Raw genomic sequence first — 495,859 nt, forward strand, 5'->3', positions numbered from 1 at the left:
CTTTTGGTCTCAGTTTCGATTTAAATGACCCTTACTTGACTAATTGGACCCTCCGGAACTCAGAAATCGCAGCGAAAAGAGCGTAGGACCAATAGGAGAGAAACGGCGAGCAAAAAAGCACCTGCTGAAAAACGTCGAAAACTCAGGATCTCGTTTTTTGCTGTAACTTTTGATCCGTTGATCGCAGCGTTTTGGGACTTCGCTCAATCGATTTCTTCCGCAAAATTACGTCGGAATAGTGCTACAATTGATCAATTCCAGCACTTTGGAAAATCGCGAAAATTTTCGCCAAAAATGGAAAGGGGTTAGCCTTACTTTTTTTTTGGGCGAAAAACTTTTGGTCTCAGATTCGATTGAAATGATTCTTATCTGACCAATTGGACCCTCAGGAACTCGGAAATCGTGGCGAAATGAGTGTAGGACCAACAGAAGAGAAATGGCGAGCGAAAAAGCACCTGCTGAAAAATGTCGAAAATTCGGGTCCTAGTTTTTTGGCCGTAACTTTTGATGCGTTGATCGCAGCGTATTGGGACTGCGCCCAATCGATTTCTCTCGCAAAATTACGTAGGAATAGTGCATGAAAGAATTTATTCCAGCACTTTTCAAAATCGCGAAAATTTTCGCCAAAAACACAAAGGGGTTGGCCTTACCTTTTTTTTGGGCAAAAAACTTTTGGTCTCAGTTTCGGTTTGAATGACCCTTACTTGACTAATTGGACCCTCCGGAACTCAGAAATCGCAGCGAAAAGAGCGTAGGACCAATAGGAGAGAAACGGCGAGCAAAAAAGCACCTGCTGAAAAACGTCGAAAACTCAGGATCTCGTTTTTTGCTGTAACTTTTGATCCGTTGATCGCAGCGTTTTGGGACTTCGCCCAATCGATTTTTCCCGCAAAATTACGTCGGAATAGTGCTACAATTGATCAATTCCAGCACTTTGGAAAATCGCGAAAATTTTCGCCAAAAATGGAAAGGGGTTAGCCTTACTTTTTTTTGGGGCGAAAAACTTTTGGTCTTAGATTTCATTTGAATGACCCTTATCTGACCAATTGCACCCTTAGGAACTCAGAAATCGCAGCGAAAAGAGCGTAGGACCAACAGGAGAGAAATGGCGAGCAAAAAAGCACCTGCCGAAAAATGTCGAAAATTCGGGTTCTGGTTTTTTGGCCGTAACTTTTGATGCGTTGACCGCAGCGTATTGGGACTGCGCCCAATCGATTTCTCTCGCGAAATTACGTCGGAAGAGTGCCACAATTATTCTATTCGAGCACTTTCGAAAATCGCGAAAATTTTCGCCAAAAATGGGAAGGGGTTAGCCTTACTTTTTTTTTGGGCGAAAAACTTTTGGTCTCAGATTTCATTTGAATGACCCTTATCTGACCAATGGCACCCTTAGGAACTCAGAAATCGCAGCGAAAAGAGCGTAGGACCAACAGGAGAGAAATGGCGAGCGAAAAAGCACCTGCTGAAAAATGTCAAAAATTCGGGTTCTAGTTTTTTGGCCGTAACTTTTGATGCGTTGATCGCAGCGTATTGGGACTGCGCCCAATCGATTGCTCTCGCAAAATTACGTCGGAATAGTGCCACAATTAATCAATTCCAGCACTTTGGAAAATCGCGAAAATTTTCGCCAAAAATGGAAAGGGGTTAGCCTTACTTTTTTTTTGGGCAAAAAACTTTTGGTCTCAGATTCGATTTGAATGACCCTCATCTGACTAATTGGACCCTCAGGAACTCAGAAATCGCAGCGAAAAGAGTGTAGGACCAACAGGAGAGAAATGGCGAGCGAAAAAGCACCTGCTGAAAAACGTCGAAAACACCGGATCTCAATTTTTGCTGTAACTTTTGATCTGTTCATCGCAGCGTATTGGGACTGCGCCCAATCGATTTCTCTCGCGAAATTACGTCGGAATAGTGCCACAATCAGTCTATTCGAGCACTTTCGAAAATCGCGAAAATTTTCGCCAAAAATGGGAAGGGGTTAGCCTTACTTTTTTTTTGGGCAAAAAACTTTTGGTCTCAGATTTGATTTGAATGACCCTTATCTGACCTATCGGACCCTTAGGAACTTAGCAATCGCAGCGAAAAGAGCGTAGGACCAACAGGAGAGAAATGGCGAGCAAAAAAGCACCTGCTGAAAAATGTCGAAAATTCGGGTTCTGGTTTTTTGGCCGTAACGTTTGATGCGTTGACCGCAGCGTATTGGGACTGCGCCCAATCGATTTCTCTCGCGAAATTACGTCGGAAGAGTGCCACAATTATTCTATTCGAGCACTTTTGAAAATCGCGAAAATTTTTGCCAAAAATGGGAACGGGTTAGCCTTACTTTTTTTTTGGGCGAAAAACTTTTGGTCTCAGATTTCATTTGAATGACCCTTATCTGACCAATTGCACCCTTAGGAACTCAGAAATCGCAGCGAAAAGAGCGTAGGACCAACAGGAGAGAAATGGCGAGCGAAAAAGCACCTGCTGAAAAATGTCAAAAATTCGGGTTCTAGTTTTTTGGCCGTAACTTTTGATGCGTTGATCGCAGCGTATTGGGACTGCGCCCAATCGATTGCTCTCGCAAAATTACGTCGGAATAGTGCCACAATTAATCAATTCCAGCACTTTGGAAAATCGCGAAAATTTTCGCCAAAAATGGAAAGGGGTTAGCCTTACTTTTTTTTTGGGCAAAAAACTTTTGGTCTCAGTTTCGATTTAAATGACCCTTACTTGACTAATTGGACCCTCCGGAACTCAGAAATCGCAGCGAAAAGAGCGTAGGACCAATAGGAGAGAAACGGCGAGCAAAAAAGCACCTGCTGAAAAACGTCGAAAACTCAGGATCTCGTTTTTTGCTGTAACTTTTGATCCGTTGATCGCAGCGTTTTGGGACTTCGCTCAATCGATTTCTTCCGCAAAATTACGTCGGAATAGTGCTACAATTGATCAATTCCAGCACTTTGGAAAATCGCGAAAATTTTCGCCAAAAATGGAAAGGGGTTAGCCTTACTTTTTTTTTGGGCGAAAAACTTTTGGTCTCAGATTCGATTGAAATGATTCTTATCTGACCAATTGGACCCTCAGGAACTCGGAAATCGTGGCGAAATGAGTGTAGGACCAACAGAAGAGAAATGGCGAGCGAAAAAGCACCTGCTGAAAAATGTCGAAAATTCGGGTCCTAGTTTTTTGGCCGTAACTTTTGATGCGTTGATCGCAGCGTATTGGGACTGCGCCCAATCGATTTCTCTCGCAAAATTACGTAGGAATAGTGCATGAAAGAATTTATTCCAGCACTTTTCAAAATCGCGAAAATTTTCGCCAAAAACACAAAGGGGTTGGCCTTACCTTTTTTTTGGGCAAAAAACTTTTGGTCTCAGTTTCGGTTTGAATGACCCTTACTTGACTAATTGGACCCTCCGGAACTCAGAAATCGCAGCGAAAAGAGTGTAGGACCAACAGGAGAGAAATGGCGAGCGAAAAAGCACCTGCTGAAAAACGTCGAAAACACCGGATCTCAATTTTTGCTGTAACTTTTGATCTGTTCATCGCAGCGTATTGGGACTGCGCCCAATCGATTTCTCTCGCGAAATTACGTCGGAATAGTGCCACAATCAGTCTATTCGAGCACTTTCGAAAATCGCGAAAATTTTCGCCAAAAATGGGAAGGGGTTAGCCTTACTTTTTTTTTGGGCAAAAAACTTTTGGTCTCAGATTTGATTTGAATGACCCTTATCTGACCTATCGGACCCTTAGGAACTTAGCAATCGCAGCGAAAAGAGCGTAGGACCAACAGGAGAGAAATGGCGAGCAAAAAAGCACCTGCTGAAAAATGTCGAAAATTCGGGTTCTGGTTTTTTGGCCGTAACGTTTGATGCGTTGACCGCAGCGTATTGGGACTGCGCCCAATCGATTTCTCTCGCGAAATTACGTCGGAAGAGTGCCACAATTATTCTATTCGAGCACTTTTGAAAATCGCGAAAATTTTTGCCAAAAATGGGAACGGGTTAGCCTTACTTTTTTTTTGGGCGAAAAACTTTTGGTCTCAGATTTCATTTGAATGACCCTTATCTGACCAATTGCACCCTTAGGAACTCAGAAATCGCAGCGAAAAGAGCGTAGGACCAACAGGAGAGAAATGGCGAGCGAAAAAGCACCTGCTGAAAAATGTCAAAAATTCGGGTTCTAGTTTTTTGGCCGTAACTTTTGATGCGTTGATCGCAGCGTATTGGGACTGCGCCCAATCGATTGCTCTCGCAAAATTACGTCGGAATAGTGCCACAATTAATCAATTCCAGCACTTTGGAAAATCGCGAAAATTTTCGCCAAAAATGGAAAGGGGTTAGCCTTACTTTTTTTTTGGGCAAAAAACTTTTGGTCTCAGTTTCGATTTAAATGACCCTTACTTGACTAATTGGACCCTCCGGAACTCAGAAATCGCAGCGAAAAGAGCGTAGGACCAATAGGAGAGAAACGGCGAGCAAAAAAGCACCTGCTGAAAAACGTCGAAAACTCAGGATCTCGTTTTTTGCTGTAACTTTTGATCCGTTGATCGCAGCGTTTTGGGACTTCGCTCAATCGATTTCTTCCGCAAAATTACGTCGGAATAGTGCTACAATTGATCAATTCCAGCACTTTGGAAAATCGCGAAAATTTTCGCCAAAAATGGAAAGGGGTTAGCCTTACTTTTTTTTTGGGCGAAAAACTTTTGGTCTCAGATTCGATTGAAATGATTCTTATCTGACCAATTGGACCCTCAGGAACTCGGAAATCGTGGCGAAATGAGTGTAGGACCAACAGAAGAGAAATGGCGAGCGAAAAAGCACCTGCTGAAAAATGTCGAAAATTCGGGTCCTAGTTTTTTGGCCGTAACTTTTGATGCGTTGATCGCAGCGTATTGGGACTGCGCCCAATCGATTTCTCTCGCAAAATTACGTAGGAATAGTGCATGAAAGAATTTATTCCAGCACTTTTCAAAATCGCGAAAATTTTCGCCAAAAACACAAAGGGGTTGGCCTTACCTTTTTTTTGGGCAAAAAACTTTTGGTCTCAGTTTCGGTTTGAATGACCCTTACTTGACTAATTGGACCCTCCGGAACTCAGAAATCGCAGCGAAAAGAGCGTAGGACCAATAGGAGAGAAACGGCGAGCAAAAAAGCACCTGCTGAAAAACGTCGAAAACTCAGGATCTCGTTTTTTGCTGTAACTTTTGATCCGTTGATCGCAGCGTTTTGGGACTTCGCCCAATCGATTTTTCCCGCAAAATTACGTCGGAATAGTGCTACAATTGATCAATTCCAGCACTTTGGAAAATCGCGAAAATTTTCGCCAAAAATGGAAAGGGGTTAGCCTTACTTTTTTTTGGGGCGAAAAACTTTTGGTCTTAGATTTCATTTGAATGACCCTTATCTGACCAATTGCACCCTTAGGAACTCAGAAATCGCAGCGAAAAGAGCGTAGGACCAACAGGAGAGAAATGGCGAGCAAAAAAGCACCTGCCGAAAAATGTCGAAAATTCGGGTTCTGGTTTTTTGGCCGTAACTTTTGATGCGTTGACCGCAGCGTATTGGGACTGCGCCCAATCGATTTCTCTCGCGAAATTACGTCGGAAGAGTGCCACAATTATTCTATTCGAGCACTTTCGAAAATCGCGAAAATTTTCGCCAAAAATGGGAAGGGGTTAGCCTTACTTTTTTTTTGGGCGAAAAACTTTTGGTCTCAGATTTCATTTGAATGACCCTTATCTGACCAATGGCACCCTTAGGAACTCAGAAATCGCAGCGAAAAGAGCGTAGGACCAACAGGAGAGAAATGGCGAGCGAAAAAGCACCTGCTGAAAAATGTCAAAAATTCGGGTTCTAGTTTTTTGGCCGTAACTTTTGATGCGTTGATCGCAGCGTATTGGGACTGCGCCCAATCGATTGCTCTCGCAAAATTACGTCGGAATAGTGCCACAATTAATCAATTCCAGCACTTTGGAAAATCGCGAAAATTTTCGCCAAAAATGGAAAGGGGTTAGCCTTACTTTTTTTTTGGGCAAAAAACTTTTGGTCTCAGATTCGATTTGAATGACCCTCATCTGACTAATTGGACCCTCAGGAACTCAGAAATCGCAGCGAAAAGAGTGTAGGACCAACAGGAGAGAAATGGCGAGCGAAAAAGCACCTGCTGAAAAACGTCGAAAACACCGGATCTCAATTTTTGCTGTAACTTTTGATCTGTTCATCGCAGCGTATTGGGACTGCGCCCAATCGATTTCTCTCGCGAAATTACGTCGGAATAGTGCCACAATCAGTCTATTCGAGCACTTTCGAAAATCGCGAAAATTTTCGCCAAAAATGGGAAGGGGTTAGCCTTACTTTTTTTTTGGGCAAAAAACTTTTGGTCTCAGATTTGATTTGAATGACCCTTATCTGACCTATCGGACCCTTAGGAACTTAGCAATCGCAGCGAAAAGAGCGTAGGACCAACAGGAGAGAAATGGCGAGCAAAAAAGCACCTGCTGAAAAATGTCGAAAATTCGGGTTCTGGTTTTTTGGCCGTAACGTTTGATGCGTTGACCGCAGCGTATTGGGACTGCGCCCAATCGATTTCTCTCGCGAAATTACGTCGGAAGAGTGCCACAATTATTCTATTCGAGCACTTTTGAAAATCGCGAAAATTTTTGCCAAAAATGGGAACGGGTTAGCCTTACTTTTTTTTTGGGCGAAAAACTTTTGGTCTCAGATTTCATTTGAATGACCCTTATCTGACCAATTGCACCCTTAGGAACTCAGAAATCGCAGCGAAAAGAGCGTAGGACCAACAGGAGAGAAATGGCGAGCGAAAAAGCACCTGCTGAAAAATGTCAAAAATTCGGGTTCTAGTTTTTTGGCCGTAACTTTTGATGCGTTGATCGCAGCGTATTGGGACTGCGCCCAATCGATTGCTCTCGCAAAATTACGTCGGAATAGTGCCACAATTAATCAATTCCAGCACTTTGGAAAATCGCGAAAATTTTCGCCAAAAATGGAAAGGGGTTAGCCTTACTTTTTTTTTGGGCAAAAAACTTTTGGTCTCAGTTTCGATTTAAATGACCCTTACTTGACTAATTGGACCCTCCGGAACTCAGAAATCGCAGCGAAAAGAGCGTAGGACCAATAGGAGAGAAACGGCGAGCAAAAAAGCACCTGCTGAAAAACGTCGAAAACTCAGGATCTCGTTTTTTGCTGTAACTTTTGATCCGTTGATCGCAGCGTTTTGGGACTTCGCTCAATCGATTTCTTCCGCAAAATTACGTCGGAATAGTGCTACAATTGATCAATTCCAGCACTTTGGAAAATCGCGAAAATTTTCGCCAAAAATGGAAAGGGGTTAGCCTTACTTTTTTTTTGGGCGAAAAACTTTTGGTCTCAGATTCGATTGAAATGATTCTTATCTGACCAATTGGACCCTCAGGAACTCGGAAATCGTGGCGAAATGAGTGTAGGACCAACAGAAGAGAAATGGCGAGCGAAAAAGCACCTGCTGAAAAATGTCGAAAATTCGGGTCCTAGTTTTTTGGCCGTAACTTTTGATGCGTTGATCGCAGCGTATTGGGACTGCGCCCAATCGATTTCTCTCGCAAAATTACGTAGGAATAGTGCATGAAAGAATTTATTCCAGCACTTTTCAAAATCGCGAAAATTTTCGCCAAAAACACAAAGGGGTTGGCCTTACCTTTTTTTTGGGCAAAAAACTTTTGGTCTCAGTTTCGGTTTGAATGACCCTTACTTGACTAATTGGACCCTCCGGAACTCAGAAATCGCAGCGAAAAGAGCGTAGGACCAATAGGAGAGAAACGGCGAGCAAAAAAGCACCTGCTGAAAAACGTCGAAAACTCAGGATCTCGTTTTTTGCTGTAACTTTTGATCCGTTGATCGCAGCGTTTTGGGACTTCGCCCAATCGATTTTTCCCGCAAAATTACGTCGGAATAGTGCTACAATTGATCAATTCCAGCACTTTGGAAAATCGCGAAAATTTTCGCCAAAAATGGAAAGGGGTTAGCCTTACTTTTTTTTGGGGCGAAAAACTTTTGGTCTTAGATTTCATTTGAATGACCCTTATCTGACCAATTGCACCCTTAGGAACTCAGAAATCGCAGCGAAAAGAGCGTAGGACCAACAGGAGAGAAATGGCGAGCAAAAAAGCACCTGCCGAAAAATGTCGAAAATTCGGGTTCTGGTTTTTTGGCCGTAACTTTTGATGCGTTGACCGCAGCGTATTGGGACTGCGCCCAATCGATTTCTCTCGCGAAATTACGTCGGAAGAGTGCCACAATTATTCTATTCGAGCACTTTCGAAAATCGCGAAAATTTTCGCCAAAAATGGGAAGGGGTTAGCCTTACTTTTTTTTTGGGCGAAAAACTTTTGGTCTCAGATTTCATTTGAATGACCCTTATCTGACCAATGGCACCCTTAGGAACTCAGAAATCGCAGCGAAAAGAGCGTAGGACCAACAGGAGAGAAATGGCGAGCGAAAAAGCACCTGCTGAAAAATGTCAAAAATTCGGGTTCTAGTTTTTTGGCCGTAACTTTTGATGCGTTGATCGCAGCGTATTGGGACTGCGCCCAATCGATTGCTCTCGCAAAATTACGTCGGAATAGTGCCACAATTAATCAATTCCAGCACTTTGGAAAATCGCGAAAATTTTCGCCAAAAATGGAAAGGGGTTAGCCTTACTTTTTTTTTGGGCAAAAAACTTTTGGTCTCAGATTCGATTTGAATGACCCTCATCTGACTAATTGGACCCTCAGGAACTCAGAAATCGCAGCGAAAAGAGTGTAGGACCAACAGGAGAGAAATGGCGAGCGAAAAAGCACCTGCTGAAAAACGTCGAAAACACCGGATCTCAATTTTTGCTGTAACTTTTGATCTGTTCATCGCAGCGTATTGGGACTGCGCCCAATCGATTTCTCTCGCGAAATTACGTCGGAATAGTGCCACAATCAGTCTATTCGAGCACTTTCGAAAATCGCGAAAATTTTCGCCAAAAATGGGAAGGGGTTAGCCTTACTTTTTTTTTGGGCAAAAAACTTTTGGTCTCAGATTTGATTTGAATGACCCTTATCTGACCTATCGGACCCTTAGGAACTTAGCAATCGCAGCGAAAAGAGCGTAGGACCAACAGGAGAGAAATGGCGAGCAAAAAAGCACCTGCTGAAAAATGTCGAAAATTCGGGTTCTGGTTTTTTGGCCGTAACGTTTGATGCGTTGACCGCAGCGTATTGGGACTGCGCCCAATCGATTTCTCTCGCGAAATTACGTCGGAAGAGTGCCACAATTATTCTATTCGAGCACTTTTGAAAATCGCGAAAATTTTTGCCAAAAATGGGAACGGGTTAGCCTTACTTTTTTTTTGGGCGAAAAACTTTTGGTCTCAGATTTCATTTGAATGACCCTTATCTGACCAATTGCACCCTTAGGAACTCAGAAATCGCAGCGAAAAGAGCGTAGGACCAACAGGAGAGAAATGGCGAGCGAAAAAGCACCTGCTGAAAAATGTCAAAAATTCGGGTTCTAGTTTTTTGGCCGTAACTTTTGATGCGTTGATCGCAGCGTATTGGGACTGCGCCCAATCGATTGCTCTCGCAAAATTACGTCGGAATAGTGCCACAATTAATCAATTCCAGCACTTTGGAAAATCGCGAAAATTTTCGCCAAAAATGGAAAGGGGTTAGCCTTACTTTTTTTTTGGGCAAAAAACTTTTGGTCTCAGTTTCGATTTAAATGACCCTTACTTGACTAATTGGACCCTCCGGAACTCAGAAATCGCAGCGAAAAGAGCGTAGGACCAATAGGAGAGAAACGGCGAGCAAAAAAGCACCTGCTGAAAAACGTCGAAAACTCAGGATCTCGTTTTTTGCTGTAACTTTTGATCCGTTGATCGCAGCGTTTTGGGACTTCGCCCAATCGATTTCTCCCGCAAAATTACGTCGGAATAGTGCTACAATTGATCAATTCCAGCACTTTGGAAAATCGCGAAAATTTTCGCCAAAAATGGAAAGGGGTTAGCCTTACTTTTTTTTTGGGCGAAAAACTTTTGGTCTCAGATTCGATTTAAATGATTCTTATCTGACCAATTGGACCCTCAGGAACTCGGAAATCGTGGCGAAATGAGTGTAGGACCAACAGAAGAGAAATGGCGAGCAAAAAAGCACCTGCTGAAAAACGTCGAAAACTCAGGATCTCGTTTTTTGCTGTAACTTTTGATCCGTTGATCGCAGCGTTTTGGGACTTCGCCCAATCGATTTCTCTCGCAAAATTACGTCGGAATAGTGCCACAATTAATCAATTCCAGCACTTTTGAAAATCGCGAAAATTTTCGCCAAAAATGGAAAGGGGTTAGCCTTACTTTTTTTTTGGGCAAAAAAATTTTGGTCTTAGATTTGATTTGAATGACCTTATCTGACCAATTGGACCCTTGGGAACTCAGAAATCGCAGCGAAAAGAGCGTAGGACCAACAGGAGAGAAATGGCGAGCGAAAAAGCACCTGCTGAAAAATGTCGAAAATTCGGGTTCTGGTTTTTTGGTCGTAACTTTTGATGCGCTGATCGCAGCGTATTGGGACTGCGCCCAATCGATTTCTCTCGCAAAATTACGTCGGAATAGTGCCACAATTAATCTATTCCAGCACTTTCGGAAATCACGAAAATTTTCGCCAAAAATGGAAAGGGGTTAGCCTTACTTTTTTTTTGGGCAAAAAACTTTTGGTCTCAGATTCGATTTGAATGACCCTTATCTGACTAATTGGACCCTCAGGAACTCAGAAATCGCAGCGAAAAGAGTGTAGGACCAACAGGAGAGAAATGGCGAGCGAAAAAGCACCTGCTGAAAAACGTCGAAAACACCGGATCTCAATTTTTGCTGTAACTTTTGATCTGTTCATCGCAGCGTATTGGGACTGCGCCCAATCGATTTCTCTCGCGAAATTACGTCGGAATAGTGCCACAATCAGTCTATTCGAGCACTTTCGAAAATCGCGAAAATTTTCGCCAAAAATGGGAAGGGGTTAGCCTTACTTTTTTTTTGGGCAAAAAACTTTTGGTCTCAGATTTGATTTGAATGACCCTTATCTGACCTATCGGACCCTTAGGAACTTAGCAATCGCAGCGAAAAGAGCGTAGGACCAACAGGAGAGAAATGGCGAGCAAAAAAGCACCTGCTGAAAAATGTCGAAAATTCGGGTTCTGGTTTTTTGGCCGTAACGTTTGATGCGTTGACCGCAGCGTATTGGGACTGCGCCCAATCGATTTCTCTCGCGAAATTACGTCGGAAGAGTGCCACAATTATTCTATTCGAGCACTTTTGAAAATCGCGAAAATTTTTGCCAAAAATGGGAACGGGTTAGCCTTACTTTTTTTTTGGGCGAAAAACTTTTGGTCTCAGATTTCATTTGAATGACCCTTATCTGACCAATTGCACCCTTAGGAACTCAGAAATCGCAGCGAAAAGAGCGTAGGACCAACAGGAGAGAAATGGCGAGCGAAAAAGCACCTGCTGAAAAATGTCAAAAATTCGGGTTCTAGTTTTTTGGCCGTAACTTTTGATGCGTTGATCGCAGCGTATTGGGACTGCGCCCAATCGATTGCTCTCGCAAAATTACGTCGGAATAGTGCCACAATTAATCAATTCCAGCACTTTGGAAAATCGCGAAAATTTTCGCCAAAAATGGAAAGGGGTTAGCCTTACTTTTTTTTTGGGCAAAAAACTTTTGGTCTCAGTTTCGATTTAAATGACCCTCACTTGACTAATTGGACCCTCCGGAACTCAGAAATCGCAGCGAAAAGAGCGTAGGACCAATAGGAGAGAAACGGCGAGCAAAAAAGCACCTGCTGAAAAACGTCGAAAACTCAGGATCTCGTTTTTTGCTGTAACTTTTGATCCGTTGATCGCAGCGTTTTGGGACTTCGCCCAATCGATTTCTCCCGCAAAATTACGTCGGAATAGTGCTACAATTGATCAATTCCAGCACTTTGGAAAATCGCGAAAATTTTCGCCAAAAATGGAAAGGGGTTAGCCTTACTTTTTTTTTGGGCGAAAAACTTTTGGTCTCAGATTCGATTTAAATGATTCTTATCTGACCAATTGGACCCTCAGGAACTCGGAAATCGTGGCGAAATGAGTGTAGGACCAACAGAAGAGAAATGGCGAGCAAAAAAGCACCTGCTGAAAAACGTCGAAAACTCAGGATCTCGTTTTTTGCTGTAACTTTTGATCCGTTGATCGCAGCGTTTTGGGACTTCGCCCAATCGATTTCTCTCGCAAAATTACGTCGGAATAGTGCCACAATTAATCAATTCCAGCACTTTTGAAAATCGCGAAAATTTTCGCCAAAAATGGAAAGGGGTTAGCCTTACTTTTTTTTTGGGCAAAAAAATTTTGGTCTTAGATTTGATTTGAATGACCTTATCTGACCAATTGGACCCTTGGGAACTCAGAAATCGCAGCGAAAAGAGCGTAGGACCAACAGGAGAGAAATGGCGAGCGAAAAAGCACCTGCTGAAAAATGTCGAAAATTCGGGTTCTGGTTTTTTGGTCGTAACTTTTGATGCGCTGATCGCAGCGTATTGGGACTGCGCCCAATCGATTTCTCTCGCAAAATTACGTCGGAATAGTGCCACAATTAATCTATTCCAGCACTTTCGGAAATCACGAAAATTTTCGCCAAAAATGGAAAGGGGTTAGCCTTACTTTTTTTTTGGGCAAAAAACTTTTGGTCTCAGATTCGATTTGAATGATTCTTATCTGACCAATTGGACCCTCAGGAACTCAGAAATCGCAGCGAAAAGAGCGTAGGACCAACAGGAGAGAAATGGCGAGCGAAAAAGCACCTGCTGAAAAACGTCGAAAACACAGGATCTCGTTTTTTGCTGTAACTATTGATCCGTTGATCGCAGCGTATTGGGACTGCGCCCAATCGATTTCTCTCGCAAAATTACGTCGGAATAGTGCATGAAAGAATATATTCCAGCACTTTGCGAAATCGCGAAAATTTTCCTAAAAAATGCAAATGGATTTTTGTAGTTGCAAATTTGCGAATTTTTTCCCTTAACTTCCTGAAATCTGCGTTTAAGTTCCATGTGTTTTGACTGCAACCCTTGATCCGTTGCCGAACTTCAACCTGTTCCTGAAGTCGAGTTTCACCAGGTAGCGTACCTGGAGCGCAGGAACCACGGAGCGCTTGTCCGTGAAGTCGACTTTTACTAGGTACCGGACGTAGAGCGCAGAAACTACGGAGCGCTTGTCCTGGAAGTCAAGTTGCATCAGGAAGTTGATCCGGAGCGCAGGATCCAGGAGGTAGAGAACCTGGTACTTGAAATCTGCGGAGCGCGATTCTCATACGTCAGCTCTACTGCGCGGTTGTTTCCAGACTGAGGAGGCTAGCCGATTTTAGATCGATAACGTCAAGAGAAAAAAAATTTTGGGTCACATCACTTTCTGAACATCCGAACTTTGTTTCGAACTTCAATACTATGTATGATTCTGTATGATGATATGATATGATTATAGTGATTTCAGTTTTCACATTTCAGATAAGAAATACGCACTTCATCTTTCCTGCCGATTCCATACTGAAACAGCTAGGTCCTTCGATGATCAGCCTTTGACTGAAGATGTATTCTTCAGTTAACGGGTCAGCTAATAACGCTGCCGTTCTGCGACAGTTGGGTGATAAAAATTTTTGCTCGTACCTTTCAAATGTGTGTTAAAATACACTCGAGGTTTTAAGAAGCTTCGTTCTTTCTTTCCCCATCAAAAAAAAAAGTCGCCTACAATCACCTCTTTAGGTCTGTAAATCAGGACACTGCATGAAATACTGTCTCAAATACGGAGCTTCCATTTCATCTCGATCTAAATTAGCGCATCCGTGATGTATTACAGTTACTCTGAATTTTTTTAGATACGAACACTTTTCGAAAAACAATTCTGCTTCTCTACAAGATCGAGAGAGCAAATGAAAAGTTGTTTGAATAATTATGAATATTAATGTTATAGAAATACATGGTGGAGCAGGGTCCGAAGAGGAGGATGGTTGGAGGTAGTCGGAGGTGGTCGGAGGTGGTTGGAGGTGTTTGGAAATGGTAGGAGGTGTTTGGAGGTGTTCGGAGGAGGTAGAAAGTGTTTGGTGGCGATGGGAAGTGATCGGCGGTGGTCGAGGAGGACGAGGACGACGAGGGGCGGGAAGGAGGAGGAGGAGTAGGAGGACGGGGACGTGGTGGACGAGGAGGACGAAGGTGGTCGGAGGTGGTAGGAGGTGGTTGACGGCGGTTGGTGGTGCTCGGAGATTGTTGCGGTGGTTGGTGGTGGACGCGGTTACGCGTCTTCTCACGGGGATGATCGAGCTGACCGACTTTTTTAAATCGCAGCCGATAAATAGTCTTACGTACTCACTTTGTACTGACTCAATCTCAAGCTTCCATACGGACACCACTTTGCCTGCTACGAATGTCGGCGCGACCCGTTAGGTAGAGTCGATAGAGCAGAACCCTCCTACGCTCCCAAGCCCACCTAGGCCCACTTGCGCGCCGAAAACTTGTCACAAAAATTTACCCAGGGGCATCCGTCATTACATTCTTCAGTCAATGTACAGAACAACACTGCGGGCAAATTAGGAACCGACCTACTGGACAACTGTGGGTAATCCAGCTCTCACGATTTTTCTGTAAGGTGATGCGATTAAACAACGACCTTAAAGCATCATAAACATTTATTTTAATATCCTCACAATAATTATAACTAGAATCAATATTATAGTCAGGCATAGCAGTAAGTAGACTCTCGTCCGGAAGTAACGCAAAGTGTAGACGTGGCATATTCTTACACCTGCTGGTTTAATATAAGTACAACAGAGAGAAAGCTCTTCAATACTGCCAGATATCTGTATTAAATAATTCACTACAGCCTGTTACTACCGCAATATGAATATATCTTTGCAATCTAACTATTGTGTAGATTTGTTCTTTAATATTATGTCGTATATTGGAGATTTCTGAATTTGTAATATCTTGTGATTTCTAGAGATATTTCAATATTGATATAATGATTTTTATTATTCGGCACTTGACAATTATGAATATTCGCTTAGCAGCGCAATCGCAATTCCCAGTCAACTTCGCGGGTGCGTTCCGAAATCAGCTACCAGCGCTAAACACTCCCTAGGACAGAGGCACAACTATCTGCAAACTCGGCAGCACAAAAGAAATACAAGATTATTATAAGAAGCATTCGGAGCTAATTTCGGAACGCACCCGCGACGTTGAATGGGAATTGCGATTGCGCATCATAAGTCAGCTGTACGGCGTGTGTAGTAAGTGTACTAAGTGGCATAAAAATAGAGTACTGAGATTGCGTTTCTGCGGCAAAAGTGATACAAAGCGCCAATCAAATCGAACCCGATTGAACCCAAGGATTTGTAACTAAACAAATTTTTCAAACTATTTGAACCCCGATTGTTAAGCGTCAATCAGATTGTTTCCCTTATTGCTTATGACCGCCATTCTGATCACTTGTGGAATTATTATTTGTCGCGTTTTGGTGGACACTTATCTAGTTGAAAACCCACATAAGATACTTCTCCCTACCCCATACCTCTACCCTCCATGGTTAGCTGTAAGCAGATGTTGATTGCGTTTTGGCGGGAAACTACAACAAAAAGCAGTAAAATACCATGAGAACGCCATGAGTGCACAATATTTGGATTTCATAACCGACTAAAGGGCCACACACTCTCGAAATAATCGCTCGATCACTGAATTGAATGATTTACAATGCACTCAGAAGCCGATTCAACCATCGAAGTGAAAATGGAAATTCAGAACGAACTGATTAAGATCAACTCCGTTGTTTCAAAAATGTAAGATCTTCCCCTTTCTGTATGTCAAGTTCAGTTGTATTCATTAACCTTCTCAATTCTAATGGGTACTCAAATTGGTAGGATTAACATGTATTCGTAATTTTCAGAAAACAGGAGCTCCACGAGATTAATGATATTGTGCAAAGCAATGGATTATTGGATACGGCCCTCAAGAATGCTGTCAGCTCTTTGACGGTTTTGGCACAAGAAGCAGGTGTTAATATAGAAGAAGCAACGAATACAGGGGAGCAAAATCCACTTACAAATGTACTCTCTAGAATCTCAACAGGGTATATAACCGAAAAACTTAAGTCATTATCCCATTAACAATTTTGGTCACGTTCTATAAAAGACAGGGTAAGTCATACAGTGCAGTCAATTAATCTGTCAATAAATAGCTAATGGGATCACCAATCGATCGCATCTAGAATATACTTTTCTCATTCCAGCTAAGATTTAGATTACAGATAATCATTGATGTACCTACTAATTGTCCTTGAAATATCCTTGTGAAATCATTAAGGATCTTATGAAAAGTTAACTCTTGTTATCAACATTCGTCCCAAAATGTCATTTATGTATTGTTGCCAAACAAGGACTAGGATAGTCTTATGTGTATCTCGTCTTTAGCGACGACTAAACAATACGATCCTGAATTGTGAATCGTTAAACCACGATTTCTTAAAGCTTGCATTGTTAAATATTGTAAAGTTTTTTTTATCCCTGGTCATGTGGCTTCTATACTACATTATTATAAGAATCCAGAGTACCCAAATTAACACTTACAAAAGTATTGTTGCTGCTCTACACTATTAATTCATCCTTGTGTACAAGTTGAAGTCATAACCATTCATGGTCGAGATAATATTACAGTGGGGCAAAAGCATTTGCGATTATAAATGCTTTAGTTAATCACATTGGGTAGCAAATAAGACATCAGAACAAACTTTTTCTCTGATTCTTATTACCTCTCTACCCGTGTTGTACATTTTTGCTAATGATTATAGTATAACTTATCTTTATTCCATAAAAAACCTTGTATAAAATTCTTAATTTAATATTTATAATTTTGACTCTGTTAGCCAATTGAAGCTTTGTGTTTTACGATCAGCTAAAGGGTCGATCATAGTGTTGATTATACTTGGTGAATCAGTTTCCTAAAAAAATAAATCAGTTTACATACATGTACTGCTGAATTCAATTTCTATTGTAGTATTACTTCATGTATTTAATTATTCGTTACGTGAAATAAATATTTTCTCATTTGAAGTATATCACCTTCAAAGCACTTTTCACAGCTTTTTCTAATTCAGGTATCGTTGAACAAAAATGACCCTTCTTTCCAAACATTTCCATTATTTTTTCATAGTGTGTCTCAACAGTCAGTGAACGGGTTGGTGTTCTGTGTGCAAAAAATTATAGGTGAATTCAAAATTTCATTATTTTGCAAAACATTGAAGAGCTCATCCAAACGTTACCGAAGAGATAAGATGTATCAACATGCATTTTAAAAGCTATTTGAATTATCTTTTAAAAATGTCGGTATTCTTACACTTGTGTCGCTTCACCAGCATCCTGTATTTGCCTCATCGTCTCTTTATCTAACCCACTATAAATTCCGTTGTTGTTTATTATTATAATAATTATGGGTAATTTGTATCTGGAATTTGAGTAATATGAAGTGTTAGGCATGAATTTTTGAAGTACTGATACCACACTCCAATTGGAAATAATATCCGACGAGGAGATAACTTACAGAACCTTCGATAATGTCTTACCTAAACATTGTTTCAACTTCCATACCGGAAAACCCGAATGCACTGTCCCCTTCGACGCAAATTACTCTTTTCTTGGGGTAGTTATCTTTACAGTAAAGAGCAGCTGCTATTGCAAAACCTGGGCCTACACCCATTGTACCAAAAGTCCCTGCATCCAACCTGTGTCGTGGTAATCTATTGAAGAGCATAGTACGTCCAATATCCATTGTATTGGCACCCTCAGAACAGATAATAGAATCTGAACAATAAAATGATGAGTGATGAATATCTCAATAACGCATGAGAATAAAGTGGTTTGTTGCCCCTGAAATATGATTTTCTGAAAATTGTTGCACCAGAGAGATCATTATGTGGGATAGCTTACCGTTTGGAATTAAATCTTCAATACTTTTAAAGACTGTGTAATAGTTCAGTGGGAGTGATGTGACTTGTGCCATAGCCTGAAATAATCACACTCTTGCAAACTTGTTTTACTTGACTGGTAATTAACATGTGGGAAGAGAAATTGAGAAATTTTATTTTCTATCGTTATGAATATATTGATATTTTGTATTAAGAATGTATGAATGTGACCATACTGTCTAAATCAAAAGTTAGGAAAATAAAAGAAACTGTCGAGAAAAATCTCCAGTAATGTTGTTCAGGCCAATAATACCAAACACGAATAAAACAACATTCCTAATATATGCATAATAGAAATGAACGTGAGAAAATTGAAACAGCAGAAGCTAAGACATCAATAATTTAAGAAAATTTTTATAATTGGAACGATCGATATGATAACACTGGTGTTTTCGATCTGATTCTCATATTCTTTGGTTTATTTCAGTGGCCAGACAAATCTCAGCCTGTAAAAATTTTTACCAACAGTCATCTTCAGACTGGATAAATATAGATTTTTGTTGCAACAGATATTCGTCAGCGATGACATGTATGCATTATATACCTACACTAGCCCAAACATATTCGAATCTTATTGAAAACAAAAGAGTTTAATAGTTTTCAACGATCTAATTACAAAAGCTTTTCTTAAAGTATTGATATTTTACAATTTGTGTTATTCGAATTAGTTCAGATTCGTTTTTAGTACAAAACAATGCTGTTGTTTAATTATCACTGGCACAAATAACACTGATGTAGGCTTTTCAAACGATTCCTCCCTTTTATTAATTGTGAATCAGACAGTATAGTCCACAGAAGCGTACATCCTTAAGAAAGTTTATAAATAAGTCGTCAGTTGTATGCATTTCACTTGAAAACAATCATGAAAGATATAACAAGGTTTGCATGTATATGCATCACTTAGAAGTTACCTGAGAGCTCATACTTACACCAACAGCCTGCTTATTTTTTTCAGCCTTTGCACGCAATTCTTTCCACCATGAACTAGTTTGACTGAAATTAAATTTCCGGTTTTTAAATGCTTGCGACATCTGATGTACCACTGGTCCTATGTCAGCCTGTATGGCTACAGCAGCTTGCAACGAATTGTGCATTTCTTCAGCGCACAAATCCACCTAACAATAATATTGATATCACAGTTGGCCTTAACTTTTGGATTTCCTATACTTGCACAAATTTTCTCATATCTGGTAAGTATATAAAATCAATATCATGTTCGGTCTGTACCTGGATCACTTTCACATTTTTCTGGTACCGAGGCGGCTGTCCAAAGTGCAACATCCAGTTTAATCTGGCTCCCAAAAGTAATACCACATCACTCTGTTGCAAAGCTAATGTTCTTGCACTGGATACACAATGTTCATCTGTATCTGGTACCACACCTTTGCCCATTGGAGTTGGCAAGAAAGGTAAGTTTGTGGAATACACAAGGTCTTGAACTCCTTTTTCGGCACGTGCATAAGCGGCTCCTGTGAACAAAGGTATTTAATTATCTTCCTGACGTTTATGTAAATAATAAATCACATGGCGATATAGATTTCATGTTCAATTTAGCCAACCCCGTGTAAATAATGTTTTTGCAATGCTCAACTCACTGAACAATGATATAGGATTTTTTTTTTATTTATTGGTGAACATGAAAGGAAAAGATGAACATTATTTTCAAAAAGCTATATCGATATTGTTTGCATGCTATATGCGGAACTTAAAACTTGATAATGCATACTGATGATTTACGCCATCAATATTCTGCAATTGAAATACTTGAAAAAACTAAAACAGCCTTCTCTAAATAACGCAAATACAGTTTGAAGATGCAAACTGAGCAAAAAGGGTGTTATCAGTTATCATCATACTAGTTACCTTTTCCAACAATAATCAAAGGCTTCTTAGCGTTAGCCAATATGTTCACTGCTTGTTCTATGAGCTGTGGCTGAGGATATATTAAGGGTGGTGGTGGACATCGCAGGATCTTTGCAACTTTCTTTCCAGCAACTCTTTGAGTCAGAATTGTGGCCGGCATGTCTAAATAAGCAGCGCCTGGAATAAATAAGTTTTGTCACAAGACTCTTGAAAAATTCTAAAGCCATTCAAAGTTCTATGGCCGCTATATGTAATGCTTTATATCAAAGCTGAGAATAAATTGTGTTTTTAGATTAATATTGTGCACCAGCTGTTTCATATCTCTCTAAAAAGAATGGTACTCCATTGACGCAACCACATCTACAAAATATCCAATTAATTACCAGGTCTGCCATATGTGGCTAGTCTCACAGCTTTTTCAACATGAACAGGAATAAGTGCAGCTGAAGGTGGTCTCGCAGCATATTTGCAGTACGGGCGACTGCTTTCTACTTGCGGCCATTCTTGAAAGCCCCCAATTCCTTCATGATCTTGCGGACATGATCCTCCAATTACTAACACTGGCCTACAACAAAATGCGCATGCAGTGTGAACAACACTTTCAGATCTTTTTACATTTTTTCTCATGTACTTGACTGTATAATAATGTATATAATAATAATATAATGTATGTGATAATAGCCCAATTATTTTAAAATCAGATTAATATTTTTGATTATCCACAAACACTTAACTAAAGGTATGTACTAACAATTTAAGAGGGTCACGCATAAAGGCTTTGATATATTTCGTATGGTCGAGGTCAGAAAAATATTTGAATTGTAGTGATTTTACGTGAGGACAATCGTGTATGCAAATTTTGCATCAATTATATTATTGATTTTGTCATACACACCAACAGTTGACTTGTGCATTTGCCATACCGCCGACAACATGTAGTAATCCTGGCCCTGAGACACAAAGAACTACGCCTGGCTTTCCTAGTCAACAAAAAGCTTTGTTAAACACTATACAATTGATTACTTTAACAGGCCTTGACATCTTTAAATATGTGTAAGAATAAACGCTGTACAGCGTCTGTTGAAAACAATAAGATAGCTGGCAAGAAGGGAATTTGAAAAAGAATCTGATTAGAATATTTCGGACGAATCGAAAGGTATGAGATTATAATTCGCCCGAGCCTAAAATGTGACATAAAAGTTTAAATTTTACAAGTAACTGAACGATTAAAGGTGAACATAGTTGTGAATATACCCACTGGTAAGGTAACCATAAGCTTGGGCAGCGTAGCATGCTGCTTGTTCATTTCTGAATCCCAAATACTGAAGACCTGCAGTTTGCATTTCCATAGCTAACTCTATAACTGGATGTCCTGTAATCCCAAAAACATACTCCAGCCCCTGTAACAGATAAATTACAGATTGCATTAAAAGAAATATTAGTTTTTACTCATAAATCAAAGTTTTCATACACACGTACTGAATAAAACTTGACACAAAACTCATCAGATCAAAGATTATGATTAGTTATGTTTAGAGACATTCGAATTTTGGTAATACTAAAAGAAACCAGTGTTGAATGTTTGTGAAACTATAATTCATGTTATTTACCAATTCTACGACGAATACTGCAAACGCTTCTAATTGTTTTGAATCGCGCATCGCGCGCGCGAATCATTTTATAGATATTACGTAGAATGACTGTGCATGGGTAAATATTCGGCTGTAAATTTAATCACTTTGAGCGACGGGACGGGAACCAGTCGCGTTGAAATGAGGATTGAAGTGTACGGCGAGGATAAGAAAAGCTTTCGAATGATTGGCGTAAATCCTTGTTGTCCGGGTGTTTTCGAGGCGAGGTATTTACTGCAGTTTGTGAGAATGTTTTATATATTCTATGTACAAGCGCAGTTTCCAGGTAAAAACCCGCGTAAGCTTGCGTACAGCATAGGTACAATATGGGTACAACGTTCTTCCTTGGCCGGATGGATGGTGAAGACGTCGCGTGCCACAGGGGATGATGGCCTCTTTGCCAGGGGTGAAATAACTAATGGGCTGAGTAGGCTATAGCATAGGGTGGCAGAAATCAGGGGGTGGAAAAACTTGGATGCGATATTTTTTTTCAAGTAACAAGTAAATTTTGTTCAGGGAAATAGCTGAGCGTCACACGAATGGAAATGGATTCAACAGAGTTGTTTGAAAAATGAGAGAAATGTTGAAGACAATGTCATAAAAATATTCCTAAATAATAATTAATCGATTGAACACATTCGTGCGCGCATTATTGATATTCACTATAAGGTAACTATACCAGTTATTGACACTTTTAGACCCAATTATTGACCCTTTTATGTTCGAAAATTTTCAAATTGACGGCCCATATTGTGAATTTTTCGGTGACTAAATCCAATTGCTAGAGGGTTAATCACTACAAATTTATTTTTTGGTAATTTTACAACTAAAGATTAAACGAATACGATCAAAAAAGGTCAATAATTGGGACAGGGTTAATAACTGGTATACTTACTTTATTTTAGATAAAGTAAACGATAAAATTATTAAAACAGCGTAATGAAACGATAAATCATTGGAGTAGGTTAATATGTATTTTTGAATTCTATTTTTCACAGTTTCTTTTAATTTCACCGGGTAACCGAAAGTATTGTTCTAAATTATGTTAAAAAAACTCAAAAGAAAGCAATTAGAAGCGGAAGGCAATCGACTAAATTAGCTAACATCAACATTATAAATAATATTTTTCTGCAGGACTTCGACCAAGTTTAGAATAATTTTTATTCTATCTTTCTTACGATTCATTGATTGGACATTAGTTATAGAATATGTGACATGTGAGCAATTTTTACGTAATTTGTTTACGTAAGAATGAACTGTAATCTGATGAGTGTGGATCACCGAAGTATACGGTAGGTCGGTCACAGTCATGGAGCACGGCAATATTGTCCGTGATAATACGATTGCTGCGCACGTAATGTAAATTAGTGAGGACAACTTCGATCAGCTCGAGAGCAGAAAAAATAAACCAGTATTACTCGCTGTATCGCCGTCATCGCATAGTAATTCGGGCCGATTGTGCGTACGGAAGTAATCGAAAAATCAAATTCTGCCGTATCCACCGAAAACGGAAACGAAACGTTTGATAAATATTTTACACACATTCTCTGGCATTCTATTACTTGTAGTAATATCCTTAAGGGGGTATTCTGGTCGATTTCGACGTTATCGTATGTATCTCCAAACGTCGAAGTCCACGTATCTCAAACGCGAACAAGGGCTTAACAGCCCCATTCTATATACAATTCTGAACAAAAACCGTGCAACATTTTTTCGTTCGATGCAGAAACAATGAAATGGTAAGGATTCTACGAAAACACAACAGTAAATTCGTGGGATTCGTGCCATTTCTTCATTTTTGCATTGAATGAAAATGTATTAGAGTGGGATTAAGAGGGCACGATACCTGAGGCTGCTCTACAAAAAAAAAGGCCGAATGTCGGTCCTGCAAGATGGCCCAATTGGTTAAATTTAAATAGTGGCGACATAAAATTAAATCGACTAAGGTTAAGAAAAACGAAGTGAAATTTGTTTAATTTCCTGACCTTCATATCCAAGTATCACCCTTCTATCATTTTTTATTACGATATTGAGTAATTATATTAAATATTTTTTCCGTGCCTTAACGCTGGTAAAATCGTCTTTTACATTTTTAAAATCTAAATCACGAGCGATTTCACTCTCTATGCTCAACAGAGACTATCATGTGAGACACATTCCTTTGATACTAGAGGAAAAATTAGCGCTTTACGATATTTGGTACACGTGTGTACAAAGTTCTCGAACTTTATGCAGGAAATTCTTCGGAATCGGATTGCAGTGATAAATTGATATTCATGCGATCCTTTATTGGTAAAGATTAAAAGTTGAAATGCTCGATTTTTTGAAAATCTGGGTACTATTTTGAAAAATTTGATGTTGAGAATTGAAGGGTCGAAAATTTCGACAGCCTCAGGCTATAGCCTTTTTAGTCTTACGAGTAATCCGACCCTGTATACGAAAACGTCGAAAATGACTAGCACATCTGCTTAAATTACATGGAATGGCAAGGAGTACTGTGAAGATTTTCCGAAACGTACTTGTGACAAATCCCCCGTCACAAAAGTGTCAGGATATGGTAGGTCAAAGGTATTACCTCCCCTTCGCGAATGTTATTTGCTTTTATTATTCATTTCTTCTTCGATGCTTTTGTGCAAGAGCTGCTACCTTGGCAACATGATATCGATAGTTCATCACTGACCATTGTCAGGATAATTACCAAGAATTGCGCGACACCTATATGTATAGTGCTCCAGCCGAGATTGCAACGCGTAGTTAAACATTCCGGAAACTGTTTTAAAACGCATATCGCACACGATACTTAAGATCTATTACCGTGAACGAGGTATACGTTCGTGTTTAAAACCTTCGTCATAGATATAATTATTGATATGAATTATTATTGCAATTTCCGGTGGTAAAATATGATGCGGTGAGTTTCAGGTGAATCAATGATACTTATGCGGCTAAGTTTGTTCTTGCAACAATTTATTGTGATCATCAATTAACCTCTCGACCACTGTCGAAGAGGCTCGGGTGTCACCAGTTACATAGGAAAATCCCCGAACAGCATCTGTAAAGATTAAAATATACCCGCAACTGAAAAGAAACGATTACGAATGATAGCTGATTTGATTTGAAAAAAAAATAAATAAATAAATCCCACGAATTAATAAGTACAAAGATACAGTATTCAAGATGGCATCGTTTCCGATTTCAAAGGTTGAAGGAGACGGCCGTTTCTCCTGAAATCATTTCTACAGAATTCGTATCTAGTGAAAAATTCAGTCAAGTGATTTATGCCTTGTGTTACCTTAAACATAGAATAAATTAGGTCGTATTCAGAACCACACCCACGCGATCCCCTGATAAGAACGCAGAAGGTGACTGAGTCACCCTGGAGCTAGATTCAGTTAGGATTTACTTTCCGTAGAAACGAATTCTATAGAAAATATCTCTGTAGAAACGATTTCAGTAGAAAAGGTGCAATCTCGGTTTGAATATGAACCGCTCTTGCCCAGGAGTTTCGCGCTGACATGCGCAGTAGATTTCCGTGTCTGTTGTTCGTGCCACCCGTTATACTGTAAGAACTCTATGTTACTTATACTATACTGGAAATTGATTGCGATATGGAGTTTTGGTATGGTTTTCACCATACCCGTAATATTAGTCAAGTTCAATGTTAACGGTTCACGATTTTAAAGCCGTTGTCAATTTCGTTAGGAATCAGTCCCGACAATGAATGGAACACTGACCATGACTGGTGGAATAGAATACGTATAAACATAACCTGAACGTTAATGATAACAGGAGATTCAACTGAAAACCAAAAGACAATTTTTAAATTCAGAGCAGTTACCTGAGTTTTAAGGGCTTCGGCAAGTATTTGATTACCGTCCATCTCGTCAGTTTCACTCGTCATTGGAAAAAATGCTCTGCTAACGTACGATTGAATGGGACGAGCAGAAACTGCTTCTCATTGAATTGCGAGGTGACTGGAAGTGACAACTGATTGTGAATCGTAACGCAAATGACGCACATCGGCAGCGCGATTGGTAAATTGCTGTTTACCTGAAGTTTGGATCGCGGTGGTCATCGGGAGTTTCTTTGTTATTCGATAATGTAACAATTTTCTTCGATTTTCAAAATTTCACCGAAGTCAGTAGAATGGAACTCTCAATCTGAGTAATCCGTTGAGCCATAATACTTTTTGTTTTCAATCGGCATGACTACTTACGCCTATGAATTTTACATTGTTACTTTGACCTATGTATTTAACGACTGATTTTTCAACAAGCATTAAAATATCGTTACGCGTACAATTTATGCCACGATTTTGAAGATTATAATTATGGGTTATGGGTACATATCACTATTATGTAAAATTATAAGGAATGCGGAAAAAATTGTTTACGTGATTATCCGGGTTTTTCAGACTATGCAAATGTAAACTATATTTAAAATTAACACAGTATTTTTACAGTATCCTGTATTTTCGGTCGGAGGCGCAACACTTTGCGCACCGAAAGTGCGCGTGTGGTATATGTATTTTTTGCACCCTCTTTGAAGCTAAACAAAATATTATAGGTAAAATCCGTTACTAATGAGCTGAGGAATTTGACGAGCACAGATTTCAACGCTGATTTTCATAGTTTGTAAAGAGGTATCCGTGAACGGAAGTTTCATGTTCTTGAATTATTTTTAATAGCGGAAATGTATTTTGTATTTTATCAGTACAGATATCAAAGGCAGATACATAGAATTGCTGAGTATGATGAACAAGGCAAAACTTCGAAGTTGCAATTCTTTACTGGAAAATAATTTAAAAATTATAAAGTGTCCACACGTTTGCGTATTAACATAAAAAAAGTCGAAAGGTTTAAGTAAAAGAATTGTTACTTAACATTAAACTATTTTTCGCTCGATTAGCAATAATGATATTCCATTCTCCGTACATATATTTACTTCTGAACATGTTAATCAATTATAAATAAATCAGTTGCGTGAAAACAAATCAAAAGATAGGTGCATTTTCATACAATATTATTTTGTTCTCCACATACCTCCACATATTTTTACACGCAGTTCTGGGCTTTTTTACATATTCAAACAATTCTTACATTCGCAAGTTTTTTGCAGAAACGTCAGCACAATTAACAGAGTTGTTTCTTCTTTTTCCTCTTTTCAAAGCACTTTTTTTATTCAACAAAAAAAAGCTTATGTCCTTCGTAAAGTATATAATAATATTGCTATTTCAGAAAGTTGTAGTATAATACTAATCATTTCTTTCATCCTGTCCCTGCAGTGAATTGATGCTTAGACATTTAATCTAGCAATTAGGCTCAATTTATACGTTATGCATACATTGAAAATATACTGAAGTTACGTTGCTGCGAAATTATAGTCGTTTCTGAGTCACTGTCGAAAAGTTTCAGACAGCTCACAATCACAAACTAAAATCACGAATCCATTGTTTATACGTGATAAATTGAGTTACATTAAAAATTTAAAACCGGTGATATAATAGGACGTATTCCAAGGAGTACGAAAAAACTTACCTGTCTCTCATATTATTGTGTATACGCATGTCTGGAATGATAAAGAAATTAAATAAAACGATTGTCTTACGGAATACTAATTGTTAGGCTTTGCACATACCATGTATTCAGCCCTTGTTAAGTGATGCATAATAGCGATCATCTGTAACAAAGTTTCCAGACACGTTACATAATTTGCGAATGTTTCGAAACGTCCGAGTCTCGAAAATTTCGAGAAGACGTTTATCACGCAATCCCTCTACGCATGACTGAAAGGGCAATTAATTCAAGGGCGAAAAGTAGGCAGTTGTGAAAATTTGTGAGCGGCGTGACTTTTCCCTGTCGCAAAACTCAGTACAACTCGTAAACCATTGTTACAAAAAATAAGGAACATCTTGTCAGTTGAACTGAGAATTAATTTTCTGGCCGAATATTTTCCTATTGTTATTGGCATAGAACTCGCAATTGCGAAGAATCAGGAAGAAAACTACAACAGTCGTGATGTTTTCTCCCTGAATCTGTATAACGACGTAAAATACAGGTTTGAAGTATGGCAGTATACTCGAGCGCTTGTTTTTCCACTCGCACTTTCTGTTCAGAAATAAGTAAAGTTTTCTGCACAGACGTATATAGCAATGCGATTGAAATTCATCTAATTCATTGGAAGATTAAAATATGTAATTCCATAGGCACTGGTATTAAACGGGCAAGTATTTCATTTCATTAAATCCCTTTTGTCTTACTATATTTTTCTGACGATTACCTAACAGACGTAATAAGGTTTTCATTGCAGATCTCTGATTATTTTACTTTGAACGTCAGTTGGCCAAGGTATCTGGTAAAATATTGGAAGTATAAAAACTGTGATGATTTATCCTAAGGAGTCAGACAATAAAGCCGATTCCGTAGTGCCAGATTAAAAGATTAAACTTTTCTTACATATTCAAAAGTTCAAAAAAGTGTTCATTTTCTTGAGTTGCAGCCTGCTGCTAATTCATAGTTCATAAGTAAGTGCTGATTACTTGTCACAACCACAACATATTCGAATTCAACGAAAACATGTTTTTATACATAAACTTGACTATATCATTTTTGTAGCGAACGAATATAATAACTCGCTTCATCTGTGCAACCGACTAATCGAGCATAATACGTGCAGTACTTGGTAACTCATGCGGAACGAAGAGAAATTGTTACAAATTCCGAACGTAATTAAGAGCAAAAATTTCAGAAAATTTTAAACTCAAGTGCTGCTTCTATTGAAAATGAATTCAGCGTCTAGTCTAACTCGATTTAGTTTGATAAACACTCAAATGGCTTACAGTGAATCCCCATTACACGAACGGGGACACACAACATTTCGAGGAAGTATTATGTAAATACATATACATATACGTATAATTGATATGAACTCAATTTTATGTTCCAAGTATTTTTGTAATCTCCACTGCTTGACACGAGAAGCTTTCGTTGTGAAATTAAAGCAATCAAGGCATTACCTTTCTTCAGTAATCTTCTTGCTTGATTTGATTTTTCTGCACTGACTAGATACTTTTACTTCAAGCGTGGCAACGTGATATTACGCTCATACCAAATAGGGTGATTTCAATCTGTACGATGAATGGGTACAAAAGATGTATCTCATAGTGAAATTCCGCATATAACATCGGAACGCTAATGACGGGGAAGCCGGATTTGCAATATACTATACATTCTGAAAAGATTCAAGTTCGCTATTAACGGTAAAAGCTATTGGAAAGGATCAGCGAAATCTCGTGGGTTCCTATCACTCTGCTTCCTTGGTCAAGGTAGTTGTAAGTATGAATTGCTAATCACCAGGCACATGTTAAAACACCTCTACCACTCCGACGTCGCTAAATTGGAATGTAATCGACGCGATGTGTGTGATCGAGTTGCCGTTACTGAGCGCCAACGCACGGTATACCTTTGCTTTGTACAACATACATACACACCCACGTACCTCCCTATCTCGGATTTCAATTCCGTTTATAACACACGACATAAACGTACTTACAGGCAAACCTCGATCGACTACGTAAATTAGTCGTTCCCATCTAATAAGTATACGTTTTATCAAGCTGCCGGAACCGACAAGTGGCTGCATATTCTAAACCCATGAAATCGAAAGGAAAGGCGCGTGCATTTTTTGCAACTTGTCTAGCTACCGCCGATCCTTCCAGACGAGCGTTTACTCAGCTTTGATTCAACTGAAAAAAGTTGTTCGCGACGAGATATCAGTGTTGCAACTGGTGAAATAGATTTTTTTTTTTTTATTACTCGCCCGAAAAATATTTCCCAAAATAATCCAGTACCACCCTTAATAAATAGCTGAATGAGAACTGCTTGTACAAGGATAAATTCGGAGGGAAATTTTCTCGGAGACAGTTAGTAAGCGGAGGGTTTTCTGCCTGGCCCAATCCTATACCTTATAAGTCCGGAACGCACCGAGAATTGGTCATGTTCTTGGGTAAATACGCCTGCATATTTATTAAACCCTCGGTAAAATTTTGTATATTTACGGCAAAAGCATTTTACCTGGCTACGCTAACGCGTCGAAAAATGAGTGAAATAGTTAATCTGTAAATAGTGAAAATACCGTTGAACTCTCTCGCCGGGACCCAAGCGAGTCTTCCAAGGCTTTTCTTACCACGCGGAATAACGGTTGTTGCTTTGTATTAAAGCCAGGTATAAATAGTTGCGACAATAGCACAAAACATTTGAATGAAAGTCATTTTAAAAATTCTCAGATCGAGGATCGGCAAATCGGTATTACTTTCGGTAAATTTATCGCCGCACCATCAAACATAACGAGGGTCGGCTCAGACCTTCGAAGTATGCGGTACGGAGAAACCCGCGATTTCTGTACTACAGTGGCGGCTGCATCCGTTTTGGACGTATTTTCAAGTCGGTTTTACTTTTCGTGGAAAATGAGACGTCGGCATGTAATTACGGGAAATTAAATTTTCAGGTATCGAGGATGATATCGGTGCACTCAATGCTCTGACTATAATAGTCCACATTGCAGGGCTTCGTATTTAATTTAAATTTACGAAATTATTTGCAGTAAAATTTGTTCATAATTTGACAAAATATTGAACGAAATTAAAATAGTTCAACAGATAGCACATATTATTTTTTTCAACTATAAGTCACATATTTGGTAAATCGTCTTGGTGTTGACGTGTACTTTTGCTCGGAGAACAGTTACGCGAGCGAGTCATATAACGATCCAAAGTTAACAATAAAACGTTATGCACATTGAAATTGTACATCAGTCAGTCACGTAACATTTGTTGAAGTATTTTCAAGAGGTAAAGCACAACATATTAGCTAAGAAGTTAAAACTCTTGCGGAAAAACGCTGAGGTATTATAATTCAGCTTTGAACATACCGCAAAATGAAGAGCCGCTATATTTCTTCAATTAGCATTCGCATCATTTTAATATTGAGAATCGATTACACCACTGGGGCACATGATAACGTTACGAAACAATTTCAGGTTCATATTATCAAACATACTGGAGTATATGGACAGAAAAAAAAAAATTGCAATAAGCTGAACGTACGAAATTTCGCACATCTATCTTCTAGAGCACAGAGCTCAAACGAAATATCGGTGAGAACTAGGTCAAGAAGAGGAACGTTGGCAAAATTAATTTCCATAAATATCATTCGGTCAAAAACCTGTACAGTGATCCTACGAGACTGCGCGGATGTTTACAACTTTCTAATGAAATAACTCTGAACAAATGATCGTGTTGATACTAATTCGAAACAGGCTGTTCGTAATTAGAACGTTCGAGAACAACTAGAATGCGTTTTGTCAGGATTTTGATACGTGTGGACAATACTATAAGCTGCTCACTGGAAATAGAAATCATGATGATAATAATAATAACAGCGTTCATTTAGTTTATCATTGGCAGGCAATTATATATATACAAGCCGAAAGTTGAATTTAGGACTAAGTTCAAATTAAAAACTTTAGAACTTAGGTCCATTGCGAATGACGCTTTAAACGGGTTATAATTTTTTTTCGTAATAGTTTAACATCCGAATAAAGTAAATGCGAAACAATCGCAATCTCTGTACTGCATGTGAATATGTACAGCGACGTCAATTTCATACACTACATGCATTACTAGTTAAAATCAAGCAAGAAGTATTCGAGTCTAATATAATTGGCAAACACTTCACGCAGCAATATATTTCCATAGACATTCAAGGTCATTGACGTTTTCCTTTTTTGGTGGATTAATTTTTTTTCTGCGAAAATAAAATGAAGATAACCAATTTTAGAAATTTAACGTTTGCTAGCCAAATTAGAATCACAACGATAAGTAAATGGGAATAATACAGTTCGTCAAGCTTATGCGAGTTGAAATAGTAAAGAATACACGTATATTAATTCTCGCGTGACGGTCGGCGGTCATCTACAAACCTGAAAGTATCGCGGATTTTATTACATAACTTTGTGCCTTTCTTGACTGATGGAGAAACTGTAAATACAACATGTTAATATAGTCCTGTCAAGCAGTATCAACTAAGATTTATATACATAGCGATGCTTTTATAAAAAGGTTTATAAATATTTCACGTGATGTAAAGTGAATTTCCTCCAAAAAAATCATGATGAATTACCTGATTTCGACTTAACACGGATAAAGTATACAACTTGCTCATTGAACTTTACAAATGCATTCTTTTTGCATTACAATCGTGCAGTTCACTCGTTATGCGTCCTTTTTTTCTATCACGAGGCGATAAAAATTTACATATTCGTAAACAACGGCGTCTCGGAGTTTATGAATCGTAAAATTCGTAGGTGCACAATGTCATATTATGCGATAAGACTTGTACGAAACGTGGTTTATCTTTTTGTACACTTTGCGACCGGTTGAAAAAAAACAAAAATTACATGCGAAAAAATTCGTGAGATGTCTATGGTGAATTTGTAGAAGTCTATTTTTAGGTGAACTCAATTTCAAGAAAAAGAATCGGAACATTTTCTCATTGCTCTATGAACTGCGGACGAGAGAGGTAGAGTTTTTCGTCAAAAAAATTGGTTCCGAAACACATGGATAATTTGGCATTTAATACTGCTTCAATCAATTTCCACCGCTCTTCGTTTTCATTTGGATTACTTGGAATTTAAATCACGATTCAGATTAAATTCAAGCAATTTTCTACGTATCCACATGTAATATGAATTAGCTAAATATATTATTACAATATGCTGCAAAAAATCTCGTTCACACAATTCTGATACCAAAGTAATTTGCTACAAGGGCTGCGCGCTCGAAAAACGAACCACTACCTCCCCTCTTCTTTCCATTTCCTTCTTTCTCGTATTTCTATCTATCCTACGCGATTTCCCTTCGAATAGAAATCCGCCATGAAGGGCGGAGAGGGAGAGGATTGCGGAGGGCATCAATGGTACAGAAGGTAAGTACCAAGGGTATTCCTTGGTATCAGGGTGGTAATTTTCTCCCCACCATTGGGGCGAAGTCTATAAATACCAGAGGACGGATTACCTGGCCGACACTTGCCTGCGAAAGTCTCGGAGAAGAGAAGTAAGTCCACGGTTCTGACACAACACTTGGTGAAATTACATACATTAAGATTCCAGTGGGTGAAAAAGGTAACAGTTTGTGCGAAAATGTCGCGGAAAATTTAGAAGTGTTTTTAGATATTTTTAAAATTTTCAAGTGAGCGGGAGTAAATATTAACGAGCTTCAACATTCTATTGCAACTACTTGCTCTGGCCGCAATGAAGACGTACGACAAATTGTACCAGCGCTACTTTCCACGTAAGTTTCAGTCGCTAGACTCGTAATTCTGCAACTTTCTTCCAACTTAACTATATTGCAACTATTGGTATACTGCTTTGAAACTTTTGCACGAAGCGTACATATTGATAAAGGTTTAAATTGTATTCGTGTTAGATGTTTCTTTAAAAATTATATGTCTCTCATTCCTTGTCCAGTACATTTGTGATCACTTGAATTATTCTTATTCTTGTATACAAACTGAGATTCATATGTTCAGTATGATTTAGTAGCAACAGGTCACTTTCAGCATGCCAATAGAAGTGAAAAAAAAGCATTTCATTTCAAATTTTGCACGGTATATATATTTGTTTGATACTTGAAGTATACTGATGGAATGGTGAGTGAAATTGTCCCCATTTCATCTCAACAATAGTATGCATTTGTTCTCAATGTCTACTATCTCGTATGATGAACACATTTTCAATTCGGTTTATTTATTTTTTTTTTTGAGTCTTACGCCGCTTTTCATATGAAATTTAATAATGCCACTATGTTGGACATTGATTCGTAAGTCTACTAAATAATTTTCTGAATATATTCATGTTTCAAACATAGAGTAATGATGGGAGCAATATGTCTTCATAGTAATGTGACAGTTTTCATCTGACTTCACGTGGTTTCAAAGATTAGGGTACAAGCAGCAGAATGTTAATGTTACCCCTGATGATGATTTCTTAGGAATTAGTAGCTACAATGGTTTTTTAAATTGTGATAAACATTATTCTTTACTTAGTAAATACGATAGATACTTTTCTTTTTTCTAAATGCTGTTCTCAACCCATCTAAACAATATGTTTGAGTTCTTCTTTATTGTTGAATCACTTACTTTTGCTGTAATAATGTTGTAGGCAAATATTTGAAAATTTGTATAAAATCGTAGATGTACTGTTTCACAGAATTTATCCCAGTGAGGTTTATGATTTGTGTCATGATGTTTACCGCATGCTGGACATCCTACATGGCTCGTCTCCAAATGCCAATTCTTGTCGTTCCAATGACTGCATCAAAAAATGGTTCGTCTAGAAGTGGTTACTGCGACAAGGAGGCCAGTGAAACATCTCGTCAAAGAAGAGCAATCTGGTATGACCCTGAAAATATTTATAACCGCTGGATTTATGAAAACGAGGTCCAAGATGACAGCCCAGACGCTGCGACTCACAAACAGAATATTAATGAACACAATATAAGCGAAGCGTTGTTGGGACACAAACTTCGCCGCAGGCGAGATTTAGAATTACTTGGTCAGGAGAGAGTCGGCAACGATGGATTCACCTTGTTCTCCAAAAGAGTGTTTGAGTGGGACGCCCAAACTCAAGCTCAGCTTCTATCCTCTTATGGATACGGAAATGCTCCAGGAAACTTTGTGGGTGGAATTGTGGCTATCAAATGGGGACCAAAGAGATCTATTTTTTGGACTACCCTGATAGCGGCGATATTATCTTTGATTAGCCCAATTCTAGCTCAGGTCCATTGGGGTGTTCTTTGTGTTTCAAGAGTAATAATTGGATTTGCCGGTGGAATTACATTTCCTGCTTGTCATTCAATGGTAGCGAAATGGGCACCTCCAGATGAGAAAAGTAGATTCGTATGGTCTCTCCTGGGAGGAAGCTTTGGCACAATAATAACGTATCCAATGGTTGCTGCCATAGCAGATTCAATTAATTGGCAAACAGCGTGGTATCTTCCATCTTTAATGATGATAGTCTGGGTGATACTTTGGGCACTGATAGCATATGATTCCCCTGAGGAGCATCCTGGTATTACAGACGAAGAAAAAGAATACATTGCACGGTATATGAATTGATTGAAAGAAGAAACTCTCAGTTTCTGATATCTAACTATTACTTTTTCACTGTATAGATCACAAGCGGGTATAGTAGGCAAAGAAAAACCAACCTTACGTCAAACTCCAGTGAAGAAAATATTGACTTCGGTGCCTTTCATCAGTTTGGTTTGCTGCCACTTCGGGAACATGTTCTTACTGTTCTTTTATCAAAATTCCATGACGCAGTATCTCACAAAAAGTTTAGGATTCAAATTAACGAAAGGAGGAGCACTTGCTTCGCTCCCATGGGCTGGCCGAATGGTTTTTGGATTTTTCTTCAGTTGGGTTGGTGACTCGATCAAGAGACGGAAATACATAAGTATTACATGGCTGAGGAAACTTGCAACAATATTTTGTAGGATAATTTTCCTTTTTCTCTTGGAAAAGCAGACACCTATGCATCATCATATTTGTAACACATTTATGTATACTTCAGCTCACTTAATTCCTGGATTATTCTTGATCGGCGTAAGTTACGCAGGCTGCAACTTCGTACTGGCTAACTTGTTTCTCGTTCTGAGCTTGGGATTCAATGGCTGTGCCGTTATTGCCAATCTATCAAATAATCAAGATTTGTCACCTAACTTTGCTGGATTTTTATACGGCATCATGAATACTATTGGATGTACTTCAGGATTCATCGGACCTCCAATTGTAGCCACAATCATTGGTGATGAGGTATGTAGATTTTCTTTAAAACAGTTCTGCTTCATTCTGTATTATCTATATTAAAATAGCTTGCTAATCGCAACCTGCGCTAACTGTATTTCAATGTGGTTTCACAAATCCCATGTACATGCTGTTACTACCATATCTTTTGTATTACGTGTAGTACGTAGATTCGTATTACGGAGTTAAAGCAGGGCTTGAAGTTTCTGTTATTTTATTCGCATTTGTTAACTGCACAACATCTGGAGGCTTGGCAAGATCCACGACTGGAAAATTCTCTTGTGACAGACTAACAACAGCCAAATTGGACCCCCAGTAATTCTTGTACCTATGATGCCGTTACTCATAGTACGATTATAACTGGTGATCTTGAAATGGTGTCTTACATCAACCTAAATATTTTTACACACGATTCACGATTTTTTATTTTAAATTAGACTAGATTTTTAAGGATTCCACCCAAGCTGTAAACTTGTGTTGCTAACACTTTCATCGACATCTGCTGTTCTAACTTGTACTTCTAATAAATACACATGATCAATATTTGCGGAACTGTGTTTTAATTTACTCCTAGAACAGTCAGTACTGTCACCGAGACTGTTGAGGCCTGACTGTTTTCTGTTTCTACATTATGATCTATCCGTAGTAATGAAAGTATTCAGGTAATGATCAACCCAGTTTTCTGCAATCTTACATCTCTACAATTGTTTGTGCCATATATTCAAAAATATGTACATGTTCTTTCAGGTACATGGATAGCTAACATTCTGATGCTTTGCATTTGTCACACATTTATTTTTTTAATGTAATTGATAATGTATCATTGAACAGAACATAACAGTTCAAATGAAACTTGACATTTAAATAACTCATACCTGAATATACGTTACAGGATTCGATTGAAAACTGGCAGATCGTTTTCTGGGTTGGCGCAGCGGTGTGCATATTCAGCATGATAATTTTTTTCATTGGGGGAAGCGGAGAAGTTCAACCATGGAATGATGTTACAACACCAGCTGATGCTCCTGCAACATCCGTACCTGTTCCAACTGCACAAAGAGCATAAATTTTGTGAATTAATATATTAATTCAATGTGGAGTTTACTTTTACCGTAGAAACTTGGCTTTGTCTTCATCAAAGTCACAATGTGATTAATGTGGGATTTCAACTGTATATGGTGAACAGATTATTTCTTTGCCAACCTAACACATTTCAAATGAATCAAAGGTAATATCATACGGTAAAAAAATGTACGATCAGACACTAATATTGCGTATTATTGATCACTGTTTTATATATGATTATATAGTGTACATTTAAGATGAAAAATATTTTAATGAATTTTCAAACCATTCATTTGGCATTTGAAAACTTACAAACTATTGCGCCCATTATAATGACTGTAAAAATTGTTGCACTGTATTACAGCAAATCGATGCACGGATTCAATTAAGAGATAATAATAAATTCTTATAGCGTTCAAGAAGTTAAGTAATATTAAACAATTATATTATCTAGGCACAAGATTTTGTCTGTGATTTTGAATATTTTTACAGAGTAGGTCGTCAGATAGAAAAGGGATTCATATTTTATGTCAACAAATCATAGTAAATATGAATTTCGTGGTTTTTTAAATGAATTTGTATGAAGTAATAAAAAATCTCATTAAAAGTATACAGATGGTGAGGAAACTCAGTTGAAAACTGATGAAACAAAGTGACTCTGTAGATAAATGAATTGCTTAGAAGCAATTGTTTTATGTAAAATCAATACTTCTTCAGTTATTTGTAATATACGCTTTGAGAAAGTTGTGTTAATAAAATCTTATTTAATTCCTTTATAACTGTGAGTTATTTTAATCATTATAAATTAATTAGCTTCAATTAAAACGTTTCAAAATAAAATAACTGCACTGAAATACAGGCATAATTTGTAGAAAATTGGCTTGACGTTAATAAATATCCTGAAAATTAGTCAGTGACTTGAATAATTATTCTCATGGCTTCGACACTTCATTACAAAACAACCGACTGCTTAATAAGACATCAAGTCTCGTTGATTTTACTCTTCTTTAGTCACATTTCATTGAAATAATGAAAAGTAATGTTCACAGTTAATGCTAAATGTCAAGTATCGAAAAAATTGAGAAAATATTCCCACTCAGAATGTTAGAATTGGATTTCTGAATGAAATAATCCAATTCCATATAATAATAATCCAAAACTAATACAATATTCAATTTGATTATGAGGTATAGCATTAATATGTTTTAGTTACAGAAAAAAATTATGTTCATTGGTGACATGAAATGGCGATTCGATACGCAATTGCAATAATGATCCTTTTGGCAAAATGTAGCATTTACATGTTGAGGGCTCAGATGAGCTTTGCTATTTTGACGATGGTCCCGAGAAATAGAGTACTCATTCAAACCGACAACGAATGCGTTCAAAATGCAACATCATTGAAGATGTCTGAAAATTACCGTAATCGTCATTCGGTATAGTGGAAACAAATTTCCTGTTTCAGTTCATAAATGTTGCAGTAGATTTATATTATTTGGCCTAGGAGAAAAACAAAATGTTTATCGGTAATAGTGAATATTTAGTTCATATATTTCTGCTATATGCACACACCATTGAATAATATGTTCTATATTACAGCCAATACATAATTGGTCTGAACTTAGCATGTGTGGAGTTGTAGCTGCTCACTACGCTGGTTTCTACAGCACTGAACTTTTTGGATCGTACGTTGCCACTTTTAGTCCAAAAAGCGTAATTTCTTGGTTCATTTTGTTACCCAGTACTGCGAATACACTGATCCCGCTTTTTCTTCGACTTGGAGAATGGACAATATTTCTCATGAAAGTTTTCATCGGCATTTGCACAGTAAGCAATGTGATTTTTGGAAAAGTGAAATTAATGCCGGCATTTCTCTAACAATCACAAGCTTTTATACTGATTATAATTAATTCAAGGGACTCAATCAGGAGTCATTTGCAATATTGACACTGAAATGGGCTCCGCCGAATGATAGAATATTATTTTCTGGAAGTTTATATGGTGAGTACAAGACAAATTATGTGACAAAGGATATTGGACACTGTGTTGAATTTTTTGTGCTACTTAAAGCAGTCAACAACCAGTGAAGTAAAACTGTAAATTCAATTGGGAATAAATATATATATCATATATTTTCAATGCTGGTAACTAAATGATATGTACTATGTTACATTTCAATGTTTAAATCTTTTGTGCTACTCTTTTTAAGCACTTAACTGCCAAGGCATTGTAGCGGCATAATTGGATCCCTTGACCTCAAAAATACTGAAAACACGTGCTTTCAAAAGTAAATATTCACCGGAGATACTAAAAAATATTGAATTACTTTGTGACGCCATTTCGCGATTTCTGGCAGTTACGACACGTTTGACACCGCTATGATGCCTTAGCAGTTACATGGTTAATCCTTAGTTCTGTTATAGAGAAAGAAAATATATTTTATAAATCAGGATATTGTGGAGGGGTTCTTTACTGCATAATAGGATCCAATTGGGAACTACAGGAGGAATACTTGGGACAATCTGCGGTTGGATAGGAACAGCTTATCTGGGTGAAGAGCTAGGGTGGGATATTCCATTTTACGCAATCGGTGCAGTTGGAATCATATTAACACCATTTTGGTGTTTGTTAGTCACAGATTCACCAGCTAAAAATTATTTTGTCTCTGCACAAGAAAGAATCTACTTAGAAGAAACTATTCCTGTAGGAACATATTTGGAACTAAGAAATGTGAGATAATTAAAAGATAGAATTATAATTCTACAAGCTAACAATTACCTGATTTTAAATGTTAAACTTATTGAAACTTTGAAGATTGTTTCAATCCCATGGTGGAGGATACTAAAGAATAAACCAATTTGGGTGTTGTGCATATTTATGTACGGTGATCTCTGGAATTTTTATTTCTGGCTCCTTTTTGGACCTAAATATCTTGTTGAAGTATCCGGCTTTACGATAAAAGAGGTAAGGAACCTAGACCTGTTAAAAAAAACCTATAAAAATATCTCTTGCTCTACATTTTCCAGGCATCTTTATACATTCTGGTTCCGTATCTTACCCGACTGTTTTTTAGTGGTCTGATTACATATATGTGGAAGATATTTGTTAAATATAATCAGCATTTATCCGTTGAAAATTTCACGACAGTGAGGCGCATATTCACAATTTTCTGTAAGTATTTTTCGTGTCTGCAGATGCTGTAGCACTAGTTTTATAATTTTTTAATTGAATAATAATGGATATTCTCCAATATTCCGATTTAACATATTAATATTATGCTATATGAGCATAAATATTCATTTGATTATCGCAATTTTCTCTCTCTGTTTCAGCACATATCATACCAGGGATATTATCACTATGCTTAGGAGGGCTCAACTTGCACTGTAACTATTGGTATGCCTATATTACGATCACAGTAATGATGACATTTAATGGTGCTTCGTCTGAAAGCAGTGCTGCAATTCCTCAAGATCTTTCACCGGTTTATGGCAGTAATATAATAAGTCTAATATCTACTTTTGGAACAACTTCCGCAGTAATATCTGCCTTGACGCTCGGAGGGCTACTGCATGCAAATGTAAGATTTAACACAAAAAGTTTTCCTAGTTCTTCTACAACTGCCTTGAGAATCTATAACAACTACTTTGTTTTAGTATGCTATACGGAGCTGGAGGATAATGTTTTTTGTGAATGCAGCAATGTATTTAGGACCAGGACTGATGTTCATTCTATTTGGAAACAGTCATTTACAATATTTTCATCAAGGCCTGTCCCACGTACCCGACATTAGTTCCGAAAATTTTGGAGAGAACATGCAGCCAATGGCAGAAACAAATGGTACTGTGAATTCATAAAAAAGATTGATCGTGTTTTCACAAAATGCACAAAGTAGCACTGATCTGTAAATACATTAGCAAACATTTTCCATGGCGCTTCATGTCTAAGGTTTACAGAAAAATTTTTGAACCAATTTTAGAGAACTTGGTTTAAAATGTGAACCTTATTTGTCTGATAAATATGAATAGATAATAATTATTATTTGGTTGTTTTGTGTACACCAAATTACTTAATGATATGATTCAAAGGGATGACCAACCTGTTAAATATCCCTTGCTATATTATGTGGCAATTTGATCATCTGCGATAAAGGGCCAAGTTTCGTGCACACCTTGTTCCTACAAGGTGACTGTATTCCCTGATTTCATCTTCATCAGCTGACGAATGTGCTTGTTTTTTGTAAATATGGTAGGGTATGATCTTTCTGTTGTAACAAACTGATACCTGTAATGAATATTGCTCTGTAGTGAAAAGGGCTTGCATACATCCAATATAAAATTGACTTTTACAAATCGTAAACGGGATATCTAGTCTAATACGTAATGAATTGCGGTATTTACTTGTGTGATATCATTGCTCAAGTTTTGATCAATAGCATCTAGATCTTCATTCAGTCTGCTGTATTTTTCTTTGTCCAACTTTGGCAGGCAGTTTTCAATGTCACACCATACATATGTCTCTGGGCATAATAGTTTTGATGGACGTAATCCAGCTTTATATCGCATTTTTGGGCATGTATGAATATAGAAACCCATGTAATAATATTTCAGATTTGGAACTAATTTATTCAACTGCCTTGTTAACATCACTTCTCGAAGAGAACTGCAAATGATAACTTTGTTATAAAGCAATACGTTGTAATTCGTTTACATTTGGAAATTGTTTCTGTCGTTATAAATCAACAACTTTAAGTCGAAAAACTGAATTTATCTCTGTACCTTTATAACTGTACTAAATTGATTGTACTGACCCATATGTTCCTAGAGAGATGTGTGAGTAAATTGGATCGTAAAAGAAGTACACACTGGAAATGCATGATGGTAAGATATCTATTACACCAACAGCAATTAGTTGATTGTTAAGCCAGTATTGCTGATGAAAAGAGCCATATCCTTGTGGTGGGCCATCAGCTGGGACCCATTCCTTGAAAATGTGTATAGATGGATCAATAATTTGATTAAAGTTTCTAGTAAGACATCAAGCATATTTGACCAAAGTGTACCTGCAACGGACTTTTGCAGAGAAACTCTGTAAACGAATCTTTGTCACATTCTTCAGGCAATTCTTTATGAATTGCCATTTGATACTTTTTATAAAGATTTACACTTAATTCAAAAGTATCCAGAAACTCTTCAGATGAAATGCTTACCAATTTAATCTAGAGAAATTCAAACATGACTTTAATTAATATGCTTTTGCCAAAGGAACTGAAGTATAACGGTTTTTTCTTTTATTGTATGCAAGAATCCAAAATGTTCAAGTGGAATTATCAATGTTAATGACAACAAAGAATTTGATTATCTTAGCATCCAACTAAATGAATAATTCGCTTCTGAGACATATTAATTAATATTTTTTTACGGGAGGTACATGGATCATTAGCCTCTTATCATGGTACACTTTGCTCCAATCTTGCATGTATTGCTTAAATTGCAACATTTGCCTTATACAATCGAACTTTTGAGTATTCTAAGAATAGATGATCATTGAAATCTATCGTTAATCTTGGTACTTTAATACTCTGATGTTGTCGTTCATTAGTTTGGTGAAATTTGGAGTTACCTGTAAAGGTGATTCTACAAGGAACCTTGTGTATTGTTGTTGCGTAACCTGCTCAGCTCGGTCCTTATGTATTGCCATTTGATATTTTTTGTACAATTCGTAACTTTGCTTCGAAGTGCTGATATACTCACTGCTCATTGGTGAGGTTCTAACAAGCCGCAACTTATAAGGAAAGGAAAATTTTAGGTTTGAAAAATTACAGAAACTTATTTTATAAATTGCAGTTTGTAACATTAACGATTAACCTTTAGATCACCGGTGATTTTAATGTATATTGAAATAGCCCACATTTATATTGTTTGACTATGGCTTGGCGGCGGCCTAAAGGTTAAAGGATTCCAATTAGATCAGAAGCTATTATAACCAATAATATGAACAAACCCAGGCATTTTATACTGTGAAATATTTTCAGTGCTCGAATATCAGAGCTAAAAAGAAAATTCACTAACGATAGTCAAACTATGCTCAACTTTTGTCTAACAACATATATTTTTCAATATTGCATAGTGAACAAAATTGGAGCAAATGTGTTATGGTATTAATTATCACAGACATACAAATTATTGAACATATTTAATTTAGCACCTCTAGTTTCTTCTGTCCCACATTTTCTTCATTAAATAATTCCTCCAACGTTTTGCCAACGGCTATTGATTTTCCCTGGTTTAATATTTCGTTAATTTCTGTTGTTGATTTTCCCATTGACAATAATTTATTCTGTTTACGCTCCAGTCGTATAATTTTTGCCTTCTTAGGTGGTGGCTTACTTTGGTCAACACCCATTCCTGACTTATAATCTTTACTAGTAGAGGACATCGGGGTTAGATTTGTATCATGTTTTACCTTAGCAGCAGAATAACTGCTTTCAGTTATACTCTGACTATTGGTGGAATTCGTCGGGGAAGGTAATCTTAGATCAAGTGTATCAGCAATTAGAGACACGTCAATATTGGTAGCATTATTACGTGCTCTTTCAACTTGTTCAGCACAATTCTGAACTTCCATAAGACGGGAATCTGAAAAAAATGGATTCTTCTTTTTTCAATGTTCGATATTACATAAATGAATTATTCATAAAAATTAAACTGATCAACATTTACCTGAGTCGTCTTGAACAAATTCATCACAAAGTGCTGTATCATTCTTTTTCAGTTCACCTTTCAAGAACTTGGACATTCTTTTCATTAGCTTCTTTTGCGACTTAGATATTTTGAAATCCAATGCTTCACATCTAAGAATCAACAGTTTTGAGATTGGACAATTTAAAAATTAGATTCCTACAGTGCATTCAAACGAAAATACTACAGGGAAGCTTCTCTCAACGGACACCTCTTAACAGCGGACACGTCTTCATAATAGACAAGTTAGAAATCCTCAGCATAATGGAAATATACCCTTTAATAACGGATACTTCTTTATAGCGGACAAGATTTTCAGTCCCGAAGGTGTCCGCTATTGCGAAGTTTCAGTATATGAATAAAGCTGATGTTGCCAAAATATTGAAAGTCACGATTATTTCATTGCTGACAATGCAAAAAAGTTATTTGGCGCTTACTTGATAGTATACATGGGACAACAAGTCTGGTCCATTATAGGTTTGTAACAATAATTGCCACTGCGCCTCCAGCCTCTATCGATGAGGTCCTGATAGTCTTGAACTTTTAAGGTATATGCCCACATGCCTATAAAAATATATCTTAATTCGTGCTTGAAATAGTGGTTGTTAATCTAAATTAAATGATAACCTTACTTCTCTTACCACGTATCTATCCGTATACATACATACTTTTACTACTCACCATGGCTACAGTTTGTATCAGGACTCTTGCAGTAGCCGCATTTGTGTTTTTCACGCTCTGCGAAATATTCGACAAGACTTGGGGACTTTCTCGACATTTTTTAAATCTCTACTATCGTATTTCGGATTCTGTCACGTCAAATGAACTGCGTGTCCACCGCTCTCAATCCGAATCAATACTATGATACCACTAGAAACTAGAATGCCACACAAGCGACAAACGGCCAGAGCAGTGGGTACTGATCATATACACGCATGCATGCATACATACCTGAGACCGGTTGTAAAAAGCGAGCAGACGCCAGAATGTCGGCAAGCCTAATTCCTTCAATTTTGTGTACACGAATGGTGCGATCAAAAATCCAAAAGTATACACAATGTTGGAGAAAGCAAAGAGCTCCGAAAATCTCTCGAAGGAAGAATACCTGATAAGGAGAGCCAAAGAAGAACTGCCAAGGAATATTTATGCCGCCAAGTCGTGGTTGATTACAGCGAAATCATTATTTCCCCACAGTGCCAAAGTACAGGTTAGAACGAGATGTAAACAACATAGTTGATGCATAGATCACTTGGTTTCATGTACCATTAAAATCGGTACCTTTGACATGATTTTACCACTGATGATCGAATTTTCTTTCATTTCAGTTTGAGGCGTATCGTATCGAGAAGTTATCAAAAAATGTCAAGGAAGCTGCAAAATGCTTCAGTGAAATGTAAGATCCTTTATTAACATGACTCAAAATTGTTTCATACCTCTTTCATTTCTTCGATAGATTTCAGAATTTTCCGGATGATCGTGATATATGGAAAGAGATTGAAACAGTAACGGCGTGCTTAAGATCAGAGCAATGCGATCCAGAAGCAGATCTGTTGTGCCAAATGTTTCAGCACATTCCCCAAGATTTGCAACATCGGCTTCTTGTCATGACTGCTGATCACAGTGAGGATACAATGGAACACTGCAAACTATTGCTCCTTCTCCTGGGACGATTTCCACAGACTATCGCTACTCACGGGGTAAATATTTATATCACAATTTTCATTTTCCATAGACTGATTAACATTTACTTAGTTGATTACCTCAATTATTATTTGCTTTTACAGCCACGTTTGGTAGAGACCCTGCTAACAGCAGAGAAGCACAGCCATCCTGGTCGAGCGGTGAATGGATTTCGACGTTTATTGGCTTGTGACGCACTTCCGCTTCTTGGTTCTGCTCCTGTTGAGCTTAATCCTCGTCTGAGTTTGCGTTTACTTTGCAAAGCAGTTGAATTTTATTTGGCATACATACAACATCCTCAAGATGCTCAAATTCTGCAGCCCTGGGACAGATTATTTCAGGTGGTTGAACTTATTGGGGGCAAATTGACGTGGGAGTTGAGCTCCCTCTTTGCGATGCCTTGGAGTCGTGAAACTTACAGTGAAAGACTACAGCTTTATGCGTCAACTCATAGCGGATCTTTGTGTGAAGAACTTGTAGCCCGACAACTTCTCGTTTGTTCTATTGTGGTACTAATGAGGGTATTGCATGAACACGCAGCGCTCATTAATTCGGCAGAAACAACATACTGCCTTGTAGAGGCATTTGGAGAAATGAGCTATCCATCTGCTGCTGGTAAGCCCTAAAAAAATATAAAAAAATTTGAGTCGCACGATAATTCATTTTGTTTACAACATAGATCCAAAATTAAAAAGGCGGAAGAGAGAAGATTCTTTAGCACTAATGGTGACGAGTGATGGGGAATATAATGGAAATGGACTAGGAATAGCTGTAAGGTTATGGGACATATTACACAGCAGCGACTATCTTCAAAGAGAAGTGGGAAAATTAAGTCAGCAATTACGACTAGACACATGGTTGAGCTTATTTCTAACCGACCTAGCAATGTATAAGGGACTACATCGTGATACTTTGTCCAGGCTGTCGCAAGAAAGCTGCAATCTATCTACTGAACTTCGATTAGCCAGCTCTTGCTATTTTTTGAAAGACTACAAGGTAAATTAGCAATCACATTTTTCAACCCTGAACTCGTATCAAAATTATTACTGCCTTTAGCCTAAAGTTTGATGAATACAGAACTTCTTTTACTGAGGTATGTTACAGGCATTAATGGTCACGTACCTGATTTCATTACAGAGCATGCTTGAACACATTGTCTTGATTACCAGTATGCTTCCGGTAGCACGTGGTAAGATTTCTATGAACCTAACTGTCCCAGCTGTACGTCATCTGCATTATCTGACACTTGCACGTAATCCTGTTCTCCAATACTGCTCCAGGTTACTTTTAGCGTCAATTAAAGTGAGTACTGAAATTGTAAAATAAATGATCAGTTAGCTCAGTTCAATAAATCAAAATGAGGTCCAACTAATCTTTTTAGGAAAATTTCACAATACCTGGAGGTGTTGGTGACTTGGCATTGGGGCATTCTATGGTACTAATGCAAATGGATTGGCCCCAAGAAGCTGGTACGTTGGGTATTATTACTGAACGAATTCTTAATCGTGGCTCATTTGGGTACCCATTATTTCAAGCATACATTATATGCGTTGATATATTGGAGGAGCTCACATATTTGTGGACCGAGCATGGCGGTGGAGTATCTTTGGACATAGCCAGTGGATCAGGAATTTTACAGAGTAAGCAAATATAACTGTAATGAGACGAATGTTTCAGTTAAGATGGTCAGATTCTCAAATTTCGATACATATTAACATTTTTGCGATTGTACTAGGTCGGCGTATAACAACACGTGGGGCAGATAAAGGAGTGCGAGAAGAAGTGAAACAAGCTATGAGACGACAAGCTGCACGGGATGGAATTGAACCTATGGATGACCTTATACAGAGATTTATTGTCAATGAAAAAAATGCTATTCTGCATAGTTTAATGGGACAATAATTGATTCATGCTGGTAATGTTGTGAAAATTATTTGTGAAGTACTTTTTTCGTGCTCATTCTAGTGCAAAAAATTCAGGAGGCTTGAATTGTGCTGCTCAAAATTTTCTCAGCTCCGCTTGTGCATAAAAGTAATTTGTAGTGTATTTACTTGTATTGTGGTCTGGATAATACTACGTGTGAATAGCTTTATGCATAAGTCTATAACGTGTGTATTAATTGATAAGTTTATAGCTGAATACTGTATAGAATTATTAAAAATTAGCTTATAGCATAATTCTTGGATTATTTATTTATAATTGTTTTTCAGGTCTTTCACAATTCGCTTCTTACAAAATAAGATTACTATCAACAATTCATATTTTTTTATTTAATATATAAATGTATAGGTTGAATATTTTTGTTATATAAAAAGTTTATATACTATAACGCTATTGTATTAACAATTGAATATCTTCATTGAGTTAAGCGGGGTTTTCATTATATTAATTTTTCGTGCCTAGAATTTCTTCATTATTGTTATAAATCTAAATTGAAATTAAATGACAGAATTTAAATGGCAATGTGACACAGGGACATAGTACTAGTGTGAAAATGCTAGATACCGTTTTGAAAGTAAGTGGATTTGAAAAAATACTAGTGCATATAAACTTAGAAAGTAGTGCTTAACGATAAAATTCATTTGTCAATTTCCAAGTTTTTTATACAAAGTGAGGTTTATGTGGTGGATTCACTACGATGTCAGTATTACGACTATATCGTAATTATTTAATTCCATAATATGTTTACTTGCAAGTACTATTGTTTTAATATTAAAAAAAAGTTGTGCTAACTTCCAGACACCCTTAAACTTTTGGCTCAAAAAATCCGAATTGGTGTGATAAGACACCAGAAACTTAACTTTTGTAACTTCGAAACAGCTTATTATTTTACTGGCTTGTAGTTACGGAAAATAAATTACTATTCAAAGTGTGATGGTTGATGTTAATACTCTGGAGGTTAATACTTCCCATGTTCAAGTTATTACAAATTGACGAGAAGATAATTCGGGACTGAAGTAGCAGTCTTACAATCAGTGAGACGTACATTTTATTTCAGATCGTTTTAGATTTAAATGTAGCGTTCACTAAAGATTATAATTAACAGAGTGATAAAGAATTATTCCAACACTCAGTTGATCCCTTCTAAACCCATTGGTTCAAATTGTTTGTTTGAAATTCTGATAATTTTTACGCCGTTATCTTTACTAGATTGGTACTATACGGTACTTATATTTTAGAAATCAATTGTATGTACATATACAGCAAATTTCAAATGAACTAAATGTTTGTCAAAGTCTGGTAAATAGATTTGTTTGATTTGATTGATTTTTTGCAGATAAAAATGTGATAAGAGTATTGTAAATTACTGGTGATTCCTCAAGTGGTATTGAATATTATACTTTCAAATGTCTAATATCCATAAAATTATGCGCAAGATTAGTTACAAAATGAAGCCATAAAATCAATTTCTGTGATTCAGTTTGAACTCTTCAATATCGTTATAAAATCAGTCTGATGTCTTAAGAATTATGATGATAATGCCTTTGCGTACTAGAACTAGGGATGTTCTGAAAAAATGTTTTTATGTATTTACGTTCTTGACCCTGGGTGCCATTTTTTTTTTACAAATTAAAACCGTAACGAATGCATAAATTTATTATTTGAACTATAGATTTCTATAGTTCTAATACAAACTATCTGATGTATACACCAAGTTGCAAAGCACTTTGCAACAGAACTTTGAGCCCAGGCATAAATGAGGCTATCTGACTAAAATCTGGCCCGGAAACAAGTTGCGTGTGAAGTCCCAATCCACCGGTATAATTCCCGCTCTGTATCATTTCAGACATTTGATGAAGAGAAGACAGAGTACTTGGGGACAACTGAAAAAACAACAGTCAGTTGGCAGTCACTTCTATGTTCATACTTGTCTTACAAACTCTGGCAATATCTAATTGTCTCACCTTATTTTCTCGTAGGCAATCATACAAAACTTCCAGTTTTCTTGATACTTCTTCTATTTTTCGTTTGATTTGCTGAAATAATAAAGTAAGTATGAACGGAATTTGTGAACATGGCTTTTGAAAATATTATTTGTTTGTGGCATAAATGAATAAGAAGCACAGCATTAATCATCCAATAACTTTTCAATGAACGTTATCAACTAATGAAGTTTACCGGATTCTTGGCATTGTTGTAACACTGAGTTCTGACTTCATCTAATACAGTTTTTAAATGTACATGTTCCTCTGGTATCGGTGGTTTTGGTTTCTCAGGTTCAGCAATTCTTGCTGACTGCACAGGTTGTAATGATTCAACAGGTGGGTTGAACTGCGATGGAATATGTTGAGGTGGACCATATTGTTGTTGCTGCCCATAAGGTAAGTGGGAATTAGAGTAAGCACTTTCTTGTGCAATTGGCTGAAAAGCGATTAAACAGAATTACAACTTGTTGCCAACATTGCAATATCGACGATTCAGTAAGGATTGAGTTGCAACATTAAAAATTTGCATATTCAGTATTTAGTCTTACGTTAGGAACTGGTTCCTGTTGCGGAGTACTGCCGAAAATTGGATGTAAGATTGGAGTTTGTGGCTGAAAGGAGTCCGCTCTTGCCTAAATAATAACACAATTACTTAAACATAATCTGAAAATAATGAATAAATTTCACCTATAAGATAATAAGACCAAAATGTTCAATTGCATTATTCAAAACACCTAAGTTCTTGTAGTTTTTAGGAAATATTCCACAGAAAAATTAAGTTAGTACTTGGATTTAGCATGGAAGCAGTCCAAATGTAATACATTGTGAAACACTGAAAATCCTTTCGAATTATGTATCGTATTCAGCCAGGATGAATTTTAGGTATTACAAAAATCCCTGAAATTTTTTTGGATATTATGGTAACAAACATAGGAACTGAATGTTCCAATTATATACGGGGAATGTAGTGAACAAGTCCCAAAATTATGAATGGCGATAATGCAAAACAGGTGACGAACACATTAATTCAGCAGGTAACAACATATTAAAGAACTTCGGTAACATTATTTCAAAAGTCACGCAAAATGCCCAGAAGATTTGCTACCTTTGGAGTACCAGAATTCAGGTGTTTTTCTTTCCATTTCCTGCTACCTGCATGCTCAGCGGACATTACATTATTGTTGTTGACTGTCAACAATGGCTAGGCCATTTTAGAAAGATAAACACCGATTTATCACTTTTGTCAATGCCAGAACTAACGAATATTTTGTACCATTTACTTATTTTAGTCTATGTTCTGTAGTTTAAATTGATATTAAAAACGATCTAAATTGAATCCGATACGGAACAGGAAAATTTTGAGTATTGAAAATAAACTATTGAACGGAATTGTTCAATCACCTTTCCATGCACCCACATTGGCTTAGATATTTCTTCATTTTTAGTACTACAAGGTAGGAGACTCACCTGTACTCGACTGGTATTTGCATTTGGAGGGTCGTTCCAGCCAGACTGTTGTGAATTGTGTTGATAACTGATTTCGTTACTGTATGTTTGAGCTGGTGGTGGTTGTGGTTGTGCACTAACAGGGTTGTACATAGACGACTGAGTAGTATTTTGCATAGGATTCATTATATTAGGTTGTGAAGGCTTGGTCAGGCTGGTTGCTGGTTGATTAAGCACTAGATTTTGCAGCTGTGGTTGTTGATTGGAATAGAAATTTGGTGACACGGTAGGTTGTGTCGGGAAAGAGTTTTGCTGGGGAAAACCTTGTATAGGTGGAACTTGAGATTGTGGCTGATTGTTATACGTCTGAAGCGTAGGTGCAAAAGAGTTTTGATTGCCATACGGACTTCCAAAAGAACTTGTTTTTACAGATGGGTCAAGAATGTACTTTGAACGAGCTTGTGGACCGACACTTGAAGGTCTAGACCCAGTGGGATTTGAACCTATTGAGGGTGGTGGTGGCGGAGGTTGAACCTGCGGTACAGCCGGTAACTGCCCGTAAGTTTGTGGTGCATATTGATCAGCAAATGTTGATTGAATAGATTGATTTGGTATCGTTCCAAATTGGCCTGGTTGTGGACCCCCAAACTGATTGGTGCCAGGTCCATATGTTTGTTTAGTAGGTGTTGTGTTCCAATTATTTTGTGGTATTGCTGCACGTGAAGGATCATATGCTGTTTTTGAAGGATCGTATGCTGGTTGTGGAGGAATCATAGGTTGAGTCGATCTTCTGGATTGGCTGTAATAAGTCTGTTGACCTGGTATCGATGCTCTGGGTTGTGCTTGCTGGGCAGTTGGTTGAATGTATCCCAAGGCCTTACAGAGGCGATCTCTCAAAGCTGCGATTTTTGCTTCTTGACTGTTACCGAGATAAATTAAAGCAGCTTCTAGATTTCCTTCCGTAGCTAACATTTCAGCATATTGAGATAGTAGGACAGCCGCATTTCCCTCTATTTTAACATCTATGTTTCCTTGAGCTTCTAAAACCTTCTGCATGATAGTTACTAACTCCACAACTTCTTGAACCTCTTCTTCTGATGCTTCGATCATTTTATTTAAGTTTCCAGAACAAATGTAACAAAACTGGGACTCTCGTTTGAAGATTGGATCACCACTAGATACCAATCGATCACCGAGCACATCTGAAAGAACAGTGTTCAGTATTTCAATTATACCATGTGACAAATTATTTCAGTTAAATTACCAACAATCAGTGCCCATTTATTTTACAATCGGTTATATTCATTGAGCATAGTGGCGTTGCACTATTGTTCAAGACTATAGTATGAGAGGACTTGAGTTACATTCCCCAGCTTGTCGAAGAAGACCTGAATGGCAAGTCGTAAAAATTGTAAGACAGGTCACATCGTTCAAGTGCCGAACCATCAAACTGAGGTTTGAACTGGGTCCAGCTACACCTGGGCAAGGTATTTTTCACTTTTCCTTGCCCCCTGTGTAATCATGAGTAGGTATTTCTCCTGAAAAGCTTAACACAGCTGCAGACGTATAATGATGGTTATGAACCCATCTTTCCCTCAACTCGCACAGGCTAATCATTTATGGGGACATACCCAAAAGATTATGACGAGACAGGAGTGATTATTGTTATTATTATTATACACACTTACCACAAAGGGCTGAACGCTCTTCGGGGTTGGAATGTGTGAAAACTCCCACCAATGCTTCTTTCCAACACTTGATATCACAATTTCTGACAATATCACCCCAGTCTTCACTAACCAGGGAATTTATAAGAGAATTAAGAGCACTTGAATGCTCCGAAAAATATCTGTATTGCGTTTTAGCAAGTAAGTCAGGTCCTCCAGCCATTGATAGAATAACTGCATCTGCATATCTCTTATTCGTAAAGCAAAGAGAAACGGCTGCTTCAATATTCCCAAGTAGAATTGCCTGAGTGATGAGTCCTTCTTCATCTGAAATACCAAGTAATTAGTAAACTACCTTAGACCTGTGAGCTGGTAATTAGATACACATGTAGAAAGTATTACCATCTCCAGTATTGAGTTTGAAATTGGTTTCAATAGGCTTGATCGAAGCTGGAGATTGTCTTGTCTGCTCCTGTTGAGCAATCGCATCAAATGCTGCACTTCCGTCAGTTACATTGCCATTAGAAACCTATTACAACGAGTAATTGTAACTTTCATCTGTTTATGAAAATATTTTATTCATTCAGCACTATGAACATTTTTCAGTTTGTGTCAAGATGGAAAAATACCTACATTATTTAATTTATTTAGTTCAGTGCTTGTTTCAGTTTGTTCTTCAGGTACAAACTTGCTGAGCTTTGTGTTAATCGATTGCGAATCATATCCTAATAATTCTAATATATCTCCAGTGATATTATCTCCAAAATGTGCACCCAAACAACTCCATACTTTACGATTATGATCACTAGTTGCAGTATCAGCTTTTCCTTTGCAGAAATCGCCAAACTGTCCGTTTTGGAGTGCAGCTTCTAAGTGATTTGATCGGTGAATTAATTCTGGATCAGTTATTACTTGTGATATAATGATTCGACCATTCGAATTAGGTGGGTCATTTTCGAATAATGTCAGTTTTCCACCAAACTGAAATTAAACAAATGTCTGTGTAATTGTCAAATTAAACATGGATATTAAAATTTAACACCCTACTGACTACATTTCATATCATCAAAAAGAGTTAAAATGTAAATTGTAAATCGGTAAAACTGAGTATAAGTTAGTTCAACGTACAGATTACACAATTATGTAAAGTACACAGATTACTCACACCAAACGAAGCTCCAACAGGCCTTTTTAGCCATTTAGGAGCTTTTTTCAGATCTACTGTTGATTCATTTTGCAGCAATGGCGGTGCTTGAGCAAAGGCATCCATTCCAGGAAACGAATCAGCAATCTTGTTCGAAGTTTCACTTGAAACTTGTTGCTGACCACCCAAGAGTGAGTAAACAACTGCATGGCCATCAAAACTACTGCCAGCTACTAATCCAGGATTGCGTGGACACCAAGAGACATCAAAGTTCCACTGATTTGTTTGTGCCAACTCACAAAGTACTTCTCCATTCTATGATTGAATGAACACTCATGACTAAATTCAATCAAAGTGTCAAAATATGGCATGCAAAGTTGTAGATAAACTTACAGTCGCCGTTGAGTTTGGGTTCCAACAAAGTATTCTATTGTCTTTGGCACAACTGACCAGAAGATCAGGGTCGTGTAGATTCCAAGCAATTGAAAGAACGCCTCGCTGATGAGCCGCTAAAGTTTTTAGGGGTGATGTGGCAAATCTGAGATCCCAAAGCTGAATTATCGGGCTCTGATCATCTTCTGATGCAAGGCATAACTGTGTTGCAACATCTGGATGCCACTGTACCACTTTCCACCGAACCTGAAGTTAAGATGAGTAATTGGTTGATAGTGTATGACAATTTGATTAACTTGAAAAAAACTAAACCTACCCTTGAGTTTGCATCATTCAGCTTGATTATTGGCTCATTTTTCCGTAGGTCCCAAATCACACATCTTTGAGAGAAAGTGGAAGCGAGAATGTGTTGCACTGAAATAGTAACACTCGATCTTATAATTATCATACTGTTTTCTACAAAAAATTTTGAAGTTAAATCAACAGTTTCAAATCTGCAAATTACCAGTTTTGGAATTTGAATTGGCTGAGTTGAGTTTGGAAAGGGATTCGATTAATTATAAGTAAGTGAAAATTTACACCTGAGTTTATGATAATATAATTTATACCCTATACCTTGCTTGTTCCATGCAATATACTGGACATCTTCCAGAGGTTGACTTCGAGTTCCCGGAGTCATTGGAGTGTTGGTATTAACGAGATCCCATATGTAAATTTCACTTTCTGTGGCTCCTGTGGCCAATAAATTTGATTGGAAAGGATTAAAATCCATGGCTCGCACAGGACCAGTATGCTTGTCAGGGCTACTGAGGATGCAATCACTTTCATTGGCTAACATCTTAGCCGCTGAATAAATTTTTATAGTTCCATAATCACAACCGCCTACTATTATACCAGCAGGATTATTGCCGAAAGATCCCCATATGATCTTGTGATACCTTGAAAACAAGAAACACTTTTAAATATCAGTAAGTATCTAAAAATTGAAACATAAGGGAAGATAAGGATAGCATAAATTTATATGGATTTTCAACAATAAGAATATGAAAGGAAGAAAATGATTCAAGGGTAACCTGTGATCACTAGATATCGAAGCTTTAAGATCCATGTCATAGCCGGGTTCTTGTAGATTAAGAGCATATAAATCCAAGCTGGCTGATGTGCTGAAGCTAGCATCTAACTGTTGAGCAGCGGTTCCTGCCGCTAGCAATATCGGATGTTGAGCAGGTGGAGACCACGCCACATTTACAGTGCGTAACAGTTCCTTCACTTTCATCTTGTATACTGATCACCGTAACGAATAAAAATATTAATTGTTTTAAATTAATGACTTTTAAAAAGTTACATAAGCAAATATATGTGTTATACTTCTGGAGATATAAGTACACAAATAATTATCAATAATACAACCAAACGGGTCATGATAGTCTGACTTGTACAACAGCAGACAGTGGTATCAAGTTTTTAATTACTCGGAGTACGAGTAATGAATTCTTAACAATAATTCAAAAATGAAAGATGCAATATTGCTACGCAAGAGATCTGATCAGCTACAGCATTGATGATAGAGCCGTACAGCAATGAATACTGGATGCATCGTTGCAAGATGAGATCACAAACCGTAAATATTTTCCTAATATAAAGTAATACACCTTATGAAAGGTCCAGTTGTCTGGTGGAGGACAGGATTTGATAGTCGACTGAAATGTCATACGGATTAATAAGAACTACCTGACATATGCAGTTAAGAACACAATCTGGGCATAAAATTGAAACGAATAATGATGTAAACAATCCTGTGGCTAACCTTGCTTTCGTTCCGCTCAGTATGAATAATCCTTATAAATATAATTTCGGTAACGTCAGGTAAATTTGATTCACCACCGTCAACACTTCCAACGTGGCGACTGCCGGACTGCCTGTAGTTCGTAGCGCGGCGTAGCAAAATTCAGCGGAAGGCTCCGGCTCCACAACCAGCCACGAAGTGTAGCCGGCTACGACTGGTCGCTACCGTTCGGTGGTAACTTGTGATGGCGCGGCTTCAAATTTAGTTCCTAAAAGCGACACCAGGTGGATCAGTCATATGTTTGTAAACTTTTGTAAACTTGCTCTGACTGTAAATGTCAGGCAGGCACTGAACTATGATACAATCTTACAATTAGAGCGTATAACAGTACAATCTACTGATTCGTATGAATATATTTTTTCAAAATATATCTACACATTCGTGTGTGTATGATTTGAAGATGATGAAGTCTGATCTGCACAGCATTGAGTAATTAGCACGGGAAACAAACGAGCTCAATTTGATGGTGCAATTTTATTGAGTACACTGAGGTCAGTACAGTTTCCTCTGCCATTATCATGTATAATTCTATTTTTAGATTACGGCAAATATTGAGTCTAAATTGCCGTATTCTACATTTTCTGAAATTAAACGATTATTTTACAATTAACACCGTTATTAAAATAATTTCTGCTATCCCCCAGGTGATCTCGTTGCTGTAAACAATTATTGTTTCTAACCCTAAAATTTCAATAATGGTTGAGGAGAGCGTGAATTCTTATAACAAACCGAAAGTAAGAGTTACGTTGCATCCTTGGAATTACAAGTTATAATATTTTATTAAGTGTGAGAATGTTTTCACATGCCTTAAGTATTCTCTCTGTGATTCAGAATAAAACTGCGCGGCCCCGTCCAGTTTACTTGTGGAATGTCTTAGATGTACAGAAGTGGTTGCGGAGACACTGTAGCGATTACTATCAATTGTATCATGAAAAGTTTTTGTATGTAAGTGAGAGAATATGATAGCACGTAACGTCCGACTTATTGTATTATGTATGTAATTTTGACTTTAGGGAATAATTCATTGATTTCAAGCATATTATATTTGAATATAACAGATGCGGACCTAATTCCTGTATTGTTTTCTCTTTATACAGCATGATATAACTGGCAGAGCGCTTCTGAGGGTCAATGAGAACATTTTACTGCGATTAGGAATCGTGAATGAGGAACACAGATCGGATATATGGAGAGAAATTATGAAATTGCGATTAAAAACGGACATATTGGAGATTAGAGATATTGAACGTAGAAATAATACTAATTATGATTGATATTGAGATTGTGCCGACAATTACTATCATTAGAATTAATGTTTTTATCAGTCACTTTGTACCTTTCATTGAATATTCCCTCTTTCACTGATATTGTACATCTAGGGAATGAGCAAAGCGATCAATATTTCGATGGATGAAAAATCGTTTCACACTTTGAATACCGATTTCACCGATTTTCATCTACAAACTAACATATTAATTAGTAAAACATATTTTTGTACCCAGTTGTTTGATAAAAAGTTATTTTATTACTACCATTGATGAGTATTTCAACTAAAAATATTACCAGGGGATCGAAATGTAATTGAAACCACAAAAACTTACTGTTTTAGACATGTTCTTTAGAAAATTCTAAATGAAAACTGCGGCGCAATGAGCCTTAGTAAATAGGAAGTTACATATGCTTTATAAATGTACCAAGCATTATTCATATAATATGAAAGCTGTATTGATCATAGGCTGATTTTCAGATACTTGTTTGCCGATATTTTTAATAAATCAAAAATTGATGGTCAATGAGACTAAAAGTTTGTTATCCCTGTCCAGCAACGTAACACTAAGTGTAATTAAATGATCAGTAAATTATTTAGGCCAGAACAAAATATAGGCCAAGACAGCAGCACAAGTTAAAACGAAGTCTTCGGAGTCGCTTCATTAGTTGAAAAGGCTTGATCCATTCTTGCTCGAACCATTCTGCTTGACTATAAATAGTCAGCAAGGTATTGCACAGTAACAGACCGTAAGAATCTATGTAGTCCACGTCTCTACTAGCGCGGCTCGCACGCGTTAATACTCGCGAGTGAAAACGGAATTATTGTGTTTTATTTGTTCCAACAATAGAACTTCGCACAGGTTAAAGTTGGGCAAGTTGGTTCCACGCTACCAGCGATAAGTACGTTCCAGTTTTAATTTTAAAAACAGCTGCGATTCTTCCAAGCTACAATAGGATCGTCGACCTACCAATCTATTGTTATACAATACCTATAGGTATGTATTTGCGGCGAACGCGCGTGGTCTTATTTTCACGTAACTGAAAGCACGATGGTGGTTTTGCAATTTTCCAGCTTGTCGATGACTACTCCAAAAAAGGAAATGTTTAAAGAATTAAAGACAATTGATTGATTTTTTATTTCAACCTCAGATCATGAGTGCTGAATCGCAGGAGCTGTGCACTGTATGCGGAATGGCAGCAGAGCACAAGTGCAGCGCTTGCAAGAGCGTTTTTTACTGTAGCAGAGAGCACCAAAAGTCCCATTGGAAGGTTCACGGGAAGAAGTGTATTCCTTATAAGGTATGTAACACCGAACCGACGAATGTCCAAACGGACCAAATTCCGTATTTTTAAAATTCTTATCTCTTATTAGTCATCACAGGTATCGATTCCGTATTTATTCGGATTTCGCCCGAGAAACTAAATGATTGTACGAGCTCGAGTCTGCTCAATTTGTAAATGGATTAGCTTATAGCTGGCTGAATTACAATTTTTCGAATAATCTATACATAAGCAAGGAGCAACACGTTTGTTCGTTTATTACCCACGATTAAATCACTTGTATTTTCTGGGCATGTATACCTAACTTAGATTTTACACAGGACAAATTATGAAGTAATTGTGAATATGTATATGTAATTTCTTAGTGTAATTTAAAAAAACTTTAAATGGCATATTTTCTATTTAAATGTATTGACGAATGAAGATTTATGTCGTGAAAATTAGATCGCGACTAACGAAGTTCTCGGACGACACTACGTGGCCATAAGAAACATCAATGTTGGCGAGGTGGTCTTCCAGGAGAAGAATGCCCTCGTCGAAGGACCCCCGCTGGAAACGGGGCCAGTCTGCTTAGGATGCTACGCAGTGCTTACTCCAAAATCTGCGGTACCATGCGTCAAGTGTGGCTGGCCGTTATGCGGACTGTGTAGAGATCACGGGCCAGAATGCGAATTCACGGTCAAGTATAAAGACGAAAAGGTACGCAAAGCTCGCCACATGTGCGTAAGCGGGTTTGTTAATAAATGATAAAATAAACCCGACCTCTGAGGGATCTGCGATTTGTCGAGGTATTGTTCCAAAAACAAAAAGCATTTCAGGACCTGCCTTTTGGCTACAAGATTTACCAAGATTTTGATAAGAGTAGTAGGTAACACGATGAAGCATTAATTGCACCGTACGTTTGCATGGGAAAATTAGTCCCCCTCGTTAACGTTCGATTGGGATACAGGTATCAATTACGGATTTTGTTTTTCCGCACCCCACCTATCGCTGTATCACAACGATAAGAGCCTTGCACTTGCGCGAAGCAGATCCGGGTCTATATGAGAAATTTTTAAATCTTGAAGACCACGCCGAGGAACAGGAGCGCACCTCTTTATTCACGCCTCGTTTCGTCGCGCAATTCATTAAGAGGTTCTTCAAGATTGACGTTACGGAACAAGAAGTTGCAAAAGTCGTCGGCATTCTGCAGGTAAATCACTGGCGGTAAACAATCACATATGCTCCCGTTTACGGATTTGTGGTATATTTTCAAATGTTTTTCAGGTGAATGGTCATGAAGTGCCGTTAACCGAGCCTGCTTATATCGCGGTTTACGATATTTCGTCCATTGTTGAGCACAGCTGCAGAGCAAATTGCTCCAAGAGCTTCACCAGTAACGGTGGCATTGTTGCTCGAGCTGCAATACCCATAAAAAAAGGTGCTTCGTTCCGTTCCATGACTTAGTATCACTTTAAAAAAAATTTTTTTTTCATCATATATTCTCACATTTTTAATCGCTCACATATCCATCACCTACGCTTACGTTAAAAATTCACTTTTCATATAATCCATCTTACAGGCCATCATATAACGATATGTTACACCGATCCTCTTTGGGGCGTTGAGAATAGGAGACATCATTTGGCACAGACGAAATTTTTCCAGTGCATGTGCGAACGATGCATCGATCCTACAGAATTTGAAACTATGTACAATGCTATCAAATGCTGGAATGCGTGAGTTCGTACATTATTTTTGAAAAGTTGTTACTTCAATTACTCGAGTGATCATGGCACTTTTGCTATCTTGAAGGTAGTTTTTTTTTTTTTTTTTAACGCACCGTATGAATTTACTTATGCGGCCTATTTGACGTATGGTCGATTTTTACTTTTTTCGAATTAGAATACGTATATCAGAGGCGCGTAAGCAATGAAGAATTATATGGTAAACAGTTGTTTAATGAGAAATTTTTTTTATAAAGTGATTGCAATGGACACGCCCTTCCGAAAACCTTCATTAAATCTGGAAATGAAAGGCCAGATTACACATGCAACGCATGTTCAAGTACTAAGAGTTTTGACGCGGTCGAAGAAATGATGGAGCAAATCGGAATACATTTGTCACAGATGAAGAAAAACGACATGGAACAATGTAGAAAATTTATTCAAGAATACGGCAAATTTCTCCACGAAAATCATTATTATATTACGGACGTTAAATTGGCTTTGGCTCAATTAATTGGCCAGGAAAATCCTGGTTTACCTGGAATCAGTGACGATTTATTGCAAGAAAAAATATCGCTGTGCAAGCACGTCAGTCAGCTTTTAAAAAAGCTTGTTCCCGGTGAGTAACTGGACAATTGTTGCAAGGTATATATGTCCTTCGAATTGAAGAAGATTTGACGCTGACTCTATTTACATAACGCTGGGCTCTTGATTGTACAAACAACTGTTTCAAGCAGCTCATTAACATCGCGTTTCAAATAACACGTATCTTCGGTCCCATGGCCTTGTTATAGTAGGAAAATAGTAATGAAATGTTTTTAATGACTGTATAATTCAAGATGCAAAAACAATCGGCATTAATAATCATCTATTGGTTGGTTTCAACAGCGGAGAATAGAGTTCTTGGATTAGTCCTCTTTGAACTACACGCTGCAATTGCTGAGTGTGGGCGCAGACTGGACCCTGGAGAGCTACGAGAGGCTCTACTGGTAATACTAATTTTTAAATATACATATCCGTGTGAAGCAGTATATAGTACCGATTGTTCATCAATTTGGAAAAATAAAATCGAATACCTTGTACGAAGTAAGGCGATCTGCTGACTTCGCTCTTTTTGCACCATGTTCCTCGGCCAGATACATATTTTGAAAATTAATTCATATGCTTGTATTTGTATATTTCTTATAATATTACCAACCTCTTAATGATCGCTGCAGGAATCAAAGCGAATATTGGCCGAATCGTACGAGTTACTAAAGTATGAACCAGAGGCACTTCCAGAGGGGAAAATAGCAGTACAAGCTCATAAGAATCTTCAGCATATAGAAACAATTCTGAAAGTAATGCATCAGAACATCAGTATGCCGCCAATGTAAAAATGATATTCTGTAATTGTTAAGTGAATTTGTAATCTTCCTAATTGATTGTCTTGTAATCATGATTGTTTGTACATATCAAAAACTCACGTACCAATACAATTACCTGAGAACATATTTTTCGTCTCGTGAGAAACCTGACTCTTCCATTCTTCTCAAAATCAGTTGTAGTAGTCATAGATCGGCGAGCATCAGGATGTTAATCGGGGTAGGCAGCGATATATTTGTCCATTAATTGTGATAAATCCTCAAGCTTGGGGCTAGACTTCAATACATGTACGTTTTACTTTATTCGTGTGCAATATTACATAGTACTATATTATAGTATAGTAAACTAAATTACATATTCAGTGAAGGCACATGTCGTCCCGTACTTGCGGGCTACAATCGTTTTAATTAAAGTTTTCAATGCCATGTCCGATTATTCTGCACGTAGAAAAGCAATGTTTTCATACTAATCACAAATTCACGTGTCGCAACAACATTATTCGAGGAGTTCGTCAGTTATAAAACAACAATCTTAGATTTTCTTTTGCAATTCGACAGGCCGAAAATCGTTCGCGATAGATCCTCACTTGTTTTAACATCAGTTAATTCTTTGTTGTAACTAAAATGTATGTTAAGTTGAGTTCATTACAAACATCCAACATAACACAGGATATATCACCTTCACATCGAAGATTGTCATCTTATTGCATAAACACATTACAAACCCAGTCACTATTTCCATCGGAATCAATCGAAGTAGTAGCATATTATCTGGCGAAGAATGCATACTTATATTCTTCTCAGCACCCAGCTATTAATACAGAACTGTCTGATAACCATTTCTCCATTTACACTAAAATCTTCGTATACAGTGCGCACACGATGACGGCAATAAGTTAATCAGAAATTTGGAAACTGGATTTTGGAACTGATTGGGTAGAATAGTGTGGGTTGGAAATGATTTATGTGACACACAGAATAGATAAGCAAGGTCGTACATACTCAAATTAGTTGACCGTGTTCACTAAATGAACAGTCAAATACTGATTCCGGATGGTATAAGCAAGCATCCCTTTAATCTCCGCAAACTACGTTGTTGGTTCTTAATTCTGTTTCATTTTATTTACAAATATAGTAGGTCTAAACTGTTTTTTCGCCATATTTTATACACCTAGCGTGGAACATCTTTTGGTCACTCCAAGTTCATTAGTGCACACGTTTAATCACGTTTTCAATAATTATACAGTAATAGTTAGGACTGCGGCTCATGTTCGCCCGTCCGTTTTTTCTGTATGGTGATGGATAAGATTTAAAATTTTCACATGAATTAACAGAGTGACGTAGACGAGGATTTCTAAGTTAAAACATTAAACGATATAACATACTAACATTAACTACTAGCGTTAAAATGCACATCTTATTTTACATTATATTTTTTTTATCTTTACGCTAATGCAGTGACCAGGATGTTTGTTTTACACAGTTTAATGCAGATAGAACCTTTCAATATTATACTGTAAGTGAAAACAGAGATGAGAAAATTACACCTCAATCCGAATGAGTGTAATATACAATAGATATTAAACATAGATAGCTATGGTTAAAACGTTGCAGCTAATAAAGAATACTCCAGCAATTAATTTATTATTTAACCTGATAACTGCATTCACTTATAGTTTGTAAGGTTTAAACTTTTAATATGTATTTTTTACTTTTTTTTCGTTTATTTTTATTCTTCACCTCGAAGTCTCGGTTAATGTATTGATAAGCATATTCAAGTCTGTATCATGATTAAAAATATACATATTATCTTATGTAAGTCAGGGAAAAAAGAACCGCCAACAAATTAAAATCAAATCGACCGTCGACGACGTGTAAACTTGAGCGTATCTGATATTCAATACATAATATAATTTCTTTTTCCCTTTTTTTTTTTTGTTTTGTTCTATTCACTCTAACAGATTTACTTTTAACAGATTTTTTTTAAAAACGACTCGGAAACCAACAATACATGAATCACGAACCCTCGCATTATTCTTCTTTATATTTCAGTGTTCTTGTTGGAAGGTTTCCGTAACGTTTCATTGTTCCATGTATATTTTTTATATTTTTCATTTTATTCATTAATTTTATTTCTTTTTTTTTTTGGTTTCATCGTTTCGACAACCTGTACATTAAATTTCGATGCATTAGTGAGTAATCCAATAGTTTGACATTACTGGTACCATACGTTATACTATTGCAATTAGGGGGTTCAATATGCTACAGTTATACAATAATTTCAGTGAGCTATATAAGTTTCAGGACGGGTATTATTTAATATAAACAATATGGTGCCGTCCGGATTGTCTCCGTTTACTCCATTTTGTCTAAATTTTAACTCCACTCACATTCGTAATATATTTTTACATTACATACTATGCAAATTCTATCAATAGACAAGATGTGAAACATAGTAGCTATTCCTATAATGCTTCCCGTATCGTAACGCTGTGAATTTACTATATACGTAATAATAAACATTTTCCAGGTATTCCTTCTATAAGTAGATGCATAAAAATATTATACACCGCAATATATTATTTGATTGCTAATGATCATAGCACCACTTCTAATTTTAATGCGACCCGCTATACATTCATTCATGGTATGTGATATTCATTTTTATTTACTTATTTTTGCACGTACCGTGACATTACGCGGATACGCAACATAAAGACTCGTAATTATAGGCAACTGGGGGTACAATTCCACTACTAAAAATCGGAAACTCTATGTGTACCTTGAATTGCCTATAATTAGGAATCTTTATGGTGCGCATCTACGATATCTCATCGTATATTGTTGTTTGTTGTCTTTGGAATCGTATTAATTGAAAATTCGAGTAAAACATACCAAATACGCACAAAATTATTATCATAATATGATTGATCATTGAAGGCCTGAGAACTGGACAAAGTGGAACCTACAGTCAAGTATTGTTTGAGCAATCACTTGATCACATTACATACCTATGTAATTTACATTGCCCGTGTTTCAAGACCATATACATGCTTCTAGATGGTAGGTGATTACATGTTTACGTATTAATAGAGATTGCGGTATTACACAAAACTATGACGAAACAAATTAAAGTTGATAGTAAGAGCTATTAATTACCGATTTGCATAGTGACTTTGTAGTTGTCTCGATTTAGAAAATATGCCACGTGAAAATCAGTGAGGCCAGCTCATTAAAATAATTTGTTTCTCATCTTTATAGCTCGATGTATCAAACATCACAGCTAACGTTAAATTTTTACACTTGCACATACTATACCATATTTTACACAGAGTCAATCAATTTTGTTTTTTTCTTCTCTCTATGCAACCACAAGAGAACTGCGGAACAAATAAAATGCCGATTCCTCGAACAGTTACGACAAATATTATAATATAATTCGAATGTGTATCATGTTTGCATTGATAGGTGTGTATATACTAACTACGTTAATTATGCGCAGTCTCTTACGCAAACAGTACGCGAATGGTTTGGCATAAACTTTATTCTGCATGTATATCGCCAATGGTCATTTAAGTGTTCGAGATAAGAATTTGACAAATACGATCTATAAGTGCATATGATCATCAGAGGGTGGGCCAGGGGGGGGGGGGGGGGGGGATAAGCCCTGAAAACAACTAAAAAATTACAAAAATACCATCAAGTCTTAGATTCAGATCCCACGAAGGCCATCGCGTTGTACCCAGTAACATGATATTAATCTCTCAGCTATTGTATCTACTGTACATATACTTTACTTTGGACTCGAAAATGTTTAAGTGTCATTTTCAAAACGTTGACTCACGTGCTAAGCGTATGGGCATAAGGTTTGCGTGATCCTGGTAATGGCTGATGAAGACTGTGTGCTACGGGCAAAGTTTTTTGAATCCAGCGCCGTCTTGTCCAAGCTTCAGTTCTTCGTAGGGTGTATTTGTCTCGTGGCTCGCCATTGAACCCATTTGACCAGATGGTACGTTCAACGTTTCTTGTTTCCAGCCAGTACCTCCAGACGTTACCTAATTATGAAAACTAAATGGTGATATAAATTCTATTATAGAACTCGAAAACACAAATGGTATCAAATATGTGTAACTATCCGTTTATCCACAAGTCAAGGCGTCGCTGAAGTGTACAAAAAGATGTCATGGGAAGCACCAACACGGGAATTTATATTCCAAAAATTCTCTTATCTACAATTAAATGAACACAAACGGGTTAAGAATTACCGAAGTCGCGATGCCGTTGACCTGTGATTGATCTTGGATATGATCCATGTTCACTTCTCTGAGGTAACTCGGGTTTTCAAATGCGACACCACCTTGCCCTTTAGCATTCAGTCGTTTCGTTCTAACGAACCAAACACCAGCGACGACAATACAAGCCACGAAAACAACAGCCAATATAATTCCGATGACTGTTCCCACGTGAGATCCAGAATCTGCAAGGATGAATTGAAAAGTTAAAACTTCGACGTAGTACGTTATGCAAAAGTCGAAAAATATCTACGCATCCCACCTCCGAGTGCGGACGTTACGTATTTGTCCCCAGTGATGAACTCCACCTGTTCAGAAAGGGTACTCGTACCCAAGTGATTACCAGCTTTAACCACGCATTCGTATATTACACCTTCTTTTAATCCTGAGATCACTAAGTTCGTCGTTTTCGTATCATTCTTAGTGGTGTTACCCTTTGTTGCTCCCTTGGGGCGCCAAAATACTCTACAATCAAACATTGCATGTGTTTCAGCCCAAAACTTTTTACTTTCTCGTCTCTGTTTGATGTACATTACACTGCATATGCTACTTATATACCCATTGTAAACATCTTGTTCTACCTGTACACTTCCACCGTATGTGGATTTTTGACGGGCGGTGTCCAATGAACATTTACGGTATGAGGATCTAGAACGTCTACACTGATTGCTTGTGGTGGACCCGGTAAACGGTCTCGCCCTTCTTGGAAACAGCTCATTATAGGTCTTGTGTAGGACAAAACGCAGAATTTGTTGTTGAGTAGCGGCTCTCCGCGGCACCAGTCCAGGCAGCGTCGAGGCACATCCCACTTTGCACAGCAGGATCTGTGATCGGATCCGTCTGAAGAGAATGCAGCCGTTAACAAACACTTATCTCCCATTCGCAATTGTTATGTTAACAAGGTTCCGCCAGCTTTCGAATGCTCATTTTTCTAATACTGTTGGAGCGGTTACTCACCGGCGGCGCATTTCATGAGCTTGTCAAAGTCGTTGATACACTGCGGCTTGTCGATGACCGCGTCTATGTCTAAATAAAAGCTGCACGCTTCCATGCAACCACTGGTTACGTTCTGTTCGATACAACACTGCGTAACGTTATTAGTCGCGGCAACGTTCCTGATCCGGACACTCACGGGCTGCGTGCCACTTCCGAACGCATTTTCCGCGTGGCAAAAGTAATCGCCCTCGTCCATTTCGGATATCTTATTGATGGTTAATTGCATCACGTACTCAGTCTCCGTCTAAAGATAAGGTAATAATGGATTATGCAGGTCGATTTGAGGAGAAATAATTGCACCCCAGTCGTTACTGTAGCCGCGACTCATTTTCTCCGGGCAAGACGCGTTCGGTAAAAATCATTGATACTCACATCTTTACTTGGCTGAACGTGGATGTTGTACTTCCCACCTTGAATGACGGGAATGCGACCACTCTTATCTCGCCAGAATAGCATCTTGGGTTCTGGATATGCTTCGACTTTGCATTCCAATACCACGGAATCACCCAAAGCGGCCACTGTTATGACGGATGCAGTTACGTGCGGTACATCTGTCAGAAAAATGCGCGTGGTAAGAAATGAGTTTACGGACAGTATTCCTCTATCTTACTTGTTTTTCCCATGCATACTTAGTAGCACTTACGACTGATTGAAATCTTTCTGCTAGCCTGCATGGGTGTACCGTAACCGTTGTCTGCATAACAACTAATTTGATCCATATCTCGTGTTACGTTGTTCACAACAGTAACCATATGCCTCGTCGTTTCTTGATAGACAAGTCGCCCGCTAATATATAAGCTGATTGTCGGCATTGGCGTACCCATCGCAATGCACAAAATGGTCATGCTGCTGCCTTCTACAACGAGGTTGATCGGATGAACAGTCGGTGGCTACATACAGGAATACGAATGTCAATGTTGGTTGCGGCTAGCGAGTGTAACAAAATATCCTTAGAAATTGAATTTTCGTGGGATGTGGTGACGACCTGAATGCGGGAGCATTAGTGGTAAATGATCTCACCTCGACATACGCGGGATATGCCGGATCTGTCCATGCAATGAGCGTCTCGCTAGGTAGGCTGGTACCCTTCTTACCATGGGCGGTTACGAAGACAATGTATTGTGTATTCGGTATCAGATTCTGAATTCTGTGTGATGTGATGGACGTTTGAATGTGCTGGAACTGTTGATCGGCTGTACTTTTGTACAATAACTCGTACGTCAGATTTTCCGAAGGATGTGAGAACTCTGGCGGCTGCCAAGAAATTGTTACCCAGGTTGCACTGTGCCCCGAAACGGCGAGAGAATGCGGCGGTGACGTAACAGCGTGAACACCTTTGTCGTCAATTTCTGCCAAAGATCGGAAAATTATTCACAAGTGAAGGATCACTCAATGAATACTGCACAGCTTGTTCAATGAAGTACACGCTGGGAATGCACTACATGACTGCATTCCTCTGCGTCTCGCAGTGTGGGAGATAAGAGTTAAATACAAATGTCAATTTCCTCACCGATACTCGTTATGTTGATCATTAAAACAGAAGTCGGCAAGGAAGTCCCGTATTTGTTACGAGACACAACAAACATTTGGTATAACTTATGATTTTCTAAGCCGGTAATGGCGGCGGATGTTTCGGTAACGTTTATTTGCTGAAATAAATAAATTGTTATTTTCTAATATCAAGTAAAGTACTAAACTTCTTTGACGTTACACTAATTAATCTTTAAAGATTACAACTTACATGATCGAGCTTGCTGACCGTCTCGTGCATCGAGGTATTGTCAACTTTTTGATAGTATACTATGTAATCGGTAACGTTTGATCCGTCGGTTGGCGGTTCCCAATCCAATTTTACTGAACTGTCTGTGATTTCAGTAGCGTGCAGCTCAGAAATGGGACCCGGTAACGTATCGACGCCTGAAATTACACGGAAGTCATGCCTGATTCGAAGTTTATAATTCCGTGTTCCAAATGACGATTGACATTTTTTCATCTATTCACCTTCCTCAAGACACTGAACAATGTTGCCAATAAATGGAATACAACTTGTAGCAGTACTGATGAGGCTATCGACAATGACTCCGCTGCAAAGAGTCATGCATCCCGCAGGGACTCCGCGACGACTGCAACAATCGTTGTGATTTCTACCTCCAGCTGCACATTTCAGTATTTTATGGAAATCGGAATCGCACACAGACGCCAGTGCTCGAATATCGGACATGGAAGCATCGTAGGTGCACAAAGGCATACAAATACTGTTCAGGTTCGTCTCCACGCAACATGATGTGATGTTGTAATAAGAAGCCTCTTCTTCCTTATCGACAAGGACCTACGCGACAGTTGAGAGAGGTCGGATTATTGTCAACGCAAAATGATGTAGTTATACAATGATTACCTTGCTCTGAGTTCTGAAGATTATTCTCGCTGACGGGTCGCCGACTCCGTGTGTATTTCGTGCCTCTACGTAAACTTCGTAGTCAGTGTCATGGGTTAAATTGGTTAATATTGTAGGACTGTATACATCCAAGTGTTCTTCGTATATAGCTGTAGAATAGTCATCAGTTAGCTCCCTGTAGTATACGTTGTAGCCTTTGACCGTATCACCGAGCGTTTTCGGAGGTGACCACTGCAGGATTGCAAAGTCTGTGTCGACGTTGGAGATTTGAATACTGGTGGGGGCGGACGGAAGGACACCGTAACCATCCAACAAGCAGTTCTTGTATACCATCATGTAACTCAAGCATCTGAACAATGGTAAATATCGAATAAATCAATCGCACCGGATATTTATTCGTGTATCAAAATCCGATGTAAATAAATGTGTTCAACGCACCTGAAGTGATTGAAATTAATTACAGTCACGTTGCCGCTGCAGAATGGTTGGCAGATGTCCGGTAATCCACGAGCTTTACAACACGGCGTATGATCGATTCCGTCACTCAGACAAGCAAAAGTATCGGGAGCCCACGGAGCACAGATCATTAAGTTATGAATTTCTGCATGGTCGATCGAGGACGGATCGCAGAGCTTCTCGACGCAGCTAAACATCGAAGAGTTTGAATTATTTCAAATCACTATCACTGCGCTCTTGATATTGCTACACTGAAAAAAGAAGGTTCGTTCGAGACCGAAACGACGTTCTGAAATCGATAACCACCTCCGCAATTTGGAAGTTCGCTTATGAGTCTTTCACCATCAAAGGAAAGAAGGCTAGAGGGTGGTACAAGTGCGGAACAATAAAATCTCGAAGTATTCAAAGAATGTGGCGAGTATTGCTGAGATACAAACCCAGGATCAGTGACCCCCCTGCTGACGCAGCAGCCACGGGTATCCGGGAGACGTGGAGTGTCGACAACGGTGGTAGGCTTCATTCGTCCAGGAGAAAAGGTGAGCGTTCTGACCGCGTAGCTGGGAAGACTGCTTCCGTGAATATTTAGGGAGACGACGCGAACCTCATACATGGTAAATGGTTTCAGGTCAGTAACCACAGTCGACAGTACGTTTCCACGGACCTTGACCAGCATCGTCACGTTTTCTAAAATGCATGACCTCACTTTATCAGTTCAAAGTTGAAGGGAGGCCGAAGAGAATACCTTCAAAGTTATAACATGAAGAGACCGATACGGTCAAAGAATAAGAATTCGAATTACATCGGCACTCAGCTATGTCTCGCTCGTAACGAGAAAGCGTATAATAAACATTATATTATTAGCGGTAGAGATATTACACTGTATTATCAGCTCTATAGAAAACGACAGGTCATTGGCGTGACCTAGGTAAGCCGGTATAAAAGCTTGGGTGCGGAATATCGAGTGAAAAAACTGGCTGACAAAGAGATTGCTTTCATTGGTTTTGTCATCTCCGTAGATTCAACGGCGCTGAAGAATTCTCAGGACAGGACTCAGATCTTCGACGTTAGGAGTTGCGATTATTATTTGCGCCAGATAAAAGAAGGAAAAAAATTCTTTCAAAGCAAGCCGGAGTTATTGATTGGCCTCTTCTTTGTCCCCGTGGATCGTGTGGCCGTTACGAAATATCTCATAAACAGGAAATTGAACGTTTTCAATCGCGGCTTCTTTATCCTCGACTCGCGAAGGTGCAGGCAATTGCCCCGGTTCCGCGTTAATTGCGACAAGTAATTTAACCCTGAAGCATTCAAAAGCTCGATTTATTCCCCAGTCAGGGATTGCCGTTTTCGTATACTGGCTGACGATTGCTCGGTGAGTAAAAGTTTGCGAAAGAAACATACCCGTCGGCAGAGTTCCGGTTGAATCGATGTCACTGGGATGTTCGTCAAAGTGTCGAAGCGCCGTGACGTTAACGAGATATTCGGTGACCGATTCCCTGTTTGCATCCGGCGGTGACCAAGTTACCCGCAATGACTTGTCAGTGAGCGATTCCACGTTAAGAAGCGTCGGTGGAGACGGTAGTAATTCTGCAAAATGAAATACGACCATGCAAACAATGTTTTACCGGGATTCCACATCCGTCTTGGAACCTGTAACGGCGTTGCTTCTATTAAACACTTCAGCTGGTGGCTTACTTATTCCTTCAACGATGCAGGCGAGTGTTTTTTCGGTGTAGGCTGAACAGGAGAAGTGCGTTTTAACATTTTCCGTGATGACCGTGTAGTCGCCACGACAGACGTCCTGGCAGATGTCGGGCACCGATTCCTGGATGCAGCATGGCACGTGGTTGCGTCCGTCTGAAGGTATAAAATACCGTATTATTTCTATCGAGACGTATACATACATGCATTTGTACGACGTACCTACCGACAATGAATTTTGAAAAAGGATTGTACGACCGTATAAGGAAAAGTGAAGCGAAAGGAAAACGCAAATGACTCCAAAGGTGAAAGAAATACCTATCTACGAAACATGTATCGGACTAAAAGAGGATCGGCTGAGTATTTTATGAGTTGAAGCATCTAGCTTGGCGTCGATTTTCATACAGAAAGTAACGCGAGCATAAAAGAGGGCTGTGAAAGTGCGATAGGGGAGATGGGATGCGGTGTCTACGTGAATTCGACGCGCCGCATCGTCAATCTGACAGAAAGCGATACGTATGTACGATCCTTTGGTCCACGATCAGTGACGATGTAGGTACCGACCAAGCAGTCACAGTTTTTTTCCTGTAAACCTGACATGGGTATGCGTATACCCATCCAGTTCACTTGTATTCTTGATTTTACATGGGGTATCTTTCGAAGAAACGAAACGACTCGTCCGATTCATTACTCAGCTAGCTTCAAAAAAGGAGCACCATGCCATCGCACGAGGCCGGAATAGAGAGGCTCCGAGACTTAGAAGAAGGATCTTATTGTAAGTACGAATCAGTCTGTAGGTACCTACTGGAAAATAGGTCAGAGGTCAACGTGGAAAGGCGAATCCTGGTGGACTTACCTGCCATGCATTTTACGATGGATGGAAAGTCGGCCTCGCAATTTTCCGGGTCTTGGCCGGTGTTGCCTTCCAGGATACTCTGAATACTGCAAAAGCCAAGACAACTAGCGTTGACGTTTTCGCTCTGACAGCATGTCGTGTAGTTGTGACTTTTTGCGTAAACCTCCTTCTGCGTCGAGTACAGAGTCACATCCGTTGCGTTTTCCGGTGGTAAAAGCGCCCTGGAGAGCACTAAGAAAGGAAAAAGAACTTTTTTGTCAGGGGGCTCCGTGATTCGGCAAACGATTACACTCGTCTCTTAGCTGGCTAACCACGGCTTGGATTCTCGACTGGACGTCTTTTTTGGGGAAATGTTATACACCACTCCACGACCACGCACTTCGGTAAACTCTAATGACTTTTTTTGGTTTATGGCAGAACGAAAGTTCTTCTAGGCCTGGAACACAATGAGCAAACAGCAACCAGCAGTCGCTCCGGGAACTTGGATACATACCTATATATATATATTACTTTAATAGTTCTTGGACAGTTGGACAGCGAAAGAAACGAAAAAGCAAAGAAAGTCGTCTTTGTCAAGAAACGGATGAAAGAAATGTTTCTTTCTTGGTAATCAAATAAACCCTGTGGCAAAGTAATCTCGCGATAAATTTTTTTATTTTATTTTTTTTTTTTTTTAGAAAAAATTGCAGCTAAAATCTCATAACTGGTTTCTCACCAGATATGCAATTGGAATTTAAGTCCACTGTAATTTTATGAAACATTCTGTTTCAAATTTATATCAAACTCTTTTTCAACCGTTCTGCTCGAGGTTGTGAAAAATTCTGTGGGCTGCTTTCACCGAGTGTACGTAATCTATGTATGAAGACATAACCGCCTTCTAGCTTCAATCATCCCATGAGAGGAGCTACCCACTTACCGCTCAGTTTATGGAAGGAGCGCAATACGGGATCCGAGTTGACCTCGCAAACATAGAGACCAGAGTCAGCAGGCCTGGCGTTCTTGATAGCTAGCACCCACACATCACCTCCTGGAAAATTAATAGTTACAAATCATGAAACTCTGAGTCTATTAATGAATTTCCCAACTTACTGAGCCCTTTGAAGTGGTAACGTTCTAGTTTCTGTCGAACGGTTAAGCGTACGTAATAATCATAAGTGCGCGTGCAAAGGGTTTTCATTCTAGAGTTACCGAGAGGATTAATATGTCAGGTCTCTCCAGGAAGTCAGAAACGCACGGAAGGAAAGCTGGTAAAAGAAAAGCTACTTCCATCCACTTGGAAATAAATTGCACTTCTTGATAGCTCCCCCCCACCCCCCCCCCCCCCCCCCCCCCCGTATAATAGAAAAGAAAACATTAAACATTACGATTGTTATGAGCTTTCAAATAGCGCAATCCAGGAATTCAACGCTCCATTTCTTCATCGAGAGGTTGAGTTTATATGACAAGCTGTATCCCAACTGCCCGCCACCTTGCACTTAATTTTTAAAATATCAAAAAATTTATACGTTTACTTCTGAGGAATGAATTATGCGTTCCCAGATTTCGGTGCAACCAATCCTTGCAGCAACTCCCATCCAGTACTTCCAGCATAACCAAAATTCACGCTTGTTTATTTATTTTTTTTAACGTTTATGTTGGGGGTCAGTTATTAAGACATCTAAATTACGGCAATGGTAGGGCGTTGGATTTGGGGGCGACGACGATTTGACAAGCGGCATTGTGTAACGCGAATTAAAAAAGAAGAACCAGCGTGTTTAGCAGAAGTGGTCTAGAGTTTAGCCAAGTTACACCCAACTTGAGATTAAACTGTTGGCGAGGGTGTCGTCATGCTATAGAGTACATACTTACACCTCCGTTCCCTGGTCATTGTTTGGGTGAAATGCTTTAACGACACTTTAATTCATCATCGTGCAAGTAATTAATTCGTTCGGGAAACTTTCGCGGAGTAGTCCACCACCTGTTAGTATCAACAAAACTTTCGACCAAAACCCTAAAGTTAGACTTTCCTGGTATATAAATGCTACAAGGGGGTGAACAGGCGAACTGAACGGGTGTAGCTTTTGTTTTGCTCTTTAAAACTTTGATCCTTTTTTCCACTCTCCGTCTCTCTCTCTTTCGCTTTCGACGTTAATACCCGAGAGCTTTAGTTTAAACCGCAGTATCGATCGATCTTCCCTGTTCTTCTTATATGGGCTTCTGAACGTTGAGCGCAGATGTTGAACGAAAGAAAATCCCACGTACTGCTGATTTATTGAATTTATTTACCAAACTTTAAGCCGCTTCTGAGCTTCATTATGCAGAACAATAAAAAAAAAAAAACTCTATAAGACGAGTCAGCGTTGCAGACATCGATACTCGGGTATTCGGGTATATCGGCTTTTGTTCACGAGTCAGCCTTCGTTAGCAACGACTTAGCGTTGCTCTGAACAGCTCCTGGACCATCTCAGGGTGAATCCCGTGGCAGGAGATGAAAATTCCTCGAATCGAGAAGCTTGATTTCTTTCTTTTGTCGATTGCCGGTAGCGTAGAAGCGGCAATCGCAGACTTTGAAGTCAGACATACAAGTCTACGGAATTTACAGGCAATCGGACGATTCGCATTACATGAAAGAAAATTAGTTCTATGGATGATACGGGTAAGCTGAGGAGGAGAGAAACATTTTTTGAAAAATTCGTTCGTACATACAAACGTCAACGGTTCTGGAAAGGTTGATGGATGGGAGTTGCAAGGACGTGACGTTGCGCCACCCAGACGAGAAAAGCTTGCTAATCAAATTTTACCATGATCCAGGGGGAACCGGTAGACGCTTCGCTGATTGGATCTACGCTTGTATGGCAGGGGCGTGCTGATCGACAATTTTAACATAGTCTAGTTCAACCTGGCACAAGCCCGACCCAAAGTATCCCAGCAGTATCGACCCTGATTGAATCGCGATGCAAAGATAGATGTTTGCTGACTGGTTCGACGTTTCGTTCTATGCGAGTTCCAGAAGAATACGTAAAAGGTTGTTGATAATTCAGAAGCTCGGTCTGAGTGGAACACGTGAATACCAGAAATTTCCTATCGCGACATGGCTTTCAAATGTAATATGCAGAACACTTTGTGAGCTGTCGATTGCTAGCAGAGTTTGCTGGAACTGACCAAACAATATTCATACTAACGTCCCGATCTGTTTGTGCGGGCATACAATGCCTAAACTTCCATTATTGTTCGTACGTTGGATCAGTAGCTTGCTGAAACGGAGGTAGGTATAACTGAACGGACGCCAGTTCAAGGCATTAATGTGACGGCAAATAAACAGTCTCGCAGTATTGCAAGGATTGCTTTGTCAGCCTCAGTTATTCACGAGCGATCGATGGCATACATTACGTGCAGGTACCGTAGCACTGAGGAGCTCTGGACGATACGAGAGGAAAATCTGCAGTTTACGTCGTCGATTCAGTCTGATATCGTGAATCTGTGCAGTTGTTATGAAACCACGCTGAGCAACGGTACGTGACAAATTTGTTCGTTGAACCAAGCCAACGGAAACTCAAGCGCCAGGTGTAAGTTTTGACGCGGTTTTGTTTTTCTAGAACGGAGGAGCCGGTGTTCGAGAAAGGCACTCAAGGACTCAGAAATATCGAGGTCGCCCTCTGAGTCTCGCACATGTACGAAGGACCGATAAAAGTTGAAGGCACAACAGTTGTCGATAAACTTTGCAACAAAATTTTCGTAACAAGTGTCTTCTTCCCCAATAACAACGTTATAGATCTTGAATTTCAAGAAACAGATTTTTATAAAATTACCGATCAATAAACTCGAAGCTCATTACTGTTTAGCCAGCTTCAACAACTGACGCAGAGCCTCAGGTGTTTCCAGATACTACTGAGCCACTTATAAACAGCTTTCGAGTTAAGTACTGGACAGCTTTATTCTCGAGCTATAAAACTGAACCGACCATTACAGAATAGGTACGCTAACAGCAGCGAGAAGGGACGGTTGATATATATATATACATATATATAACATGCGTGTAACCTCGACAGGCTGATTTATCAGTTCGTTGTAGAAAGAAGAGAACATTCTGGCTCTGTTATAACGAATCGAATTGAAGTACCGACCTCGTCCACGATACAATATATTTGAAATAATTATCGATTGCCAATCCTGTCCAATTGCCCGTCTCTTGTTGAGTAAACTAGGGTGAAATACCGCAGCTGCATAATCCATGCATGCACGCGTATTCGGTCGTCTACATGCGCGTCTATATAACCTTGTACAAAGGATAGGGTGCAGCCAGTCTTTTGAATAGACACCATTAGCCATGCAGCGTGTAGTTTTCAATTTCCTCCCTACTGACAACGAGTATAGAATGTGACGCGAAGTGTCGCGTATGCATGCCATCAAATTCCGTATCAGATGTTGTTCGCTTTGAAAGCGATAGTTACACGGGTGTAAAAAGATAGATAGATAGATAGATAGAGAGAGCGGGAAACTATAGTGGGTACAAATAACGATTCGCAGACGGCGGAATTCGTATTCGCGATAAGGAGGGTTGTAAATTATTGTAACGCTAGAAAGATCCTGCCGCGAGGGAGGAGTAGAAAATTCCAACACCTATAGAGCAGAGGACTGTAGGGCTTCAAAGGGTTAGTGGTTAGCAATTTTTCAAATTCCCCACGGACCCGAGGACGGTGAACTGACTAATTAATGCACGTTCGAGCGACGGTTAAAGTAGACCGAAAAGGAGATTTAAAAGTACTTACCGGTTGGGATTTCGGTCTCGCCTGAAGTAGCTGAAACAAAAACACGTCGTTAGAATTGACCCGTGAGAAATTCTCCGCCCAACTAATGAATGAATGCCTTTTGGACTGCCCGTTTCTCGCACCGAGGCTTCTGGTTCGAATGACTTTAGTCTACCGTTCGTAATTGTGAAGAACTTTTCCATGATTAATCGCACAGTTTCAATGCCCCCGCATACCTAAAACTCTGGCGCGAATTAAACGGTGCTATGATTTTTGCGCAATACGTTATCCTGCAAGAATTTCAGACCTGAAATTCGGAATTCCCGAGTTTTCCCGACATTCCGCATTCTAACAAGAAAACGACTACTTTATCCTTTAGTTTCTTACTTCTATCCAGCGATTTACGAATTGTCAATTGATTTGACAAATCTTTAGGTCAACTACCTACATAAGTTTTAAATCAATCGCCTGATGACTGGTAGATCACGACTCAAGCTACGGTATATCTTGAAAAAATGTTGGTGTACAATGGATGCAATCGGGATATGTATGACAAATGGCGACGAATGTTGGGAAAATAATTTAAAACCATGGTAAAAGTTATGTACTACATCTGACAAGGATTTTACATGCTTTCGGGCAGTTGGTTGAATTGACGTGAATTACGTGAAGCGCGGTAGTTCCGATAGTTCGAAAGTATCCTTGAGGTACATCTTGTTTGTCGAATTCCCATGAGAGCTCGGTGAGTATAAGAGGAATAGAAAGGCGAAGGAATGATGAAGCGAAATATTGCATAGCAGGAAGGAATACGGAAGAGATATTTACGAATTTCAAATTGCGGGACGCTGCCAAGTTATTTCGCGGTTCGATTATCGGTCAAGAATTTGAAATTTTCTCTCGATCATGCAGGCCGGATCAGCGAGCCTTTCCCGACTCGGGAGCTTGGGATTTGAATTCTTACGATTCAAGGGAATAGTAGGACAATGGAGAAGGGAGAAGCAGAAAAATGAATGAATAAATAAGCGTTGGGGGCATTACAGAATCTATGAAATATGACAACACGGTGCGTGAGGAGAACGCGAAAAGACATCGCTGTGGGTCGTTATACGTTAACAACAAGTCGAACTAAGCCATCCGGAAAATTGCAGCGACTTTGCTGGAGTCGTTATGAGTGACTGACAGCCGCTGATCCGACTGGCATAAAGCACCTAGGATACGGAGGTGGAAAGTCAGCGGAAATCACCGAGGAAAGTGGCGGGAGCAACGAGATGCGGAAAGCAACACTCTTATACGGTACTCCACACCTCCACCCGCAGATATCGAGGCTTTTGCGGTCAGATTAACTCGGATTTTTCCCCCAAGAAGTTCTCCGTCGACGTAGCGGCGTGACCTTACCGACAAATCCTTGCGGATTCTGGAATAGAATTTTCCCCGCATCACTGTCGCATGCGTACCATGCAGAGACGTTTCTGCTACTCGCTGCATAAAATTTCTCCTCGTTATCCTGCATAGTGGAAAAACTTAAATTCCGAACCTCAGCATATCGATCTACCGAAAAGAAAACTGTATCCGTAATTTATCAGGTACATGGAAACTTTATTTTCTATTACGAGAATTGCCGCGATTCCTTTCTACGAGGCTGCGACCATCGAAGCTCGGGATTTTCCGCTTCCTGCTACTCCGGAGAGCTGCAACCGTTGGAGCGCTCACCCACGCGAGTGGTAATAGAGGTGAAATCGGCATTGAATCTCTCCAATGACCAGGAGTTTCCATTACGGACCTTGCTGCACAATTCCCGTCAGATCTAGCCTGTGTCTCTTTATATATACATGCGTGTGTGTGTGTGTATACGACCTCCGTTCGAAGGAGATTTATTATTAATTTGACGTCCGAGATACCAAAGTGCCTCGACGGCCACCCTCGTCCACGAGCGTGCAATCAATCGAAACGGCGTTTCGCGGGATTGCGCTATCGAAGAATTAAAATTTCAATCGCTTATTAAACACCGCGCCTTAACGACCATCGACGCGACTGCGACAGCTTGCACCCGCGATTTCACGAACTGAAACATTACTGAGCTTTGTTTCTGTACGGTATATAGGTACTATATCCAATTACGTCTGCCTCGGATACGATGCACACTGCCTCCATCAACCGAAACGTTTCGCAATCTATTGCCGACCTCTGCCTCTTATATTCGAAAGAAGCCTCGTTTCAGGGAGGAGAAAAAGCCGAGTAGGTAGTCACTCGAGAACCTCCAGTTGCGAATTGAATCTTGACGAAATTTCGTGACACGTGCAGAAGGAGTTCGCTGTTACATACAAAAGCTGCACGACTTACTGTAACATAACTATACGCCTGCGGTTTTCAAAGGTAGGTACGTATAATAGCTCGCGCGTCATCGATTCAGGAAAAACCAATCGAAAAGTTTCGACGGATCGAAGGGGTGCAGAAATATAGGCATATCTACGTATAGGTTGTACATGAAGGAAGAAGCGGGTATTGAATGTTGCATGGAAATTGAAGGATTAAAAATATTTACGAGAATTACACAAGAGGGGTTTCCATTCCTCGTTTTATTCAAGGGGTAAGCGACGGGAGTACCGCCGGGGATTCCCACTAATGCCACCATTCAAGTGAAAGGGGCAACTCGAGCTATATTACGAGAGGGCTTTGCGCTTCCGTTTATGGCTCCACCCGGACGACCGCCGCGCTGGCCGCACTCTTCCGCGGCGAATATTTACCCGATTTAAGAGTAATATTTTCAACAATTTCATCCCTTTGTCTGTATACAGAGCTGCACGCCTGTGAGAATATGATGAGGTAAACAAAAGGGCAGGCACCCTTTCGACTTTCGAGTCAATGTTGTAACCGCCAAAGAGCCGTTGGCTCTCCTCTCGACGAGTCGATCCATTATTCTTCCGTTGTTTATTTCACCGCACGGTTTTTATTGCAAGCTTTTGATAAAAGTTGAAACAAACGGAAAACATTTTCCCAACAACGATACGGTTGGACATTTTTTTGCCCCTTTACTTTCTGTGTGAGACTGAACTCTCGTTTTGCCCCGCTAAAAGCTGGGCGACAAAAAGTTCACCGTCGCTACATCAAAGCTAAAAGTTTCAGTAAATCGGGGGTACATAATATTACAAACTGTTCATTCAATCTCTTCTTCTCTGTTGCTCGGTAAATTATTGAATACGACATACATCAGGGATCACACCCTACATTAATTGGATAGTTTTTCATCGTTGAATGCAAAGTCTACCGCGACTATGATAAATCATCCTCCGGAGGTGAGACGCACAAAAAAGAACATGTGATTAATTAAGTGAGTCAAGGTTTGAGCTATTGTAACAACGCAGTCTCGTATAACATCGTTAACTTTCGACGTTTTTCTTTTTCTGCAAAACAGCTGCCAGAAATTTGTGCCGAAATAATAGACTCTTTCGCTGTACCTATACCTGCAAGCCTAGATCCGAAGTTTTTTCCGACGCGAAATCGAGGCTGACGCACTCTCTTAAATTGCTTCGACATTCTTTATGCTTCTTTTAACTCAGCCCCATATCGTTGAGGCTTCTCTTCAACGATAGCCTCCCGTACCGCAGCGGTGGCTGGCTGATATCCTCTTGCGGCTGACGGACCAGAAACAAGAGGGCAGCCGACGGGTTCGAGGCTGGAGATTACGTTTAACGAATTCAATATACCGAGCTGATCCTCTTCACGAGAGCATCCATCGCTTATATATTAAACATTTGCGTACACGGATGACTATGCATTTCCACCGTTATACGGACACGGTAGGTATTCGAGGACGTAAATCGGAGGCCAAGATTTACGTAACTACCTCGGGTTGATTGGGGATTGTCAGCGATTCAACCTCAACTTGACCTCACCGGTGTAACTCAACTTGCCAAACATTTGCATACTCCAATTGCACGGAATGTTGCCCTCGAGGATTCGAACGTACACTTACTGTGATTTCGCTGTTTGAAAGTAAAATTCCTCTTTCGCACCTGTCAAACTTTTCACGGCTAATTGAACAAGGATTCCACTCAGGCACGCGTTGAATAGTAACTCTTCAAACTGAGGTCAAATTTAAGGACTTTACTATGCGTATATATATTTATATAGTATATAAGTGAACGGTTTCATCAGGAAATGTTTCGTGACTATGTATGCAATGAATTGAGAAGTACTAGACATTGAAATAGGATATTTAATTTAATTGGTTTCGAACAAATTTAATTGCTGCTCATCATTAATAAAAACCGACAAAAAAATAGTAACTCTGTACTATGCTAGTGTTTAGTTCCAAATAACACCTGTTTGAGTATACAGAATCTTAAGGTTGAATTTTACGAAAAGAGGAAAATTTTCTAAAATAGAATTAATCTTTTTACCGAAATAAATAGCGGGTAAACTGAGTCTCTCAAGTGTTACGAACCTCAGCTGAATTTCCGTACAGGGCCTACGTGAAGTGGATGTAGTAAAAAGTATGATCATTTCCTTTTGGGGCTGGCTATCTCACTCAGGCCTGTCCCATGGGGCAGAACGTCTCTTTTTTTTTTACGCCGAAGAATCGCCATAATCCAAACTTTCCAAACAACTTGAATCACGCCAGCCACAGACGCCTTCCAGCCTCCTAACTTAATAAACGGGGAGCCCGGAAACATTCGCTCTTCTTTTCCAACATTTGTAACACTCCGCGCTTTGATACTGCTGTTCCGAAACTTCTTGCTTCGCAAATTAACTTTCATTTCTATGTGCTCGGAGGCGGCTAGGTACATAGGCATAAAGAGGCACGTATACATTAGCCACACAACCGCTACCCGTACGCACCTACGACACACATCCGCTTCTCGTAAAAGGCTACATATTTCTCACGAGAAGTTTGACGCCCTTCAAAGACGTTCAGCCGCGGGGGCGTTTTCGTAAAGTTGGCTGAAGTTCTTCTCTTCCACCCGTCGTCATCAAAGAGAGCTTCAGCTTCCTTTTCTCCCGTCCTCGATTGCGCGTTTTGAATCGAACGAATCGAGCAACGCGTTCCGCTGCCATTTTCCACGCTCAATCTCGTTATACAGGGCTTGGAAGTTTCCCGGCAACAAAGCGAGCACGATGCATTTACTTCGGTGCAGACAAGCGTCTTACACGACGCAGTTGACGATGATCCGAAGGATACGTTTCAAACCGCCTGGCCCTTGGCTATCCTTCGTACTTCTAGAGAGTAATCCGGCTAGTTTTGCACAACGACGAAATGCAAAATAAAACCTTGTAAACCCTTCGTCAAAGCGCATATGCTCATATTAAACGTAACAAAGCAGCTCAACTACGCGTCACCTCTTTACCCTGCATCACAATGGTCGAGGCTATGATGGCGCGACGTTGGTCCTGAAATCTCGGTCACAAAGAGGGTGAAATCCGGGATGCGGAGTACTAATCATCCCCCAAACGACGGATTAACAATTAAACATCAGGGCGGGTCCGGAGAATCCACGGTATTCACAACAAAGTGTGTATCGCAAGCCCTTTCGGCGGTTTAAGAGAGAGACAGAGAGAGATTCTCATGGGTGTTGCCTCGACGACGGAGGGTAGAATTTCTTTTCGTCAAGGGCGTTTCAGACTACAATTCGAGTGAAGCCAAAGGTTGAAATTCGTGAGCTCGGGTGCGTGGAAAGATTCTGAGAGCTTGAAGATCAGGGTGAAATAACATCAATCGCAGAGCCACCCGATCCGAATGACGACGCTCCGAATCTGCTCGTGCGAGAAAGTCTTTCGACTCGCGCCCGTCTTGGATGGCAGGGCGCCGTTTTCCTCCCCCGTTTTTATATTCCTTTTTTTTGTCTCATCTTTGTACGGTTTGCATCAACTGCTTCTCGGTGAAGTACGACGAGAGAACTTCGACGTCAATGCTGTTCATTTAGCCATGATATTACTCCAATAAATCGACGCCGACGACGACGACTACCAGGTGAATCGATGGAACGAGGTGCGATTACGCGAAACGATACCATCCCTGCGATGCGTGGCTCCCTCGGGGCCCAGGAAACGTCGCAAAAAAAACCATGGCAATGTCGTAAGGAGACCTGAGACTTTGGTTCTGTAGTAGTTTTCAATCGGTACAAATTTGTCGGCGTAGGTGGATAAGGTTAAGGTACGTTACACCACACGGAAACTTCTATCGATTCGAAGAAAGTGTAATATGTGACGTGAACGTCACGCATTGCTTAAAAATTCGAAAATATTCCAGGACATTTTACATATTTGGTAGCCTTAACTAGACAGGCGTTTCGCTATCCTCTCAATGCATCGAACGGTGTTCAGAGTGATCAAAAGATGATAAAATTAGCGTACCGTGAATTAAATGAACGTGTAACTTTGGCTGACAATGAGTAGTGCTCGCAGTATTTGAAATTTCAATTTTGACATAGTTAATGTATGCGGGTACCTTGTTGTACGCCGTAATTAGATAATTTATGCAAAAACAGATACGTCATAAACGCATATTCACGGTGATATGCCAGTGATGGAATTTTCATTAGCCTGCGATTAAATTCTTGATAATCAAATAAATGAATGAGTTAATATTTCTATCCGCGGGATTTTTTCCTCTCATTATAGGTAGACTTTATATTATCTGCACCGTGACTTGCAGTCATGAGAGGCTGTAGACTTCACTGTGCTGTGGGATTAAAGAGTGATTTTACGAACGGTAGCCGCGATAGTGTCGCCGCGCGTTAGTATGAACATAATTTATATCCGTAAACGTCGGTAAGCCGAGAACCGCCGACGCGCAAATGGCTACCGCTCAGATTAATTGCCTGGCTTCGAAGGGTAGAGCGCGTAAGATTACCAACTCGGGTAGGCGGAAAAACGTCGCGCGGTCGAAACTTTGGGAGCGTGTGATGTCATTTTCGTATGAAGTAAATTCGCGATATCGATGGAGCACGCATAATTTCCAAATCCGCAGATTTTCAACGGCTGGACCGTAAGTGTCGTTAAGAATGTACTGGCTGTACATTCGCTACAAAAAGTGAGTCTCGTCGACAATATCGAATACTTTGCGATGAGATAAAAAACGAAAAAAATCAACCGCAATAAAGGCGATGAGAAAATCACATTTGGATAATAATGATGTCCAAGAGTTATCGATAAATTGTTTAAACAGAACACAGCTTAACAAATTTTTAGGGAATATTTTTTTTTTTTGTCATGCGAAATGAATTCGTTGATTTTTCTGAATGCACGTGAGTTTTTAAAGAATTTTCTCCTCATTTTGAAATGTCTGTTTTCGAAATGTTGTAAAGCCTGTATTTACGATACTATTCGTTCAATGATTCGGAAACTTCCTAACTCTAATATACAACGTTTTTACGAAAATGTATCCAAAATTCGCGATTCTTCCTTCATTTTTCCAAATTTAAGCAACGGAAATTTCAAAATAATGAGAAAATTCTTTAAAAACTCACGTGTATTCAGAAAAATCAACTAACTCATTTCACATAACAAAAGAGAAAAAAATATTCCTTGAAAATTTGTTAAACTATGTTTCGTTTAAACCGTTTATTGATAACTTTCGGCATATTTATTATTCAAAATCAATTTTCTTATCGTCTTTATTGTGGTTGATTTTTCTCCAATTTTTACCTCATCATAAAGCTTTCAATATTGTCGGCGAGACTCACTTTTGATTGAGACTGTATATCCGGTACATCCTTAACGCGGCTACACGCATGAAAGGGACGACTGTCCAAACTACTCACCAGAATCGTGGATGACGGAAACCCTCCGATCGCCAGTGACCCGGGAATCGCCGGCCGTCAGAATTCGGCGACTGTGCTTTGGCCTGTCTTCCTTCTTCCACATGACGACGTTGTCACCGATATTTCTCACCACGCAGGTGATCAAGGCGTCGTCACCCTCGTAGACGTGAACCGGATGTGTTATGCTGTCCCGTATGCTCGGCATGCCTGAAACATTCGTAAAAACGACGAGGAGTGTGATTATCGTTATCAACTACGAGCAAAAAAACCAATAGGACGACGCGTTGCAATCGAACATGGAGCGATATAATTTTGCACGCAAGTTAGAAGTTTCGCTCGGCTAATTCAAGCTTCGATGCGATACTAGGAAAGATACGTTCTTCGAGTTGTTATTAGATCAGCCGGCTTCTTACCCGTCTCAGAATCGGCATTACTAATTTAAGGGAACGTAATTAGCCACGATGAAATGGAATTTCACCGTACAAAATTATAGCACCCTTTGTGCCAAATTTTCAGAAGCACTTTGCGCATCCACCCCTCTTTATCGCAGACATAAAAATACTAAACATACTATATTCACTTCGTTCGACTTTCGAGATTTATTCAGACTTGTTATAAATCTCGTCCTCGTGTACGCTTAACTCGAGGAATAATCATGCGATATTTGTTGTATCTTACCACCACACGACGAATAATACATACCGCACTAAATGCGCTTGGTCATTTAACCTGGCCAGTGACACGTTACTCCGGCTGATCGATTAACAAATCGTCATAATCATCACACGGTATAAATGGCAATACAGGCATAAGTCTCAGATTTTTTTCCGCGAAAGATCGTCTGTACAAGGCTATATAATACAGCATATCGAAGATGGACCGGAGACTGGTAATTAATCGATTAGCTCATATCTGAGGGAAAAAAATGTACGAAAAAAAACGTTTCGACCAAACGCGGCGACGCGTTCAACTTGCGCACATGCATCAGGTGGGTTATAATAACGTATCCTGGTGATCTTGGCGATGGAAAAACAAAGAAATCTTCGAGCTGATCAGCGTGGTCCATTAGATGCTGATCGATTCGCATTAGTCATTGTTTAGCTCAGGGCAGAACGGTCCGCCGATTTCTTTGGATTTATGACAGAGGTGAAATGAGACGTTGAATTCAGCCAGAGGTGGTCAAGTTGCGTTCGTCAGGCGTAAAATATTCCTTACCGAGATATTGAAGGGATTACACGAGGCGTGTATAATACCTTGGCGATTGAAAATTAGGAACAGTCGCGGGCTGGCGCAATGTTCCGATTCAACGCCATGCCGTGTAACCGTCGCGGTTCTCCCGGTAACCGCTCCTTAACCACCGAAGAAAACCATGAATACCAATTTGAACGCGAGTTTAACGCTCGGTTTAACGAGTTGCCCACGCCTGTCGCGCGCTAAATTTATCCGAGAACAAGAAGGATTGATGAAGACGAAAGAGAGAAAGAAAAGAATTGTTTTTAAAGCGGCAATTGCAAGCATCGCGCTATAAAATTGACGCTGAGAAGTGCATGGAAAGCTTGCGATCAGCCTTCCTCGAGTATCACGATAGCTGGCTTAGCGATGAAGCGTATAAGTTGAAAACTAAAAAGTAAAACGCGTAAAACGAGTGTGAAAAAAAAATTACTACAGATTTATACTACGGTACGGAAAAAAGTCGCATAAGTCGATAGGAGTATACGTATATATACATATCTATCACTATTTCTCACGACGCAAAATAAGCGGATTCAATTTCTCGGGCTTATCCCTACCGATTCCCAGACCTTATCAAAACAGATGCGATGGGAAAGAATAAGCCCTCGGATGAAAGGGAGAAAAAAAAAAAAAAAGTGTCCGAGAATTCGCCCACGATTAAGTAATGCTGATTCACGAGCTATCCTGCCGAGAATACGGGAATTATGGGTTCAACTAGTCGTTATAACGTATCGGTCTGCCGAGTTTATTACACTCGGTCCACACTTTTTCCTTCCACTTTTCTTCGTCCACGGATTACCTCCAGAAATCTTTTATACCTATTAGAAATGAGGTCGGAGACGCGGGTAATTCGGAGAAAACCTTGATTAAGGAGAGGTCGAATTGATCCCTTAATACCGTCGTATCGACAGGTGGCAAAAGTCGGAACGGTCTAAGGTTACGCTCAGTGGGTATACATGTACGAACGGCTATTACACAGATAACATACTCATGAAAGAAAATTTCTGCCTTGAAACTTTTTCGCTTGCTTTCCTTTTTCTTTCTCGTTTCTTGTCCTTTTTTTCCATCCACTATTGCGTAATTAGCTTTCCTTGTAATTAGTTGAATTTAAGGCGATCTTAAGCGGGGCACTCTGTGCGAACGGAACAACCAGATCTGCATGCAAACGTCCTTATAAACCAACTGTGGGAGATTTGCAAAAGTAGTTTAATCCCTTGTGTACAATGATGCGTACACCTTCCGCTACCTTTGTCTAAAACGGTAATCCCTTCACTGTGGCATTTAAAATCTTTCTCAGCTGTTTTCAACCGATGCTTGACTTGGCCGTGGTACAGATCGTGCGATCAATGTTTCCAACTGCACCATATTATAAGTTTGAACCTTACACCGCAACGTACGCAATGTAATAAGCAAATACAGAATTAAACTCATGTTGGATTCGTGTTTACTCGTAATTACATGCAGACAACTCGCTTTCTTCCGTCCCTCCTTCCTTCCTTAAACGTTCTCACATGTGCAATGGGGTTAGCAAGTTCTTGTGCAAGGCAATTAGGGGCGTGCTCTCTGAGCCGAGTTTCGCAAGACTACATCCGCGTGGTAGTTTACAGAGGCCTGGGGTTTCCCCTCAACCCACAGGCTGCATAATAATTAGAGATCTTGTCTCTTTGGTAAAATGTCGAAACAACTGTGCTACAGCCGGCCAAAGCGATCACCGTATAGGCAGTCTGTTCTTCCAATTATTTGCCAATTACCCAGAGACTATCGGTAGCTTAATTTGATACTGATAATTAAGCTTACAAAATTTTCAAGCCGGGGTGATAGTGTTACGCCATTCACCGATTGCACTGCCGAGTTTGATTACCAACCGGGCGCAGGTCGTCTCCGTCAAGTACCTGATTCGAGCTCTAGGAACGCTTTCAAGCTGATAGCGAGCCGGCCTAGGTATCAAAACGCATGCCTGACCACTGCATGAGCAAACTGATGATTTGTGCTCGCTGAGGGAAGAAACTCGGAGAGTTGATAGGGCCTGGATTCAACAGAGGAATGAATGCTCTGTTTATACCAGCGAGTGATCACTGGTCGGACGAGAAATCCTTTTTTATTGCGATATTTTTATTACGAACGACGGACAGAACTCTCCGTGTAAATATGGGGAGTGAACGAGTAAATTTCGGCGAGGCAAAGGCAACTTTTTTTTACCTCTGGGTCGTGACAATGTTGACTGACTAGGTATACCGTGAATGAGGTTTCGCAGCCAGCGACAAATTAAAGCAGATTTGAAAATACTGCGAGCTCTTTGCATCTCCACATATACGCAAATTTATGCACGTACACCGTTACGGGTGTATTTTCGAATATAGAGTGCACGATGGAGAGTTCAAAGTGCAACTACTGGTAGGCGGACAGTATAACGGTAGTCAAAATAAATATGGTATTCGGCGTACGATGTCGTCATGCTGCAATGAAAAGAGTAAAAATAACGTTTGTCCGCATTGAGATGAAACGTGCAGTTTCGAAGGAAAAGCACGAAAAAAACAAAAAGCTTGAAAAACTGCAGCTAACCAAAGATAATCGAATTATTTCTAATTGAAGGAAAGGTTCCTTTGATCCATAGTTAAAATTGTAAACACCAATCAATTTCCTCTATAACGAGGTTATTTTTAGCGAGATGTAATTACCAAATTAGCCTCGGTGATACTCTTCGAACCCTCGTTCCATCACGTTTTAGTTTCGACGCTTCCGTCGCTCGGTCGTAACCCCGTATAGGTATACATACCGGCGCGTCGTCGAAAGACGAGCTCAACTTTCGACTCGCGTCTGACCGCGTATCGTCGATCCTGGCACTGCGCGTGCCGCGTCACGCGTTGACTCCGACTACTGCGGTCGGTTTCATCCAGGTTTCATCCACCTACCCAGGTACAAGCGTAGAAGTTGACTGCCGTGAACGGTGGCGCAAGCCGGTATAAATTTGCATGCAAATATACAGAAGCCGCCGAGCTCCCCGGTTAATCGGGTATCCCATTGATTCGGACGAGGCTGGAAGTCCCGGTTTCGCAATTCGAGTGGCCGGAAGACCCCGATACGGCTCGATGTTTCCGTCGAGGGTCCCGTAAGTGCCATGCCGAGATAACCGCAGCACACGCCGCATAACTACGGACCATGAATCACCGGCGAGCTGTCTCCTTACCTAATAAACGTAATGGTCAACACCCCGAGACGCGGGGCGAAGCGACGTCCATCCGTCATCGATTCCGTTCGACCCGAGAGGGCTTCGGACTGGTCGCGTTGTTACACGGCTTTTAGCTCGCCCTCGTTATTTTCCTCGCTTTGTACGTAAAATATTATGCATACACCGTAGCCGCGCGTTGTTGAATTAAATTTTCAATTTCATCAGATTGTTATACTTGTCAATGAAAATTAAATTTCAACTCCGGTGCGCGGCGTGCGGTGCGTATTCGATATAGGCGTGCATGTTTTCACTGGATGAATGCGTGTCCCTAGGCTCTGCAGTGCCTGCATACCACGTGAATGCTGCACGAGCACCTACCGAATACACTATTTTTCGCGAAACATACAGAGCAGAGAAAAAGTGTGTGTATTGTTGAAAGCCCAGCCGCTAACTAGCGGTTTTGTTACTCGTGTTTGATTATCCGAATGCCTGCTTTCACATGTAACATGTATACCATCGTTTCTTTCGTATCTTATTTTCCCTCAGTTGTTTCGCGAGTTTGGTATACGCGTATATATTTGTTTCTGCATTTTTTGTCGTCTCTTCCCTTTTCGTTTTCGTCTACGGTCCGACGATACATAGAAAATACCTTTTCTAAGCCGAGCAAGGAAGTTTCATTCCGCTCGGTTAAATCGTAGGAGTGCAGACGAAATTGGGTAGTATGGTGGATGTTCCTTTTCTTTTTTTTTTTTTTATGTTCTTCTTATTGCCTTCTCCTTACCGTTTTTCGGCGTTTCTTCTTTACTTTTAACCAGAGCATACTTGCACCACTAGATCCCTCTGACGTGAATCAAATTGAAGGTTTCATTACTTTCGTCCGAACCGAGAAACCTTCCAATGAACATTATTTCATCTGGAATGAGTTATTCGAAAGGTCACCAACGACGACGTGAAGTAGCTGTATATATATATACACATAAGTACATACATACATATATATTATACATAGGTATACGGCGTCCAAATTCATCAGAAACGCTTGGAGGATTCTTTTCACCGGAGATAAGCGGAGATTAGACGATATTTGTAAGGTTTCAAGTATCAGTGAATATAAGGCCAACTTTTTCGTATCACCCAACTTTCGCATCGTGAAAAGTAAGCTTCGTCTCTGGAGCACGGGTGACGTCCACGAATTCCTGCTACTATCACGATAATTATCACACCATTGAATTTTTACCCCGCATCGGCGATTAACGCCGGGACCCATTAATTAAATCTTTGTAACAGGTAGAAATTATATACCCAACAGTAATTATTCATTGTCAGCAAGTTCTCCTGCTCGTGGCAAACTTTTCTATTTCCAACAGAATCCGCCGCTCATCCAGGGTAGTTAAACAATTTAACTCATTCAGCATGCCTTCCGGGGTTAGACATGCTGATATACTATATACAGAGTGTCCAAACAGTGCGAAAACGGTACCATCTCTGACAACTTGTTTCCATTATGTTATAAATTAACTCGCGTTTTACGGTTTCGTAAATGAGACAATAAAAAGAAAAAAAAAATGTGTCGTAATAAACCCGGGATGAAATTCGAATAGGACAGAATTCTCGTACGAAAACTCCGCAAAATTGTTTGCCCTCGTTGAAAATAAAACGTCAAAATATTGTCACGGTTACAGAATTATAATACAAACGTAAGTTTTAGGAAATTTCAATTTCATTGTACGTCACAGTAATTTTTTCCCTAGCGACAAAGTCTATAACGTTCGTGTGCTTCGCTACATTGGTGAAACGTGAAGTGTTTTCGTTAGCAAGAAAACGAGCTCATGGGCATGTCAGCTCGGTATTACGTCAATAACGGATTAATGCTCGGCTTAATTAAGAAAGTTTGCTAGCGGCATATGTGTGCTTCGCCGCGCAAAACTGTGCAACAGTATGTATAAACCGGTATTATACCAACGTGGTGTACGTGCACACTGGATTCACCGTCACGCTATAAATTGCGCCAAATTCGCAATAAACTAACGAATAATGTATTTACTCGCAATGTGCACCCGGCACTGATTCCAATTATTGTTCAACGGAATTTGCTTGTTGTGAATAACGACGCGTGCAAGGCGAGTTTCAGACCATGGACGTTTCGATGCGATTATGAGTCACGGCTTTATAGGTATGTACCTACCTACCTACCTACCTACCAACCTTACTTGTTCGCGCAGCAGGTACTCGGTTTATAAACTGCGGCTCGTCAACCCTTGAGAGAGTCCACCGCTTGCGGTGAGAGTGTAACTCGCCCGTTAATAAAGTGCCTATTACACGTTGCACGTAATAGAGCACCTATATCCAGGCAATGTGATTAAATTTTTTTCTTTTTCCTCTAAGCTTTTCACAGTTTAGTCGTAAACGAGGTTAACCAATCTTGTCCGCTGTTAACGTCGTAAAATATAATATCTATACGCTGTGCGGGAAATCGTTATTACAGCTTGTTGAACACACGCGTCTATCTTCAAAACCGAACGGGAATAATAGCGGAACCGTTTGCCCCGCGCCACTGTGAACGTAAGGGGAAGTTTTTCTTCTTTTTTTTTTTTTTCTTCGTTGAAGAGTATCCGGTCCTTATACCGGCATACCGCTCTCGAATGCGAGAGTCGGGTTTTCGGTGACTCGGCCGCGAGTTGTCTCTTTTATTTGATCCAGCCCGCTGGGACGTCCCTCGACAATGCGGATAACTCGTCGACGCGGGTTGGCTCTTCTTACCTCTCGGCTAAAACGGCGAGCTCCTCTTCGAATCCATTCCCTCTGATTTGGCTGGTTTCACAGAGGGTTGCAGTGCACTCCGCCCTCGAATCCCGCGGCACGTTCCTCACGGCGAAGCCGACGTTTCGGCGTGATCCTTGTTGATGACTCCGCCATAATCCTCGCGGCTGCTACTGTCCTGGCAATAGTCCAGGCCGCGACCCGGTCTTCCAATCACTCGGCTTCGGACAGGGCAGCTTGCGCTGGAAGGAAGGACCCTCTCCTTCTTCCTTCGCTCTTGTTTCTTTGTCATCGTCCTCCACCTTGTCGCCGTTCCTCAAGTTCGATTCCCATCGTCCCCGACCCTCGTCGCCACCCTTCGCTTCGGCCTATCTTCTCCTCAGCCGCGCCCAATCCACTCCGTTTCTTTCCCTTTATACCGATCCCGCCACGTCGCGCTGCACCTCGCATCGGCTTGATCTTCGACCCTAATCCCTCGGTTCTCGAGGCTGTCTCGATCCAGGTTTCAATCGATTTGATTTTCGATCCTTCCTCTTCATCCGAAGCAAATCCTCACATTTGACCCCGGATTTTCGTGGCTCGCTAAGCGATATCGTGACCCTGAGGCACCGGCGTATATGCATGCCCGTGAATAAATCTCCGTCTAATTAGCTTCGAGATTACACTGTTAGTTTTAATTCTGCCGAGCATCATGTTCTGCTGGTTTAAACCTTGGCGAGGTTCTTGATTTTTCATCCAATTGCGAGGAGCTCGATTATATGCTACGCCTATTGCGCCGAGTGTACAATATTCGAGGTAGATGATACACGGAGAGAAGAAAAAGAGTGCATTTAATTCAAAACCGGAGGAAAAGCAGGACACGTCACGGTTTTTGATAAAAAATACCCATTTCAAATATATTTTTTTACTGTATTTTTCTTCACTGTTCATCAAGTCAATTCTGCATTTTACGAAGTACATTTTATCAAAAAAACCTAACGTATTCCTCTTTTCCTGCAGTTTTAAGTAAAATCTGCTATTCTATTCTCTTCGTGTATGGTTCGACAAACGGATCGATAAATATTTACCAAGATTCGAGATGTTCGTGGAAATATTACAGGCAACTCCGGCACTGCTCAAACGTATAAGAAGGTGGGGGGAGGGGGGGGGGGGGGGTCATGAATGGCAGGCTTTTACCCAAGTGCTGCTTTCTTCACTCGACATACGCGTCTTCTTCCTGCGATTTCTTAGAATTAACCTTTCAAACATTCGATGGTCGATTTATCGAAAAATTTCCGTTTCCGTCCTCATTCGCGCATTTGACTCTCTACCGTATTTTTTTCTCATCTTCTTCTGTTCCTTTTTCTCTGCTTCAGCGTGAAAAGTACGGATCCGAATGAGTAGACTCCGGGCAATTTTAGGAAAGAGACGATGCTATAAAAGAGAAGAACGTAGCGGCAGAAGAAGAGTAAGAAAATAAATAAGAAGTAAGGGTTACACCTTCACACCGTGTTGGGAAAAAGTGTTTAATTGCAAATTTGCAACTTCAAGGCGGGTCCGCTTTCATTCTGAACTTGTACATTATATCTGTATACCTGTATATAAGTATAATAGATATCTCTCCTTGGTCTCTCCGGCGGGCGGCGGTAGAGAGTTTTGCCGTAATATGCTACGGAGATAATTTATATTCTACACGATTAAATTTACGAGAGAATTATGCAGTGCTGGGAATTTCAAGTTTGAGATGGTCCACCCTGAACTTTCTTGTCTTCTATTTCCGACGTTATTTCCTGGTTAATTCCAGACACGATAAGAACCCCGCCTACACTTTGCAGCGCGCTCACTGATTATTCAGCCGGTATTATTACATGCATATGAAAACACTCAAAGATCCCGAAATTTACGGTCACCACGGTAACAATCGGTCGCGTATTAAGGATTTCCAACATTTTTGGAAACTCGTATTTATCAGACATGCAGCGTTACATTTCACGATGATATAGTCATCAACCCACCAATATGCACCAATTTTCCCAAGTTTCAAGAAGAGGCAGACAAAGCAGCTTCGTAGAAGCAGACAACTTCTGTCAGCACGTTCCTTCTACAGGTACCTTATACACACAGCCTCCGGCGAATGGTCGCGGTGTAATATGAATACGCGCGTTCAGGTTTTATTCACAGAGGAAAATGGCTAGACGTCGCGGTGATATTATATCCTGGTGGCAAAAGAGCCCCGGGGAAACCGGAGGATCCAGATTCCAAGATAAGATCAAACGCGTGCGAGAACAAATGTGTATATATATATATATATATATATATATATACGAGCTGGGAAAACGTTGAAGGTAAAAAAATTAAATATCCACGGTGCAGAGTCCGGGGAGCGATCCTGGTTTTCACCCTTGGATTTATGTGCACCGGGGAATATTTACAGACTCAAGTATCTGCGCGGAAGCGGGTTGTCTAGTGTGGCTGCAGGTTAACGCTTATACCTGCAGCAATTTTCAAGTTTGAATGAGCAAGCTGGAGGGGAAAAAGAGTAGGAAACACCGGCCGAAGACTAGATAAGTTTTCAACCCTGACGGTGGGCTCACTGTGCGGTATATTTATAACCTAACGTCAAGACCGAGCTGGGTGGATGCGGTTGACTCGAGACTCGGGGAAAACTTCTGATTAAGATATCCTCACCGGTGCAGGTGGGATTAACGCGTTCCGTTCTAAGGCCGGATTAAGACCCGGTCGCCTCAGAAATCACCTAACATTTTGTCAGTTGGACAGTTTGACAGACTAACCAAGTAAATAGACTCGATGAACTGCAGAAATACTAAAGCAAGATTAACGACGTCTGTGACCCGCGTTGTTGTGACTCATTCTCGCACCCCGAAGGATCCTGCGTTTCGTCGTCGTCGTCGTCGTTGTCGTTGCCGTCGGGGGCGAGAGAGGCCAAATCTCTCCGACGGGTTTAGACGTTGACGAAGGAAAGGCGATGCCGTCGCTCCGACGACTTAATTTATCAAAAAAAATAAAAGAATGCAATCAGACGTTTGATGGCGCTCATCCGATTGGCACCTTTAATTGGAAGGGATTTACGCTGGCGGGGATTTTCTTTATATCGCACAGGTCGGCTGGCGAGGGATCGTGCTGGCGTGCTGGAAGGGGTTGCTCGGATAACTCTAGGTCTATACGTGTGTAAGGGGAGTCGTAAAAAGTGATTCTCTTTGTTACCCCGTCCGTATACTTCGTCCTATTCTCTTTATCGCTTCGTTCTGTTCGGTACCCACGCGAAATGGTAATGACAAAACGGTGGAGTAGAGGAGGAGGAAGAGAAGGTGGAGGAAAGGAAAGTGTTCTTCGAAAACCCACAACACTTGTGCATCGACCGCAACTCCGATGCAATGCAATCGATGCGAGTGCTTTCTTATTCGAACAGTGACGGGTACAAACAGGGGCTATTTCACGCTTGTTTGTCAGCAATAATTCTACTCATACCGCGCTTACCGCTTCATGAACCTAGAAGCGCGCTGCTTGCTATGTTTTCGTATCGGGTTGGCAACTTGTTACCTGAACGACTTCCCGTAGCTGCACGATAGTCGCCGCTGTCAGCTTCCGCGGCGGGATTTGGCGATCGAAGAACTTTGGAAATATATTAATCGAGTTTCACACCCACCCAGGTGATGTATGCTCTATTCTCAACTTACCAGTTGAATTAAAGGGCACACAACTGGTGCTCGATTTTGTCTCGAATGCATCGATGTGTCGTTTCAGATACTTATCAGCGTCGCCAACGGTCTTTACTCTGCGTGTACAGATTTTTATTAAAATAGTCCTGCGGATAGAGCAGATCCCTTTCTTCGTTCCCGCTATCTTGTTTGCACAAAATTTTCGCAGAGTGAACGACTGTATTTTCCGGTGACAGCCTCAATTGGTAGTCGATGACTGTGATATGCGAGTAAATGTGCTTGAAACAAGAGCGCCCCAATTTTCGAAGTTAGTGAGTTATTTAGAAATCCATTTTTAAGCTTGATAGCCAAGAAAAAAAAGGGCTGCCTTATCGAATTCAATGAAAATACGAATTCGATTACTCTGGCGATTCACCGTTCACACTTCGCTCGTAGCATCGGCGTCTATGATGCGAATAATAGTTGAAAACGCGCGCACGTGTAAGCGAAATACGTGATTACGAGAATGTGTATATAGTCGAGTTACCGCGTCTGATCCCTTAAACCTGCGAATTCACGAGAGCACAAGACGGTAAAAGAGAAAAAGAGGATGACATAAGAAAGAGAAAAAAAAGGCGTATGTTTTATGTTTGCGGTACGCAGGGAATATCAACGTTTTATGGCCAGTCTGCCAAAGCCTGCATGTGAGGTCAGGAGAAGTTAGGATATAGCTTATGGACGATCTCGTTTCACGGATCGTATGTTATTTTATCAGGTAAATTCACCTGTCCTCTTGTGTACGTAACAACGCGTTGTACACAGGTAAGACCGGATATCGTGAAATAAAACGAGTCCACGTACATACGTGAGCATAAACACATCTGCAGAGGGAAAAAGTGGAGATAGAGGTAGAAGAAAGAAACCCGTGTACGGAGATAAAAAAACAAGACACGCTCATACCTCGGGCGATTAAAATTTCCAGCACACATAACCACACTGTTGGAATGTTTTTATTTTTTTTTCAACATCCGCGTAATCACGGCCATCACCACCTTGCACTCGACGCAGTCACGGCACGTTGTTTAGCACGTGGTAGGGCATGCAGCGCGTATGCACAACAATATCGCGCGCCATGTATTATACAAGGTATAACGCGGCAAGAACAAAGGAACCAGAGAATAGTTTATGGCCGGGACATAGGCAACGTCGGGTTCGCGTGTATTCGAGTAGATACCTACACCTGTACGTAGGTACAAGAGTGGTAAACACTCTCAGGTGGTCCGAGGGCGTGTGCCGTTCCTCTCCTATCCCATCCTCTCCGTAGTCTAGAGGAAGAGGATGCCGAGGTTTCACCAGTGTGCACGGTGTTGCAAGGGAGATTTATGCGCGTAATCTCTTCAAGTCAACGTCCATTACGTGTCACCTGTTCGCTCTGCCCAAAGTACGTACCCTGGGAGGATACTGTTATGGGCACTGCGTCTGCATTCCCATCAGGTGTCGGGGGTGCGGAGTGGAGAATGGTCATTAATTACCGGGATGACGGCGGACCGAGTTTCAATGGTGGAAGGAAACACGACCGAGAGCAGTAAGATATAATATGTTGATGAATTTTTTCCAAAAAAAGAATAATTCTCTCTTCCCTACGGAGTGCAAAGTCAATATTATCACGAACTTTCGCTTCTCGTCTCATTACCGGACAAAGTACGGTGGAAAAGTTAAAATTGATGGTAAATTTTGATGTACAAATTAAATTAAAACTAGTTTCATCATACTTATCGATTAAAGAATCATGTACGCGAATATAAATTTTCCACAGTATGCAATTAAGCGAGGGAGATTGATTTTCTAATTAACGGTAATTACGATTTGCTCGTTCGTTTGCGATTGTTTCTTTTGCCTACCGCTGGGAAGGAGAAGAAGAAGAATAATAAAAAGAAGAAGAACCTTGGGCAACCCTTGCCGCATATCGTAGCCCTCTTTTTGCTCGGCAGCCCAGAGTAGCAGAGTATTAAATCCCTTCGATTTAAATTAAATTTCAGAACCTTTGCCCCTTGGGGAGCCGGCGCCAAATTGTTGCCCGGACGAGATGTATCAAAAGTACCTACTCGAGGCGGAACGCGCCGGCTAAAATTCTTCCCCGGGTCTTATTTGACGGTAAAACTGATCTATGGTAATGGTAATTCCCCTTAATTATTTCTAAGTCAGCGTCTTGGAATTTTTATAGGCTACTATTTACGGGAACCGACTGCCCGCCTTAAAAGCTTGCACTAACAACCTGGAAAACGGAACTTGCCTATTCCCCGTAGTATGGTTGAATCGAACGAGCTTCAAATAAACGCTCCTGATTTATGAACTGTTTGACGTTACGCGGGGCGGGGTAAAAAAGTTTTGCATCAAATTCCACTCAATCATCTTGATATTAGTCGAATAGTTGAACAGGGAACTGGAAAACTTCTGGCTTCCTCTTTCACCGCACTCGCACTCGACGGACGTTGATTACTTCCAACACAATGCTACTCTGTTCGGCCCGAGCGGATAAAGCGCGATGCTAGCCATTTAGCGATATTAGGTATACGTATACCGGCGTACATCATAAATATAATTTCGAAGCCCGAAGGCGTTTATCCAACGAATGGCAGTGAGGCGGTATTTACTTTATTCGGTCGCTCAAGATTTAATTATCTCGCGAGATATTCGGTTCTTTGATCCTCTGTTTACCTCCAGAATTCCCGAGAGAGACTTGGAACTCAAGCTTCGGGTGAAACGTAGTGAAAATAAAATGTAGCAACAAAGGCATAAAGCGAGGAAAGCGCCTTTAATGCCGAAGCTTTATGAGGCATCCGAAACTCCCTCCCACTCGGGACTCAAGCCTGTGCAAAAGGTGGTAACTGCCGGTATACAACGCGTACTTCGTATGGACGGTAACCACATTCATCCACGAAATATTACCTAAGTACCAACGCGATATACGTCAGCGGTGAGCGGAAGGCCGCGAGGTTGTCTGGATGGGTTTGTGGGTGTGTACGTGCATGCATCCACGTATACGGTACGTAATAAAGGTGCCAGTCGAGCGAACCTCTGCAAAGTTATATCCGGCTTTACCTCGCCTTTCATGGTCAGTTAAACTAGGATCACAGAGAAGTTTTAGGTCCCACATACGGCGGCGGAAGCGGCGTCCAATCTGTTTGAAATTGGATTCCGAAGGCCGGATTGATAATTTGTCCCGAGTGTCACGTCGGCGAGGATCCTTTTCCGGCAGTTGAACGCCATTTGACACCGATATCTTGCCCGTCGCCTCTTCCTCTCCTCTCCTGAGGATGTAATTGCGTCTCGGCCGCCTCGGCTGTAGGTGTGTGCCTACCGTTTTAAAATGGCCCGGTAATTAAATTCCAAGGCTCTATCATCTTAGCGTCGAGCGCTTAACGTTCGGTTGTTCAATGTTTGTCGCAATTAGGAGAGCCTCGGAGCGAATGGAAGGTTAACGAAAACGGGCGGCGAAGCATGCACGAGGAGAAAAAGTTGCAGTTGAACGCTGCAAGACAAAGACGAAGAAGAAGAAGAAAGAAGAACGCACGGAAGAAAAACTAAAAGTATAGCGAACCAAGTTAACCGGAAATGTAGTTCGCTGCTCGTAACGAATAGCTGAAATAAGACCATAACTTTGGCAATCTTTACTACCCGGACGAGGAAAAGCTGCACACGGAGGAAGCGGATGAGAACCAATGAGAGCGACGTTTCTTATCGTCTTTGTTTCAGTTCACGAGCTTCACCGACAGTACAATCAAGTTCTATACTTATGTGCGGAAAACTGTTAACGCAGCATCCTGCAATTCCGATATCGTGTTTTATACCTACATTTGTGGCGCAATGTATCCACGTGTACGTACCAACGATTAGAATCAAGTCTCAAGGTTTGTTGTATTAGAAGTCGAAAAAAGAAATGGTCTAAAGGGGCTTCCGCCTCGTATAACTTTTTCAGAATACATTTGCTGTTTTAAAATGTATAATCGAGCCAGATTAATGACATTTTGTATCCAAGCAGAGTGGGCCGATATTTTTTTCACCCACCTGTAGACCTGTTAACGGATGATTTTCAGCCAGAATTTGGCACGTTCTCGCACGAACGGCGAGATGGCGCGAAAACTTTTGACAAATTGTGGAAAAGTGACGATGGAGGTGGTCGAAGAGGCGTCAGTTCAGGAAACCCTGTTTGTTTCATAGGTTTTATCCTTCGGACGATAAAACGGCAGGCAGCAGAGATACGTATCTTAGTTGAATTTTCGCTTATCTCGGTTCCTGTTTAGTCGCGGTTAACAAGCTTCGCCGTACCGGGGTTGGTTTTTTAAATCAGACTTATCTCGGCCATGAAAGAAAGTGTAGGCGGAGTTCTCGAGGGGCGACATCAATGTACAACAAGATCGAGCAGTGATAATACTTGGAGGAGGAAGGAGGAGGAGAAGGCCGAAACTTTGTTGGGAAATTTTCAGGATGGGAGGGAGGGAGGTAGACGCCGGGCGAGTAAAGCGGGCGGAATGCCTGGAAAATTAACGTTTGCTTTGGTAACTGCATTATTACGACTTTGTTAAATGGAGAATTCTGCTAAAGAAATAGCGGTAATTCGGACACCTGGGGAACGGAGAGAAGGGCGCCGGAAGCCCTCGGGCCTTCTTTTTCCGGCGAGGCCTTTGTTGCCAGAATAAGCAACGTCCGAGGCTCTCAATTCTTTTTCCGACGTTTATACTTTCTTTCTTTTCCACGTCATCCGGCGCTCCGTTCTCTTTGTCTTTCCCCCATCCCCCCACAATTTTTCTCTCTTCACCTTTAACACCAGCTCGTTTCACTCTTCGCTTTTCGCCCTCTATTTTCCACCAGCCACTTTCAACTCACCATTTTTATCTCTGCAACTTTTGCTGCTTCCTGGCTACTCCGTACGAGTTTCAGCCATGATTCTCCTTCTTGTTCGTCGATTCCCGTTCATTTCTTCTTTTATATTCGGTTTTTCAATTTTTATCAATTTAGACCGTCGATATTATCCTCGAACTCGGGGATGTGCAGCTTCTATACAGCTCTCCATATCCATTTCATTTTCTTGTGATATTAAATTACAGTAATAGATTCTTCGCACCCCACTTTCAGTCAGCTAAGACACTTTTACATAAATTCAACCATGACACCAATTTGACATTTCATTTTTCCGAGGATTGCAAATTACGCGAGTTTCTCCAACATTTCTACAGAACACAGAGCGAAGAACGAACTTTCTGGATCAATTGTCTCAAACTCAAACTAAAACCGAAACCAATACGTGCCACATCGCGTAAGGAAAATTAATACGGCGCTCTGAAGTTGAAAATAAAAAATCTTGAAAACTTTTCACATTGACGCACGGAATGCAGTGTCATTTCACACCGCCGTGGGCTACTACAAGAAATCTTACTCACTGACAGGAAAGCAGAATGGTTCGAGGAACGGCGACGTAGTCCCACAACTACCCCAGCTCAGGGTTGTACACACATTTGCCATTAATACCGAGGACATCACAATGCCCCGAAGGGTCGGAGGGATCTGGTCTATCCAGGCATTAGGCCCTCCGGGATTTGACCCACAGGTTTGGAGAATCACCAGTCACGGGCCGCCAACCACTAACTGGTTAGCAGTGGCCGGTAACAAGTATCCAGTAACCAATACCCGGTAAGCAATGAACGGTTAGTTACCTCTGTCAAGAGGCAGCGATAAGCTAATCCAGCCGTGACCTCGTTCCGAGCATTTAAACCAGCGATCCCTCATCGTCGGTAATTACATCGACGAATGTGAGACGATGTGCGAGGAGGAGAAATGAGCGCTAATGTACGTACCGGTGGAGGCGAGTGTCGACGCAACGGTGACCAGAACGATCAGGAGGACGTTGATAGGATTGGTGTTCCCCTGCAACATGGTTATTGTCCGGTCTGCTCTCTCTCGTGTTCGAATCGAACTTTGCGGTCACCTGTAATCACCAAAACAGAAGACTTTCATCGTTACTGCAATCGTTATTGTTATCATTTGGTAGCTCGACCCTCTTTTGCAAATGGGATTACACACCACCTCCGCTGTTTACCGAGCAAAAAGCACTATAGTGGAGTGTACGCGGAATCAAACGATTTCATTGGCTGGGCGCACCCGGCCATCGAAAGAGAAGAGAAAAGATAAACAAAATCCAATTCCTCTGTTTGGTCAAACCATTATTTCGTGATTTCTTATTCGCGAGGGCCGATAGCAAATAACAAATAAATGCTCTTGTGTACATTCACTCGCAAACTGCTGCCTCTGCGCAGGTTTGCATTCGTAAAAAAAAAAAAAAATAGGATTCTTCTCGTTTACCACCCCAATTGATCACGGACATTGGTCGACCGCAATAAAACACCCCCCCATTGGTACGGGAATTGGTGACTCTCCATTAAATTTTTGCCGATTCCATTTACGATATTTCTGTTACTCGGATAATCCAAATTAATGCTCTTGGGTTTGGTATTACTTTTGTCGAACGGTATTATCTCGTTTAATCGACTACATGGCTTCGGGGTGATTGGAAAATTGGAACCCGAACGTAGCACTCTTGGCGATTTGCTATATCGCCGTCTCGCAACTTTAACTTTCAAGTGAAGTTTAAAGAAATAACCTGATAGGTACGCCCGATAAATTACAAGCTTTTACACATCTACATCCGCACAGAGCTGCGGAGGTAGGAAAATGAAGAGGGAAGTTGAGAAATTTCCTTGACCCAAGTCTGAAAGATGTAGGTGGAAAACTTTCTCATCAACGGAAGTTGGTGTATACCTGTATCTTTGCTCCGTGTATCTTTAATACAATCCCCAATAAATATGTATAATATCGATGAAGATATGTATCAAATTCTTGCTCACATCGTAACGCGGCGCGATATCTTACACTCGTAATACACCCACGTATTACAATTTGTCCAAAATTCGACGGGATAAAAAATCAAGATATTACGGCGTCTCGGAGAAAGAAGGAGGTCGTACCGGCGCTACTGTAGGCAACCGCCTGCAGGGGGCGAGCTGGTTCTTGCTAACATTCGCGTGTCCCTGGGTTATTTAGAATTGATGAAGTGGTTTTACTTTGCGGCAGACTCATTACCTAGGCCGGCCAAGTAGAGCCTCGACGCCGTCTCCGCCCTCTTCGCCGTTTCTCCTTGTCGAGGCGGAGTGGAGCAGAACTCCGTTGGGACGAGGGGGGCTGCTAGAGTAGCTCTTTCGTGGCTTGGGTGGTGTGTGAGCTCCTCCATGGCTCGTGACCTTCCTCTAATTAAAAATACTCGGCAAGGAGAGGTGGTGCTCGCACGCGACTCTACTTTGCGAGAAAGACGCCAAGCCGGGTAATTGACGCTTGCAATATATATTTATCGCGAAAATAGAGCGAATACACGCTGGTGGGTACAAACCGAGGCTCCGAGGCTCGTTTCACCATCTCGTCGTCGCTCAATGTTCGTCCCCTTAATTCGAACCGTCGTCTTTCGAGAGGGTGAACCTTAGAGCCCATTCACTCGAAAGGATATCAACCGGTCGAATTATACGATCAATTGACGAAAACACGGCAGCGTTTCTGTATTAGCCGATAAATTCAATCAGCGTTTAAGTTACAAGTAGTGTATAAGGTATGTTCATTGATCATTGATCAACGATTCATTCAACGCGCCTCTTACTGTCGCTTTAACGAATCCTCTCGCTTCAGACGCCTCAAACAAATTAAGCCGACGAATATTGATCCGCTTCCATCGACAAACATCGGACGTTCTCCTCAATCGTGACTGTAAGGTATATATTTTACCTTCTCGCTTCATAGGGATTCTTCGTTTGATTCTGTTTCGAACAGTATGAGGCAAACGAGATGCGGAGTAGGTACTGCTCGGCGAAATTGACTCAAAGCCTGGAGGAAAGAAAAACAGAGTTCAGAGGATCGAGCTGCTTGATACATCACACATGTACCGTCTTTAGAACAGTGTAACTTTTGTCTGATACATGTTTCGCCGGCTCGTGCGTTTTCAATGATTCAGAAGATATTACGATGTACGTTCGTTCCTTCGGACCTCTTATTATTATACTTATATATACACGGCTACCGAGAGTTCGGAGACTATAAGCAGAAGCTTCTTTCCCAGGCTTAGTTGTCTCAAACTCGAGGACATGGTGAAGTATCGGGAAGTTTAGCGGGGTTGGCAACAAGAGTTGAGTAAGTAACGGTACGGAGATTAGACTCGAAATTACAATTTGTTAACTTAAATTTGCCGATTCGGAAATAAACCAAGGAGAAATGAAAAGAAGTATCAGCTGTAGGCAACTCCTTCTTTTCCACTGGCGGTGGAAAGAAAGTGCCAACCCAACTGAAGGTCTAATTTAATACCATACCCGCGTACCGAACGGCCACAGCCGCCGAAGTCCCAGGACTTGCAGGACATTACGGATGCTCAGAATGTCCCCTGGACTCTTTTCCACAACGGTTATTGTCTTAGGGACGAGGGTTATAAAAATGAGAGAGTAAAAGTATCATCCAAAAGGGCATCAAATAGTCATTCCTGAGACCGTCAGCTCCCCGTTTTCCCGTAAAGCAAGCACTAACAAGGGCGTCACCGTCAGAAAATGACCCAACGTTACATCCTGGGATCGTCGTCGGAACTCGGCGAAACGAATGGCGAGTAACTGATCGATGAGGCGAGCGATTACAAAAATCTTCTGGGAATTTAATTTAACTTTTTTTTTTTTTCAACGTATCTTCAACGTCGCTTGGTCACAACGTGATTTCAAAATGATCGATTGTCTGAGAGAGGTGGCGTATATATTTTCATAATTCTTAACGGATCCCGCGGCTCCACCTTTTCCCGATCCATTCGAAGCCCTCTCGAATTCCTCCCACGAGCGATTCGACCTTTCGTTCTAACTTTTCTCCCTCTCTCTTCCCCTTCTTTCTCCTCAGATTCTTCGTCCCTCCGTAGTTTCCTCCTCTCGCTCGGTATTAAACTCTATTCAAGTAGTCTTCGTCTCAGCTTCATTGAGCTCTTGTCCTCTAAACCCTGTCGAATTTCCTCGATTCAGTCGGTATCCTCGCCTGCAGGTCGATTGACTTCTAATTGATCGACTTACGAAATTCTCTCAATTCACGTCTCTGCTTCGAGAATACGTACGAGGCGGAATCAAATTACTTGCCAGAGAATTCTTCTTTCTCACTACACGTGGTACAGCAGCTGCTGTCGGTGAACATATTTCGGTGGTAATTCTCATCGGGAACTTTCGACGCTTTTTTCCACCAACACGCGCGCGATTCATACATTGCAGCACAACGTAGACGCAGGCAGGTCTATCAGCGTATGCGTATAAAAATGGGCTACCAAGACAAATCACGGCACTCGCCCCTTGGCAGGAAAACTCGGCCAGCTATCGCCGCTCCGCGTCAAGAGTTGGCAGGCATACGAAGTTCGTTTCATAATTTATCGCAGTCACTACACGTAGGTATATCGATCACTTAGCGTACCTACCCAACGAAATTGCATTGCTGGAATACCTGCCGTTTCAGAGGATACGGAGCCGTTATTTTTCCTCCTGAAATTCAAATTCGTCCTACTGCGAAAATGCAGGAAAAAGATTACGGAAAAACTCGTCCACATTTCTTTTCCAGTCGAAGTTTAGCGTGAATAATGTCTGCAAAAAGCTCTGTCAAAGGAAATCGCAGTATCTGTTCTCGCAAACCGTTGTGTCCGTGTGTGTTTGTGCGTTTGTGTGTAAGGTTTGAGAAAAGGATGAAGGAACGACCGTGTCAAAGTTTTGTTGTTGTCCCCAGGCGTGCGTTGCGTACGTCGCCTTAAGTGCATCCCCATTCTTCTCCTCCCTCGCTCAACCAGGATATGCGAGTTTTTTAGCCGACTTGAACTACGCAGGAAATATGTGGGTAATAAACATACATATTCGGGCTTATGAGGCGTCGCGACGCGAGAACATTTTAGGAAAGTAGGGTAGCATCATCGCGGGGACTAACCCAAAGTGTTTCTCAGAGCTAAATGCGATCCATGCTGCACGGCTCGCTTGATGTCTGTCGTTTTAAAAGCCGCGCACCCGCAGATTTTGAGCTGCTGGTTCGGCACAAGACGTCCGACCGACGATAAGTACCTACTGGCGGGTGATAATTTGAAGGCGCGGCAAGTTTTCCGCCAAAGTTTAAAGCCTTGGGGACCCTGGGAGCCCTTCTCTTCTAATCGGATCGTTGACTAATTGTACCTCCACGGAAGAAGGGCGCAGGGCCCGAGTATTTTGCCTCACTGTTGCCCAATTTTCCCACTAAATGAACTATAAGGGTACCTATCTCACCTTGTCATCTTTGCGAAACGCGTCAAAAGCACTTACGAATTTTCGAAACTGAAGTTCAACCAAGAACACAGACGCGGGGACCCGAGCAGCCACTCATTTGCCTTCGGAATACCTTCGTCGTCCTTCCTCTGCACGACTGACGTATTACCTAATTTTGTAATAACTCATGCGAAAGGGTTTCGGAAAGGGTTTACGCTTCGCGTTCTGAATCGGGGACACAGGATAGGCTCAGTCCTTTTCTTATCTTCCGCTTCAATGAATCTGCCACCTTGTACCTGACCCACCCCGCTGATTATTTTCGAAATAATTTCCACGTCTAGTCGAGGATTATACAAATTCATCTCGTCCAAGGTTCATGGAACAGAAATTTTGTATTCAATGTTCTTTGAAGCACGAGTTTAATGAAAAGAAGAACAAAAAGAAAACAACGAAAAAACGATAAGCGAAGCAGAGTACAGAAACAGATTTTCTCATTCGAATGAACCTGACTGTTTTCTCTTTTCTTATTTGCGATTCAATTGAGCGTTATATTGCCATGAGAACTGGAATAAACGTGAATTTCATCCATAATTTGATGCGTGTTCAGCGTAAAAGTGATTTGCAAGGGCAAAGGCGGAAAGAGGGAATGAAATACAGTTTTTAATAAACACATCGAAGTTTCCCGTTATGGAAAATCGTGGCAGCCGCCACTGTTCGACTGCTGTAAATTCTATTCCACGGTCCTTGCTTTTTTTTCACCCCCGAAACATTGCCTTAGAATTAACATACAACAGTCGTACGATGTAGAAGTGGATTGAAACAATCACTTTGGAACAATAATAGAAATAAAGGTATAAATCGACTTAGGTCGTTGTTCCAGCCGCCCCTTCAATTAGCTTCCGTTCCTCGGTCTCTCGGTTTGTTTTCCCATTGTTTGCGTCGTTGTTTTTGGCTACCTCCACGCCTGTACCGCGCAGACATAACGGGGGAGTGACGGTGATGGATTGCAAATAAAAGCCTGGAGAGAGAGAGAGATAGGAAGAGGGAGAATGGTTTGCGCGAATCCTTTTTGTCGAACAGAAGAGCGCCGGTGGTCCTCGCTTGGCTCGCTAGTCTATCCGCAAGAGGGTAGCTAGGCGCAATCTATGAAATACCCCGGGGATTTTTCCTCCGACCCTAAAGCATGTTTGCACATTGACGAGACGCGTCTACGACCAGCCATCCGTAATATCGGGACGTTTATTCACAGGGCGAATACTAGAGCGGCGGAAAAGGGTACGAAAAACAAAAGTTCCCCAAAGACTTCGATGACGAGATTAAAGGACCGAGGGATGAGGCTGCTGGAGGATAAAGGTGAATGTAGGTTAGACGGCACACGGGTAGGGTCGGGTGGATTGGGCTGCAAATAGGTAGTTGATTTAGCAAACATTTGCCAAGTGCTCGAACAATCAACTTTTTCCACTCAAACTTACCAGTCAAGAAAGTAGACAGTGGAAACGGGAGTTTGAGACGCCCGTTTCAACGAGAAAGTAGAGAACTAGAAGGAGGAGGAGGAAAAGGAGGAGGAGGAGAAGGAGAGGGTTTATAAAGGAGAATGGGAATATTCATCTTAATCTCGAAGGCGGACTTAGTTTTAAAGTTTGTTGTCGCTTCGTCATTCTCGTTACTGTATACGTATAGGTACGCGCAGGACTAGAACGAGGCACGTTAAAATTTATAGAAATTCACGCCCAACTTTATATATGATATACGTATCTGTGGAATCTCCGTACGATTAAAGTTTGAACTGTCGGAAGCGAGGGGAAATTTTTCGACTCATAAACGAACGAAAAACTATGCCGGTACGAGGAATGATACGCGACGTTGATAATACTCTATTCGAACGGTGCACGTTCATATCAATGAACATAAAAATACATAAGTTGCTCGTAATTTCATAAAAATACTCGTCCCGAGAGAATTCCCATCGAGATTTCCCCATCAAATCACACGCTGTCAACTTCTATTGACGTCAACTTCCGGTAATCTTCGACTCGCACCGTACAAGAAGTTGCGCGAGAAGAAAAGAAAAACCAAACTCCCCGGGAGAGGCAAGTACTTAAAAAATATCCCGTTCCGAGACATCCGCATACTAAACTTCACCATGAAATCCCCGTGGTTGCCGCGTGAATTCCGAGGTGCAAAGACATGTCCCTTGAACGTCAGTGCCCCGAGTGCCTGTTTCGCAGTATACCGCGAGGACTCGAAGAGTTCCGCGGAAGTGAACATGCAAGTTCCCCGGGGTTCAAACTCGAGGGCGATCACCCGGTGTGCAGCTGGTGGATAGATACATTTGTCGGGTAATATCTGTAAGAAGACTACCGCGGGGTAGAGATACCGGGGACTTTCCGGGATGTTTGAGAGTTGATATCAAGATTATACCACTCCATAAACTCCGACCCAAACTCGAGGGGATGGTAAGGGGGGTAAGGGCGTTATCTCTAATTGCCTAAATTATAACTCGGCAGCCTGTCAACGCCCTATATATTCCTCTCTATATTCCCACTATTCGCGAATCATGAGATAAGAAGATCGCGGAACTCATTCGGTATTCAGCGCCGTTGTTTCGACCAGGAAAATGAAATCGTTGCTAAACGAAGAACTCGTGGTGCGTACCTACCTGCATGATACGGCAACCCTGGAGGTAGGCCTGGAAGGCACTCTTCGCTTAACGAGTGATATTCTCACCTCGGTGAGTTCAGCTTCTGCAGGGTTTATTACGATGTATAGTTTTAGTAGTAAAAAATAGGAGAATCACCGTGTCTGTTATCCGAGAGCAGATTACATCCCTTAAACTCGGACAATTTATATTCCTTTCAGAATCCCTCTCTAAATTACATCCCCCATGCATGCGGACTATCAGATCAAATCCCCTTTCCTTCGCTAACATCTCATGCCCTTATCTCGCACCCGGGATTTCTATTTTGCAAACACGCTTATCGCCGATATACCAACGAGTGAGTAGGTATACATATGTAACCTTCCCCGGATCCCGGAAATGATCAACTCCCTGGTATATTCGATAAAGTGAGGAAAAAACAACGGTTATTCAACCACCCAGCGACGAAAGAAGTCCCCGTTAATGACGGCCTGGGTTGTTTACAGCTCTCGCGTTATCGCATCGACGTCACGATAGCTCACGTTTGCCAAATATTTGACGATACCCGGGCGTCGTTGAACGAACGATGAACACGGGGGGAGGGGGGGGGAGAGGGGTTCGAGACAGACGGAAGCTGCACGGGGTGAAATCGGAATGATGGAGTCTAGGCGAAGAAGAAATCGCGAAGGGTGAGAAACGTTGATATAGATGTGTATACATATATACCTATATATATATATATATATATATTATAGCTGAAAGGGGAGAAAACTTCCAAGCGAAACTCGAAGCCAAATCCAATATCAAAACTCTTCGGGGAATGTTGACGTCGATCTGAGCTGAAAACCCTCGTCCAACTATCCCCGACTCTCCTGCGTAGTCTCTCCTCTCCCTAATCCTCGCCTCTGTGAGCGGGAATTTTCTTCCCGTCGACCGTCCGCCGTCTGACAACACCGTTTCAGGTACAATATCGGCCGCGCATCGAGCTTTTCGCAGCATGGGCGAGCAATAACAGACGAGCTTGCAGAGCTGCCACGGTCGACCTTTGGTGTTGGGTGTTGATAATAGCTCCGTGCGATCCCGCGGCGGTGATCCCCGGAGGAAAACGCGCCCCGAATACAGACCGGAGAATAAGATGAGGGGACCGAGTTAAACCCAGAGGCACGCCGCGACGTGTCAAAGTTCGGCTTTCGAAATCGATATACCTGCCATGGTCGGGCTTTCGGAATAGGGGACACGGTGATTCGTTGCGGACCGTAAGGCTGACTTGCATCCGGTTACAACTCCGACGACGTCTCGACACGTCGGCTCTTCGCAAAAGAATTCCCCATCGTTCTGCGAACCTGCACACGCGGCATCGGGGCGTCGGAATGCGTCGCGACGCCCTCGCCAGACGAATCGAAGCCTCCTTGCGACCTTCAGATCTCTACTCACTACTTTCCCGCATTCTTTTAGGATCGAATCGACGGCGTTAAGAACAGATATTCCCTGCATGTTACAGAGTTTATTTCGGAATTTCAAACGGTATAAGATAGAGCCGAAAGTTTCCATGATTTTTCACCCAGTCTACGAAAGTCGACGGTGCTTTAAATCCGAGATACAGTCATTAGGATTGAAATTTTGCCTCCTCACCGCGGCTGAACCGTTTCGTGTAATCTAGCTTCGACACTATGTATCTCAATTTTATCACGAATTTCGCGTAATCCCCGCATATGAATGACCGTAGGTATATAACACACGTTTAAACACGTAAACGATGATATTGATCGGTAGCGTGTATTTTCTTTTTTCGTTTTATTTTATTTTTATTTTTTACATAGCTTATGTGTATATATATACCATCCGCGTAAAATGGTATTATTATTCAAATTCTCGTCACTTCCGGATTGTCAATTTTCGCTAATAGGATCCAACAAGGCTTGCCCCTCATGAATACGCGACAGTGCATGTAGTTTGGAATAAATTCTTGACGCGACTCGATCCCGTTCACTTATACATGGCAGAAAAACCCGTCGGTTTTTTCCCATATCCATCTATAGGGATATTTGAATTGCTTTTCGGAGCTACGCATAGCGCAGAGTTAAAAGAAAAGACCGACTGCTAATTTCCGCCGCTTTCCATAAGCCATTGAGCTGGGTATATTACAGCGTATATAAAGATGAACGAATATGATGACGGGGATAAAAAAAGGGCTAAAATTACCAGAAAAATGCTTACAGAACGGGACTTCAAAGCTGATGGAAAAATATCGGTAAAAGTAAAGGTAGAGAAAAAAAAATGTCTGTTGTAGAAAATGGAATCAAGGTGCGCGCAAAAAAAACAGAGAAAAAAATAAAATGAATTTTCCAAGGTAAATTGAAGGAAACAGCGGAAAATGCAAAGTGGCATTTATTTTTAAACTGCGGCCGATCTCGAATCGCCTCCTTGCACTGCGAGAAACGTTGAATTCATTTGCCCTAGAACTTAATGAGGGAAACAGTGTAGAGAGTGAACAAGTCTTGAGCGGCATGCAGAAAGCAGAAGCAGCAGCGGCGGCAGCAGCAGAGGAAGAGAACGGAGAAGCCAAGAGGGGCAGTCTTCAAATTCACGGGACTGGTAAATTCAAGTTAAACACTCAACTCTTAAGTTAAAGTCAAATATTCCAATTCCAAGAGAGAGGTTGACTGCACGGCTACCAAGCCACGTAATCCATACAATTATCTAACTGGTACAAGTTACATAATGGCGGAAGTTTACACCAACGACGCTTTACATTTTGGTATAGCCGCCGCCGCCGCCGCTGCCAGCCCCCTTCTAATTTACTCCTTATTATTACTAATTAAATAAGTTACTCGTCTAGTTTACTGCAAAGAAGAAGTGCCAACCCGGACGAAGGTCTTGCCCGAAAGAGAGAAGAGGACAGACGGAAGGACAGAGAGACGAAGAGAAAGGGAAGCAGGTACGTTTCGCTCCTTTCATTTGTCACGGGATATTAAGTTCCTCCGAGTAGCTTTGAGCGGGAAAATTCTTCGAGGCGTCTTTTCCCTCGATAACTTAGAGTGTCTCGTGTCCACCGCGGTAACGAGAGACAGAAAATAGTCTCCCGCGAAAACGCGAGAAGGGGAATAAAGCGGAAGAAAAATAAGAAGAAAAGGAAACAAACCTGCGTGGAATCGGAAGTGAGAGCTTGTTGCCCGCGACGCGGCTTCGGGATTAGGGAGAAGGATTTTACCGAATCGAAAGCTGACGGCACAAGGGAGGAGAGCCGAGGGTGATTCTCGAGCATCTCCAAGTCCCGGTGAATCCCCGAACGATAGCAATCGAGTTCATCCGATCAACGGTTGATTAATTGGGGACGATGTTGGACGAGTAAATACGGAGTTGTTAAAATTAGCCAAACGGAAATCGGACGCGTGTATAAAGCAAAGGATTTTTCAACTCGGAAGAGGATGTGCTCGTCTCTTTTTTCCTTCGACCCCGTCACGATATAAATCCCGTCCATACAGCCGTGCAGTTGAATCTATAACCGCAGCAGCGCACCGCGACCGGTATAACTTCTTATCTTCGCGTACGTTCGCAGAACTGTTTTCAACGGAATATAACCTGCACCCAAAACTTTCGAGTATCTCCGAAGAACTGTTTTCAGTTTTACGTATTCCGCCGAAGGTACGTACCTACGTGCCTCTATCCTCGCGAATTAATGTCGAGTTTCACCCCCCTAGCGCCAATATACTCCAGGGATTTATGGGGGTCATTACGCGTCGCGTCCTGCAGCGGTCATACGTCGTTTGTACGTGAAGGGGGGAGGAGGCGAATATATACATATGTATATATATAAATAACGCGTTTCGCTTGAACGGAGCTGAAAATAAGATCTCGCTCTTTCTTTCTCCGCCTACGACTACTCCGAATGAAAATGAGGCGACGAAAGAAATGGCTAATAATTCAATAGAATATTTTCGGCTCCTTCGCGTGACGTTATATTCTCAACGGAACACTTCGGCGTATACTTATATATGATTTATAAAAGGCACGTGCATAAACGGATGTGAAATTGTATCAATTTATACTACGAGCACGAAGTATGGTATAGAAACCGCGCAAATAATTGCAAGCTTATTGCCGTTTGTTCATTTGACAGCGAGAGGCAGGGATTAACTGTAAAGATACGATAAATTTGACTAAAAGTAAGTGCTGACGAGAACTTTCTTTCAATTATATCTATATTCACCAACAATGTACACATAAAGACACGGAGAAGCTTAGAGTTGATTTATACAGTCATTTTAAATATTTACTTGATATGTAATAGTCGCATCTTTTGTATGTTTGTTGATACAGAGATGAATAATAAGTAGAAATATAAAGCTGAGAGCAAACAACGAGAAAACAGGAAAACCAATAAGCTAGGGAATTTTATCAAGTCGCGAATAAAGGCGGATGCCTTGCTTTTTTCTGTTAAAATGCTTGGCTTTGCTTCGAGTAAATAAACTTTGAGACGAGTGTACGGCCATCAATATATAAAGGTATATAGTATCAAGTGAATACATATTTTGTAAAATAAATTTCTCTAGCGATGAATCTGCGTGCACGAAGGTAGATATATGCAACCTCCGGACTCGGACTTACGGAAGATTTGCAAGAGCACGGCAGCGAATAACTTACGGCGGTCTCCAATTTCGGTAGACAAACACGTTTCGACCCCTCTTTTATTCCTGGCTATCTCGAAAAAGGATTCGCGTCATATTTTACTTTTTACTGCCAACCTATAATCGTGCCACCGTTAAAAAGGGATGAGAAAATTTTGAACATTATATTAAATCGTTCGTACGTCGGAGTTTGAATAAAATACAAAGTTGAAGGAAAAAAAAAAAAAAAAACACGGATAAATCATGCATCAGAGCAGTTTTTGCTTGTTAACTTGACGCTGATCGGCAATCAATTTATCAGCCCGCACTGTTGATTGATTCGACGCATTTTTTCAACTGACTTCCCAAGGTACGTACAGCTATTCGAGCGAACTACATGTTGGATTATTTTAGAGAACAATTTATGGCTGGAATTTACGTTTACTTGAAGAGAAAAAAAAAAACAAAAACGACGTGAGTTGCGAAGTTTATACAGCGGGTAAAATATTGAATGAGGATAAAAAAAAATTTCCTAACACGTTTATAGCATTTCCCTGAAACTTCTTTGAAAGGATCAGTTCAAGACTTTGCTCTTTTCTAATCGTTTTAATCGGTAATCGTTTTAACTGAAGTTTGAATAAAGACGGTGGAAGGAGTTCTGAATTGATAATCAATTATCCACAATTCGGAAACACCCTCTAACGCAGCCTGTCTAAGCTTTGTTCAGTGAAAGAAGAGAGGAGCTGATTGGCTCTGTTTTACCGACACGACAAAAAATGACTTACTTTCAGCCATCGGTACAGCAAGCAAGTGATGTACTGTTCAATACCATTTTACGAATTCATTACCGCTGTATTAATGACCTATCTGGAACGGCGATATTGAAATATGATGCTACCATTAAAAATAGGAACTTTTCTATTTGTTTTTCAACTAACAAACTTGACGAAGCTTGTGTAACTAACATATACACTTTACGGTACATCAGTTTCATTTAGAATCAAAAATTATCCGGTCAACGATACGGGATGGAAGAATTTTCCCTGTTTCGACGAGGTAAAATAAAATATAATGCGAACTAACTGAATTTTAATAGGGTAAAATAATCTCTACGAGTCAAGGCGGGAGAAAATCAATGAAAATCCTCAGGCATCGTAGCCCCAGGAACATATAAAGTAGGACAGCCGGGCCAGGGGCGAAAAACATTGGCAGAGTGGTTAAGCAAAACAGAAGCGAGTTTGTGGCAACCACTTTGATCTTACGTTATCCCGAAGCGTGGCTATGGACGTATAAGAACCCTTGCCGAGTGGTACGGGATAAGTACCATCTGGTCAGAGCCCGGTGCTCGGCAACATCGCGAGCCATTTTCAGGGGAGGAAAGACAAACGCTCCTCCCGACTAGACTTAATTAAAGAATTACTTTTCTTAATAACGAAACGTTCCTTTTCCGCGCTGCAGCGATGTGTACGTAAGTTTATACACACGTAACCTGACCAGCTGTGTGTGTGTGTGTGTGTGCCGGCAACTCGGGAGGCTACGAGGCATGCCAATAAACCAGAATTAGCTAGACGTCGTCTGCAGGTTGCGGAGAACTTTGGAACGAAACCTGCCGGTGGTTCGCGAGTTACTGTCGATCATCGCCAGCGCCTAAGCTAATTTCTCGATAACGTAGTTCCACGAATTTCAACCCTTCGTCATTTTCGTTGTGCTGAAATTTGGAAATTTTCATTGAATTCAATGAATTGATATAATATATCTAACGGATCGTCGTCTGAGGAAAAGCGGATGACCAGATTTGGGACGAGCAAATATAACAGAAAGCGCGATTATTCCACAGGGCGTACCTATGATTATTATATCCCTCGGAGGAATAACGTGGCAAAATATCCTAGTAAGCACGGAGACGAGGACACCCGTTAGATCATCAAACACCGGCGAATCAGACGTCGAAATTAAGACAAACAGCGCTGTATTCCAGCGGAAATGAGGGCACAGGCACGTGATTGCTCCGTACTTAATCGATCATCGCCGCGGCCGACCGTTTTAATGAATTAATACGAAATATATAACGAAATTACGACTCCGGGATGAGCAGGGTGGGCAGGATCGTTCGGATGATGCATTATCATCCACACTGATACGTTTGTTTCCCCGTCTCTACGGAACGGACGAAAGGCTTTCGATCGATGGCGATCGTTTGTTCCTTCCGTAATTCCTGGGTAGCAAAAATACGACCGTTTACACCCATCGATGAATCGGCCCTCCTCCTCCTCCTCCTCCGAAACGAAGAGGTCCCCGTTGGACGATGTAATCGAAATGCGAGGATTGTAGGTATACGACGTTACGGGTACACACATACGCGATTTTCCCGCGGGATCCCCAGGGAGAGAATGACGAGGTGCGTGCCCTTTATGAGGGGGAGAGAGAGAGAAGGGTGGAAAAATCGGGCCGGATTTCAGAGCAGTTGTGTTTAATGCCGTCGTTTGACCCCGGTCAGTTTACAACTGAATAAACTTTACGTTTCACGATGAGTCAAAGCGATGCTATAAGTTTAATATATATACCCATGGGAATTTCCACGTGAAATCGGACAAGATTTTCACGTCGAATATTTCGTTGACGTAATTTTTTTACATTAATTATTCCAATCTGCCTATGGAAAGGAAGGTGTCTGATTTTTTTCATTGAAATCTTTACCTCCATTTGTACTCCAGTTATAGATGCTGAAAAAAAAAAAAATCCTGTTTCACCTATTTAAATGGATATAACTTGAGAATGAAAACAGCTATTGACATATTTAAACACATTTTTTTTTTGTCTTGATTTATAGATTCATGAAACTAAAATTGAAGAGATCATGTCTCTTTAAAATCAAACAATTTATTTGAATAATGAAAAAGAAATTGCTTTTCACGCGATGGTCAGGTTTTAATTTGTAGCAAAAAACATCCCGCAACGTGTTCTCTTTACATTCGTTCTCGAGTTACATCCATGTGAAAAGTTGAAAAGGTAAATGTTTCGAAATTTTTTAACCGAAGAAGAAACTTAGATTAAGCTCTTGAAAAAATCCTGAATGTTCCTGGCAGTAGGCATATTGAAATTTAGAAAAAAAAATCAAACATTGGAATTTCAAATCTTTTCCGGTCTTACATGGAAAGATCCATATGTTGTGGGTATTATGGATTTTTATTTCGAACGTTAAATTTATACGCGATATCCGATCTGTACGACGAAAAATTGAATGCTCTTTTATCTGTTCAGGGGCTGCGCGTAATATTATAGTCATGTCGGTCGAAACTACACCCAGATGAGTGATAAAGTCATGCCGATGCGTCGATCCGTGATTTTTCCGTACACCAATACACACACACCCATATATATATATAGCTACTTGCTGTCCCAGAGAAAATTTATTTCTTTTTCCGCCACGCCACGTACAGAAGGGAGGGAAACTTTTTTCTTTACCGCACTTACATAGATATAATACACAATATATCTTGTGCTGAGAATTTTTTTATAATTTTCCCGCAAAATAAGGTGTAGCGTAGTTGAGGTTTTTTCTTCTTCTCTCTCCATCTTCTTTCTTCTTTCATGGTACGATTTCTATACTACAGGGTATAAGTAGTCCTATATATTATACCGAAAGAAGAAGCAACAATTCCGGCAAGTGTAATAAATAATGGATTAAGTTTTCGTTCGAAAACCGAAAACAATAATTTTAAAAGTTGTATAACCTGTGAGCAACGAGCGAGTGGATTTCTGATCAGGAATAAATCTTTGTTATTTATTTCCTTTCGTTCCCGTCCCTCCGCGGGCATTGGCAGAAGTATTACACCTGCGCCTTTCCGTATCTACACAATTCCCCTGTCACACACGCATGTAAACATATATACGTGTGTAAACGCGTTGCCGTGTACGTATATATACAAGCAGATATTATTACACATACTCGTGTGTATATGGAGTCGTTTTCCGATAACTCGAGCCTGGATTTATTCCCGTGCTCTTTGATTATCGGATAGTTTGATTTATCGTGTCTCTGCCTTATAGACGATATGCAGAAGTGCAAGATATCGGAAAATCGTTACACTCGCACGGGGAATCTGACCTTTTTCGTACCGAATGCGAACGCGATATTACCGAAGCAAACTTTGCGCCTTCTGGCCGTTTTCAATAACATAATACGTATAAAATTGTGCAACGACGGAAGAATTTATGAATTTTTTAATTAACGCAATACAATTACGAAGAGTCGAGTACCAAGTCTCGAATCCAAATGCTGCACGGGGAGTCAACTTATTCGTATCGCGTCGTCCGATGATAACCGGGTGAATTAACTGACCTCTCATATTCCCGATATTTTCCACCTGAACAAACGAGGCATAAATAATTCAACGTATCGATTCTGCAACGGCGAACACTCGCGCGGAAGTTTTCAGGAAAACCTTATTGTTCAAATATCGTCAGAATGTAATCGTTTCGCATTGTCATGTTTGTACATACATCAATGTTTGCATGAAACCTCGTCCTGCTATCGACTGGTTAAAACAAAAGTTTTAACGAGCAGGCATCACCCTCTCGTTTAAAAGTTTTTCACCACCACCTCCGCATTGACGAACGGATGTATATTCGGCGTCGAAGGGCTTGTTCGATAATCCCCCTTGAATTATATCGTCTACGAAAAACAGTCTTCATCCACACGCCACCGCGTAATCATTTGCCGCGTCAATATTCAGCAGAATTTCGAACGGTCCATATTCACCCCCAACATAATTCGTGTGTCACTCAAAGCTCCGCGCAATCCGGTACAACCTGCCACCTATAATACGAAAACCAAATTTTTTGACGGTGAGTCGAAACAGCGTTCACTCGATCGAACTGTCATTCGACCAAAAAATAAATAAAAAAATACCGTTCACCGACGACTCGAACGCCTCGAGTATACGATAACGAAAATAGAGTTTTTTTTTTTTTTCTTCGTACAGAGACAAAGAAAGATATAAAGCAGCTGTTTTGAACAAAATTCTGTTTCCAAATCTCTAACAACCGCGATAATCCTCAATCACGTTTGAATTTGATAGTGCACTTTAAATATCGTTTAGAGCTATAAAAATTCTCTCATATTCAAGGAACGACAGGATACAGTTGTGGTTCACTTTCAGTTTGAAAATCGAAATACTGATCAGTAGTACTACAGGACCGGTTCCGCGTCCAGATTCCTACTACCGACAATTACCGACATCTTACCGAGACTCAAACCCTTCTTCGCGGTGACGTCGTCTGCATGAGATGTCGGTAAGTGTCGGTAGTAGGAAACTGTACCCAGAATCCGGTATTGTATTGCTACTCTGGTTCGCGATAGTGAAGAACCTGAGCAAATCACTAATTCGCAACGCGATATTACGTTTGTTAGTTGTACCCGTAAGAACGTGGTCGGTTAGCCAGATATCAAATGTCGCTGACGTTTCAAATCGGTCTCGCAGGGTGGTAGATACGCGTTATTCGCCGGGTTGAACTGACTAAGGAACGGCCGTTTACAAGGTAAGTATCACGGTGTCCAGTTATATCCCCCGCGCTAGGGGTCGTAATTCATTTCGCATTCTTCCGACCCCCTCACCGTAGCTCGGGGTCGTTATCCCGCGGTATCGAAACCTGAGGGAACCGAATCTCGAGAGAGTGGAGGAGAGGAGAGGAGAGGACAAGAGAGGCGCGACAGTCGGTCCGCCATCCGGCACAGTGGGACTCTCGACTCAGACAGAAATTTCGTTTTGCCGAAATGGCCCTTCAACGGACGATTCCTCCCCCCTTCCCTCCCTCCCCCTTTCATCCTCGATATTTGAATGAAATCATAATAACAATAAAACTCCCTGGCGCCCCAAAGTCCATTCTTCCCCCTTGTCTTCACCGCTTAAACGCTGATCACTCCACTAGATCGAAACACGAGTTTGTCTATTTCGTGGTAACCTTAGTCATACCTGTCCCTGTATTATAACAACTTCACAATTTGCCGATACAGATGGGGGAGAATAATCGTAATTTGTCTCTACAAATACGTATTGCATACGTTCAAGTGATTCGAGACATTTAATGAATATATCGATGTCGCTACCCTCGAATGCGAAACGCAAAGCAGCTTTCGACGATTGGTTAAAGAGCACTTATGGGGTTCACGTCCGAAGGGTTGAATAAATCGTTATGGGGTCGATGGTCGAATGGATTGCCGCCGTTTCGAATTCTGTAAAAGCAATAAAGAAATAATAATATTCATACGAATGCATTGTAGGTTATACCTACATCGTAATATATACGTCAAAGTGTGTAAGAATGCATGCTTTTCCAGCTATAAAATTTGATCACATATTCGTCTACATTTCCCCTCATATGAAAAAACAAGTGTACGAGTCAGACAGGCTTGGACTAATCGGACACGCGCCACTTGACTTTCAATACTCTGCAACCTTCATCGCGAAACTTCGAAAATGTATCATAAAAATATCCCAGATCTCTTATTTCTTCGTGACCAAACGAAACCATCTTCGACGTTACAGTCAATCGTTATAAATATAACTTTGGATGCCTTTTCACATGAATTCCGTCCTGCACATGTATACCTGTGTATAAGGATATCCGAAACTGATAATAGTTGATTATCAATCGAGTGTAAAATATTTTGGCCGGAGTTTGAACCGCGCCATGAAATCACACGATCCATATGCTCATCGATCGGCGATTCAAGGTAATTCTATTCCAACCGATGTGTGAAATTCGCTTTATACGTTATCTATATATCAGCTACACGGGACTTTGACGATTGCCTTTACAAAATTGAAAAGGAAAGTTTTCCTTTCTCTTATTTTTATGTTTTAATTTTCTTCCTTCGTAAAGCATGACCTGTGCCGGTGTGCGGTTATTCGCCGTTTTAATTGCGAAGTGATAGATCGATCGTCGCCACGCCGTTCTGACGCTCGCTCGGCCGCAATTACTCATCTCAGAAGGATTGTGGAAGCCGCATTATGAAGTTGGGACACGCGGACAATCGAGCAAGCCCAGCCTCGTTCACGCTACGAAGAACCTCGGACAATCGCTGGCTCAAAATTTGCGTTTCAAGCTTCTCGGTTGGTTCGGCAGTCTCCTTTCGGCATTCAGCCCAGCGCCGGTAAACCGTCCATTACTTATCTCAAGCTCCGGCGAACGAGACTTATACTCGACGAGCTGCGTGCGACCAGCGACGCGTTCTAAAGAGATCGAGTTAACGACACCACGGGGCTTTCAACTTTATTAATTTCTACCTAATCTTTCACGGGGCATGAACGCGAGGAGCCGGAAGAAAGGGGAAAAACTATTGAGTGCAGACGAAACCGGTGTTGAGGAGGGAAAATCGAGGGGATGAAATTAATCCGCTGGTATTGCCTGGCCGAGAGTCGAAGGGTGAATAATAAACGAAACGAATCGATAACCAATTCGGTCCCCAAAATCGCAACGATATATATTTTCGGGCAAAAGGGCTAGTATCGCAACCACCGCGAAATTCCTTTAGCTTTGCAGAATATGACTGTGACTCTGTGTTTGGGATGAAAATCGACAGTCTTGGGTGTCCGTAATCGGGATTGACGAAAATTTTCAGAACCGATAGAATTTAAGCGGTGCGATAAAAGTTTGACCGCTCTAGGTATAAGGTACGTGTATTAAATTACGGAATGGTGGACCGGAAGCTAATGTATATATATATATATATATATGTATATATATAAGAAAATTAAGGTACATTTTATACATAGGTTACGGCGTGTATGAAATATTTTATAATCCCGCGTCCAATTTTCCGACACTTCATTCTCTTCGCCCTTACTCGTACCTATATATATTGAAAATTTTTGAAACACCCCTGGGACGAGGAGAAATACCTGAAGGTCCGATCCAACGCGATTAAATTTTTTTAATTTTCACAAAATCAGTATTCACTTTGTTCCCAAATTTCTACCTCCACCGCACCTCTGGCTGATCAATTGTTGGCTTTCATATGCGATGAAGAAAAAAGAAAAAAAGGAAAAACAGACACGTGTGTGAAAAATTGATCGCGTGCGATCGGTAAGAATAAAATCCTACAGACGAAAGTAAGCCGGAAAATAATCTTGTTTTTGCGAAAATCTGAAACTGAATTTTATAAGTCTATGAGATATACGCGTATATTTACGCTCAAATCTGATGAAGTGTGGACCACTTTCCGGCGACGTACTTGACCGCAATAATAATCAATGCCGCATGAGCAGCAAAAGCAGAGAAACGAGTAACACGTGATGAATTTACCGCACGCGCTTGACGAGCTTTCACGAATTAATTAACTCCTAATTATTATACAAACTGTGGTAATTAGCAGATCGAAAAAGCGCGAGAAAAAATGCATATATTTACAACAAGAATAAAGAATAAGAAATGTATTAAAAAAATCAGCCAATACCGTCGGAATACGTATAAAAGCAGGTGAAGTTGAATATATTCTGAGCAAACGAACCGAGCCGCGATATTTGTATGTGCTTGAAGAGTTTCCTTTTCAAAAGGACATTTGATATTCCGTAATATTTTGATATTCTTTTTTCTCTCCGACGTGTCACATTCAACGCTTTTCAAATATACAACTCTCGCAATCTTGCTCGGAGGCACGCGAAACATCCGAAATCTGTGATTGCGAGTCTACAATGATTTGAAACTCGGTTGGAATCCGAAAACAAAAAAAAAAAAAAGAGAGAAATAAATTTTTTCTCAAAATGAAAAGGAAATATTTCCAAGAGTTTGCGTCGCACACCTTAGCGCCAGCAATTTGTACGTCTTACATTCAAGGTATTTTACACGTTATGCAGCCAGATACCGTTGACACGACGTTTCGCATCCCGCGAACAATGCATGTTTCACAGTTGAAAGCATGAGCGCGTCGCGTATGAGGAATAAAACGGAAAATGACAAAAACGGAAAATGCATATCTCCTCGACACGGCTCAGCCGTAGTTTTCACGAAATATAATATTTCTCGCGAAATGCAACGTTAACGCTTTCCTCTCAAGATTACGACGCGTTCATCTCGCACAACGATGAAAGCATCAACGATAGGTTTTTCAACTTTTTTCACTCTCTTAAGTCCACGGAGCTTTCTCGACATCTGCCTCTGGGTGTGTAGGGGATGCGTGCAAACGATACCAAAGACAAGAACGATCCCTAAATCCATAAAAGCTCCGTCTGCTTGTTTAAAGCTTCGAGCACTCCGCTGTATCGACTTCCACTTATTTACTCAGCACTGGCGTATACTCGGTCAGCTGTGATTCGATCTTAGAAATATACGAGAAACTCGGTCGTAGCTTGTGTAACATCGGAATAAACTATTTTACTCGAATAAATTATAACACGCAACGAATTGTTCGAGAGTTTCAAGAGCAGTTGTTGTAACATCTGACGAATGGGCGCATCTGCATATTTCAATTGTTAAGATCTCAATCCCTGCATGCCAAAAAAGTTTTATAACAGTGAAACACTCGACTTTTGCACACCAAATTTCTTTAGTATAAATTCCTGCCTTCTTTAGACCAACTATTTGACGAATTGGTAATGAAATCAGATTCTACGATGTCGATGCAGTGGTCAAAAACCCCAAGTTAAAATTCAATCGTCAATGAACATTACGCCACGCCTTGACAAACTAATTTCAAGAAAAATATAGTGTAAAAGGTGAAACACTTTGTTGCGTTGCGCGCAAAAGCTTGAGCTTAATTTAAATGTGAACAAAATTATACTTTGACTGAAACAGAATATCTCAACAGCGACGGACTACACAAAGACTGCAGAAAGTAAAGCAAAGAGAATGAAATCATAACAATTTTACCGGCGAGTTTTGTTTATGTCGTTATTAATTTCTCATAAATTTCACCGAATTAAATTTTAATTTCGCATGATCGATCGGCAGCTGGATTTAAATACATTATGCAAATGAAGCAATTATTCCGAACGCGAAAGTACCTACGGAGTTTCTTAATCATATCTACCCACCTTTGAAAAGTTTAGCAGCGCAGACGGTTTACCTACAAAGGTGCAAGAAAAGTCCGAAATCAATGAAAGAAGCATAAAGGAAAGGAATATTTGCTCGCGTTACGAGTGTTAACGATTCGCGGAGAGGAGAGGAGAGGAGAGGAGAGGAGTGGAAAGGTATTATATTATACCCCGCGTCTTACACCCGGAAGGAATGATGAAGATTTTTTTTTATGGTACGATCTTCGGGATCGACGCGTAAAATGAATGGGAATAAAAATGAATGAGCCCACGTTTAACGCGTTATTCGCACACTGTGCTCTCGGCGAGTGTCTTCGAGTTTCGAAGAGTCGGCCGCCTGGCTGCCAGCAGCAGCAGATTCGATCGGTGGAAGCGTTATGAGTGAAGAGCTCCCATTCGACAAACTCTTAACACGTTCCTTGTGGCTTTCGCTTCTCAACTTCCCGTTCGTTAAAAAAGTTACCATGTACCGATTGGCTGCGGAATATTGAGAGCCGGGAGGAAAGGAGCCTTGGAAGTTGGAAAAATGAGAAACTAAACCTTTGCCGGGGCATCCGAGGCATCGCATGAAAGCAGCCGAAGAAATGGAAGTGAAAACTTTGTAAATTCTGCTTTATGTGAAGTTTGAATTTGTCACCGTTCTTTCCCAACTCTTCTCTCGCATCAGTCCCAACGCGGACATCAAGACCCTCGATCTACCCAACCGCTAAGATACACCCGTCCACGATGTTTCTTATCCTTGTTCCCTTACTTTTTCTTTTACTTTTTCAAACTTTTTTTTACCGCCCCAGCTAAGCTCGTATCGTCCGTCATATTCGATTACTCGCAGACGCAAATCCGCTCCGCCATTTTTCAACCCCGTCGATCTTCCTTACGTTCGCAAGTTAGTCCGTTCGCAACTTCAGACCTCTATACCTGTATCTAAATACTTTTCGCACGTTGGTTGGCCATCGCCGTTCACCCTTCGTGTTAAATATTGAAAGTAAACGTTCTCGTGAAAAACAATCACCACGTTAACGCCTCAATCACTCCCGTTTCGGGGTGTAATCCCACCTTAGTGCTTTAACTATTTGTACATTGAACATGACTGTCATAGGTATTAATGAAATCTGGCAAGTCGGTTAAGAGTAACAAATTCAATCGCGTAATTATTTCACAAGGAACTCTGTCGTATTTATACCGTTAAAAAAATTCAGGCTTTCTGTGAACCTCATTTTACTTTAATGACAATTATTACTCTTACAGGTACTCCAACGCGCAGAAAAGTACAATCAACTTTTTCATTCTAATGAAATATTTTTCGACAAAGATATTTCAATTTTAGCGAGGCAAAGATATTAAAATGTTGAATAAATTCTTCACTTCACAGAAATAACCTTAGCGAAAAATTTGACTAAAGTTCCCGCCGTTCGCAAGGTGGATATTATTTTTCGGAATATTGTACGGACCGTTCTAATAATTAAGCTCAGACACGAGCGACAAGCTTGTTGTTGCAATATTAGAACGCGACAACACAGTAATTTTATTAACCTAATGGTAATTTATTCATTTCTGTACACAACGATTATCGATTGCCGACGTTCAATGAACCGAAGTAACTTTCATAGTAAATCTGTGCACGTCTGATCAGTGAAATTATTGACATTTCTCATTGTTCCGAACAAGTCGAGTTTTTCGCGAAATAATTGGGACACGCGACCGACGACGAGTCTGAATTTCGCCAGCATATCAAAGTTGGCTCATTATCCGGGCTCCTTCAATCACGTTTCCGTAGTCGCGGAATACAATGCGGCAATAATTACGCTGGAAGCAATTCTGCCTACGTTACTGTCTCTGCATCTTGACTGCTTGACACGTCGTAAGTACAATTCGAGTCGCCGATGTTTGACTGACCTGGATTCATACCTCATCCTTAGCGAGTTAGCAGGTACAAACGCCTTCAATGTTGTCTTTCGCCTGCAGACTGAAGGCACGATAATTGTCTCTAGGCTGTCTAGTGCCGAATGCTTATTTAATCGTTTCGAGCACTGCTGCACGACGACTATTCAGTATAAACGGCTTAACCCGGCTCCAAGAGAACAAAGCACAACTGTTCCCTGCAGTTTGTTGCCTGCACTTGGAATTTCCACGAAATTTAGCTAAACTTTTTCACCCCAAAGTTACTTCATTCCGGTAACACGTGAAAAATGAAAAATAAAATAAAAACCCGCTAAATTTATTGTACCGGTACTGCAAGTTTGAAGTCTGCACTTGCGACGTGAACGGAAACACGAACGAGAGGGCTAAAATTTGGACGTCACGCGGTGAGAGTTTTCCGTTTTTTCACGCGATTCGGGCTAACCGGTCAAGCAAATTTATTTAACCATCGACGAGTGACGGTTGACAGGTATTTTACTATAGTCGAGTACTTCTACGCGTGAGCTATAAGGGGGCTTGAAGGCGAGATGTAGGAATTCGAAATTTTCAATTTGCGTACGTTCGGCGTTACGGCCGGGTGTAATATATACAAGGAATTCGTTACGAGGGGGGAGATTTTCTCGCGTTTAACATTCTTTCAAAGTTACACCGCACAGCTCGCAGTAATAATAATACATAGAAAATATACGTGCGGGGTAAAATACGAAGGTTACACATCCCTGCAGTCTTACACCAACCGCGATCAATACCCGGTGATCCCTTTGTACTTGCGGCGTGTTCACCTTTGTTATAAATTCCCCAACGACGGCATGCGTGAGGCGTACAAGCTATCATATTGTGTATTAACTCGGCGAACACCGCGAACAAGAATTAAATTCAATTCATATTTCGCCTCGTTATTTCAACAGACTTCCTACGGCTTCTGCTAATGACGAAACATCAGCGAAACGTAGGAATGTACGTACGTACGTTTATACATATACCGCAAATCCGACCTGTCTGCCTGTGTACTGATTGAATTAAACAACAAGCAAAACGAATAACAAATGAAGGGAAAGAAAAAAGTTTATAATAAAAAGAAACAGAACTGTGTGCAGAGTTGAAGTGAGTTTTCGGCCAACAAACTGAAACGCGGGGTAAAAGAAAATTAAATCCCCGCGGGTAGAACTGTCCAAGGATGTACAATATTTTATAATTATATACCAATTCAGGTAGGAGGGTATCAAGGTATATATGTATAACAACAATCCTGCACTGCAGGAGCTTTCCGTCTACTTGTAAACTTTGCGAAACGGCGGCGAGGCTCCGATCAGATCTTCAACGTATCGTATGCGAGAAAAACTAATTAATCGCTCACCCGGGTCAGGGTACAACTGTCGATGACAGGGAAGGGTTCGTTCCTTGTCTTTTTTTTTTTTTTTTTGCGCGCGACGCGTCCGTCGGCCTGCAGTTCGATAATTGATCTTTTTGCCGGTGATATCGACCCGACAAGCGACTGTTCTTCGTTAATGCAGCGGACAGACGGGTTATACGGTGAAATTAGATTCCGGGCTAATTACACCAGCTACGTCACATCCGTTCTCCACCTGTCACAACGGGCATCCCGAAGAGGACCCTCTCTCTCTCTCCCTTTCTCTCTCTTTCTCTCTCTCTCTCTCTCTCTCTCAGCTTTCGCGACAGAGATATTCTCTTACCGAACGCTAGACGGCCAACAATTTTTGCATACAAAGTGTCTCTCGACTCCTCCTGCATATTCATACCGGTTCGTTCTCGACGCGTAGGTATATAACCATCCAGAGCAGAGCAAGGACACTCAGGAACGTTTACATTCGAGGACGATTAGTTAATTGTTCCATTCGAATGATTCCCAACGCCCGACGATGATTCCCCGTCGTTTTAACACGGCGTAGGCACGAGCGTATGCCGCATTGCATCTTATACTACGTAAATAAGTCCCGAGAGAAAAGGATATCCGACATCCGTTTCAGGATTTTTACGCGTCTCAAATTAGTCGAAAAGGAGAAAAAAAAAGCCGACGATTACTCACAATCAGCTGTGGGATACGCGAAAGGCGCATTACACGCACAAATATATATTTATATATTATATATAAGTCGTAGCGTTTTAAAGAACGACGCGTGCGGAAAGATTCGTAAATGTTTTTTTTTTTTTTCCTCTCCTTTTTAAAAAGACGCCCACCTCGACGTCGTCTGTCGGTGACTTTTCGACCGAGATAAAAGGAGTAAAAGCTCGTAGGTGCCCGGGCAGAATGTAAGTAGTACGCGATTCTCTCGCGTGACGGGCATTCTCATTCCCGGGTCGACTTTGAGGTCCCCGAAAACTCGCGGTTTACGCCTTATACTTGTAGATCAAGGAGTTTCCGGCCGGATTCTTGGCACCGATTCGCACGCAAGAATTTAATTGAACCCCACGACGACGCGAATGAGATGATCGTGTACATACGGCGCGATACTAATCGACGATCAGCAGTTGGAGGTGGCGATACGGCGAGGGGACAATTTTAATTAGACGCAACCCGTTAAGTATCTTCGTTTGATCCCGTTTCACCGCGGCTTTCTCGCTCTCGCAAACGCGTTGCTGAACAATAACGGTCTGGCGAAACTGCCCGTACAATAATAAAGTAATGACTGCGCCATGGATATTATCGATTCGCGGATATTGTGTACCTTCGTGCACGTGTCGACAGCCGTATTTCGGCTAATGCCTAACGTATTGCAAGGTTGTATTAACTTATCTAAATAGTAACGTTTCGCTTAATTTACCTATGTACATTATACAGTTTCTACCAATTTTTCCAGGGTTCTTGTACAAAACTGAGCTTCTAACCTTTTTTTGGTGTATTTCATCCCAATCGAACGATTCGAATTTGCTCGGAATCACGTCACAATTATGGATGGAAATAAAATATTGTCAAAGAATTTTTAAACGGTCTTTATCTTTCTTCGTAACTCTTGATTCCGACAATTTTATTCTTGCACTTGAGTAAAAGTTCATAGAGATTATAGCGGTTTTCCAATTCTCCAGCTTTTACGATCGCCACCTGGATACGGTTACATTGATGACACAATATAAAAGTAGAGAAAGGTGAATAATAAGATTAGCGCGTCTTAAGCCTAAGCGCCGAAATAACTTAAATTGCCATTCAAGCAATATCTCGCTTCAAGTTTAGCGGACGTGACGCGAGGGAGGAAACGCGTGGCGTGTAAAACGCAGCTGATACACGTGTAAAACTCACGTACAAGGGGCTCTTGAATTTCAGATATACCTTTAGTTGGTCTTGTACGCAGACCGGAGAGCGGGCGGAGAAGGAGGAAGTGAGGAGAGAGAAAAAGAGCGAAAAGCAGCCCCTGCAGGTCTCCGCGATGCTTTTAAAACAACGCGCACAGTGGCCGTGTGAAAAAAGATACCGACTTTAATTTCAACTCTTAATTGGCAATTTGAGTAGCGATGAGACGTACATTTTAATTATTTCATTTCTTTTCGGGCCGCTCATTTGCCCGCTGGATTATAAACCATTATATACCTTGTACCCTATCCTATCATACCCTTACTGTAAATGCCCGGTAGCTTTGCTGTAAGGAAGCCTTCGATTGAAGTTAAAATTAAAAGTCCGTAAATCTGTCTCGCGGATTACAAATTACCGTATTAAAGTTGCCGGAAAAGTTTCCATTTTTGCTTCCCCGCCTTCGATCTCTTTCTTCATTACATTCGATATCGGAAAAGATACTTTCTTTCAAATTACCTGCACCGCAGCACATTTGCGAATTCGATCAACCAATAATTACTTCTCAAGCATCAATCATTTGCGAGGCTTTTTCCGCTGTATTTTAGTTCTGTGAAAATTACAGTCTCCGAGGCTGTACCAATTCGATTTTTTTAAACCGCAGTATAAATACGGCTGAAAATAGCAGTCTTCTTGTTTTTTTTTTTTAGAAAATGTTTACGCTACATTTTTGAGCGATCATTGCGAACGAAATAAATCGTTAATAATTCAGAGTACAGCTTGCATGTAGTCTGCGCGCGTGCGAGAAAATCAAAACTTTTTCGATTTTCATAATAAATCAAGTCAGAAGAGACGTGTCAGATTTCGGCCTACGGGAAGAGAAAAATACGACTTGCGAAGCATCGCCCACACGGCAAGTAAAGAAGGTCGGATCTCGATAGGTAGGTACATACATTATATAGGGGAGTGGGTGAAAGAGACGACGATGGGCAAGACCGTGTCGATCCTATCTTAAGCTTTGCGGTAACGTGTGACCACGAATATATTATCGATAAGGGCTTAAAAGGCTTTACAGGGTATTGTGGGGGTCCGAGGAGCGAGATAAATCATTTTCGAAAGTAACGAACACCCGCCTTGGAAGTTGATAACGCCCACCTCCTATTATAATGACGAATAGCAGCACGAACGGCGCGGCGGCGGTAAATCAAAGGTAGGAGAGGAAAGAAAAAAAAATTTGGGGGTGAAAAAAATTTCCCTAGTAACGTCGCTAATAAGTAACGCTAATATCTTCGGAGTGTGACAGACGCGTCGCTTTCGCACCGTGATGAAAAATAATAAGTATAACAACGATAACGACGAGATTGACGCAAAGGGAAAAATAAGCACAAAAAGAAAACAAACATCAGGACCCGATGGCAATGAATTCAAAAAGTTTCAATCGCGCAAGGTGAACAGCTCCTTCTCGAAAGAAGGAAATTGCAATTTTCTAAAGAAGAACACCCTTGTTATATACCTTGTACATATGTACCTGTGTCTGGGTATATACCTGCCGCAAATATTACCGGCTATTATGTTTGGAAGAGTCGAATATTAAAAAAGGGCGATGAAGAGGAGGAGAAGCCGGCTCCTTATACTGTAGTAGGCATAGGGATACGAATGATAAAAATATTTCAAAGAAGACGACGATGAAAACGAGGGAAAATTTTTATATTTCCTTTTCGCGTCGTAACAAAAAATAATACACGTAACAAGGGCCTAATTTGTCAAGGAAATATTTTCATATTGCCGAAAATTTGCCACGTCAAAGAAAATAAAACTCATTCTTACACGTCAATTCGTTTTCAACTCGCGTAGAACAAGAAGGTTTCCACTACGGAAAAAGTACGATTTATCTCAATTTTGATAAACTTTATAGGTAATAAGGCACAACCTTTTTAGGTTAATGGTATCGAACTAGATCGAAAAAATTCAAGTCACCCTACAATTTTCCTAAATGGTGGTCCACGGTGTACAAAAAAATGTAGTTTGAGCTTCGGTAAGTATAAACTTCGATCGCCGCAGTGTTGTAACACAAAGTTTCGAATATTCAAAGTTCCGCACGTGCGATTTCGGCTGGCAGTTAAAATATCATCGTACGGAATGAAAAAATGCCGATTACTAATCAGTGGTAAATTATCCACGTTTTCGAACAGTTACATACGTGAATTGGTGTGCACGCGAGGTTGTGAGATGAGAATTTGCTTGCTAGATAAGAAAAATTGATGAGAAGGTATTAAGCTGTTATCTCGACGACGTAATGCTTTTAGCCACAATTTTTACGTACCTAAATATCCTACCCACCGCCCGAGGGTTGGAAAATCACCGCGAAGGCAGTCGGGAAAAATCTTATATTATAGAGGGAAAATTTTTACCCTCGAATGACTGTGCGGTGATTGGTCATCCGAGAAAAGATCTCGAGTTAAGCGTATACCATCTCGGTTTCAAGTATCGGCGCGGATTACGCAATCTAAGAATTCCAACCGGCGGTTGGAAAAATGAGAGCTCGAGAAGGAGGAGCACCGCAAGCCGAGGTAATATCAAATGTAATTGAATCTCGCAAGTTTAGATTAAAGGAAATCGTAAGATCCTCTATCATAAGGATGAGAATACCTAGGTACGTACTTTTATGCAAACTGCGACTATAAGGTGGGTAGATAAAGAGGGGCGGGGGCAAAAAATAGGACCGAGCTTAACCTGCGAGACTGTTTCATTTAAACGTTATTACCTACATACATCAGTTCAGCTCGCGTTTAACCGTCCAAAGCTGGGGGAAAAAAGCTTTAAAAAAAAAAAAAAAAACTGATCCGAGACTCTCGAATTCCCCGGAGGAAGGAAATTCTATATACCTAGCTAAGACGAAATACGCGCTCGCGCCGCGTAATATAACGGCAAGACGCCTCAGTCTCCTTGACTTCTACATTACGCTCTGTAACCTGCACTCGAGTAACAAAGACATTAGCTATCCGATAAGGTAGTCGGCTCGAGGCGTAGAGGCAGCATTTCTACTCCATGTGGGTGCTTAGTCCGCTAACCCGACTTGCCAAAGATTCACGAATGCCTTTCTCCCTTCGCGTCTTCGACTTTTTACACTCGATATGGAGAAGAAAATTGGTTTTCAAGAACAGAACGAAGATGGCGACGGATACATCGAGGGGAAATCAATTTGTAAATAGATTTCGCGTCGTTATCGTCCGTACCTATATCCTGGTATACATGCAGGCTGCATTATAGACAGGTGATAAAAACTTGTAAACGACTGTCTTCCGGATCGTTTCACTGAGCAATTTTTCTCCCAATGTATTATTCCTGCACCACTCGGAGTAATGGAATAGCCGACAATAAGGAGAAGATCGGATTGACCTATAAAAGAACGACGTTCCTTCCTCCTAGTCGTGGGTATATCCCTCTACTGCGGAATGATTGATTCGCCCTTGGTCAATTCGGAATTAGCCTCGATTCATCAAAATCACGAACAGAATAACACACCCGCCGCGGTTATACCGTGCGCATAAAACAGATCCAATTTGGGAAAAGTTCGTTAAATAAAATTGGGGGTAAATTATTCCCCCGTATTCAGAGTGGAACGAAATACGATCCAGCAGAACGAGTATTTGAGACACCCGTGCGTATTCCTCAATCATCAACGTCCGTGTTTCCATAAAACGTATCCATGTGCGGCAGTTACACTTATACTTAACGGACGGTGAGGTATAAGATAGCAGTTCGAAATGAGAGCAATTGCAATGCCAGGAGTTAACTCGTAGTAACCCGTAGTAACTCGGAGTAAATTCATTTATCCTGGGTGTTCCGACGGTACTTTATGCTTCGCTAGACTCGTAAAGAAACATGCGTATATCGTGCGAATATTCGAATCAAAAGATTCGTGGAGAGCCGGATAAGGAGCTTTCGAGCTACGATTTGATAACAACACGATCTTTTTCGTCGTCCGGAATTAACGAAAGAATTTCATCGAGTGTAAGTCGGATTCCGTCCGCAAGTTCCGACTTGACGAATGGTGAATTCCGAATTAATTTTCACCGCTGTAAAAGCTGTTACGCTTCTAAACAATTCCCTTTCCTGCACGGAGTGTGAATTAATTACCACCGCTTATGCCAACCTTTGCGTGCATATATATATATTATATATGTGTATGCGTTTAATGAACGACCCGAGCACATCGAGGCATCCAACACCATGCGTCTGTACATGGATTTTCTATCAGCGACAGGAGTAGCTAATTACCGAGAGCTCGGAGTTAAACCGAGACGTTGTGAATGGATGTTTTCGCGTTGCTGAGTGGATGATGCGCGCCCCTGGATTTATTTACAAGGGAAAATTCTCCGAACAGAATTTCAAGATGTATCAAGTGACTCGCGACAGCAAGGAATAACACAAGGCTCAATTTCTTCCAGAAGATCGTGTCAACGTGCTTGAATAACGTTCGAACAAAGCTGCGCAATTAGCCGTTTTCCGAAGACTACAACAAGGAGCGTCTCAGTTCAAACAGCAAATAGCGACAACGCCGACAAGATATAACAGGTTTCACTGAAGCGCATAATTGGCTGAAAATCGTTTACACAAAAACATCACGTAGACACGAAGCCACTTTCCCAACGTGATAAACTCAACGAGTCGTAGCTGAGGCAAAAATCGGAGTGTGACGGAGCGTGGCGAAATAATTTTTACCAGGTCGGATTCGATTCAGTTTCGAAGAATTCCCGACCTCCTCAATTCAATACCTACACATACGTCTCGCGGGTATAATTGTAGGGTGAAAATTACCACTGAAGTCTGAATCAGGCTATAATTGGTGCCACGCGAAAAGGGGCAGATCCTTTCATCGCCTGATCAAAAGAACATGCCAATTGTCAAGTTTAGCCAACGTCGAATGTTGGTAGAACGGAATGCATTCGGTGAATTGATTTATATGTATAGAACCAGGCTATTGCGCGATTGCCTGTTAACCGGTAGAAGAGGGTTTCTCCATCCAGCCAATTCCGAGTTTAATGATCTTCCGTCTGAGTTCCCAGCTGTGTTTGAACAAAATCATTGACGCGTCATAGACGTACTGCCATCAAAGTAAGATCGAATCCTATACCAACATAGGTAGGCAAAACTTGATTGATATAAATGCACTACACAGAGAGGACGTGGCGAATATTGTCCCTTGTTGTATTTTGCCCCTTGCTTCGCTTTTCCCGGTGATATAAGGTATAAGGTATAAGGATATAGTACTAAATAGATGATACCTTGACACGTTGGTACAATCTATTATACCGCGTGTCAGAACCACGAGATTGGCGAAGGTTTTGCTATTTTTATCTCTGCCTTTTTCACACCACCGAACACGGGACCCCGGAGAAAGGAGCAGGGACGAGTCACGCCGCTCGGCTTATTCATCCTGCGGGTTGTGAGAAACGGGGTGAATCTCTCGATTCCTGCAGGGATCCCTGTCGCTAAACCAAGGACGGCGACCCAATTATAATCCGCGACGACAAATATACGCCCCGCGGTGAAAAATATATGCAAAACTATTCATCCCGCTGCTGCTGCTGCTGCTGCTGCATTTCCCGTCGAATGGGAAAAGAACTAATGGCCATCGGGAAAGTCGATTTCTCGACATTTTATCCATCGACGTCCTTAATACGTAACCCGGGAAATCTCTCAAGAAGTTTATTCATGCCCCCGGTGAATGACCAACAATAGTGGGTATGATGCAGTCCTCTTATACGTATAATCACCATGTCCGAACGATCAATGATGGCGTATCTATCTCGTAATACGACAATAAATGAGACGTCTCACCGGAGACACGGGGCCGAACTACCGGAGAGGAATATAAAACCGACCGACGTTTGAGGATCATGAGCTTGTGTGTGCTGGATTGAGCACATTTTGATAAATGTCCCGCTAAAGTGTAAACGATTGCTACCAGGGACACGGAGACCAAAATCCCGCGTGGAATTTTGAGCAGAAGGAGAGAAAAATTCCTCCGCACTCGGTAGATTATTATTATTATATATATATATATATATATATATATATATGCATGTATGTATGTATGTATGTATGTATGTTTCTGATTCATGAAATCGAGTCAACAATCACGAGGATGTTATTTTCGAGGGTAATAATTCGGTTTACGTTCATATCTTATTCAGTCAAAATATATTTTTTAGATCTACACTTTCTTTCATTCAAACTACGCAAATAAACTTGTTGACCATTTTCTGGTTTCCAAAACACGTACGAATTTCACCCAGACCCGCAAGCTTATATCAGAAAAATATGTGTGCTTATTTTGGGCTGACTTAAATAGCAATCAAGCATGCAGGAATAATCGAACACCTTGTACATCGTCTGACTAGCGAATCTATGCAAATACGACCTAAACTGCTACGGAACACGGACGTTGGTGATCCGCAGATTCAGAAACTTCTGCTTGCAGTTTATCGGTCAAGTTTGAAAAGTAAATACCTCGTGTATAAACTCGAGTGGCGATGTTTTGACGAGCCACTTCAGTTTTGTCGGGTAGTTTTCAAACCTGACCCCGCAGCAGCGCAGAAATAGAGGGTGGTTGAACAGAGTCGGGAAAATCTGGAACGGATGGCTGGACAAAACAAAAATACGAGTTTAAAAAAGAAAAGAAGATAAAAGACGGTAATGAACCACAAATAGAAAGCAAAAATATTCGCAAAGATTCAGGCAGTCGGAAAAGAAAAGAACGACTCTTCCTTGCATATGTACACACCTAAATTGCAAGAAAATCCACGCTCGGATAAATATTCGACATTTGAAAATACGAGAGCTGCAGTTTTAGTTTCTCATGTTTTTAGTCCGTGTCTACACAAGCGAGGAAAACATCAATCTGCACTATCGGTACACATCGGTCAAGCGGGAAATCCCGAAGGAACGGTTCTATAGTTTCTGATTTTGCAGATCCAGATTCAGACACCGTCCCCATACTCTCGTCAGTTTCATATAGCGAAAGTACTGCGTGTAGTACATGAAGATGTGAAATGAGAAATAGTTCAAACAAGAACGCCGAGAGTACCTGGATGCAGTGAAATTCGCCTTTTCCAGCGTTTCCGTTAAGCACGAGGCGGTGCTTTTCCTCTCCTTTTCCTCTCCTTCTCTCTCTCTCTCTCTCTCTCACTCGGTTCACTCGTCAAGGCTCCGAGTTGCACGTCCTTGTCTACAGTCCCTTTCTACCACGGACAGTTTCCGTTTCTCCGCCATCCATTAGCAGATTGAAAAGTTTACGTACGTAGATAGTTCAGATTCGCCTATTTGTACTCATCTAACCGCTCCATAACTCCGTGATCTCGTGCGGCTCGCGATTCAGCGGTTTCAGCGGGTTAAAGCGGGGGTTACATCATCATCTCTGATAGGCCAGCTTTGCTTCCCGATCCAGATTTTTATCTATTTTTTTTTTTTCCTTTATGCCGAACCCGCCGGTGAAACCGAACCGTGAAACTCAGCCGTGCCTACGGGCCGTGCTTGCACAGAGATATAACCATCGAACGGCGAGCCTAGAGCTCTCAGAAAAAACGCTACTCATGCACCACCAGTTTACTCTTCATTCTTCGCCCACTTTATTCTTCCGTTACCAATTATCGCTGTGCAAACTTTTCGGCAATGCTTACTAAAATACTCTCCAACGGCGGTCCGCTGCTTTCCGCCCTCGAATCCCAGCCCGCGAAGCGAGGGATAAAAGTTGTAAAAATTGACCTCGTTCGTAACAACGATGGTTAACCTCCTACGGGTAACGGATATATCTTTGATGTCGCAGGGACTTTCATGAGTAATCACAGGCACGTGCGAGTTGTTTACTCTGAAAGAGGGGATCTAGTTTCTCGCTGAGAAAAGGAGGTAGGTACAATAAAAACGAGAAGAACATCAGCGAGTAGACCGAGAGAAATAGTTGTTCTTGGTACGTACGGTGAGAGGCTGGGCACCTTGTTCCGCGCGTCGACCGTTTTCAAGGGTATATACGTGTCCACCCTAATCTCCTTCCAGGGAGATGTAATTAGTAATTAGCCTAGGAAGGGACGAAGCGGGCGGACAGTTTTGGTCAGTTCTTCTGCGATCAGGATGAACGTAAACGTGACGCATTCACGTCGCGTCCTTTTGTACCTCTGTGTATACATGTGTATACACGTACACGTATATTAGTGAGTTTATACACGCAGTCACGAAAATTAGTCGAGTTTCCCGAACAATTATCCGACCCGTTGCCACTCAAACTTTTCAGCACATGAAACGCGTTAATTCGCGAGTGTCCAGCAGACAAGCGATTGCAACATTTTCCGTTGAAATCAATGTTGGAAATGTTCCACCTGAATGTTTCAATCCTCTTTTCACTTTCGTCCCATTCAGTCTGTTATATTTCCATAGATTTGAATAATGCTCTTCGCGCAGAAATGTACGATTGAGTATTGTCACATCGCATCTGGCAGGCGCGGTTATATGAACCTGTTTCATACGGGCATCGAGGTTTTTTGATTGATCCTCTGAAACGTGGTCGCGGGAAAATCGAACGAGGCGTGATGAACGCTGTCGGAAACGAGTCGTATCGATTCTCCGTGAGTACAAAGACGAATTCATTCATTGGTCTGTTAACAAAGTTTGCGATTCCGTTGTTCGAGAAGCGAACGTTTCTGTGTTTCTTGTTACACTATTTCCCGTATCCTCGATTAATCCTTCTCTCCACTCTCGCACAACTTGACGTACTTTGAATGACACGAATTTTGAAACGAAATTCTGCCAATTGCTCAATTTCAACCTCCACGGGTTAACGTTCCTCAATCACGAGACGCGTTTCACTAATTGGACGAGCATGTCTCTCGCCTCTTGATCGTTATAACTTGCACACAATGGGATAATTGATGCGTACAGGGCAACGATCAAAGGTCAAGACATCTTCTTCGGTCCTTCGAAGCTGAAAGCGATAGGCGAGAGTGTACTACGTACATTTTACACACGTGTGGATATGTACGGTGTACATAAGTATAACCGAGGATACAATACATTCTCGTATAAAGTTCAATAATGCTGAGTACCTGTCGCTTTCGCTGCGGTACAAACGCAATATACATAGTATCCTATCGCCTTGAAACCGGCGTGGGTGAACGCGTCTTCATTTTTCACATTCTCGAGGGGCGTTAATTATCGTTGAAAATGAAACTTTTTAGCGCCAAGAAAACAGAGAGGTCCAGCTTAACCCGAGATCGACCGCGCGGATTGCCTGATGAATTTTCGGTTCGTTTGATATCATCAAAGGTGTATAACGTAATTAAATCAGCTTATCAACGATCGCTGTTTCCGAAATGGCGCCTAGAGGTTATGGTTATGTGGCGTATGGATATAACATTGTACAAACCGATACGAAGGTTCGACGTATACGGTTTGGAAAGTGAGTACGCGAGAAGAGGGATCGTATAAAGATGCAGATATGAAGGTAGAAGAAGATGAAACACTCTGAATCACTAGTTTATCTCGGTTTGACGTGAGCCTGTAACTCCTCGGAGATATTGCATTGCAGCTATATTCGCCTAGGTACTCGCGTGTAAAACTTCAAATTTCTAATATTCTCGTGACTCGGGTGCTAAGTCGGCTTCTAGAGCCGTGACACATATTACGAGTATCTGCCTTGAACGCTCAAGGTTCCTCGGTAGTCGGTATTGCAGTCGCTGAACTGCTGCTGCTCCTGATGTCGGTGACTTTTCGAGTAATATGCTACAAGTTACATTGCTTTCTTCGAGTATCGCACGCGTCCAATTCGTTCGCGTTGAAAACCAGGCTACGCGGTACTTGACTGGTTACAATTTAATTCAATTCCCACCTCTGGGTTGAGCTTGCTCTTTATAAGTACACGCGAATTATGGATTATCACTCAAAATCCGGCCTTCGATATCGGATATCGGATACCTATAATATCTAGCAACTAGTTTAATGATTATTCATGGGGTAAAGAAAATGTGAGATTTCTCAGTTGTTCGGAAAGTCATATTTGTGATACTTTTGTGAAGATAGAAAGTCGTAATGTCTATTCTTTTCGGTTATTTGTGAGTGTTTTAGTACACAAATTACTTGGGTAGTAATTAAGGCAGAGGAGAAATAAGAGGTTCACAGCTTTAAATCAGCGTCGTTAGGTCGGATTAATTCCGAGAAGATTGAAAACTTCAAAATCTCAGAAGTTGCTCGGCTTCTCACGTTTCGACAATTGTACATTTGAATTCTTCTCAGTAAATTTGTTACGTTCGGTTCTTATAAGTGAATTGAAAGTGTTTGAAACGAACCACACTTTGTTCAACGTGATTATGATATGCAGATAAGCTTACACGTGTACTCGTGTGAAAGCCGCAACGTTCGTGAATCAATTTCGTTGTACATTGAAATTAATACATCCAATACGAGGTTGAATTCTACGAATTTACAATAACTACGGTTATACATACAAGGGATGATGAAATAGGGCGGGTGATTTAGACGAAACGACACGTGATGCACAGTGTGGGAAAGTAAATATTGGTAATTTCCAGTGAAATTATCACTATCAATCAGAATTTCCGCGTATCCAATCAAACAGGTGATATCAATGTAACACTGCAGCAATTGCAATAGCTGGCAAATAATGCTAAGTACGCTATTAATATTCGCGAGCACATGTGCATGGAAAATTTCGAATCATTTCGATATGTACAAATGAGCGTTACGATACTTGAGAACATAGTATTAAATGATGTTGCAGCTTGAATCGTACCGCGAAAAGATTGAAACAATCTTTATTTTGGCTCGTGGCCACCGAAGCGAGCAAAGAATCAAGAACTGTGCAAAAGAATAAAATTTAAAAAAAATAAGCGCGACGTTCATCCACGCGCAGAAAAGATTCAAGTGGAATGAAAGAGATAAGAATAGCTGAGCAGACAGTGAATTCTATTTTCTTTTTTTTTCTAATCTCCATTTTTTAAACTGTCCCAAAGTACAAGACCGTGACTTTGCATTCATTTAGCTACAGACCAAAGAAGAAACGATATTCGAGGAGAGTGGAGGAAAAACCATAGAATAAACTTGTATTTATCGAACCTACGGTATCGGTTGAAGTCCCGCCTAAGAACTCAACTTGTGAATTTTAACTGTTAATAACAAATGTACAGAATCTTGACTTACGCAAAGCAGCTGTTCAGCGGTGGCGAGACAACGTCGAAGATGAATGCCGCAGTTGCGTAAAACCGGTTCTCTTTGATGCCACAAACACTCGTAGGTCTGTAATACAAGTACATATATGTTATTCTGCAAGCGCGATATTTCGTATTTAAAAAATACATATACATGTATATCGTAATACAAATTATAATGACGATGATGATGATAATGGTAAAATAAAAAACTGTTCAAGACCACGCAGTAAATCATGAACGTCTCAAAGAGCTCGAAGGACGATTGTTATAGCCTGCAGGAGAGACCATTTCCATCCATTTATAATACGAGAGTTTCGTTAAGGACTTGACAGATAAATTTTTAAATAGAAAAAGAACCGTCTCGTAGGTACGTGAATGAATCGCAAAGAGGCGAGAAAAGTCTCGGAACCACGGTCTGTTGTCAGAATCAGTGCTAGACTTGGACTCGGAGCTCCAAGTGCCAGAAGCAGGTAATTTATGTCGAGCAGGGTTGCGACGGGTACGTTAAACGGCAAAGCGAACCGACTTCTGAGCTTAAATGGAACAGGGTTGGTTTGCAGAACCATTTCAGCAATAAGCTCTGGTAACTTCACCAGATAGACAGACAGACAGTCAGTCAGTCGTCGATGAAGTTACAAGGGGGTGACGTCAAACGAAGCCGGTCTCATTGTAAGGGTGTAGGTACTGATGCGATATCGCGATATCATGGCTAAAAACCATGTATGATTTTCGTTAATCGCCGACGTGTACGTCAGCGGGAGCTTAGCGTCAACTCCTTTGCTCTGCGGAGGGAGCGTAAGACACGGTAGTCAAAGACCAGACAGGCGCCTGTCCGGAGTAAATGGAAAATGTAGAAGGCACGTAGCAGGTGAGATGAGTACCGTCACACAAATTCCGTAGAACGTGTGAACCGATACACACACGTAATAATTAATACCCTCGTACACGTCTTCAATTCGTTCGACATTGTGAGCCTGTAATTTTCCTTCGATGCGGAGCAGACTAATTTACCAGACGATGTGAAACCGACGTATGGCTTCCAATATTCGATTACAAGTCGAAGTTACAACGGCCATGAACCCAACCCCCCCCACCCCTGATATAAGGAGAGCCGAAGAACGGAGGATTTCCTAATCACGATAATCCTCAGCACCGACCCGCGTGACCTCGGACAAAATTGAAACGGAAGACAAGAGATATCCCTCTTTTGTCCGACTGACAATGAGACTTCTCCTCTCGTTCGTAAAGAACATGTCCGAGATCCTCGGTAGAATCTAATAGAGCGTCGCGGCGCGGCGAGTCGACGGGGCGTCTTTTGACCCGGAAGAGTCATTGCGTAATACGTTGCGCACACGTAATTCTGCAGATTGTCCTCTGCACACACAGCCAGGCCCTCCTTTGTTCGAGGTTTCCACGACGCGCGATTTGCTATTACGTACATCGTACTATCGGAGAAGTGACGGAAAGCCCGCAAGCCGATCCGCTATAAGTTCCAACGAATAATTCATCGCCCCGTCGCGTCGTCTTTACAGAATGGGAAAAGAAGCCCCGATAAAAACGAAGTACTGTATACGTGAACTTTGTTTCAAATGCAGCTTGCGTAACTTGTTACAAAGCGCTATAACGAGGTACTTTCTTTGGTTTCATGCAGCATTTCTTCGAGTGTACGGTTCGTGTATCTACTACGCGCGGCATGAGTATGTACACCTTTCCGACACCAATCAAGGTTCAGAGTCCGGAGTAATAACCGAAGGATAACCTTGAGGGAAAATATTTCGATGCTAGAAGCAAGGGCCAAGATTTATTAACGTCACGATGATAACGAAGTGAGGCGAATTGATCGATATTGTAAGTTTATCATCGTTCCGAGCTCGGACATTTCTGTTACCAAAGATGCACCACTGCCTGAATCATTACGCAGTGCCGAGATTGAAAATTATACACCGACAGCCACTTCGGTTAAAGTTTCTCTGTAACCTGGGTGATCGAGTACCACGGTTCGTGAGAAATCGTTGGCGCGGAGAAGACGGTTTATTACACGAGATGCTTTTAATAAAGTTCAAGCGAGGCTGATGTTGTACCTCGTACTTTGTACCGCATGGTGAAGATCGAGAATCAAGTCTGGGAATAGGATGTGAGAAAGACGGCGTGCGTGTTGCTAATTTTATCGATACAGAGAGAGGAGACCTCGGGGCATTCAGAGCCATAAATTTTTGATTCTGTTTAAAGTCAACGACCCTGGCGGCATGCCGCCGACAATCTCCGTACCGATTATAAGGCGAGAGTGATGACCTTGGCCGGTTGCAAACAAGGTATAATAGTATCGAATCCGGTCGTGTTGATTGAAATCCAAGATTTTTACATGGTATATACACAAGAACTGGTCTCGTGTAGATACAAGCGACAAAGGAGACAGTGACCTCGACAGATGAAAAAAAAGACCCGTTAGGACATTAAGATGATAAACCAGCAGAATATAATCACCGTCATTTTCCTAAACGCGTTACTCGGCAGCTTTTAGTCAACCTTTATATTCCGCATTGAATTTGCCAAATAAAAAAAAAAAAAAGCCGTTCAAATTATACCCAGTAACTCCTTTGTAATTAGTCCCAAGAAAACTTGAATGAGACGTTTGCACGCGGGACCGGGATAGAAATGAAACTTAAGGAAAGTCGCGTTTTTTTACATCGACGTTACCGTCGGTGTGGCCCATATAGGATCATTATCCGTACACGTATTGCAGAGCTTCGGCGACTGCAAATTACGCGTATAATACATTGCAACCCCTTGGTAGAATCGTGGGTCTCATTGTTCTCGGGGATCTCGGAGAACCGCAAGCGGTAAGAATCTTCGGTCCATCCTTTCATGACTCCTGGCTCCGGCAAAGATATTATCCTTCCGTATGGACTCGGAGAAAAAGTCACCTTTCTTCGTTGAAGTTAACGGAGCAGGCAGTCCGTACTACCTTACCTCGAATTCCAGACAGCCTTCCACACTCGCCTACCCAGATAAGACACAAAAGTATTCGTTGTAAAGATCACGCGCGTCATACCGTGTAACGTATTAAATGTAAAATAGAAGAAGAAAACGTTTCTCCTAGAACCGTAAGTAAAAATCGTAGCCTTTTTCTTTAATTTCATTTAATTTCTTTTTCCTTTTCAAGTTACACGCCGTTCCACTTTTTTCCTGCTTTCTTTTTCTTCACACTTGTTTCGCCGCTCTATTCTCTCACGTCTTATTCACAGAGCCCATCTTAATTAAGCCTAGCCGAGAACCGGAGTCGGCATGAGACGTGACATAAGAGCCTGTATATCTAACTCACCAACGAACAAATTAGAATTATGCCTGACAGCCAGGCAAAAATCTTAAATCAACTAATGAGAAAGATCAACGACGATGACGATGGTTATCATAAATAATAAATTGGTTCCCGGCGAAAACGACGGTTTGAAAGATGAAAAATCCAGACTCTCGTTATTTCTCCGCATCGAAAACTGCAAAGAATATCGAAGTCAAAATTAAAGAAAAGAGTAAGGAATAACATACTTTGGGCTCAAGTGGAGCCGTCGCTGTACCAACTTCTATTCATGCATCATGCAGAGTTTTCTTGAGTGAAGTTGAAGATAACGAGTCGCACTTGTAGCTTCGATCGTTAACCTCTTACCCAATTGCCCATTCACCCGATATTCAAGCTGGTATTTCAGTTATAGGTATAAAACGGTTTCCAAAGTTTTGATTATTTCAATTTCGATACAAGCCAAAATCTAGCGTCGAGAACGCGTACAAAAGAGAGGAAAACAAATGTTCGCGAATCCCGCTCGTTCGTTAAAACGTGTAATTTTCGTCTGAATTTTTGCAGCTCTACGGTATGCTGGTAATACAGCAGGAATAAAAAACGAGGAAATCGAATGAACTTTCGATGTTGAAAAAAGCGAGCTACGTGACCGGAGGGTGTGAGAACGATAACAGATAAAGCATAAAATCAAATGGTTTTTCCGGGACAAAAGTTTTTAAATAATTAATTTCGTATAAATTAAACGCGCGTGCATGGCGCCGTGGCTGTTGTAAATTTAAAACTTTTTCTTTTTTCAACAACCAAACTTCCAGACCAATAATTTGCGGTTAAACAATTACAGAGACTAATTGAAGTGGCGGTAAATGATCGACGCGATTCAGAATTACTTTTTACGGATAAATGCCGGGCGAGGCTAAACGCGCAGCTCTGGTCTCCTCTGCGCAATCTCCCGATGATTTGCAACCAATTTGATTCGTACCAGCGGATTGATAACGTCACTTCCGTATGATGAATCGAACGATTTGCGGTACGAGCACCTGTACTGTTGACATTTAAAAAATTGCCATCTCCTGACTGATTTATTCGTTAATGAACGAATGAATTACATCGAGTGGGTTTTATCCTTATAATTATAGGATGGAATCACATTCACTTTGCCTCGTGGAATTTGTTCATTTATTTATGTACTTATTTATTACCGTTTGCTAACTCTTCGTATTGATTGAAAAAATTCCGAGGGTATAATTACCTCGATGGTAAATATTCCTGTATTTGTACAAATGAAAAAAAATGTCATGAATAAAAGGCAAACTGACATCGATCATTTTCACTTGAAACTTGAAATTTCTACGTATAATATGCTGGAGGCGATACCGCGACCTATAAAAAAGTAAACTACTTTATACCGCCACAAATACAGAGGTTGAATTATCTTCATTCAAGTATTTTTCGCATAGCTGCCAATCACGGTCACTGAAAAGTCAGTGAGTTCGACCGAATAACCGGCTGTCATAATATCATGCTGTCATTTCAACTATTCTCGACATTCATTCGGATCTGTTATCACTCAGGAGTTCGTATAATCATATGCACGCATACATCCAACGGTTCATAATCCATGCTCAGAGGTCGGTGTAACGTATATGCGTGTAACACAGTCTCTCGGCATCAGGGATTATTTGTAAAAAGTTCTACCTAGAGATTGAAATAAACTCCCATCACTGTGCACATACAGTAAAAACCAAACGAATGACAGCTTCGATAAAATATCAGTTAAATCCTCATTGCAGTACGCAGTCACGCTCGTATCTACGATATTTCCACACGTGTATGAAATTTTTTATTTATTCGCTTGTTATTCGAATACGATTTTTTCTTCCATCTTCAGCAAATCCATTAACGTTTCGCAGAGAGGCCTGAAACGGAAGCCGGGGGAACAATTGCCGGGACGTTGAGACGTATAGATGGATGGATACATGATGCGGGAGGAGGGATCGCCAATTCCGTCCATTTATTCAATTCGCTATTTACCGGTCGAGTTGCTCCTTTGAATCACCCGTTACATAATGAAGAGGATAGGGCGTGCTGATTATCGCGTCTGGCGTCTAGACTAGAAACGCTGACCACAGAAATGCGCCACACGCAGCTACGTAGCAACAAATCACGCGTACATCTGTTCAAGAACCAAAGTGCTCGTTTTGATGTAACCAACGAAAAAATTCGTTCCCTGACCTTTGGAAGCGTAGAATATCACATGCGTCGGATCGCACTCGACAACCATAAACCATTCGCTTACGTCTGCGAGGGTATTCAACTCTCATTTAATCCTATCCAAAATATCTACCTCTCGTTTGTCTGATTTTTCTTTTTTTAATTTCAACTTTTTTTTTTACATTTTTTCAATTTTTTATCATCACATCGTCAGCTGCTGACTTTTATTTCAACGAAATTGTCTAAATTTATGTATCGAACAACACCCGAAACCTTGTTGATCATGATTTAAATCCGGTTTTTTGACCTATACGCAGCTGGTGTGGAATAAATTTTGTCGGCAATATTTAACCGCATATATAAATATTATACATACATAATATCGCGTATTCTCCTCGAGATCTTTGTTAAACCTTTCCAACGCAATTGTTTGACGGAAAAACTTGATTTAAAACAAAATTCGTACGAGTACCAAGGTAATTACAGGGAATTCAGTTTCAAGGTGCCAAATTTCTCAATAAATAAATCGTGACTCTTCATACCTCTTGATTGACATTCTGTAAATGAGAATTCCGAAGTTATGCTTCAAGATGTACGGTTAATGTGATTTTGCAACGCGAGAATCTTTACACTAAAGATACTAGATCGTTTAGTAATGTGGATAAAAAAGAAAGGACCTGTATTATAAGTACTTAATAACACAAATTCTTGAACATCGATATCGTTTTCTCTCGATTATATGAAAAATTCATCAACTCCAGTTCAATCCAGGCTATCGTTGTCTCCGCATTAATACAGTGATACTTACTTCGTCGCAAGTGAAATAGATACACGTATATATACGCGGGAAAGTCTATCGTATCTAAAAGCCCTGCACGGGCAGACGGATTTGGTAGATTATTTCTATCATTTGGGACAAAAGATCGCTTCGGTTTGCCTTGAATGCAGATGCCGGCATTATCCCAGCCGTGCAGTGCTGATAGCCACCTTTCCCCCCGTCGTAGCACCGCCGCCGCGAGCTGGCAGGACGTGAATTGCATTCGTAACACGGGAACAACCTTATTAAGATAACAACCTTGACGAAGATGTGCGCAAACTGCAAAGTTTGTAGGTATGTGTCGTAGCAGATACACCTGCAGCAATCATTTTTACAACCGTCTTCTTTATTCCGCAACTTTTTCTCTTTCGAAATATTTCCCCATCTGCATAGCTGCGCGTGTGTGCACAAAGCCTAAAGGTTGCTGCTTGAAACGACTCACCGCGATGCCTGTAGAATGGCGTGTTTGTCATCGGTGTAAAATAACAAGTACAAGATTTTCAGAGGATCGGTATAATTGCAGCGGACGAATCGATTCGGCAAATCCTGCAAGAAACTTAGCGAACCGCGAATAATATCCATCGGATTCGCGAGAAAGGGGATCCTGGCGACATTACAGCGATCCCGATCCACTTCGGGTCAAATCGAATGATTTACACGCGGCTGATTGGAGACCGGTATTATTATACCTTCGTATACAGTGAGCAAACGAATAACGCAAACGCGAATCCAAATATCTCGTGGGAATCGAATTGTGCAACGGATTGGTTGGCATGATCCGCGTAATAGCAATAATTTATCGCGATAACGATACCTCATATATATCGCACAGTATATGTATACGTGTAGTATACGTATATCAACGCACGTGCGTGTGTAGTACGTATGTATACCTAATACACGATAGGCAAATGGCGTTACGATACCAAGCTAAAACCTGCGTAACTCAGTCGGACGGCAATTTAGTACACAAAGGTATATAAATCAACGGTATGATACGGACTGATGTATTATAGGACCGGTTTCGAGAATTCCGCTCCAACACATAGATTCGACCTGATGTGCTCGTACGCATTAGTATTGTTCTCCAATAATTAAACCGTATACCTAAATCCGAACGTTTCAATAGTCACGCTCTGCAATCAAATACGATTCACATCAGAATCTAGATCAACGCAGCCATTATCACGTAGTGGCATGCGTGTTACGTTCACGCAATAAGACTTACGTAGTAACACGACTTATATGCTGTTAAAAACATCTGGTACCGTTTTGTCAAACACATTTATGGCCAAAAAAAAGTTTACGACCGAAACTTGGGGCAAGAAAATTTTCACCCCTAGCTTTGGCCTGGGTGTAATAATAAAGAGAGAATCGAATCGGCGATATGCACTCGATGAAAGAAGCACATTCCCTGTGAATGGAGGGGGAATACTCGCTGATAAACCACCGTGATAATCCGCGATCGATACTTATCTAGAATTTTTTTCACAAACCAAAATCGGACGGCTCCAACAGGCATTTCATAAATCTCAAGAAACCGAATGCTTACATCTTACCTGATTATTTGAAAATAGAAGATTGCAAAAGAGCAAAACGCTTATTGATCAGAAATATCGAACCGTCATTTCGAGAGGGAAAAAACACGATCTCTCGGCAACGAGCATCCCTCACCCTACATACCTATAAACGCGATCGACGATGGAAACTGGATTGAAATTTTACACGGAGCAACGGTTAGCAATTTTATTAACGCCTGAGGCGACCGACCGGAAAGGTCAAAACTGTATAAAAGGACGTTGAAAGATTGTATTTTAATTTTTATACTTTCGTATTCTTTCTTTTTTTTTTTTTTTCAACGAAGGGGAACAAAGAGGAAAAAGTTGATATCCGCCCTTCGGAAGAATGTAGAGAAGAAGCTTAACAATGGCGTGACAACGGTCCGCTTCCGAAGGTAGTACAGCAGCAGCAAGGGGTGAGTTCTCTACTTATTTTTCGGACGGCATACCCGGTTCGAAGTTTGGCCGCTTTACTTTTCGATACTTTTCTTTTCTTCTATTTTGTTATAAAGCCACACTGGCAGGTCCCGCAAAATTCTCAACGCGCGTGGATCGTAATCGTTTAAGTTTCCCACGTTTCTCAAGTATTTCCATTAAAAGACGGGGAAAGGGCATGGCAGCAATTTTATTCCATGGAGGTTCTTAAGCCTCGCGCATTCGAAAACTCTGCGTTAAAGAAATCGACGTTTCAAGAAAAACTGTCAATTCTCTGAGACAGCACTTACTTCGAGGAATCAACGTTAGCTGTCATTACCCGGGAAGACTGAATAAATTTCAATAAATTTCAACCTTGATATAGATTTTCGTTACGCCCTCCTCTCTCTTTCTCTCTCTAGCTATTTATCTCTATGTTCTGAAAAATAACCGAACCTTCCCTCTGGGCATTGCGTAGGTACAATTAAGTGCCAGATTATATACTCATACGTATTGTGTTTCTTTTTTTGTTTTTTTTTGTCATTTTCCTTCCCCCGCCTGCAACCCGTCAAAATTAACGCCTTCGCGGAATCATGTTCGATTAATTATCGTTCCGCCCTAGATTTGAAAAACGTAAAGAAGCGAAAAAAAAGCAATAACGATAATCAGTAAAAATTCGACGAAATTTCCTTTATATATATTATAACTTCAACGTTCCTGAGTATACAAATATCCAGTCTTGATTAGACACCGGGACTTTTACCTTGTATTTTTCCTTCGCTTAATTTAATTTATACCTAGCGATCAAATCAATCAGCTTAACGACAGGCATGACAAACTTCTTAACGCGTAATTACGCTGACATCTCTTGAGCGCGAGAAGCGTGTACAAATATACTACAAACATATAGTTAGGTATCGTACAAATATATATATATATAATAAATAAGTCGAAAGTTGCGATTCCCTCGCCCTTCCGGTGTGGTTCCTCCTCGAGTTCCTTTTCTTCGAAGAACCGCTCTTCGAATCAATCCATTAACCCTGTTACACGCAGCTTATTATTCATGCCCGCATGTTTCGGCAGTTTATTATATATTGTAGACGTTATACGCACACAAAGCTAGGCGAATCTCCGCGAACGAAGTGAATTTAATTTGTCATAAATGGTGCAGGGCGAGGGTGCGGATACCTCGCTATAAGTCTCGAATACCGTCGCGAATACTCGACTGATGAGAAAACGGAGGGATTAAAAATATGAGACCCTAGGCCTGCAGGCAACGACACGTGAGGCTCGCTATCGGCTAGCCGGCTGGCCGGGGATCATGCTGAATTGAAAGCCAATCTTCTCGTCAGCTATTACGAAGCACAGGAATTGAGTTACGGCGACGAGGAATAGGGCCGGAAATCCAATTGCAATGCAATTTTCCAAGGGAAATTTGACGTAATTGTTTCTAGCGGAGGAAACTTTACCCGCAAAGCTCAACCTAACTTCTCTATGTATTACACTATGGCAGACAAAGGTTCTACTAGTTCCAATACAAGAGGGCTTTTTCCACTTTTTCAAACAATTTTGATTATTTTGTTTATTTATTTTATTTCACCTTTCAATCTTACCGTCATTATTATTATTAATCATTATATTATCACTCATTGTCGTTTTATACGCTAGACAAATTAGAGTAAATACTGAATTTGAACCGACCACCCGGACAACATTATCGGGTGTGAAATGTTGGCACGGGTGAAATAAGGTGGTAATTAGCCATAGAATGTCGTTTCATTATTAACGCAACAGGGATACGAAACTTGCGTTATGAATTTTCATCAGCGCGATCTAAATATTCACGTTAAACTGACCTTCCCTGATCCAGCGATATGGGCTATTCCGCGTCAACCGGATCAGTCATCTCTCAGATATTTTTTTAATTTAGCATGTGGATTGTGTGGGACGAGTTAGATTTTTGTGCCAAAGCGCGAATCTCATAATGCAAAATTCGATTTTTTATTAACAATAACAAATTAGACTCCCATTTTTTTCAAAAATTCATAACTTCGGCAAAAAATTAGATACAATATATTTTTTTTTTTCAAATTACGCGAAAAGCTCCATAGAATTTAAAAAAAAATACGAAATGGTAAAAACAAGTTGTTATCAATTGTTTATTTAACAATTAATTTTTCAAAGATTTTCAAAACAGTGACTGACACGATCAAAAAATTTTTTTAAAATTCTGACATGTTCCTTGAACTGTACTACAACCTGTGAATTAATTCCAGAGGGGTGTTTTTCTTCGTTTTCGAGTAAAAAATCATTAAAGGTGTCGATGCGCATGAAATTGCGGCCCGCCGAGTCTCTACGTAATGGCGGGCGGCCGGTTGCCGTCCACCGCTACACCGCGGTGGCGTCGCAGCGTTATTTTAGAGTCATTTTCACGATGTAGGACATGATTGAAGAATCTGAAAAAAATACTGTACCTTCACAAGGCCTGCTCAAAGCGATAAGTGAAGTTTCAGGAATGTGTTTTTCACCGTTTTTTTATTACAGAGATTCAAAATAACGGTTACACACCATGAGAGTGCACATAAATGATAATAATTACATAACTTGCTACTTATTTTAAAATAAAAACACATTCTTGAAACTTCACTTATCGCTTTGAGCAGGCCTTGTGAAGGTACAGTATTTTTTTCAGATTCTTCAATCATGTCCTACATCGTGAAAATGACTCTAAAATAACGCTGCGACGCCACCGCGGTGTAGCGGTGGACGGCAACCGGCCGCCCGCCATGACGTAGAGACTCGGCGGGCCGCAATTTCATGCGCATCGACACCTTTAATGATTTTTTACTCGAAAACGAAGAAAAACACCCCTCTGGAATTAATTCACAGGTTGTAGTACAGTTCAAGAAACATGTCAGAATTTTAAAAAAATTTTTTGATCGTGTCAGTCACTGTTTTGAAAATCTTTGAAAAATTAATTGTTAAATAAACAATTGATAACAACTTGTTTTTACCATTTCGTATTTTTTTTTAAATTCTATGGAGCTTTCCGCGTAATTTGAAAAAAAAAAATATATTGTATCTAATTTTTTGCCGAAGTTATGAATTTTTGAAAAAAATGGGAGTCTAATTTGTTATTGTTAATAAAAAATCGAATTTTGCATTATGAGATTCGCGCTTTGGCACAAAAATCTAACTCGTCCCACACAATCCACATGCCAAATTAAAAAAATATCTGAGAGATGACTGATCCGGTTGACGCGGAATAGCCCATATACAAATTCCGAGTCAACGCGGTGAATGAGTAACGAAAACCGGTAGCCAGCTGTAAGCAGAAACTTCACGTTCTAAGTTGAACGAAAAATAAATCACAATTTTCCATAGACAAAGGGCTTTCTCTAATTGTAACAAACTATGCAACGGTATATACGAATAACGACCCGTATATAAGCTACGTGATTCCGAGGCTATTAAATAAACTGGAATTCGCGAGACACTGACAAACTTCCAAGATCTGCCTCCTGGACCCGTTCGGATGCAAGGATCCCAAGGTGACACGCAAAGCCAGGGTTCAATTCGTGATGAGAATAAATTGATACTTCGATGAAGTGGGGGGGGACACGCGATGAAAGTGAAACAGTCGCTAAAACCAAAGATTCGGTGCTTGAACACTAATATGTGAAAAAACGAAACAACACTGCAATTTGTAATCTGTCATATCAAAATCAGGTCGAAATGATAAATGTCGTTTTAAATCGATATTCGGAACCGATTATTGAAGCATTTAATGCAAAGGACTTGCGGCTTGTTTCGTCTTTCCATTGCCGTTGTGCGCAAAATATTCCGTTCGTGCTAAAGTCATTCCTCTGACGTGGGAACCTGCGGAGGGATCGATATTGGCGATTGAAAATAATATTTATATAGGAGCTCTAATTGGATCTGTCGAGAGAGTGACGGGTCGTTTCAACGTTAGGTGAATTTGTGAATCAAATTTTTTTTCACTGGATAATAATTTTTTATTACTCCGAATTTCTGATATCCGTCCGATTCTGTCATCCTAGCGAAGCTTTGTCGTTCTCCTGCAATCGTCGGATATAAAAGGTACTTAGGTACTGTACCAATACCAAGTGAAGTACTTAGAGCCGAAAAAACCGAATTATAATACGTATATCACGTCGTATTGCCAAGCGTTGCGAGAACGTCGAAAATCCTGACGGAGAATCTAAATTCGATAAATCGTAGAGTGAAATATCACAAAAAATAAAAAAAACTCACAGTACAAGGAAAAGCCGCCCAGCGTTTCTTCTCCTTATTAAAGAAGTTAAATTGTATCGGTAATAAGGCAATGCGGAGTATGTAAGTAGGTACGTATACATATGTATGTTATAACGCTCGGCCGCTCTACGCAATACCATCCCTAAAATTGCCCCTGGAAATTTGTCCGCGAAGTGGACGAAGGTATTCCTCAGTATCCCGGTATATTCCGATAGTCCCAAAGGAGCAAAGTTTGTTCTGTCGCGCGCCAGCGAATTCCAGGTGATTGCATTCTTTGTCCGGTACGTGGACAGAACGGTTAACAACCACCGACCCTGCACCGCGTTACCTACCTACCTACCTACCAACCCTATCCGACCCTACCCTAACCCACCTCTACCGTTATCCGTATCATGAATAGTAACAAGGATAGTACGAATATGAAATGCAGTAATTCACTGCGAGACATTCAAGTTTGTCGAGTTACCAGGAAAGTACATTAAAATGATTATCGTTTGTACAGTAGTGTTTAAATAGTGTTGCAATTGGAGCAAAAAAAAGTGTACTACGAATAACTATTTAATACCTGTGAGAGTCAATACTACGTACATTGTGTTGCAGTTGAATAATGTCTTAATATCGCTTTCTTCTTGCGCTAAAATTAAATTGTTACAACAGTAAATGTAAAATATATTATGAATAATTGTGTCGAAATAGAACAGTAATATTTTACTGGTACCAGATTTTTTCGGTACAGGTAGAGAAACTCATTTTCATTTTATATCCGCACCACATTTCTCGATTCTATATTGTGACCATATCGTTGTGGTTAATTAGAGATTTTTCATGGTTTAGGGACGATGCATACGTTAACATGGTAACAACGATAATTGCCATAAACTAATCGCAGAATATTCTTTGAAATCTATTAAATACAAACTTTATCGTAATAGCACGAATGGCGATAAATTTTTCATCGTTCTATAGAAACATTATATTTTACAGTTGGGTCCGATCAAAAAAGTACGTCGAGGTATAAATGAAATGAAAGAAGTAATATCGGAATCGATCAAGGGATATTTTACTGGAGCAAAATTTATACCGTTATTGCGTATTTCGCGATTATTTACATTTTACAGAGTGATTGCGAGATTGTGATTACTTTACAAATAAATTTTACTTCGATTACGTGATTTCCTCACGATTTCTAAAATTTCATACAATTTCTAAGAGATTCCTATAAACCTGAATGATTACCACGATTATCACCGGCGTGGAATTTTATTTTAATACTATAATTTCGGAGATTACGAAATGATTTCAAAGGATTACGAATTTCAATTACAAAAACAATTAAAACAAACGAAAACATACAAGCATACAAACAAATAATAGCAAAAATGCGAGAGGATATGAATGAAGTGCAAACTATACTTCAGCATTCGTATAGAAATATAATGTCAACGTACACAAGAGGTGAGATCAAAGGTTCATGTGTCTCTCGAACGAGCAAAAGCTAGCCTGGTACTATACTATAACTCTGCAGGTACGTATAATACTCGTACTCGCAGCAGCTGCGTTACGGTCGCCTCGTTCGCACAGAAATGTCAAGTCTGCACGGCAGAAGGACGATACTAGGAGAGCATGTGTGCACGAGTGGAGGATACACACCCCTGGTGTGCATTTTCACGTTAGTTATAGATGGCGTTCGAATAACCTTACACGCAGCCACGTAAGTAACTATGCAAGTACGAATAAACACACACGAGACCCCAGCGCCTAGAACGCGAGTCTTGGCATAGGTGCACATGCATATTGCAGGGACGGCAATGCGGTGCGATGGATCCGTGTACATGTGCACGGGGTGTAACCGATCCAGGATGAGCCGCACACGCGTACGTCATTACACGGCAAAGAGAACCGGTCGGACGCCATTCCGCATGGCGTCTTCGAGATAAGTTGAAACAGACTGCACTGTTGCAACACGACGACGAGGAAGTCGCGATGTCAACGGCGGAGTGGAGGGTGTGCGGAGAAGGTGCTGGAAACATGCTCCCGAGTTATCTATCTCTGGCGACTACGGGTCGAGACTCCCTTCTACACGTGGGGATGAACGACGCGTGACTCGGACTCGTGAGGTTTGCCTCTATTCCGCACTGTCCTCAAACGACTCGCATTCAAGGATCGATGAATGCTTCCCCTCACGGCCTCCCCAGTGCTTGACGAATAACGATTCGACCCCCTCCCCCTCCTCACGTCGTCCTCGATTCGACACTGAGCGGAACTGCACGAAATCTGGAAAAAAATATCTCACCCCCGTAGGTAAGGATAAGAGCGGGATGAATTCACCTCGGGATCTGATTCCGAGCTTTGGGGTAAAATTTTTTCGTTGAGCATGAATGGCGCGACCATTGTTCGGACGGAGATCGCTGTCTTATTAATTCGCAGCGTTCGATACTTTTCAAGCATGCACATGCGGTCTGCAGCGACGCCGCGTCGGACGGAGCGAATGGCGTTGATGAAGCGAAGGGTTTAAAGTGCTGCCGGTGCGTGAATTCGGAACGAAGTTTGAGGGAGAGAGGGAAAAAGAGGGGGGGAAGAGAGAGAAATCAAAGTGGATTCAACCCCTGAGAATCGGCTCCTATCTGTCTATGCGATCGTAGATAATTTGGTAGATAATCGCGGAGTTGCGTATACATACTTTCCACCACAACTATTACTACTAGTAGTATAAGGTTACCGTGTACTACTGTAGTTCGGTATCGTCGATCGCGGCGAATTGGACAAGTAGATAGAAATTCAATGGCTTATCTCGGAAGCCTGGTAGGTTGTATCTGCGCTGAGGAATCTTCGGAAATACAGAATCGTACGTGTATGTATCACGTTTTATACTTTGTACGACATTTTGACTTGCCGTAAAGCTGTCTTAATGTACCATTCAAATATAAACTGTCGTGCGGCAGTCGATTTGATCGTAAATAAACCATCTATATATTTGTATACGGGTCGCAGGTTTCATTGGGCAAAAAAACGAGTAACAAATTTTATAGAAATGCGGTAGAAATTACGCACACTGGTTGAAGTATAGCAATTCGTGCGATGACGTGCGTAGATACAAATCGTAGTGGAAAATTTCGTGTTCCAATCAATGGGAGAGCCGCGACTAATTGAAACGTGATACATTTGTTACGTGCGTGTGGATTTCAAATCATGTGGGTCCGTCAGTGTAACGATTCAATTTTATTGTACCTGTCGGCAGGTTTTCACTAACCTTTGCGCAACTTTTCCTACCCTATATGTACGTCTACAACGATTGGAATTTTATATACGGCGGCTAAAGTATAAAGAAGTGCAGTCTATTACACGGCTAGCGATTACAGCCGAAAAACGAATAATTCTTGTTATACTTTATCAAAACTAATCCTGTAGCGATGTTTTGATTGGATTTTTTGAATTATTGAGCTGCCGATAGCGGGAGTGAACAAAAGCTACTAAAAATACTAGAAAATTATTTGGTATTGCAAAAGTCGCCAAAAAAATCTAAGAGTAGCTTATAGCTCCTTTGATCTGTGACAAAATTTTGTGTGACCAGAATCAAATGTTTTGCTTATTGTATCGGCGTATTTTTTCGAAAGAAAACAATTCTGCATAATCTCAAGATCCTCTGATCAATGGCTGGGATGCGAATGGTACGTTGTAACTGACGGACAGATATTTATTTATTTTATTTTCGTAAATTTATTTCCTTCTTTTTTCAGGAATAATACGTCAAATTGGGGTCACCGGGATCAATTAGAAACGGTAGGAGCATTTGGAGAAGTTATTTTTGATTAGAGAAAGTTATTTTAATAAATGCCAGTTCGAATTAGGGTTATTACTGTCACCGTTGCCGGACAAAATTCCACAAACCGTTTCATGAGCAAATATTGCCTCATTCCCATTATTGACAGTAATATCAAACTTCGGCACATAGCAGTTCGAACCGTAATTAAATTTCGAATTCCCTGTAGGAGCCAGAGAATGAATATCACAATTAACGAAAATAATTGAAAAATATTGAGTCAAATATACTCCGCAAGCAAGCTTGATATTCGTCGCATTATTTTTAGCACGGTTTAAACGAACTGCTGAATGATTAGATATGTATCCAAATTGGCTGGTTGAACCGCTTGTAACTATTAAGCTGAAAGTTCAATTTTCAAGTTATATTTTAATCAGAAATAACTCTGGTGGAAATTTCTGCATTTGAAAGTTATTTAACAGCTTTCCTTCCGCTCCGAGAAAGGCGCGGAACATTTTCGTTGGAGTATATCCAATTAGACGTAGAATCTACACATATATTTACACACGTACCTGAGCTTCCTCTAGCATTTCTTCACTCCGAGGGCAATGAGAAAAAAAATGCATCGAGCAAATTCTCTGCCATTGCGGGGGCGGAAAACCTGCCGGAGTGAATCAATTGGCAAATGCAACCTCTCTCTTTCCTCTCTGACTCTCTTCCCCTTCTTTACCCCTCGCCACCGGCGGAACACGTAAGACTCTCAGCAAATATAAGTGACAGGCTGACAGGTGACGGGCGAGAGCCGGAGCTTAAAACCATCATGCGGGACAGCAAGTAAACGGCAGAAATCAAACTGCGAGGAGGAAGAAAATAGAAAAAGTTGCTTATTGTTGGCGCAGAAGCGAGTGTCAGTAATGCCTGACACTCCGTTAAGGTATGCGAGACTTTCCACCCGAAGTAAGGACGTAGATTCGGTAATCTTGTTTTCTAAAAAAGCTGAGAAATAAAAACGATAGGCATATTAAATCGCGTCGTTTGCATGTGACCTTAAAAAGCGATATTGCGTGCAGATAAAAATGAGTGGAACAATAAAAAGAAGAAGAAAAAACCTCGTAGTACGAAGGACTAAAGACAGATTCTAGGTTTTGGCAATTTTGTGAACGTCCTGCATAGTGACGGCGGTAAAATATCATTATAAAAGATATGAGAGCGAACGGCAAGAGGGTATAGAACGAGTGAATAAATGAATGAATAATAAGCATTCGATATCGGGTATTCCATTTTCGTTTTTTAAATCTCAAAGTGAGGGAGAAATTGATCTTGGGTAAGCTTTCAGCAAAGCCTACTGCCACCCACCAATCAGCATTGCAGACTGTGACTTCTTCTTCGTCTTCGAGAATCGAGAGCGCGGTTTCCTGCAGTATCAGGGACAATTGAGAGGAACGAATTGAAAATGTGCTTCGTAAAATGGACGATCGAATAAAATTTAGCATACATATTACATAGTGTATCTAAATTATATACTCGTCTGACCGTTAAATAAAAAATGCTACTGCAATCGCGTAAATTTTACAATCCTTTTCCTTTCTTTCTGCGCTCTCCTGCATTAACATTGAATCCACTTTACTTGTTCTCCCAGGCAGCGCGCAGCTCCAATCTCGCAGACTTTGTACAAACATAAAAACCATATGACCTATCACCACGCAGTTTTAAACTACTTTTTATGTCACCGTAGGAACGGCATGTACACGTAATGAAGGCTTCCACCTCAGACGGGTGAATTTTTTCAATCTTACAGACTTTCAACTTTCATGAAACTCGAACAACACGTTATCGCGTTGTTAAAATAAACGTTCGTGGCGCTATTTTTTTTTCTCACAAGTCGATATCTAGCCTAAAGTAACCGAAAATCAACTGTTAAAAAAATGTTTTTAAAATCAATATGTTTTATCTTTTTTCCACACATCACCCACCCATAAATATTAATAAACGTATACATTCCTCATCCCCCAAAAATATCCAGAGATCATTAAAATATTTTTAATTCCCTATGCAAGTTTCATTCCGCTGCAATTGTATGTAGGAATATAAAAGAATCGACGCACGTGACAATCAGTCGTCCTCGTTTAACCGACGATAAAAGGTGAGTGAATAACATACAACATGTACTCTATACGAATGTTTTTAAAAATTCAAATCTGGACGAGCGAATCGGGGCTTGAAGATTTCAGGAATACGTTGGGGATCCGGGTCATTCGCAAAGCCATCCCTTTCCCTGTGTGTACCTACGTCTTGCAGCCACGCCCCAACCGGGAAACCGCGGTGTTTGGACAATGGGGCAGAAGGGTGGATGAAGGGCGGCAGCGTAAGGGAGGAATCGGGCTAATTTAAAGCGGGGAGGCAAAAGAGGACAAAAAAAAAACAATTCCGTTACATTACTCCGTCTACATGCATTCCTATACCTGAAATACTCTGCAGGTATAGAAGAATTACAAGAGTTCGTTGTAACCTCCGAGGTTGCAACTGCAAGCAGCAGCGACTCGTTTGCGAAACTTGGTCTCTCGGCGTGATCCGCATCGAAAACAATAACGCCCACGTACAGAGACGGAACAATCACGATCTGTGAAGCTTTAGGATAAGCCACTGGCACCCTTAAAATTGAACTTAATTTCACCGTCAGTCGAGAGTAAAAGAAACGAAGATGGATTTCAGGAAATGGAATTGAACCTCGGCGTGCCAAATTTTATGAAGAAATCTGTTGAGCAGAATCACCGTAATTTCGTTCGACTCTGCTATCAACCCCCTGCGCTTTCGCTCGGTTTTTTCCAAACAAATTCAGTGGCCTCGGGCGCGGGACGAATGGACCCTCGATAAACTCAAACCAATTGTTGAAGATAGCTGTGTACGTACGCGTATAATTCGTATGTAAATGTACATATGTACAACAGCACGCGTCCCACGACCATATATATCCATACTTGCGAGTTCTAATACCAGCAGCAGCAGTAGCAGCAGCCTAGTAAAAAAAATTTTTTATCATTAACTGGCATCGCGCGATACTTTATATGTATAATAAATTCCTAGGGAAGAAACGAGGCGAACAAAGCAAAGTTGGTAAGGAATGTTCTTTAAAAATCGAAGAAGCGAGCGGTATGTAGCGTGCCAAAAAAAAGCCCACGTGTGTTAGTGGACTTGCACCACACCTGCTACCCTCGGCACGTACACGATGCAGCATGTACGAAACATAAGGTTATTCCAATGTAAATTCTGGCCTCTCTTACATCAGAGAAAACATGAACCAGAGACGGAGCGAGAGGGAAGTGAAGCAAGAACTGGAGTAAAAAAATTTTAAAACAAAAAACACTGAAATTATCTGCGGCATAAATTTGCCAACTAGTCTAAGCGGCGTGCTTTTTTGAAATTTCACGGTATTACCGGGCATATATACGTAATATATAGGTATATGCATGAACACCTTGCGATACTGTAATAGTTATAATAAATGCGAAGTTATACCGGAATTCGTTGCTAAATTAATACTCGATGGATACTTTATCGTTGTTAATTACATATTTCGGGTCGTTTAATTGCCACGTTTTCGACACCGCGTGGTGTCCTTAAGTAATTAATTTCACGGTATAACTCGATCCGCATAGCGCGTCCTAACGCGGTTTAATAACGTCAGCGTTTTATTTCATGGAAAAGGTGTAATATCAACTATCCGCAAAACTATTCGAACCTTGTTCACAGGTACAAATTTTCAAGATACATGAGAATCGCCCGGAATTCGGTAATACACGACGATGAGCTGTATCCAGTCGGATAGCAGCAACGCGGAGTTCATTTCTGTGTATATATTGGCACGTGTCTCATTGTCAGTCTCGCCCGGGTTGTGTTATCTCACCCGAATCCGGTCGAGTCCGTCATTGTCGAGGTAACACCGTCTACCGTCCACGGGGGTATCTCATGGGCATAGCCGTGAGCCGTAAGGCGAATAAGGAGAAGAATAAGAAGGAGATGAAAGAAGAAAACGAAAAAAACGAAAAAAAAAACACGGGAAAGAAAGAAAGAAAGAGAAGAAAAAAACGGGGAAAAGGTTCACCGTCGACGATTACAGACGACGAGACGGGTTACCCCGGAGTTTACGAGAGTCCCGGACGCCGCTTCACGGGCGAATGATGACACCTTCCACATTTAGGTAAAGTCTATCAACGCGCACACCTCCTGGTTTTCGGTAACGGATCCGCAGGGTGAGTTGATTCGAAGCGCGTGACGCGCTTTCGGGATTCCTCGAAGCCGGTCGTCCCGGTATGCGCAGCCAGGAGGAGAGCAAGAATACGCTTTGCAGCAAAGCTCTGCCACTTTCAAGGGTGACAGGATGACGGCAGCTGGGCCGCTTGATCCGATAGAATTGATGGACTGCCGGTGGTCGATGTCGCGGTTTCAAGGGACTCTCTGGACTTTGATTATCCGTAAACTTTTGGGAGCTCGTACCGTGATATTCGGCCAGGGATTGGCTCGTCAGGGTTTTGCGGGCACGCGAGACCCGAAATTCGCCTTCGGCTGCTCGATGTTGACAAATTCAACTTCTTCTTCCCTTTGACAGCCTACGTTGAAACTAATTAATTGCCCCTAGTAGGAAGTTTCGGAACGATTTCGTGCTCGGTAAGGTTTTCACTCACAAGTTGTCCGATGTACTTGAAATTTAAACGCGCGCCGTGTTGAATTGGGACCAACGTGAACCAAACAGATATCCCGGTTCGAATCATATTTATGATTTCAATAAAATATGAAACCGAATCGAATGGAATTGCGAAATACATTAAACCCCCCCCCACCATCACCCCACCCCGCTCCGTTATTAAATCGTAACGAAACTCGAGAGCTGTACGTGTATACGGATTAATTTCGAAAATGTTTACCGACCATAAAATCAAAACGACTTAAACGTGCAATTAATTCTAAAAAAACTGCACTGCGGCGCTTTGTAATAACGTTGAACCGCGTAGTTTGAAGGAACATAAATATGGAAAAGAGATGACAAAAAATACGAAAAAAACATGAAAAAAATTCACCCCAACACCACGAACAGGATATTAATAATTCTTTTTGCCCGTCGTACCGGGTATATAAATGAGCGGGAGAAAGAAAAAGAAATCAAGCAGTTTATGTCCAACTCGTTAGTGTTTTTAGTCGTATAACATCCCTTGCTACTACCTACCGTCACGGTTATCGTTCCACCTATAACCTTTATAGATCATAATACATCGTTATACAGAAGTTGGTTTCGTCCTACCAGCGATTTGCATAAACGTACCGCGATTGCTGGAAAATCGGGTGATCGTCGAAACTATACACATGGATTTTAACGGTATGTACGTGAATACAAAAGGCAACTCGCTAATAAATTGTAAGATGGGGAGAATAAAATCCGTACGCAGTTCCGTAATCGGATTACGACCGGCATCCGATGAAAAGGGAGGCGTAGAACCGTGGAAAATCAACAAGTGATAATTAAGTTTCGCATTGGCTTATACATACCTATGTTCCCCGCGCCGTTTACAACAAGCCCCTCGTTAGTATTAATCACTCTTTCAGCAAACCCGCAGAGAGCCGATCGTTGCGTATCAGACTTTCCGAGGTCAAATTAATGGTGTAAAGGATAAATGGTACGGGATAAGACAAACGTGACCGTATATATGTAAATGATAATAAGGTTAACGGTGCTGCAAATGCAATTTAGGAAACGGGTAAACAAGGGATAAGCAACGGTGGTAAATACGCCTAATCTTTCAAACAATGAAAATTGAAGGACGACTGGTCGGAAGGCGAAATCTTTCGAGGGTGGAGATTATTTCTGTGAGAGAAGATCGAAAGGACGAAGGCTGCAAGTTCACCCCCGAAACCATTCGATATACCTGTGTGAGCCAGTTTTACCCCGATCGCTCGGTGGAGTTTCCTCTCTGCGATCGACGTCTAGCCGTCGTTGACTACCGGGTCGCACTACGGGGAACAATTTGAAAGCCCAATAGCATTGTTAAACCCCAGTGCTCTGCCTGATTCATGGGACATGCGGTACATTTATTCACCTATCGGTACCATGCCGTCAGGATTTATCGGCAGCGCCGTTTCTCCAAGGCTGTGGCGCTACCCCTTTTCAGTGACGATTAAAGATGCTGTATCTGACTATAGGATTGCAATTAGAAGATGGCCGTCGACATTGACTGAATAGAAGTTGGAAATCCCGGGGAATAAAGTTCCCGAGGATTTCGAAAGTATCTTATTGGTCAGGGATGAATTCCCACGAGGATCAACGGCCCCGTCTATAATCAGAACTGGTACAACGTACACCACCGCAAAGTGTGGAAACTTTTATTTGATCGATTGTCTCTCGGTCGGAAAAGTTAGAAAAATTCCCGTGTGAGCAGGAACATATTTTTTAAATTAAAAAAAATTTCTTTCTCGCTGCGAACGAAAACCAAAAACAGTACTATCAACAACTTCGCGTCAACTTTGTAATTTGTCCAGTTCGTTACTGGCAATTTACAACTTTATATTATACCGATGACAATTTGAGAACAGGCATGATATATTAGTCATACCTCTGGCACTGAATTTATAGTGCATTTATATGCACAGAAGTAATTTATATACAAAGCTGAAACCTATGAAATCTGATTAACTAAAGTTGTGCACGAGTTGAAAATTCCATGAGAGCGATATAACGTACGATGATTATTCGAGTGTGGTTTCAGGTTACGAAACACATTCTATGAGTAATTATGTTATGTCAATTGTACGATAGGTAGCGATAAACGAAGTACACCTTCTGAAAAAACGAGGATCAACGCACCGCACCCTCTGCTGTAGCAGCAAGAGCAGCAGCAGAAGCAGCGAGTAAAAATTATGGATCGTGAAATTTCCCAAGTACAACATACCTGGTAAAGTTGATTAAAATCACACCGTGTTCGAAAGTTTGATAATTCATTTAGCCCGTCTGCCAAGCATCGGCATGGACCGGCTGTTCCCGCATAGAACATAACTACAGCGCGGGCGTAGGAAAGCTAACATCGTTTCCTGCTCCAACCGCAAGATAATGTCGCTATTGATAAGTGGGTTATAAAACTAATTGCGAACAAGGTGTGGTACTCTGCTGCCGTTCCTTGTCATATCCTCGTGTTTCCGCACTGTCTGTGAACAGCTTGAGCATTCGGAATAAATGGCGTTCCTGTGTTATGAGGGGGGGGTAGAAATGTATGAATATTTATTCCGCGATGAGACAAACATGGTACTCGTCGCGTATAAGGTAGGTATAATACGCGTAAACGCGTAACGCTACAGGCAAAGAATTACCTTAATGAAGGAAACTTAGTTGAAAAGCGAAATTTAGTTGGCAAACAGAAGGGCACGCCAGACGAACAAGCCTTGCCCATTTATTCCACGGATCCTCTCGTCGTCCTCGTCCTCGTCCTCGTCCTCGTCGTGCCTTTGCTAAGATATTCTTCAAAAGTAATTCCAATTTCTTTCACCGTACCCCGCGTAACTCGAGACGGATCAGCAGACCCAGGGTAATAAATCTTTTCGCGCTCTGGCTTCTTCTGGAAATTTTTAACAAGCAAATAACGTGACAGGGAAAACCCCTCGCCCACTTTTTACTGCAACTTGCCTCGTCCTCTGTTCGTGAATTATATTATTCCCAGTGAAATAGGGTACGTGTCTCGATCCGATAACAGAGACACCGACATTCTCTGGATATATGTACGTGGGTATAAGATTCGCGTACCTGATATGAGAAGGCATAAAAAAAAAAGAACACTATTTCGCCAAGCATAAATTAACACTCCAATTTCTTATTCCGTGGAATATGGATCTCGATAATTCCAGCAGCTTTTTTGCAACTCGGCGTGATTTTAACGTGACGAATTTTCAGATTAGAGCTTAATCAGCGAGAGATAAAAATGGAATTAGAAATTACAGCAGTATCAAAGAGGAAATAACGCGTTTAAGATCATCGAGGCATGTTAATTCGAGTAGAAATTGCACCGACCATCGGCACAATATAGAAATGCGATAAAGTGAAAATTACCGAGCAGTGTAATTGAATTAGGTTGCACCGCTGGATGAGCGCCAATATTCCCGACCACAATTACAATCGTTCCCTGCAGCTACCTAGTCTAGGCCACCATAGAGAGCCGGTAACTGACTTGTGTTCTCCGCCCTATAACCATTCGGAGAATATCTCTCGCTATCTCGCCCCGAGTATGAAATCCTCTGGCCAACTATGCCCGTCCCCACATCGCCCTGCAGGCTAAGCTCACGTGTAATGAATAACATGATTTCAGAAGGGCGTGAATTTCCACGAGGATCATAACGCAACGCGACGTGACGTGCATCGCCCTGCAATATTGCTGCGCGATCAGTGATCGTTCGAGTGTCGCAGAGGAACAAACGCTCGGTCGTGCAGGGGATGTCAAAGGAGCAAATCGAATCGATAGCGAAGATACTTGGTCTGCAGGAGGAGAAAAGGAAAAGAAAGGAAGAAGGAACTCCTGTGTTCCTATCTGGTGAAAGTTATCAGCTGATTTCTCGGAGGGAAGGAAGGAAGGAAAAAGACAAAGATATCCAACGAGATGATCGTGGTAGCGTTTTCTCGACGGTATAAGGTACCTTACACCGCATCTGCCAGCTGCGGTAGATACAATATAAAAGACAATCGAAGAACCGACATTCGTATGAAACCATCCACCTCCAAGAGCGTGAAAGATAGAGAATTAATTTTCGCCAAAGTAACACCCCGTGTATAAAGTTTCGGAAAATAAACTTGCGGGGTTTTACTATACCTATGTTACGCCTGTGTCGAGGTTATGAACAACACTGACAACGGTGTGTGTGTGTGTGTGTGAGTGGAAAGTACGCGTGTACGGATGGTAGGTGGAAATTTGCGGTGCACCGTGTTTACGGGCACTTCAGACTGTACGGTAACATGTAAATTAAACACAATTACACGCAATACATGTGAAATGAAATTCCCAACAATTTAACGCTCGAGTGAACATGAGAAGATGAGCTTACGCTGAAACCGGCTGTGCTCGCAAGATGTCGACGTGTGCACGAGGAATGCAAAAAATTTGTGGAAATCCCCATGTCTCATATAATTCAGAATATAAAATCAAGTCTCGGAAGCGAGCATTCGCGGTTGATCCTTCACGCTTCGAGAACTTTTCTCATGCTATGTAATATGATCTTCGTGGAATTTCGTCAAAAAAATGGCGAGTTTTGTTATTAAAGAATATAAAATTTAAGAAAATATAAACAAAAAAAAACGAAACTGACCCGGAATCCCATCAGAATCGAGGCTGGCTCTCAGGAATATGTTCGGCGTCTAGAAACCGCAGAGCCGTGACACCATCGATTTCAGTGACACGACAAACAGAGCTATTAATCGGAGAGGTCGATTGCAGTCCCAAGAGGTACATTAAACGAGATTGAAATCGATCAACTGCCAACGGGGAAATCTCGTCCGAACCCGAGCGATCGTATACAGGAACCGGGAAACAATGAGGAAAGAGCGGAACTGGATCGAAAAAAAAAAACCGAAAAATAAAACCGAACAAGTTTTAATTCGAAATTTTGAATAACGTCAAGTCTCAAGTCACTCGTTACTGTCGCACCTCTTCAGATTTATGTAATCAAAAATTCAAGCCCATTACGAGGCTGTTGCAGATGCTTACCCAAGTGTATATTTTGCCCACTGATCCGATTATCCATCTAGCCTGCCTGATTCTGGACGAAACCCTTTTCTTCTCACCTACCCTTTGCCCAACCGAGTTAATCCATCTCAACTTATACCAGAACCAGGCCAGGATTCATCCACCGTTATACTTTCGTTCGCTATCAGTCAGCGTAAAATATATGAGCCAGGGTGATTAAGGACTGGCGGTGAAGCTGATAAGGTCAGAAGCTTATTAGTAAGCACCGGGTAATCTCCGTCGCCTTTACCGACACGGGAACGTCGTGGAAAGTCGGTGGTGGTGGAGTGAGGTTGGCGAAAAGTTGAGTGTTGGGAGCGATGTGCGTGCCCGGAGGAGAAAAGGCGGGCGGACGGGGTTTAAGAAGGTGGAGGGTAACAAAGGGAAAAGGAAGAATACAAAATTATGAGAAAGAGGTGACGGGATAAGCCGGCGAGCGGTTTTCTCGTCAAACTTTTTGGTAAGGGGGTAAAATTCAGCTTGATAACCTGATTCCGCATATATTAGTCAAAGTTCACGGCCTTCTCCCGTCGAGCTGCAACGAGGTGAGTTACGTTTAGTTCGAGGAGAAGGATTAACGCCAACCAGGTTCGACGCCGACCTTCGCGAATTATTAATGTAGTAAACTGAAGACAAGGGAACTTCGGCGGGTGGGAAAGGACCGGGAAAATAGGCTGAAATGGGGACGACGATGATTACGCGGATCGGGGTGTCTTTTCGGAGCCAAAAGGCGTCACCCCATAACATCACGCTCCCCTTATTAAAACTAACAACGAGTCGCCTCCGAGGCTTTGGCGGCGAGAAAGATTCACCTCCGCCCGTCCTCCTCCCTTGCGGTCCGTGAAACCCACCTCATTCTCTGTCCCTTTCCCTCTCTCTCTCTCTCCCTCTCTCTCTCTCTCTCTCACTCTATCCTTCTCGAACTTTTACCCGGCACTGTGGGCATAGTGGCCCGATTTCCTCCACGGGAAATCGGTAATAATTACGCCGGAAATACACCCGATTCTATTTAACTCTGAGAAAATTGTTGATTAAACGTAAAACGAGGTAAGTTTCGCTTCATCTTTTCAAGTTCCGATCTCCTCGCAACCTTGCAACTGTTCATCATCATCCAAAGTGCGCTCTCTGAAGCCTGAGGACTGGTAGGCCGTAGTACACGAGTCTATAGAGTGAGATGTCGATGCATCCCATCATTCCAAGTGTACGAAGTAAGAAAGAACCTGAATACACCTCACTTCAAAGGAACTTCTTCTGTATTGAAAATTTTACAGGTATTCTACCGAAACGTTACATCTTTCCAGCTGCACCGACTTGAGAAGAAAAAAAAAACGTTCCAATTTTAATGGAGTTGAAAATATTGGAGATAGTTTCCTGGCACCCGAAGTATAAGTATTCTTCGACTTGCCAAAAGAGCTGCGGATTTTATTGGTGTTTCAAACAGGCGAGATGCCGTGCGACGATCTAAAGAGACGCGCCTGTCTCCGAAGTTGAAAAGTGCCACAGCGAAACGTGGCTTTTATCATTCTTTCGCAATTTGACCGTCAAGGTAAGAGAAGCAGTTGTACACTTGTCAGCACTGTCGTGTTCGAAACAACAAAAGGTCAAATTTAATATAAAACCGTACGTAGTCGCTGAAAGTACCTTGACTAGTACACCCAATACATAGCACGTACGTATTCACCATGCACCCTCACAAACGTCGAACGACAGGCGCAGCAGCGAAGTAATAAAAAAGTGTCAGTATTTTTACCGGCAATTTGTCGTCAACTTCAATCACCGTGTGTGCTGAAATGCAATATCGCGTCAGGACAACATCTCGCTCGTTTGTAGAAATTTCAAGTACACACATACACCTACATACACACGTAGGTTCAGGGGATGAAATATGAACAGGACTTAACAGCCTGGTGTACCAACTTGCACCACCGCGTTTCCGGGACACGAAAAGTAGTCAGTCGGCAAGGAGTCGGTGTAGGTACAGTCCCAGGAAGAGTTGGTAACGTGGGAACCCGAAGGAGGAGGTATCCTTTGGTTGAAAAGTCCGATTTATTTCCGTCAGCCTGCTTACTCTCGCACCCTCGACACCCTTCGCCCCTCTCTCGTCGCGGTTTAATATAGGTGAGCAACTATTTATCCCCACGCTGGTGCCCTCAACAAAGCATTCAACGTATACGTATCAACAGCAACAGAGACGTACCAAGGCACGTACAAGGCACGCATATACGTATAGGTAGACACGTACGTACCTGCTGTGCGAGTTCGTGCATTCATACACAGGGTGTCCGACGCAACGGAGCGTGTTTTATCGCATGAAAATTGTGTAAAAATTCCGAAAATCTTCCTCGCCATCTTAATGCATGGCTAGACTAGTTTTTTTACACGTCGCGCGTGTCAACTTGGTTTTTTGTCAATTAAACTCTACAGACCCCGTCAAGTGGCCCGCATAACTCACCGAAGTTAGACATATTATACGCGTGTATGTGTATGGGCTGAATAATGCTGAAGAGAGTTATTCGTAGGACGGCCGAAAAAGCACCGAACCGAAATGTCAGTAACACAATTCGGAAACAACTGTTTCACAGTGAAACGTACAATTACTCTCTACGGGAAAATTCCAATTTGACACTTGATATTTGAACGGACACGAGACACCCTGTACAACACAGGACGTACAAAACAATATCATGCGCTGCGTAGGTAGAAAAGGGTATAGCATATACCGTTCTAGCACACACGATAGAGTAGGTATACATTAGTACACCTGTACGGATCTATGTAGGAACATTCTCGCGCACATACGTGGGTGGGCTGAAGGTGGTCTCGAGGAGGCGGTGAATGGTCCCATTAATTCATCCCGTCACCCCTGCCCGGCGCGTAAACCTTGGCGTCGGGCACAGTAGGAACGTACTTACGTCGTGCTGTACTTGCGGAGAAAGAAGGAGAGAGGGAGAGAGAGAGAGAGAGAGAGAGAGAGAGCGACGTACACACACACGCCACGCCATGCCGCGGATATGTGTAGGTACGAATCGTGTAGTGAGACCTCGGGGTGAACTGAACTGGCGCGAGTAGGTATGCCAGAAATCTTCGAAAGTTCGGTTATACGTATAGGTGCATGGAGGAGGAAGTTTTAGTTGTGCATAGCGAAATGCCACCGCCCGCTGCATTGGCTCGGTGAACTTTCAAAAGAGTAAGAACTTAAGCGAGTATAAACGGGATGCGGTTAAATTGATTCAGGATGTATCTAGTTTTGTATAATACTATTGTATGTACATATTGTGTATGATATACTTTCATCCTGGTAGAGAGAAACTTATTGTATATGCGCGATGTAAAATAACGGATGAAAATCCCCTGCATCCCCGGAGATAAAGAGAGAAAAAACGACAAAGAAGAAAAAGAAGAAAAAAAAAAAAAAGAAAAAGTAGAAGAAGAAGAAGATCAAGAACAAAAAACAACAAGTACAAAAAGGGACGTGTTATTTTTAGCAATGGCCGACTTTCGTCTTTCAGAAACCGTAAATTTGTATTCCGCAATGGAAGAAGAGGTCGTGCCTAGAGAAGCCAAGGGTTCTATCTTCCTAGTTTATTTGCAGCGAGGAACCACTGGGTGGGTATATCGCTGGTATACACAAGGGTCGCTTTATGGTGAAGCTCAACGTAACTCAGTGAACCTTACGAGTCGGGTCGAAGGTAACCGCATTTTCGAAATCCTTGCATGCAGGTGACGCGAACCGCAGTAAATACGAACGGTGCCAAAAATTTCGTTCAAGTTATTTGCCAGAGCGGTTGAAATCACAGAAAAGTCATCGAATCGTTCAGAAACAAGTACGTCGTAAAACGAAAAAACTCCTCTACGCAGTCCGAAGCGGATGGAACGTTAATACCCAAATTTGTATGATCAGAACCAAAAAGCTCCCAACGGGGATCCCAGAGAGGAATACAACACTCGAATTTACTGAAATTCTGGGATTATAAACTGCAAGGATCCGGTTTAATTAGCGATGAGTCGAAAATCATAGAGCCGTACTCGATGCGTCGCAGGAGCGTGAAATCGTCCCAACGACATTCGGGCATTAAAGAATCCTCGCCAATGATATCCAATGCCGGTGAGTTCGCGCGACGATGCATGAATACCGGCTGCATAGAACCCATGATCGTGTTATGGTTGATTAAATATTCCATTTGATTGTACAACTGATGCTGAAGCATCGTTATGCCGTGATCAATTTCCATTTAGCTTTGATAATTCAAGGCTGACACTGGATTAATCAGTAGCAGCGGTGAAACTTTAAACCGTGAAACGGAAGCCACAGCGTGAACAGCGTGACGCAGAAATTGGATCGATGAAAAACAGCCATGCAGCCTCGCGATCGAAAGAAGAGAAAGAGACAAAGAGAGAAAGAAAGCCGAAGTATCTGCTTCTGACTCGTCCGAGAAGAGTAAAAGAACTGATCAGAGATATTTGCGGTTCACCGAGCGAGAGAAAGGGGCGGAAATAGGCATTCGGGAAAACGTGAAAGAGGCGTTGGTTTCTATAAATGCAACGAAAGAAAGATAAGCCATGAAGTCACGTTTATACAACGACCGTTGGGTTGGCGTAAGACCTGATAAAATTCCACTTTGTTCGAACACTTGAAGAAGAATTTGTCGTAAAAACATCCCCTCCGACTGACTTTCCACAATCCCTGCCAAGTATTCGACCACCTCCCACTTCGCGTAGTGCGTCCACCGGAGTCAAGCGTCGCAGTGAGGCAGACGGAAAGAGCCTTACCCTCTTGAGGATGAAGTCACAATCAGCATATTCTGCGAGACACAATAGATTCGGAGTTCACCTCGCTCTCCCCGTGCGGGTGGTTAGGTTAGGCATACGTATTACCCACCCCGCAAACCTCGGGAATGAAATAAAAACTCTCCCCATCTCTTTTGTAGTCTTTTGGCTATACTGTACCGCGACTTTATTCATCCCCGGTTTCCCACGGGTAACCATCCGTTTGAGGAAAATAGGGATGAATTTCTTTTGTATTCAGAGTATCGGGCTTTTCCCGTTCAATCTCTCTATACATGTGTACTCATAAACATAAGTATGTAGTACATAGATACGTACATGTACGCGCCCTAACGATGTCCAATGGAACACCAATGGGGTGAAGCCTCTCAAGCAAAGTGAAGAGGATCGTCGCCCTACGCCTCGCCCACCCTTAGCACAACGCGTCCCAATCCTCTCTCGAACAATCGTATACGTACTATATAAAATCCAAATTTCATCCTCTCTTCTTTTTCTGCAACTTTAAGCACTCTGCCAGAGCCAGCGAATATAGAGAATGGAAATTCCATCCTTTGCCTCGTCGTACACTCCGTGGTATTCTATCGCCGCGCCATTCTTGTCACCGTGTTTATCTACGCATCAACAAAGTTTTTTTTCTTCTTCTTTTTTTTTTTTGGCTTCAGAAAGAAAATTGATCAGTGGTGACGTATCTTCAACCAAACGGGTATTCCCGTCGTGCCAAATTTCTGTCACTCGACAAACTCGTTCTGCAAATGGGATCTGACACACCGACCCACGACAAAATGAAACTCAACTTTGTTGTACGTACGAGCGCGAATTAATAATCTTATTGGATAATAATTAATATACCAAGGTGATCTGTAATAATTAATTGGCACACAACATGTAATGATTTGCATACTGCATCTATCACACACAAGCACGATGCTTGCCGTTCTTACTCGGTATGATTAAACATTGACCAGTCAACGTATATTCAATACGCAACATCTTGTTCCAGTAGTATGAAAAATTTTACGACAAAGGAAAAGTTGTTAAATGGACTATCGTTGCGCTTGCCCTACATAATAATTACAGTGTGTGAAATGTTTATTTCCAATTTGGATTAACGTTCATCTGACCATGATTTGAAATCGTGTAACCGTTTCCGACATCTAAACAATTGCACCTTTCTGTTCTACTGATCTTAATCCTAGATAGCGTCGGCCCTCTTTTAGCGACAACAACGCCTCGCGTAACGTAAAACCAAGTTGCCGACATAAGTATGTACATTGTAAATGACACGTACCGCGATATGCGTAAATGGAATCCTCCTCATCTAAAACTCTACCGTGATCGAACTTCTGGACAGAGACACGTAATATACCCGCAGGATCGGTGAACGGTTTTCTGTTCGTGATCACCGGCCGTGAGAAGGAGGCTTTAGAGTGTAGGATAAAGAGAAGGGGGGGGGGAGGAGGGGGGAAAGAAGAAGAGAAATGGAGTGAGGAACAGAGAAGAGGAGAGGAAAAGAAGAGAGAGAGAGAGAGAGTGGAACCCGACTCGGAAATGGATCTGCACGGTGAGTGACTGAGTGACGTAGGTCTGATACCAACGCGATCAAGTGCCGGGAGGCTTTGAGGGCCGAAATAGAACCTCGCCTCGTAACTCATAGCCTGCCAATTCCCATCAGCACCAGCGAAGGCGAAGAAGAGGGAGATGTAAGAGGAGGCGACGGGACAAAGTGAGCTTTCGCCGCCCTTCGCTCCTTTGTACTTGTAAGATGAAGGCATCACGCGTTATATACGTGCTAAAAGCTAGTGTAGTGGATACTTCGTTCCGGTTATTAGAGACATTTACTCCCCCGATCCCGTTACTACATACATATTTTCGCACTCCCCGAAAAATCAGGTTATACGGCGTGAAACCTGGTCGAGTATATCATACAGAAAGTCAATTTCGCTTTCAGACTTTCAAGTACAATGAGAAATTCCTCGTCTACACGTATAAACTACGCAAGTACAACTTCAGCGTTTCAAAATTGCTGCTCAAAAGAATCAATCGCCATCAAAATCAAATTGGGTATTTGATCAGGATGTTGAGCTGATTAACTACCGTGTTTACATTTTATCCTACAAGTTTTTTTCGTCGGATTACACGACTGGCCACTTAGCCACCCGCCGCGCATGGTCCATGCAGTGCACTAATAGATTAACCATAACTCATCGGCGTTGGTTCTCGTGCGGATGTGTACCCATGCTGAAGAGGTAACGTAACACCCAATCGGATTTACCTATTTGCACCTCGCATTAGTATATTCGCACAATTTTCAGAGTACCTAACTATAATCCCCGTAACAAGTTTGTACCAATATTGAAAATCGTTTTATCAGGCTGTTATTAGGTGTGCCGAGGTTGAAAAATCGGACAAACGAGAGGTCAACTTGTTAGTGGTATAATTTCTGCCCTAAAAGTGCAGTTTCAGCATACGAATCGGTGTACATGTTCAAACTTTGAAGTCTTGGCCAATCTAATCCAGCCAAACCGACTACAAAGGCTAGGAAAAATTAGAGGTCATCATAATCTCATGAATAACAACACGATTATGGAATCAAGAGCAAGCGTAGAAATTAGGCGAGGAATTTAGTTTCATTACCCAATTTCGTGCGTCGCGGCAGCTAAGCTTCTTTTAGTAAACCCATTTTTCAAACTTTTTTTATATAAGTCATTCATGTTCTTGAATCCCCGTCGGAAACATATGTTCTCCGAACTCCGTAAGGCAAAGAAGATCAGATTTTATTTTCATGGAAGAATTGTACGGTTTTCAGTTAATTTGTTTTATCTCGACCTGGGGCATTATTCATGCAGCACTCGGCAGGATCGTGTTTTATTTATTTAATTACGTTCTACTGACGTGACGGCGTCGTTGAAAATGAAAAGAGGACCGGAAAGAAAACTTCCTTTAAATTTGCGCGTGACTTTCACCAGAACCAAACCGTGTCACCCGAAGCTTTGTGAAGACTAAAGAGGTAGTTGATAAAATGTTGGTTAACAAACGACAACGCGTACATAATTACCTAGATACATAATGACTTACCAAAAGTCGTCGTTAACAATGACCGACGATGACAGTCGAAGCAAACAACGCAAAACCATGCAACTGCAATCCGGCCGTAGGTGGTAAGGACAATGAATTCTGGCACAAAACTGAATTTCACTTTGCCAAAAGGAGCCGCAAGGCACGTGTATTTGGCATAATGGGCAATACACAATACACAATACTGCTGGGTATACGTCGCACAAAGCCAGCACATAATACGCCAAGAGAACCGGAGAGTCCCACGTTGCTTCTGTTCACACATTTCAGTCGTAATTAGCCTGGAATTCCCGACCATTGTCGCCTCGCACGATCGCGACGTAAAACAATTATAATTCGAAACGGGTGAATGAAATTTTTCATTAGGTAGGTAGGTAAGGGTTTCGAAGGTAATGACGAAGGGTGCAGGCGATAACTGAGGAATGGACTGGATCCAAAGGTCTGTTTATACACGAATAGATGGGAATCTTTTAGAGAAAGAGAGAGAAAGAGAGACACACACATATATATATATATATGTATATACATAGAGCATTGAGTTGGCGGCTGGCAATTTCCCTCGGAGAGTACATCTTCTAGTCAATTACCAAGTGACAGAGGAATTTCAGTTTATCGATGCTCAGGGTGAGAGTGAAAGTTGGTGAAGGTACGCGTGGTCTGAAGGTTAGCGGATGCCGAAAACATCCCAGCCCCCTCGGCAATTTATCGGAATTGGTTAGTACCGCAAATTTTCAACCCTTTTCCCTTGCCTCGTCTGCCTAAATCATTATTTCTTCAATATATATACTTCTGGTTAAGCGTTCGCTCAGCTAGTTGTAATGGCTTCGAAGCCCCCGGCGCGGCGATGCTGCTTGTGCAGACAAGCCATGTCCGTTGATCCGGTTCCCCATTTTGTTTCTGCCTCAACCGTATCGCGAGGGGAAGAGGTCACATTGGACAAACGGAGAGAATCACCGGCACTCGAAGTGTATTTCCTAAAATCTCCGTCCAAGGTGTAAATCTGGACTACCATCGTTGGCTACTCCGTCAATCCTAGAGCTTCGGCAACCCCGCGATATCGAAACGCGGAAGTAACGTCTGCGTGTTCCATAGGAACCCCTCGACGAGCTGATTTATGTAGGTACGTACGTACCTACGCGGCATCAGTATGGGTATATACCTGGACGTGTAATTGTCGCCTTCGCGAATGTATACACCTTATACAGATGAAACAGCGAGGAGGACCGTGAAGCGGTTGTGTGTAATCGAGCGAATTGCGCCGCGACGTCGTCCGCCTGGATCCTGAAATGAGCTCATTGCTCTCCGTCTATATACGTGCGTTTGAGTTAATGCACGAAGCCGAGTAAGCCAGAGGATATTACGGGTGGAGGTGGGTAAGAGTGATGGGATAAAATTGATCAACAAAGTGATTAAGATTGAACAATTGCGATTTACATTGTAAATTAGTCGCCCGCGCGTATACTCGAAAGATAAATTGTTTAATTTATGTCGAGGAGGTTTCGCAGGCATGTTGAATTTCACAGCATTTCAAGAATAGATGCATCGCCTTGTGATGAAAAGTAACAGAGTCCCGCGCTTCTTTTACGGAAAATAAAACTCACCTCGTACATTTTCATCGCACCCGCAAAGGCCCTGTGAGGATGGCTGGAGTGTGAAGGAACGTTTAAGGGGTCGCGCATGTTATTCGAGCTATCTTGGACGCGTGGTCGTAATTGCTAACCACTCGGAAGACGAGCTATTAGTGCAGATGGCCACACCTGTCCTACTCCTCTCCCGCAAAGTTATATCACCTGACCCATTGACCCGGCTGATTATTCTCTGCCGTTAACAAAAGCAGCAGCCGAGAGAGTATGGATGAGAGTAATCATCCGTCATCGTTCAAGTTGATTAGCCAAATTATATCTAATTCCGGGTAGTTAACCTAGTTATACAGAGATTAATTTTGAGGGATGACGAAGGTTAATACTCACACTTCGTTGACTAGTGTAGCTCGGATGGATGGTACTCGGTAAATCTGTAACAGAATAGAAATCAGATTTTTAGCATACAGTTTCACCTCTTTGATCGATCCCCGTCGAAATTTTATTATAGTATTTAAAGTCCTCGCCTGCAAACAGTTCGCTTGAAATTTTCATGTTCAAAAGCAGCCCCGAAAACTCCATTCAGAATTGAATAAACCCAATTCCGTATCTCTCACTTTGCCATGTTCCCCCGGATACAGTTTGCGGCAACGAAAAGTGACTAGATGGATAGCATAAACGTGTCTCGACTTCAAAGTGCGTTAGAATCGTGTAGTAAAGAGCAGATGGAAGTAATCGAGCTAAGGAAAGTCTCTACCCCGGGACGTGAAATGAGGTAAACGAATCTCACACTCTCTGAAGCAGGAATATAGGGTGGTAGGTTGATAACCAAGAAAGGAACTCTCCTTCATTTCAACACTTTCCCCGGCACTCCTTTGTCCAGTATACCCTTTCCACAAAATAAAAAGCAAGACCCCGACTTTATTCTCGCAACCGAGAACATCTCCACCGCCTTGTTACAACGCGGTAAGAATATTCCTCCTGTACACGTATAGTCGAGGTGTGATATAGAGCTATACACGTTCGGAGGTACCTGCCTTACAAGGTAGAAGTAAAGCCACACACACACACACACGCACACGGTACACGGCAGGCTTCAAATATACACGTACAACACCGCGCGAAGCTCTCGAGCGATCGGGCGAGCGAATGGTACAGTTCCAACGAGAACGATAGGGTTTGAAGAGCTTTATTGCCTATACCGTGTGACCTATTGTTTCGAGTATAAGTGGCGGAAGGGCGTGATCGAGTGCCGAGCGACGTCGCGGCCGACGGCGGTTCAAATTTTCCTACACTTGCACGACGCGTCCATTTTACATCTGCGTATAATCTATGACAAGAAGCTTGCAAGCGCTGTCGCGATTATAAGTTTCGTGCGAAATATTGCGAGCTAATTAGGAAAGCGTCTCTACCTAACAGCGTCGATGAACGAGGGGCGTCGCATCCTTACGCCACACTGGCTCAGTTTTGTCAAAGTTGAGCCGTGCGTAGATGAGGGTGAAGTTAATTACAGTCGGACTAACTAGGCGGGGGCGAAAACTCAGACGTATTTTTATTCTGTAGGTGTTTTTTCTTTTTATTGTTTGTTTTTGCACCGTCCGTCGGATTAAATATCCCCGTTTGGTAGTCAATGATAATTTATGGAAAAATTATGTTTATTCAGCTTCTACCGACGCTGATTTATAATTCGAACGAAGCAAAAACCTGGGTTTTTCTCTGATGGTATGGGCTTGGAAAGAGAATCAAATACTCTTCAACTTCGGTTTTGTTGAAAATTTAATAAAGAGGTAAATGCCGCAATAAGCTGGACGAGAGTGAGGATAAAAAACGTATTAAACTCGGGAATCCTCTTTAACTCGTCTCTCTGCTTTCACGTGCAATCAAATTTTCATGCCTTTCATTAATCCGTTTTATATTTCCAGTGAAAGAGCTTAATTTATGCCTTAAATCAAAAACAAACAGATCGCAGGAATCTTTCAGCGCAGGAATTTGCAGTCAGAGGCAAACAGAGTGTAGCAACCAGAGGCGTAAATCGTCAAGAATACCGTTGGCTTGGTTTACCGAGAATCAGGTATACATGACAATTCGATCAGAGTTTAATGGATAGGAAATCTACTTTGGCGACCAAGTTTCGCACGCAGATGATCAGAGGTACTGGTAAATCTACCAGGCTAGAACGGCGTCAACTACGGATATCCACAACAATGTTATGCCTCGACGATTTGGCTCCGGCGGCAACTGGATAGAGTCTTGCACCTACACCTAACCCAACCTAATTAGCGCGAGGGTTGCGACGAGAGCCGGAAAATATTATCGTGGTAAATTCTGACGTGTGAAATGGCGAGTTCAGTTAATTGGATATAAAACGCACGTACGTGCCGCCAACGAAAATATTCAGAACGAGATACGGGATGATTGATCGATGAGGAGTGCATTTTATTTGCCGATCTGCTGAACTACGACTGGTATGGAAAAATGTACGAGCCACAATTTCCACATATATGTCATAGTTTACACCGCGCATAAGGGTATATATTATATAATGCACGTGAACCACTTTTTCAATTCTCGACTGAACCCAGGCTCGAAGAACCGTCGGAATTATCAATTATCAATTCAAATACGAGAATCAATATGTATAAGCGTTAGCTCTGGATCGGTGGGAGGGTAAAAATTAGTCATAATATCGAATCCCTGAGTCGACGAGAAGGAGAAAGAACTGAAAACTTTTCACAATGAATTACAGACGAATCAATATTAGACGGTTTCAGGATATAAGGCGGTCCCGTGATTTCTTTGACCAATCAGTCACCGAAAGAAAAGAAAAGAATTTCACAACGATCAATGAGTTTGTAATGTGTAGGTACAAAGGAGGGCGATGAATGCAAGCACGCGCGTGCAATTATTCCGGATGATATGTCACTGGGCACCATGATGTCTAATTGACGATTTTCGATAAGATGTCAGCTGTAAATTACATCCATACACGAATTTCAGTCTGCTTCGTCATACCCGTGATGTAAACATAGGATGAAAGAGAAAGGAAGAAAGAAAGAATGAAGAAAAAAAAATGAAGGGTAAAAATTTGCTGACAATGTAAGCTCGCAATCGGTTACGAAAATCCTATATAAAGCCCTGCAGGATTTAGAAAATGATTTATAAACAGAGCAACGTCCTCTACCTCCGAGACCCTGCATCGCCCCTATGACCCCTACGGCGTCCTCCACCTCCTCCAGACCCACATTTCATCATCCCGCACGACCTCTTAAGACGAAGGTGTATCAATCATCCGGTGCTTCATCCTCTGAGACGGCAATATTTCCCAAATGCATCGAATGCGCGGAGAGTTTTCACCGAAGAGAACGGAACGTGATCTTCTTTCTCCCCGACTAGACCCCCGAATATACTGCCGGGTACGGCAACGCGAAAAGGAACGAAGCACACAGTGTATTTTTACCTTTATCAACGCCAGGTCCGCGAACACTCCGATTGATGCTGTGCGTCGATCGTCGGTGAGAGAACTGACTGCATAAATGCATCCACGCGCATTGTATATACGACAGTGTTTGGAGTGTATCGTTTATGTAATTCACGAGAAAATATCTCGTCGACGGATGTTTCGATTCCTCGCAAGCACACAAGAGCCATGCAGCCGACTAGCCCGACGTCGAATGCAATTGAAAAGAAATCTGAAAGCTGGATCCCGTTCTACGACCCTTTTGTACCGGGAAAATAATATACATACCTATAGAACATACATGCCGTGTAACTGTTTTATACAAGAAGAATTCCATGCGAACCCGACCAACGTCTGACCCTCATCGTTTCTGATTTTGTTTAAAATTCTTTCTGCAGTTGTTCCAACTCTGAAACAATACCCGGAGTTTTTTCAGATTTTTCATTCCACCGCTCAATCATCTATAAATATTTGGAGTAATTTTAAAAAGGACCTCTTGGAAAATTCTCAAAAAATTCTCAGAAACTGTATTTTCTATTCCAAACATTTCAAGACCGGCCCCATGATGGACCGAATCTTCTTACAATTGTTTGCAGCACATTCAATTTTTTGCTCAACTACAACATTATTTAAACGATCTGAAAATTCCCGAAAAATTCTCAAAACTTTTATTTTTCGCATAAAAGATTTTTTGGTCGATTCTAATATGGAGTGTTTTTTGTCCATTTTTTAGCGCCTAAATTTTTTTTGTCAACTTAATAATGAAACCGGTCTAGAAATGTTCTAAGTGAAATGTGAAAGTTTTCAGGATTTTTTGGGAATTTTCATACCGTTAATTAAGTTAATTGTAATAACATTTATAAATAATCAACTAAATTAATTAACCAGTCGAACAAAAGACCTGAAACAATTCAGGCTACCGTTTCAGAGTTGGGAAAATTGCAGAACCAATTTTGAAAAAAAAATCAAAAATGGTGAGAATAGGACGTTGGTTGAGTTCGCATGGAATTCCCCATATATTTCCGTGGAAAACGGTATCGCAGCCTCCGCCCACCATTGTGGTTATCTCTTCTTCAAACATTCGTCCCCTCTCCCCCTCCATTACGTATACGTATAACGTCTTTCGGATACTTCGTTCCCCGCAATCTGTAATCCGTACAGCTCGCCTTCAGCCGACTCAAGCGCACACCATTCAAATTTATATCAAATGACTGGACGCGCGGAGGTGCGGGGAGGCGGAAGGAAGAAAGGGGAGGAAAAAAAGCGAAAGGGGGAGAAAGGTTAGATTAGACGTGTATGGGTGTGTCCGCGGCGAGCCGGGCGGATGGCTCATGGCTGACTCGACGGTGTCTCTACTACTGCCGACGACGCAGGCTACACACGGCTCCGTTTCACCCTCTCCGGGTTCCGATGCCGTGAGGGCGGCCAAAGCGACGGGGCAGCATCCAACCCTCGGCAGACCCGCGAGGAGACAAATGCGAAAATTATACCACGCAATTTGCATCCTGCAGAATTTATGCATTTCAGACTTCTTATTGAGCTGGGATTCCGTGCACTTAGTATTATACGCGGGAAATGCTCCAGGAAATGTAACAAATCATACCGAGAGTTGACTGCAGCCTCCGCGACCCGCCGCACCTTCCTTAAATTCAAACCTTCGAGCGATTGTTACAGAGATTGCGCGGCGGTCTTCCGTTCGTTGCTGTTTTATAGTTCGTTTAGAAAAAGTAGCCGATTATCACAGTTGCACGGTTAGGAACGTCGGTAGTATTGTTTATAAAGAAGAAAATAGTTTCAGAATTCCTACGGCATTGTGAACAAATGAATAAAGAAAAGCGGAAGTATCTCCACCCTGCTGATTTTTACAAACTCGCGGAAACTTATGCGGTAAATAACCGAGGTAGAATATCGTGCGATCGATCGACATCAACCTTCCGTCAAAGTTCTAAATACCTGCAACCGTTTCAAACGCTTTGTATAAATTCCGGGTAAAATGTACAACGTATTGCAAATTATTGGATATTAAATTCTTCGCAACTCGCTAGAGAAATTCCATCAAACTGAACGTCAAAATCACGGATAGTTCGAAGAGTTTTCGCACGACCGCAAGTCCCATTCGATATTAGAGATATAAGCTCTGATGAACGTACAACGGCGCTACAAAATCGTGTAAATAAGTGATAAGCGCCGGTTAATTTTCGAAATATCTACTCCCGAGGATAATGCTTTATACTTGCATTGTTTCGTGCATAATACACCGGTAAAGGGTGCATAGTGTCGCCGAGCGTCAGCTACAGTGCGTCTCAAAAGACTTTACAATAGCAAAGTTTCACTGGAACAGTTCGGCACTCTTTTAAAGAATAATTAGTTGACACCGAAGCCCCGGAACACCTCAGTCCTACAATTACGTATACAGATGCAGTTAGAGAAAAATCGGTTGCTGCTCTCCGATTTCTAGGTACTTAAAATTTAGTGAGAACAGCATCGCGAGAGAGCATCCGGTTGCGTAAATACAGAAAATACCGCATACAGAGGCAACGTCGCGGCGTCCCCAAATGAGCGAAATCGATCACATTCATCACATTTTTGGCTTCGCTCCAAACGGTGGTGAGTATTGTGTGTAATTTCCCTCGCGTTAACGACTTTTATTCTGACTGGATTTAAGTATATGAGATACGAAGTTTCGGAGACACTGATTAGGCTGATGAGGCTGATGAGGCTGATTAGGGCTCGAAGGACTCCGGACGACTGGCGTAAAAAAAACTACGGTATTGAAAGACTCCGTTGTAAGAGAAAAGCTTTCTGAAAATGGCTTCTCTCGAGGTGAATCTGTAAGTACGTCTGATGCCCGTCTCCTTAACGAGAAATCGACGAGCACTTTTTCTACTGCCTACTGGAACTGTAAACGACAGGAAAGTTAGGTTAGGTATACCTACAATACAGTTGTAAGGTGAGGGAAGAAATCTTATAGTCTCTGGTTATCTGACCCACACTCGAGCTAACTGACGTTCAAGTTGGGAATACTTCTGAGCTCAGTAAATATCTAGCGGAGCTCTGCTAATCCTTGGAATTGTTTCGGTGGGTTGGAATATATTCCTCGTAGAGCGGCAAACTCGGTTGAAATGGGGCTACGCGGTGTTGCCGGGGTGATGAAGTTTCCCCGAAATTAAAGCTGGTGACGATGACTTCAAGTACCGTCGGCCCCGAGTGTGCAGCCAAACCGGGTTATTAGCAGAACCCCCACACACTGGTAGGAAGATTGAAAATTCAATAAGCTGTTAAAATTGTTTGCCTCCTTTGTCCTGTAACAGGTATAATACCCGGAGATAAACAGCGGAGGGGGGTGTAAGCTGAAAAACAAATTTAACAGCCACTTTCGACGTCGGATATTTGTGAGAAAGCCTGCCTCGTCGTCGGCGGCGTTTGACGTGATGGAAGGCTGACGTACAATCTTCTTTTAAAATTAGGAACAGAAAACGACAACGAAGAAACTAGGCATTACACCCTTCGAATCACCAGGCGAGATATATTTCTGCATAAATATCCATCGAGTTTCTTTGATGTTCACGTCATCAGCTGGTTGTAAGAAGAATTATTCATCGTTTCCTTCTTCTTTGGTACATCCTAGTTGTTGGGACGTGGATTCTCCCCGCCCAACGTGCTGCACATGAATAATATATAAAATGATGTGAAAATATACGAGAAACTGGTTTCTCGTTGCAGGCTCGCAGGCTCGCCGTAAACTCCGCAAAGTTGGCGGCCACGTCCCATCGGTCCTTTTTATGCTCCCTCCTCTCGCCTCGCACAACTTGTTTGTTCATTCATTGTTGCTGGTTCAAGTTTCGCAAGAATATGGGCCGCGCGAAGAGCGTCGAGAGCGGGCGGCTAAGGGGCGAGTATCACGGACCGGAGGTACACTTATAGATGCACTCGAGTTGCCGTGTGTGCTACGCTATTCACACATGAGAACCTGAATGCCAGGTAAGATCCCCCGCGAGGCTGAACCACCGGAAAAAGTCTGCAGAACGAGGAAATTGCTATAGTGACTTCAGGCATGAGTCCGCTGCCCGGCCTCTATTATACCTTCTTCGGCAACTTCGTATTTATTTTTATTTTTTCTTCACCCACACACAGATGGTATTCACTCAATTTCCGGGAGTATAAAGGTATGTAATAATATTAATGAAATAAGTTGTCGTACACGCTAATGATCTGTAACTCTGGATATTAGTCGACTAGAAGATTCTCATTACAGGGAACTTTTGCTTTGATACCATTAATTGAAACAGTGTTTTTAGGGATGCAGAAAATCATAACTGTAACTTCATAGTCAGCGGTTATCTGAGTTGAGTCAGGCAGTGCGTATACGCGAATGTATGAAGGACACGAGTAGAAACAGTACAACACTGTACCGACGTACCCATTTCATAAAAAACAAAAAAAATACTGTCTGGCTAGGGGGGGGGGGGGGGGGGGGGGGGGAGTGGCGTTAAAGAATGGCGGCGAGAGCTTGGATATGCGTGGTGACGGGACAATTTGCCAATCGGATATCCATGAGTTTTAATAAAATCCTTGCGACGAACGAGTTTGAAACGGCAACGTTGTTAATCGAATTCCGAGTTTTGTAATAAAATTTGACAGACGCAGGGGATGAGGGAGACTCTTCCTGTGGGAACCAAAATTCTGGGCACTGACTCCGAGTGACTCGTCTGCACGAGACTTTTTCCGTACTTCGGAGACAATAATCTGGGAGTTCGCCAAGATCTTTGATCCCGATTCAGCTCAGTCCACGCATAGACGAACTCGGTCAAGCTCTCGAGCAGAACGGAGGTCGACCATAGACGTACCCGCTCTAGCACGTATGCACCCTTACCGGATATTATTTATACGTACATGTGTGTGTAACGCGGATGCACGAGCAAGCACAGCGCGGAGTTGATAAATTCAAGATGGATGGCCGGCGGACCGGAGCCTCACTCCGAACCGATAAATATTCAAGTCACTCACTTAACGGATTTCTCGCGGTAGCTACCAGCGGTTAAGTTGGTTAAGTCGTAGACCGGGAACGAAACACGGTATGGCAAAGGGGCGGGAGGAGGAGGGGGGAGGGTGGGGGGGGGGGGGTGGAGGAGAGGAGCTTTGCAACCTTAATGACTCGAGAGCAAAGTCGGTGAATAATAAATCGGCGAACATTGCCGCGGTGTGTTGTTCTTGCGTAAACCTAACGCCGCCGTGTCCCGGAGAACTTCATCGCATCATGCCAAATTACGCTCGGTTTCGACCGGAGACATATAGCGTATATTTCGCGTGACATACGCGGCGAGGAACGGGTGATAATACACGGGCGTGCATATTACATAGCTAAGTAAACAGGAGCGCGGGATCCGTAGTCAAACAAACAAATATAGATATACCAGGTGAGCGTTTAATTTCGGTACGGTCCGGATGTACGCGAGTAGTCAGGTTGAACCGAGGCGGTTTCCACAAGCCGTACAAAGGTGTTTGTGATGCAAATTTCACCGCGGATTTCACCCTACGACGGACATCTTCCCCCCGGGGTGACGCCTGCCGTGCAACTCTACACGTGGATAACCCGCAGGGTATGAATCGGGGTGGAATTTCACCGGATGGTCTGAGAGTCACCGCGGGGTGAATTGGATTCGTGAAAATATTGACGAATTCGCGAAACTAGAAATGCATTTTCAGTCAGCTACCCGGTAGTACAACTTCGGAAGGAAGTAGGATCGTCGCCTGTAGAAATGGAACGGAATATTGCCAATCGGCCCCGAGGCTCCGAGGGAGAAATGACATTTCGTCTTTAATTCGACTCTGCCGCGTCGGGATTATTACGTCAGACGTATTACGGCTTGTATATCTATGGAGACCGCGGCCAGGAAGATATACACGCAAATTTGAATAAGTTACATCAACGGCACATTCCCTTCGTTTCATATTCGTCCGCGCCATGCTTTCGGATTTAATCTCACCGGAATTCGAATCTTGCCATTTCAGAGGCACTCAACGTTAATATCGTACCTACCCATCTATCTACCTACACAACACAACGCGTGGGAGAAAGTCAATTCCGATACGTCTAATTACAACTAAAGTGATTTTATCCGCTGACGAAATATAAGCAAATTGGAGTCGACTACTTTCTGGCAGGAACAGGAATGCCTGAACTTACACAGAATCCCGGAAACTTTGATTACGCTTGAAGCGAGATATTCTCTTTCAGACCGAGACGAATGTGACTGACGTGACAAAGATGGTAAATATAACGAGGCAATATGCTGCCAGAGGGCCCAGCTGTAACAAGCCCCGAGACAATTGCAGGTATTCATCGACGGCCTACTTCGAAGCATTTTTCTCTTTTCCCAGGTGTGACATTCGATATGAAATACAGCGCGGGTTAAAGCGCGAACGAAACTAATTTACGGAACGTTGTAATATCCACTGAGCAATGCGATTCTGAATCATCCACGTCAGCGTGCCGATATAAATGAAAGATTCGCAAGTACTTGACGGATCTGCTTTACCGAATTTCTTTTTACGCGTTCAACGGAACGACGATATAAAGTCCGAGAATAATCCGCGAGTGCACTTGATCAGAGTAGATGCTGCGTGTACGGATACATATATACACATATAAAATATAGATGTATATACAGGCGACGTAAGAATTATAAATGAGAGAAAAAATTGGTTTGATACTAAATGTTATATCCTCCGATCCGTGACGGGGGAGCCCGGTCATGTGAAAAAATAATGACCTATGTAAGAAATAGAAAACTCCTATTTCCGGATAATACCGGAAATTGAAACTTACCGAAGAGTAGGAAAAAGGGTCTTATTGTTCTCCGATATCAACAAAACTGTACGCTTGCGAGGAAAAATACAGAGAGAGATAAAGCGTGAAATAACGGGAGAAAAAAGAATCTCCGTTATGATATCTTGCGATATTACACTCTACGCAGCTGTCAACGATTTACGGTGTCTTGATTATCAGTACGAGGAAAAGTACTACTAGCGGAGAGGACTTGTATTAGCAATTCTAATACAGAATGAATTTGTTAATTTTCATTGTAAAGAAAAGGAAAAAAAAAGAAAGAAAACCCGAAATACAAATTAAGCGTGAAAAGCCGCTAGGCGAAAAACCCGGGTCACGGGGTTTCCTTGACTATACCCATATATAATACATATATACGAGAAGAAGTCGAGGAGACAAACAAAAAATAAACCAGCAAATATCCGTCGCCTCCGCAGACTTTGAAGAAGCTGTGAATTCGCGCGTTACCTCAATAGGAACCACTTTGAATTTCTGTCGGCAGTAATATCCTGCAATTTTGTGTGCTTTTCAAAGACACTCACACAATTGCCTCTCGCTTGCTACCCGAAGCTAAAAGCTTATACGACGGTGCTTCTTCTCTTTCAGCGAGGCGGAGTTTTGTGTTCAGGTCGTGGCAAACGACGTATCTTCTACCCTGAATGTGAGTAATCAAATTCCTTCCTCTTTCCTCTCATTACTCAAGCTACACGCACGAACACATTTCATATATAATTTATATGACGCGTGGATTTACTTCGTTCGCATTTTTATTCAAATGCTGTTTCCCACTTGGCACTTTGCACATTTCGATACAAGAACTCTGAATGATTGGCTTTCTCAGTATTCTGGATTTCATGTCCGACTTCGAAGCAACATTTTCTGAATTAAATACCCGGAAACTCTTCGAAAATTACATCCCATGCATTCCGATGTAACATCATCTTCTTGTATTCCAAAAGTGATATTGTAAAAAATAAGTCGAGTATAGGCATGCACGAATGCAAGGGACCTAATTCCCTTTGAATTGGAAATATTATTCATTTGGTACCTTTTCTTGGTTTTATAAATTTATAATGCAGCCTGAACATTCTCCCTTCTGCAAGATCCATGTCACAACAGTAAAAAATATTTTCAGAATTAATAGTGCGTTCTAATTATCACAACGTCAAATTTTCATCACACTTCGCAGTACACTTATTGTTAGACGCTGCTGCACGCTAAGGCGTTGCTGCGCGTTTGTTCAAAGCAAAACAAAGTCTGCAGCGTAGTTCAAACGTGTCCAAGTACAAGGGTAGGTACCTTGTGCACCAGTAATAACGAAGAACACTTTGGCAGGATGAAAAATGCAAAGTCGTCAAAGAAAAAATAAAAAAAAAAGGACAAGAAAAAGAGAGCTGAACGCGGTAAAGAAGAAGTCTCCAGTCGTAGAAATATTGGAACATCGTTCATCTAAGAGAGTTCGAGAATGTGAAAGGAAATTTTTGCTGTTTCAACTACATACTTTTCTTTTCATTTTTACTCCTCGAATACGCGTTCAATTCGTATATACGAAATTATCCGAGAAAATGGAGTAGGCTTGTCTCAACGCGAGCAACAAATTCGAGATTGAATCTACTCAGAAGCCCAGTTCACTTAGGGGGTCCTATACGCAGTCCTGCGTGACTGTAGATAAAACGATTACGTTTCGTTGAGATGTAAGGAACATAACTCACTGTCCCGTTGACAAAAAGCGGAGTATTTCGGGCCTATACATTCGAGTGTATGGCGAGGCTACATTATGGTGTATTACCTTGTACTGTCATACGACGAATACAAGGGTGCGACTTGAGAGGGACCATTTTAGTATCAAGAATAATTGTCCGCGTACTCAGCGACGATAATATAACATGCGTACAATATCTATTCCGTGCAGACGAAGCATCCGGCAGTCCTGTGAAGGAATCTTCGAAACGGGACTAAAATCGTTGAAATCATTCCAATCCCCCCCATGAATATTATTCGCATACCGCGCGAGCAGCCTCACCGAAGCAATGTCAAGTTCGACGACACTGCTTCATTTTTAAACCTACACAAGAAACAGTCATTGTTTCGGCTGATAAATCGGCAAGCAAATTACGTGATCGCGTTGCTAAAAATTGCATCGTGTGTCGATCTGGCTGCTACCGTAAAATTCTGATTAATAACTTTGTCAGCTTTCTCGGGCCTTTGGTTAACGTGATCTTTTTGACTGGGATTAAGGAGAATGAGCTTGATGTCAAAAGATGTCTTCATGGGATCAAATACTTATGTAAAACTGATGTGGTCTTTGGAATATGGGGGCGTGTATCCAGCGTGTCTTAACCCGAACAGTAAGACCAATCATCCGTTGAACTGATGTGTTGGGTGACCTTTGCCCGTGTTTACCTCGTTCTTGATTAAAATGGTTAAATGGGTAAGATAATTTTATGGTCGAAGGTTCAAACGAGAAATGAAATTCAATGAAACAGGTAACATATCAAAACATAGTAAAATTATGATGTGTCTACTTTTGTTTGTCTGCATTATCTAATATTGTTATAGATATAAATATACTACATACCATCTATCTATCTATATCTATTTCTATCTATTCTCGGACTTTCCACGGTAAGCTGATGCGATCATTGCTTGGCCACCAGAGTGTGGCCCCGCAATGCACGTGTGAATTAAACCCGTGTGCATCTTCCACTGATTTTGGTTCGATGGAAACGGTATAATGCTAAACATTTCATAAGTCGTGTGTAAACTGAGCTATGTTATTGCAAATGCCACGGTGGTCCTCAACGCAACGGGTCTGCCGGCAGATACGAATCGTGCTGCTTAGAGGATCGGCAAACACGTTTATACCCTTATCAAAAGCCTGAGCTGTGATTTTGAGAGTGTGAGAACAGTTCTGATACCGCTGTTCACCAAGGTTGTTTCATTAAGCGAGAGCGACGTTCACTCGGGCACGCGTGCTGATCGTACTTCCGGCGTTATTCACAGATATTTCGGTGGCTTGGTCTTGCAGATACAGTGTTGATAACAATGATGCATAAACTATTTTTACATTTAATCGTGCCGTTGAAAGTTTTAATAGCGAAATCTAAGTTTTCGAGAAACATTTCTAATAATATATCATTTGTATAATAAATATGAATGATTTTTTTCAACTTTCCAAAGATGAGGGGTTATTGTTAAAGTATCTACAAGGATGTAGGCCCAAGTATTGAGGACGTTATAACAATCGTTGTAAAGTCACCGTCAAAAAACTACGTCCTACTTCATCTCGGTGACAATATTTCTCGTCAAAATACGTATAAGGTATATACACGGTAACTTGATCGAGGTTCTCTAGACGATATTTATACGAGCCAAGCTATCGAGATGCCAATATCTCGCATGCGCCGACATGCGTCATATTAGTCACGTACCAAACGAACTCTCAAATAGCGGTACGTCTCGCTGATTGCAGATACTCCGGAAGAATCTTCGGTCTGAAGAAAGGGACAAAACACGAGGGGTTGAGAAGAAGAAGAAGAAGAAGAAATCCGACATTCGCAAATTACGATCCCACGCTTAGCGAGGCGGAACCACTATACGAGGATATTTCAGATCACGTGTTGAGAAGATTTTAAAGGCAAAGCTTAGAATGCGAAAGAAAATTCCAGTCATAATTGCACACGCGATCTAACCTTTCAACGGTCGACGATGAGCCCGGTAACCAGGTGTATAATTGTAGGCTGGGATCAGGGTCAAGGGCAAAACGTGTCTGCACAAGAGATCTTGCGATTCGCGTGTGGTGAACGGAAAAGGGTACGAATGATCCCTTGGTATAAAATAATTCAAAGGCAAAGAATAAAATTTTCATAAATGTACATACATTATCCTCAGGTTTTCGCGGGGAAAGGTTTGATTAAAGAGCGACCAACTTATGTATAAGAGAAGAAGATCCGGTTTTAGTTTAGGTACCGCAACGATTCTCGCTCCTGTAGTGGAGAAATTAAAGTAAAAAAATTTAACAATTCCCGGGAATCAGTAATCACGTTTTAAACATAAAACTTCTCTCTTTCTTTGTGTTTCAACGCTGCGCAAAGGAGAAAGGAGCTTTGATTACACACATAATTGAGCTTGCAAAGGATTTACCCGCTTTTCAATCCCAGTAGATGACGTCAACGTCGGACTGCTGCATACAGATACCTACATCGTATGAATCCCTTTGTACGTTTGTGCAAAAAGACTCAAACTACGCTTCAAAGACGTGCATAAAGATGATTTTTTTTCTCCCTAAATGAATTCCGAGAATAATTTTCCCCTGCGTGTGAAATTTTACCGTGCAAATGAATTCCCAGTCACGGTTCTCTTTTTCATGCATCTTCTAATGGCGCTCCTGATCTCCAAAATTCTCGACGCTCCCCTCCCCTCTCCCAAACACGGCCGAACGCGAAACGAGACGATGCGGAAAGACAATGCGAAATTAACGGCAAAATTCAAATACTGAAAATAGTAAGTATTGGGCGACAGGTACAAAGTACCACGATAAGTAACGGAACGGGAAGGAAAAAAGAAAAGGTAACTCGGTGGCTGAGTATTTGGCGGAGGGAAACGTAGGTCGAGAGGAAAATATTCAACCACACTTTTATAATTGTCAAATTATAAGGAAATAAATAATAAAAGATTTATTTAGAAGTAATTTTTTAAAAATTTATCGGCTCGTAGAAGAATACAAACGGTAAGAACGCAACGCGAAGATGTTTTAGACAACAGATTTAACGTGCGCAGATTCGGTATAAACAAAAAGCTTAACCATAGCCCAAAGTGTATAGCTCAAAACGGAATAACACTTCGAATTATTACAGAAATAACGCATCAAATTATTACCAGGACGCGACATGACTACGGAGGAGTTTCATGCGATAACAAACACAGCGTACATGCCGAATAGAGGAAAAAGCTCAAGGATAACGTACGCGATTTACTGACGCGAATATGGCACGGGAGAGAAATAATCGACGAGAATACAGAACACTGTGTACAAATGCGCATCGCGACGCTAGTTGGAAATATTTCTGAAATTCGGTAACAAAGCGCTTAATCGCTAAAAAGCAAGTCAAATTTACAAAAGGGGCATACTCGTGAGATAACCAATCAATAGAACAGATGATCAAGAGGAATAATCTTACAAAAAACATGACGGAATAAACCAGCGGTCTAGTAAATACCGACGCAATACACAAGAAAATACAAAAAGACTTGGGAAAAGGTTATTAAATAAGCGGAATAATTACCCCGTTAATAGAGAGGTTACACAATAAATCAGCTTAAGTAGTTGAACATTAATCAAGAGACAGAAGGAACAGTGAAAAGCGAAAATTAAATTCGAGAACAAGTATGAAACAGTTGCGGAAATTAATTGAGCCTAAATACGGGCTGGGATAGACTATAACATGGCTCAACGATATTGTCAATTAAAAGAAATTAAGTTAAAGAAATCCACGCGAAACCCCGAGATAGGATCGTGAACGATCAGAGTGATCGGCAGAGAGACGATAAGCTACGAAAAGGAACTCGGGTGTTCGCAGGGTAACAGAAACTCACGTGAATAAACCAGAAGAGAAGAGATAACTCGGGTAACGAAAGAGGAAGGAAACAGACTCGAAACAAGACAAGATACTCGGATAGAAAGGAAAAGCGGAACGCGATATAAGGAAACTGAGAAGGCAGTAGTCGTTGACAGCCAGCAGCCCGGGAGGGACGTCCTTCTCCGCCGAAGATAGGATCAGAAGTGAAGAAGCGCAGCGGTTCTGGACCAAGTACGATCATCCTCACCGTGGTGTAACCAACCAATAGAAAATTACCGCCAGTTGACGTCACAACGGGCGGTAAATTCAAAACTGTTACGATTCCGAGGTAGATTAGAACGTTACACGTGAAACGTTGCCTGAATTCTCGGGGCAAGAGCGTAGGATGTCCTTTTTTTTAGAAGAGACAGTCTGATTTCCTCGACTCCGTTCTCGGGGCGGGATGATCAGCCGTATGTAGTCGTCCTTACTTGCCGAGGACTTTAGGCTTGTCGGCATCGCCGATACTCAGGCACTAGCGGCGAGACGTTGAGATGCCTGCACAGCATTTTCTGCGATGTCTCTGCGAGGCTTTGCCTTCCTTCTTTCACTTCAGCAAGGTCCGTTTCGGGTCTTCTCCGGTGCACAAGCTCCAGGCAGGCGAGAAACGGGTTAGAGGAAGACAAAAAGATAAGCGAAAGAAATTAGAACTAAACTTAATATCGCTAATGACCATATCGAAAGTTATTATATCCTTCGCTGCTGGCGTACTAAACTCTGAAATCGAGCAGGATTCAGCTGTCAACTCAACATGGTGTGAAACGGCGTGTTGCAGTACGTAGAACCAAAGCCATGTACGCGACGCGGGACGGAAGGAAGAAGCCTTGGCGCGAAATGAAAACGTGCCAATAATTCGAACGGTGGGAATTTGATGGCATGGCTAGCGGCGTTCGAATAAGTCTCAACGAGAGACACACGTTGGATCCTACGATGGTATATAGCACGTCGTTTTGCGAACAAATATTCATTGAAATCGGAAAACCCGAAAGTGAAACGGGTCGACGTACCCCTATAAAATCCGAAAGCTATAGGTATGTAGAAAATTGGGATGAAATAAAACGCGAGGAATTCTTTCGTTCAGTGCACATCTGCGCGCCTGCATAATCACCTTTTCCATTTTTTATATCAACATACGATATCTTGTGTATAACATTTTTTCCCTCAAAATGATGTATATCGCGATAAATCTGCACAGTCGGAAAAGTATCAGTATGCAACGTCACGCAACGCCAAAGTTCATTCGATTCATCGCCACAATTGCCAAGAGCAAAAACAATAAGTAATATCCATACATATGAAACCCTAATTCGCGTTATCTCTACACTTGGCAATCACGAATTAATATCCCACCTTGCAGTCTGTACCGATAGAGACAAATTGCGAATAACGCTATACATGCACAGTCTCTTGTAACACTGCGACACGATGCCAATGTTCGACAGTTATGCAACGGTAATCCGAAACATATAAAACTAACCACTAACTTGTAAAATTTATAACTATCACATCTCACAACAAGCCCTTTTTCTCACATGCGCAGCGAATACAAGTTTTGAGCGATTTTTATAACATTTTCTTTAAATTGTTCAAACTATCTAATTATTTATTGGCAACGATAACTTCAAGATGTCCTGTCTATAGAGAATTCTATATATCGTGTCATGCATATGATATACACCTGCATCCAGGTCTGGAGAATAATCAGTCCGGCGACTGCATCCACGGATGAGAGAAAAAAAAAAGAAAAAAAGAAAAAAAATGATCCAAGGTTCGACGGTTGGGTTTCCCTTCTATACATCTTTCCCGCCATACTGACTGCGCTCCAGAGTTACCTTCGCACTCTCCGGGTTCGCGTATGTATAATACATACACGTATAGAGACCAATAAATATGCCAGTATGTGTGCGGTCAGATATCCTCGTCGTCGCAGTAAATCGCCGGGCGCCTTCAAAGGATCGAAAATTTATACGCTTCGGGGCTCATTTTATGTCAGTCACGAACGCGCGTAGTAAGTCACGCGGCGTGGTCCAGTAACTCGGGTGCAAGGTAGCCGTAACGATATAGGTATACGTCTTACGTCTACAAGTGTATGTAGATATAGATAAATAAGTAAATCACAGACGCGGTCATGCAGCGTGTCGTAAAAGAAGCGATAAATGTGACGCCATTAATTATACGCTGGTATGCCCTTGAACCTCTTTATTTCTGGGGTGATTAGCGGTAGGTGATACGGTTTGCTCGAGTCGAAGGTAACTAACAATAAAGTGCGGTTTGTGAGCGAACTGTCCGACATTGTGTTGGGTTTCGTTAAGAGCGAGGAGACGAAGCTAAAACTGCGAGAGGATTTATTCAGTCATTGGAGATATTCTGCGGGTTGTACGGAGGTAGGAACGAACGGATTTATATAACGTATGACTTTTATCGCTGCCACTTCCTGACACTGAAGGATGGTTGGTGTTTTCCCCTTTTTTTCTTTCCATCCGGAGACGGGAAACGGGCGTGAAAAAGGTGAGTACCCGCGCTCTAGGTATCGCAGAAAACAGTACAAGGTAAATAAGAAGCCGGAAATATACGGAGCAACTTTTTTACCAAGACTTCGTTCGCTATTGTACCATTGCAAAACCGCGAACGTCGTGGTTGAAAGGCGCGCATTGAACACTTGGGAAAAGCTCAGAGAGTGGAGTACCTTCGACACCACGTGTGGTACCACATATGTATGTACGAGTCTGGAAGAAGTTCCTATTCCGATCCACGCTACGGACTCCACTGGAATTCGTTACAAGTTTCAATATCCTCGTCTGCATGCGGATAAATATTTTAAAACCCATAAGTCGCACCCACGAATCGTATCGAAGATAAGATTTACTGCTAGTTTGGAAGATTAGATAAATAAATGTAAACCAAAAAAAAAAAAAAAAAAGAAAAAGGAAAGAAACAGGGTTACGTGCGATATAAATAAGGGAACAAGTGGCTGGCGCGACGAGAAGAGAACGCGAGGAGCGAGTGAGAAAGATTGGCGGAGTGAAAAGGAGCGAAAGGGAAATGGAAGTGGCGAAAGATAATCTGCTCCCTTTCGCTCGTTCGTCTTTGTTTTTCCACTGGGCTTATTTTATTTCAGCCGCGCTACTGGTGTTTGCCATCGTTGGTGCTTATACTTCTGGCAAATCCGCGGCCGACTTTCCGTCACGATTTTCTGTTTCTTATGCAAAATTTACACTTCTCCCTCGCGCCCGAGTTCTCCCTCCCATCTATCCAGATACCAGCTGGTTCCATCCCCATCCTTTATCCCGTAGCTTTCCTCGTTTCCTCGACAACGTCCGCTTATTTCTTTGTTTGCTTCTTCTTTCCCTGGCATTGAACGGACGCGTTTCCGAGTGGCGAGATCGATTAACTTTACGATATTCCGGTATCCTGTGTGTGTGTGTATATAATACGTATATACATATTTACGCGTATAGGAAGAAAGGCCTTCTTTGACAGTCCGACAACGATGACGGAATTCGCGAACCACCCACTCGCTTCGCTAGCCTTGAATCACCTTTGCTTCCTACTTATGCAACAAACTCGTGTGGTTCAAGACCAGTTTTCCCCGTAACCTGCCGCCAAGAATTATAGACAACAACTGACTAACAATCAATACTTCTGCTCATGTTTGCTGTTGCAGTGTAGCATTTAGCAATAAAACGATACCAACCGCCTCGTCCTTAATTGTACCGATTAACGTAGTCCAAGGAAATTATTGACATTTAAACGGAACAGACGTATAATTTACGATTTTCAAACATCCAGTAACCAACTATCATGCCTCTTGTGCAGAGACATAATTGTAAGGCCTTGTCGCGAGGCAATAGGACGCGCATCGATAAATGATAATTTTGTTATTATTGTTATTTTTATTACTATTGCAGAATCAACTCGAACTGTTTAATAAAACGTTGAAGATAAATTGCATCATCGTTATTATAAAATAGTGGAAATCAAGGTTTTCTTCATTACAACTCGCTGCGGTAATCCTGGGACTGTAGCTTGGGATTATATAAGGGATCTTTGAACCACGTGTTGCCAGCTGTATCTCTATGCTCGGACAATCGCGAACAAATGTTGCACAATTAAATCTCTGAGCGTCGGATATAAAAGCTGGTGAGATCGCCTTTGCACACGCCCGAAACAGACTCAACTACGTATAATTACAATGTTCGGTTATCAGCGTTTTTTTGCAGAAAAAAAAAAATATCACTAAATTAAATTTCATCGTTGAACATCATTAGGAGGAAAAAAAAATTTCTCCCCGCATAATCGCAAATCCGGGATTATTCGAAAAGAATATTTACACGCTCGCAAATTTGTATTTCACATTCGCGTTTGAGTCTATTTATCTAAACAAATAGGTTACCAGTTGGCATATTTTTTTCCTCGCACTAAACCCTCGAAAATACAGTTTCATCGTAAATTTATTCAGATGAATTTTGAATTCGATTGTATCAACATAACAATGTGTAATACGGGTATATAAATCGCGTTGCAATCACGACCGTTTCATTTTTCCAACGTAAGCGTTCCCACAGGAGATGCGGTGCATGCGGCGTAGAGCTGTATACATACATCGCATCGAAACGAACGCAATAACGTTTGTATATATCCACTAATTGCGGAATTCCTAAACTAAAAATATACCCCCAAACGTGTACAATAAAGAGCAAGCGTTTTGTCGTTCGAAGGGAAATCAAAGCGGCAATAAGCGGTTCACTTTGAACACACGCAGCAATTTCGAATCACCCGCGAGGGTTCACTGAGTCCAAGTATACATAGGTATAAGGTGTGGGTTGTGGATGTGGCTTATGAATTATGAATAACATCGCCACGTCACGTCGCGGCTACGATGCGGCGACGCTGTTATCAAAAAAATCCGAAAGAACGAAACCTATCAGCCGCAGGTATATCCGTCGTACTATAAAATAAGGCAAAATCCACGGTGTGAAATTGGTAAATGCTGAAAATACGAGTAGCACTTCTCCTGGTGATAGGGTGAAATGGAAGGTGCGGAGGGATGAGAAGATCTGTCGAGAATGATCGAGGAAGAATACGAGGAAGAGACCACGCCCAACTATGAGGGTCGTTCTTCCGGATGGAAAAGAAACCCAAACTTTATCAACCGATCAGTCGAAAAAGGTACTACCAACTATACCCTTGAATTCTAAATCAGTATTCCTCCGATATTTTCGAGTGATCGCGCATCCAGATACCTGCAGATTCGCGGTAAGGGGGGAGGACCATCAAAACCGAATTGCGTCGTTTGCAGTAAAATTCGCATTAGCAAATTTTAGTCTCCCGAGTTACCCACATAGCTGTGCGGCGGACTGACATGAACAGTCCCTCTCGGCATGTGAGCATGAGGGGGAGGGGCACCCCATCTGATAGATACCTACCCCATAAACGCATTAGAGGCAAAGTTATTTGGCACGTTACTGACACGCATGTATCATGTATATAAATTGCTCTACATACGTACACGTATGTCCATAGGTAGACTTAAAGTCTGAGACGGTAAATTTATTGTCGGACTCCTAAACATTGGTTAAACCCAACGGTTGAAACAAGTTGCCGCTACTTTGGTTCGGCAACGTTGGCTACAGAAGAAGAGTCTTATGGGAGTCAGCACTAGACAGAATCGTTTTGCTTCTACTGGCAATAAAAGTATGAAAGTGTAGACCCTGGACAGCGACTATTTATTACAGAGGTATACATGTACATATACACCTATACATAAATACAGTCAGCATCTAGGATCGTATACACCTATACGAGGGTAAAAATATCGTTTTCTTTTTTCTCCGCTTTCCTTTCTTATTTAATACCGCGCGGTGGCGAGTCTGGTGTTTTCAAGTAGGTACATATTTCCGGAAGCGGCGTAGATACCTATACATTATACCTATAACAGCCGTGCGCTGAGACCCGTTAAACCTATTGCACGATCGTTAAGTTCCATTTTTTATCACTTTTCTCATTTTGTCGTCACACGGTGAAATTGTTTTCGCAGTAAGCGAAGCGAGATGCGGGCGACACGGCGGTAGCCAAAAGCTTGCAATGTGGTCAAACTGCCAAGATCATTAATTATTTAAGAGCTGGCCAGACTCATCTGAAATTCAATGGACCAAAGCATGAGACACCGAACAGGAATTTGAAACGCGCCGCGTTGAATTCTACATGTTTCCACCCAAGTCGAGCTCGGTTTGATCAGGACCTCCCTTGCAGCCCCGGGGTGCGTACACAACCAGACCAACCCCTCGCACCGTCCTACATCAACAATCGCTATCTTTGCCGACTCGGCATTTTCAATTCTCACTCCGCAACATCCGCGAAACAAGGTTTGAAACAGTACCAAAAGACGGCAAGTGTTCCGCGAATCCTTAAATAATGTAAGGTATATTTCCACCCCTCTCTTTGCCGTATATATTTTTATCCCGCAAAACACCTACGGGTGGATTTTCTTTATGATTTTTTACTGCAAATGACGAACGACCTCCTGCCGGATACGCTAAATCCAATTTTCCTACCTCTACCTCTCCTACCTCTAGCTGATTCTTGTGACAAATATGCTAACTATAGGTGTATGCGAGAGGGAAATGTGTAGGCAGGAGAAAAGTAAATTTTCCATCCTGTTCGAGGCGTCCGCGGTTCCCTCAAAGACGAAAACGATAAACTCGTTTACTAGTTGAGAGAACTGCGTTATCAGTTTATATCCCACGTTTGCTGGGACTTTGCCGGAGAGTAAAGTTCAAGAGCAAAGTGTGGATGCCGAAATTCATCTAATATACACCTACTCACGTTACCAAGTTATTACATATACATATATATATATATATATATGTATTGCGCTGTATCCCATGTACGTACCTGTTCGTAGACAAGGGCGCGTCTCTTTCAGACCGCGGTGAAACTATTTACGGAACTTGGTCTGGTGTAATGATCACTTGACGTGTGGTTTACGATCCTCGGAATTAACTCGCAAGTTGCAAGTCAAACAAACGAGTTCATGCTACTGCAGTGGCACAGAGTCTGTATAAAGCTGACGCGGTCCCGACGGCAGGAAGCGGGCATAAAGTTAACATTACGGTTTTACCCCCTCGTTGTACCGTGGAAAATTATTTTACTAATTATCGTATCATAGACGGATAAAGAGCCAGAGAGAGAGAGAGAGAGAGAGAGAGCGAGAGAACACGAACGAGAAGAGATGCCAGAGTTCAGTTTCACCTGGGACCCGTTTCCCGCAGCATGAGCTTAGGTATCTTTTGTGTTGGTACGTATAAACAACCTTTAAAATCTGAAACAAAGACGATTTGAATTTTTCATACAGATACGACCGGTTCGCCCTTAGAAGTAATACCGCAGCTCTTTCCTCACATACTTTGACTTTACAATTCTCTTCTATACTTCGCTTCTTTGTTATTCACTTACTTTTATTTATATTCTTTTCTTCTTATCTCAGAAAAAAATGGGATCGTTGCGACGAAATAACAGAGCTGCAAGCTCCCCGGCTCAATATACATATCGCAACTGATAGCAAAACTGAAAATATATAATAAGCAAAAATATACACATACATATGAAGTAGATGCATGGGTGAACGTTTCACGTTGGAATTGAACCGACACATCGACTGTGTGTCCGGTATAATCTGGATCGCGTAGATTTACGTGTATAATATATGACCCGTGTCACATGCAAAGAGGGCTCGCAAAGCAGTGCGCATCGGTACGGTGAGGATGTCAACGGATGAAGTGGATACTGTTGGTGACATTTCCCGGGATTTCTCAATATCTGTCCGTGATACAGAGTCAAGATTATACCTTAAACGTCCGCATTGAATTTTTCCATCAGTCGCTTCCCGATGTCCACGGCATTTCAAGTGACGTCCCGGCGCTGTGGAAAATTCACGCGAAATCCAAGAGTACAAAATGCGCCAGTATTTATTACATCATCCCCTCTTACCATCCCCGAACGAACGAAATCTCGTAGCGGCAGCACCAATGGCGTGGAAGAAAAGTAAGCCGAGCGTGAGTTCGATCAGCTGTGCATGTATTGCCTTAATAGACTGCATCGATACGATATCAACAATCGTCGTTGATTATACGGATTAGCGAGGTTTACTTGTAACAAAAGACATTAAGCGAACGTGCAGCCATGTATTAAGACCCACCGCGTTGTTTATATAGAGTGTAAAAGTATATTTCAGAGCGTGAGACAGAGATACAAATTGCACGATACGTATTATTGATCCTTCGAAGAGATTGTCAATGTATTCCTACTCTTCTGCCTTTTTATTTCATCCTTTACAGCCTATCAAGATTAATGGGCGGAACAAACGACGAATGATAATAGATAACTATACACTTTGGAAATAACATTTCATCTTCATCCAAATCCGTACCGTCAATATTATTCCAGAGTGATAAAATTCTATGCCTTGCATTCCAGAGAAAAACAGAGTGAAAGAGCTCGCAAGTCTGAAACGATTTATGAAAAAATATTACGTATACATTTTATACACCGAAAATATATCCAACGCAGATCACAGTCGAGATTCCACGTAATGAACTGCGAACGTTTTTAATTTAAAAAATGGTTTTTTTCCAACACTTTTCACAACGTGATTGCATAAATACACAGGATTAAAGTAAACATGAATTTCGATTGCGAAATAAAGCGATTTTATAGTATAGCGGTGACGGGAGAAGGGATGAAAGGCTCTCGATATATTAATGGGCTTGGTGATACGATGGCATATCTGTAAATCATGTGTGAAAATGGTTGCATTCTAATGATGAGGAAAATAATAACTCGGCGGTCAAGTTTTAAGATCTTGTACTTATTTATTGGCATATACCTATAAACTCTCAAGTACGCGACAAACGACCCCGCATTTATTCGCATGAACAGTTCCAAAGTCTCATCCAAGCAGATAAAATGCTGAGTGGTTTTCCGTGCTGAGACGAAATCCACAGAGCGAGAGCCCCACGCTCATCAGCGACTAAGTAATTTTGAATAAATAAGTATTTGAACTTTATTCATCAATACTGAATCCCAAGTTCGACTCGCGTCCCCGCCCTCGTTCTTGTCGAATTTCCTGACTTTTCATTTATCCTGTCGCATTCGAAAGACCCATGCCCATAATAATAACCCATCCCGATTTCCGCGAATCGTATCGTCGTATACATATTATCGCAAGATCGAATCGTCGTGATACGATTTATATAGAAAATGGAAAAAATATTTAAATTTCCACCCGATCAACCCTGAATGACGTCTACCAAGAAAGTATGGCTACTTCAAAGAGACCACGGCACCAAGCTTTACTTTCACCGTACACGAGACAGCAAGCCAATCAAAGTTGGATGAATCGGAGCGGTCGATTTTTTCGCAATTCACTTACCGCTGCTGCTGTCTACCTATCGGTTTGAGTACCTACCCGTGTAATAGACGCAAGTCCCAGCGCTCGTAATTCATCAGGATGTCGGGTTGGACAATAGCCAGTGGACGGGTACATACACGTCGCCTAAAGTATCACGATGATATCGAGGTATACGCTCGTATAAAATCACCCGTCTGGAGATGAACGATCGATAAATACCACACATCCTTTCCCATCCCCCGAATGGATTGACTTTTATTGGACACATGCATGCAGCCCCCGTCATGCTCCTGATAGATACTGTACAAAGAAGTACAAAACCCCGGAGAAGTATGTATTTGAGGTCAGCCCTCGGCACATTTTATCAACGTCCGATCAAATCTCGATCGTCTGACTGACACTTTGTCGAGAACCTCGTCGTTTTCTATTGTGTGCAAACGTCGGCGGTCCAATTTTACTACTCTATTTTCACGAATGATATATTCGACAAATGTTATCGACACAAAAATTCACTTCTATTATTCGAGAAACAGTTCAATTCAATTGAAACACGCGACCAAGGTAATTATTGTAAGCTCAATAACAAACCATTCGATATATACGGACAAGTTCGTCACGGAGTATTAAAGGCTTGTTTCATACGCCAAATGGTGTACAGTCGCATAACCGGATAAATCAATCATTATCAGTGTACGGGTAACGCGTGGTGTGAAATTCGCAAAATTGATTATCGATCTTCCAATTAGCCAATGTTCCGTCACCCTGAACCTCAAAAATCTATCACACGACCTCGTGAGTCTTTTTACCTAGTTTATACCATGTAAATAATATTATTTGCGAGGGCACTTGTCGTTAGCGTTATACTGACCCAGTTTGAAAAAAATGTACCACGAAGGAAGAACCACGAGATAAAATTATCGTTCATGAATGATTAACCGCGATTAACTCAAGTCCAAGAAAAGAGTCAGAAAAGCTGAAGCGTGATTCCAGTCAGATACGTGCAAACAGTCCCCCCTTTCGTGAAACATTAAATGTTCCATTCTTCCTACCTCAATGTCTATTCCCCCTTTTGACGCGGCCTGTTAATCTGTACCTAACATTGTGACGTACGGTGTACCAAATACCGATACATTTACGCATACGTGTGCTCGAACAGAGGCGGCCACGGTGACCTGGGAAAATATTTATACAGCAGAGCCTGCGGGCCGCGTTGTACCGAGGCTTGTATTCACAGATGAAGATATACGCACGTCACCCGTTCGTACCGATCACAGTGTGGGTTCTCACGTGCGTGCACGTGCAAACGTATGGCGTGTATTAACACGCATAGGGCGATATTAATCGACATAGAACGAAACGGACTCTATAACGAGTACGCGTGATGTGGCGAGAGAACGTGCAAGCCGTTGTCGAACCGTACCAAGTTTGCGCTCAATCGAGCGGAGGCAAGGACAACCGGACTGTTGCATTTGCATCCACGTAGTTGACAAACAGACGGTGATAATCATGCCCCAGCTATTTGTGTTATTGCCTGATTTACGCGTAAGTTTACCGACACTCGTCCGCATTCGGAATTCGAATGAGGTTAACCCTTACGCTGCACACCTCCTGTGTTGACCCCACGTCAAAAATCATTGCGTAGAAAAGGAGATGTCGAGGCAAATGACTTGAAAAAATTTCGGACTATTTAAGTACTATGTTTCTAGGAAAATTAGTTATCTTCAGCAAAATAAAATCATGAATGTGAAAAGGAAAATCATCAGACAACAAAATACCGGAAAACGGATCATTCCACTCAAAAGATCGTGAGTCGATGAATTTTCAATACTTTGAGATGAAAATTGACTGAGCAACTCTCGAAACACGAATTTCTAGGAAAAGAAAAAAACGTGGATGTACGACGCGACGAAGAAAAAGTATTTATTTGAGTGAGGGAGGCTAAATTTTTGGAAAAAGAATGAATTAACGATTTTTACGATACTTCGTTACTTATCTTGGATAAAATTAGATTATTCTGCACGTTTTTCATATGAAATTTACCGCGAAGACGCCGCGGGGTCATTTAGACGCCGGTGTGCGGGTTAAGGGTTAACATAATTCGCAAGTACTTGCAGATATTAATGTTTTCAAAAAGAAAAAAATCAAAGGCCTTCTCTGAATTTCTACAGTTGTCTTCGCATTCGGCCGATCGAACGATCCCGTAGCACGCGCATCATTGACGTCAAAGCGATCAGAGAATGCGACAGTGCCGCTTGTTCCCTAGAGATCCATTATTACCACTGCAGGAACGTGACTACCATACCTATTTAGTACTGGTTGAAACCGCTCAACTCTCGATATTTTTATCAACAATTCATTCCGGCAACCTGACTCGATAAAAGGACTAACTGACGAAAAAGTCATTCTCGTATGTATGTATGCGTATCAAATGATCCAACCCCACTGTTGATTCTGATCCTGTTTTTAAATATTTGACAGTAAGATTGACAGCGTAAAATTTTGCCGAATTGCTCGATCGACGGATTTCAATTCTGTACATCATTAGTCCGTTAAACCCAAGCGCGGTGTCGAGTGTGCATGTACATTCTGCGCATACGCTACAGACAATTGTCCATAACTGTTCGTTGTACTTTAGAGCAGGTAGCCGCAATACATGCGGTGGCAGCAGCAGCAGCAGCGGTCCATTTACATCGCGCTAGATTAGCTCGTGTCCCCTGTGAATCTGCGGCAACGCCGGACGTGAAACGCGAAGTTCTCGACTTGCATCAGAAACATGAGCAAGGAACGTATCCGCAGGACATCGAAGGAACGTGAATGACTGCATAGGATCGCAAGGACGTGAAGATGAAAGGTATAGGGACATTTACGGACAGCTAGTTATACAGTTCCTATCGGCCACGTGATCAGACCCAAGGATATAGTAAAGTAAAGAGGATTCGGAAGGTTAGGCGGAAAACTCAATTTCTAGGCTAATGGCAACTACCGAAGCGTTTCGGTTCCCGTCCTTTTATCGCGGTTCGCCAGTCAAGGGATTCAAAAATACCGCATGAAAAAAACATATACACTCGCCCCAATTTTCCCGATGGAACATTTACAGTGAATGTCGTTATTATTTCACTTTCTTTCTCGGAGCTTGATCCTCAAATAAGCATTGTTCATGCCTGCACGACGACCCGGAGGTGGTATAAAAGTCTTTTGCTCAGACAAATGAATATTCGCTCTTCCGTCAAATGTTTTCCGGCTGTAACGAGCTTTTATTAAGAAGCGCATCGTTACTTTCCTCTTAACTAATTACGCCCCGAAGTTTGACATGTGTACCTGACACGCCGAACTGGAGTTTAAGCAAACTACGGCAGGGGCTTCGTAACGACATTGAATGCGAGGGGATACCTAATTTGTCCACTTCCAATACTAATTTCATATTTCTCTACCTAATGATTACTCGACCCATCAAAGATCAATATTAAACATCAAACTCCAAGAATCGCGCTGACCTGTATTGAAATAAACTTTTTTCGAGATTGGTAGTATTCGAGCCAAATCCTCTTGTAGTTTCATCTTTCCAAGCCCTCAAGAAGTCGTGCCGCTTTATCACACTGTCAGGATGGGTTACATCGTATACCTTAGTTGAAGCGAAAAGTGTAGTAAGAGAAAATGGTGCTCGGCAAAGGAACGTCTGGACACAGGGTGAACTGCACACGACATGGGGAGTTAAAGTCCCTCCCTCTGCAGGCAAGTAATCCAGGCCACACAACAAGTATCTCGTGCTAGCTACGCCGAGCAGGCAATGCGCTTTTTGAATGTCACGCGACAGTACCAAGCTCGTCAGCGCGGCTTGAAGAAGTACTTGAATTCATTCCATTCATAGTTTATATGAATGCACGCCACTGTTCCGGCCAAGCCATACGTACGTACGTATGTAGAAGCGTGCACACGCGCACACGTTCGTTCCCATAGTGCAGGATAAAGAGAGACTCCCATACGAATCCAGTGCATGTCTCTACGAGCTACTCGCAACAGCCACGCAGCAGGGCTGCTGTTTGTTCTTCCTTTCGGTCGAAGGAGGTCGCGATAGAAGAACGCCATGCCGCAGTAGGCTTGGCTCATTCAGCGCGGCTCGTCGTCATACGCGGCGTATAATACGAGCCTGGAACTTCAGCGACTGTAAAACACTCGTAACGCATGTGGTATCTAACCCGCAACCGTTAAACATGGGCGGTATACGTTGCATTTGCACCGGGTATAACCGACAGAGAAGGAGTACGCGGAGTAGGTGCCCTGAGCTCATTTCTTACAGTTATGGCCGAGCGCAACGGCGAGTAGCAGTAGAGCAGCCTGCGGTGCAGGCAGGAGGCTGGCTGACTGACCATCGAGTTATTGGGCCGAGGTTGAACGCGCGTGCAATTACTGGATTAGTCCGTCGCTAAACGACGACTACTACTGCGGGACTCACAGTCAGAGAACTCGATGTTAAGCGTACCGTGATATTAAGTAATAACAAACAGCTGACCGCATGAATAATCGAGTTGGATTCAACTCGCGTGTTTATGTATGCGAACATCGATGCGAACGTGTCGTAACCATTTGCATTTGATAAGCATCGATCTGTATCGGCCTGACTTTTTGTTCAGCGTAACAATTTTTTATTTATTTTTTTTACTTTTCTTTACTTTTTATTTCCGAAGGTACTAAAACACGTTTTTCTTCCGATATCGCGCTATGTAACGGATAGGTTTTTTTCTAACCATTATCTCAGTTTTTAGGTGATACGATTTATCGAATAATATTCATAACAATCTCGTAGGCCTCCAGTCTACTTCCCGTTCGAAATATAATAATCTAAAGTTGGGAGAATTCATTAACTCGTCGAGAACTGCTCTTGGAATACCTTCGCAAGAAGATGAACGCTAGAAATTGCGTACCTAGGGTTATACAGAGGGTGGTGTAGGTATATCGGCCGCGTCGCGCTGCTAATGGAGACGTGATGATATCGAGGGAATCTCCGGTATTTCGAAGAGGGCATCTCCTCCACGAAACTCCTGGAAATAAGAAAATCCTGGAAGGCACAACCCGCCGTAATACGCCGTTCGAGCACATTACAAGTAGATGGGTATCCACAGATCGAAAACGATGATTTAAAGATGCAATCAACGTACGTGCAGTTCGGATGCGGATGCTAGAAGGAATGGAGCACAGAGAAGAGAAGCAGAGAAGAGGAGGGATTGAGGGGAGATGAGAAGCAGAGTCGAGGGTTTCAGCTTCGAGGGGAGTTTTGATGGGCCCTGTGCCAAGGAACTAATAAAGATATCGATTTTCAAATTTGCATACCGCAATTTTGGAACACGTGCGATATAGATGAAGCCTGTTACAGGCCAATACGATCTTGACTCGAGTCAAGCCGATCGACCGGAAGCCGGGAAGACTGGTTATTCGATCGTGGTATAAAAGAAGGGCCAAGGTGGAGACCGACAAGGCGGTAGAAGAAAGAAAAGAGACAGCAAGCGCTTTGATCCCGATACGTATCTTGTAATATTTCATACGTTATAAACGTATTATGCTGTATACGCAAATGAGTACGAGGGCGGAGTATGTATATTCATTTTTGCTGCTGGCTGTATGAATATTATAAATTATTATTATTATACTTGTACCTCAAAATAACACCGAGCGAACAGAAGGGGGGACACAGATATGTGTGAACTCATTTTTGTACCACACATTCGAACATCTAACAATAAGAGGAATTTCTTTACATACCGAGCGTCCGTTTTTTCGCCCCTTCATGATCGTTTATCACATATATTCAGAGCAAAAATGAATCGCTATTTATATATCTATGACTAGCTGACCCGTTCCGACTTTTCCACGGATAGACAAATCTAAGTTCTACTAATAACCAATATTTGGGTAGTTCATTATTTTCACGTAGATATATCCAACCGTTTGGTTAGCGCAAGCCGATAAAGCAGTCAAACAGGGCTTTTTTTCTTTCGACTTAATTTACAAACATTGAGAATTCAAACTAAATACTTATTTTTACCAAACTGAATGATAGTTTATTTTACTTACGGATAGTTCACCTTTTTATTAGTCAAAGAATCTGAAAAGTCGCTTCGGTAGTTCACAGAGATTACCCTCTAAATACGCACAAACAATTTCACCTCTTAATAATATTACAGTATAGATATACGTATATATTTTGTATACAAACATCGGGCTAAATTGCGAATCTTTTCAGGCAAACGAAACGCGTGTCTATACCCCTTAAAACATGTTAAACATGTACAAACAAGGACGTGTGTTCTCCGTTAGTAAAATTGTTGCCTGGACTGAAAATGGAAAGTATCAAAACGCGAGGAAAATTCTTTTCACTTTTACGAGATCCAAACCGGGTGAAACCAGGCAGGCAGTCGGGTGAGTGTAAAACACACATACGTAAGGGGAAGCCGTGGAAATAAACGTTCGAGGTAGAGATTCCGGGCAATCACGAATAGACGTCGAAGCAAAGAAATACGGTCTTCGCGCAGGGTGTTGCGAGTAAAACCTACTCAAGATCCCGCCAGCGAACGGGAATCCCTGCAACGTGTAAGTTGCATAATTGTACCATCTACCTGTATAACGGGATTTTTCGTTCAATTAGTACGCGTATATACGACACGGAGTGTCTGCGTCAAAGGAGCTGCAGATGTGCGAGAAGGGTGACGCGAGGTTTCGCAGGGGGTTAACTAAGGAATAACTAGGGCTAATGAATACAGATTAACTCTAGGAAAATTAGCATTTTAATCGTGTACATATAGCTTCGCACGCACGGTCTTCCACCCGTAATGGTTTCGGTATCACGCCGGGTTTAGCAAACTGATTGTGAGTCAAATTTCGCGGAGCGTGTTCCTTCTTGAAAATTTTAAATAAACCTATAAATATGTGGCTACGTGACACGCAATATGAATATAAAGTTTACGACCAAACCGAACGACGTTCAACGAATATGTGTAACGTTTGCTTGGATTTGTCGCAAATTTACGCCACCAATCCACCGTGCGCGTAATAATTGACCATCACATCAACGCTTACAGCGCAGACTTTTCAAATATTACGTATATTTATTTGTTTTAATTAGATATTTTTACAGCTATAGGCCAGACAACCGTTTGCCAACCATTAACTTCCAACGAATTAGTTTTTTATTATACTTTTACGACGCTACCTAACCATCATCGACCTCTTTATCCTTATTTGGTTTCGGTAATAAACTTGACACAGCTGCATTTGATTGTATACCACGAAACACTTGCAATTAATGGTTTAAACAAAAAATACGCGCGCATACCCAATTTTCTCGTTAAATATTCTTCCGAATCGAGTCGTTACACCTAACGAAACGTCTTATCGACAGAGGTTCGTTACGTATAAACGTAATATAATCGCTTTGGAAGACGATGGTGTTGATCCCATAACTCCGGGATTTGCATAGTATATAACCGTGACTCGATAAAGGTGAGATGCTGCGATATCATCGGCACAGAAAGAAGAGGTCCGATGAGCGAGCAAGAGAGCTAACGTTCATTGTCGTAAATCCAATTCGCACGCGTTAGAAAATTGAATGGCAAATTAAACTTCCCTTTTCGCCGACAAGGGATGACCGCGTTTAGCAATACCGTCATACCTTATCCGTATTACGAGGCTTTTGACCGGTCCGAGTATTTACAAAACATGCTCGACTTCGTTTCACTGGCTCCTATCCCAGCTATGTATGTGTATATATACATACACCGTCAATAGATCCACAAGGCATACATGGACCAAAAATGGAAGCTGTAAGTAAGTAGGTAAGATAAGGTAAGGATCCTCGTCCAATCTTCTTGAGCACCGTCAAACCTAATGACAAGGAATAAAGACAGTATACAAGCTAGGTATCAGCCTTCTGGCAATCCAAGAAAACTTTCCTGAGGTAGGATCTATTTATTTATACTCTAATATAAAACAGAAATTTTTCAGCGCTACGCCGCGGCTTCCAGGATGAACGTCACGATCGGTGATCGGAAACGTTGTGTTGAAATACACCAAGTGTAGGATTAAGGCCGAGAGAGATTTAAGACAAATTGGTCGAATGGTTACCACCGGCTCCTGTTGCAATCGGGAAACGCATTCCTTGCACTCTATCGGTCAACGCTGAGTTCCACTTCCTGTAGAAGCTCTGAACCACTATCGCATACATGCGATTGAGACAGTGTTCCGTTTCGGTATCGACCGCACGTATCTTGCATGCCCACTTCCAATTGAACAGATGTTCAAACGTGTCCTTACGATACAAGTACAAACTACAAGGTACAAAGGTGTGTTCACTGCATGTAAAAGGTCATTATTATAGGCGTCGAATAAATTGCTAAAGCTCTTTAGTACGCACTTTTACTAACGCGTGATATAAGCGCGTGAATTTTGATTTCTAGTATATTGATTAGAAGAAAGAAATACAGGTCGTTTTTGTTTCAATATTCGAAAGTGCTCGGGATGTGAAAAGCAAATTGGTGTATTGAAACGCGTAAGTCAAGGCCTTATCCTGACCGATTTTCGAGATTATCCGGAAATAAAATTTACATCCCGGTATAATATGGGTTCGGAGGTGAAATATACGGCGGCGATGCATCACTATTCGTTTGGCGTTATTTCATTTTCGCGTTTACAGGCGGAATGTGTATTTCCCCCAGATATATACGTAAATTCCGTAGTGCGCCGCGAAGCGGATTGGGTAGAAGAATTACTGGGATGTGTGGTTGGTATTTTGGGGTAAAAAAAAATATTTTACCATCGCCACGAGTTGAACGTTAAAATTTATTTTTCTATACAGTTCAAACTGCATTGTTCGCACATTCAACCGCGGCTATTCGTGGATCACTCTGGGTAAAAAATTACAAGCGCAGGTTAAAATTCCTACGGACCACATTTTTGCCCTGAATTTTCTCGATTACATTGATAAAGTATTACGCGATGAATATCTGAGCAATGACAATCGTCTGCAGGTTTGGCGAAAGCGTTGTCGGATTTCAAAGAAAAGACAAATTAGTCAAGAAAGCTTCAGGGTTGCGAAATCCAAACTCCTCGTACGAGAAACTGGATCCTGGTTCCCAGCGAAACCATCTCGAGAATGAGTACAAGTTATAAAGGTGGTGTAATAAATCAATGAAAACGGCAAATGTATACGGGAGAACTAAAAGAAAGTTTAATAATCAACAAAGAGGGTAAGATTATATATTTCGGGTATACAAAAGGCACGGTGTTAACCATAAAGGATTTTACTCTCAGTTTAAACATTAGCGGAAATTGGTGGTGTAAAATTGCTACCTCGAACAGTAAAAAGTTTCCTGCGCCTACTCAAGAGTGTGACAACAAGGTACCAAGGTTTTAACACCGACTAATTACGCAGAGTAAAGGTTTTGTCGTTCCCTTCCGTTTTTTCTTTTTTGTTTCATTTCCTCTCTTTGTTGTTTCTTTTTTTGCAAATCACCCGCGAGAGAGTAGAAAGCGGTTCAGCAACGTAAAAGTATTGTACATTCTAGCATTTTATTTTCTCCACGTTTATGTACGTACATTTTTTTTCCCTTCGTCAGTTTCCTCTTCTATACTATATACATACGCGTGTGTGTATGCACGCTGCTTCTTGTTATTCCCGAAACTGACTTAAAGCCGGTTTACCCGTTTAAAAATAAACCAATACGATTACAAAATCCATCTCATAGCTTCTCCGGCGTTAAGTGTTTCCCATTAAAATTATACACGCTTGAATTTTAAACGATGGCATTGTTATTTGCTAAAACGTTCCGCAAGCGGTGGAAAAACATCCGTGACATAGATATACCTAAGCATTGCTGAAACCTACTCCCACACCTCTAACCAACCATTAACCAATCCAGGTACGTGTAACACACAGAGGTAGGGGTACACGCATCGCTTTCTCTCCAACGCCGCTTCGTCGACGGATGCGAAAAAACGGCGTGATCACAATCAGCGTATCGCCTGACGAGCATAGGTCATTCATGCGTGATTAGATGCACCGCAAGCACGCCGCGGAATACCTATACACGCTTGTATAATGGATCATGGAGAGACGTGTGGAGGCAGAAGGATCCGCAAAGGGCGGAGGTATACATATATATATATATATATATATATGTATAAGCAAATAGCAGCCACGGAGGGAGGTGAGGGGAGGGAATGTGCGTAGGTGTACAATCCTCTACCCATACATATGCGATACATCCAATTTAACATCTGCCTGGGAAGTAGGTGGTAGGAAGATATCTGGGAATCGATTTTACCCCACGTGCATGCTGCGCTACACGCATGGGTAGTTTATACGTACATCTATGTACGTATGTACGTATGTATACATGTATGTATAGGATTGAAACATTGGATGCAAATGCGAGAGGAATTCGAGGATTCGCGCAGTTTCTCAGAGGGCAATGATTTCTGAAACGCAGCGGCGATTCGCCCGCTCGCCCGGCAATCTTTCTTTCAATTTTATTACACCGACGTCAAGCCCTATGTAAGATCTGCTTGCATACTCGTATGTATCCAAGCGTATGTACGCCTGAACGTATATGCATACCGGTGATATGGAGCTGTTGGGCAAGCAGCGAGGATCAACCGTCCAACTTTGCAGGCGCCTTATTGGCCAATAGATCTCCCACGGTGATAACAGCTCCCTAAGGTTAAGTGTTTGGGATTAGCAGGCTTTGCGTCTTGATTGATAAATCACCTACTAACCGTCCCGGACACCCAGAGGATAAGGGAGAGAAAGAGGACGACCCGCAAGCTCTTCCAGGGTGTCTCAACGACTCGTTCGTTCTTCTCCTTTCAGGATGTGCGCTGCGGGGCGTTTCGTCAAAACATATTATAAGACCCTATAGAAGTAATTAAAAAAGAAGAAAGGACGGAGCGAAGAGAGAGGCGAGACGCGCGACGAGTTCTTTTTCCATTTTCTTCTTCCTCTCCCTTTTCTCTCCTTGTCTGTCTCCCTCTCTCTCTCTCACACACACTCTTCTCGCCCGGCCTTTATCTTCATCCTTTTTAATTCCAAGCTGGTCAAGTTATACGAGCCTGGAATAACTCCGGAATATTCCTTATTTTCACCATCGCTCCTGCAGGCCAATCCCCAACGCGTTTTTATATACTATATTGTGTGAAAGAGTACAATAGAAAGCTGGGATGAAGGTTTTTTTTTTCTCTCCTTTTCTTCTTTCTTATCGTCAAAGAATCCGCGGTATAAATACAGAACATAATGAAATACATTAATGGCATAAAGCTCTGTAGAAGACGCGACTCAGTCGGGACGTATTGAAGTAAAGTTGATTTTAATTGGAGTTATATACTTATAATAACTCCAGAAGGGATTGCGTATTTTCGCAACAGTAAAGAAATTTCACTTTCAAATCAACCAGCCCCCGACATCTGCGGTAAAAAATTGCTTACTTCGTGGTGATTTTTAACCCTCGCGTTTATTGTTATTCAGAGAAAAAAAAAATCCCATAATAAGTAAAGTGTACTGTAAAAAATTTGACAAACTCCCTTCGACGTGCCCACGCAATTTACACCCTTGGCGATAACCTTTACCGACGGTAAACACCGTGAGAATTTGTAGAATCCATTCGAAGGTGTAAGTATATAAGAAACAGGGAATTCTACTCCGGGCATAATATTCACGGTGGAAAAAAGCAAAGAGAAAGAGAGAGAGAGTAAAACGTAAAAACACACAGGCGTCTCGTCTCGCCCGCCCGCGGACTACCTTTGAAAAAGTATCGGAATCGTAAAAATAGTAGGTCCTCCTCGTCCTGCAGAAGAACGTCACTTATTCACCCTCGTTTTTCCTCCCTTTTCCCAGTTCCGGCCCTTGCACGTATGTATGCATAAAAAGAGAACGGGTAAATTATCATACCAATTGCATGTATATGTATGCGAAATATGCCCCCACGCGTATCTTTAGCAAAATTTGTCCAAATGCTAAATCTCAGAGCCATCGGGAGGGCGAAGCCGTTTCCTGCTTACATTACGTCGTGATTTAATATCGCCGACTCTACAGCCAATTGTAAATAATTTTTCGCTACACGCGAATAAATAATTTTAATTTCGTTTCGTCTCTCCAGTTCTATTCGAAGCGTGACGGATTTTCACAAACGTACGTATAAGTACATCGACGTTTTCGAAACGCGAAATGCACACGGTGTGCATTTTGAGGAGGGTCGAAGTAGAATCACTGTGTAAAACTGATGGCAGTAAAGTTCCCCATAAAACGGAGCGTCCCGGTGAATGAATGAAAAGAAATTTCTAGACTGACGTTTACGGTAGTGGTATCAAGTATAAAACACCTAGAAACGCCGATAGCCTTTCATTATTACTTGATCGTAACGCCTCGCGCGAGTTTGTTTCACGTACACGTAATATGTATATTATGAATGTTACACGTACCTACATGATGTCATAAAAGCTACCGGTGCATGCACGAAAACAGCTTCTTAATTCTGAGTTATCGGAACTGCAGATATAAAAAGTTAGAAGCGCTTCTTTGCATCCGCGAGAAGGAACATTTCGAGCGATACGAACTTCACACATAGTACACATTACGATCATGTAGATTAATATTCCGTGCTGATAGATACATTCAGTGGTACTTTATACCACGCCAGCTGTACCAACATTAATTACGATAGTCTGCACGATAGCATAATTATCACGTAATGTTAACAGAGAAAATTTCATCGGAGAGTATATCATGTATCCAATTGGCATCGATTATTACTCCCCCCCCCCCCCCTCTCCCTTCATCATGCGGCCGTTGAAACCCCCGCGGACAACCGTCAAATCTTCCTGCACTCTGTGTGAAATTGTTTCCCCGTCGATAATTGCTTTATTAACTGAAACATCGGGGATAGAAAAAAAACACGTCACTAATTATCCGTAATATTCATGAGAATATACGTGATCTGGTAGGTAACTAACCAGCAACATCGACTCTTTCGAGGTCACAGAGAAAACTGTGACTTCCGAATGGCTTCAGCCATATCGTTAGCGGCTAATCGACGACAGCTTGTTCATTTTAGAAATGTAAGAGTCACGCCCCCACCGCAAGAAGAGAACAACCTAGTGCAGGAAAAAAAGCTCACAATTTTGACGTATGAAATTCTCCTTTGGTCCGTCCGCAGAGTATTTTCGCAGCTGGCAAATTCAGGCTGAGAGCCTAATTTGTCATTAGTCATACTACTCGGCCCACTCAGCCTCTCAGCTCAATATAGCCCACACGGAGAAACCCAGCGCCACACGTTCGCCCTGGTGTTCCACAGGACCAACACAACGTGTTATCATTTGTCTGGCCGTGTGAAAGGGAGAAAATTTCCCCTTTTTCTCCTCGACGAGTGTGACCGATCCTTTATGGACGCGAATGACAGGCAGTGCAGCACATCATCTATGCAAGTACACGCCGAGAGGTCCGGAGATGATTTTCAAAGTTGATTGATGAAGCGTCTGCGCGCAGCGAAGCAATGCCGGTGTGTTATTTGCTCGACATGAGAGCGCGCTCGTAGCCAATTTCAAATTGATCCGTATCAACACCGGTGTAGGACAAAGAAGCGTGGCGCTCGCCCTCGCGCAATCAATTCCAAAGAATCTACTTACGCACTGAAAGGTAATTCCAGGGACCTCGTTCCTTTTAGCTAACCTTCAGCGCTTAACCAGGATTAATGACCAAGCCGATTGCGTATAGTTGCAATAGCGGTAGCACTGTACGGAACACGAAACGAATCTACAAACAATATCAAGTCGTCTTCTTCCATTGGACTTTTACCGATCCATTGCTTGTAAGCTACAGCTGCCGATATCGTAGAGAGAGTAACTCACTATTCGATAATTGGGCAAGGTGCCCCCACTCGAAATGCATTCTGCAAGTAACCCGTAATTGAAATCTTGTTGGCAAGTGACTGACTCATACCAAATTTTGAACTTGTAACTCCATTTTGCTCCGAGTTATAGCGAAAAGAAAGTGCAAGTCTGCTATAATCACTTCAAAAATTATGAAAAAAATTGCAGATCCAGTAGACGACTAAGCACGTATGAAAGATCCGCGGGAAATCAGCAACCCGAATGTTCAATAATGTTCACAAGGTAGAGTTTACTACCGTAAAATCTAAAAAAAAATCCTCGACATGTGCCCGGATGTCTACTGGATCTGCAATATTTTTCGCAATTTTCGTCCTGAAAATAGCAGAGCTATCGGAAAAAATATCGAAAATCGCATTTTCTTGCGATAACCCCGAGCAAAATGGAGTTGGAAGTCTAAAATTTAGTACAAGTCAGTCATCGACCAACAGAATACGGTAGGTTACTTGGCATGCTTACCCCGCTATAGCCTTTCAAACAGGATATAAAGCATAAGAATAATTTTTTTTTTTGCTAAAATACATGCAAACGGGGTCAACATCACTTGAAAAATCAACTTAGTATACCGCACGGCATAATGACGGTATAAGTTTGTTGTTTCAGTAATTAATTCGGTAACAGATACCGCTCGGAAATTCGAAACTTGACGAACATCCGGCCGACGGGCCATCCACGTCGCCTCTCTTCGTTATCTCTTGGGTTTTCTAATACTACAAGGAACCCTGCGTGCCGCGTTTAGTCCTCCGAAGGTCCTCCCTAACCGTCGTCCTTTGGCCCGATGCTCGCAGCCGGTGCTTACGCGGCGATTGGTCCTATCTGCGGATAGTTACACGCGTAAATGGTATCCTAGGTCCCGTGCACATCCTCCACCCCCGGATATCGCGTCATCTATCAAGGGATCAATCTCTCCCCCGTGTTCAATTGCGCTCGCTGATAACCAATTCGCGATAAATTCATGTTCTTTGCAACGATGCGTCGGTAACCTGGAGACGAAAGTTGCAGAAAAGACAAGTCTTTCTTATTCACATGCGAATCTATAAGAATATTCACGCTTAGGTGCACAGCTTATCTACTGATCATCGCGTTAAATATTCTTTTGTCAACTTGTCGAGAAAAATTGCGCATGACTTGTTCCGTCTTCTTTTATATCGTCGTACCCGTGAGTAAAAAATCAAAATAGTGAAAGAAATAAATTGTTGCATTATATTTTTCCACCAAATTGTAGAAAGGCTCTCAATGATCGAAGACGATCTCTATCCCCATTGTCCTGAATTATCTACAAGCTTATTTTTTAAGCTGCATCTGAATATAAAAAGGCATGGACATCTTACAGCGGGACTTGAACTTTATCTACGATTACACTGCTTTGGAAGAGTAATAAATTGATGCAATAAAATTGCGTTATGAAAAATTCTCCCCGAGGTGAACCGGCCTTAAAAATCTTCCGCACCCTTCTGCGGTGGCTACATAATCGCTGTAAATAAAAACGGCGACTACGGGGACTATAGGGACTAATGACTTCAGATCGGGATTCATTATGGTCCGTGCCTTTCTTCCTTATTCACAGAACCAGGTTAAGGCTAAGTGCTGTATAATTATCAATCATTCGACAGGTCCAGAAGAAAAAAAATCACCGTACTAATCTGTATATAATATACCGTGCGATGAGTATGCAAAAATTAGCAACCATTTTCAAGTAATCCGTCGACAAAAATTGCAACTATTCACACATCAAGCCAGATTTCGTGGGATGTTACTGTAGAATCGGGTAGTGCAGAGACCTCGGCAAATTGAAGGTGCGGCAAAATCGGGATCGATATTGGAAAAGGAAAATTGGGATGGAGTCCTGTATGTGACAGGTCACACCTTCGCCAAGAAGTATTCTAAGATCGTGTAGGCGATTTGAAGGAAGAAAACGCAGTTTCAACACCTGTTCTCAAAAATGGTACTACGAATAAGCCGATGAATATATGGATATTCCGATGGTTCTCCTATGTGGCGTATGTATGATACGTCATGTATATACCATGTATAATATAATCTCACTTCGGTGTGAGGAGACAGGTCTGCGCATTGTCACCTTATGTTCATAGTTACAGTATCCGACACACGAAAAGGATCAAAGTTTTACATTAAAAAAATACAATTTTGCTACTTTCATTGCTCAATCATTTGCATGCGTTATACATATACGCGATGTGGCACAAGTTTTTTGCATCAATAACTGTGTGCGTGAATATCGTATGTGTAATTTCATCCTGAGTGTTCATCATTCGATCGATGGACGAAAATTAGTGTCCAAAAAAAAATGTGTTTCTACGATCCTTTATTAAGAAAACTTAATCCCGACGAAACTTATTACGCATACATACAGCTGGATATAGTTTTAGAGAACCTGGTTCAATTGGTTTTGGAAACTTTCTCGGTCCTTTAATAACCACGAGGTTGAAGTTAGTAACATTAGCGTAACGAAGCATCAGGGAGAAAATCGTTATTGCTCAATTTTAGTATGACCTTCAAGTAGTTGGCTTTTCGAAATGAAGAGTTAGTTTTGTTTATCATGGTTTACCGAATTTCGGACATTGATAAAGGTGCGAAGTAACGATTTTTCTCAAACATACATCGTTGAAGCAACGTTACATAGTTCATCATCATTGATAATCGACGATGAAGGACAATTATCCTGCATGAGAAACGGCTGCATATTACCTCGAAATTCGTTAATCCGTGGGTTTTACCTTGAGACCTTGCCATCTGCGATTTAGCGTGATACACGAGACAATATCCGAAAGCGAGTAGACATCGTCATCGATGTCGAGGCGATCAACCAAGATTAAAAAGTGGGTGGGCGGCAAGATCGCTCCTGTACTATGTGTGTACGAAGTACAGAGGAGTTTTAAATTTCTAATCAGTTTGTTAGCTCCGCGATCATTATTGTTCAGGTATGCAGTAGTCAGGTGGGTCTGATCGAAGCTCGGAGCTTTATGTATTCGCCCTTGGCCAAAGTCGTACATATATCGCGAATAATTCCCGGTGTTTACAAACATCGACATACGCATGGTTTATACATATATATACTTATACGAAGTGCGCCGCGGTGATTCTTGGTCAATGTCAAACTCTCCATCCGCTGCAGGCGAATGCCGGCTTATACGTTCACCTCTCGCGAGTTTCTCGTCAACGATTAGGATGGAAAAACATGTGGCATTTGCAAACGAGATGACTTCAACGTCGCATAAACCGTTTTTTTTTTTTTTTGCATACTTACACACGCGAATAAAATCGGCGTTCCGCGCGTCATTCCCGCTAAAAGCTCGTTTGTCAAGTCAACAACTGAATGTCAATTACGATCAAAGCGTATGAAGTACATGATGTTAGTAAAGGTGAAATTCAATGTTGAATAATAATGAGATTAATATTTATTGAACATCGATGATGCTACTTCAAACCGTCTACCGGAGTAATGCTGGGGGGAAAAAACTAGTTTGAAGTTAGTAACGTTATCGTAACGAAACATTAAATGATTTCTGAGGAACTAAGATTTCGAAATATGAGTGTATTTTGTTTTATTGCGGTTTACTGAAATTCAGACAATTCCAAAATCGCGAAATAACAGTTTTTCCTCAGCATGAACCGTTACGATAACGTTACCAACTTGAATATGGCAGAAAGAAAGGTTTGCAGACGATATGTACAGTCAACGCAGAAACGAAACTGTAACAATTGCGCGACGAATTTCTTTCATTTTACATCCTTTCCTTGATTTCTTCGTTAGTTTTTCTACTTTTCTCGTTTTATTCACCTTGTCCATTTCACGCACTGGCCAAATCAAGCCGCATGGAAACGACAGGTTGTAGATTGATATCGCCGGGAGGGTTTGGAATAACGTCGAAGGTGGGAAACTCTGAAAGAGGGTAGGCACACGTTGTTGTATTGGTTTTGTGAAAAGTTTCCACCGTTAGGCAACGAACGAAGCCAACAAAAGTAACAAAGCCGGCTTATCGTTAGCCAGACCGCGAAACACGCGGCTCGCAACGTGCGATGGACGAACTGTTTAACGTTCCATGTTCCGTGTACACGCGGTAACCATTTAAGCGTCATGGCTAACTGACCATTTCCGGAGCAGCTACTCCGAGAGAGGACTGCGGACAATTCGACCGAATGAAGGTGCCATTTGAGGGTCTAATTACGTGCTTAGTTAGCTCTCTAGTACCAGTCGAAACTTCGGACATGACACGTATCTCAATCATGCAGCACAAGACGCGACACCTTGACACGCGTGCCCGGTTGTACGACATGCACATCATCGACGACGTACGGTCACGTGTACAACATCGTAGGTACGGATGATTTGTGTTCGAATGAAGATTGAAGAAATCGGTCAAGTTATGAGGGTGGTATTACAGGCACAAGCTTGGAGGGATTCCGCACGTAGTTTACGACCAAGTGAATTAATATCTCGTTAAAAAGACCCAAAGTTTGACTCGTAAAAGTCAACTTTCTACATCGCTCTCGTTTCTTTCCTTCTTTTCTTTATTTATTATTCTCTCTCTCTCTCTGGTTCGCTCCCCACCCTTTCTATTACTCTTTCCCGCTATTTTCCTCTTCCTCCGTATCTTGTCCACTTTTTTTTATTACCACGCTGAGAAGGCAGATATGTAATAGCTATAATGTGCCTGCTACGCAGAGCTTGTCCTTCGTTTCGTGCCCGGTGCCCGTGATTTTCACGATGTATCTGTATTTCGAAAAGATGAAAATGCAAAACTCTACCATCGCGGATAAAACGGATTACCCTCCGGCGTATTTACATACTTTTCCCGTGATGCTGTACAACGATTCTCGTACATCAATGTCGCACAGTCCGTTGCACTTTTCTTTATAAAACGACTTTCGTCGAATATTAGTTATTCCCCCGATTGAATTCGAACACCCCAAGCTATGCTACATACACACCCTTTACACGTGGATATTCGCTTATAACCGGCAAGCCGGCAGGTTACATTTATACTCGTAGTAGGTGCAACGATGAGTACCTACGCGGAAAGCACGTGATGCAGGAAGCATTTAAATACTAACCCAAGTTCGCAGCATCCTCAGCCACACTCGACTAACCACCGATGCCTAGTCGTTGTCTCTTTGCAAGGAAACAATGAAACGTCCTGAGCTATGCCGCATTCGCTTGGTATACGTTGCACAGCCACCTGTATATGTGCAACGTATGTACACTACCTACATAGACGCCGACATGAGCTAGGTGTTTAAAACGCATTTCGCCCCAAGAAATATATGCCGCAAGCCTCGGAACCCGCGATTCAAGATTTTGGCACGGTATTCCGGATCGCTATATAATACACAATGCCAATAACAATGACGAGGGTGATAATTAGGTAGCAGAGATCCAGGACCCAGGGAAAGTTCAGGATCGACTTGTATGTTTAGCTCCCGGCCGCCAATTAGTATCCGCATTTACGTCGAAAGTCATCGTAAGGGATGAGGTTCCGACTTCTGTTTACCAGAGAGTTGAAGGCAAGCGTAAACCTTGCCTCCCATAACTCGACGTACGCCACTTATCGCATATTTCGTTGCGTTGTAGAGACGCAGCCGGCATGCAGCAGCGGAGTACAGTACTACGATAATTAGTCGAGTTACCGATGATTTTCAAGCGTGGAATATCAAGCGGCGGCGCTGCGCCGCGGAGCAAACTTGAAATGCGAATTTTTTCCTGAATATAAAATTATCGCGTAGACGCGAAACCGCGAAACGATTATTGCTTTATAGTTGGCTGGGTACGAGCCGATGTATAAGCAGTTGCGATAACGCGCGGGTAAGTAATAAAAGAAAAAGAAAAGGAAAATAAAAACGTTGAGAAATGTATCGCGGTGTGTAATGACGTTAAGAAATTCCATACAAGAAATCAAGGGAACAACGCGCCGCGGAGAACGAAACCGATCGATCACAAATATGACGAATGTAACTATGTATACGAGCGATCAATAATACTGCCGTTATTGGGTAATATTTATAAAGCGACAGGTATACAAGAGGCATTTTTCATCACTCTCGGAAAATGTGCTGTAAAAAAAAAAAAATCCATTTTCAATTTCGAAACATAGAAGAGACAAAAATCCGAATCCTCTTCGTCATGTCTGCAATTTTTTGTGAATTTAACCAGCTTTCAAATCACGTTCTGTAAGGAAAATGAAAAGCGAAAAATTAACTTTGAAGACGTGTCAAGGTCGTAATGAAAATTTCACATTATCCACCCACAAAGTTATTTCCATCAGCGTACGTACAATAACGTTGATACTCGGTTGTGTCGCGTACCGATATATTCGTTGATAATGAAATGCGAGAAATATTTCCAACTTTCGCGGGCACGCGTATTAATTCAAAGGGTACAACGTGGTGATTGTACAATGTACGCATTAGGGTGTTTCAAAAAAAGACGAATTTCTTTTTTTCTTATGGTGTCCAAAAATTTATAATATACCCAAAAACAAAAATTTTGCCTCTATCCATTTCTTCATTTTCCATTTAAATGACAAGGGAAAATTTTTTTTTTATTTTTGAATTTTTGTTACTTTGGAACGGTTCATCGTAACAACAGTCTGAAAAAAGAGATTTGTAGGAAATTTCACGCTCTACAAAAAACGTCCGAAAATCAAAGTTCCTCAGATCAATCATTTCAAAGATATCAGCGATCAAAAATTTCAAATATTTTCCAATAAAACTACAAAAAAAATATCATATGCCATATTTATATTATTTTTTATGTAAAGTTACTTTAATTCTGTCAACCTAAGACTGTAAACTTTTTTTTTGCTAATTAATTCAATACTTAACTCACAAAAAGCACAAATACATAAATGTAACGGTTAAAAATATCACATAAATGATTTTTGGGTCTCTTTTATAACAAATTTTTTTTTTTTGTTTTTTTACTAAATACTAAGAAATTTTATTGAACGATTAATTCTTTGTACCAAAAAACAATATTAACAACTTGTTATAAAAATTTTTTAACTTTCATGAATAAAAAAAAAATTTTCCCGTGTTATTTAAATGGAAAATAAAGAAATGGATAGAGGTAAACCTTACTATCGATATTAAGAGTTCATATTGGCGCCAAAACTTTTATTTTTAGGTATACTATCAATTTTTGGACATCATGAGAAAAAAAATAATTCGTTTTTTTTTGAAACATGTAAAAGATCGTTTATGAGCTTGCCAAGACATCGGATACGCGACGTGGAAAAATACGGGAGTGTGAGTGGATTTTAAAACAAACAATTCACAATTACTGCCCCATATAGGGTCGCTCCGCATAATTAAATCTTGCTTCGAATGAAGCTAAAAAAAAATAAATAGAAAAAACAAAACCAACTCCATTCAAATACGTTTTCCTGCAATTAATATGAAATAACGAAAATGATATATATGTCACGCTGTCGAACGATGGAATGACCTCCACTCCGTCACCGACATCAAACAAATCAAAGAATAGAACGATAGTAACCCACGACTTCCGCTGTATATAGACTCTCTATCGAGAGATTGCTCTCTCTCTCTCTGTCTTTATGGAAAGAAAGTCTTTCTCTGTCGTCGGGTTATACTTCTGGGTTTCTCATCCTAAATCTACAAGAGAATTCCGCCACTACTCCACTTTTAAGACAGCACGTCGGAAGCACCTTTTCGTTTCCGAATCTTCGCGGGACTGACTTAATTTTTATTGGTTTGCGTGATAAGTTTTCTTTGACCTATATTAAGTTATTTTTTCCCGTCCATCTACTTGCCTTTTCTGTTTCTGTTTTTTCGATACATCCTGTATTATTTTTCAGACACTACGTACTCGGCCAACATCGCTATGGACGTAATAAACCTCCGTCTATCTATCTTTTTCTTGTTCTCACTCGCTCGTGCACACGTTTGTATGTATACATATATACGTACGGAGCATTCATTCAAAAGACTCTTTTCTCGTAGCCTCCGCTATCTGCTCCTGATCAATTTAATCAAAAGTCTGGAATTGGTTCAAAGCAACATAAAATACCATAGAGTCAAGAAGACGTACGGGACGAAATCCGATAAAGGAATCTAATTGAATAGTTCACAATTCTCATTGTCTTTACGACTGTACTATACTGCATATAGATCGAGTGTCTATCCGTTGAAAGTTGAAAGAAAGAATGGGAATCCGCATTCCCGTTTTTATAAACCATGAAGTCGAACGATGATTTTGAAATCGCGTGAAGAATCCTTTCCGAAACACCAACTTCCCTGGCGTTGCATCGCTGCAAAGTACATAATACAGTGTATCTTCCACCTTAATCTGTTACATCGCAGATTCTCTTGCAGTATCGCTGCAAATGCGGTCAGGTATTTAACATTTAGTGATCGTGAGAGACGGCGCGCCTACCGAAGGCGAGCGGTGGCGAATGGATTACAAACACGCGCCGCTTCAGCAGCAGCCAGCAATCAAACACGCAGGTACGTAAGCAAGCGGCTCTGACACAGAACTGTGGCCGTAATCGGTAATGCATGTGTCTTCCTTCGCAGCTCGCAGCTATGAGTCTTGTATTATATTTACGCGTATCTGTGATGCACGGACGGAGTTTGGAGGTGATAATTTTTTCCTGCATCGCGATGTGCACATGTATGCACTGGGTATGAAAAGGACGCGTTTACACGCTGCACACTTGACCCTTTGATTAAACTCGAGTGCGAAAATTCAAAATCGCGAAAAACGAATCCTTTGACGTCGAGGAAAGATCTTATTTCAGCGTGTCGTTAACACCTTTAATTACAGCTTGAAAAAGCGGAGTAATGTGAATTAAATTTAGTATAAGACGAGCGTATAATCACCGTTTTTAACTGAACTTTTAAATGCAATTAATATGTGCATGAATTAGTAGCGTTTCTTTCGAAAATCGAGATAATACGATGGCTGGGGTCGGGCTAAAAGTGTAGAAAGATTATAGCAAGCGGAAACCTCACGGTAGCAAATTTTCAAAAACGTGATAATCCATTTCACAGAATATTTTAAATGCAGAATGTGAGAATATGGAAAAGACAAAATATAGAAAGGTCAAGCTAATGGAAACAGAAAAAAGAATCATCAAAATTCTGCTGTATTCTAAATCATTCTGACGTTTCTATATCACGGCATACTTCTGTACCTTGACCTTTCTACATTTTGACTTTCCTATATTTCTACTTTCCGCATTAAAAAATATCCGTAAAGCAAATCTGCGCCTTCTTGAAAATATCGCGGCGTGCGCCTTCTATTTTCTTAACTTTCCACATCGTCATCACTCCACCCTTACAGTCAGCATATCCTTTTAAAATTTGTGAGGATAAAGAACAGGAATAGGATAAGATAACTCACCGGCTAGTTCTCGATACACGGAAAGCGTCGAACCGCAGCACCTTCAGAACCTTGAGAAAAACTCCACACTCACAATATATATCTAAATTGTTCTCCGCGTACTCCAAGATTTATCTCCGACTTTCCGGCGCAGCGAAGCACGCGCGTGTCTCCTTATCGTTAACAACAACAAACAACAAGTGTCTCTGAGGTTAAATCTCTGCGAGACTCGCTAGCTATTAAGGACGAGCCAAAGAGGGAAAAAAGGGTCTCTGTTCCTCCGCCAAGGAGCGGCCGACGATGAGAAGCCTCGTATCGTCCTGATCAGCAGGAGCACGCTGCGATTTCTCGCGATGTGGCCGAACCTTCGCCACCTGGTACACTCACAATCAGCGCACCGCGGCTGCTGGGAGAGGACTGCTGATCGCGCGCCTCTTTGACAGCGACAAAACAACCATCGGGGATTCGCAGCCGCAGCGGCGAGAGGCGAGGAGACGAAGGCGCAAGTGCGAAGAACCTCGGTGTCTAGGGCTGTCGCTATAGTCGGCCACGAGCCGCGAACCGAGGACTACGCGAGCGGAAAGAGAGGAGATTACACACCTACCACCGACTATGCCGAAATCCAGAAATTCGATCCTCCGAGTCAAACTCTCGCAGAGAATATTCCCTTCGTTTCTCATTCCGCAGAGTGTAAATACTGAGCATACCGGCCCAGTCCCTACATGTACAAGAAAGAAGCCCTGATACAGCAATTTTTCCTAAGGACTATTTTTTTTTCAGTCGTTGGGGAGCTCATTGGTAGTCTAAATCCAGAATTTCTACCATATTCTACGGTAGCTAACGGCTGTCATCTTAAATTTATCGTAAAAGCTTCTCTGTTACCGTTCTTAGTCCATAGTTGAAATTTAGCAAATAGTTGTTTGACAATTAAGCGAATTTCTCTGTAAATTCAAGATGGCGGCCGAAGATATTATAGAATGTGATAAAAATCGTGCATTTGTATTATCAATAAACCTACCCCCCCCCCCCCCCCTTGTAAAAGGATAACAGTGATATCGAAAGATTGCAATTTCAAATGTACCTACACTCCAGCTGGATTAAGGAGATACCTCAGATTCTGCGTCAAGAAATCGTCAAGAATGTTCTCTTCTTATCGTGTTTTAAAGAATGAAAATTCCAATCAAATTCTACGTACAGAAAATACTGTACATGAAATACCAACTGAAAATTATCTTTTTTATTGCAAAAAAAAAAAGTATTCCACACATGCCAGAATTTCATGGAAGACCGTCGTTTTTTAACGCGAGCTGCCCGATCCCGTACAGAAATCTGCAATTCGACGGAATATTCGATGACTAATCATCCTACTTTCGTGAAAAAATCGGTATACGAGATAAGACCGCCCTAACAAAATATTTTTTTAAATACTGATTAATATCTGATCATTTCTAAATTTGTGATTTCCGTTACAGAACTGTACTGCCATATTCTGTAAAACTATAGGATCGTTTAGAAACATTTCCTTGCAGAATATTTTCGATCGGACTATTTCGCTGCGCGGTAGAGAGCTTAAAGAGATGACGGCGTACGCAGCGGCTGCGTTTTTTTCCAAGCTTTCTTTTTGTACAGGCTGAACTACGTCGCACGCCTCATCTCGCTATGGATTCGATGCTTATTTTTCCTTTCAGGTAGATGAGAACGACGCATTACATATGTTGCGCGTCTTGTTGACGAAACGTGTGCCGCAGCGGTCACCGAAGTAATTAACTCTCTGATTATGATGTCAGCATCGATCGATCGACAGAACTGAGCATCATTTTTATAATTCTTCCATTTATGTGTAGGGGAACGCAAAACTGATTGAAAATTGATTTTTTATGACACGGAATAGTGTATTCGTGACCTACTAGCTAGCCTGTGATCGAATTTTATAATTTCATAACAACGCATTGTCGTTAATTGTATAGGTATTTTGTGCAGCCTAGATTTCAAGACGGAAATATCGTTCGGAATGACGATGAAAAAAGGTGCCGCGGTTTCTGCTTTTAATATTAATATTTAGAGCTGCCTCGTCGCGATTTTCTATCTTCCATTTAAATAACATGGGAAAAATGGTCGATTTTTTTATACAGTCTAGTACAGTCCTATAAAACTAGTTAAAAAATGTACGCATCACCGCAGGTTACACACGTGGCAAGCATGATATCAGGCAAGCTGTTTTTTTGGCCTAGAACTTTTGGTCAGCAGACTTCCAAAATAACTATTAAAACTACATCAGGTATTTTTCTTCTTGGCGAATTATACCGCGTTAACGTCCCAATTCCGTGGTCCAGTCACGACTGGGCTCAACAATATACAACACCTACAATATTATACACACGTATAATATGATAAGAAGCGCATGTGATGATGGGGGAAAAATTTCACGCTACCATTAAAGCGCAATCCCTTCGGTACGCGTTCGTGATACATTATACGTCGAGACAATAAACGTTTGGATTCAGGGATTATTGATCCGTATGAAAGCGAAGCGGACGGTATAATCGCTGCAGAAATTGTAATGATCGTAAATATGCCAGAGGTTATCCGGTATCTATTCACTCTGACAGCGACTTGCCGTTGTACAAGGGAAACGTCAACCCAGCTTGGTGCCTGCGGTACTTTCCATCTCTAAAACTTTTAATTAAAACTCAATAATTATGAGATACGGAAATCAGTTCCGCAGCCCCGAGATCGGCGGCTTAACTATAATATGCGCGAAAATAAATAAGTTTCGCGCACTCTCCACAAGTTTACTAATTAGTTGGTTAATTAGTGCAGTCGCAACGCTGGGTTCCTGTTCCTACGTTGTTTACCGTCTTAACACGGTTAAGTAATTCCGATTTTTCGCAAATCAACATCACTTTTCTGCCTAAACGTATATACAGTTTTAATTATACGCAATCGGTAGGTACGCGTTGAAGAAATTCTTCCTCTTATTTTTTTTAACGTGCTTCAAATAGCGAAGAAATTAGCTTAACCATATCGCGCGTTATTCGCGCAATTTTCATAACTCACGGAGCATCAGGTGAGGAAAACAACAGCTAATTCGCATTATAGGGATTTCAAAAACAAAATGCAACAAATAAACGGTTTACCGCCAAGATTTTGAAGCGAAATATAAAATTATATCCCACCGCTGTTCAGGTTCGCTCAGTTGTTACACAAGTTACTTTGCTTCTCTGCATTTACGGAAAAAATCGGGTTACGTATACCTGCTTTTTGCAACCTGAGGAAAAGATCGCGTGCAGTGTAATAATATCCAGGTTGTAATGACGTATAAATTGCCACGAGTTTCAGACGCCTGTTAATGCGAAGGTTACTTTTTCGTACTATTTTGTAATACGAACAAAATACGCAAGGTTCGAAGTATCGTAGGATCGATTTTTATTCAAATGCCACCTCGCGAAATTCTACAAATACATATATACAGCACCGCAAGCGTATTTGCAATTTATTTTCCCAACTCTCGATCGTGGAAAATTGTAATTGAAAGTTTTTAGCCTCGAAACTCCGTGCAAGCCTCAACAAAAGATCTTTAATATTTATGAAAATTGGCAGAATCGCTGGCCAACCGAACTGTTATATCCGACCGCCGTTTTCCGACCGCAACTGCCTGCACAATGGGATGCCGGGTCAGAATCACTTTGAATCACGATCCCGGCGCGTAGCCATTCAGCGTCCATTTATTATTCGCCGCGCCGTGTAAAAAAATAATTCAAACTCTCAATAGGGCCTCGGCCAAAGCACGTGGCGCACGAGGTAAAACGTAACGAAGGTACCAAAGCATTAGAGGCATCGCGTCGGCCCGCGGAGACATTACGAAATAATAAACGAGTTTTATACCGTTAGCCGTAAATGTATAATAATAACCAGGCAACGAAATTCTTTCACTCTCGGTTCACAACACAAAAATCCCCGCAATGCCATCGAACTTGATCTTCGTACGATGGGCTGTATAAATTTCGCATGGTAATTATCTGATTAACTATTCGATTCGCGCGTTATGTAATAATTCTTACTTCGCAATAGAAAATAAAAAAAAAACTACCGGGAACACAGGTCCTAGATCGAAGGATTTTTTTGCAAATTTACGATAGGTTGTTATACTGTTGCGACAAATCGATAAACGTCGGTGTCGATATCACTAATTTAGCAATCGCGTATTATGGTGAATACGTATATTGCCGAAATCTTTCTTTGTTAAATCGACTATTTCAATTTTATGGAACTAATTTGCACTTTATATACCGTAGTTAAGATGAGATATCGTAATTGTTCATTAGCCTGGATCGCAATCTTAATTAAAATACGAACACGACTTCTGCCCGATCTGCGAAATCCCGTAGGGTTATCTTCACTTTTCATTTATTTTACTACAACGCGTTATACCACAATTATAACGCAACGCTGACCAGGCTACTCCGATTCTTTGGTGTAATGCCTCCATGCAATTATAATCCGTAATTGCTGTTCGTAGTAGGCCTGCAATTGTCGTGATTCTAACTACTTTCATTCTCCTGCAATATGGAAAATGTACGATGCAATGCGAGAGAATTTGAAAAATTAAACTTCATACATTTTTCGCGTAAAAAATCTGTGTTTCCGAAAGAATTCGAATCTGCGTAATCAGATGCTAAACAGATGCGTATATATACGTGTAATGTCATCCGAAAGGCAATTTTATATTCCCCGTTACAATAAATAAAAGGACGGCGTCTATTTGTATATTCTGAATTGGAATTAGACGAAACTGTAAATTGAATACGTGATTGGAAGGAAGAAATGTTGCGAGTCTACCGATATCGATATTCAAAAATTGAATTTGCACCCGCGAATGAGATTTCCATTCGCTTCAATTCCCTCCGGTTTTCTCGCCAGTGTAAATTATCCCGTTTGTCACTGGCGTGCCTAAATTTTACCGAAGTTACGTCGAAATCTCTCGGTGTTATAACAAAGGTTTCTTGTTCTCTTGACAAAAAATAAGAAAAAGATCCCTGCAGCGGCGTCCAAGCCAACACACACCAGCAACGAACCAGGATCCGTGAGTCAAGTCCGAGGCCTGAGGCCGTATTAACTAATGTTCCAATGTCAATAGCGGACTTGTAAGACAGAGTTGCGTAATTGATTACCGAATGCCATTCACCCGTTTGGCGGAGTGTGTCTACCTGAGTATCGGTTCTTCCAGGGACGTGCAAATCGGTACAAGAAAGCATCTACGAAACACATTCGAAATCACGACTCCGAGGGCTGAGCTGTTATATTTGATGAGTTCGGAGGTCAGAAATTCACCGGCAACATTTCGAGTCGCGGGCGTTGCCTGTTGGCGAAATTTTCCACGGAAGACCATTCAAAGGAAAGCGTCGCGTTCGACGCCTACAAAGTGGGCTACTTACACCATTTTCGGAGAAGAAAGAAAGAAAAACAATACTTTTCCTCCTAATGGTAACGGAGATGCTTTCCGCTCAACGGTTACCGTCTAAATTTTACGGATCGGATCACGGTACGGGTTCGTGTTACATAAATATTAGCTCACTGTATACGTGAACGAAAATTGCTGTCGAAGTAAAAAATTACAAGGCGGTGTACGTTTCGCTCTAACGAATACGTTACAAACGTAACGTTGGATTTCACCGATGAAAACAAATCATTTATTCATTATAATACAAGGATCGTGCGTTGTAGATTCGTTTAGTGTACGTATAATATGTGATATAATTAGATTACAACGACACGATTCTCATTTTGATTTACAATATATTCCGCGGTACCGAGGTTTTTGCACGAGAGAGATTTTATCTGTGCAGATATACTTAGGGTACCTTGAATCGGCATCTTTGTAAACTCATATATAATAGAAATTATAAGCTACGTGTTAACATCGAAGTAAAATAAGATAATTCCAAGGTTCTCCCGACGTTGTGTATCAACTCTCTATGAATATAGAAAATTAGTACAGTATATATGGTAAAAAAAAATCCTTACGCCTCGCACGTATAAAGTGCGGGCCAATTACGAATGCGCGAATCCGCAATAGCACGAGCTACGGATTTTTTTTTATACCTATGTAGGTAGAGGTACACAACGAAGCGCGAAGCATGCCAGACAAACGGGTTAAAACTTCTCTGCATCATTGCATAAAACGGGTGGAATTCTTACAGTAAACAGACATCGATTTGCATGTACATACATTCGGAACGTAAATTTATCCGAAACGGAAACACAAGATTTCTATACTCCCTAAATTTGAATCAGTGAAATTTCAATGATTCCCAGTTATGAGTAGACCACTGCAAAATACCAGTGCATGTACCAACACTGACGATCCGGTCACTTTCAACTTATTTCCAGTATATATATATATATATATATACAATGATTTTCTCCAGTGGTATACTTATAACCGATTCACATTTAGAGAGTAGACAATCCGATCAAGTATTTCCCTGCATTTGAGGCGAAAGCGATTTTCATCGGTAGAGGAAAAATGAAATATTGGTAACTTTATCCGCTCACAATAACATTATCCATATAGAAATACGAGATACATGAATACGTAGAGACATACATATCGGTAACGTAGGTATCTACTGTACATGTAATACACGGTAAGTATATGTATCCAGCCTCCCACGTTACGCAATATTATACGTATGCGCATGCATGTACGGAATATGGCCCATAGTGCAGCACTCGCTAACACTATAAGCGTTTAGCAATAGATCCCCCCATTTAGTTATGGCAGTCATACAGTAGATTAACATAATTGGAGGTCGTGACTACGACACGGAGAATTTGCCGCGTCGCGTTGCGCCGCCGTTTCAAGATTGAATTATTGGCCTGGTGTGCTGCTGGCGTGCGTGCACGTCGGAGAAAAAGGTAAAGTGAAACCTCTTGCAAACGCAGTGAGTGATTAAAAGAAATTGTTTACGGAATTTTCAGCTAAACTGCGGTCTGCTCCATTACACAAGGTGAAGTTTATCCGTTCACCGAGTGTCGTATACCGACTTGTTGTTGGATGCAACGCGGAGTCCGAGTTGATGACAATCCGTGTAATGGAGTGGATATCCTTGTCCTTTAAAAGCCGAGTCCTTGACGGCGGTGGTCTCGATCGTGTGATAGGTTTCATCCATTCCCATTCAGCACTGCTATACACCCGTGTGATTATATTATAATAGCGATGAGATGGAGACGGGCGAGAGAAACAAGACGGGATTCTTTGTTGTTCCGATCATCGTTAAATCGCTCTGGTATTATCCGCGCTCACTCGGTCAGACATAATACCTTATACGAGCTGCAGGAGACGGGAGTACCTGAAATGCTAATTTGTCGTCCTGGTGTGTGATGAATGTGTGCCGCGTGAATGTGCGAGCACGATTCACGGGACTTACATAAAGCCCTGCTGGGGTAACCGATAGTAAAATTATCATGTACTGTTGAGACGCTTTGTCTGCGAGATTCCGACTCCCGGCAACTCCGTCGAGAAACCCCTGCACAGCTCTGCCTGTTTCAAGATGACGATGATGGTATGAAATTGACATATCATAAAGTTAAGAAATTAGTTTGCCTTGAACTTTGAATTGCAAATATTACATGAGAACTTCGTTAGTTACGATGCAAATGTGTTTGTAACTCGGATTTTCTCGACGTCAGACATGCGGAACGCGAACGGGACGAGGGAAATTCTAATGCTGGATAAATGAATATTATTATTTATTCACACCTTTCGTTAATTGCTGCCGAAACTACGCGGGTCGACGATCGATTTAAATTTCGCTCAAGTTCTCTGGCATAAGTAAGCACGCACCAGTTATCTTCGAACCCCTCATTCTTCGCTCTTGATTAATGAGAATTTTTCAACGAACTTTCATTCTATTATAGATACTACGATAAGGTAAGTTTGCGGTGATACTAGAAGACTCAAACGTCTCTTGCATCTTTCTTAGCGAACCCCATTCGGGATGGAAATCGATTTCACGTAACTGCATGTGTCGACACGGGCACACAGGGCGATTCGTTTTAACAAAGAAAGAAATCCGTCTTTTTTTTTTCTTGTCATACTTTTTCGCATTTAATCACCTCAAATTCTATAGTAAATACGAGAATTTGAACTTAACGCGCGTTCTGACGTATGAATAACACAGAGAAGAGATATGGCGACATCTGTCTTTGAGTTGGTCAGGCTTAGTGCGTCTCTCGTTTGGTAGCGGCTCCTAACACGAAACGAGTTTTTTAAACTAATATCTGAGATAAGTCTGGTGGTAAATACAAGTCAGTTATCTACCCGTGGTACATAATATTTGATTGTCGAGGATACGCTCCATATAACATTGTTAAATCGACTGGGGCTAGACTATGGGGGTGGACAAGAGAATTCGAGATTCTACCTTCTGTAGATGGAATTTATCCGGAACATCTCACTAGTAGATTGTGCACCAAAGAGGCAAAGTGAACGTCTAACGCTATGGATTACAAAAGTTAGTCAAATCACGGTACATCACGACCTTCCTTGTCGTAGCCTAAGTGTGAACGGAACCACCCAACGGAAATGTCGAAAAGAGAGATTGATACGATATACTTGGATTAGATTTCATGTCTCTATAAACTATCTGTCTCGGAATAAATTTTTTGTACATATTTCAGTCGTTTCTAATATTTTTATAAATAAACGGCAAAAATCATAATAAAACGCTAATAAATAAACACAAGCAATAAGCAAAATCAGTGAGCAGCTCAAATCATTTACGATAAAAAGCGATATTACAATCAAAAATCATATCGATTACGAACCTTCCAGTTTTATTCACTGTAGTGGTTAGTTTGGTTTTCACTTTGTTCTCGCGATGATAGATCGGTTGCTCGGGATTGCTCCGTTCAGGTAACTGCTAAATACTGACAATAATGCTGCAATGTAGCCTGCTCCTGTAATCAGACAAGAGATAGACTAATTTTATTAGTATCTTGTTTTCCAAATCAATATACGCATCATTGAAAATTTACGATCATTTTATAAAATATAATCAAGGACTAAATACTAATAAATTTCGACTGGAACACAAATTTGTCCAAGTTAAATTAGCGTGACAGTGTCATGAAGAATGATTTCAAATGTGTACCTGTTTTCTATTCTTCCACAACATTGTACTCTGTTCAGCTTTTGCATTTTGTTTTTCAAGTTTCATTGACAAGATCTTGTAATCCAAATAATCAGCAACTCCAAGCAACGTTGTTCCAGTTTCTTGCTGTAATCAGGTGAAATTACACAACATCTTGTTAGTTAATATGACTTTGAAATTCATACATACAGCATCGAAGATTTAGTACAATTTTTTTTAAAAAGTAATACAAGAAATGAATAACCAATAAATATTCACAGACGCTGGCATTTTACGATCGCGTGGTAATTACGAGATACATAGTAAAATTTAAAAATGAGATACAAGCCACTGGAAAGTTCAAGACACTCGAAATTTCAGAGTAAGCAACGCCGTAATACACAGATGACGACTCTGCATCTACCTGTACTTAATATGTTTCCGGATTGACCTTTTTTTCGCTTGCTTTTTGTCGTGTTCCTGCCCCCGTTTGATGTATAATAGCGGTTTCTACTTTTATGTACATACAATTTTCCGCCATGATACCGTTTTCAACGTGTACGGATCTAAGTTACGAGTTCGTTTGTTTTTTGTTTCATTTTTCTTTGGTCAATTTATATTCGCTCGGTATTTCTGTATATTAATACGCTACTTAATCCTTCGTTGTAAATAAATGTTTCAGCTCAGAGGAGACTGAATTGTTAATTCATAATACCTTTATTTATTTGATCGTCGGCATCGAGAACGTTCTACATATTTATAACACGGTCAAGAAACCCCGTTCGAAAAAAACAAAACACATGTGACACATTAACTCTTGATACAGTAACGAAATGAAGGATTAGAATACCGATCCCCAAACAGAAAATCGACCGAAGCGAGCTCTTTTTTCAGCTAACTTCCCGATAAATTTATTTCAATACGTAAGGAATACGTTCAGCGAACCATTTGATAATACGTGCCTTTCAGTTGCATTTTATAAACGGGTATTCAAGAGATGCTTTCTGCGACGTATTGTAATGTACTCTTCACAGCTCTTCAAACTCACAAAACAATAGAATAACGCGGGTCAACAATACGCATTTCAGCACTTACCGAAATTTAGCAATCAAAAAGGCACTGCTATTTGAATTCTGGATTAATATGGCATGCGTGGTTCTTCTCTGTCCACTCCGAAGGAACTGAAGCGACTGACGTCGCGCGTCGAGCTGCTCGCTACAGAAACGTCTGTGTTTACTAAATCGACGTTACACGCGGCGTCAAGCGTAAATTTGAATTTACTGACGACGCTCGATCGAATAGAACATGTGTAAAAATGAATCGAAAATGAGAGAAAATCGCAAACCTTGGCCTTTTTCAGAGAACGAACAATCAGTGGTCCGTAAAATAAACTTTTTTGACCGAGCTGGCCCCTAAATCCGATCCAAATAAATAGATGGAAGTCTCTTTTATAAAACACTATTCCCTATCTCATCTCTCAACCAGTTATTTCGAGGGTCTCTAAGGGTCCTCTGTGTGGATCAACGGTGACTGAAGATTGCGGAAGACAGCCAGCTAAATGAGGGTTTTTGAAGTTTCGTCAGGGATGGAGCGGGGAGCTTCGATACGGAAATTTCCCACTGTTACCTGGAGTCTCATGCAGTCCGCTGAAAGACTCGGAAAATACATGGTGTACATACATTATGAGTTGTCGAAGGGCAAATGTAGGGCACTCGACCTATAGACATGTAATATGTACACAGATCCGCACGCTCTGATTGGAAATAATAATTATTTTCTAGTATCGCCATCTGTGGACACAATCTGCTCACTCGTAGCGGCGGGTCGAGAACGAACAAAGTACGCCCATAATTTTGCACACAATACGCAGCGTATCATGACGTAGTGTGAGCAACTTCAGGCTAAACCTCATCCACACACTGATGCCAATAGAAAAAAACCGTATACTGCATAGCAGGATGAAACTAATTACGTAATTAGTGCATAATTTAGTCGACAAAGCGTAAATAGAACGTAAAATAAATGTTGAGAGGTGAAATATATTTGGTTCCGAATGAATTTTCATACTTTCCTCAATTGCGGTGATAAAAAAAAATCGGCGAATATTCAGTTATAAGGTTTCCATATTGCCACTTTGACAAATCAAAACACAATAGATATAATAGCTTAGTGAACAGTGAAACGTATTTGGCAAATTTTTGCGACGTTGAAATAAGATGATAGAAATGTTATATTTTCATCGTTAAAAAAATGGTGAGTACATCTTTTTGAAAACCGATACAGTTGTAAAAAAAAAATTATCAAATATGGTAGGGTAGTTCAGGTGTCGGAATAAGAAAATGGCGTTTTAGAATCTGCAATCGTGGGATCTAGGAAACTGCATCGGAAAATAATCCCGAATATTACAAGCGAAGTAAAGAGAGGGAGAAAGGGGAAAAAGAGGGCCAAATATATATGAGTAATTTCTAATCGGTTGGGCACTGGCAGGATGTGAATCATCGTCCTCATAGTGGCTTATCACGGGATTATTTCCAGGTGTAACCACGGACGAGCAGATTTGAGCGACTTTAACGAGGATCAGGTAGCCGTCCAGGCTGCCCACCAATTGACAAACTACACCCAAAGTCATAACTCGACATTATTTCACCTAGTTTCGTGCTCACGCAAGTTTCTCCAAGTTTTTAAAATTTCCAGTTTTCTCACCTCAACTATCAAACGACAACTTAATGTATTAGATTAACAAAGAGAGACTAGCAAATCGGAGCACCACCTTAATTGCTCAAAAACGGAAAACAATCAATGTAAACGGTGTCTCTGAATTTCAATGCTGTGTCAACGTTGGCCATCTGATTGAATCTTCTACGGTATTGGAACGTGTCAAGTGATCTGTGGCAAGAAATGGCGCAGAACCACGGAACGGGCAATATTGCATATCCGTGTGAAATGTAATAGCTGTGAACAGGAGGTGTACAAAAATTACTCCAAAAAGTAACAAGCCTAAAGTCAGTGTCGATATTTGTTTCTCCTTTGAAAATTGGGCAACATGTCTCAGGAGCATAAGTGGCGGCCCTGGATGCCGGCAGGTGCTGAAGAAGCTGCTGGCGGTGAAGGGTCTATGGAAATTTATATCGAAACATTGATGGGCCTTGCATTCGAAATGACTGTGTCGCCCAATGATACCATCGGATTTATAAAACAAAAAATTCAACGTGTTGAAGGTGAGTAGGTAGCTTGTATTAGATATTCGTATCTGAGACGGGATGTGATCTACTGTTTATAAAATCAATATGTCTTGCATTTTGACCCGCCGAAGTTGAAAGTTTGTCTTTCTTTCATAGAACCAAAATTTATTATACTGTTTAATTAACATTGGTTCCATTGGTCTGTCTATCACAGAATACTAATACAATTGTCAGACTGTGTAGTTTGACAATGAACCCGCCATACAAGTATAACGCTTGTTTCAGAATTCCAATATTTTAATATACAGTAACTTGATAAATCTATGATTCATATTCAAGTTCAAACATAATATAGAGCTTCAAAATGATGAATACTGTATCATCTTGTATACATATAGTTAAATGCACATGTATTGTAAACTGTGGGATTGTGATCTGGTTAAACAATAATAATGTAGCTTCGAAGATCTTGGCAGCTTGAAACATACATTTTACCACTGATACTAATTCTGACAAATATTCATTTTACAATTTCCTCACGCCAGCTAACATAATTGTAGTACAGTTGTAAGAACTCACATTTGTCAATATCTTCTAATAGAGATTTATTTCGCTTTAATGAAGTGGATAAAATCATTTAGAAACAAAAATCGGACGACAGAAAATTCATAAAATGCTTATCTCTTTCATCTTCATTTATTACGTTTCGTCGAAATGGTCTGTGGGATATACTTGTACCGAACTATCTCAGTCAGTGCACACTATATAGTGACAAAATATTGTCTCACTATCAAATGACTGGTAATTGTATGTTAGGTGAAAATGAAGTTGTATTAGTATTGCAAAGAACAACTCATGCATTACATTAATGTCTGTTCCACCTCTTCGCAAGCCTTAAAATATTAAAAACATGATACTTAATATGAAATAGGTTTATGCAACTGTGAATTTATTTTCACTACTAATAAGTTAATAAGAGGTTGAACTTTAGAAAAATATTGATTACAGTATCCCTGCAGCAAATCTTTGATGGACATATAAATTTATTTTATCACCTTAATGGAAATTGTGTTTCTGTTTCCATTACAGGTATTCCAGTATCTCAGCAGAACATAGTATATAATTTATGCGAACTCTCCGATTCAAGTACACTTTTGGACCATAACATACGGGAAGGTGCTACCTTGAAGCTGGTCTTGTCAATGCGAGGTGGACCTATTAGCACGCGTCGTTTACCCCAAGTGGATGATTATTCCATTAGAGAACTTCGCGAATTTGTCGAAAATAACAAGTTAGTGAACTGTAGAATTGTATATGATAAGTTTAGTTTTGATATCTTCCAATTCAGACACATTTTTCACTTCCACAAGCACTATCAACTTCTAATAACTAGTTTTTTCTGTTTCATGTACTATTACGGGATAAACATATTAATATATAAGTATTATATATACTACATGGCACTGAAAATTCCTTTCCGCAGAGAAAATATGATGGATCAGCTGCCACCAGGGTGTCGAGTGACGGTTCTTGTATTTAGAGAGGGCGATTCTGTCAGTTTGTTTAAAGTGATTGAGAATGACGATGGCACCTACTCTCCCATCGCTGATTCGTGGAGTGGATCATCGATAAGGTATACTTGGATATGCAACAACTGAGATTAGCCCTTTTCGTGAAAAAACCTTATCAAACGTTACATTCTGCCTACAGAAACATTTTCTCGGACTCTGATTGCGAAGAGGTAGCTGAGAGACTGCAAGAAAATTCTACAACTATGGAAAAGATGCATGCTCTGAGACAACAAATGGAGAAGCTCTCGATTCAGAAGGTTTTTATTTTAACTTGATCTGTGTAATTTATTTGGAGAACAGAGGCTGCCTCCTGCAGACAAAAAATTACGGAACATAATTGATTTATGTGTTTTAGTCAAAGAAATCGAAGAAAAAAGATGAGGATGAAAAAACCAGTGTTGTGGATTCTTTGGTAAGCTCAAACGTGGTATGCAGGGAGGACGAAAATTTTAGAAATACCACTCTTTTACCTCCAATTGCAGCTCCTAAACTCCCTGACCCTAATACTGCGAGTTTTAATTTGAGTAGTATGCCAAAAAAATATTTAAACCGTAGACCCAGAGAACTGAAATCTCTGCCACCAGAATACTATAACGCTTTACGAATGCCTTCAAATAAGGAATACGACGATATCGTCACGCATAAATTTGTGCCTAATAAGTTGGACCCCATGAATCAGGAGTTGCAATTAAATCAGAGAGGATTTGGCTCAATAGGAAGCGAAATGGCATCTCAAACAAAAAATTTTGGTCACATTGGGAGCGAAATGATGGCTCGGAAGAAGCGCGAACAAGAATTGGCCAACAGCAAATCAAAACCGTTCTCAACCGACCCATGCAATAATATGTATCTCAATGCAAACTTCGAAAGATACGACCCAACAAACTGGCAAAGAAATGAAAACACAGATAAAGACCTTACACTACCGGACCTGCGCAAAAAGAGCTTTGACAATTTTAGCGACCCCAACGTGTACAGATCACACCGACATTCTCCTACTTTATCAAATCATGAGAATATGCCAATGGAATGCTCTTCTTCAAGTATAGCGATAGTCGAGGAAGAGAATCCCCTGGATACAAACTTTTCACAAAGCCCAATCACAGTAACATCGACTGAATCCACGACAGTTGCCATATCACAATTACCTTCCGAAAGACTCTCCAAATCTAAGAGTACATCTAAAGGTAGATTTAGATTAAGAAGATACGGATTGGTATTTACAGATCACGAACGTCCAAAAACCTGTCCAGACCTAAAGATCTGTCAAAAATCTTACACTGATCTGATGTCTGACAAAACGTATAGCTATGAAGAATCTGACACAGATTCGAAATGCGAATACGACGAAATTTTTCCCAAACAAAAAAGCTGTGATGTTAGCCAGGAGAATATTGCTGGAAAACATATAATTGAGAATCCGAAATTCGAAAATGGGTTTGCTGATCACAGTATCTGTATGGAAAATGTAAATGATTTGTTAGCTCAACGTATGTCTGACACCTCAGCATACGATTATGAATCTGAGAAAGATTTCACTAATTTCAACGCATCTGATAAAACTCGATTATTTCATCAATCTCTGTATAACAGAATAACAACAGGGCGTAATTACATTACTCACAAACTCGGCGAGTCTAGTTTTGAAGGGGGAGATAATAGCTTTCCTAAATACGACAATACAGAAGGTAGATTACATCATTCTGGAAATGATTCCAATGTTCACTTCTTAGGTAGAGTAAAGAGTCCGGTACTTAATGCTAAGGATATATTCGAATCAAGTTATGAAAATAAAGAAAGTTTGTTTGGTTTGGGAAACGATGGAGCAAGAATTACGGATGCATCTGGTTACGACAGTAGTGAATCAAGCTATCTTCAGCTTGATACTGCTGAATTACAGACAGTTAGTGGAGCAGAACCACAGTTACAGGTTCTTGGGCGTGTTCGTAGTCCGATTCTTAGTACGAAAGATATTTTTCATGTAGATAACCAGGAATCTACCGGATTTAAGCCCTCATCTTCGAGCAGACTAGAAGAACTTGGTATCGAGCAAAAAATTAAAATACTTGGGCGTGTTAAGAGCCCTGTTTTAGCCACAGATAATTATAATTTCGAAAAAGAGCATGCTTTGTATAATCCAACTCCTTCTGACGCTGCCTTCTTTGAGAAACAAATAAAAATCTTAGGCAGAGTTACAAGTCCGATTCTTTCATCGGAAGAATACAGCTATGACAAGGAAGATATATTGTACCGTCCAAATTTTCCCGTTAACGATACTCATTTGGATAAGCATATTCAAATTTTAGGTAAGGTACAAAAAAGTGCACCAAAAGATAAAAAGAATGTACAGCCCATCATTTCTAATCCCCCTAAAAAAACGACAGTAAAAACACGTTGCTTCCACTGCCATAAGCGCCTAAATATTACTAACATCTACAATTGCCGTTGCGGAAATCTATTTTGCTCGGCCCACAGGTACTCCGAAGTTCACGGCTGCAATTATGACTATAAAACAGCAGGTAGAAAATTTCTTGAGCAAAACAACCCGTTAGTTACAGCCCCCAAATTGCCTAAGATATAAATGCACTTTCTTTTCTGCACAATTATGAAATTAATTCGTTATTTGTTCTTTTTTTCTTTTTAACCCCATCTGCGATTGGTATGTTACATTATACGCGAGAGTTATGTTTGGTGAAGCATTATTAAATGTACCACGGGTGATATGTGTTGATAATGTATGTAACTATATATAAAAAAAAAAAAAACAGAAAAATGGAATTAAAAAAAAAGTAATACCTAGTGCTAGGTTTCGTATTCGTCCTATTGTGCGGAATAGTTACTAAAACATTCTATTAGTGTCATCTATGCATTAGCTGATAATTTTGACAAAATGGATTCGCTAAATTGACTAAAAAGTTGATTTCTTGGCTAGCATAATTAGAAACAAAGTTTCGTTAAAACTACACCTTAGAATTATTTTCAATAAATGCCTTGTATATTATAATAAAGAATACTAAAAATTATCAAACAACAATCAATAGATTATATGTAACAATATTAAATGCACGAAGGTTTCGATGATCAATATCTACGTTTATTCGAGTTTGATTGACGAGCGTTACCGCATGGCTCATCCAATTTACTCGTGCATTCGAAAATTCCTATGACCTGTTATAATGGCATTTGTATTAATTCTGCGGAATTGTAAAGAAAAAAAAAAAAAAAAAAACAATATTAATAAATGAGAAAAAATTTCGTTTAAGAGTGATTATGATGCTTAAACGCACCTTTTGTAATAACTTGCTTAGAATCCCATATATGTATCTATATACCATACATATATAAACGTATATATTTTTATTAATTCAAGTTGCAACGTATTCAGCTAACTTATTTTCCTTATATAATATAACGTTGCACGATTTATTTAGGAACAAATTTTCACCTGTTACTGTTACGAAAATTTGACTAATACAAAATATTAAGATTACAGCAGTCATTTTACGCCTTTTTCTTATAAATTTGCCCGAAAAAAATCATGTTTACAATTTTACAACAATGATCTGACATTTTTCTCCGATTCTCGATTTCTTAATTAATACCTTTTTACTTCAACTATGAATAACAAACATGATAAGTATCTAATATTTATATATTAGATATATTTGCTAGATAACAAACGTAAACAAAATATATAGTGATGTACTTCATTTGTATGTTTCAGTTAAATAAATGATAAACTTGGTAACATCATTTTAATGGGCTGTCATAAGACTTCCTATTTACTTTGTCATTTTCAAATTTGTACTTCGTCTCGTAAAGCATTCTTACTTTATAAATCTGAAAAAATAATATAAAAATGCTAAATAATGCAAGCAACACGTGTCGGAATCCTGCACCCATTACACCCAGCAGGGGAGATTTATTTATTGATTGTATGAATAAAATTTGAACATTTGATAGTTTGCCATTTAAAAAAAAAACATTTCAATAGTTCAAAGTAGGAACGCAAGTTGTGCGTGAATTTGAGAATTACTGTTCACAAGAATAACGTTGCTTTGAGAAAATCGAGCAGGACTTGAGAATCAATGGTTCCAATATTAGTGGATTAATTTGGAATCGGACATAAATTCATTCTTATACTTCAACGTTTATTATTAATTTCATGGTTTTTTTTGTTTATGCCAACTTAGAGATTACCGATTTTTCAAAAGTTGTAAAGCAAGCTCTTCATCTTCGAGTAGACTAAGACCGACATTCTTATCGCTCAATTTAGCCTTTTTTCTATTTTTCTTTCCGTTTATTTCTTCATTATCTAACAGCTTTCTTTTGGGTATTCTGCGAAAAAAAATGTATCATCAAGAACGAGAAATTTTGAATGCAATTTTAAAATCTAATTATCATTCATTACCTGTCAATTTCATCAGTATCTTCACTGGCATTATCAAATTGAATAGCATCGGTATCCTCGCGTTTGCCATAAATTTTATCTGGATCTGGCAACCAGGACAGGTCTGGCTCGTTCTCATCGCTACTACCATCACTATCTCCTTCATCCTCTGCATCCTCTCCTTCTTGTTCTACCTCCTCATGAACCTTCTTTCTGCTAGCTTTCAGTTTCTGTTTCTCTTCCCGATGTTTTGCTCTTATTCTTTCTTTGAATCGTTCTTTATCAAAACGATCCTCCTCACGTAGTATCGCCTTTGCTTTTTCAATATCAATCCCAGAGCTCTCTTCATTTTCGTATTCACGTGCTCTCTCAGACATTTTAGATTTTGTAGGGTTTACAATCACCTATAAATATGTATTCATTATCGTTACCAGCAAATTTATTGCCACAATCTTCAAATTACGCCTCTGGCAAGATATTAAATTTAAATTACGGTATTATAAAAATCAAAAATGTGTTTAACACATGTGTCATTTCATAAACTCAGAATAAAAATTGAATGTAAAAATGTATAATGTAAATAATATACATATATGAAATACAAATACCTGGCCCTCATCATCAAAAGTAGTTTTTTTATTCGCAACTATTTTCTTCTTCAGAATTTTTTTAGCTAATGCAGCTTTTGTGACAGCTTTCTTCTTTGCTGTATTTGTATTGTCTATGTTTTCAGTATATTTATCTTCCGTATGATCGTTCAGAGAATCGTTGCCGTCTTGGATGTCTATGTCTCGCCGTTTTACAGTTAGAATATTTTCGTCACTGTCACTATCCTCTATAAATGGCACACAAAATAGAACCGTACATATGGAGGAAGGTTTTTTCATATAGAATCATATATTCCATTATTCATACAAGAAAATATCTTCAAAAACTGACTCATCCGTACCCCTCTAAATGCAAAATCTAAAAATATTTTCCACAAATACTCAGATGTATTCTGAAAATTTCGAACAGCTTATACCTATAAATTTTTTTTTCTTAAACTCACCATTGCCAAAAAATGTGTCTCTTCGATCCCGCGAATCAACAGCATGATATTCATTGTCACTATTCTCACGTGGCTCATTGCCACTCGTGCTATTTCCACATTCTTTATCGGAATCACTATCTGATTCGATGTTATAATTACTTAGTTTTTGTGATATTTCGGAATTTGTAGAATCGGTTAATTTACTGAGTTTTTTCGCACGTAGATTTTCCTTCGCTTTATTGATTTTTTGAAGAAATCGTATCCTGGGTGGTATTGCCAATCCCAATGATCTGTCAAGTGTATGCGTCATGTAATGAATGAATAATTCTTGGAATGTCACTGGGAACGCACAGATTGATCACATTTATATTTACAGAAAACTTTGGGCAAGATAATGGGTAGGACCCCATCATATCATACAAAACTTACTTGGCATAGGCATCCGTATTTAGCTGATGCACGTCGAATATACTCTTGTCTTTCATAAGAAAGACGGATTTTACATAAGCAACAAAGGCTCTCTGAGCCGTCTCTTTCAGCGCCACATCTCTAGCAAGTAATGCTTCCATCTTTCTATGAGGGGACTGCAGTTTATTCGGATTGATTCTGAGAAATATATTCACATATTATACCTTTACCAATTTCTTGTCTGCCAATGTTCTTAACAATAAATACAAGTAATAATCTAAATAATAATTGCCATTTATAGAAAAGAACATGAGTACATATTACAATGTTGAGAAGCCACTTCGTTTCAGAAATTGTGTAAGTGTAAATTCACTTACTTGATAACATTAATAGGAACTTTATGTTCCTGCAGTTGCTCAATCATATTGATCTCACTTGGCAGTAAAACAAGTAAGGATTCTCCACCTCTTTGGAATCTGGCAGTTCTACCTGCTCGATGTATATAAGCATTGACATCTTCTGGACAATCCATTTGCACTACCCAATTCACCGCCGGGAAATCTAAGTTCGTAATAATTTTCATTATGAAATTCTTGTGACTGATTAAAAAAAAAGTGATAATCATGTATACAACGAATGGTACTTTCTATATATTTGAAGAAGTGAGTAAATATGACTCTTGACTTCCCAGATACATTATCACAATTTATCTAATTAATTGATAATTCATCAAACAAATTACCTAATCCTCTGGCGGCAATATCAGTAGCAAAAAGTACAGCATGCTGTTTTTTGCAAAATGCTTCATAAATAGCCATTCGTTTCAACTGGTGAAGTGTACCATACAATGCAAGCAAACTTACTCCTGGTTTTAAACGGCAAAACATATCATTCACGTATTTGACCTAGAAACCATTCAAATGTTGTACTTTTACTCAATAACCGTAAGTGATGAATCTATCACTTAGAAACAAATACCTGTTTGCAGCTGGAAAAAAATACAAGTATTTTTTGCCGCAAATGATTCCTAACAAAAGACCACAACATTGACATTTTATCCTCCAAATTACAGACAACATAACTCTGTTGTAAACGCTCTGGTGTCTTATGTGTGGCATGTTCATGAACAGATACATACATTGGATCATGTAAACTCAATCTGGCCAAATCCTTGACTGACCTATTGTGAGTTTTGGATGGTTAGGGTATGTAATCTAAAAAAACTTTTGGTAGGTAGCAATGTAATATCTGTTTAGTTGCAATATGATATACATACTTAGTTTGCGTTGCTGAAAATAAAAGTGTTTGCCGTCGAGATGGCAAATTCTCAATAATGCTATTCATCGTTTGCTCGAATCCCATATCTAAACATCGATCAGCTTCATCAAGAACTAATACCTAAAACAAACAGGGTTCAAAAATAATTGGGTAGGGCAATTCCATATTGTAAACCTAACACAGTTGTTGAATTTTTAATTATCTAATTTCTCAGATAAGCAGCAAAGGTAATAATGAGGTAACTGAAAAATACATAGGGAAAACACATTTTGAATAATCCAAGATGTCTTTTTCCAAGCCCAAACGGTTCCAAATTTCAAAACAATAGTACTCTTTAAATTCAAATACATGCCATTATATTTTGATATTTTTCTTATGGTTCACGATTCAAACTCTTATTCAGAATAAGAAAGACAAAAACAAAATAAGTGGAAATGCCTCATTATTGAATTCCGCCACCAAGTATATACAAATATATATATATATACACAATATATATATATACACAAAATTTGATTATACATCTGAGTAAACTCTACATTGATCCTTTGAATGTACCTGCATATTCACACAGTCAAATAATGGATTCTCATCCATATGTTGCAACAATCTACCAGGCGTACAGATGACAATGTTGCACTGATGCATCCGTTTTTTTTCAAAATGCAGATCTTTACCGCCGATAATAAGACCAGCCGAAAAATCATGGTAACAGCCAACTTTTCTTAAGGTTTCGTATATTTGATAAGCCAACTCCCTGGTTGGCGTGATAACCAGGGCTCCAACAGCATCCAATCGTGTCCATTGTTTACAGTACAAAATCTCTAAAATCTATTGGCAACAAAATTCATTGTCCGATAAAGTCATCTGTATTCAATTATATTATAACGGTGAAATATAAATAGAACTAGGCAGTGATTCAGATCTCCTACCAATGTTCGCAGTTAATTCGTGACCATCCAAAATTGTCATGTATATATATTTACCGGTATTAAAAAGGCTAAAGTTTTTCCGCTGCCTGTTTTTGCTGCTCCCAAAATATCAAGGCCACGCAATGCTAAAGCGATGCTTTGTCGTTGAATTTCCGTCGGCTCGAGGAACTCGTTTACTTTCAAACCTCTTAGAGTTCGCTGCGACAGTGGGAGGTCGGAAAAAGTCTTGACTTTAGAAATATCGACCTAAATGGGGAGACAATTACAATTTTGTAACTCTACTAGCAATCTTCAGCGCCTTCTGACGCTGACAGGTGCCATTGCACTCGGCATGCTACTCTTTAACATCATGCTACAATAGGTTAGGATATAAACAACAATACTGTAGTATGCTTGAAACTGACCGTTTTATAGGCAGCTTGAAGTTTTTCAATGATCTTCTCTTCAGGTTCATATTTTTTCTTATGGTATATCTTGACTTTTTTTTTCGTCCCTTTATTCGACATGGCAAATAATTAACCAAAATTCACACCTCAAACACGATCGTACCCTCAACAATCAGACCACATGGGATTCGATCACTGATACACAATCGTCAAGAGCCAAAAGTGGTGTGAAGAAGAGAAAGTAATTTCAATCGTCCGATACACTTTGTTGCACACATTTTTCACGGCGTGACCGCGTCTCCTGTACTACATACTCGATGCTCCAATCTTGCCACAAAATTCGCGTAAATATTTGAGAGGTTATGTATTGAATCACGTAACAAACATGAAATAAGCATTATCAGTTTTAATGTCACCTAAAGAGATATGGTTTTCGACAAGCCCTGTAGAACTTGTACAGATTTTAAAACATGGGCAAAATTACAGAAGGAAACATTCGATTCAGAACAAGTAAGATAGTTTTTTTTTCTAGTCTACTTAATCCACATACGGCAATCTTGCATGTTCCATCATGTCGCTTGGAACAGGCGGTTTAGTAGTTAATATTTCAATTCAATGCATAATTCTTATTACTGCAAAAGTGGACATTTTTTTCTTATTATTTCAAACAATCAACCATCAACGAAGTATCTATTCGCACTAGAAAGTGAACCTTAACTGAATACTCTGGATACTCCAGCCAGGCCAAATGTTTAATTGTCTCGAATTTTACACTAAAAATTGGAGTGTCCGAACGATTATTCAAGTCACGCTCAAATTGCGTAACAAAGGTTAGATTAAATTCGGTCTCTATTATACCTACGTTACAGTTTAAATAACTGTATTTTACTATAATCCAAAACCACGGCAAACTGAAGATACGAACGACGCTGTGAGTGTATGTCACTCTTCAGAGAATGAGTTAGAGAAAAATTTTATTTCCATAAACTTGACGTGCCTTGCAAACTTATTCAAACACTCTAATATCTTCTCAACATTCATAACACACGCATATTATATATATTTAGAGTGCTCCATATAGGTTCACTCTGTAGTGTGAATGGACATAACAAACAATTAAACGTTTTACTTAGTAGACTAGATGTGTAAATTAAGGATCAAGTCAACCCACATGAAAGAAAGTATATTCACAAATGTTCATTCTGCTGCACAGATTTTTCGTTAAGTTAATATTCACAATTAACAAGCTATTATGGTAAAGACAAAATTTCCGCTGATTCAAGATCTAATTGTTATTCTCGGTTCTTCCTTAATTGCATAGAAAACAGAACAAAAGGTGAAAGAGGCTCAGGGCTCTGCGCAGCAGGTAGAGTCTACAGGAGCAACAAATAGGCGCAATGATTGTCCTCTTGATAAAGATGAGCTAGGTTCTAAAACGTGGGCTTTTCTGCATACGATGGCTGCCTACTATCCTGATAAACCAACAAGCGAGCAAAAGACGGACATGAAGAACTTCTTCACTATATTTTCCAAGTTTTATCCATGTAATACATGCGCAGAGGATTTGCAGGTGCAACTGAAAAAGTCACCACCACAAACTGAGTCCCAGCATCAACTGAGCCAATGGCTTTGCAATATACACAATCAAGTCAATGAAAAATTAGCAAAGCCTTCCTTCGATTGTAATTTAGTTAATCAAAGATGGCGAGATGGATGGTTGGATGGTTCTTGTGACTGAGCAAATTACACATTGCAATTTACAGTCTTGTGAACTAGGTGCATAATGTTACTAACATTAAAACAATATTGAAATAGCCTTGAGAAAAAACTTCAAGTTAATTAATAACAGAAATTCAGAATTTTTACTCTTTCGTCATTGGTACAATTCATCGGAATTTCATGACTGCAAGTACGTATTGAGAAATGTGACGAGGTACAGGAAAAATTTTTATTTAAAATCTTAGCATTTTTAGTAAGTTATATTCATTTGGCTATGGATTAAGCTCCTTGTTAGTGCTCCCTTAGTGTGTACTCATTCAAACAGAGCAATATAGGCTGATAAGGTAAATAATCAAACCATGGTTCCCGTTATAAATCATGGAACTTGCATTTAGAAAATTTTGTGTCTTTTATGTGTCTAGTTGTGAAATTATTAATATGATATTAAATATTCAAGTACCATGATAGTATTGATCACATGTTCCACGTATTTTACTTCAAACAAGTTGAGCTGATTACTCTGGATTTTTGTTATTTCACTTGTCTACAATTCATCTACAAAGGTTTCAACCTTCGTGTATTTTTACCTCGTTAGATATGTTATCCTAACTGCATTTGGCATTACTTTCCCGAATGTTCTGTGCTCATTTCATTAAGAATTCTCAATTTCGTTTCTGAAGAAACAACAGAATTTTATTGCGACGCAATGATTATGAATAAAAATGATAAAATAACAAGCCATCAGGAATCATCGAGGCATTTTTAGAGGAATCTGTAAAGGAATTTAGTCGTGAAAATTGATGCAAACAATTATGGAATCGAAACACTACAGACACCTGAGTCCTCTGGTATAATTCAAATTTGGTGAGTTTCAATTGTAGTATGCTATTTATAGAAGACGTTTTTTACGTAATTAGTATCATGGATGAGATGAAAGCTTAATTACAGCCACTACACTGTACACTATACATATACATGTAATAATGTTAATACATGTACATTGTTCTTGTTAATTGTGTATATAGTGAAATATGCGTAGCATCTGATGTTCTAGTTTGCAATAAAACTGAACAAAGCAATTAAAAAAGGCAGATTAATTCTTCCTTGTAGTAATTTTTGCCTTCAGAGAGTAAATGCCAAAATTCTAAAAATAGCAGAAATTGATGCAATAAAGCAAAAGTTAGAGACAAACATTAGGACAATCTGTCCAGAGAAGTCAAAGTAAATCCCATCAGTGAACGACGAACGTGATTCAACCGTCGCATTTGCGACGAGAATAGCGTCCTACGATTGGCTCTAGATTTCTGGCTTGGTGAGGGCATATCCAACGCAGCCAATCGCGGGATACTATTTTTGTCGCAAACGCGATTGCCGTTACAATGTAACAATTGGAAGCGTACCCTAAGGCGTTGGATACCTTACATGTGGTCAACGTGCTTACCGTGCTTAGGTTATAAATCTTAACAAATTTGTGATTCGTACAAACGCGTGTCAAGTTTGTTTTTTTTTCGACATTTCTTTGCAAATCCGGACTACAATGACAGTGAACAAGCAAATGACTAACGGATATAAAGGTATTGCAAACGCAAAATGCATATATAACGGTCGCATAATAATTCCTGTTATTTAAATTTAAAATATTTTTAATACTCCAGTGTTGTGGATTCGATACGGAGAGCCAAACTCAGAGCGGCATCAGATATTCATAAAAGAGCACTCCTTGAGGAAACAGGAGCCTCAATACCCAAAGGGACGCACGCTGTTTGTACTAAACATCTCACCCTACATCAGCGCTGATAGTATTACGAATGCATTTGCAGAGAGATGCGGCCCTGTCAAATCTGTGACATTTGCACCAAGGCATGAAGAATCTCAAAACGGATTCAAAGTCTGCTATATTGTCTTTGAAAAAGAATCTGGCTTAGACAAAGCTTTATTATTGCCTGAAAATTATGTCTTATTGTTGAAATCTACAGAAGATTCTACTACCGGTATTATAAGTAAGTCGAATATTTCTTATGAGCATGAACTATATTGCCAATCCTGTAATTATATTTTCATTGACTAGAATGTCCATAGTACACAATGAATCTCATTGACCTTGATTTCCCATCATACAGAATGGTGCAAGCAGTATAACAACTCTGTATGTGATGAGGAAAAGACTCAAAAAGAAATCGAGGAATATATGCATGGCTACGACCAGCGTGTAGCTAATAGATTAATGGAAGCGAGCGCAAAAGCAGAGAATAGAGGGAATCCAGATGGGTGGACTGTTGTCACTGGTACAAAAAAGCGAGGTCAACGCGCATTGTTACGAAAAGAATCAGCCATCGGAAAGGTTCGACAAAAACAGGCGAAGAGCAATGAAAAGAAGCAGTTACTTAACTTCTACACCTTCCAAATTCGTGACTCGAAAAAACAAAGTAAGTTGCATTCACTTGACAAAGTGCATATTTGGTGTTGGTATGTTGATTAAGTTCTGTTAAACATAAATAAATTGTATCATTTTGTTATTATTACAGATTTAGCAGAGCTGCGCAAAAAATTCGAGCAAGATAAAGAGAAGTTGCAACAGCTCAAAATTAAGAGAACTTTTAAACCGTTTTAAGTGAATTTTCGGCACTGAGTGCTATACAAATTGTGAATAAATTTATGCTACAAATTAATGTGGTGTCTTGCCTATTCTATACTCAAGTTCCAAAATGATTTGATAATGAATTCAATGCTAGCTTCACATAATCTTCACATAAATTCTTCCGCAAAGCATATACATGAGTTCAAACTCAGCATTTTATGCGGTCAGTCTCAGCACTTCCCGGGTAAGATGCATTTTATTTATCTGCCCGCTTTCTGTTCTAGGGAAGAGTTTTTATAAGATGTGATGACATATAAAGTTTAAAAAGTGATTGAGTAAAACGACTAAAAATTTTTGTTATAAAATACGTAATATATACATACATCTTACAATTATAAACTGTACAATATTCAAATTACATTTGCATTTCTTGAAGTCATGCCATCTTTGATGTGTTCGTTTTTAACGTCCACTCTATAAGAAAATGTTGGTACGACAACGGTTGCAGCAGAGCAAGTAACTCCTCTGAAATCATAAATGTTAGAACTTCTAATTGTGTCTTTTACTGCTACAAGAGAAAAAATCTGCACTTACGGCTTCTGGAATCATCTAACTGTAATTTACAATGATAAATTACTTACGTTTGTTTCCATATATACAATTTGCAGACATTGCCGCACTAACAGCTTGCGCAAGCCGCTCCAGTGCAAGGTCACGGGATGCGGATTGCAACTGTATGTGTGGAATGTTTGTTAATACACGAGCAGTAGCAGCTAGATGTTGTGCCGAAATAGCATGCCTATTGCTGCCGCTATTTTTCAGTCGTAGCACAGAATCCATAAGAAGCTGTTGTATCTTTGAGTAAAATTTTTGCTGTCCATCTTCTGTAGTCGTAGTTGCAGGATCATGTCGTAATGGACTAAGTACACACCACCTGAAGTTTGAAATGGAAAAAATGAAGACAGACAATTCTAGATCTTTGGGAAAATGATGTAGCAACTCAAAATCAAAAAATAAGATTCACCTGAAAAGGCCAGCTATAGGAGTGATTGGAGTCATCGGAATGCCTCCAGTTGGTAGAGCAGGATTATCCATTAAAGATGTCAATAATAGACTGGGATTTTCATCTATCCAATCACCAATGAGTTTCAACAATTCTGTAGGTGGGTTTCTGTCTTTGTAAACTTCACCTATTGCAGTGAGAAGATTTGCCGTAAAATGAGGCGCTAAGAGTGGCAACTGCTTGAGTTTGTCGACAGTATTGGGGGTTAGTACAAAATAGTCCTGTAAGATATGACGAGCCAAACCAACGCTCTGAACTGAGGTCGAGCCCAGCTGCTGCATCCATATTCCAGTTGCATTCAACACTGGTTTATTATGCGTGGTAATGGCTAGCGATACTAAATTCCCTAAGATTGTGTGTCTGGAACTTTCAGCAGGGAATAACGATAAAAAAACAGCATTGCGAACTGCGGGACTTCCACCAGGACTTTGAAAGAAATCACTTAGAACTTCGACCAGTTGTAACTCCTGTATAGCTGATGGTGTCATGCGTTTCTTACGCCTTTCAATTTCTCCAAATACAAATTCCGATATCAGGTCCATTTGCAGATCCATCTGCTTCCCAGGTCTAGCGCACAACATCTCTGAAGAAAAACTTTGCAATAAATCAATGGTGAATGTAAAAATATGATGTAACTGAGGTCTCGTGCATCTTAATCATAGTTAAATAAGTTGATTATGCGACAATTTTCGCAGAGCGATTTCCAAGCTGTGAGAAGTATAATTGGATAAAACTTGGAACATGTGAAACTTAGTGCTCAATTCTAACCTATCAAACACCGAGAGTTGTTAAAATGTTGAATGTACTTACCAATTCTGCACAAGGCTTCTCGTGCGCAGAAAGGAAAATCTAGCTTTCTCAAAGCTTGAATAAAATCATTTGTCGACATTTACCTAGCTTCTTTGAAAATCTGTCGCTGTCGCAAATATGGCTTTTGGTAAAATTACGATCGTTTGATAGTATGAGAAATGTCGACGGTAATTCAATGGGATGACAGTTTCAGTTGTAATCATTAAAACTCAATGAAAATTATAATTTGTTTACATAAACATCGCTGTCCCATTGCAAACATAAAGAGCGGCGTGAAATAGCGACATTTTATTAGACCTAAGCATTGGACATCGAGTAACTTCAAATCAGGAAGTTTTAAATCAACATGCATCATGCATCGGTCAATATGTATTTTGCAATACCGGCATGGTTAACTTACATCTCATTTTCAATCACACGCCTTTCTATGGCTTATAACTTAGGGCCACAACACGCGTGAATCCGGTACTGGCTTAAATACTGATAAAACTGATAAAAATTTCATTTTCACAGAAAGGGATACCTTTCCATAAATATTTACCTCAAGGCACAATTGAACAACCTCAAAAGCTTAAAGTCAGAGATGAACAGTTACAAAGTCATATCTGACTCACTCATGTTACACCGTAACAATTATCTCAGCCTCGACATCCATCGTAAATCTACTTTTGAATCACCTATAAACTTTTATATTTCTGCCTCAGACTCATTAATCCTTCGGGGTCACTGTTATTTTTCGTCCCATGAGAAATACATTAATTTCCGGGGTCGTATCGCCCCAAGGTGACCGCGGAGGGTGAAAAAAAATTTACCTTCCCGTGGAAGATACTAAATAACACAATATCAGAGCGTTCTTAGAAGTCGATTGAATGAAGATAATTCGAAAAATCAATCAGCGTGCAAATGAGTTGCATTATAAATTAAGTGTTTCTGCAAATCATTTTTTATAGGTATCACACTTATAATTCGCACACCAGTTCTTTATCTCTCTTTTCTTAAACGTTTTAACACCCCTTACCCGCAAAAGAATGACGATTCTTCAAGTTTTCGGGCCTAATCTTTTGAATGCGTTCTCTGTATAAAATTTCATATAGACTCGGACAGAAAATGTAGAAAACCTTGTTGAAACGTAAAAATTTTTATTCAAATTGTGTACGCTCGTTATAAATCTTTTTAGTATGGTTTCCTGTTATTGCGCTGTAAAAAATTAGCGGTGTTAGAAGTGACCAAAAGTGGCCGGTGTTTTTAGTAGTCCATTCTGAACGTGAACGTCAGGTGGTGTTAGATTGACGACAGATTATAGTATTACATCGACATCAAATAGTGCTAGATTGAAACCAAGAAATATTCTATAGAAGTCCACATCGCATGTTTTTTACAGTATGCTATCCGAATTTATACGTAATTTTAACAAGGGTTGATCTGATCGATTTGGAAAAGGCTGCAATCATTTTTATCGGAAAAATACATCAAATTAGTATATAAAACATTTAGTAAAAAGCCTTTTTCGAAATCCGTAAAAATTTTTGTGAAAATCAAAAGTGAGCCAGTATGACAGCTGTGCATACGAATAAGTTTCTTCTTTTCTAAATAAAAAACCAGTCTGCAAATATTCAATTTGGTACGTAACTTGTACCCAAGAATACTTGATTTATCCCTTAGTCGATCCCCCAAATACCTGTTATTGAATGAAAACATATGCCTGCATGAATTGTAAGTATCAGGATGCCAAAGTGCGTACGATATGAAGCAGTGCCATTAAACACAGAATAAAAAATTGGGCTGGCCTTAGAGCCACACAGTATCAACTCCACGCGCATAAAACACAAATAAATTTAAAGTAAGAAGCCTGCAGAAGGTTATTCTGTCACTTCTTCACCCTAGTTTGAAAAAGTTAGAAATAACGTTTGGACCAATCAGGAAGCCGCTTAAAGCGTTTATCATATTTTGCCATTTTATCCTTTGATCATAGGCATTAGGCATATTGCGATTATATTGCATATTGCATTCACCTCACAAGGACGCAAAAATTGATGCTTTATGCGAGCTGCACTAAATTCCAAATTATTCGAAGCTGAGAGAAGACGAGTACACAAGTCGTAGAGCCGCGATTTTTATATACATGTAACGGGTATAACATAAATATCTATAAACGAAACTTACTGCAAATTCTCCAGCATTGAAGCACTACGACGACAAGCTCAACATCTGTCATAATTTTCAAATAACTTCATTCCATTGGAATTATAACCGCTTTAGATTTCTTCGTTTTTCACTAATTTTCACTACGTGTAAATTTCGCACGTTTCAACTACACCCAATCACTTCAAATGAAAATATGATCACCGAGAAAGAACGAAAGTGTTGGCGACACATTTTTAGTCTCCATGCATGAACAAGCTACGATTACCGCACTCAGGGCATTTGTGACAGCACGGAGAGAGCTTTAAACGAAAAATACATTTACACTAGTGATCAGTTTTATGTACTGATCATGCATGACATTGGTCAATTGTTTCAAACATAGACGAAAAAAATGCGCACCGATTCACACTCGCGATGTTTATTTGCTTAACGTTGAAAAAACTTATACATAACACCTTGAACTGGATTTCATTTACTGTATACAATCAGCTGATTCATCGATTATTATAATGACTATTGACAACTTCGACAGTTGATCAAAATTTAATTTAAAAACTGACTGTCAAGATAACAAAAGCTCGTCCCTTTCACAAATGTACCGGTACCCGAACCGTGTCGAAGAAACGCTTGTTCCGATTTGCGCGTATCTCTCGATTTTCTGCTGCATATACTGTTACAGATGGCGCAAATGCTAGTATTTAAATGGTACTAAAACCGTTGACTGAAGATTGTTGCTAAACACATTCAGACTCGGGTATTCTTCTAAATAAAGCATAAGGGTCGACTTTATGCATTTACAGTCAACGCATTACGGCACGACGGGACGGGGATAACTACTTAACGTTATTGATAGTTCTCGATAATGAGTTGCAGAATCCGGATACAGGCCTGTGTATTACCCACTCACTATTGGTCACGAAAATTTACCCAGAAGTAACTATCTTTAAATTCTTCCGCTAAGTCAGACCTCGGTTTATCGGTAATGTAGTACACGTAGTTAATAATTATTTAGTAACTAGTTCTCACATATGTCACATGTAGTTTGTTTGCAGATAAAAGCAATAAATAAAAGATAAAAATATATGTTATGTTGTATTTCGTTGATGTATATTTGCAATTTTTACATTTATTGTAAGCGCAAACATGCGTACAGACTAAGTCCGCGGTACAGACGTTCGTGAAGAGCAGTGAAAAGTAAACATCGATTAGATAGGTGTATACATGTAAATATGTGCGTACATATGTGTTAATCAATCTAAATTTATTCAATGCGATTCTATTTTTCCAAGAACGACATTCTACGTAAAGGCGTGATGGAATTCTCAGCCGTCAGTATATTTGTAGTGAACTACATAGCGACATGTGGGTTGTGCCAGTATAGTTATCAGTTGGGATAGAGGGGGGATATTTGGCTGTTGATTATGATAACTGAATTTGCTGTGGATGTAACATGACGTGGTAAGTAACCAAACATTACAATTATTCATTTTCACTTTTGACCTCAGTATTTAAGCTCAAATATGTCACCTTTTGTAACAGGAATCCGTTGAAGAGGAACCACTTGACGCAAAGGCCATCCCCAGCGCCGCCCTTGCTCTCGCATGCAGAAGATAGGGATTTGGATGTCACTGTCCAGAAGCTCATACAGTAAATAACTTTATTTTCTATCGACTGATAGACCATTAATTATTCATGCACATACAGGATATTTATCATAAAGTATTGACCAGCTTCCTTTTCTTTTGATCAATGAAAAATAAAAAACCTTCACCTTAAATTACTGACTTGCACAGTGCCGAGGATACTATTAGGAAGCTGACCAAGGAAATGAAAAAGTATTTAGAGGCGGTTGCTAATCTAGACCGAGCTGATCAGCGACTAAGCATGAACCTGAGTACAAGTGGATTAGCTCACCTCAGTGATGAGTTCCGGAGAATAGTTGAAGACTATCATTCCGTTACTACTCAAGTATGTGATTAAATCATCAAGTTCTTATACCTAATGAAAAACGAGTGAAATATTCACTTTAACCGGAAGATATTAATGATACTAACTTTTATCACTATTAATTTTTCAGGTAGGCAAAACGGTCCAAGAAATGATTCACCTTTGCCAAAAAACTTTTATAGAGCCGCTAAAAAAACTGCGAGACGAATTTGCTCTGATTGCTGCAGCTATTACCAAACGTGAGGAACTTGTCAATAACTGGAAGTACTTGCATAATCGAGTCAGAAAACTACAGGAAAAAAAGGATAGAGCAGCTAGCCATATTGCTAAATTAGAAAGGGAACGTCGGGCAGAAGAGGTGGCTGGAAAAGAATTGAGAACTGTTCATGCTCAGTTACTGGTTGAATTGCCCGCATTTTTAGATAAGAGATTGGAATATATTAAGCCAAGCGTTCATGCCCTGATAATGATTCAATTAGACTATTATGGCAACACGACAAGATTGTTTACACATCTGATGCCTGTTCAAAATTCATCCGATTCTCCTGGGAGCGCTATGATGTCAGAGACAAATTATCAACACTTGATTGCTGGGTACATGAATGAAATACGAGCTCTTACTATTGTCAAAGATAACTGATTGCGTAAGTATATAATCACTTTTCTACTGAGAATTGTTTAAAATGCTTGACAACCGATTACAGTCATGTACTACAATTTCTCAAAGTACAGGTGTATCCGTGAAAAAAATTCTTAGTTTCTTGTCTTAAAGCTTCATATAGACTATATTCAAATAAATAATTTTCTGGTTAGTTACATAATGATGTAACGTAATAATAGAATATTTATTTGCACACTTCTAAAAAAAAATACCGAAAGTATCTCATTGCACTGAAAGCCCTGTGTTCAAGATCCTGAAATCCGATGGTACTGTTGATGGAGTTGATGATTATGTGGTCTGTAAACAGGCATTATATATTACGATCTCAAATCGAAATGATCGAAACATATTCAACACCCGTGTATTCAGATAACTTTTAATTGAAATAATTGAGCTCATGTGTGCAAGGAATTTTATTTTTTTGCAAGATTCATTAGTCAACTTTAAGTGCATATCACGAGATATATGATGTACAATACATATACATGTGCTTTCTTGTGAGCATCTACGTTCCAGTCGTCAATACTTTTGTTAATAGATACAAAACATGTCTGCATATTGTTGAATTTATACTTTTCATTCCCACCTCTAAATAGGATAGACGAATCCATTGACGTGTGCCGAAATTATGTCTCCCTGTAATGATTGATCGCCACCTGCCTCAAAACCATTATTTTATTTTGACAAACTATTCTTATATAACAGCAACAGGTGTATCTATACTACCATTATTATCCATTTCAATGAATAGCTGCTACTTTGCACTGTCAGTATTATTATTTGTACAATTCATCAAGTAATAATATCATCTTGATTATTTTGAGAAAATCGAAAGTGAACTTTTGCATTTTCTATTTTGTAATAACTTTATCCAACAGGCCAGTATGAAGTATTTCATCAATTTTGGTGTGTTGCTTAAAAACTCTGCCAAATAAATCATTGGTCTTGTACACAGCTATGATGTATCGTACTCGGTAGATTCTTGATCAAGTAGATTATTGACAGTAATTTTTTTTCGAAAGTAACCAATTGTCGAGATCACATATATATAACAAAAGTTATGTCTAGAACATACATGCGAGTTGATAATAACTTTTCACCCATCAACCTAAGAGGGAACCATCCCTTGATTTCTTTTCCACTGAGCACCCGTACGACGATTATGATTAGCTCTTGATGATTTGTGCGTATTTTTATTTTCCCTGTTTATGACTACTTTTTTGTCTTGACCTTGGCCCTTTGGCTTGCCTGAAAATTGAAGAAACATGAGTTTTAAAGATCTATTTCTATACCACAAAAATTAGCTTTGGTACAAACATAGCATCATCTCAAACGTGCTATGATACTAGAAATTTTTGAATGCTATTGTGTGAAATATTTAATATTATTTACTGGATTGGAGAAAATTCTCAAGTTTATAATCGATTCAAAGATATTCTTATTATGAGTGGCTCACCAACTACATCCTTTTCTTGTGCCCTAGTAGGTTTCCGGATATGGTCTCCACGTTTAGAGAGCCTTCGTTCTTCTGCTTTAGCACGTAAAACAGCTGGATCTTGCACAAACTGAGTTCTGTCACTATTTGTGCTGGTTTTTGCATTTTGATCCTGCTCATCTTCGTCATCATCTGAAGGACCTTCATATTTACTTCGTGTTTGAAGCACCTGTAACAAATATATCAACATATCTAAATAATTTTTTTGTTTCCGATTCAACTCACTACTAAATTGCAATTATAATTATCATTAGCAAGGTCTGATATCAAATCATAGAAAGCAACCATGAATCATTTTTCTGTCTGTTTCAATCATTCAATTTGTATCAATACTTGTTTGCATATGGCTGAATTTGGTTCGGAAATGGAAAAAAAAATTCTACATTGTTACTTGATGTCGAAACTAACCCTTGGAACTGTAAATGGTCGGGCATCCATTTCAGTTGCTTCATCACGAGCACTTAAGCCAACGTCTTGACTTTCATATGTGTCGTCGTACTCATCTTCATAATCGTCTGTGATCAAGCTATATTTTGAGTACACACTGTGCAGTTCTTCCTTATAAGATTTGTCATTAAGCAGCTCATTTAGATTCTTGTGCTTGTCTTTTCTGTAAGTACATGTAAAAAATATATATAAACAAGTGTTGATATTTCCTGATTTTCTTTCATATCAATCGTGAAATGAATTCTATTATTATTTACTTTGAATACCTAATATATACTTTTTGAATGAGATATAAATATTTTGTTAGTTGTATTTCCAATTATAAACAGATGTTATATTTTTCATTCCATTTATATTACTATATTTTATGTTAGAAAAGCATATAATGCCTAGAGTTTTGTTTATTATATATTTTTTTCCAGATTATGTTCACATTCAAACTAAATCTATTTCAGAATTTTTATTTTAAATCCGATAATCATGTAATGACTTGAAAAATGTAGTGTAGGTTTTGATGGCTCTGACATATACCTTTGTGTCTGATGCCAAGGCCATCATTCAGCTTTAAATTCAAATTCATTTGTTAGAAGATATTTAATCTTCGACCAATATTGCTGAATATTATATTTATTGTATATAAACTGTAGTACTGAAAACGTACTATTTATTCTTGTAGATATGTATGTTAATATTATGCATTGATACCTTGCGATTTGTAAATATATTGAATTTGCATTTCTATGAAACGTTTCAATTTCATTTCTATATATCCCAAAAAAACAACAAAGTAATGAAACTGGCTTATACAGCAGATGCTAAAAAATACTTTGGCCAGATGTTATATAAATCAATCAAAATGCCTCACCTTTTGCCTTTGTGTACTTTCGATGCATCAATGTGGTCCCTTGTCATGACATCAAATTCGTCATTGTCAAATACGTTTAGTCTCTCCATACCTGTGGCCAGATCGACTGCAACTGATGCCTCCTGTATTGAGGATAAGACATACCAAATTTAAAATTAACGGAAATGTTAAGTACCAACAAAATCTTTAAAGATCTTATTGAAGTATCAAATACCATAGGATCAGGCGGGATGTACGGTAGCGTTGGATCCAATTCCTTGATATCAGATGGTAGGGAGTCCTCTAAGACAGCGTTTACCACAGATTCACTATCATTATTATAGTGCCTCAAACATTTCTGCAAGTGCATAACGTGATTATTATTCGCATCTCAATGTTACAGTTTTAGTGACTGTACATTTTCAATAAAAAATATTTACCTCAATATAACCTTCGCCCAAGTGAGGTAGAATGTCTTTCACTTTGGTAATAAGAGAGGCTAGCTCCACAGTGGTTTCACTAGTATTTAATGTTTCCTCAGGCTGACTTTGACTTGTTGAAGGCATATTGTTGAAGGCATTTTCCTGTACAGAAAGTTCCATGACTAACAACTGAAAACTAGTAAGCAGTTTCCTACTTACAAAATTATTTTCCAGACGAACACTCGGTTTTGATTTCGATTTATCAGCGATCCGTGTTATTTGACTTGTATCACTTAGCGATGCATACAAAGACTGCAGGATAAAATCACACTTCATCGCATCACTGATGGTACATAACTAAATAGTTAAGGAATGTATAGTACAAAATTATTTCACGATTAAAATACTAATTTTTTCAAATTGTTAGTAATCAAAGGGATACACTTCAGGGCAAATATGTGCCAAGACGTCTAGATCCACGTCAATTGGATACATCTGGTGGTAATCGTTTATGAATTCTTTCTCTGCTAATGCATCTAGTAAAACACCAAGATATCTATCCACATGCTCCTTTATCTCTACTTCAGTCAATTCATTCCTGTAATATATCAACGATTTCAACAACCAATTATCATAGTATTAAATATGTGTTAATTGCATTGCATTCCTAAATATTATTGCTGGATCACTTACGTTTTCTCCAGTATATCATTTATTGAGATGAATATTATAGATCTATATAGTTTTAGCATTTCCACCCTTGTAACATCTAATCGATGTTCAATTTCAAAGTATTTTTCCATGGTTTCTTCACTATATGCTAACTGTTCAAGCCTTTTATACATTTCTGGCACAATATTTTCATAGACCATGATTATCCTGAAAAATTAATTAATGAGTGATCATGTTTTCCCTGTAGCACAAACATTTTCGAAAAAATGAATTATGATTGAAAACTTAAACTGTTGATGATTTTCTACCTGTTCATAAAGTCTCTTTTATGAAAAATTCTAGCGCCAGCTGGGTAGATTTCTAGGACAATAGCAAGACTTGACGACACATCTAAGAGGTGTATAACATGGTCTTCTAGGATGCTTAATGTAATATCTCCACTAGCACCACCCCTTTCGCACAATGAGACAACTTCTCCAGAGAAGGGAACAGGACAGTCTTCAAACCTTTGCTCTATTCCTCGAAAAACCTGTTCAAAAACGCGATGCTTACATGCAACTGACTAGTGAACATGTATTGTGACTATTTTTGTATATGCACTGTATATGTTATAGATGCAGAAAAGTTGAGAAATACCATCAAATTTCTAGTGGTAAAAGAAATTATTTGGTTTTTGCTGTTGAATACATCATTGTGTTTAATACCTGGATCAGAAATGGAATAGATTTTTCCAAATCATCTTCGTAGAGTGGTTGAATTTTGAACAGTGTATGTATAACATTTTCGACAGTCTTCCTGTTTTCTCTTCCATAGAGTTGACAGAGATCCCATATTATAGCGATGGTAAATATGTAGTTGTCATAAAGCAATTTACCCTGAACAACTGGATCCATGTAGTTCTCAGAGTTTTCTCGGTTTGTTACTAGCCGAACAAATGTTAATAATACCAACTGCTGTAGTAGATTTACAGCATCCTTCATTTCAGGGACATCGGGAAAGTTTTCAAGAGCATAAAACGGCGGACTCTCTTGAAGAACAGATACTAAAATGTTCGTTATAAATGGCTCATAAATAATATGAGACCAAAACCTAAAGGGCAAATGAAATTGCTTTGTGATAATATCTAACAATAATTACGCAAACACGTGTGACATTACAAACACATTTATCAAACACATCAAATATTATGCACATACAGTAGGGTGCATGAAATACTTACTTATGGTGGGGAAGACACAAGAGCCATTTCAAATCTTGTATTATATGATTGACAAGCTCTAGCCATTCTTCTTTTGCTCCCATAATTTCAATTCCATCGCCTGTGTAAATTTCTGGCATTACATAATAAAGGTAGTAACGTTTTTCCACCCAGTTTTCGCTCTGTAAAATTTAAAATAGAATAGATATGGTTAACTGTTTATTATGTCTCAAAATGATGATCCTGAAACATAGTGGTAGCAGGTAAAATATTATGAATACAGTAATGATAAAAAAAATTTTGGATAAACCCAAAAATTAATTAAATCGTACGTACTTAGATAATTTCCAATGAGTTGCAATTATTATTGAGTAACGATATTTTTGAATTTTCGACTTAATGCACTATAACATTTTTACGTCCAACATGCGGTGAATGAGCAAGTGAGTAAATAATTAATGGAAATCAATCACACAAAATGAATCCCTTCAATCCCAAGATTCACAATATGTTACTATAAAAAAAAATAGAAATCACTTCACTTTAGCAAAAGTAAAAGTTAACAAGGACTTATGAGAAATTGAAGATTAAACAGAACCACATTGTGACAATGTTTCAATTTGTAAAATTGTAGAAGAATTAGAATGAGTGTAAAAAATATTGCGCAACGAATTGTAATTCATAAACCCTAATGAATTGGAATAGAGAATATGGTAAAGACCCATCGGTTAGTGACGCATATCAGAGATTAAATATTGTCTGGCACAAAGCAAATGAAAGAAAACTTACCAGAGCTGCTACCTCCCGAGTGATGCCATCGTTGGTTATCTTGAATTTTAATTCTTCTAGGGGCTTCAACTCGGGATTCTATGAGAAGAACAGGCATTCTATGACAACTTGAATCGTAGTCTAACCTCTAACATAATATACACGCATTTTGACAGGTAAATAGTCGTTATAAACGGCATTTGCTTACCTGAAAGCAATCCATGGCTTTACTTGCAACATTATCCGACATAAATACTGATATGCTATTGCTAACTCTAATGTTTTCATACGTAAACCCACTCAGCTACTTAATTCACGAATTCCCCTCAAGCCCGCAGGATTCATTGATGCATTCACGTGTAGCTCCCCCAAGTCGCGAATTTCTACCGCAAGGCTGCGTCGCACCAGCTGATTTTTGACAGATGCTTATGTAGCTTCTGTAACAAGGTTATGAACTTGTATACATTTTTTGTGAGCGTCAGAATAGACCGTTTATTTTAAATCATCAGTTTATCTTTTGCATAACATAATTAGGTGTGAAATAGTTTTATCGATTAAATATGTCTCATGGGCAAAAATTGATGGAAAGGCCGAAAGTTCGATTTTGTCAAACTTCAGTGAATTCGTCTTCAAATTCTGAAATATGTACAGAAAATCCCGATCAAGCAATTCCACAATCACAGCCTGGTAAACCTCAAGTGAAAAGCGTCATCAGCTTGAAAGACCCTTTCAAAGTAACATATAAGAATGGAAATATTTTATGCTTGTCAAAGGGAAATATTGAAAATGTGAGTGTAGAACATTCATCTAAATCGACCTGCAACCCTCAGTCATCAACGGATACCGAAACTCAAAGATCATACTCGGCTGGCTCGTGCAATACTAAATTAACAACCTTGAGCAAGCCAGACTCATTTGATATTCAAGGTTTGGCCAAGAGCCAAAAATCAATGTCTTGCACAAATAATCTTGAAAAAGGATATTCGAATACAGTTTCAATCAGTACAGAAGGCTGTGCCACGAATATGCCATTACCTTCTACAAGCATGTTAAAAGACATTACATCAAGTAGAAAAGTAAATATTCATCAAAGTAAATCAGCAAGTTGCTTGATTCCTGAACCCTCTGTTTCCAGCACAGAACTGAAAAATACATCGAAAATAAAGGCTGGAACAATTGCAAAGCCATTGGTCTGCACATCTAGATCTGAGTCTAAATTCGTGACTGCTAAAACTGTGCCTTGTACTGGAAAGAAGGTGGTAAAGAAATCTGGTCCCATATCTGATGAAAATGTAAAGTCGAATAAGAATGTAACTTGCAAAAGTAATGCATCAAAAGTAACTCGTCAAAAAGAAAAAACTCCTAGCAAGTTTGTGCCTTGTTCAAGTCGTACCATAAACATGAAAAAGAGTACCTCCTGTGGATTAAAAATTTCCAAACCTGGTACTAAGATATGGAAAGCTCACTCAAGGAGTAGCCCAGTTAAAAAAACAATACTGCGTGACGTCACTGGGCGAACAACAAATGTTTGTGTTAGTCCAGGTGTCGTTAGGTACTACCCACAACCATTCAAGCCTAACATGGAGAATGAAGTGCCACATATTAGGACAGATATTGTGTCTGGAGAACAATTAGGCAGACCAGAGTATAATTCAATTATGTGTACAATTGAGGAGCTAAAGAAAGCTCAGGCAGAAAAATTTGTCACTGATGTTGACCACTTGCCACTAGTTTACCGGAACTTAGTAAACCAGAAGGTACCTACTTTCCTTTTTGCCATGTTTACAGTGTGTATTTGCTAAGAAATGAAATCGTTTAAAGAAATAATGTCTTTGTAACTCATTTTTAAGTTTCTATTTTCATTTGTTCTTTACTTTAGGTTTCGGCAGCTTTAGATTTTCCTATAGATGAGGCAATTTACAAGAATCTTGTCGACCTTTCTGTCAATGAGAATCAATTGCCATCGAGACTAATTCGCAGCAAAGATCCAGAACCTCGGCATAGAGATATAGTTCCTAAACTATCAGATTTTTTTAAACCAAGCTATTCAGAGGAATACTGTATTGCTGTTCAGATAAGACCCAGCAGCCCAGAGATTTCACGTAATTGGAGTGCATTCACAATAAGTGATAAAATATTTGGATGGAAGCATGACATGGACCAGCACTATTAACAAAATATGGCAATAGATTTATTTTTATTAAACAAGGATTTGCATTTAATTTTCACTGATCTGCTAATATACTTTGGACATACATATAAATCACAGAATATTTACGACATATGTATATTGAATTGAATTAATTTTAGATATTGCTATTACTGTTACGGTAGAATAACGAAGGATAAGCGACAAATGCTGATTTCTCATTTTCAATCAGTATATACAATATCTGATTGAATATAAGGATTTTTAAAAATAATTTGTATAACGTTGTATCAAAGCGTATTAATATTAGCATTCTGGTGTATGTCTTACAATATTTTCTGGAGAACAATATAATCGCGATTTAAAATACCAAAACTAGATGTTTCCTTCAAAGTATTAATCGAGAAATCATGTTCAACAGTATGATTAGAATTAAAATAGCCTTCAAGCTTTGGTATGTTCAAATCCAACCTACAGAAAGCCTTGTTTATGTGTGGGTTTGAATTTAGATCATTATGCTGATTTTTCTGGGAAGAAGATATAGAATAAAAAAACGCCAAAGTTTGGTACAAATTACAGTTTTTAAAATATCCTGTAGTTATTATGCAATAACGTTGTAACAACGCTCTAACCTAACATAGTTAGTAATCATACATAAATTTGAACATTGAACTAGCTTCCTAGCATCAATGTCCACTGGCTATAAAGGAGACAGTCAAGAGTCGCGATACTAAAAAAATTACAGACATATCTTATCTCTATCAAACTGAAATCATTGTGTTGATCATCGAAAATTAGTTTCTAGCTTGCAAATGGATTGAGATTTTTATCATAATCATCATCTTCTTGAAATGGATCGTCTTCTACTGTATTATTATCTTCAGCGAAAGGATTTTTTGATTCGTCATAACCATCTCCTGTAAAAGGATTCAATGGAACAATGGGCGTTTTCGGTGGAATAAAGGTTTTTTGAGCTGGTGACATTTTGGGGGATGAGATATTTAGAATCCGCGCTTCTCTAATTGGGATCGGTGAACCTTTTCGGGAAGATCGAGGCGTTGACGTTCCACTAGTTGGTCCTGACAAACTTGTGTCGAAAGATGACGAGTAGATGTCAGGTTTAGCAAGAACTCTTAATCTTCCTTCAGGTATTGGTATCACAACGTTTGATGGTGTATCACTGCCGACGTATCTTGGTTCTAACGTAACTGTAACGGCATCTCAGTCATTAAGCTATATAGATCGCTAATAATTTATATCTTTTTACACTAGATTCAACATAATTACCATGTTAAAAGTGAATCGCAAGCAGCGAAGTAGACTGAACTTACCAAGATTTGTATTTCTTCCTTCTCCCAGTCTGAGCTTTGCTTCAGCTCCTGCACCATATGCATAATAGTTTGGTTTAGGCTCCTGAAACTTAGGCTTTGGTTCTTGAAACTTTGATGATGGTAATGCCTGTGGTTTATCAGCGTCAGTGATGACTGTTAATTTTTTAAATACGCCCCGACCAAAATAATCAGCAACAAGAGAGAATGGATCTTCAGCTCGATCCAATAGACTATGAAATGTTTCATGAAGGTCTCTTGATTGTTCTTGCGCTTTGATGATATCTAATAACTTCTTATTGTTCGGGAGGCAAGCTGGACATTCATTTTCGTTTTCAGAAAAGCTTTGAAAGCAGCTGAAAAACAAGGAAACGCAGTATATTTGATAAACTCCTTTAGTAGAGTAAACACATAAACATTATATATTGGACACCAATATTTATCAAGTATATAGTGACACTAAATTTGATTTCTAGAGTGCATCAAATTTCCCATATATTTCAAGGACTTAATCAAAATTTTCTTGAAATATTTGAAATCATGTATGAGTCGAAAACTGAAAAAATAAAGTTGATTTACTGTTGGTGGTAGGAATGTTGACACATAAAGTGAACCGAAGGAAGTTCTAGCTGGTCATGACACGCACTGCAGCGTGACCCTTGAAAAATGATTGTGTTATTTTTGATAGATTCTATTTGCTCTCTTAATTTCTGTGTATCTGCTTGATATTTTTTCGTTAGGTCTGTGTCGGCCTGCGTCTGTTCATTTTCAGTGCGCAGTACATTATTCAAATAATTTCGTACATCACCCAGTGTACAGGACATTGATGTTGATAACGCATCCACCACCATCAATGGTGACAAAAGTTTTTCTTTTGCTACAAAAATATATTTAAAATCTTAGAACATGCCTTCACGGATACTATATGAATTCTTAAAAATTGGTAATTATGCTTTACCAATATATGTTAGAATGTCAGCTAAAAGTTTCGATGATGCGTTTTTGTTCCTAGCTACACTCCACAAAGCCTGAACCCACAAATTAGGGTCTTGATGACCAAATCGTTTACAGGTTGCCAAAATTTGTTCATTATCGCCTTCACGTAAATGGTACTGCAGAATCTCTTGGTACCTGTCATTTGAAAATTGAAAGTAAAAAATAACACAGATGGTTTCGCCGTGGGAAAATGTATTCAGAGAAAAGAAAAAAACAAATCCATTGAAGTAATTGTGTGACTTACAATTTTCTTTCTTCATACAGAAAGAGTATACCTCGTCGAAAGTTGTGCTGTTGGCAGAGTATTAATATCTGATCTTTATCATAACTAGCTTCCGAACTTTGTAACAATCTGACAACTTTTTGTTCATACTGGAGTTTTGCTACCTCACTACCTAAGGCTGACCACACGTGTAGATAATGTTCTACTAAGGTATTATACACTAACGTGCTCCATCTGCAATATAACAAAAAATCATGCTTTTCACATTACGTGCTATATGTAATTGCATATATTCGATTTATGAGAAAATATTCAAAATCAATATGACATGATTATATTAAAATTTTATACCTACTTGCTTTCACATTTTACTAGATGCTCTAAAAATTCAACCAGACGTTCAGAATTGCCAAGGAACAAATGTATGAATTCTTCTGGATTAGCTTTTTCGATGCTCTGTTCGACAGATCCATCCAACGTGGCCTAAACAAACAATTCTTCATAAAAAAATAATTCGACCTCTTGTCAAACAGTAAAATCAAACTCATACCTGGTCAACAAGAGGTTTATTTGCAGGTCTATAATTAGTACACAATCTTTTTAAAAATTGTGTCGCCTCATTTGGTACATGTTCAATTAATACGCTTCCGTATTTTTTCATATTTGACTCAGCCTGAAATTATAATGCAAAATTGAGCATGGCAAGAACCAGTGTATAATAGGTAATTGATGAGAATGCTAAGCATTCACCTCTTCGAAATCTAAAGTTGCAATGTATTCCAGAGCCCCTTTATATTCAGCTTTATCTTCTATTTGAATTCGCAAATACCATTCGTGTTTGCCATGTTTTGTAGCCAAGAGTAATGCATCTTCTGATGATGCCTGGCGACACACTTTTATGGCTATTTCGACATCGAAATCCACTTCGCGGTCCTTGGTCTAAAATGTTTTGAACAATGTAAATTATCAATTTAAAAGGTATTTGTGAGAGAATTATAACTTATATACCAAGATTACGAATTCATTGATTTCTTACGTACCATGATAAATTCTTTTAATTTCTCAGTATGGTTCAATTTTGTATAACAGTTTAACAATAAAGTAGTGTGGTCCCCAGTAGCTTGACCTTGTTTATGCAGTGCTTGAAGGTACGTCGTTAAATTGTCAATGTGTTGCGAATCCAAGAATTTTCGTATCACATAAGACGGTTCAAGCTTTCCAATCGTTTTTATATATTGTTCTATGGCCCCGTTATGATCACCTTTCGAATACAGATGGTCTCCGTACTGGCGGAATATATCTACAAGTCCCTCCGCATCATATTGTTGACTTTTTGCTATTCTATAAAGTAACGTACGTGGCGTTATGCAAGATTTTTTGAAATTGAAGGAATCATTACTGAAAATATTATTAGTGCTGAAAAAAAAACAATACTTTACCGTATTGAAACATCGTAAAGATTTTTTTTGAATAATAATGTCAGCTTTGATTGTAAATCCTTTTCATCTAAGTGATACAGCTTACTATTGCCGCTCAAAATGAAGAAGCCACCCCACTCTGATAAGACAGCTTGGACTGACAACATTGGTGCAGAAAATACAATAACTTTGTTCTGAATATCAAGAACCGTGATCGTGTGCTTATCTGCACCTGGAGGTATAGGTTCTATAGTACTGAAAATATTGGCAAGAGCAATTATTTTTCATCATGGCGAAGAAAACGCTTGGATCTACGAAGTATCAACAAATTGTTGATCATACTTAGGTTTTGCACAAATAGTTGTTGTTCTGGGAACATTGGCAGCCTCCTTGGCTATTATCACTAGATAACTTCGAAACCATTCCAGCATGATTTTTTGTCCATCCACTGCATAACATGGACCTCTTCCATCTGGTGTGTAACAGTACACAGCCTGAATAAAAGTAATTCAAGATCCTTACTAGGTATGATATCCAAAATCATTTTTACTTTTTAATTTCACTTTCATGTCCGTAAAGATGGCCAGGATTTTAACAAATGGTTTGCAATTTTTAAGCTAATGAATTTGAAACTATAAAAGCTGAAGTAAAGCAAAACATATATTTATAACAGTAATCTAGTAATGTCGAATTACTCATGCAGTTACTACAGCTAAAAAGGATTGTTGTCTTAATACTTATGACTACACAGCAAAATGATTTAGATTTTTATAGAGATCTTACATCATTGCGCCCGATCATGAAGTGACTGCCTTGGGTTGAGTCAGCCAAAACGCTGCACTTCCTTGAGCACCCCATATTATCTAAACTAGTTTTATACTCTTTATCCTTGACAGTGATATTATACAGGAATACACTAGTGGTTGTTGCAACAAACATATGAGTTTGCTTGCCTGTCGATCGTATTGCAAGTCCAGTTACAGGTGTATTACTGTCCTTCAGTATTCGTATTTTATTTTTCCTTTCCCGTGTCAGGTCACCTCTATAAATTGAATATTATGACTGTGTAACAATAATTTTAAATTAACCAGAGGTTGTTCCAGAGATTAAAATCTAAAATTAATGTGACCTGTAGAGCATAATGGATCCATCGCCGAAACCAACAGCCATCAAAGTAAGCCCGCTATGAACACACAATGCACTAGCTGGAACTGCACGGTACCCAGGAACGGCTCTGCTGATTCTAACACAAGTTGGATTACCGTGTTTGTCCAGCTTGGCTAGATTCCAAACTTTTATTGTCGGATTACAACCAGGCTCATCTTCCTAAACAAAAAAATTTACATTTCCTTAGGTCATATTTTAAGGGAAAGAGATAAGTACGTGTATAGCAATGATGGATTATCCTGACTAAAAAGCATTTAATTACTGTAAATGACACTTACACCAATTGTAAATAAGAAGGTAGAATGTTGTACTTGTTGGGCTAAGGTCAACGTTATTTCGTAGGCACGAAATGTTGTGATCACATATTTTCTGTTCACCAAGTGCACGTTACCTGTGTTATCACCAAAGACAAGGTCTCCATTTCCACTGGTTGCTGCTGTGACTTGAGCTTCCTGGAGAACAGAAAGTATATAAACTGTTTCATATATAACCATATATCACGTGCAGGTTAAAAGAGGTTCTTGTGAAACAAACTTATCACAGAGAGACAAATAGAAACGTCGCATCCTAAACATTCTACCATTTATCTCATGTCACTGCAGACATAATTTTTCAAGAGACAAAAAATAAGTTTACCCCAAGAGCTTCAGATATTTTGCCACTGTCCACTTCCTTCTTCAAATCGAAGAAGTTGAACCGCCTCCACTAAAAACATATTCTGATTAAATAAAGAATCAAATGTGAGGTTAGAATCATTATCAAAGGATTAAATATTTTGGGTACTAAAATTAAAAGAAATATCACCTCCAGGAACGCCATCATAAATATAATAATTATTACGCTGACATTGACACTTTCACGCCTGTTAAAATTTCATAAGAACCAACATTTTTTCCAATATTTGACAGCTCGCTGACACAGTGTTCCAAAGCAACCCACCCCCATGATCTAACCAACACTAACACCCAGACTCAAGGTCTACCAGCTTAGCACATGCGCGATATATACGTTATATGTACACATATTTATATATGATGCAATTCGAAAATTACAATACAAAAATCTACAGCCACAGATCAGCTGACCGAATATAAATAATAGTGTAGTATCTTGAATGAAAACACTATTAGTAATTTTTTGCTATTCCTTTTATGGCTTATGTTATGTAGTCTCTTTGCATCTTTCCCAATGAAATCATATATCATAAATTGTACATATACCTATACATATTTGCAATTAGGGACTGAATTTTACATTAACAGTACAAATGTTAGGCATATATAAGCTTTTATTGAATCATTTATTACATGGTTCCATTTTACAGTAGCCCAATTGCTATATAAATAATAATATTACTGGGAGTAATATAATAATATGTAACAAATAATATTAAGATTCATTGATCATTATGATAATGATAATAGTAAATACACGTTACAGCATAAATGTATGCTCAATGTTAATTATGGTGACAGAATAATTTTTGCATAACGTTATAAATTAATACATAAACTTATACTTATTATACATGGGCATTTATTGAGAAAATTCCGCCAATTATATTTATATATTATAATTAAATTTATTTATATACATACATATGTATATATAAATATATATACACACACACACACACACACACACATATATATAAAATATATGTGTAATATATGTGTGCGTGTGCGTGTGCGTATACATATATGTATGTATGTATGTATGTATGTATACATATACTATATTTATTTATATAAGTAATTGTAATATATTTACTCTTTTTACTGTTCTGTAATAATCATGTGTCCCGCGTATAATCATTCTTCAATCTTATTTTTTTCTATCATTACGTAATTTTTTTTCATTATCATAGAGATCTTAAATAGTAATAAACCTTAAATACCATAATGATTATATTATATCAATAACAAAATAAAACTATTAGACACTACAACAGTCAGCAAGCGAAAATAATAACGTGAACTCTGTTAACACTAGTCTTTATCCTAGTTTACTACACTCACGTTATAATAAGACGTTCAGCAAAACTTGATTCTGGTTGCACTTAACTCGTTGCACAATTTCACAGTTGCCAGTGAGACAAAACTGTACATTAAAAGGTCCAGTTGAGAAATGTTGTTACCAAGGTATTATCATATTGCAATACAAATACAATGGTCGTGTGCTTTCAAATGGAAACTCAACAATGCAAAATATCTAACATGGATCCTATATAAAGACTAGTGTTATATGAGCTATAGTTAAAAATGATAATCATCGTCAACTGAACGTTACTAAATTTCCTTGAAATTTAGAATTATAACAAATAATGCAAAAATGCATGTAAAGGTACATCATTGACTAGAATGCAATCAATGCATTATTAAATCTATTACGTTGAGATTTATTAATAATAATCATAATAATCTACGTTATAATGTACAAAGTGAGCTGTGCATGTACTCACTCAAGTACTAGACATGACGGTACATTTCTATTGTATAAAATAGAAATATTTTTTCATTCAACTGACGCCATACTCAATTTTTAAAATATTTTTATTAAATTAAATCATTATTGGAATACCTACGGTTCCTATCAAAGCATATATTATATAATGTACATAGAGGTTTATAAGGAGCTGAGACTTCGGAAATATTTATTGTTTTGAATTTTATATTGTACGTTTGTAGTATGAATAGATCATAGATCGGACAGTAGTTTGTCAAAATTCCTGTCTTGTTTTTCTTATTTCAATATTAGCCAGCTTGTAATCAATCACTTACTGAATATCGTTCTACCGTACATGATTCACGCACATTCGTACGTGCTTGTTATTTTCGTAGTACACATTACCCATTGTTTTGCATAAAAAGATGCGATCTTTTTGAATTATACTTCAGAATCTTTCTTTACGACTTTCTCATTTATTGTTTCATCTTTCAATTCCTATTTTCCATATGTTACTCCAACTAACTTATCATAAATAAATTACCATAACAAAATAAAATTCAAAACTTAACAGACACTCCTACAAAATCCAAAAATCTAGGAAAACGTTTAAATTATAATAACAGTTGACGGCAATATAAGTTTGTTGAACATTGAGTACACCCGTATGACGATGATCACTTGCTATTCAAAAATTAAATAAATAGTAATAGATTTTCAAAACAACGGTGTACTGTCGTATAGAATTTACAGAAATTAGTTTGAGTTGCTGCAAATTATTATTCTAAACATGAAACAGCCATCTCTGAGTCTAGAGTACCTTTCGTCATTTGCAATAATGAATAATTGCAATATTAATTTGCCGCTAAATATAGATCACATTCTCACACACTTTCACTCTTCATATATACATCTTTTTATAGAAATCAAATTGAGTTTGAAATATAAAGAAAATTAAAGTTTTCACAGCAAGAAGATTAGAGTGTGAATATTCATCTTGATCCTCATAATAATATTACTAAAAGGCCGTTTTAACGAATAAATCGTGATTTTTTCATAAACCCAACGTTGTCAATTGTATATGTTTTGATGACAATCAATAGGTATAATAGTTATAATACAGTCAAGTTTACAATAAAATCCGTTTTGAATTTGGCTTCACGTATCTAATCAAGACTTTTATGCAGACAGAATGAGTTATACCCGATTCCAGTTCATTCTCAACGACTTTTACTTGCACAATTTATCAACGTCGAACTCCGAATATAAACAATCAACTACAAATGTACTTACATCTAAGTAACAAATAATCGGAAACAATTGATCTTTCACGTTATCATTGACATAACGTGATCATGTTAAACATAGCCAAGATAGTACATATCACAAATATTTATTGCTTGTGTAATGTAATGGCAATTAAGTTTGGTGTTGGACCAAGTTCATTTATTACTCTCGTTTCGTGATCAGACACATTTATTTCAAGGGTAGCGACAGGACCTGTTTTGTTATATGCCCACCTAAAACACTGATTCACACTAGTTCTTGTCATATTCACTGTAACACTTGAGTAAGAACGACATTCCCAAGTTTTTCCTGATTACTAGGAGATTTTGGAAAAAATTTGTGACTTGCATTTATGATCTGCATTAAAGTCTTGTTTGGATATCAAATGTTGATATAAATTTTGCCAATTTTGTCCATAAGATAACTTACATTTCTATTGCGTATATTTAATTTGCTTATACATTATTTTCGTTTTTAGAGTGAAATATTCTTCATACAATAAAATAGAACTCAGATTCATCTTGACACGCCACATGATGTTATAGTTAGTCTCTGATGCCTATAATATATGTATGTCACTGACCAATCGATATTACAGAATATTTGTAAATGTTGAAAGTTATTACATTCAAAAAATATTTTGTATTGTCCAAGTTCTAGGAAACTATATTTCAGATGGTTATCCAATTGTTTCACATATTGAAATGAATACCAATCAAACGCAGAGATAGATCTGGAAATACTCTTCACATTTGTTATGAATTTTTGCAAAGAAGTGGCTAACATATGTTACCTCACACCACTCAATTTTTTCCTTTTTTGTAATCGCTGGTCAATTTCCTTCCTGGTTTAGCATTTCAATGAATAGAAAATTACCAATATGAAGGGCAAAGAAAATATATACAGTCAGCTACTAGTATTCAGACTTATTGATATCAGATGCAAAGTCTGATCGCTTCTGGAAATAATGCTTGACATGGCGTTTAAATGGTACATTAGTCATACCGATCACTGTGTTTTACTGTCCTATATACATTATTCTCAATTTGATCTATTACATGTATTTGTATGCTATTGAGTATACATACATATACATGGTCCACTCGCGTCTACCACACAACGTTAAATCACTTCTATCAACTTTGCAATCCATGTCCAACATCTTATGCGATGTCATATTCAATGGTAAATTTTCAAGCTACGTCTCAACTGTACAGTATTTAGCGAGAAATACTCAGAGAGATGTACACAGTCAAATTTAAACACGTATTCACTGTAACATTGAATGAATTGTTTATTCGCGTTGATTTTATACCACTTCAATAACACTGAAAAAATAATTCCAGCATGTAAAGATGTATAGAATATCTCTGTTCAACACCAGTCTGTGAAAGCTACCAAGTTTACTGTAAATACAGTTCTTTGCATCTATTTTTGAATGACATTCAAAGTAATTCCATACTGTAGGTCAGTCTTTTTTTACAAATAAACGCTAATTAGTGATAGCGTGTGTGATTATATATTTTTCCCAACTATCACAAAATGCAGAAGCTGTACACGGAAATTGGATGATAAACAAGCAGCTGACTTGAATTTGAGTTTACTAAACGATAACTGGAAACTAAATATTACAGCCATCTGGTTATCTTAGGACATTAGAGGTCTGATGCAATATCTGTACGGAATCTTATTTTCAACGTCCATTACCTTAGCTAGTGTTTTTTATAATTCACTTAGCTTGCGTCTGAGATTCTGGAGGTGGGGCTAGCGTAATAGGAGCGATATTGGAACCAGGACCTTTGCGTGCCAGTTTTGACCTATGATATGTACAAATAAGTTTATTGTAGTATACGATCTTCGCAATTCGAATATTCAAACTTATAGTAAAGAGCGCGTCTTACCTAATTTGTCCAGCAAGTAAAGGATTGATAGCATAAAGCCAATCGTAGACTTCTTTATCACCAAGTGTTTGGAGAAGGTAACCTCGGTGTTTAGTTACCACACTAAACAAAACATCAATAGTTAAATATTTTTGTAAATTAAACATGTTTTATGTGGCAGATAACTGGATAAAAAATAAGTTTCACGATTCTGGAAGTTATCAAAAAATTAAACTGTAGTCAAGTACCTGAATGTGTTGGGTACTTTGACCATTGCTAATTGGTCCTCAGAATATTCGACTTGTGCAGTAGCAAGATTGATTAATGCTCTTTCAACCGGATCTTTTTCCTCTCTGAAGATAAAAACATAAGGCCTACGGACAGCCTGTAAAGTGAAAAAATGTAAATCATCAAATACACTTCAAGTAACCAATATGACTTTTTCAGGGGTGGAAGCACGAACTTGTGTACATACCACCCATCGTTTCTTCCAGCCATTAGTTTTATGTTCCAAGATATTCAAATATCCTTTTCTTGCAATAACAGGGCTGATGCGAATTTCTTCGACCTCTGGTACATATAGAACTAAACTTTCTTTCAATGGTGACGAAGAACCAAGGGGTGCTGGAGCCATACTGTTTACTTGACTAGCAGATTCCCCAGCCATCATACTATCCTGGAGTTCCTGGAGCCGAGCACGCTCAGGAGAAGTCAACCTAAAGATGCACGACTTAGATCGGGTCCGGACTATTATTCCTGTTGGCTGCAAGTAACACTCCTGTATCTCTTATGCGTTCCCTACTTTGCTAGTGGTTGTTTTTTTTTTTTTTCAAGCAATTACATAATAGTCAGTGAGAATATGCATAACAGGTTTGGAAGAAGAATATTTTAAATTATAATCACGAAAATTACTCAGTTGTAAAAGTAAAGAAAAGGGGAATAATCTTACGTTTGCATTTTCATGTTATGGTTACACACGAGTCAACGTAATTTAATTATTTGATGATGTTATTTTTCAAGCCACATGTTGCAGTGCATCACTAATAAAAATATATATGTTCACAGAACAATGAAATAAAACAAAAAATTTGAACAGGACCCTGATCCACTTAATATATAATATATAATATTTTGTATAGTCAAGGTATGTCACATAATGAGAGAACGAGCACATATATAAAAATTGATCACTATTCGATGATTTGTTGCTGCATGCAACTTATAGTGGCGGAAATTAGCACGCTGCACATTTAGCAGCAAATAATATAATAAGAACAACCACAAGCGATGATTGAGACATACAGTGAGCGTTACCTGTTTAAAACCGTCACATTTGTGTTGATATACTGACTCTTGTGATGATGTAGACATGACCGATGAAATCATGGATGTAGACATCTCAGTTATGGCATCCTCGCCAGGTGAAACATCTGACAAAACGATTGGCTCTTTGCTGGGAATTCTTCCCTGTATTAACTTTACACATTTAGTAGCAAGTTCTCGCTCTCGGTCTGTCATTTCCCAAGGCTCATAGACATCCTTGCTTGCAGATTTTTTGAGTTTTATTGGGCTAGCATGTGGTTCATTAGTGGCTTTTGCCACCATATTGCAGACCTCCTGGAAATTATGTCATTAAATTGTTTGATTGCCACTTGAACAGCTACATAAAAATCTCAGAAACTACACGAAATTGCAATGGTTTGGAGATTTTCAACATCAATTCTTGCAAACTTACTTTTTCACTTTTGGTAAAATCATGTGCCGTTTTATTGCAAAATGGAACTTTATCAATTCCAAGTCTTTCTCTGAGTAAAAGTGTGTGCCGAACTCGTTCTACTTCTTCAAGTCTCGTAAGCTTTTCCAGTTCCCATTGATGATCAAAAATCAAGCTATCACCACGTGGTCTCCATCCATGGAGGTTTTCTTCACCCCTAACGTAAGTAGAACTTGTATCTAGTACTCTACGTTGTCGTCTTTGTACTCCTGTAGCATAAAATAGTTAAATCATGGTTGCATTATAAAATTAGTACTTTGTCAAGATTTTGCCAAGCAAATATGGTGGGACACTATACTCGTGCATAATGTTGATGGAAATTCGCTAGTTCAGAATTCAACTAATAACAAGTATGAAATTTTTATCTCCATCAACAGTGGGAAATGGATAGGTGTCTACACTAAGGGCAGAACAGACAAACCTGGGCTACCTGCTTCAGATGCACGTCGTAAAACCAACTCGTAGACACCACTGAGCCTGTTAGCTTCTTGATTCCGATAGTGACCACTGAACAAATGCTTCAGAGATCGTGGGCCGACTCTTGCATCCCGTCCGTAGATGATCATACTGAGATCCTTCGTTATAATAGCTGGTCTGCCACAGTTTTCAAGCTAGTGCAACATTGAAAACATATTTAAATATGGATATGGCAGTAGTACTTTGAACTTTACTATTAGTAGAAGATAAATAGTTCAGACTTGTGCAGATCAAAAATAAAAAATTAAACTTACTTCTAAGTAAGCCGAAATGGTCATAAAGATTTGTTCTCCGTAGGATGTTACTCTGTTTAATAATGCTGAATTGTGCAAAGAGCTGTCCCAGGCAGCCTCAAATCTAAACATGCATCTATCATCTCCCGGAATTTCCAAATATTCTCCAGGGAAGAGACCAAGAGATAATACTGAAGAATCATTATCCTCTTCTTCGGGTTCAGGTGTGTTGCGAATACGTCCTACGACAAGTTCTCTCACATCTTTCCATCGAAGTTCAGATGCATGTTCGTGAACAATCGTAATACGAATACGACGTTGGATTCCTTGATGAAGTAAAAATAATCCGCGGCAAGGTAAATCATCGCTATGGTCAACTACTGACGGTACGTATTCTCCATTAGGGGCAAGTTCACAAATTTCGAACCACACTAGAACATCATATTTGGCATGAACATGCGATGTGCTAGGTGACGGTAATACGCTGCCAAACTTTGGCGAACGAACTGGTTGACTGATGGGAATAGATGGTGGGAGCATCCTTTTTGGTGGCTGCCTAGCACTGCTGCAAAAATAAGACATGTAAAATGACGAGTATCATTCATTGTGTAAACTTTAAGTAGCAAAAAACTTACTATTCCAATTTGGCATCTTTGTGTAATGGATGCTGTTGATAATGACCAAATACTTCGAATACAATAGGTTGAGTTTTCAGATATTCCAAGAAAGATTTGGTGACTGTCACTGTTATCTGTTGAATTGAAAATATATAAAATTTGGATTTGTACAACACAAAACGGGATTCATCATGGCACTACACTTCCGTTCCCTCAATCAAAATTCATTTTGTAATTCATTTAGTCCCAATGTTGCCATTTTGGAAGACAGAGATACTTACGTTCTGTACATGATAGAATCCCAACGGTGGATTTCCTTTACCAGCATTTTTAACAGGTTCAGTTGAGAAAGCTTCGTCATGTCTATGCAAAAAGCTGAAAATTGAATGTGATATGAATGTAGATTATCCTAATTGTAAGTAGTCAAATTCAAAATGTTGTTATAAATTTGAGCATTTGTCACTTGTTTAAATTTTTCGAACTATAATTAAGATAAAATTTGAATCAACCCTGGTATGGCGCGTTGCAAAACTCACTTGAATTGACAGAAAATGTCTGCATATTCTGTAGAAATTCCCATTGCTTGGAGTACCGTCACTCTAAAGGTAAATTCAACTCCAGCTTGGAGATGGTCCGGCAATTCTTCCTCTTTCATATCACTAGATACGGAACTATCACCTCTTCCACTATCAGCATCGCCGACTTCTTCGTCATCCTTACCCTCCTTAGAATCTTTCACATCGGTTGATCCTTCGACCACACGTTCTTCTTGTAAAAGGTTTTGCTGATTCTTTTCAAGAGTTTGTGTGAGAAGGGTATTTCGTTTGTTATATCTGTGGTTACCAAAGAGATCATCTTCAAATGATATACGAGCAGACTGTCTGACACCACTTGAATATTCGCTGTTTTCCTCTTCTAGAAAAAGGATCCATTAGAAACACACTGTTATATGTGAACGGAAAAAACTAATTACATATCTAGATTTCCAAATATACTATGTATTTAAAATTGTATTCAGATAAAGAAAGCCAATAATATATTTTATATGGACACTTCTTGCATATCCATCAATAGAGTAAAGTTTTACGTACCGATAACAGCTTGAACAGCAACTCTTAAGTATCCCTTTACATCTCCTTTTTCATTTACAATAGCAACTTTGTGAATAAGTGGTACAGGGTACATAAGATTGCTCAAGTATATGAAGGATCTAAATTGATAAGAAGTATTGTAGTTATAAAATTTTATCAAGATTTCTATCCATCTGGTACAATGACTGGGTATGTATGGCGTTACCTTCCAACCATCCGGAACCATGGGAATCTATCATAGAAGGGATCACCACCGGTAATGGTTTCAATGTTATAGTCTGGCGAAGTTGGCGACAACTCAGCTTCGTTGTGATACATTTCTCGCATTAATTCCAGCCTTTGCCTATTGAAGAGATACGCGTTTACTTAGATATGTCAAATACAAGTTACACCACAAGCCATGCACTATAATGCTTGTACACTAAGGAAAGCTTGTGGTCTAAAACAAATGACAATGTTTTCCCTTCGTTATGCAAGCTCCACCTTAAGTAGAAATGCAAGAAAACTCTGACTGTACATGACAGCAGAGTTTGCTGCAAAATAGAATAAATTTGAAAGGATGGTACGGAAATTTCCAATCAAAAATCAGAGAATAGTAGAACATGTTACATCAGCTTATGTTCATTCTTATGTGGCAAGATTACTCGAAGAAGTTATAGGAAAATTCAATACCATACTGTGTGGTCAAAATATGCGTTTCAAAAGGAAAGTCTCATACACAATGAATATTGATCCAATATGAGTGAAACGTTTTGAATTCCTGAAATGAATGGAGATATCGTCAAAGTTTTGTTGAATTTGAAAGAATTAGTATTGTAATTGTATACTGGGGATACATGTACTATATTTAAAGAATTTCAGCCAATTGATATCTCACAAGTATGCTGTTAAAAACAAAAAAAAATTTGAATAAATAATAAAATCTGTGGCCCCCGAAAGTCAAGGTAATGCGACGTAGTCAATACATGTTATATCTCATATTTACTCGTCTTTAATACGTTGATTGAATAGAAATGATGGAGCAGTACCATTGGTTATGCAAAAATATTGAATATATAGGTACATTTGATGTGATTGAAATTCTCTGAAGTTTTACCACAGTACGACTAATTACCACTTTGACTTTCAAAAGCGTTTGCACGTATACTGGCCATGCTGCACTTGAACTAAGCTAAAGATGATTCAAGCTATCATACATTGATAGAATGAATTTAATGTGTAAAATGTAATAATGCAGCAGGATTTACTCTTTTATGCGTAGAGAATGAAACGATGGAAAGAGTGTCGCGTGACTGAGCACCAACCTCGAAGGCAAAAGATTTGCGAGCGAGAACTTCTGATTAGAGCAGACTGTAAGGCATGGGAAAAAATCCTCTTTGGCCTCCGGAGTGCTGGGACTCAAGTCTTCATTGTATATGTGTCGCATCAACTCCAAGCGCTGTCTACAAGTCAACATTTATACCCCTGTTAGTGGCTGTTCATAGTCATGCGTTATAATCAATCAATCGCTGTCATTTGATGTAATTTTACTTAAATGAATAAAAAACTACGATTAGACCTCTATGAAAAACTAATTGAAACTTCAGTGTCACGATTTCCTAAAATTTTTCACTTCCATGTGTAGCTCAAAGTTTCTTAGGTACAATTTAACAGTCAATCTGTTAACATAGGAAATATTATGATAGTTCAATGCTTTGTAATTGTCATGTGTCACTGTAGAAATAATTTCAGAAAAAACAAGAACGTTTCAGTGTTTTATCTGCAATAACGGGAATGCCACTGAATATGAACTGCCACCTCGCCTACAATTTTCGGCAAAGCCTCTATCCTAATGATGAACTGTATGTTCAACGTTTATCCTCTCTTACAGCGCTACTATATCCAGTACCACATTGAAAGGTAAGCTACACTATACACATTAGTAATGACTCAGGCAATTTCAGATAATGCAAAAATCAAACTATGACTTGAAAATGTATTTGCAATATTAAATCTAAATTGTTTTAACAGACAAAAATCTGCACCAAAGTTTTCTTTAGCAATATAGAATATACATTCCAAAATTTACAATGAATATAGTATGAATCATAGTACAGTAGAATTTAAAACTTCGAAGACATTTTCGACGTTTATCTAACTACTAAAATATGGATATTCATTATAAGTAGTAAATTATGCATAAGTTAATTATATTTCCTTCAATAATTTGCATCAAACGTATTGTTCATCGTACGAAACGTATTCTATTTATCTTTTGCCTTTGAGCTGATGGGCTTACAACTACAAAAACTTTCTACATAAGGATTTAAATGTTCATGACAATAGTCACAAACTCTAATTTAAAAAATCGAAGTTTCTTTTCACTAACCTTAGCTTATCAAGAGTCCAGTAATGTGTAGCACCATTTTTCGTGTCTTGGACCTCAACAGCCACGATAGTACGAGGAAAAGGCCTCTCATCATCATCTTCATCCTCTATAGCTGGTAACAAGTCAACTGGTAATGGTGAATATAATGTGTCTGTCAGAAGTGTGAACTGAAACTGAACCTGGAGGGTAAAACAAGTAGGATTACTAAATAATTTCATATGGTGATGTAGAAAATAAAGCACGTCATTGTTATTTATTGGAAATTAATTAATTTGCATGATGAAAATCTAATTTATGTACTGACCTTTTTCTTAAGTTCTACGGAAATGGCGTTAGCTTCCTTGAGGAAAATTGCGTTACCCCACAAGTCATCTCGAAGACTGGTAAACTGATGATATTTCCATTTGCGAAATGCCCATGCTGCTAGCTGGAATTCGCGCTCACTCCAGTTGCTCTCTGCGTCAAATAAGGGGTTGACTGAAATGCAAGCCATCACCAGGCAACACAGTCAGAAAAGCCAAGCGTTAGGTATTTCCCAAAGACATTTTTAAAGGAGTAAGCAACACTTTGATGCAATTTAGTAAATTTAGTTCAATGGCTATTTCTTTGATTAGTAAGATAATCTATTTCAAATTCAAGATCATTATATTTAATAATTCATGACATAGATTGAACCAAATGCTATGAAACGTGTGAATTGTCATTTAACAAATGTGCTGCAAGCGCCTTTAAGAAATCAGTTCCACTACGTGTCACTACTTATTAATAATCAAGTGTGTTGTATTCGCAAATCCTGATGTATATACCTATAAACATATATATTCATACATTCAATCTAATTCCGTAAATTATCTGACAAATAATCGATGTGAGTTGATTTCATCAATCACTAAGCTAAGCGTAGTTAAGAAAAGCGTGTAAATAGGTCATGTACATACATTATACATGATTAAATTTTTTCCTGAGACACACTTGAATATTTTGGTCATAGTATCATATTAGTATCAATTTGTGGAAGAGTAAAAATTATCAATGAGTTTTGCATGCAGCATAAATTGATGTGAGAGTGAAAACGTAGCTTTATACCTCATTTCATATAGTGCTCTCAAATGTAGTGATTGATGGTGATAAAATGAAAGCAAGGCATGATTAAAAGATATGTTAAAATTCTGAACATGACTCACGTGAACTAAGTTTATGAAATGAATATGTGGATAAAATTGAATGGAATTGAAATTTCAAACTGAATACAAATAATGCAATTTCACAATCAGATCTTTGGGCTTTACCTATCAGGGTATGATATATGCAAGGAACTAAGTCATGCTTCATACGTATAGGGTTTTTAATTTTTGTTACATATTTTTAATAAAGAGAATTTGCTAGGATTCAACTACACATTACTGGTAATCATGCAATTTAAAAGATTATTCCAATAAAGAAAGTTTGCGAGCACGTTTCAAGAAATAAATTATTAAGAATATTTAGAAATAGGGCAACTAATCTGTGAATCTTGTAAATTCTTCAGCACTTAAACTCTATGATTATCCCGTGTAAAATGTCGTACATAGTAACCTAAATTTCGGTGATCGTAAGCAAAATAAATTTCAGCGGTCTTTTTTTTTTTACCTAATCTTTGATTTCACTCATCAACTCATTATTAATTGATTATCGTGATTAAAATTTTGATAATAATGTTATACTCACCAAAGATATCTTCTTCAATGTTATTGAAATCTTCTGGTGTGTAACTACTGTACATAGACATTGTCATGCTCTGCTCTTCAACCTGCTTTTGTAGAGCATCAATTCGAGCCTCGTAATTCTGTCGATTGGTTGGAAAAAAATAGGTATCGTCAGTTAATTTTTTGTTACTTCATGAAATATATTCAAGTCTAACTTTGTAGATTATTCTGTAAAACACACCTTCCTTTGTTCCTCAAAGAGCTGATCTGCTTCTTCTTTCTCCTTGCGGAATTGTTCCTCAAGGACTAATAGTCTCTTTTCCATCTCAGCTTTCAAGTCAATACCTTGTTTCTCAAGCAGTTCAATCTGTGCGAAATTCCAATCCACAGTTTCACCATTGCCGGGTGTTTCAGCTGGTGAACTTTTCTCACGCCGCTCCCGCACTTTGAACGAACGCACTTTGATGAATTCGTGAATATTGTATTGAAAAGAATCAAGCAGAAATAAATTAAAATTATCATCGACATCATAAGAAAAAAACAATACCTTGATCAGGGTGGTTGAATCTAAACACGTGATTCTTGCCCAAGATTACTCGAGATCCAGTTTTGAGAACGATTGGCTCTGTGATCTCGCGGCCATTGACGTATATTAGTGCTCCTTTCTTTGGCATCAATGTGATAATACCCTCGTGATTCTCAAATACACAATGTTCACTCAAAATATGTGGTCCACAAAGTTGTATATCCTGTGGGATATTTGCTTCGGCAGAACCAATTCTTGTAAAGCCATCTTTAATGTAGTAAATGAGACACTCGGACATGAATGGATCTTCATTGAGATTTACTAAATGCGGTGTCTTTTTTGGTGAAAATACACCAACGGTCATGCCATCTTCTTTTACGGCTACACCCATTTCAGCAAACACAGCTTCTCTTTGTAGACGTATTGATTCTGTTCTTTTCAATTTATCCTCCCAAGTCTCATTCAATTCTGATTTTATAGAACAAAAATTAAAACAATATTGACATCAACTTCTCATCATATTACCTATATAATATATTCAGATAAGTGTAAATTCAGAGCTTATAGAAGTATATAACTTACCAGCTATAAGTTTCTCACTAGCTTGTAGCTGGTCAACAGCCTCTTCGGCAATGGCAGATGCGGGATGTGATGGCACTCGTTGTCTTGTTTCTTTAATATCGTCCTCTCTTTTAGAAGTTTTCATCGTTTGTGGTTCATCTCCTAAGCACAGAAACGATTTTACAGAAATGAGAATATTCCTAACAATAAAGTACGGTTTATATCATTAGTAAGTAATACACTGGTATCAACTACTCAGAGGTTTTGAACATCAACATCAATTGTTATTGATATAATTACACAAACTATTCACAACTCATCATTAATACTGGATTCTCCGCTTATGTGTATTCCATATCTGAATGCTGAAATGCTTCAAGTTTACATATGTAATCTTTGGATATCTCCGGTTCGCAATCAATGAATTATGAATGTTTAAAAAGTTTCATTGAAGATGAAATATTCTGTGTATGTATTACAATGTCTGAATACTGTGTGTTTCACTGTAAAAGCAACGAAGATGCAGTCATTTTAAATTTAATTAGTTATCTAGACTTGGAGTTGATACCACTGATTACAAAACACTGAAAGCCTATAAGGGCAATTTCAAACCGAGAACTGTATATACAAATAATCCTGTCACATCATTTTTTATCAATCCTATGAATCTACAGATAACATGATAGTGCCCGGTGTGAAACATCCACAACACTAACCAATTTGATTGGCATAGTGCATTAAAAATCTGCCATGCAATGTTTTAGTGGGAGTAAAGCAATTTGATCTCAATTTTTTATAAAGGGACAAAAGGCAGACACTTAACATGAGACAGAAGTTGGGTTAAGCTAAAGCATATGCAAAATCGCTATGAGTTCTAAATGAAATGTTCTTTTTACAGTTTTTTTCCGATTACCATCAATCACTAGTAATCGACATTACCAGTATTCGTGGGAGGTAATCATGATGTTCCAACGTCTCTAAGAGGTGCCCAAAGAAATAGTCTAATTTCATTTCAAAATGTAAGTAAACAAGATGATATGTAAGACAGACATACAGAATGAAAAAATTAGTATGATAATAGAAAAATAAACTTTCTGTATATTCTGAGGGCAAGGAATTGATGTTACCTGTAAAGAATACCTACTGTCAAACCATATGATTTCATTACAACTATCAAGGTTTTTCAAATTTTTCCTTGATTCTTCAACACGTTTTAAATTTATGTGCAATGCAAATCATAATTGTAAGGTGATTACTTATGAGCGGAAGAATTCCTATATTACTAAATAGTTGGAATACTTGATTTGAACTTTTCTATACGGGCAGTAAAGGGCGTTCGTCTCAACAGCTTTTAGCTATGGATTGTTTACAATCTGGATTTTACGATATTGGAATGAAATAAAAGTTTGTTTTACAAACAAATGTAAGATGCAGCCGAAGCAGTCAGAACACGAGAATGTAGCTTGGCTGTGAAAGCTGACTCAGGCGGAAGGTGATCGGATGTGGTTATTGGGTTACTTACTAGGTTCTTTCTTTTCATAAGTGACTTTACCATCTGGCCCTACGTCGAGCACAAAAAGGACAAACAAAATAACACTATGTTATGGCGTGCCTACCTCTTGGAGGGATTAATTGAAAGTCTGATCTTAATTATGATACAGAAATTTTAGGAGTTCAACTGGAAGCAAATGTATCGAACGAAAATGCATTGAAATATGTTAAATATAAATTATGTGCCACTTATCAAGAAGAGTGCTGACTATTAGATACAACAGTAAAAATTTTTTAGAAGATTGCATCAATCCATTGTTTTATTTTTTATACGTAACTTCGGATGTCGTGTGAAATTTGAGTTCTTATTATGTCCAATAATTATAGATTTAGTAATGAAATAAAAAGTCAATCAATGTTACTGGTTTGAAGGGAAAGCGGTACTTCATATACATATGTTCAAGGAGAAGAATAGCAATGCTGTAAAGTAAATGAATGAATTTCGTCATTACTTTTCTTTTACCATATCTTTACTTCCAATTGAAGAATCTTGTTAGTAGAGCAGTATGTACACTAGAGGATTCATGAATCTATCAGAGAAAATTATTAATCAATTTACCTTCTTGTACGTCGATGCCCTCCTGTTTCAGAAGCTCTCGCAGCTTCTGAATTTCTTCTTTCAATTCTCTAATAAGCTTAGCATTAGCATCCTCATTGACAACAGCTTTGCAGACAATCTGTTTTGCTCTGTCTGCATATCTACAAAAAATAAAGCGAATTATACATTTAACTTGCTATCACAGAATAATTATAGTCTTTTGAAAATTCTTGTTAAAGGTACTAGAATCAAGTAATCATTACCTCAATGTGGAAAGAGTTTCATCGTAATTAATGTCGGCTGGGCTAACAGCTGCAATCATAGCGGTCTTAGAATTTCCACCAAGATTTTCACGGAGTAACCATGTCAAAACCGAATCTCTGTATGGAATAAAGTCTGCTTTCTTCTTCTTCTTCGTTGCCTAAAATTTAATTTCCAATTCATACGTATTAGGCTTGATAGTAAAAGATTACTCAATTAAAGAATACTGATTGTATGATGAAATTTCATTTCGCAGACTTACCGCCTGAAAATCCAATGTGATAAGATTGTAAAATAAGTCAAATCGTTAATGCTGCATGTCACTTATGCAATGAAAAATATTTTTTTCCTAATCTAGAAGTACAGACCCCTTTTTGAAAAGGTAAAGAGATAACAAAAACAAACCTTTCCGAAAAAAATCTTGGATTCACTCTTAGTTATTGGATCGAAAAATCTAGTACAGATTTTCGGAAACTTTGGAGTAAACTAAGTTTTGTACACTGTAGTATTAGACATACATGTAACAGATTAAATGGCAAGTACTCACAATTTCAGCTAATGCACTGATAACTTTTCCCAGAGTAGTCAAACTTTTATTGATATTGGCACCTTCTTTGAGCCTTGTGCCTTTTGCACCGGTAGAATCTGCTCTTTCAGAGCCAGCCAAGTCAACTAGTGAAATTTTGCTGACTTTCTCTGTGATTAAATCTGTTGTACTATCGTGTCTTTGTTGTGTAAAAAATATTGTGAACACTGCGTGGGATCTGCTGGATGTTTCGTTCATGTTTGTTGCCGCAACGGTTCTGTAGAACGACAGAATACAAAAAATTTCGTAAACATGATCTACTTGAAATTTGAGAGAGTAAAAATTACTATATGCAGACAAAAAAAAAAAGATTTTCTGTAATAACAATCAATAACAAACCTGGCTTTATTGCCTTCGTCAATAAGGTCATGAATATCTTGATAAGACATCACTGCTAACTTAGATAAATCTTCAACATAAGGACCCAAGAGTGGATGTTCTCTGACACGTAAATTTCCTTTGTTTTTAGGATTAAGCAAGTCACGCACTCGTTCGCAATATATTTCCATGTAGCTCACTTCAACGGAGTATTTGAGGTGATCACTTGAATTTCTGCTGATTTTTCTGAACAGATCGTCACATATTTGTGGAATAATTCCTTCCTGGCCCTCTTCTTGCTTCCCCATCATCGTGTAGGATTTTCCCGCGCCAGTTTGACCATAAGCAAAGATACACACGTTGTATCCTAGAAGGGCAAATGGAAATATTATACATCCACATCCCTGGTACTTAATTATTCTCATATTCAATATTCAAATTATAACAGTAATTCGTATGCGAGAAAACGTGGTTCTCACCCTCGAATGCATGCTGCAACATCTCCTCTCCAATATCCTTATATACCATTATTTGTGACGAGTAGTTTTCATCGTTCGGCTGTAATTCCAAAAGAAGAAAACAATCTATCGTATATTTCTACAATTAAAATAATACGATAATCATACAAATATTGTATCGATATTTGCTTTATTACGAGAAAAAATCTGACATGACTTTTAAGGAATAAACCAAAAACGTTAAAAAAGGAGCATCAATAAACTATCGGAAAATTGTTGGGGTACAGTTTCGCTGCTGGAATTTAAAATATTATATATAAATATTTGGTGTGTAATTATTACTCACGTCCATAGAAAAATAGGAGTAATCGTAATTGAAGCTTTTGATAGCATCTTTGGTACCGGGTGGTGCCTTCGGATTTATAATGGCTGTAGAGAAAAAGAAATGAAGAAAATTAAAATCAAGTGAATATTTACATATATGTATACATGATTTTTATCAAATGAAAACTTGACAGTCTGACATGAAAGTTTCAATATACATAACATTGCAGTATTTATTACTTCATTCGGATTACCAAATTTAAGGGCGACCGTTACGCGACGTATACAGAAACGAAATTACGTTACGTTTAAGCTAATTTACAGAGCGCGTACCTTTGTAAATATCAATTATGCTAAAATAATTCGTGCGCTCTTTATTTAGTAAGCTTACAAACCCGTTGTATACTCAGTATCTGCATAGAAAGCAGCGGAGTTGGGCTAACGGATCGATGAGGTTCTTAATCCCATATGACGGTATGTATACGTATAACACAGGTGTGTACAAAACAATGCTTTGATGTTTTCATGCGAATGAAAACGATGCGATATACTTTGGTCTTCTACAGACAGACAAACGTAGTTAACATAGAAGTTTCTTGGCTTCTTCCATTCATTGAAGAAATAAAAAAAATAAGAAAAAAACAAAGAATCGATCCAGCTAATCGCAGCATCGTATTACATGGAACAATAAATCCTCGTCAAGATGAGTAGTGAGAAAAGTATGGGTCTGACACAAGTTCTTAGTGATAGAGCCGCGCTCGATCAGACGAGTAGTAAGTGGTAGAGTAATCGTGTTCAGCCGCAGTCTAGTAGTAGAGCCGCGTTACGATCAGACGGACTTGAAGTAGCGAGCGCTGTAAACGGTCAGACGCGGGATCACTCTAACAATAAGCTGAGATGCGAATGGGTTTCGCAAAATACCGACAAGCTTGGGGGGGGGGGGTTAAAAAGCAGTATGGCGGACGGGGCGGATCGCCAAGCAGTAATGGTACACAAAACTCCTTTATTTACACTCGCTTGGCAGTTATTTCGTTATAGCTTTCAGTCTTATTGTACAAAGAAGCGTTGCGCAAGAGAATCCAAGGTTTGAACGACGTATAATGAAATCTCAAATAATAACATCGATGTTTCAGTCTCGTTCAGCGATGCACAAAGGACGACGATGCCGTTGGAAACGTTAGGATGATGAAAACATTTAAATGCAAGATTTCCGCACATACAAAGTATGAAAAGATCCTTAAGATTGAATTAACAAACGTGATCAATTACATTACATATTTGAAACGGTGGAAGAATAACCGCAGACTCCTAACAAGAACCAAGATTATTCTTACGCTGTGATTTACTTATAGAAATTCTATGTAATTTCGGTTTTTCACGTCCCGTTAATCAGTAGATCTGCAGACGGTAAATTTTTTTTTGCTTCTTGATTACTGTTATCAGCGGGATTCCGTGTATCACTGAGATATCGTGCTCAAAGCATCGAGGAGAAGCAGAGTTAGTTACAGAATCGGACAGGTCAAACGAAATTAGCGCCATTGAGTTAGTAGTTAGAAGGCTGCAATAAAAACCTTCGAAAAATTTCAGTTATGTGATACGTAGCCTGGATGCAATATATCACGTGATTGAGGCTTCAATCAGCGTATTCGATTAGTAAAATTGGTAGCGACGACGTATAGACTTCATTTATGATATTTGATTTCCGTTAATTCTCTTTATTGATTATCATTATCATTATTCATATACATTTTACTGTAAATTTTTTCATCTATCATCCTGACGACAGTAAATAAGTAATAAAAATTTAACAGCCACACGATGAAATGTTCGAATGCGATCACGTCCAGTGTTTAAATCGACTGAAAATTGAATTTCAATAAATCAATTGTGGTTTGCCGAATAATTGGAATCCGCTCGTAGTTGTTTACGGATTTATCTGTCTGGCAATTAATTCTTTTATACGAATCCCGAAAAACCCGATACGCATCCCGTATTGGAAATTGAAAATTTGGTTAGATCCAATCAACAACTCGGTATTGGAAAATTAAACGGATCAGGTATCGAAAATTCTGCAACAAGTCCACAGCACGTTTTATCGGCTGAACAAAAATCACATGCTATATAATTTGATTCTGTAGAACATTACGTGTTTCCCGATCTCGTGGAATTGTCGAATGGAAAAATCCGATGTCTGTTTCCTGCACGGAGACTCGATTCCCGTCAAAGGAAATCATCTGTCTGTTCTATATATTCGTAGCACAGCGAAAATATTCATCATCCACACAATTCTAGAGGGACATTAGTTGGTTATACGAGTCGAGATTTCTAATCAGCTTGCAATTTCCTCGGGGTTGATCGACGCAATTGTGGCGCAGGCACGTCATTCCGGAAATTGGGGGAACCTGTCCTGGCCGGAAATCGAGTGCAATATCGAAAATCAAACGTGCGGATCTTCCAGCTCGCGTTACGCAGCCAGACAACAATTACCGGTTTTTGAGAGGCGGAATAACAGCATTCCAATAATGTTTACTGAAATCGCCGACTGAAGGGAATTTAAAATTGTGCAGCACTCCGCGCTTCAAAATGAATATTCATCCAGGAAAGAGGTCGCTTCGAATTTTACATCCGCCATACGATTTGCAAGGCGAGCGGAAATACGCGGCAGTGAAAAAGAGGAAATGAACGGGTTGAGCTGCATTGTTATAATGGCTTGCAGAAGGACAATAATCCGTCAGTTTTCGCTTGTCAGCATAGCCAAGCCAGCCGAGCACGGAGATGGAAATTCAGATCGTGAATTCACTGCGACTAACTATGGACGGATCAATGAACGCACCGCATTGTTTCCTACATGACAATGATCATCACATGGGCGAAGTAAACGAAATATAACATTCTTCTGCCAATCACGACATATTTCATTTCAATGCCCACTGACAAGCGAATATTGACTATATGTCGTAATAAATATGTCGCAATATGGTAAAGTTTAATTGAAATCACTGCGTGTACGTTTATAGGCGATGAAAGAAAGTATAAGAGTTTCATTACTTGCTTGAGATGTAAGATTGTAGGATTTCGAAGCGGTGATTAATTATTCAAAGAATTTTTATGAGACGTGAATTATAAAATTATCACGGCACAACTTTGCTTGTCAAGAAACTGAATGCAATGATCAATATCGTACACGTATAAGAGGAGGAAACCATGAGCAACGAAGGAAGTATTGATCGTGGTGGTTTTATAGATACGTGGAATAATAGTTGCCTAGTTTTGTGAACGGCAAAAATTACAGTTTTCCCTCGAGTGACGTTGCAAGTACAATTCAACATGTGTGTACGAAATATGAAATTTCAGGAATAAAAACTGCACCGTATACTGCTGCAGGTTTCCTGGTAAACTCAGTTGGGGAATAATACGGGAAATTACCCCGAACTAACAATATGCGAAAACGCAACGCAGATACAAATCAGACAAATGCTAGGTCATGGAAAAATAACGTAGACAAGCAACGACGAAGATGAATCGAAAGGCGAAACACTCCAACAATCAGCGGCTGACTGGCATGGCCTAGCACGTATTGATCCTGTAGCTCGAGAAGCTGTCCGTCTTTATGTTTTTCCGTCTCTCCGTGTCTCGTGGCACTACCCTCCCCCAATAAAGTAACACTTGCGAAGAAGAAAACGCGTTTCGCATAAGTGGGGAAAATAGCTGACCTCGCTTCGCCCCCTCGCCACAACGTTACAAGCTTTTTTCTAATATACAGATAATATCTAGCCGCGATGCGGCGCGTCAAGAAATTTATGAATTGGAAAAACGCTTCGACGATAATGATAAGGAAAACGACAAGAAACGAATAGGACTTGAGATCTACAGGAATTAGAGTTTATCGACGAGCTGAATATATTACTACACAGGTATGTATATCACGCGGAGCTTTCAATGAGAAAGCTCCTTTTTTTCTACAGTTTATCATTAACCCTTTCAGTCACAATAGGATGCTCAGCGTCCCACCTAAAAAATTTCCATGTCCTAGCCTTATCACAGTTTATTTAAAACTTCAAATGATCTCTGTTACTTCGTATAACCCCAAAACCCCCCGAGTAACAAGATTCAGTCAGAATGATCGAATTTTGATGCTTTTTTCTATTTTACATCCGCCATATCGGATCTGCCATCTTCGACTTAGACATGATCAAATTCCGACTTCAGATTCGCGATCAGCTACCCCAAAACCCTCGAGTAAGAAAATTCAGGCCAACATATTGAGTTGAAAAATGTGTGACTGAAAGCGTTAACACAATACGTGGTGAGAAAATCCTAGAATATATGGAAGAATTATTAAAATTGCCAAAGTGTTGCACTGTCCCATTCAAATGATAAATATGAAGGAATGGTCGAATAGCCGGAAGCGATGACATTACGTCAGAACGGAAAGGTATTATCGACAACGACGCACGATTATTGCGAATCCCAGGGCTCCGATAAATAGCGGCGTTCACGAGAATCGGGATTTCCAGACATTTCTAGCGACATCTAATCGCCACCGATTTCTCTTCTCTATGAATATCAAGTTTTTGCAGAGAGGCAGGTATGTATTGACAGATCAAGCGATGATAGAATAAATGTAATAACACTTACACGTCGTATTGCCGACCATATCGATGATGCATTGAGCTTCTCGGGATAATTCACGGTTATTGAAGGGCCGCACCCGCACCGCCACCTTCACCGACGACATTTTCCGCCTCTTGTTCAGTTACCTTCTATGCAGTGATCGTGAAACGGATCTCTGAAACACAATGAAACATTTTTATGAATTTGTGAATAATCTACAACTTCGGATGCGAGTTATGCTTGATCGTGAAGATCAACGACAAACTACGATGGATTCGTTTATGACATGCACAAGTAAATATCTGCAAGATTATTTCAGGATGAGCCATTAACGATTCAAGCGCTCTGTTATATTTTATCCGAATAAAGTCTGACCGGAAGAAATTAAACTACATCATGTTCGACGATGATTCGATTCTAGGTGACAGTGAAACGAAGCTCTATAGTATTATTAGCAAGATTACCGATAAATTTTGAAATATTATAGTTTATACTGAGTTATGAATTCAGACTCTATTTGGGACTTGCTCCCTCGAGAGACGTAACGCGACATCTGGTGCCATTAGGCTATCAAAGTCACGTAGCCAACAGTTATTACAAAATCATCCCCTCTGATGAACGTTTAGCCGCATAATTGCCTGCGTAAAATTAAACTGGACACGGGAGATAAGCGGCTCTTTTGGATAATTATAACTAGAACCGAATTGTGATTTGGGATTGCTTATCGCGGGAACGTGTTGAATTTTATGCAAATTATATACCATATAAACGATAATTAAGAGTCATGCTGGCATTCGTTCTGAACAAATTGAGAAAATGATCTCAGCGAAGGAAATATCTTAATAAAAGATTGCGTAAACATAGGTGCGTCTTAATCGGAGCCCCGATTCAACTTAAGAATCTCAGCAAGGTTTGCAGGCCATTACAAATGATATAAATTTTCTTATTTTTTCAAGCGTAATACTTATATTCTTTGAGATATACCGTTCGAAGAAACGAGATAATAATTATTCCAAGATAGTAAAGATTGATCAGAATCACCAATTTTTATACGATTTCTTGATTAGTAACCAATTTAACTGTACGTAAGTTATATCCACGGCGTCAAGAATTTATGATTTTTATTTGATAATGAAGAACATTATCCACGACATGTAATATTTCGTAAAAATATTATACATTTTACGAGTATATATACAGACATTCGAAGAAGAGTTATCAAAAGGTGATTAACTTGATGGATGCGATCGTCCCTCTTGTCGCCCTAAATTCCTAATAATATATAGAGTATAAAAGTTTGCGATAAAACATGTTTCATGGATGTTCTGGACGACGTTGAACATCCAAATAACAATCGACTCTCAAATTCGCAAATATACAAGCTATCAAGCTGGATTATATTGCCGTAGAAACAAAAAAAAAAAAAGGAAAAGAATGAAAAAATACGGATCAACATCTGCATCTGCATTGGTTCACTCTTCTCTTCGATAATGGGTTAATTTAAAATTCGAATTCACCGCAAAACACCGCGCTTGCATTCCCCATCGGACCAAGACCTGTATACAGAGATATGTTGGTAGATTCAGACTGGCGTGCAGCCAAAATTGGAAAGCTCCAGGAAACGGCGTCTCTACGGGGATCCCCCTGTGTCTTGCTTACACAATCCACGGGGAAGCCCGTTCCCGCGTGGAATTCGCATTTAAAGCCGATACGGATAATCTGCGACTATTTTTCGTTCACTTATTTCCCTTCATTTCGTAAAAGCTGGTACACTCTTTCACCCGCCAAACGATACAATTCGATTGGTCACGTATTGGGTACATATATATACGTAGTAAGCACACACGCGGCGTTTGAGCTCTCAGTTCTTAAGCACTAGAGCAATCTTCTGGAGGAAATGGAAAACTTGGCTTGGTAACTAGATACTCCGAGGTCGGCGATGAGTCATCTTACCCTCCCGTCCTCGCCAAGAGATATTGACAACAAGATCAGAGTCGCTGAATTTTGTACATTCGCTATTTCTTCATATGCTATAGCTGATTTTTCCGTTTCCGACCTAAATATAAAAAGATTTTACGCGTTATGGGTAGAAGGCCGACGATCACGCATAACGGTGAATTTTTACTGCATTCTACACTCGCCTCGTAGAATTCAATTTTCCGTGAAGACCAAAGTCGACGAAATAGACCGGCGGGTTAATGCTGTGGATACATCAAGTTCGTGTAGAATAAGACAGCGAGCGTATTATCGAGCTTGCGTCAGTGCGAAGATTGAAATGGTTGCGTGCGAATTCGGTAGCCAAATGTAACTGATTAAAGCTAACTCACATTACGGCGCAGGATGTACGGTCGATTTCTCGGATTGATCTACGCTAATGGTGAAATTGCTGGTAATTTTCGCGTGGGCAAGCGAAGGAAACTCGACTATGGGTGTGTCGTGTTGGATTGAACCGAAGAGTGTAAGAATAGTTTGACGTTGTTAATAGCGGTTGGTTTACCCCACGGCAAGTCTCAGACGTGAGCCAATCAAGCGGAATAATTAAAGCACTACGGCACTCCGTCATTCGTTATACTTTCGGCAGAAAGGAGTGAATGTCAGTTAATTCGATGACTGCGATTGATTTACTGAACCTCGGGCGAACTCTGAAAGTATTTATGTATGCCCCGTTTATGTGGGCGAAATGAATTAGGGTTGAACCAGCAAACCATGGAGTTGTTTCGGCTGATGGGTGGGGGGTGCACACGGCCGTCTGCTACGACAGTGACGTCATCTCAAGGATAAACAATTACATGGGCTTGTCGTGAGTACGGTGACGCAAATTTTTCGCGGTGTCAACCGAAGAAATTATCGATTTCTGCGAATTTCAAATATTCGGTTCCTCGAGTCTGTTTGCCGAGGGGTGAAGAAGGTAAATGAAAATAAAAAATAACGCCTCAAATTGGAATTAGAACATAGTGACTAGAGTCGAATTACCACTAACAATGAGATGTAACAATCCCAATTTTGATTATTTGGGAAATTATTTAGGTAGATTCGAAACGGCCCAAACTTCTCGTTCAATGTCTTAGAGAAGTGTCGATTCGCGACTTCAAGATTCAACGAAGTATGAAAAAGTTATAAACTCAGCCAGAGTTTTTCCTCCCTTTGTTGATTCGATTTGGAATTTGCCACGATGAATTATTTTCGATCAAATTATCTTCTTTGGGAGGACACAAGTATTTGCTTGCTGCACGTCTGATGTCTCAACTGTTCGTCGAGCAGCGACGAAAAGTACCTGCGATATCATCGGTATGTGACCACGGAATGGTGACAGGGATGAATATTAGTCTAAAGCTTACTTGATTAGAACGGGGTAAAAAAAAGTTCAAAGACAAACGGTTGATCCGCTGCAGAAGAGAGCTCGGAACAATGTTTGTCAAAGTTGCGATAGTCGGTCTCGATCGATCTAAAGATTTAGAAGCGAAGACTTGACTTGACGAACTCAAGGGCACTCACCGATGTGAATTTCGAGAGGTTGTTAAAATCCTAGGAAAACAACGCGTGATAATTTCCCTGCGAGCACACTGTATATACGAAAATCACAAATAGCACGATATATTAAACGCTTCGTCGACTGAACAGGACGAAGCCACAATCGCAGACATTATTGTATGTCCACACTGTACAACGGTGTCCCGGCGACAGGATGCGAGCTTTCGAGTGACTGCTACGCCATCATCAGCGAGCTTTCGACTTAGAAATGGGAATATGGCCGCGGCGCATGCACGCCCTCGACGAACCGTCACGTGACTGGTCTAGTGGGTCATTTTTCCGGGACGGGTGTCCAATGGGAGGGTTGTTCCCGACGAAAATCAATAGCGAGGGAGGTATACCCGTGACGTCACACGGCAGACGATCGACCAATGCGGCGCGGGCGGCGCCGGCCAATTCCTTTAAGCAATCAATAAAGAAGCCAGTGCCACCGTGGGGTGCGGGGGCGTAGAACGGGCTGGATGAGTAAAACGTATAGAAATCGCGTCACATGTCGCGCAGGGGGCCTCACGGGCTCTCTCGTGTGTCGCCCTTGCGAGTTCCAGTCTCCCGGGGCACACCGACCCGTTCCCCATTCCTCATCGCCCGTTGCCCGTTACATCGAAATTCACCCGGCAGGCTCGAGCTGGCCTTGCATGGTTCATTAGCACCTAATAGCCGTATGAATTATAGATGATCATTGCGCGCACAGCGTGCAGGTTTTATACCTACAACACAACGAGTCGCATTGCACCGAAAGCTGCGGGTACATCAGCTCTTTTTTGCCATACTCCCTCTCTTTCTCTCTTACCGTCTTGAACAGCCCTCGACGAATGGGGAGATTTAAACGCATTCGGCAGAGTGAAGTTCAGTTTTTTGAAAGAAAGGACGATATCAGATTGTCCTTGACACGGGGTGAAAATCTAAGTAGCTGTTGCTCCGAGAGCCGATATACACATTAGTACTCCACTTTGTCTCAACGACTATCTTCATTGGAGTGGGTCTATCTTACTCTTTTTTAATACAATGGACAGATTGGGGCCCGAGACTATCGAGGCACGCGACCCGCGTTGGCGATGATTTTTCGACACCGTCATTCAGCGAGGGTCGGTTACACAGGTTTCCTGAAAGCTTTACTCGCGGAAATACATCTGCAGATCTTACTCGGGAATGTCGTCAATTAAACGGAACGAGATTTTATTTCACCGAATACTCGAGCTGCCAGGCGCCTCAGCTAAGTGCGGGTGACCATGGCACAGTTTTCGTGTTAAATTTCCGAGCTGAAATCTACGTATCTTGGCATACAGAATCTGGTTCGTGAAGGGGAAAATTTCAGAAATTTAGTCAAAGCATTCGGAATCTTTTACGGTAGTCCATAAACCATTTTCAACATTCGCGTGAAGCCTAAATTATCCGAGAAGATCGATGCTCGTTACATTTGATAGCTGAAAATACGTAGGTAGGTTACCTACGTCTGATTCAGAATCTTGTTTCAAACTTGTCGTAATAAACAGGATATATGTACAATAAGCTCTTAAAAAGCGCCTACCGAAGGAGTATAATAAAATACGAAACGATTACGCGAAAGACTGATGCACCTGCGACTAGCGAGAAAGCTCTTGGACTTTTTGAACGAAAAACTTTCATTCAATATCGTTGCTCTTTAAAATTATCACGAATGCCATTTTAAGATATATTACATTTTTATTTGTGATAGTTGCTAACTGAAAGCTGTTACTCTATGGTTAGGCTGAATAAAACGACCAAAAGTGTTTATCTCACCTCTGTGCAGAACACCGTAAAATATCGGTGCTGAATTATAACGCAGAGCGAAGAAAAAACCTTGGGATTCAACAAGATTTTTTATTGACTGAACATAGAGTTTAATAATTCAAAGTTTCGCCATTGAGTAATGGTCTTTACTCTTCTGCACAGGCTCAGCCACTGCGTGTTGAATATTATAAATCGTTTTTAAACTCAACTTATATTCAACTCTATTCGCTACCCCGTTACCTATACATACGGTTATGCGTAGTAAATGCGCAAGGAAAAAGCTCGCTTTCGGCTGCTTCGCTGCAATTTCTTCAATCTTAAAAAGTGGTCGGCGACTGCTAATGTGTGTTGTGAGATTGTTCTCGAAACGTGAAAGCCCGACTCGTCGAAAGCTTTTTCGCCGTCCATTGTTGATTCCTAGGCCAGGTTTCTTCAATAATTTTCCATTATCCAAGAATAACGATAGCTTACAGAAGTCGAGTTGTTGCCAAATTTTTTGTCAGGTGTGGCGGAAGGTGTTCGGCGTGTGTGGTAAACCTAATTCCAATTGTTTTCCTTCACTTACGTCCTTCGGTTGGCCGAGAAAGAATGGATTTTCAATTTGCCGAGAGAAAGAAAACGCGAGCAATGGCTCGAACGAATGGCCGTCCATTTCCATCCCTCTCATATACATGATACGGATGGGTAAATTTTACAAGCGGTGATTGTCCGGGATGGGTGTCGTAAAAATGAAGAAATTTGACGGTCCTGCAACATATTCTCGTTTCAACCGAAGAGCGATGTCGATACGATATTCGCTTACCAATATTTGAAAATAACACCAAATTAGCTGTTTCGTAAAGCTCTGTATACGTGGTTGACAAATATCCATTGTTAGTGGCTACGAGCATGGAATATAAAAAATAAAGGTGTCATTAAGGAACGGTACACGCTGTATAAACAATGAAGTGAAATGATTAGATACCGATGAAAAATAGGCGAAAATAAAGTTCTATACTTTCTAAATTCGAGGTTCAAGGAAGAAATAATATCAATCTTTTATACATGTCAGGGAATCGACTTCCTTGAAATACGTCGTCAGACACTGCGTATAATTCCTTCCAATTATCACTTCATGAATTTTAACAAATTTACGGAGACGAAGTTGTTTAATCAGAGGATTTTACGCGGCAGGAAGATTAGTATTAGGGTCACAGAGGGATGTTGGTTGTGACATGAACCGTGAACGCGAAAGACAATCCTGAAACCCTTGACCGAGGATCTCACGCCTAGTGAACATCGAACGGTCATGTCTAGTAGGAGGGAATGCAGATGGAAACGAGCAAGCGAGTTCCATCGAATTGGCAGTAAATGGGACGAAACTTGAATCGAAGGCTCGAGCCTCGGGTTAGTGAACCGAGACCAGAAACTTATCACGCATCGGTATGATCCGAGTGAGTTTAATTTAAACCGTGAAATACTGTCTGTTACCGAAGCTTTCTGGCGCCAGGAATCTTGCCACGCGACGTCACCGGCTCTATCAAATCGCGAGCAAGCATGCAACGATGTCGATCCGCAAACGTACAGAGAGACTGTCGTCGAGCCAAGCAAACCTGTAATCAATTTCGAAAACGTAACAATGTCCGGATTGCCCATTTACAGTAGCTAATCATGCAGGCGTGGATAAAACCGCTTCAGCTTCTGAAGGCTAAGTTTGGGCAACTTGCTCGTGACCCTGGGTTAAATAACAAGGGGTGAATAAAGCTGATCCGTGAAGTTCAGAGGTGAAAGAGAAGGCGAGTCTCGGTATTTTGGGAAGCAGAAGTAAGCGTAAGTTACGAACAATGGTTACGGCACGGATATTAATTAAGGCAACGTGTAGCCGGCGGTAGTTAAGGACGACAAAGCCTGGAGAAAGGTTACACCAAATTTATTTGCCAAGGCGGATTGGGCTTGCCTCGATGCGCCTGCACAAAGCTCTCATTAAATACATAGGTGTGCGAGAATTTCTGCTCATTCGAACTCTTCCCCGTCTCATATTCGTTGAAAACAATTCCAAGCGCCGTAGGCGCCAGATCGTATGAATTGGGTATATCGAACCATATACATTCAGGATTAATTCGCCCGTCTATACAACGTTTGTTAGAGAATTTCGATTTAATTAAATGGAACATAGATTTCTGCTGATTTTAACGACCTCCTACGTTTCATCAAGAAATCTTTCGCAGTTAACCAGCAAGGGAAAAGTATTTGAATGCATTTGAACGAAGTTCATTGACAGACCGACATCAATGACGATGCCTAGTCGTAATGAACCGTGAATTGCGTGTAACAAGTGAATTTGGTGCTCAGAATGTAAAACTCGGAATGTTGAATAAGAAAACTGGTTGGATCGTTGCCGACAAAGTTTTTTATACTTTTTTCCCCTCTACTTATGCAGACACAAAGAACTGGTCGATTTCGTCTGGCGGTGGCCGAGTGAGTACCAAGTTAATGGAGGCGAGTATTCGGATATTTGAGAGAAAGGATTAAGCTCGACGAAGCAACAACGAAGCTCGGAGATTCTTCGTCATTTTTACAGTCTATAAACGAGGTCTTTGGGCGTTCGGTAGTTTGAAGGCTTGTTTGACTGGGTTGTTTGTTAGCCGGTTGAAAGCAACGCCCACTCCAAGTTGCTTTGTCGTCTCAACACTTCTGTTTTCATCCGCACCCGGATACGGCCAAACTCCAACGACAATGATACAGAAAAAATTGTCTCTGCTGGAAAACTTAAGGAAGCCAAAAAATGTCAACCGAGTAATTTGCAACTGCCATATTTACTGCACAAGATCTTGTCACGGAAGGAGATAAAAAAAAAAAATGGTGATGCAATCGGGTAGTAATAAAAACCGTACAACGGAAGAGATTTTCTGATAATCACACCGAACAGATTTACGGGTAAAATTTTTCCTCGTATACGTAAATGTACAAGTACCCGAGGTATGCAGAGAATAATACATGAGATCATGCGTATAGCATGGCACAGGCGTGTGGGCGGTTTTACGCGTAGTTCTAATTCATTTGCAGGGTTGAAAGGCTAGGGGAAGGGGAGAGAAGCATGCAGAAGTGACACGCCTGGAAAAACGTTTTATATGTATAAGATGGACGATATCCAATTTTGGAGCTTTCAAAATAGTCCAAAAACTTTTCTCTGCCTCTGTGTAATATATTTCATTTTGTATTCAGTTTGGGATTATAAAGTGAAATTTCGATTCAAAATTTAGCAAAAGTTGTTGAATCTAAAGCAAAAAAAAAAAATGACCATCTACCTGAATTGGAATTCAAATAACACAGAAGAAAACCTGAGGATGAAGTTTAGTGACGTTACTGTAACGACGCGTGTTGACGAAAAATCGTTACTTCGCACCTTTAGGAATGTCCGAAATTTAGTAAACCATGATAAATAAGATATACTCATATTTTACAAAAGCCAACTCCTTGAAAGTCATTACAAAACTGCGCAATAATGATTTTTTCACTGATGTTTCGCCACGTTAACGTTACTTACTCCACGATATCTGTGATCCTGGAATCGTATCACTGACTGCAACAACTGCTGGACCCCTTGATTCTCTGCATCCAGTTAATTAAATGTACGATCCAATGGTCAGACGTGACATCAGCATTCGTACGTCAAAGCGAGTTTTGTTACAAGGATACACGTGTCGCCGTACAATCCGCAAGCTTTCCGTTCTCTTTGATCTGCACGAGCCGTTTTCTCACGTGATACGAGTTCTATCTTTCAGTCTCTGCAGCTCGAATAGGGCAGACTCTAAATGCGAGCGCTAAACGAAGCCTTCGACGTTTTGTGTTCGAGGTTGCCACCGGAGACAAGGTCACGTAGGAAGACGCGAGTGTATGCATATTCTACACACATACGCTACCCGTTCGGGTCTAGGATCGATATATTGAATGAGCAAGTGAATTGAGAATCACGAGTTAAGCGAGGGTCAAAAACTGCGGGGGGTGAAAACTTCCACGGCTTTTGTATAACGCAATTCCAGCCTTTTTTTATCCGATTAATATTCATAAGCTTTATCGCGAAGAATACTCGCGCCGCGGCGCGCAGAACAACCCCGAAGCCATTAAATGTTTCGCGTTAATCGACGAGTCAAAATCCGCCTCCACAGTTTCTGGATGGCTGCACAGGAACAACTCGCTCTTATTATGCAAACAATACTCGCACCGCGTGGACAGTTTTCTACGCAGAATCCCCTTGTGGATCCCACTGCGGCCATGATGGCATGATTCGCAACACCCTGACCTCGCTCAATCCACGAACCATGAAAAGGATAATGGCTCTTTGACCTCAAACCGCCGTCGTCACGTGTATCCAAAGCTAGTTTAGAACGCGAAAAAGAGGTTCTAGGACTTGGTAGCCCTTTGCGCATCGGGAAAAAATATATGCTACTCTTTTTCACAAAACGATCGATACATTTGCACGCATGTATATACCTGTACAAAGACGACTGAACAATTTCTCTGAATATACCAGGACGACAGGATATACTGCCATTAAGGTGGACAGCGACGACGTCAAGAATGTCCTTGTAAATGGGCGTGAATATTTCCAAGGTAAAAAATAGTTCGAGTATACTTTGGCGCATCAGGAACAGGATGAATTTTTAAAAAACTGGGGCAACTGGAAATTGGGACTGCCAAACGACGCACGGTGTAGGACAATTCATAAAATATTGAAAACGTAACGTAGCCAACATTCTGGCGAATAGGTCGATACATGTATGAATGGATGATACCCGAACTCTGCACATCGTACCGATTAAACCTACATACATGTTCTCGGTTTATGAACTCCACGTATTCAATTAACCTCCAGAAGTGAAAAAGAAATTATATGCATTAAAATGATTGAGATACCTATTCAGTGAGTTGGGAATACTTCTGCTACATACGTTGAAAGCATGTAAGAAAAGGAGGAACGCGGAAGTACCTAAAACGAATTTGTTTATAACAATTTTGAAACAGGTGAGATAGATTTTACTTTCGTAAGGTTTATTCACTCATCAAATACCTGTTATGACAGGATTCCTGCAAAGTTTGTCCAGTGGTTGGGAGCATTATCGTGTTGACGATAGACCTCTTTCACGGATGACTAAGTATATAACATAACCGTGGACGAAACTTTCCACAGAGTCTAAACCGTTCGCCGGAAGGACTGTAAGGATCTCAGTCTCAGAGGCGCCATGGCAGGATGGTACAATTGCAAATGGACAGAGAATGACGAGAGTGAAAATTGAACGATTCGTTTGTACTCGAGTATTTTTATCACTAGAAGAAAGGTAGGTTGCAGTGCAGTTACGTTATGCGAATGTTTTATACATTGGTCACAGACATATTATCGTCGAGTCTTAAAGTCATCGAGCTCGTTAAATTTGTCGGCTCTTTATAACAACTGCAGTTATTGTACCTACCTACTATTTTCTACGCTCTACGTTAATGTGCAACTCCACCAACAAGAGTAGCGAGTATAACGAGCTCGCATCATTCATAGACCTGCACATAGCCGTAATTTCACGGACAGTATAACGCGGGGGGGAGGAAAATATAATTTATTACGAATAGACAAGTGCGGTAAGATAAGTCGATCGTTGTGGCCATTATTCCTGCTCTTGTAAATTACTATGCACATACCTTTTCCACCGATTTGTATCGGTAATTGATAAGAAACGCAGCAGCCATTTATGCGCCCGATTCATAGAGCACGGGTACGTTATCAGCGAGAACAATTGAACAGACTGAATTAAGTGTAAGTGATCAATTAGTCGGTTCAGGTATATGATTATCGATAAATATTTCTAGGTAAATATCGGTTATATCCACACTATCGAGGAATTTTTAGTGCCCGTATTAACCTTTGCGTTAAGTTTAAGAAAAAAGATGTCGATGCAGAAAATGCTTTTTTATTGAAATTTGTAATGCGATTGATCTTATATTTTTATTCTTATCGCTAATGTATAGCCTGTTACGAGGAAGAAAAAAATTCTAATGACTTTCTTTCACCTGTAATCACTTTTGATTTTGTAAAATCTTCAGGGGTGTATAAAAAAAAAAATATGTCTAACTACAGAAAAATCAACGTGGCATAGAGCATCGGCCATGTAATGGAATGAAACACTTTTTTTCGAAAGTCTCGGCACGAAATCGCATTAGACCGACCATTTGCGTCACTCCGTGTATACATACGCCTTTCCCAAATCGTATTAGTGATAACAGTGTATTGACGCAATGTTTGGTCTAATGCGAATTCGTGCTGAGACTTGAGAAAATAAATTTTTAACTTCATCGAACAGCCGATCCCAACTCTGCCGATTATTCTGTGGGGTGATTACATATCTCTGCAGATTACACCTATAATATCCAAATGTGATATGGAAGGAGTGACGAAAATTCATTTAAATTTTTGTTTATGCTTAGAACAACGTTTGCTCTGAAAATCTTGTCGTATTACAAAGTTCAGTAAGAAACAAAACATTTCTGTGCAAGCAACTGTTTTGCCAGACTTTCCCGATCCAAATCGTATTAATCGGAAAAAAGTTCACCTCCAAAATGATCGAATCGAAAATCTGACCGAAATCACAGATACTGTGAATGTAAAAACTTCCAGGTTATTAATTGTAAGCTACAAATTGCTACAAAGAATTTCTTTTCATATCACAATAATATACAGAACATAAAATATTTGAATAGACTGCAGATTTTTTTCACCATTTCTGCAAAGTCCGGGACACGAGAAAAGGAAGTTCAGCAAAAAATTGCTTCCGAACAGTTCGTTCGAATGAGATTGAATTTTTCTGACAAGGGTAACAGAAAAAAAGGTAATCCGTGGTTACTTTCTCCACATATAGCCATGCAGAGCTATATTCTATCTATATTTACACCGCGTGTGGATTACGGTTTCAGCCGTGCAGGCTTCGTTGGATTTAGCAATATCATGCTTTTCGTGTTTACGAAGAAAATGAAATCACGTATAATCGGATGAGTGCGTGTACCGGGACCGCAATGGAGTATCATGATATTGTAACAAAAAACTAAAGTAGAAAAAAAAAGTAAATACGAAGAAAAAGAAGAAGGAGAATGAAGCTGAAGCTAGCAGCCATAGTGAATATAAAAATGAAAAAATGACAAATAGAAAAATTCAGTTGTGCTTTATCCATACAATTGTATAAAAGTATCGGGGGTCCAAGGTATTTTACAAAATTTTGATTCTCCGACTTCGTTACCTTATTCGAATGAATGTTAGAAGGTTTGGCTGCTAATTTTGTCTGTTAGCTTCAGCCTTGTAGAAGGAGACTGCAAACGAGCCGATGGAGACTATTTTGCAGCTCCTGCGCAGTTACGCAACCGACACATGGCCTCCAATTTCTTCTGCATGGTCCAATTAGAAGCTCTCCAAGCCCAACTCGTTGGACCCAGGACAGTTTTTTCCGGTAATTAAGACGCGCAGACGAAGAAACGAGTTTGCTCAAGAAGTATACACAGTTACACCATGAAAACCGTTCCATGGATTCCTATTCAGTGGGACCGCGAAATGCTCGGTTACAAGTAGTTCAGTATATAATTTACGCAGACTTTGAAAGTCTTTCTTTTTCCTCACCTTACTCGGTCGGTATGGCAGCGTGTGGCGAACATGTTATTTCGCATTACAGCGCATTACATGCATACACTATTTTCACGCGAATTACGTTGGTAATAAAATCGCGTAATTCATGACCTAGCTCAACGTTTCTTCGGCTATCGATTATCCCCTATCCGTCAATTTCACGGAAGGCAACTTTTTATCACGAAATGTTGCCGTGAAGCGCTGATGCGGAACAACGCGCGATCGTACGCCGAATGCAGTAACGAGGTTCTTGAGACCGCTGCAGCTATACGTGCACTGCATTTTCCCTAAGAATTTGCATCTGCTAAGTTGTCTCTGAGACTGGATTCAGACTACGGCGTACGGATATACTTAGGCAGCACAGCCTCGAGACTCCGGAGTAGGTGTCTCTAAGGCGACAGCGATACCTTATATCGATTATTGGATTCGGTATGCGCAGGTATTGTACTCTACTATCGACGTATAAATTGAAAATAATTAACGCGGCGGTATTTCGATTCGAGGAGATTATTTTCATCAAGTGAAAAGTTGTTCCTGGCTGCGATCGGGTTAAATCAATTATTTCATATATTGAAGATTCAACGAAAAAATGTACCAATTGAAGGCAATTAAGGTTTGTTAGTAAATACGAACCGTTGAGATGGGTACGGTTCTGTTATATGGATGCGCCTGTAATTAGCGGAATCGCGAACGAGACATCTTGAGAATAAAGGTAGAAAATAAAACGAATCCTGTATTCACGCGTAATTAAAAGCTCGACGAGTCAATTAAAAGAATCTTGTATGGTAATATTTCTAAATGAAATGGAGAAAGAGGTCCATTCAATCCGGTTGACAATGAGCAGCAGGGTGAAAAGAAATAAGTATACGATACATAATCTATATACAGGGTCGGATTGTGCGGCTCCTGTAACGGGGTCATGGGAAGTACTTTATTAAAGCCGTCAACGCGGTAGATATCATCCCCGTTTTTTCTCCCGTGAACAGTAGAAGCGAGCGAAAGACGAAAGGGAGTAAACAAGAGAGATAGGAAGCCGCTGAGCCTTGGGAATCTGATCCAATTCGGTGCCACCTTGATCCTCCAATGCCGGTCATTTCATATTCCGCAATCGAACAGGCCATTTGGTATGTTATATCGATCTCGCTTTATTATAGGGGCCGAAACCATGGAATTCATTCAAATATCTTTACCGGCGTTGAACGCTGGATTGAAATTCTAAAAGCACCTCCTGTTTTTCACGCGAAGAAATCACGTCCCTGATTAATCGAGGATTGATCAAGCATAGGACGAACGTAAGGTTTTCAGGAATATATAACGCGGCATGTCCGCACCCGAGTTCAAACTTCTCGCCGAAATTTCATCCCGAAACTATCACCCTGCACGAAGTGAACCTATAATTGCTAATTAGCTTGTTATGGCGTCTGTTGACGACAGCTACAACTCGACAAAGTTCTATCATGCAAGTTTACCAACTATCGTTAAGATCCGCTCTAGTGATCTGACCGAATACTTCGGGTGAGATTTTCGTGAATTTGCACGATGATAAACAACATTATGTAGGTAAAACAAACTTGACTATACTTTTAAAAGTTTGGCAAACGACATGCGTTCATTTTCTGTCGCATATTATGCATCTCTTTCATTTTATTTCTATAGTTGTAATTCATTGTTGGTTCGTTATTTCCTTATTTCCCTTAGGAAAGTTACAATTTTATAAATTTCCAGTCTTGTATACACATACTGGTACAAAAGAAACAAAGCTCTGCAGCATCGCGTTATACGATCTCGTTATACATGTATATCAATTTTGGCGAATAGCCAGAAGGGTGAAAAAAATGTAAGGCTGTATGATCGGCGAGAGAAAAAATATGCAGTTTACGGAGTAATTTCAGAAGACATCGATTCCGGGAGTGAGAAGGCGAGTCCGCTCTATTTGAAAGAAGATGAAGAAGAAAAAGAAGAAACGTGTGGGTCGACCTGCAAAGGCGTGTCGGATCCGGGTTAATTGTATAAGCGAACTAAGAAGTTCGGAAGAAACAACGGGAGAAGAAGAGAAAAGGAAAGAGTTTGATTCGAGTGAGATAAAAATTAAGGGAGGAGGAAATACCGCGGCAGCGAAACGGGAGAAAGGAAGGATGGCAGGAAGGCGAAAGGGCCGGGTATTAATTAATCCGTTTATCTTGATGGGGGTTCAGCTGGTAAATATTAACATTGCGTTCCGTAGCTCGAACTGATCATCAGAAATTGAAAATACTGCTTAATTTTTAGTGGGTACAAGCAAAGTCCGTAGACCGTTATTATAGTCTGATGTGAAGAAATGTGTACGCGCTGTGTTGAGATTTAGAACGATAAGATTGGATAAAATATGACAAACGTAAGATTGTACTTGTATTCGTTTTTGAAACTCGATTCATGCGCGCTGTTGCTTCTCGAGAAAACCGGCGGAGGATATTTTTCTAAAAACACATTTGTCTTTAGAAATACTGTGCGAATAATGTCGGAATTACACATTTATCCATTCATCACTCTCGTAATCATCAAAGAAAGGCAAATCTTTTCGTTCGTTGTCGTTCCCATTCTGCAGCACGGTAGCTTTATCTTCAGGACGACGCAGCTTCTGCATAAAAATAAATAAACCGAACCAAATCTCCCGAGGGAAACGATGTCAAAGAAAAATATAACGGCGATGGTTCGACCCCGACACGGCAAGAGAATTTTCCGATCTCGATGTAAAATGGAGTGGAAAAATGATGAGAAAATATAGCCGATGGAAAAAAAAGGCATCTACGCACGAATACACGCGCTCGGGTCAGGAGATTAACGAGTGCATAAAAATCGTTAATTTTTGAAATGTTCTAGTAGTGCTTAAGGCGGAACAAGAAACGGACGCGAATGTATCCCCAAATATTTTTCTGCACGTTATTTATACGACCCGCAGCGTGTGTAGATAATAATATAGCGAGAAGGGACTAATGTTTTCGTACAAGCATAATTCCTCTACAAGTATATGCGTGCAACATAACACCGAAAACATCAATAACCCCGAGTATGTACGTGCACACATTATGCTGGTGCAATATTTATACACCGTGTTATACGCGTGCAGAAGACCTCGCGGATTCAAATATAAACCGTTGTTGGAAAAATCGCACGAGGATGTAGGGGCACAAGGTCCTGCTGAAGGGTCATTAATTCGTGTGCTTTGTGTGCTACGTGGGCCAGTTCAGTCAGGGCTATATAGGAATACCGCGTACATGTATATATAGGAATCGATTTGGAGGGCGATAGTCGATCAAGTGGATGGGTGGCGCAGGTGGAATACTTACGGACATGCGAGCCAGAGAAGCTCAAATATGTCGGTATGCAGAAACGGGGATTCTTGCGTATGAATAAAGAATGTGTGCGCGTAATGTGTTCCTCGTATGAAATGCTTCGTTCCGACTGATTAAACTCGTCCAAAGTTACGATGGAAGAAACGATATATGTGTAGGTATACGTGGCACGATACACCGAATGCACGTACCTATACATGTAGAAAACGCGAGAGGGAGTAAAGAATATGAGAAAGAAGATTTAAGGATATTCTTGAAAATCAGCATTTCCTTTTCACGTAAAACTCGTGATATTTGTAGGCACGCGCAATGTTTTATTGGAAAATATCCCTTAAGAATTCCGACTACGAACCAATTGGGTACGCGATTAGTTTTTTCTTTTTTATTTACTCCTTCTGATTGCCAAGCCACTGGAATAATTCACGCCCGAAAATTGGCTTCCGCACAGCCGAGATGAGTCCATCGGAAAGTAAACCTTCCTGACGGCAGAGAATATCAAAGTTCTTTTTACGGTTAATCACCGCGGTTGCCGGAAGAAATTTTGGGTTTCTAAACCCAATTTGTCCACCCTGCCGCGTTAAAGTGCAAAACGTGCCGGGTTTGAAGTTGAAAACGAAAAATTCAACTGTATAAGAGACAAAGAAATCAACGACGAATTGTAATAATTTTCTGTAAATTAGCGCATAGACTGAGATCTTTACGAATGAAATTTTCGCCGAAGTAACAGGCAAGTTTTTCGCTGAAAGCCAGCAGGAGGCAGCTTCTCTCAAAGGACATTTTTTCAAGTACAGAGAGCACTATCCGTGCCTGCATATGTACAGTTATATGTACGTATATATGTGAGCCTGAAAAATGTAGAAACCTCTTGCTCGCCGAAAGAAAGCTTCTGTAACGCGAGTTAGAGTCTGAAATATACCCAACGACGACAACTCGCTTGCTCCTTGAGATCAAAGAGCAAGCCCGTGTTAGACTCCAAGTTTTCCAACTCGGCTCTTGCTCCGTATAAATAAAAAAAAAAAATACACCGTAAATATGAAAAAGTTAGAAGCAAGGAAAACGAAATACAAATTAGTAGGGTAGGTATAACTTCGTTCGCACTCCAGAAATTCTGCTGTGTCGCGATGTGTATTATACGCTGAGAGAGATTTTTAGTTCCGGTTACCGCTCAGTCCTTAACTATTTTCATTTCTTACCACAATCGAAAAATATAGTTCTAGTTAGAAAATGAAAATTAATTTTCTAGCTGTTACCGGAAAGTCTAGTATCCGTTACTATTCTTTCCCATTACGATCACGGTTACTATATTTTCTTGTAACTGTTGCGAAAATTTAATACTTGTGCAACGATAAATTGACGTTAAAGCATTATTTAACTAAAAAAGTAGAGTAAACCGATCAAACTGATTTTGCGTTGCAATTACCAAAAAAGGATCGACAATAGCGCAAAATGGTTACGTGTACCTCGTTTTTCGTAATTCCAACAGTATTCAAACAGTTTTTTAACGATATCTGTTTTACTGAATTTTTCTAGTCACTATAACAAATGAAATTTTTTTCAGTGTGCACATACGTAAACGCATAGGTAAATATACAGGTATAAACAATCGAAGAAACGGTGACTACGGAGAATTGAAAAACAGGTTCTGAACATTCGGGCACTTTTCTCCAACCCCGCAATTTTTGCTCGTTCATTTACCACCGCGACTTCGATTTAGTTCCATAGCGGCGTAGAGCATGTTTTTCTGCTGGTCGTAACCCCGTTGTTGGAGTAAACAGAGGTACACGTATATATGGGTTTCTTGATCTCCCATAGGTACGATTGAAACGGAGCACAGTATACGTCATTCTGAGCGTCCCGTCTATTTAAGTATGTACATGCTTCGCTATTCCCCGGTCTAGGATGGGTAAATGGAGTTGGAAAGATACGCAGAAACACCGGCGAGACGGAAAGAAAAATTGCCCCCAGGACGAAAGAGCAACGAGTGCGCAAGGCGTCGCGGAAATAGTGAAAGAGTTCGTTAAATTAAAGGAACGAGTTCAACGAAAGGAAGAAACTCTTTCGCGTCGTGCATAACGACTTGAAAATTGCAAGAAGTAAGGAAATGGAAAACCACGAACACGCTCAATGCTCCACTCTTACTCGATCCCGATGTTTTTTACCGTCCTCTTCCATGCCGCGAGGAAAATCACAAGCTCCAGGATGATATGGAACATTCTTATGCAAAACCTGCAAGTCTCTTATTGAGGCAAACTTTCGAGTTACATATCGTAAAGCGTCGAATAATTGACTACCCTCGGGATGGAAAAAAGGTAGGTAACGAACAAAGGGTCCATGTTCCGTGAACCGTTATATTTCTTACCCGTACCTATGTTGTAAATTATAAATTCTGAACGCATGGTTTTTCACGGGTTCTGCCGCTGGGCTCTACCGACGTAAAGTCAGACGACGCGGTACTTCGGCAAGATTTCAAAGCCAAAGGTATATTTCAGTACATGAGGTTTGCCTGGAGCGTATGTATGTAATACCTACATGTATATGTATACTATTGTGTACGCGAATACATACGTAGAAAAAATCTGTGGTACAGAACTGAAAAGAAGAGACTTCGGAGGGGGTTCCAACCCCGCATATGAAATTTCGCGTTAAATAAATTCAAACTTGAATGATATTTTGGAGCCCCTAACTTGTTGACCTTTTCGATTAGAGGTCAAGGGAATAGTTTGGGCGAAAACCGCTGAGCGTTGAAAATGTGTCGTGTTTCCAGTACGCGGTATTCGGCTACCGGAAACGAAGTACGTTCGAAGATATCGCGAGGGGATGAATGAATCAGCGAGATGAAACGAGTTTCGGAGTTACGAGGGGTCGACCAAACTGCAATTCGTGCACCAACGCAAAGGGTGTGGGACACGTAAATGCGGAGGATGCAAGGCAGGTTCGACTCTGAATAGAGTGCGAAGCACCGTAGATCGATGGTGTCTGGTGCACGGCACCCCTCGCCTGCCTCTCCGAGGCTTCGACCGCCTCCTCGCCACCCTCACCGTCGTATCCGTGTAGGCATCACCGCCGCCCCGGCAACGGAAAACGTGAGTCACCGGGACCCCGCCGCAACCCGCAACCCATATCCCGCAGGGCCTCTCAACCCTCGACCCTCGACCCTCAACCCTTGGCTCCGGCTTGGCTCGACTAGAACCCGACTCACCTCCTACCGCAGACACTGACGGACTGAAAACAAAGTACCTTTTTACCTAAGGAGGCTTCCAGCGGGTCTAGCGACCCGTTCACCGTGCACCCTGTACAACTGCTGCGGGTACTCTGATCCTGGCATCGGTTTTTACTCTCGTCATTTCGCACATTTCGCGATGGGTGGATTCTACTCAAACGGATCCATACTCGGCGACACGACCGATATTGAAATTAGTCATTCATTCGGGGTGATATACACCTCGAAACTGACGCTTGCCAATAACTATGAATTAAGCCTAACAGCCCAACAAGTATTTATATACCCAGAGAGGACAACAGTTGGAAATACGATTTAAGATCAATTTTTAAACGAAACTAGCAATCGGTTACCGATAAAAAATTATGGACGTTGTAATAAACGTAGAAGAGTATTTTGCTTGAATCCAAAAAGTGAAGAAAGGGACCTGCATCTATAGTTAACCTCATTTTCACTTGAAATATTGCAAAACATGGTATAAGTTTTATTCTTTCAGACACATTTCAATCTCCGACATTGTCAATCTGTGGGGTGTGGAGAGCTTTTTTCCCTCACTACCCCAGCTCTCTCCATGGGATTTATTTTCATGCACGATTGCGTAGCAAAGTGCTATACAGATTTTTCCATCGTGCAAAAAAAGTTTTGTATCCACTTTAGCGCACTCGCTCAGGTATACGGCTTATACGTCTAGTATGCCTGCGTATAAGCACGCGTATTTTAATTTCGGGTCTTAAAATGGAATAAACAACCGTACAGGTAAAGAATTTTCAGGAATACTATGCGAGGATGCAATTTATGAACGGTAATCCCGATAAACTGCATATTGCTGAGGTACACCAGCTGCGGTTAATCTCGAAACTCATTAAAACGAGCACATACAGAGAATGGGTAAAAAGAAATCAAAGAGCGAGCTGAATGTGAGATGCATTCTAAAAAAGAAAAATAAAAAAATCACTCATACCGCACGAGACAAAGGGATCGAAAAGCGAGACATCTCTTCTGGCATTGAAGTATTTATATGTATAACATGCAAGCCCGTGAGTTTTTGCGAATAAAAGTACAGAATTCTGGAGGGCCTTGACGGACGTGAAATTCTCGTATAAAATTCCCACTCGATGTAGAGCTGGTGGCCTTTGATAAATTAATAACTTCATCAGCCTCTGCATACAAGCCAAGTTTTCTCTCCGCAGCTTAGCTAATACTATTCCCGCGCTCACCTCGGAAGCTCAGCTCAGGTGTGCGTAGCGTCGGAAATGTATGTCGCGTAGTTTTAAAACGCGGGTGGATGCTGAAGAGATTTACGGTAAAAGTGGACGGTCGAATGTGACTCGTTGTGCCAGAAGCTCGTTAGTAAGACCGAACGTAGCTATGTACAATCCTTCTCCGTATATTTCTCCCTCTCATTTTGCATTGCAGTGTGACATACGTTGAAAAACAACCCTTTCAACTGCGTTACGAGTTTCAGTTTTCGCACTTTGACTCTATAATCGATGTCATCTGCCTGCCTAATAACATTCCGTGAAATTGAACATTGGAAAACCTGACAATCGCCCTTCAAGTATAGCTACTTTATTCTTCACGTTTCGTGACGGGGAAAATTAAAAAAATTTCAAGTGATTGACTGCCTTTTAATTAAATTCACCGAGGGTGAGAACTTGCAAGCAGCCCTCAGGAATTCGGAGGATCTGCAGTCTCGGCCGTATTCGAATTTCCCGTTTAAATACGATCGGGTAAAACTGGGAGGCAGAAAAGTTTCATTGCGTGCAGGGAGATCGCAGCGACTGTTGATGATCGGAAAATTATCGAGTGACGCGCAGCGATAACGAACCAAACCAGATCTATTGCATGTGCAATTGAAAGGGTGGATATCGAAGAGCTAACAGGCTCGTGTTTTGCGGGGCGTCGCGACGCTGCAGGTCGCACGGCGCCATCCAACCCAGGAATCAATGATTGTTATCCGGTGATAACTTTGTCACACATATCGAAACCAGCAACTTTTTGCTGTACCACAAATTGGGAGAAGATCTATCCGCGACGAGATGAAATAACCCCTGTCGCATTTTGCGGGGGATATATTTTCAGCTCGTGTGTTTTACGTCGATGGATTTTTCACTTTTCTGTTAATTTGAAGAAAAGAATAAGTAAACACAGAATTCCATATGTAAATGGAAGACGATGTGATTTCGCATATTTACAGACATGGATAAACTTTCGGAGGTGAATTGTAAGGTTCGATTAATTGGTTCGACGTACGCTTTAAATAAGCTCATCAGTTACTGCGACAAATCCTCTAAGCTGCAAATTCGCGGAGGTGTTGCGTCCTGATCGTATTGTATTGTAGCGGCGGTACAAAATTGTGAACAAAATCTCACCGAGCTATTAATGAGATCAATTCAAGACTCCCATTGTTCTGGCTAAGATTCAAAAGTACAATTACGCATGAATCGATGCATGACATGAACCGTACAAAGAAATAAAGAAGTCACGTAAATACTGTCTGAAATACGAATTTAGAATTTGCGAAGATGAATAATGAATCGGCAATATAAATACAACGCGCATCGCGTCTTGCCCTGTGAGTATGAGTGGGTGTAAATAAATAAACTGTCAAAGTGTTGACAGTACTTTGTATGCAAACTTCGCATGCATAGTTATTGATATGAAGTTGATTGATGCAGCGTGAGGAGCTGTGCAGCTGATAAAACGACACCGAAGAAATGACGATTGTGTTGGAAAACTTTGAATAATATGGAAATTATCATTATGCGAAAGTAACCTCTTGACTTACCAGATAGGCCGAAGAAGATCCGAAAACAGCTGAGGTCGAGCAGCCATACTATCAAGTGGTTCGAATTCCGGCGTTCCTTCGTTTCTGCGCGCGCGATCGATATCTATGAAGCGCCGATACGTTTTTGTCACGCGACGTAATTTTGTTCAAATATTGAGAAATACAGGAGTAATATTTACCAAACTAATTTGTCAAAAAGGTATATCATGTTGGTAACATCTGTAATCAGCCAACGGTTCGATTCTTGCACATTTTATACTAAAAGATGAGAATATCAAGTCATCTAACGTTGTAGGACAGGTGGAAATTTTTTACGCAGAATTAATTTTTGAATAGAATATAATTTTATGTATAAAGTAATTTACACTGAATAAAATATCCGGAGTATTTCGATTGTGTAATAAAGTGAGATATTGATATTTAATTTCAAAGACAGTACTCAATCGTCTTGAGTCTCTAGTGACTTTCTAGAAACTATAAATGCTTGGGGCAGTACGTCTAACATCCAGCTGCTTTCTTGAAGCGGTCATTGATATCATTCCAATTTGCAATGTCCCATATCGCCTTGACATACTCTGGTCTGACATTCTTGTACTGGAGATAATATGCGTGTTCCCAAACATCGATACCAAACAGTGGCACAAGTCCTGTTGTGGCTTGCAGAGGATCTTGATTAGCGCAGGCTGCAATCTGCAACCTTTTATCTTTAGCGTTGTACCCAAGCCAGCCCCAGCCAGAACCTTGAACGGCGACAGTGGCCTCCGAAAGTCGTTTCTTCAGTTCTTCCAGACTGGAGAAATCCTTTTCAATTTGCTTGAGGAGAGCACCTGAACAAAATGCATCAAGAAAATATACCTGGCATTGATTAGCACCCTCAGGAAAAAATTGAAGTACCCATAATTAATAATCAACCATTTTTCTCGTCATACTTGAAAAAAATCAATAAAACATCGAGTCATAAATCCAACTGAGAACTTCAAATATAACTAACCATCTGGTTTCCCACCATTGGGCGACAAATTGTTCCAAAAGATGGAATGATTCAAATGTCCACCGCCATTGAACTTAATCGCAGGTGCCAATGCAATCTCGGTATTGACGTCACCCTTACTCACAGCTTCCTTCAATTTTTCCTCAGCAATGTTCAAATTGTTTACATACGTTGCATGATGTTTACTGTGATGAAGCTCCATAATTTCTGCACAAATGACTGGTTCCAGTGCCCTGTAGTCGTAGGGCAACTCAGGCAGAGTGTGCTTTTGCCTGGCAACATTCTTGGCGCTCCTTAAAAATTTTTAGAAATAGATATCATGTAACCGTGAAGAATCGTTTATTTAGCAATGTAGATCAAAGTCGCTCCGATGAAATTCTCTATCGAGGATTATCTAACTGGTCTAGATACATGTCATTGTGAAAATTAACCAATAATCTTAGGTTAACAATTACATAATACGCAATTTAAACAATCAAAACCTATAAATGTGATTCAATACTTACAGAGCCCCTGTCACGAAGGCACGTCTTGCAGCAAACATAGTCCAATAATGAATAATAAATTACTGCTTATCACAATAGAACCGGCAATTACTTATGTCGCAACAATCCGGTGGTAGGCCGGTGAGCCGGGCTGCGTAGTACGTTACGTTGGTCTAGGCCTCGGGATGAACTTCAGACTAATTCATAAACACGGAACGATGGAACAATTTTACGCGCCAGTATTTGAACACGATAATTTTAACCCGATCTTTTGATTATTTACTTATCGTTAATTTTACTGAAATAAATACAGGTATTTCCGCATAAAATATTTCTTCAAACGTGTGTTTGTATAAGCAAATTAAACTTGAGAAATTTTTATGAGAATAATGTAGAAATACATCAATCACGTAATACAATTACGAAATGGTTAGTTTAGTCGGAAATAAATACAGAATTTTACCACTTCTGATGATAAATCGATCTATTCCTTATATTGTATTAAATATACAACATAAATATTCGCTGAACCATATTGCTATTGGATAAGCTGTGGGCCTATACGGTATGGCAGTGAAAAAACGTAAACACTGATATTGAAATGACTGTTAGGAGTATCTAATTCGCACGAACGACCTCCAGTACTAGTGATACAATGGACAAGAGCGGAGCTGTTTCTATTTCAAACCGTAATTCGGCTCAACGAAAATTTTTCCAATGGGTAGGGCAGTGGTTTTATACTGGACAAGCGGAAGATGTAAGGACTGCATAATATTCATGCAGCATTCTTTGTTATCAAATCACTATTGTTTTCACACTTTAGCTACATAATGTGGTGTGATCATTTTCAGATCTGTATCAAACCTGATGCCCCTGAACTGGCATGCTTCCTTCAGGCAATTGGCTTTCGGTTGCGAGAATTTGAAAGGCAGGAGGATAATAATGGCAATAATGGAACTAAAAATGATACCCTGAAAATAATTATAGAATGCGGCTCTTCAAAAATGAGAGCCGTGATGGAGCTAGAAGATGTTCGTTGTCAGTGCCCAAACCAGGATGATGCGAAGGACGCTTCGTTCTGGAGCGTGAGTGGCACTGCCCCTTTGGGGAGCATGGTAATATGAAAGATAAATCTGATTGAAGTTTCGAAAGAAGCAGACATCCTTGAAAATGATTTATGTATGTTTTTCTTTCATCAGGAGAACATGAGCAAAGTTTTAGAAACTGGTAGCAACCTTTTACCACCAATTAATAAAGGTGTCACAAATGTCATTCGGGATATTACGCACCACCTTTTCAAGCTGATAAAAAACATTCCAGACCCCAATCAGAATGCAGATTCAAATGCATCGGCTAGAAAATGCTCGTTAAAACCTCCATCTAATGCAGCGGGCATTCCATTTATGCGTCGACATACTGAGTCCGATTTTAATTCAGCAAGATGTCGATCCTTAGATACACTCACTAGAAGCAATGAAGCGGAGAATGACGAGGTTTCGAAAGCCTCTTTGCTTTCTCCTAGAAACCGTTCTTGCAGTGTTTCACTGCATAAGCCACAAGTAAGGAGATGCAAGAAGCGTAACAATTGACATGTTAATCCTCATTTTGAATGACATATTTTGTTCATAGCTCAACTTCTAGGCATTTTTCAATTAAATTTTACCATATTTCAGGAAACTTCAAATAATAAGCTGATTCTAAAGGAAGATATAGGTAACATTAATTTGGTTATCTCGACTGCTGCAGTTTCCCCGCCATGTATCGCTCCTCTTCAACGCCAGAAGACTTTTGATATGGACATTGAGTGCTCAAGCATAGAGGGCGAGCCTCGTCCATCTCCACCAAAAATTTCAAGCTCTCCAGTTCCGATGCCTCAGCTTTGTATGTCACTGGGACAAATATCACTGCAGAGTGAGGGGAGAGATCTGCCTTTTATAGACTTTTTATTTAAAGCCAAAGCTAATCTGGAACATGCTTTGTTTATGCTGAGTAATAGTCCGCATGGCTCAAATGCAAACTTGGATGGTAATTGACTAAATGAATGTTCTTTAAATTTCCACTTAATGGAGTATGGTCATGGAGCCTTATTTTCCATTATTATGCACTCATTCGCTGTATGCTTTCTTTCAAGATATTTTCCTGAAACCGGATCCACCTAAGAACTCCCTCAAAATTAGTCCTGGAAATAATTCACGACCTGGATCTAGCTGCTCTCTGCCCATTCAGCCTGCATCTAGGAATGTAGATCCACACAGATCATCCGTACGAAGAAATGTTGCAACATCTTTCCGAAAAAGTTTTGACGGAACAAAATTACCAGCTGATAACAAATCTACTCCAACTAGTCGAACTTTGCTGCAAAGAAGGAGTTTCGGGGGGCGACTTCCCTCACCCAAACCAGTTAAGGAAAAAGTCGATACTCCAAGACCTGGAACCAGCGGGATAAAGTCTGATCCTTTAAGATCTAGAACGATTGTAACAGTAAAGCGAAGAGTTTCACCCATTCCAAAAACCAGCTCCTCTGAATTTTCAAGGCACAATGCTTCTCTGAATACATCGGGTCTAAAAACTTTGGCAGTTACTAATAAGCTAGAATCGAACATTGCTTCGCCAAAAACTTTGCCTGGAAGTACTGCAAACAAATTCGGATTCATCAAGAAGAAAGCTTAATGCTTTGGGTACAAAATATTGAAGCATATGTGGGTATTTTAAATTATTTAATATTAAACTGTGGTAGAAATTTGCTTTGCTACCTACATGTCTCCTCCTTAAATTTTATAAGTGTTTGGTGATTCTTTTAATAGTTTAGACACGTCTAACTCAATGTTTACACATAATTGTACATATTTTTGAAAGTGTTATTATTCGTACTTTTTATTTTCCATATTATTTGATACGTATTCTACATGCATGAAGACTGAACTTGGATTATATAAATTATATCTCTACTGATAAAAGTATTTTTCGAAAATCACTTGCATGTGATAAATTCCGTATAAATAAGCTTGTGACTAAAATCTCACATTTTTCTTGTATCTTTCAGCAATTAACCCGATTCCTGACTAATTTAGTATTGAAATTGGTAAGAATATTTTATCGCAAATAGTTAATTGATTGTTGCATAAGCTTTCATCATTTATCACAAACAAATTCATTGTAAAATTGTTGTATACAAGTTAAGTAGGATTTGGAATAAAGAGGATGGTCAAACTCACCTAACCTCACTTGAACCTAATTATGGTTTTTCACAATAACTGTATTGATGAAAACACAATGAGACAATAAATTATGAGTGACTTTATCATTATACGTACTTTCGTCCTAATATTCCCGAGTAACATTTACATTTAAACTATGTATCACGCATTAATCTACAAGCATGTAAGGTTGATCATTCCTCGAAAATGGCGGAACCAATCACAGTCCGGGACGACTTTACCGGATCCTGAGTGGAGGGCTTTTGATTACCACGAGCCTTCGGTCGGCTACTTGAATGGCCATTCTCACTCACTGGCGTATCGAGCGGTCGCTTCAGTTAACTGCAGTTTAGTGATGGCGCGGTGTTCCGCACGCAGAACGTAGTTCACAAGGTCGGCAAACGATAAATACCGTGAAATCATGTCAGTTTTGTGCGGATAATAGTTGAAGCGGCCGGCGTTTTTCTTTTGTGTTGAATATAAGAGCTAAGTTACTGGCGTTAAGGTACGTTCGATTCTTCCGTCAATTCTAATTTTCCCCACAATCAATCCAAAGAGGTTGTGAAAAATTAGAGCAGGGGAGAGCGTATAGCTAGCGAACGACAATAAAAAATTATCAATACCTTTCCGCGTTATCTATCTTCGAGAACTCGATACTCGCTGGCCAATTTATCTCGCCTGCCACTCAGCGGTGATGTAATTTACTTTGAAACAACTTGTATTTATGGATAGTAGAATAACAGTCTTTAAATGACGCCCCGTTTCATGCTCCGACATATTGCAGTAATGGCGTCTATCCTACTTGTCTATTCGATCTTTTTTTCAGCCTCTTGGGATTTTTATCATCTACATTCATTGTAGAATTTATCTTTATAAAATTTTTTCTCACACATTCATGTAGATTAATGAACTTCATCGCGTATGTTCAGCTTACTGACGTTTCGAAAGTAATCTATCACACTTCTGTCCCTCGTCATGTGATTTCTGTTTACAAGAAACTGATCTTCAGAAGATTGTATCCCTACAGATCACAGGTTCTTGTTTGTACTGGTTATCAATTATTACCTTTGTCGAAAGTAAAATACCGAAAAAAGGTAGTCAAGATTTACTCCAAATGATGCTTGAGTTATATTTTAATTGTGGTAAGGTAATTTTGCCACCACTATCTCATATTTTGAATCACTATCCTTTTATTCTAATACGATTAGTTTCATTTCACAATCCATTTTCTGATTATGTTTCACTTTGGGATTGTTAGTTGCACATTCAATATAGTCTGAATACTTGTCAGGCACAGTGTAAAATATTGACAAGTATCTATATGTCTCAGTCAGATGTCTGCCGTCGGAGGAATTTGCGACTCCCAGTAAACTGAGAACATCTTTGCCACGTAGATCGATGCTAAAGTCTTCTAACAAGCTCGAGAACAAGCATAACTGTATTATCAAAATGGCTGAGGAAAGCATGGAAGTAAAATCAGCAGGGCCGTCTTCACCTCGTAGTCCTCAAAGCAACGGAGGTGGCAAGCCGAACAGTCCACCTTCTCCTTTGGGGGTTCGTCAACCACGCAGGATTAAATTAACAGAGCAACAATTGGACAGCTTGACAAGGGACGAGTTGGCGTTGAAGTGGCGCGAACAGGACTTGTATGTGGAATATCTAGAGGCACAAGCTACAGCCCAGGAAGGTACTGAGATCACATGAGTGAGCCCACCTCACTCGCCAAAATTTCTACTTAACTGAATTTTCAAAAGCGAAATTGAAATGTCTTCATGAACAGAGAAAGAAAGACAAGACTTTTTTAGAGACACTAAGCGGAGAAGGAGAATCTCCATTCCCTGCCAGTGTCTAGTCTACTAAGATAGTTAAGTTCATAGTATTTAAGATACTGACCTACTTTAGTTATACTTAGATTAGTTTAGAATTAAGTAGATTTGCCACAATAATGTTGCTATGAAGCAATGATTACAAAAATGCTGGTAAATGTTAGATGAAACAACTCGTTCTATGTTACTGAAACGGCGTGCGATATCATTAACGTTGCTGAAATACATAGTGTTTGAAGGAAGCAATTTTGAGTGGGGAAAAAAATATGAGTTGAGTGGATAACTGTGCCTCTTGTGTTTAATTTGTCAAGCGTCATTTGGCGTGGTGATTTTTTTTCTTATCTGCCAGAAATAATGTGCAATGAAAAAAAAGTAGGCAAATTTGTCCAGTCCTTCCATTGTTCCTTCAACTGTGTTAAATTTCATAAATGAACAGTGAATTGTGTCGGATAATTCCAATGAGAATGCTGGAGCTTTGTGATTAAATTTTTCGTGAATTGAATGAAATTGATCTAAAAAGAGCTAAATTTTTCCATGTCACAATTACAAGTGCCAGTGCGGTGTTATATTTTGTTGCATACTTTTGTTGATCACAATAGAAAAATGAATGTGCAACAATGTAAAAGATAGTGCTAGTGATAATAGAAATTCCTGACTTGACCATATCTCATGGCTTTCACGACTACCGAGAAGCTAGCCAGCCCACAAGATTCTTGAAGAAGCATCGGCCACTTCGCTGGGCCTGAGAAATATAAATCCACGTCAGCAGCTCACCATTCCAGTTAGATGTCTTCAAACAATCAAACAAGAAAGTTACATTGATATTCCCCTGCCCAAAATCAATCCAAACTTGTAACTAGCATCCAGTATTATACTGATTAATGTCACTGATCCGACTAATCCTTCTCTGAATATATTCCCATCAAACCATCCTTGACCTGGAAAATTCTTTCTGGATGTGGAAAAATGTTGATCACCTCATTTGGCACAAGTTGGCTGGACGGTGAACCAAATTCCTCGTACCATGGGACAAAGATAGCATCAGAAAAGAACATCGTCTCAGCAGAAGCACAGAATTCGTCATTGGCAACGCTCGACAACTCCATGATCAAAGTATGCGTCAATTAAGGATGTCAGTTGTCAGGCAGTAAATGTCACTATCAATGAACGTCCTCTATGTCTGCACATAAGGCATTATCGTAGATTCAATATGTCTAAACCATCATCCCCCAACATGATGATTTATCAAATTCGATGACTTATACTCGCAGTGTCTCCTTCGCCACTGTAGCATCCAAGCGAACCAAAATATAGCACTTCTTATGTTTTAATATTCATTTCTTTGTCAGATGCTGTAAACCCTCTGTGTGACTCAGAAGTTTTATTAAGCAATAAAATGTCAAGAAGTTACAATTGTAATTGATTGAAGGCAAAGTTGAAGGAAATTAAAAAAAATGTATGCCAATCGATAAATAGATCAGAATAACTAGCCATCGCCCCACAGTACAGTTATTTTTAAATAATATTTCAAACAGGCATTCTCACTCAGAATACACATTAAGATTATTTATCCCCCTCTTGGACATCTTACAAAAGATAGTTTCAAAAATGTGTGTTTTACTTAATATTTCTATTTAGTCGTCGTTGGATGTATTAGTAAACGTTTAGTACTGGCATTGTTGACCATTTTTTTTCTGTTCCTTTACTACGAAAATACGAAAACAACACCACACAATATACATGTAATGTAAAACTTGAGAGGCACAGAGCAGGGGTCCAGTTTTATAATCGAGCGTAGAAGACTTACTAATTGCCCTGTTATAGGTGAACTAGCTTCACTGAGAGATTCAGAAGACAAGTACAGGCAACAGTACGCTGAAGCATCGCACAGAGAGAAGATTTTAGTGAGGAGGCTTGCCTCCAAAGAACAGGAATTGCAAGAATATGTTGTACGTAATGTATTTTGTCTTGCAGAATTTATTTTCACATGCTTGTAAAACGTGGCATAGTAGCCTCAAATTAATCCGCTTAGTAAAAGCTTCTTTCGAAAAAAAAAATCACTTGACAGCTAGAGCACAATTCAATGCTTAAGTACTCGCTTACTTCAATAAATGAGTGCCCGGTATCAAGTGATACAAAACATTTCGAAGCCAAATATCTAGCAATATACATATCGATAACTGTAATTCGGTTTTGTGTTTCGTATTAAAATTCTTCGAATGAACTTGATATTTTTCGTTTGATCAAACATTTCATGTAAGTTCTTTCTTCGCTCCTTAAACTTTGATGACCCTTTACCGAGGTCCAGCTTCTGATTAGTAAAATTAATTTTTTGTGTGAAATAAGTTGAACATCATAATTCAATTTCCATATTTACCATAGAATCAAATATCGGAAATGAAAGCTGCTCAGGCACCATCTGCAGCAGCACTAAAATCTGCTTTGTTGGACCCTGCAGTAAACATACTCATTCAGCGACTGCGACAAGAGCTCATTACAACAAAAGCAAAGTTAGAAGATACACAAAATGAGCTTAGTGCTTGGAAATTTACACCGGACAGGTAACTTAATCAATTGTCAACCGAAAGTAGTTTCCGAGAATTGTGAACTCTTCTTGTATATGAATTCTCTGCATTTTACACAAGTTATAGTTCACGAGCTGATGTATAAGTACTACAGACCGTAAAATTTCTTTTCAATATGGAAATAGGAATAATATACTCCAATATTGATTAGCTTCTGACTTTAAAGATGGTTCTCAGTTCATTTCTATCATTATTGGGTAATTCTGAGTAAACGATTTCTTACGTTAATTGGATACAAACCTGTTTTCACAGCAATACGGGAAAGCGGTTAATGGCCAAGTGTAGGCTGTTGTATCAAGAAAACGAAGAATTGGGGCGGATGATTGCAAGCGGCCGAATCGCCAAGCTGGAAGGTGAACTTGCATTGCAGAAAAGCTTCAGTGAAGAAGTAAAGAAATCTCAATCTGGTAACTATACTTTTTTTTACATTGCAGTCTTAAATAGAAATAGTTTGCTTAAGAAAAATGAAAAATACAATGTTACAGAGCTGGATGAATTTCTACAAGACCTGGACGAAGATGTTGAAGGTATGCAGAGTACTATTTACTTTCTGCAGCAAGAACTCCGCAAAGCACGTGAATCTGTGACATTACTCCAGCAAGAAAATATTACACTGAAATCCAGTTCGGGTGAGAGCAACCTGACAAATGGCATGTCCCCCCATACTCCACCAATAAAGAAAGAAGAAGTAGAAGAAAGTACTACGGCTCTTGAAGTAAAACCCGTGAAACCAGAAGAGAGTGACGTGTGCAAAGGTGCTAGGACTCCGCCATTACCACCCGAGGCTTCGCCTCGGAGTGACAGAGGAAGTGTTGAAAAGTCTGAAAAGACAGAACGTATGCCTAGTCAAACTGATCTACAAATTGACGAGAGTTCCAGTGATTCGGCGGCCCTCATCATAAAAGTTGAAAACGAGGAATTAAGTGACAGGGACGAAGAGGAACAGGATAATCGAAATAGCAAAAGGACTTTGAGGACTAAAAGTAATAACAAAGGTAGCGGTAAGTCAAATGGGGAAGAGGTGACGACAAGGACAACCAGGGGTAGGGATAGAGCTAAAAGGGAAAAAAGTGCGGCAGGCAGTGATGACGAGAGGACACATAAGAAAAAACGAAGAGAAAGTGTTCTTTCTCTTGATTATAATGAAGCTGACGATGACGCGTTGGTGCTAACTAATGGTGAGACGCTTCAGAGTGATCCTGAATGAACAATCTATTGTTGGTGGAAATTTCAAATGCAAAGTCATAAAATTTAGGTAGCCAACGATTCTTGCAACATATTGATTTCTGGTTGATTGGTGCTGATTTGTTTTTATTTGTCTTTCCCCTAATTTAAACAAAAGGACGATTTTTTTATTCCTTGGCGTGATGAAATTTTGAAGTGAGAATCGTATGCTGTCTTTACTGTGCGCAGACTACTAAAATAGGTGGCATTAATTTTGTAATAAGCAATACATGCATGTTCCTCACAATCGACACAGTGGTTCTGCACGTTACACAATGTAAAGTATGCCTTGTAGCATTCCGATGTCTTCTTTTTACTGCATAAACCAGCTACTTTGTTGGAACTGAAATATGTTGATCAAATTTTTGTTCTTCGTTTTTGTAGCTATTGTTTTCGAATTTATATCCATGTATTTACTTCAGCACATGATGTCATCTATTTATAGTGACTGCAAAGAAATAGCTTTCGGATAATTTCTCATGAGCACCTTCAACACATGTATAATATATAAATACAGTAATTATATATATGCGAAGTTATATTAAATAACGAATCACGAAATGTACTCTTGGTTATCATGTATTATAAGATTGGGATTCATAATTAGTTTGGAGTACAGGCATATAACTGACATAATAAGTCCCATAAAGAACGACTAATCAAGGTGTGAAACTTGTTTTTAAATATAGTTGCACGATGCAAATCGTAATTTTCAAATTTGTAATATTTTTTCGACTAAAACGGCTGTACAGAGTTTTTTCATTGCTATTTTATAATATTATTACCTGCAAATTAAGCATTTGTTTTACATTATCCTACCCTGCCTCTGGCCCAGAAATATTTACTTTTAACATAGTAGTTTTGCCTATCGTGAAATATATATTTTCAAAAATGTTTATGTCTTGTTATTCACATTTCTTTGAAAAATAATTGTAATTAAGTTTGGTATACGGGTACACGTGACATGTTGGATTCTGACAGATACAAAGCCACTCTGTTGCCATCCATTCAACCTGCGTTGCAAACGACACATGACGCCCTGGTCAAAATTAAACGTTGTGTGCATCTGTACCCAAATGTATGCACACACAAAATAAGTGGTGTTACTCAGTGACTGCCAAAACTACCACAGCTGCTTCTGGACATCACGGTTCCTATCAGAATGTATTGTACATACCTACTTGACGCGTAGGGTACAGCGTGGTACCAACACGCTGGTAGCAACACCTACATATGCATACGAGAGGAATTGTAAAGTAGCAGAGGCTGAGCGGCGGAAATCTATCGGTCGCCAATTTCGAGGTTAAGTTGTTGCGATGACTCTACAAGTCATTCGGCATCGGTCAAGTGGTGATAAAAGTTTTCTCGCATCACTACATTTATTATTTGAGACCTGCTTAAAATGACAAAATTCATATCACCTACATAACCTCCATATATACCGGCTTGCTTGATTGAAGACGACAAAGCTCGCGCATGCACAGTCGGTCGCTCAGCTTGCTAACCTTCACCAGTTCTTCTGTATTTGACAAATGAATATAAGTCAAGATAAACTGATATTTGTAAAAGTGTAAAGAATTTTTTCTCAAGATAGAGCAATGACTGTTGAATTATATTACAGTTGACGTTATTAGATAACGTCGCTCAATAGGTATCAGTTTGAAATTAAACATGTCTGCAGGTTGCGCCAGTCCCGCCAGGCTTTGACCGGGTCTCTATGGAAAGAAAACTATAATTTAACCTTTAAAAGTAGTAGGTACTAGTTTTTGCACTCACTTTCAAGCTACCAAACGTAATCACACAAGAAAATATCATAGCTATTTACGATATACGGTCACCAAACACGTTCAAGTAAGTTTAGTTTACACTTTCCGATATGAAACGAATTCTCATAATTCGAATGTCTAATGTTTTGTTTTGACGGTAAAAATATAATGATCATAATACATCACACGATTAGTGTAGCAGAGAACCGCGAACTTACTTGACAATGAGTTTGATCACGCTTATCAGAGTAAACAAGTTACAAAATCTTATTCGGTTAAGAAAACAAATTGGTAGATGCGAATGGCAACAGATTTTTTTTTCTCATGGTAGCACTGTCAACGCGAAATGTAAAAATATATCATCTCCTAATAATGTTATGTTTATTACAGTCAAACTGAAAATTAAAATGTAACTTAAAATCTAGGAACTTGGCAGGTTATCTAAAATAGCATACAAGCACAGGGTTAATTTTTTATATAGACACAATAGAGTTTGAGTATTGCATGTTTATTTTTGATTACAAAAAAGGTATTCACACATTGATTGTAGGCTTAAGCAACTAACATGGTTTATCAATATATTTGTGATGAATTTTCTGGTAATCAGTACAGAATAGTATTCTATGCCGTCCATTTCAAACACCTGGTATCTAAATGAGTTCCTAAACATTTAATACAACAGTATCTGGCGCCACATGGAATGCAAGTGTAATTGCTAGGAAATCCACAAACTGTACAAAAGTGTCTATCTGGAAATTGGGAAGGTTGAGATTGGGCTGACATATAATTAGGTGGAGTTGGATTGTAGTTGTGATCTTCTTCCACCAATTGAGAGAATGTTTTGCGAAATCTTTGCTTGTAATATTCTGCAGATTTGGTCTTTTTTTTCCGCCCGACTCCCCGGCTATCAAGTGTTTCTTGAAATTTTGGTACTTTCTTGCTCATTACTGGAATCAAATAACAAACAAGGACTACTGTAACATATTCGCTTAACTTTTTTATCTTGTTCACATTATTACGTTGTTCGTTCTGATTAAACTCGTTTGAAATAATGCCTAAGTATAGTGCTTTATATGGGAACTATAAAATGAATTCATTTAACATTTTATCAAACATTTCAAAAAAATCGTTCTCATATAATGACAATGTAATACCCAAATCTGCATGCGGATCATCATGAAAGTTGTCCTCCTCAAGAGCCTCGAGAGCTTTCCTTTGTCTTCGTTTCCTTGCTGCATCATCCAAAACTCTCTTCTGGTTTGCATCTTTTATTCTGCCGGATTCGCGGGCTGCCATTTTGGTCGGTCGAATTTCACTCTTTATGTAAAGTATACCCGTGTTGCAGTTTGTTTACCAATTTAATTTACAATCCCTTATCTGCTAGAGGGAATGAAATCTGATCCATAAGGTCGTCAACTTTTGTTTGTAATGTTTCCAAAATATCTGCAGATATGAACAAGTGACGCTCATCAAGATCTTGAATGATGAATTTCTTTCCTAGGGCGAATGTTTCATCCAGATGCAGTAAAAACTGTTTCATAGCAGCATCGCTTTTACAGTGAAGAAAAAGGAAGAGTATTAAACAAAACTCAATACATACCGGTCTTTTATTTTTTCACGTAAGAAACGAAATGTCCAAACGAAAAGGAGTGTCGGCAGATGAAAAGCGTGTTAGAATGCTTCAGCTATTTTATGAGAAAAAGGAATTCTTCCAACTCAAGGATTTGGAGAAAATTGCTCCCAAAGAGAAAGGTATCGTGGCTCAATCTGTTAAAGACGTGGTACAGGCTTTGGTTGATGACGGACTGATTGATACTGACAAAATTGGAACCTCGATCTATTTTTGGGCATTTCCCGGGTAAAGTATCACAAAATATATCCAATCATGCAAAGTATTCGATTTTATTTCATATTGCAAGCAAACAACATTTTGAATCTATTGATAAATTGTCTTCACACATTGTAGAAAAAATATTAAATTGACTGAAAAGAAAATTGAAGAAGCAAATCAGAAAATCTTTGAGGCTGAAATGAAGATTGCTAAAATCAGTGAAGAAATTCTCAGAGAAAAAGTAATTTATTTCGATTGATAGCAAAAATAATACGTGGTAATTGTGGATTTATGAAAACACGTTATAGTTAATATTGTTTTATACCAAGGTTGGAAAAGAAGACTCGATAGAAAGACAAAAAGTAATGCAAGAGGTGACAAAGTTGCAACGAAGAGAAACCGTACTGCAAAAAGAACTTGCAAAGCACAGGGCAAATGACCCTGAAGAAATTACAGAGCTGACTAAAAAAGCAGAGGTAAATGTATTTAAAATAATGGATCCATTCTATTGAACCTATCTCTGTTACTATGAGTATTAAAGTAATACTCTAATAAACGATCGCTGCTAATAGTTTCAATTATGACAATGTTTAAACGTTCCAACTACATTTTACAGAAATATAAAGATGGAATAAATGCATGGACGGATAATATATTTGCCATACAGAGCTGGTGCAAGAAGAAATTTGATATATCTGAGACGGAATTAAACAAACAATTTAATATCGCCGAAGATTTGGATTACGTAGAATAAGGTTATGTCGATTATATTTCTGAGAATCCTTCAAATGCGTACTTCTGAAAGTTTGGTGGGATTGATGTATACTCATTACGTACCATTCAACTAAAATTCCTTTCATAACATTCACCATTGTGGCTTTTGTTTATTTCTTACGCTCATTCAACATTACACAGCTTTACCAGCGAGTTGTTTCAAGTCAAAGAATGCTATTGTGGACGGCGAGAAGGCCGTGAACTAGTGCAATTCCAGCATTGATACATAAATTATATACTGTGGAGCTCATAGTCGTTTTTTCATATCTCTGATTTTAGTACCACTGTCGTACACGAAATTCGTTATTTAGGCGTTGACTGAGGATACATACTTCGCCTGACGTCACATGTTACGGCAATCCTCTAAACATTTGCTCTTGTTGCGCGTAGGTTACGAAGTGTTTTCCAGGAAGGAAGAGGGAGTGTTTTCACTCGGCCGTTGAGCAAAATAGAGCGTAGCAATGGCGTAAGCGTCTCGTGAACGGATTTAAATCGGTTCTCTACAAAACAGAAGACGATAATGCTCCCGCCCTCTCTGTCGCTCTACCCATGGAGAGGGAGCCACGAGAGTAGGACACGTGCAGCTATATACCCCGCTCCGTGAAGAGCGACAGAGAGGGCGGGAGAATTGTCGTGAATTGTTATGTTCCGTCCTTCAGAGAGCTTATTTAAATCTCTTCCGAGCTCTGTGCGGCGTCAGTTGTTTCCGAGAAATTGGAGTGAAATCATATGATCTCAGAACAGTTCAACATTCAGACTGCGTAGTTCAGGTTGTGTTACACTGTTCGATCAGTGTATTTCCACCACTCATCTGTGAATAATACACGAGGAGAAACGTGTAGCCTAAAGAAAAACCGAGTTACTGAAATAAAAATACCTTGCGAACGTTCTAGGTGAATTTCGTGTTTCGAGTTTCCACTGTTTTATGTGACTTCAGATTTCAGTGATATATATTTTTGTCTCTGTGCGTTGAGTGTCCGTTTTTCTTTTTTTTTTTGCTGATTTTCGGCAAATGCGCAGTTGCATTGATAGCAAGTTTATTTAGTCGGTTCAAACAGACAGCTACAGCACAGAAAGTGAGTGTAGAATCGAGTTATTGCAGTGCGGATTTTTGGATTATAAGAGATTAGTGAAGATCTAAATTATGTGAAAAGTGCGTCGCTTCACCCATAAACCTGAGATGCTAAGAGAACTACTACATGTAAAAGTGTGGAGCTGCCCAGAGTCGAGGTAACAATTAACAATACGTATTTTAACTACTGATTGATAATTGAAGGTGGTACATTTGAAGCCGGATTTTTTTTTGCATAACATGCAATGCATAAATATGAAGCTAGGCAATAGTACTAATTAATTTAAAAACTGAAAAGCCAGTTTGCTAAATTAATAAGTGTTCTGTTTTTCTGTTTTGTTTTTCACAGATTTAAGCAGAGACTTCCGAGTAACTTTTCCATTTCTCGGCAACGTTGGTGAGTTTGCACGTGTTAGGTTATGGGTATTTCCCTGGGATTCCTCTGTCACGTGGCGTGGCGGTAACAATTGTTACACACATCTTCGATTTCTTAGCTGCATGGATAGACTCATTCGCGATCGCAACGTGTTTGACTTTCAGTCGAATCATCTCTTTTTTCGCAATTTAATTTACCGTAGCTTACTCACAGTTAGAAATTTTACACGTTGCTAAAAGTGGAATGAGTATCGCGACAGGTAACCATCGCTTACTCGGCACTCGCGAGATCAAATTGTGTTTCGTAACTGATGTAATAATCTACGTTTGAATTTACCGATGATGTCGTGTAAGTGATGGGTTCACCTCAGGTTTGAACGTATTCAATTATTCACAATAATGTTGAATTGATAAAATTCCAAAGTCTGGCATAACGTAACGTAATCAAATTGCATCTTGTGTTATATATCATTTTCAATCTTTTAACATCCAACAAGTATTGATCAACTGCAGGCTTAGCTCGCTTAGAAAAATGCTAATTGGCATACAGGATGTTTTTAATCAATTTTACAAAATGTTAATATACCGATAGTCTGCCAACATTTACTAAAATAATACGTACAATATTAGGGTTGGCGGGATACAACCGCTATACTGTATGCTGAATAGGCAGACTATGATACAAAAACATGTTGCTCCCAACAGGTAACCAACGAAAATGTAAGTCAGTGACCACGGCGCAAATGACGAAGAATGATGTGTGTTGGAAAAAATGGAGAATCGTTTAGATCGAATATAGGTAACCGGGTCGGTAGGTGGACGTTCTGGGATCCGTCGCATGGTTATGCATGTGTGTGTGAGTCTTTTTTTTCCGTTGGGCGGTTCCGTTGGGTAACAGGCAAGGGTAGGAAGGTCGCGATGTACCGTGATGTCACTAACTTTTGTAATCCACAGCGTCAAACGATCACAGAAATTCTTTTCCCAAAAGACTCCGTATTCGAGTCTCTCGACCATTTGTAAGCATTAGAATATTAACGAGAATTAATTTCCTATTTCTTGTCATCCTGCAACCGTTTTTAAATCGTTGTTCAATTCAATTATTTAGTCATTACCGATCATTATTCCATTGAATTGATCTCTGTGATTGTTTGAATGGGCAAAACGCATCTCTGGACCGTCTATCGCGTTCCGTGGTACGCTAGATGGGGAGAGATGCTGAGCTCGAAGACTTCGCGTCGAAGAGGACCGCCGACCGTCACGCCACACAATAATGCATGCCCTCCAACCTCCCTCCCGATTTTGATTCGATTTGTAAACTGAGAAGAACGATCCGCATAGCAACGTATCTAATTCAAAAAGATGCAGATGTGGATTGGGTTTCTACAGAATTTTTTGGACAAATCCCAGATAATACAAATATTTTGACAGTTTAATCTTTCGCGCTTAGTGCGCGTAGATTAATCACGAGAATTGGACGCAGCATTTTGCGCGTAAATTAATAACGGGAATCGGACACTGTTTTTACTCGGCGATTTTGTAAACAGTATATAAAAGAGTTACGCACTCTCGATTTGTTGATCTTTCAGCACTTCGGTCAATTTTTTGACGAATAATAAAGTTTTCAAATTCCATGCCGCCTTTTGCGCGTGGACTTGATACCTTTCAGTTATGAAAGAAGAGTGGCATTTGAAAACCGCTACTGAATGCGCAAGAACAAAAATCCCTGTCACGAAATTGATAATGTTTTTTATTAATCAATACAATTAATAATCGAAGTAACGAATATTAAGGCGAATATCATGTTGGATCCGACCTATTTATTCTCAGTTTGTGGACTTATTTGATTGTGCTAAACATACCTTCGTCTGTTTCAGCTAATAAAACATTTGTCTGTTTCAGTTAATCAAACCATTTGTCTGTTTCAGCTAATAAAACATTTGTCTGTTTCAGCTAACCAAACATTTTATCTGTTTCAGCTAATCAAACTTTCTCTCTCTTTCAGTTAATCTAACGTTTTGTCTGTTTCAGCTAATCAAACGCTTTGTCTGTTTCAGGTCATCAGACGTTCTGTCTAATTCAGCTAATCAAAGCTTTTGTATGTTTCAGCTAATCAAACTTTGTCTCTTTCAGCTAATCAACCGTTCTGTCTGTTACAGCCAATTAAACCTTTTGCCTGTTTCAGCTAATCAAATCTTCTGTCTCTTTAAACTAATTAAATTGTATTTTGTCGTTTAATGTATTTTTTACTCATCTAAGCTAAGTATATTTTTGCCTGTATCGACATACGTCACTAATTATATTTTCGTCTGTTCCAAGTAATTGAGTTTTGTTGACTATACTGAAGAATTAACGTTTCATTTTTCAGGCTCGGGTTTGGTTTAGATCTGGTTGAGGGTCAGTCATCTTGTTTTCACCGATACATATATTTAGTGGTGTAGTTCAGAATCATCATGATCACAAAGTGTGGTAAAATTCATTCATCTATAGTTTTTTTTCTCTCGAGTCGGTCATAGTTCATGTTCAGTTTGTATTTCACTGTAGAATTATACAGCTCTGTCGTATTTTGGTGGTTGTGCTTATTCTACTCCGATTTGTTTCTATTTCTTCAAAGATTTCTGCATCGTCATCCGATAGGTAAATACCAACGTCTTACAGCGATTCGAGTTTTCGATCTTGGTTTAGTTGTTGATTGTTTTGCGTATTCACCAGGTTCTCCATTTTAGTGACTACCTCGTACCTCATAAGAAAAAAAACCGTGCGCGAACATCCAAAGTCAATCGCCGTTCGCATATAAGATCAAAACAGTCACCCTTTATCCATAATTAAAACTGTCATCTTTCATCCATAATTAAAACTGTCATCTTCCATCCATAATTAAAACAGTCATCTTTCCTCAATAATAAATAGTCAGCGGGTTACATGAACTGAAAAATGTGTAACAAACTGCGAATATACGCCAGAAGAAATTGATTGGGAAAAACAATTTACCATAATTAAAATGTGAAAAAAAGACATTTGCAATTTTTCTAAGAACGTAAGATCGATCTTGCAAGTATTCTCCGTGGAGTGGGCCTACTGAGGATACCACGTAAATAAAACGCGCCAGGGTGCTTTACCGCTTGCGGTGGTGTGGAAACGAGCATATGTGAATTTATTTTCACTGGTCAAATACTAACATATTGTAGTTTTCTAAATGGTAGTTTCATTCTTGCGTAAATTTAACTCATTTTCAATTAAACTTATTCTTCGATAATGTATAACGCAGGTGGAATCGTAATACCTTCGGATTTCTTTAGTTTAGTCAGAGTGATTTCTTCAGTTTAGTCAGAATGAATTCCACGTAAATACATTTTTCTTTTTGATAAATTTCGATTCTGAATTAAAGTCAACAAGGTGCACATATCTTTGGCAATTTAGAGTTTGGCAATTCAACATCTTTCTCTCCGGCTTGACCTTTCGCAACCGACACAGTAAAATCATTGAATTGTATAATTCGGAAATTTTACTCGTTACTCATTGAACAACTTGATGTTTCGGAGAAATTAGTACAATTTCATTTACCTATCCGGCATAGCATTCCCAGTATTTCTTTTTATAATTTTTTCAATTACAAGAATTCGTAAATTCATATTTTTTTGACAGAGATATCGTAAATAATTGATGAGAATTTCATTATAAAGAATCCGGAAAATCCATCTTTCGGTCATATCAGTCGTCAGTTCTTGAGATCCTATATATAGTATTATTACAAAATTGTATTATCTGGGTAATATTATTGTTAGGTGTTACCGGAAAAGTGCTGCAATTCCGGATAAAATAGTACGACTTTGTCGGGAATACATATTCTCACACACAAAATTCCTAACAATTAACACGCGCACTGCCATAAATGTATAATAAAGTGGACGGATATGAGTAATTATAATCTGGGCCACTTGATAATAAATTTCTGAACAGTCTTGTGTTTGGGGGTTAGCGGACAGAGTTGCAATCTAACCAGGTAATATGAGTAGAAGTTGAAAAAAAGCCTTGTTCATTTTTATATTTTTTCTCAATTACTTTTGTGATAATCATTGCCTGAGGTTCATCGGGACTTGTTACAGCATGGACTCAAACATTAGTAACAATCGAGTATTACCTAATTTCCAAGAAATATTTACAAGTAGTATTTTTGTGTAGAACGGTCTAGCTTTTCCGCTGCAAATAAGCTTCACTTTTTAAAAACCACGGAAATCTAACGTCAGTGAAGAAATTATTTTTATATGTCGGCTGCATCTTCTTTCGGAATTAAGATATGAGCGTTGACTGACGATACATATAATTATCTTCAGTTAACGGTACGAGTTAAGTATTAAACATAGGTATGTACAGAAATTACATAAGGTACATATAGGCACATCTATATATCTCCATCCCTTGATTAACTTCTTCGACTATGTCTCCCATCCTTGGCACGAAAAAAAAGTTTCAAACTCTGTTAACAGTAAACCGGTGGAGTTAGATTGTCATTTCCAAATTTGGCTCAAATGAATTTGCGTAATTGAAAACTACGGCGCGGCGGCGTCGTCATTCCATAGGCATAATAATATTCGACTCTTCGTTATCTGGATACACGCGGTGAGCGATGGTAAAATCAGTTAGTGTCGCATCTACTTGCCGACTGCTTACCAGATTGAGTTGCGCGTGTAGGGGAGGACGCAGAGGACGCTGCTTGACGGATCAGCATTCTTTACGTATTTTCAGTAAACGTCGTAGTTTACCCAATTGTAAAGCTGAGCTTACAAATAATAGTTGATTAAATTTCAATCAGAGATTCAACATGACGAATAGGTTTTTGGAACTAATTTTCGAACTGTCTGTAGACGGTAAGTGCATGTCGGTAACCAATTGGTACTCTACCGCATTTAACATCACTAAAGCAGTGGGTAATGCAGAGCATATTTGCTTACGGAAAGTTGCCGTTACTCCCATGTTCCACCTCGCTTTCTCCTAGTGCCTGGACTATTTTCGATTTCGCCACAAATAACGAATCACAGCGTAGATTAAGCAGCTGATGATCAATCACGTCCACATCTGTTTTGAAGCATGTTTCTGGCTGTACTTAAACGACGCAAAGTGGAATGCTAGTTAGATTTCCACGTCGATAAGTTTACAAGAGGTATAAAAAGAGAGGTTTATCTTGAATTCCAATTAGCAATTAACGAGAATTGATAGTTGGGCGATAGCGTAGCCGTACCCCTACTCAAATTCCTTAGGTAAAACAGCTATTTTCGTTACGTCGAGAAATTTACCTTCGACGGTTCACTTTTTCACACGTTACAAGTGTGTGATAATAGATAAGTAGCAGTCCAAGAGGTAAACAAGATCGTCAGATAGCCACAATTGAATGACCAAAGTCCAAAGTATAATCGCATAGAATACAAGTGGGGCACCGCCGAATGCCGATACTTGTCTTGCGTTCTCATTAACGTAACCACCTGGTCTTCTCATTCTCGTGGTATTCCTGTAATTATTAGCGTTGAATTTAATATCTTGGTAATTTCTCACTTTCTTTAATAATGATTTTACCATTCGCAATTATAAGAAGAGGTATGGCGACATCTAGCTCTCTCAATGCAATTAAGCATATTACTGTCGTTGGAGGTGGGCTCATGGGCTCAGGGATTGCTCAGGTATGATATGAAGGCGAAACGAATGTTGATATCTACTTAGTTGAATTCAAATTGAAATTTCCAAAGTTAATTTGACCTCTTACATTACTAAAGTACGACATGCATTAAATTAATTTCTGGATTCTCACAGTGCAAATATGTTATTCCACTTCAGCCTTTAAATTTCTGTTCCAATTTTCTTGTCAGAAAGCCATTCTGTTGTCGAGAGAAAATAATAGGAAATGATTTCAATCCCTGGCTAGACTGCATGCAATAAGTTCACTCTCAGATTTCATACCTTCACAATTGCTCCTATTTACACCAGCAAATAGAATGTCTAATTTTTGTTCAAAATGATATTGTTGAATTATGCAGGTTGCAGCTCAATCAGGCAACCGAGTAACTTTGGTGGATATCAGTCCTGATGTGTTGAAGAAATCTCAAGATAGTATTCAGAAGAGCTTAGGTCGCGTAGCCAAGAAATTATATAAAGTAAGTGTATAAGAAGAAGCCATGTGAACTAATAATAATAAAATACTAATTACCAATTACAATCACACATTCTGTAAAAATGAATAAAAAATATATTTCCATAGGACAATCCTACTGAGGGTGAAAAATTGGTAAAGACTGCATTGGCCAGTATAGAAGTTAGCACGGATCTTCAAGCAGCTGTGAAGACTACAGATCTTGTCATAGAAGCAATTGTGGAAAATCTGGAAGCTAAGCACAAGCTTTTCGCTAGCATAGATGATGTGAGTTTGAATATCATTAAAAGTGAGCGAGTGTAAATCTTTTAATCCTTAATATCCAATCAGTGGGCATATCACCTACTTCTTGTAATTATCTGATATTTCAAGGTTGCTGATATCCAAGTGTAGATTCAGTGGCATTTATAAAAACTTAGAACCTATGTTTCATGTCAGATTCAAAATTTACTGATCATATCATTTACTGTTTTGTCTTACTGATTCTGAATCATCTTATTCTGTAATAAAAGAGGCGAATATGTAGTAGTCTTTGTTAAAACAGTTAGCATTATATTTATTCAGCAAGTTTATTATTTACATAGATCTTTTTCATGATATCAATAATTATAGGTTGCTCCTGCATCTACGATTTTCGCAAGCAATACGTCTTCTTTGTCGATTGGAGAAATTGCTTCAGTTACCAAGCGAAAGGACAGATTTGGCGGTCTTCATTTCTTCAATCCTGTACCTGTTATGAAATTGCTTGAGGTATGAGCATCACTTCTTCTTTTATCTGTAATGATCAGTAACTCCAATGATACCACTAGGTTATCTGGAAATCTGTTTTCGAATAACATAATTTTTTCTTGCAAAATCATGGCTAGCAAAAACAATCTTTTCACCTAGCTCATGAAAGGCTCATGTGTTTGATTGAATTAATATGACTTTATATCATTAGTTTCTATTCAGATTGAAAAACGGTAAAAAAATACCACGTTAAAACTGACCGAAATTGAAAATATTACAAATGTTTGTGTAAATTATAGGTCATTCGGATTCCGGAAACTTCAGATGAAACATATAACACTCTAATGGAATGGGGTAAGGCTATTGGTAAAACTTGTATCACTTGCAAAGATACTCCCGGATTTGTGGTCAACAGACTTCTGGTTCCTTATATGAGTGAAGCTGTACGCCTTTTGGAACGTGGTGAGTTTTTAAATTTATGAAAAATACTAAGTACACGTTTTAGACTTGCAAGAAAGTGTCTCGATACATTAGTAGTGATGAGAATCAATCGATAGTTTCAGTGATTCAAAAATTTGAGGTTAATATCCCCAATAGAATGGAATGAAGTTTATGATTGACTCTGTAAAACGTCTAGAGTTTACTAAAATGAGCCAACAACTGACATTCAATTTTGTTGTTACATGCATTGAAAAATAATGTCTTGCTATTAACGAGTAACAGTACGTAGACACAACAGAAATTCTGGAAATATGAAATAAATTCTGAATAATTTCTCATACAGGAGATGCATCTGCACGAGACATTGATATTGCAATGAAGCTGGGAGCCGGATATCCTATGGGTCCAATAGAACTTGCGGACTATGTTGGTCATGACACTACCAAGTCTATTCTTGATGGTTAGTTATTACCGTAAATACCTAATATAACTAAACTTCACCTTTACTGTGGTAAATCATTCAACCGCTAGTTGTTATAGGTATATCGAAATACTGATTAATACATACACTGTAACTTTACGAAATTTGTTATTCTTTCAGGTTGGCATAAGAAATTTCCAGATAATCCAGTATTCAAACCTACTGAAACCCTAAACAAGCTTGTAAAAGAAGGAAAATTGGGTGTTAAAACAGGAGAAGGATTCTATAAGTATAACAAGTAGTTAATTATAATCAAAGTGTTTCCAGATATCGATTATATACTCATTTAGCTGTCACGAGTATCACCTTACTGGAATGAAATCGGCGTTGCGAACGGGCCAATAATTTTGTAAACATACATATACGATATAGGTAAATCAACTTTATACGAGTTTTGAAATCAGCGTAACGTAAAGTTAATATTTTTTTATTGCTATTATCTGAGAATTTATACATAAATCCGTTGGAAACATCATTGTATAGTACAATAAATCATCTGTAATTGTTGAAAACAGCAAATGTTTTGAAAAAATGCTGACAATGCTCCAAACTGGGTGAACGCAAAGTCTCTGTTGACCATCACATCACATGCTTTTCTCAATCACGACAAATTTCATAGCAGCCTGTTTTCACTTGAACCTACGACAGTCTAAACCAACCGCAATGTGGTCAAAGACAATTAGGCCTGCTTGTGACTTAGGTGAATTTGATGTGTCTTTTATCCGTGAAATGGTCTGTGAATTGTAAGACACCAAGTAATCTAAAATTTATTGAATATATCGAAGATGCGAGTATTTGCTGACGTTAAATTTATCATAATACTAGAGGCATAGATGCAATAAGTTATGATTAATAATGTCGATTTAATTAGAATTCAATTAAGATACATGGTAAAAATTCTTATCAAATCTACGACTCTGGTAATATTGGGTAACAAATTCCGTCTTATTGAGGGCCTGCAATGATTTATTGCTAATTGATAGATCAAAGTTGATTAGGACGTAATTATAGTAGCTTTAAGGAGTGTTTCTTATCAAACGCAAAAACGTCCGATGAATGAGACACTTGGCTGATTTTTTCGATTAAAAACAAAAGTTTCCCTACTACATCGCAACGAGTTATTCAGAGTTCCGGGGAGATTCGTGGTTTCAATTTTAACGGCTGTATAACTGTGATACTTTCCAGCGTTTGGACGTGCCAATGAGGCTCCTGCCTGACGTTAAAACAAATCAAAATTCACCAGGAAACATTACTCGACCAAATGGTAAATATAAAAATGATCGGTCTTTACTTAAACCTGCCGCGTATTTATGTACAGGGAATGTGATAGTTCTGCGAACGCGAACGATGTCGTAAATCGGGAGGATCATTGCCAGGAAGGTCGTGATTCGCAACTTCTAAAGTTGTAGCAGTGTTCAACCGTCGCTCGCTGATGTTTCAAAAAAAGTTCGTGACGAAGGCACGACTTTACGAGTAGAGCACAGGCTATGATACAGATGGGAGGGGAGTGGATTCATTCCATGTTTGTTTGTCCGAGGGAGAGGGAAACCCGACGAGAGGGACTCGGTCTGCGAGTCGCAGAGTCTTAAAACATAATCTGTATTCCAAACAACGAGAAACAAGATTCACAACAATTCGCAATCACTTATCGCCTCTACATGCCGTAACATGAGAACAGCCATTTTTTTGTGTAAGTAGCTAAATTTTCGTAGTTCCCTGATACGTTATTCTCTAACTCGTGATCATCGATCGATATCACATAAATATGAGTTCTTGTGCCTTTGTACTTTCGTTCTACGCCAACGTCTTCGTACAAACAATTTATAATTGCGCCGGTTTTGCCTGTTTTCGCGCTCTTTGCTGAATCCGATTGATTCGCGCGTTTTATCACAAATTTCGTATTTACGTGTTGTGCTTTTACCTAAGCTATAGGTGACAGCTTTAGACTTATTAAAACGTAATACTGTAATCATCTTACATCCTCGTTATTTATTTGAATAATATTTCACTATGGTCGTTGTGTTCAATGCGATACTGCAGGGTTGATTATTTGAACATCGTTTGCTGCCTAAAATCACTCTGTACATAGATTATATGTTTCAATGTGAGTTCGGGCAACCCGCGGTCTGTTTCAACCAAATACATTAGTCACGTCTTAAACATAGCCGTATCTATTTGAGTTTTGGATTATCCCTGCGTTAGAGGTATGACCTATTTCACAATCATTACAGTAAATAAATTTCTCCGCCAGGATACCTAGCAGTTAGTGAAAATATGCTATTACGGCAGACACGTTTAGAATCGCGGCAAGGCTTGATCACTCCTACGTGCGTTAATTATATCTATAAACATACGCTACTGTAAATTATAAATCGTTTCTCCGACGGATAGACAACAAATTAAAGTATCGTTACCACGTCTCAATTATCTTAACCTGATCCCGCAATCTTGATGAATCTGTTAATTATTTCGATTATTATAATCCTTTTCCGTGCTGCTATCTATAGCAAATTCATTCATTATTATGATTCGTCCGTCCAGCCCGTTTAAAAATTGATACATGTACGTACGTGTGTGCAGTCAAAATCCGCGTTTATATTACTTCGTTCAATCAGTGTCGGATCTATATCCGAGTGTATATCAATCGGAGATCTTCAAGAATCCAGTCTAAGAATGGCTGCTTGAACACCGCGGCGAAAGAAATCACGGAAGGATATAATTATTATGCAGTTCAGTTAATGTCGATGAGCTTCGTCTAAGACCTGTCGTCGTCATATCGAAATAAAAATCCCACTGAGAGAATTTTATTTCGGTAGCAAGTCCACGGTTCTTTTTATCAACAATCTATTTATATAAATAATCTCACGGCATAATTGAACTGTACCAGTCGAATCCAGTAATTGGTTGTTCAAGTTTACGATTTCGAGGTATGTACTATGTTAATAATCATCAAAAAACCGAATTTCACAGCAATCAGAGATCATATGACGAGAAACTTGACAATTATATAATTTATAATAGAATATAATGTACACGTAGACACAGTATGTTCTTACAAAAAATTTTCGTAATTCAAAACTTCTACTGAAGATGTCGAATCGCATAGAGCGATGGAGTCCGGCATACACAATAGTATAATTATTGTTATTTTAATTAAAAATAATACTCACGTAGGTATGAATATTGAATGACGTGTTTTTGTACGCGTTGCAAAGCTTATTACATGGATATTTTGAGATCTAGAAATGCGATTAGAACGAGCGCAGCTAATTAATGACATGATGAATCAGTTTTGAATAATTCATGATTAGCAGTGCACAAATGTAGGATAACACTGTAGATTGTTATTAAGTTTATAATCTTATATGTGATGCATACACGGGAATCTGATGGGAATAGGTAATATTAATATGTCTTTATTGATATTTGTACGCGTAGATATTGCAGTTGCTGCACATTATGATAATATAATAATTTGCAGCGTACATTTGAAAATCCATAGCATACAAGTATGAGGCAATTATGGAACATTCGTGCACGCCTGATCGTCGTTATAATTACCCATTAGTATGTACGCGAGTGTCAGCCAGATATTTCGTAACGCGTCAGCCGTGTCTGCGGGCAAGATAAATAAAATGTTGTAGACGTAGCATTATCGTTTCCTAGAAGAAAATGTATTTCAATTTGTTGGAAGTGGCGCAGAGACATTGCACTCACGGATCTTGATGCAGCCATTACCACAGCCACATCCACATTGATAATTAGGAAGAAATTTATGTGTTGCAAAAGTACTTTCGTAATGAAAAATACTGCAGGAAACGACTGCAGTCGTGTAATAAACGAGTCGCTAAGGTACTATAATAATGCTTGATTTCGTTACTTTTTGTAGTATATAACAAGGTAGCTGGAAGGTCGCGTAAAATGTGACAAGGTGTATTGGCCTATACGTATATTGTATAACAGCGTTCTTAAATTTGAGTCATTTTGTAAAACATGCATGTGGGTCAATTTTATTCAAAGTATCGCGTGTCTGGGTAAAGTAATATCAGTAATATCATGGCGAATTACCTCCTGCCAGGGCCGTGACGAATAATACGTGCCACATTACCGACTGCCTACTTCTTTTGAACTTACCACATTATACCTTTTTCAATTCATTGTAATTACGTTCAATCTACATTGAACGTATATATTTCCTGATTTTGTGGCACTTTGCCTATAAGAAATTGTATGATATGCCCATGTTTAGTAGCGTAATTAAAGATTATAATCGCAACATATTTATACCAATAATAATAATGAAATATACTGCATCGGACGCGGATAGTGAGAATCAAGTTCTTGTCGATAATATTTGGATCACGATCAACTGGAATTTATTCAACGCTTCGCTATCAGGGATCCTGAAAGAAAATCGTGTCTCGAAAATGAATGAAAAGTCTAATTATTTTTTTGTAATTTCTCATAAGAATTTGATCACTTTCAAAGAGTAATAGTTACAATAGTTTGAGAAAAAGTAAACTATGCTAGCAATTGTAATATAAGGCATCTCCAAACATCGTCGTGTCAAACGATCACGATTTGTGGCATTTGGTGATTAGACAAATTTAAAAATTCCACGATGACTGCGCTTTCGTCATTACGCACGCGCCGCGCCCACATATGGATTTATATCGAGTATTCCTGGATATCATCCGCGTCTACGTCACGTTCGGTAGACGACAAGGATAAAAAGAGGCACCGCAGTTTAATATAACGATCTCCGTAGAAATTATTTCTTTTATCTCTGATATTATGATCATGAATTATATGTGTATATCTTACAGTCATGTGGGAGATACAATATCGTGTTGTCAAAGTTATGCAACCACGTTATACCGATCCTAACGCTTCTGCTCACAATCAGATACTATACTGTTTTACAAAGATGCTGCACACGTGCTGTAAGCACGTGCTGATTAGCGTCATATGCTCGGTTACAAAGATGGCGATGAAAGCGTTGCCGAATAGCGCATGCATAGAACGTTGAGTAAGTAGCCGGAGTAAAACGTAAACAACCGATGTTCAAGTTTATTACCGTTCCGTGACTGCTCAAAGAGCACGTCAAGAGTTATGGCGAAGCTCAAAAGAAGGAAGACAAAAAAATGATGTAACCGCTGCATATGTACAGCTGATTCGATGCGATAATGTTCGGATGACAGCTGAAAAACAATATAACTTTGGATATTTATAACATTACCAATATTTGTCACATTTTTCATGGGACAGGTGTTTGTTGCATTATTACCTTGATAAGGTGAAAATATAGCCTGACAAAGTTATATATTTATGATTAAACTTAATCGAAATATCACTGTAGTACCTGCAGACAAGATGCCACAAAATTTTTGTTAAATAAAGTGATTGCTGTTTGCTCTGTGTAATTCTAGTTGCCGCTCTAGTAGCTCATAGTCAGTATGGAAACTTTACACAGTGAACTTTACACACACATATTACCAAGTGCCGAACTTTTATTTCTTTCAGATAGAATTGTTTTCCTGCTTAATAACTTTAGCCAGTATGGCTGTTCCGCAATCACCGTCAATGTCTGAACGGACACCATTTTCTCCTGGGAGATCTCGCCGGCGTAACAGACCGACAAAGTTTGAGTTTAAATTAAATTGTCCTACATTGGAATATGACCTACCTATTGGAATGATTCCCTTTGAATCTCAGGTTGGAGGTCATGCGTTTGGAGATAAAAATGATACCATCGGTAATTAATTATTACTTATTATTTATTGATCATGCCTGAATATACTAGTGTCGCTTATGAAGATTGTAAGTAAGGCACGATCATACTTTATTAATTCTGTACACTATCAGGCATGCTGAAGAGTGGAGATGGTCTCATCTATAAACCGATTGAAAAGCCTCTACTTGGTGAACGAGAAATTATGTTTTATGAAAAGCTGCAAGACACTACAGATCCCTTAATGCTTGAGCTCCGTCAATTCACCCCACAGTATTATGGAACAAAAGAACTAAAGCTTGGTGACAAATGTGAGATAATACTCGTAGCCTTGAATAGTAATTTATAGATAAGATATTGATGAAAGTGAGCCGCAATATCAGAGAATTTTAGAAAACTAGTATCGCCTTTGTGATAATAAAACATTATTCTATTAGATAACTTTATACTTTGTTTTGTAGATATTAAATTTCTGATACTAAAAGATTTGACCGAGGGAATGTCTGAACCATGCGTAATGGACGTAAAGATTGGTCGACGAACTTGGGATCCATTGGCCGGGCCGGCTAAAAGAGCTGGAGAGGAAAACAAATATGCCGAATCCAAGAATGAATACGGTTTTTGTATACCAGGATTCCAAGTGTGCAGACTCTCTACTGGTTTTATAAAAAAATATGACAGAGACTATGGCAAAAAACTAGATAAGCAAATGGTTGTCGAAGGTAATAGTTTCAAGATTTATTGTATAGATATACCTTAGTTATCACATGAGTTTAATTATGGGTAATTAACTTTTTGTTCGAAAAACATACCATTTTTTTATTTTTTATTTATTTTCAGCAATGGAATTATTCCTCAACGCCAAGCCAGGACAGCCACCGTGCCGCAATTTAATTATAAAATTACTATCTACACTGTGGAAAATTTTGGCCTTTTTTAGATTGCAAACTAAATTTAGGTTCTATTCAAGTTCCATATTACTTGCATACGATGCAAAACGTTTACGGCAACAATCTAGTCCTGTTAATGCTAAAACATCCAATAATAATGGTTCGCCAAATGCTAATAGTTACTTCAATTTATCTCCAATTGCGAGATCGCCGTCCTTGAAATTGAATGTTCGACCAGTGCTCTCTTTGGGCGATGCAGGATTTTCTGGCCAACTGACAGAGAGTGGGCCTGTTTTCGAGAAAACACTCAACAGTCACTCTCCAATCGCTACTCCAACGATGTCGCCAATTTTTATGAGAAGAAACAAAAGTAAATCAGTGAAACGATCCCACAGCCTCAAGAGAAGTGATAGTCTAAAAAGATCTGAATCCTTTCATCATCCTCCGAGTCCAAACAATTCACGAGAGCCTAGTTTAGTGAGAAATGACTCAAGCGGAAGGAGCATGAATATTGTCGTTGAAAAATTATGCCGTACACATTCTTACATAAACAATTTCGACAAAGATATTATTAAAATGAAAGAAGATTATGCGAATTTGCTCGATGAGCTCACTACAACCCCTGAAGAGAAGCAAAACTGGGTTCGAGTAAACATGATCGATTTTGCTCACGTTTTTCCTGCAGAGAACGATGGTTTGGATACTAATTATCTGGAGGGAATACAGAACCTAATTAAATTGTTGGAGAGTTTTTTGACACCAGAATGAGGTGTGCATATTACTATCACTATTTATTATTACACCCTGGTAATATGCATGTTCCGGATAAGCTAGCTTTATTCTCATTCTCCAATGCATGAAAAGTTAGTGTGATACGATCATAAGCTTATAAGTAACCTAAAAGGACCATTCATAACTCAAGTACTGTTATTAGTGTAAATTATATACACAGACTTTAGGGAATATATGAAATAAAATATTTTAATTTATTTACTTGGCTTATATGCTTCGCTGTAATGTTTCGTCATATGCTGATAAGCAGTGTACCCAGCATCAAGGAAATTCTGAAAAATCGAATAATGTCGGGAATTTTGATGCAGTTGGAAGAAATTTGGGAAGTGGTAGGAAATTTGGGTAGAGTTCTTGGAATTTTTGTGATTTCTTCCCTCAATATTGCTCTAAGGCAAATGTTCTATTGGTACGTAGTACATACATCTATAGACAGCAACTGCGTGCAATATAGTGTGTACTTTGAAAAATGTAAAAGTTCTCTAACAACAGAGCACATGAAATTTGAGAGAGAATGACTATTTTAATTTACTACTAAAAATATTATCCGTAAAATTCAATGACCTTGCATGAGTAAAGTGAGTTCATTAGGTAATAATGGTTGGAATGTCTCCTGAAAAAGATCAGTATTTTTATCAGGAACAGGGTAAAATATTAGGAAATTTGACATGCCATTAACGCGTCACCCTAAATAAGTAATTTGAGTTTCTTCAAACTCCAATTCTTGCGATTCTGTGAGCGAAATAATGAAATTCGCAAATTGACCACACGTATTCACAAAATTACAATACATCAATTTAAAAAATTTTAATTATAACTCTTGATGTAGGTCATAATGCATAAAGTTTTGTTATACTCTTGTATTTGCAGATAAGTTTTTTAATTCGCATTTAAGCGAAAATTTTTAATTCTTGACTGCGTAAGTCAAAGTAAGTAATAAAAGGTTTATCTGTAAATATTTCTTCAGCTGTTTCTAGTCAACTTGATGTTACAAGGAGATTTTATATAGAAATAATGCTTCACGATCGCAAATATCTAATTTGTAACAGCAAATACTTGGCGCAAATATAAGCACGTCTTTGACCTGAGATGCGCCCTCTCTAGACATAACCAAAAAATGCAGTCAGTGTGTCGGGTTCGAATGGCTTTGTTGTAAACTGTACTGACATCAACGATGGCACTGAATGAAATGAAAAACTGTCAGAAAAGTATGATGCCACTAAGGGAACCCAGAAGAAAGCGAAGGGTTCGACTTCGGCCACGTAAGCCATTCCCAATTAATATAGGTTCTGATAATGAATGGATCGTTTATACCGGCCACCTCGCCAACCTGGGAGTCTGTGTCACAGAACTGTACGATATCGAAGCTCTACATTCCATGGTAATAGTAACTGTCATAACAAGTAATAACCATCTTGAAATTGCTTTGAGATATAGAATACTCATTATTTATGTGTATTTGAATAATTTTTTTGCTCAATTCAGTTAACAGGCTTACTTTTAAATTCAGATAAAATAAAGTAGTGATTGAGCTATGATATATCTGAAACATTTGTGGTGCAGTAACAACTAATTTTTCATCAATTTTTACTATGTGTAGGGTTTTTTTGGGAAGGGATCTCTATCGCGAAGTTATCCAAACTTTGAGAGGACTAGACGGCCAGTTGTGAGACACAGACAATGGGCTAGACGACAAGAATGGCTTGAACAAGCAAAACATCTAGCGGCTGAAGCTCTGGCAAAATCTATGGAAGAGGAAAAGTGGAAAAATACTACAGATATCGACTCATCAAAAGAAATGAATGGCAAAAAAAAAACTTCGGGTAAATAAAAACCTTGTCGAAACGGTATTCACGTATTGCTAACCCAAATATTAATCAAAAATAAATTATAAACTCCAAGTCATTTACATTTGAAAACGGGCATTTTACTTTAGAAATTTTGTTATGCATTATGTGCTGCAATTTTATCTGATGTCAATGTTTCAGACAACAGTCATGCTTTTTCTTCATAGGTGAACATTGATATCCGATTTTTAAATGACCTTATCTTGTTACGTAATAGAAAGAAAAAAAGACGAAAAAATAGTAGCACGAACAATTTGAACCAACGTCGACCTTACAAATCTTAATTTCAAATCGCTCAATCACAGGGATGACAGCAGCATTTGATGACAAATATCTAGAGTGCTTGCATCAGAATTATTTGCAAACAGAATATGAGGAGTTTACTGCCAATCTGGGATTTTCTAGGTGCTACCCTTTCAATAACATTTATTATAATCAACAGTGTCAGAAGTTCAGGAGGCAAGTGCAGATGGACGTGCATCTGAAAATGAGAAGAATATTGTAAAAGATGATAGTGTACATGATTCAGGCGAGAAGACAGAACCTGCAGAAAAAAAACTTAGACTTGCAACTCAAGAAGTAGCCAGATCTTCTGAAAAAAGTGGAGATTGCTCAAATGAAGAAATGGATGACAAATGTGAGCAAAATCAAGTTGATAAAACAGTGTCAGTCACACAAATTCAGAATAACGATTCAAGTCCTATTCTATTTAAGAATATTGAAACACAAGACTCCCATAAAACTGCTGACAAATTGACATCTGTAGCTGCAAAAGTAGATGAAGTTGTTCTTGACACCAGTGAAGAGGAAGATGAAGTATGTGAAATTTCACATGTTGAGACTACAGAATCCATGACACAAAATGTCTGTGGTGATGCAGATATTATGGTATTAAATGATGAGAAAATGTCAACAAGTTTAGATGAAAAAAACTGTTGTGAAATTGAAAATGAGACGAATGTCGAAGATGACCACGAAATGTTGGAGAGAGAATTGTTAGTTTTACCTGACAGTGACTCTGACGCCGAAAATTATTTGAATAACGTGAAACCAACAGTTGAGAAGGAAGGTTTTCCTGTTAGAGAAGTAATGTATCTCACATTTGAAGAGACATTTTTTCTGATGTTTGGATTGGGTTGCCTACAAGTTATCGACTTTGATGGTAATTCGTTGAGTATTTTGGATGCGTGGAATCACTTCTGCCATGTGCAAAGTGACTTTGTACAAAAATATGTTGTATATCATTACTTTCGGAGTAAGGGCTGGGTGGTTAAGTCTGGCTTGAAGTATGGCGGCGATTTCTGTAAGTAGCATTTATAAATTATGCATGTAATAAATAAATTTTTTTTAAAAATGCATAATGTTTATATGAAAATAAATCATAGTAGTCGGGAATTTTTATTTTAGTTAGAATTTTTCTGTTTCTTAATCTTGATGTTATTGAAGTAAGAACTTGGGTCAAGATCGTGGACGATGGAAAATATTTTAAAATCAATACAATTGATCCTATTGCAGTGCTGTACAAACAAGGGCCTCCATTTTATCATGCATCGTATATCGTGATTGTGGAAGTGTTAGATGCAGATACCTTGATCACAGATGACAAGAAAACAACACGCAAAATGACTTGGAAAAAATTATATGGCCTTGATAGATTATCCGAAACTGCTGCTAAGGTAGTGGGGTGTGTTCATATCAATATTAGTTTTGCATGTCAGTGCAAACTTATTGCTCATTTTGTATATAATTCCAACATCAGTAAAATATTGAAGATTATTTTGTATTCTATTCTGATCCAATATCAAGAGATAAAATAGTGTCGTCTCCTTACGTGAGTTCATTACTTTGCAGGAAATATTATTTGCCAAAGTCCTTTGGCCATCAAAAATTCCAAGAAGTGAAATCCCTTCCACCCCGGAACTCTTGTGCGAATTTATGGTGCAAGAGTTACTTTATAGGAGATGGATTCCGAAACAAAATAGAGAGGAAATTGATTTAGAGGATGAAAATGATGATTTAGAGTAATGAGAACAATTTTTACATACAATCTTTAAATTTCACGATTTATTGCTAATTATTCCTAACGAGCCACGCATAGTCCATAGTTGACTTGAGATCACTTCGTAGTTTTCTTGTTTTTATACATACATAAACAACGCGATTTGAGAATATGAAAGATGTTTTGTTCAAAGTTACAAAGTAATTACAAATTCTGTCGGCAAATGATACTAATAACAATACAATTATTTACATATTAGACCCTATTCTGTTGGTACCCACTGGTGCTCTGGAACCTTTGCCAATACCTGTTCTTCTGTATTCACTTCTTTCAGCCAGATACTCTTGTTTACATTCTTCGACAAACTCTGGATTATTGAACCATTTTGTCAAACATTCTTTCATTTCACTATTTTCGTTCCGGCACTTCGTTACCATTAAGAAACCAGTACTAGAACAGCATTTGCTGAAAGCTGAAAAAAGATAAATTATTACAAAATAATCAATTAAAGTAAATGCGATATAACTGTGTAAAAAATTGCTGAGCTTTTTTAAAAAAAATTAACTTTATGTATAGCGTGTTATGTGTGACGAACCTACCTTCAACTTCTTTGACGCACTTTTCCTTCCTCGATCGTTCACGTACTCTTTTGGGTATAAGAACTTGTAATTCTAGTTTTCTCAAAGACAAGTCATCAGGATTACCTGTAAGAAAATGCGTATCTCGTTCCACAAACCATTACAAACTGAACTAACCTCAACACTTTAACTGATTCGTGAAATTTATGTACAAAGTATGCTTTGAAGTAAATTGATAACCATTTATTTACAAGTATGATAATAATCGCTACGTTAATTATATATTGCGGCGATAATTACCCACTCCGTGAGGTCCACCTGTGTAATTTTTTGAAGGTACGTGTTTCTCTGCCATTTCTTCTCCCTTTCCTTTCGATCGTACTGATCACAGCAATCATAGCTTTTGATTTCCTCCGATAGGCACTGCATAGTGCACTGAACTGCTTTGATTGGTTGATCCCCGTAGCCGGTCGGTACCCACCATGCATTTCGGTGATTCTGCATATTTTCCAACATTTTCAGATTGTCATTCTTCCAGAATTGAAAGGATTGTTTATTTCAGTCGCTCGAAAATTAAGTAGTTAACTACGGACGGGATTTGAATCTAGAATTAACCTTCTTAAGTAGGTAAGTATGCTCTAGTTGTATAATAACATTTGCATTTAACAAACGCCTTAAACATGACCGGATTTTGACAATCGGGCAACTAACCTCAATTCTCCGTTTACAGAACACCATTGTTCATTCATACAATTTAATTCTGTTTTTTCCCGAAAAATGAATCTAATCTGGCCGAATCGATTCGTTACAATACTTATTCCTATCACTGCGTTTAATTTATAGAGGAAATGGACCGTCTGTTACGGTTAGGAGGCGGTATGCCAGGTCTGAATCAAGGACCCCCACCATCGGATGCTCCTGTAGTAGATACTGCTGAGCAGGTAAATAACATTTCCATCTAAGCAATGTCATAACAAAATATTTTTGTTATAAATGTAAATGATGACTTAATTGTACTCAGTTATATTCCATTATGGTGAGATTACATGTTCTGAATCATAACTCAGATAGTTTCAAACTAATTACTTTATCCCAGGTATACATATCTTCACTGGCTTTACTCAAAATGTTGAAACATGGACGCGCAGGTGTACCCATGGAAGTTATGGGATTAATGTTGGGTGAATTTGTAGACGACTATACAGTCCGAGTCATTGACGTGTTTGCCATGCCGCAAACCGGAACTGTAAGATGTTTATTATATTAAAAATGTTCATCACGTAAGATGAGTCTGTAAACAAAGGTTATAGTGGCTCTGTTCTAGACTCACTTTGTAATAATTAAGTTGTTGATTATTGCTATAAATAAAATTATTTGATAATAAGTAGAAACTATTTTAATACATAGGGCAACGTTTTTGATGATATCCTAAATATATGTCTTTTTTGATAAGGGCGTTAGCGTTGAGGCTGTTGATCCAGTATTCCAAGCCAAGATGTTGGATATGTTGAAACAGACTGGACGACCTGAGATGGTAGTTGGATGGTACCATTCGCACCCTGGTTTTGGCTGTTGGCTTTCAGGAGTTGATATTAATACTCAGCAGTCATTTGAAGCACTTAGTGAACGTGCTGTGGCTGTTGTCATCGATCCTATTCAATCTGTGAAAGGCAAGGTCGTTATTGATGCTTTCCGATTAATTAATCCCAATATGATGGTAAGTTTATTTGCAACAAAATATGATATAATTGTGCAATAAAAAATGAGCTATTATCTGTATAACAGACACTTATTAATAGCGGACAAGATATCCAGTCCCAAGGGTGTCCGCTATTGGGAAGTTTCACTGTAATTACGAAAGTTGAATTATAATCCATATACTAATTAATTTCATAACAATTTGAAAACATACTAATATCTGATGCGAAAAATGTTGACCAAGTGTATGGCAGATTTGATTTTGCAATGTCAATTCTATACTTACATTATTTACGTTTAGGTCTTGGGGCAAGAACCTCGCCAGACTACATCCAATTTGGGTCATCTGCAAAAGCCATCAGTGCAAGCGTTAATTCACGGATTAAATCGTCACTACTATAGCATTAGTATAAACTATCGTAAAAATGAACTGGAGCAGAAGATGCTCCTCAATTTGCATAAAAAATCATGGATGGATGGTCTCACGCTTGCTGAATACTCAGAACATGGAAAACTTAATGAAGGAATTGTTTCCGACATGTTGGAGTTAGCCAAAAATTATAATAAGGTACGCATTCTCTCTTTATTGCATCTAAAGCATTTGATCTGCAATGAAACATCTTGTGAAATGTTAGCCGAATGATCTCGAATTTAGCTATGATTGACTGAATTTATTACTTCTTAGGCATTAGAAGACGAAGAAAAGATGACACCAGAGCAGCTGGCAATAAAAAATGTCGGAAAACAAGATCCAAAACGGCATCTTGAAGAAAAAGTCGATACACTAATGACTACAAATATTGTGCAATGCCTCGGTGCTATGCTTGATACTGTGGTGTTCAAGTGATGTTTTCTCATTATATAATTTACCTACGAAAATTGAACATAAAACCGTCTTTTTAAAATAAAATGAAAACAGTAAAATTGGTCTTATATTTTGTCGTATATCCAAAGTTTCTTTTTTCAATAAATGTCGGAAACAAATTTTCCATAACATCTCACCTTGTAATCACCATGTACTGTGTCTAACGACAAGTATTCAATCTTAATACCACATTTTGTGTTTGCATAAAAAAATGGATTTTATTTTAGGAAAAGGGCGTATGATCAAGCAACATTACTGTACAATTGTTTACATTGTAATTTATTTGAATTCCCTGCAAATTGGCCAGCCTTAGAATGAAATTATGTACAGTATCTTGCGGTTAATTACATATTCGTTTATAAAAACAAATACCGTAAAATGAGCAGAAAAATAATGGTGCATAGATTACAAGCACGACAAACCTATGGTTTGAAGGTCCGAGAATATACAATTTGTACCGTTAAGATGTGGGAATATTTCTTCACTTAGCCACTCAGTGTAACAGGTCACGAATTTTATTCAATCGGATATTCCCCAATCGTAAAATTAATTTTATACCAAATACCGAAAGCTGTAGATGATTATAAAACTAAACTTTTCAAACTCAATATACACATAATGTACATCATGCTCAGTATATCAGGTGAATATCAAGAAACAAAACCATGTAGGTATTGTTTTCACATTGGTTCTGTATTAAAATGATGCGTGTAATTCGAGATGTGTCTTCAACGATCCTACAAATATAAGGGCGAACGATTGATATATCAATTTTTCACAATTGTTTGGCATGTTTAGCGCAAATTAATATTTGAAACGAGCTTTTGCTATACTATAAAAATATCTGATTTTAAGCATAATAGACGTTCTGCTAACCTATCACTTCATTATTTTCATTAGTAAAATAGTTGAGATTGATTTCGGTAAGTGTATCATAGTATCAAGAACGGAATCAATTCATTTCTCAGGTAATAATTGCATCTCCGTTTAGTTGACGTAAGTGGAACTTTTCAGGCCCCTTTAGGATGTAAATAAAAATATATAACTTTGTTTCGTATCGTATGAAATATTTTTCATTTTACACCAAATAACTTCAGGATGACTGATAAGTATAACTTTAGCATGCCTGTTATATGGTATGTTTACGAATTTCATTATTCGCTGGCTGGCGCTTCTTGGTCTTTATCCTTCTTCTTTTTCTTCTTCTTTTCTTTCTTCACATGTGTTTCCTTCAATAGAAAAAGAAAGTAATCACTATTAAAAAAAATTGAAAACATTTCGTACTTTACAATCAATGGTTTTATGGTCGATTGCAGCAATTTATTCAAAACTCGCAAAGATTTTTACATGGGTATTTGTCATGTTGCGTCAAATAATTACTTATTATTTTGCCGCACGTATTTTTAATAAACCAGATTTGGATTGTGAAATATATGGATATACTAACTTCAGTAGCTGCGTTTGCTGGAGTTTCAGTTTCAGTAGCATCTGTTTCTTCCGTTACTTTCTTCTTTTTCTTATCTTTTTTATGCTTCTTTTTTTCTTTTGGTGACGCAGTTTCTTCATCCTTGGTTTCTTCAGCAACCGATGCATCAATTGAACTTGTTGTAGGATCCAGTTTTCGTTTTCGATTAGTGGCATCTTCGACTCCGTTAACATCAGTCTGATACAAGTAAGCAATAACAGAATCATGTTTAATCACGTCATATTCTCCATTTTACTGAGTGAAATTCATGTTTAGCATTTTCTGAGAACTTTTAATAATATTTAAATATTTTAATAGTTGAAAAATACTTTAAGTCAAAAAAGAGGCAAGTGACACTTCATTATAAGAGCCAGTAGAACACAGAACACTTCGATACTGTAAGAGCACATATAATATGCATAGAAATGACTCAGATATTTAGAACAAGTTATGACACTACCACAAAAAGTAAAATTAATATGGTACCTTGGAATAATCCACGTAACTTGTGAGCCAGTCAGACGGTGTTTGTTCATTTGGTTTTCCATGCTTATCCAATTTGCCTTCCTTTATCATCCGTTTTTTTATTGAGGCCTTAGGACCCAGTCCCCACTTCCTGGGATAGGCATCCCTTTCCATAATCACGCGTTTTATCTTAGCAGCTACACCATGATCACAAGCGGTCATAGTAGGTGACGTCATAAGTGCAATAGCTATTTGCGGAATAAAACGAATGGAGTCAGTAAGTACAGAAAATTCGATCCCGCAGTCATGAATATTTTTTGATAATGTGAGTACAAATAGAATTTCATTCAAAATAGTCTATCAGAAATTTGACCCTCTGAATTTTGTTACTATCAGCAACTTATTTAATTTCAGACAGTGATAACATGTCATTAGTCGTACCAAGAGCAATAGCTTCTCCTTTGCTGGTGACAATTACAATTTCTTCATTAAGCTCGATTCCATCATCGTATAATAGAACACCAGGTACCATTATTTTTGCTCCATAGCATATAGCATTTACCTGCAAAGAAAACCACAACAGTGAAACATTGCATGATTCTTTGTACTGCTTCAAATAATGTTGAGTGTCTATCAATTCAAACTCAAAACAATATAATACAGGAAATATACCAGAACAATTTTGTAATAATAAAACGAATACATACTGCACTATCCTTCAAAATAATTCTTTTGTGCTTCACGAGAAGAGCTTCTAAAGGTTTAATTACTCTGCGTAAATAAGTCTCATCACCGTGGTTCTCGTATAACCATTGAGCATCAAGAATATCATGCATTGTCACCATCCCGTCTTGTTCGGATTGTACACCGGACCTCGATCGACGAAGCTCTTCCATTTGACATCCAGTAGTTAGAAAGAGACCTAAGTGAACGCACATTGTTCTGATGTAAGAACCTGCTTCACAATCAACTTTAAATACTCCCATGTTTCGATCCTCGTCATAGTCAAGTAGAACACTATCATACACTGTCCTGACTCGCAACTGACGCTTAACTGCTGATATTAACGGAGGTCTTTGGAACAGTGCTCCACGCAATTTTTCTAAGCCTTGTTTCACCTAACATAAAGCACAGATTGTTACTTGAAGATCGTAATTCTTCGAAAATATTTTTTTTTTTCAATTTGTGCATTTCAGTTTCATATTATCATATGTTTTCATTTAAAAAAATGTGCATTCATTGCTCACCTTGAGAACATTCTCAACAGCAGAATGTAATTTGAATACTGCAATATACTGTTTTCCTGCAGATTGTTGCGACTTTACTAAACGAGTCGCTCTGTCTATACATACGATCAAACATCCTGTTACTTTAGGATCTAAGGTACCAGAGTGACCAGTTTTTTCAACTTTCAAAATTCGCTTGATCCAAGCAACAACTTCATGTGAAGACGGATTTGACGGTTTATCCAAATTGATGCAACCTGATTTAATGTATTCAGAGAGATTACGATGGAGAGGTGTTGAGCCGCACGTTAATGGTGTAAAACATTTTGTACGGGTCAATAATTTGTCGAAGTTCTGAAATGAAAGTAAAATCATTGAATTCGATAAACAATGTATTTGTAAATAATTATAACATATTTTAATTGAACCAACAAGGAACGTACTTTGAACAACAATGGCCAGTTGCCGTACTCCAATTTAACTGCTGCCTTGGAGGGTTCGACTTGGCATTTCATAGCCACTTGCAGTTCTCCGAGTGACTTTTTTTTATCTTTACGTTTTTCATTTTCTGTGAGGATCAAAAATCGTAAAACATAACCTCGCTAGCTAATAATTAATTACATGCGATACGAGCTAAATTGAAGTAAACTAAAACGCAAATGAGGGTTTATGAAGGGACATAGCATAAATGCGACGCGTAAGCTGTACAACACGCGTATTTCAAGCATAAATAATGGATGAAATATATGCGATAACACGTGTTTACCGCAAGATGTCTACTCGTTGATAATAACAGAAAACAGAAGATTTACGTTAAAATAAACATCCCGGCAGGCGTGGAAGGCGAGGACAAGTTACTAGAGTGATAAATAGCTTGTGTCGCATATTTATGATGAATAATATTTACCTGTTTCTGCCATTTTAAAATCACTGACAACACGTGCACTAAATATTTTAGTGCATTCGGCAAGCGAAGCTACGAATCTAGCTTCGAAAGAAAAGCGCTGGTTACACGCTGGCCATGAGAGGGACACGCTTCAATGCGAGATCGTGACAAGAGAACGTGGCTTAACACACTTCCATTTTTCAACACCGTCCGATAATGTCCAAACATTTTTGTCCAGAAATGTTGACCCACGAAGACGATGCCCAGGGCAATAGAAAAATGATGATATTTCTCTGATCAATCGATTCCATTTGTTACTTAGAAAAATTAATACCTCATTTGAAAACAACAGTAATATCACAGTATCACATAAGTATACAAGGAAATTGGACAGGGAATTCCCCAAACTTGTTACAACGCTTACATCGATCGTTATTTTGGTTAAGAATGCTTCGCTGGTGATTTCATAAATTTCTTACGCATCATTCATAGTGTTCGGGGAACACCCCGCGTTCATTCGCGTTCATCTCAAGCTCCATTTCGGTGGCTTGCGTCTTTCCGTGAGAGTATCACCACGTTGACGTTCGGCCGTTTTCTTGAACAATTATCTACGGTAAGTACAGTCATTATTTGCCTTCATATCGTCGGATTGCTTGTTTAATAGTCTGCTTGATAAAATTCACCTCTATCGGTCCCTGCTGTTCCTCAAAGGTTTACATGATTTTAGGTTATAGTTCAATCGCACGATGGATTACCGAGAAAGAGGTTCGAAAAATTTGCCATTTAAGCCGAGAGGTGCGGGTAAACCAAAAAATTGTATGAGACGCAAATATTATGATCAAAAAAATGAGCAAAGTCTAGCAAGTGAGGGTTCATCTTCAAATCATGAAGCTACACCTTGCACACAACCACCAGATGTTGATTATAGATCAACGAAATCTGGTCGTGACAGCTACTTGAGTAGAGGAGTCAGATCCGGCTCCTCCTATGGCCCACGAAATTTCATTAAGGGAAATCAGCGTGGATCGCAGATGTTTTCTATGCAAAATCACTCTTCTGATGGAAAATATTCAGATCATCAAACGGCAGTCAGTACTGTCAAATCATCACTTAGCGCCCAGTCTGCTGAATTTACCCCAAGAGCGACTACTTGCAATTTACAGGAATCATCTGATCCTTCTCTTGCATCACAACAAAATTTACTTGAAACGGGATCAGGAACTTGGATTCGCACTGATATTTCTTCTGATTCTGAAGTTTCGCGTCAGGTGAGTTTAGTTACCGTTAGTGATGTTGTCTTGTACATCTCTCATTAGTTGCAAAAAAATTTTACTTTGGACTTTGGTATTTATATATATCCTAATGGCAATGTAAGCAGCCTCTTAATGTTTGTCTCAGAATTTGAACGACTATTATATTCACTAAACGTCCAAAGAATTCGCTAGCAAAAATAAAATTAATCACCGATCAGCTGTAATATTTATAAAGCTAAGTTATCTCATATTCTGTGATATACATATATTATTATTAAGATATATTTTTACCACACAGAATGATCGAGGAACAACAAAATTCGTTGATGAAACGGGAAAAAAATCCTGTATCACAGAGGTCGAAGATGATTTGTTCAATGCCCCTGCTAATGTTTCATTAGTCCACTGTGTTGGAGCAGATTTTAGAATGGGTTCAGGGATTGCCGTACAATTCCGTGAGAAATTTAATTCGACTGGTAAATTATTCGATCAAAGAGTAAAACCAGGTGGCGTAGCCCACCTTACTGATAATGAACGATATGTGTTTTACTTAGTAACAAAACAAGCAAGTACAGGTAAGCATGTATGTTTTATGCTCAATGTAACATTATATTCATCATTTTTTAGTATACACAATTGATTGTTATTAAGTACTCTGACTATATGACCAATACTAAATATCTTTGTACACTTTCATTAAAGTGTTTACATACATTTCGATTTGTCGTCATTGATTTAATGCAATTCCAGATAAACCTACAATGGACACAATGAAACAGAGTCTATATGCGCTGCGTGAAAGATGTATAAAACTCAAAGTCACGGAAATTGCAATGCCACGAATTGGATGTGGGTTGGATGAGCTTCTGTGGAAGGATGTAAAATCTATTGTGGAAGAAATTTTTGGAAATGTCTTTGTTATAACTGTTTATCATTTAGAGAAGGTAAGTTCGTATTGAGGCAGTACATTTCATTGCTAAGTTATAATTTACTTGCTCAAAACTAACATAATTGCACAAGTGAAATACTGTCCCTTCTTTTTAATTATGCAAATTGGAGAAAATTACATGGTCCTAACAAAATTGATGGGTGACACGCATATTCAAATTTTTGGTTCGATCACTAGAATATGCTTAAAGGTTGTTTAAGTGCAGTTTTCAATAGATTGGATTTTGAAATTACTAACCTTCTGGATTTAGGAAATACTGCAAACTCTATTCCATGATAATGGAACCCTGTAACTGTCTGTAAATACATTTTCTTGGATGAAATCATGATTTTTGAGTTTCTCAATATGCACAAAAACAAATACAATTAGTTGATCACTAAAATATTACTTTCTTTTACGTCATAGGATGATAGTAACATAGCTAAATCTGGTTGTAAGTCAAAAGTAAAAAATGAAGACTTACAGTTAAAAGACATAGAGCCAGGAACAGGGCTTCTTTACATTGGTTATAAACGGCCATACACATCTAAGGAAATGCGGTCCTTAAATGAGAAATATCCCTTCCTCAATCATTTAAAACGAACTTCATATAAGCTTGGAAGCGCATTTCGTACTCCACTTCAGTCAAAAGATATAGTTTATGGTTTGATTTGTAAGGAGTCTGAAAACAGTCCTGTAAGTTTTACACATCTGGAATTAGCTATTCAGCGTCTGAAAGAGTACAATATCAAGGATGAGTACGAATATTTTGGGTTGCAAGCTTTTGAAGATTGTGATGACCCTTACATTATGGCAAAAATAGAGACCATGTTCAGAAATTCGTCAATAAACGCAGAATTCTGGATTTGCTGGCCACCTTCATTGGTATGTATGCGTCCATCCAAATCGATCCGATATTTCACGTAAAACACTTTTTTACCATGATTTAAGATGATCCAATTGGTACAGATTGCAAATATTAGAATGATTAATTCTTTTTTTATATACCAGCGAAAAAAAGATGAGAATATGCAAGTTGAAAGCCGACTTGATTCTACTGAAGTACAAGAATCATCTTCTCCCCCTCTATTAAACATTGATAAGACAACCAAGGGAACAAAAAATAAAAATACATCGCCAAGAGTTGAAGAAAACTGGTGTGGTAAAGAAAAAAATTCTAAAGCAGAAGATCAAGATATGAGTACAGTTCAAGAAAAGATCACTGCACAATCGTTGAGTGATGAAACCAATTCAGAAAAGTCAAAGCTTGATTTCACTCCTTGCAATGCGTTAAACGAAACTCAAAACACTGATGACTATGATTGGGGGTCTATGCAACCCCAATCCGCGAAATTGTCTGAATTGACTGATACTTCGCATAATGACAATCACAGTGACTGGTGGGACCCAGAGGTTCGTTAAAACATTTTCTGATTGTCAAACCTCATTTGTGTTCAGCAGTTGTGTTGTTTTTGCTAATGGATAGCACCTTAGACTGAAAATCTATACATTTGATCTATAAACTTATTTTATATACTTTTGTTATAAATTCTTTGGTAAAGATTACATGCATTCTTCTATGAAGGGTAGAAATACACATTACGTATATGGGCAAGTAATGTGCGACATAAAGTAGCTATCTCAAAGGAGTGCCATAAAAGTTGTTACATTAGCCGAACAATTAACTTCATACTAATATATTGTATAAATTATGCATTCCACTAGTAGTTCATACACCTCTGATGTTTTAACTGTAACATGGTTCTGCTTTAACAGAGTAGTCCGAATAAAGTCGATGATGACGATTCATATGCTGAAGCTGAAAGAAAAAAAAGTAAAGAGAAGGAAGAGATGAACCGCCTTATTAGACAAAGAGAAAAGTTACAAAGACAAAACGAGAAACCGAAATCATGTGTCACTGAATGTAAAGGTGATTTATTTGATGCCGAGAAGACTGTGAGTCTGGCTCATTGCGTTGGAGCTGATTTCCGAATGGGTTCAGGGATTGCTGTACTTTTTAGGCAACAATTCCAGTCCGTACCAGAACTTCTCGATCAAAGAGCAAGCCAGGGCGAAGTAGCTTACATTCAAAAAGACGGAAGATATATATTTTATTTGGTCACCAAGACTGAAAGTACTGGTAAGCGTTTTATAGTAAACAATAGATTTTATAACTAAAAAAATATATTTTTGTTATCCTGATGCTTTTTTTAGAATGGATAAAATTACGAAACCTAGTTGGTTGTAAAAGCTGACTTTCCAAACAGATTGCAACTTTTAAGAAGGTTTGACAGTTGTGTAAAGGCAGAAAACCGTTAGAAGCCTTTGGCTATAGTTAGGGAATTATTTCTAAAACGTATATAATAACAATGATTAGTTTATGTGCAAATTCATAAGTTAGTATGACCACCTTGCCAATACACCAATTCAGTTTTCTTTTAATATGTAACAACATACCCTTTCAAGTGTGACAACATGTTACCTGGGCACTAAAAAGTGATCAATTTACAAATGATGGTCTCTATCTTTAGATATACTTCAATATAATGTGATTTTGAAATAACTGTCCATCTTCAGATCTTACCAAAGTTTAATATATGTTTTGATGAAAGTACTTTCCTTTTCTCAATTTGTCACGCTTTCTTTTTTAACGTCCCACCCTTCTTCTTCCGAAGATATTCACCCCGAAAATGAAAAGTTGTGTTCTCACCTGATGTTACCGTTTTAATGTCTAGAGAATGACTTTCGACCATTTTCGGATGGACGTCTGGTGGGTGGGTACATGGGTGTGGGTGTTAAGAAATTTTGGTCAAACGATATTTTGAAAACTAATAACTGCCTTTCAATGATCTTGGTCTGAATCAACGGGGCTTTACTTCACTGAGAAATCATTAGATTTTGGGTCGGATCGGTACAGTCGTTTTTAAGCTATTAGAATAAATGCATGCAAAAATAAATAAAAATGATAGTACTTTGGAGATGGTTTGACGTATTTTGATGATCTTGGTCTTAATTGACATGGCTCTTCTTAGTCTAGAACTAAGTAAATTTTGGATGTCATTGGTCACGTAGTTCTCAAGTTATTTAACTAATAACATCAAAAAAGATACACTAATTACAATATCTCGATCATCGCGGCTTTTCTTAGTTTTAGGCTTTTAGACTGGCTGAATTTTGGATTTCATTAGTCCGACAGTGTTGAAGTTATTTGATTAACAAATTTGAAGAAATCACTAATCGATTTGTTGATGTTTTATGAGCTCGAAATGTATTTAAGCAGGAAGTATTACGTACCAACGATAGCCAAATCACTTATCTGTTTCTATTTTGTAATTCTAGGAAAGCCAACATATGACACACTCAAAAGAAGTTTACTGGCCCTACGTGCAAAATGCAAAGAATTAAATGTGTCTGAAATTGCTATGCCACGAATTGGTTGTGGACTGGATCGACTCGATTGGGATAAAGTAAAAGATATGCTAGAGGAAATTTTTGCCAATGGTTTTTCGATAAAAATTTACAATTTACAAAAGGTGAGTTCAAATTTTCATACTAATATCGAATGTATATTGCTTCATTTTATTACATTTCACCAGCTGCACTGTCACAATCACCATTTTGCTTATTCTTCTCTATTTAGTTATATTTAGTTGTAACCAACGTGCCAGCACAAGACTTTTGAATGTTGATAACTATGCTTTGTTATAGATGTTTGAAAAGCTTGAAAAATCAACTTTAATGATCTGTGCATGAATTTGAAAAATATAAACATTTTACGAGTATTTTAACTTTTAACGAGAACTGAATTTTGCCTGCCTTAAATGAATTGCAAATAAAAGTTAGAAGAGCGTCCCGTTAGACTTGAGCTAGAGAGCTCATCCTTTGGGAGGATCTTTTTTCTATCAAACCCTAAAATTTGAAGGGGCAAGAACGAAAAAAAACCTTATTTTTAACTGTCCTAATCCGGAGTAACATAGAGTTCACGTGATTATTATAACAGATTTCGGTAATTGTAATTTGCCATGTTATGTGTGTGTGTAATTTTTGTTGGTGGTTTGATTGAGTGGCTTCGCAAGGATACTAGAAAAATTTCTGGTATTGTGCATTGTTGGATGTGTTTCTATTAATCAAAAAATAGCAAAGCGAACCTAACAATTGAACATTTTCTGAATGCACCAGTATGAGTGTGAATTACCGCGTTCAAAGAAAAATCGGCATCACTTGTATTGATCCATGCATCGACTGTATATGTAAGCTTTATGCTCTAATAAATCTGCATGACTGATACTGTTTTTACTGGAACAACCTAACTTGGAATGTTACAGTTGAGAGCTTATATACTACTTTTTGTATTTTCTTTCCTCACGGTTTTTACTTTTTCCTGCACAGCTTGCTACATTTTTCCATTTTTGGTGTAATCATAACTGATATGGATTTCTTGGGTGTAAAATTGTGTGGTTGCGAGCAGAGTGCAATTTACAATAATTTCAGTACTGGACGATTCGGCTATCACCGGAACCAGAGTGTAAAAAGATTGAGTCTAATAAGAAAAAAGGAAAACCTAGCAAACAATCCAAGCAAAGTATTAAGCATACTAAAAAGGCAAAATCGAAAAAACGGAAATGAGTGTTGCAATATGAATTTATATTTTAGTCCGTGTAAAATATAATAAGGACTCTAGATGAATCAATTTCGCATGTCTAGGTATTGAAGACTTATTCTGTTCGATATGTAGTTTTTTAATTTAATCACTTCTTTATATCGAACTTGTGTAAAACAATATTTGCCATGTGTAGCATGCAGGGACAAGTGCTTAATCGATACATCTGGATTATACACATTACACGTTTTCATGCGGAACATAGAACAGAAGAGACACAAGATACCAAACTAAGATATTTCGTAATATAATAGAGATAAGTAATCTGGTTTATATCGGTTATGCAGTTAATTTATAAAACTATTGTATGGGTTCATTAAAATCCTTTCAGGTAGAAAATTGTCTCTTTTCCAAATATGACTTTGTGAGGTATTCTCTATTTCAGGATTATCAGGAGACGCCAAAATCTAGACCAAAAACAACAATCAAACTCCAAGTGTTATGTCTTAAGGATATTGAATCGCAAACAGGATTGTTATATATTGGCTCTTCAGATGGACATATTTCTGATGAGATGAAATCATTGGATGAAAAGTACCCCTTCTTAGCGCGATTAAGTAAAGAAAAACCAAGCTTGGGTACTGTTGTTTGCACAGATGTGTCATATCCCAGAGAAAAAGTATACGGCTTGATTTGCAAACACTCGAAAAATGATTGTGTCAATTATAAATACTTGCACCTCGCAATTAAGCAATTGAGAAAACTTAACAACAAAGATCGATATTCGCATTTTGGCATACAAGCGTTTGTAGAAAAACACGACAAGTTAGTGATGGCAAAGATTGAAACTATGTTCAGGTATTCGTACATAGAATCAGAATTGTGGATTTGTTTTCCACCTGACTTAAAACACTTGATGCCCCTGCCTAGTTCAGGAAGACCTTCAATGTAAAATAAATCAATATTTTAAATTAAATGTATGTACATCAATTAATTGAGCCTGATCTTCTACATATATAACTGCGTGAAGTCCGGATCACAACTGTTTCAGACCGTATTGACATCAAATTGTAAATATAGGACAAAATTAATCATTTTTACAGGAGATAAATGTAGCGAACATTCAAGTATTGCCATACATTTCCTTGCTACTGCACATTTTGCTGTACGAATTTGTGAAGCCTGAGAGCCCGTACACTTACAGATCGTGATGCGAAAAATGACGACATTTTATGATTTGCTCGTTGTCTGTGCTATTTGATGTTTTATTCAAAAAACATGCATATATTCTAATCTTAAAGGTGAAGTGTTCGTCTTATTCTCTATCTCCGACGCTCTATTTATATCCGGCGATGACGACATATCAACTCTATATTAATTTCATAGACCAGCTTTTCGATATTCCATTTTATATTGTACACATGCTTGATAAATATTTCGCTCTACATTGATAATTGAAATGGCTCAAGGAGTATATACAAATAGACGGCTAAAAACACGGGTGAATTTTGAGAATTTATGTATGGACAGAAAATTATTCAATTTTATTGGAATTTGCTTTGTTTTAAAATAGGTAGTTCAAGCTTTATTGGTATATTTTTGTTATTATATTCATTTAATAGGAAGCAGTGCTATCGACAATACCGTCAACTCTCTCGCTCGGCGACTTATATTTCGGTGCCCACAATATTTTAAAAATAGCTCAACCGATTTACTTGAAATTTAGATCCAGTGTTATTGGATAGTTTATCCTTTTCGCCACGTTCCGAAATTTCTTGTCCCCAGTAAAATTGTGTCTATTGCAGTTCAATTTTATTTCATGTCCAAAATTTACGAATTTTCTCATCAACGAGCGAAACGGTTGACGTTATTTTCAATAACAGTGTCTCTTATTTGATTCCGGTGACAAAAAGACGTAAAGGAAGCTCGATTTACATACTTTGAAACAAAACAAACCCCAATTGAGTTGAATAATTGGTTGTTAAGATATAATTTCTCAAACTTTATCCACTTTTCAGACTTCTAATTGTATATACTCCGCTATGAAAATGTGGATGAGACACGTGAACTATTCGCTGTAAGCAGGCCTCTCAGACTTTGTCAACCAAAATAAGTCGAGATTTGTCTGTCATAATTTTTCATAAAATGAATAGGGAATGCAAGTTAATGTTTTTTCTTCTAAAGTTGAACTGTGCTTAGTTTGACGTAAGATGCAGAATTACTGTCTTCAAACGTGTCTTTATATACTTCTTTATAAAATTTATCACATTGAGAAAATAATATTGCAAGCTAGTAGTTTTATAATGCAAGTTGATATTAGGCTACAGTATACGCAAGTACTGTTGCAACTTGTGGCGCATAATGTCGTATAACACACACACACAACACAGCTATATATAGTCGAATTTAGTTTAGATTCATTCCCGCAGGGTTTGAGTTGTATGGTTTTTGTTTATCAATGCTTGCGCATCAATGACGCATACATTAAGTAATCATGTATCTCAAAATAGGTTTTTAATAATAATATAAGCATGAATAAAGAGATGTTAAACCTTTAAAACAGTCTACTCATATTTTTGCACGTGTTTCATTGTACGAAAATACGGGATAACAAATATTTAATCTAATTGATTATATAGGATTACAAATAATTCAGTAATTCATGGTTGTGAAATATCGACTATTAGTTAGTATCTAGAAATAGAAAATGCTTGCGTAAGACGTCTATGGGAGAAATAGGATGTCTTCAATGAACAATGACAAATATAAAACAATAGCACTTGTTTCCTATACTTAATTTACCATATTATTTTCATCAGTGTGAATCTTATTTACAATCAACTTTCAGCCAATTCACAAGAGCCCTAACACTTCATATGGCAGCAGAGCTTCGTGGGGTGAAACGGATAATCAACGATCGCTCGGTACGTCCAACGAAATCCAACGAATGCTGGCATCCGTGGAACAAAAAATATGTGATCAGACTTCAGCACACCATGAATTGAGGGAAGATTTCCAAAAAATTTCAACCACAGTCGATGCTGTCTGCTTGGAGAATAAGTCCCTTCGCGAATATTGTGAAAAACTCGAAGGAAGACTGGCAGCACTGGAGTCCAAGTGCCTCCACGAACATTATCAAAAACATGAAGGAAGACTGGCGGATCTGGAGACTAGAAGTCCCGATCACGAAGCGGATCTCGCACCAGCAATGATTCTCCGCAACCCTATCTGCAATATGCGATCTGATTCTACGGATCCTATTTACAAGGAAAACGGTCGTCATTTACGTTCACATCATCAGAACGGGCCTCCTCCACTTGTACCGAATATAATTTCACCGCAGGTCTTTCCCAGTCCCCTTCATTACTACTCCCACGCAGGAATGCACCTGGTTCCGATGGAAAATGATATGTCCGCGAATTACGATTGCGTAAACGGTCAAATGATATCTACACCAAAGATATACACCGCTAACAGTCTACCAGACGAAAGACTGGCACTTTTGCATCGTGCACAAAATATTGCGCGTAGACTAAGATATGCATTTGTAACTGAGGGTTCTAATGGTATTATTTACTTACAAAAGGATAAGCATTCGGAACCCCTGCCAATCTACGGACATGGAGATTTAAATAATCTCGAGAATCCGCAAGTTTAACGTATGCTTTTGGGTAATTGATTCTGTGAAAAGATACGCCGTCGTATTAATTGTCGTTCCGCGTACTAATACATTAACATATACTTGTTACCTTATTCAATTAGTCAGAAGGACTTGAAACGTAACAAGTCTTGTTATCATTAAACACCTATCTTTACCTATGAGCAGTATCAAAAGCTTGAAAAATAAGTTTATTCCTCTTTTTTGTTCTCTATTTTTTTTGTCTAATTTCTTATTTTCATATATTTTGTACGTTTGTGTCATATGTTTATTCAATAAAACTCTGAGAGATTTTCATATTCCATCCAACATTACGCGTATACTTTTAACGATCTTCCATACCTCACGAATTCCTCAGGAAAAATTCTTGTTCATTGAGCTAATAGAAATCTTTGGCAAACTGTTAGAGAGTAGGTTGTTTAGCGTTAATCAATTATTCACTGTCGCAATCGGAATAATGGATCGTAATGCTTCTTATAATTAGAACAATGCAGGATAGTTGCGAATAGTAAGTTCTACAGTGTTGATGCTGCTGAAGGTGTGAATTTTGTTCGTCATATACAGTAAAGTGTTGTTGATTGCAACATAAAGTTGATATTCATAATTTTCTCCCAATTTATAGCTGCAAGAATTGTATTTTTATGACGCCCGTATTTACTTTTACCTAAGTTGTATAGATATGTGAGATATTTATAACAACATTATGACCAACTTGTGATCGGCTTATTCTCCGCATCTGATAACCCGGTAATCTAGTGAATTTTACGAAATTTTACGCTGAGAAAGATCGATCAGGTACAATAATACGATATTATACGTTGCTCGGGGTCGCACAATATCCTCTATTACCAGAAGCGATTTGTAAAGATCCCGAGCACTCAATAGCGTTAATATCCTCCCGGTGACAAATGAGCGTACGACGCCGCAGGACGTCCGGCGTCCCGATGCCACGCGCTTCTTCTTGTCCCAAGAGAAGTATCTGAAAAAAATCAACGTCTAAATGCTGCCGCGTTTTAACACTAGCAAAGTTTTCCTTCCGTTCATCAAATATCATCTAGAATAAAAACCGTTGAAAGCTACACAGGTAATGTACTTTGAAAAAGGATAAACCGCGTATTACCTTGAACGCGGATTTAAGTGGTAAAGGATACATTTTTCGAAAAAGTGACTATTTTTAGAGTGCCGAAAAATAAAAGCTACATTTATGCACAACTCACACCTCAGGGTGTAGAGAATACTTTATCCTTTTGAGTACTACGGGAAATAATTGTTTAGTCATTCCTAGGAGGGTGTGAGCACGATGTGCCAGATAATTAACCCGGCACAAAGGCCACAGTTATAACTATATGTATACTCTGTCCTCCAGTGGTATAGCGAACGATATTGGAGTTATTCGAACTGTTTTCATCTATGATGCCAACCGACATGTTATAAGCGAGTGACTTTGCTTTATAACAATACCTCTACCCCTATGCTGTACGTGTGCCCGTACAAACGCGGGGTGACCGATTGTAAAGTTACTGGCACCGTCTGGTACACCGATCAACAATACGCGTTCTATCTGTACGGCACGGATATGATCGTTTTACCTTCAAACTGAACCTTTTGTTGGTTTCTTCAGCACGCGTGATCTTTGACAAAAGTCTAAGATTGCCTCACCTCTTGTGCATATTCTGTAGTATTGTCCTCCCCGTGTCGCGAAAGAAAATTAATAGGAGAATGCTCGTATTTATGGTATGATTGTTACCAATGTTAAATACTTGTATTTGAAAATAGTAATTAAGCTCTGACGTAATTCTCGATGAAATTTGTGCTTTGCGAATATTGAATAGTTATTAAGGGGGTGCCCTGGTCGATTTTGACGTTTACGTATATATCTCCAAATATCGAAGTCCACGTATATCAAACGCGAAAGAGGGCTTGACAGCCCCATTCTACACGCAATTCTCAACAAAAACACTCCGAAGCATTTTCATTTGACGCAGAAATAAAGAAATGGCATGAATTCTATGAATTTACGATTACGATTTCGTGGAATCCGTGCCATTTCTTTATTTCTGCGTCAAATGAAATTCTATTGGAGTGATTTTGATCATAATTGCGTAAAGAATTCGCGTTAAGCCTTTTTAGCGATTCTAATACGTGGACTTCGATAATTGGACATATGCACGTCAACGTCGAAACCGACTAGGTCACTCCCTTACAATTAGCGCATGGCAGGAATATAATTCACGATGAAAACATTTCATACCGAATCTCCAAAAATATATTCTGATAGAAAGAATTTTATTTTTGTCCGACTTCCCATGAAGAAACGCCTTTTCGCGCATGTGAAATTTCCGTTTGCAAACACACATTTGCCAGCGGGTGGACATTTGCGAAAGGTGAATTTTCGAAAGTATTAGGACAGCGAAAAATCGTGTACATGACTGGCGGAAGGCGATTTCATTCGTGCGATCACCATCCTCCTAAAATCGCCTTCTTCCCGCGCTTGGCAAACAACGCACTATTATGTAGTATTGAAGAATATTGTATGCAAAATAACGTCAGATCTATTTTCATTCGAATTTTGTGTTGTAGTCGCGGATGAGATATTTGTCACGAGGGCGAAACGCACGCTTTCAAGTGCTAACGCGGATACGATGATACGCAATTCTCTGTCATTCGTCAAATATGAGTCAATAACTCACTGATAAAAACGCAGGCGTATACTTTCAAATATTTTCAGGTGTTGTGCACCATTGCAAAGCATTAAAAATCCGTGGATACTCCGCCCACGCGAAGAAGACACCGCCCCCGTTGACATGCGCCCTAGCACCCCTATCTTGCTCTTTTCATTTTACTTCTCACCTGGACAATTTATTGCTACCACAACGGTTGTGGGATTTGGTAAACTTTTTAGTACACTTGTTGTCGAAGTTTCAGAAATATATTTTCACTGTGGAATTTTATAAGCATAACCGAGAAAAGTGGAATTAGAAAGTGGGCTCTCGTTTTATTTGACGGCTAACAAGCGCGCGACAATTTTTAAAATGTCAGGTGAGCTCGGTGTCGGCGTGAAATATTAGTTTACTTACTTTTATGACAACTATGAATTTATCTTTCAGTAGCGGTCATTTACGGGTTTGCAATTTTTTCGAAATAATCGTATTCCGAGTATCTTAGTTTTAATGAGTAGGTAAAAAAAATTTGCCTGAGCTAGTTTTATCTAACCGCCAAAAGAAATTGACTGCCACGGGATTTTAAGAAATACTTTTTTAAATTAAAATAGATCAGGAAACTCCCCTTGATCTAAGTTGCAACGGGACGTCGAGATCAAGTATTCGCGGACTAATAAGATGTCCGCGAAAACTACCCTGTCCAACTTGCGGTAAACATTTTGATCGTCCATCGCTTTTGAAAAGACATCTTCGCACGCATACGGGTAAGTTGAATTCAACATTGTGCTTACTAAACGCGTTAACGGGCAATTTTCGTGATGGTTTTCTGTCATTTCGTGTAGTAAATTTGACTCCGATCATTATTTGGGTGAGCCTCGATCGACAGTGTTACTGGAAAGGGTTGAACAAACCACCTGCAAAATTCAGGCAAAGGAATTATACTGTCTATTCAGGCTGACAATAATTAAGGAGGTGGTACATTATAAATTTTGATTACCAATAACTTTTTTGTAACGTACGTTTTAGGGGAAAAGCCGCACGGCTGTTTAGTGTGCGGAAAAAAATTTAGCACCAGCAGTTCGTTAAATACGCATGCTAGGATTCACACCGGAGAAAGACCGCACGAGTGTCCAATCTGTGGAAAAAGATTTACCGCTTCCTCGAATTTGTACTATCATCGAATGACTCACTACAAGGTTATTATTGCATGACATGTTTGAAATGTAGATCGATAGATACATCATGATTGAATTTGAATTTTGGTCCCCTGAGAATCCAATTTTTGTGCTCTTTTCGCTTGAAATTCTCCGGTCTTTTCCGCTTTTTGTCTCCGGATTACAAGGCATCAAAAATAGTCAAAAATATTCGCCCAAGTTACATACTTTCGTTTTCAAATCAATCTGTTCTCTTGAAAACGGACCAGTTACTAACTAAACCGTTGTTTAATCGTTACAGGAAAAACCTCACAAATGCAACGAATGTGGCCGCTCGTTTCCAACGCCCGGAGATTTGAGAGCTCACGGATATTCGCACACCGGCGATTGGCCGCTAAGGTGTCCAATTTGCGCTAGAGGATTTTGCAAGCCTGCGGCACTACATCATCACGTGCAGCTTCATAGCGGTACGGATGTATAAATTATATTCTCAAATATGTACCTGTTACTGTAACATTTTTCGTTATTCGCGAAAGTATATCGGTGATGTTTTATTTGTTTGGAATTGTCACATTTTTGTTTATGCGGCGTATCATTAGATTTATACTTTTATTTCAGGAGATCGACCTCACTATTGCAAGTTATGCAACAAAAAATTCTCAGTTACAAGTAACTTGCGAGCTCACGAGCGAACCCACTACTCAGAAACTGTGACCATAATTTCTTCCACTCGAGATAATATACGCAACGACAACGTCACGTTGATCAATAACTTAAACGACGGATCGAAAGGTGAAACAACGATACAAATTCCTACTCCAATTTTTCCGTGGAATCCTTGGCTTCCGTTACAATATTCGAAGTAAAATCTTCTACAAATAGAACAATGTTGTATTACATTTAATTAAACCATGCCGTCGTATACAATATTTAGTCCGGTTTTTCTACGTAAATGATGACGGGGTAGGTGGAAAAGGTCTCTTTATCTAAATATATATTGCAATTGTTTATTTAACTTTATTTGCTTATGGCTTAGTTATAACAGTATCGACATCGATGTTGACCGTATTTTCAATGCAATCGGTTTCCATGGTCAATGTCTTCGTATCTTTATCATCATTGTTTTCCTTGTCGTCAGCAACGTCCATCTTTTCTTCTTTCGGTTCAGTGTCCATCACCACTTCCATTTTCGTTCCGTTATCCTCGTCAATGGCTTCCTTGTCTTCTTTCACTTCAACGTCGGGAGATTTCTGTTCATCTTCGTTGGTTGATTCTTTTTTCTCTCTTTCGTCTTCCTGTGCTTTGTTTGCGGCAGATTGGGCGGCCTGCGTTTGCGACGATGTATCGCATTTCAAAATCTCGCGCAATGCCATCGTCGCGTACGTGCTCGGCCTGAGAGACATCTCAACGATTAATGCCTTGTACCTGCCCTCTGGAACATATTGAAAAAACCATTAGCACAATTAACTTTCAAGCGACATAATAGTTTTTGTTGTGATATGTAAAGGTAAAACATGTGTAGAAATAAATCCTGTCACATACCTGGGTTTTCCTTTGGTGCTGGTAGGCCTCGCATTTCATCAATATCGCACAGAATCAGATCGTCGTATCTTTCTTGGTACCGCATGATTCGCCAAGAGATATCAGATGGAATTTCCAACATCTTTCTGTATGCCCCACCCAATGTATATTTTCTGAAAAAAAAAATTAATTTTAATGATAATAAGTATATGTATATGCTGTCTTGTACCGACTATAAGTTCATGTTTTATGTGGTGAATGTGATGCATAATACTTGTATACGCGGGATCAATTGATATCCGTGTAAATTTGTAAAATGTACCTTATAACAAACTCACTGAGCTATTTTATTCCGCTGTATAACCATAAGTGTTTACTACTGAAATCTATTTCGTGAATCGAAACAAGATTGAATCAGTGACGAAAAATGTGAAAAAAATGTATTACTTTGCAGCTTAAGATTAAACTCAAAGTAGTGATAAGTTGGTCAAACATTGGTATGTTTGCCTTTATTACGGTTTACTGAATTTCAGACGATTCTAAAGTTGCATAATAACGGTTTTCTTGTAAATGTAGCGTTACATTAACATTACAAGTTTCAATATCATGATTTAAAAATGAGAAATTTTAATCCGAGCAAATTAATCTTTAATGTTAATGAAGTTACCTGTTTTTTTGTCTGAGATCTGTAGTTAAACCATCCTTAGCAAGGATTTCATCGAACCATGGTTTGGCATATGTTGGGTAAGTCACTCTCCATCCAGGTTGAGGCATAACAATATCAGCCAGTGTGTAATCAGATAAATCTTCCTCAGTCAAAATTTTAACAGCTGGGAGACTACGCAGATCTTCTTTGTCTACTTCAGCTGTGTTTTTATCTTGGTTCAAGTCATTCTTGACTTCCTCCACCTTCTCTGTGTCTTTTGCAACACCCAAGTTATTCTCATTGTCAACAGCTGGAACAATTTCCATATTTACTTCATCTACTTCAATTTTCGTTGAATCCTTTGCCTCAATTTCTGGATCCTCGACTTTATTTTCTTCTTTATTTTCGACTGCTTCCCTCTTCCTCTCTCTTTCCTGCCCATTGTCTGTATCTTTTGCAGCATCCGCGTTATTCTCATTATCAATAGCTGGAGCTAATTCCATATTTACTTCATCTATTTCAATTTTCATTGCATCCTTTCCCTCAATTTGAGTATCCTCAACCTTATGTCCCTCTTTATTTTCGGCTGCTTCTTCTGGTTTGCCTACTTCGGTCAAATCGCTTTTATTAGCTCTATTTTTGTCCGTGGCAGGATTTTGCTTCTTATCATTTTCACTCTCGTCTTCGTTATGGTGATGACTAAAGTCTAATCTATCAGTCTCTTCATTAAAGTTACGATTTTCGTACACCAAATCCCCAACCACAGGTTTTGGTCCCAACTCTTTTATCCTCCTAGACACCATTAGGTTCCAGATAAAACTCTGATAGGCATGAATGTACATTAAACTTGTGTTCCTGGGAATCCAGTCTAACGCTCCTTGAGGATTTTTGTCGCCACAGACGTGAAGACCCCACAAGAGTTTGGCTTCTATTTTATCAGGCCTGCTAATTCGTTTGAATGCTGCATGAGCATCCTTAGATTTTTGATATATCTCTCTAGCTTCGACAAGATCCCTTTGCAGTTCACCAGCTCGCGGTTTTAATATGAGTTCAATTGCTTCATGCCATTTGCCTTGCAATAACGCTTTTCCAATTTCATGTGTTGGAATTGCAGCTACTGTTCCGAACCTCTGAAGACCGTAATAATTAATGAACCCATTGTCACGCAACGAAGTCATAGCTTTGTCAATTTCCTCATCAGATCCAGTAACACTTCTCAATGCAATGCTGAACCGGTTTCCACTCAACATTCCGAGTTTGAGAGGCTCGTCACAAAATTTGAAGTTACCAACGTAAGCACCTCGGACTGATTTCGCTGCTGCCAAAATGTCGAGTGGATTTATTTTTTTCAAACTAACCCATTGGGTCGTTCGGGCTCTACGATCCTTTGTTCCGGCATAGTTAAACATGTTGGATTTCAGTCTTAAATACATTCCCATTTGGTTTAACGCGTCCATTGTGTCAATGTTCACTTTGTGGAGAAGAAATTGACAATAATTTCCACCACGGCGAGCCCAATCCACGCGTTGATCTCGGCGGAACATGCGCCCTGAAAGTTATATCAAAATACTAGAATAATATTCAAATTTTTCAAAAACTATCCCAGTACACGATTTGCACAAGGAAAAGTGAATTTATTGTGAAAATACTATAAAAATTTAGACTCTTCGTAACCCACCACTTTGTTTCTGCTTGTTAGCCTTGGCGACAACGATGAATTTTGTTTCCCCTTTTTCCATGGTTTGGCTAATGGTATTTGGTATTTTCTTTGCAATTGCATGAATAGCACGGCGCTCGTCTTTGTTCATAGTAGTGACGTTGATTTCCACAGACAAAACCACACTGTCAGCCTCTATCAGTGTTTCCAATTGTTTCCAAACTTCTGGAGGAATTTCCTTTTTCAGATCTTCCATATTCTCCAGTTGATCTGGTTCTGGAGGTATGGTCTGGTTTGTGAGTTTGGCTATTTCACCGTTCAAAGTTATTTCGTGTACATGGAAGTCTCCGTATCTCTCCTTTACAACACCTGAGAATCCGTTATGATTTCCGACGAATTCAGTGACGCCAATGTCCACTTCTTTCAATCGATTTCCTACCTCCATTTTCAGTCTTTTGCCATCGATGTCGAGATTTCCCTGGTTTCTTTTGTACCCTCTTCTGTTTTGGTTGCCGCCTCGGTAGCCTATGAAAGAATAAAAATAAAATAAACTGAACTATTCAATGAAAATCCCATCTATTACCAGGTGTCACATGGATAGGGTAATAAACTAGGATGTTGCAACCTTGCTAAATTTTGTTCCTTTAAAAACTTTGACCTGATAGTGATACTTGGCGCTTTCACACCTTTGACGAAAATATGGAATTTACCTCTACTTCTACCGCGATAGCCACGGTATCCACCGCCTCCGCGATGACCCCAACCATCGCCGCCGCCGCCGTAATAACCTCCCCTGGAAAACGATCGTCCACCCCCATGGAAAAACCGATCAGTATGACCGCGATGACCGGTTTGTCCCCTGCCGTCAGAGCTGCCGGTACCGGCTTGTTTACCGTCACCGCTTCTCTGCATTCTTTTATGTACTTAATAATACTCAACTTAAACTATAGCCGCTTTAAGTATCGCTATGAGATCACATTGATATGTGAAGTAGACTGGTTTAATTTTCAAATTAGAAGAGAAAATTTTTGATAGCTGTTCGTGAACCACGTTGGCAGACTATCCTACTCTACACAAGAATCACGAGGCAGATTAACCGAATGAAATTTAGGTTATGTCCTTTCGCACGGTCTCACGGTCGTTGAAAGAGTTGGCCTCGGCCCGTCGGACAGGCACGAATCGAAGAAACACCGGATCCGAGACAACGATTTAATTTGAATTAATGCCGCGCCTTATCTCGAAATCCCTTCAGTTAACACCTTCAGGCACCTTCACAATTGTTGGAGGTCTTTGAAGTACATATCAACATGAAGACCCACGTAATACTTGCACGTTACAAATATAATAAATTTGAATACAATTCACTGCCATTCAATGTCATAATTTTAACAAAATCTTCATTATTCAAATCACTCAGTAATTCGAATACAAGGCAAAAGCAATAATCGAATAGCTGTCGCATAAGAATGACTGCAATCATTTCATATACCTTTGGATGCCTGAGGAAATTTCAATTTTGGGAATGATTAATGGTTACTCTTAAATGTTTTTTTTTCATTGCGATATATTTGTTGTTGCATGCACGGTAATGTGGTCTCGTTGTCGTAATATGTTCGTAAGTAAATTCCGCGTTCCATCCTTATCAACAAAATACGTGTACACTAGGTTGCCTTCAGCAAGGCGCATGGCAGCAATGAAGATATTTGTTTCCACATCCACGTCAGCAATTCATGAATCTCGTGGAGTGGCTAGTAATATAATCCAATAGATCACTTAGGACAATTAGACACATTTACATAGGCTAATTGGTGAATGCAGAAGGACTATAACGCTCTATCTACCGCTGCTTAGAATGAGAATATTGGCGTTTGCCTTAACGTCGATAAAGTATATTTCTGAACTTATTAATATCTCCGAATTATTTGAAAAAGCTCTGCATGTATTCTGCAAACATCAAGTTTTGCAACGTTTTTTCCAAGTAGTCTGCAAATGTGATCCTCCAGTTTTTTCAAACACGTGTTCCAAAAAATGCACAAGCGCCAAATACATTTCAGAGTTTGTTTTGAAAAATTGCACTGGTATTGAGTTTACGCGATGTAAACGCAGCAAGTACCCTGTACGAAGACCATATAGTAAACTCTAAAGTCAAGTACCAAAACAAATTACAAGTAGGGAGCATCACTCGGGTGCTCTTGGTAAGTGGGAGGAGGTAACATCATCTGAGGTGCTACATATTCAGCAGTCAGTTCGCTAACCGCAGGTTTCCGAGCAACGTAAATTTCGGAAGTAGCTGAAGCATTAGAAAAACACTTCCGAAGAATATTGAAAAATTCTATTTCCATTTGCTGTTGTTTAATGCGAGAAAATTGTATTGAACAAGAGGTCCAGATGCAAATATTGCGTTACATCGACTAAATAATATACGGAATATTTGTGAGGTATAAAGTAAATATTGTAATAAAAAAGACATATCAGTGATGACATGAAGTGGACATTACATATCGAAATACTTTTCCTGTACGTTGTAACTTGCCAAGAGTATGGAATTCAGGTATGTATACAATTTCATAGAGTGTATCACGATATAAATAAGCTTAGGTACGTATATATCGGATCCGATGTACACTTTCCGAACGATATCGATTCAACGGCATAATCACTGCATAATGAACCGAGCATCTAATATTCGTAAGTTCTTTGAACTTTCGTAGTCATGCCGCAAGAAGTGTCAAAATTCTTCACCGGTTCCGGTTTTTTCGGTCTCGGGTGCATTTCAATGACTTGTAAAGAATTAGATAACTCAAAAGAGGTCATTGATCATCATCTAACGTAATGACGCAAATGTGGTCTACTATACAGAACTTTAAGTATATAAATATGAGACATCTCTTGCGCCAGTGAAATCAAGTGGTTTCGCTTACGCGGGTGATTTCGGCGAATAAAGCGCGTTGGTTCATACGTAGATCTGAACTACGGTATATATTAGGCATCAGCAAAAGCATCATAAAATTTTCCTACCCTTCGAATTGTATCAGAATCATCGTTTTCAATGACAAAAATGACTTATATGCAATGGCGGCAAAGCACGGGGAGGGGCGAGGATTGGGTCAAGTTAAGCAACAAGGAGGCTTCGGTCCGATACAGGTATAACTTACGAATCAGATATAATCTTGCGAACATTATTTCCAATTATGACGATAGATATAGGTATATAATATAAGTAGAGGAAGTTTGGCAATAGGTGTCGATAACATCGCGTAACAATAAATATCCGGAGCGTATGTATGCTTTATGCATACGTATAGCTGCAACTGTCCGGAAACGAAGAATCGGTTCTTTTTTTTTTAAAAGGAATCGGTGTAACATGTACTGCGTAGAAAATATTATATTTACAGATTGATGCAATTTTGTGAGCACATAGGATATGAGTTGCATAAAACTGACTGGCCAAGTTACGCGATAGATATTCACTGTCAATGGCGTGCTCCGGTGTGTGACACAGTTTCATTGCACATAACTGAAGCCGAAACACGTGCTTATAGCCTTGAGGTTTCACACGAATGGTGTGAAGAAAGTATCGACTAAAGCCAACGCTACGAATAAGCTTAATAGTACAAATGATAGTGCTTACAGGCAACTGCACAATAATAAATAAAATATATTGTATGGCTCAATTACCCTGTGTATTTAATTCGAGTGTTTACTGTGTGTGTGGCCTTTACACAGCGGATGTTATATACAAGTAAAATTCACTGCCCGGATTTCGCTTTCAGGTGTAATAGCCGCGTTCCGAAAGATAGGTGATATTGTTATTCAGCACTCTCCACTAAAAATGGATTGAAGCAGGGTAAACGAGTTTCTTGCATCTTGTCGTCTACGTTTATCAAAGCCAAGACATCCTGGTCGTTGGCATTTCTTTTTGCATTTTTATTTGACACGTGGCATCGGGAAAAGAAAAGGTCGAACAACGAATAAGAGAAAATGAAGGAACGTCGGACCATTTCTTGCGACCCGTGTCACTCCACGTTCTAGTAAGCACGTCTGAAGCAGAAGCTAGGCAAAATGTAGCCACGTATCATCTCGGTATAACACAATGTATCCACCGTCTCGCACATCATCTGCGCTAAAAAATTGGACTCGAAGCGAAGGTCACAGAGTTCGTCGGCTCTACTTCTATTATTTTCCTCTAATATGTATGCTGGTGACAAAAAGCAAAAGTTACTCGCGTAGCGAACTCGACACAGAAGTTGTTAAAAATAGTGGAAATGGTTCGTTGAATAGGCGAACGAGCGGGCGAGCAAACCTGTCTCTCTGTCCTCTCGAAATCATTAAATCGTATCTCCTATCACAACTTCTATTGTACGGCTTGATGTTTTCATTGTTAAAATGACCTTTGCACAAAAGTGTGTTTGGGTAGAAGACCGATTTACATATTCGGCAATTTCAACAAGGGTTTAATCTGTGTGGACGGGCACAGGTACGTGTGTATGTAACGATTGATGTCATATAATCACTATTCGTTTTGTACTGCGTCGACTATAATCTTACTTTCATTCGCAAGACAATCGCGAAGCCCGTCAACCCTTTTTTCGCGTTTAGGCAATTCAAATTGGTTTTCAGATTCATTACAAATCCAAAAATTATCCACTTCCGGCACGATGCTAATAGTCACGGTTGAGTTCTCACCGGCCGCACCTCGATTAAACGTAAACAGATACTTTCCCTTGTTCGAAAAATTTCATTCTCTCTCTTCGTGCACGAGATAAAGACTAGAGAACTACAATGCATTACCTGGGTGATAGTGTAATAGACAACAAATAATAATAATAATAATAATAATAATCATAATAATAATAATAATAATATTCCCAAGGTATATGCTCCGTACGTATTTGTCAGAAGATTTTACCGACGCGAAAGACTCGCAGATTGCCGGAAGTGGATTGACGATCACTGTCGTGTATTCACTACGTCTTGCTAGACTCCTTCCGGTTGTTTTCAACGCCACGGATTTCTGCAGGTAATCAACGAAATCAATGGCCGCGGTTCGCAAAGTCTCGAGGCCGAGGACGTCTATCTTCTGCCCGTAACGAAACGATTTTATCACAACACCTTGACACTCCAACTCTTGTCGAAGCATCCGTCTGTGATCGTTGAAACAGAGTATAATATCCCAAGAACTCGGTTTTCCTTACTTGCTACCAATACAATGTTGTCAATTTAATTCTAGATTGTGAACGTGTTGCAGCGAAGAAATTCAGTGATTTTTCTATTGGATGGGACATGATGTGAATTGATAACGTAGAGAGGATAAATATTTCGTTAATACATATAAGGTTCTCATACGCATGTTCTTCTGGCAATTTCGATAAGTTTTATCCTACCAATGCGTGAAGAGTTGAGTCAGAGTGCAATTGAATAACATAATTCTGGCATCAAGTTATAGAATTATACCTTGAACCTCCTATAGACTAATTGTGAAAGTTATGAACACAGACAATACGGTATGTTCATTACGAACATTCGTTTGCATAATATAGTAAATTCATCGAGCATCATCATGCAGAAGTTAATTAACTTGAAGCAGTAATTAGAGGAGAAAAAAAAGAAATTGAATAAAATCGAAACTGTACTGAAATACCCACGTAACACTGGAATTTAAATAAGAATTTGAAAGCAGCTTTGTATAACAACGGGAAGATGCGGAGAGGTGTATTATAGTTTGTAATATATTCGCTTTTGCGTATTGTTGGACCTTCCGACAACTAGACCAGATGATTAACAGATTGAAGAAAGATTGCCTGCTCCGATTACCAGCTATCTTACATCTGCAGAATCACTGGAACCTACCAGAAGCCTGCACGTCCCAACGCCATCCGGATGCAAAACAGTGTTCATCCACCGTGTCGAGATTACGATGTCTTCTGCCGGCCTGTCAAGAATGGAAGATTCATGTTTTTACGTTTCGAATACCCGTTGCCTCAGTTTTTTCACGATGAAATGCCCAAACCAAGTTATACTGCTCGCGTGAACCGTTTGTAGATACGTTTTTCCTAGAGAAAATGCGGTCATTTCTTGTCGCCTTCATTTTAAATTTTGGTTGTTCATCGGTTCCAAGCCGTGGCAAGTCAACAATCCGAGACTGACAAAATAAGTTGTCAATAATTACATGTATTCTGGCTGAAACAATGCGCTCGGGAATCGTACACAGGTCTGTTGAATTCGGTGCTGAAACGAAAACAAAGTCGTCCTACTTTTTTTGAGAAGTAATACATGCTACTTTGGCCGATAAGTAGAGCGATAAAACGAGACGTCGGCATAACCCTGAGGTGTTATTTTTCCATTTTCCTTTTGCACCACATGTCATTTTCCGTTGTTCTTTCGGCTCTATGAATGCACCTAAGCGCATAGACCGTGAAATGGTGTTTTAATCGAGGTGCAATGCCCCTTCGAATACCGTAAAATGCCGTTACGCTATAAGAATGCACCTTATACTTTGCGGAACCAAACGGAGCGTCGCGTGTCGCCGTGGCACTGCAACAGACACATATAACTAATTCTGAGTATATTGTATAAATATTATGCTCTTCTTCACATAAGACCTGTCCCTGCAGGCTTACACTCTCACAAAACTTAAATTTTACGGAGAACATGAAAGACAGATTTCATTCAAAACTGCAGGAAAAGAGGGACGCGTTACATTGGCAGAAAAAAATATAGTTAATATGGGTATTTTTTACCAAAAACTTCGACGTATCCCTCTTTTCCTGCATTTTGAGTACAATCTGCTCTTTTTCTTCTCTCCGTGAATTCCAGAACGAGCGACATGTTGATGTCTATGTAGGCATTTGCATTTGGCAATAAATCGGTGTTTTTTACCGTCAGGACTAAATTTTTTGTTAATGATTATTTTGATTCTTACAGGTGACGAATAATAATATCAAGCAATTTCTATCTCGCACGGAATGGGAGTTACTCGTTGGACCTGGCTCAGGTAAATAGTAAAGATATAATATTATATGAGCGATATTATGCTGCAGTCGATCATTATGGTTCAATTGATTGTTGCCGGTTAATCGATAAATATTTACCTGGTATGCTTATTTCATCTACAGTAGCACATGACTTAATTTTTTTTTTTTTAATCTATTTGCAGACGCAGTTTGTTCAGTTAGAACAATTCATTCAATTCAAAAAAATCATTTACCAATATTTACAAAACGATTTCACTGTGTAGATCTGATTTCGGAACCGCAATAGAATCTATGGCATTGCAGTGTCAAACCTTTTCTTATAGACATTACTAAAATATTTTGTTTTCTGAGCACTATAGAATCAACTAAACTTTTCTGTTGTCCGAAAGTAACGTTTGATCGGATGTATAATAACCATAAAACTTCGTTGCCAGGACCAAATTTTTGTTATTTACAACAAAAAATTGTTCTCGGTGATAAAGGACAGTGAATTTTGCTACGTAATTCTGGTCTCTCAAAGTTACGTGCGAATCTCATTATAATTTTGTGTAGTTTTGGTTAGAAATAAAGCATTGTCACATGTTATTTGTCAAGATAAAGCATCTCTTGCCAAAGATGCAACACGTTGATTGTGATATCGTTATAACACGAACAAAGATGCATTCTTTTCTCAGGCATCGTTAACGAGTAAAATCCATCATACGTGTACGGATAAACATCGCGGCAACAATTGTTGCGAATTACCATATCCCATTTCATATTTTCATGCGGTGTAGCAGAAATAATGAAACATCGTACACGCAGCACACGTGTACATAGAAGTATGTAGTATAAAAATATGCGTCTCGTAATAACGAACTTTCGTTATGCGCTAGATTAAGATCTCTTTCGTGTACTCCACGCTGTTTTCTCTGGATGCAATTTCTATGCACATTATACTTATTATCGTCATAATGTTATGCACTTTGCACTCAGTCGTCTCCGAATTGCCTGTTGATGTTTCACACGGATTAAGCAATTTCTGATTGCCTAGATGTGGAATGATGAAACTGATTTATACATAATCTCTTCCAAGTTTCTGCTCAGTTCAAATTATGCCTGAACATACATGGATGAGTGTAATATCTTGCCACATGTTTTTCAGAAGCTGACTTCGAGATAATTCATCCAGTTCTGTATAAACCAGCATCGTCATCCAAATATGAACAAACCATATCGATTAATGCTCTTGGACAAAGCTGGCTTTCTGAACTAATTCCCAGCAATTCCATCATTGCGACGGAGTTCGCGTTGCTGAGGAGAAGCGAAAACGGAACGGAAGATGTCACCGACGAGCACAGAGACGAATTTGACTGCCTTTATTACGGAAATGAGATCGCCGTATCAACTTGTGACGGCATTGTACGTTAAAATAATTACCCATACTTACGAATTCAGTATTATTTATACGGTTTGTGAGATATCCATAAGTGAAAGTATTGCAGACTGTGATTCTATCTGTCAGAAACTAATACCTCTACTTGAATGACTTGCAATGATGATGACTCCCTTTCATTGGTTAGAACGAATGACGTAATAATAATTACTTATTTTCAGAGGGGTGTCATATCAGGAAACGGGTCGGAGTATTTCACAATACATCCATTACCGAAGAGATTGCAAAATCACAGTTCAGACACCCAAGCGCATATGATATCACGACGAGTACTTATGAATTACGACAGATTAGGCACTGGATGGGATGAAATGAAAACGGAAATGATTTCTGATCTAGCGCCGAATAGAAACAGCGTTGAGACTTCAGCGGAAGTTGGTACAAAATATCGAGAGGAATATTTAATCAATGACGATTCGAACGACGGTATCGAAGCATCGGGTAAATTCCAGGAGATAACGGTCCAGCGGGATCCCTGGAATGAAAAATCTGTTCTACGCTCCAAGAGGGGCATTTCCGAACTTCGGCGAACGGACAGAGGAACCGGAAGCAGTCCGGTATTTGTTGAAACTGCTGTATTTGTCGACAGAGATTTATATCACCACATGGCTAGGAATTACCCTCAAAACACGGAGCGGGAGCTCGTCAGATTTGTACTGGCAATGATAAATGCTGTGAGTAAAAGCATTGGACTTGGACTCACTCCATTCATCGAGCTATGTCGGCATGCTTAAAACACTTTTCTTTGCAATTTCAGGTGCAGCTTCTATATCACGATCCATCCTTGGGACAAATTGTGAATTTTGTTTTGAAGCGATTAGAAATATTACATGTTGAGCCGGCAGGACTCAACAGGCCTCACGATATCGATAAGTACTTGAGTAGCTTTTGCCAGTGGCAAGGACGAGAAAATCCCGGGACTGATCAGGATACCAGGCATTGGGACCACGCTTTGATGTTGACTGGCCTTGATTTGTACGTCGTTAATAAACGTGGGAAAGTTAGTTCTCAAGTCGTTGGTAAGTGACTGTACCTCGCGAAAAATGATTAAACCCGTGATTTCATAACAAACGGTTAAAGTTATATGCATTAAATGCAAATTATGTTTGCCTTACTGTACATTTTACCAGGTTTAGCCCCAGTTGCTGGAATGTGCACAAAGACTAGTAGCTGCACTGTAAACGAAGGAAGACATTTCGAAAGCGTGTACGTGGTCGCTCATGAAATAGGGCACAAGTAAGATAAGACACATTGGAAATACGCAAACAATCTTAGTTACACAGAAATGTATAAAATAAGTCTCGAGTGAAAATTTTATAGCCTGGGAATGAGACACGACGGTTCCACGTCCGACAATCAATGTGATCCGACTAGCTATATAATGAGCCCCACGCTAGGCTCTGGTAAAATTACTTGGTCTCCTTGTAGCCGAAGTTATCTCCAGCGGTTTCTACAGTAAGCTTTTTCAAACTCACCGGTGTAACATACGTGCAGAACTGATCACATTTTAGAGCAATATTACGATTTAATTTCATCCAGGACGAGCCAATCCAGATGTCTATTAGACCATGGTAGTAGTGGAGGTCAATTGGATCATAGCGCTGAGGGTGCTTTGCCTGGAGAAAGGTTTGATTCGAATCAACAATGTATTCTGAAATATGGATTTGGCAGTAGACATTCGACTCAGCAGTCCCTCGACGATATATGCAGGGATATGCATTGCGAACGTGATCGATACACCTGGACATCGCATCCTGCTTTGGAAGGAACCTTCTGTGGTAACAACAAGGTATAATCGTATAGGCTGCAACACTCGCATAACAACATGCTTTTCCCAGTATCCATGCAAGACATTCGATGAATAATTCAGAAGCAATGATAACATATTGTTTTAGTGGTGCCGCGGTGGTCGGTGCATTGATAAGAACGGACTGTCTACGTATGGAAGTAGTACCGAAAAAATATCTGACCTCTGGAGTGCATGGCACGTATCGGAATGTGCTTCAGGATGTCTTTATGATGAACACGGTAACTTAGACGGTGGAAGTACTGGCATCAGAGTGATAACGCGTAGTTGTAACACTCTAAGGTATTCCGCGAAGTGTATATACAGTAGTTATAGAGAGACGTTATTTTATAGTTATCATAAAATTTTTTGCTTATTTTTAAAAACAGCTACTCTACTTTACGGTGGTTGATATCTTACAGTTCGCTTGGTGAAGAAAACAAATGTGTTGGTCCTCGGAAACGTTACGTGGCTTGTAGAGCTGGTCAATGCTTGAAAGTTCCATCTACAACCATTAACGAATTTGCGGATCAAATTTGCACGCGAGCCAGAGAAGTGGATATGGATTTGTTGGGTACTGGGCTCCAAAGGATATCGTCAAATGGCAAGTTTTATGTTCATTTCCACGAATTGTACGAAGCGAATATTGACTATTCCAAGAAATATTTGAGCACACGATTAACGCATTGAAAATAATCATACTTTTCATAATAGCAGGATATAAATAGTGTTCGTTCCCTTTTACAGTCGAAGAAGCTTGCACTGTGTGGTGTCCGACAAATAAAGGGGGATTTAAAACACGGGGATGGACGTTTCCCGACGGGACGACATGTCAAACGAGGAAGTACCAATTCCATAAAACGTCCTATTGCATTACTGGCCGGTGCGAGGTACTTGATAATAATTAATCAAGTATTCCAAAACTTTATGCGGATCAATTTTTTTAAACACCTATATTGCTGCGTTTCAGGAATTTCTGTGCTCTGGTTCTGAAAATTATCAATTTTTGGATTTACCAGAAAGATGCCACTCCTTGAATACGAACCACATTGACAGAAACGACGACGTAGATCTACTATCTAAAAACTTGAATATTGATAGATCCGATAATTGGATGAGCGCAAGTGGATGTCACTTCAATTGTGTCGCACCAGGAATTGGTATAAGATTGGTGAATAGGTTGAGAAGGAAAACCAATGAAACAAGTATTCAGCTATGTGACCCTGACTCGAATGTAAGTTATTCCTTCTAGCTGTACTTGTTCTAACGTACATGTTTTTAATTTTACTTCTGTGCTAATTAACACGAACATTTACCGTTTAGAGCTGTGGGCGCCTTAGAAGTCCTTATCAGTTCGCAACGTCGATATGTAGCAAGTACAAGGAAAGAGTCAGACGATTGTCTGGATTAGGGATGCAGATTTCACCGTCGATTGGTAAATTTTCAATTAAATCCAAATCGCATATAGCGCATGCTGTAAAGACCACATGGATAATTAAATTTCACGAAGATCTCTGAAATATAACATTATGGAACTAACGATAGGACTCATCGAAGGAAATATTGATTTACAGAAGATCCGGATCGGCCGTGCCGCGTCGCTTGTCAAGATGATACCGTTTCGCACAGATTTTACTTAGTCAATGGAGAAAATGGTTGGTTCCCGTTCGGTACCGCTTGCAGTAAAGGAAATGGAAAATCGTTTTGTGTAACAGGAAAGTGCTTAGAATTTGGTAAAGACGATACTCCACTGTATGAAAGTATACTTTCGTTACCTTTATTGTCACGCTACAAACGTATGACTAATCGAAGATTGAGTTTAGGACCGGGTCAAAACGATCACACACTCAGCTGGAATAAATCCGTGAAAGGAGCCTCGAGAGGCAGATACCGGCGGAACTTAAAGTACGATAAAACCGTGATAATATCGAAATTGAAACAAAAAGATATAGACAGTATTGTTTTGCAATTAAATTTCTCAGGTCAATTCGACTATCAACAATATCGTCCGCCGTTTCAAATAGACCTCAACAGTCCTATACACATTCCGATGGATCAATTTGATTACAGGATGCATAACTCAGCCTGATTGCGAAAAGTTGTGCAAAAATATTGTATTATTTATTTGAATAAACTAACTTAAAGTTTCACGTAAATTCCTTGACCCTTATTTTATTAAAGTATCGAATCACGCGTATTAGTCGATTTGTTACGGGCAGTTTAAGTTAATGGAGTTTTATTGACGATAGATTGCTTAGACCAGGGGTAAAATTGTTAATAATATGGTAGTGATTTCTAGCTTATCTATTTATTATTATATTGAACTCTGTTATATTTGAATCATGTCTATAATCCTGATTGCGAAATACGTTTAGATGTTATGTGGTTGCACAAATGTCACACACCTAAGATACATAATTTGGTAGTTAACCTTCGTATCTTACTCAATAATGGATAATAATTGCGCTTATATACATGTCGATTTCGTCAATGTGGCCATGACCGGTTTTGGTTCCTGAAAAATACAAAATCTGTTTTTTGCCAGGTGACATCACATGACATCAGATTTGCACTGGACTCAATTTAATTAATTCATTCATTACCATTCGGCGCCAATCGAGTAACTAAATTGATTCGCAATATGACGAGTTAATTGACCCGTTCAAACACCGCTATACTAATACCATCGAGTAAAGTTACTTAATCCGAATACTTAGAACATCGGTATTGCAGCATTCAGAACTATTTGGAATCACCGGATTTATGGAGATCTTACAAGAATTAACTGTCTTTTCAATATTCAATATTCAGTACACACACTGAAAAATTTGAAACGTGTCAATGATACCAGTGCAATGAAAGTGCCCATATATCGTTTAATTATCGTTTAATACATCATCCGAGAATCAAAAACAGAGGTAATTGAAACCTTGTGTTTAGAAGGCCGCACACCCGTCTTCGTGACGTGAAAGTTCCCAAAGTACCTTATCAGAAGCTATGCAACTAATTAATGGCCACTTCATTACGCAAATGCATTCCGTTGGGAGGGTTTGTTTTCTTTCCAGGCGAGATGCACTTTTCAAATTTCCATTTTTACTGTTTGATTAATCTTGTTGGAGTCTTTCACTACAGCTCCATTTGGGAGAGTATAAAATTTTTCGCAATTCATATTGAAATCGTTATTGTATATCAATTATTATGAATCTCTTTGTTTAATCTACATCAATTTTTAGTCAGCTGCTTAACCAAATATTATTAAAAATACCTACACTGAGAGAAATTTTTAGTTCCAGTTACCGCTCAGTCGTTAACTATTTTCATTTTTTACCAAAGTCGAAAAATATAGTTCTAGGCACAAAGTGAAAATTAGATTTATAGCTGTTACCGGAAAGTCTAGTATCTGTTACTATTCTTTCTCATTACGATCACTGTTACTATACTTTCCTCTAACTGTCGCGAAAATTTAATGCTTGTGCAATAATAAATTGACGTTAAAGCCTTATTTAACTAAAAAAGTAGAGTAAACCGAACAAACTGATTTTGCGTTGCAATAACCAAAAAAGGATCGACAGTAGCGCAAAATGGTTACGTGTACCTAGTTTTTCGTAATTCCAAAAATATTCAAACAGTTTTTTTAACAATGCCTGTTTTACTGAATTTTTCTAGTTACTATAACAAACGAGATTTTTCTCAGTGTAGTATCTGCACTGACAATAACAAAATATAAAGACAAGATTTCCCCCGCCAACGGACCTTTGTATTTATATCAGCTTGCGTGAATTAGCCACAGTCTCCCTTCCACATGTAAAATCAAGACATACAATTTGTTTTAATAAAAAAGATAAATTCACATAGTGCATACTCAATTGTATAATTTACAATGGATTCACCTAGAAATAGTAAATAAGGAATACGATTGATTCGGGAATGCAGAAATGGTTCTTACTGCTGGTTTCAGTGTCATAGAGTAGAATCTTTTTTCACACAGGCTTTCGTTACTTCTCACCATTCACTGATAATAAATTTAGTTAGTTAATATTGTTCGGAATGTAATTAATTTCAAGCGAGAGAAAATAATTTCGTCGATTTGACTGCAACTGTATAAAATATGCGTAAAAATTGTAAATTAGTATAGTATCTATTGGTAATATGTTTACGCGATGGCCGAAAAACGGAATGAAATGAACTCGCAAGGTCACAACGTTTCGAGATTTCTATTCGGTACTGCGGATTTTTGACTAGATCCGCAATCTTTGCCAAGCGTAGGTTTTATGGTGAAAGAAGACTATAGTTTGTCCGTAGTCACACGGACGATTTCAAAATTTTGTAGAGTGGGGGCCCAAGTTTCGGACTATAAATTTTACAACTCCACGACACCATCTTAGCAGTGAATGATATAAAAGCATACACGCTTCTTTGACTTAGAACAGTCACCACAGTGACAGTCCAAGATTCAGTTATCAGCTAACTGTTACTAAAACAACATTGCCATGGAAGGTTTTATGGTAAGCGTGTTAACAATACTTACTATTCAGTGTTTGAATTCGTGACGTGCGGATTATTCGGAAAAATTACAATTTATTTCAATTTCACTGTTAAATAATCAAATCTACTGTAATTGTGTGCATCTTCAATTAAATTTGGAAACTCGGGATTTACTTTCGATCGTATGCAATAAGTTATCCGCTAATTACATCAATGAACTGCGTTAGAGTCGCGAATGAAATAAAAAAAAAAAATAGTAATTTTTTAAGTTGAGTTTATTTACATTTTCAGCGTGCCTTGTTCATGCTGATATTGGTTGCGGTAGCAATCGCAACTCCAATCGATGACACGGACGTTTCAAACCCAGGATACCTCGATGATAGTCCAGCGCAGAATAAGCAAGCGCTCCTGAAACTGCTTTTGCTGAAAAAACTGCTGCTGGGTTGATTAAGTGAAACATTATATCCTGATATTGTAAATAATATGTATAATATTAAGTTAAATTATCATTACAGCCAAAGTATCATCTCATATAGGACGTATATATATACTTACATAAAAAACATTCGAGTATGAAATAACAAATTCAAAATCTTAAAACCGACTGGATTTAAAATGGATTGACACGCGGTGAAATAGGCTTGAGGACAATTAATTGTGCAGAAATATGCGTGTCTTTTAATCCAGAATTTACCAATAATGAATTTGATCAATTCATATTTCTTTAATGGTAAACTAATTGAGAGGAATAATACTGAGAATAAATATTCCGCCTAGCCATATCTACCGCCATAACAGAAAGGTAGATAATTTTGCAATAAAAGATTTATAGCTGTCAAAAATCAAAAAAAATCACATGCTACACAATTATTTGTAATATTATTACTACTTCGGAAAATGATGAAATAAATAAAGATCATAGCAATTAATTCTGCTTTGTTACAAAACTCTGTCCACGAATACTGCGAATATTGGTTTCGTCATTCTGATTTTTTGACAAAAGAAAAAACGACGGTGTCAGTCTTGCTTTCTTTTTTAGGTGTTTTAGACCTTGAATACATCCAGGTCAATGTCCTGAATAACATGGAATCAAATAGCGAAGACATAGTTACGCAACAAGCAAATGGGCAGGGTTCAGCACGAAATTTGATGAAATTGGAATTTATTCCTATCGATATTTAGGACAGCGCGGAGTTTAGCATTGTACACACTTGTTCGTAACGGAACAACCAGACAGTGAGTCAGAAAATGAATTTGATCGGTAAAAATACGATTGGGATAAGCGTGCTCGGGTAATATATACGCATGATGTGAATAAAGTTTTCCTGTTTATTTTCCCCGAGTATAAAATGGAATAGTAAATTTTAAGAATCCTATTTATAGGTTGTATAACTTAGCTATTATTCGAAATAAGTTGAAGGCATTTCGAGCAACTGTATAATAGGTATTTTTATTACATTATTTATAGTTATAAATTTGTGTAATCGGAATACACATATAAATCCAACATAAGGATATTGGGGACCTTTTACAATTTTCACTTACGAGATTAGCTAGTTTAATTAACAAAAGGTGTTACATTCTTAGATTTCGATCATCTATATCTATGGTTTTTTGAGACTTTTTTCAAAACCGCGATACATCGCATCAGAAAAACAGATGTATACTATTTAAGTGGAATTCCTTTTTAATCTAAAAGTAAATTAAATCTACAAAATACTTAGTTGAATTCTGTGTTATTCAAAAATAGACACACTCTATCGGTTCTAAAGTGTATAAAAAAAATTATTGTGTGTAACAGAGTAATTTTTTCTTCAAAAAAGATTGACCAATAAAAAAAAATGTAATACGTATCTATCGATCAAACATAAAGACTGTTAGATTGAAATTAAAAATGTAACATCCAATAAATATTTTTATTCGCGTTAATCAATTACTTATATGCAATAATATTTACAGTGGTAATATATTATTTTTTCGTAGCTTTAGTTGCATCTATAGAATGTACATCCTGTTACAGTATAACATAAGCACCTTAAATGAAATAGAATAATTAAAATTTGTTAAAATATCATCTGATTTTATGATGATATGACGTATTCATGTATAATGAATAAAAAACTTTTTTTTTGTCATATATTCTATAAATCAGATACTTGAGCTTTCTCGATTAATTAATAATCCTGGAGAACAGCTTACCTACTTATTGTTAACTCTGTAGTCTACAATATGTTTGTATGCTATAGTATAATACCATAAAGTTGTGTCATGTTTCATCAATGCTTCTTAAAAAAAAACAATTACACGATGAAATCAGATACAAAATCTCAACAATGGTGAATGAATAGTTTTAATTCTTTCATTGTCCAACTCTATAATAAGATGCATCTGGTCTAATAGAGCGTATATTGACAATTTATTTACCCTTAACCCTCAACACAGAATGGTGCGCACAATGTGCAAATATGAAAAATTTCTGATCAATTGTGAAATTAATCAATCAACTTCACTGGGTTATCAATCGCGGGTAATAGTATTTCCATATTAATAGAGCGGGTCAATTGTACATGCTATTCCGTTATGCAAAACATTTTTTAACCAGGTATTATGACGAAATTAACAACGAATTTCATGTATGAACAGCAGCATATCTAATGACCCTGCCAGGACGCACAAAGAAGTTCTAGGAGAAGTAGTCACCATTACGCGCGTGTGCGAATAGGAAATAACAATTTATAGTTTTGTGTTTAAGCAGGCAAATTTTCGTATATTATCAGAATTTCATGGATTTCAATAATATTCTAATTACGGTTACAATTTCATATCTGGTGGATACCTGTACTCAATTGGTTGACAGTTGAGTGTTAGAGGGGATGGAATGGCTAAGCTAGTAAATCAAAACTAGGCCTGAAGCGTCTGGTTTAATTCTAGGTTTGTTTGATTACAAATAAATATTGCTAAGTTTGAACTGATTATTATTAAATGGAAACAATTTTTGAATTTGATGACATTTGTTTTACAAACTATCGTCACTGACAATACATACACTTTCTAGTCTCCATTTCTGTGGAATAAATTCACTACTACTTACAACTTTTACAGATACCTCGATTCTCGATGCCAAATCATAGGTCCCAGGGGATGTTATTAATGCCTGAAGCGTAACTGAGTGACAGCCATGTGGTTCTAACTGACAATTGACAGCTGTATGAGATATATATCTAAAAGAAGTCGACCCCTGCGGCGAGTACAGTTGGGACTTTATACTAGGTAATTGAGATTGGCTGTAAATATAAGTATAAAATTAGTATGCATTGGTCAAGCTATTATTGCCACTAACATTTGGCTACAACAAGTGAGGGAGTAATTTCAAATGGTTAATTACTGTGATGTGAAAACTTTACCTGCTTGTTCCAACTGTCGTGATTTTAACGTCAACTGCAGTTCCCGAATTGTTTTGCAAACGGAGCTGTACTGGTACAACACATAATCTACTTAGTTTGAAGTTATGTGCAGCTTGCCGAACGTGATGCAGTGCGAAAATTACTAAGCTTTGTTGTAACTCCAGCTCAGTGAAATCATCTTTCCTTGTAACAGTCGTCGAATCAGGCACATTTCTGTCTGGTCCAAAAATTCTGAGGTGACCACCATACTCGTCTTGTGCTGCTTTCGGTTCATCCGGATGCTTATAGGTTTTATTTAAAACATCTAGGTCCATATGATGCTGACCAATTACATGTCTAGTTAAAGCTCCTCTTTCCGTTATACTTGCACTCCATCGTAAGATAATTGTCGAATCCACCATCATACAATCAGAAAAAGGGGATTTTTCAGGTATCTGAACTTGTTGCTGGTGCTGTGTTTCATTTTGTGTTTCACTCCAATTCAATGGTCTAATATTTCTTCGTTGAATAAAATCTATGTATGGCGAATCCGTAATTGACTCAGAGGATTTTTCAGTTATTAATGAGACGTCAGAGAATTCAGACGTGTCTTCTTTTCTTTTACATAATTTCAAGAAAAAATGTGACATTTCTTGAGGCTGTATTTTCATGTTCATTGGTAAGACTGTTGACTCTGCTAGCGTCCATAAATTACTTTTGAAAGATACTTTACTAAGGGTTATCTCATTCATAAACGGATCATGAACTTGATTTGTATTTTTGACTTGTACAATTAAATTCAACGTAGGAAGTGTTTCTTTGCTAACTACTGCACTTCGACGAACAGTTGCAGATATTTGGAGTGAATTTAAAACTGTTAGATGCCATGTATGACGAGTTAGTCTATACTTTGGAGTGGTTTTAGGCATTGAATTCTCATAATAGAATAACAAATCCAGCCGGTGACTTCCCTTCTCGTGTGGAGCTCGTACCCATAACGGCATCGTGTACGTTTCGCCGACATTCAAAACTCCATTTGTTGATGGTGGCAGATGTATTTTTGTTATAAGACTCGCTTTCACTGTAGGATTTTAAAAATTGCTGTCAGCTAATTACTTAACTAAAGTATGATTATACATCTTGATAATAATTTGACTTTAGTACTGAAGGTATTAAAAATAAGAACATACAAAAATGAATCAAATGTGCACAATTATTACCATTATTAGAGGCGGTTGAATGGTTCTCCAAAGAAAATAGTTTGGGGTTTGTAGAACCGATATGAATGTTCGTCAGAGGTGAATTGCCAATATTTTTTAGAGTAACTTCAACCCTTTGCATTTCACCACATAACATCTCAGGTGATAACTTACTGAATGATAACTGAAAAAGGTAATGAATACATTATAGACTGCATAATGTGATGATATCTAAAGTTTCAACAAATCTCTACAGCAATTAAACAATCAATAAAAATGACTACATGTATACAGATATATTGGACTAGTGAAAAAAACTTCTTACTTGTGCAAATGGAGCGCTGTGAACAACATTCATTGCCAATCTGTAGTCTTCTCCGTACAATTTTGCTCCTGTTTTTTCCTTAACATTTTTTAACTTTGGCCCTTGTAGTTCGAACAGCCTTTTACCAGCTATACTAATACATGGGTTGACGATGGGTTGATCAGCGACGGCTTGATTAGGATTAGATAAATTGTAGCTCACTCCCAATACTTTGATTTCTCCAATTTTTCTCGGAGTTATAGACAGGACGATCCTTTGTTTACAATTTGGCTGCAACGTAATTGCTTCGATAGTCTGACTTTCTACCGGAGCTAATTGTGTTTCAAATTCTTTATTACTATATTGTAGATCTGAATTTGATTTAGCACTTGCTTCATCAAAGTCTTGTTCACATTTATTAAAAGACCACAGTAACTTTACGTTAGATAATGGTAGTGGTATATGTAATGGATTATGTAGCTCTATGGAGTAGTGTACAGGTTCGTTCAGAACCGCATTTGGCTTTGTAGAATTGTTGCTTTTGTCGGAATACAAAACAACAGTTGGTTTGAATATCATTGGCACAGACCCTAGAACTTCTGTTATCAACATTTCTTCCAGTTTCGACCATCGAACGTCCTCTACATCTTGACTATCGAAGGAAACATGGCTTGCCGGAATGTTGTCTTTCTCACATTTTGACAATGGGCCAAATAATACCTTAATTTCATTTGAATTAATCAGTGGTAAGGGTAGAATCGGTAAAACCATCGATTCCCCGATTTCTTCCTTGAATAGTAGCTAGAAACAAAATATTGTTCAAGCTATGCCTTTTGTTATAATTATAAAAACTAATTCCGAAACAATTTTACTGTGTACAAAAGGAAGTTTTATTGGGACATACGTTGTGAATATGAAGAAATTCTCTGAGAAAAGCTGCCTGTTGAGGAGCTGGCTGTTTGCTAGAAGCATTAAGTAACTTTTCAAAAGCTTTGGCAGCATCTTTGACTAGCTTCAATGATGCAGCTTGCCTACCAATTGTAAAATGTATATGATCCTCTGCCAATGACCAGCCCCGGTTATTGTACACCTGGAACAGAAAGCAGATAATACTACTTGAATAAGCTGTTGAGATATTAAAGCAGCTACTGTTTTCGCTGTCAGCATTTTATTCCAAACACAACTAATATATCTACATCTACCTGGTAGGCCTGCTGATAACATCTTAAAGAATGTTTCCTTTGTCCAGCTTTAGAATACCGGTGTCCAGCCAATACAATATGGAATGCATATTTGCGCATCATTTTTGACCCAATAAAACAGTACGCAGCCTGTTCTAAAAGAACAGCTGATCTCAAGTCTGAGTCTTCACTAGTCATTCGGATCAATTGTTTCGCAGCTTCACCATACAAGCCACGACCTTTAAGGCATTCAGCACTTAACAAAGTAGCTCTAGTCGCAAATTGTGGCACTTTACAACTGTTCAAGTATGTTGAAATTGCATCATCCATATACTCAATTGATTTCCTAGTCATTTCACCTTGCATAAAAGCGCTTAATGCAGCCATTTCTAAAGCACCTGCATAATACAGCCATGCTTGGTCAGCTGCAAAGTCGCGTTTTGCACTGTGATAAGCTTGGTAGGCAAGAGAGTAGTGGCCAAACATGAAGCAAAGGTCTCCTAATCTCCGAAGTTGAAGCTCAGGGGACTCAGCAGTGTAGCTAAAAATATATAACAATATTAAACAGTAAATACAATTGAACTACATCGTTAGAAATAGTAAGACCATAAGTCATAGGGTTGACATTGAATATGTCTTCACATCGTACGTACTTACATCACTGCATTTGCTGGGGCAGATCCAGGTGCCCCAGGCTTGTTAGTAACAAACCAACGTTTTGTAGCACTAAATAAGGATCTACTAACACCTTTCTTATTGGAAATAACATCATTGAGCAGTCCAATTTGTTTTTCAACATATGGTAGTAAACTTTTCAAACAAAATTCTGTAATCAATGTTCGCAACCTCTCCAAATCCTGAGAGGACAATCTTATACCATGTTGAATGGTTGGCTGACTAGGTGAATCTGCCCAAACGTTATCGTTAATTGGAGTATTATTTTCCATTTGATTTTTCAGGGTTACTGACGGTATAAAATTGCATGAGGATTTCTCATTCTCTGGACTCAATGGATGAGTTGTAACGGGAACTGCTTCCTGTCCAACTTCAAGTGAACCAATTGATGATTCCGCTGCATCCGATGAAAGGCTTATTGTATCACATACATCTGGAGAACCCAACATTGGATTACGTGGCGCTATTGGGGTACCAGCCAGACTTGTTCTAAAAATCAATAGCAATTGTAAACAATAATAAAATAGCTATTGAACCTAGTCAATGAGAAAAATTATAAAATACGGTAGGCGCAAAAAAGAAAGACAATCTGTTCAGGGAAAGGAGAAGCTGTTGCAGATTTTATCCCGCTACTGGCATCAGTAAAATTTCGGATACATAGTTGTTATAATAGTACTGAAAAAGGACACAGTTGGGTTTATACATAAATTTAACAGTACTGATAAGGTATGTGACATTAAACTTTTGAAGATATTATTTTCTTGGAATGTTTATAGTGAGGGATAAGTTGATAGTCGATACTAAGCAAGAAAAAATGGTTTCATCTTGCTGTTGAGTGATTTGTTTACAGCAGAGCATGAAGCACCAGTCTTTGCAGTGACTAAAACCATAGTAACGCTACAATTTGTTTTTGTTGGATTTGTGGTAATGAAACCAGTAAAATAGCCAAGATATTCACCTATCTGGTTCAGTCGTAACCTGACTAGGCATTGCAGATACTCCACTAGTATCTGCTGGTGTTCTGGGAGAGCTACTTTGTTCACTGCTTTCTGATAAGTCTGAATGTTTACTTAAAAATTGACACCAAGGATCTGGTAAATGTGTAGTGTCGTCCAATGGACCTGGTGGTCTCGAGTTCATTTGTAATAAGAAACAATTGTTGGATCCATAAATATTCTTCATATCTGTGTACACTGTTTCTGCCCTGAAAGAAAGATTATTTCAAAGGTGAGGTTTTTTGGTTCCATGCAAATATTACATAGGAATGAAGTGATTTTTAAACAAAAGTGTATCAAATGACGCTGCTCACTTATTTTTATCATCTTGAAAAGTATCATGAATCAATATATAATATCTCAAGGCATTATTGTTGAACCATTTTGGCAGTTTTCCAGGTATACTTTGATTCAGCTGGGCACCCATATGCTGAATCTTTTCTAATGGATTATCATCCCCGGTTGAAACAATGATCATGCATGCCAGAAAATGTTTAGTAAATTCATGATCGGATGGAAACTGTACAGCCAAAAGCATCTCTCTCCATGACTCAAACCATGGGACGGACATGGGAATCTCTAAGTTCGTTGTCCCAATTTGCACAATAGTTGTTCGTTCACATGGTGAAGAGCTAACGGACTCATTAAGCATTTTTCGAGCTAAAGTAGGCTGTGGTGGACGTACGTTTACATCTTGGACTGATAAACGAAGGTTGCGAACTGTGACAGCCGCCCCTTGTGGATCTTTGATGTGCCCTATAAATTGTTAATATTGACAATAATGAATGAACAATGTAGTTGAAAATTTTGTAAAGATAATGCTGCTGTAATGTGAGATATCAATTTCCATAGAATATGAAAATAACAATCTGGAATTAAGCTAATTTGCAAAAAATAATACTAATACAGTGTAGGCAAAAAAACATGAAACTTATTTGGAATCCTGTTCACACAAAATTAGGGGCAAAAAGAAACATGGTATGAGAAACATACATGATACAGATGATTATGTGAATTTAAACAAAAATGTAGATCACTCGGTTTTGCGAACTATTTTGTTTATTTGACATAACATCTGAGTTACCTAAATAATCTCTCAGTTGCATTCATTGAACAAGTACAGGATTCTGTGCTCAGTGGAAAGCTGTGTGAACCGCCTAGGTTTCAAGTTACACGAGAACTGATAAGGTAGTGAAATACGTTGAACTCTTAAAACTACAGTTAATATGAAATGCAAATGAAAATTTTACCTTCAGCATTGAGTTTACAAAACGGTTGTAGCAGTTCTATAAATGTCAAATTATTTTTTTGACAAGTATTTTCTGCAGCAGTTGAGCAAACGGCAGCAATCTGAGGTGAAAAACAGTTACTGATAAACTCTTGTGGGGTTAACTTGCACTGGGCCATGATTATTCCTTTTATAAATATGAAATTATTCCAATTTATGAATTCACATAGAGGTTTGGAATTCTATTTTTGCATTTTAGATATGCAATCACTCATCTTCTCTAATTAATTGACTTAATTCTAGGTAAATTACAACTTTTGACAGTATGTAGCCATCGTCATATCTGTAGGGGCGACCATGATGAACATGTCCACGGACAGCTGTTTATTCTTGGTTTATTCCCTAAAAATTCGTTATCCAACGTTGGCATGTGCGACGAATATTTCATGCTGATGCGTATTCAAATGGTGGCGTTCGAAACGCCGCCGAGTTCAGACCGTCGGCCATCTTGCATGCTGTTAGCAGTTCGCAGTAGTTTCTGGAACGCCGACGAATCTGGACATGTTCGTTCGGGATACGCGCTCGTTGATTTTCTAATTGCTAATATACTTTATTATTTCCGAACCTCACTTTGTTCACGCTGGTACAGTGAAGCAAACTTTCAAGAACGTGATAACCGATTGTCTTGTGATAATAAATCGAAAGTTGCTTTTCACTTAGTAATTGTAACTCGCGAACGGATAGAATTAATGTCAGAAAGTATAACTATCGATGAGGTTTTTTAAAAATTCGTGATATTACAAATCGTGCAAATAATAATATTGAAAACTTGACAACAGGTCTCCTACAGTGAGTGTAAACTAACCTACTATGTGACAATTATAATATAAAAGTTCTCTCGAATTCAGAGTTTTGTATACTTATGTTACTGACGTGTTTCTTTGTTCCTCGCCAGAAATTTAATTTTAACGTATCTCTTCAATGATGCAGAATTTTTTACGCATTGCATTGCAGCTTGGTGAATTTTCTGCGTGATTCTGTGGTGCCTAAAATAGTTTTGTGGTGCATTCATGATCAGTGATACAGTGTACACGGTGCATAGATAGTGAAGTGAAGATCGAAAATTAGCTGTGAAGATCAGCTTTGAATCTTCAGAGACAACCTAAAGTACAACGGGACAACCTGTAGCCTGCAGACGTTACGTGTTTGGTAAGCTTTGCATCTTTTGTTCCGATGTTTTGCTATCTAGTATCTGGTTAGAAACATGCGTTGACAAAATTCTTACATCTCCGTTGAAATGCAATACTCGCAATTGAAATCCAATTTCTACCAGGGTTCTTCTGTGTCAATCTTCTATAAGATTTTTACGAATTCATGTATTTTGTTCACATATTCATAATTTAAATTTGTGATATTCGTCTTCGAAGATTCACTGCGTCCTTGGCGCTGCCTTCAGCGCGTGAGCTTGATATTCTGTCGTTCTGAGAACAATACACAGAAGTGAAAATGGTCACTTCTGCATTTTCGTTAAATTGAGCCAGCTAAAGCCACTGGTTTCGAGTTTTCAACTACGTGCAGCTTCCGTGTAGCGAGTATTTGAGAGAAGCGCTTTATGAGTCATTTCTAGGCAACAGCCAATCAGATGATACTTGCTGCTTTTTCGAATGTAACCAATGCAGCTGCGTAACGTAAAATTAATTTTTGCAACACCTGCATGGAAAGTCCATTTTTATGCACCATTTACAAGCACCGAAAGTAGTCTTTTATACACATGTGCGGGAAAAACTTTCGCGCATTGCTAGTGGTGTGAGAAAAATACCTTCGCACATTGCCGGCGGTATAAAATAAACCTTCGCACATTGCTAGCGGTGTGCGAAAAAGACGGTCGCGCTTTTATCCACAGTTGCGCATTTCGCAAACAGCTGCACTAGCGTCACCTATGGAATAGTTTGTCACTCTTTGCCGTGCTCGACATCGTCACTGAACAGACATCGGGCCGTGATTTCGTGTAAATATAATCGTGTATGTCGGACTTTCCATTACAGGTGTAGCAAAAAATAGAGTTCGATACACGCGCGAAAGTTGGCAATGCCTATCTCGCGTAAATGCGCCACACTCGCCCTTCAACTCGTCTCCGGGCTCGTGCTGCACCTTCACGCTTATGCAGGCATTGCCACCTTCGCGCACTAGTATCGAAAAACACTATTCTGTGATTCTTCGTTTCGGGATGGAGCCAAGTCCGTGAACGATTTTTGGGAGACTTTTTATTGCAGTTTACAATACTTCTTGAAGAATAGAAACCGACGGCGAAAGTCTCAAAGATCTCACGAAATCAATTGTTTTTATGCATATAGTAAGATTGACGGTCATTATGAAGTTGATATAAGTATTGAATGCTTGCATATCTCACTCGAAAGAGCGCCTTATAGGGATCCGCAAACTTGAGTAGCGAGTAAATTTTTATAAGATCATCGGATTAGTATGTATTCAACAGTTCTAGCAAGGTCAACGATTTTTGTGACAGAATATAGGCTTAAAAAATAATCCCCCTGGATATGCGTTGGCATATTTTCATTTCTTACTTATCCCGGTTTGGATGCGCATAATTTCAGTATGGCTAAATTGATATTCAAGGGTTTGTATAACGTGCGAAAAAAACATATTTCAACTAAATTTATTTATTCACATATAAGTTCAAAATTCCGATAACGTAGAAAAAATATAAGATCTGTTTGACGTAAACAGCGATAAGACTGCAGCAGCGATCAGGAGTTCTCTGTTCCTATTGTTCCGAAACCACTGCTAGCGGATGCTGATATTTCGTAACTGTAGCTCGATTAAATTCAAGCAAAAACCATGTTGTAATTACTTTTTCATGATCTGATATTGAATAGATGCTAGTATAACTAACCTGCAGAGGAATTTTTCTACCATTAGAAAAATAATTGTGAATGAGAATATTTGCTATTCGATGTACGTGTGATGTATGCATTTTACAATACGAGCTTGATTAGGTAACATACCGACGAAAGTGTATATATCTAAAAAGCCTTAAAAACATTTTTTTGTACAACTAGGGGCTTGGCCCTTGCGCGCTTCGCGCCTCACTATTTCCTTACGCATTGTCTAGTAGACAGGCGAATTCCTTCATGTTGATTTGAAGACAGGTCTGCACTTGCTGTCCACTTTAATTCCTTCTGTGCTTACTTTTCTTTTTTTCATCAATCTAAGCTTCCATTCGTTGGTTGAAAATTGGTGTTCCTTCTCTATTGATATCGATCTATCTCCTTGACTTGCTGAATTATTTTTGCTGCCGCTCTGCCCGTTATTCTCCAAAATCACCTTCTTTATATTATTTTTTTCTCTATATTTGTGTTGCTGTTCACTCCGCAAAACACCTCTTTCTCTTGTGGTTAACATAGATCTTGGTCGTCCTCTTGCCTGGTTATAGGAATATTTGTTTATTATTATTCTCTGGCTTATTTGGTTCTTCGCACTTACAATTTTATTTTCCTTTTTCTTTTGTGATACGTCTGACCATCCACCGTCTCCATCGCCTTGTCTGCTGGTTGAAACTCCTCCTTTCTGTTCGTTGGTTGAAAAGCCAGTATGATATTTTTTGTTCGCTTCCCTATATTTTCGCTGCTGTTCTCGTCGTGTAATTTTTCGCTCTTCTATGTTCATCACATTGGTTGGTCGTCCTCTTGATTTATTTTCCAAATCAATAATCACAATCGATTCTTCTAATTCTTCGACACTCTTCGTTGAATTATTTTTACTACCGCTCTGCCGGTTATTCTCCAAAATCACCTTCTTTATATTATTTTTTTCTCTATATTTGCGTTGCTGTTCATTCCGCAAAACACCTCTTTCTCTTGTGGTCAACATCGATCCTGGTCGTCCTCTTACCTGGTTATACGAATATTTGATGGATATTATTCTATGGCTTATTTGCTTCTTCGCACTTACAATTTTATTTTCCTCTTTCTTTTGTGATACTTCCGACCATCCACCATCTTCATCGCCTTGTCTGCGGCTTGAAACTCCTCCTTTTTCAATTGTCATCGTAAACTCTGGCTGTCGTTTTGACTGTTTGGTGATATATTTAGATTTACTATTATTTGATTGTTACTTTTCATACTTATTACTCACTATCTGAATTTTATTTTGGTTCTGCAAGACATCAAAGTGTCCACTGTCTCCGTCGCCGGTGAAGAGTAGCGAGAATTGTGTTTCATTTTGTGATCTGATCCGGTGTGGATAAATTTGTTCTTCGCGATACACCATTAAACATATCTTAAAAATGTCCGCACCTGCAGCTAATTCTGCTTCTCTCCCGTATATTCCATTTTTATTCATATGTGATTTGTAATCACCAGGTGACCTAATCACAGCACCGTTTGACTCATTACCTGTAATAAAACCCGCAAATCTAGACCAATTATCCACTATATTTGAAACGATACTCAGTCTCACCTCTGCGTGTCGATCTTGAGTGCCGTATACACGATACGCCAATGCGCGAAAAAAACAATTCCCGTCGGGAATCATCTTGATAATTTTCGTTTACAGGTTCATTGTTTGCGCGTCAGAAACAGATACCTATAAAGATATTTGTCAAAGACTGTCATAAACAGCCGATGACAGCTGTCAAAGGGTTTGCTAGATGCTTTTTGTTTTGTTTTCGGGATCTCACCCCACCGCCAACTTCATGCGTATACTATTGTTATTATAATCTTTTTTATACTATTGTTATTATAGTCTTTTTTTTACTATTGTTATTATAATCTCTTTCTACGTTCATTTGTTTGAAACTTTTTTATTAGATAGAGAGATAATCTTTTTCTACCTGTTCATTTGTTTGAAACTTTTTTATTAGATAGAGAGATTCCGCACAAAAAATTACGGAAGTTTTTCAAACCTGGAATAATGTTTCAGTACGTACTGTAAACTAAAGTGCACATTTACAACGAATTTCGACGTACAGGAATTTTTTAATCATAGCTATTTTCATATAGGAATTTTTCGTCATAACTCGCAGAATTTAACATCATTACATAGCCTGCCAAAGTTTATTCACCATAATCGTGAACACAGTAGTAGTTCTGTACCATACCTATTACGGTATGAAAATTTCAGACCAAATAATTTTCGATGAGCGGGTGAAATGTGCTTGAATGTAGAGTGCTCCAGACAGAACTTGAGATCATTCGTAATTTGCTTCTGGGTATGTACATACAAACATACACTCCGTATTGTTTGTTTAAGCAATGTAGTACTCCTACCTTTACCGATCAAGCAAATTCACGCTTATTTTCGCTTTATTAAGTGAACAAATGAGCGAGAACGGTGCATCATTCTTTCATAGTAAAATTTAAGAAAGTTATCGATATACTGAAAATCATCTAAAAATGTAAGGTTTTCTGATTCATTTTACGGTTTTCGCATTTCCCGCATTTCTGAGGCCGTAATCTTTGCTGGCGAGTGACCACGAAGTAATACTATTCGTGCGAGTGACTTTTTTCGTTCTGGAAAAAATGAAGAGTAGAACGAGCCAGTCAAGGATCAGTAACCTCGGTCGGTAAGGGTAGGAGTACCATATGGCTATCGGCTGTTTCACATTGGTGCGGAGCGCGATCAAGCGGTAGCAAATACAATGTAATAAATATAATGTTCACTAGATTTCATGCATTTTGATTGGTTACCGCTCAACCCCGCCTATGTGAACTCACCCTTAACATCAGCTGGAATCAATAGTTCACAAACGCACGTAGAATCGCCTGAACGCGGTTTGATAGGGTACTGCAATTACTGTTGAATGTTGAGTCAAACGGATGTAGTAGCTGCTGGTTGTTCGACATGGAAGATGATTGTTTCAACTAATTGTTAAATCTGAAAGACTGAAAAACTTTACGTTTAATAATAATGCGTAATGTAGGTAAGTTTAAATAAAAGGTTATAAAATGTGATGCAAACAAAATATCTATTTTAAATTAATTATTTGCGAAATCAGCATGCGACCTGTCAAAATTTCGACGGTAGAAAGAGATGTAAGGTTCCCCCACCATCTATTGCAGAATATTTACGCGGGAATGTTTACGCTTCTACCGCCCTTTTAGTCAGGTAATTCGGTGTCAGTGCCCCTGATTTTGTCCTCTGTTTGTCCTGTTAGTAGAATTAGCCCGAAGAAAAATTAGTTTAATATAAATAATTCCGTAAGTACCGTAATTAAAATATTATTCTAGCCTGACAATAGATTCATTCCTACAATCACAGAGTGATGAAAATATCCATGTGATTTTCACGCATGGTGAAATCATTGAATATGTGCAATGTGAATAAATAATTGATATCGTCTTCAATATCTCAATAATATTGTGTATTGTTCTACTTTTAATTTGATTCCGGTAATCTTTCATTCGATTCAAATCAAATTTGTCATATTTTCGTTTTCATTTTCATTTTCATTTCACCTTTATTGTGACACATAACAAGTAGAGGCAACATAAACCGTTATGAGCAATAAATAACTTATATATCCCTAGGAGTAGGTTACCTTTTGTTGTGTGCTATCAGAAGCCGACTATACAAAAGTTAAAGTACATCCGTTGAGTTGACTTCGTTGTATTCCTTGTTGAAATAGCATACTTGCAGGGAAACTTTTTGCAAGAATGAGTGCTTCACCCAATAAAAACTGCAAGCGGCTTTTCACGGTGTGTATAGAAGGCAATATCGGTAGTGGAAAAACCACATTTTTGAATAATTTCAAAGCAAATGATAATATGCTGGTTCTCCAAGAACCAGTGGAACTTTGGCGCGACGTTGGTGGAACTAATTTGTTGGTAAGAATGCAAACAATCATAATCACAGTAACAGTAAAGTAGAAATCTAAAGTTTTTTTCTTACATATTCCGTTGCAGGAAAAAATGTATAAGGATCCTGTTAGGTACGGTTGCCTATTCCAATCTTACGTTCAACTGACAATGCTTCAACTGCATACTCAGAAAACTAATCTACCTTTTAAAGTTATGGAAAGATCTGTATATAGCGCTCGCTGCTTCATTGAGAATATGAAACGTACCAAAATGTTGGAAAAGGTGGAAATAGATATTCTGGAACAGTGGCACGAATGGTGTATCCAGCGTGCTGACATTCAAACAGACTTGATAGGTAACTAGTGCACTCCAATATTCCCCACTCATAACATTATGAAGAAAAAGGAGCTTACACTTACGTTTTTTTTTGTTTTTTTCTTTTTTTTTGTAGCTAAATGTTACAACCACTATATTGAATTCTTTCACACATCTGTTTATATATATTTCAAATTTACAACAGTGTACTTACGAACATCTCCAGAAGTAGTTTATGAGCGGATGCGAACTCGGGCTCGTAAAGAAGAAGATTGCGTGTCATTAGAGTATTTACGACAAGTTCATGATGTACACGACGACTGGCTTTATAATCGGTCTCTATTTTCCGTACCTGCCCCAGTGATGGTTCTGGATGCGAACAAAAGTGTAAGTGAGATGATGGCAGAATTTGAAAAATGCAGACGCAGTATATTTGAAAACAGAGACAAATTAATCATGGAAAACAAAAATATGCAAAAGAGAAGAAACGTCGAACCTATGTCGCCATTGTCACCCACAAAAATTTCAGTTGGTAGCGTCTAGTGATGAAAAAATCGCATAGGTAAAGAAAGAATTAATATTTTAATGTAATGTGATTACAACATATATATTTTTATTAATTATATTGATTATTTTATCGTCCCAAGATTGGAGTTGACTTTTCACGTTGTGTTTGTTCACAAATAACATACTGTACTATTAGAGTGTTTCAAAAAAACCTACTATTTTTCTTTTTTCGAAGAACATTGAAAAATCTTCCGAGTGTCCCTCAAAAATGACCTCGGTAAAATATGAGCACTTAATATTGATATTTAGAGGTGGCGATTCTCAATTTTCTATTTCCCATTTAAATAACATGGGAAAAATATTTTTAAAAATTTGGAATTTTATTGCTCGAAAACGAATCAGTGTGAAGATATAAACAAAACATATTCTTGTAGGAAATTTTACCCTCTACAAAAAAGATCTGAATAAAGATTTGCGTAAGGTAAGTCGTTTCGGAGTTATCAGGCCTCAAACATCGAACCGTTTGAAATAATGATGTTATTAATTTATAAATGCTACAAAACTGACTCATATCACTTAATTCTAAATTTTTAAAAAATTTTTTCCCATGTTATTTGAATGGGAAATAGAAAATTGAGAATCGCCACCTCTAAATATCAATATTAAGAGCTCATATTTTACCGAGTTCATTTTCAATGTTCTGTTTGTACACTCATTTTATTGTTATGTCACATTGTGGCTAAAATAATAGGTGTACTTGCAAGTCTTCTCTCCCGTGGCATCCGTACCATATTGCATTTGCAATCTACTTATGTAGTAGTAAATTGTGTTGAATTAAATTTAGTGAGGAATAGTTTAGGAATTGTGAACAACTGAGACATTTTATTTTTTGTTTTTTGTTATTTTATCATGCTGTAACTCATAAAATATATAATTAACTGTATATATGGACGCACGCATATCCAACTGTCCTTATTCAATCTTTTGCCTTGAGATGTAGAGTTATGAAAAATTGAACAAACTTAGAAAATTTAAGAATTAGGTAGAAGGGGAGAGTTGGAGCGGTTGATAAAAGATACGATAGTGAGATCCAAACCAACTATTTTTTTTTTTATTGCATACATGTATGCCTTATATGTACATTTTTCAAATTTCAAGACAACAATAAAGAATATATGTAAACATATACCTGTAAACGTAACACTCTATAGTATACATGGCTGGAATGCTTGAATGGCGCACAATGTAACTGCAATAATTAGGAATCAGTTTTCCTTCAATTCCAAAATTTAAGTATCGCACAATTGTTCTACACTATTCGTTATACACGGATATCATTTTCACGAAAAATTCGTCAAACAAATTATTGCTCAAAATTACAATATTTACACCCAACTGGGACTTTAACATTGACGCATATTGCACCAGAAACATTAGTTATGTTTATATGTAATTAGTATAAAAGTTGAACATATGTTATAAAATAATTTGCCCTATGTTTGATAAAAAACGCATACCAATAGCATTTATCGGGCTTGTATAAAAATCATTCATTCGACATACAGCCCAATTAATAGGCTATGTATAACAGAAATGAGGAATTATTTTTATCATAAAAGATTCAGTCGGTTAAGCAGGTTTGTTGTAGGAATCTGCTAATTGTTCAGCACAATCGTACTCTCGACATGACCAAATTATAGAAATCAACTGACCCAACTGAGCGTCTTCTGCCTTAGCTTGTTTCCAGTCGAGAAGTAGTTTATAGACGACCTGCAACAAAGAACAGTCTGAAAATGCTGTAACTACAGATTTTGTAGGTACTCTTGTTGAATAAGTCATCTGAATTACCTCGGCAATGCCGTTGTCTTTATAATTTTCTTCAAATTGTTCAACTTGCCCCTCTGAATAGCCTAATTTTCTTGCTACGTCACGCCACCCGTATCCAATATGTGATTTTATTACAAGCATATCATCTCTGCTAATTTCTTTTTTACTCTTACTAATTTCCATGACATCATGTGGCATTGGTTTAAACTTTGGTTTTTGAGGAAACCCTTCAGAATTTGTTTTCCTATTTTCCCCATACTGATGAGTCACCTTCGAAACATAAGTCACCTTGGGACCAATGTTGATTCCAGTTCCATTAATTATATTATAATTCACAATATTTGCATTGGGTGCTGTAAGAAAAAAATTAAAAACAATGTGATTAATATTTATCTTAATTATTTTAATGTGTCCACGGAAAATTTTCATTGTTTAACCAACATTCAACTTACATGTTTTGCGTTTCGATTTGGCATAGCCTCGAGGACTCCTAGATCTTGTTTCCGATTTGAAACTTCCAGCAGAACCAGAGTTTTCTGGATTTAGAAGCTCAGGTTGAGGTATCGATGTATTCGATTCAGATCTTTGTCTTTTAACTTCTGGCGTACTGTTTCTTGTATCATCGGGTTCAGGAGTTGCTGGTACTGATTTTTGTTTAATCTCTGTAGGTGGCACATTTAAATTTTCTTCTGCAATAATTCTCGGTGGATCCGGTCTTGCATCTGTAGTCAGACATTGTAGCCGGCGCGCCAGAGCTGTGATTCCGGACATTTTTGCTTGATCTTTTTTTTTAATTCATGCAAGATATCGCCACCCAAAATTTTTAAGTACCTCTTGACCTTGTGACGACTCTACTCGTAGATGTCACTCCTGCAACATTTTTATCTCGTAACAACAAATTGTATTTCAGGTGTAATACCGCGATTCTTGCAGTAGAACTATTCACACTAGTAGCATATGACAATACGAATTACTATTTGGTAGCAATCTGGAATTCGATCGATATAAACTGAACATAGCGATAACGCCGCTCTTTAAAAATAGATTACCCACACATTGTGGAAGAGGCGTGAAATTGAAAACTATTTCTGGGTGCTTGAAGAAAGTGTCAAACTTGAAATACGGTTTTTGCACAATTTGTATCTGTTGGTTGGTTTCATAATTTTCAAAAGAGAAAATTAATGTGAAAATAATACTTGGTACAGAACGAAATTTTTCAACTGCTTGAGAAAGCTTTCCTAATTTTTTATCAACAATAAGAGTATTTCTTTTTCCAAATTGTAATAATAGTTTTTCCACCTCAATAGACAATACAATTTATATGCACAATGATAAAGGAAAATAATAGTCTTGATTTCTGGAGCTCCTGTGCACATGAGAATAGCGAACACCGATAAACATGGTATTTTCTATACAAAATGTAATGGTAAATAAGATTTTCCTTAATGTGTGCTTTTTCTCATCCACACTTATGCCATAAATGGGCGAATATGCATCAGAAAACAAGCCAGAGAAAAACAAGTAAGATAGTGCAGGCGCATTCAAGTATGATGTTGAAAATTTTTACGCCAATCCTTTGTTGAACAATTGCACAAAAGTAAAACAACAATATTTTTCAAGCTAATCGTTTACAACTGTACCTGAATATTTCTATTTACTATTGCGATTTGGTAGAAAACATGTTATTTCTTTATTTTTGCGTTAATTGGAAATGTATTGGGGTTATTTTGTTCAGAAATGTATGTAGAATGGGGCTATTATGCCCCTTATTTCGTTTGAGATGCGTGGATTTGGATAACTCGACGTTAAATCGACCTTCTTAAATATATAATCTTTGAAATTTTAATTTCCCCACATGTTTACAAGCATACACATATTAAATTCTTCAACGAGATAACGACTGTATATTTTCCTGGAAAATCAAGTATGCCATTGTGCGGTTTCGAACAATGCAATGTTTCGATATCCACACATTTATTTATCATCAGAAATACACCTTTTGTCACGCGCTTTGAAACGTACAATAAACGGTTAAATATTGCCGATAAATCCAACTGATCGAGATCATGTATTCACATTATAAATTGATCAACTTACGCATATGTTTTGTGTCGAGCCAGTGTTTGTTGAAATATGGAAGATATAATCGGCACGTGAATTATTTTAAGCAAATTTTTCCTGTAACTGCTGCCTCGTCCACAACTGCGGTTCACTTCGGATCAGAACAAGATATGACACTTGTTGCGCTCACTGACGGCGAGCAAATGGTGCCCGCGCTTGTCGGGTGACAATTTCTTCAATTATCAGAGGAGTAATAAAGCACATGTATAAATAAACCTGGACGTAATCCGACAAATAGTTTGTCCTAGACTGTAGTGCAATTACCAGACCAATTCACATGGAATAAAGTTACAAGGATTCAGTCGCTCGATCATTAATTTGAAAAAGAAATATCTAAAATTACGATCTGAGAGAAGGGGGCTTTCACAGCAGACGACGTATCGTAAAAGTGATTAATTATGCAATAATACTCGGTCAATAATTTTTGCAAAATTCTAATCTCATGACGAGTGAAATGGACGAGAAGAATTGCTTTGTAAAGTATTCTTTATCCGCTTCTTCTATGGATAGGTTAAATCCTATCAGAGATCAGTCGATGCATCAAACTTCCGAAATGAAAAACGCATGGCGCATCATAAGTTGGGTGGTGAGTAATAGGAATTCCCGTGTTTTAATCAACACCTAACACCATGTAAGTTGTTTATGTGTGAACATGTTTTTCTCCGCTTATGCTTACGTGCGTGAACGTAAATCCCGCATGATTGGTATTCCACGTATGGCACACACTTAATTTGACAGAAACGTTTATTGGTTCGTCCATCTTTGTAAATAGTTCGACTATCCAATGACTGATGCAGCAGATCGTAAAGCGGGAATTAGAAACTTTATAATTTTCATAATACATGGAGTTATGGAATACCGAAAATTATGATTGACTAATGAGATTACTGAAGTTCTACTGTATCTGCAGAATCGTAGTTCTAGTTGATAATTGATTCCAGGAACCTGAACAAATAACTGTGGAGGAAGATGACAAAGATAATGTACAGGCAACAGTAAACCGGGCAATATCAAGCCAGGATGGCATTTCAGAATCAATACAAGCCACGCAATATGGTTTTACGCAAGTCGAAAGATCAGGCTCGACGTTCGGATCAATTTGCTCAATTGAAAATTTTGCAGATTATTTATACGAATCACTAGAATGTGCTAATGGGAAACTTGAGGTTGATCATATACACAATATCACAGATTCTGAATTATCAAGTATTGTTAATGATCTAAGTAAAAAATTAAGTTACAAAGGAATTTATAATTTATGCCACTCGGTATGTGGTATGGATATGAAACTCAGCGAACGATTAATCAGCCTTTTGTGCAAGAATATCTTATTAACAGCAGTGAGTGGCCTTACTTGTTTAATTGATAAAAAAAAACATTGGCGAAAACTTTGCTGATATTACAATTTCATAAATTATTTTTTAGATAATTTCTATCGAAGAGCCATCGAGATTATTGAATGCAGCGATTACAGAATGTGTGGGAAAATTTCCAGAAGATGTGGAAAATCTGGTTTTTATACCTTCGCTGAATTCTGACCTAAAAGAAATAACAACGATACTCAGTATTACAAGTAGTTTGGACAATCAACAAAAACGTGCTTACATTTCGTGCGTACTTTACATAAAAAATTCATACTTACAGTTTTATGCCAAAGTATGTTTTTATTAACTTGACTGTAATTCTTGTTTTATTTAGTGACTTCTCGACTAAAGTAAAGGATCTTAAGCAATGGCACATTTTGGTCCTACAAGATTTGGTGGTAGCGAACATAGATGACAATATTAAAGAAAAAGTGCTGGGTTTATTGTGGAAAAAATCCTACGACTTTTCCAGAGATAAAAATTACGGAAAATTGATACTGAGTATTTTGAAGACGAACCCACCGACTACAGTACAACAACAACATTTCTATGAAGAAATAGTTGCTGACCATAACACCTTGTTCAAAAAACTGATGGCCAAAATGTTGGAAAGTAATTCAGTTGTTTGACTTCTGATGTGTATCACATCTATTTAAAATTTAAAAGCATTTCTCTGATCTGAAAATATGCTAGGTTTATTTAGACATAATGAACACATGTTCGAAATCATCACCTTAAAAATAATCAGAATCAAACCGCGACAAGAAATAAAAACAAACTGCACTGAATGATGTACTTGACACTCCTATTTTCTTCATTTTTCGCCATAGCAAATCAATCTCCACTTTTTGATGATAAACATATAGGTGTTTATGATACGCAATTAACTGCTGATGATGAAATACTTGATGTCGCGACTCACTACTCCTTAAATGCTGTTACAAATCGGGATTGTGCCCGTATTTACGTTTAACCACCGCATACCGTGGTACCGAGATACCGACGTGGAACCGCGAATCTAGAACGCGACGTCAACATGTCAGAAGAGCCGTCAGGTGTGACTGTCGTAATATTTATTGGATTTGGCGTATTAACCTTCGTATTACTCTTTATTTTTGCAAAAAGGCAAATCATGCGATTTGCTTTGAGGTCGAGGAGAGGGCCGCATGTACCAATTGGACATGATGCGAAAAAAGTGAGTTTTCCGTGTACGTTATTTTTGTAGGTTATGAAACAAGGTATGTAATCACGAAATATGATTTATAACTGACGATTTCTACTAAGAACAAACAGCTTAGTTTCAGTAACAACGAAACGGTACACTTTAATTTATTTTATTTAAAACGAACTATGCTTTTTCACATTATAGTCCCTGAAACGAGAAGTGGAAAGGAGAATCGAAGTTATACCTAGAATATGTCACGAACCGCAGCTGATAAGTGATCCTAGATACATAGTCGCACCAGGTGGTCAGGTTCCACCACATTACTATAGACTAAAAGCTGTCGATGATGTAAAGAATTTAGGTATTGTATGAGTAGATTTACGCAGGCAGTTATCGTAGAGAAATATGTGGCATTATATTTTATTTTTGTACCATTTTCTTTCAGAGGCAGAAATCACCAAGTACGACAACTGCATGAAACGTCATCCAACTGAAAATTTGAGAGCATATCTTTTGAGAACTTTAGCTGCACCGTTAAATGGCAGTGGGCAGAGACTCATTCATCAATTTTGCGATCTGTACGAACATGCACGGCATGACCCAACTGAATTTAGCGACGAAGAGTATCAAGTTTATTCCAGGCTTGTTATGAAACTTATGGATGCGTTAGTTATTTTATAATGGATATAATTAATACTTTGTGATTTTTCATCAGACCAAATCCCTTCTGAATTTTTCTCTCACTCAGAATATTATTAACATGAATTAGAACAAGTCATTAACTGATTATTTCCTTGATATATACCAATGCCAGATAATCAAAAGTTAAAACACGAACATCTCATGTCTGGTAAAAAGTATATCAGTTGGCATTAGATAAAAAATTTGCTAATTTTTTCACTTCTTTCTCAACAGAGCTCGCTTGTTGAAGTCTTATCCAAACAGTAGGAAATCCAGCCCCAGTCGCACACCAATAAAGAAGAATGTTGAAACAAAAAGAAATATTTTAGAACCAAGAATGCGTCCGTCCGAAGATCAGATTTTGTGTGGGTCCAGGCCACACACTTTGACAGTAATGGCATTAGACAATAGTGAAACATCCGTGTAGCATTATGGTTATCGTCACATACAACATATGTGACGAGTTTATACCATGGACTGCTTGAACAGCAGCTGTACTTGAAGTATACAGATTTTGATGTACTTCTTGAGCTGCAGTTTTGTATTTCAATTTATATTTATTTTTTTATACACAACTATCCAGTACTTCTTCATGCGGAATTAGTACCCACTGCTCTTGAAAACAAGGTGTATTTTATTTGTTATCGGTAAGAAAAATATCTCTTTATTTTATCAGGATCATTGAGATCATTGTAAATAACATATGGATGCAAATGGTGATCAAATTTATCGGTTTCTTCAGTTGAGTATTGAATTCATTTATTCATTTTAATCGACGCACTGGTGTTCAAACTGAAAATAATGTAAATAATAATGTAAGAAAAGCATGATTATTGTAAGTATAAATGATAGTCTCGACTTTACGGATTTGTCATTGCCATCGTCGAAGTAAAATTTTGTAAATTCTGTTGTCAGAATGATTTGGAATTATAATAATCAATAGGTGTACACGTGGTATGGTAAATGATTGTAAACGAATAGTTGTCAAATTCTTCTGTCGACATGACTCGTGAAGTGTGTAAATTCATATCACATTAGAATTGATGTCGATCTGTATATTTCGACAGGTAAACTTAAATCTTTTGCTATTGCACTTCCAAGTGACTAAATATACTCGTAGCATCTTTGTTTGACCGTATTTTCTCATTCTACATTCGAACAAATCACATGTCATTGATGTCATAAATTAAGGCTGAACAATTAGTCGTATGGATGTAATAATGTACCAAATTAAAACCTATTTAATATTATGTTGGGTCTTGAACACTTATCTTACTTCTACATCCGTAAAGTCATAACGGTAAGTGCATTCGTGGTTTATGCGATAAATATTTAGTCCAGGCGTCGTTGAAGTATCGTTCGTGTTTGAGAGAGACCAAGGCATTGTGATATGCAATTGTGTATAATTCGGGTAATATACTCGATCGCATATGGTGCAGCCATTCCATAATCTGTAATGAAAATACCATTCATCTTTCGCAAAGTAACAAAATGAAGAATATAGTCAGATATGAAATTGACAATCACCTGAGTAACAAAACGACGCCAGTGTTCATTTTGAACCAAGTCTGCAATGGCTTGGGAGAACATACTGACCCGAAGGCCTCTAGACAGAACAATCGATTCACTGTTTGTCAACAGGCAATCATTGCCAGAGAGGCAAATGCAAGAAATGAACAATACATCGGAGAGAAATATAGCTCTTTGATCATTATCTTCCAGCAATAAGTCAGCTAATATGGCTTGAATACGTCCCATCAGTTCTAACACCCATTTTGAAGTAGAGGATTCAGATCGCATTTTTGATTGAACGTATAACATGGTTCTCAGAACAAATACCTGTTCCCTATACGTGAAAAAATGTTATGTTATTATCAAGCATTTAATAACAGAATGAACCTCTTTCTAATTTAATCGCTTCAATAACGTCTATATTGTACCAGAGTTTACATGAAACGGAAATATTACCCAGGCATGGTAATGGCAGTGTCAATCACTTCATTCATCCAGGCGAGTGGTAATTCTACATCCTTTTTCAACGTCAATTCTGCTCTAATTGAAATCGCTTTTTTCAGACGCTGACCTGTAACTTCCCACCAGACACTCGGTGATGTCATTCTTTCGATATGCTTTGACGACAATTCAACAACTGTATCGACATAAAATTCGAACAGTTTGCTATCACCCTCTATTCTATCCAAAAGCCCTTCCAATATAATGGAAAGTAAGGTTCTATTTGCATCATGAATTGTTTCATCTTTTAAAGTATGTTTGTAGCATACCATGATTTCTTTGTACATATCTACCGATTCGTCATTACCCATAAGAGCTTTTTCCAAAGTGTAATTCAACGTTTTTTCTAGAACTGGTCTTAAAATATTGGGTGGTACTCCTTTACACAGATCCTGCAAGTTTGCATATATTAACACATATTCTTGGAATTGTGTGACTGCTTCGAATGTGGTAAGGTAGTTTTCAATAAATCGTTTAGCGGATGGTGATATTGTCATTTGGTGGCAAGCCAAAGCTATGACATATTTTTTAGCCTCATCATTTAATTGCAAGAGTCCTTGTAAAAACACCCAGTTTATAGGAGGTAGGGGTTTTGGGTATTTTTGTGACAGTATTCTCAAACATTCGACAATTATTGGCTCTCTGTGACCTTTAGGAGATACGCTAGAAAGTCTTATGTAATCGCCGATAGCTTTTATAACACTTTTATCTGGTAGGTAACGAAAGTTATTCGGTTCTCCCTGAGGCGGAGAATATATATTCCCTCGAAAACTGTTGACTTCGGATTTGATAAAAGATATTAACAAATCCCCAGCTGCTCGCAAGGCTGACGAATTAATATTTTCCAACATTTGTATCCAGCACGTGCCAGGGATATACGGTAAAACTAATTCAGGCTTCCTAGCCGCATCCGCTGGCGTTTGACAGTAGATATCTGGCAGTTTTAAATCTTTCCGGAAATTTTCTGGCAATGATTTCAATGGTATTAGCTCTAAATTGTATGCAGATAAGGCACGCAAAGCAGATGTAACTACTTCTGTGGTTTCAGAAGCGGCAACGTAACTCCATAACTTAGTTATTACTTCAATAACAAGTTTGTCAAAATTTTCACTTGGCCGACGCGGATATGATGGTATATCCCCAAGTAACTCGCAAAGGCTTTGTAAGACGATGCTTCTCTTATCCTTATTCAGTTTCGGAGATAAAATCTTCCATGTTGAACATATGTCAATAACTCCAGATTCACACAGTGCCGATATACCTTTCAAAGCCAAAGCGCTCGGGGCACTACCCTTGAGATCGTTACACCTGTTTAATATTTGTGACAGCAACGGAACTAATTCAGCTCCATGCTCTGGTCGAGTTTCGCAAATGTATTTCATAGCCCTTGCACAAGTTATACTTGTCTCCCAAGAATGATCATTTTTGCTTGCATCCACTAGGGCAGCTTGGAGATATCGATGAGATCGTGGCTCATTTTTCCACGTTTTTAAGTAAAGCTCTATTGCCAATTGTTTCAATGGTTTCCCATATCCCAGTAAAGTTTCCAAATTGTGAATTATCAATGGTACATTCTCTTTGGCTATTGCTAGTTCAGGTAAAGAAAAAAGCAACGCTTTAGTCTCATTGTAATTTTGTGAATTAGTTAGCTTATATAAAACCAAGGAAAGCAAGTGAGATGCGAAAGAATTATTTTCTTTCACAATACCCAAGAGAATCTGGCATACTTTTATTGCTACTTTGCTACTTTCTGTTTGTAAGAATATACCGCTAAGAAACAGTTTTAATTTGTATTTGAAGTCTTGAGGAGCTTTCGAAATATTCTCCAGCCATAAGATCATGTTCTCATTGCATAGAGTTTCTACGCAACAGCATGTTTCCACATAGAACGGTACATTGGAATCGAAATACTTCAGTGTACTAAATGTTTTGTTTGCATAAAGTCTTTTGGTGTGTGAAGACCATGTTTTCCGAGTTTTAATTGAATTTATCACATCTTTAGCAGTTTCCAGACCATCGCATGATAATAATGAAGGATACGCCATCCATTGTAACAAAGATGCTAACAGCATATGCATACTTGTAATACTGCAAGACGTATCTATTATAGTTGTACCTACAAAAATATATACGTTTATTAGAAACATTAATATAAAGAAAGTTGAACTTCAGCATTTTGTTTAAGGCTTAGATGTACTCACACAACCGAATAACGTTATTCAAGTAAACGGCAGGACATATTAAAATCAATTCAGCCAATAAAGCTATAGTAACACTGCTGGCTTCATTGTCATTATCTTTGAAAATCTCTGAAAGTATTTCCAAATTGGCTCTCGGATCACAGCCATGTTTGACTAATTCAAGAGCAAGAGATGATATCAGCAAAGTCAGAGCAACGTACAATTTTTTATCCTTATTAAGTAAAGCAAGTTCAGTCAGTTCAAGAAGTCTATAGTTCGTATTGATACAAGAATTTGCATTGCTGGTTTGCAGCCAGAGTAATGCTTCGATTTGCAGATAAACTGCATGATTCGTCTTTATCAAGAGATGCCAAGTTTGCTGTTTACAGCTTTCAGAGAGTGTTGATGTTGGGTTACATAAAATGAAGAGAAATACTGGACGTAAGAGTTCTATGCTGTTTTGTGCAATCCTGAAACAAGAAAAAATTTGGGTGATGCACTTCTATTACGGAGTGGCTTTTAAAAGTAACTACGTTGCGGAAACTCACTCTTTTTCATAATGGTTTACCATAAACTGCATTTGATTCAAAATGTCCCTCCAGATATCTTTATTCAGATTCAAAACAGTAATTAATGGATGTTGTGGCGTTTTAAGTGTGAAGGGGCACATATAAGGATTTTTGTCATCGTAAATTTTTAATGCAAGTAACAGAAGGTTACTTATTGCCGCCGTAACAGCCGTGTAATTCCTACAATAATATTTTATGAGAAGTGATAAATTTTTCTGTAATATATGTTTCCTGCTAATGGAAACGACTCATTTCATATTGTGTTCTCAGCTATGGTTGTTACTCACTTGGTTGATCCTAACAAAGCTATGAATCTGGACAATGTGGTACCGATACTAAGTACGCCATTCTCCACAAGAGTCGTGAGTGCATGGCATGCCGTGACGCTAATCAGGGCATTACTGCTCTCGCATTTGGAAATCAACGTTGCCAATTCTGGTACCTGTGAATTCATATTATTTTTTTTTCACTCACCCCTTCAATCTATTTCCCCTGAACATTTTTGCTAAGGTCTACATTTGAAATACTGGAAGGTATTAATAAATAACACAGCTTTTTTAAAGAAAAGGAATCCCCTTATATTCGATGAATCGTCCAATTATGACACATTGTACTATGTTCGAACAAAGTGGGTGTGATGAATTATTTTAAAATTATTCACCCCAGACACATCCCCACCGTTCAGTTCATCGCTGCGGTCTTTTATTAGTCCAACAATCTTCGAAATTGCCTAAAAAGTGAAGAAATTCTTTTAAATAATTTCCAACATAGACTGATGTGGGAACTTTATCAACAAGCTGGCATAATTTGAAATGCTGTTGTTACTGTGGGACTTACGAATGTAAATATATTTTTCCTGTAAATTGTTTATCTCATAATGATGCTAAATGAGTTTGATAAAAAATATGGAATGCCCGTAAAATACAACCGGTGCAAAATGCAACGGTAGTTTTATATACTCACATGTGAAATTAATATGGCATTATTAGTTGCCAATTTACATTCAACTTCATCCATGTTTCTTCTTTTATTCAGCACAAATCTCGTACGCAAATATTATTAATACCATTTGCATTCTCATGAAAGTACTTTTTATGCGGACATTTAGAGGTTAGATGTGCATTCGCGGAACTTCATCTGTAACTACTTTTGTTCGAAAATTCTTCATCTATCGTATCTACTTTCGTCAAAATTTGAGAAAATAATATGATTTTTTTTACATATTCATGTAAATTCATCCATTACGTCGTGTAGGTATGTAAAATCTGAAAATTGTCTCGCCTTCCCGATTGGTGGCCGCGGCCTACACGTGGCTAGATCGACACCAGATGTGCGATCGGGAAACGTCACGATTCAGAGACGTTTGACTGCATTTGATGAAGGAATATATTTTTATTATTCTAGTCATAACTTACCCACTGAACTCTATAAACTTACCTACCATTGTTGTCCTAGTAAATAAAAGCAGAATCAGTAAGGAAACTGTCGGTTAATGCAAACGAAATAAAAATTTGAACAATATGAGTGTGAAAAGAGTGTGACTGAAAATCATTTTGTTTGGAAAAAAGTGATATTTAATACTCATTAAAAATATAAATTTCATTATTTGCAATCAAATGACCGTTAATTTTAGTCATATTTATAATAAAATAGGTAAGTCTAGTTATTGTTGGAAAAAATACAGTGCGGCTGGAGTGTATGTACGCACACTTGTTTTACACAACTCTTACCCATGATATTACTAATAAGACTGAACAATTTTTGTACATAATATAATTTATTACAATTGATCTTCAAAAAGAAGAACTAGGATAATATTCATTATTCAACAATAGCACCCCTTAATGCATAGGGAGCTCTATGTAGATTACAACACCCAAATTTCATGCAAATGATCAATTGTCTAGGCAAATTGTAAAAGCTCTAATATTACAGCGATATGATGATATCATAGACTCAAAATACTGAAAGAGGTAATAATGTACATACATTGCATGTGACTATACACACAAAACAGTTTAATTTTCTCGGTATTGAAGTAATTGCATATTTTGTTTCATATTAGCGCGCTAATTAGCGTGTTTATTCATTGTTAATGATAAAATGGATTTAAAGAAGTGGTAAAACGTGTTTATAACTTTGTTAAAAAGTTATCGGTGGTTTTATGTTGCATTAATTTTCGGAGTATTGTTTATTTTACATGGGTATTAGGGAAGTGTACGATCCTGGTGGTGGCGTATGTTAAAGGAAAGATTGATAATTCGAATTCACTTTAGTAACATGTTTCATACGCTGGTTTATCAATAATAAATTTATTTCGCCATATTCTGAGATAGTTCTAGGCTAATGATCATTTGCCTCGAATCTTTTGATAAGACAATAACAATGTTCGTGTCACACGTTTTATAATTTAAATGTTACTTTCTTTGTAGAATTTACAAATTTAAATGATTTTATACTGCATCATGCGACATAGTAACTATGTACTATGTCTGAGTAAATTATATGTAAAACTGTCAAGATCCTGCAACGATTTAAATTTCTCTGATAAAATAATATTAATATATCAAATAAAGAATCCTAAGTAATTAACAATAAACTATTCAGCTTGAGTTATCAAGGACCAAAGCCAGCATTGTTTCTTATTTTGTACAAACTAAAATGGCCGAAAGAAAGGTAGATATTCATGTGATCAAAGTTCTAGCACCAGTCATAATGACTTTTGCATTCAGTGTTTACGTTATTAAAAAAGTTCGCTTTTAACTTTGCTTTAATCATAAACAATGCACGATGAAAGTTAATTTACAGGAACGGCACCAATTCAATTTCAAATTTATACATTTCTTTAATATTTAGTAGACTATTATTTACAATAACTTGCTACAATATATCAATTCCTCCGTAAATTTATAATAGAAGTTTGCATTTATATATTGAATGGATAACGAAAATTTAATGATGCTGGATTTGATTGAAAACTCTTTGATGGAGCTCGATCATATCAAGAAATGAAAACACGCTAATAACACTTGATAACGCTGTAATCAATTCCAAATCTAAGTGGCCCGTTTATTCTTCACTTTAACAAATCCTAAAATTACGAGATGTGTTAAATTTATGAACGCGTTTACTTTGTTTCAAATTTTAACACATGTCAACTTAAAGAAATCATAACATTGTCATATCTATAACTAGTCGTAATTATTCGCTCATTAATCATACCGAATCACACGCATCCATTCGTCGTCAAATATCTATAATTTTCAGTACGATCAGTCTTAAGGCTGCAGTCTGTCATCGATTCTATTTACACCAGGGCATATTTACAAGGGTTTTTGAACTAGGGGAAAAACAACAGTTTTGATGTAACGTTTCTTCAAACACTACACTATTTTTATGGCATTATCGATGTGTAGCTTTGATATCGACTTTTTCACTCGAAGTGCTGTTAGTCGAACTGCAGGATTTCGATGCCAGCATTCCGTCATGACTTTACTCAGCGCAAATAGAACCTAAAAATTAGCAAATTGATTATACATAAAATGTTCTGCCAATTTTTTAAACTAGATAAATTCAGTTATTTCATCGAATCAATTTTATTTCCTTTGCGAATCATTTCAATTAGACTCGAATACTTACAGAATCATTTTCCCATCTTGTAGGTATAACTGGACGCCTCTTTTTGACAGACACAGCTAATCTCATATCTTCAAAGTCTGGATCGCTAGGCACAGCGTCATGATAAGGCAAAGCATATGGCTCGGCCGTAGACACCTTGCCGCCAGTAGCGCACCTCCTGCATACTTCCCATAAAACAAGTCCAACTGAATACATATCAGCCATTTTGAAGGAATCGAACGAGGAGGTGTTCAAAGTCTCGTCCAAGACCTCAGGAGCCATATATCGACGTGTTCCCACACGTGTGTTAGGTGCTATGTCGATCTCTCCGCTTTCGCTATAAAAACCAATAGATTCAATGTAGTAAAGCATAAAAGTTGCCAAGGACTTAAAAGGAATGTTTGTAGCCATGGTTTGAAACATTACTACAAGGTTCTTAGAAGTAACTGGTTGTTGCGCAATATTACCTTATAAATCTCACAGCAAGACCAAAGTCTGCGATTGCGCATTCCCCGTTTCTTTTAACTAGAATATTTCTACTCTTTATATCTCTGTGTGCTATTGCTGGCTTTCCTCTAGTGCCAAATATCTCTGTATGCAAATGTGCGACGCCTGAAGCAATTGACAAACAAATTGCCAATAAGGAAGGATGATCTAGAACTGTAGTTTGCAAATAATCATGCAGTGAGCCCCTCTCGTGATAATCTGTGATCAATAACATCTGAGTCCAAGATCCGGTTCCTTTGATATCGGCAGCAATGAAACCCAAAATGTTATCGTGTCTCATTAGAACGGTTTGATAAATTTCTGTTTCTCTAAACCATGATGCTTCTTCCAGCGTGAAGAATACTTTGACCGCAACTTTCTCCCCTCTCCATCTTGCAAGCCACACTTCGCCGTATCTTCCTCTTCCGACGCACTGGGAGAGTGCCAACTGCTTGGCGATTGTTCTTTGCACTAAAAGCGGTAAGCCTGATCCTGAACCACTACTCTGATCGATTAGATCCTTGAGCATTCCCTGCGAAGGGACCAGGCATGGCCCGCGCTCTTTCCGCCTGTACCGACGGTACATTATGAGAACAGCGATTAAAAGTATCATCAAGCAAACCGACAACGAGATGGCCAAGACAATCAGTGTCGTACTTGATGTTACGGCCATTGGATTTGGCGGTACAGTGGGCCGAGTTGTGTATGTTGGAAAAACACCTTGATTGCATAACGAGGTGTTGTTGCAGCATATTATGTTTTTTCCATTCCAATGTGGGACCAGCGAACCCTTACATTGCATGAAACCTTGTTCTCCAGGAGGTAAGCAGCCAAAAGAATACTCGGAAACGTATTCTTTGATCTCATTGTCCCATACTTCTTCGACGACACTAAAACAGTGTCCGCCAGGTTTTCCCTCACAGGTACCATTTGGCTGGTTATCCGGGCAGTGACCTTCGCAATAACATGTGATCCCAAGAACTGAAATCAGATTAGAACACTAGTTAAATCATGCGAAGCTGAAATCACCAGCAGCAACGTTAAGTTAACGAAACATTGGAGAAAAATCATTATTGTACAATTTATCATGTCTTGCAAGGAGTTGGCTCTTTATTTAGTTTACTTAGACAATCGAATTAACGTTTTTTCGTAAGCATTCATCGTTACAGTAACGTTACGTACTAAATTCTATCTCATTGAAAAATACGGGATACAAATTCAATCGTATTAAAAAAAGATTCAAATCTTATACTATAAAGTAGAATTAATATTCACCTTCTAGTATAATTAAATATTTGGTGTTTGACGTGTTAAGAAGGTAAAAAAAAGAAAAAGATTGCGCATTAAATCTATAACATCAATCAATATTTAATTTCTTGAAACATTTCGCGTATCGAACGAAGTGGAAAAAATTAATTCCGCGTCAATTTTTAAACTGATCAGTATCCGAAATATTTGGAAAAAAATGGAACGGACCAATTCGTTTAAGCGCAATGATCTGTTTAATACAATAAGGGATCATTTCAGTATGAAAAAAATATTTCGAGCTATAGTCTGTGGTGAATATTTACACTTTGTGTTTGAGAACGCATTGTTACGACTAAATGCAATCCCGTTTGCATTATCCATACAACAACCGTTACTTATTATGAAAATCCGTTTCACCGGAGCAAAGAGAATTTCCTTAGTGTCGCATCGACAACCGATCCCGGCGGTTGCAACAAGTTATAACTGTTATAAGTTGTGAACGAAGCGTCGCGATCCCATTACATCGGTTCGTCGCCCCTTCTGGAGCAACATATTGGCGCCAAAGGCGCCAAGCCATACAATAAGTTACTTGTACAAGCCGACGAATGAGGATAGCCAACGTAAACTCTTCGACTCTTCGCGTTACGTGTTTCGTGCGAGTGTTACAAGCGTTGAATCTCAAGTGGTCCATGAGGGTATACGACGTTGAAAAATCCCCAACAACAATCGTGTCACGGATTTTCATTCGTATAATGTAGAGCCGATTAAGGTTCCAGGTTATATTGTACGTTGTATGTATGTAGATGTTATACATTATACGGTAAGAACGTAGGACTCGGTCGGGTTTAAAGTTTTTAAATGGAGTCGGAGAGAAGGAGAGAAATGCCACGATCGGAGATATACAGGACTAAGTGGTGGGAGAGGGAAATAGAACGGGTCGAACCGAGATAAATATAATTAAATGATAATTGATCATGGGAGAGTTGAGGTTGCTTGACAAGTTTCGCGTGGGCGTGTGCCGGGCGCGTTCTACACGAGAGAGGCGATCATCTCACGTTATCAGAGTCGAAAGGTGGGAGAGAGCATCTCGAAATCTCGAATACCAAAAATGGTATAACCGGCGGCACAGGATTACCGGTAGGATTACCATATACGTCGAATAATACCTTATACTACCCAGCTTTTCCATTATGTACCACCATCTTTCTCTTATTCGTTTTTTTTTCCCTGCTCGGATTGCATTCCTCCGTCGGCCTGAAGATTGGTCTTGGTAATTCTTGTCAATGCAGACCTTTATTCGACTCTTCTAATTTTTACTACTATAACGAATCTCCGGTTAACGATGAGATACGAACCGGTGCCACCGTGAACGCTTTCACGTAGTGGAAGTTATTTTAAAATTCAGGTGCCCGGTACCCTGCGATCGCGGTTCGACTTTTGTCAATATTTTAAGCGCCAATTTAGAATTATCCGTACGTGCTTTTTCACATTTTCTCAGGGTATTGTCAAGCAATGGATTCGCGGTGCTCGAACTACACGAGCATTATTATTCTCAGAGAACGGAAGACTGAGAAAGGAGCATGAATATATACAAATGACTACATTCGTGCGTATTATCTCTGCGTCGACTGACTGCTGACAGAATTTACTCCGTTGTGTCTATTTATATAACATCGAAATATCTGAATGATGGATCGTCCCCTCTATTCATTCACGTAAAGTTCTTCCAGGTATACATATATACACACACACACACACACACACACATATTTTCTTGAAAGCTCTATTATTATGCAGATTACAAACGACGCTCAAACGTGAAAAATAGTTTATTTATTATTATTTCGCTTTGTCTAACAGTCAAGATGATACCTACGACTCGAACATATTGCGTACGTTGTATATAATTCGTAGATCGCACTATTGCTCGAATCACTCTCGTAGTCCACGATCACGTGTGTGTACGTACATACACAGCTATGATACATGTCCGACGATACTTGATTCTTTTTTCGAATTTATGAAGTAAACATCGCACAAACAGATGTACATCAAAAAAGCTAAAATGTTTCCGGTTATTTTTAAAGAATATGGCTCAGCGTATACGCTTCTTTGCTATAAACATTATAGGCATAACGCGCAACGCGTTTCAATACGTAGAAAGCGAAAACGAGGGGAAAAACAACGAAATAACGAGTAAATAAATCTGATCGCTCTTATATCTAGAACACGTTTCATTTAAAGAATTTCGCTGAAATCCAATACAACATGATAAAGAAAAATCAATTAAAAAAGAACACGTATACGTATTGCACAGATTAGATCACTAATGCAAACATTTTGTTTTCCCCCCCAACAATTTTATCTCGAAATGGTACACGTACAACATGCGCATACATCCATACGAATCAACTTTCGCTATGATCGTTTTGAAGAACGAGGCAAAACAAGTTCACACGATTTACGAAACAATTTATAGGCAAGGTAAACTTCCTTTGATTCAATAATTGTCGAATTAACGGTAAATCGAAATGAAAATATATGTAAATTAAAAAACATGTACGATGGTGATTTAAAACTAGACTGTATGGTAATAATAATAATAATAAGGTGTCCATGCATGTTAAACGGCGTGTATCGTATAGTAAATTTCCGAAACGTGACTTGTCGAAAAGTGAAAAAGTCGTGCCGCCGTTCACTTTCTTAGAATTGCGCGGTTAAAAGCCAACAAGGCACATGTGGTGCGGCTTGAGTTTCATCGTCAGTGTGAACTTAGAGCTCGATACGAGAACGCGGGCGGTAGGCAGCAGGCAGCGAGTCTAGCAATTTGCACACTTCCCAGGCTCGTATTGCGCCGTCAGGATCGTACCTAGACGGTAGGGATTTGTGCATTTTTCTTTTTTTACGATTTACTTTCCTCAGGCATCTGCGACAGACAAATTATTCGCAATATTGCGTGACGCGCAAGTGCCGAGAAACGACATATCGTCGTACGACAACTGTAATTATATCCCCTGCGACAAACTTGTCGCGTTTCACGCTGCGTGCAGACGATGATCCACGCACACCTCTTCTTGCTACGCGGCTGCATCGCACAGCATCCTCGGTGCCAAAAGAGGAGTGAAAGAAAACATCGCACGTAAACCTTTCCTGTGAGATCTCGCCGAACGTTTCGTTCTGTAACAACGCGAATTAACCTAGTCACGACGGGCTAATTGTATGAATGGTCGCAATTGGTGTTTCGCCACTTTTCTTTCTTTTTTTTTTTTTGCCGGTTTGAAATTCGAGAGCGCGGTTCGTCGTCACGGATTTGAGGCGGGTTTTGACGAAATACGGAAAATCGGAGAAGAGGATAAGGGAGAAAATCTATCTCGAGGGGTATTCTCCGCATCTCTGAATCGAACGTGCGCGTGTGACTCGATGTTGCTGTTGTCCGACGATGGAGCGGAGATGGCAATTGAAGCAGTAATTACGTCTCGATAGATTCCGAGATCACGGTCCGACGGACGAATTTCGGACAAAGTCTAATAAGTCGGGTGCTTCCGCCGCTGTTCAACTATTCGAGATGAAATCAAGCTCCGTGTCTTTCTCTCCGTCTCTCGGTATCAACCGTAAGAACGGCAACGACGCGGAACATCTGTCTTCCGACGGTATTCGAACGAAACTTTAACCACCTATAATACCGCATTCACCACCGAACAACGAGATTTCGATGGCGGTCTACTCACCTCCCGTTGTCCTCGCGATAAGAACACCGAGTCCGATCCACAGGCCGTATTTACACCGCCGCCGACCTGAGGTACCAGCGGGCAACGCAGCCATTTTCTACAATCCGGAGCACATACTTCACCGTCCGTGACGAACCTCTACCGCTTGCTCACTAACGTTCAACGTCGAGGCGAACGAGCCGCGAGGCGCAGGCCAGCCAGGCTAGTTCTGTCGCTCTCTAGTCTCTCGACTCCGTTCGGCAACACCGTCGTGGTGGGGATCCGAGAGCGTACGGTGGCCCGAGGATCGACGACGTCGGCTCGGGGCGGTAGGGAGGTTCTTCCTCGGACGGTTTCTCGGCGAGGGGCGAGGGGGCCGGGATGGGGCCCCGACTCCTCGGGGGCGTCAAGCGACGGCGGGAGAGTGCGGCGGCGCCCGCTGGGCGCCACTGTGCCGCGACGCCGCAGAAACTGGAACCCGGAGGGCCGAGATCACCGTTGCCGATGTTCCAGGAGATTTCAGGCGATTCGTTCGGGTGCCGTAGGAGCCTCGGGATGACCGGGCCCCGCCTCGCTGTTATTTACCATGATTTTTAAAACTCGACGTTTACGAGCTGGATGAATGGCAGGATTTTCTTTTTCTTCTTCTTCGATTTATAATATCTTTAATTCTGCGTAGGTAGGATGCCACTGCCTACTGCCATCGCATGCCGCGCTTACCGGTCAAGGAATTTGAATTAGTTGACCCTGGATATGTTGATTGGATTATACGCGCAGCATCCGATATCTTTCTACCGCCCGATCTATCGCATACCTATACTTACGTTTCAAACATTGGTGTAGGCTTTTTCAGCTTGGATACGTATATAGGTATAGAGGTATACCGTACAACGCGCGTGCCGAAATCGTGGTGGGAAAATCTTACAGTACACGCGATGCATTTCACCTACTTACACTCGTTCGCAACGGTATAATTGGTTTTTGTTTCAATTATTTATTAATGACTTGCTCCTTCCTTCCTTGTACTTCTCTCTTGGCATTTTACGCATCCTCGTATATACATGGCAATAATGCGAACGGAAACGACAACTGTATTCCGCACTTAGGATGTATACGCGCATAATAATATACCGTGTTCACGTATAAGTATTATACTCTGAGCACTCTCGACCGAGAGCAACTAATATTTATTTGAGAAAAAAAATTTAAAAAAAAAATCAACTGCCGCAGTCCCGCGTCGCGGGATATATGTAGTATATAAGGTATACGCGCGGCGAGGGAATTCTACCGGCGCCTCATTCACTGTGGCATGGTACACATATGACCACGTGTACGTACGCCTGTGTGTGGTGGTTATAACATGGCACGCATACGTGCAAAAGATTCTTCGGAGTTGGGAATGATTTGAATGTTTGAAAGTTTAATATATCCGCGACGGCATAATACAGTGGACTTGAGTAATTAGCATGACGACGAAATGCTCGTTAAAAACGGTACTCTAGACATCATATTATAGGATTACGTCAGGTTTGAGAAAATTACAATAATTCACCCTGTTGTGCTCGATGGTGTTGCATGTGTAACTGTAGGCGATAGAAGCGAGCTGAACGGGTATTGAAAGTACAACGCTTTGCTTGCCTGCGTGTCTGTGGGATATAATTCGGTTTTCCGATCATCTTTTCTCAAACGGACGATCAACGCGGAGTCGACCGAATGTTGATTCACGTCACGGTTCGATAGCAAAATAGGATAGATGATGCGCGCGAAGAAATCACTTGGGGAAAATAAATATACCATTATATCATTAACTATAAATATAACATTTCCAACGAATTGTATACTTTTGAAATCGTGGCACCCGAGGCTCATCCGGGTTTGTGTAATGTTATCGATACGTATATTATACCTTATATCAGAAAGGTTTCTTTAGTCACGAAGAAAGAAACAGCGAAAACACCTTCATTATTTAAAACGCCGAGATCTCTGACGAGCCTATAAAGCGATTCGTAAGATTTCTAACGCGGAGTCACGGAGTGGATTGTATATAGGAATTATAAATCCAAGGATAAATTCGGGGTAAACTCACTTGTCACGTCGAAGTGAGATAAACAGAAAAGTTTTGCTACCAATATCAGCGTTTTTATTTCGTTCTGTTGCTCAACTTTGCATGAGCTGTTGCGTAGAACCCACGTGGTACAGGGGCAAAGTGAAACTGATTCGCCAAATTTTCCTGTAGTAAATGACGTTAACTAAAGAATAAATTATAATCGGGTATAAAGTCTTGTGTCATTTTAAAATTTTTTTATTCCTTACGATACTTACGAGCGGAGCTCAGGGTTCACGTGAAAACATGCAGCATCATATGCACGTTGCACATCCTAATTGCAGCCAATTTGGAGTTTCCGCTCAACAGTTACTGTATCTTCATCGAATATTTCTGTAAAAATTTATCGTTATACTGGTAGGCGTAGCGGGTTTCGTAAATTCAACGACCTTATATTTTGCTGTGCGGGTCCTTAATTCGGGCGTGCATCTCTAGCATATTGATCATAGAGATACGTTAATCCGTCAATATCTTCCCCACTCATACGTGTAGTCCCAATACGGGTTCTGACACAGTCTCGCACTCGTTTATGTACGTGTACGAAATAAACTGCACCGATACACAAACGAGAAACAAATTACTTGTACACGTAGAAAGTAAGGCGCGCACGATGAGAGCCATGAATAGTATAGCGGGGTTTCAATTATATGCCGATAAGAATGTACGAATAAAAGATAATATAATTGCTACACGGCCGCCGAAAGGACGAACAATTAATTTCTGTGTATTCATGATGAAATTAACATTCACGTCTACATTCTACTTACATAACAATACATTTATTCACATAAATACGCCTTCTTCGTGTAGCGTATAATCAGTGTGCAACGTATAACTGCTATATACGCAGATAATCGTTAAAGACGAGGAAATATTAAATGCAGATAAATATCGTTCGACCGTTTTGCGGCTGTGCGATGTCGGTAGTATTTTCATCTCTCTCGCAAATTGCGCGTGTTTGTATAATTCTGAAATAAAAATGATTGCCGCGTTACAGTCGATTAAATCTCATTTTATATTTTCGTTTTTGCTTCCGCGGTACGTTTCGATCGTGCGAATCTTCGTTAACAAAATTCGAATTCATTTCAGTGTTATAACTGTACACGTTATGCCCGCGTACAGCGAAACGTGAACGTATAAGTGGGTACTGTTTGAAATTGAAATACCAATACTTGCGCTACCGCAACAAATACTGTAACGATGCTAATGACGGAAGCAAACAACCATCAATCACGCGAAGAAACAAGACGCCGAAGCTCTAAATCTACAGATAATGTGATTATAAAAGCAGAATAATTTACAGTAGTACCGACGTGTACTATATAAATACTTATGTCTTGTACACATAGGTATAACAAACATTATTATGCTCGGCACGATCGGAGGATTTGCTCGATCACAACATCCTAATCTGTGACGATAGAATCGGAATTACGTATTGTAATCCATCCCGTGAAATCGTCTATCAGTCGTCGTGAGTGCTATCGCCTCGTGACAACTCCAATTTCGTACGATATTATAGCCGGACCGGAAGTATCAGCTTGAGCGAATTCTGCCTACTGCTGCAATACGTATAACTGTTAACGTTTTTACGACCCGAGTGTTGGCCAGGACGAAAAGTTTGCCTGAAATAAGGAGAGAGGAAAAAACGTCGAGAAAAAAGTTATAAATAAATAACGGTAGGACATAACGCAGTTGAAACACGACACCGAAATGCCTTCAAACAAACGCGCGTTTAAACGACAATACCTAGACTGCTGCAGGTATAGCAGCAGGTTAATATTAACAGTCCCGCCCAAAGCCCGATATGCAGTCTACCTGTCAAACTATTTTTATGCCATCCTACACCCTGCACGCTAATTCGGTTCACTAATTTCACAAAAGAATCAGGCTGCACGAGACTGAGGAGAGGAACCGTAAATACATATACATATAAATATATACATAGCCGCTAGTCGTCTAAACTACGCGGCTTACGATTAGCGTGAATCTGTAAGCTTGGCCGCTGCAGCTGCTGCGTGTGTAAAATAAAGGATCGGATTAACAAAGGGGAGAAAATCATACCCATAGGATTGTTAGGAAATTGTATTTTAAATGATTTGAAAACGTAAAAATTACACGTATATGTTTCGCATACATAATAATGTATAACTTCAGTCACAATATTATGTTATATTATTATTTTATCGGGTTACAAACTCGCACGATAAAAACACTTCAAGTTCTATAAATAGTATCGCGCTTCTCGTAGTAAGCTATTATAGGATAAGATTGTACAACGGGGCGGTATAATTATGATATTGGAAAACGACATCGCGCGATAACCGCGTTCGATCAGCGTGCAAACACGATTCTCGTAATGTACAGAACTGTACGCATCAATGGCAGATCGAGGAAGGGAGTTATCTGTAGAACAGAAAATAACGAGTGATATAGAAAAGGGGGTGACAACAATCATACATATTAATTAATGCAGACGAAAGCGTAATTCATGCAACAATTTGGGTGCAGTAAGCGGTTCCATGCGGTGCGAACGGGCTCGTAATTATCTACATGCAACTAGGCCTGCATTTAATTGTCATTAGAATGGTACGGTTATTCATTCGTTCGATTCAACATTAAGTTCGATACACTTTACTAACGATTTTGTAAGGTTTCAACCGTGCAGATACGCCCAATCAACGTGTTGGGCTCAGGAATTACCGTTCTTCTGAAATTCAATTATAACAATTTCGGTCTTACCTAGAGTTCGCATGGTAGGGGAGGACCGGGAAAAATGGGCCTCTTAACGAGAACATGATTTTTAAGAAATTTCAAGATAGCAATTTGTTTTGTTTTGACCTAAAAATAATTTTCAACGCACGGGCATCGACCCGTTTTCCCGATCGGGCCCATTTTACCCGACTCTTCCCTGTATGTCTGCATATATCTGTATGAATTTTTGTGCCCAAACCATGAAACTGAATTCCGAAAATTTCGCGTGTATCGTAGTAAAATTGGATACGGGTGGACGAGGGTTTGAAAATTCGCAAATCTACGAGGCGCCAGATATCTATGATCCCTTATACTATTCGTGGACCACCCGTTGAGCTTGGCCGTCCTTCGAGGAGTACAATACCCGGGTGTTTTAGTTATGTCTTTCTCTTTTTCCCCTTTCTCTCCTATATTAGATTTTTCCAAGCAGTATATTGTATATTCATACGGAGCTATAATTTGAGTCGGTATCCTCGCGTCGGACATAATTCTAATTTACGCGTCGCGCTGACTTCGATGAATAATATTACTTTTTTCCCCGTGCGGTTGGGCGGGATAAACCAAGCTTGAAAATAATAGAAAAAGTCGATATTAGAAAAGAGATTAACTCGACTCAAAGCACTTCGTGCCATACATACAGGCACTAAACGGTCAGCCGCGATTCCTGACCGGCGGTAGCCAGGTATAAGTACCTACGCCATCAATTGATTAAAGTGTAAAACCAGCCTGTAATGTTAAACGGAGTCTTCTGGTCCGAACGCGTCCGCACCCGACGTCGGGCCCTGCAATAGTGTCGAGGCGCCGCGATCCGGGGCCCGAGGCCCGGGGTTTTTGGGGGGACAATAAAGCGCCGCGTCAGCTTTGTTTTGTTGAAATAATCGCCTATTTTTAAGAGACCGCCAATTAGTGGGAACAGCGCCGAAGTAACATAGTAGCAGATGGACTCGCGGCCTGTCGTTTATACCGGGGTACAGATACGTCGGTGCAGTGCAGCCCTGCGGTAAGATTCTCGACAAGTTATTTCAACACCGTAAAGTGCATACGTGCAATGACACGAACGCATTCATGATTCTCCGTACCGGACGGATGCTGTGTCATAATGTATACCTACGTATGTACATGCACCGTGTAACTTCAGCCGATCGGATATCGTGTATCTTGGTGCAAGGGCTGTAGGGCGAGATGGATATCACCTTTGTTGTATAGTTAGCTGTTGAAACGCGAAACAAAAGACAACGAAGTAAAGATACGATGTTGCAGTGCAGGATAGATGCGCAGATACGATATTGTTGCTGCAGGGATTTGCTGCTGCAGCTGCCGAAAATTTCATCCAGAGTGTTTTACAATGCGGAATTCATTACAGGGGGGAGGGGAAAAACGGATGGTGTTGGCGCGGAATTTCAAGGACACGAGTGCATAATGGGTGTACTGCATGTTTCCGCATTAATTAATCAAATGTGATACTTTTTACGTCGTTTTTACTCGCTGGTACGTTCGGACAAACTCTGTGTTTCTTGCCTGTAATCTCAGCAGCCTCGTGCAGGTGACTCAAATTGGCACCTTATTATGCTCGTGAGATCGAGATAAGTGTGGAAGAAGGAGAGAGGAGAAGAAATGGTTTCACAATGCGCCTCGTTGTCCGAAAAAATGAGAGTAACACGAATAGTGGTGTTCCTTTGATTCGCATAGCCGGCATGCGCAGGGAACGAACCGAAGAAAAAGTCTCGAAGTACAGATCGAAACAGGAATCGTTGGTTTTTGAGTGTTCGGGCGCGAATTTACGATCACTCCTCGGTAAGGTAACAACGACAAAGGCTCGAATTGCTTCGTTTTTTGCTTATTTTTTTTTTTTTATCCTTCTCTTTGCCATAAAAAGGTAAACAACAATGGGAGGGAGTTTCGGAGCCTGCCGCAGGCGGCATCAAGAAATTTCATCTATTCAAACTCTGAAATATAAATTCAAAGGGGCTAAAGAAAGCAAAGAAACGAACTGAGACGAGGGTCTCATCCGAAGATCCGAAGATCCGATGAAGAGGGCGAGGGTGAGGGCGAGGGCAAGGGCGAGGTGGTGCGGCATCGCCACCGCAGGCATCCTCGGCCTGCACAAAACCACAAAAGCTGCAGCCACCGCCAGAATGATCCCTCGGGTGGACCCCGATCCCGGTTCCTGGCGGTTGCCGTCGCTCCGAACGAAGGCCGAGTCCTAACTCGGCGTAGCCTCACGTATCCCAATCCCCATTCCGTTTATTCCTTGGGTCAGCCGGCCGCCTCGCCCTCGGCTTGTACGATGGTTGCTGTTCAGACGCATGATGAGAATATAGGGCCGACTTCACGCCCGAGGGTGCCCGAGGCTTGCCGCCACTTCCCTTGAGCCATGCCGCATTATCATATGGATTATAATGGATTAACGCCTCGGCGATTCCCGGCTCGATATCACGGCGACGAATACGCGATGTACAGAGCTTGTCGTTATCAGGCTGAAGTTAGTGACGTTGACGCAACGAAAACATTTGGGGCAAAAATTACCATTTTGCAAGTGTGTACTTTTAACTAGTTTTAAGTAGTTGAGTTTTCAAAATGTGAACGCGTTTTGTCTTGTTGTGATTTATTGAATCTTACACATTCCTGCCAACTGTGAAATGACAATTTTCCGAAACCTTACCAACTTCACCCTCATTTGACGGGACTAATTTTTGAGCCTGCGCGTGTGCCCCATTACACGTCACAAATTCTCATCACGGACGTGACGATAGAATGTCAAGTATGTTACGTTATGGGTATGAACGTATAGCGCTGCCGGAAGGATGAATATGAGCGAATGTGGTTGCATTTACGCAATTTACTTCTCGATGACTCTGCGGTATTCCAGTCATTCGACTTCATGGTTATGTCAAATCTCGATTAAGTCCGGAACCGCGTTTCCTGCATGGAGTAACCGCAGTACGTCGCATTGATGTTAAGGCTGTGACTGTCATCGCGCGTCATTGGACTCCATGGTCTTTATGATACCACTCGTGCAGAATTTGATCCGCGGGTATCGCGCATATGACACGTCGAAAGGGCTCAATTTGAGGGATTATATCCTACAGTTAAAGGAGCAGTCAAAGTAAAAGCGGTTCTCGTATGCTCGGTTATAGAAGTTGCGTCGCTTATCGGAAACGTTTGAAACCCGATAAGCTACTACCTTGGAATGATATATACCTGCAGGTTTTCAGACAAAACCGCAAGAACGTCACGACGATTTGATTAAGGTATTTTACCGGACTGCAGGGTATTACCTCCACCACCACTTTCGAGTTTCCATCTAACGATTCGACCGTTTTCCTTTCAAGACAAACCCTCTATTTTCGAGTCCTCTGACTGCATTCAAGTGTTTCACTTTAGTCATCAGAGGCGACATTTCACAGACTACGCTGACTTTCACCCCAGCTCCTTCGTCGATTGGTTAAATTTTGTGAAACTCCGCTGTGGTAAACATTTCCTTTGTAGTCCAGGAAACGGATAGAAACAAAGGCAGTTTTATGTCACGGCGTGCAGAAAGGACGAGACCTGCGGATTCTGATAACGATTATAGCCCACATGAACGCCTACTACTTTCCAACCAAAGATTTGACTTTCTAAATTTTTTACACGCGTTTAAAGTTTTGAAAAACATGTTTTCTGCTAGGATCTCCTAAACTATTAATTGTACAGAAAAAAAGTTGAATAACTTTTTGTAGGTCTTAGAAGGACGAACAATTTCGTTTTTGGAAAATTAAAATCGGTCAATTAGTTCTCTTGTAAAAAAATAAAAACCGGCTTCAATGGCCATTTCTTAATTAACTAATTACGAGTCCAATAATGCATGTATGGCTTTAGGAATCTCGGAAAATATGTCTCTTAGGGCACTCAAGAAGCTCGCAAAACCGGGGCTCGATCGGATAAATAGTTTGTGAGAAAAGCTATTTGTTATGAAAAAACCGACTTTTTTTGCAAGGAATTTGCAGAGCCGTAGAGCGTCGTACAGCAATTTGATTAGCGGATTTTTAATCGAGAAGGATCCTATTATCATGTACACTGAAGGGCGAAATGATTTTTTACTATTAAGTCGGTGAAAAATGGCTCCAAAAAGAGGGTATGTTTTTCAGACATAAACAAATGGAATTTCATCGCCAATTTTTACGTTACAGGGCTACGATGAGCCTCACTCGAAAGCTGTTATTTTTTGACGAATTTACAAAAAAAAACAATTTGCCAACAGTCAATTAGGAAGGGAGATAATTTTTTTTTTCACTAATTATTGCACCGCCGGTTTTAAACATAGAGGGCTAAAAATTGGACACGATACAGGAAAGGCTTCATACTAACCGACAATAAATTCTGGTAGCAGTTGCTCATGAATTTGTTCATCCGCTTTGCGGTCAACTCAGTGATAAAATACAGCACCGCGTATGGCGGTGGAGTGGGGGAAGCCATCTCGGCCGGTTCTTTCTTTTTTTAAACCCGACTAACTTTTTCCGCTGATCAAGAATTTGTTATAAAAAATATTTTAAAAAATGATCTTCCGATCGAAATTTGTTTATGTAAATTTTTTTTTTTCTTTTTTTACCGTTAGGTTATTTATTTTTTTATTTCATCTGAATTAAATTATATTGACGTCATATGCTTTGATTACAGAACTCGCAAAAAAAAAGATCTGCTAAAAATACATTGTTATTGCAGTACGCGTCTCTTCGTTTTGGAAAAAAATCGACAAAATAAGGGACATAATATAAAATAAGGACAAAATAAGGTCTGAAATAATTATGAAACGTTTTTATAAGTTACAATGGCCTATTTCTTATGAGAATAAGTTACAAATAATATCAGAATAAAACATAAAAAACGTTGGAAAAAAAATCAAACACGTTTTTTTCTTCATTTCACGAATGTTACAATATTTTTATATTTAATGTACTAAATAATAGCTACAGACATTTTTACTTAAATATTAACAATGTTTTCTTAAAGATACAATTCTTTACAATCAATATTCACAAGTCTACGTATTCTACGCTGTTCGCTCGAGTTTTTTTTACTGGCACCTCTGATTCATCATCGCTCTCGTCACTTAAATCATCTTTGATCTCGTCCTTAAATTCTATTTGACTATCATTGCTGCTGTCATCAAATGGACGAACCATATATTTTTTTTTTTTATTTGCAAAAAAAGTCGGTTTTTTCATAACAAATAGCTTTTCTCACAAACTATTTATCCGATCGAGCCCCGGTTTCGCGAGCTTCTTGAGTGCCCTAAGAGACATATTTTCCGAGATTCCTAAAGCCATACATGCATTATTGGACTCGTAATTAGTTAATTAAGAAATGGCCATTGAAGCCGGTTTTTATTTTTTTACAAGAGAACTAATTGACCGATTTTAATTTTCCAAAAACGAAATTGTTTGTCCTTCTAAGACCTACAAAAAGTTATTCAACTTTTTTTCTGTACAATTAATAGTTTAGGAGATCCCAGTAGAAAACCTGTTTTTCAAAACTTTAAACGCGTGTAAAAAATTTAGAAACTCAAATCTTTGGTTGGAAAGTAGTAGGCGTTCATGTGGGCTATAATCGTTACCAAAATCCGCAGGGTCTCATCCTTTCTGCACGCCGCGCCGTGACATGAAAAAATAAAAAATTGGAAGACAAAGCCGTTATTTGAAGATGTATCTGAGTAGAGTTATCTCCCTCCTTTCCCAGAATTACCCAAATGATTGGTTATTATAGAAGAGACTAGCCATTCGTTCCACTGTGTACCGTGATTCAGCTGATTGCGTATCGAACGGCAAACGTAAATATTGAAAAATATATTACACACTGAAGTTGGTGTATATAACATAGAGAATGCTGGGATTGCAGGCGGCTTATCGCTTTCCTGCCTTTGAATAAAACCGAGCCCACCGACTAGCGTGGAAGGAAATCGGTAACTCAGATTTCGGTTTAAACACTTTCATATCGGAAACTAGTTAAGATAAGACATTATACTCGCAGCAATCGCTGTGTACTTGTGTATCAGGATTTCACGTTGATTTTGCTGTGTACACCGACAATATCGTTTGTGTTACAGTTAAGTACACATAAAAAATGGTTCCACGTGAAGTGAATTCCTCAGCTGTTTGCAGATGCGGGAATGAAATTTCTGAAAATCGTTCCGCTTTGTATTACTCCACGGGTTACTTCGCCGCAGCCGCCGAACCGAGGCGGTAAAATTTCTTTTCGGGGTTCTATAAAAAGTTTGTTCGCCCCTGCAGTCAGGCGAGGCATGAGACGGGAGAGAGCCCGTATAACAAAGATCCATCGACACCGGTTTCGTGTTCTCTGCCCTTTTTTCCTTCAGCCGAGAAGCCCCGCCGCGCGTCGGGTGTGAAAACCGGCACCCACCCACTTGTTATTTTGTCAAACACAAGCTCTCAAAATTATAGGAATCATGCCGTTCTGCCCGTACGGCAAATTACGCTCGATTGCACGCTGTTAGAACTCTTTATAACTATAAATTAAACTGCGACACGAAGGAAACGGCATAAATATGCTACCGCATTAATATTGCGCGCGGTATTATACGATATGATACAAAATAATACGTATCATGGAAAGAAAGAATTTAACGCCGTATGTAATTTCCTCGTGCATACGTGTATAATGTATATATACGTATACCCGTTGCTTATATTATATTGTACACAGTTTCATCCCGCTTACATACAGTATATATTACGCTACTCTATGTCATAAGCTTATATACATAACGTTATAGTTAGACACTCGTATGCAGGATGGGTATGCACGTGTGTACGTACACCATCCCTGTCATCGCTGTACGGGCTTGTAACAGGGAATTAACTTCACATGAAATTATATTCAGTTCGAATTACATGAATTCGAATCGCTCGTTTGCGAACGACTCGCGAGTTCGACAGTGACCTTTGTACTTGCGGATTATTTTAACTGGCGTGCCAACTTGTCATACTAATGTTTAGACTTACACATCGTTTACACAGTGCAGTGTGAAAAAAAAAACATCGTGGAAAAATACGTGACCGATTATTGACACGAATTACAGGGTACAATTATACTTGTGTCGACTTTGAGAATAAAACCGTGTTACAAGAACATGCCAATTTGTTCAACTTATCTCTGATGCGATATGAATCTTGATATTTATCACATCTACGACTTATATATCTTGTAATAATGCGTATGAATTTTTTTATGCTACAGGTAAACGTCTTCCAGAGGAAGTTAACGATTCGGCACTGGACCGGACAATTTTCATTGGAAACAAAGAAAAGCTCATCAACGCGGATGAAACTTCGTTTATGCAAGTAACTGTAAGTGTTTTCTTTTCTTTTTTTTACTCATTTGTAGCGACAAAAACTCGTTTTACTCCACCAATATTTTTGTTCAGAATTGTACGGTGTAAAACAAAAATATTTCTCCTCATATTCGCGTATACCGACTTACAGCACATTATAAATCGACGCTGTAACTCACTGCATGTATACATTACGTGCCCATATATTCAAGGTATGAGGTACGTAAGTTACAACCATCAGCTGCGGGTCTTACGTAGTCTAGGCGAGGGTGTTAACTGGGCGCACGATTGGAACGAGCATTAACTAATTGAAAGATTAGCGAGATCAATTGTAAATTATTACCAACTTAAGTAGGCATAAATGGAACTGGCAGAGACAGCTCTGACAGTATAGCCGCAAGACATGTGAGGACATGTACATCATATAGATTGAACATTACAAGTCCAACGATGAGAATTGCGCGTGACCGTTTATAGACAAAGTTGAATCATACGCTACGCGTGATATACGTGTGTCCAATTGTACGTAGAGGAAATAGAATTAACAAAATTCTTTCCTATTCTTTCGTCGACGTAGTAGATGTCTGATTTTAAAAGTTATATTTTCTTTGGAAATTCAGCTGCCATTTTTCTCGTTCTCCGCTCTTTCGTCTCCTTGTTCTTGTGATCTCTGATTGTGAGTCTAACGATAAATGAAATTGGACGAGTATCATCGAAGACGAGGCTTCAGGGACTATAAGTCAGGGGCTAAGTAACGATTATATTTATAAACATCACAAGCAAAATAACTCGACGACGCGCGGTGGTGGTTTATGTGATACCATTACAACTCTCTTAATTGCGGACTGTGAAAAATTCGCGCTGACGATCATTCGTTCGGGTGTCAATTTCTGCAACCGTTCGATACGTAACGTCGTCTCGGACGTGGGACGTTTATCGTGTTGATATAGTGTGCAGTAACTGAGATTTCGTTCCTTAACTATATTTCTCATTAATGAGGTAAAATGCACTGTAACTTGCGTCGAGGTTATCATACTCTAAACATGTTTGCGACGTGGGTACAACTTCCTCGTCGCGGTACGTCTTTTCGTTATAAATACCTAGAGACGTATCGCGACACTGTGACTACATCTGTACCTACACTAAGTGCATACACCTATCTTCAGACAGTGGGTTTTGCAGCCGCGCAAGGCGAGGATATATTTGCAATTGCTATCTGTCGGCGAGCCTGAACAAACTTTTTCAGGTTTCTCAATTTCCGTTGTAAATGGTCTGCGCTATCCACTAGTCATGGAGATTTACTTTGGTGACTTAACGAAATGCATATTATGTGTAGATTTTTTGTCGACTAAGTTTTTTCTGCTTTTCTTTTAAACCCCCCTCCCGCCCTGCTTTTTTGGTTGCTGTTGTTGTTACATTTTTTGTATTCGTTTTTTGGTTTCATCCAGCGACGGCGTGCCACGTGTTTCCTAAAGATAGATACAGACATATGCTATACATATGCGTAGGCGGGTGTTATGTGTAGGGATATTATGCGAGGACCTATAACGATAAACCGCAAGATCTTCACTCAACCGTGTTAGTAACGCGTGTCAATTATAATGTATGCGGCGGGTAATGAGCGCGGAGTGTTTGAGAATTAGAGTAAAGGAAGTGGAAATTTTATTGCAAGAAAACGTGGATTTAAATATTTTTGGAGGGATTGGTTGAGGAACGTTTGTAAAAATGGAAGTAAAAGAAAAAAGTGAAAGATAAAAAAATGTTAACAAAAAAATAAAACTAGCGTTATTATTTTATGCGCGGTTGTAATGATAACGGAATCTTGATGAAACCTTTAAGGTGTGGGTCGTAGACGGTGATTTTATAATGTGTATACTGTTTACATATTATATCTATATATGTCACAAAATTAACATGTGTTAACTATTAACGCTGCCCACGCCGTAAGTTTGATTCTTGGAATTTCCGGCAAACCAGGATTTCGTATATATTACACATGTCTATATGTATAGGTACGTGCATACTCTCTCAGGTGTCCAAATCATGTACGCGGTGATTATAAATGAGTTTTAGAAACTTATGTTTACGAAAGTTGACTCATTACAAGCACACGATTCTGTAAGATAACAGCGGCGTGCCGAAGTTGTTGTTTTGCATGCGAGGCCCGCAGATTCGATTTTTAAAAATGAACGTGTAGAAAATTATACCGTGTATCAACAACCGGACCGAATAAGTGTGGATGGCAAAAAATAACTCAACGAAAATCGTGGATGAAAGAGCATGCGTCAAAAGATTTTAAATATAACAGAAAAACGACAATATACCAGCGTCTAGGCAAACCGACGCAAGGAAAAGATGTCACAACGGTGATCCCAGACAGTGGCGTTCTTATTTTCAAACAGTCGTAAAGTTCTCAATTTTCAACCTATTTTTCTTATTTTTGTTGAGTCTGGTCTTGTTCTTTTTATATATTTACTGCTTTAAATTAGAAACGTCCATTTGCACATTCTTATAACCGAGATACACGGGCATACTGCGAGCCCAATTGCTTTTATGATCCTCTATATTGTACGTGTTTACAATTAATTAGAAAATTTGGAAAGGCCTAGAACGAGGATTGACTGGTTATACGAATTCAAAATCACAGCGCGGGTTGTATTTTGATATTTGTTTGAGAGGTGTATCGCATGACATATCTCGTCTCATAAATATCCGATAAAAATTCCGAATGAAATTCTTCCCACGTGCATGTATGTATGTACGTATTATATTATACCTATATTATATTATAAACAGCATAAACGCGTCAGGCGTAACTCCGGCATTGCCCGTTATAACTGATTTGACTACGCACACTGATCAACAAAGGGCTAATTATTCGACTGAGGAATAAATTACTATACGCCCCTTGCAAGCTTCGATAACGCAGTTTTACAGGCCAGACGAATTTGAAGTGTGGCTGTTATAATTGCGTTGAGAAATATACTGTCAACTTTTCGACACTCGAGTCGAGAAGGCGGGTTTTAGACTAGCCACATCTTTTCCGACAACTTTCCCGCTATAAAATATCCATTTTTCAATTTCACTTATCATACAAACTACGGGAAAAGTTGCATTACGGAGTTAGATCGATTCAGGTTTTTAACGAGAGTTTTACGAAAGTCACCGGTGAATGTACAGGATATTTCGTTGCATCCGAAGTTGGTACAGTAAAAGAATGTTGACCTAACATGTTGTTACAGGTGCGTATGTGTGGATGTTGTATGTATGTACATACTGAATTTGGAAATGTAACAAGACGTCTGGTATAAAATTGTCGTACAAATAAGAAACAGGCTGGTTAAATTCCAGTTGTAGTTATAGGTATATAGTCGTTTATACACACTCCGGAACGGGTTGAACACTTGTTGCCCATAATTGGAGTACAATGATCTCAGAGTACAACTATATACGGAATCAAGGATAAAATTTACGAGTAAGGGATTGGCGAACCTTTGCCAGTCGCTGCGAATAACTCCCGCGGTAGCTGTAAGAAATTTCAATTGTTACCTCGAAAATTGTTGTACGTTTGTGCGAATTATTTGAAAATATTCTATCGCTCTGTACGATGAAGCTATTAGCAAAAATTTGCATCGCTTGAATGGTAAAAAGTGAAAATCCCGCTAACGAAATCGCTCTACGAGTGTGGGGTTTCTTTGATTCTGTTGCAAAACTTCCTTGGTCTTGATTCAAACTTGGTATCAATTCCTTTTTCGGCCAGATGCTGCGTGCGTCACGCATACAGCGAGTTCTGAGGGCAGAAGTACACAGAGTCTAAGATTTCTAATATGGAGTTGGAATGAATCGTATCAAGTTTTTATAATTTTTTTACGCCTCACCAGCTGTCTCTTGGTCGAGATTGCACTGGTCAGAGGCTGGGATACACTTTGTATGCAATTGTACGGCGTATGTGCAAAAGAGCAGAACTAGGTGCATATAATAATATATCGATAATTATGCAATATCTTGGAGTAAACGAACTGATTATGAACATTCAAATTACAAACAGTAATTTGAGGGCTTGAGATTAAGTTGTCTCGCGATAGAATTAGAGTAATTCTCATTCAGACCGGCAATCTTAAATAGAAATCTAAAATTAGAGCAAAACGGCTGCGCCGAAAGTTTACGACATTGAACTCATTGGATTATCTATTCCCTGAAACACGTATCACATCGCGGTTCACATGTATATAAGTTTGAAATTAGTGACTGAATGAATAACAATAGGTTGAAGTAGGAAGCACAAATCTATCGTGACGTGTGACAATTCGTTGTGCGCGTTACAATACTGCGAAGATAATACTAATTGATAGACACATCGTGCCGATTATACACGGGCGAGTCGGACCTGCTATTGTTATATACCTCACTAATTCAAAGAACTAATCGTGACATACAGCAAATTTTTCTATCAAGAAGTTACCTCAGACTCACAATAAGCGTTGTGAATTGCAATTTCCTCCACGTGCTTTTGCGCAGAACGCGTTTGCTGATCATTAATTCATTAATTCGTCATTGTACACTGGATTACGTGACATCGTGGAAACATGCTCAATTAAATCACCAGCGACTTCAAAAAATCGTGTATATATGCTTACAGTGAGTAGACGTAATATTAGAACAGTTTTTCTCAGAATTCAGGATGTAATTTCACTAGTTTCTTACAACATATGCGTGTAAACATAGTATTCGACATAAAACGAGGCAAATCTTTCAAAGTATCGTACAGTGTCGTAAGTATTAACACATCTGCATATTTATTTCGCGTAAAATTAAGCCATCTAGATACGTACGAAATAGGGGTAACGATTTTGGTAGTGTGTATGTAAATTTTAGGGGAGCCCAATGTGTTGCAGAAAAAAATAATACCTTGCGACAATATTTAGTGAAAAGGTTCGAGATTGCATCTCCCTCTTCGCGTGTATGTTCATTAGTAGCTCTCCTTAAGTAACTACAAATTACGACGTAGCATGCCACCGGTATGGAACGCCGTGGTACATACAATTATAAAGGGCAAAAAAGTAAACCACGTCAGTAGATTTTTTTTAATTTTATTTTTCGTTTAATAAAAGATGAACAGCTTATTTATCGGTCTTCTTGGGCTTGCTGGAAGCCTGTTGAGCTTTGATTACCTTCACGACGATTTTCTGTTCCTCGATTAAAAACGCACGAACGATTCTAAAATAAAAAAACACCACATTAAAGTAAACGCAGTAGTATTTACAACTTGGGATTCTACGTTTCGTTTCGATGTTTCAATTCAAGCAAAAATGTGAAAATATGAACCTATATTCTGATTAGAATCGAACTACGGAAATTATGCGAGATCAAGTGAACAGAGTAAAATAAATCAATCGCTGTTGATAAAAACATCATCTGAATAAATAAATTCTGAAACACAGTAAAGAAATGTAGACTAAAATGTTATTCATGATTTTATTACATACAATCACCACCGTACTACGAATTTGAGATTGAGTAATATTCAGTAAGAGTAAAGAACAAATAATGAACCGAAGTGGCAAGTATGTGTAAAAAACATTATGTCCTAACTTCAATAGTTAGGCAGGTAACTGCAATACCGAACCAAGCTTTGATATAAAACTTGACCATAAGGGTTATAAATTATGAAAATAATTTATTGTGAAATTTTTACGCAAGATAATATAGCGTGTGTGTAATTATAGAATCTTCTATAATATTGGTGGAATATTTCAAGTGACAAATAGTCATTAGGTTAAGAGGATGTTATAGTCAGTTTTCATCAGCTGTGTAAAACGTCATTTATTTTGACTTATTATCAAAATTACGCCATCACTGATTTGAAAATACCATAATCAGCACAATTCTACATGCATTACCAAATACAAATGTCCAAAAAAGTTTGATTTTGCGCAACAATGATGCCCAGAAATGTATTTTGATAATTGAATTACTACGAATCGCAGTAATACATTTCTTGGAGTTGTTTTCACATGAAATCAAAAAGTTTTTTTAAGTTACATGTAGAATTACACTGACTGCGACATTTTTGCATCAAGGCTGCATAGACTTTGATATTAGTTAAAATTGGTGATAGTTTATTGAGTTTGGAAAGATTGACTATAGTATCTTTTATACTTAATAATGTGTACGATTGAGTCTTTTTAAATTCGGTCATGTCTGTTAACGACTACGTACCTTTCCTTGACACATTTGTGGCAAAGGACACCGCCGTAGACACGCTTTACTGTCTTTTTGCGCCTGCACATACGTGAGCGTTCCATTGGCCTGGCAGGCTGGATACCCCTAAGTTTATCTTTGCATTGTCCACATCTTGGGATCTTCTTAGGTTTCTTCAGGTACTGGTAAACAAGTTTACCACCAGGCGTACGAACGCTGTAAGAAAGAAGCCGATAAATCACAAGTGATATGATAGGTGATGTAAAATTGTTCCATAGAAAACATCATGTGCAATGTGTCTGGCGTAAATTTAGGCAACAAAACCCATCCTTAATATTCAACAAAAAAAGCCGTGTTAAGGTCGATACAATAACTGTCGTACGCACGTGGATAGACTCAAGAGAAACGGGTAGCGATAACCAAAACATAACCTCACTTAAACGGACAAGAGAAAATCTTATATTAACGATGAGTTTAACCGTCGTATGTGTACTTATTCAAGCGGGAATATTTAGGGGAATAATAGCTTTGAGGCAATTTGATATGTGAAAACACTTACACACGTCTCCTGTTACTTTTCGTATTATACGACAGCCGTCGTCTATAGGTGAGTCGCTGCACCATTTTGGCTCTGTAAAATAAAGTACGATCGTTTAAAGGTGGCAATAAATATGTGGACGATATACATGATTAAACATGAAAGAGTATCCGGGAGTCACTGGGTGCACGCATAATCGCACGATTATTCGAACAAACTTGGATATTTAATAAATACATGAAAATACGGACAAACCTTTGTCGGACCTAACCGGAAAAGGAAGCGACGTTTTACGCAGTAGACGATTCGTTAACGGTGTCGTTAGCGCCGCAGTCGATCTCGAGGGTGTCGAGTTTTCGAACTAAAAATAAAGATGGCGACGCTCGTTGACAACTACGAGCAACAATACGCTGTTTTGACAGCTGATATCACCGCTAAAATAAGTAGGATCGCGATAGTGAATAGCGGTAAGGATATTTTCGTTGTGTACCTTGAAATAATCACGTTATTTTAACGTTGAGTTTATATTAATACGGTGATTGTGACGTGACAAACGGTCGCTATCTAGCGGTCTTGCGACAAATGATAATCGATACAAATCACATCTCGGGTGATACGCATACGTCATCCATGATTTAATTCACAGGTGAAAAAAGGGCGCTCGTTCAAGATGTTGACCGGCAAGTTGAGGAGGCTCAAGAGTTGGTAAGGAAGATATTTACCGTGTTTTTATCAGGTGACGATGCCCAAACTACGTGAAAACGTAACAAGAATCTTGTTTAATTGAACTCATTTTTTATTTGACTCCTTTTCTTAGCTTGAGCAAATGGAGCTGGAGGTACGGGGAATGAGTGGCACAGCTCGCGATCGACTTAGGGGTCGCGTAGAGAGTCACAGAGCAGAACTAAAGAGATTGAATCAAGAATTTCAGTCCGCTAAGCGACCTAAGGACGATGGAGGAGCTGAGGGGGGTAGAGACGAATCGTGGGATACCAGTATAACAATAGATCAAAGACAGAGATTACTAGATAATTCTGATAGGATAGAAAGAACAGGGAGAAACTTGCAAAACGGTTACCGCATGGTTTTGGAAAGTGAAGAGGTTGGTTCTCAGGTTCTAAAAGATCTTCATGATCAGAGAGAAACCATACAAAGAACTAGAGGAAGGGTTGGTATATTGGATTTCTGAATAATTAAGTGCCAACCTCCTACAATTATCAGCATTTATTGACCGTAAATATGTATTTTTAGTTACGAGAAACTGATGCGGAGCTCGGACGAGGATCTCGATTGCTATCGGGGATGATTTTCAGGGCTGTTCAACAAAGGATAGCCCTTGCAATTGTTGCCCTCGTACTAACAATAGTGGCATGCTTCGTAGTATATTATAGCTTCAAGTCTAAGGGTTAAATGTACAATATAACACGGTGTCACGCATCTTTCAGATCAAGTAACATTAATGATAATTACTTAACGTAATAACTTCTCCGCCAGTATAAAATCTACGTTTATTGAAGTTAAATTAAGTCGCTAATCAACAATCAGCAGGCTTACAAGTAGGTCGTGCCAAAATAGTTTGCCGCGGTTTCTACAGAATTATCTTTCAATTTATCTGTTCGATTTAATACAAGCTTAAACGTCGCATTGACTAGCTTGTTTAGGAATTAATATGCCGAATGTACCTTCATTCCACCGTTTTAATATTGAAATACATATGGGATTGCGATTGTTGAGGTCATCTATAATATCTCGATTTGCGTGATGCATGATCAGGGTTTTTCATAGCTCGCCTAGATTTGTATATATAGGTAAAACGAAATTGAAGAAGATTTCTATAATGCACTGCCTATTTTTGGACATCTGATTCTTGCACAGAGTTCTTGAATATGCGACTTTGCCATACTTTTTATTTATATCACTTATTTATATACCTATTGTCGCATTTGATAGTTACTACACTTTAGATAACATGGGGATGCTGTTTTATGTATTTTCGTCTTGGGTTATTGCCAAAGTTCGAAACATGTAGACCTGCATACTGTAATGAATTTGGTATACATTTGTAGCAACCACGCTTTGATGTGTAAACAACCTTACTTCGTGTTATTTCAATTCTCGTCTTGCATCACTGGTGTGTGTTCTTGAATCGACCAGATATCGAATTCGTTACAGCAGGTGGTGAAACTAATTTTAATTTATTAAAATACCATTGATTGTAAACATATTTAATGTAGATATAATGAAGACCTATTTGCAAAGTGTAAGTATTAAATTAATAACTCACTGATGTAATTGGAGTAACTCACTGAAGCAATTATTTTTGACATTTCACCTGTCTTTATTTGAAATAGTTGGGTAACATATTGTAATCTGATTCTTATATTTTTCCTCTAACGTAAAAAAGTAGAAAGATATACAATACAGTCATTGCCTTCCATGCTAGTTGGTGTTCTAGAAAAATGTGTAGAACAAAACATCGCGAAGAAGCAAATTGAAAATGTGATGACTAAAAATTTTTAGTAGAACTTCGTATATTTCATTGCATTCCTTACATTTCTACGCATATATGTATATAGCAATATACCTATATGTATGTATATGTTATATATGACAAGTATGAAAATTTGCTTACCTTAAAATTTGTTTAAACGCAGCTGGGATTTATTAGATACATGTTACATATCTTGTACAAACTGTAAACACCCATCCTTCACAAAATCGTCGATGAATTACTGAAGCAGCAAATAATCTGTCATTTGTAATGAATTCTAGTTACGCATATAGAACATTTATCGTTAGATCGTTTTATTTTAACGTATTCCATGCGAATATGCATTAATCAAATTTAATCGATTCAACGCGTCAATGAGCCCACTCAAGTATTATAGTAACAGAGTTGAGTGGATTTATTTTTACTTGTTTAATATTTTCAAATTTGTTCCACTTCGTCGTTTGATCATGTATATTAATAGCACGATCTTTCAAGGATCTCTACCGGTTTGGTTCACCCAGGCTAATTTCAACTAACGAAGCAGGTATGTGTGAATGTATGTATGTATATTACAGATACACCGAGGATTGAGTTAGAGGAATTGAAATAATAGAATCGTTGAATATTTCGTACGTACAGAAAGGAGCCGGTCAACATCTTGAAGGAAGAAGGAACCAGACAAGTTTAACAATAACCTGTTTTATTATTTATAATATTATCAATATCTTAATAGCTTATTTAGTGTTCCTCTTTCAAGACTATGTATTGGTGAAAATGATGTAATAAATGTGTATCAAGTGTTGACAATAGCGTTTTTGGTCTAGAAGGCGTGGTTCATCGTTCCGGAGCGAGTTGGTTCAATTGTTAATTAATAATTGAAGACCGGAGGTCACTTCGGTCAAGCCAGATGCTGATAAAGATCTTCCAGTTGAGGTTTGAAGTATGCTTTGAGTTGCGGTCGTTTCGTTTTCAGCGTTGGCGTCAAAAGGCCGTTTTGTACTGAGAATGGGTCTGGATGCAGGTAAATGTCTTTCACCTAAAAAAATTCACGTATCAAACGTCATTAGAGTCTCGAATAATCTCAAAACTGTAAGGTGTGTACCATGAATTATCACATAAATAATTAAGTTTCTTGCCATTTTATACTATAATTAAGTATGGATATATTCAAACAAACCTGTTCGAAGGACTTGAGGCCACTTTCCCTTCCCCAGGCCTGCATGTCGTCGAGGATAAGCCGTTTTACCTCTGGGTTCGCGCAAAGGACGCTCAACGTTCCGGGAATTCTGTTCTCGGATGCCCAGCATTTCACGACGTCAACGTCAGGAACAACAATCGCCACGACGCAGGACTTTAGCGATTCACCGTGAACAAAGACTTGGTGGACATACTGGCTACGGATGTATATGTTCTCTATTTTTTCAGGGACGATGTACTCGCCTTGTGATAATTTGAAGATATGTTTTTTACGGTCGATTATCTTGAGCGTGCCATTCTGGGGAAGGAATAACAAAATTATGTGGTAATCGTGCGTTTATACACACAGAGAAAACGTTGTTGTTGAATTTACCAATTTTGGCGATGGCCATACATGGCGAAAAAAATGTTTTAAATGCAAGAAGATTCGGTTGAGTCAACGAAATAATCGCCAGATTTAGTAGATACAATTTTTTTATATTTTTCATGCCATACTGTAACGCCATCACAGTATTTTTGAAATTCAATCCACGATGGAAATTCAAAATCGTGGAATAACGGTTTTTCCTCAGCACGAATCATTACACTACAATTTACTAACTTGAACGCGATTTTTTGAAACTTACAGGCAACCACATGCCGATGTCTCCTGTGTGATGCCATCCTTGTTCGTCGATAACCTCGGCAGTTTTTTCGGGGTCCTTGAAGTACCCGGCGAAGACGTTGGTACCCTTGACGCAAACTTCACCCTGGTTGCTAACGGCGTAATATTCCATGTCTGGTACGTCGACTAGTTTCACGCAACAACAGGCGACCGGCGGTCCCACGTGCTCCGGCACGTGGTCACCCTTCAAAAGAAAACAATTGATGAACAACGTTCGCTGTTGACTCGAGAGGGTTTAATTTGTTTAAAGTTAGTTACAAGTTGTCGCAATACATCTCATTGTCATTTGACCGCGTCATCTGACCACTACGATCACCCCTTTGTTATTTTTGGACTCCGATACGACGTTATTTGTGTATTGCTTACACATCCAATACTTATATGCCAATGGAATTCGGAGGCGCAAAAAAAAAAAAAAAAGAAAAAAGAAATAAAATAAATAATAATAAAAATACCGACACGGTGATTTCGTTATATCTCAACGTGTGTACAGTGTGCGTGCTCTAAATTGATTGCAAGAATTGAATCGGTGTTGATAAAATAAACCGCTACGGCTGTTATACCGTCAGGTTTATGTCGCCACTTCAATACAGCGACCAGGTATTCACGTGCTATTAAAAGTTCTAACGTATCGCAAAAATAAACTGGAATCAATGCTACCATTTTATTGTACTTTAATACGAGCATTTGGTTATGGATGAAAACTACTAAACATAGATTCACATAAGCATGTAAGTATGACGTTGAAGTGAAGATATATTTAGTTCGCAGCACGTGTTTCAGGTGGTAAAATGTGTACGCTATTTGTTACACAGCATCAAAAATTTCTGGTACACTTATACATATCCAAAAGCACTTCATAAAATACTTGATATTATAAAACGCGCTACACATTATCGCCTATCTTGCCTGCGCGTATTAATTATGAACCGGGCTAATATAATCAATATATTGTGTTGTTATGCGAGTAAATAGGAACGCCTCACGTGTCGAGGCATCCGTTTCAGTTCAAGATTTTACTCGTGCGCTATGCCAGCTGCAGGAAATTTACGTAATTCAGTATTTACGCAGAGTCGTTCGAATCAGGATGTAAACGAATTTCTCTACGCAATTTTTCGGAAGGTTTATTTGAAATGCAAACCCGTACAGTAATTTTTCAAGGTTTACACGATTTTTTAGATGAAAATTAAAAAATTGGCGGTTGAATATTCCGGCTTTTAATGGTACAAATTTTCGTCCACTTGTCTGGAGTCTAGTTTATTATAATTATAGGTGTGTTCATTTGTCTTGTGCGGATGGCGTCAATACGCGCAATGATTGCAAAATAAGCTGTCGATTTTTTAGATAATTTTTATATGTGCCCAACAAACTTACAAGCTTAAATATTGTAGGTATATTTTTGATTATCCTATAGAACAAAACCAGAATATCTATGCTGCGTATAATATTTTTGTCGCCTCGGAAATATTATAAAAATAGAACTTTTCGTTGTTGTATCGTTGAAATTTAATGTAGCCTACCGATCCGCCGGTGTATTATATTAATAATTGCAGGGGCTTGTGGCGGACTGACTGCTTGAGATGGAATAAAGCTGACTGGTAAATTTGAAGTTAAATTAAGCGTCACGGCTCAATCAAAAGCTATTAATGAAAATACGCGCCGACGCTGACCCTAACCACGCACGTGGGAATAAATTGTAAGATGAATTTACTGCGTGAGTCAGGATGATCAGTAACGCAAAGTGTGACGGTGTTTCATCGCGGATAAATTACGAGTTTTTACAAATAGTCGACAGACAGTGGCTGTGGCCATAGTTACTCACTTCTTGTTGCGTCAGCTTTACACACGTGTCGAGCTTACATGTTACTTTGCACGTAACAGAATTAGATATCAATAATAAATAACAAGATTAGTACGAATATGATGAGAATGCGGATGTACACACGAGTTTTCGTTTGTTTCAAAACTAATAGGCGTTTATGCCAGCGATAAAAATAATGATGACCGCAATGGGGTGGAGAGATGAATTAGCCAGACTGAGTGCAGCATGAATAATTTCCTTATGTTTACAGAGGCCACATGTTAATGGGCTAAGTATAGCAAGAGCAGGGTGAATAGTTTGTGGCTGGCGGTTGTTTTCGCGATAGCACCCTTCGACGGTTTATCGAATCAACAATGTCAGCGTCTTTTGAATTAAGTTACTCGTAATTGAATCCCCGAAATGGATGGAGTAATAGCGTTAGCGCGAATTGATATCACTATCGATTTATCGATTTTTGATTTTTTAAACCTGCACAGAAGATAAAGAAATACGGGATCATTGTGCAAATTATTTCAAACACCATTTCTCAATTAGCGATATGTTACATTTGCGATAAAAGTTTTGTTTTCCAATTGTACACTGTACCGCTCCGTACGATAGTCAAGTGTTCAAATTGTTCAAACAACTTCGGCTATGCTGATCATTCAGCTGGGATTGTCGAATAAGTATGATCTTAATTAGATAGCATAATTGTCCTGAAATGATTTATAACTCGCGAAGTACAAAATCATAAAAATATGTTCATTAGTTGAAATGGATCTTGCGTAAATTAATTGCTGTTTAATGGGATTGGCGTATTTTTAGCTCTTGTCCCATTGGGCAGTGAATTTGGTGAATGAGAAAACTTGTGCTCTAATTTTAAATTTCATGGCATTCCAGGTGCTGTTTATAGAAATAGCCGCAACGTGAACGCCGGTGCGTAAACCTGATTTCTGACCTTTCCACGTTCTTCTCGTACACGAGCTATCGTTCCAACGGATTCATCGACGGATCGAGTGCACGCATAGGACGACATTGACTAACCTGGACGGTCAAGGTGATTGGGGCACAGCATTCGGTCTGCCCGTAACCCTCGACGATCAGGCATCCCAGAACGCATCTCGCAAAGGTAAGAACGTTGCCCGACAAAGGCGCTGAGCCCACCATAATCAATCTGAGTCGTCCTCCCATTCCATCCTGTATCTTCTTGAAGACGACCTTGTCCCAAAAACTGTTGTTCCTTACTATGCTCTTCTTGATTTCCGACTCCTTCGCTCGCAAGGCCATGTTGAATAGCATCCGTTTAAGAAACGAGCCTTGGAGTTCTGCTGTTACCTGTCAAATTTAGTTATTCTTGAAGTGTACTCTAGTTGAGTGACGGAACGAGGAAACTGTTTATATAGTGGTGGGTGATAAATCTGTCTGTATATGTATACTGGATACGATGTGCGAGTATACTGCCGCCGGAGTTTATAGTGTTACATAAATATATATCTATTTACTGAACCTTTTGAAGAAACTTTACTCCTCAGCCTTGGATAAAAATTGCTATAAAGGAAACGGTAATATCGGAAATGTTGGGACTGGGTGAAAGCTTCGTTGAGTATAATCCGCGATCAAATGTTGGGCTCTTATATGATCGTAAATCAAAAAGTCTTTGATTGCATCTCGACGTTCAGGAAAGATAAATAAGCGTGCGATCAGCCAACAACTTACGTGCAACTTGATCAATTGATTTGTGGAAAAATTCGCATTAATCGATTCCGTAGTAAAAATATTTACAGGGCAGGCGTGTATTTTCACACCGACAAAAAACCAGCTCGTTTCTCTGCAAAGTCGAAAGCTCTTAACACTTCCGTTTGTTTGCTTTTATTATATACGCAAAAGCGTTCTGAAAACTATTAAATCACGCAACTTTTTAGTCCAACTATCATCAGCCATATAAAACGAATTTCCGTCGTAACGGCAAAATCTGTGAATAACGACGAAAATAGAAACCCGACTTGCCGTAGAGCTTTTAACTAAATCTCACCTTGTCATAGATTCGATTGAGTAGTCTCGGAACGGCGGGCATCACCGTCGGCTTTAGAGCTTTCATATCCTCCGTCAAATGTTTGATGTCTCCACTGTAAAAGCCCACCGCGCCACCCACCATGTACATTCCATTCTCGCAGCACCGTTCCAGCATATGTGCCAGAGGAAGAAAACTGATCATAACGTCCTTGGCGGTGGGCCTGTGGTCCCCGAATTGAAGGAGCACAGCGCAGACGCCGGCTACCACATTCTGATGGGTCAGCATGACACCCTTAGGATTCCCCGTCGTCCCGGATGTGTAACAGATGGTGCAAAGGTCAGTTGGACGAGGGGGTACTTCGGGGTAGTCCTTTTGGGAACCGAGACGCTCGACCTCGTCGAACCTCAGGAGTTCAACGCCTCGGTTTTTCGCCCGTTGTTTCGTGGCGGGTCTGATGTCCTTCATTACGACCAGCTTCCTGAGACACCTCGGTGCTTTGTCCAACAGAAGATTGCACTTCTTGTCGTCCTCGCAAACTACCAAACTGATCTCTGCCTGGTTGATAATGTAGGCGCAGGCGTCCGGTCCCAAGGTGTCGTAGAGAGGTACGACCACCAAGGAGTAATTGTAGCATGCCTGTTCTGTGAGTACCCATTCGGGACAATTTTGACTGTAGAGTCCTATCAATGTCTGAGGTCCGGGAACAAGGCCGCAGGCGATTAATCCTGAGCCCAAGTTCCTCGCGCGCAGCAACGTCTCGTTGTAGTGCAGCCATTGATAAGGTTTATTTTTTCCTTCGTGCCATCCAAGGCATGGCCCATTGTCTGTCAACAAAATGCGAACTTGGCAATATCTGCGAACGAAAATATATGTAACATACGGTGCACCTAGTCGGTCTCGACGACCAGTCAGGCCTTGGTATTTTATATTTTTCTTATTTGTTTTACAGAAAATGTTAGTTATTTCTTCTAACCTTGCGAATCTTGGGGTTTGCGGTACGCTGGCTTTAACTTAGCTCTAACTATCCCTCGAAATATACAAATCAAAATAGATATATTCGAGGATTATGGACTGAATTTAGGTAATTTCAACTGTCAAAGAATGAGCAACAGAGAGAGCCCAAGCTTAATTGAGAAAAGCATAAGCTTATCTAATCGTGGAAAATCTATTTATTGACTGATATTTTTGTTTGGCGAGCTTTTCCTTGGACCACCTGTCCTCCGTATGTTATCTTAATATAAGTCTGAAATAAGTGGTTTGAATCAAACTTGCCAAACTGTGCAACCCATCTTTTCGCATTGAAAATTTGGTAAGTAAAATTAACAGAACTGTTATTATTTGTTTAATTAGACCGAGTCATCGCTGTCGAATCGTTTATAAATTAAGACACTCAGTCCAGCTTAGAAATTCGATTGAACAGAGTTTTTTAATTGAAAATATTCCATTTGTAAAACAGACGCGCTGACCACGTGACCAGTCGTCAATTATTACAACTGTCAACGTTCCTTCTGTTAAATATACAGATGCCATTGGAGCAATAAAAAAAAGCCAATACTTAACTATTAATGGACATTCACGCAGAAGGATTGTAGAATTGTTATAAAAATTACAAACGTTTAAAAGTGATACTCGTCTGCGTATGTCGTTTAATGCGACACATCACGTCTGAACTATTATTCGTGTTTATCGTAACATAGTTTATTGACCAATTCTAACACACGCAATACATCAAAGGTCGCGCTTACACCGGTGAAGAGGAAGTGGGCGTGGTCGACGTCAAGCTTGAGTGGTTGATTAAAAATTGGTTCAGGTTTAATGAAGACTTACTAGACTCTTTAGCACCCCTTCGGAATGAGTCGTAGAGAGTTCTTGTGTCCTCGTGAATGTAGCTGACGAATTTGCCATCCTTGCTGTCCTTGTAGAATTTTGACACTCTGACAAGCTCGGCACCCTGAAACCAAAGGTTTCCCAAACTTAAATTATATCCGATATTGCGTAACCGATCGGCAAAGCACTACACTAAATATAGCATGAAGCAGTACTGTGTAGCCCGAGACAAACAGACGGATGATTTTCCTACTTTTGATTAGATAACGATTCCCGTGTTAATTTTTGGGCTCGCTCTAAAGTCTATACATTGCAATCACATAGACAAGCCGCATAAATTCCAATCAAATTTGCAAGTATACAGTATCACTTTGATGATGTTAAACAACCGGCCACGGCGCTTTTGCCTCATTTTAGTTTTCACTATTTTCTCCCTCATCGGCAGCTTTGTTCTTCTATTTTTCTTGAATAAATCGCGTGGTTTCACAGACCAATCATCAATCATACGGTAGCTAGGTAAGGTTGTCTCATTTCTTCTGGAACCTCTTCAAAAGTGTTAAATTTACACGTAGCAAGGTCAACTGTACGAAAGAATGTTTCAAGTACAGATGCCGACCGGTACAACGCGAGTCCTTGATGCATATTTGCTCGCGAAAGGGCCAGAGGCGGATACCATCAAGGATGCAAAACGCGTGATGCAATATCTGCAAAAGTTTTCCAAATGACGCGAAAAATAGACGAATCGACGTATCGGGGTGCGGTAACATTGGCGAATAAAAAATGTAGCTCGTCAAGTAACCTTGAGTATCTCCGACTGCTCGTTAAGGTCTATCGGACTTCGTATCATTTCGTATGAAAAGGAACCAGGCACTCAGAGAACCGCCCTCGAGGCCTCGATTGAACCTTCCAAGCACTCGCGGATATGAAAATTTCCTCCAGGTACACAATATGAACTGCACGACACCTGCACCACACCGTGACTACCGTCTCCTGATCCGGCGAATAACGGGGTTGCTTCGCGAAGATGCCTCTTTTCCCCCGAGTATCTCCAAGCTCTGTCACGCGGTCCGCGTCTCATTCGTCCTTCCCTCCCCTCGAAGAGACTAGCGAGCGACTTAAACTCTCGGCCATTTAAATATAGGCTCGCATATTGAGGGACGCTGGCGACGCTGAACTTATTGGACGAGGGCCAGCTTCGACGGTAAACACTCTCCCCGTCGGAGGCCATCCCCTCTAAGAGACGTCGAGAGCTGGGCCCTCGCGACGCAGGCGTAATCTCTGCATCACCTGACTTACTTATCCCGATGTTAAAATACAGCTAACAACTACCCGAGAGCAGATGGGGAAGCGCGGGATCCTGCCAACATTTCGGACCGTCGCGTCGCGTCGCGTCGCATCGCGAGGAACGGCTGCTTTATTTTACCGCCAGTAAGTACGTTTACTCTGCATCGCACGAGGGAACGCCGGACCCGGGGATCTCGTCGTTGAGAGAATGTTCACCCCTAGGAAGATGGCTAAACGCCGCTGCTTTCGCGGTTACACGACCTGCTCTACCCTCCCGATACGTCTAACTTTTGGTCCCCTGAACGATGTTTTCTTCGGTGAAAAGCTTTTATCTCAAATTTATTGAACATTCCTTCACCATTTTAGCTGTAAAGACAATTTAAAGCCAACAATTTGACACCAATTTTAGTTCAAAAATCTGTTCTCAGCCTCAAAGCTCAATGTTTAATCTGATAGAAAAGTATCAACGAATTATTTTTTGATTTGAAACGGCTGGATGAATATAAAAATACACTTCAAATGATTCTCGAATTTCCCGTCTATACTCATTCGGGTTATATTTAGCGGCCGCCAAGTTCCATACACAGAACCATTATGCCGAGTACCAATTGCGAGGCATTGCCTCAATAACTTCTGCACAATGATAACTCTGAATTATGTTTCATTTCGCGGAAGGATTGCGCTTTTTTTCGTAGAACTCAGCCAACGTGTTTAAACGAGACCAGAAATACTCTGAAGAAGTCTTAAGAGTAGCTAAACATCCTACACGAACTTCTCACCGGGGTGTTGCCCTACATTCTCACTGAGTATAATTGAAATATTATAACGCTCTTGACGTGTTTAGGGTTCATCCGCTCCGATTTCACAGTTGATATTTCGCAAGCATTGCGGGTTACTGTACATAAACACCGAAATATTCATCGAATACGCAGGCTGTGGAGGAACTGGTAGAATTATGGACTATTCCACTATTTACATGTTGGGAGAGCAGGGCACTGCATCCAGAGAGAAATTCACTAAATTCGCTTCATTTCATGTGATGGAACAATTTAATCCCTAACCAGTATCCCTCCATTTGCGTAAAGCTATCCAAACTTGTGAAACGAGGAGAGAACGGACGGAACATCGCGATAGAGGTACGAGTATGTTGTCATAAAACTGAGAGACGGCTACTCTGCTCGACGTCATTAAGTTGAGTTGAAAATTTTTCTTAACGGATGTCTTACTGCTTACCGGAAGAACCTTGGCCTGAGCATCAAGAGGAACGAGCGGTCGCTCCGGTGTTGGACGTGAAGCAAAGTACGCGGCGACCCCGGTCAGGACGAGAGCTCCGGCTGCACCTCCCACGTAGGGAAGGTATTCCTCCAGGTGCGACTGTAACACTGCATTTTCGAGGTCTGGTTTAAGGTCAGTATACATCGTGCTCTGTGGTACGGGAGACGGTTATGGTGCAGGATGCGATAACTGCAGTGGCGAGCGCCTTGAAGATACAGAGATGTGGTTGTCTCTTGTCTTCATCGCACGGAGGCAGTAAGTATTCCTTTATCGCGTAGACCTTGTCTGCATCTTGCTGGAAACTGGCTTATTATAATATGTAAGGTAACATGGAACCAGCTTTACGTTAACGTTATCAATAATTTTGCAACATTCATCCTAACAGCTGATCAGCCTTTCCTGAATTCCTTTTTTACACCAATCAGAGAGACAACTTCACGTCAGACAATTTTGTTCAGTAAATATCTAGTATTTCCTGCAAAATCGTTACTACGGTGACTGTTCTCTTTTGCTTTTTTATTGGGATACTATGTAAGCAGTTTCTTTTTACAATTTTGTTAGGGTTGTACCGCAGGCGATCGATTTTATTGATTCTTTTTACCCTCCAAACGATGCGCGTTTGGCTTGTTCCGAATATACGTGAACTTTATCTCGTACTTTTCACTTCGACTGACATTTAGTTAATTCCTACAGAAACCATTATCATTGTTAAGAAATAATAGCCGAAATCCGTCCAGCAATGCGGTTAAATCTTATCACAGCACATTTAGCAGAACTAACTATATCAAACATATCTTTTAGAGGCTCGGTTTCACGTAGAGAAATTTACAACAGTATTGTGGCCGAATTTCGAACGGAGAAACAAATCAAATAACAATATCGTTTTGATGAACACCAATATTGTTCTTCATTTTCTTGGGCCTAATCATCACATGTGAAAGCCATGATGTGATGCATTATTGTGGGCATAGATTGTGGGCTCTACAGGCGTAGATTATAAACGGTTATTTAAACATACATCTCTTGCAAATAAAGTTTGACCTTTACCAAAGACCCAAAGAGAGTGGATGATAAAACCGTAATAGTTAAATAAAAATCAAGGAGTTTGATATTCATGTATAAACGATATCAAATTATAAAGTAACAAGAAAAGAAACTGCCGGAGCTGTGAGTTGTTTGCTGGAAATTCATTCAAAGTGAATCTAACCACGTGTCACGAGAATCAAGTCTCTAGATTATCCGGACTTCTACGAAACCATACAAAACCCAGATATCCTAATACTCAATTTGCGGGGGGATTACCGTGTTTATTTAATTCCAGAATACGCAAGTCACTTTTCCATGAAATAACGGAGATACATCTGCGTATCAAAACGAGTTGAATGATAAAACTGCAGGTATTCACGCTGACTAAAATGAAAAACGAACCTATCCGCAACGAAACTATTATTAGCCATTCTGTTAAAGCGACAACAACCTGCTCAAGATTTGAACTTGCATCTGACTTATACCGCATCTCCAGTAGTAAAACATGTGCGAACATAGCGGTTGGTTCAAAATTCAAAGTGATTCACCGAGGATTGATACGTAACGAGAGTGGTGAAAAACTTGACGGGTTCAAGTTTCTCAGCGAGTGTACGATGTGTAAGAAAAGCTCTCTAGGACTAGGATATCAGTGAAGTTACTTACTAGCTGAAGAGTCAGATCAGTCTCCCTTCTTCCGTATGTTCGCTCTAAATGCAGACACAACGTACGTACGAAGGCACGAACCGAACCGTTCTATTTTCTTGTGGACGATGCGCTACGGAAGTCACGCTGTTCGGAGTCTGCAGTTTTGTTATCGGGGCGCCTTGACTTCTGCCCCTGAGTTCGGAATTAGTCAGGACGGAGGCATGATAGGCGAGTTATCGTCCTGTACTTTGAACCGTAGCAGTGTATCTCTTTTCTGCTCAGCTCGACGCCTCACTGGTACCTACGTACAACGTGTATACCCAACCTCCTGGGGTTACGTTCGCGGTATGACGTCACCGGGCTGAATCGATGCGCGGCGTCCGCGCGACCCCTGCATTGGAAAGGGGAGCCACAGCCGCATGGCTCGACGTGACGCCGCGACGGCGATAAGCCTGGCATCTCTCGTCTCGCTGCGAGGGCGACGCCGTCCAGGGTAGACGTTCGGTCAAGTGGAGGTCTGCGTTCGATAAGACAAACTACAGCGGCAATTTTGAACGTGGCATGGATTGGCGGGTATTTGAGGACTCCCTTCAGCCTCATCTTCAGGGGCTTCGACGACGGGGTCCATCGACTCCAGTTTCGGGCCGGATGGCTCCACCGCACGTTGTCGTTTTCAAAGAACTTCTTTGAACCGCGTCTGGTAAGGAATTGGGGAGTTCGCGGTGACTCGTGATGGAAGTTTTCCTGGATTTTTGCGCTTCAGAGTCCCTGAGCCGGTAATCGTCATACGTCTTTCAAGAATGTGGACGTCGGCACAGTACTGGCCGATGTTGCTTCTGGCCCTTTTCGCGATGTGTTACCTTTGGAGAACGGGAGCACCATTTTCCTGGTTGTCCACCAGAGTGCTGGCACGAGCCTCCTTCGAAGTCGATCTCACCTTACCGTCATCCGAACTCAGGGTGTCTCAACGTTTTGTGAACAAGACCGCGAGAGCAAAGCACACCGTGAGAGGGCCCGCGAAGATGAATCATCGCCAACCGATCTCGAGATACATGTTGCGGCTCTACCATCGTCGGCCCGACGCTGACATCGTGCGAGCTCTTCAACCGGCTCACATCTCTTGGCCGTTGTCAAATGATGGTGGAAGAGTCCTCGAGTTCTCCGTGCCGATCACACAACCTGGGGAGGTTCTGGAAGCGGCCGAGCTTATGGGGGCCGCCGGAATGATTCTCCGTGTTCATTCGGCCGACGGATTGCCTTGGAAGGACCAAGTTCACCGGCCACGAAGAGACGATGCTTGGAGAGGATTCAATGTGACCGATGCGGTTCTCGGCCGAATCGGTGACGTACTGCGACTTCGGGTACGCGGTAGAGTTGATGGTTGGCATCGAGGCGAAGGACCGATCCTATTGCTCAGCTACAGCAAACCGAAGAACCGAAGACCGCGGTCGACCGTCGACGAGGAACAAGGGGACGTCACTACTACGTGGAAAAACGACGCCGCCCGACGCCGGCGTCGAAACGCTTGCCGCAAACGGTCTCTGTACGTTGACTTTTCCACAATATCGTACGACGAGTGGGTCGTTGCTCCGAAGGGCTACGACGCCTACCAGTGCGTCGGAAAGTGCTTTTACCCACTAGGTGACCATCTCAGTCCTACGAAACACGCGATCGTCCAAACCCTCGTTTACGCCGCGTTTCAGGCCGCCGATGAAGCCAAAGCCAACGTCAATTCTAACAACAACAATAAACCCGTCGGAAGAGCGTGCTGTGTGCCAACCAGGCTCAGTGCAACCAGTCTGCTTTACATGGATGCCACGGGAACCCTGACTTACCAGTATGGATACGAAGACATGGTGGTGGCAGAGTGTGGCTGCAGATAAGAGGACAGAGTCCAGAACTGCTTTGCTTCTAATAATATTGAGATCGGTCGAATGCAAGTTCAAGCAGTGTATGAGTATCAGACACGTGTGCTGGGAACACCCAGTAGAATACGTAGCTATTTTTACTTGCGAATTTAGATTTTCTTTTGTATATACCTACCTTTGAGTTTTGACTATCCTTATTAAGTATGAGAAATACGATCTAATATCAGTACGATGAATTTCTTTACGGTGCTGATGAATGCTACGTTTAACGGAAACTTCGTGCCGAAGAGACTACATTCTCTGCGATTATTTTGAGATATTACAACATTAAATTCTTGTAGCTGGATACTTTACGATATCAGAAAAGTCGACATTCCTATTTGTCAGTTGTCAAGCTCCTTCATCAGATATTAAATCGTAAGGTTTTGATCTAATTTTAACAGACATTGCGAATAGTTAAAATTTGAATGCAAACCTCACATTACCTTAATTACATAAATTCTATTCGTTCAAATTCAGGGAAGGTTTTATCTGACTTCTACTATCGCGGTTCAAATGATTTGGAGCAATAAGCGCGAAGTGCATTACCAAATAGTTCATCATGTACGTGAGTAAAGATATAGAAGCACTAGCAAACTGGGGATGTATTTGTAAATAATATATTTTCTAAATAAAATGACACTGTTACTCGTAAAACAATATAAATTTAATCAATCAACATAATCAGTATATATGGTACAAAAACACATCGAGGATACAGAGTGTTCTCGTACACTCATGTAGTGTTAACTAGTTTTCGAACCACGTTGTTCATCACCGTTCCTTAACACAATACACACACAGATTATAGTAATTCACCTTATGAGAAATCTGCTCCGTATACATACTCGTAAAAATAAAAAATCAACAGTTTTCAGTCACTATGATGCGAACACTTTTGAGCACATTTCGCTATTCTTTCTGTTCAGTAGGTACGACTTTGCCGGGGTCGAAACCCTCGACCTCCTCGTCTTTCTCAACTTATGTCTGCTCCCGGGTATCCTCTCAATCTTGTAAACGTGATGTCTGGCTGTTGACTGGGGCTGTGTGAGTCTCATGCACAACGATACTGGACCCGAAAAGTCAAGGTCGGTAGAGAGCTCGAGTTTCGGCTCAACAGTCAGCGTGAATTCCGCTGTACTTTGCACGAATTTTGAGCGGACCCTAGAGGCTCCGTGGACGGCAACACCAGCTGCCATTTCAACCAAGGACTGAGCGTTCCTCGACCAAAGACTCAGCTGCACTTGACCAGCGAGATCGAAGCTGATGGCACCCTCAGCGTCGATTTCCGTTAGGAAGCCGGAAGCCAGAGGCAACATTTCCTTGTGATGATGTAGGGCTGCAAGTGTTTGAAAGGCTGATGTCCGAGTCGACGCTGTTCCTGACCAAACGTGGCCCATGAGCTCGCCTTGTCCAGAGAAGAAGACAAACGGGCGTATTCCAACTCCGAGAAGTGCGATTTCCATGCCGGCTGTTGCTACTTCTTCTTCAGTCGGGGTACCGTTGACTTCGTTGTCAGACGAGGAAACGAATCCGCCCAATCCACCGGCGAATAGTCCCAGGGAAAAGATCTGCTGGGTATGAGCGTCGGTCTCCAGAACGACGTCGACGATACCTCTCTTCAGGAGACCTGAGTGAACTTCTTGAATGGTAACCAGAGACCCGTTGCTACCCGGTGATTCGAGGAACGACCTCGTGAACGCCGTGCTTAAGCCTTTCTGAGCCGCAACGTGATAGTTGTTTACTTTTCCAGCAGCAGCTCTCGCCGCCTCCTTCAAGTTAACCGCAAAGTCGTCGTCCTTTTCAGCCAGCTGGTCTAAGCGCTGGCTGAGGTACCTTCGCACTTCGTAGGCTGGGTCCTGGTTTGCCAGGTACTCAACTAGACCCTGAAGTTCATCCTTTGTCGGTTTGGTTTCGAGGATGATGTCAAGAGCAAGAGTCCTCGCGCTACTGTCTTTTCTAGGCCCTCCAAGCTGATAGAAAACTCTTTTCGCCGCGGTTCTTACCTCCGGATTTATATGTTCCCGTTGCAGATTTCCCAGGGCTCGCCAAGCGACAACGCTCGTCGCCTTGGTGCCATTCAAGGCGTAATTGAGGAGCGTTGGAATGGCCGCTTTGCTCCGCAGGTTTCTCAATGCCCTCAAGAAGCGAAGCTTGCACTCCTCTCCGGTGCAAGTATCAAGTCCGGTTTCAAGACTGACCCTAGCATTCTCGATGATCGCCGGAGAGCCCTCCTGTCTTGCTAAAGCGGCTGCGGTCAGGGCCAGGGTTTCCGCTAGTCTCTCGTTCTGCTGTGTCTCTTCTGATCTTCTCAATACGTCTTTGACGACGTCTGGATGCGGCACTGGTGCCATGGACAACGCCCACAAGTATCTCTCAGTATCATCGCCGATTTCGTCTTGCCGTAAAGACTTCATAGCTGCCTTGTGGGTTGTCGGTGTCGCCGCTGATCCTACTACGTCCAAAAGTTGAGCTTTTATTTCTCGGTATCGAGGACTCTTTAAAACTTTGGCAAGGTCGTCGATCGAAGCTTCCCTCACCAAGGGTAAAAGTTTAAGGAATGCTAGGGCAGATTTTGTTGATCCCAGAGCCGATTCGGCGAGTGCTGCACGATTTTGATCGAGGACTTGACCCAGCTGAAAAAGAATATCGGTATTAGTGCATGCAATCTTACTATATTTTTTTTAAACAAAATTCCACGCCGTAAAGATATCACGTTGAACGATCTTCCTTAAAGTGGAACAAATGGTAGGTTTTTCATATATACTATACTGGGTGGTGACCATCCTGTATTACACTATAATTCATGGAAATCAACAAACCGTAACGCAACCGGCATCGGGGCACGTAGGAGGCTCCAATTGCAGGCTTATGGAACTTTCTCTGAAGCTGGGTTCTAGTAGAACAATGGCATCCTTGACAGTTTCGGCGATTACTGGTGTTGCCTCCAACTTCCCAGGGACGAGCTCAAGAAGTTGCTGCGAACTGACGGCAGTGCTGGCTTCTGGTTTAGTTGCTAGGCTCATCTCGTGTCTTTCTTCGTTGAGAATGGATTTAGGCAAAAGACCCGAGATCAGATCGTACTCTGCTCTGCGAAGGCTCTCCACTTTCACCCCAAAGACCGGACTTGAGTGCTGTTTCTTCGGGGGCAGCGAATTGTCCGCGCAGAAAGTTTTTTCTTTCATCAGTCTGTGCGGTCCACCGGATAGATAGGTAACATTGCAAAGTCCCGACGCATCGTGCTCCAAGTAATCGCCATCCAGAGTCCGGTATTGGAAAAGACTGACTAATCCTCGTTTTAGGTTTGCAGTTGACGCTTCGTCCGATGGGTCAAGATACAGAGTGCCCAGTTCGCCCTTCTGCCATAGGACGAGGGCCGGTCCTTTCGAAATATCGTCCAGCCTCGAGGAGTGTTCGATGAAACCTTCCGGCTCTGGTGCTTTACGGGACTTGATCCATAACTGCGGTGACAGCAGCTGAAAATATTGAAGTTTCTTGGTAAATATTTGCCTCCAGATTCACTAGGGTAATTTGATCGATTCCCGTCCCACAAAGAGAATAATAGTCTAACCCGAGCCATGTGTGTTGAATTTCTATTGGTAGTGATGAAATACGTGGACCAATGAAAATCGGTCACACGCGAAGTGTTTAGGATAGAATCCTTGACTGCTGACGCAACAGTGACTGTGATTAAATCTCCAGATATTGCTGATAGTGGTAGAGAGCATGAAAAGTCTAGAAATATTAACAATGCATTTGCATTGAATTTCCATATCGCAAATTAGATGTACGTGCAACATCGCGTATGTGCATAGGCAATTACTTGAATACATTTATACTCCTAGCAATGACCTAAAACACTATGACCTAATAATTAACTCAAGTTTAATTATATGCCACATTCGTAAATAATAATTTCGTTCTACGTGGTGTCAGCTTACTATCATTTCATTTCATGTTTAATAATAAGATGAATTTATTGCCTGCATTTGAGTTTCTAATTTATTGCTGTTAATTTAATGTAGTATTCAAAAGTTTCAGAGAATCAATGTATTCAAAGTCCAAAAGTCATCGAAATCCTCAAGGTTCCCACGTGCCAATCAATTGCTTACCAATGTATTTTAAAACGTTATGGATATCCTCTCGTATCCTCTACGTCTGCATTATACCGACCTAGTAGTAAAAAAGATTCGTCAGCTTATTGCTATGCGGGTGAATGCGAGCTATTGATGTGCATATGAGCTGACACGTGATTCGAACGTTAATAGTTCCCCTGTACTTGTGACGCTCAAAGTCCCGCAATCATCATTGGATATGCATGAAGATTACTTTATCCGTTTTATTGTAAAAAAAATGATGTAAAAAAAAGTATACCAACTCATCGTCAGCAAGTTGCAGCCATCAGCCATCCTTATCGCGAACATTCCATTTCTACTAATTATAACTGAGCCTTGAGAATGGATATACAAAAATTCATAATAGTGGAATAATAGAGCGCTTTAAAGTTTCACAATTAGCTCACAACGGAATTGGTGGCAAGTTTTTTCGCGTACTAGTGACGCATCGGCAAATTTAAACCTTCATAAAAATTACAGTGCCCACGTCACTCGTGGAAGGAAATGTCAGCGCGTTAAGCAGGAACAGATCGGCTGGTCATCAATTATGCACACCTTTCGTTCTAATTCATCGAAACAAATCCCTCAAGAACAGCAATCAAGTCTACATAGGAATATGGTAATAATTCGCCGATCAATCGAAGGCACAAAACGTAATTTCGTCCCAAGAGCATCGTGCTGGCATAAAGAAACCGAAAACACATAGCTGCGACCTGTCATACTGGCCTCCTTCTCACCACGTGTAGGTACGTAACATGTTTTAAATTGAGATCGTCTTACCTCGACTCTGAGCAGGAGGGTGTCCGCGTCGTTAGGGTCCTTCCACACCGCGGTCACGGCGAGTTCACCGGTAAGCTGAAAGCCGACGTCTCCTCCGGCCCTTGGAGGGCCGGCCTCTTTGAAAAGAAGCGTAGTAGTGAGTTTGTATTTGAGTCCACTGCCCAGGGTCCATCCTCTCGCCGCACCAGCCACCGCTAAAATTATCAAAAAGAAACCACTGCACGATCTTCTTGTTGCCATCGTCTAATTGTCGCCGATTTCGGTAAGGTGTCAGGTGAATTAGTCCTACTCCGAAATACTCATACTGTGACATTAACCGTCAAGGCGAAGTTATTCGTTGGGTCTACAAAATACGGTTCGACTGTCGAAGAGTTCGCGAGCCGACTGAGTATCGTCTGGGTTCTCGACAGTGGCCAACTGACATGTGTTGGTGAGCAACGCACACGGTCGCTTCGTGACCAGGACATAATCGGACTTCGTGGCGAGTGTGTAATCTCGTGGTGGTATTCGTGCGGTTGATACGGGCGCCTTTGACGCTCCTCGGTCGCCCTGTTGTTGAAGTACAGGTCACCGCTATATCGGCGATATGAATAAATCATCAAGATCGTTATACTATCGGAGGCAGGTGATCTCCTCTTTTGGCAATATTGAATAGCTAACTGGTTATGGCTTTGCCGAAGGCGTCACGTAAGCACGTGCTTCTCGAACGGAATTTTTTTTTTTGCATCCGTCAGTTACACGGGATGAGGATCGATAGCGAAATATACTTTCCAGTGTGTGAACTGCAACGGTCTACTCCGAAACCGATTTACACCCGTCTGTAATATTGTTGCTAGTTTAAGAAGCCACTTAGGTGCGTGTATTCGCTCACGGTATTGAATCACTTTCGAGATCTACCCGACCACGATCGTTGGTACCGTTAAGTGCGTCTGACTCCTACTTTTTGTTTGTATATGTTATATGTGCGTGGAAAGTACGCGATGTAGTCGAGAGAGCGTAAAGGTCCATTTCCACGATGTGACGAACATTCGTGATTTCAGTCCTTAAATTGCTTCATGCATTCACTTTTACCTCATATGAAACAGCAGTTAATCTTCGTCAGCCTTCCACATGGTTATCAATCCTGTTCCATTATCCATTCAACAAGCGTATCAAGTGCTATTTATATTTATCGCGTCAGGTCAATCGATGAAATACACCCACGGGCAATATACACTTAAAATCCAATCCAATCCGGCATTCTACTTTGAAATTGGCAGGAATTGAAATCGTGCAAATCTCGACTGATATTGAGGTAACCACCAACGCGTTAGGCTCGATATTTTTATGCAATTCACTCTTGTTTTTCACAAATAATTCATTCTATCGGTTCGCATTTTGTTAATATGTAAACAAGCTTATCAATCTTTATCTCGAACTGTGAGGTTGGTTATGTCGAAAATTAGATTTATCGAGAATGTTATGTCGCAGGAAAGACATTAAAAAAAGTATGCAACATATACACACATACCTATGATGTTGGTAAATTATCATTAGCGGTATTTCGTTTCAGTGTTGGGACCGCCGAACTGCGGTATAACGGAACGAAATCAAAACCCGAGAATGGATTAAAGTTCAACGTTGAAAAGATAAGGCATTATTGCTTCAGAGTTTTACGTCAGAATAATTACATGGAACTACGTATCACAGTAATTTTGACGTCGGGACTTGTGTTTGAATGCGAACGGTAAATAATTAAGTTATCACTCCCAACGTCGTATTGAAATTTTCGGCAAACATCTTGTCGTTTTTTTTTTTTAATATATATTATCCGTTTCAAATTATACTCAAAAAGGAAACTCAACGACCGAGCAGGCATTGAAAATGATGAAAAAATGATCCATTCGAAATAAGGTACGAGCTTTGGCCTTGGTCAATCCAAGCCTGAAGTGTGCCTCACGTAGTCGCTCCACCTCGTGTAACATGTTCTGCCATGCTTTAAAGTCAGGCACTCGTAACAGGAATTCCGGTCAATCTTCGGGTAGAATACTGCCGCTATACGAGGCGCAACGGCCGTATTGAGGCGGCCACAATTTCCCGCCCTTTATTCCGTATTTCATGTTATAAATGACAAGGGGCCGATTTGCTTCGCGTGCCATTTCGGATTTTTTTCCTGTTCTTTGTTTGTTATTGTTTTTCTTTCGTCTCTTTCTTCCAGCCGTTATAACGGTCTCCCGAAACCCCGTTTACGAACACATGCGATTATATTACAGTCGGTCAATTGCCTAGGAAAGATAGGATGCGTCATTCGAGTCTAGTTGTAAACTAGAAAATTCATCGGACACCTTACTCCAGGCCATCGTCAGGCGGGCAGACGGAATTCGGTCATCTCATGTTTAGCCTGTGGCCGGTAATGCGATTAGGACACTGCAGAGTCCAGAGTCTAGACTCGGTTTGAGTAGCGTCGCGTTATTGGTGTAGTTAAGCGTTGGTTTGTATTCCGATTTGCCGAGTGACATCGTCAAGTCCCTGAGGCGGACTATTTGGATGGTTTTCCGAGTGAGGGTTCGGTGTGACGGGAAGTAGCCGGACCGGTCTATTATAGATAAACGCGCAATGTATCCCCGGAAATGGATAATTGCAACTTACTGTACGCGTCGACGATTGTGTGCATATTTACCTGGAGCCATTCGACAGTAGGAACCTGCGACAGAATGAAAACATTATCGTTAAAGTTTACGAGTCCTGGAAATTCGGATGAAAATTATAACCGAGGATGGAAATACCGCGAACAAACGAGGCAATGATACATTTTTAACGTAAGAAAAATAAAACGAACGACGAGCATGAAAGCCGCCGTCACCGCTGTGGTTTTAACGCTCGGAACTCGTTAACTGAATGTCAGGATGGAGAGTACACATTGATCGCGAAGAATGGCTGAAGGAGGGGAAGGAGGAGAAGGAGGAGAAGGAGGATCAACGGACCCGTTCAACGACTCCCTCCTTCTTTTTACTCCCCCACCGTCCCCTTCTGTCTGTCCGAGGAATCAATGGGGACGGGGACCGACGGGGACCGACGGGTACCGGTAAACTCAGGGAGGAGGGATTATACTCACCAAAGAGTGCCAAGAGGTAGACCAGGGTGACGGTGATGGCCACCGGCTTTCCCGAGCGCACCATTCTCCAGTTGTCGTACTCCCCGTTGCTCGTTAGCCTTCGTTTTATGCGCGTCTGTAAGAACGATTTTCCTCACTCGGGGACCACGTTGCCGTCGCTCGGATAGCGCTCGGTATTCCACAGTTGCTCGTCACTCCTCGTCCTACGAATAAACACGAATAATTATTAGCTGAGGCCGGCGTTATCGCTGGCTGGGAACCAGTGCGACCGAGAGGGCAGCCAGCTTGGAGGGGACGGACTATCGCTGCACAGGAGGGGGTTTCTCGGCTGTCCTCAACTGTCGCTCCTGCCCGACTACGACGACGAGCAAGTGCTCCGGGTCCCTCGACTTCGCGAGTCATCGGTTCTATCAAAATGTGAAAAAAGGATACACGTTCCGATGCGAACTCTCGAGTTCTCATTAACCGGTTACACTTTGATGCCACGGAAACAAAAACACGAACAAACCCCGTGATCTCTTGGCATTCGGCGAATTAATAATACCGAACTGAATTTCGCGATATCGTCATCATATTCGGATTATTATTGGTTTTCTCACCGGAAATTGGCGACACGCTTAATCGAGGCATTAATAAAGGCATTCGTCGGAGGATAAAAATGAAAATCATGTATCGAGTACTTTTGGTAGTTTATAGGTGGATAAAAAGAATTCTAATTATAAGTTATCAGGTCTAGACTGATACAGTTATACTGTTTTTGGCATATTTTCTACTATGGAATTCTGTCTGTTGAAAAAAAATTGTGATTAAAAGACACTCAACCGTTACTTCATGCTTCGACGCACATGCTGCTGGAACTCTATTCTTCATTCGCGGGATGTTGGTGCTATTATAGGAAACGGAATTTAATCAGATTGTATAATATTACAGTAGCGTTATGCTCATTGCAATTTTCAGATAATGCAGTCAACGCATCGAAACCATTAATCTGCGGTACACAATGAAAAACCGGGTAAATTATAGCCTAGAGGTAGAACAGTGAAGCATTTACCAAGCATTATATCCCGTACAAATATACGAGTAGATATACTTATAATGAAGAAAAAGAACCAAAAGTAAATATTATTGGTTCTTTCAGGCATTTCGTACTCTGTTATACACATCAAATTGCAGAAAAACCTTTGTAAGTTTTTAACCATGCATGCTTGTGTTTTTTTATCTGTACCTCTCTATGCCGTATACGTTTCGTTTATGCTCGATCCGAGTTGTATATGATTATATAAATCGAAGGAGTTGACTTGATCTCCATAGAATATTTAAGAAATATTTCAATCTAAACCTTACGTATAATTCTATCTATAAAGAAGGACGAGGAGACCTTGAAAGCTGCGTCGTGTGCGCGTGGCTAATTTGGGTTTGTCGGTGTAGATACAGTGTGTAATTCTTTGCCTTAAATATCTATAGACGAACACTTTGCTAGACTTACAATTGGTGATAAAATTGAATGTAAAACTAGATAAGCGTAATATATGAAGTTTAAAATTTCACCGACTGTTTCGTTGTATAATGTATATAACCGGCTGACTATTTTTTTCAGCAATTTCACTGCCTCTTACCTTCTTCGCTTAACGCAGGTTATGAAAGGCACTGACAATGAGTTTAGTGTCTTGTTACCAGAGTTGTGATGGGTGGGTTCCGATAAAAATCATACCTACTGTTACATCAGAAGACTAGGACTTATACGTAGACTTGTACCATTGTTCTTCTAAATATGTATACATAAATATGTGTCAGTGGTCACATTGAAGTTAGTACTGAATTCCAGAAACGAATTCTTCACATTGATTTCAAACTAATTCACGTTTGAGTGGAAAATGTGATGTTTCAAAAAAAGGGACCAAGTTTTGAACAGTTCAAATTTTTTTATTACAACCCATTCGACGATGCTGGTAATCTATAACGGCTCTGATCTTATCGCATTATACAACCCTAGTGACGCGTGCGCCCTTTTACGAGCATGCGAACACGATGATTATGTTACGTGAGAAAATTATTCCGAGCAAAAATAATACCTCGAAAAAAGCAAAACCTGCATACCAGTTTTACTTTACTCGCAGACGGGATATGCCTGAGGCTTCTGCAGCCGCTTGCTTTCCTCGGGCGTCGAAACTTCCTTGTTGACAGTACGGCCAGCTCACTTTAACGGGGACGTCGGCGTGAGTAGAAGACGTTGGAATGAAGCTATTACTCTGGTGCAAACTGGATGTCAGTTGCGTCTTGTTTCTACCGGATACCCAGTAGCCACTAACTCTACGCGGCCACGAGCGAATTGAGCATGTTAGAAAAAAGTGATGCTACGTATCGCCGGTTGGGAAGTTTCTTATCAGTCCAAGTGATTTTTGACCCCTAGAATGACTCTCTGGCCTCCTTACTTATTCGCTTGCACGTTTGGTGCCTGTTCGTCAATGATCGATAACAAAGTGTGAGCGTATTTAATACCGAGAAAGTTGAACTGTTTTGATAACGCGTTCTTCTATGACGTATAATCGTATGTAACACTTGTGCACGTGCTTATAACCTGTATCGCCTTTCATAGAAAATATTATTGCTCATTTTAAAGTTTCGCGTGAAAAGATCGACGTTGTTCTTATGGAGAATAGAATTTATCTTTTCTAAACTGCGTAGGCGCGTTGGTTAAGCCATTATACGGTGGATGATTACATCCATTGTATTTACTTACCGTAAATTGCGCCGAATAGAGGCTCGCAGAGTTATCCCGATCGACGTTGCTCAACTAGAAACTAACCACCGTAGCTAAACTGACGTTACGTTACCCAAATGGTTAACAATTTTCGTAAAACATCGTACACGGCACAGATAAAAAAAAAGATCCACACCTCTCATCACATGGCTGAAAATTTTAGATCATGCCAAATGGCTCAATCAAGCACAATGCATGGTAAGCGTTTTATTTCACCCCGCTTCATTAGTTCATACGCGCGTTTACGCTGTTAAAGTTTTTCCGCGAGTTCGATTATAGTCCAGATGCACTTTGACCGTAAACCGTAACTGCCTCACACTCTTTTTGCACATTAGACTCACTAATTCATCAGAAGTATAAAGTTTCTCCCGCATTTCAAGCGAATCATCAACACTGCGATATCGCTTTTATCATGCAGTTAATTGGCGGATAATTATTGCCATAAAATTTTTTAAACATAGTGTTAAATATATTCAATAATTGTAAATGAGTCGCGACTCCATCGCGTCTGGCTTTTGGGAATGTTTGAATTCACACGCCACTTTGAAACAGAGGAAGAAACAGCTGCACAGAACGTGGTTGCTGTCACGTGGTTTGTGTCACGTGGCTGTTGTCACGTGGTCAGTGTCACGTGATTCGACGGCAACGCCGCTGATTCTGGAATCGCCGTCGAGGAAATTATCGCGCGCGTTTTGACAGGATGGTGTTATGAAAGACAAACTGTTTAAATTATCGGATTAGTCTGTTTGAATTAATTAATAAGTTGGTCACTTACCCAGACGATTTGAAAAATGGCTGACGAGTTTCCAGACCCTGACGAGGAGTTCGATTTGGTTCACGAAGATGAGTACGAGATTTTGAGGGAAATCGAAGGTAGAAAACATAACCTCTACGGATAATAAACATGAGATGTAGTTCACCAAAAAATTGAAAGGGTTTCAAATAAATATTCACCGTTTTCTAGTCTCTTAGATTAAAAGCGAACCCTGTTCACTATTTTTCTCCTTTATTCCGGGATTGATTGTTGCCAACTTGAAAAATTGAGGTACCTAACCAAACCTAACCAATCTTTTCACAGCGGTTTATTTCGTATTTTCGTTGTGAATTTCGCTATTGCAAGAAGAAATTGTTGGATTCCATTTTCGCGTTTATAAAAATGTGTATTCTCAATGTTTCTTAAATTATTTTGCATCAGACTGAAACAAAAATCAGATGAACAGCCGTTAGAAGAAAGAAAATTGTACTGATTCTGATATATTATTGAAATCTTATTCTGATAATTTCTTCCACTATTCCAAACTGGTGAGGCGTGAAAATCTTTCTATTCGCAAACTGTTTTTTTACAGGAAAAAGTTGCAAGAAGCAGTTAAACTTTTCCCAGACCAGTGAAGTCAGCACTGCGAAGCCAACGTCGCAAAGAATAGAAGTAGCACCAATTCCTCTTGATCAGTCACAAAGCGTAAATTTACCTACGCAAAATGGTCTTGATAAGCCGAGCACTACTAGCAATAAACGTACGATTGAAGATTTATTTGGAGATCTTAAGGACCTGATTGGAGATGAAGATTTTCAAGATGGTAACGTTCATTCTAATTTACTTGTTTTTTCAATTCAACTAAATTTGTTTGAAATCTCCAGGATCTTTCCATTCAATCCTGGCTCAGTCTTAAAATCCAATAGATGAATAATTTCAAATTTCACAGTTGCATGTTGTGAGCCCAAGGTGAAGAAACTTTGTTGGGATCAGGAAGTAGAAATCATAAAAAAAATTGTTGCTGGCAGAAAACGGGAAGCTGATAAATGGAAGCCCATGAACGTAAATTCCAACCTTCCGAGGTAACTGATGAAGTATCAGTATATCAATTTCTGAATTTTGTACAATCCCTTTACTAATCGCTTTTTTACTTACATGCAGAGATAGCAAAAAAGATTCAATTTCTATGAGAGTTCCAAATTGGAATTTTGTCGCCGTCACTCGATGTAGTGACAGTCAACGTCTTTACATAAGGGTGAAGAGTGATAGTAAATCTACTGTAGTCAAAAGTCGTCCAGCATCTGGCCTTTTGTCCGTTTCGTTCAGTAAGCTGAAGGCAGAAGCTGAAGAGATCGTAAGTAGAATTAAAATGGAATAGTTGTTTCGGGAATGAAAAGCAAATTCAATGCAATACTAATTATTCTGTAATGACACATAATATTGATTCAATAGATGGTGAATGCTGCAAAGAAAATGAGTGAGGCATCTGGGAATTCAGAGTTGATTCCAGCCGCGTTTGGTCACGAATTATGGGTTGACAAATACCGTCCTCACAAATACATGGAACTTCTCTCGGAGGAGGGCGTAAATCGAACTTTCCTTCGCTGGTTAAAGTTGTGGGATAAAATCGTATTCCATCGTGACCCCGTCAGACGTAGAATAATGAAAACAGCGCCAAAATTTGGAGATAAAAAAAAAAGTAACACAGCTGTCGAGGGCTTAGATGAGAAAGGGTTTCCAGTACCTAGAATAGTATTGCTGAGTGGGCCCCCTGGGTTGGGAAAAACTACTTTGGCACATTTGGCAGCTAAACACGCTGGATACAATGTTATTGATGTAAATGCAAGCTCAGACAGAGGCACCAAAGAGTTCAAGTATGTTCAAGCGACCAATTTTTATCTCATATGTAGAGACAATCGTCAAAAAATTCACATGTTTTTGAAACCGACATTATAAGTTGGTGCTAAATCGTACTTCATTTCGTTTTCCTTATTTCTTTCAAGGGCAGCACTCTACTCTGCGACACAAATGAAGGCTGTCATGGGGAAAAACCCTAAACCAAATTGTCTAGTCATGGATGAAGTAGACGGGGCCCCACCAGCGTCGATAGATATTCTTTTAAAATTCATTCATGGCAAGCTTGAAGAGGATACTGATCAACTACCAAAAAAAAAGAAAAAAAAAGAAAAAAAAGAATCGACAGGCTGTCGAAGGCCGATTATATGTATCTGCAATGATGCTTATGCTCCGTCTTTGAGGTAAATGTTACTTCAGGAGTTATTCATTATTTTAAAGTGATTTGGGATGAAAATTTAGCCAATTGCTGAAGCGATAGTGAATTTGTTCTTCATCCAGCTTACAATCTTGTAATTTGTTGTTTGAAGGGCTCTCAGGCAAATCGCCCTGGTAATTCCAGTATGTGGTGTCAGTGCTGGACGATTGGCTGGTCGTTTGATGGAGATACTGCACAGGCAGGGACTAAATGCTGATCCTAGTGCCCTTGTGAGCTTAGCAGAGCAATCAGGGTGCGATGTAAGAGCTTGTCTTGGAGCGTTGCAGTACATGGGTGGAATTAAGGCTGGCCAGAAAGTATCTATCGCCCCAAAAGATGTTAGGCGAGGAATTTTCGATTGTTGGAGAGAGATATTGCAGGTGCCACGAGACAAAATTGGGCCAATGAATATTAAGGAGAGGATTCAAAGAATTCTACAAGTGGCATACGGCGGTGAGAATATTATTATTATTATTGTCGTTGTTTTTAGATTGCAAAGAGTTTAAGAGATTGTCTGAAGCTTGAAAAGCTAAGAATATCGTTGGAAATTTCAATGTGAATGAGAAATGCAATTTTTTTTCAGGGGAGACAGACCTCCTAGTACGAGGTGTGTTTCATAATTATCCTGAGATACTTTTTCGAGACGAAGGAATGGAGACCGTCGCCGCAGCTTTGGACTGGTTTCAGTTATACGATGTGTTAAACGACACTGTGATGTCTCAGCAGACCTGGAATCTGATGCCTTATTCAAACTACGCATTTGTTGCTTGGCATTTTGCTTTCGCTGGAATTCAGAATCCAAAGCTCACCTACCCTACTGTTGAAAATGAGGTAAGTAAGACTTGACTTGGACGATTCCCCTGTTCAATGGTTTATTCAAAATTTGAAGCTTCGGCGGTACAATTTACTAAAACTTTTGACACAGCCGGAATTTTTAAGAGGTGAGTGTAAAAACACAAATTGCCTTTTGTATCTTTCCATAATTTTGTTATTGTTCAAACGTGCATTAACTTTTTCGTGATAGCTGAATAAGGTCGGTTATTTTAAGAAATATCTCGTATCACACATGCATTCATAAAGCACTTGTAAAGTGGAAATCCTTATAGAATTTGTAACATGTTGCTATTATTCAAAGTTTGTTTTCCTGGGAACTGAACGAATTGGTACACTCGAAAGTTAAGTGACCTTACGATTTCCCGGAACATATTTTCCACGGAGATATTCACTATAACTACTTGTATTAAAAATTTGCTTCTACTATACATTTGATTTATAATGTTTATACGGTAATTTCTTGGAAGATATCACAATATACATTCATGATAAATTGGCTGACTTTTCGCAGTGAACCAACAGTATGTTATAATACCCCCTAGGAGGCAGTTCATGGTGATTGACGCGACTGTTTTAACAATTAGCGTAAATTATTTTAGCCAGTAAAGAACCGCTCTGTTTGAAGTTCAAATTCCTGTATAATTACACCTAAATTTCGTAATTATTATTCCTGCTCTTGCACCGTGACACACCTTCGATATGAATAATTAAATGCAAGGTAAAAGATTACATTTACAGTATAACGTTCATTAGTTAATTGCTGCATCGAGTTTGTCTGGTGACCGGCATCAAAAGACGTCATTTTCCGCAGCGCCGTGCCGTCTTCTTCTCGAGACGAGTAATAATGGATATTCATTTGAAATTGAGATTTAACGCGGTACCGCCGAACCGGCTTACTCGATTTCATCCAATTTGCAATAATTCTGATTATACGGCTGGCGCACAACGATGCCAGTTGGCAGGTGGCAGCCACCTCGGTCCTCCGCGGCGATGATGGTGACCGTACGCAACACCTACCTACATTATTACAAAGGTACCTTCGAATTTCACATCAAGGGACGTTGTTTATACGCGGGCAAATCAACCGGAGTAAATCCAGACTAACCCTTCCAGTCGCGGGGTGTTTTGTATTTGTAAATAATCATAACTCTGAGAGAGATGGGGTGAGAGAGAGAGAGAGAGAAAGAGAGAGACGGGGGCGAAGAGATAGAGAGACATTTGTAACGTCAGGCACTCCGCGTATTTATCGCTGTTGTTGGACGTTTGTTGCGGCAATAACGGTAATGGCTATTTCCCTCTCCTCGCTCGCCCCCGCGTCCCTTTCGCCATTTCGCGCGGCCACCCCGTTCGTCTCTTCAACCCCCAGCCCTGTAGTTACCCCTTGCAAGCGATTTATCCTCCCGTAATTAGCGCGCGTAATAATTAATACGGCCGCGCATTGTGCTAATTATCAAGGTAGAACCTTTTAAGAAATGAAAGAACATTCGAAATAAAACAAAGGCGAAGTTGAGTCGAGTTGAGCTGAGTCGTGTTGTGTTTTAGCTTGTAAAGAGAGCGCGTAGTGGTGTCAGCTCGGGGTGTGTTTCTACCCGTTGCCTATGCGGTACGTTTATATACGTACTGCAGTGTGTATGCTGCACGACCGTCAGCAAAGCCAAGCAGCTATCCATCAGGGTGCTTTTGTCGCCCTAATGAGAGCTTGAATTATTCAGCTTAGACCTCCGCCCATCCCCCTTCCCTGCCATACACGCCTCTCCCCGAGCCCCTTTCCCCTCCAACCTTATGAGCTTTACGCTTACTCCCACATCCGAGCCTTAAGAGAGATTCACACGTGCTCGCGATTTTTCCAGACGCTTGGTAATTAATCCACCAATCATCAGCTATTCGGGAACGCGCGATTTTACGATTCTTCTGTTCCAATTGTTTGACAGAAATTCATCTGAAATCCGTACTCGAATCGATAAATGAATGTTTTGCAATCGTTTTGAAAAGTTTTGTTTCCCTTACTGTACCAACGTTAATGCTTAAGTTGAGATTTACGCTCCGTTTTATCAGACGTGATATAATTTTTTATCGTTTCTAATGGTGTGTTATTGGCTATGCGCCAAAGCTAACTTCTGCACAAAGTATTTATAATATAATCGCGAATTACAATAATAAATAATCGGCGCTTAATGTGTCACGGATGCGCCTGAAGCAACATACGTTACACACGAAGGTGAATCATTGCGCGACTCAAATACTTAATTTTGATTCTTAGCATCAATTTGAAGTCAGTGCTGTGTAAGAAAAATATTTCACGTATGTAGGTTGACAGATGAAAATATCTCTCGCCCCTTGTTAAGCTAGAAACGAAACGACATAATAATGTCTATGATTAGGGTGAACCATCCAGTTCGTGCTTATGAAAGAATCAGTAGTTAATTCCTTCTCTCATATTGTACCGGAGTCAAACTCTTATTGCAAATATCTTGCACTTTCGAGAGCTTGCGGATAATTTTTCATGCGTAGGTACAGTAAGTTCGTAAAATTAACAAACCAGCGAAGTCGGGTCTGTAGGAATACTGGATAAAGTGAAACGCTGCACTTTTGCGCAACAATTGGCGCGGAGTCGATTGCATGAATGTAAAGGTCATGCGAAAGCGACGGGTTAACGGCGGTCGTTCGATGCACATTGCACTTCGTGTACGTCGAGGACGATTGAAGTTCACTCACGGTATCGTGCCTGGATTTACTTATAATTTTTTCTTAGCCGAACACGTGTGAAACACCTTTTACTCTATATGTATAATACATACCTCCTTCTGTCAGCCACTTTCGCGAATATTACGTCCGGCTTCTCCAAGACTAAGCAAAGCTCATTTTCCCCGAGATAATTGCTCTGTGATACGGAGATATTTACATGCCTTTTTTATCTCTCAACGCGGACGAGAGCGCAAGGTAAAAAATTGTCGACGGATGAAAAAAACCTCCGCTTTACATCTGTACAAGGTATTCAGGTTGGAGGTACAAAGATGGGTCGAGATATATACTCGCTTTTCTCTCTTTTTGTCATGCCAACTCGTCGTAGCGATCGCATCAGTTGGGATCGCATAATGTGGAAAGAAATTGCTGCTCGCTCCGTGGATATTGCCGTTTGCATAAATTGATCTGTGTATTCTTTTTAAACGAGGACGGTGCGACTTTGGTGCGCACGTGTCGTCAACATTGTAAATTACATTTATGCGCTTCGACGAAGTTCAATAGAACGTTTTAAAACGTTCAATTGAAATTCGACGGTGTATACGCATAATTTAACCGCTACAATCCGCTGCGAAAGAATAAGCGTTCAGAAGAACGTCACCTTCTTATCCTGCATTTGGTCGGTCACTTAAATTTTCATTCCTTGAGAGAGAAAAAATCGCTGTTTACAGGTGAACCAAAAGTTAGCTCGGACCAACGCCATTTTGAGGGTGACCCGGCAGGCTTCTGGCATTGATAAAATGGCCTTGGTCTTCGATTTGGCCCCGCTCCTCACAGATCTACTCACGCCGTCCTTAAGGTCCGTTTCTTACCACCTATTCTCTCACGCGGAGAAGGCCGATCTTGTCAGGCTCGTGAACGTTCTTTTGGACCTGGGGCTTAATCTGTTCCAGGACAAAACTCCGGAGGGTGGTTACGTCTACAATCTTGAACCGTGAGTGTGTTATTGAATTCAGCTTGATCTCCCCTGCATCAAAAGACCGGGATTCTTGATTCGTTGCTCTTTACAGCTGAACCATTCTCAAACAAAGAAACCCCCGTTCTCATTTTCAGAGATGTGTACAGTAATCTACTCTGGTTTTATACGCGGTAGGAAACTGGGTAGTTGATTGTTTATTCACTTTTCGTATTTTTCATTTTTCAGGAACTTGGAAGAGGTTGGAACTTTTCCGAATTGTAGAACGCGGCGCAGTCTTACGTACGCTGTGAAACAGATTCTCGTTAGAGAAATCGAGGCTGCCCGTCTGAAGAAGTACGAGGTTGTCGCCACCGCGATATCGGACAGTAATATCAAGGCCGGAGCGTCTGTGAAACCACCGGAAACACAGAAAAATTCGGATACGCCGAGCACACCGACGGTACCAAATCATCTGGTAAGATTGCAGCCGATCACAACGCAGGTGACGCCGGAATCACATGTGAGTTTGTTCATTCTCATTCAGATCTCTACCGTTTGCAATTCGTTGCAAAAATTTGTCGCAAATTATTGTCTCTTTGGTGGTTGGCAAATTATTTTACGTAAGAATATTGGTAAAACACACATGGAATAGCTGGTGATTGTGTATAACGTCGCTTGAACTGTCAAATAAGCCGAGTGTATCAGCGCTGAAATTTCGCCATTTGCAATTTTGGCAAATTAATATCTGCATTAATGAATCTGAGTTACTAGTTAGGTCTGCCGCACGTGTCTTGTAAATTATGTCGGCGATCGTAAATCTTGGGACGGTTGACGGGGGGTTTTAATCAAAATTAATTATCGCTTCCAATACAATTATTATATTGAGATGAGCTACAATACTCCCGAAATTGTCTTTGGTCTTGATTAACGGAGGGATTGGGTTGGGTTTCTGGTACGTTACGCCATGTCATTATACTTCGAGAATCCGAGCGCAATTTTCTCTGTGCAAATTTAACCAGAGTGATCGCGTGAAACACCGCCGATGTCTGAACATACATTATATAGCTATAATAACTATTGCAATATATAAACTAATTCGCGATACGATATATATATATATATATATATACATATATAAAATTTCTACGATTCTTCATTACATCTTTTTCTTTCCTTTCGGATGAAATAACGGAGAAATTCTAATAGAGAGCTAAATTGTTCACCATTGATTCAATTTTCGTCGATAATTACAGTGTACGGAATTAAAAACAAGGTTAAATTGTGTAAATAAAATTACTTGTTGGTTGGTAATTTGGTATATACTTAAAGCAATTTACGATCCAGAGATAAGTTGGTAATTCAGTTTGGAAAAACTTGAGGTCTTGACTATGCGGGCGTCGATTTCTCGATTGAATTTCTATTCGATTTGCAACATTTATACGGTATACAATTTCTATCACAGAAAGTTAGGAATCGTTATATTTTCATCGCTCATTGTAGAAACGAACATAGCAACATTTTTTCAAACCACATTAGCCCGGAGTTTCCAATTTATCGGAAAATTCAAACAACCATCGAGTTGATCTGTAAAATGCGATCCAGAATTGTAATTCATCCTTCATCCTGTTTGTTGCATGCCAAATAGTAATCGGAGCTGTTTTGGAATTTTCGGATAACTAAACTGTGTAACGATACTGTAATCATGTTCAAATAATTCCCTGACAATTTCCATTTCATCGTCGTCGTATCTCACAGCATCCATAGGCGACATTGTACATATATTTAGGTATAACGTATCTATGATATCGAAACGGGCCGCCGGCCTGCTGATGCCCCGGGTCAAATATGCGGCACCAGAAGAAGCGATTCGTCGAACCTAATCGTCGTCGACTAGCAATAACGGCGTATAATTGCTCGCTATGACAATATAGATTAGCTGGTATGTGATATATATTTAATGTCTATATAGTCTGTTCATAAATTGAATTCACTTATTCTCTACGACGGCTGGAGTTTTTTCAAACTCTTTACGATTCCCCGCTCTCAGTTTGGTGATCGGCTAGTAAGTTATTAAAAAATTGATTATTGTGGTTTTTTTATAAAATCTACACTAGGTGCATACGCATGCTTCTCAATTCGTTTTGAGGACGGTGGGGGGCACAGTTTGGAAGGTCTAAAATCGTACCTATTTTTAGGAGCTTCTTTGTTCGAATCGAAATTCAAAAATCCAGCCCTGAGCTCGAATCGATAAAAAAAGTTTTAAAGATTGTGTCAAAATTTCAAATCGATCGGATAAAAATGAACCGAGGAATCTGCGTCACCGGATTGAAAACGCGATCGTTTGCAACTTGTACGCGCTATGCCGCCATTTTGTTATTAATTTCAATGAATAAACGCTAAAATGTTCTTGGAAACTATAAACAGTAAAGCCCTCATACTTAAACTGCTCAAAGTGTTTTCATTTTTTATTTAAAAAAAAAATAACTCCTAAAAATGAGTATGATTTCAGATCGTACGAGCTGTTCCCCCCTCCCCCACCCCCGTTATATGACTTTGACTTCAACTTAATTGAAACATGAAAGATCAATTCTTTACGTTCGATTATATATATTATCTCTAATTTATCAAATATCTTCCATCGTTCATAATGCGTGTAATTCTAAGAACCGCATTACATATTTTACGCTTCAAAAACTACTCGTACAAGATACGTCCTTTACCAATTGAAGGTAATTCAACCAGACACCGTCGTCCGAACGCGTCGTCACACAACTATTGCATACACAGGCACACACGGGTACAACGTACATTACAGAGTCCGTAGGACGGAACGGGGGTCGCATGCAGAGCGTGCGTTTATATCATACGTGATACTTCGGTGGCCGTAGGAGAATCCCCCTCCCCTTGGGCGAGGTTGGATCTGCCTGGTGGCCCCCGAGTGCTTCGGGATTCACTATTCATACAAGCGACAATTAGATAGGCATTACTATGGGATGGCCGAGGGCTGAAGGAGAGGGGTGGTTTACACTGTGCACGGCACGAGCTGCGGTGGATGCTGCGTGCACCAGCAGCGTTGAGACGAAGGAGGCGAGTGTCAGCGGAGTACGTTGCGGGGGTGAAGCAAGAGGGTTGAGTCAACCCTGAGCCCAGTGTAAACACGTTTTAATAGGGATTCGCTCGAGCGAGCATAATAGCCTCTCGTACCCGCCTATGCCTCTCTATCCGTATCGCCTCTCTGCTTCCTCGCCTCCGCCAGCCACCCTCCCGCTCTTCTTGAACTTTCAAATCATCCCCGACGGTGCAACATGGCACGCCATCTTTTTTCAAAACTTGTACGATAACTTACGTGGAACCACGTATTTTTCCTTTTTCTTTTTCCATTTTATAACGTGGAAGTATTGTACTCTGAGAAACACTGATAATTGCAAGTAAATTGACTTTGTGTTGAAATCTTGTCAAATTTCACGTTGGTGAATATCGGCAGAGATATGACAAAAAAGCTGTCCACGCATTACAGCGTATTAGGTTATAGGTATGTATGTTCTTTGGGCGCTAGGTAAATGTCGATTTGAAATTTAAAAAAAAAAAAAACACATCGCTGCTCTCCTGTCTTGATTTTTCCCAAAGCTTGGAGCGATTTTGAACGTCCTGCAATAGATATCATTGTCAATATATTTCCGGATGAACAAATTCTACTCTCTGATAATAAAATCATCCCCCACTCTAAAGAAAAATGAAAATCCGAAAACCAAGAAACCATAGTTGCTCTAAATCGCAGAACTTTTCGTGCGCCTGATAAAAAACAATTCTTCATTTGGTTCAAAACGAGAATTGCAGTGCTGTGAATTACTCTTTTTCCCGCAAATTCTCCGCATCTGTAGATTTAAAATCTTCATACTACGTATTTCACACGTACAAGCCCCGCTGGTTTCTGTTTCGGCATAATCACCCTGTCAAGGGGCATTCGGTATTGAGTACAAACACTTACTATTAATCCAGCGTACATATTGTCCAGATGGTTCTTGAGAAATCGCTAGTACACCCTCGGCGTGCCCTGACCCGAGTCCGCAACCACCGGGAATGTATATATTATACGTACGGATAACGATGTATACGGGCAAACACAAGTGCAGAAAAATTGCACAGCTATGCGCCGATTCTCTCCAACATCTCTCCACGTTTATATAACATACACCTATAGCTAAACGGAAAAGTTCCCCCGTATTAATTTGTCAATCCGGACGTCCGGCCCACCCGATCGTCCGTTGCTCCGAACGGCGGAATGCCATCTACTCCTTCTATTCCCTCTCATTCTCCGCCCATCTTGTCCCGCAGCACAGACGCTACGAAGCTAGAAGAGACGCGGATGGCATAGCGCTTGTGTCTGTACGACGTTGGATAGAAACGGTATAATAGCCCGTAGGTACATTAGGGACACAGAACAACGGCATCATCGTCCGGCGGATCGCGGCGGTCGGTTGTTCGGATGGCTAAAGACGGATGCTGTGGACGGACGGATGAAATAGACGGTTGAATCGCGTGGGTTGGGCAGGGATCGCAACCGTAGTCGAGTTTAACCAAAGGGACGTAATCGCGGGGGCGTCGCGAGGGGTTCAAGTCTATGGCGGCGGCGCGGCGCTACGTGGAGCGTCGGGACGCCGGACGTCGCAATCTGGCCGTTCCGCCCCTTCCCCGTATCCCTTCGTCCTCTTCCTTTTCCTCTTTCGCTTCTTCCTCCTCTACCTCCAGGCGTCGTCCACCATTCCGGTGATAATGCTTCTGGTACACGACCAGAAACGTCGACGACATTTTATTACTCTCGGGCTAGTTTTACGCGCGCTAAAATATATAACGTATTATATGTAGGTATGTCGTCTTACTTCAACACCCTGGACGGAATAATTTATCACACGAAATTTCACGCTGCGTTGCTTGTCAGGTCGAAGACCACGGGTACGTTGCATTCACAGCGTTTATTACAAATCGCGAAAGGAGGAGAAATTATGAGTTTAGTTTCCGTGGTAAGACCGTTGCTTCGTCGATAACGTAAATACGTGTTGTAAATAGGAACAACAAAGTACGTTTACGTGTAAGTAAAATTTGAAGACTGGGAGGGTGGGCGCCGCGACGTCCAGGCGCCCTCTTGTTTCTTCTCCTCGCCCCGGGCATCCCCGCAACTCCCTCGGCAACCCCTCACGTCCGCTGGTCCTCCACTTACCCTTAACGACGTTGCCGGCAAATAAAAGTTGATTTTTTCCATCCCCGCGCTTTCCCTCTTATCCTCTACCCTCGCCCTGTCCTTCTCTTTTCCTCCTCATCCTCCCGGATCCCCACTTAATCTTCTCGTTCTTTCTGGCGTATTTTCTTCCAACCCCCGGGCTGACCACGTATCTACACCTACATGTAAAAATCTTACGTCGATTATACAATACACTGCATCATTCTTGAATGTGTGCGGGGCCTCGGACCTGCCAAGGCGTAAAAAACTCACCCCCACCAAATCCCGGATGAAATAAAGCTTTTACTCTTAACATCGTTCGAAATTACGTTAGTTTTTATACCCCCTGTATATACATATACGCGATTTTTCTTGGCTCGTGCAGCTGCCAGCTCCGATCTGCAGCTCATAAACAACTAACGATAGAATTAGACCAGCATGTATAGAAACTCTCTGGGACTACACGCTGATGCTGCTGTTGCTGCAGTTATACCGATGTTTGACAGGTTGAGAAAATCAAGTTTAAAACTCACTTTGACACGGTGTCGACGTCGACAGTGATCGATGGCTCAGTCGGAACCTCGGTCACTCTCTGTTGCCAAAATTAAAAGGACCCGCCAAAAGTTTGCCAACCCAACTGACTAGGGGCGATATTTTTTGTCCGAAGATTAATCGCATCGAAACCCATTGCATTGATTGTTGTTTGGCTGTGGAGGTTTGACGTTACGGCATGTACACGGAATTTAGAATAACGACACAAGCGAAATGCAAGAAAGGAGACGTGCATAGGATGATTGTTAATTCTCTCTTCAGCAATATCTCGATTTCTTCGGACGTTTGGTGGTCAAAAAGTCGCCCCAGAATCAGGAATCTACCGGCGGACAGAACAATAGCGTATCTCCTGGAACGAGGCAGGCTTTATCGCGGAGCGACGTGTGGTTCAAGTATAAGGAGGGTTACAGCAACGCGGTCAGACGGAAGGTACGAATTCGAGATCTCCAGTAACAGTAAGTAATCTGGCACTCCGAGTTGCAGCAGCCCGGAGAGGTTTCATCGAAGGACCAAAAAAAAAAAACATCTCTTCCGTTTAATTTTAAATATTATAAATATACAGGTCATCCATGAACACGAGGGTGAGATTTTATTATTTTTTAATGTAGTAGGTACCGTAAGTCTTGTTGTTTTTATTACTATTATTATACGCGCCCATCATTGATAAAGAATTTTATCGCATTATTTTACCACATCTTGGAATGATTTTAAAAAGTAAAAGGAATAATGTATACAGGATCTCGAGGCTTTGTGTTTTATTTTTATTTTGAAAAAGTGTCGAATGTAAATATAACGATTCCGTAGTTTTGGAAATGGGAATGTTCTTCTTCTTCGTTGAAATTCTTCTGCCGTTGCAGATTGATAATCCCCGTTAGAATACCTATGCTTATTTTTAACTGATTTCACGATGGCGCATTATCATCCTTCAAGACCCATTTTAGGATCGACATTTTTCCTAGAAGAAAAATCATGGAACATACGTGTGCGTGTAGATACATTCGTTTCATGATCGAAGCCACGTGCATCGCCACTGTCAATAAGTCAAATAAAGGCTAGAACTCTGATAAATACGCCGCCAGTGACTTGGCAGCACACCATAATCTTCCGAGGATCAAACCTTGAATCCCTTTCAACATATTCGGTAATCCAAAATCGTCTCGCTTCTTCCTTCATCCTCTTCTGTACGTGAAAGCGTGAATAAAACAAGTACATACAAATGAAAATTCAAAATTGCATTTGAGGTATAGTTCGTTTTTTATTCTTTTCTTTCGTTTTTCTTAGAATACATCACAGTGCGTTGAAGTTTTGTGTTCAATTACGGTTCTTCGACGCGATATAAATTATTGTCAATTAAGTACACTGCGCGAGGATTCTCGACTGGTGATTTCTTAATATACAGGTACGATGTTTCTTCTTTGGTCCTAGTTCGGTACGTGTGGATTTGCTTAACCCGTTTTATGAATGTGACGGAATTAGGGGGATTATGAGCCAGGGATCCGAGTGATTCCCTGGAGATCCCGAAGAAGGATATTTCTGCGACGCGTGCCCGACACGCACTTAACGAGACGTACCACAAAGTCCAATTCAGTGTAAGGTGCAGTATCAAGAGCCACGCTTTCTCCCAGCTACATACATAGTCCAGTACCAGTAGGACGTGCGTGTGCAGTCCACGTGTGTATGTACATACCTATCTATTATATGCATATACCCACGTTAGCGCAAACATGATCGGCGCGAAAGCATCCCCAACAGAATTACAAATTCAATAGCGCTCTGCAGACGCACCTGAGTCCGCCCTCCAGGCCCCGTCCCTCGCCTCTTTCCTCCGACCCCTTTTCTCCACCGTTTAGCCATATCGCCATAATAATAATTGCCGTGGTTTACAGGCGGCCATACGTCGCACACTCGACCCCATATCCACGATGCTCGGCGTATACGTGTGCTGCAATCGTATGCGCGATCCCCCGGAGTCGCGGCCGCGCGTGCCAAATGCCACACTCTCGCGTTATAGCCGAGCAACCTGCATATGCAACTCTCGGAATTGCTAATTTTCACCTTGCGTTGGCGTACGCGCTTTTAGTCGAGGTTGCAACGAGGTTACCCAACACCGCGCTGCCGCGTACCGTCTGATTCCGTTTTGGAACACTCTGAAACAGCTGGGATTTCGACTGGCATTCAATTCCGACGAATGTTTCACTGATGAGCTTAAAAGTTTCGGGGTATTTGCGGGATCTCGTCAGTTCGAAGGGTGAGAACTTCTGATAGTTTAAATTAACGATGGGTCGAGTACCAAAGGATTTTAATTATCAACAGTTTACGGTATACACCCGTCCCATTGCCTCATCCAAATTTCTTGCCATCATTTAGATCCATTTGGAATTTCATTTCTTCGGTAACTTGCACCATTCTAAATTTAGATCCTTAGGGTTGGCAAAATTCAACATAATCAGTGGTCAATATATATCATAAACTTTGACCATTCTGAAACCAGACCCGCATGATTCATACGTATTTGAGTTGCTCGTGCACAAAATATCCACAACTTGTCAAGTTCCCCACTTTCTCCGATTATAATAATGCCCGTATTTTCCTGACCAGAGCTGTAATTATAGACGAACCACGCATGCACTGAAATTGTAAGATTACACATCGTACCCACACATACGTGAATATTTTATAATTGGCACAGTGAAAGTTTTACTACCCGCAACAAAATTTGGAATGAAACTTTTTTACCGACACTTGCTGCCAAGAACTTGGTAGATTTTCTTTGACCTCTGAATCGTAGACTGTGATCCGTCGCGTAATGATCATGAACCGCACAAGTTACGCCATATCGTCCAAACGGGAACAACGGGTCTCGTATTATTATCGAGATTGGCGCCCCTCGCCGCCTCTTCCACCCCTCGGCATAGCATCCCGGATGTTCCTCTTGCCCCCAATCACACCGTCGGCCACTAAGTGCGATCCATTACGCGTAATGGAATGCGCCAATTATAACATTTGCTGAATAATTGGCCGCCGTTTGGTGAACCGTCGATGTTCACGGTTTGGGGTGGTTCCGTGCTACGTTATGCGCGTTCTACCCGATTCCGCTGTGTTGGTGCGTTCGTTCCGCCGATCATGTACCGTATACTCTACCTACTCAGGGAGCTTTTGCCCTGAGCGTGCGCTCTACGCGCCAAACATGCGCTCAACCACGCTCTACCGAATTTACTGTGAAGCAAACGTTCGCCGGTCTTACCCTGCAATGTAGCATCCACGGATACGCATGTACGGATAAATTTACCCTCAAAACGGAGTCTTGGTTTACGCAATTTCGTTTACAGGATTAACGTAAATATCGATTACCTCTTTTAAAGTTTCCTGCAACCGGATAACAATCACAGCACTTTTTTTCGTACGAATAAATGATAAGACCATTTGAATGCTGCGGTGATTCGTGATCTGTTCAATGATCTAGTTGAGGTAGTTTAGCAGTGATCTTTGTCAATTGGCGTGGAATTGTGTTGAATTCAAGATTGGATAGAGTGTTCCGCTATTATCGGTTTCGAGCGTACCAAGAAGTTTGGAACTTTGATTTCCATCGCCTTGGTGGATGCGAAATTCTCACCATGTTTGCCTAGAAACTCGTGAGAGTATATTCGTATAATACTTTTAAGTAGCGTCATGAAACTTTTGCACTTGACGACGACGAGCCTGTCACAGTATCGCGTATATAGTAGGTACGTGGTATAAATGAAACATGAAACACCGGGGACGGGAATTAATTGGTCACATGGCGAGTAATCAAATTACGGTGTGCATTTTTCCATTGCCGAGCGTTGCTGATCAAAGTCAATGGTTTCCCGGATACAGGCGTATAGATGTGTGTGTACCCATAATGCAGTGTAGGAACCTGGTTAGGTATATGAAACGGGTATGTGAGTACATACCTCTATGGAGATACGTACATGGACTCCTGATGCTCGTCGAAACGATGTTAGCGCGCGTGTTTTCGCGCGATCCAATCCGCCGCTAATTAACCAACCGAAGCAAACTTCGTTACCTTCCGGTTCTCGCTAGTCGCTATATGTATACCAATGGCCAGGGTTGTCTTGAGAGATTTTATTTCCGTGCAACGAGGTATAACAGTGACACGAGGCTCGTACGATAATAAATTCTACGGGTAAAGATTTCGATTTCTCTTCACATTGTCAATTCCGCGAACCGTTTGTTCATTTTACAAGCTATTGTATATGCAGAAAAGCGTAGAGAATTGTATTACGAAAATGCTTGTACAAGTTTCAAGGTTCGAGTGCATACGAGGGTGGACGTGATCCGCGTTAAGGATACTCGCGTATTTAAAAGCTGATCTGTCACATCCATGTTTTATTCAAAAATTCATTCTATGGACGCGAAAGAAGAAGAGATAATCCCGGGTTTCCGGTTTTCAGCGGCGCTTGACGAGAAGCGACGTGCTCCTGTGCCGACAACGTCTGCGGGGATTGGTGCAGATCAGCGGCGCGGACGGGCCCCTCGTTTGGGACCACGTTGATCCGCCCCGGGGAAAAGGAATAGGCATAGAAAAGTGGATTCCAAAATTGAAAATCATTGCGGCTCTTGATCCTCTTACCGTCCCTTGACGAGCTCTATAAATCCTTGTTTGTTTCGAGGGATTCGCCGCGGTTCATTTCCCCCTAGTCGTCTCGATATCTTCAACCCCGTTTGTAGAACTGTTCGTGCCAGTTAAGGGATTGCTTAGCGAATTATAAAGTTTGAGGGATTAACAACTCGGTCTTAAGGGAACTTTCGATCTCTTTCTTAGAAGAAGATGCCGTCAATTTTTCAAGCAAGTTTTCAAAATTTCAAAGAGATCGAGGTGTGGGATGTCGGAAGAACAAGTCGGATCATTGCGGTAATATAAAATGATAATTATTTTTCTACCACTCATCTCCGGTAAGTGGGTACATTTTTCTTAATTCCATCAGCGCGGAACAAGCGAGCGCAGCTTTGACATGCAAATTACCTGACAATGAATTTCGCAAAACCTTTTACCGTGGAACGCGATGTAAGAGGGAGTGGAGGAGGGTGAGTATAGCAGTCGCGGTAGCTGAGGGTGCGGAGGGACCGAGAGACGCGAGATGAAGGATCGGAGGGAAGGACGGAGGGTTGGAGGGACGAAGGAAGCGAGTAGAATGGCAGGCGAGTGGACGGAGAAGGGGAGAAGCAAGAAGCAGGGTGACGTCGCGGTATTAATCACTGTCTACCATCGTCTCCTCTCCTCTCTCTTCTCTTCTCTTCTCTTCTCTTCTCTTCTCTCTTCCGTCTCCTTTATTTCCTTTTCTCTACGGCTCGTACATCTATCGTCTCTCTCTCTCTCTCTCTCTCTCTCACTCTTCACTTCACTTCACTTCCATAAGCCCTGCAAAGATCACAGGGGCGTACCTACCACCTTACTTCCACCCCTCGGCACGCCAACCCGACGTCTTTCCAACCCCAAACAATTTTATCTGTTGTCTGTAAGCCTGTACCGGATGTCACGATTCGTTTCACAAAAGGAACGAAGAGCTGACAAGAACGGGCATTTACCTTTGATTTGATATTTATTCTTTGACGGTTACGTTCGTCTGTTTGTTTATTCGTTTTTTGTTTTTTTTTTCTCGTGCACTTCCTTTTACGTCTTATCTCGCTTTACGAGGCACGACGATCTTATAGTGCGATCCCTCGTTACAGCCACAGAAGCTTTTTCAAATTCAATCAAATCTTTTTCTTTTTATATTATTTAGCGGAAACAGAATCAGAACAGATGCGCAGTAGAAAATCGATCTACACATAATATTCCGTTGATTATTTCTGATTCCGAAATACAGGTTTTGTGTCTGCAGGGTTGAAATTTGTACAAGTTTAATCAACAATGGAAAAATTGACGAACAAACGTACCGATTCGGGACCGTTCTACATCTACTGAAATTTACTATCTCGCTGGTGTAGAAGAATTTTTTTTAATTGCTTCGTTTTCTCGAAGTAAAAAAAAAAAAAAAAACGACGAGAAAAAAAATGGCGAAAAATGTTATCCCGCAACTAGTCCGGACTTTGTCGTTTTTCCGGAATGTTAATACAGCGTCATCTTCAGGTACACGGTTCGTCGGTCTTCCAGAGATGTATGCTTACACCTATAATACGTACCTTTGGTACAGTAACAGTGTAGCGAAGCGGAACCCCGGAGACGTCGTTAGAACGCAATCGCCTCCCTCAAAGTGGCTTGGCGCCCGACGTCTCCTCTCATTCCTCCCTTCTCTGCTCCCCCCCCCCCCCCCTCCCTAGCTGATAGCGAGAAAGCAGGCGATGGGGTAAAAGTGAAAGACAGAGAAGAGCGCGGGGAGGGATAAACCATGATGTCGTTGATTAATACGGTTTACCAGTAAGTGTAACGGAGTGTGTAGATCGCGTGGACCACCCTCGAGTTTCCCCGCGTCATCCCCCCCTGGGGCATCCCCCACCCCCGACTCCGGCGAAAGAGGGCCAACCGGAGCCACGTGCCGATCAATGGCGTCTTGTCTCTGGTTGGTGGATCCCGTGCCGCGGACCAACCCCTCGATTCGCCCTCGCTTCAACCCCGTTGAACTCCGGTGGGAGGACGTGCCGCCGCGCCGCATCTCACTTTTGCGAGGAGCATTGATTCCCAACAACCCTCTGTACCCGGAGGACACGGGGGCGCAGACCGGAGGAATTCGATGGTGGAATATCTGCCTGCTCGTGTCCTCGCTGGAACCAAAACGTTCTTTGGGGTTCCGGGTGCGGAAGAGAACTTTGATGTAGGATCCCAACAGCAGAATTACGTGGGATTAAAATCAGGGTGGCCACACACCTGGAAAACCTGGAAAACCCGGAAGTATCGGGGTATTTAAAATGGGTCGTGGAAAACCTGGGATTGTGGGGGGATTTTTAATTTGGTCGTGGAAAAAACTGAAAATATCAGTCTTCTATCGTGGGAATTAGAAATAATTTTTTGAGGTAGCAGGTTGCCTTTTTTTCGTTGGGAAAAGCAATTGGCTTAAACTGACTTTTTTGCACATCATATTTTTCTTCAATTAGAATTGAATTTGAACTGAATATAAAGTTTAAGCTGAACGATTTAGATTTCAGCGACTTACTAGAACTAGGAAAATGTCACGGAAAAATTGGATTTAGTTCCTGGAAAAGTCATGGAGTTTTTTTCTCAAAAATTTATGGCCACCTTAGAAATTAAGTGGACTAAATTTATCCAGATTTACGCTCGACTCCTGGAAGTATTGGATCATTTATCTGTTTTCTCTTGAAATCTTCTCGTTGCATTTTGTTCAATTTCTTTCGTGTCTGTATTTATTGTGGTTTCTTTTAACCGAACTTTTATGCGTAACTTGATATGCAAATTCCTTTTTTGAATATCCCTGAGAGCGCAGCGTTATCGGAATAGCAAATCGTAGGGCTGTAACGTAATTAGGTCTGCAGGCATTCGAAGCAAAATACTTCCAACATGAATTATCGGTGGGCTAATCGTGTAACAAACTTTCGTTTTAAACAAAGTGATTGACGTTTTGGCAAAATCGTTTTTCACATAGGTGTGCACTGTGTATTTTTATAGTTCCAAATTCGATTTAACTAACTATTATAAATATACAGTTTTTACTAAAGCAATATACCAGACACAGTTCCAAACGTAAAAACAAGCCTGGGGGTCTCGGTACGTAAATTTCGATGTGTATAATTCGGTAGACTTCTCGCACATGCAAGAGTTAAATCTCACAAGCATATGATAATGCGAATCGTCGTCTTGCATCTTATTTAGATTGGAAAAAAAATTCCAACAAGTACAATCTGCCGAAGATTCAATCTGATGGAAAAAATTTCATCCGATAAATCTAATCGAACCATCATATCGCCGAAGGCGTGATTTCCTCGTTCAGCACTCTCGGGATTAAAATATTTCCGAATAATAGTGTACTGTTTCAAAAAATTTACACACGTTTCGTAGATCCCAGCTAACGTGAGGCGGTGAGGGATAACTCGGATGTATAATGCGCAAATTCCTGTGACCATGAGATTAATCCGTTCTAGAAAAAATCGATTTAAGAAAATTGGAATAAGCGCGTGCGTGTGTGATGAGATGTACACACTTCAAAAGCTGGCAGATTGTTTATGCAATACAGATGTACAACGATTTTGGACTCAAGATAAACCTCGCGGTTCTGACTGCAGCGCGAGGCCAGAAAATTATTCGATGGAAATCTCGATTCGATTGTTTATTTTTACACGCGATTTACATTCAAAGAGAATACACGCGCGTTTCGAACGTGGGTGCCTAATTTGACACCGATATTTACGTACGCGTCACGGATGCAAACCTATTAACGACGCCCGACTGATCGGAGGAGGTTAATTCATGATTCCGTATAGACAGAATCGAGGACGTGACTCTAACACGCGGTGGTTTCGTTGCCGAGAATCTCATTAACACCACTCCAGCAGTTAAGGCTGCCAAATTACAATATTATAATTGTTACGAAGCAGAACCTGTTCGATCATGCACAGTTATTCGTAACATGCGGCCAGCGTTGAATTTCGATGAGTGAGTTAACTTATTTATACATTGCGCTTCTGAATCTGCTTTCCATACGAAAATCGACTTGGACGTGACAGTGAAGGCTTGAACGTGCTGATCGAAGATCAACGTACGAAAATTTGGCGAGTTTAATCTAGAAATAAATGGAATACACTTCGTTTGTGCTATTATAAATTTTTTCTTCTCACTTCAGATTATCGACTGCTGGAAATTGATTATAATTATGCGGAAACAAATACTCGGTCAAATTTCAATCGAATCAACCAAAT

At 39.6% G+C, this 495,859-nt stretch overlaps 48 protein-coding genes and 1 long non-coding RNA gene across 123 annotated transcripts; 27 read left to right on the plus strand and 22 right to left on the minus strand.

Annotated features, from left to right (window-relative positions):
* Positions 1 to 15,143: 15,143 nt before the first annotated feature.
* LOC124215258 (uncharacterized) lies at positions 15,144 to 17,125 on the plus strand. Its single transcript, XR_006882314.1, has 2 exons — positions 15,144 to 15,856; positions 15,964 to 17,125. It is a non-coding gene; the product is annotated as an uncharacterized lncRNA (long non-coding RNA).
* Hacl (2-hydroxyacyl-CoA lyase) lies at positions 16,858 to 25,776 on the minus strand. 5 transcript variants are annotated; one of them, XM_046618192.2, is made up of 13 exons: positions 25,581 to 25,776; positions 25,369 to 25,504; positions 21,158 to 21,299; positions 20,795 to 20,879; positions 20,283 to 20,464; positions 19,900 to 20,076; positions 19,264 to 19,505; positions 18,966 to 19,151; positions 17,999 to 18,074; positions 17,635 to 17,872; positions 17,409 to 17,516; positions 17,135 to 17,258; positions 16,858 to 17,013 (listed from the first exon to the last, which is right to left on the minus strand). In XM_046618192.2, exons 2-13 carry the CDS (start codon positions 25,429 to 25,431, stop codon positions 16,918 to 16,920), a joined length of 1,719 nt encoding a protein of 572 aa, XP_046474148.1. In that variant the 5' UTR covers positions 25,432 to 25,504; positions 25,581 to 25,776; the 3' UTR covers positions 16,858 to 16,917. The 5 variants fall into 5 exon arrangements, with proteins under 5 accessions (XP_046474148.1, XP_046474158.1, XP_046474173.1 ...); XM_046618202.2 differs by having other exon boundaries at positions 25,369 to 25,517; XM_046618217.2 differs by lacking the exon at positions 25,581 to 25,776 and adding an exon at positions 24,519 to 24,582 and having other exon boundaries at positions 25,369 to 25,524.
* Positions 25,777 to 32,488: 6,712 nt separating this feature from the next.
* On the plus strand, positions 32,489 to 37,236 carry LOC124215179 (sialin). The gene is made up of 6 exons (XM_046618255.2): positions 32,489 to 32,708; positions 32,777 to 32,877; positions 33,795 to 34,689; positions 34,759 to 35,078; positions 35,160 to 35,401; positions 36,285 to 37,236. Exons 2-6 carry the CDS (start codon positions 32,838 to 32,840, stop codon positions 36,456 to 36,458), a joined length of 1,671 nt encoding a protein of 556 aa, XP_046474211.1. The 5' UTR covers positions 32,489 to 32,708; positions 32,777 to 32,837; the 3' UTR covers positions 36,459 to 37,236.
* On the minus strand, positions 35,160 to 44,194 carry Ate1 (arginyltransferase 1). 7 transcript variants are annotated; one of them, XM_069137248.1, is made up of 10 exons: positions 43,879 to 44,115; positions 43,635 to 43,761; positions 43,180 to 43,310; positions 42,665 to 43,095; positions 42,080 to 42,241; positions 41,520 to 41,675; positions 41,268 to 41,440; positions 40,858 to 41,119; positions 40,557 to 40,741; positions 35,160 to 36,441 (listed from the first exon to the last, which is right to left on the minus strand). In XM_069137248.1, exons 1-9 carry the CDS (start codon positions 43,973 to 43,975, stop codon positions 40,595 to 40,597), a joined length of 1,686 nt encoding a protein of 561 aa, XP_068993349.1. In that variant the 5' UTR covers positions 43,976 to 44,115; the 3' UTR covers positions 35,160 to 36,441; positions 40,557 to 40,594. The 7 variants fall into 7 exon arrangements, with proteins under 7 accessions (XP_068993349.1, XP_068993351.1, XP_068993367.1 ...); XM_069137250.1 differs by having other exon boundaries at positions 43,866 to 44,112; XM_069137266.1 differs by lacking the exons at positions 43,635 to 43,761; positions 43,879 to 44,115 and adding an exon at positions 44,149 to 44,194.
* On the plus strand, positions 37,370 to 39,096 carry LOC124215236 (sialin-like). Its single transcript, XM_046618381.2, has 4 exons — positions 37,370 to 37,893; positions 38,057 to 38,284; positions 38,374 to 38,458; positions 38,908 to 39,096. The coding sequence occupies exons 1-4, from the start codon at positions 37,702 to 37,704 to the stop codon at positions 38,991 to 38,993; spliced, it is 591 nt and encodes a 196-aa protein (XP_046474337.2). The 5' UTR covers positions 37,370 to 37,701; the 3' UTR covers positions 38,994 to 39,096.
* A 60-nt stretch (positions 44,195 to 44,254) lies between the features above and the next one.
* Positions 44,255 to 47,396, plus strand: IntS10 (integrator complex subunit 10). Of its 2 annotated transcripts, XM_046618164.2 has the most exons (8): positions 44,255 to 44,404; positions 44,523 to 44,590; positions 44,651 to 44,894; positions 44,982 to 45,492; positions 45,557 to 45,873; positions 46,015 to 46,179; positions 46,259 to 46,517; positions 46,613 to 47,396. In XM_046618164.2, exons 1-8 carry the CDS (start codon positions 44,255 to 44,257, stop codon positions 46,777 to 46,779), a joined length of 1,881 nt encoding a protein of 626 aa, XP_046474120.1. In that variant the 3' UTR covers positions 46,780 to 47,396. The 2 variants fall into 2 exon arrangements, with proteins under 2 accessions (XP_046474120.1, XP_046474139.1); XM_046618183.2 differs by lacking the exon at positions 46,613 to 47,396 and having other exon boundaries at positions 46,240 to 46,421.
* Positions 47,044 to 55,478, minus strand: Sec31 (secretory 31). 2 transcript variants are annotated; one of them, XM_046618080.2, is made up of 14 exons: positions 55,261 to 55,478; positions 54,527 to 54,737; positions 54,069 to 54,391; positions 53,770 to 53,867; positions 53,454 to 53,699; positions 53,082 to 53,375; positions 52,550 to 52,897; positions 52,319 to 52,445; positions 51,938 to 52,243; positions 50,271 to 51,451; positions 49,352 to 49,435; positions 48,997 to 49,239; positions 48,783 to 48,854; positions 47,044 to 48,701 (listed from the first exon to the last, which is right to left on the minus strand). In XM_046618080.2, exons 2-14 carry the CDS (start codon positions 54,727 to 54,729, stop codon positions 48,513 to 48,515), a joined length of 3,714 nt encoding a protein of 1,237 aa, XP_046474036.1. In that variant the 5' UTR covers positions 54,730 to 54,737; positions 55,261 to 55,478; the 3' UTR covers positions 47,044 to 48,512. The 2 variants fall into 2 exon arrangements, with proteins under 2 accessions (XP_046474036.1, XP_046474042.1); XM_046618086.2 differs by lacking the exon at positions 55,261 to 55,478 and adding an exon at positions 55,106 to 55,125.
* A 77-nt stretch (positions 55,479 to 55,555) lies between these two features.
* On the plus strand, positions 55,556 to 57,103 carry ave (Protein aveugle). The gene is made up of 4 exons (XM_046618407.2): positions 55,556 to 55,790; positions 55,944 to 56,033; positions 56,131 to 56,244; positions 56,397 to 57,103. Exons 2-4 carry the CDS (start codon positions 55,995 to 55,997, stop codon positions 56,571 to 56,573), a joined length of 330 nt encoding a protein of 109 aa, XP_046474363.1. The 5' UTR covers positions 55,556 to 55,790; positions 55,944 to 55,994; the 3' UTR covers positions 56,574 to 57,103.
* A 188-nt stretch (positions 57,104 to 57,291) lies between these two features.
* Positions 57,292 to 63,667, plus strand: LOC124215191 (SET domain-containing protein SmydA-8). Its single transcript, XM_046618267.2, has 9 exons — positions 57,292 to 57,563; positions 57,718 to 57,867; positions 58,294 to 58,548; positions 58,799 to 59,041; positions 59,116 to 59,269; positions 59,411 to 59,567; positions 59,813 to 60,174; positions 60,444 to 60,544; positions 60,773 to 63,667. Exons 2-9 carry the CDS (start codon positions 57,721 to 57,723, stop codon positions 60,929 to 60,931), a joined length of 1,578 nt encoding a protein of 525 aa, XP_046474223.1. The 5' UTR covers positions 57,292 to 57,563; positions 57,718 to 57,720; the 3' UTR covers positions 60,932 to 63,667.
* LOC124215080 (Ig-like and fibronectin type-III domain-containing protein 2) lies at positions 61,203 to 233,332 on the minus strand. 8 transcript variants are annotated; one of them, XM_046618021.2, is made up of 26 exons: positions 233,248 to 233,332; positions 232,174 to 232,299; positions 231,848 to 231,979; positions 174,806 to 174,849; positions 138,885 to 138,980; positions 100,755 to 100,885; positions 84,100 to 84,306; positions 76,361 to 76,390; positions 72,529 to 72,639; positions 71,613 to 71,843; positions 70,751 to 70,912; positions 70,457 to 70,642; positions 69,496 to 69,742; positions 69,041 to 69,247; positions 68,603 to 68,951; positions 68,209 to 68,536; positions 67,949 to 68,124; positions 67,718 to 67,856; positions 67,228 to 67,556; positions 66,851 to 67,097; positions 66,580 to 66,758; positions 66,169 to 66,451; positions 65,793 to 66,051; positions 65,474 to 65,676; positions 65,185 to 65,396; positions 61,203 to 64,974 (listed from the first exon to the last, which is right to left on the minus strand). In XM_046618021.2, exons 6-26 carry the CDS (start codon positions 100,831 to 100,833, stop codon positions 64,825 to 64,827), a joined length of 4,314 nt encoding a protein of 1,437 aa, XP_046473977.1. In that variant the 5' UTR covers positions 100,834 to 100,885; positions 138,885 to 138,980; positions 174,806 to 174,849; positions 231,848 to 231,979; positions 232,174 to 232,299; positions 233,248 to 233,332; the 3' UTR covers positions 61,203 to 64,824. The 8 variants fall into 8 exon arrangements, with proteins under 8 accessions (XP_046473977.1, XP_068993315.1, XP_068993310.1 ...); XM_069137214.1 differs by lacking the exon at positions 138,885 to 138,980; XM_069137209.1 differs by lacking the exons at positions 231,848 to 231,979; positions 232,174 to 232,299; positions 233,248 to 233,332 and adding exons at positions 178,161 to 178,281; positions 223,040 to 223,441.
* A 292-nt stretch (positions 233,333 to 233,624) lies between these two features.
* Positions 233,625 to 242,128, plus strand: LOC124215120 (AN1-type zinc finger protein 4-like). 4 transcript variants are annotated; one of them, XM_069137235.1, is made up of 8 exons: positions 233,625 to 233,855; positions 233,934 to 234,405; positions 234,504 to 235,097; positions 235,205 to 235,370; positions 236,424 to 236,625; positions 236,818 to 236,967; positions 237,045 to 237,162; positions 237,261 to 242,128. In XM_069137235.1, the coding sequence occupies exons 4-8, from the start codon at positions 235,226 to 235,228 to the stop codon at positions 239,484 to 239,486; spliced, it is 2,841 nt and encodes a 946-aa protein (XP_068993336.1). In that variant the 5' UTR covers positions 233,625 to 233,855; positions 233,934 to 234,405; positions 234,504 to 235,097; positions 235,205 to 235,225; the 3' UTR covers positions 239,487 to 242,128. The 4 variants fall into 4 exon arrangements, with proteins under 4 accessions (XP_068993336.1, XP_046474074.1, XP_046474063.1 ...); XM_046618118.2 differs by having other exon boundaries at positions 234,504 to 234,610; positions 234,688 to 235,370; XM_046618107.2 differs by having other exon boundaries at positions 234,504 to 235,370.
* On the minus strand, positions 240,604 to 245,848 carry LOC124215132 (probable ATP-dependent RNA helicase DDX10). The gene is made up of 13 exons (XM_046618151.2): positions 245,351 to 245,848; positions 245,001 to 245,192; positions 244,573 to 244,845; positions 244,013 to 244,134; positions 243,715 to 243,916; positions 243,479 to 243,641; positions 243,114 to 243,297; positions 242,758 to 242,934; positions 242,347 to 242,618; positions 241,904 to 242,130; positions 241,317 to 241,699; positions 241,106 to 241,243; positions 240,604 to 240,745 (listed from the first exon to the last, which is right to left on the minus strand). Exons 1-13 carry the CDS (start codon positions 245,450 to 245,452, stop codon positions 240,733 to 240,735), a joined length of 2,448 nt encoding a protein of 815 aa, XP_046474107.1. The 5' UTR covers positions 245,453 to 245,848; the 3' UTR covers positions 240,604 to 240,732.
* On the plus strand, positions 245,642 to 248,244 carry Alr (Evr1_Alr domain-containing protein Alr). Its single transcript, XM_046618393.2, has 2 exons — positions 245,642 to 245,842; positions 246,654 to 248,244. The coding sequence occupies exons 1-2, from the start codon at positions 245,759 to 245,761 to the stop codon at positions 247,068 to 247,070; spliced, it is 501 nt and encodes a 166-aa protein (XP_046474349.1). The 5' UTR covers positions 245,642 to 245,758; the 3' UTR covers positions 247,071 to 248,244.
* Positions 248,245 to 248,457: 213 nt separating this feature from the next.
* Positions 248,458 to 249,720, plus strand: LOC124215231 (ribosomal RNA-processing protein 7 homolog A). Its single transcript, XM_046618370.2, has 4 exons — positions 248,458 to 248,625; positions 248,707 to 249,051; positions 249,172 to 249,477; positions 249,577 to 249,720. The coding sequence occupies exons 1-4, from the start codon at positions 248,589 to 248,591 to the stop codon at positions 249,660 to 249,662; spliced, it is 774 nt and encodes a 257-aa protein (XP_046474326.1). The 5' UTR covers positions 248,458 to 248,588; the 3' UTR covers positions 249,663 to 249,720.
* Positions 249,643 to 251,806, minus strand: LOC124215223 (integrator complex subunit 15). 2 transcript variants are annotated; one of them, XM_046618355.2, is made up of 5 exons: positions 251,503 to 251,806; positions 250,654 to 251,275; positions 250,271 to 250,563; positions 250,049 to 250,154; positions 249,643 to 249,909 (listed from the first exon to the last, which is right to left on the minus strand). In XM_046618355.2, exons 1-4 carry the CDS (start codon positions 251,579 to 251,581, stop codon positions 250,066 to 250,068), a joined length of 1,083 nt encoding a protein of 360 aa, XP_046474311.1. In that variant the 5' UTR covers positions 251,582 to 251,806; the 3' UTR covers positions 249,643 to 249,909; positions 250,049 to 250,065. The 2 variants fall into 2 exon arrangements, with proteins under 2 accessions (XP_046474311.1, XP_046474303.1); XM_046618347.1 differs by lacking the exon at positions 249,643 to 249,909 and having other exon boundaries at positions 249,981 to 250,154.
* A 2,758-nt stretch (positions 251,807 to 254,564) lies between these two features.
* LOC124223639 (bridging integrator 3 homolog) lies at positions 254,565 to 258,929 on the plus strand. Of its 3 annotated transcripts, none has more exons than XM_046635919.1 (6): positions 254,565 to 254,580; positions 254,937 to 255,105; positions 255,187 to 255,294; positions 255,441 to 255,615; positions 255,725 to 256,238; positions 257,742 to 258,929. In XM_046635919.1, the coding sequence occupies exons 2-5, from the start codon at positions 255,098 to 255,100 to the stop codon at positions 256,232 to 256,234; spliced, it is 801 nt and encodes a 266-aa protein (XP_046491875.1). In that variant the 5' UTR covers positions 254,565 to 254,580; positions 254,937 to 255,097; the 3' UTR covers positions 256,235 to 256,238; positions 257,742 to 258,929. The 3 variants fall into 3 exon arrangements, with proteins under 3 accessions (XP_046491875.1, XP_046491839.1, XP_046491924.1); XM_046635883.2 differs by lacking the exon at positions 254,565 to 254,580 and adding an exon at positions 254,640 to 254,841; XM_046635968.2 differs by lacking the exon at positions 254,565 to 254,580 and having other exon boundaries at positions 254,972 to 255,105; positions 257,739 to 258,929.
* On the minus strand, positions 256,651 to 262,523 carry LOC124223442 (activating signal cointegrator 1 complex subunit 2). 2 transcript variants are annotated; one of them, XM_046635543.2, is made up of 15 exons: positions 262,310 to 262,523; positions 262,123 to 262,200; positions 261,355 to 261,515; positions 260,840 to 261,224; positions 260,444 to 260,664; positions 260,157 to 260,342; positions 259,906 to 260,061; positions 259,683 to 259,806; positions 259,482 to 259,625; positions 259,277 to 259,399; positions 259,063 to 259,184; positions 258,159 to 258,360; positions 257,712 to 257,919; positions 257,331 to 257,503; positions 256,651 to 256,911 (listed from the first exon to the last, which is right to left on the minus strand). In XM_046635543.2, exons 1-14 carry the CDS (start codon positions 262,349 to 262,351, stop codon positions 257,364 to 257,366), a joined length of 2,292 nt encoding a protein of 763 aa, XP_046491499.1. In that variant the 5' UTR covers positions 262,352 to 262,523; the 3' UTR covers positions 256,651 to 256,911; positions 257,331 to 257,363. The 2 variants fall into 2 exon arrangements, with proteins under 2 accessions (XP_046491499.1, XP_046491417.1); XM_046635461.2 differs by having other exon boundaries at positions 256,651 to 257,503; positions 262,310 to 262,522.
* On the plus strand, positions 262,490 to 266,229 carry LOC124223551 (serine-rich adhesin for platelets). Of its 2 annotated transcripts, XM_046635769.2 has the most exons (3): positions 262,706 to 262,889; positions 263,237 to 263,858; positions 263,981 to 266,229. In XM_046635769.2, the coding sequence occupies exons 1-3, from the start codon at positions 262,849 to 262,851 to the stop codon at positions 264,272 to 264,274; spliced, it is 957 nt and encodes a 318-aa protein (XP_046491725.1). In that variant the 5' UTR covers positions 262,706 to 262,848; the 3' UTR covers positions 264,275 to 266,229. The 2 variants fall into 2 exon arrangements, with proteins under 2 accessions (XP_046491637.1, XP_046491725.1); XM_046635681.2 differs by having other exon boundaries at positions 262,490 to 263,858.
* Vps11 (vacuolar protein sorting 11) lies at positions 264,144 to 270,347 on the minus strand. 2 transcript variants are annotated; one of them, XM_046635188.2, is made up of 16 exons: positions 270,187 to 270,347; positions 270,019 to 270,087; positions 269,661 to 269,834; positions 269,345 to 269,541; positions 268,999 to 269,257; positions 268,558 to 268,709; positions 268,237 to 268,470; positions 267,838 to 268,138; positions 267,548 to 267,736; positions 267,348 to 267,470; positions 267,153 to 267,280; positions 266,819 to 267,031; positions 266,537 to 266,709; positions 266,158 to 266,455; positions 265,582 to 265,934; positions 264,144 to 265,458 (listed from the first exon to the last, which is right to left on the minus strand). In XM_046635188.2, exons 1-16 carry the CDS (start codon positions 270,202 to 270,204, stop codon positions 265,052 to 265,054), a joined length of 3,288 nt encoding a protein of 1,095 aa, XP_046491144.1. In that variant the 5' UTR covers positions 270,205 to 270,347; the 3' UTR covers positions 264,144 to 265,051. The 2 variants fall into 2 exon arrangements, with proteins under 2 accessions (XP_046491144.1, XP_046491290.1); XM_046635334.2 differs by lacking the exons at positions 266,158 to 266,455; positions 266,537 to 266,709; positions 266,819 to 267,031.
* A 305-nt stretch (positions 270,348 to 270,652) lies between these two features.
* On the minus strand, positions 270,653 to 315,311 carry unc-104 (kinesin family member unc-104). 18 transcript variants are annotated; one of them, XM_069137306.1, is made up of 29 exons: positions 315,239 to 315,311; positions 293,001 to 293,151; positions 288,385 to 288,467; positions 288,060 to 288,138; positions 287,602 to 287,947; positions 287,224 to 287,479; positions 286,679 to 286,836; positions 286,437 to 286,576; positions 285,849 to 285,887; positions 284,348 to 284,488; positions 283,787 to 284,233; positions 283,481 to 283,698; positions 283,262 to 283,379; positions 281,859 to 282,031; positions 281,555 to 281,733; positions 280,434 to 280,628; positions 279,392 to 279,529; positions 279,187 to 279,305; positions 278,632 to 279,010; positions 278,377 to 278,470; positions 278,114 to 278,229; positions 277,500 to 278,043; positions 277,190 to 277,379; positions 276,730 to 276,977; positions 276,309 to 276,611; positions 275,470 to 275,757; positions 275,243 to 275,379; positions 275,016 to 275,117; positions 270,653 to 274,931 (listed from the first exon to the last, which is right to left on the minus strand). In XM_069137306.1, the coding sequence occupies exons 2-29, from the start codon at positions 293,098 to 293,100 to the stop codon at positions 274,844 to 274,846; spliced, it is 5,418 nt and encodes a 1,805-aa protein (XP_068993407.1). In that variant the 5' UTR covers positions 293,101 to 293,151; positions 315,239 to 315,311; the 3' UTR covers positions 270,653 to 274,843. The 18 variants fall into 18 exon arrangements, with proteins under 18 accessions (XP_068993407.1, XP_068993420.1, XP_068993444.1 ...); XM_069137319.1 differs by lacking the exon at positions 315,239 to 315,311 and adding an exon at positions 296,472 to 296,683 and having other exon boundaries at positions 277,500 to 278,040; XM_069137343.1 differs by lacking the exon at positions 315,239 to 315,311 and adding an exon at positions 296,472 to 296,682 and having other exon boundaries at positions 277,500 to 278,040; positions 280,491 to 280,628; positions 283,481 to 283,683.
* A 248-nt stretch (positions 315,312 to 315,559) lies between these two features.
* Sod2 (superoxide dismutase 2) lies at positions 315,560 to 316,910 on the minus strand. The gene is made up of 3 exons (XM_046608778.2): positions 316,736 to 316,910; positions 316,230 to 316,522; positions 315,560 to 316,065 (listed from the first exon to the last, which is right to left on the minus strand). The coding sequence occupies exons 1-3, from the start codon at positions 316,771 to 316,773 to the stop codon at positions 315,737 to 315,739; spliced, it is 660 nt and encodes a 219-aa protein (XP_046464734.1). The 5' UTR covers positions 316,774 to 316,910; the 3' UTR covers positions 315,560 to 315,736.
* A 433-nt stretch (positions 316,911 to 317,343) lies between these two features.
* Positions 317,344 to 320,014, plus strand: LOC124210620 (uncharacterized). 2 transcript variants are annotated; one of them, XM_046608772.2, is made up of 5 exons: positions 317,344 to 317,471; positions 317,566 to 317,829; positions 317,914 to 318,273; positions 318,388 to 318,739; positions 318,846 to 320,014. In XM_046608772.2, exons 1-5 carry the CDS (start codon positions 317,370 to 317,372, stop codon positions 319,382 to 319,384), a joined length of 1,617 nt encoding a protein of 538 aa, XP_046464728.1. In that variant the 5' UTR covers positions 317,344 to 317,369; the 3' UTR covers positions 319,385 to 320,014. The 2 variants fall into 2 exon arrangements, with proteins under 2 accessions (XP_046464728.1, XP_046464729.1); XM_046608773.2 differs by having other exon boundaries at positions 317,355 to 317,435.
* Positions 320,015 to 320,219: 205 nt separating this feature from the next.
* On the plus strand, positions 320,220 to 326,440 carry fl(2)d (female lethal d). 3 transcript variants are annotated; one of them, XM_046608777.2, is made up of 7 exons: positions 320,220 to 320,416; positions 320,813 to 320,945; positions 321,242 to 321,598; positions 323,562 to 323,686; positions 324,120 to 324,298; positions 324,575 to 324,729; positions 324,808 to 326,440. In XM_046608777.2, the coding sequence occupies exons 3-7, from the start codon at positions 321,310 to 321,312 to the stop codon at positions 325,527 to 325,529; spliced, it is 1,470 nt and encodes a 489-aa protein (XP_046464733.1). In that variant the 5' UTR covers positions 320,220 to 320,416; positions 320,813 to 320,945; positions 321,242 to 321,309; the 3' UTR covers positions 325,530 to 326,440. The 3 variants fall into 3 exon arrangements, with proteins under 3 accessions (XP_046464733.1, XP_046464731.1, XP_046464732.1); XM_046608775.2 differs by lacking the exon at positions 320,813 to 320,945; XM_046608776.2 differs by lacking the exon at positions 320,813 to 320,945 and having other exon boundaries at positions 321,246 to 321,598.
* A 1,364-nt stretch (positions 326,441 to 327,804) lies between these two features.
* Positions 327,805 to 328,608, minus strand: LOC124210624 (zinc finger HIT domain-containing protein 1). Its single transcript, XM_046608780.1, has 2 exons — positions 328,467 to 328,608; positions 327,805 to 328,259 (listed from the first exon to the last, which is right to left on the minus strand). The coding sequence occupies exons 1-2, from the start codon at positions 328,606 to 328,608 to the stop codon at positions 327,934 to 327,936; spliced, it is 468 nt and encodes a 155-aa protein (XP_046464736.1). The 3' UTR covers positions 327,805 to 327,933.
* A 67-nt stretch (positions 328,609 to 328,675) lies between these two features.
* Positions 328,676 to 330,120, minus strand: Tfb5 (transcription factor B5). Its single transcript, XM_046608781.2, has 2 exons — positions 329,981 to 330,120; positions 328,676 to 328,862 (listed from the first exon to the last, which is right to left on the minus strand). Exons 1-2 carry the CDS (start codon positions 330,013 to 330,015, stop codon positions 328,676 to 328,678), a joined length of 222 nt encoding a protein of 73 aa, XP_046464737.1. The 5' UTR covers positions 330,016 to 330,120.
* On the plus strand, positions 328,944 to 330,011 carry LOC124210623 (meiotic nuclear division protein 1 homolog). Its single transcript, XM_046608779.1, has 4 exons — positions 328,944 to 329,170; positions 329,279 to 329,384; positions 329,473 to 329,619; positions 329,760 to 330,011. The coding sequence occupies exons 1-4, from the start codon at positions 328,944 to 328,946 to the stop codon at positions 329,895 to 329,897; spliced, it is 618 nt and encodes a 205-aa protein (XP_046464735.1). The 3' UTR covers positions 329,898 to 330,011.
* Positions 330,121 to 336,503: 6,383 nt separating the features above from the next.
* Positions 336,504 to 339,673, plus strand: LOC124210685 (hydroxyacyl-coenzyme A dehydrogenase, mitochondrial-like). The gene is given in 9 exon segments (XM_069133091.1): positions 336,504 to 336,522; positions 336,949 to 337,036; positions 337,391 to 337,507; positions 337,612 to 337,770; positions 338,116 to 338,253; positions 338,532 to 338,694; positions 339,017 to 339,133; positions 339,275 to 339,345; positions 339,347 to 339,673. Coding segments are annotated over 8 exon segments (900 nt in total). The 5' UTR covers positions 336,504 to 336,522; positions 336,949 to 336,955; the 3' UTR covers positions 339,401 to 339,673.
* A 922-nt stretch (positions 339,674 to 340,595) lies between these two features.
* Ipk2 (Inositol phosphate kinase 2) lies at positions 340,596 to 346,764 on the plus strand. 4 transcript variants are annotated; one of them, XM_046608901.2, is made up of 5 exons: positions 340,596 to 340,844; positions 344,678 to 344,909; positions 345,020 to 345,196; positions 345,347 to 345,607; positions 345,726 to 346,764. In XM_046608901.2, the coding sequence occupies exons 2-5, from the start codon at positions 344,714 to 344,716 to the stop codon at positions 346,541 to 346,543; spliced, it is 1,452 nt and encodes a 483-aa protein (XP_046464857.1). In that variant the 5' UTR covers positions 340,596 to 340,844; positions 344,678 to 344,713; the 3' UTR covers positions 346,544 to 346,764. The 4 variants fall into 4 exon arrangements, with proteins under 4 accessions (XP_046464857.1, XP_046464859.1, XP_046464860.1 ...); XM_046608903.2 differs by lacking the exon at positions 340,596 to 340,844 and adding an exon at positions 341,441 to 342,081; XM_046608904.2 differs by lacking the exon at positions 340,596 to 340,844 and adding an exon at positions 342,989 to 343,006.
* Positions 346,765 to 346,911: 147 nt separating this feature from the next.
* Positions 346,912 to 351,234, plus strand: Tsen2 (tRNA splicing endonuclease subunit 2). Of its 2 annotated transcripts, none has more exons than XM_046608899.2 (5): positions 346,912 to 347,945; positions 348,165 to 348,387; positions 348,854 to 349,714; positions 349,927 to 350,095; positions 350,263 to 351,234. In XM_046608899.2, the coding sequence occupies exons 1-5, from the start codon at positions 347,739 to 347,741 to the stop codon at positions 350,408 to 350,410; spliced, it is 1,608 nt and encodes a 535-aa protein (XP_046464855.1). In that variant the 5' UTR covers positions 346,912 to 347,738; the 3' UTR covers positions 350,411 to 351,234. The 2 variants fall into 2 exon arrangements, with proteins under 2 accessions (XP_046464855.1, XP_046464854.1); XM_046608898.2 differs by having other exon boundaries at positions 349,927 to 350,087.
* On the minus strand, positions 350,461 to 351,752 carry LOC124210686 (COX assembly mitochondrial protein homolog). 3 transcript variants are annotated; one of them, XM_046608908.2, is made up of 4 exons: positions 351,700 to 351,752; positions 351,293 to 351,486; positions 351,010 to 351,114; positions 350,461 to 350,882 (listed from the first exon to the last, which is right to left on the minus strand). In XM_046608908.2, the coding sequence occupies exons 1-4, from the start codon at positions 351,735 to 351,737 to the stop codon at positions 350,659 to 350,661; spliced, it is 561 nt and encodes a 186-aa protein (XP_046464864.1). In that variant the 5' UTR covers positions 351,738 to 351,752; the 3' UTR covers positions 350,461 to 350,658. The 3 variants fall into 3 exon arrangements, with proteins under 3 accessions (XP_046464864.1, XP_068989193.1, XP_046464866.1); XM_069133092.1 differs by lacking the exon at positions 351,700 to 351,752 and having other exon boundaries at positions 351,293 to 351,491; XM_046608910.2 differs by lacking the exon at positions 351,700 to 351,752 and having other exon boundaries at positions 351,289 to 351,437.
* Positions 351,460 to 353,610, plus strand: Rpn11 (regulatory particle non-ATPase 11). Of its 2 annotated transcripts, none has more exons than XM_046608905.2 (6): positions 351,460 to 351,615; positions 351,832 to 351,929; positions 352,085 to 352,234; positions 352,442 to 352,705; positions 352,988 to 353,254; positions 353,372 to 353,610. In XM_046608905.2, exons 2-6 carry the CDS (start codon positions 351,837 to 351,839, stop codon positions 353,531 to 353,533), a joined length of 936 nt encoding a protein of 311 aa, XP_046464861.1. In that variant the 5' UTR covers positions 351,460 to 351,615; positions 351,832 to 351,836; the 3' UTR covers positions 353,534 to 353,610. The 2 variants fall into 2 exon arrangements, with proteins under 2 accessions (XP_046464861.1, XP_046464862.1); XM_046608906.2 differs by having other exon boundaries at positions 351,477 to 351,611.
* A 199-nt stretch (positions 353,611 to 353,809) lies between these two features.
* Positions 353,810 to 357,745, minus strand: Nop60B (dyskerin pseudouridine synthase 1 Nop60B). Its single transcript, XM_046608900.1, has 8 exons — positions 357,615 to 357,745; positions 357,151 to 357,275; positions 356,729 to 357,061; positions 356,189 to 356,599; positions 355,923 to 356,043; positions 355,503 to 355,729; positions 354,999 to 355,214; positions 353,810 to 354,780 (listed from the first exon to the last, which is right to left on the minus strand). Exons 1-8 carry the CDS (start codon positions 357,625 to 357,627, stop codon positions 354,706 to 354,708), a joined length of 1,521 nt encoding a protein of 506 aa, XP_046464856.1. The 5' UTR covers positions 357,628 to 357,745; the 3' UTR covers positions 353,810 to 354,705.
* Positions 357,746 to 358,078: 333 nt separating this feature from the next.
* LOC124210679 (uncharacterized) lies at positions 358,079 to 368,313 on the plus strand. 3 transcript variants are annotated; one of them, XM_046608894.2, is made up of 9 exons: positions 358,079 to 358,206; positions 358,321 to 358,861; positions 359,145 to 359,421; positions 359,597 to 359,790; positions 360,201 to 360,659; positions 360,786 to 361,187; positions 361,551 to 361,914; positions 363,114 to 363,307; positions 367,223 to 368,313. In XM_046608894.2, the coding sequence occupies exons 2-9, from the start codon at positions 358,340 to 358,342 to the stop codon at positions 368,030 to 368,032; spliced, it is 3,222 nt and encodes a 1,073-aa protein (XP_046464850.1). In that variant the 5' UTR covers positions 358,079 to 358,206; positions 358,321 to 358,339; the 3' UTR covers positions 368,033 to 368,313. The 3 variants fall into 3 exon arrangements, with proteins under 3 accessions (XP_046464850.1, XP_046464851.1, XP_046464853.1); XM_046608895.2 differs by lacking the exon at positions 367,223 to 368,313 and adding an exon at positions 364,820 to 366,963 and having other exon boundaries at positions 358,081 to 358,206; XM_046608897.2 differs by lacking the exon at positions 367,223 to 368,313 and adding an exon at positions 364,266 to 364,777 and having other exon boundaries at positions 358,081 to 358,206.
* A 2,666-nt stretch (positions 368,314 to 370,979) lies between these two features.
* LOC124224820 (zinc finger protein 239-like) lies at positions 370,980 to 372,712 on the plus strand. Its single transcript, XM_046637023.1, has 5 exons — positions 370,980 to 371,071; positions 371,304 to 371,456; positions 371,719 to 371,888; positions 372,148 to 372,313; positions 372,465 to 372,712. The coding sequence occupies exons 1-5, from the start codon at positions 371,065 to 371,067 to the stop codon at positions 372,710 to 372,712; spliced, it is 744 nt and encodes a 247-aa protein (XP_046492979.1). The 5' UTR covers positions 370,980 to 371,064.
* Positions 372,713 to 372,839: 127 nt separating this feature from the next.
* Pus7 (pseudouridine synthase 7) lies at positions 372,840 to 376,979 on the minus strand. The gene is made up of 5 exons (XM_046618632.2): positions 376,381 to 376,979; positions 375,692 to 376,195; positions 374,035 to 375,562; positions 373,389 to 373,540; positions 372,840 to 373,278 (listed from the first exon to the last, which is right to left on the minus strand). The coding sequence occupies exons 1-5, from the start codon at positions 376,580 to 376,582 to the stop codon at positions 372,872 to 372,874; spliced, it is 2,793 nt and encodes a 930-aa protein (XP_046474588.1). The 5' UTR covers positions 376,583 to 376,979; the 3' UTR covers positions 372,840 to 372,871.
* Positions 376,980 to 377,850: 871 nt separating this feature from the next.
* Positions 377,851 to 391,279, plus strand: LOC124215326 (A disintegrin and metalloproteinase with thrombospondin motifs adt-1-like). 4 transcript variants are annotated; one of them, XM_069136034.1, is made up of 16 exons: positions 377,851 to 378,221; positions 382,595 to 382,664; positions 383,789 to 384,045; positions 384,241 to 384,753; positions 384,837 to 385,098; positions 385,210 to 385,315; positions 385,400 to 385,534; positions 385,619 to 385,868; positions 385,975 to 386,168; positions 386,288 to 386,469; positions 386,613 to 386,755; positions 386,836 to 387,099; positions 387,189 to 387,300; positions 387,440 to 387,520; positions 390,196 to 390,370; positions 390,642 to 391,279. In XM_069136034.1, the coding sequence occupies exons 1-15, from the start codon at positions 378,153 to 378,155 to the stop codon at positions 390,258 to 390,260; spliced, it is 2,703 nt and encodes a 900-aa protein (XP_068992135.1). In that variant the 5' UTR covers positions 377,851 to 378,152; the 3' UTR covers positions 390,261 to 390,370; positions 390,642 to 391,279. The 4 variants fall into 4 exon arrangements, with proteins under 4 accessions (XP_068992135.1, XP_046474555.1, XP_046474563.1 ...); XM_046618607.2 differs by lacking the exons at positions 390,196 to 390,370; positions 390,642 to 391,279 and having other exon boundaries at positions 377,852 to 378,221; positions 384,241 to 384,453; positions 384,532 to 384,753; positions 387,440 to 390,179; XM_046618599.2 differs by lacking the exons at positions 390,196 to 390,370; positions 390,642 to 391,279 and having other exon boundaries at positions 383,792 to 384,045; positions 387,440 to 390,179.
* Positions 391,280 to 391,781: 502 nt separating this feature from the next.
* Positions 391,782 to 399,669, minus strand: l(3)76BDm (trafficking protein particle complex subunit 8 homolog l(3)76BDm). Of its 2 annotated transcripts, XM_046618535.2 has the most exons (10): positions 399,338 to 399,669; positions 398,402 to 398,843; positions 398,051 to 398,296; positions 397,075 to 397,581; positions 396,439 to 396,958; positions 396,141 to 396,326; positions 395,258 to 396,037; positions 394,954 to 395,116; positions 393,755 to 394,814; positions 391,782 to 393,634 (listed from the first exon to the last, which is right to left on the minus strand). In XM_046618535.2, exons 1-10 carry the CDS (start codon positions 399,492 to 399,494, stop codon positions 393,367 to 393,369), a joined length of 4,329 nt encoding a protein of 1,442 aa, XP_046474491.1. In that variant the 5' UTR covers positions 399,495 to 399,669; the 3' UTR covers positions 391,782 to 393,366. The 2 variants fall into 2 exon arrangements, with proteins under 2 accessions (XP_046474491.1, XP_046474501.1); XM_046618545.2 differs by lacking the exon at positions 399,338 to 399,669 and having other exon boundaries at positions 398,773 to 398,845.
* A 5,428-nt stretch (positions 399,670 to 405,097) lies between these two features.
* On the plus strand, positions 405,098 to 408,289 carry dnk (deoxynucleoside kinase). 7 transcript variants are annotated; one of them, XM_046618797.2, is made up of 5 exons: positions 405,098 to 405,249; positions 405,329 to 405,438; positions 405,959 to 406,157; positions 406,236 to 406,485; positions 406,651 to 408,289. In XM_046618797.2, the coding sequence occupies exons 1-5, from the start codon at positions 405,241 to 405,243 to the stop codon at positions 406,986 to 406,988; spliced, it is 906 nt and encodes a 301-aa protein (XP_046474753.1). In that variant the 5' UTR covers positions 405,098 to 405,240; the 3' UTR covers positions 406,989 to 408,289. The 7 variants fall into 7 exon arrangements, with proteins under 7 accessions (XP_046474753.1, XP_046474759.1, XP_046474763.1 ...); XM_046618807.2 differs by having other exon boundaries at positions 405,103 to 405,253; positions 405,329 to 405,530; positions 405,970 to 406,157; XM_046618816.2 differs by having other exon boundaries at positions 405,103 to 405,253; positions 405,970 to 406,157.
* Imd (immune deficiency) lies at positions 408,042 to 412,658 on the minus strand. Its single transcript, XM_046618849.2, has 5 exons — positions 412,543 to 412,658; positions 410,877 to 410,991; positions 409,232 to 409,649; positions 408,801 to 409,132; positions 408,042 to 408,722 (listed from the first exon to the last, which is right to left on the minus strand). The coding sequence occupies exons 3-5, from the start codon at positions 409,548 to 409,550 to the stop codon at positions 408,582 to 408,584; spliced, it is 792 nt and encodes a 263-aa protein (XP_046474805.1). The 5' UTR covers positions 409,551 to 409,649; positions 410,877 to 410,991; positions 412,543 to 412,658; the 3' UTR covers positions 408,042 to 408,581.
* On the plus strand, positions 411,035 to 412,893 carry LOC124215408 (uncharacterized). Its single transcript, XM_046618786.2, has 4 exons — positions 411,035 to 411,486; positions 411,842 to 412,240; positions 412,326 to 412,510; positions 412,599 to 412,893. Exons 1-4 carry the CDS (start codon positions 411,343 to 411,345, stop codon positions 412,891 to 412,893), a joined length of 1,023 nt encoding a protein of 340 aa, XP_046474742.1. The 5' UTR covers positions 411,035 to 411,342.
* Positions 412,894 to 413,168: 275 nt separating this feature from the next.
* LOC124215449 (protein C1orf43 homolog) lies at positions 413,169 to 415,360 on the plus strand. The gene is made up of 4 exons (XM_046618863.2): positions 413,169 to 413,459; positions 413,634 to 413,790; positions 413,875 to 414,094; positions 414,345 to 415,360. Exons 1-4 carry the CDS (start codon positions 413,301 to 413,303, stop codon positions 414,535 to 414,537), a joined length of 729 nt encoding a protein of 242 aa, XP_046474819.1. The 5' UTR covers positions 413,169 to 413,300; the 3' UTR covers positions 414,538 to 415,360.
* Positions 414,770 to 420,291, minus strand: LOC124215314 (focadhesin). Of its 4 annotated transcripts, none has more exons than XM_046618559.2 (9): positions 419,836 to 420,291; positions 419,534 to 419,602; positions 419,160 to 419,314; positions 418,852 to 419,052; positions 418,325 to 418,773; positions 416,079 to 418,239; positions 415,638 to 415,956; positions 415,387 to 415,561; positions 414,770 to 414,902 (listed from the first exon to the last, which is right to left on the minus strand). In XM_046618559.2, the coding sequence occupies exons 1-8, from the start codon at positions 419,887 to 419,889 to the stop codon at positions 415,403 to 415,405; spliced, it is 3,567 nt and encodes a 1,188-aa protein (XP_046474515.1). In that variant the 5' UTR covers positions 419,890 to 420,291; the 3' UTR covers positions 414,770 to 414,902; positions 415,387 to 415,402. The 4 variants fall into 4 exon arrangements, with proteins under 4 accessions (XP_046474515.1, XP_046474525.1, XP_068992121.1 ...); XM_046618569.2 differs by having other exon boundaries at positions 414,770 to 415,561; positions 416,079 to 417,711; positions 417,892 to 418,239; positions 419,836 to 420,290; XM_069136020.1 differs by having other exon boundaries at positions 414,770 to 415,561; positions 419,836 to 420,289.
* A 138-nt stretch (positions 420,292 to 420,429) lies between these two features.
* Positions 420,430 to 428,206, minus strand: tkv (serine/threonine receptor kinase thickveins). Its single transcript, XM_046618718.2, has 4 exons — positions 427,953 to 428,206; positions 422,958 to 423,957; positions 422,512 to 422,827; positions 420,430 to 422,384 (listed from the first exon to the last, which is right to left on the minus strand). Exons 1-4 carry the CDS (start codon positions 428,044 to 428,046, stop codon positions 422,256 to 422,258), a joined length of 1,539 nt encoding a protein of 512 aa, XP_046474674.1. The 5' UTR covers positions 428,047 to 428,206; the 3' UTR covers positions 420,430 to 422,255.
* A 16,984-nt stretch (positions 428,207 to 445,190) lies between these two features.
* On the minus strand, positions 445,191 to 447,192 carry LOC124215462 (large ribosomal subunit protein eL34). Its single transcript, XM_046618888.2, has 4 exons — positions 447,111 to 447,192; positions 446,877 to 446,948; positions 446,336 to 446,533; positions 445,191 to 445,333 (listed from the first exon to the last, which is right to left on the minus strand). The coding sequence occupies exons 2-4, from the start codon at positions 446,939 to 446,941 to the stop codon at positions 445,237 to 445,239; spliced, it is 360 nt and encodes a 119-aa protein (XP_046474844.1). The 5' UTR covers positions 446,942 to 446,948; positions 447,111 to 447,192; the 3' UTR covers positions 445,191 to 445,236.
* On the plus strand, positions 447,129 to 449,165 carry Vti1a (Vesicle transport through interaction with t-SNAREs 1a). Its single transcript, XM_046618876.2, has 4 exons — positions 447,129 to 447,322; positions 447,502 to 447,560; positions 447,673 to 448,023; positions 448,107 to 449,165. The coding sequence occupies exons 1-4, from the start codon at positions 447,229 to 447,231 to the stop codon at positions 448,263 to 448,265; spliced, it is 663 nt and encodes a 220-aa protein (XP_046474832.1). The 5' UTR covers positions 447,129 to 447,228; the 3' UTR covers positions 448,266 to 449,165.
* An 864-nt stretch (positions 449,166 to 450,029) lies between these two features.
* Positions 450,030 to 461,412, minus strand: LOC124215362 (long-chain-fatty-acid--CoA ligase 5). Of its 3 annotated transcripts, none has more exons than XM_046618688.2 (8): positions 461,098 to 461,412; positions 459,367 to 459,703; positions 456,850 to 456,973; positions 455,041 to 455,846; positions 454,053 to 454,343; positions 451,170 to 451,391; positions 450,524 to 450,841; positions 450,030 to 450,382 (listed from the first exon to the last, which is right to left on the minus strand). In XM_046618688.2, the coding sequence occupies exons 2-8, from the start codon at positions 459,550 to 459,552 to the stop codon at positions 450,245 to 450,247; spliced, it is 2,085 nt and encodes a 694-aa protein (XP_046474644.1). In that variant the 5' UTR covers positions 459,553 to 459,703; positions 461,098 to 461,412; the 3' UTR covers positions 450,030 to 450,244. The 3 variants fall into 3 exon arrangements, with proteins under 3 accessions (XP_046474644.1, XP_046474653.1, XP_046474661.1); XM_046618697.2 differs by having other exon boundaries at positions 459,367 to 459,515; positions 461,098 to 461,411; XM_046618705.2 differs by lacking the exons at positions 459,367 to 459,703; positions 461,098 to 461,412 and adding an exon at positions 457,649 to 457,970.
* Positions 461,350 to 466,251, plus strand: LOC124215401 (uncharacterized). Its single transcript, XM_046618774.2, has one exon. It carries the CDS (start codon positions 461,880 to 461,882, stop codon positions 462,960 to 462,962), a length of 1,083 nt encoding a protein of 360 aa, XP_046474730.1. The 5' UTR covers positions 461,350 to 461,879; the 3' UTR covers positions 462,963 to 466,251.
* Positions 463,632 to 474,260, minus strand: Mtp (microsomal triacylglycerol transfer protein). Of its 3 annotated transcripts, none has more exons than XM_046618662.2 (6): positions 473,716 to 474,260; positions 470,976 to 471,178; positions 470,541 to 470,564; positions 467,882 to 468,075; positions 465,809 to 466,462; positions 463,632 to 465,622 (listed from the first exon to the last, which is right to left on the minus strand). In XM_046618662.2, exons 2-6 carry the CDS (start codon positions 471,037 to 471,039, stop codon positions 463,868 to 463,870), a joined length of 2,691 nt encoding a protein of 896 aa, XP_046474618.1. In that variant the 5' UTR covers positions 471,040 to 471,178; positions 473,716 to 474,260; the 3' UTR covers positions 463,632 to 463,867. The 3 variants fall into 3 exon arrangements, with proteins under 3 accessions (XP_046474618.1, XP_046474602.1, XP_046474611.1); XM_046618646.2 differs by lacking the exon at positions 473,716 to 474,260 and adding an exon at positions 473,073 to 473,285; XM_046618655.2 differs by lacking the exon at positions 473,716 to 474,260 and adding an exon at positions 473,048 to 473,285.
* On the plus strand, positions 473,175 to 487,690 carry cutlet (chromosome transmission fidelity protein 18 homolog). Its single transcript, XM_046618675.2, has 11 exons — positions 473,175 to 474,609; positions 475,083 to 475,313; positions 475,440 to 475,572; positions 475,652 to 475,844; positions 475,943 to 476,364; positions 476,494 to 476,748; positions 476,875 to 477,215; positions 477,346 to 477,593; positions 481,010 to 481,272; positions 481,483 to 481,756; positions 487,268 to 487,690. Exons 1-11 carry the CDS (start codon positions 474,528 to 474,530, stop codon positions 487,457 to 487,459), a joined length of 2,634 nt encoding a protein of 877 aa, XP_046474631.1. The 5' UTR covers positions 473,175 to 474,527; the 3' UTR covers positions 487,460 to 487,690.
* Positions 487,691 to 495,859: the final 8,169 nt, after the last annotated feature.

Source organism: Neodiprion pinetum, chromosome 1 (genome assembly GCF_021155775.2).
Source record: "Neodiprion pinetum isolate iyNeoPine1 chromosome 1, iyNeoPine1.2, whole genome shotgun sequence".
NCBI classification, from domain to species: domain Eukaryota; kingdom Metazoa; phylum Arthropoda; class Insecta; order Hymenoptera; family Diprionidae; genus Neodiprion; species Neodiprion pinetum.

What these genes read in the sequence shown, in the direction of transcription:
- Hacl (XM_046618192.2), bottom strand. Translation starts at nt 25,431, where the DNA reads ATGACGAGTGAAACTGACGAGATGGACGGTAATCAAATACTTGCCGAA. An exon ending in CCGAAGCCCTTAAAACTCAG is followed by an intron (nt 21,300 to 25,368) that starts GTAACTGCTCTG and finishes TATCTGTTACAG; the next exon opens with GGGCTGGAGTATGTTTTTGG. An exon ending in CTGTGAAAAGTGCTTTGAAG is followed by an intron (nt 17,014 to 17,134) that starts GTGATATACTTC and finishes TTATTTTTTTAG; the next exon opens with GAAACTGATTCACCAAGTAT.
- LOC124215179 (XM_046618255.2), top strand. Translation starts at nt 32,838, where the DNA reads ATGAAGACGTACGACAAATTGTACCAGCGCTACTTTCCAC. An exon ending in GTACCAGCGCTACTTTCCAC is followed by an intron (nt 32,878 to 33,794) that starts GTAAGTTTCAGT and finishes ACTGTTTCACAG; the next exon opens with AATTTATCCCAGTGAGGTTT. An exon ending in GAAAAAGAATACATTGCACG is followed by an intron (nt 34,690 to 34,758) that starts GTATATGAATTG and finishes TTCACTGTATAG; the next exon opens with ATCACAAGCGGGTATAGTAG.
- LOC124215236 (XM_046618381.2), top strand. Translation starts at nt 37,702, where the DNA reads ATGGCGATTCGATACGCAATTGCAATAATGATCCTTTTGGCAAAATGT. An exon ending in ATTACCGTAATCGTCATTCG is followed by an intron (nt 37,894 to 38,056) that starts GTATAGTGGAAA and finishes TCTATATTACAG; the next exon opens with CCAATACATAATTGGTCTGA. An exon ending in ATTTTCTGGAAGTTTATATG is followed by an intron (nt 38,459 to 38,907) that starts GTGAGTACAAGA and finishes TTTATAAATCAG; the next exon opens with GATATTGTGGAGGGGTTCTT.
- Ate1 (XM_069137248.1), bottom strand. Translation starts at nt 43,975, where the DNA reads ATGTCGAGAAAGTCCCCAAGTCTTGTCGAATATTTCGCAGAGCGTGAA. An exon ending in TGTCCCATGTATACTATCAA is followed by an intron (nt 43,311 to 43,634) that starts GTAAGCGCCAAA and finishes GTTGATTCTTAG; the next exon opens with ATGTGAAGCATTGGATTTCA. An exon ending in TGAGCAATGATATCACACAA is followed by an intron (nt 40,742 to 40,857) that starts GTAAATACCGCA and finishes TATTCATTACAG; the next exon opens with GTATCAGTTTGTTACAACAG.
- IntS10 (XM_046618164.2), top strand. Translation starts at nt 44,255, where the DNA reads ATGTTGGAGAAAGCAAAGAGCTCCGAAAATCTCTCGAAGGAAGAATAC. An exon ending in CCCACAGTGCCAAAGTACAG is followed by an intron (nt 44,405 to 44,522) that starts GTTAGAACGAGA and finishes CTTTCATTTCAG; the next exon opens with TTTGAGGCGTATCGTATCGA. An exon ending in AGACTATCGCTACTCACGGG is followed by an intron (nt 44,895 to 44,981) that starts GTAAATATTTAT and finishes TTGCTTTTACAG; the next exon opens with CCACGTTTGGTAGAGACCCT.
- Sec31 (XM_046618080.2), bottom strand. Translation starts at nt 54,729, where the DNA reads ATGAAAGTGAAGGAACTGTTACGCACTGTAAATGTGGCGTGGTCTCCA. An exon ending in CAAATACCAGTCGAGTACAG is followed by an intron (nt 49,436 to 50,270) that starts GTGAGTCTCCTA and finishes GTTATTATTTAG; the next exon opens with GCAAGAGCGGACTCCTTTCA. An exon ending in AACAGGAACCAGTTCCTAAC is followed by an intron (nt 49,240 to 49,351) that starts GTAAGACTAAAT and finishes ATCGCTTTTCAG; the next exon opens with CCAATTGCACAAGAAAGTGC.
- ave (XM_046618407.2), top strand. Translation starts at nt 55,995, where the DNA reads ATGGTTGAGGAGAGCGTGAATTCTTATAACAAACCGAAA. An exon ending in ATTCTTATAACAAACCGAAA is followed by an intron (nt 56,034 to 56,130) that starts GTAAGAGTTACG and finishes TCTGTGATTCAG; the next exon opens with AATAAAACTGCGCGGCCCCG. An exon ending in ATCATGAAAAGTTTTTGTAT is followed by an intron (nt 56,245 to 56,396) that starts GTAAGTGAGAGA and finishes CTCTTTATACAG; the next exon opens with CATGATATAACTGGCAGAGC.
- LOC124215191 (XM_046618267.2), top strand. Translation starts at nt 57,721, where the DNA reads ATGAGTGCTGAATCGCAGGAGCTGTGCACTGTATGCGGAATGGCAGCA. An exon ending in AGAAGTGTATTCCTTATAAG is followed by an intron (nt 57,868 to 58,293) that starts GTATGTAACACC and finishes CGTGAAAATTAG; the next exon opens with ATCGCGACTAACGAAGTTCT. An exon ending in TTTAAAAAAGCTTGTTCCCG is followed by an intron (nt 60,175 to 60,443) that starts GTGAGTAACTGG and finishes TGGTTTCAACAG; the next exon opens with CGGAGAATAGAGTTCTTGGA.
- LOC124215080 (XM_069137214.1), bottom strand. Translation starts at nt 100,833, where the DNA reads ATGTTGCAGGGGAACACCAATCCTATCAACGTCCTCCTGATCGTTCTG. An exon ending in ACGTTCAGCCAAGTAAAGAT is followed by an intron (nt 66,452 to 66,579) that starts GTGAGTATCAAT and finishes CCTTATCTTTAG; the next exon opens with ACGGAGACTGAGTACGTGAT. An exon ending in CGTAACGTCCGCACTCGGAG is followed by an intron (nt 65,397 to 65,473) that starts GTGGGATGCGTA and finishes TCATCCTTGCAG; the next exon opens with ATTCTGGATCTCACGTGGGA.
- LOC124215120 (XM_046618107.2), top strand. Translation starts at nt 235,196, where the DNA reads ATGTCTCAGGAGCATAAGTGGCGGCCCTGGATGCCGGCAGGTGCTGAA. An exon ending in AAAAATTCAACGTGTTGAAG is followed by an intron (nt 235,371 to 236,423) that starts GTGAGTAGGTAG and finishes TTTCCATTACAG; the next exon opens with GTATTCCAGTATCTCAGCAG. An exon ending in TGGAGTGGATCATCGATAAG is followed by an intron (nt 236,968 to 237,044) that starts GTATACTTGGAT and finishes TTCTGCCTACAG; the next exon opens with AAACATTTTCTCGGACTCTG.
- LOC124215132 (XM_046618151.2), bottom strand. Translation starts at nt 245,452, where the DNA reads ATGTCGAATAAAGGGACGAAAAAAAAAGTCAAGATATACCATAAGAAA. An exon ending in TTCAAGCTGCCTATAAAACG is followed by an intron (nt 245,193 to 245,350) that starts GTCAGTTTCAAG and finishes CTCCCCATTTAG; the next exon opens with GTCGATATTTCTAAAGTCAA. An exon ending in CTTTTGATGATGAGGGCCAG is followed by an intron (nt 241,700 to 241,903) that starts GTATTTGTATTT and finishes ACATATTTATAG; the next exon opens with GTGATTGTAAACCCTACAAA.
- Alr (XM_046618393.2), top strand. Translation starts at nt 245,759, where the DNA reads ATGGTTTTCGACAAGCCCTGTAGAACTTGTACAGATTTTAAAACATGG. An exon ending in AAACATTCGATTCAGAACAA is followed by an intron (nt 245,843 to 246,653) that starts GTAAGATAGTTT and finishes TTAATTGCATAG; the next exon opens with AAAACAGAACAAAAGGTGAA.
- LOC124215231 (XM_046618370.2), top strand. Translation starts at nt 248,589, where the DNA reads ATGACAGTGAACAAGCAAATGACTAACGGATATAAAG. An exon ending in AATGACTAACGGATATAAAG is followed by an intron (nt 248,626 to 248,706) that starts GTATTGCAAACG and finishes TTAATACTCCAG; the next exon opens with TGTTGTGGATTCGATACGGA. An exon ending in TTCTACTACCGGTATTATAA is followed by an intron (nt 249,052 to 249,171) that starts GTAAGTCGAATA and finishes CCCATCATACAG; the next exon opens with AATGGTGCAAGCAGTATAAC.
- LOC124215223 (XM_046618355.2), bottom strand. Translation starts at nt 251,581, where the DNA reads ATGTCGACAAATGATTTTATTCAAGCTTTGAGAAAGCTAGATTTTCCT. An exon ending in CCTATAGCTGGCCTTTTCAG is followed by an intron (nt 250,564 to 250,653) that starts GTGAATCTTATT and finishes TTCAAACTTCAG; the next exon opens with GTGGTGTGTACTTAGTCCAT. An exon ending in TTGTATATATGGAAACAAAC is followed by an intron (nt 250,155 to 250,270) that starts GTAAGTAATTTA and finishes TTATGATTTCAG; the next exon opens with AGGAGTTACTTGCTCTGCTG.
- LOC124223639 (XM_046635919.1), top strand. An exon ending in ACTGTCCAGAAGCTCATACA is followed by an intron (nt 255,295 to 255,440) that starts GTAAATAACTTT and finishes TGACTTGCACAG; the next exon opens with TGCCGAGGATACTATTAGGA. An exon ending in ATCATTCCGTTACTACTCAA is followed by an intron (nt 255,616 to 255,724) that starts GTATGTGATTAA and finishes TTAATTTTTCAG; the next exon opens with GTAGGCAAAACGGTCCAAGA.
- LOC124223442 (XM_046635543.2), bottom strand. Translation starts at nt 262,351, where the DNA reads ATGTCGGATAATGTTGCAAGTAAAGCCATGGATTGCTTTCAG. An exon ending in CTATTCCATTTCTGATCCAG is followed by an intron (nt 260,665 to 260,839) that starts GTATTAAACACA and finishes GTTTTTGAACAG; the next exon opens with GTTTTTCGAGGAATAGAGCA. An exon ending in TGGGCGAAGGTTATATTGAG is followed by an intron (nt 259,400 to 259,481) that starts GTAAATATTTTT and finishes ATGCACTTGCAG; the next exon opens with AAATGTTTGAGGCACTATAA.
- LOC124223551 (XM_046635681.2), top strand. Translation starts at nt 262,662, where the DNA reads ATGTCTCATGGGCAAAAATTGATGGAAAGGCCGAAAGTTCGATTTTGT. An exon ending in GGAACTTAGTAAACCAGAAG is followed by an intron (nt 263,859 to 263,980) that starts GTACCTACTTTC and finishes TCTTTACTTTAG; the next exon opens with GTTTCGGCAGCTTTAGATTT.
- Vps11 (XM_046635188.2), bottom strand. An exon ending in CTAGTAAAATGTGAAAGCAA is followed by an intron (nt 267,032 to 267,152) that starts GTAGGTATAAAA and finishes GTTATATTGCAG; the next exon opens with ATGGAGCACGTTAGTGTATA. An exon ending in TGACATTCTAACATATATTG is followed by an intron (nt 266,456 to 266,536) that starts GTAAAGCATAAT and finishes ATATTTTTGTAG; the next exon opens with CAAAAGAAAAACTTTTGTCA.
- unc-104 (XM_069137306.1), bottom strand. Translation starts at nt 293,100, where the DNA reads ATGTCGTCGGTGAAGGTGGCGGTGCGGGTGCGGCCCTTCAATAACCGT. An exon ending in TCTTTGAGGAACAAAGGAAG is followed by an intron (nt 283,380 to 283,480) that starts GTGTGTTTTACA and finishes ACCAATCGACAG; the next exon opens with AATTACGAGGCTCGAATTGA. An exon ending in AAAGATGCCAAATTGGAATA is followed by an intron (nt 278,044 to 278,113) that starts GTAAGTTTTTTG and finishes TTATTTTTGCAG; the next exon opens with CAGTGCTAGGCAGCCACCAA.
- Sod2 (XM_046608778.2), bottom strand. Translation starts at nt 316,773, where the DNA reads ATGTTTGCTGCAAGACGTGCCTTCGTGACAGGGGCTCT. An exon ending in GCCTTCGTGACAGGGGCTCT is followed by an intron (nt 316,523 to 316,735) that starts GTAAGTATTGAA and finishes AAAATTTTTAAG; the next exon opens with GAGCGCCAAGAATGTTGCCA. An exon ending in CAATGGTGGGAAACCAGATG is followed by an intron (nt 316,066 to 316,229) that starts GTTAGTTATATT and finishes CATTTTGTTCAG; the next exon opens with GTGCTCTCCTCAAGCAAATT.
- LOC124210620 (XM_046608772.2), top strand. Translation starts at nt 317,370, where the DNA reads ATGGACAAGAGCGGAGCTGTTTCTATTTCAAACCGTAATTCGGCTCAA. An exon ending in TTTCACTGCATAAGCCACAA is followed by an intron (nt 318,274 to 318,387) that starts GTAAGGAGATGC and finishes ACCATATTTCAG; the next exon opens with GAAACTTCAAATAATAAGCT. An exon ending in CTCAAATGCAAACTTGGATG is followed by an intron (nt 318,740 to 318,845) that starts GTAATTGACTAA and finishes CTTTCTTTCAAG; the next exon opens with ATATTTTCCTGAAACCGGAT.
- LOC124210624 (XM_046608780.1), bottom strand. Translation starts at nt 328,608, where the DNA reads ATGGCAGCCCGCGAATCCGGCAGAATAAAAGATGCAAACCAGAAGAGA. An exon ending in TGATCCGCATGCAGATTTGG is followed by an intron (nt 328,260 to 328,466) that starts GTATTACATTGT and finishes ATTTGATTCCAG; the next exon opens with TAATGAGCAAGAAAGTACCA.
- LOC124210623 (XM_046608779.1), top strand. Translation starts at nt 328,944, where the DNA reads ATGTCCAAACGAAAAGGAGTGTCGGCAGATGAAAAGCGTGTTAGAATG. An exon ending in AAGAAATTCTCAGAGAAAAA is followed by an intron (nt 329,385 to 329,472) that starts GTAATTTATTTC and finishes TTTTATACCAAG; the next exon opens with GTTGGAAAAGAAGACTCGAT. An exon ending in AGCTGACTAAAAAAGCAGAG is followed by an intron (nt 329,620 to 329,759) that starts GTAAATGTATTT and finishes TACATTTTACAG; the next exon opens with AAATATAAAGATGGAATAAA.
- Tfb5 (XM_046608781.2), bottom strand. Translation starts at nt 330,015, where the DNA reads ATGGTGAATGTTATGAAAGGAATTTTAGTTGAATG. An exon ending in AAAGGAATTTTAGTTGAATG is followed by an intron (nt 328,863 to 329,980) that starts GTACGTAATGAG and finishes TCACTGTAAAAG; the next exon opens with CGATGCTGCTATGAAACAGT.
- Ipk2 (XM_046608901.2), top strand. Translation starts at nt 344,714, where the DNA reads ATGGCTGTTCCGCAATCACCGTCAATGTCTGAACGGACACCATTTTCT. An exon ending in ACTAAAGCTTGGTGACAAAT is followed by an intron (nt 345,197 to 345,346) that starts GTGAGATAATAC and finishes TTTGTTTTGTAG; the next exon opens with ATATTAAATTTCTGATACTA. An exon ending in TAAGCAAATGGTTGTCGAAG is followed by an intron (nt 345,608 to 345,725) that starts GTAATAGTTTCA and finishes ATTTATTTTCAG; the next exon opens with CAATGGAATTATTCCTCAAC.
- Tsen2 (XM_046608898.2), top strand. Translation starts at nt 347,739, where the DNA reads ATGGCACTGAATGAAATGAAAAACTGTCAGAAAAGTATGATGCCACTA. An exon ending in TCGAAGCTCTACATTCCATG is followed by an intron (nt 347,946 to 348,164) that starts GTAATAGTAACT and finishes TACTATGTGTAG; the next exon opens with GGTTTTTTTGGGAAGGGATC. An exon ending in GAAGTATGGCGGCGATTTCT is followed by an intron (nt 349,715 to 349,926) that starts GTAAGTAGCATT and finishes ATCCTATTGCAG; the next exon opens with TGCTGTACAAACAAGGGCCT.
- LOC124210686 (XM_046608908.2), bottom strand. Translation starts at nt 351,737, where the DNA reads ATGAATGAACAATGGTGTTCTGTAAACGGAGAATTGAG. An exon ending in TCTGTAAACGGAGAATTGAG is followed by an intron (nt 351,487 to 351,699) that starts GTTAGTTGCCCG and finishes GAAAATATGCAG; the next exon opens with AATCACCGAAATGCATGGTG. An exon ending in GTGCGTCAAAGAAGTTGAAG is followed by an intron (nt 350,883 to 351,009) that starts GTAGGTTCGTCA and finishes ATCTTTTTTCAG; the next exon opens with CTTTCAGCAAATGCTGTTCT.
- Rpn11 (XM_046608905.2), top strand. Translation starts at nt 351,837, where the DNA reads ATGGACCGTCTGTTACGGTTAGGAGGCGGTATGCCAGGTCTGAATCAA. An exon ending in CCATGCCGCAAACCGGAACT is followed by an intron (nt 352,235 to 352,441) that starts GTAAGATGTTTA and finishes TTTTTTGATAAG; the next exon opens with GGCGTTAGCGTTGAGGCTGT. An exon ending in TAGCCAAAAATTATAATAAG is followed by an intron (nt 353,255 to 353,371) that starts GTACGCATTCTC and finishes ATTACTTCTTAG; the next exon opens with GCATTAGAAGACGAAGAAAA.
- Nop60B (XM_046608900.1), bottom strand. An exon ending in ACTGGCCATTGTTGTTCAAA is followed by an intron (nt 357,062 to 357,150) that starts GTACGTTCCTTG and finishes CTTTCATTTCAG; the next exon opens with AACTTCGACAAATTATTGAC. An exon ending in GTTACGTGGATTATTCCAAG is followed by an intron (nt 355,215 to 355,502) that starts GTACCATATTAA and finishes TACTTGTATCAG; the next exon opens with ACTGATGTTAACGGAGTCGA.
- LOC124210679 (XM_046608894.2), top strand. Translation starts at nt 358,340, where the DNA reads ATGGATTACCGAGAAAGAGGTTCGAAAAATTTGCCATTTAAGCCGAGA. An exon ending in ATTCTGAAGTTTCGCGTCAG is followed by an intron (nt 358,862 to 359,144) that starts GTGAGTTTAGTT and finishes TTTACCACACAG; the next exon opens with AATGATCGAGGAACAACAAA. An exon ending in CTGTTTATCATTTAGAGAAG is followed by an intron (nt 359,791 to 360,200) that starts GTAAGTTCGTAT and finishes TTTACGTCATAG; the next exon opens with GATGATAGTAACATAGCTAA.
- LOC124224820 (XM_046637023.1), top strand. An exon ending in ATCGAATGACTCACTACAAG is followed by an intron (nt 371,889 to 372,147) that starts GTTATTATTGCA and finishes TAATCGTTACAG; the next exon opens with GAAAAACCTCACAAATGCAA. An exon ending in TCACGTGCAGCTTCATAGCG is followed by an intron (nt 372,314 to 372,464) that starts GTACGGATGTAT and finishes CTTTTATTTCAG; the next exon opens with GAGATCGACCTCACTATTGC.
- Pus7 (XM_046618632.2), bottom strand. Translation starts at nt 376,582, where the DNA reads ATGCAGAGAAGCGGTGACGGTAAACAAGCCGGTACCGGCAGCTCTGAC. An exon ending in CTATCGCGGTAGAAGTAGAG is followed by an intron (nt 376,196 to 376,380) that starts GTAAATTCCATA and finishes ATTCTTTCATAG; the next exon opens with GCTACCGAGGCGGCAACCAA. An exon ending in AGCACCAAAGGAAAACCCAG is followed by an intron (nt 373,279 to 373,388) that starts GTATGTGACAGG and finishes AATATGTTCCAG; the next exon opens with AGGGCAGGTACAAGGCATTA.
- LOC124215326 (XM_046618591.2), top strand. Translation starts at nt 378,153, where the DNA reads ATGAAGTGGACATTACATATCGAAATACTTTTCCTGTACGTTGTAACT. An exon ending in TATCTCCAGCGGTTTCTACA is followed by an intron (nt 385,535 to 385,618) that starts GTAAGCTTTTTC and finishes AATTTCATCCAG; the next exon opens with GACGAGCCAATCCAGATGTC. An exon ending in CCTTCTGTGGTAACAACAAG is followed by an intron (nt 385,869 to 385,974) that starts GTATAATCGTAT and finishes ATATTGTTTTAG; the next exon opens with TGGTGCCGCGGTGGTCGGTG.
- dnk (XM_046618797.2), top strand. An exon ending in TTGGTGGAACTAATTTGTTG is followed by an intron (nt 406,158 to 406,235) that starts GTAAGAATGCAA and finishes ATTCCGTTGCAG; the next exon opens with GAAAAAATGTATAAGGATCC. An exon ending in CATTCAAACAGACTTGATAG is followed by an intron (nt 406,486 to 406,650) that starts GTAACTAGTGCA and finishes AATTTACAACAG; the next exon opens with TGTACTTACGAACATCTCCA.
- Imd (XM_046618849.2), bottom strand. Translation starts at nt 409,550, where the DNA reads ATGTCCGGAATCACAGCTCTGGCGCGCCGGCTACAATGTCTGACTACA. An exon ending in CAAATCGAAACGCAAAACAT is followed by an intron (nt 409,133 to 409,231) that starts GTAAGTTGAATG and finishes TTTTTCTTACAG; the next exon opens with CACCCAATGCAAATATTGTG. An exon ending in AAGACAACGGCATTGCCGAG is followed by an intron (nt 408,723 to 408,800) that starts GTAATTCAGATG and finishes TCTTTGTTGCAG; the next exon opens with GTCGTCTATAAACTACTTCT.
- LOC124215408 (XM_046618786.2), top strand. Translation starts at nt 411,343, where the DNA reads ATGACGAGTGAAATGGACGAGAAGAATTGCTTTGTAAAGTATTCTTTA. An exon ending in GGCGCATCATAAGTTGGGTG is followed by an intron (nt 411,487 to 411,841) that starts GTGAGTAATAGG and finishes AATTGATTCCAG; the next exon opens with GAACCTGAACAAATAACTGT. An exon ending in CAAAAACGTGCTTACATTTC is followed by an intron (nt 412,511 to 412,598) that starts GTGCGTACTTTA and finishes TGTTTTATTTAG; the next exon opens with TGACTTCTCGACTAAAGTAA.
- LOC124215449 (XM_046618863.2), top strand. Translation starts at nt 413,301, where the DNA reads ATGTCAGAAGAGCCGTCAGGTGTGACTGTCGTAATATTTATTGGATTT. An exon ending in CGATGATGTAAAGAATTTAG is followed by an intron (nt 413,791 to 413,874) that starts GTATTGTATGAG and finishes ATTTTCTTTCAG; the next exon opens with AGGCAGAAATCACCAAGTAC. An exon ending in GTTATGAAACTTATGGATGC is followed by an intron (nt 414,095 to 414,344) that starts GTTAGTTATTTT and finishes CTTTCTCAACAG; the next exon opens with AGCTCGCTTGTTGAAGTCTT.
- LOC124215314 (XM_046618559.2), bottom strand. Translation starts at nt 419,889, where the DNA reads ATGGATGAAGTTGAATGTAAATTGGCAACTAATAATGCCATATTAATT. An exon ending in ATGCCATATTAATTTCACAT is followed by an intron (nt 419,603 to 419,835) that starts GTGAGTATATAA and finishes TTCACTTTTTAG; the next exon opens with GCAATTTCGAAGATTGTTGG. An exon ending in ACTGCCATTACCATGCCTGG is followed by an intron (nt 415,957 to 416,078) that starts GTAATATTTCCG and finishes TTTCACGTATAG; the next exon opens with GGAACAGGTATTTGTTCTGA.
- tkv (XM_046618718.2), bottom strand. Translation starts at nt 428,046, where the DNA reads ATGGCTGCGTTGCCCGCTGGTACCTCAGGTCGGCGGCGGTGTAAATAC. An exon ending in CTTGCTGTGAGATTTATAAG is followed by an intron (nt 422,828 to 422,957) that starts GTAATATTGCGC and finishes TGGTTTTTATAG; the next exon opens with CGAAAGCGGAGAGATCGACA. An exon ending in CAAGATGGGAAAATGATTCT is followed by an intron (nt 422,385 to 422,511) that starts GTAAGTATTCGA and finishes GCTAATTTTTAG; the next exon opens with GTTCTATTTGCGCTGAGTAA.
- LOC124215462 (XM_046618888.2), bottom strand. Translation starts at nt 446,941, where the DNA reads ATGGTGCAGCGACTCACCTATAGACGACGGCTGTCGTATAATACGAAA. An exon ending in AAAAGTAACAGGAGACGTGT is followed by an intron (nt 446,534 to 446,876) that starts GTAAGTGTTTTC and finishes TCTTTCTTACAG; the next exon opens with CGTTCGTACGCCTGGTGGTA. An exon ending in CACAAATGTGTCAAGGAAAG is followed by an intron (nt 445,334 to 446,335) that starts GTACGTAGTCGT and finishes TTTTTATTTTAG; the next exon opens with AATCGTTCGTGCGTTTTTAA.
- Vti1a (XM_046618876.2), top strand. Translation starts at nt 447,229, where the DNA reads ATGGCGACGCTCGTTGACAACTACGAGCAACAATACGCTGTTTTGACA. An exon ending in GATCGCGATAGTGAATAGCG is followed by an intron (nt 447,323 to 447,501) that starts GTAAGGATATTT and finishes TTTAATTCACAG; the next exon opens with GTGAAAAAAGGGCGCTCGTT. An exon ending in TTGAGGAGGCTCAAGAGTTG is followed by an intron (nt 447,561 to 447,672) that starts GTAAGGAAGATA and finishes TCCTTTTCTTAG; the next exon opens with CTTGAGCAAATGGAGCTGGA.
- LOC124215362 (XM_046618688.2), bottom strand. Translation starts at nt 459,552, where the DNA reads ATGTATACTGACCTTAAACCAGACCTCGAAAATGCAGTGTTACAGTCG. An exon ending in AAGGGGTGCTAAAGAGTCTA is followed by an intron (nt 455,847 to 456,849) that starts GTAAGTCTTCAT and finishes TTTTGTTGACAG; the next exon opens with ACAATGGGCCATGCCTTGGA. An exon ending in ACATCGGCATGTGGTTGCCT is followed by an intron (nt 450,842 to 451,169) that starts GTAAGTTTCAAA and finishes TTCCTTCCCCAG; the next exon opens with AATGGCACGCTCAAGATAAT.
- LOC124215401 (XM_046618774.2), top strand. Translation starts at nt 461,880, where the DNA reads ATGTGGACGTCGGCACAGTACTGGCCGATGTTGCTTCTGGCCCTTTTC.
- Mtp (XM_046618662.2), bottom strand. Translation starts at nt 471,039, where the DNA reads ATGGTGCGCTCGGGAAAGCCGGTGGCCATCACCGTCACCCTGGTCTAC. An exon ending in CCCTCCTGCTCAGAGTCGAG is followed by an intron (nt 466,463 to 467,881) that starts GTAAGACGATCT and finishes CAATATTTTCAG; the next exon opens with CTGCTGTCACCGCAGTTATG. An exon ending in CCGATGCCGGTTGCGTTACG is followed by an intron (nt 465,623 to 465,808) that starts GTTTGTTGATTT and finishes ATTCTTTTTCAG; the next exon opens with CTGGGTCAAGTCCTCGATCA.
- cutlet (XM_046618675.2), top strand. Translation starts at nt 474,528, where the DNA reads ATGGCTGACGAGTTTCCAGACCCTGACGAGGAGTTCGATTTGGTTCAC. An exon ending in GTAAATTCCAACCTTCCGAG is followed by an intron (nt 475,573 to 475,651) that starts GTAACTGATGAA and finishes ACTTACATGCAG; the next exon opens with AGATAGCAAAAAAGATTCAA. An exon ending in TACGTCTACAATCTTGAACC is followed by an intron (nt 481,273 to 481,482) that starts GTGAGTGTGTTA and finishes TTCATTTTTCAG; the next exon opens with GAACTTGGAAGAGGTTGGAA.